The 462194-nt window shown below is 41.3% G+C and overlaps 2 protein-coding genes and 1 long non-coding RNA gene across 18 annotated transcripts; all 3 read right to left on the reverse strand.

The window, feature by feature from the left end:
* Positions 1 to 64886: 64886 nt before the first annotated feature.
* LOC122459132 lies at positions 64887 to 78619 on the reverse strand. Of its 2 annotated transcripts, none has more exons than XR_006279597.1 (3): positions 78516 to 78619; positions 74886 to 75031; positions 64887 to 65354 (listed from the first exon to the last, which is right to left on the reverse strand). It is a non-coding gene; the product is annotated as an uncharacterized LOC122459132 (long non-coding RNA). The 2 variants fall into 2 exon arrangements; XR_006279596.1 differs by lacking the exon at positions 78516 to 78619 and adding an exon at positions 75230 to 75514.
* Positions 78620 to 119534: 40915 nt separating this feature from the next.
* ZFP36L2 (ZFP36 ring finger protein like 2) lies at positions 119535 to 122101 on the reverse strand. Of its 2 annotated transcripts, none has more exons than XM_038397310.2 (2): positions 121842 to 122101; positions 119535 to 121108 (listed from the first exon to the last, which is right to left on the reverse strand). In XM_038397310.2, exons 1-2 carry the CDS (start codon positions 121890 to 121892, stop codon positions 119735 to 119737), a joined length of 1425 nt encoding a protein of 474 aa, XP_038253238.1. In that variant the 5' UTR covers positions 121893 to 122101; the 3' UTR covers positions 119535 to 119734. The 2 variants fall into 2 exon arrangements, with proteins under 2 accessions (XP_038253238.1, XP_043367810.1); XM_043511875.1 differs by lacking the exon at positions 121842 to 122101 and adding an exon at positions 121171 to 121830 and having other exon boundaries at positions 119535 to 121140.
* Positions 122102 to 126791: 4690 nt separating this feature from the next.
* On the reverse strand, positions 126792 to 442207 carry THADA (THADA armadillo repeat containing). Of its 14 annotated transcripts, none has more exons than XM_038394629.2 (38): positions 442001 to 442200; positions 435671 to 435768; positions 432968 to 433062; positions 432363 to 432493; positions 426199 to 426347; positions 426012 to 426044; positions 424815 to 424863; positions 423058 to 423248; positions 419964 to 420058; positions 419620 to 419840; positions 417048 to 417739; positions 416153 to 416304; positions 415834 to 415989; positions 413476 to 413598; positions 412885 to 413008; positions 411036 to 411184; positions 409387 to 409600; positions 406381 to 406516; positions 405706 to 405842; positions 404318 to 404476; positions 402829 to 402986; positions 397133 to 397242; positions 381441 to 381573; positions 375814 to 375927; positions 369082 to 369204; positions 366804 to 366895; positions 323191 to 323280; positions 314244 to 314375; positions 289312 to 289480; positions 226124 to 226239; positions 193208 to 193293; positions 178008 to 178420; positions 177325 to 177446; positions 170760 to 170832; positions 168954 to 169098; positions 162708 to 162839; positions 129341 to 129507; positions 126792 to 128194 (listed from the first exon to the last, which is right to left on the reverse strand). In XM_038394629.2, exons 2-38 carry the CDS (start codon positions 435744 to 435746, stop codon positions 127850 to 127852), a joined length of 5802 nt encoding a protein of 1933 aa, XP_038250557.1. In that variant the 5' UTR covers positions 435747 to 435768; positions 442001 to 442200; the 3' UTR covers positions 126792 to 127849. The 14 variants fall into 14 exon arrangements, with proteins under 14 accessions (XP_038250557.1, XP_043367801.1, XP_038250556.1 ...); XM_043511866.1 differs by having other exon boundaries at positions 419964 to 420055; positions 435671 to 435771; XM_038394628.2 differs by having other exon boundaries at positions 435671 to 435771.
* Between the last annotated feature and the right edge of the window lie 19987 nt (positions 442208 to 462194).

The raw sequence follows: 462194 nt of genomic DNA on the forward strand, positions 1-462194 counted from the left end.
AGAGAAACAAACAACTAGAACTAGAGTCACTGTTGCCAGCATGTTTCCTGCAGCTTTGAGTGGATTTTTATTTTTATATAGTCAAGAGGAGAGTTTCACTAACTCTGGGAAGAGATATTTCATTTTCCTTTTATAGTTAACCTGAAATTTTTGCAACTACTGGTGCTTGCAGCTCATCTTGCCTGAAATTTGTGAAGTTCCTGGAGGGTTGTGACTAAGGTGCACAGTCAAAATTTCAGTAGACCAAGAGAGTTCTTATTGACTTTCAGTTATTGTATCATTTCATTCCTCAAAATTGTATCATCGGTTGTGCTAGGCACTGTACTAACACATCTTAAAAAGACCCTGTCCTGTGAGGTTACAGTGTAGATTTCAACAGGCTACATCAGATACGCAAACTAAACATGGGGTAGGAGGGAGAGGTGGAGGACAAGTTAACACTAAAACAAGCATATCTTGGTACAATGAACATTAGTCATGGCTTGCCACCTGCCTAACTAATCTTCAAACAAATATTTTTCAGTAAGAGTTCTCACTTTTATCAAGATAGTCACATAACTGGGCGGATTTTTCTCTGCACTCTCAGTACTGAACCATCTACAGCCAGAAAACCCCTTTTCATCTGTTAGCTCATTGCAGTTTTCATCATCTTATGCACTGCAAAATAAATAAATTAATTATTTTTTTAAAAAAATCCCAAACAAGCAAATGAAATAAACCATAGTGAGCCACTCAGTCAGATATATGTTGACATTTCTATTGATAATGAAAGGGTGTTTTCTCAGGAGTAAGAAACCCAGCTTTACATGGTGAGGTAAATGACCACATTTTTGAAAGTGCAGCATTCATTAGAAAAAAACGTATGTGCTTTTTCTTCCTGTGTTCTTTGTTAAACACAAGTAGTTATTCATATGCACACTAGGTTAGATTCTAAGCTATTTCTGAGAGTGATTTGATGTTCTGCACTATAGATCATGGAGAGAAGGTTCAGCTAGTATTCAAAACTCTAATTCTTATTTTCCATGGAGACTCTGAGTTTAAACCTTTGGTTTATTTACTGAACTTTCAATCTTCCTGCTCAACTCAAAGGACAATCCACTAATAACCCTGCCACTGTGCAATTTGATTGCAGAAGGTGGGGCTGTGCTTACCATTGTCATTTTCTTTTAGTGGAATCTGAGCTTTGGATCTGAGGCTGTGTCTACACTAGAGATTTTACAATGGTACTGATGCAGTTGAGTTGCTGTAAGATCTCCTGTGTAGCCACTCTATGCTTCTCCATTATTCAAAACCACACTTGGTAAGCCAGGAAAACCAAGAGGGTCCATGTGCTTCTAAACACACCATCCACAAACGGACAAGGCGTACGTTCCTGTTCCCACTCAGTCCAGAGCACAATTTATGAGCTATCCATACTTATCCCTGTGGTCAAGTTACAAGAAGAGTATTCTGTATCTCCTTGACTTTCCATTGTAATTCTCCAAGCCTCCTTCATTTTATAGGCTCGGGGTAAATTCTGCGCTTTGTTCTGCCCTTACAATTCCCCTGCAACTGAGCTTTTAAAATTAAAGTGTAATTCAGCCTGAAAGGATTGGACTTGGACACCATTTTATTGAACTAACTAGCTGATTTTGGACTTTCTCCTCAACATCGCTCTGCAACACAGAAGCTTTTTAAATCATTCTTGCTGGCCTGTCTCCTCATCCTGAACATGCCTCCAACTAGTTGCCCAGCAACCAGCACTAGTTGCATGTGAACGCTGTGTATGTAGTACCACCGCTGCTTTAAAACTATCCATATACTGAATGTGGGAAAATGTTTATAAAAAGAAGATGTTTTCCATGTGGTTAGAGGAGCAATAACTGGAATTCTTGAAGGTTGAATAACTGTCAAGGGGAGAGAATGAAAACAATGAGTTGAGTCACACTGAAACTTGACAACATTATATCATTTCAACTCTTTCTGAGAGAGAACGTTTAAAAATTAAAGAAAACGGGGAATGTTTTTTGCTCCAAACTTCATTTTGTTTTTGTCTTCTAACAAGTTTATATGTACTGTTGTAAGATGCATAGTAAGACACAGCATAGAACTGTAGCATGAGCATCCACACTTGGAATGCTTTGAGCTTGTGACTTTTGCATAATCCCATGTATCTGCATACAACACCAGTACAAAGTGTTGCCCAAATGAGTGCAACTGAACTAGTGCAGTCTACAATGATTTCTCCCGTGCGTGGAAGCCATGAATGCTGTGACTGCACTGGTTCTCCTACGTCTATCCTAGAACACAGTGAATAACATTTCAAAATTACCCAAATGCCCCTTGCTTCCAGCAACAGTGCAGGGCACTACGGGATAAGCACTGCACAAGCAGTGGAATAAGTTTGGGAACCACTGTGCTAAACCATAGCAAGGACATTACATTTCTTTGCTTAGTCTAGGCAAGGCCTCGGAATGTGGCCATGGCACCTATTGGTCTGACTCCCCTTTGCCTTTCACCTTGCAGTCATGTTATACTGGGGTTGGAGTGAAAACTCATTGAAGTTTGCAGGTGTAACAGCTTCCCTTCATTCATGATACATGTAAAGAGCAATTTATGGAATAGATAACTAAAACAACAGAAGTCAAGTCACTGTCTAAAACAGGAGTCTCAAACTCAAATGACCACAAGGGCCACATGAGGACTAGTGCATTGGCCCGAGGGCTGCATCACTGACACCCACCACTCACTGCCTCCTGGCCCCACCCCCACCCCATCCCTTCCATGAGGCCCTGCCCCTGCCCCGCCTCTTCCCACCGCTTCCCTGCCCCCATTCCAACCCCTTCCCTGAAATCCATACCCCAACTCTGCCCTCTCCCTTCCCCAGGGGGTGCAGGAGGGATGCGGGGTGTGGCAGGGGCTCAGGGCAGGGAGTTGAGGTGCAGAAGGTGTGCAGAGTGTGGCAGAGGGCTCAGGGCAGGGAGTGCAGGAAGTGTGCAGGGTGCAGCAGGGGTCTTAGGACAGGGAGTTGGGGTGTGGCAGGGGGTCAGGGTGCAGGGTGCTCGGGGCAGGGTGTGGCAGGGGGCTCAGGGCAGAGAGTTGGGGTGCAGGAGGGGTGCAGTGTGTGGCAGGGGGCTCAGGGAAGGGGGTTGGAGTGCAGGAGGGGTGTGGGCTTCGGTCTGGCGCTGCTTACCTAGAGCAGCTCTGGGGTGGCAGCAGTGTGCACCGGGGCCAGGGCAGGCTCCCTGCCTGCTTGCCTGCCTGCCTACCCTGGCCCCGCTCCGGGAAGCAGCCAGAACGACGTCCCTGCTGCCCCTGGGGGAGGGAGGGCACAGGGCTCCGTGCGCTGCTTTTGCCGCTCCTCCAGGTACCTCTCCCGAAGATCCCATTGGCTGCGGTTCCACTTTCCCAGCCAATGGGAGCTGCTGGGGGCGGTGCCTGGAAGCAACGCATGGAGCCCTCTCTGGCCCCTCACCAGCAAGGATGTGGTGCTGTGAGCCATGTGTTTGAGATCCCGGTCTAAACCACAGGACACATGCAATGCTGGAGCAGGTGTTGAGCCATGCTGTCTGAGGGGATTCCTCTGGGGTCTAAACTGCAAATGCAGGGGGCTGCGTACTGTCGGATGGAGCTGTGTGAATGTGCCTGAGAGAGAGAAGCAGCAAAAACACTATAGAAGCCAACAGAGACAGCCAGAGAAGCCCTTATACTGTGACTCTGAGAAAATGCTGAGAGAGTGTTTTTGATAGAGTGCTAGATGGAAAGAGGCTTGAAACTGAGAGCAAAGGAACTGTCTCCTGCTGTTTGAGTCCTCTTGTGTTCAGGGAAACAGGACTTTGTGTGCTTTCTATATAAATAAACTGGATTTCATTAAAAAAATAAAACACCTGACTCCATCATCAGTTTCTCAACCTGAATATTAACTAATCTTTGGGGCCAAAAGGGCTAACAGTCATTTACACCTGTGCAGAATGTTACCACTCTGATACAATAACATTTGACGCCCACTTTGCATTGGCTGTTATGACTGCCCAACATAGGGACAAGCCCTATGACTACGGGAGACACCACATTCTCAGAAGAATGTCAACACTTTCACAACATCACAGACACCACAAGAGCCCAAGTGTTGATAATCCAGGGTGCCTATTAGCACTGACTTATAAGCATTCATGATACCCTCTGGTTCGACACTAGCTAATTAACACTAACTTTATCATCATCCTTACAGGATGAACAAGAGATACAGCTTTTGTGGTAATGTTCTAGATGCTACAAAACCTCGACAACAGTTAGACTGCTGGTGCGCTGAGGCTGCTGCTTATCATGTGGACCAACATTGTCTCATTGTTTCCTTGTACACCCTTGTCAGACTGTTTCCATCCATTGTGTCTTGTCTTATACTTAAATGGTAAGCTCTTTTGGGGCAGGGACTATGTTTTTGTTCTGTGTCTGTACAGTGCCTCGCATGATAGGGTCCTAATCCATGCCTGGGACTCTTAGGTGCAACAGTAATACAGACAATAATAATCAATAATGATTGTATCCAAAGTTCAACTACCTATCACTGCATCAGGTAAACTATTTTCTTTCTTCCTTTTACTACACAGCAATTTCTGTATCTATCCAGCTGTCACAAGTTCCTTTGCCTTCAGCTATCACAGCCCCTGTTCTCCATGCAGCTGTACCAAAAACTCTTATCACACATTCCCTGTTCCATTGTTCTACTTTACAATTGGCACGTTTCTTTCATTGAACCACTTGGCAATAATTCCAGTATAACCCCTCTTATTCTAGTACAAGAGAGGCTTTTTTCAGTTTATTTAAACTCCTTCCCCAGTGATAAATTAAACTCAAAGAAAAGAAAAAAGGAACTCTTAAATTCACACATTTGCTTATACAAAAAAAAACTTTCCAGTGAAGATAAGGCTTTAGTCAGTAAGACTTCTGAACTGGTAGTCAGCTAACCACTATTTTGAGTTCATTAACTATACTGTGGTTTAACGTAAAATGTTTGGCAAATCTTTTGAGAGCTCAGAGCTCAGGTGTGTATCTTGCCTATCTAACAGCACAACACTTATTTAAAAGAAAAGCAGTACTTGTGGCACCTTAGAGACTAACAAATATATTTGAGCATAAGCTTTCGTGAGCTACACTTCATCGGATGCATAAGAAAAGGGCTCCAGATTGGCATTATATTATGAAATGTGTTTTTCACAGGATAAACTGCACACAGATTAATGCTCCTTTTGGTATCTCAGAAAGTCGAACTTCACTGGACAAGTGAGTCCTGCATCATGGTTTGGATCTATCATGTTCTCTTCATTGATAAAGACTCTGGACTGCAGCAGAATTGGAATTTGTTCCTGAGCACATAACAGTGGGACTGTGAGAAAACCCACTAAATCTAATCTTACAAAAGGTCCTTAAAACATTTTGCAGCAAACATAAGGCATGACGATCGAGCCAAGAGTGTAGGCAAAAAGCACTACAAAACTGAAATGATGCAGCACAAACAGACTGCAGATGAAGTGTTTTGTGTCGAGATCTTACAACTGCCAAACACGCTACATAGACAAGGTGGGTGAGGTAATATCTTTTATTGGACCAACTTCTGTTAGTGAGAGAGAGAAGCTTTTGAGCTTACACAAAGCTCTTCTTCAGGCCTGGGAAATGAATGTATCCTGGGACTAATGCGGCTACAACAACTTTATAAAAAGAAAAGGAGTACTTGTGGCACCTTAGAGACTAACAAATTTATTTGAGCATAAGCTTTCGTGAGCTTTGCAAGCACACTATAGGTCATGTGTGGACCCAGTTGTTGGCTCTAATGCTGTAACAGCTAAGGCAGAATCACAGAGAGAAGCATATATTCCATGCCACCTGTAGCCAAGAAAGTGTCTAGCTAGGCTTGAAAAGATAGGCACATACTTATTTGCATGGCAACTGCTTGCCCTATTGAGAAAGAAGAAAAGGCAAATTTCAGTTCAGATACACTCCAAGATAACTTTAATTTCCACATGGAATTATCTTCCAGGTCTCACAGACTATCCCTGGGACATGGTTTTAGAAGCGAGTTCCCTTATTTTTTCCCAGTTTTCACTGTTTCCTTATTATGCTGCTCTCGCCTGTCACTTACTTTAACTAGCATAAAGAAAAGGAGTACTTGTGGCACCTTAGAGACTAACAAATTTATTAGAGCATAAGCTTTCGTGAGCTACAGCTCACTTCATCGGATGCATTGTAATGCATGTAATGCATCCGATGAAGTGAGCTGTAGCTCACGAAAGCTTATGCTCTAATAAATTTGTTAGTCTCTAAGGTGCCACAAGTACTCCTTTTCTTTTTGCGAATACAGACTAACACGGCTGCTACTCTGAAACCTTTAACTAGCATGAAACAATAAACTGAAACAGGCCAGTCTCAGCTGTTTACAAGAAAGGACACAACTGGTGTTTCTACAGGAAATGAGCAGAGATTGCTGGGGATAGGGATCATGAAGCAGGGGGAGAGGGGAATGGAGTATATTGAGGGTTTGGGGGTTTTGTTTTGTTTTACAAGCCAGGGGCCCCCTGACCTTTCTCCCTCCATTCTTCTCCATGAATACAATTCTTCAGAAGAATCTCTGCAGCTAATAGGAGAAATCTTGGCCTCATTGAAGTCAATGGGAGTTTTGCCATTAACTTCAATAGAGCTAGGATATTACACAATGAATTTAAAGTCAAACATGCCCATGACTCATGACAAATTTTTAATTTACTAAATATTATCCTCCTTTGAAAAATATCATTGTATATGTTGTAGAGGTATTTGGAGGAGGATATGATGGAGACACCATATAAAACACTATAATGATTTAGGGTATTTTTCTGGTGAGGCAGCGTCTGTATAAACAAATTCTCAAAAGAATGCTAGAATTTATATGCAGCTAATCACTGAATAACATGGAGGATAAAATATATACTTAGTTTGTAAATTAGTTAATTAATTTATAAAGCACTCTGGGATCGAAGCTAATGAAAAGCATTCTGGGAAGTGTTAAATTATTTAATTTTATATATTTATCTAATTTTATCCAATTAATAATCCCCTGAGTTATTGCAAAATAATACACAATGTTGCATAACTCAGTAAACAACCCATATCTCCAGTGCTGTGTCAGAGAAGTTAGTTCTTTTCCTTTCTCCACTTTCAGTGCTTTTTATGCTGCACTTGACTTTTATTCCATAATTTTGTTCAATGCAACTTTCCTTTCCTTCTGTGGATCATGCCATAACTCATTCTGAGAGATGTGCTGCTGACATATTAACTAATGGAAGGGGGTGGGATAGAGAGAAATGCTGAGGATCAGACTCAATTTGCTTAAGGGGCAAAACATATGCAATGTCAGAATGCTTTTAATATTCTGACACCATGCAAAGATATAATCTGCTTCCCCATTACAGCATTCCACAGCACTTCTTCCACCCTCCCTCACACAACCCATCTCCTCCCTCTCTCTCTCTCTCTCTTTTATTTTTTTTAAAGGAAGTGCCAGGAAAAGTATTTCATTAAAAATAAATTGATGTCAAAGTGGTAAGAAATTGAAGAAAAAGAATGGACAATGCTATTTAATACTTTGTTTGCTTGGTCTGAAACTGCTAACAGCAGCACTATTTAACTCTGCTTCTGAAAATTCAGCGGCCTCACTATTATCTGCAAATACACTTTTAAGTCAAAGGAATATCTAGGACAGTTTAGTTCTCTTTCCATCTGCACACACCATGGAAAAAACTAAATACAAAATGTTTTGCGATGAGAATTCATCATTCCAAGTAGAAAGAGACTACAGCCTTGTCAAGTCAACACTGAGATTTCAGCTAGCGGACTAAACTGGGGTAAATCATACCACAACAGAAGGGTTCCCAACCCTCCCGGTTTCGCCAGGAGTCTCCCAGAATCAGGCTCTATCTCCCAGAGGCTACTGAAGCCAAACTGGGAGACTTTAGGTGCTGAAAGTGCAGCGGCGCAGTGGGGCTAAGGCAGCAGGCATGTCCCTGCAACCCCGGGGGGGGGAGGGGAGCGCACAGGCAGCTCCACACACTGCCCCCCGCCCCCAGCGCTGACACCGCAGCTCCCATTGGCCAGGAACTGCAGCCAATGAGAACTGCAGGGGTGGCACTTGTGAGCACAGGCAGCGCGCAGAACCACCTAACAGCTGCGCCCCGGGGCTGCAGGGACGTGCCAGCTGCTTCTGGGAGCAGCACAGGGCCAGGGCAGGCAGGCAGCCTGCTTTAGTGCTGCGCCGCTGACTAGGAGCCACCCGAGGTAAGCGCCTCCCAGCCAGAGCCTGCACTAGGGTTGTCAGGTGTCCATTTTTTTCTACCAGAACGCCCAGTCGAAAAGGGACCCTGACGGCTCCAGTCAGCACACTGACCAGGCCATTAAACTCTGGTTGACAGGGCAGCAGGGCTAAGGCAGGCTTCCTCCCTGCCCTGACTTTGCGTAGTTCCCCGTAAGCGGCCAGGAGCCCCTAGGAGCCAGCGCCGGCTCTGAAGCTCCCATTGGCTGGAAACTGTGGCCAATGGGAGCTGCGGGGGAGGCGCTTCCAGGCACAGGCAGTGCGGACCGTGCATTGCTGCCTGGCCGCGCCTCCGCCTAAGGACTGGACATGTTGGCCACTTCCAGGAGCAGTGTGGAGCCAGGCTAGGAGGGAACCTGCCCTAGCCCCACTGCACTGCCAACCGGGAGCTGCCTGAGGTAAGCATTGCCCAGCTGAAGCCCACACCCTAACTCCCTCCCATAGCCCGCACCCACTCCCACACCCCAAACCTCCTGCCCCAGGTCAGAACCCCCTCCCACACCCTAACTCCCTCTCAGCACCAGTGTTCCCTCTAATTTTTCCCACCCTTGTTTGGAATGAATTTTGTTATGTGCAACAATATGGAGGTGATGTGTGGTGGGGGTGGGGCCAAGGGGGTTCAGAGTGTGGGAGGGGGCTCAGGGGCTGGGGAAGAGGGTTGGGGTGTGGTGTGGGAGGGCTCCAGATGGGGTTGCAGGCTCTGGGGTGGGGCTGGGGATGAGAGGCTCAGGGCTGGGGCAGAGGGTTGGGATGTGGGGTGGGGAGGGGGAGGGGGAGGGCTCCAGCTGAGGGTGTGGGCTCTGGGGTGGGGCTGGTGATGAGGGGTTTGGGGTGCAGGCTGCCCTGGGGCTGCGACAGGGAGAGAGGAGCTGGAGTGAGTGGGGGACAGGGCCTCAGAGAAGGGGTGGGGCATGGATGGGGCCTCAGGGAAGGGGCAGGGAAGGGGGCAGGGCAAGGATGTTCAGTTTTGTGCAATTAAAAAGTTGGCAACCCTAACCTGCACCCCGCACCCCCACTTGCACCCCAATCCCCTGCCCCAGCCCTGAGCCTCCTCCACTACCCAAACTCCCTCCCAAAGCCCACACCCCGCACCCATGCCTGCATCCCAACCCCCTGCCCCAGGCTCAGCCTGGAGCTCCCTTACACACTCTGAACTCCTCGGACCCACTCCGCAGCCCAGAGCCCAAACCCCCTTCTGCACCCCAACTCCCTGCCCCAGCCCAGTGAAAGTGAGTGAGGATGGGGGAGAGTGAGCAACGGAGGGAGGAGGATGGAGTGAGCAGGGCAGGATCTTGGAGAAGGGGTGGGGCCTCAGAGAAGGGTCAGGGCAGGGTGGGGCAAGAGTGTTTGGGTTTGTGTGATAAGACAGTTGGCAACCCTGCACAACAGAGTAAATCATATATACACTAGGGTTGTGCACCAATGCAGCTACACTGGTGGCTGAAATTCCAGTATGGACGAGGACTATGTTTAGCTACAGGTATTGTTTGTGGGTGTTAAGATCTTCCATTAAATCAATGTAGCTGACAATTTGTGAAAGATGCGATGTAATTTTCAGGCTGGCAATCTCACTGAGCACGGAAAGTTAAAAACAGATGTTACCGAAGGACTTGATCCTCAGACAATGGGATTGGAGAGGGTTCAATGCACCTTTCAGAGCTGGGCTTCAAGAGTTCTTATATTTCATTGTTTTGCTCATAATTTTCCCAAATCCTTAACAACAAGTGACATACTTTACTCTGTGTAGTTGGGTATGGCTAGTTTGTGTTTTCGACTGACTCCATCCCATTGTGCTCCCTCATCAAATAACAATACATCTGAATGACAGGGGTTAAATGAACGAGTCTGCTTTGGAATTTGCCTCAGCACAATACACTGGTCATCTGAATCTTTCCCAGTGTTATTTCTTTCACAAATTACAGCATTTGGTTATGGAACAGACTAGCTCCATATTACAAAGTAGAGCGGTCCCTTACCCATACATGCATGGAGAATAAAGAGCTCAATTTTGGCTGGATTTATATAATATTTCACCCATTGCAACACACTTCTGCCAATGGTGTTGAAGATAAAGACGTAGCTATAAGACATAAACATTATGGGGGTGCAAAGCTCAAATCCATCAATCATTTAATTTAATTTAATTTAATTTAATTTGAATAATTAATTTCCTGCACAAAACCCCCAAACACACATACCATTAAAAAAGGTTAAATGTATCTTTTTGCTTTATTCTTAATACAGAATCATAATAGTTGAGCAACTCTAATTTTGTTCTTCTCCTTACTTACAGCATTTATTTTCTCTCTCTTTTTACACACAATAATTCTGTGCAGTACATCTTACTCTATAAATAAATGTTTGGAAAAATTAGATCTCCTTTGAAATAAGCAATAAATAGTCTTATAATGAGATTACACAGTTTGTCCATATTGTGCAGAGTGCAATACTGAAGCATTGGAAATTATAAGTGGACCTTAACATACAAATTAGTATTTAATACAGGACCATGAAGTGGAGGCATTTAAACTACCCATAAAGCTCCTCCTTCCGCTATCACTTGCTGTCAGACAGTAAGAATGTGACATGTATGGAATTTAGATGAAGAGTGGGAATATTTGGAAAAATAGTCCCACTTTTTTCCTATTTTGTGCAAGAACATTTTACAATTTTTAATTTTATTTTCAGGAGTTTCAAAACCAATAACAATAGCTATTCCTGACTTTGTCTATATTGGGACCTGAACGCTGAAGAAACATGCAGTATTTAGTCAGGAACCAGAGCATGTGGTACAATTTTGCAAACTGTTGTTACCAACTCTCATGATATTTGGGGTGGGGTCAAGCATTCATGTGAGAATCTCAGCTCTCATTTTTAAAAAGTGTATGTTTCTGGCCCTCATGGTTATAGAGAAAAGCCTGAGAACATGACCCAAGTGCACCCTACAAGTTCAAATACAAGAAGGCAAACAAAAAATCCCAACATTTATTATTTGTCAAAATGTCATTGTTACATGTGAATCTCATGATTTTTATGGAACTGACGTGATTTTTGAATGCCTGGGATTGGCAATCCTGGAGCACAGGAAAAGAGAAACATGGGCAAGTGAGCTCCAGCCTGAGGGAATTTTCTATTGGTAGAACAGGGATTCTCAAAACTTTGTCCAGCTAAGGGCCACAGTAACACCACATCAGGATCCTCAGAGCCACACCTAAACAAAACAAATTGTAGCTCATCTCTCATCTTTAACATGGAGCTGTAACTGGTAGATACTACAGAACCGAGCATGCAGTGTTCCATCGTGACTGGAAAGGCACTGCTCTGTGGTCAGGGGATCAGCACTTGCTGCTGGTTAGTCTATGTTACTTCCACCCTTGTCTAGCTACAAGATACAAAAAAAAAGCCTAAGGGTTAATAGAATTATGTTCCTCGGTAAATACAGGTTCTCATACAAGGCTGTGTATGAGCTCATGCTGAGCACATAACTATCACCTGCAATCATTTATTATCCACTCTCCAGCACATTGCTTTGATTTACCTGGAGTACGAAATGGACTACATTAAACTAAATTCAGCCAGATATTTAAGGCCTGTTTGTGATCTGAGACCATAGCCTACATTGGTTTCAGAGTAGCAGCCGTGTTAGTCTGTATTCGCAAAAAGAAAAGGAGTACTTGTGGCACCTTAGAGACTAACAAATTTATTAGAGCATAAGCTTTCGTGAGCTACAGCTCACTTCATCGGATGCATTGTGATGGATCTTCAAAAATTAGTACCATGAGCAATTTTTCCAAGGTATTCAGCAATATGAACCTATTATCTGTCTTTTATATTTTCTGTTTTTATTGTTGAAACTACTGGAGGTTGGAATACACGTGTACCCATCTATGGATTGTCAGACACCCTATGTGCACTGCCAACCAAATTACCAGTTGCTGCTTTCATAATAGCTGGCACTGATATAATGCTTTACATCTTCAAAGAGCTGTACACACATCAATCAAATTAAATCTCATAAAAACCCCGACAAACAAAGACAGCCAGTGGCAGAGCCAAGATTAAAATTCAAGAGTTCCTGGTTTCTAGTCTCCAGTTCTACCAGTAGACATGCTGCCCTTCATGTTTCTAATAACTATCATAAAACAGCTGGGAAAAAGTGAGGTGGTTATCACAGAGTAGCACAGAGCCACAGGGTGATGGATGAAGCCTGTCCCTGTGAGCATTTCAGGTTATCTTCACCTTTGCCTTTATGTCCACTGGGAATCACCTCACAGGTGTTTTAAGAAGAAGCAGTTGCTTAGTTTGGAACATCCCAGACATTTCAGGCTTTGCCTCCAAGACAGGAAGGTTTTACAGGATAAGGTATAATAAAGAAGAGACAGTCTGCTGGAGATTCAGTACTGTGCTATAGCTCACGAAAACTTATGCTCAAATAAATTTTTTAGTCTCTAAGGTGCCACAAGTCCTCCTTTTCTTTTTGCGGATACAGACTAACACAGCTGCTACTCTGAAACCTGAGTACTGTGTTTGATACTTCCAAACTAGAGCTCCTTTGGCAGTATGGCTTCCACACCTCAAACTCAAAAAGCAGCTGGTCTCATCCCATTGATAATGGGGTAACTGATTATTATTATTATTTATACTGAGGTAATGCCTAGAAATCCATGAGCTTGGAGCCACATTGTTCTAGGCACTGTAAAAATATATAGTAAATGACAGATCTTGTCACAGAAAGTGTAAGACATAATCTATCTAAGTAATAGCATATTTATTGATGAAGTATTCATTTTCTAAACATGAACATAAAGCGTAGCTCAGTGCTTTAAAGACAGGACTGGTAGAGAGGAATTCTCACGTCCTAATGCCAGTTTGGACACAGATTCCTTCCCTTGCCTCAGACAAATAAATATAATATAATAAATAATATTTACCACTTATATTGCTCCTTTAATCCAAGGATCTCAAAATGCATTATAAAAGAAGGGTAAAAATCATTCCCATTTTACAGATGGGGAAACTGAGGCACAAAGGTTAAGTTATTTGCTCAAGGTCACAGTGATAGAGTAGCAGAGCTGCAAACAAAGTGCAGAACTATTGATTCCTGGTCCCATGCTCCAACTACTAAATCCAGTACAAATTTTCCTGCTGAACTCTTGCAATTCTACTGTAATCTTTGCCCTCAGGAAAGTGTCTCTCAGAGTCCTTATGCATGTCTATAACACACTATTTTCTATATGGCAGGAGGAGGAATTTGTGCAGATACCATTTCTTTCCATATAAATTCAAACTCCTAAAATGTACAAAGTCCAGAACTTCAACAAACCCCTGGAAGAGTAAGAAGAATGAGGTTGAGTGCGCTGAAAAGGGGTGTTGCCTGATTGAGAGAGCAGCTTAATCAATTCACAAAAGGAAAGGGTGTGGGGGGAAGCCATGCAGATGTCCGTAATTACCCCTGCTAGAGGCAGGCACTACATTTGTAGGATCAGCTTCACTTCATCACTTCTCACTGCTTAAACCTTGTTCTATCAATGAAACTATAGTAACTACATGACCACAGGGGATTAGCATGACCTCAGGTCATAAAATTTGATCGCAGTAGATTAGCAAAAGATCAAACCAGCACTGGATGATTTTTTTTTTAAGAAGGCAAAATATAGGGTGCATTCATTCTGTTTCAAATCATGAATGCAACGTGCATATGATGAATCAAATTTGTGTTTATAAATTTATTGTCACGTTAGATTAAATCATACCACAGAGACTAAACAGAGTCATTTGAAATGCCATGCCTTGTGTTGGATATCCCTGTAAATTATACAGACGAGGTAGAGAAAGCAAGATGTTTATGCTTCATCATTGCATGGATCAGAATCATGAACACCAATGACATATCAGTCAGTACTGAAACCACACTATTTTATGTGTCAAAATCTTTCTCTTCTCCTGTCACTCTGACCATATCACCCTCCTCCTTGATTTCCTTTACTGACTTCATGTCTTTTACCTAATAAACTTAAGGGTACACACCTCACCTTTGAGCCCCAGTACAATTTTGTACCTACCTACACCTCTATCCTCATTTCTTCCATTTTCACTCCTCTTTATTATTCCCTTATTTTCCTTCTCTTAGCTCTGCTCTTTCACCCCAGTCTCCTTCTAATACAAACTCTCCTTTTGTGAAGCATTCTGCCACTAATCGCCTCATCAATAATATCTCTGCATCTTCTTGCACCGCTGTTGTTGTCTTGTGTATCATATTGTCTGAGTCAAGTGTAAGCCTGTTGGGGCAGGGACTCTGTCATTTCACATGCTTTAGTAAATATTTAAGCACATTTATAACACTCTTACAGGTAATTTAGATAGGTAACATACTGAATTCTCAGAGCCCTCTTACTTATGCCTCTCTCTCCACCAACACAAATTCTCTCCCACATGAGAGCAGTGTTCTTGGAACGAGAGGAGGGAAGTCTATGTCTAAAGAGACATACATTCATAGATTTTAAGCCAGAAGGAGCCATTAGATCAGGGGTAGGCAACCTATGGCACGCGTGCTAAAGGCGGCACATGAGCTGATTTTCAGTAGCACTCACTCTGCCCGGGTCCTGGCCACCAGTCCGGGGGGCTCTGCATTTTAATTTAATTTTAAATGAAGCTTCTTAAACATTTTAAAAACCTTATTTACTTTTCATACAACAATAGTTTAGTTATATATTGTAGACTTATAGAAAGAGACCTTCTAAAAACGTTAAAATGTATTACTGGCACGCAAAACCTTAAATTAGAGTGAATAAATGAAGACTCGGCACACCACTTCTGAAAGGTTGCCGACCCCTGCATTAGATCTAGTCTGACTTCTTGTATAACACAGGCCAGAAAATTTCACTCAGGTATCCCTGTGTACTGAGCCCAATAACTTATGTTTTTCTAAAGCATATCTTCTAGAAAGACATTCAGGCTTGATATGATGACTTTAAGAGATGGTGACTCCACCACTTCTCTTGGTAGTTTGTTCCAAGGTTAAACATCCTCACTGTCAAATATTGGTGCCTTATTTCTAATGTGAATTTCTCTGGCTTTAACTTCAGCCACTGGCTCTTTTTATAAATTTCTCTGCTAAGTTAAAAAGCCCTTGAATACCAGATATTTTCGCCCAATGAAGATATTTATACATTTTAATTAAGTCACCACTTAATCTTCTTGTTGATAAACTAAACAGATTGATGTCTACATATCTCACTCTAAGGCATTTTCTCCAGCCCTCTAATCAATTTTGTGACCATTTTCTGTACCTTCTCCAATTTTTCAACATCTTTTTTTAAAAATATGGACAGTTTTCCAATATCGATCTCACCAATGCCATATATACAGGTAATATCAGCTCCCTGCTCCTACTTACTACTCCCCTGTTGATACATCCAGAAATTTCATTAACCCTTTTTACCATAGCCTTACACTGGCAAAAAAGGGGATAATGCTGAGGCCTGTCTACACTACAAAACTGGGTTGACATCAGCCACGTTAAATCAATCTAATAATGTATGTGGCTACACTACCGAGTCCCTTCTGCCAACCTAAGTGGCCTGTAAAGTCGACATCTGTACGCCACCTCCGTGAGAGGTGTAGCACTTGATTCGACATCCATGGGTCAACAAGGGGATAGTGTAGACATTGTAATGTGTAATTCAAATGACTTGGCATCCAGGAGGCATCCCACAATGCTTCGCTGTGACCTCTCTGGAGAACACTTTCAACTCTACTGCACATCAGCCAGATATACAGGAAACAGCCGCTCCCCTATTAAAGCCCCAGGAACATTTGAATTTTCATTTCCTGTTTGATCAGCATGGCGAGCTCACCAGCACAGCTGATCATGGATACTCAAGGCTGCATACGCGCTCCAGCCTGGAGTACACAGAAGGTGATGGATCTTACTGCTGTGTGGGGAGAAGAGTCTGTGCAGACAGAGCTCCGATCCAGCAGAAGAAATGCTGACATGTATGCCAAGATCGCTTGGGGCATGGGGGAGAAGGGCTACACCAGGGACATGCAGCAGTGCCCCATGAAAATAAAGGCACTTCAGCAAGTGTACCAGAAGACAAGGGAGGCAAACAATCACTCTGGTTCTGCCCCACAGGCATGCCGCTTTTATGAGGAGCTGCATGTGATTCTCGGCTGCAAACCCACCATTACACCAAAATGCACCGTGGATAACTCCCAGGAGCCCCAAGCGACCTCGAGCAACAACAAAGAGGACATTGTTGACAAGGACGAGGAGGAGAATGTGAGGCAGGCAAGTGGAGGATCCACTCTCCCCGACAGCCAAGAACTGTTTTTAACCCTGGAGCCCATCCCTTCACAGGACCAGTTGGCAGTGGAGTGTGATGCCGAGGAAGGCAGCTCTGGTGAGTACACATTTCCAATCCAACTGTAGGGTTTACATGCAATTATTTTTAATGTTTAATCTGAAAAAAAAAGTAGGTATAATGGGTATCGGTGGCCACTTCAGCTATGCAGAGGGTGCTCTGCGAAAAAGACTGTTTGTGTGCATAGGGATGGCCTGGGAATCCTCCATGGAGATCTTTAGGGAACTTCCATGGAGGTACTCTGCAATCCTTTGCAGGAGTTTTCTGGGAAGGGCTGCCTTATTTCGTCCACCACAATAGGACACTTTCTCGCACCACTCCAGTATTAACTCTGCTGGCATCATTGCAGCACACAGCATTGCAGCATAAAGACAAGGTCTGTACCCAGATGCTTGCAGCATCTGCTCCCTTGCTGCCTCTGTTACCCTCAGGAGAGTGATATTGCATAGGGTTACCTAGAGGAAATGGGGGAATTTTGCATTGCTAGCCCTTAAACCGCAAACAATTCAGCAAGTAATCCGCCCCCTGTTTGGTGAAATCTGGGTCACACAACCATACTTTCCCAAACACGCTGTGGTTGGAAGGGATCACTGAATTACAAGCAGCACTGGAAAAAAAACAGGGGTGGCAGCTTCCTGTGTGTTTCCCTTCCCTGCCCACCCCCAACCCAGTGCCACTTTTGTAACAAACAAACTATTTGAAGGGCTTTACACTTGTGCCTGTCCTTAAGCACCATCCAGGTTGCTAGGGGAAAGGGGGCTTTTCTTACCTTCCAACCTGTGATCCCAAGGCTGTCTTCACAAAGGCAGCAGTACAAGACCTCTCGCCCATGCCTCATGGCCTTACTCACCATGGCTGGAGCAACAAACCGACTCTTGCAATAGCCAGTGGTTTTGATTACGTTGTGACTTGCAGTGAAGTATATTGAGGGGTGTTTTCTTAATTTAAAAAAAAATTAACCTTGCACCAGAAACAATGCATGCACTGTCAGTGCTACCCTTGTGCTTTGCATTCCTTGCAGCTGAAACGTTGTCCATCGGCGCATCCTCCATACTGGGACAGAGACTTTCCCAGATTAGAAGGTGGAAAAAGGCGACTCGAGAGGACATGTTCAATGAGTTAATGCGCATCTCTGAGAGTGACAAGTTGGAGCTCAGAGCATGGAGGATTACACTGTCTGAGAACCTGGACAGAAACAGGGAGGACAGGAGAGCATGCAGGGAACAAAAGCGTGCCCTGCAGGAAGAGATGCTGCAGATTATGAAGGAGCAATCAGACATGTTGAGGCATCTGGTTGAGGTTCAAGAAAGGCAGCTGGATGCTAGAGAGTCCCTCTGCAGCCTTTGCTGAATCTGCTGCCATTGTCGCCCAATTCTACATCCTCCTCCCCCAACCATCCTATGAAGTGTGGGGGAGTTTGGTATCCCTTGCACTTAACACGAGGGGAGGTACAAGGACCAGAAGGGGCCCATTCCCACACCTTTGATTGTTATTGCAGTGCCTCTGTAAGCAAACTTTCCTTGTTTCTCCCACCACAGTGTTATCAGCCCTTTTGCCCCAGGTTATCTTATTTTTCTTTGCTATCTCTGTGTGTTTGTGTGCATAATAAAACTGAATGGACTGAGGAGAAAAGGCTCTTTATTCATTCAACACAGGGTGGATGGTGGGGGATGAGTTTACAGGGGAGAAAATACAATGGAGGGGACAGTTTGGTAAGGAACAACACAGAGAGGTGTCACATTACTCTGGCTCATTGCTGAAACTGGTTTTCAAAGTCTCATGGAGACGCAGAGCCCCTCAATGTGCTCTTCTTATTGCCCTGGTGTCTGGCCTCTCAAAATTGGCTGCTAGACAGTCTGCCTCAACCTCCCCCACCCATCTCCCCCACCCCAGTGGAAACTTTTCTCCATTTGTTTCACAGATATTATGGAGCACACAGCAGGCACCAATAACAATGGGGATATTGTTTTCACTGAAGTCTAACCTAATAGGCAAACAGCACCTGCGACCTTTCAAAAGTCCAAAGGCATATTCCACCACCATTCTGCACTTGCTCAACCTATGGTTGAACTAGTCCTTACTGCTCTCCAGGCTGCTGGTGTATGGCTTCATGAGCAATGGGAGCAAGGGGTAGACTGGGTCTCCCAGGATCACAACTGGCATTTCAACATCACCAATGGTTATTTTGCAGTCTGAAAAGAAAGTCTCTGCTCGCAGCTTTCTGAACAGACTGGAGTTCCTAAAGATGCGCACGTCATGCACCTTACCCGACCATCCCACATTGATGTCAGTGAAATAGCCCCTGTGATCCACCAGCGCTTGCAACACCATTGAGAAGTCCCCCTTTCGGTTTATGTACTCTTTAGCAAGGTTGTCTGGTGCCAAAATAGAGATATGTGTTCTGTCGATAGCCCTACCACAGCTAGGGAACCCCATCGTGCCAAAACCATGCACTATGTCCTGCACATTGCCTAGAGTCACTACCCTTCTTAAAAGAACTCTATTGATTGTCCTAGCAACTTGGTTCACAACAGATCCCATGGTATTTTTACCGACTCCTAATTAATGCCCCACCAACCGGAAGCAGTCTAGCATTGCAAGCTTCCACAGAGCTATTGCCACTCGCTTCTCCACTGTCAGAGCAGCTCTTATTTTAGTATTGCTGTGCTTCAGGACTCAGCAAAGCTCTTCACACAGTTCCTGGAAAGTGGCCTTATGCATTCAAAAGTTCTGCAGCCACTGTGCGTCATCCCATAGCTGCATAACAATGCGGTCCCTCTAGTCAGTACTTGTTTCCCAGGCCCAGCAACGGTGCTCAGTTGAGTTAAGGTGATGCATGACTGTCACCAGCAACTGCAAATTGCTCCACTCTAGGTCTTCCAGCAAGGCTGCTTGCATGGCATCACATTGTTCCGTGTGGCAGCTTCTGCATTGGTTGTGTAAATACTGTAGGATAAGGCATGAGGTGTTTGTAGTGCTCACAACAATAGTGTACCACTTAGCAGGGTCCATGCTTATCATGCTATGGTGTCTGTGCCGATAACCCAGGTTTGTGAAAAAAGGTGCGAAAAAGACTTGGTTTGTTTGCTGTTGATTTCAGCGAGAGAGAGGGAGGTAAGTACATAATGGGAGGCTAACACCATGTGCCCATGTGCCCAATGTGGGATAGCTACCCACAGTGCAGTGCTTTGTGCGTCGATGCAAACCCTGCTAATGAGGATGCACTGTGCCAACACAATGAGTATAGTGTGGACATGCAAGATTGACTTGCTTAAATCGGAGGCTTGATGTTGACTTACCTGAAGTCAACTTAACTTTGTTGTGTACACGTGGCCTGGGTTGTTTGTCCGCTAGGACCCTGAAATCCTTTTGTGAGTTGCTGCTTTCCTGGATATAGTCTTGCATTCTGTAGGTATGGTCTGAATTCCTTGTTACTAGATTAAAAGAATGTGGCTGTAGTAAAAAGCATTTTGCTTGAATGGACCCAGCTGACCAAGCAATCCAGATCGGACTTAATAACTGCCCTGTGCTTATCGTTATTTACCATTCCACGAATCTTTGTGTTATCCACAAAATTTTATCACCAGTGATTTTACATTTACTTCCAGATCATTGATAAAATACTGGACAGCACTGGCTCTGCAGAACCCATCTAGAAGCACCGCTATTCAATGATGATTCCTCATTGCCAACTAATTTTTGAGACCTGTAAGTTTCCATTTAACATCCTTTGTTATTATTGTGTACTGCTAGTTTTTTAATCTGAATGTAATGTGGCTCCAAGCAAAATGCATCACAAAGGCTAAGTATATTATTGCTACACAGTTACCTTTATCAACTACATTTGTAATCTCATCAAATAATCTCATGAAAAAAGGAAACATTCTGAATTATGGGCTCACTCTGCTTAATCTGCTGCTGTCATTGTTGATCATATAATCCAGGAGTGGCAAGTTGCCATGGAGTGAGCTATGGAAGGTCTTCAGTAATTAGCAGAAATTGATAAGGGATGAACCCATAACAATCCCATCATGTGTTAATTTCCAAAGCAGGGTAGGGTGATAACTGCCCTGTGCTTATCGTTATTTACCATTCCACGAATCTTTGTGCTGGGGACCAGCTCCCCCAACACCCTCCCCCAAATGCTTGTCCTCCCAATGGACTCCTTGCTCTATCCCGTCCAGCCAAACCTCTAGTAGACAGACCCTGCTGAGCCAAAGCTTTTATGTTGGCCTCAGCATGGTGAGGGCAGAAAGTGCAGTGAGATGGAGAATAAGGTGCCAGAAATCCACCACTGCCAGAGGTCTCCAGATGAACATTATGTGATACATTCTGCTTGCCTCTGATTCTGCCTCCCTGCCCAGCTCCACTGCAAATGCAAGTGGCATTCTAGGGGACAGGGAACAGCTGCTGGGGTTGGGTGCAGGAGATCTCTCCCCTTCTTCTCTGGCAAGGCTGAGGCCTTTATCTCTGCCCATCCTCAAGGCAGAGAGAGATCTCTGAGCGAAGAAGCTCAGCTGTTCAAGAACATACTATTGTTTTCCAGGGAGACAGAGAGCAAGCTGGGCTTCTACATTTTCACTGGGTGGGCGGAAGGAGCAAAGCAGCCGTAAAGCTGCAGCGTTCTCCACAAGTTGGGAGACTAGCCCCTTCTCCCCTTCTGTGAAATATAAAGTGGCCCAGCCTGCTTCTAGGAAATAACAGTCTGCTCCTGGGCAGGTGGACTTCAGAGGCCTCTCCTGTTCCCACAGCTTAGGACTGAGGAGTAGCAGCATCCATAATGGAGCCTTGCAGAGAACCACCCTGAGATGATTGTATGGGGTGGGAAGTCCAAACCTGAATTAATTGCATTGATGGCAGCCTGTGCAAGGATCACCCCACTCCTTTCCACAGGTTCCCCAGAAGAACCCGCTGCCTAGTCTTTATCTTGTGAGGCCACAATTGCTCTCCATATCGTTGATGGTGTCCTGGCCAGTGTGGACCAAATCCTTAGCTGGTGTACACTGGCTTAGTTCCACTACTTCAGTGGAGCTATACCAATTGACACCAGTTAAGGATGTGACCCTGCTGAGATTAATATGTAGTAATATTTAGAATATAAGCTTTCTGGAGTGGAGAGCTCATCCTTCTATTGTCTGTAAAGTACCTAGGAGAAGAGTGACAAACAACATAGCCATAGAATCATAGAATATCAGGGTTGGGACCTCAGGAGATCATCTAGTCCAACCCCCTGCTCAAAGCAGGACTAATCCCCAACTAAATAAATGACATGACAGACACTGGCTCGGGATAGCTAAACTTTGAGGAAAATACTGTTTTGACTGAGCACTTATTCTCCCTAGAGTGGTGGACATAGAGAAAAGGACTTTTTCTAGACTTTAAAATGATATTCCATATATGGAAACAGGCCTACTATTTTTGGGTGCTTGGCCTCACCTGACAGCTGAATATATAGAACAAGATTCATTTCACAGTGAATTTGGTTGGGAATTGTTTGTAGTGAATGCGGTCTGTATCAAAGCTTTATTTGATAGAAACCACCCTCTATCAGATCTTGCCTTGAAAAAAAGTTACATTAATTTCTGTGTGGTTACTGTTATATATATTTATATTTGACTGTCAATAGAGTTCATACCACAAGAACTTGCAAGAATAAAGGCCGCTGATCACTGCGCTCTGATTCACTGAAACTCAGCCCTATCTAGTACTCTGCTTAACAACAAAACCATTGGCATGCTGTGCACCCACTCACTGCCTATAGCAGAGTGAAGTCCAGAAGGTGAAATCCAGACACTGGGTGGTTACACCTGGAAAATTATTTGATTACAAGCAGGGCAGGAACAGTGGGCAAAGGATAGAGGAAACAGTAAGAAAATAGGTGGGTAGATTTGTGTGTGTGTTGCAAAACAGTAATATATATGTGTCATTGCAACACAGCTTACTTTTCAGCCACGTACAGTACTCCACGTTGTATACATGCTTTGCAAAGAAAAATGATTAGAGCTATTAGCACAGCAGTCCCCTTCTCCAGGACCAAAATCAGCTCTAGCCAAAGTTAATGTTTAAGAGGGAATTAAATATTAACCTACTGGAATGCACACATGTTGTAATGGTTTCAGTCTGTACATCAGACAGGCTAAGAATATTGCTGTGAAAGTGAGAAATCAAGCTTTATTTCCAGAACTAAAAAAAAATCAGAATGTTCTGTCATTTCATTGCTTTCGGGTTCCATGAGAAGGAAAGTTAGCACTGTCTCCCCTCTTTTTTTCTGAGGAAAGGTAAATTTTCCCTTTCACTGTATTTAGCAATGTCTTGTTAACAATACAAGATAGATCACAGTAGCTCAACCTGCTGATGAGAACTGCAATTTGATTCCCAGCCAGAGATTTGCAGGTAAAATAAAGTGCAAAGGTGACTAAACACCACAACAAGCAAGGTCTGCCCCCCTGGTTTGCCTGGAAGGGAAAACAGATTATTATAGTAATAGATTTACCGCAGGTCTATTCCTTTTTTCCTGTTCCAGCTACAGTACATGAGAATCCTTACAGCTGTCTGAGAAGGGTTTTATGGTAACAAACTGATTTGTTACATTAGCCTGCAGCATGTACACTCTTCTGTTTTACAGTAATCCCTTATTCTCTTTCCTTCTCTTTGTGTTCTCACTGCAGACTTATGACTGGAGAACACACTCTATTTTACCAAACTGCACTGCTATAAATATGCTTCAAAGGTTTTTAGGTCACACATTGTATTGAACACCTAAAATAAAACTCTTGTTAAGATGAATGTTTGGTCTCAAATTCTTCATACAGCTCATTATGCTCACCACCTTAGAATGCTTACCTATTTAGTGCTTTTCATTTTCAAAGCACATTACAGATAGTAACTAATTGATCTTCTCAACACTCCTATGAGGTAGGCAAGTAATTGTTGTCCCCATTTTACAGATAGAGAAACTGAGGCAGAGAAGTAGAGTAGCTTGCTCAGTGCCTCACAAGAAATGACTGTGAGAAAGCTGTCAGGGCTGTCTGACTCATAGGTCCAAGATAAAGTCATTAGTCTGTGCCTCCTCACCTATAGCTGTGGTAAGTGAGCACACCTCATTTCCACACACACAATTTTACAGCTCCTCTTTAGCACATGGCCCTTATGAAACAACTGAGTAAGCAGCATTGCCTCAACAATGGAAAAAATCAAGGAATAGCCTGAAAGAGCCTCCTCAAGAAAATGACAACTGTTAGGGCTTACTCAGCCTTGTGAGCCTGCTTATTCCAACTCCAGAGGCGGGACTAGCATGTAGTTGTCACTACACAAAATTGATGTGTTATTGCAAACAAGGGGGTTGAAGCGGCAAAGCCAACAATTAGGGACCCAGTCCTGAAAGTGCTTATTCATGTAACTTTACACACCTGAGTTGTCCATTGCAGGGGCAGAATGGGCAGCCAGGGGGCCATGCCCCCCCTCCCACTTTTGACCGGCTGTAAGGGTGAGCAACGGGAAGATGGGCAGAAAAGAGCGAGCAGGGAGAGGGGTGTTCTTGTGGAAGGGGCAGTGCGAGGGCAGGGCCTCGGGGGAAAATGAGTGGCGCAAGGGTGGGGGCTTGGGGAAAAGAGGTGGGGGCACCTGTGCGGCCCCCCCCACACACACACTTCTAGGGCACTTTCACCACTCCTGATCCATCAGACTTGTTAGGAAAGATACTCAGATGCATTAGAGTTTGCTCAAGGCCCACGCTTCAATCACCTGAGATCAAGCATTCCTAAAAGTCCCTACCTGGAATATTTAGAGATGTATTTCTTGGAGTGAGCCCACAAAACACTTTTCAAGCTTCTTTTATCCATGACTAGCAAGCAAACATGAGAAGAAACTATTGGGAATGCCTTATGCCTTGTTCTCCATTCTTTGGGAATCAGTATACAGTGAGGATTGGCCGTCTAGTGTGACAATAAACAGACTTGGGCCTGAAAAACCTTAGCCTCATTTTCTTTTCAAAGGCTACTACATGGCTTCTTGCCAGGAACAGGCCATGCAGAGACTTGGAAAGATAAACGTAAAGACATAGAGGAGAGGACGAAACACAAGTATCCTAACAGAGCAACAGGAAGAGATTGCTCCTCAGACAGCCACCATACAGCTGCAATTGCCTCTTTTCTCTGGAATGTAAAGAGCCAATTTCCTAAAGAGATGAATACTGGCAGAAAGCCCTTTTGAAAAGGATTACACCTGATTGCCAAAGAGAGGGAAATGCTGGAATACCTAGAAAAGGTGAAGGTGAATTGTGAACTGCTAGACATTTGGAATGGAATTTTCAAAAGTACTTAGTGTTGGCCTAGCTGGTCCCACCCCGGGACTTCAGATCAGAAGTTAAGCCAATACTGAGTACTTTTAAAAATCCCACCCTTGAAGGACAGGGCCTGATGTAACATTCCTTTCAGGGGAATATCCTAAACCAGTGTAATATTGTACACTTATATTGGAGTATATTCATAAAACATTTTCTTTTATTAGCAGCATTATAATAGTGTCTAGGGGTCCCAACCAAGATGGGATCCAATACATAGTAGGAGACAATCTCTTCCCTGAATAGACAAAACAAACAAAAAATGGGAAAATGAAATAATAGTTTTAAAAAAAGGATGTTTTCATCTGACTTAGTATCATGTGGCTTTGGAGGTCAGGAACTCTGTTGCCACATATGTTATGGGCTACTTACAAACTTGCCAGATCTCCTACTCACTTGCTTGGCCAATAGGAGATCTGGCAGTGTGATGCCAGTGAAATTCCAATTTAGCTCCCTCGTAGAGATGGTGGCCACAGACCCTGAAGGGTTTGGTTTGAGGGCACACACAGCTAGACCACTCACTGGATTTAGCTAATTGGTAAGATGAAGCTCCCATTAATAGCTGCCAGCTGGCATACATAGTGATTAGTACTTGGGGAGTATTACAGCTGTGAATTTCTCAGTTGTGGTACCACGTATGCATGCCCTTAAATTGTTCCTATCACCGTCTTTTATCAAACCTGCCAAGCGTTGTGCATCCCATGTCAAACTCACACATTTGGCAGCCTTGTCACACTTCTCACATCTCAAGTAAAATCTCATGCATTGTATAAAGAGAGACCCTCCTCTATAGAATATGCTTTACCCTGGGGGACAGTGACCAGGGCAGGGAGTCAGGAAATCCTGGGCCCTTGTGTGATCTCTTCTAATGAGTGCTGTAATATTTCTATGCGCTTCACAACACTTATTATTGAGTTCAAAGTCATATCCCCTACGCTTGGAACAGAAAACAACCATTCCCTCCACTTTACAAATAAAGTAACTGAGAGATCGCACAAGGCCTCTTCAGGTAGAACTGGGAACAGAATACAGGTTTCCAGTGTGAAAGAGTCACATTTCCCTCACTTGGCCACAATGCCAATGAATATACCACATCAATGTGCTTGTTTATCCTCTCTGTACCCACCCACACCCACCCTGACTCTTTGTCCCAGTCTCCTCCCACCCTAGATCCTTGTCCCAGTTCTCCCTCTGCACCTCAGTTCCTTGTCAGATCTGTCTCCCCTCCTACCATTTTCTCCCCTCCTGCTACCCAGTCTCCCCTCTGCCCTCCATTCCCAGTTCAAGTCTTCTTGACCAACAGGTCTCACTCAGATCCCATCCTCAACTCCTGTCCCAGCCTTACCAGATTCCTTTGATCTAAACAATTTCTTTCCCCCCCATCCCGCTGCAGATTCTTGTCCCCTCTGCATTTGCATCATGCAGTTTCTTCCTCCACGCTGCCTGGGTGCCAGTAGCAGGTGCCTGACAGCACAGGAGACAGACCTCTGCTCTCAATTTTGATCCCTGACCTCACCCTGGAATACAGTAGCCTGTAGCTGCAGCCCGGAGTGGCAGCATGCCCAATCACACTGCAGGGATGGCACAGGCCTGTCACCCCCCATACTTGGTGTGAGGGGATACAGCATGTTTGGTTACTCTGGGGGATGATGCATGTGCCATGTGGTGAGCCCTAGGAGCTTTGAGGGGTTAGAGCATGGCCAGCGCAGACAATCTTTGGAGATTTTCTCTCTTAAATGCTAAGAAGCCTCTATTGGGCGTGCATGAACAGCAATTTTTCAAAGGTATATAACTTGGCCAAATATGGGTTGATTTTCACATGATCAACGAAAGGTACATCCCTGATGCAAAGGTGTCCCCCTTGCCAAATTGCTCCAAAACATTGTTGCCTCAACAGGATGCAGCCATTACAGTTATAAATAAGGTGACCAGATGTCCCAATTTTATAGGGACAGTCCTGATTTTTGGATCTTTTTCGTTTATAGGCTCCTATTATCCCCCACCCCCATCCCAATTTTTCACATTTGCTGTCTGGTCACCCTTGTTATAAAGGAGGTGGTGACCAGCTATCCCACCCTGAAATATGATGTGACTGAACTGGCAGCCATACAGGGTGATGCCCAGTGAGTCAGGACTTGAGGAATCCCTCCTACAAAAGGGACAGCTGGTAGCTTTCGCCTCAAGGACACTATCACCAACAGACAAAGATATGTCCAAATTTTAAAGGAATTTCTTGCAATACTGTTTGCACATGAAAAGTTCAACCAGTATCTTCAAGGGTGGGAAACCATTAGCATAGAAAGTGACCATAAGCCACTAAAAAAGCATTTTTAAAAGTCACTGCTAGAAGTCCCCCAAAACCTTCAGCGCCTGCTACTGACACTGCAATGCTACAACTTAGATGTATGCTACAAGACAGGGACTGAGCTATACATAGCTGACTTCTTATCCAGAGCAGACTTGCAGGATGAAAATATGGCAGCTGAACAGGAATGAGATCCTCAACCTGATAGAAATAAAGAGAACACCGAAAGACATAAAAACCATAAACCAAACCAGTTAAGTACCAGTCTGAAGGCAGGGTCTGGAAAGAATCCAAGAACAAACTATACAAGACCAAGATTTACTAGTGATCACATGCATCATTCCATCAAGATGGCCAGGCACCCTTGTAGATGCCCCACCTGCCTCTCAAAAACACTGCAACTATCAAAGTGAGATGGGTGTTCAAGATAGCATCATCATATATCAAGGCAGTTGAATCATAATAGCAAGATCACTGAGAAGAGAAATGCTCTCAAAAATACATTGGAACCATTCTGGCATAGAAGCCTGTACCAGGAAAGCCCAAGATGCCGCACAATGTTCAAAATCACCCAGAATACTTGAGACCTGATACAGAGTTGTGGGACATTTGGGGAAACACAGGCCAAGCAGCAAAACATACAACGAAAATACATAGCATCCCCAACAGACCTTGGCGCAAAGTAGAAATGAACCTTTTCACGGCAAACTACCGGTAAAGGTACAAGCAGTTCCTGTGTGCCCCCTTGCAGCCTGGAGTGGTTCTTTAGTTGTGCCCCAACTTAACTTCCCCTAATTGGGATGAGAATAGATTCACTTTAACAATCAAGGGCAAGGAGAGACCACGCACTAACAAAATAGCATGGCTTCAGGACAAGAGTAATTACAGGACCTCAGGACCCTGATTCAGCTTCTGAAATTAAAGGCCACAGAAAAAAGCTTCTGGTTAGGTTAGTCTCCTAGAGCCTTAAGGTACATCTAAATGGCAAAACAAAAACAAAAAAACACAGCAGTGAGTCCCAGAGCCTGGGTCTACAGACTCAGGCTCACAAGGCTTATGTTATGGCACTAAAAATAGCTGTGTAGACATTTCAGCTTGGGCTGGCACTCAGGCTCTGAAGCCTGCCCCCAAATCCTAAAGGAATGGGAATCCCTCCATTCAGAGCCCGCAAATCCAGCCCAAGCTGGAACTTCTACATGACTGTTTTTAGCACCATAGCACAAGCCCCACAAGCTGGAGTTTGTAGACCCATGCTCTGAGACTTGCTGCTGTAGGGGCAATTTTGCAGTGTAGACATACCCTGAGAGAAAACCACACCCACACCACCACCCACTGTAGCCTGTATGGCTTCTACTTCCCTCTCTCTTGCCCAGCTTCCTGTTCCTGTCTAAATAGCCCAACCCTAAACTGTCCCAGCTGAGGGGCTTGAGCCTGTCCCTTCAAAGGGCAGTAGATTTCTTCACACTACCTCATTAGTGCAGACTCCTATTCAGACTTCTGGATACTAGATGAACCATCAGAAACTACTGTAGTAACCATTAAGAACAAAGCAATGAAGGATTTCAACAGGCTAAGTATCTCAAACTGTACAGTTTCAGACAACAGACCCCAATTTACTTTCAGTGAGTTTGTGCAATTTACCTGGGAATAAGAATTAATTGATAGCCCATCATCACCATGCCACAGCCAGGGAAACAGCAAACTGAATTGGCAGTTAAAATTGCTAAAGACTCTATTAAAGAGAGCTGCAAAAAGCAAAGAGACTATACAGCAAGACAGTGTTAAATGGAGACACTCTCTCACAGAAGGCCTGGTGGTCTAGAAAAACGGACCTAGGGAGAAAGATTGAAGAAACTGGGATTGTTTCATCTGGAGAAGAGAAGAGGACTTGATAACAGTCTTCAAGGACATAAAAGGTCTCTATAAAGAGGAGGGTAATAAATTGTTCTCCTCATCCACAGAGGACAGGACAAGAAGTAATGGGCTCAAATAGCAGCAAGGGAGATTTAGGCTAGACATTAGAAAAAAATCCTAACTGTAAGGGTAGTTAAGCACTAGAACAAAATTACCTAGTGAGGGTGTGGACTCTCCATCACTGGAGGTTTTTAAGAACAGATTAGACAAACATCTGTCAGGGATGGTCTAGGGTCATACTTGGTCCTGCTTCAGTGTCAGGGCCTGGTCTAGATGACCTACTGAGGTCCTTTGCAGTCCTACATTTCTATGATTCTATGAATAGCTGCCTGGTCCAATGCTTGATATCAAGATGCATGCAAACTTTGGTGCCCAGCATTACAACAGCCAGAGGAACAGACCAAAAAAAAAAAAAAAGAAGAAGAAAGAAATGCAAAGGCCAAAGTCTACTAGGACCAGCAAGCTAAAGACCTTCCAGAACTACAACCAGGAGACTCTATCAGGATTAAAAAGAAAAGGAGTACTTGTGGCACCTTAGAGACTAACAAATTTATTAGAGCATAAGCTTTCGTGAGCTACAGCTCACTTCATCGGATGCATTTGGTGGAAAAAACAGAGGAGAGATTTATATACAATATATAATAATATATAATATATAATGTATATATAATAATGTATATAAATCTCTCCTCTGTTTTTTCCACCAAATGCATCCGATGAAGTGAGCTGTAGCTCACGAAAGCTTATGCTCTAATAAATTTGTTAGTCTCTAAGGTGCCACAAGTACTCCTTTTCTTTTTGCGAATACAGACTAACACGGCTGCTACTCTGATATCAGGATTAAACTATTTAATTGGAAAAAATCATACATTTGGGAAAAAAGCTACCTGTATTGAACAGAAAAATCATTATTCATATAGCATAGAAGTGGAGGGAAAAGGGAGAAGCAGAGAAGCCGTCCCATTGCTCACAGGAGGGGAGGGAACAGAGATGCCCTGAGGTACTGGGCTGTTTCTACTCCCCACTCCCTTCCTGTGAGAACAGTGTGAGCTCCTGTCGGACAGCAGGCAAGGCAGTTTGGAAGACAGCCAATCAGAGGGGGTTTTCCCCCAGGTGGAGCTGACATTTGTGAGGGGGCTGGAGTTTTCCACCTCATCACTGAACTGGCTGTAACAAAAATCCTGTGACACACAAAGAAATTACTAAAGCTGGCAATACTCTATTTATGTTTGAATTTGCTATCTCAGATGCAGCAAAAGGGACAATATAGTAGGTTGCTTCCCAATAGTGGGTGCTATAGTATGATAGTACATATAGGGTAATGTATTGGAACCGAGAGTAATGCATAGAAACTTCTGCTTTCAGGACATGCTTGATGAGAGAGAACAGTCTGTGTGGAAGAAGGAACAAAGTCTGACTGTTGCACTCTCTTGGCTCCCCCTCTTTTTACGCTTGAACACTGAACCGTTAAATGGCCGGTCGAAGTACAGTTACTCTTGCACCACTGCCTTCGCGCCCCTACCAAATAGCTCTGACAGTCTTGATCTTTAATGAAACAATGCAAGAGGCCTCAGATTTCTAATAATGACACTGCTCTTTGTTTCAACAAGGTGATCATGTTCCAGATGCTATTTCTGTTTAACTGGCAAGCAGAAGATCTATTTCCAGTGTGTTACAGAACAGACAGAACGCAGTTGTCTCATGGCATGTGGGTAGCCCAAGCAAGTCCCAGGTTTCCCTCCACTTCATAGACTAAGTTTAAAGCATTCTTTTATATATAATCCCCAAAAAGTAATCTTTGCAATAAGAGGTTGTTAGAAACTTTGCTTTTTACCTTGTAAAGGAAAAAAAGGCATTGTTCTAAAATTCACAGCCACATACAGATCTGAGCAAATCAAAGTATCTGCAGACATGCATTCAAGTAAAACCTGCAAATTCACTTAACAGTCTTTAAGATCCCTTTCATTAGTTTTCAGCAAACATTCATGGTGGTGAAGACTTGTTTGCAGGAAGGTTCACAGACAGGGAACTATCGCAGATTCTTGTGTCAGAGTAGCAGCCGTGTTAGTCTATATTCGCAAAAAGAAAAGGAGTACTTGTGGCACCTTAGAGACTAACAAATTTATTAGAGCATAAGCTTTCGTGACCTACAGCAGATGAAGTGAGCTGTAGCTCACGAAAGCTTATGCTCTAATAAATTTGTTAGTCTCTAAGGTGCCACAAGTACTCCTAGATTCTTGTGTGAATGTGTGTTCACAATGAAGACTTGTGCAAAGATATGCACTGGAAGTGTTTGTGCAGCTATCTCAAAAGCTCCACCAGTCAGGGAACAAAAACAGATTATATGTACTATACTAAACTACGTAAGTGACCAATTGCACACAGAGAGCTAGAGCAAACTGTTACATGTAATCCACAGGCTGAAATGTGTTCCAATCAACCATACATTATCCAATAATGAAAAAGTTTGTAAAAATGAAAGATTGTTTGCAGATAATTTGTGAACAGAAAGGATACGTTTGTCAAATAAATTTTATATATCACCCATCTTTGGTCACATACGTCATATTTCTATTAGCAACAGCTTTCTGCTGAGTTTGTCCTTAGATCTCCCAGCCCACTCTTGAAAAGGTCAATGACAGGCTAACAGTTTATAGTAGGAAAGTAGAGAGGTGTTTCTGTTAAAGTGCATACTGTCAGCATGTGCAGAATGCAAAATGCCACTGGAAATAGAGAACCAAATACCAAACAAGGTAATGACTTCCCATTTCAGATGGAACTGATCATATCCTGGTCTACAAAGTCCTTTTGAGATATACTGAAGGAAGAACAATCCCCTGACTCTCAGTGCTAGTTTAAGAGAGTACTGCAGTGAGACTCTCCTGGAGGACTCATCAGTTGTTTCCACTGGATAGTGGACATTTTTCCCACTCCTTTCCCTGTGGGCCCAGTGTGTTATGTGGAATGTCTGCTCACTTACAACACAGGAGTACACAGGGAGCAGCTGTGATTTCTTTGTCATGGTGTCACTTTCATGGTGCAGTCCAGACCAGTGTGAGGTTGTGTCACTGCCTGCCCTGTAACTATGAATGCCTCACAATGCTTTGATGTTGTAGCTCCCAACCCAAGCTGCCCACAATCAACCTACAACCATGCAGGTCACATCCTGTGTGAGTGTGCACTAGATAATCCTCTTTCAGCAGCTCTGACCCCAGCAGTCTGTCTACCTCCCCACTCTGGCTTCCACCAGCCTTCATTACTACTGAGGGGTGATCACAACGCATTCCCAGTCCTGAATTTTCCCCAAACTATATGGTCTGTAATGACAAGCCCTCTCCTGGACAGTTCAGAGAAATAATGTGGTTTGCTTCCTACTTTAAGGAGACAAAACACCCCAGTTTGCCACATTAACTGGAGTTGACATTCACTGTAGTGCAAACACAGCACTGTTGGTTTAGATTTGATTAAAATACAACAAGTTTATTAACAAAAGAGAATTTTAAATGAGTTCAAGTATAATAAAATGGTTACAAGCAAAGAAAAGTGAAAACATGCATCTAAAAGTCTAGCAAGTTTTGGTTCAAGGCTTTGTTCAAGATAGCTTGTCTCACCCACCATCCTCCAGCAAGATGGTGGCTGACCCTCTCGTTGGTCAGGATCTCTTCCAGAGGCCCAAAGGTGCTGGTGCCTTTGTCTTCTTATGTAAAAGAGATAACTTGGGGTTTTCTGTTCCTTTAATTTATAGTCCATTGAATCTTTGAAGTGGATTCTTCTGAATGTTACCCCTCCCTCAAAGTAGTCTATTCAAGCTGTGAGGAAGGTGCCATGGAGTCTGAGGATGAAGGAAGCTCCATTCTTCTTCCCCCACTTCTGTTCTCTGAAATGCAAATTTTTCTGTTTCCTGCCATCCCCTCCCCTTGCTGACTTGATTATCCTGTTTACTATTTATATGTGAATTGAGGTAAAATTCCTTTGTTTGGGACAGACCTTTAAAAACTTTTGCCCAGGCAGGGCTGTCTAGTTTTGATCATGTTCCGATAACAACGTACAGTGAGAATTCATAACTTTCCCTTCATGATGCTACATACATTTCACCATGATATCATTGACCAGCGAGTTATTCATTCTCAAAATGATACCCCACAAAACACATTTTGTATAAAGATGATGTTTCTGCAGAAAGAGGGACAACCTCTAAAGAGCTCAGTGCCACCATTAGTATCCAAGCAGGTGTGCATTTGCAACTTCAGTGGTGGCTTGGGTTCAGTGACCAGCTGGTCTCTCCTCCTTAAAGTAGCAGTGTCTGGGTCATACTTACTTAACCTCAGGCTTTGGCACAGTGTGCAGGCCTAGCAGCAATGGCTGCCAGTGACGCTATGGCCACAGACACTGAAGTAATAGTGATGGACTAGAGGAGGACCAAAGAAATGTAGCCCAACTGAGCAGGATACAGAGAAGATAGTTCAAGTCCCATCCTTGCCCATTTTACTTAAAGGATATATTATTTTCCTAAGTCAGCTATAAATTATGTGATGTCAGTTTCCTTTTATAAAAGTCAGAGAAATGAGGAGAGGGGAGATGAAGTAGTCACTCAGCAGGGAGGAAAAATCTCATGGCTTTTCAGGTTCCCATTGTGTCTTGTTCAGACCTGAGCAGTAAACAGATAACAGATAACAGATAACAATCATACTAGGTTGGCATGGCCCGTGAGCATTGTAGATGTGATGATCACTGTCTGCTGGGATGGGGGAAAGAACAAGGATGTAAAGTACATCATTCTTCAGTCACCCGGCCTGTTACCTGCAGAGAGAACAATGTCAGCCTGGAGGCCGTCAGCCCTTTCCAAAGCAAGGTTAATGGCTCTAAAGGTCTGCTATTGATCCAGCATTAGAGGGCATGAAGGGATCATGTTAGGACTTTTTTACTCATAGAGTTGGTGAGGAACGGATATCCAGGAATAACACCAGGTCTGGAATAAGCGCACTTTGTTCTGGTTAGTACATCCTACTTTGAAAGCACTTTTATTTTGGAATGAAAAGTGTCCACACCTAGAGTTATTCAAGAACAGCTACTGAACTTTAAATTTGTACGCTACCTTAATCCATGTTAACTTTCAAGCGCAAACAAGTTTAGCGAAAAATGTCAGTCTGGGTGAAAAAAGACTGACTGCAGAAGAGAGGCAGAGGAAAGGTTTTTGAGTACATCAAAAGCAGAAAGCCACTACACAGGCAGCGCGGATGCTGCGGGTCTGTCTACACTGCAATTAAACATCTGTGGCTGGCCCCTGCCAGCTGACTTGGGCTCGTGGGGCTCAGGCTAAGGGGCTGTTTCACTGCAATGTAGATGATCGGGCTCAGGCTGCAGCCCAAGTTCTGAGACCCTTCCACCTTGCAGGGTCCTAGAGCCAGGGCTCCGGCCCAAGCCCAAATGTCTACACTGAAATTCAGCACCACTTTAGCCTAAGACCCACAAGCCCAAGTCAGGTGGCAGGGGCCAGCTACAGGTTCTTAATTACAGTGTAGACATACCCATAATGGCCAAGATGTTAAAGGAGAACACAGGGAAGACAAGGCCATTGCACAGAAGACACATGAATTCTTTGCATCAGTCTTCACTGCAGAAGATATAGGGGAGAGACCCACATCAGAGGGTCTTTACTCTTTAGATGACAAATCTGAAGGATTGTCCCATGTAGGCTACGTTGACGTGTCTGTAGAAGGGATTTTAGAACAAATTGATAAATGAAACAGCAATAAGTCACCAGGACCAGATAGCATTGATCCAAGAGTTCTGAAGGAATTCAAACATGAAATTGCACAACCACTAACTGTAGTATGTAGCCTATCGCTAAAACAAGCCTCTATACCAGATGACAAGAGGATAGCTAATGTAATGCCAATTTTAAACCAGGACTCCAGAGGCAATCCTTTTACAGGTGCCAGTAAGCCTAACTTCAGTACCAGGCAAACTGGTAGAAACTATAGTAAAGAGAACAGAATTATCAGTCACATAGATAAACATGATTTGTTGGGGAAGAGTTAATACAGGTTTTGTAAGGGGAAGTCATGCCTCAGCAATCTATCAGAATCCTTTGAGGGCATTAGCAAGCATGTGGATAAGGGTGATCCAGTCACTATAGTGTACTTGGATTTTCAGAAAGCCGTTGACAAAGTCCCACACCAAAGGCTCTTAAACAAAGTAAGCAGGCATGGGATAAAAGGAAAGTTCCTCTCATGGTTCAGTAACTGATTAAAAGATAAGAAACAAGGAGTAAAAATAGAAGGTGAGTTATAGTGGAGAGAGGTAAACAGAAAGGTCCTCCAAGGATCTGTACTGGGATCTGTGCTGAACAACATATTCATTAATGATCTGGAAAAGGGAGCAGACAGTTAAGTGGCAAAGTTTGCAGATGATACAAGATAGTTAAGTCCAAAGTTGACTGCAGAGAATTACAGGGGAATCTCACAAAACTGGATGACTGGGCAACACAACAGCATATAAAATTCAACATTGATAAGTGCAAAATAATGCACACCGGAAAAAATAATCCCAACTTCACATATATAATGATGGGGTCTAAATTAGCTGTCACCACTCAAGATAGATCTTGGAATCACTATAGATAGTTTTCTGAAAACATCAACTCAATGTAAAGCAGTGGTCAAACAGGCTAAGAGAATGTTGGAACTATTAGGAAAGGGATAGAAAATAACACGGAAAATACCATAATACCACACCTTCAATACTGTGTCCAGTTCTGGTCTCCCCACCTCAAAAAGGATATAGTAGAACTAGAAAAGATTCAGAGAAGGACAACAAAGATAATCAAAGGAATGGAACACCTTCTTTATGAGGAAAGACTAAAAAAAGTAAGGCAGTTCAGCTTAGAAAAGAGATAACTGGGGGCATATGACAGAGGTCTATAAAATCATGAATGGAGTGAAAAAAGTGAATAGAGAAGTGTAATTTCCCGTTCCCACAATACAAAAACCAGGAGTCACCCAATAAAATGAATAGGCAGTTGGTTTAATACAAATAAGAAGTAATACTTTCCCCACACAATATATAACTAACCTGTGGAACTCATTGCCATGGGATGTTGTGATGGCCAAAAGAATAAATGTGTACAAAAAACAATTAAATAAATATATGGAGGATAGGTCCAGCAAAAGCTATTAGCCAAGATGGTCAGGGATGCAACCCTATACATGGGGTGACCCTAAACCTCTGACAGCCAGAAGCAGCAGTAGAAGATAGGGGATACGTCACTCCTACTGCCCTCTTCTGTACACTCCTTCTGAAGATCTGATACTGGCAACTGTCGAAGACAAGATACTGGGCTAGATGGACGACTGGTCTGACCTGGTATGTCTGCTTCTTATGTTCTCAACTGAAGGTCCTCCCAGCCTTGTGGAATTGAACATGCAAACATACACCTCTGCCGGTAGGGTCAATTGAGCTTAAATATTCTTTTTTCTGCCCTATCACAGCAAACAAATATTTGTAAATATCTAAGCTAGACAAGAAACTAAAGATTTATTGCATTTCCCTCTTTCTCCCTCCCTTCCCCCCCCCCCCCCCCCCGCAAGTTCTGGGTTTCAAGAGATATCAGCTAACACTCTCCAAGCTGCCTGTCAGAAAACAAAAATATTTTGCTTACTGTTACCTCCCAAGCAGCAAAACAAGCAGCATTACTGAAAGTTAATCATTTTTCTTTCCCCTGTTATTTTTTCCTGAGGTTTTCATGGCATTTGGCTTTACCTGTTTCAAAAAAGTGTTTACATAAATTTGAAAAAAAGTCCTAATTAGACAAATATAAATAGCAACATCTGTCACAAGTGGCAGCCAGAAGGAAGGCATGGGCACGGCCATCCAAGTCATAGCATATGGTATCTGAACCTAAAGCATATTGGAGTATGGAGTTGACTGAGCTGCACATAGTATTCTGTACATAGATTACAAGTGACTCCACTGTGTTGAGTTCACAAGCCTTGCAGCTGGGTGTGTTTGCTATCTCCTGTTCAGACATGTCCACTGTTCTGCCAGAGATTCCCATGCTCTAAGCAGTTATCTCCACCACTCATGGATGTACATTACGGATGATTCACTTCCTTCTGATCTATCTCTATGGGACTGCCCATGTTAAAACCACCTATAGGTTGCCATAAATGCTACAGACTTGCTCTATGTGACAATGTAATATGGTTACTACAGTTAAGTTCCATCTACAGAACAAGACTAAACCATATTTTAACTGTATTGAGGGAATAACCAGGGCGTCCCAACATTATAAAAATAGCAGAGATTTCCCTGTGTTAACTACGTCCCTGAACCATGTTACAACTTTAGGCCATGTCTAGACTAGGAAAATAGCTAACATTTTTAAACACAACATGCTATGTTTTAAATAACAGTTCTAACAGAACTTTGCACTTAATATAGACAGGGCAAGTCATGTTTAAAATAGGTTAGTTAAAACATTTCAAACTCATTTCTAAACACTAATTCTGTTTTAAAAAGGTTAAACCCTATTTGTTAAAACATTACCTAACACACTTTGAAACATGACCTCTTTTACTAGACTAGACAGAGCAGGTCTTCAATATGATTCTTGGAGACAGTTAAAACATGGTTGAGATTGTGTTAGTATAACAAGAGAGAAGTGTGTTTCAGGTGTTTCAGAGAACAACTGTGCAATAAGCAGGTCTTCCAACATGGATAATATTATAGTGCGGATGCCCCTATACACTTGATTTTTACTGGATCTCTTGCAACTATATGACAAATATAAAGGCAATTTAGCAAGCATTTATTTCTCCACTACATTTCTACTACCCGCCCACCTTTTTCTGCCAGCTTTTCGTACATGGGGTTGCAGCCAGATCAGAAATAGGCCATGTCTATATTTAAAAATTGGATCAATCTGGCTATGTCTCTTAGGGCTGTGAAAAATTTCTCACCCTGTGCAATGTAGTCAGGTCAACTTAACTTTCTGTGTAGAAGTGGCTAGGTCAACGGAAGACTTCTTCTGTCAACCTGAAAAGAAAAGGAGTACTTGTGGCACCTTAGAGACTAACAAATTTATTTGAGCATATGCATCCGATGAAGTGAGCTGTAGCTCACGAAAGCTTATGCTCAAATAAATTTGTTAGTCTCTAAGGTGCTACAAGTACTCCTTTTCTTTTTGCGGATACAGACTAACACGGCTGCTACTCTGAAATCTGTCAACCTAGTGACCGCTTCTTGGAGAGATGGATTAACTACATCAAGGGGAAAAAACCTTTTCATCACTGTGGAAAGCACCTACGCTATGGCACTACAGCGGCAAGCTGCAGCACTGTAGCTGTGCGGTTGTAGCAGCTGTTGACGTAGACATACCCTACGTCTCCTGACTAACTCTTCCCTGTTCCTTCATACCTTTCATTCAGTGTCACCAACCTATTTCCTGGGAGGTAAAGAAAACACCTGCCTCTGCAGTCAGTGCCCTGCTTTGACCTAACCAGTCTTTATTTTGCTTTACTACTTTTTTGGGGTAAATCAGGAGTTCTTCACCACACCTCAGTCTCCACTAACCAAAGGGCAGTCCAGATCGGACTCTCACTTCTGCCCCTTTCCAGACTCATGCCCTAAGAAGCTCTCCCCTTGGCTTAGGTCACATCTTCACTTAGCACTACAGCAGTGTAAGTGTAGACTATCCCCCAGATTGAGTGTTCACAGTTTCCTCCAGATCAGCAATTACAAGAGGGTGCTAAAACACAATGTTCCTCAAAGCTCCTGTCCTGGAAAATATGAATGTCACATCTGCAAAACACCATATACCGGGGTGGCCACACTTACTGCCCCCCTGAGCTGCATACAACCATCTTCAGAAATTTGAAAGCCGGGGCATGCCTGCCCAGGCTTGGGGTTTCAGCCAGGGTTTGCTGGCTCCACGCGGTCAGATGGTGCAACCGGGCCCCTCCTTGCATGGCAGCTGCTGGAGCTGGTTGTGTGCAGAAGCTGTGCCAAACAGCTGGGAGCTGCCGGGAGAGCTGCTGCTTTTGCTGCTGCTTCTCTCTGTGGACCTGACACCTGGAAGCTGCAGGGAGGGGCCACAGAGGGTAAGAGGAGGCATGTGCCTGGCGGTGTGTGATGCAAGCTGTTGGGAGGGGGCCTGAACCTTTAAATTGTGCCCCCCACTCTCAGCAGGCACCAGTTGTCTCTGGCAGTAACCTCTTGCCCCACCACCCCGCTGCAGGGCAGAAGCCCCAAGCTTCCCCTCCACCCCCCGCAGTCTGGTAGGTAGAGAAAGGGGGGCTCAGGTGTGGGGGGCTCCACAAGCTGCACTTTAACTATAAAAGATCCACATGTGGCTTGCGAGCCGTGGTTTGGCCACCCCTGCCTTATAATCTTTTGATCCAGGCCCCAGGACAGAAGATGAGTCTCTTGAACTAGATCACCTAAATTGCAGCAGGGGTCTAACTGTATTTTTCATGTTAATTCATGGTTAAAGCTAAAAAGAAGTAATACTAACTTCTCCTTGGCAAAAAGAAAAGGAGGACTTGTGGCACCTTAGAGACTAACAAATTTATTTGAACATAAGTTTTCGTGAGCTACAGCTCACTTCATCGGATGCATGCAGTGGAAAATACAGTGGGGAGATTTATATACACAGAGAACATGAAACAATGGGTGTTACCATACACACTGTAAGGAGAATGATCAGGTAAGGTGAGCTATTACCAGCAGGAGAGAAAAGAAAAAAAACCACCTTTTGTAGTGATAATCAAGGTGGGCCATTTCCAGCGCATCATCAAGGATCTACAACCTATCCTGAAGGATGACCCATCATTCTCACAGATCTTGGGAGACAGGCCAGTCCTTGCTTACAGACAGCCCCCCAACCTGAAGCAAATACTCACCAGCAACCACACACCAAAAACACTAACCCAGGAACCTATCCTTGCAACAAAGCCCATTGCCAACTGTGTCCAATATCTATTCAGAGGACACCATCATAGGGCGTAATCACATCAGCCACACTATCAGAGGCTCGTTCACCTGCACATCTACCAATGTGATATATGCCATCATGTGCCAGCAATGCCCCTCTGCCATGTACATTGGCCAAACTGGACAGTCTCTACATAAAAGAATAAATGGACACAAATCAGACGTCAAGAATTATAACATTCAATAACCAGTTGGAGAACACTTCAATCTCTCTGGTCACTCGATTACAGACCTAAAAGTCGCAATATTACAACAAAAAAAGTCAAAAACAGTCTCCAACAAGAGACTGCTGAATTGGAATTAATTTGCAAACTGGACATCATTAAATTAGGCTTGAATAAAGACTGGGAGTGGATGTGTCATTACACAAAGTAAAACTATTTCCCCATGTTTATTTTTCCCCCCTACTGTTCCTCACACGTTCTTGTCAACTGCTGGAAATGGCCCACCTTGATTATCCTACAAAAGGTTTTTTTTTTTCTTTTCTCTCCTGCTGGTAATAGCTCACCTTACCTGATCACTCTCGTTACACTGTGTATGGTAACACTCATTGTTTTATGTTCTCTGTGTATATAAAATCCCCCTACTGTATTTTCCACTGCATGCATCCAATGAAGCGAGCTGTAGCTCATGAAAGCTTATGCTCAAATAAATTTGTTAGTCTCTAAGGTGCCACAAGTACTCCTTTTCTTTTTGCGGATACAGACTAACACGGCTGCTACTCTGAAACTTCTTCTTGGCACTCTTCTTTTAAAGGGGATAATGGAGTGTGTCCAATGAAAGTAGGATGAGAGTGTGTGTGCACATGTGTATAACTGTCATATCCTAATATATATGTCTCCCTTCATAATGCTTCCTTATCTGGAGCCAGGGAGTCTAACAACTCACCTTATCCTGGCTGAAAAGAAATGTGTTTATTTTGCATCCTCAATTATCTAGACCTGCATTTTTTTAAAATAAACCTGGAGCTACTGCTCCGGTATTATCAATCCTAATGGTCAAAAATCATGATCAGGCCTCACAAAATCATGAAATTTTAAAAAAATAATAAATTTGAAGGTCTTTTTATTTGCAGTCTATTTATGAGCCTCTGGGATTCATTTCTTCAAGATCTTCGCCTCAACCGGGGGAGCTAGAAATTTCCATTTTTTGAATTAAAGTTGAGATTCTCACATAATTGCATGACTCCAGCAGTTAGAGCTTTAAGAGAAACACCAAATATTGCAAGACTCATGATAAAATCATGTGAGTTGCCAACACTGTCATGTGAAATACTTCCTCTATGGATGAACCTGGAGAACTCCCTGGATCAGAACAATTTCAGCTAAGAGCATTAGGGATTATGGACAGAACACTAAGTTCTTGCTTTTCTAAGTATCCAAACTGGGTCCTCAAAGCTGAGCTGGGCTCTACTCTAGTACAGGAAACAGGAAAATGTGTCTCTGCATCAGAAAATATAAGCTCAAGTTTTTCTTGCTACAGATTCAGGGCCAGCTTCTCAGCTGTTATAAATCAGCATATCTCTATTGATGTACCCCATCGCCGAACCCTCCAACCATCCACTCCGCCAAATAACATCTCATCACTGTCATTAAATACTCCCCATGTACTGCATTAGTCCAGCAACCTGTTTATATTTTCCACAATACAGGCACCCAGGAGAGACCCCAAACACAGAAGAGCCAACCATGCAGTTGTTCAGTGTTTTCTCCCCACCACATACTTAGCGAAAGGGTCCATTGCTTCCAAATTCACTAGGCTGAAGCCAGTTTAGTTTCCTGCTGTGGCACCAATGACTGACAACTTAGGGTTGCCATACAAATCTGAACGCCACAATAATGTCTTGATGATCTGGTTACATATGACCTATATTGGTTTCCCTGGAGATCTGACTAGCTGGCTGCCTCTTAGTCATTAGTCAGGTATTTCTGTAGGTAAGTTGTGCAGAGCTTTCCTCCCCCACCCTTCATTTTTTTCTTTAAATCCCTCTCTTCTCTCTCCTTCTTTTAACTGGTGTGTAGAGCTGGGTGTTTTTGTTTCAGGGGATAATCCAAAATTTCTATTTTTTTCCATTTTGAAATTGAACAAAAAAAAATCATTGAAATTTCCTGTGAAACAAAACACTGGAAAAAATCATTTGAACCACACATGCTTTATATGCACCCAAATGCAAGGCCATACATCAAGAATCTAGGTCACACAAGATGGGAGACAGCTTTCCAGGGCGGGGAGACAGATACGCACTAACTCTGTTCAAGCCAGTGGGCTAAAGAAAGCCGTGTGGCCATAGCAGCACAGGCAGTGGCTTAAGCTAACCACCTGTGTACAAACTCCTCCAACTCCTAAGTACATGCCCAGGTGGCTAATCTGAGCCACCACCTGTACTGCCATAGGCATGCTGCTATTTTTACCATGTTAGCTCAAGCAGAGCAAACACATCTGCCTACCCAAGGTGGGAAATATGCTCCCAGCTGCTGTGTAGACATACCCTGAAAAGATCTTAGTGGTCATGGTAGCTGAATATGAGCTTCCTGTGCAATGCAGTAGCTAAGAAAGTGAATGCAATCCTTGGATACCTAAGCAGGGGAGTATCGAGTAGAAGATGGTATTACTGTTCTGTACACAGCATAAGTAAGACCATTATTAAAATAGTGTATCCAGTTCTGCTGTCTGTGCTTTAAAAATAATGTGGAAAAATTGGAAGTGTTCAGAAAAGACCTATAAAATTGATGTAACGCCTGGAAAACAGGACTTATCGTGAGACTTGAGAAGCTTGATCTACTACATAGTTTATCCAAAAGAAGGAAAGCAGTGACTTGATCATAAACTACAAGTACCTATTTGGGGAAGAGATTTCTGATAGTAGACAGCTCCTTAATCTAGAGAAAAGGGCAATGGGTGGGAGCCATAGCTTAACAGATTCAGACTACAAATAAGGTACAGGTTTTTGGACCAGTGAAGGTAATTGACCATTGGAACACCTTACCTTGGAATGTGGTGGATTCTCCATTACTTAAAGTCTTTAGGTCAAGACTGGATAGTTTTCTAAAAAGAAGTTATGGGTTTGATGCAGAAATTACTGAATTAGGTTCTATGCCCTGTGTTATGCAGGCAGTCTGAGGAGGTGATCATAACGGTTCCTTCCTTATACTGGAATTGGAAAAGGTTCAGAAAACAGCAACAAAAATTATTAGGGATATGGAACGGCTTCTGTATGAGGAGCGATTAATAAGACTGGACCTTTTCAGCTTGGAAAAGAGGGGGGATATGATAGAGGTCTATAAAATCATGACTGGTGTGGAGAAAGTAAATAAGGAAATGTTATTTACTCCTTCTCATAACAAAAGAACTGGGGGCCACCAAATTAAATGAATAGGCAGTAGGTTTAAAACAAACAAAAGGAAGTATTTTTTCACACAATGTACAGTCAACCTGTGGAACGTCTTGCCAGAGGATGTTGTGAAGGCCACATCTATAACAGAGTTCAAAAAAAAGCTAGATAAGTTCATGGAGGATAGATCCATCAATGGCTATTAGCCAGGATGGGCAGTGATGGTGTCCCTAGCCTTTGATTGCCAGAAGTTGGAAATGGTCGACAGTGGATAGATCACTTGATGATTACCTGTTCTGTTCATTCCCTCTGGGGAACCTGGCAGAAGACAGGATACTGGGCTGACCCAATATGGCCATTCTTATGTTCTTCCAGCCTTAAAATTTATAATACATAAGATAAAGGTCCAAGCTGGAAATTGATTAAGATACCAGGCTGCCATTCCTAATTTTATGAAAAATTAGGACAAGCTCTTTAGTGCCCACAAGTGGTCACTACCTATGTACATTGGCCAAACTGGACAGTCTCTACGTAAAAGAATGAATGGACACAAATCAGACGTCAAGAATTATAACATTCAAAAACCAGTTGGAGAACACTTCAATCTCTCTGGTCACTCGATTACAGACCTAAGAGTGGCTATCCTTCAACAAAAAAGCTTCAAAAACAGACTCCAACGAGAGACTGCTGAATTGGAATTAATTTGCAAACTGGATACAATTAACTTAGGCTTGAATAAAGACTGGGAATGGATGAGTCATTACACAAAGTAAAACTATTTCCCCATGGTATTTCTCCCCCCCCACCCCACCCCCCACTGTTCCTCTGATATTCTTGTTAACTGCTGGAATTAGCCTACCTTGCTTGTCACCAAGAAAGGTTTTCCTCCTTCACCCCCCCTCCCCCCCCTGCTGGTGATGGCTTATCTTAAGTGATCACTCTCCTTCAGTGTGTATGATAAACCCATTGTTTCATGTTCTCTGTGTGTGTATATAAATCTCTCCTCTGTTTTTTCCACCAAATGCATCCGATGAAGTGAGCTGTAGCTCACGAAAGCTTATGCTCTAATAAATTTGTTAGTCTCTAAGGTGCCACAAGTACTCCTTTTCTTTTTGCGAATACAGACTAACACGGCTGCTACTCTGAAACCTATCAAAAGACAGCACCTCCAAAAGCAGAGTGCCCCCTCCCCCCCAGAACTCTCTGTGCACTGACTTAATATTGACTTAGACAGAAGATTGTCACCTACTGATTACTCAGTACTGCTTCCTGCATCGCTCTAGGGGGATAGGGAAAGCTCTCTTCCAAGCAATGACCAAACTGTACCAGCTTAGTCCCATGAGATCTGTCAAACTCCACAGGCCAAGGAGAAATGATCTTCACCTGTGCTCCCTCTTTTACTTCCTATTTCTACTAAGTGGGAAATAAAACAGTGCCCTACTACAATCATTGGCCACAGGACTTTTCTCACTAATGTGTTCAGCAAGCCTATCAAAGAGCTTTTATGAAACCAATGCCAAGTGAACTGGTAGACTCATAGGAAGCTGAGCCAGCTCTCTCAATGTATGCCCCAGAAGTGAGACAGTGGTTGCTCCCTAACCACAACCACAATCTTGTAAATAAAATTTTCCATTTTAAGATATGCATGTGCTCAACTCTCCCTTTTTACCTTGGTATGATCAGCATGAGAATGCTGAGCAGACATAATTACAGCTAAAAGCACTAAGCTAAATAAAATGGGGATCAGGTAGTGATACTGAGTTTACAGATGGCAAAGCCAAGTATGTGGGTGTGGGTGAATGAGCTGTATGGAGTCATCTATCCGTCAGAAGCAAATGGGCATAAATCGTTTACAGCAGTGTTTCTCAAAGAGGGAGAAGCTAGTTGTTTTGAAGAGATATTCTTCTCTGCCAGTGCAAACACAAGCATACTAAAGGACACTGAAATAAGAAGAGTTTCTTTTATCTAGACAATCCCACAGAATGGTCTGTTTCATATTTAATGTTCAGAGAGCCAGATCCTCATGTAGCATAAATCAGCATAACTTTATGAACTTCAATGGAGCTTTGCTGATTTACACACCAGCTGAGGATCTGGGCCAGAATATTCAATATACATTAATGATCTGGTGGATGGTGTGGATTGCACCCTCAGCAAATTTGCAGATGACACTAAACTGGGAGGAAAGGTAGATACGCTGGAGGGTAGGGATAGGATATAGAGGGACCAAGACAAATTAGAGGATTGGGCCAAAAGAAATCTGATGAGGTTCAACAAGGACAAGTGCAGAGTCCTGCACTTAGGACGCAAGAATCCCATGCACCACTACAGATTAGGGTCTGAATGGCTAGGCAGCAGTTCTGTAGAAAAGGACCTAGGGGTTACAGTGAATGAGAAGCTGGATATGAGTCAACAGTGTGTCCTTGTTGCCAAGAAGGCCAATGGTATTTTGGGATGTATAAGTAGGGGCATTGCCAGCAGATCGAGGGACGTGATCGTTCCCCTCTATTCGACATTTGTGAGGCCTCATCTGGAGTACTGTGTTCAGTTTTGGGCCCCACACTACAAGAAGGATGTGAAAAAATTGGAAAATGTCCAGTGGAGGGCAACAAAAATTATTAGGGGACTGGAACACATGACTTATGAGGAGAGGCTGAGGGAACTAAGATTGTTTAGTCTGCGGAAGAGAAGAATGAGGGGGGATTTGATAACTGATTTCAAATACCTGAAAGGGGGTTCCAAAGAGGATGGATCAAGACTGTTCTCAGTGGTAGCAGATGACAGAATGAGGAGTAATGGTCTTAAGTTGCAGTGGGGAGGTTTAGGTAGGATATTAGGAAAAACTTTTTCACTAAAAACACTGGGTGGTGAAACACTGGAATGCATTATCTAGGGAGGTGGTGGAATCTCCTTCCTTCAAAGTTTTTAAGGTCAGGCTTGACAAAGCCCTGGCTGGGATGATTTAGTTGGGGATTGGTCCTGCTTTGAGCAGGGGGTTGGACTAGATGACCTCCTGAGGTCCCTTCCAATCCTGATATTCTATGATTCTATGATTCAATTGTCTCTTCTGCTGTGCGTAGATTTGACCAAGACAATAACATAAATTAATAGGCTTACTGAATGTTTTAAATAAACTTTAGGAATATAACAAAATGCACCGTGTTTTTCAAATGATTGCTGTGATATGGGGTTTTTATAGGTGCCTTCTCTTAAACACACAGCCCCTTTTACAGATGTTTATATCAGAGGAAGAACAAATATTTTGCCGTAGCTTTAGGGAGAAGTTCTATGGGAATGCTTGGAAAAGCCTAGTAGGGATGGACTTCATTACCTAATCATGTACAAAGAAAGCTTTCCACTGAAATTTAATTGAGGCTTGGGAATATTTTTACAGGCATGTGGTCTACACTACTCCCTCAGTCCCTTTCCCATGTGTGCGCCCAGCACCTCTGAAAATCAGGCTAAAGGAGTCCAGTTTTCTATAGATATTTTTCAGCCTGGTCAGTACATGGGAGACATCCAAAAAAACACTAGGGCAATATTGGAAGTAGTGCTGACGATTCAATAGTGGCAATCTTTCCACCAAACTCATACTCCAGCATGGAAGCAGAGTCCAAGATGCTGCTGGAGGAGTTACCTTCTCTCAGATGAAAAGTAAAACTGACTTCCTGACCACATGTTATTAAAGATCCTCTGCTAATACCAGAATCTTGGCAAAATCCCAATATGAGTAATTATATTCTGCCTCCCTAAATTCCAGCATCATGGGTCCACCTCCTGTCCTGATCTGTAAAATGGTACCTTCCTCCCCAGAGGTAGCTGCATTTTAGCAGTGTGAAATCATTCCATCGTTTCTATGTAAAGCCTACACATAGCTTGGGGATGCTTTTCAATGAAACGATCTTTACAGAACACTGGTTCTCAACCTATTTACCATTGTGGGCCATGTATGCGGCTCTCAATATGTTACATGGGCCCCATCCAATACTACCTGCATGGCCCTGAGGATCTCATGTGGGCCTCAGCTCTGTGCTGATTGGGCCACAAGCTGAGAACCACTGTTATAGAAGAAAGATAGAGTATAAACAAAATACCATGCTGCAAAGTCCAAAGACTGGACTTTTTTTTTTTTTTGGTCTGCTTTAAGTCCAGTGCCAGTGCGCACTTGAGAAACTGAAAGATCAACATGAAACTGATGGCTGGGCTGCAGAAATCAGGAAACAAGAAAAAAAACAGTATAAGCAAATATTTATTATTAAAGACTTTTCTTTAATTCCAACAGACTGTCTGTTAACTATTCATTTAAATAGTTAAAAACAACAAGTCCAAATGCATCCGATGAACTGAGCTGTAGCTCAAGAAAGCTTATGCTCTAATAAATTTGTTAGTCTCTAAGGTGCCACAAGTACTCCTTTTCTTTTTGCAAAGACTAACACGGCTGCTACTCTGAAACCTGTTAAAAACAACCATCACACTAAAAACACTCAGTCCACTGTTTCTACATATTGTCTTTGTCAACGCATGTGTCAAAACAGCTGCCTGAATATTTGGAAGGTTGGTGTGTTTTATGTATTAAAAGTTTTATAGTGTGGATATTTTAGTTTTATATATAAATATTGGTTTAAACAGAAAACCGGAAGCTTTAAATATATGAGACAGGCCAATGATTTCAGGAGTGAATAAGACCTCAGTAACAACTTGTAGCCTTCTTTAGCACCTTTGTATGCTTTCCCTGATATGTCAGTTCCTCCCAAAACAGTACATTTTAACTCAGAATTGTACATTTCCCAATGAATTGCCAAGTTAGATTTAGTCTATTAACAACACCCCCATAAATTTAAGAAACAGACACACTTACATTAGAAACCCCTATTTTCAAGAGTTTCAGATTCACCATATAGACGTTTGCTCCTATCTGAAAACTCTATTAATTTCCCCTTGGATAATTGTTCCCATGAACACTGGATGAGCTGTATTTGTGCAATGAAGGGAGGATTCTCACCTAATACTAGCATTATGAGGTATCACACTGGGAGCATTCTTTGCTTCTGCAACGAAGAACACTCTGGAGCTAAATACTGTTTAAAAAAAATATCGATAACCGTGGGCTTCTTAATGGTGCACATGCCAGCCACATGGAATTTTCCCAGCAACAGCAGGGATAGAACACACCTCTTCCTGCTGTAAAGGCATATACACCTTTCCATTGAGCTATGGGAGAATCTTTTTAGGTGTTAATAGTACAGTGCGTATGACACATACTTCGGTATTTCTGATTTTAGAGGAAGGGAGACACACACGCTCTTTACAATAGCAGTTCTCAGACTTTAAGAGCTAGCTTACCACATCTAAAACTCGGAAGTATTTGGTGTGCCACCTTCATAAATTTACATCAGTGTAATTATAATGAGATTCCAATTCTGATACTATATTTTAAACCAACCTGAACATTGTTTGATTGTAACCATCATACCACAGTTTGAGAACTGGTGTGTTATCATATACTCCAAATTCCAAGCAACACACACAAACTCTGCTTCGCCAAGTGTAAAATGAGGATAATAATTACTTACCCACTTCAGAGGGGTGTTTATGAGGATAAATTAATTGATTGTAGATCATACACTCTGAGTATTTTTAATAGAGCATGGGACTAAGGACTCAAAGGGAGCGGTAGATTTGCAGTAGGTGATCCAAGCAGAACCACAGAGCACCAGACCTCCATATCTATATAGACAGATTAGAGCTGGTCAAAACATGGGTGGGAGGGAGAAATCATTGAATTTTTTCAAAGTCAATTTCATTCCGCAAGTTTCAAAAAGGAACGATTTTGCTTTATCAGTTTTTTCCTTAACATTTTGCAATAAAATTGTTCATTTTTAAAATGTGAGGGGAATATTTCCATTTTTCCTTTTACCATCTCCCTTTCTCCCCTTTTTCCTTCTTTAGCACTGAAAAGCAGTGGGAAGGAGAAGCAGAGAAAGTGGAGGGAAAGAATTATGATCAATCAAAACCCAAAGCACAAAAGGAAAGCCAAAAACAAAATGTATTAGCTTTCAGTTGTGTCAAAAAACAACAACAACCCAACTCTAATTTTTTTTTTTTTGAAAAATATCAAAAATTACATGTCTTTTTTTAAACAAAAATAAAAAAAGTTATTTGAACAATTTTGACCAGGTCTAGAGAAAATATGAAAAGAAAGGGATTAGGTCGCAAACTAGCCCATAAACCTTAAAGACATTTGCCAGAAATATCTTGGGCCTACAAAGAGGATTAAAGGCCTGGTCCAATTCCCACTGAAGCCAGTGAGACTTTTTCCACTAACTTCAATGGGAGCTAGATTTGTCCCTTAGTGAGAAGTACCCAACTGGTCAGAAGTATCCACAAAAACAGAACAAAAACAGCACTTCGATGATACTACAAAACATGTCTATGAGCTTTCAGTTTTTCACGAGTCCTGCATCATTACCTATAGTATTCATCTCTGCTTGGTGAGCCAGGATTTCCAATCTTGCTTCTGAATCTCCTCAGCTTTTGTTCCTTTAAGCTTTGTTCTCAATGTTATTTGCCACCTTCCCCCTGGCCCCTTCATATGTATGAAGAACAGGCTGTATTAAAATGATAAGACTGTCAGGGTTAGAGAAAAAAAATAACATTTTCTCTAAAAGCTCCATTTCAGTCTTCCAAATGGCCTGTAATTGAGAAAAGCAAATACATATTGTACTACTGTGATTACTGTTGTGTGAAACAAGCCCCCTTCTTCTGTTTCATCTAAGTCTTTTCACAGAAGACTAAAGATAAGCTGTTTTCTGCCTACAGAATAGGCTTGTGCAGGCTTTTTCTGTATGAATCCAGTCAGCCCACACCCTAACTGGAGGTCAAATTAACACATTAAAAATGGGTTTCTGAAACCTCTATGCTGCTTATCTTTGGAATAGGGCTGTTCCTGAGTGCCATGAGGTCTTTTCACCATCAGCGCTGTGAGGCCAAGAGATAGAAGGCCTTTCCCTTTTATTTTCCCACTTTGCAAGGACTAGACTCAGGAGAGCGCTCTTGTCACAATAGCCTGCAGCATTCAGGATGATCTGGAGCTACAACAGTGACCAGCCAAGAATTCAGATAGTCTCTGTATTGTAGATATGGATTAGGATTTTTGTTTCTGATTTTATAGGACATTAAAGAAAGCCTGTAAAAAAAATAAAGGGCCAGATTGAAGACTGGGTTTTGCCAGCAGGGCCCAGGGAGGGGCTGAGTTTGCCCAGAGAGGACATTTGTGGTGGTGCAATGGGGCACGCTGGCCAGGAAGCCCAAAGGATGTGCTGAATCCAAGTTGCCTTTGCCAGAAGGGCTGCCATGCCATACTTAAAAGCTGCCTTCCCTTAGCAGAAGCCCTGAGTAAGTGCAAACACCACTTGCAGGGCACAGCTGCCCCTACTGCCTCAGGGGTGAGTTTAGTTTTGACTGACCGCATGAACTTTAAATTGCCAGCAAGAGATGTAGGCAATGTCAGACACATAACGCCCAGTCTGGCTACTCAGCAGAGGTTCTGCCCCCAACGTGTTCACTAGCTGCTCTGCTTTGTTGACTAACTCAAGGCAACTCTTGCAAATCCACAGAATGGTTCATCTCTCTTACTAACAAACACTCCCTTCTAGCATCTACTGCCTTTGTAATTCTCCTTGGGATGGAACCCACAAAATCTTTTGGTCCTTATGCTCCAGCTAATGACCAGCCCAGAAACATTCACTAATGACCAGAAACATTCACTTTGCTTAACCAGAGCTGGCTGGAATGACTAGGTTTCAACCCAAAGCCTCAGGAATATTTCATTCGGCAGAAATTTCACTAAATACCAGTTAATCTACAGGACTATCACCAAAAAAATAGCCTGAATTTTGGAAGTATCATGAAGCTGGCAGTCTCTGTGATGTTTTAATTAAAATTGTTCAACAATAAATAGCAGACAGTGCTTTAACCACTTCTCATCCTCAGTAAAGCCTTTTGTCTCACCCCAACCAATTCCTCAGAACTATCATCTATCACACACTGTCTCTGGATTCAGAGTAGCAGCCGTGTTAGTCTGTATTCGCAAAAAGAAAAGGAGTACTTGTGGCACCTTAGAGACTAACAAATTTATTAGAGCATAAGCTTTCGTGAGCTACAGCATCCGATGAAATGAGCTGTAGCTCACGAAAGCTTATGCTCTAATAAATTTGTTAGTCTCTAAGGTGCCACAAGTACTCCTTTTCTTTTTGTCTCTGGATTGTTACCATCAATTTGAAAAGATTTTGCAAGTTGTATCTTATTTCCTTTTTCCTTTTGCCATCTAACTCAACTTTTCATGCTGGCAGAAATGGGGAGCAGAGTATTTATGGTGAAGACCAACAGTCCTGGGTTGGTTTGTTTATGGGAACCTGCCTTTCATTTTCCCAGGGAAAAGTGAACTGAAAGTTAAACGAACAAATGTTGCTCCTTTGTGCCAGCAGTGAGGAGTTTTTCTCAAGGCTCTGTTTGTCACACTAGCAACACGACCTAAATCAAACATTTGGGAAGGAAGTTTGGCTGCCTCTGAAGGGCTTGGCTAGAACGTGGGTAGTCTGGCTTTGCAAATTGCTGTGCTCCTCTGTTCTTTATGACAGCAGCAAGGCGTGAAACATATCAGAGAGTTAACAGCCCAGTGATGTGGGATGATTCACATGTGTAATGAAACTGACTGTTGCTTTTCTTATCCCTAACACGACTTGCTGTTGTTAGCAATTTTTATACTGAATAAGAATACAACAGTGAGGAAAATTGGCCCTAAATTTGCTGCATCTTTGTTTGAATTCATATAAATCTAGTCACATTGCCATAACTACATTCAATACTGAATAACTTCCACCACATGGCAGCGGAAACCACATTGTCTAGTACATTACATATGCCAGATTTCTTATATCAGAATAGCAATTAGGAAACTTTTACATTGGTTAAACAATACTATTGAGGCAATGTCTTCCATGTCACAAAAATGTGACTTTCAGAGACTGTGTGCGTGTGTGTATGTGTGAGGTGGGTCATAAAAATACATAGGGCCAGATTTTCCGCTAGTGTAAATCTGTGTAGCTCCACTGAAGTCTATGAAGCTATGCTGATTCATGCCAGCTGAGAATCTAGTCACACTCTTGTCAACTGGTTAGCTCACTTCTGAGCAAATTTGGCTCTAAATATGTCCAGGTTATCAAAGTATTGTTTTTTTTAAAATTACTTTAAACAATTTTTTATGTAAAATAAAGGAGAAATGATTTTTCTCATGACAATATACACCTGTTAGACCAGTTAAAATATTCAAGCTATGATTTTTCCATTTTTTCCTTTCAAATTAAAATTACTTCTATATTTTTGCTATGACAACCAAGTCACCCTTAAGTATTAACAAGTACATTGTCCATATACTCCAAGGATGCCAACCCTTCAAGACTGCCCTGGAGCCTCCAGGAATTAAAGATTATGTCATGTGTTGAAATCTTCAGAAATAGGTCCAACCAAAATTGGCAACATAATGTACTCTTTTTAATGCTGGTGAAAGAGACAAACTAAAGAGCTTCTTCTTCAGAGAAGAGCTCTGTGTAAGCTCGAAAGCCTGTCTGTTTCACCAACAGAAAAGTTGGTCCAGTAAAAGATATCACCTCCACCTTGTCTCTCTAATATCCTGGGACCCACATGGCTACAACAACAATTGCATAAAATGGAACAGATTACAGCTGTCTTCATTTCCACACAGCACTTTACATTTAATTCATTTATCTATCTATCTCCAGTTATAACAGCTATAGGTGCTTAAATCCAACGTGCACAAAAAGTTTACTGGAAAAGAGGCCTAGAGACATAATATTAAATACTGTGAATATTGCTGCAGAATAGTCACAAGGTATTTCAATTACATGTAATGTCACGTATAAGAACTGAATATTGTTGTTATGTTGGGGGTTGGGTGAAACCTCACAGAAGCTGGAGAGCATACCAGCTGCCCTTCATTCAGAAAGAAAGTAAGAAGCAGTTAAGCTCCTTTTGGAGTAAGATAGCGGGAACAATAGGAACTGAGGCCCAAAACATAGGCCACATGCAAAACTATCTGATGAAGTGAGCTGTAGCTCACGAAAACTTATGCTCAAATAAATTTGTTAGTCTCTAAGGTGCCACAAGTACTCCTTTTCTTTATGCAAAACTAGAGTAGGGGTTGAACCATGCAGTCTGAGGGCTTTTCCTCGGGGTCTGAATGCAAATGCAGGAGACTGAGGGCATGGCTATGCTGGAAACTTGAAAGCACTCCTGCGGCAGTGCTTTGAAGTGCTAGTCTACCTCCATGAAGGAATTAGCGTCAGCACTGGGGAGCCTGACTCCCAGCACTTGAAACCAGTTTACACTAGCGTTTTAAAGCACTCTGACTTGCTGCGCTCAGGGGGGTGATTTTCCCACCCCTGAGCCAGCAAGTTAGAGCTCTATAAAATGTAAGTTTAGCCAAGCCCTCACTATTGTTTGATGAGGAAGGGGTAGGTGGATGAGGGGGAGAGAACAAACAGTAGAAGACACCAGATAAGCAGACAGAGAAGGCAACAAAGAAACCCCAGAGACAGCCAGAGAAGCACTTGTGGCATGAGCCTGAGAAAAAAGTTAAGAGAGAGCTTTTGGATAGAGTTCTGCCTAAAAAGAAGCTTGGAACTGAAAGCAAAGAAATTGCCTTCACCTGTTCGATTCCTTCTGTGTTCGGGGAAACAGGATTTTATGTATAAACAGGATTGCATCAAAGACATACTTCTGTCAGATTTCTCAGTGTATACGTGGAAAGGGAGGAGAGTCAGGGCAGGCCAAGGAGAGAGGGGTCAAACCTAGGCTGGCACTGGGATCCACATCATTCCCCCTCCAGTCCCACACAAGATATTCAGCAAAACTTATACATCAATATTGCCAACCCCAAATATTTAAAAACCATGAGTCAGGCTCACCAAAAATCATGAGATTTTGTAAAAACAATACATTTGTGGTTTGTTTGTTTGCCTTCTGCTTTTTGAGCCTTTAGAGTGCACTGGGATCACATTTTGAGGCTTTCTTAACAGCCAGGAGGGCTAGAATGCTTTTTCTTTAAGAATGAAGGCTGAAATCATCATATCCACTTCACTCCAGGAGCTGGGGCTTTAAGAAAAACAATAATTATCATAAAAAGAAAAGGAGTACTTGTGGCACCTTAGAGACTAACATTGTTTTTAGTAACATGCATCCAATGAAGTGAGCTGTAGCTCTCGAAAGCTTATGCTCAAATAAATTTGTTAGTCTCTAAGGTGCCACAAGTAGTGCTTTTCTTTTTGCGAATACAGACTAACACGGCTGCTACTTTGAAACCAATAAGAGTAATTTGCATGTACATAGCATCTTCCATCTCCAAAAGGACCTTATTGGGAATGAGAGCAACTACTGACCACTACATTGCAGAAATTCTATGAGCCCCAGATAACCCATAGGATGCACTTTGGCACCCCTTGTTCTAATGGGCTCTTTGGCCTCCCTGTCCCTTCCCCCTCATCAGCTTTTATTACACTATTTCCTGTTTCATAACATTGAAAAATTAGCATTAACATTTGGTTCACTCTAGTCAGCTCATAAACACAACCTGCCTTCTCCCCGACAACAGGCGTGTTATCCCTTTAGTTACTGAAGGAAACAATACTTGACTCACAGTGAGAAATCTTATTTCCAAAACAGTTCTGGGAAATAAATGCTACCATATCAGAATGCTTCATATCAGTAATGAATTCTGAACAGTAAGATCCATAGTAGCCTCAAACTAGGTTTGCAAAGAAAGCAAAGTCCCACTTCAGCAACGTGTTTAAGCACATGCTGAACTTAAAGCATGTGCTTCAGTGCTTTACTGATTCAGGGACCTTTATAGTGAGCCCAACCAGTGCTTCAACAGCTGCCTTCTTTTTCCATTTTGAGACATTGCATGAGGACAACGGTATCTGAAATTTATGTATCACACAGTCATCCAGATTTGCATAGCAACATCCACTCTGCCCTAAATTTGTCAGCTTTTGTTTACTCTTTTCTGTGGGGATTTTTTTGCTGTGCTTTTTGTTGCAATTACAATATTTTGTCTTCACTCATCGGGTGAGTCTTGTGTTCTTCCGATTTGAGAAAAAGAAGAAAAAATAACGGAGAACAAAGAGGATTTTTTTCTTCTTCCACTGATCCATTTAAAAAAAAAAAAAGGAAGATGTCCTGCTGTCCTTCCATCCACTAACTACAGAAAGGTCCGTAAGTGCTCAGTTCACTTTGTGAGGCAAATAAGCCAGTAAGCTCTTATTTTTCTAGATGAATCGTGAATGACTGGTAGTTTTTTCTCTTCATATAACATTTCCAAAATCAGCCCAAGCAGCTTCCAGTGAAAAATGTGAAGCTCAGAATAAACGTATGTGTGTGTGTGTATGTATATATAGTATAGAGAGAGTTTGATTTTACTTTTCCCCCATCACTTGTAATAATCTTTTCCTTATAGCTATTGGCCTTTTTCCATTAGAAATCAGAGTGGTACTTTCCCTCCTTTTGTTTATTGCTGACACTTCAAATTAACATGACCCCTCTTGTTTCCTTTCTTCTTTATGTGTCCATGTGAAAATAAGCCCCGCTATGGGAATGTTTTTAAATGGACTGTGAGCCAGCAGAGGGAGCATCCGAGTAGCTGGTAGCTCCTGCATTATTACTTATATTGCAGTAGCACCCAGAGGCCCCTGAGAGATGTACGGATTCAGCAAATCACCCAGAGGTCCCAGCGCCCAAACCTGTCCCTGAGTGGCCCCATCCACTTTCTGGGCTTCACCAACTGGGTGAAGTCCCCTTCTCTGAGCATGGTTTGCAGCACCCACTGCGGGTGGATTTCCACTTCTTGGGAAACCAATACCCAAACAGTGAATCCAGCTCTAAAACAGAGGCTGCCAAGAACTTATTTGCTCCCAGAGAACTCTACCATCAAAGCTACAGGAAGAGTCCAAAGCAGGGACAGCAACTAGATGGCAGAGTGGTGGTTCTACCGCGGAAGCTGGCAGTTGAAAGCACAGCTCCCATAAATCAGGCCAAGTCCATTTTAACTGCCATGTTTGAAGCTATTTTACTCAGCAGCAGAGGAGCATAGAATGATGCAAAGTAATTCACCTTGCAACTGAAAATAAATTAAATCAGATACTGCAAAAAAAGGCTAATTAACTGTTTCCTGTGTCTTTGGATGGAACTCCATATGAAAAATGCACAAGGGTGCTCAAATTACTTGGAGGGCCTGACAAATAAATGAAACAAAACCCTATAACATTTGCAGCAAAGTCTGAGAGTCTGTCATTAAGCCATCTTCTGTGACACAGAGGCTGGTATTGCAGCAAGCACATGCCACAGTGTATGACATTACATACATGGAACTGCTTGCAGTACTGAAGTACAATAGATCAGGAACACTGTCAAGGTTGATAGTCCTAAAATTAGACCTACTCACTTTGCTTTGGTTGGCAGACAAGTGCGTTGCACTCTCCCTCCTCCTCCCTGGGAGTGAGTAACATACTGAAATTGGCAAGAATCTTGTTCTCTTTAAATACCCTCCCTGCTCTGTGGGCAAAATAGAAGGACAGTGCAGCTTGCATAGGCATGTCCAGATCTAGCACATTGTCCAGCAAAATTAGGCTCACTGCACTTTGCATGCTTCAATTTGAAAAGCCGGTGGACATTTCAGGAACAAGACACATGCGTATTTATCAAGGACATTAAATGTGTCTCCTTTGACAATGTGCAATAGGGTGTATAGCTACACAATGCCCAACGGGATCAATAGCTCATTTCTGTGTCATTTACACCAGTACAAGCCAGGTATAAAATGCTACTATTCTGATTTACTAGCATTTTACAGGTTTCAGAGTAGCAGCCGTGTTAGTCTGTATTCGCAAAAAGAAAAGGAGTACTTGTGGCACCTTAGAGACTAACAAATTTATTAGAGCATAAGCTTTCGTGATGCATCCGATGAAGTGAGCTGTAGCTCACGAAAGCTTATGCTCTAATAAATTTGTTAGTCTCTAAGGTGCCACAAGTACTCCTTTTCTTTTAGCATTTTACAGCCACTTTTGCTCTGGTATAAATGACTACATAAAGTGCAGGGCAGTGGAGTAGAGACACTGCACAGGCATAACACAGCTACATTTTAAATCTCAACAATTTGCAGTTTTGGTTTTGTTATTTTAAAGAAAAATGCCTAAAGCCTAGCCCTCACAATTGTGTAATAACCCTCAAAATTCAATGAACAAAGGGACTTGATTTAACTTCAAGTTTCCAAGGGGTCATTATAAACAAAGAGTGAGTGCACACAAGAATGTGATTTTCAGTTTCCCTTTAAGTTGCAGGAGCACAGAAAAGCACCAGAAGCTGGGAAAGTTGTATTAATTTAGTGCCTTGCCCCCCACCCCACCCCCCCTTGCCTGCTGTTGGATAATGATATTCTGTACCAAAAATCACACCTTTGTTTCTTTGTGTTTGTAACACCTTACATCCAATAAAGTGACTTGTTTAAAAAAAATTACATTCAAACAGCCAAGTGGAGTCTCTTCTTTAAAATGTGAAGGTAAGAATGTGCTTTGGGCTGATTGTTTGCTAGTGTTATGGTCCAGAGTTAATTTCGGCAAAGGAGTTCTGAATGCTGGCAGGTCCTTAGTTAGCACATTGCTAGTAGATGCGCTCCTGGAGCTTAAATTGGAGATAGCCTAGAAGCAAAATTCAAATACATACAACTGTGAACTTCGGGGTGCTTGAAATCTGCACCCTGATCCAAATTTTGCAATTTAAGCCCATTTCATGGTAAATTCATGGAACACAGACGTGGGTTCAAGAACCTCTCTCCTCTTTGCTGCTTTGCTGTTGTCCACAATTAAAGATTGATATTTATGTTTTCTGTATTCTCCAATCCTCCCTAAGATGTCTCCAGTTTACAGCCTTAGGGATTCACTCGGTTAGCTGAGAAAAATGTAAGTCTGGAGGGACTCCATGAAGAAAAAGAGCTTGTGAGGGTTACTAGCAGACAGGTAGTAATTTATATGTACTATCTAGGACACCTAGAGCATGTCAGACTCAATTTTCATTTACACTAAGGCCCTTTTACCCACTACTTTTATAGAATTACTGTGTGCTACTGAAGAGATTCAATATTCCACTCCAGAGACAGCTGCATTTAAATGGTGGATGAACTGAAGTACAATTACCATATGGCCTGATCCTGCAGCATAGGAATAAAGGTACAGGTAGCTTTTATATATGGGTCCAGTCCTGCAACCTTATAGATGTAAATCACTCATTGACTTCTACCTAATGGGTCTAGATATAAACACCTAGCTCAGATTGAGTAGAGTTACAGTAGGAGAATTGATTTTTTCAAAGAGCTTGTAGAAGATGTTATATTAATGTCAGATTTTATGAATCATCACGATCTTGATGGTAACTGACCGCCCCAATTCTGACCCCACACCAGTTAATATCCATTGATTTAAGTAGCATTCTCCTGATTTAGTGATGTGAGAACAGAATCAGATGCTCAGTCTATTTTATAGATGAACAAGTATTCAAAATCCTACCAGTCACTTTTTTTTGGTTTAAATTCAGTTTGCAGTGGGACTCACACCCTTTTAAGGAAAATTCATTGCTGAGGGCCACTGGGAAAGCATAAATCTGTTGGCATGGCTGTAAATAGGGCCTAGACACCAAGAACCCAGCCAGTTCTTACTGGGAGGATTTCAAAGAAAATGTGATCTCTTTGTCTTTCACAGTATTTGTTTAACTAAACAAAGTTTACAGAGGTTGTAGAGAATTATTTTGCAGGAAATTTGAGCTCAGAAGCTCCTTCATCTCATCAAGACCCTCTCCTCCCCTGAGCACAAGTAGTACTTATAAAATACCAGAAAGTATCTGCTGAATATCTGGTTTCTGAACATTAGTATAAGGAAAATATTTACCAAATGGGATCTGCTTTGTTACAGAAAATGTGCTAGTGTCCTTTGTGATCCCTTACCAATGTATCTGCTCTAAGTGGACTCCACTGTATAAGAAGACACATTGCCTTTGCTATTATTCGTTGCATGGATCATAGCTCAATATCCTTCTACTTGTGTTTATTTATTCATGCTGATTTATTTTGGCTTATTTAAAAGAGGCATGCTATACCTAAAGCTTGTGTATTTTAAATACCATCCCATGACCCCACTATCAGTGCTTGTGTAGTACAACTAGATCCTTGCATGGTTCAAATGTACAGTTTAATTTAGTTTCCCCTGGAGGATACGCCAGAGGTATACCCATACCCCCCTCAGAGGCTCAAAAGGCTGTCAGAACACGTATTCTCTCTCTCTAAAAATGTAGCAGGAATCAGGCAGGATCTGCCCTGAAGCAGAGCAGCTTTAGGGATAATACTGTTTCCTTATTCTAACAAAAATCCTTGTTCAGTGTTAGAAGAAAGCAACTCTTCCTGCTAACCTTTACCAGTCACATAAGAAAGGCAGCCCCTGATTTTCTGCATTTTTTCCTCCCAAATCTCAATGTCTCTTCATTGCCCAAATCTGTCAATATTGCTTTCTGAGTCAAAGGGGTCATTGCAGATGGATATGGTGCTCTCTCTTCCCCCTCTGCCCAAGTTATATATCTTTACAGATCCCATTCCTGCCCCTCCAGGACCTGCCCTTGTAAAAAGATACTACAGTATTCTAGAGATGAACTGACGTCTAGTGGATAGAGTCACGGAATTGCACTCAGGGCTCCTGGCTTTTACTCCCAGCTGTCACTGACTAGCTGTGTAATCCTGGACAAGTCACTTCGCTTCTTTCTGTTCCCCAGCTATAAAATGGGAATAATTGATAGCGTTCACTCTGCCTAAATCACACAGTACTTCACTAACTGATGGGGGGATGATCTGAGGTCTAAGACTTGAAAAGCACCCTGAGAAGTGAAAAACGTTAGTATAAATTGCACACAATGGAGTTTTGAACAGTAATGACACTGCAGCATTTGGAGCTGTTCCATACATGTGTGGTCCCAGTTTTGAATTGCCTACATGGCAGCATGTTGTGCTGCTATTGGAAGCTTGAGACAGTTTAACATGCTCTATGAAAACAAGCTCTCTTGATCTAACACAGAGCTTTTTGAAGCACCTTGAGTGAGTCTGGGACAAGCCTGTTCCACCTTCCCCAGAAAGCAGGGGAATTCTCTCCCAGACCTTCATTCCACATCAGTAACCAACCATGGCAATGTTAATCCTTGTTTACTTTGCCAAACAATAAAGCTTAAGTGCTATGAAATGTATGAAGATAGGCTCACTTTGTTTGCCAGCCTCTCACTCACAGCTCCTGTGGGCTGGATCCATTTGCCCCCCTTAATAGTAAGAGGGTGCGTTAAGGGCTAAGAACTAAAACATAGCTTGGCAGCTTCCTCAGCCTTCCCCACACACATCCCCAACATTTGATCTTAAAGTAAAAAAGGTAAAAATGTAAGGCAGTTAAAACACAATGACAAGAAATTCATCTGATGGCAAGGAGGCTGATCTGTGAGTCTGTCAACCAAGTAAAAAGGTAAGGCCAAAATGTTCTCTTCCTCTGATTGCAGAGGCAGACACACAGATTGATTTTTTATTGGCCCCAGAAATATTGGTGTGTTATCAAGAAGTTGACAGGACACCCTATAGTGAACAATCCTGCATTAGCTCAGCGAGGAGTGGGGAAAAGATGACCTAATAGCATTAGTTCCCTCTGCCCTCCAATAAAAGTAACAAAATTTACTCAGAATGAAAAGAATGTATTTTTAAATTAAAAAAAGAAGAAAGAAGGAACAAATACAAGTCTCCATGAGAGAGGGAGAGAAAATACAGTGTATGCTACTTACTTACCAGCAGCTGCCAGTTAGGACTAACTCACAGGGAATGGGCCCTACTTTTATCTTAGAAGATGCAGTATATTAAAAACAGTTGCAATGCTAGATCTGCCACATAAAGATTTTTTCCCTCTCTAATTTTTATGAATAACTTCCAATATTTATATGACTTCCCATCAAAAAATTAGACAAAAATAAATGACTATGCTAGGAAAACTTTTGCAGTTTTGTTAGATTTATTTTTTTTTAAGTTTAAAAAATGGTTTCTACCAGTCTGGATTTTCACCTAGTGTGGAGAAGGCAAACTATCCTAGATGAAACAATTAAACATGGTTTCTTTTAATATGGATTCTTAGCACAGTCTCTCTTTTAATGGAGAGCAATCCTAAGCAGGAGACAAAGGAAAAGAAGCTTAGTGTTTCAATTTTTCCTATATGTAATCTGCCAGTATTAATTGTCAGTCAGTGGTATAAAAAGTACAGAAAGACCTATCTAGTTGTATGTTTCTGCTAAAACCACAAACAAGAGAGCTTTGCGGTGGGGAGGGGAACTGAGCATTTGCAACACAAAGTGTTGCACCTAAATCTTGCGAGTTTGACCTATACAGTCCAAAATGTTTCCCTCTTCTGGTGTCCTCTTCCTTTCCATGGATACATCAACCTCAACTGTAGCAGAAAGATCACAAAGCTATTGCTGAATTGTTTTCATGGGTGGTCAGGACCGAGAGTTTTGCCTACTGGTGAGAACATCACACTGGGAATTAGTGATTCTGGCTTCTGTTCCCAGCTCTGTCACTTATTCATGCTAATTGGGCAACTAAACTCTGTGCCTCAGGTTCCCCATTTTCAAAATGGGAATAATAATTATCTTATCCTTACAGTCTTATATGGGTGTTGTGGGACTTAGGGTAAAATTTTCAGAAGTACCTACATGACTTAGGGTATGTCTACACTACCCGCTGGACCAGCAGGCAGTGATCGATCCCCGAGCGCTCTCCCGTCGACTCCTGTACTCCACCACCGTGAGAGGTGCAGGCGGAGTCAACAGGGGAGCAGCAGCAGTTGACTCACTGCGGTGAAGACACTATGGTAAGTCGATCTAAGTACATTGACTTCAGCTATATTATTCACGTCGCTGAAGTGGCATAACTTAGATCGATCCACCCCGCCCAGTGTAGACCAGGGCTCAGGAACCTAAGTCCCATTTTCAGCCTAAGTTAAATAGAAGCTCATAGGACCACACAGAAGATTTTTGGGGGCCCAGGGCAAAATCTGCAACTGAGGCCCCCTCAATCCCTCCAAAAATATTACCACTGAGAGGAGGCCGGAGGGTGGCAGTGTTGAAGAGTAAGCCCTCCCCACACTCACCCCACAGCAACAGCGCCTGTCCCACAGGACTGAGCCCACTCTGGGAGTTGCAACACAATGTGTAGGGTGGCCAGGCCAAACCTGAGTGGTGCTGCAACTCTGCAGGCCAGGTTGCATGGGCAGCCGGTATCGTAGGCCAGGGGAGGCTAAGCCTGCCCTAACCCAGGCTTTGGCCCCGCCCTCACTCCCCCTGTCCCCTGAAGCCAGCAGCCCTGGGCAGGGGGCCAGTGCTCGGGCCAGTGGGCCAGGGTGGAGTTCTGCCGGCCCCTAGTGTTTGTAAAGGTCTTTGAGATACATGGAAGGTGCTGTATAAACATCATTAACTATACGTGGTAGGGCCTGCTCTCACAATGAGTTCTTTGCCAGTAGGCCATGGCACTCTTGCAGCATTCATTTCTTGATTGGAGCCCTAATTAGTACAGAAGGCCTGTGATAATATTTGTCTGTCATTTTAAAAAAAGAATGTGGGCCACCCCATGTTAAATAGACAGAAATCCAGTGTAAGCATTCCCAAACAGGCCATTATATAAGCAAAAACTGAACGATCCTAATCATCACAGGCAACAATAGAAAAAGTAGAACAGATTTCACTTATCCTTCCAGAATCAGACCGTGCTGCAGTTTATTAAAATACAACTTAAATACGTCTTTCAAAAACCTTTCATGATCTTGCTGACAAAATAAGAGATGTTCCAGTCAAACACGCAACCAAAGCAATATACAGATTAACTACATTTGATCTGTGCTACCATCATTTTAAACTAACCAAAATTCCTAAGAAGAAAGAAAACATTAAAAGTAGGCCAGGCCAGGCCACTATAGCATTCTGTTCCTTTAAGGACTTTAAAGAAATCCATTGTCTATTCCACTTGACATTATAGGCTCTTGCTTGCTGCAATAGCTATTCAGTTTCCCCAGTGATTTGTGATCAGGAAAGAATTTAAACAAACAAAAAGTGAGTCTGCAGGAGTCAGGGGGAAATTGAGGGTTTAAAAATGCAGAAGACAAAAAACCCCAAACCCCTACATGCACACATAACCCAGAGAGGATTACATCAGTTCTCCTCCCAGTTTTATTTAAAACAGACATGTCAGCAGTTTCAGATCTGTGGTTAGTGGAAAATATGATTGTAGCTTCAATGGAGTGCAACTGCATTTAAAAAAAAAATTCCTTCTTCAGTGCAGCAGAGCTTGGCTGCTGATGTGGTGGAAGTGGCAGGTTTGTATGAAATCCTAATGCTTCAGTTTACAGGATGGTCCATTAACAGAAAGTCAGTGTGTGAGCAGCATAGCTATTTTTGCTCTTTGGCACCACTTAGGTACCTACCCACCCCACTTCAGTAGACAGGGTGATGCAAAAACAATATGGCATAACTGAAATGCCCAGCTATCCAAAGGATAGATTCATAGATACTAAGGTCAGAAGGGACCATTCTGATCATCTAGTCCGACCTCCTGCACAGCACAGGCCACAGAATCTCACCCACCCACTCCTATGAAAAACCTCACCCATGTCTGAGCTATTGAAGTCCTTAAATCATGGTTCAAAGACTTCAAGGAGCAGAGAAGCCTCCCTCAAGTCAACCATGCCCCATACTACAGAGGAAGGCGAAAAACCTCCAGGGCCTCTCCAATCTACCCTGGAGGAAAATTCCTTCCCGACCCCAAATATGGCAATCAGCTAAACCCTGAGCATATGGGCAAGATTCACCAGCCAGATACCCAGGAAAGAATTTTCTATAGTAACTCAGATCCCATCCATCTAATATCCCATCTCAGGGGATTTGGCCTATTTACCCTGAATATTTAAAGATCAATTACTTACCAAAATCCCATTATCCCATCATACCATCTCCTCCATAAACTTATCGAGTAGAATCTTAAAGCCAGATAGATCTTTTGCCCCCACTGCTTCCCTTGGAAGGCTATTCCAAAACTTCACTCCTCTGATGGTTAAAAACCTTCGTCTGATTTCAAGTCTAAACTTCCTGGTGGCCAGTTTATACCCATTTGTTCTTGTGTCCACATTGGTGCTGATAATTGGCTCATTAATCAAATCCTTCTTTTAGAAGCAATTATTTAGACTGGAAATATCTCAGTTTTGACTATAGGAACAAGGGCAGTGTAAAACCTTCATTGTGAAACCAAACCTCTACCTGATTTCAGATTTATACTCAAAAACTGAACTAGCTGGGTTTCCTTCAGACTTTTTTTTTTCAGGCCTGCAAACCCTTCAACAAAGCCAGAACCAAAAAACCCTCTCTAGGTAGGTGTGACTCTATTGAAACCCAAGTGTTGCTGGTTCATTTTGGGTTTGATCGAAGTTTGTTGTGAAAAGTCACATGATGTTTATTACATGGCGGATCTTCTGGGCCTTTGATTGGATGAACCTACCTCACGTGATGCCATGCGGCTAGCCATCCTGCTATTTGTGGTTTGGTCTCCACACAGAAGGGCTGTGTTTAGCTGATCACAGTTTTGCCAACCCCCAGCGTCCAAATAGCATGAGCTACAAAAAAAAAAAAAAAAAAATCCTGAGAGCGTCTTAAATATTGGGAAATGTTTAAAATAATAAATGTTGGGTTCTTTTGATTTGTCACCTGGTGCAGGAGCATTTAGGGGTCACATTTTCCTATTTTTCTCCACAACCAGTAGGGCTAGAAACTTACATTTATTTTCAACTGAAAGCTGAAATTCTCAGGTCATAACCTGATTCCAGGAGCTGGACTTTAAGAAAAACACCAAACATCACAAGACTTGTGATACAATTGTGAGAGTTGGCAACCCAGAATTCTGCTTACAGACACACACAACACAGAATGTTTTGTAACTCTCTATGCACTTGGGGCCACAATCACCACCAATGTGAGTGCTGCTCCACTGAAGTGGATGGGCGTTTCACGCGTGAATGCCAGCAGTCAATCTGGCCCTTAATCATTATGGGCTGAATCTGAATCGCGGCTGTGCAAGGAGCTTTCTCCCTTTATGCCCCCATGCAGGAACCAACACAGACAAGCCCAGGGGAGGCAGGACCTGACACTCATCTCTCAGCAGATCTTGCTGACATGTAGCACCCTTCCAAGGAAGCACACTAGCTCCTTCTCTCCACACAGCCCCCAAGCAGGGCCTGGGCCCAGCGGGCATAGTCTGGCTATATGTGTAAGTTATGAGTGAGGCTGGCAGAGAGTAGCGGAATTGAGGGAGTGGCTTTTATAGAGGATGGATGTGGCCTTTGGCAAAAATTCCACTAGTATTAGCTCTTTGGCAAAGGGACCATCTCTTCCTGTATGTTTACGCAGCATCCTGCAGTGGAGCCTTGATCCTGATTGGGGCCTTTGGCCACTATCCTAATACAAATAATATTCCATCTCTCTGGGCAATGGGAATTATTAGTTTATCATCATGGTTTATTTTAAAAGCCAGAGATCCCTCACCATCAGGAGACACATGAACATACAATAGAAGCAGAGGCCTGGTTATTTTGTTCAGCAGCATGTACGGGGTGGCTACTATTTATATCATCTGATCCATAACAACTGCACCAACAATAATGAGGCCCCGGAATAGCAAGGCAACCCCTCATCCACAAATCCCCAATGCATAGGGCACTCAGAGATTACGGGGCAAGACCAGTACCAAAAACATCTGAAAGAAAAAAACCTCAGTAAGTGGCAACATTTTCAATAGACTGATGTTCAGCTCAGGGATCAGCGACGCAACACTATCTTCCTCACAATCCATTTCGTAACAAAAGAGTCTGACCTACGGATACCAGCCAGCAGCTGTATTAAAGAGGAATCGGAATTTAAGCTGTGTAACAGAGACAAAGGAGGAATCAGCTGCTGCAGCACTGGCCCATAGAGTGGCTACTGCTGGGACTGTAGGTAATACTTTCCGTGCATCTAAGAGATTTAGGAGCCTCAATCTCTGGTTTCAAAGGTGCCTAATTCACTTTGGAAAGTGGGACTTAGGCTCTAAAATGCTTTTGAAGAATGCAGCTTTTGTAGCACTGAACCTTGTGGTACTGAGAGGACAGACAAGGGTATCACTTAGGATGACATAAAACCTCCTGAGATACCCAGGAGAAAAGGATTACTGTCCCATAGTGGAAGCCAGCCTTTGGGCCGAATCCCACTTCTACTGAATTAAGAGTTGGTGTTGGAATGTGCAGCCCCCAACTCCAGCAGATGATGTATTTGGACTGGGGAACAAGATGACTTGGCTGGCCTCACTCAGGACTGTAGGAGTTGGACATATGTGACCCCGTCCCTCAAAGACATTGGGAGGGTTAAAGTCAACTAGCTGCCCACTGGCTCCTGCAAACCATCAGAGGCCTGAGGTTGCAGGCCACTGGATTCCCCACCAAAAAGCACACCAAAAAGTAAGAGGGATTTGAGGTGACTCTCTGCAAGTGGCTTTTGGTCAAAACTATACAGAATTCAAGCAGCTACAATTTGCTGTTAGTTTTAGAGATCTGTGATACCCAACATTCAAAGTGAAACTGAGCGGCAACAGACCAACATGAAATGAATGAATCCTTGATATGTGCATGGCCTACTGATTAAAACCCTAGATTAGGAGTGAAGAGATTGGGGTCCTAATCCCAGTTTTGAAATTGACACTGGGCAAGTCACCTGCAGTTTCTCAAAAGTGGGTTCTGATGTTGTGTGTCTCAGTTTTTTTGTATTTCTCTTGGACTCAATTCTGATCTCTCAAACACCAGATTTACTCCACTGCCTTTTCATTTACACCTGTGTGAGATTAGAATCAGGCTTCTTGGTGTTTGTTTTTTTTAAAAAAACAGGAAAGCACCTAAATCTGTGGCTTATTTTGAATATTTGGACTTAACTTCGCTGCCTCAGTTTCCCATCTGTACAACAGGGAGATGATCCTTAGCTGTTTCTAAGGATGTTGTGAAACTTAATAAATATTAGTGAAATGCTTTGAGAGATTTGGGCAGAAGGTGCTGAGTAAATTCAAAGTATTTTAAATCCTCTGTGGCTTACTGTACACTTAGGATTGTCTGAAATTCTCCCACTCTTCCTATAGCACTGGGGCAGTCCCACTGGTACTAGGGATTGGTGGGAGCATGGAGCATTAGCAGTGATGGGCTTTTTAGCCACTCTGATATCTAGCCTTCATCCAAGCACAGTGACAAAACACCAGCAGTTCTGAGAGATTCGACTACACAGTCTGTGCCACCAGCATTAGCTATGGTGAGGAACCTGGGGGGGAAAAATCAGAGAATATGTTTGTAAAACCACAAAAATTGGTAGGCAGAAATTAAATAGGGAAGGGTAGGCCAATAAGGTGCTTTTAAATTAGACTTTGAAATTGACTAGGTTTCAAGTTGAACACTAGATATATGATCTAGTTTTGACTATGACAACAACTGATGGAGCACATAAAACCCCAAGTCAAGGGTTTTTTTTTAATATGTACCAAAAAATGGCCTGGTTCTTTCACTGCATTCAATACTAAAAGTTTTGATGAACATCAAGGAGAATTATCTGTAAAATAAAGACTTTTGTATATCTCTGGTTCCTCATTCTAAATAGTCTGAGAAGCAGAGGGAAAAAAACAATTCAGGCATCAACATTGACTTGGCCAAAGGTCTCCATATTACAGATACACCACTGTTATATTTTACATAGCTTTAGGAAGCGTGGCAGTCATTTGACCTACCAAACAGCGAGCACTTTTGATGCAAGGCCGAATTGTCACTTATGCTTTGTCACGCCATTTAGCATCAATGATTGCCTGAACTCTTCAAGGAACTATGCTAATGTCCTGATTTTGCTTTTGTCAGTACCAATGCTAATCTACATTGAAACAAGGCTGTCAAAAATGTTTTGATGGTCTCTTTCCTGGACAACATGTGGTCTGTTCCCTGGTTGTCATGAAAGTCTGCATTCAGGGGAAGCCGGGCCTAGCATGTGGATCCCCTTGGCAGCAGCTGGGACTCCCCTGTTAAGGATGCCCATCAAACCCTCACCCTGACAAGCCCACCTCCCCTGCATCTGTACCACCACAATGAGCTCCCTACTGAGCCCCACCCACCTGGACCCCCTCCCAAATGAACCTCCCCTCCCCTCCCCCCAGACTTCCCCCCCACTGCCCCGCTGAGCTCCAACCACTTTCACTTGGTCCTCCCTGCAGACTCCCATTGTCCCTGCACCTGGAACCTCCCTCTGCATCCAGTTCCTCTATTAAGCTGCCTGCACCCGGACTGCCCCACACAGAACCCTCTTACCCCCATCAGGATCCCCACACTCTAAGTCCCTCTGCACTTGGATCCTGCTGCCAGGCTGAGCCTCCCTGCCCACATCTAGTGTGCTTGGTGCAAAAGCGGGCTGGGCCCCAGGGTGTTTCTGTGGCAGGCATGGCCTTTGTGCTGTGTCAGGGTCAGGTTCAGCCTCACTGCCAAGTCCCTGTCCTAGGCGGGTGGGGGAGGCTGCAGGGTGATCTCCCACCTCCATGCAGCCAGTGGCCTGTGCTCCCCACTGCCATGGTGCAGCTTCCACATTTATTTATTGTAAAAAAAAAAAAATGCAGAATTTTAAAGTATTATGCACCGAATTTGATGCAAAATTCCCGCAGGCATATGGGGCGCTGTACAGCTGTGATGGTGGGACTGTGAAGGGGGTGCTGGACAGTAGGGGATCTGTGGGTGGAGGAGCTGGACAGGGGGTATGGTGTGCAGGGTACTGTGCAGTTGTGGTGGGAGGAGTCTCTGGGCAGGGGGCGGTGGGCATAGGGATCTGTGGGGGAAATATCTGGGTGAGGGGGTGCTGGGCATAAGGGCAGGGCACCGGGCAGGGGGGCTGTGTGGAAGGGGTACACTGGCAGTGCAGGGCTGGGCGGGCCAGTGTGTGTCTAGCAGTTGTGGGTTTGTAAACAGCGCCCCTGTGCTGGGCTGAGTGGGGCCACTCCCACTGTCCTGTGCCTCATTGCCCCCAACTGGCCCCCCTCGCTCTGCAGACCACCCCCCATTACATGCCCTATTTCCCCATTGGGGGCCCACAAATATGTTTGGCGCTGGGCCTACAAAAAGTTAATCCAGTCCTGGGTATTGCCAATTCCAAGTGCTGAAACATTATGAGATAATCTCATGATTTCAGACAATTTTTTAAAATGTGGGTTCTTTATTTGTCTACTGGTTTTTGAGCCTTTAGGGTTTGAGTCTTCTAGCTCTTCTTAGGCAATCATGAAGACCAGAAATGTGTGGGATTTTTTTTTTATAGCTGATAGTCTCATATAACACAACTCCAGGAGCTGGGTCTTTAATAAAAACACCAAATATACGCCACATGATAAAACTGAGAGTTGGCAACACTATCAGACAGGATTTCAGTGTAACTGCCTTTTGAAAAAGGTCTCTGGAAAAAGCCCCTCAAAAGCTAAGTAGCTGTCAAGCCCATTTCCATATAAATGGATAATTGAGGTTTTTACAAACCCACAAATGCTAGACACACACTGGCCCGCCCAGCCCTGCACTGCCAGTGTGCCCCTTCCACACAGCCCCCCTGCCTGGTGCCCTGCCCTTATGCCCAGCACCCCTCACCCAGATATTTCCCCCACAGATCCCTATGCCCACCGCCCCCTGCCCAGAGACTTCCCACACAGATCCCTATGCCCAGCACCCCCTGCCCAGAGACCCCTCCCACCACAACTGCACAGCACCCTGAACACCATACCCCCTGTCCAACTCCTCCACCTACAGATCCCCTACTGTCCAGCACCCCCTTCACAGTCCCACCATCACAGCTGTACAGTGCCCCATATGCCTGTGGGAATTTTGCATCAAATTTGGTGCATAATATTTTAAAATTCTGAATTTTTTTTTTACAATAAATAAATGTGGAAGCTCCACCATGGCAGTGGGGAGCACAGGCCACAGGCTGCATGGTGGTGGGAGATCACCCTGCAGCCTCCCCCACCCACCTAGGACAGGGACTTGGCAGTGAGGCTGAACCTGACCCTGACACAGCACAAAGGCCATGCCTGCCACAGAAACACCCTGGGGCCCAGCCCGCTTTTGCACCAAGCACACTAGATGTTGGCAGGGAGGCTCAGCCTAGCAGCAGGATCCAAGTGCAGAGGGACTTGGAGTGTGGGGATCCTGATGGGGGTAAGAGGGTTCTGTGTGGGGCAGTCCGGGTGCAGGCAGCTTAGTAGGGGAACTGGATGCAGAGGGAGGTTCCAGGTGCAGGGACAATGGGAGTCTGCAGGGATGACCAAGTGAAAGTGGTTGGAGCTCAGCATGGGGGGAGGGGGGGAGGTGAGGTTCATTTGGGAGGGGGTCCAGGTGGGTGGGGCTCAGTGGGTAGCCCATTGTGGTGGTACAGATGCAGGGGAGGTGGGCTTGTCAGAGTGAGAGTTTGATGGACCTCCTTAACAGACGAGTCCCAGCTACTGCCAAGGGGATCCACATGCTAGGTCCGGCTTCCCCTATCCCCTTCTCTTCCCCCATCATCCCCACTGCCTCTTTCCTCCTGCCCCCAGTTCCCCCATCCCCTTCTCTTCCCCATCCTGTGCCCATCTCCTCCCCAGGCTTGGGGGGCAGGAGGGGAAACCGCCCCTCAGCACGAGCCAGCCAGAGTGGAGCGGGCTGGGGCCGGATTGCTCCACTTCCCCCCGCCCAGTCATTGCAGGGTGGGCTCGACCCCACACTCACGGGGCAGCAGGAAGTGGAGTGACCAGGCCCCAGTCCGCTCCACTCTGCTCCCTGCCTTGGGACGGGGGGGGGGGTGTGTGTGTGTGAACCACCCCCCATCACTCACCGGCAGTGCAGAGTGGGTTGGGGCTGGGTCGCTTCACTTCCCACCGCCCCGTGTGTGCAGGCGTGACCCCTGCTGCAGTTCCCCAGAACATTGCTCAGGGTCAGGGCTAGAGTGGGGGGCAGGACGGGGGTAGGAAGTGGCCAGGCAGGGGCAGATTTCCTGGCCAGCTTGGGGATCGGGCTGGCCGGGGCCCCTTCGCACCCTGGGCCCAGAGCCATGATAAACCCGGTACTGGCAATACCAAGTGCTAAAATGGGCTGAGAACTGTGTTACCCAATCTGCACCATAAGCCAGGGTTGATACAATATTGCCAAGCCCTAAAGTCATGAGCCAGACCAAAACCAACAAAACACAAAAGGCATTTTTAAGAAAGATATTTATATTATAATAGTTTGGTGTGTCTTGGTTTTTGAACAGCCCCTGCCCACGCCCAGTGAATGTCAATTAATGTTGTCAACTCTCCCAAATCCGAGTTTGATGATTTTTGGCCTCACTCTTGCAGGAGCTCTTGCTGGCTGCCTGATGGAGCAGAGCTTGGAGCTTCGCCCCAAACGTCAACATTCAAATTAATTAATTCTGTACTGTCCCCCCCGCACCTGTTCCCTAGACCCACACATAAATTCAGCTCCCTCATCTGCCTTTCTTCACCACACACATGCACCCTCCCAAGTCTGGGTGTGTTGCCACAACATCCTCTTCTCTCCCTTCCAGGGCTGGGTATTGCAGGGAGGAAGGAGCTAAAGCGGGAGCAGAGCTGCTGGACTCTTTCTACAATCTCCTCCCCTCTTCCCCTTTTGACAGAGGAGTGTCAGCTGCAGGAGGAAGGAGAAGAGCTCAACCTGCCTCCTGCAGCAACTATGATTGACAGCTCTTCCTCTAGAGGCAGGGAAGTGGTGAAAGTAGCCCATCAGAGGGGGTTTCTTCTCCAGGCAATTCACTAGCAGGCTGGAGCGTCTAACTTCATTGCAAGACTGGCTCTAGCCCCAGCCAAACTCCTATGACTCAAAGAAATGACGTGAGCTGTAGCTCACGAAAGCATATGCTCAAATAAATTTGTTAGTCTCTAAGGTGCCACAAGTACTCCTTTTCTTTTTGCGAATACAGACTAACATGGCTGCTACTCTGAAAGAAATCATGGGAGCTAGCAAGACTGAAATACAGTCAGGCATCACATAGGTTGGCCTTCCCTGTGTGCGTGAGGCTAAAGTACACAATATGCAGCCAGGTTAACAATAAGAGGCATATCCAGGCCTACAGTACAAACTTTTTAACCTAACCTGCACAAATTTCACTTTAAATCTGTTTCATTTTTCCCCTCTTAAATATCCAAGTCAACAAAAAAGGCAACTGAATGCAACATGCACAAATGCAACTAGTTTACACAAAGGTCAGGCACTGAGAAAAACTACTTATTAACTATTTTTGAAGGTTGACACTTAATAGTCACACTAGTAAATATAAATGTTCTTGGCAAGTTATGTGCTGTGCCCCTGGAGGTGCAGCACAGACAGCCCATGGGTAGGTGGGGCAATGGTGTCCTTAAGACACCTTTGAACCCTTTGTTGGGTGCTGGTACAGCCCACACATGATTTAGAGCAGCCTCAGGGGTGGCTCTAAATTACAGCAGCCATGCCTGGGCAATGAGGGGGGGGTCACACCACAAGCTAGAACTGCCCCCAATCCTGTAGCAGAATGTACTAGGAGAACTCTCCTCCCTGCCCCTATGACAGGGCTTACAAAGGAGCCTGTGTAGACCTGACTGTGGTAGCCCTGTGCAGTGCTCACACAGAGAAAATTCTCTCCTAGCTGCCTGAGGTGTTTCTGGCCCCTACACTACTGCACTAGTGTACATGGGCTGTGGTGGGGAAGAATTCCTCCAGTTACATGTGCAATGTGAGGGCGTTATTACTATTAGAAGAGTAACTTTTTTCCATTTTCTGGCTCATAACCATTTGCATTTTGAGAGCATTTGATCAATCATAATTGAGACTCCATTACTGCAAAGGGCCCTGATGCCTGTGCAGAATCCCAGTGAAGACAATGGAACTTCAGGTGGGCGTGAAGATGAATCCCTTAGCAGGAGCCCGCCATAGCTGTGTGTATAGGTAGACACACATAGTGAATATAACAGGTGATATTTGAATCTCTCACATACATCATTAGTAAGAGGTGGCAGCACCTCTGATTATTAAGGTTATTATTCCATTATAAGACCTGGTTTTCCATTGCTTAGAAACTTTAACCATTTGGACTGAAGTTTCCCATATTAAGTGTCTACTTCAGGCTGAAATGTTTTGGAAAGTTTCAGCCAAAATGTTCAGCTCTTTCAGAGAAAGAGACTAAGGAAAAAGGTTTTGACCGTATTAGAAGTTTCTGTTCACCCTTCCTTTGACTAGCAGGGACATGCTGGCCACCACTTTCAGCAGCTCCCATTGGCTGGGAACGGGAAACCACTGGGAGCTGCGGGCAGCTGCGCCTGTGGACGGTCAACGTAAACACTGTCTCATGTCCCGCCAGCGGATTACCCTGATGGGTGGTAGGTTGCCCACCACTCCGTTAGCAGGAACAGCAAAAGGCACATCCCTGACACAGCAGCCACCCCTCTAAAAAATTAAAAGTCCTTGCTCCAAAGCCTACAGTTGCTAGAGCTAATCAAAGCTCTAGAGGTTGCCCACTACTGTGCTAGAGTTTACCCAAATGTAGCAAAGTTATAAACCATTAAAAATTGCACTTTGCACATACTCAGGAGAGACTTAGGTTTTAGCAGCTAAAATCTTTGAAGATGCTATCCATACTGGGCATGCTCCAGCCCACAGCTGAGCTGGACCTTCCCTGCAATTACTTCATTGGACTACTGAGGTATGGGCCGGGACCAGGTATCTGAACTGAGATCACAGAGAGTCTCTCTCGTGTACTCTCAGTGACTCCTTGCTAGGCCCAGGCAGCATGGAAGAGGAAGCTGCCCGATTCAAATACAGAGGTGGACAAGAGCAATGCTTGCAGAGAAGCGGCGGGAATGGTTTGGGACAGGGAGCCAGGAGAAGAGGAGAAGTGAGGGAGGGGAAAGAGTGGAAACTGGTGACAGGAAGGGAGAAGGAAACAGACTGGCTAAGCAATGTGTAGGTGTGGGAGTCAAAGGGCTCAGGGAAAGAGATTGTGAGAGAAATGGAGCCACAGATCTGAGTCTTCCTTCCCTGTCCTCTATAACCCCATCCCTTCCCATTTTGCTTAGTGCCTCTGTAGCAGGATTGATTCACCACTGGTGGGCACCTCAGGGCTTGGTGTGGCATAACAACTCTTTTCTCTTTAGCAGCCTGTGCTGACAGTCGCTCCACTCTCATGGTGGCCTGCCACACCTCAGAATTTAACCCTCCAATCAGGTCATTTCAAAGTCTCTCCCAGTCTAGAGAAACAAAAATCCAACAAATAATTCCAAGGCCCTGTGTCAGGACCTGGATCCTCCCTGTATTCCTTGCCATTAGTCTTTCCTCAGGCCCTTTCCCCAACCCCTTCCTGCAGCCACAATATGCAACACCTCCCACAGCTTTGCCCCAGAGCTACGGTTCCTCCCCTTTTGTGAGGGTCAGCCACAGGAGCATACCTGGAAGGCATAGAATTGAACTATCTCCACTTTCTAGTGCTAAGAGGAAGATAGCAGAGGTCTCCCCTCTCTCCCTGCAGCCTCTCAAATTTCAGTCCAAACACACCTGTGGTTTTACTATCACTAGCTCTTGGACTTCACTGCCTCCAGCTTGCTCCTGACTCAGGACAACCACCCTCTAGCCCCAGGCTTCACTGACTCTAGCTCAGAGGGACCCATTTCCAGCCCCAGGCTTTTTTCAGCCTATCAGAGAAAACTCCCCACTATCTCTCATCTCTACCTTCTCCTCCCTAGCCTTCTTTTCCCACTACCCTGCTTTCCAACCTTTATGAACACCCAGTGCCTCCCCAGCTGGTTTGGATCACCAGTTATACCGAACAAACACCCCTGCAGGTGCCACCCACTGGCCTAATTTGGTTCAGGCTCCTGTTAACCCTTTCTCTGCCTCTGAGGGGTACACACCTCAATAAACCTAAGTAACCCCCCACCCTCACCCAGTTGTGGCACTAATATGACATTTGCTGCCATCACATTGGTCACTCTGCTTGTGTATTCTGCCTCTTCCCACACTGTTGCAAGCTGATTGTAAGTGCGTCAGGACAAGGCCCATCCCCATTCTGTGTTTGTATGGTACCTGACACAGTAGGCGCCCAGTCTCAGTTGACCCTTAAGCACTACTCTAATAAACGTGATTAATAATAACAGAGGATGGTGTAAAAAGAAAAGGAGTACTTGTGGCACCTTAGAGACTAACAAATTTATTTGAGCATAAGCTTTCATGAGCTACAGCTCATAGGATGGTGTGATGCATTATCAGCATGAATTTGAGATGGCCACGTTACGCAATGATATGAAGCTCTCTTTTCTACCTGTGCAGGGTAGCAAGAATCTCAAAGTTCTGATATTTCTACATATAGAAAAGGTCTCAGTAGCCCAGGACTAAATCTTCTCCAGCCTGGGTTTCAGCCTGAGGTAATCTAGAGAGAACTGTCCACATTTTGGGAGAGAAGGAGGAAACATTTCTGGAGCAAGCAGAGTTTTTTTCCTCCTCAGTGATGGGTCATACAAATCGCACTGGTGATATGGCTTACTTTAGCTGCTGTGAAATAGCATGAGATTTTTTGCACTGGTCTGTGGTGAAAAGAAGATGTTTTTGCTGCAGAAAATAATGGCAACAGGAAGTGAGACCTATCCCTAGGCCAGTGGAATGTGACTACTTAATCACCCCATAAAGAGGAAACTACATGTCATTGAAGTACATACATACATACACATACCCTTTTGATGTCATTCTCCTACTTTTCTTGATGCCTGTGTTGCTTTAATGTCCTAACCCCTTAATATAGGGAGAATTTTGTCCTAGTTCAGAGGGCTCACACACGGCCTTAAACCCAACTTAAAACTTTGAACATTGAGCCTGAGAAGTATGGGTTCATCCCCCATGTTTGCTCCATCCTAGCCTGCAGCATTTACAGTGGGGATGAGCTACAAGTTCTATATACAGGTGCACAAGAGGTCCTCATATGCTGCAGTCACTCTGCCAACAGTGCGTGAAAAGTTGTTGTGTGAGGAACATTGTGATCTTTGACTGTGTGAACTGATTCTCCAAAGTAGACATACAAGCCACTGAGAGCAAGATCCCACCCATTCAACACCACTGCTTTCACCTGGGTCATAGGGGTGTTGAGGAGGCTGGCATTTGACCCAGTGTGTGTCACTCTGGTTTCCATATCACTGGACCTCCCTGTGCCCTGCCTACACTAGTGCTTCCATGGGTAGAACTGCACCGATGCTAGACCAACATGGGAAAAGCGCTACAGTAAACGAGGCCAGCGTATGCAGGCATCCTATATGGATGCACTACAAGGATGGCTTACAGCCATCCCACTGCAAGTAGCAAGCTAGTCACATATCCAAAGCTGAGCAGTGTCAGGCCAGGTCAATATTTGGATGAGAGATCTAGTAGAAAAATCCACTCTGCTGCGAGATTAGGCTGTGGTGAATCACTACATGGCATATCCTTCCTCAACAGGAATGGCCGCTTGGCAGGGCCAAAGACATTGGATGGGCAGGGCTAGGGCTCTGAGGTGGCACCCAGCATTCTCTGTCTCTCTCAGGTGCTTGGCTGGCTGTTTCTTGCTCACCTGCTCAGGATCTGACTGAACTCCATGTGTGGGGTAAGGAAGGAATTTCCCCCCAGTCAGATTGGCAGTGAGCTTGGGGTTGTTTGCCTTCCTCTACAGCATGGGTTGCAGGTCACTTACCAAGAATATCTGGTATATCTCCCTAAATCATTTCCCTGCCATCCCAGGGGCCTCAGGCACTAGTGTACCACCTCTTTTCTGCCTGTGGCACATAACAGTTTAGACCTGTGTAGGCTATACTACTTTGGTCTAATTTTGGCCTTGGGTGGTGGTGGTGGCGGCCTGTGATATACAGGTCAGATTGGATGAGCAGGCAGCTCCTTCTGCCCTTAATCTGTGACCGTATGCCCCTTTCTTTCTAGGTCACTGTGGAACCAGCGTCTCAGCAGGGTGAGAATTGAAGCTCTTTGGGGCAGGGACTGTCTTTTTGTTCTGTGTTTGTACAGCACCTAGCACAAGGGGCTTCTAGGTGCTTTGGTAATACAAACAAACAACATTGACATGGTCCTTAGCACTTGTAGTCATGAAAGATTACACAATACTTTCACAAGAACAGGGGTCTTCATCCCACAATCCTGCCCAAAGTCCATATCACTTTTTTTTTTAAAGGGGGGTGGAAGGAGGGAGGAACCACATAAAAATATACTTGCCCTGCAACTTCTTTGAGAACTGAGGGAGAGACACACAGGTTGGTAAAAAAGAAGGCCTGTAGTGGCTCTACCTAAGTGTTCTGGTGGCAGCAGGGGGGAGAAGGGGAAGGCAAAGCACTGAAAAAAAAATCAGTATCTGGATAAAACTCTTTTCTCCTTTGGACTTGCTACAATCCTTGACACAAGCTTCTTTGTGATGGGGAGAAGAGATGTGAGGAGGCACTGAATGGGACACCAAACAGGGGGAGTCTTCAGGGATAAGCCATCCACTCACTGAGTAAGATTTAGGCCTCTCTGAGACTCAGTTTCCCCACCTATAAAATGTAGACAATGATACCCTCCTTTCTAAGGCACTTTGAGACCCATGGATGGAGCTCCCTATGTTAAATGCAGTATGATCTGTTAGTTAGGAAGTAACACCCGTGCTGTTAGAGTCTTTTAGCTCCAGCCTCCTTTTCCCATCAAAGTGCACTTTCAAGAAAGCCTCCTCACCTGCCAGAAATTGATATTTGTCTGTTGGCTTGTCCTGAGTATGTTTCAAAACCTTCACCATCCCCACTGCACCCAAAGCAGCTCAGGACTAATGACACAGAAATCTCTCTTCAATGACTATTTATACAATCGGTGGGTGAGGGGGCTTAATACAAATTGATTCCCGAACCACCCTCCTCATTAAGGATCAGATTCTGTCAGCCTCTCCCTTAGGGCTTGTCTACATGGGGAAATTGGCTGGGACAGCTTCTAATGAAATAACTATTCCACTGTAGCTAGTCTGGTATAACTCTTCTGGGTGATACTCTGAGACATTCTATTCCAGAGTAAAAGTGACTTTGTTCTGGAATAATTCCTCCTTTTTGGAAGACTCTCTGGGTGACTATCAAATATTAATTATGTAAGCTCTTTGGGGCAAAGTTTGTACAGTACCTTGTATACTGGGGTCCTGGTTCAAGACTGGGGCTCCAAGGTGCTATCCAATAATAAATAAATAAAAAGTATCCAGTTTTTAGCCAGGAGAACCCAGCCTCTGTTAAATGCAGTCTCTGCCCAGTGGGTAGGCAACAATATGCAATAGGGGGTGTGCGTCTCACCTGGCTTCACTGGACTGAAATAAAAACAAAAAAGGAAAACATATTTTTTTTTTAAAAATTGCCTTGGGATTTAGTAAACAAACAGTTGATTTTGCATCAAGGAGTTAATGCCAACACAACAGCTGGCCTTCATAGTGGATTTACTAATATGGCAACTTGTAATTAACACAAGGTCATCACTAAAAATTACCAGGCCAATTTGCTGTTAAATAGCTTCCTCCTGGGGACAGATCCTTGATGGTGGAGGAAATTTTGCATTGTGTTGAGAGAGACAGACAATCTGGGCAAGAGCTGTGCTTCCCCAGGGAAGACCGGATCACCATAAGGGGCTTCCCCCTCCCACACATGCATACAGCAGAACTCATCCTCTCCCAAAGCCTATTCACAAACAGAAATCCTCTCCACGCACTGGCCCTGGAGAGGGAACTGGCCTTTTGTTCCCTTGCAGATTGAAATGCTACAATAAAGCTCAACATTTAAGCCCTTTGAAGGCTCACATTGAGGTCATTGGGGATGAATGGACGTGTATAAAGAGAACTTTTTTCAGAGTAGCAGCCGTGTTAGTCTGTATTCGCAAAAAGAAAAGGAGTACTTGTGGCACCTTAGAGACTAACAAATTTATTAGAGCATAAGCTTTCGTGAGCTACAGCTCACTTCATCGGATGCATTTGGTGGAAAAAACCACCACCAAATGTTTTTTCCACCAAATGCACCCGATGAAGTGAGCTGTAGCTCACGAAAGCTTATGCTCTAATAAATTTGTTAGTCTCTAAGGTGCCACAAGTACTCCTTTTCTTTTTATAAAGAGAACTGTGAGTCAGTCAGGCTTCCCTTCTCCCCTCCCCCCCCCCCCCCGTTACTCTGTGAATGTGAGTGGGGGCTTCTTAAGAAAGAGAAGTACAAAAGAAAACAAGAGACACTTTTTGGCCAGATTCTGTCCTCCACCACATGCACACAACTTCCTCTGTGTATGTCAGGGAAGAACGTCCCCCATGCGACGGATTAAATTGTCCTTGGCCCTTCTGTGCAGGAGTGAGAGGCAGAAGCAATGTATGTCTTGGGCAAGGACCAGGGAAGCACACAGACTGCTCCCTCTTAGAGCCCTTGTGGGTGAAAGTTGCCTCAGCAGATGCTGGGAGGAGGTAAGGACATCCATCACTCCCCAGCATCTCTGCACTGGCCTACAGCGTGGAACAAGCAACTCAGGGGAAGAAGGCTGCACCAGCTGAAATGATGGGGAAGCATGGGTGCACGTCAGGGAGTGGGGAAGGGACTGAGCCTCCTGTAACATGATCTCTTCCATGGTTCTCTCCGCAGTGCTGGCCTGGGCCTTAATTGCTTAGGCTAAAATCCTTCTGCTAAGGCACAGCCCCCAGGTGACTGGGGGACTTTGAGCAGAGTCTGGGGAGGAATCTCCCACCCCTCAGGTAGTGCAGTTGCTCCACAGTTCAGTGGCAGGAAAGCATCTAATACCACCCACAAGACTGGAGGAGGCACAGAGAGGCAGATGCTCCGCACCCCCCTGCTTCTCCCACTCTTCTCTTGCATGAGGGTATTTTTAGTAAAAGCCATGGACAGGTCAAGGGCAAGAAACAAAAAAACACAGCCTGTGATCTGTCCATGACTTATACATAAATACTTCTGACTGAATCTTGGGGAAGGGGGGCACTGCTGGGAGGGGGACCACAGCACCAGTGGCTGGAGCGGGGAGTCCGGGGGGCCAGCAGCTGCTCTGGCCATTGCTATGGGTGAGCCCCAGGGCCAGCCACTGCTCTGGCTACCCCAGGACCCCTGCTCAGGCGGTCCCCGGAGCCAGTCATATTGGAAGGTGGTCCCTGAAGCTAGCTGCCTGGGGCCGCCAGAGCAGCTGCCAGAGCTGCGGCCGCTCCAGCAGCAGCTAGTGAGGTTGGCTGCGGGGCCGCCTGAGTGGCTGGCTGCAGAGCTGCTCCAGCAGCAGCCAGTGTAGCTAGCTCCATCGCCACCTGAGCAGCTGGCCCCGGGGTCAGGCACACTGGCCACTGCAGAAGTCACGGCGGTCGCAGGAAGCCATGGAATCTGTGACTTCCATGACCTCTGTGACAAACTTGGAGCCCTACTCATGGGGGTTTCCACACCAGCAGAGGAGGGGGCAGGATAGTGGTTTGAGCATTAGCCTGCTAAACCCAGGGTTGTGAGTTCAATCCTTGAGGGGGCCATTTAGGGATCTGGGGCAAAAATTGGGGATTGGCCCTGCTTTGAGCAGGGGGTTGGACTAGATGACCTCCTGAGGTCCCTTCCAACCTTGATATTCTATGATTCTATTCTATGATTCTATGATATGTCACTTGAATCAGAATGCTTCAGTGGAGTACTAGACCCAGCAACGGTTTTCTTCCCTTTCCAAGTGTCTGCTAAGTGACCCTGATATTCACTCTTCCATATTCCCTCCGATTTAGTTTTCCAGTCCTCACAGGGCAGCAGCCCCAATCCAGCAGCAATTCCTCACACCAGGAGGAGGGAGTGCACTAAGAGGCCTTCTATCCTGCTGTATTTGGGATGATGCAGGATAAAGGCCCGCTGAGTGGCTACTGACGTCTGTTCCTGCATGGGGCCATACACGTAACGCTCAGGCTTTTCTCCTGCTAAGAGGGCATTAGGTGGAGGCAAGAGGATAGGGGAACAGACTGGGCCCCATGGAGATTCCTGGAGGTCTTTTGCCTCTCCAGTCCTGGATCAGTCTAATCTCCAGATCCCAGAGGGAAACACAGTAGAGAAGAAAAATGTTAGTGTGTCTACAAAAGAGTGAGAAGAGAAGAGTAACAAAGTGAGAGAATAAGTCATGAAGAGAATAAATCCAAACTCCTTATGATCCGAGGCACCCTCTCCCACCTCAAGGCAGTGCCTATCAGACTACCCCCAGCACCTTCACAGTCAGCGTCAGTTTGGCAGGGAGTTTGGTGGGAGTTTCTGACCCTCTGCGATGGCACCTGCAAGTAGAACTGCCCCCTTTGTTGGGTGGAAATGGGAGAAACCATGTGAAAAATAAGGGACAATGCTTTATTTTAATGGATATTTATGGGAAACACCATCTCCCTAGCATATCATGTATTTTTCTCTCTGGTTTATGTTTCTACTGCCCTCAGGTATAGAATGCAAGTATCAAAGCTTCAATTTTGTTTAAAACGGTATTTATTATCAGTTTTAATAATCTTAAAATAAGGGAAGGGTGAGACAAATTCATGAAATAAGGGACAGTTCCTTAAAAAAGGGATGGGTGGGCACCCTATCTGCAAGTGTGAAAGCACACCAGGGTATGGCTCCTGCCCCTTATGATGCATGCATGGATCTTCATGCAGGATAGAGCACTCCCAAAACATGAACAGGGTCCAACGACATTATGTACCATAAAGAATAGGCACCTGTTCTAGCCTAGCAAGTACAGGAAGCTATGCTGGGCATTGTGGGCAAGTGCAACAATCCACAGGCCTACAATACTTGCAGGGAGTTGTGTGCAAGTATGTGGGACTTTTATGATTGAAAAAGCCTGTAGAAGGAAATCACTCGCTATCAACATCTCTAGGTAGGTTAGAACAATATCTACAGAACTTAATTGGTTTAATCCCTATTAGCTTCTGCAGGACTCTTCCATAAGACTAAAGATGAATGAATCAGTTCAGATAACTGAGGAACCTTCCATACCTCAAAAAGAAGCCCTTTGCCCCAAACTTGAACTGAACCTTCTCTGAGCCAATCTTCCTTTTCCATTGTCATTTCCCAGCTTCGTATTGGGACAGCAAGTGTGTCTGCCACAGAACAGCTCCCTCAGCCAGAAAAAGGAGCCTGAAAGCTTAACTCCATCCCAGTTTGTAGCTCCAAAGGATTTGCATACAGCAGGTCAGATAAACAATAAGCCCCATATACATTTAGGTGCTAACCAAGAAATGACACATTGCAGGAAAAGCCTTTGATTTATTTTCTTAAATTAAAAAAAAAAGCCAGTCCGGAATATTACTGTTCAGAAGCTGCACAGGATGAATATATCCTTGATCAGTGATTTCAAGGTCAGAAGGGGGTTGCCTTTCTTATTCTCTGAGCTATAGAGAGTGTGAGAGCAGGCACTCTCTATTGATGGACTATAGACCCGTGCAGGACCACACACTCTTGGACCTTCTCAGCACAGAGGGAAAAGAGAGGCTGGCAAACCAGACCCAAATACATCCCACAAAACTAGAGATGAGGCCACACTGCAAAATTAATTTGAGATCCAAGCACCTCCAAAGCTCAGGGATGCTCAGATCCAGGGTCGTCATTGGACCTATTATAAAGACATCGGTCACCTGAAAAGTTTGGGAGCAGATCTGAACTTCAACAAGATTTGGGATCCTTCAGAAGTAGGTTCTGGTAGGGGCTTCTCTCAAAAACAAAACCCTCTCCCACGTTCTAGTTCCCTCATGCCAACTTCCTCCCATCCAATCTCCCAAGACCCCTAGAGGTACACGTTGTAGAAAGCTGCCTGATTTTTGCCTCCATTTTGCACAGGGTGTGATAAAATCCCAAAGATATCCCTAGCTGGTCTAGGTGGTGGGCACTGGTGAAGCAGTTCAGTATGCAACACACACGGTCAGCCAATCAGACCTTCTTTTCCAGGGAGAGCTTTATCTCTTGATCACAGGAAAACAGCTAACAATCATCTCAGTATAATACACAAACATCCTCAAGTCAGGCCTTCTTACCCAGCCCTGGGTTCAGAGAACAGTGTTCTCCCACGTAGTCTCTGCCTTACTCTTCCTGGAGCAGCTGTTTTAATGGCCCATCCTTAGGGCACCTGTGTGACTAGCCTGACTTGCTATTAACTCCATCTGCACAGTTCAGTGTAAGGGCCTTTGAACCCTGGCCGTTATGGGTAATAAATTACCATTGGCAAATAAGGGTGTGGCAAATAAGCTGAGGACACATCAATTTCAAGTAACGGAGGAGGAGAAGGACCTTGGAGTATTGATTGACCACAGGATGACTATGAGCCGCCAATGTGATATGGCTGTGAAAAAAGCTAATGCGGTCTTGGGATGCATCAGGCGAGGTATTTCCAGTAGAGATAAGGAGGTGTTAGTACTGTTATACAAGGCACTGGTGAAACCTCATCTGGAATACTGTGTGCAGTTCTGGTCTCCCATGTTTAAGAAGGATGAATTCAAACTGGAACAGGTACAGAGAAGGGCTACTAGGATGATCCGAGGAATGGAAAACCTGTCTTATGAAAGGAGATTCAAGGAGCTTGGCTTGTTTAGCCTAACCAAAAGAAGGTTGAGGGGAGATATGATTGCTCTCTATAAATATATCAGAGAGATAAATACTGGAGAGGGAGAGGAATTATTTAAGCTCAGTACCAATGTGGACACAAGAACAAATGGATATAAACTGGCCATTGGGAAGTTTAGACTTGAAATTAGACGAAGGTTTCTAACCATCAGAGGAGTGAAGTTCTGGAATAGCCTTCCAAGGGAAGCAGTGGGGGCAAAAGACCTATCTGGCTTCAAGATTAAACCCGGTAAATTTATGGAGGAGATGGTATGATGGGATAACATGATTTTGGCAATTAATTGATCTTTGACTATTCATGGTAAATAGGCTCAATGGCCTGTGATGTGATGTTAGACGGGGTGGGATCTGAGTTACGACAAAGAATTCTTTCCTGGGTATCTGGCTGGTGAATCTTGCCCACATGCTCAGGATTCAGCTGATCGCCATATTTGGGGTCGGGAAGGAATTTTTCTCCAGGGCAGATTGAAAAAGGCCCTGTGGGGGTTTTCGTCTTCCTTTGTAGCATGGAGCACGGGTCATTTGCTGGAGGATTCTCTGCACCTTTAAGTCTTTAAACCATGATTTGAGGACTTCAATAGCTCAGACATAGGTGAGAGGTTTATTGCAGGAGTGGGTGGGTGAGATTCTGTGACCTGCATTGTGCAGGAGGTCAGACTAGATGATCATAATGGTCCCTTCTAACCTTAAAATCTATGAGTCTATCTATGAGTTTATAAGGGCCTGAGCCTGACTCATTGAAATCAATGGGAAATTTGCCATTTACCTTTATGGGAGCAGGATCAAGCCCTAAATAAGTAATAAGAGTTCTGGTGGTATCCAAAACAATCATATTTTCTAAGAATGAGATCATCATTCCAAAGGACTAACTTTTTAAAGCAGTGACAAACAAATGGCTGGGGGTGGGGGTGCTTGGGACAGAAAAGAAATCAGACACATAGTCTTCAAGACTACAAACAACAGTCTCTCTTGTGAGATTTCTAATGCTGCCTGCTTCCAAGCCAGCCAGAAATGCCAGGTCACCTGCCTTTCTCATCATATATCCACTGCTGGCCAGACCCGGGAAGGGCAGTGGTTATAGACAATTAACAACAATGAGAGAGAAAAGTTGAGCAAACTCTTCTGAACCTCAAAAAAAAAAGGTTAAATTAAGAACTCTGGGTGAATTTGGGGTTGGTTTGTATTTTATCTAAGCAGGTCCCTCTAATTTTAAGACTTCTTGCAGGTACTCAAAAAAGGCAGTGAACGGGGAAGAGCACTGCAGAAGTAGGTGAACAGAATGCTGGTTTCCATGTTAAAATAACTAATATAATAAAATGGTGGGAAGTACAGGGAGTTCTGCTTGATAAAGGCCAAATCCTGTCCTAATTTGCACCCTGTGCTAACCTCACTGAAGTTAATGAAGTGCAATCATTAATCAGGGCAGCATTTACCCAAAATATTTTTGAGTTAAGCCCCAAATGTTGAACTTTAGGGGTAAGCAACGAACAGTACAGAGGCTTCACTCAACATGCAAAAAACCTTCAAACTGATCCCACTAAACAGTCCTTAACAGGTTGGGCAAACAAGTGATTCTTTTCATCCCTTTTCAGAATGTCATGTCCTTGAAACTCACACAAGTCTGGGAAGATGGAATTCACCAGTAAACAAGGTCCTGGGAAACATACATTGCCATAACTTTGCAGGGACACAGCCCTGAATGGTCTCTTTCATTTTTAGTGTATTTGGTAACTTAGGTTAAAGCGCATGCACTGAGTTATGAAAACTTGGTTTTAATAGGTAGAATATCCCCTGCACAGAGCAGCTAGAGTCTCCTCTTTATGCCGATTCCAATAGTGTCAGAGAGAAAAAAATATGCTAGTTACCCTAACTTGAGTAATGCTGCTGGATTCATTGAGAGTTTTCACTCTAATTTGAAACATTCCCATTAATGCTCCCTAAAGTAAGCTGAGGAGTCATCACAAGTGCAAGATGAGCTGGTATAGTTTGCAATTTTCAGTCTGGCTAAATGCAAAAATGGCAAGAAGCCAAGAGGCTTTGAAAAGTTTGCAGTAGAATAAATGGAATAGTGTTTTGGGATGTGCAGAGATGCCAGCCTAAAGCTGCAAGTGACAAGAAGTCAAAACTCAAAAAGAAAAGGAGTACTTGTGGCACCTTAGAGACTAACAAATTTATTAGAGCATAAGCTTTCGTGAGCTACAGCTCACTTCATCGGATGCTCTAATAAATTTGTTAGTCTCTAAGGTGCCACAAGTACTCCTTTTCTTTTTGCGAATACAGACTAACACGGCTGCTACTCTGAAGTCAAAACTGTGTTTCATTTTCCTCTGATGCTGGTGTTACACCACTGTAATTGTTTTGAAGTCAGTGGAGTTACTCCCAATTTACACAGAACCTACCCAGCACTATAAGGAATAATAGTACTGGCTGTGATCATTTGCATCCCTGACTTTAGAACTTTCTTTAACTTCCAATGTAAGACCCCAATCCTGCATTTGGATCTTTGTGAGCAGAGCCTTGCATCCTCACAGAGTGCCTGTGGGTCTGTTCTGGGATGTTGTAGGATTGGGGCCTAGATTTGGAAAACACCATCTGTATCTATTCTGTACATACTTGCAGTGATTTTGTAAATAAAGAACACATTTAGATTGTAATACATTTCATGTTGCATAAGGGGCTGACAATTCTGGTCAGAGAGAGAGAGACAGACAGACAGAGAGAATGTTAGAGTTCATGAAAGGAAGTGACTGATATCATGGGCTTCAGGACAGAGTGTGGGCAGGTTCTGTGCTATCTTCCCTAATACACCTCTGGCGTGAGCTTCAAAACCCCTGCTATTTACCGGTCCTGAGCCTCTCCTGGGCATAGTATGCTAAACAAGTAAAACGCTGACTGATACTACATGGTGGTTTTGGGATGTGCAGAGATGCCCGCTTGGGACACCCGTTTTGAGACCACCAAATCGTTTCACTCATGAACTAAGCCAAGTCTGACCTTAAAGTACCTTGAGGTGAAACTAGTGCACTGACCAAATGAAGCAACAAGTCCACTTTCATCACTCTTTGAAGACAGAGAATAAATAACATTTCCTCAAAAGTGTTCAGAAAAAGTTGCACATGAAGCTGTTACTGTGTCATCATCATGCTGACATGCTGGTAGGTTTTTTCCCTTTCTTCCAGGATGATCTTATATACTTTGCTACAGGGTACATTTTTACTCTAATCATCAGGATTCCTTAGGTTTACGTTTGCCACAGTTGGTTTTAATTGGATGGTGTGTTCCATTCCAATTCAGCTGTTAAAGCTGTCAAATGTCTAACTGAAGCCTAAACAGGAAGTAAAGGGAAAAATGGAGCAACATTTTGGAGTCTTTTCCAGGCTATATCAGTTAACTTTTCCCAGAATGTCAAAACTGCAGAAGACATTAATAAATTTAGCACCAATATCCTGTCGGAACTGTTTATACTGCTCAGATAAAACCACATTAGGTGGAAAAACATTGATTTCCTTTCAGCATTTCAGACTGCAACAGCAAAAGTTTTGTTTATAAAAAATCCAAATAGGCAAAAAAGCCCCAATCTGCTCAGTTGTAAATCCTGGCTTACTGATAACAATTCTTGCTGTGTGGGGACAGAATGACCTTTTACATTGTGAACATTAAACTAATTTCTGTTGCTGATGATAACCCCCCCCCCCCCCCATGAATCTTTAATGTTTGACAAATATATCAATATCAGCAAAGTTTCAGGAGTCTTCCTCCTTCCTCCTCCCCTGAAATCAATAGGTTATTCACCTTACTAAATGATTTATTTATCTATTTATGTGAAGAATTTTTCATGAGATAGCTCAAAGAAACACATTTTTGTTCCCAAGTCATTTTATATACAAGAGAGCCACTGGAGTTGGGGGCAAGACCAGCTGCCAGGCATCTGGCAGGTTTGTTAGTGTTGGCACCCATGCTAGATATCTGGCAGTTAGCTTTTGCATCTGTTAGTTTCAGAGAGAGCTATAGCTACATCAGAAGCCACAAAGGCATGTCCTGGTTATTTTTCATGGTGTCTGCATTGATCTAAGACATTCTAGGTTCACAGCCCAGTTTAAAAAAAAAGTGGGAAATAAGAGAGCCACTGCCCCAGTTTGGCTGCAGTGGCTGGGTAATAACTAGAAGAAAGCCACTAGCAAATCAGCATTTATATATATATTATATATATATATAGATATATATATATAATATTCTTAAAGCTCCTGATGGTGCCACAAAAGCAAATGTAAAGCCTCCATTTCCACTGTAAGCCACTACCCTGAATTTTTTAAGGGTCTGTAACCATTTGTTCCAGTCTGTAACTTAGAGACAGAAGGGTGTTTTTTTTTAAAATGTAACTAATATTTTTTAAAATTGGCTTTGGACAGAATTAATTTATACAGGTGTTTAATAAAAACATTAATGGTTATTGTTGCTGTTTAGCCTAATATTAAATGATGGCTACCAGTGTTAATTGAATCATAAATAAGAATGTGAATAATAATTTTAGAAACACAAAACCTGATCCTGCAATGAGCACTAGCGTATCTATAGGCTTCACACAAGTACAGGACTCATTGCAGGACCATGGCTATAGCCAGTTACATTTAACAATGGCCTTAAACTCTATGAAACATTTATTTTAGTGTTGTTTCAGTAGGACTTTAATGCTAAAATGCATGACTGTTGCAAATCTTAGCAACTAGGACCTGTCCATTTTAGCTATTGGGGATTCTGTGTTTCTTTGAATTGCTCACACAAACACCTGATAGATAAATAGTACTGTTTGTGTGTGTGCATCACGTACACACAGAATATTCATCACATCCCCACTGCGTTCATGAGCTAAGGCTGACCAGATGAAAAACTGGTACTTCATAAACCTGAAGGGTTCGCACAGGCCTCTATGCACCACCTCTGCCTCAGATAGGCCTCATATGGGCTTTCTGCACAGAGGTGACAGCCAGAAGACCTGGGTATTAGTCTCCACTCTGCCCTCTTCTTCCTGTGTAAATCTGGAGATAATATGTTCAAAAGTGGCCTCTAATTTGAGGGTTTCTGTTCTGTGGTGTCCATCTCTAGAGCTTTACGGGCCAATGATTTCCATTAGAGCTGTGATGGGCAGCACCTGTGGAAATCAGGCCCCAGCTGTCCAGTTCCAGATCTGTAAAACTGGGGTGTAAGGTGCTTTGAGATTCACATATAAAAGGAGCCATGTTTCTTAGGATTGTTATTATTGACAGTAATATATCCTTACCTGTCATCCCTAAAGCTTCTAAAATGCTTTATATTCACCCAACAATGAAAGGCAGCCATCTCTGATTTCTAAGGTGGATTTTATCATCCATTCTGCAGACTCTATGATATTTCACAACATTATTGTTAGTACTATATAACAGTTAGTCAAGGTTTGAGCTACACCCAGAGAAGTCAATAGGATTTTTGCTGTTGACTTCAATGGAAGCAGGGTCAGGCTCTCCGTTTTAACAAAGGACACTGAAAATGCAATTGACTTTGTGGAGGGGAAAGGGAAGAATAATTTCTCCACCTGCAGGTAGATGCTGCATGGCTCCCGCTGAATTCAGTGAAAGATGTGTGACCAGCTTTGAACATTTACTTCTGAGAGAGTTAAGCCAACATCATCTAAGAAACCCCGAGTTAAAGCTGAAACTTACCTGCTCTGTCTGCATTTCAGGAAACTGTATATGACATCTGAAAACCACCTACTATTCAAAGACCTCAACAATAATTAACTCTTGATTTCCTCCATTGGGACAGTTTAAACCAGGTTGTTTAATTTTCTTTTCTCGGGATCCTGAATGTCCCTCCTAGAACCCTGAGGATTTCACCCATTTTCCTTTCTTCATTACTCTCCATCACAAGAGCCTTGTTTTATGGTGACCATCCTGCCAGCCTGCTATCCTGCCAGACCATCCTGCCATCACTTCAGAAGAGTGAGGTGTGATGCTTCTTCCCCATTCCAGAAGTTGAGCTGGATGTCCCTGTGTGCTCCACATCCCTGCTTTTGATCCTGGGGGGATCATTCTCGAGACCTTCCCTAACTCAAACCCTTCAGGAAGTAATGGATTGTGCTACTAATAAACTGCTGGGCCAGCTATTTATACCAGGGCCTCACAGCTGCAGGGGCTTGTGGTTAAGATAAGTAAAGGAAGAAGATTTTAACCTTAGAGATATATGGCTAGGATAAGTCTCAGCATCTCAACTTCCAAAAGTGTGTCTGTAAAATTGTGCACATGGTCCTTTGCATGCATGTACCTCGCCATTTAACAAGTGAACTAATGCAACTCTGTGTGTCAGACATTGCGGGTCGAAAAAACTGTACCTAATTTGTGTGCACAGCTGCCCATTGGCACAGGTAAATGTGAGATCTGTCCACCCAAATGGGCACATTTTCAGAGTCCACTGTTGAAAATTTAGCTTTAAGTTATAACAATTTTCAGCAGATTTTGTGTTTTCAGAGTCATGGCCCATTATACACTATTGTCAGTAGCAAAAACTATTTGGGAAGGGGTTCATTTATATTTTTCCTTTTTTTCTCTGTCCTTTCAGTGGCCTATAGTTAATCAAACCAACACCCCTTCATTCTGTTTCACAAATGGAATAAAGAAATAGACACTGTACATCCTCCCCTCTATTCTCTTGCAAATGGAGCAGCAGCAGAATTCAAAAGTAGAGCTCAGAGACTGCAAGCGAATTATGCATTTGGCTCATCTCAAAAGCCAAGGATAAGTTCAAATGCCAGGTTTTCTTAAAAGCAAACCATCTCGACAGTAAAACGACAGTGACTGAGGGTATTGGGCATGAGGGGTTTTTTTTCTTTTCAAAAATAAAATCTATTCACTTGATTTTTTTAATTAGAAAAACTGACAAATATAAAACCAAAGGAAGGAAAGGAATGAATTTTAAAAAAAATAACAAAGACACATTTATCTGCTAAAGGGAAGTGGAAAAGAGCAGCTGTCCTTTAATGATTCTCATCCACATGAAATTAATCCAGATCTTTATTACAAATGCAAACCAACAAAAATAAATTAAAACTCAAGTCAGCCTGGGAGCCCAGGTGGGGAAGAAATGAGCAGAGCTCAATTTATTCTCAGCATGTCTGGTCATCTCTGCAATAATAAGTACCTTTGTTTGCTACTATTACAATTATTCTCTCATCACCATTCCTGCAGATGAGATAGGATAGCCACTGCCCCCATTCTGAATAATAGACACTTTAGGGCAGGCTGGTAAAGCAATAGCTCTAATTATTCATATGGTACATGGAGACAAGTGGTCTGGAAGCTTCATTTTTGAATTAAAACTAATGTAATTTCCGTGAAATGTGTGCGTGTAGGGAACAATCCTGCATTGAGATCTAGTCCTTCTTCCTAATAGGCCTTTTCCACCACTGAGACCCATTCCTGTAGTTCTTCCACAGGCAAAACTCCCATTGAGTTCAAGGAGTTTTTCCTGAGAGAGGATTGGAGCATTGGGCTCCTTGTTTCTATGGTCCAGATTCTGCCCAGCCCTTTCACAGGCAGTCCCTATGCTCAGGGGACTATAAAGATGGCTTCCTCTCTACCTTCCTGAGAGCCCACAGAGGCCCCACCTTCCTCCAGCCCCCAAAATGAGTTAGGGCATGCAGGGGATAGCAGCTGTACCCCATCTGGAAGATGCTCCCTTTGAGTTGCCAGAGAGTTCAGGGAGAATGGGGCTCCCTTGTGTTGAGTATTATATGCTGGCTAGCATATAAATATATATCATATTAATAATATGCATCATCCTCCCCATATACGTGTGTGTATACATGTGTATTATTTATTAGTATGCATTAGGCACCAATAACATTAAGCACAAATATTGTAGCAGTGATACAGCCAAAACTGGCCTATACCATATTCCTGTTTTCTTATGTTAAATATAACTCCTTGTATTTGCTGAAGTAAGCATTGGGCATCAGCAGATAGGAAACGTCAAAATCAAGATACATTTATTCCACGTCTTAGTACAAGCTAAGGAGGGACCTTCACAGACCAGCACCTGGAATGCTAGTATCCAAAACAAAGATAAGGAAGGAACAAAACAACAAAATTAGGGAACTGCAAGAAACTGATGGGTTGGATTTTAGTGATGGGTAAAGAGGTATAACTTGTGAAATCATCCTAAATAATACCAGCTGAAATGTGTAACCTGGGGAGCACACATTCTGCATAAGGTGAAGGTAACGTCACTGCATGGAACTGCTCATTGGAGACTGCTATCATACAGTACATTTGTCCTGTACTGTATTAATAAACCTGACTGACAGTGCCTATTTGGTCTCTTGTGTGTATTTCATAACAAACTAAAGCGTGGTCAAGCAATTGTCTATAGAATTAATCAACACTGGAGACGGTGCAGCTCTCCGTCATCCCTTACCCTGAGCTGTGCCCAAGGCCCAATCTAACGCTCTGATTTAATGCAGCTACACATACACCTGGAGACAAACAAGTTCTCATAGACTAGAGTGTTTCAATCCTGCTTAACAAAGGAGCACAGGTCCTTTTGAATGCCATCTATGAAAGTCCAACATCAAGTTTTATTTTGTATTTTTTATATCTATGGTTTTATTTATGCAATCAGTGGCAAAAGAAGGTTACACAAATAGCTATCATGAAATTAGAGACAAGTTGGGTGAGACAATATATCTCATTGGACCAACTTCTATTGGTGAGAGAGAAAAGCTTTCAAGCCTCACAGAGCTCCTCCTCAGGTGTGGGAAAGACAGTAAGAGTGTCAAAGCTAAATACAAGATCAGACAGCTATCTTAGCATAAATAGTTAGCACATATTAATTCAAATAGTCCTAGTTTAGAATATATGCTAACGACTTTCTCTGTGACACTCAGTACCTTTCCCAGACCTGAAGAAGAGGTCTGTGTAGCTCAGAAGCTTGTCTCTCGCAGCAACAGAAGTTGGTCCGATAAGATATATTGTCTCACCCAACTTGTCTCTCTAATATTCTGGGACCAACCTGACTACAACAACACTGCATAGATCTATCATGAAATGACATTTATACATATAAATCTGTAGCATATTTAAAAGTACACTTAATATCTCAGTTCAAAATCAGCTGCTATAGGAAAAGGAATAAAATAATTTGTTTTCTGCTTCTTGAAAAATTCCAGCACATAAATCCACTTGACCTCAGACATCTCTTTTCCTTGGGAGAAGTGGTAGGTAACTTATTCCTATGGAAGACAGCCTTTTATTAAATTATTCCACAGAAAGGTCATCTTTGTGGGCCAATGATTTTTAATATACACTTTCTTTACAAGGAATAATAGAAGAGTTATATATTTCCAAATAGTTTTATTATTTTGTGAACTTTGTTCCTAAGAGACAAACTTTGGAATTCAAGCAGATTTCTTTCCAGAAGCTTTAAACTCTAGCACAGAACCATAGTCTGTGAATGACGTTTGGCACTCTTGGACCACATGTTTTGCACTGGTACAGTGCAAACACACACACATGAACTATAGATTTGTGAAGAAATGAATGTTACATAGACAATATACAGTTACATTTCTCTTAAATATTCGCTTATGGTGACAATATCCGTGTTTTCCAGTATTTTTGTCCATTCTTATTTGTATTACAGTAGCATCTAGAGACCGTAACCAAAATCAGGACTCCTTTATGCTAGACACAAAACACAAAGTGAGAGATAGTGCCTGCCCTGATGAACTTGCAATCTAAACAGACAAGGTAGACACAACATGGAAGCAAGCATCCCCATTCTACAGATGTGGAGCTGAGGCACAGAGAGATTAAGGGTTTGTCTACATTTGGGAGACCAATGCCTTCCCCTATGATGAAATCCTGTCTCTCATGAACTCAGGGCAAAACTCTTATTGACTCCAACAGAGCCACGATTTCACGCCTAGATCCTTAATATAGACAAAACCTAAATAATGTGCCCAAGGTCCGGCAGTACATCTGTGGCAGACCTAGTAGCTAAACTCAGATATCCTGAGTCCGAGTCCAGTGTCTGAGCCACAAGCCCATCCTTTCCCTCTGGGGATAATGGATTTGATGTGTCCTTTTGCCACTTTTGGTCTGTTCCAATTTACTCCACCTAAGTTGGCCAATGATACAAGCTTATATTCAGAAAGTTAAGACACCCTCTTCCCTCCTAGCCACCAGCACTGTGGTCAACTAATGAATTAGCCAACTAATGAATTCAGAAGAAAATTTAATTTTATCTTAATTTTTGTTCTTGAAAACAAACATGCCCAGCAACCCTTCTTTCTCGTTCCCTCTCTTCTGGAGCACAGTGAGGGAAGTTTTATATAGCTGTATCAGATAACAGTAGCAATGAGTGCCCACACCAGAAAACCCTAGAATTGGTTATTTCAGGCAGTAATGATTAACAGTGATGTAAGTCCCAAGCATTTATCTTGTAATGTCGTGTTTTGTTTTCTAACTGAGTGGTCAAGGCAAATACTTCACAACAAAATCAAGATCAAATGACATCTCTCCAGACAATAGGGAGAAAAGAAACCCATCATAGTTTCCACTGTTCCTGGGAACAGAGGAGGACTGAACGAGCTGACATGTCTAGTTTCAGGAACAGAAAGTCACAGATAGGATAAAAATGTCTTCTTAGTGAAGGACATGTCTGCCAGTGCTTGCTTCTGTAACCTCTCCAGCCTGGAGATAGCAAAGAAGAGTGGTATTAACTTGAGTAGGCTAGAAATGACCAGATGCCAACACATACCAAACATTACAGCCACGGAGGACCAAAGGTCAAATTTATAGTGTTCTGAAAGGTGTATGGAAGTGTCTGTCCTGCAGGCTTCCTCGGCAGGCTTCCCTTATCCTCTTTGTATAGAATACCCATTCATATCCTCAGACCACTGTGGAATGGGACAACTATCTTCTTGTTTCATTCCATAGGATCTTATCCATCCAATTATCATGGATTTGGACATATTTTTGCTCTGTAGCTTGAGGAATAAGAGACAAAAAGAGCAAATGATTTCTAGATGACTTTCTTCTTTAAAGATAAGTCCTTAGGGCCCTCTGTATCAGTGGTTTTAAACTGCAGGTCACGATCCAGTACTGGGTCGTGGAATTTTAAGGCGCTGGGTCGCAATGGCCCTGGTCAGCACTGCCGATCGGGCCATTAAAGTCCTGTTGGTGGTGCTGCCTGGCTAAGGCAGGCAAGTCCCTACCTGTTCTGACACCTCGCTGCACCCTGAAAGCGGCCAGCAGGGAGCTCCGCATGCTGCTCCCTCCCTGAGCACTGGCTCTGCACTCCCATTGGCCAGTTTCAAGCCAATGGGTGCTGGGGGGCGGTGCCTGTGGGTGAGAGCCACGCAGAGCCACCTGTGTGCCTCGGCCCAGGAGCTGGACCTGCTACTGGCTGCTTCTGGGGTGTAGTGTGGTCTGCAGTGCCAGGACGGGCAGGAAGCCTGCCTTAGCACCCCCACTGCACCACTGACTGGGAGCTGCCCAAGGTAAACCTGTGCCCCAACCCCGTGCCTCAGCCCTGAGTTCCCTCCAAACCTGGAGCCCCCTCCTCACCCCAAACCTCTCATTCCCAGCCCCACCCCAGAGCCTGCACACCCAGCCCAGAGCCCTGACTCCTTCCAGCACCCCCCGCCCTGCCCTAGCCCAGAGCCCCCTCCCACACTCCAAACCTGTTATCCCCAGCTCTGTTGGGTTGTGGGCATCAACAATTTTCTTCAACTGGGTCCCTAGAAAAAAAGTTTGAAAACCACTCCTCTATATGCTGTATTTGTGCCATAAAATTTCCATAAGATTTTTTCAGTTTAGGCCAAAAAGGAAGTTAGATGATTTCCTGAGAACGGCAAATGATCTGTTTTACCTTGGGTATGAACACTTGTGACAATCTGAAAACCTTTGTCTCCACAAAAGATGCAGAATTACTCTTCAAATGACAGATAACCAGCTCTGATGCTCTGAGTTGAGCGGATGACTAAATGACCTTGCTCAATAGGATGGAATATGACATTCACTTAATTAATTGGACTTGAATGGTTGACCCAGCTGGGCATGAAAAAACAGGTTGAATCACCTTATGTAATTGGAATGATAACTTCTTACAAATTCAATAAAATCACTTGTATTAAAAATAGTTGTCCATAGATATTCAGTTCTCTGCGTAGAAAGCTTTAAAAAGGTGATTTATGTCAGACTTTAGATTCTGAGCAAAAGGGAATGTGACAGGATAGTCTTCCTTTAAGGGCAGTAGTGCCTAGTGCTGAGCCCACCATCACATGGCTTGCCCCTTAAAGTTTGAAAGGTGCAGTATATATATATATATATATATATATATATATATAAAATCCTAGGAGTTACTGACAGAGAGAAGCGGTCCCAGGATTAAGTGGGGCTTGGGAGAAAATCCTGTAACTGTATCTTTAAAGGCCAGAGACCAAGAGTCTTACAGAGAGGATGGGGCAAGGGTCCCCTCTTACTCAACCAACTGGGGATGTGCTGGGAAAAGGGGACCAATATAATGCTGCCTCCTTCCTCATAACGGATATACAGTAGCAGGAGGAGGCTGGTCAGCTGACTATCCTTCCTCTTTTAGGCTTAATTGGGAAAGGGGGCCAGCTGAGTGGGCAGCTGGCTACCTAACAACCAAGCTCTAAGAATGAGAGCTAGGGGGCTCCTGTTTAAGGAAAAACCATCTGAAGCACAAGCCCAACTCCAGGAAGGGAGACTGGGAGAGTCTTCTGAACTGGGATGAGAGTTGACTGAGCCCAAGAGGATGAGAGGCTCAAGCCCAGAGAGAGGTGAAAGATGTTTTGGTAGAGTTTAGTTTGCTTGGAGTTTTGGAGTTCTACTGAGGGATCAGGGAGAAGCCCTGGGATCTGCAGTTCTACAGAAAAAAGAGTGTGAGTCTCTGATTTAGAAGGACTTTGCTGCTAGCCCAGGGGCAGCTAGGCGAAGAGACTTTGAAGAGGCCAGCTAGGGGAAGCCAGCTGGGGCCTGACCAGTTACAGCTGGACTTGGGATACCCCAGAAGCGGACTGCACTTTTAAGGAAGCTGGCTGGAGGGCTAGGCCCCAGAAAATACAGAAGGCTCATCACCCCACACCTACCCACAAGGGGGTACTGGCTGATGAGTTACTTCTGTGCCTTTCATAGGGAACAAAAAGCAAAAAAGAAAAATATTTTACTTTGAAATCAGAAAAGCTTTGGGTAGATCCTCAACTATGAGCTCAGGCCTGAAAAATGTTGAGATCAGCCATCAATAACTCTTTTCATAAGATGAGCTCCCTGAGGGTAGAATGATAATACCATGTTGGGTGGTAATCCTTAAGCAGCTGGACACTAATTGGGACTTGCCTCTTGTTTCCAGGCACTGCATATCAAATATAATCCTATCTTACCCTGTTGTGTTCTCCCTTATTTTATTTCCAGAACTAGCTACAAAACCCAGAACACGGCTCCTGTTGTATGTACCCATTCGGTATTGGACTCTGGTTCCCACCACCACCACCACTTCCTCTGTGAGTCAGACCACATGTCTATAACAACTCCGATTTCAGTGAGAAAGTTGCTCTTTATCCCAATGACAGCCAGTCACGGCAGTGACATTGCCTCTTGAAACTCCATTTCTGACATCCAGGCTCTGTGGAGAGGTTCCTCTTGCCAGCTGGATCAGAACGCTTCTGGCTGTCTTCAGTATTAGTCACAAAAGCCATTCCAGGAATAAAGCAACCTTCAAGATGTTTCCTAGAATGGTTGGACCAGCAGAACACCACACACATTGACTTTTAAATGCCCAGGCACATCTAAGTCAGTCTCAGAGCTTAGTCTCCCAAAAGAAGCACAATGGACGTTAATCCCTGACTGGGGCCTGTATGGATAGTATGACATACATTAAAAACCTGTAGCTGCCCTGTGCCAGCTGACTGGGGCTCAGGGATTGTTTAATTGTGGTGTAGACATTGGGGTCTCCGTGGAGCCCAAGCTCTGGGACCCTCCCCTCTCATGGGGTCCTGGAGCTCAGGCTCCAGTCTGAGCCCATGTGTCCACACCCTTAACCTGAGCCCTGCAAACCCAAATTACCTGGTGCAGGCCCGCTGTGGGTATTTAATTGCAGCATTGACATATCCTATGTGTTACAATAACACTAATAAACAAAATAAATAATAATGATCAAGTCAAACCTGCCAATATATGAGAAACTTCCAAAGAATACCAAGCTCCTCATGGTTCATGAGATAATTCAGTGAATGCGCCTTTAAACAGGGAATTAATCCAGCACTTGCCCTTACACTCCCAGCTATTTTGTGTAATGTTTATAGGGTTATGGGCTTTGCCACCGCAGCCTGCGTCTTGGACCTGATCTCTTATCTCATCACCCCGCAGTGCTCCATTACTAATGCCAGCATCAATGCCCTGCTCATTTGCTTTTCCCATTTGCTTTTCTGTCTTTTTATACCTTTTTCCAGGTGACCTCTATGCAAAGAGAGGCCTCCCAGTTACAGCACCCCAAAGCCACTACCCTCTCCTCCAAAAGACTCATTTCTCCTGTGATGCCAATGAGATGACAAGTAAATATTTAATAACAGCAGTTTCAAAATCCTAGTTATTCCCTCCTTTGGCTTTCCAAGGCAGCCTGCCTACTCTTTGACTTTTAGAATTTAAGCTTTTCAGGGTAGGGTCTCATCATTTTGTACCTTGTGTAAGTCTGACACTTAAATACTTAACTGGTCTAAGTCATCGAGTGAACCAAGCAAACTTTCACGTGGGACATGGACTTTAATTCAACATCAAACACAGTCCAAGCAAACATCAAAGGCTGCTATGCAGGAATGTCCAAACACAGTACAAGGAAATATTAAAGGCAGTGATGTGGACCTGCCATTTTCACCCCTTAAAGATTTTTCCTGCCTATGCCAGACAATGGATGTATCAGTCTTTTGGGTAGTGGTCTAACAAAGTATAGCATAGCTCATCCCTTCAGCCACTCTGAGTGCGATAACATGGCTGCTGTAGTCTTCTCACTCTGCTTCAAATCAACGTGCACATGTAAACAATAATGCAAAGTTTATGTGTAAATCCTCAGCGCATTATCACACACGTGCTCGGGTGTTTCATCCATATTTGAACATGCCCTAGAATTTTAAATACATTTAAATCAAAGCTTGGGTTTTAGAAGTTAATTTACATAATTTTTGCTGCCCATTTAAAGCCTTACATCAAATATGATTCAATTAATATTAAAATGAGCTTCCACCAGCATTTCACAAAACATGTAGAGATATAAAAAATAATCACAAGAAATCCTACACTCCTTCCCTAAACAAAACTTTTTGGATATATAAAGGATAGCAAGTAAAACAAGTACAGTCACATAGTTAACTACTAGGGGGAAAAATAAGAGGTTGATTTTTCCCCTAGAATTGTGTATGTGGCTATGGGAGTCTATTATTTTCTGAAAATATAAGAGTAAAAGGGCAATTTGTTGCTGCGAAAAGAGACATCATGCCCATGCCACTGTTAGGAGCAGCCGAAGTACACGTATAGGTTAGAATATTTCCCTCCATATGTGTTTGTTTCTTGTTTGCTAATCAGATTTAAAATCCTAGAAAACCCCAGAGCACAAAAGAATTTTTGCAATAACTTGAAGGTGCGACCTTAGCAACAGCCTTGAAAGCCATGGGAGAAGCTCTGCTGAAAAACAGCTGAAAAATTCCTTTCAGACTCCAAGTCTGATGTCGTGAGGAAACTTCAGCAGCAGTTTTTCTCCTTGAGAATGGTCTAGTTGCAGTCCCCCTTGTTTGGAGCTAGACGGTATTGACTGTCACTGGCTTTAATGCCACATAAATCAGGACAGAATTTGGTCCTCTGGGTTTAGAAAATGACTAAACTACTCATTCTGTTGGAATGTGAGAGAAGGCAGGAGAGGAGAGGAGGACTCTGTTCGACATTAGTGTCACTCTTTTTGCATCTTGAAAAATAAAAAATATCACAGATTTTTTAAAGACTTAGAGGAAACATACAAAGGGATAATTGTGAATATTGGCATTCATTATGAATCAAGTAGAATTTCACTGCCAGTTAAATATCTACATTAATGTGGGCACCTTCTGTTTAACTATATCTGCTAACTAAATAAATGAGTTATAAAATATTCCTTGGGGGCCACAAAATTGCTTGTTCAGGTTATTCCAGCAAAAGGACAGAAAATCTGCACTTGGGGACCCTCCTATTCATCACTCTATCATTGCAAGAGGAAGAGTGAGGCTTTTTCCCCTCTGGAGTGGGTGAGCAGTTCAGCATGCAGAATCCACTCATCACAGCTTTCTACTACTTCTGCTACATAGCTCTGGTGCAGCTGTGCCCTAGAGTTCTCTCTCAGCATAGTTTACACATCATGGATAGGGAGGAAACTCATCTAAATTAATTTTGATTTAGGTCTTGTTTACATTGTGGATTTCCCCCAATTTCAGCCATCAGTAGGCAGCCACTGCGATACTGGCTTTACCCCTTGTCATGGAATCACAGAGTCTGGTCTATGCCACAGCCTGTAACCAATCTCCTGGGTGTGACTCTTACTGGAGGAAGCCAGAAATATGGAAGTGCTCTTCTAGACATGTTGCAATTCTCCAAAAAGGGCCATATTTTTGTCATTTAATGTACCCAACCAAAATACACACACCTACATCATATATCGTTTGAAAGATTATTTTATGTACATTTAGATGAAGTATGATATGGAACTGTCAAGTGTAGCCATAAGCCTGTAGATTAGGTGAAACACTGATAACCCAAATGAAAAAATGTCATATTTTGCACAGTTCTAATAATACTGCAACATGACTATGACTATGGTTTTTACTTTTTAAGTTGATTTCAACACCTTAATGTGATGGTTATTGGTCAAAGCTACCAAACAACATGTATTAAAAGATCATTATTAGTTTTGCATGAGCAAGTTTTTTTTTCTTCTAGAAATGAAGCTATTTAGCATGTGACAAAAATGGCAAATATCTACGTTTTGCAATATACTAACATGAAATGTTCTTATATCACTTATTCTTAATTGTCAAAGTATCTCACAAGTGATAATAGTTTTCTATATTTTCCATTGAAATTTGTTGACTAGATCAGTCTCATACTGAAAATTGTGCACTGGAAGCAGTTGAATGCATGCCAATAGTTTGTACTGCATAGTGGATAGATTTAAATGTAGGTGAATTCCCACTGTAATGTTTCTCCATTTGTAAGTTTTTGTACATGCAATATAGCATCTGGTCTGCAGAAGTTTTAACTAGTAATTGCCAATGCATTCAGTACTAGTATGAAATATTTTAGAAACTAGTTTTTCAATGCAGTGACACTTATGCACAGGTCAGTATTAGTGTTAGAGATGACAACATACAGCTTCATATTGTGAATATGCAAAAGCTATGAGAGAAAGAAGTGGCCAAACAAGAAGTGGTGAAGACAAAGTCCAAAACCAATTCCTTGTCTCTGCATTGGAAGAGGATGCAGACCTTGTTACAGTTCTTACCAATCCTGTCATCAAAAAAATGAAAACCCATTTGACCCTGAATTACATCCAGAGGTGCTTATCAACATATCTACTGTACTGCAGGGAACATCAGATGTACAAGAGGCTTTACTGAAAATAGCAGATGCTGACGAAGAACAAATTGAGAGATTTGTGAGAGGTGCATTTGATTCTGATGGGACACAGCATCTTCAGACCAGTCAAGAAATCTGGCATCAAAACTTTTACTGATATGGTGAAGAAGACCTTGCCACTTGTAAAATTCCTTTGTGAATATATGGTTCAAAATGCACCTGAGAATGTAGGAGCACACCCAAGCCAAACAAACACTCCTTCTTGCTGGAGGTTTTTCCAGTGGTGAAGTAACAAAGTCCATCACAGCAGAGGTGCTGAAGAAGCCCAACACTTGTTCAGTACTCAGGAGGAAACTGATACAAGGGATGCTTGTTCTGTGCTTTTGGGTCTCTTGGTTTCAAAGAAACCATAGTAATTAGGTCATCCAATACAGATGTTTTGGTCCTTGCAGTTCGCTACTTTCCAAAAATGGAACACACAGACAACATGTAGATTGAAATGCACCATTACCAGCACAACTGACAAGTATTGCTTCATACCTGTACGTGCAATTTGTGATGCACTCACTCCTGATTTCTGCAACATACTGCCTGCTGTACACACATTAACATAAATGTGCCTTTGTGGAAAAATCTGCGTTTAATGTTGTCAAAACAAAGGGAGCTTACCACTTTAGGGATCTTGCCAAATTGGGAGCGTGAGGAACAAGCCACAATTTCTGCAGCAAGGAAACTGGTATCAGTGCAGTATGACTACAGTGAGAAAGCAAAGGAGACTCACGGAGAACTGAATTGCTTGCGCCTCACTCTAGCCATCAAAAAGGATCAGTTATTGGTCAAACTCCTACCACATAAAGACAGTTTTGAAGAACATGTCAAAATATCTTCTTGGCAAACAAAGATTTGGATGTCTTCACACATAGATAAACCATCGCAACATGGAAGGAAAAGCATAAATGATGAAAAAGACAGTTACTTTTTCCATAACTGGTGTTCTTCGAGATGTGTTGCTCATGTCCATTCAACTTAGGTGTGTGTGACCTAGAAGGCATATGCAAACCCTGGCCGTGGTCAGGGGAAACGCATAGACTTCTGCAATGAGGTCTGTCAGTGCCAGTCGTTGAGGTACAGGTAGATCTGGACACCCCAACATCTGAGGTAGGCAGCCACCACCAACATGCACTTAGTAAATACCTGGGGTGCTGTTGCTAGGCAAAATAGGAGGATTGCAAACTGATAGTGGTTGGGACCTACCGTAAACCAGAGGAAGCGTCTGTGTTCCATGAAGATGACGATGTGAAAGTACGCATCTTTCAGCTCGAGGTCGGTGTACCAGTCTCCTGGATCCAGGGAGGGGATGATGGAGGCCAGGGAGACCATGCGGAACTTCAGCTTTTCTAGGAAGCAGTTCAGTCTCGTAGGTCCAGGGTAGGTCGCTGACCACCCTTGGTTTATGGGATTAAAAAGTAACAGGCATAGAACTCTTTGTTCCTGAACTCTGGAAGAACCATCTCCATGGCACCTAGATGCAGCAACCTCTCTACCTCCTGCATGAGGACACTCTTTTGAGAAGTGTCCCTGAAGAGGGAGGGGGAGGAAGGGTGGGAAGGAGGGATAGAAAGCAAATGAAGGATGTAACCCTGCGCCACCGTACTGGGGACCCATCGGTCCGATGTTATAGATGCCCCCGCAGGGAGGAAAGGAGAAAGGTGGTTGGCAAAAATAAGGGATTTATAAACACTAATAGAAAACTATATACAGTATAATAAAGGAGATAACTAGTTCGTACAAACGAGTGGCTACAGCACTAACTGAAGCAGCAACAGTTTAACCTCATCACTGGCAGCAAGAAGGAACTGAGGGTGGGGGGAACTGGCGGTACCCTATGTACTCCGGCATGTGCGTGCCACTCCAGGGGGCAATGGAGCCGGTCCCCTATGGATACTGCTGAGGGAAAAACTTCCAGCACCGGTGCACGTGACACGCACACACACACCTAACTTGAATGGACATGAGCAATCACTCGAAGAAGAACTAATTCCTGTATTCTTCTAGGGCCCAATGGCACCTGAGCATCAACAAGATTTTATTTGTGCCTGTACCAGTAGATGTTGCTGCACAATTAACTGTGTCTGTACTAAGAACAATCTTCCCTGCACTGAACTGTGTACACAGCAAGGCAATGAAGACTGTGGTAACCCATGCGCTCTCTTGTCAGAGATCATAATGATGATCAAGATGATGTTGACTAGAAATGTACTGTTGCTATTACATTTCAATGATAAATGTACAAATGTATTAGATTTTGTTTTATGCTTTAAGGTCACAAAGAAATCCACATTTCTTTCTTGAAATAATACAGAGTCATTAAACAAACAGAAATGAATGACCATATTTCAAAGTGGTCATTTTAATGTGTTGATAGTGTCATTATTTATCCCCATTTCTGTGGTAACAGCACCACTCGACAGCTCCACATCATACCTCATCTTAAAGCAGACATAAGAAGCTTTCAAATGATGTCTGATCTACGTGTGTAGAGAAGGTATATTAAATCAACCAAATTGGTTGATGAGTCTGCCACTCATCTAAAGGTAAAATGCCTATTGGGGAGTATCCCCCTAAAAATGTAGCTTTATGGGCATATCCACTTCAAGAATATAAATGTTAACTATATAATGTACTTTTAATCTGTAGCTCTCAGGATACATCTATATGGGGATAAAAGCCCAAGTCATCTGACTCACAGCTAAAAATTGCTGTGTAGACGTTCAAGCTCAGGCTGGAGTCCGAACTCAGGGATCCTGCCCCCTTGCAGGGTCCTAGAGCCCAGGCTCCAGCCCAAGCCTAAACATTTACATTGCAATTAAACCGCCCGCCCCGACACTGAGCCCCCCAAACATGAGTCACCTGACATGGGCCAGCTGCAGGTTTTTAACTGCAGTGTAGACATACCGTCAAAGTACTTTACAAAGGTGGGTGCCCTCATTTAACAGATAGGGAAAATGAGACACAGAAGAGAGGCAAAGGCTGCACAGTGTCACCCAGTGAATCAGCAGCACCGCTATGACTGGAACCCTGGTCTCTTGGCTGCCTATCCACTGGCCTATTCTGCTAAGAATCAGGATATATTTGGGTGTCCAAAGTGCAACCTCCCATCTTTAATCCAGAGCTGCAGCCCCAAGAGACCACATGCAAAGGACACAACGTTCAATGTTCCATCTCACTAGAGCTTATGTGTGTTAGGGCCCAGATAATCTCCTTGTACATTCAAAGCCACAGGAAGAAATTTAGTGTAAAGGTTTCCTCAGATTTTTCCTCTGGTGGGAGTAAGGTTTTTTCCCTAGCTCACCAAATATGGTTGATCCCAGAGAATCCACAGGCCAGGATCATTGCATGCACATCCACTCAGGTCCACAGTTGGGCTCATCTGATAGTATGGCATCCACACCTTCATTGATCCCAAGGGGGATACAAGGAAAAACTAATACAGTCTGAGATTATATTATCTTTTCTGGGTACGATCTGCAGGTTGGAAAGAGGATGATGTGCATTTCCCCCATACAGCTCACCACTATGGTCTGCCCAGTTCCTGTCTCATTATTTCACAGAGCACCACGGCAGAATTGGGGTGGGGAGAATGGGAAGAAAACAGTGCAAGAGACATCAGCGGCCAAGTCCCCATTCTACAGGGAAAGATAGAGGATTCCCTCCCCATGCAAATCAGGGGACACTGTGGCCCAAGGTCTGGTCCTCAGCTTCTTGACAAAATGCTAACAGGGCACAATGAGACAAAGACTTGTCAACCCTGAAGCACATCTTTCAAAGAGTGACAACCTCTAAGCACAGGCAAAGATTCTTAGGAAACTACTGAAAGTTCTGAAAGGAAAGGATGACAGACTCAGGGAATTAGCTTTAAAATATTAATTAAGGCCAATTTTCATGCTGATGTACTGCTTTTAATTAAAAGTCACCCCTACGTGCGACTCCTTCTCAGGCAGATGCTACCAAAGGAGTTCAAAGATACCAAGGATACACTTTGGAATTACATCAATGTGTACACATAAAGGTACAGTTAACAGCCAAAAAGGATTGAATATGTCCTGTGCATGTATGAGTGGCACAGGTATGAAGGGCCATTACACTAGGAGCTAAGACCTTAAACATCTCGGAACAGCTGAACCCAAAAAGAGTCATAGATTCACTACGGATGAGTGTACTAAAATTCAGATTCTTACCCAGGCCTTCCCCACTTGCAAAGCTGCACTGGAAATTTTACAAGAGCAGACTCTCACCAGATTTCCAGGGCCCCCTTAATCCAGCAAGATCAGAAATACTGCTGTGGTGTCCAGAAAGAACCCAGCCATGTAGGCACCCAGCGAACTAAAGCATCCTTTTGGAAAGAGCTATCCACACTTCCTCCAGTTTCACCAAAGAAGTTAGTCTGAAAGTCTGCGGTCATCTCTCATTTCATGAGACCACTCGCCCTCAGTATTGAATAAAAGTGGTTGAATTAGAAAGAATGATATTTCATATTTATAAATATTACAATGCTGCCTTCCCTCACCTCACTCCATAAACTGGGTGAATAATTCCCCAATACACAAAAATTATTTTTGCTCACTATGGGCAAACCACATAGGCCTCTGCACAACTTAACAGTGGGCTTCAGGTTGAAACTGGACTTTAGCAATATACAGGCCTTGTGCAAGCCCTCTGCATGAAGTGAATTTCACCCTGTTTGCCAGCTCTAATACTGACATGCACAGCTGCAATAACAATGTAGGATTCACTTCCCCGTCTCTCTGCACCACCAGGATTCAAACACAAATGCAACAGCCCAAGTGTACTGCTGGTATTATGAAAGATTGACAGTTGAGTAGCAAGAAGAAAACCTTGTCATTAAAGGCTCAAAACACTGCAGCAGATTCTACACACACACACACACCATTACTATATTCCAGGGCCCGCTCCTGAGATATGCTGATCACTCACTGAGAATTAAAGCTACACTAAACTTTTCATAGGATTAGGCCCCAAATGAGTAGTTTAGTGCCCCTGAACATTCTAACTTGAAAGAGAATTATTAATATCATTAATATCTTCCATTTCTTTTCTGAAATACAAGCAGCAATTTAAAAACTTAACCTTTTCTTGTAGTTACTTTTGTTAAACTCTGAAGTGGATTATTTTTGATATTGGACACTCTTTATGGTACCATGGGTGTGGAAGGGGAAGCTGTATAAAATGGTGTTTACATTCTCCACTGCTTTTTCCCTTCTTGTGGCCAAACCAATGGTGCAAGTTACATGCTGTTGTTTCCAGCTTGCAAGATGCTCTCCCTTTGTTGCACAAGGCACACTGACACAATCAAGAAATCTTGTGAACTGTCATGTTTTTGTAACATTCGAATTGGCAGACATTCTGCTCTCCTTCTAGTAGTTCTGTGGTTAAAGATCACATATTTCCAACATGCTTTGTTTTAGGGTACCTATTATTAGGACACTTAATGCTTTCCTTGCTTACAATCTGGATTTGTGTGTCCAATCATCAGTCTGATCCCCATGAATTCCACAATATTTAAACATTTGTTCTTTCCAATTAGTTTTGGGTGCTATAAGTTAGCAAAACAACATGCAACAACAGCATTCCAGGTTATAAAACACTGTCTCTATAAAACCATTTAAAAATAAATAAATAAAACCCAACCACCCACAGCTCCAACAGTGGCTGCATGTGAGAAACTAGAATTTCATATATCACTTCTTTGGCTCATTTGCCAATGGGGATACCCCTGTTTAAGAGCACACTTGCAACACAGGAAAAGGTTTGACACGACTGGCTCACCACATCTGGGACACACATTCCTTCTCTTATGGCTAAGGGAAAGACAGAAGATGAATCTACACTTTTGTGAGCATCAGCTGCTCAGGACTGGATTGAGCTAATTTGGGGCCCTCACACTTTGTATGATGGTGAGAACTATGTTCAATTTAATAATAATTTATACTGCACCTACCAAGGAGTCCTAGGCAATTTACAATAAAACAGATTAAATAACTGATAGACATTGCAGGGCACAATCCTGGGAACATAAATAACCTACAAGGATAAGAGTTAAAATCAGCATAAAACCACAAGCAAAGTAGATGTGCTGTGCCAAAGGCTTTTGAGATAAAAACTGTTCCTAACCTGTTTTACCTGAGGCTCTTCTAGGGGTTGTTCTCATGATCCTTCTTGTCACCCAAACTCAGGTCCTATGGTGCTGACTGGCCAGCCGCCAGACTGAAGTTCTCCTCAACTCCTCCTAGTGGCTCTCTCGGTTGCAAACTGGGGGCAGAGGAAGTGCTGGCTGTTATATTCCCCCTTGTCTCCAATGACTAGAAAAACATTTTAAGTATCTAGCACAGAACTGAGCAGGACCCTCTTGGCTATCTTAAAGAGTATGTTACAAAGTACATCAAGGCAGAGCCATGCTTTTACAACCTGAGACAATCAAGAAAAGTTGTGGGCAGGGACCCATCTCCCTTCCCCATTTCACACAGCATTTCTTCTCCAAGAGTCCTGGTCCCTCTTAGGGAAAGATTTACCTCTGCTGTGGCTGATGCTCTTTGATGGCACCCATGCACTAGATCCTGCTAACACCTTTCAGGGTGTAAAACATACATGGATACTTGGATGTGTAGGGACATTTTAAATACCATGCACTTATTTACAGTGATGTGAATTTACAGATAATCTGTAACAAACCTCATCCCACATAACACTTTTATTAACAATTAATCAATTTTCAAAGATTTGTTACTGCACATTACTTAGTTCTATTGGCCTGGAAACTGCCACTCTCCCCCAAACTCACACTGAGGCATCAAGGCATCTTAGCTGCAAGGTGCAGAAGCTTTGTATTGCCTCAGTATATTTTGCTTCGATGCTGTGGTATTCCATCTCACTTTTGCAAGCTGTGATATTTACAAGTGATTTAAAAGCTTCCTCACTAAAATATCTCATTATTACAATAAGGTGTGTAACAGTGAATTGTATTCACTAGTCAGTTATTTTTCTAAAATTTATTTAGAAGTACAGCAAATTGTAAGGGCTGACATCCACCAACCCCATCAGAAATTAATCCTCTGGGATACTTTCTACTCATCCTAGCAGATTATCCTTCTCAGTGCTCCACAAAAGATGTGGACATATAAAGCCCAATAGCCCTGCCAATGTGTCCTGGGTGGGAAACTTAGTTTTCTCAGGAATGTCTTTCTTGCCCTCCTTTTGGCCTTCATTTGCATGAGGAAACTGATGGGGACTGTTTACTGAGCTGTTGATGTCCTCCTCAATGCGGCTAGAGATCTCCTGTGTATCCTCCCTCTCCCCTAACATCTTTATGTGGTTGTTCATATGTGCAGGAGAAATTTTTTTTTATTAGTGCAACCATTTACTGCCTGAGTTGCATATACTGATAATAAAATCCATGGTAGTGTAAAGGCTGTAAGATGATTAGCCTTCAGATATGTATTCCAATATATATTTTTGCCAATGGAAATATATCACACGAAATGAGATACCTGTTTGCAGTATTCATTTTTATAATGTGCTTGCAAAATACACAACTCTTTGAATATTATTAGCCTGTGTGCTATGACGTCTAAATTCCACATCAGATTCTATTAAGAGCCCATTAAAAAAAACTCACTCACAAAAGGAAGAAAGCACCAATTTGCTCTCTCTTTAACCACTTTGCTGCTAAACGATTTGCCAGGTAGATGCCTAGAGTGTTCTCTTCTTATGCAGCTGGATTTAGTGATATTTAAAGGGATAGGCAAAGCCAAAAGAAGTTTGAGAGGTAAGCACAAAGTGAGATAAACTCTGTAGTTTACCCATACCGTGACTTGATGTTTCTGTTGTAACACTAGCACAGAAAGCCTACCCAGCTGGAGTTCAGCACTGATGTCCCTTCAGGGACCGGGAAATGGCCACCTTGTACGAGCAATGGGGTCCAGGGCCACAGGCTTTTCCAAGTAGCCATCCCTTCTCCAATCTTTCCAGGTGCCTTACCCAGAATGGAGTACAGCCAAACTTAATGCAAAACATTCAGGTTCAGTTCAGCAGACTTGAATATAGCTTGTTCCACGAGGCTCTCATTCCTCCTCCACCCAACATTATTTCATACACCAGGGAATTGCATTTGTGTGTGTGCATAAACAATCAGAACACAACATACTAGTGCCAGAGCATGCCTCTTACAGTGACAGATATTTGTTGTTTCTGATCAAAGGAAGCCAAATTGGCTTCATTGGAGAAGAAGCGTAATAAACATCTTTGACTTTACAACTGTTCGTAATCATAACAAATGGGATCCTATACATTCCCACACTGAGGATGTTCACATCTTCAGGCTGAGCATATAGCATAGGGGTGGGCAAACTTTTTGACCCGAGGGCCACATTGCAATTGCAAAACTGTATGGAGGGCTGGGTAGGGAAGGCTGTGCCTCCTCAAACAGCCTGGCCCCCGCCCCCATCTGACCCTTCCCACTTCCTGCCCCCCGACTGTCCCCCTCAGAACCCTCGACACATCCAACCCCCTCTGCTCCTTGTTCCCTGACTGCCCCCTCGCAGGACCCCACCTCCTTTTTAACCCCCCTCCTCCTTGTCCCCTGACTGCCCTGAACCCTTTCCACACCCCCACCCCGACAGGCCCCCTGGGAACTCCCACGCCTATCCAACCCCCCTGCTCCCTGTCCCCTGACTGCCCCAACCCCTATCCACACCCCCACCCCGACAGCCCCCCCGGGACTCCCACGTCTATTCAACCTCCCCTGTTCCCCATTCCCTAACCGCCCTCCCCAAAACCTCCACCCCATCTCCAACCCCCCCCTGCTCCCTGTCCCCTGACTGCCCCCCTGGGACCTCCTGCCCCTTATCCAACCCCCCTGCTCCCCGCCCCCTTAACATGCCCCTCAGAATGGCAGGAGCTTGCAGCCGCACTGCCTGGCTGGAGCCAGCCACATTGCCGCGCTGCCCGGCAGGAGCGGCAGGCCAGAGTGCTGGCGGCACAGTGAGGTGAGCCTGTGTGGGAGGGCGGACAGTGGGGAAGGGGTCAGGGGCTAGCCTCCCCGGCCAGGAGCTCATGGGCTGGGCAGGAGGGTCCATGGGCCGAATGTGGCACGCGGAATGTAGTTGACCCACCTCTGATATAGCCATTTAAGTTGCTATCATGAAACATTACTGAAGTGCAATTAAATACGAACCTTCTGTATGTTTTCAGTAAAAATACACTTTGAGAATATGACCGACATTTGCTTTGCAGTGACAAAGGTTTGCTTGGACAGAGCCTATGCAGTAGATTAGGAGCTAGAAACTCCTGCATTACAATCCCAGCTCTGATACTGCATGGGGGATCTTTGGCATGTCACTTATTCCCAATTTACAGAAAAGTTATGTTACCTTCCAGGAATATTGTGAGGATTAGTGTTTGCAGAACAATAGAAGTGCTAAATATTTCATATTAGTACAAGAATTGTCTCTCTTAGGTAGACATTCCAGTTCGGTGAACAGAAGTTAAGCCTGTATATGCACCTTGGAGGACCTGTGATATAAGATGATCAGAAGTGGAGATTTTCTGAGTTAAAAGGCTTAACAAAAATTTCAGAAGCTGAGAAATGACCAGAGAATGCATGAAAACCCAAGGATCCAGCTCTTTCATAGCACAAAAGAAGATTCTACAGCAAAGTGTAAGGTTAAACTAAACGTAGGTTAAAAATACATTTAAAAACCCAGGCTTTCATTTCACATTATACTCTTCATTTGGGAATCAAGACAGACATTCTGGCAAAGCTGCTGACAAGTTTTAGGATACTCCAGGGAAACAAGTTAAGAGAATAGTATTAGGAACTGGGACAGCAGAAATCTTCATTTAATCTGGGAGTTAACCTCCGTGCATTATGAAATCTGTGTTCAGTGTCTCTTGACCCAGCAGTCTACTGGGCCAGCTCCCATTTATATGCAACTGACCAGTTCAGCAAGAGGCAACACAGCTGTATTCCAAGAGTTGAACACAGACAATTTCAGTGCAGAGAGATGTATACACTGAAATCTAAAGGTAAACTAAGAGTTCTGGTGAAATTTGGGGGTTGACTATGGAAATACCCTCCCTCCTCCAACAAGAACAAAAATCAGAAGATTGGTAAAACAACAAATGTCTGGATACAGTTCCCATTTTTTCACAGCCCCCCTCTCCGTATTCATTTAGTTGAGGAACAGGTATAGGGTATATATATACTTATAAAATAAGAGTCTCATTTAAGATTTGATAACACAGCAAAACTCAAAAATCCACATACTTCACCCTATTATCAATCCACAAGGGTTTCTGGAGCATCCAGGAGCCAGTTCTACTCATCTTTTATCCAGGGGAGACAGAATATCCAGGTAACTAAAAATTAAGCTACAGACTTTTATTCATGGAAAAGTTAGAAGTGAGATGAAATAAAGGACCCTTTTTTGCATACATATGTAGAAAAACCTTACCAATCATAAAAGCCAGTTCCTAGAGCTTTCCTGCCCCATAGGAAAATGGTTTCTATACCAGTGATCTGGTGAGTAAACTGCAATGGATCTTATCCTAGATTTTACGCACTGTTGAAGGCGAATCACAATACCAGTTACCAGACCTCTTACTGCTATAGAATCTCCCTTTAATTCTTTATCTTGTACAGCTCTCAGAATTTTGGGTATTCAAGTGAACACAATTCAGAAAAGACCCAGATAATAATCCAGTGGTACAGGACTTCTGTGTTTAAATTTCAGTGCTTCTAGAGCTCCTCTCTATTTATATTAGCCAAGGAGGAAAAACTGAGGGTTTAAATTATTCTGTAGTTCCTTCTCAAGTGCTGTAGGACTTAGAAATTACTCAACAAATGTCATCTATCCATCAGACATAGATAAACGATTTATCAGATAAGTAATTTTGCCTGCTTTCCACACAACTGTCTATGGCTAATCTTTGCTTTTTCCACCCAAAAAGGCTTCCATTTATTATGATCTAGTTTGAGACAAAAGCTGAAATTACTTGTATTTGCATACTTCAGTCTCAAGAATAAACTTCTTCCTGACTAGAGCATTTTTTCAACTGTTTCATGTTTTGCCATTTCAACTGAATAACCTTCATACATTCAAACATTCATAGAAATCAATACAGGCCAGAGATTGAGTTTACATAGGAATTTCTTTTTCTAATAAAGAAATTAATGTCTCTCCGTACATTATCTGGATTTTTAGAAAAATTACACATTTCCAGTTGAACAGTGTACCGTTTACAATGTTACCTATCAGAATACTTCACTAGCTCCCTCTTCACTCTGTATTTCATCATCTGAAAATATCTTTCCAGAGCAGAGCTGTTATCTGGCTAATTTATTGTAGGCAAACTAGAGAGGGACAGTTTAGGGATATACTAATATTGTTTTCATGTTGTGTATTGTTCCTTTACCTTTTAGTTGTAAACTCTTTGGAGCAGGGACTATCCATATTGCACTAAAATTATCAGGTGTGGTTTACTTTTAGAACAATTTTGCACAATTTTATTTGTTTTGGGCCAGTAATACACTAGTTGTAAATACCTTTTGTGGCTTTGTTTGTGAATTTCGTATTTTTGCAAAGCTGTTTTATAAAAGAGTTTTGACAGTCACATTCTTTCAGTTGGATTTGGGCCTTATTTTGGTCACCACTCTCTTTGAAAATAAAAGCACTTTAGAAAAAATGCTCAAGCTTAGGGTGACCGATTTGTTGCCAATATGGAAATAGAGCTTTAAAAGGGAGTTACAGGAATTTTCCTAACAACATCAGAACAAAACCATCTCCCCATCAGAAAAAGTCACTATCTTAGCAAACTAACTAGCCATTCTTGTGTAATTTAGTATTGAAAAGTCAAAAACAGGAGTTCCAACACAACATCAGAAAAGCACAATAAGGGAGTTATAGCAAAGTGTATTTAGCATTACCACTCCAGAACAGAGGAGGAAGCAAAGGCTTATAGTTTTTATCTCCCACCGTTTAATATTTGTACTTTTAAACATAAAGATTAAGAGTTCATTCTAACTGCTTACCCAGTAGACTGTACAATTATACCAGTGACTTCAAGACCACTTCACAACTTTAGCGAACACTAGTGTTGGGTGAGGTTGGGAAAAACCTGTCTGCCAAGAATTTTAAATAAATAAAAAGGAGGGTGGAGAGAAATGGATGGGCCTCTGTGATCTATTCAGTGCTTCCCTTATTTCTTCTTCCTAGATCCCAATAGGACTTCAGGGTCTTGCATTAGACTCCAGCCTTATTGTGAATTCAGCTATTCCCATTGGAACTTGTCAATGATTCTTTGGTCAGCCAAAGCAGCACTGTTAAGCCCTGTAGGGTGAGTAGAGAACTCCGTGCTCTTTACTCTGCAACCACATACTACAATCTCAAGAAATGAAAATTCACTCAAAAGTCATTGGGAGCTAGAATGAAAAGGGAACCCATACAATTTGCAATACACGGTGCCAATCACTTAGCTTTGGTAGGTATGTTCAGATTTGGGATAAAGTATGCCTAAACAGGCCTAGCTTGCAAACTGAACTGAAATCTTTAACTTTGGTTCAACCCAAGATTGTCAGAGTAACAAAATTATTTAAATCCCCCACCTCAGCAATTGTTAAAGAGATTGGTAATTTATCGGGCGGGGGGGGGGAGGGTAAAAGGAGTTATTTTTTCAAGACCATTAATGTGGACAAATAAAATGGGATATTAGAAATGTACAACAAGAACAACCAACCTAAACTTATCGGTTTGCATGCTGTCACCTACATTTTGGAATATGCTGAAGTCTGATATGTGGTGTCAAATTTTCAAAGTGGAAACTACAAGCACTTTGCCTAAGTTACAGCATGTCAGCGTTCCACTGAACTGGGAATGTTGTCAGAAAGAAGCTGCCTCACTGTTTAAGCTTGAGTCATGGTATGTTAATAAAGGGCAATGGCTCTGTTTGTTGCATGCTACTGGAATACATTGTTCTGTATTGCACAATCCTTTCAGACATACATCTGGAGTCAGTTTTTTCTTCATCTTCTCATTAAACCACAGGTAGCACAGATCCATAACCTAAATCAACTATGGGGAATCCTAGGTACACAGAGGTGTCTAGGGGGTACATTAACTCATCTAGATATTTTCTAGTTTTACAACAGGCTACATAAAAAGCACATACAATGACTTGTTTACACTGCTCTATACATTATACACTGAAATATAAGTACAATACTTATATTCCAATTGATTCATTTTATTATATGGTAAAAATGAGAGAGTCAGCAATTGGTCAGTAGTAGTGGGCTATGACACATTTGTATTTTCATGTCTGATCTTGTAAGCAAGTGAGGTGAAATTCTGATTGGTCTTGCATACCCCAGACGCCTGGAAAGGTTGAGAGCCACTGCCCTATTTTAAAAGGGATTACATTTAAGTATGGAGAAGAGAAAGAGTTTGATACATTCAGGAATCCCATATCAAATACACTGACATTTTTTTAAAGCTCATTTTCAGTTTTAAGTTCATTACCATTTCAAAGACTAGCAACTAAAGGATAAAAGCATGCAAGGCTCAGTTCTAAAACTCCATTAAGCACAAGTAATGATAATAGCACACCCATTTGTCAGATCACCAAGTCCCAGCAACAAATGAATTTCCTAGAGGAGGCCTGTTTCCTGTTAATTCAAAAAGTACCTACAGAAAAAAAACAAATGTACTGCCACACAGATTGCATTGGTTTGCCACAATTTACTGCAGGACAACAGGAAATTTCTGAATGGTCTGGGCAGCTGTTTCCATCCAGTTCTGAAATAAGCTACATAACTTTTAAGTTATGTAAGAATCAATTTAAAGGCTAACAAGCAGTTGTGGAGCACATAGGAGACAGACCCTAATGTTCCTGTTAAAGGATTGCTGCGGATTTGGAACAAAGAAACAAGAGTGGAACCTAGAGTGTTTTGACATGCACTTTTGCAGATATAGCAAACTAGTAACTGTTCACCTCAGAGTATCACTTGCAGTGAAAGGGATGCAAAGCTACTGAGGCCCTGCTTCCCCCCCCCCCATACCAACAGAAACAGCAATACACTACCCTTTGCACAACTGTTATGCATTTTTTTTTAAAAAGCATTTTCAGCACACGAGTGCAATTGTGATTAATGTGGAACAGCTGCTGAAAACTTTCAGAATTCATATCCCAACCAGGACATACCAAAACTGTACTTCTGTGACTCACACTAAGATCCTACATAATTAATAAAAGACTGTATAGGAGATAAAAGTATGGGCTTATAGAATACAGCAGCTCCAGCTGAGAGATTTAGCAATAAATAAAAATAAATAAGAGTTATTTAGTTTGGGAACAACAGAAGAAAGTGAAAAGTAAAGTATATTATAACTATGCCGTTTTAATTTGAATGTCAGTTTAAAAACAAAACAAGACTGCATTAGCTCAAGTAGACATCAGTAAATAAAGAAAGAATTAGAAGCCTACTTTCAATATTTGGGAAAATGTGATGAAGGCTCCTGTTCCTTGCAGACATTATAGTTTCTTTGGGGGGGGGGGAACCCACCACATTTATACATATATAGGAAATAATTTTCAGAAAAAAAACCAAAAAAAAAAAAAAACACCAGAGCATAACCTAGAGAAATAGTAGGCATCATCCCATTTAGAGATTTTGCATTATATATTTGTTTTGTTTCATTTTAAAAACTACAAGTCAGTATACTAGGTTGATTATACAAACATATGGCAACAGTATTACATTCTACCTTGTATTTATAAAAAGTACTGTGCCAGTCCAGAGATGCCATTATGTTAACATTAGACTGACAAAAGAATCATGATGTAGCACATACTCCAACAGGTTCCATTAAAATAAATTTTATAAAGTTTAATAAAACACCTTCTACATTAATGTGTTATTTAGAAGCCTCTGTATATTATAAAGATTTACCCACAACAATGGTAGATAGTCTTTAGCCCCTGGGTTTTGGGTGACAGAATAAATTGAAGAGTCAAATTAGCATTAATACCAGTACATCTTCAGTATTGGAATGAGAGGCTACAAGTCTATTCCTTTAGATGGGGGGGGGGGGGGGGGGGAGAGGAAGCGCATTTGGAACAAATGCTTTAACAAAAAAACAAACAAACAAACAAACAAACCCTCAATTAAAGTTATTACCCAGATTACCATTTCCTACTTGTCCCATACAAACTTTAAAGACTAAAGGCATATTAGTAACCTCCATAAACAAAAAAGAGTTACTGATACAAAAAAAAAAAAAAAAAACCAATCTAACAAGCATTTAATAACTTGATTTTCCATTTCAGCTGTTAAGATACAAAAAGCAAAGGTTTGTTCCCCACCGTCCTCCTAACCTGATATAGGATATAATTTGCACTAGGTACTTTGGAACCTTCTGGAACATTGTTTATTAGTTTTGGCAAACTACCAATGATTTCTACAGGAATGGAGCCATTTTGCTGTTCAAACCTGGTTAATCTGTAGCTAGACACATTTCTGATAGGGAAAAGTTAATGAAAAACCACCTTGCACACATGGCTTTAATAGCTTGATTTTTTTTTCCAAAAATTTTATTGGGAGAACTACAAAACATTTACAGTACAAAGTTTACAGTCTCACACTCAATTTGTAGTGAACTGACTCCCGAAAATATATTACAACTCAAGTTGACTTATCCTTTAGTTACATTCAAAACATACTTCTGTTAAAGTAGTCCAAATAGAGTACATAGTGCTTGATCTGTACCTATGTACAAACAAAACTAAAAGCTACTGCTCATTCATCCACCGTCCAGGACAATTTTGGAAAACTCCTGACTTTCTACACAAGGAAAAAAATTACAAGTTTTGGAATTTAATTAAACAATTTATGTTCATGTACTGCATAAAGTTTCAGATCCAAAGGTGGCCTCCTTGCTTATATATAAAAAAAAAAAAAGTGGTGAAACTTTTCATGTAGTTAAAACCCATCCCTACATTCAAATTATCTCAAGCATTAAGAAAAATACTTATTTGGTTGAGGAAGATTTAAGGCAAGCATGGACCCTTGAGAAGGCACTGTGAGACATAACACTGGGACCCCCAATTATTGCTACATACTTTTGAGACTATATCACAGTGTGATTGGTGGAGTTAGGCAACAAAAATACTTTTTGGTTAATTTAAACACATTTGAATTAGGTTTGCCACTTTGAAGTCTGATTGCAAAGTAGTTTTGTTGGGTTTTTGTGTTTTATTTTTTTACGTGGACGGGCTACAACCATTTTACATTCTAAAAAACCCACAGAAATTCCTCATACTACTTCCACAGCATAGAGACTGATTTCTATAAAGAAACCATGCAATCTTTTAAATTTACGTAAACAAGGAAAGAAATTAATGAAATAAATATTACATACAATCTCTTAAATTAAGATTTTTACTCATTTACAATAAAATAACCAAGTGAAGTTACAAAAAGCATATATTACTGTGAAAAGAACACACTCCACATTTCGCCGATTAATAATGGCAATCATAATTTAAACATAATAAAAGAATATATATCTATTGCTTTTCATCATACCCGATAAATACAGTATGAACAAATTACCAATGTATACTTTTCACAAGATAATAAATAAGTTAAATAGTTTCATACTGAGTTGTGTGCAGTGACTCATGCAATCAACTCAAACAGCTAAAAAAATTAAAAAAAAAAAAATCAGCAGTTATTCTCCAACAATTACAAACTAGATTCAGTTGAGTGCTTCCAAATAAAGCAACAAAAAATTGTTCTAAGCCAAACATCCACTAAGTGGTGGCAATGGAACCAACATTAAACTTTGGAATGAAATTTTAGCATTTGTTATAATATATATATATAGATATATATAGATATATATATCTATAGATAGATAGATAATATATAAAAAAACTAGAGGGTTGTTATCAAGGCATATTCTTGGCAGGATGTTGGATTTTTCTTTTAAAAGCTTATAGGTTTAGTACTGGTGTGGGTTTTTATTTGAAATTGGCTTGAAAGACAAACTACTTGTTAAATTCTCTTTTTTGTATATAAAAATGTGGAGAGGCTTGAAACGCAGAGTTCATGCCCCTCTGGATTGTTTGTTGCTTGCTTTCTGGTGGTGTGGGTTTGTCTCGTCCCCCCCCTTCCCCCCCTCCGCTTAAAAACAAAAAACAAACAAACAAAAAAAAAAAAAAAACCACACACACAGATGGAATGGCTGCTGCTGCTGGTGCATATTATAACTAGTCTCCAAATATAAAAAAAAACAAAACCAAAAATCCCCTTCTTCCAAAGTCTCTCTAGAAAAATAGGTTTGTTCTGTTCATGTCGCCATTGGCAAATTCATTTTTTGTTCGTCTCTCGATATAAAAAAGTTTTCTCCTCTCTCCTCGCTTTTTAATTTACTTGCTCAGCAATTAAACCAAACCAAACCCAGGAGGATCATCGAAGGCCTGTGCGAGCTTGGCGAGTTCTCAAGGCTGCGCTCTCTGCTCCCGGGGTTTATCCTCCCCCCTTCAGCGGGGTGCACCCCCCTCCGCGCCCCGCCCCGCCCCGCCCCTCTCTCCGGCCCAGCTCCCCCTAGTCGTCGGAGACGGAGAGGCGGCTGAAGATGGGCAGGCGCCTGCCGGAGTCCAGGCTGGGGGACTCGGAGCCGCTCAGGCTGCCGGAGCTGAGGGAGCCGCTCAGGTAGCTCTCCCGGTCGGAGAGCGAGTCCGGGGGGCTGGGCGGCGGGTCGAAGACGGGGGACTCGGAGAGGCGGCGCAGGGGCTGGAAGCTGAAGGGGGGCGAGGCGGGCGGCGCCGGGCAGCTCCCCCCTGGCGGCGGCGGCGGCGGCTGCTGGCAGCGGTAGAAGGCGGCGGCCGCTACGGCGGCGGCGGCGGCGGCGGGGCTGGCGGCGAAGCCGGGGCTGTGGAGGGCGAGCGGCGCGATGAGGCTGCCCAGCTCCTGGCCCGAGAAGGCGAAGGCGTTGTTGGCGCAGGGCGGGGAGAGCAGCTCGTCGCAGTAGGAGGCGGAGGCGGGCGGCGGCGGGGTGCGGGACCCGCCGGGGCTCTCGAGCAGCGCCGCCTCCAGCCGCCCGCCGGGCTGCTGCTGCCCGCAGCCGTGCTGGTGGTGGGCGGAGAAGCCGGAGAAGCTCAGGCTGTGGTGCAGCTTGGGCCGCTCGCCAGCGCCGCGCTGGGGCCCGAAGCCGCCGCCGCCGCCGCCCAGCGGCGGGTCGCGGGGGGCGAAGGCGCGCAGGTCCCCGGTGCTGCCGGCGGGGTGAGGCGGCGGCGGGTGGGGGTGGGGGTGGGCGGGCGCGGCCGTGCCCCCTCCGGGCGCGGGGCGGCGCTCGTCGGCGTTGTGGATGAAGTGGCAGCGCGGGCCGTAGGGGCAGAAGCCGATGGTGTGGAAGGTGCGGCACAGCTCGGTCTTGTACTTGGGGTGGCGCGTGAGGCTGCGCAGCTCGTGGAAGCCGTGCGCGAACTGGCACTTCTCGCCGTACTTGCAGGCGCCGCTCTCCTCGAAGGGCCGGCACAGCTCCGTCTTGTAGCGCGTGGAGTTGATGGGCGCCCCGCCGCCGCCGCCGCCGCCGCCCTTCCCCGCCTGCTGCTGCTGCTGCTGCTGCAGCTGCTGCATCAGGTGCTGGCTGCGCTCGCCATTCTCGCTGAACGAGCGGTCCCGGAACTTGTTCTCCTTGTTGAGCAGCGCGGTGGGGCTGCTGCTCCCGCCGCCTCCCCCGCCGCCCGTGCCCGTCTCCTTCAGGCTGCCGAACGAGGAAGAGGAGGACGAGGACGAGGACGACGAGCTGGAGCCCGAGGAGCTGGGGAACTTGGAGCTGTTGGCCAGAGCCTGCAGGTTGCTGGTGGAGTGCCTTCGCAGAAAGCCCGGCGCGAAGCTGGAGCTGGGCGAGGTCACGGGGGTCCCCACCGCCTTCTTGTCCAGCATGCTGCTCAGGTTGCTCAGGGTTTTCTCACTCTGGAAGCAAGAGGGGGAAAGGAAGAGAGAAAAAGAGAGAGAGAGAGAGAGAGAGAGAGAGAGTTTGCAAAGTGAGTCGGACGGGCAGCAGGTCTGCAAGCGGCCAGCGCCCCCTGAGACTGCGCGGGGGTAAAACGCCCCCCTCGCAGCACATCTGCAGGGAGAGCGTGGGACATCTTAATGGCTCTCCTGCAGCTTGAGAGCTAGGCACTAAAAACTTACTTCTCAGCAGTGTCTTTTAAACGGTGACACAGCTCCAGCTAAAGCTTCACCTTCACAGCATTAGCCTAAGTTAGCCAATGGCATTAGCCATTGCTAGAGTTTGAAGCCTTGGGGGAGATCTGGTACTGATTTCAGCACATTTACAACTAAAAGCTTTAGAGACCTTAAAGCTCCCCAATGCAATACAGCAACTCCAACTCTTGATAAACTTCTAGTCAACAAATCTCCTTAGAATAACCCTGTGCGGGAGAACTGCAGATCAGTTCGGGAGGGATGAAACACCAACCAGGCAAATTGTCACAACGTAAATGTTAACTTGATCACAGGGCAACTTACGTGGAAATGCACCCAACATGGAAAGCAGCAACCCTCCCCCACCAACAAAAAGGAGTTAATTCCACCTCTTACATAGTCAAATTTAGGGAAAAAAAAATACTCAAGTGCTCAGATTTGCTAAGCCCTTTAAAACGTTCACAGTGCTTGACAGACAAAACGCAAACTCTTCCCCTACCTTGCACAAGAAGTCGATGTCATAGAAGGCAGATAAAAGTGTCGTAGACATTTCGAGATCCTGTAGTGATCGGAAATACAGGAAGGACCGAAAGATCCCGCTTTCCTCGGAGGCTTTGGAAAAGCCACGACGAGATAGGAAAGGGCTGATTACTTGAGATCCGAAATGGTCCAATCACTTTCCCAGCAGGGGTGGGTTAGTGGGTGCCCGGCCAAGGCGGCGACTACGGCTGCAGCGAGCTGACTGCTGGAACTCGGCAAGCCCCGTGCTCGGCACATATATAAACGCCGGACAGCGCAAGGGGCGGGCCCCAGTCGGGCCCGCCGGGGTCTCCCAGCAACACCGCCCCGTCATTCCCACCCGGCCCTGCCCCCTCCTCGGCAGCTCCGCTGCTTCTGATTGGGCGCCGCCAATTTCTTTCAGGGGCCTGGAGTGCGGGGAGCTGCTGAGCCGCAAAGAAAGAGCGGGCGGGCGGGCGGGCGGGGTGGCTGTCGGCTCTACGGCTAGCGTCACGCTCGCTCGGGGTTGCAGCGAGCCATTGGCCGCAGTCTTGTGACTCTGCTATGCCTAGGGTTATAGCGTGGACAGTGGATGGAAAGCATTCTGCCAGGCTTGCTACACAATGCACTGTGGGCAGCAGGCGGTGCACTGTGTGTACGCGTGCACGAGTCAACACCGTGCAGCAGAGACCAGGCTTGCCGCAGACTGCACCGTACACGTGTACAGAAAGCATGGTCCTGTGCCTGGAGATTTGCTGTGGAACGGCAGAGGGCACTTACGGGGAGCACAGCGCGTACCGCTTTGTTACAAAGCCCTCAAGAGGGAGACTTGTTACAGAAGGTGCTACCTAGAAACCACGCTAAGATGTAGGGGTTATTGACGCAGGAAACCCTGCAGAGGTATCTAGGACGCGCTGATTATTTCATAGTAAACGCCCGATTTTCTTTTAAAATGCCTCGGGGAAAGCAGTGCCCCTTGGCACGCGACCATCTCGCTGACTAGGAAGTTTCAACCAGCACATGTCGGAAAGGGCTCCCCTCTCGGCTTAATATTCCCGGCGAGTAGACTGGGAAGCTCCGTACAAAGGAAGATGTACCCGAGTACGTCGGAGTGAAGCGGGACGCCTCTTCCCCCCCCCCCCCCATCAACTTTTGCCACGTAATTGGTTTTGAAACAAACCTCGGGGCCTCGCCTGCTGCGCCCGCGGAACTAGCGGACGGTCGCCAGGGCGTGTTACTTTCCGCCACAAAGCGCGGGTGGCTGAAGGGCTCGGGTTTGGGAGGGAAGGAAGAAAGAAAGAACCATTTCCCCTCCCGGCGGGCGGCTCCCGCACAGCACAGGGCCTGCCCCGTCCCGCGCCGCCTGCGCCCGCCTCCCGGACCTTTCCAATAAGGCCGAGTAGATCGCAGGGGCTTGGCAGCCGCTCAAGGGCTTGTGATACGAGCGGCAAAGCCCATTTCTCGTCCTTTGACTCGGGGCCCCGACGCCCGTCCCTGGGCAGCAGCACCGCGGGCTTGGAAAGAGGACCCGGGCTCAAGCGCTCGCTCAGTGCCCTTCCCCGGGCGGAGCGCGCGAGGGCGGGGTGCAGCCGCTCGGCGGCCCCGGGCTCGAGCGCGGCCTCGCTTGTGCAGGGAGGGAGGCCGTGGTAGGGGTGAGGGGAAGGGGAGGGAACCGTACCGGGCGCCACAGCTCGGCCGGGGGGGGGAGGGGGGCACACGCGCGGCCCGCCCGGGCTCCTTAGCCACGCAAAATGTACGCGCGCCTCAAGACAAATAAGCAACGAGCCTGGCGTGTCTGAGTCCGCACGGCCGGGAGGGGAAGAGTTAACGGCGGCAGCTCTTTCTTTGCAGCACCTCCCCCGCCGGGCACAGCTCTTCCCGTGCAACTGCCCGGCCAAGTTATCCCTTCCCCTCCCAGCAGCTCCTCCGGCGTAATGCCCCTCCCTCCTGAAGAGCCCTCGTCTGGCAGTAGCTGGGACGGGAGGGGGGCGCTAGAAAGGGAGCTAAACCCCCCTCTCCCCGAGAAACAGCGGATGTTTTTAACCACACTGTACACGGCAGGTAGCCCCGCTTGCCCCCCCCCCCGGCATTCGTAAATCTGGCCCGGCTCCGACCTCCAGGCTTGTATAAACACGTTCAACACTCCGCTTCTGCGTTCCCAATACTTGCGTTTGCTAACAGTTGGAACATATGCAAGGGGGAAAATGGATGCGCGTGAAAAAGTTTCCCTGCAGGTTTTGGGTTACAAAAGCAGTGGAGACGTTTGATCCTCTTTCGGTTCTTTCTGAGCTGGGATGTCAAGCCCTGAAAATCCGAGGGTGCCCACGGCAGCAGGAACCCTGCACTTTGCAAAGAAATTTAGCAAAGGAAAAGCAACTTCAGTGGCGTTTTATTGGGACATTTTGCGCCAGGTCTTCCCACCAGTTTTTCGCAAAACAGCTCACGCCTCCGTTTGGCTTCCTCCTCAGTGTGCCTGTGTCCAGCCCCGCGGAGAAATGCACTTCTAGGAGCGGCTGCAGCTCAGCAACCTCAGCGCAGCACAGTCCCTCCTCCTGCAAAAGGCAGCACAGGGTGCGATATTTCACCCCATTGCTCAATCTGTTAAAAGGTCACAATTGCTGACGGTGTGTTAACAAACCATAAAGAAATAGAAACTAACGTGGGGCATTACCTCTCCGTTTAAAAATAAAAGATACCCGAGAAGAAATTGCACCCGGGGGGGGGAACACCAAGTCACATTCCTTGCTGTACCACAACGCTTCATGGGACAAATCTCTAACTCACCAAATGCACCTCGTAAACTAATCGACTTGGCAGCGCTTTCTAACTCGCGGCTGAGAAGCTGCGTTGCTAAATTGGAGGTGGACGTGACATGTTGACATTTAGTCTGGCAGTGGTTTTACGGTAATATGTCACCCTCTAGTGCCTCAACCCTGCGCAGGCATCCCCGTTAGCTGTAGCTCATGAAAGCTCAGGCTGAAATAAATGTGTTCGTCTCTAAGGTGCCACAAGTCCTCCTTTGCTTTTTGCGAATTCAGACTAACGCGGCTGCTACTCTGAAACCCGTTACAGCAGGCAACAATATTCCATTTTCGTCGGTATCCGAACAAAACTTAAGTTTTTCTTTAATAGTTTCCTGCAGTTCTGTGAAAACATTAGGTTGTTGGTGATTTACCACGTAGTGAGACTCAGGGCCTCAAATGGGGAAAAATTTAAACTGGGATTACCATTATATATTTCCAACAATGTATATTTTCTCCTTAGCCCCTCCATTCATTTAGTTTCATGCTAATGTGATTAGTTCAAACTTCCCTCTCCTCCCCCTATTCAAAAACTAAACCCTGTAATAAGATTTGAAAACACCATGTTGAGGGCAATCCTGCCCCTTAGTTACCAGTCTAAGTAAATACCTAGTTTATGAAGATAATCATGCAAAAAGCAGTGTATAATCAGTGTTTGAACAATAAATACTTTGATACATTGACTTAGATCAAATACATCACAGATAAGTACTCTCTACTAGACACTGCTAATCCTGTACTGCAGCTGCTGTTTAAGGTTTAAAGGTTTCTGATTTAGTAGTTATACAGTAACCCAAATCACCAGCAATATGTGGTGAAATGTATCCAAGATGATGTAAAATTATTTGCTCTCTATAAACTAAGAGATATTACTTAGTTTAAAGTTACACTTTAAAAAACATTGATAAGGAAGATTAAGAGTTAAAGTAATTTTGTTCACTGATTAACCATGTTCTTGAGGCTTTACAAAGGTACTTATGTTCTGTTATAAATCTTGTGGCTATACTACTGTGCTGTTAAAAGTTGTTTTACTCGTTTTCATACCATTCAAACTACCAAGCCCCACACAAGAAGAGCAGCAATGAAGGATTTTTGAAATCCAGCAGGACTAATTTCTATTTGTATTATCCCATAAAAAGTGAATAGCTATACCAGATGTTAAAAAGAAGTTGAAAAGGTGTGTAAAGTGACAAGTGCTAACTGTTAATGTTGAACAAATGTACTTACAGACAGCTGAGATAAAATGTATGCTACTCATCTAATGATCAGAAAACAGCTTTTTCATAAAATATATTTATGATGACTAATCTGGATTCTCTTTTTATTTATTTATTTGTAAATAGGATCAAATGAATACCTGTGAACTGCCCTTTCACTGTAAACCAAGTTTTCCTTTGCCTCATTGAAATCTCATGTTTCTTTATTATTGAAAGTTATTTACATGAGAAATGCTGAATCATGACACTGCCGTTATAGAAAATATTTATGATAAAAAGTCACTAAAATAAAAGATAATATTCTGTTTTCAAAATAAACTACTTAGGCTTTAATTTCAGCGTAGTGCTTATGCAGTGGAAAGCTGCTCTCTTATGCTCTCTATGTCAAACTGCTCTCTTCCACTTTTAACTCAAATAAAAACGTTTAATGCTTTTTTTCCAAAATATTTTTCAGAGCCCAGTTTAGCAGCCCATTCTAGTTATAACAGTATTAATAAAAATTAACAATGATACTACTAACACTTGCTAGAGAAATTCATTTTACACTAATTGAACTGGCCTTCAGGTTTACTTTGAAGATTAAGCTACTGTATAAATAATGTGAAAGCTTGCACTGTCACTAGTTCTTAGATAATGTTGTATTATAGTGCCACCTACTGGAATATTAAGAATATAACTTAAAGCATCTGAAGTACTAAGCTTCAGAAACTCTTGTATTTAACTATTAATTACTTTTCAATAAGTTTTCCAATTAACATTTACTAAAAGATATGAAGGGTGAAAGTGCAAATAAAGAATCACTGTTTGATCATAAGCCCATACTCTTGCAGTGATAATTTAAAAATCAGTCTTGAGCAAGTTATATATCTTTGTTTTGGTTACTGCATGCATGCTATACAGGTTTTAGCTCTTGATTAAATAATGCACTGAGTCTTTTTAATTATTTATTTGAACTTGTTATGATCTTGGAACCAAATTCAAAAATTCAGAAAGAGAAATGTACAAAGCACACATAAATAAGAGAACTCCAGATCTCTCTTGATGATTTGAGACAACACATAGCTATATTCAGAATCTCCTAAAACAGACTGTAATGTCAAAATAAAATTATTCTGATCATCATCAGAAGGTTGCTATCAGATTTGCTCTATTTTGTAAAGGCCTGATTCTGCTATCTTTACTCATACCTTACTTACAGAGTAAAGTATACTCTACGTGAGCAAGCATGAACTCATATGGTTCTAAAATGAAAAGTATGTTTTATTTTGAACACTGGTCTTCATTCTGGAAAGGACTTCAAACCCAGCCTCTGGTTTGAAGGTAAAAATGTTAGCACTCTGATACCTATTTTCTTTGCAGGAGCAATCAGGCACTTAGCAGCACTTACACATCTATTTGCACCTGCAAAACAAGAGGCCACTTTTAAAAATCAGGCTCCTATGCTTCCCCCTGGTTAAAAATGGAATGAAGTTAAAAACTCTGATTCAGGCTTGGTATGGGCAAGCAAAGGAAGTCAATATTTTTTTTTAGGAACAGTTTTTCAAAAAATCAAAATAAAACAGTATCAGGTTAATACTCTGAGTGTGTTAAGAATTGCTACATGCTGACAAAAGGAAAAACAAAGTCAAGAATTATGGAATTGGAGTAGAGGAGGAATAACTTGTGGGATAAAGCACACCAGATCGGCAGGTGGCCTGCACCTGGATGAATGGAAAATATTAACATTAACTGCTTTGCATCCTACAGTAGCTGCAATAAACTATGCTGGTCTGAATGAAATTAGTAAATGCATTTAAAAAAATCTTCTCCTACAGCAAGTCTGACAAAGATTCAGTGGACTCATGAAAAATGTGTTTTTAGCATGTACTATTAAAAAGGTTTACTACAGTCATTAAACAAATATATCCCGTCCCAAACCTAGAGAAAATTCAACTCTTTGTTCACAATGTAGTAAAATTTATACAACCAGCACAAGACAAACTGCCAGTGTTTCACTCTTCAGGATTTTCTTTGTTCTTGCAAGCATCATCATCAAGTTCAAGCAAGGTTACTATCTTAAGACAAGTTGATATTCTTTCATTCTGAATTGCTAATCTTGTGAATTCCACAGTTTTGGAAAATTCTGGAGTTGGCGGTAGCTCTTTAAGAAGCTGTGTAACAAGCTTCGCTTGATCAGATGCTCTTCTTGCCAATCGAAGGAATTCTCCTTGATCTGGCGAATTTAAGTGAGTGGCTGGTATGAGCAAGAACAGATGTTTACTAAGCTGTCTGACGTTAGTCAGCGTCTCTGCCCAAAAATTCACTTCCCCTTTATTAAACAGGTTGTCATCTTCCATCTCAATGAAAAGAAAAACAACAATGATCAGTGGTTTGATGATAAAGGGCAAATAATCCAATATTAAACAACATTAAGGGGAAATAATGCTGATAAAAATATTACTAAAACAGTTACTTTGCTGTTCTATGTTAGGGTAAGAGTTCATATATATACATCTTCAATTTATTCAAAGATTTGGAAAGCACAAAACAAAGTTTCCCAGTGTGCCAATGACATATCTCCAGAAATCAGGTGCTTATGATGTTATTTTGGAAATAGTCAAAGTAATATTTGTGCATGGTGGGGAGTTCAGAATTAGCTTTCCTTCCACTGTGTCACTGTCTTATATTATACAGAGATCTCAGTAATCAATATGGTAATTGGGTATATCATGAAGCTTTTGGAGTAGATTAATTAATAAAGGAAAATTACATCAGTCAAGAAAACAGTAGTAGGACATCAAAAAGACATACCTAACCAAATGTTTAAGAAAAGTTTCATAAGACATTTGAATGGTCATTTTATCATATCAGTTGTCAGCCAATGTTTCAAAGATGTAGCTGTTGCCACTACTACCAGTTTACTTTATAGTATTATATTCATATTTCTTGGCCTTTCAAAGGCAAGTTAGCACCTAACATACAATATTAAGTTCTATGGGCTCAATCCTGCGAAGTCTTGTTTATGCAAATCCTACCTACTGACGTCAATGGTTTCAATGAGCGAGGATGATTCGTGTGCGTAAGACTTTGTAGTACTGAGCCTACAGAATATAACAAAATTTGAAAGCTCTGGAAAAACTAGAACAATAGCAGGAAGCAAACCAACAGTAGCAGGAGTAATGAGCTTGGACTTCAGACAGGCTGATCATCTACAACAGCTATTAACTTCAATCAGATCTTTAGGTGATCGGCGCCTCTGAAAATCAGGCCCTGCATCTTTGAAATGTTGGGTGACAACTGATATGTTAAAATAACCCAGGACGTTCATTAAACTTTTTTTTAAAAAAAGTATGGTTTAGTCTTGACATCAATGGGACTACTTATATGAGAATTGCAGGATCAGGCCCAATTTATTTATTTATTTTAAACAGACTATTGTCACTGTGAAACTTTAAAGTTTAAGTCTATTCCATCTCTAGAAATTAAGTAGTTATTAGATTTACCAGTGTTGTAGTCTCCATATCTTTTTTTAGCTCATCCTCTCCCAGCAGCCATTCCAGTAACACTAGGACACCAGCACTGGTTTGATTCCACTGCTGAAGCAGCTCACACAGTATGCCAAATGCTAAATCCAAGGCCATGGATGCATTTACTACACGAAAGGCAAACTCTGTGGAGAGAAAATAGGAAGAATAATGTAAGTTGAGACCAAACATCATTTTACATTAACAGTAGCATATAAGTGAGTTCACATATGAATATCAAGGCTGAACTTACAAAAGCAAATGTAGAATGCTATTTTACAGTCACAAGTAGTTACAAATACATGATTAGCCAGCTGTGGGGGTTGGGCTCTTTTCTTATTTCAAAATAATACATGAAACACCTAAGACAATTAAGTTTAAAAATTACTATTGTGCAGATAGTAACATTCAGTATTATGTATCCAAGTATAGGAACATGTCCCTTGCTTTCAGAGAAGGTCATCACCTTGTAGGCTGTGACTGTATGTTAAAAGTAATACACTAAATGCAGCTATGTTTTAAATTATGTCTGACACCATGGATCTCAATATTCACAGCATGCTAATGGCATGCTTTTCAACCAAACCTCCATAAAATAAACTAAATTATAAATATAGACAAAACAATAAAGGTTAAAATAAAAGCAAGACAAATTCAGGCCCTGTTTACATAAGAGTTCCAGGCATCTTTAGCCAGAATTGGGTTTAAACACAGGTCTTGCTAGCAGCATGCTAATATAGTTTCCCTGGCAGTGGAGAAATGCATGAACCACCATGCTATAAACTGTACCCATACACTCTTATCTATACTGTGTTTCTTCCCTAGATTTCCAGCTGGTGCAAATTATGTTTTAATCACTGTGTTTGCTTGCTTTCAATGACAGTGGTAAAAATGCCAGCAACCTTCTAGAGCCCTGTCTACACTAGGGTTCCCATTGTTGCTATCAGCAGTAGAGCTGCACTAGTGGTAGCAACAGTGGGAAAATATAGGGGGGAAATCCTAGTGCAGACAAATTCCCTGACTAGAGCATGATGTAAAACAAATTTTAGCACGGTTCATCTATATTCACCAGAGAAAAGCTATTCATGAAAAGGGCTTATTTTTAAAGTAATGCTATTCTCCAGGACACCTTTTTACCAGGACAAAGGAAGGTGGAATGACGTAATCACAGCTACCCAGAAAATTAGTCACACTTGGAAGCTAGCACTGACTTCCTCTTTCTGAGGATTCATTTAGTCTGATGAAGGGAAAGGATTGTTGAGATTAAAAATGAACAAAAATGCAGGCTGAATAAGATTAAAACATTGGAAGCAACTCCCTCATATTAATCACTTACTTTATAGCTGATTTTCAGATATGCAAATGGCGCAGGGATGTGCTAGCCTATGCTTCCTGCAGCTTCCATTGGCCGGGAACAGTGAACCGCAGCCACTGGGAGCTGTGGGTGGCTGTGCCCGTGGACAGTCAATGCAAACACACTGTCTCACGGCCTGCCAGTGGATTACCTTGATGGGCCGCAGGTTGCCCACCACTGCCCTACACATTGCAGGCCACAGAACCTTGTTCACTTGCTCCTTTAATAGACCTATAACCTCTGGTTGAGTTACTGAAGTCCTGAAATCATAATTTAAACTAAAGATTTCAAGTTACAGAGATTCAATCATTTACTCCAGTTTAAACTTGGAAGTGAGCTGTGCCCCATGCTGCAAAGGAAAGTGAAAATCCCCCAGGGTCTCCGCCAATCTGACCCAGGGGAAAATTCCTTCCCAACCCCAAATATGGAGATCAGTTAGACCCTGAGCATTTTGTCAAGACCCAACAGCTAGAAAGAACATAAGAATGGCCATAGTGGGTCAGACCAAAGGTCCATCCAGCCCAGTATCCTGTCTACCGACAGTGGCCAATATCAGGTCAATATCACCAGAGGGAGTGAACCTAACAGGTAATGATCTAGTGACCTCTCTCCTGCCATCCATCTCCACCCTCTGACAAATAGAGGCTAGGGACACCATTCCTTACCCATCCTGGCTAATAGCCATTAGTGAACTTAGCCTCCATGAATTTATCCAGTTCTCTTTTAAACCCTGTTATAGTCCTAGCCTTAGCAACCTCCTCAGGCAATCTGACTGCGCGCTGAGTGAAGAAGAACTTCCATTTATTTGTTTTAAACCTGCTACCCATTCATTTCATTTGGTGGCCCCTAGTTCTTATATTATTGGAACAAGTAAATAACTTTTCCTTATTCACTTTCTCCGCTCCACTCATGATTTTATATACTCTACCATATCCCCCCTTAGTCTCCTCTTTTCCAAGCTGAAAAGTCCTAGCCTCTTTAATCTCTCCTCATATGGGACCTGTTCCAAACCCCTAATCATTTTAGTTGCCCTTTTCTGAACCTTTTCTAATGCCAGTATATCTTTTTTGAGATGAGGGGACCACAGCTGTATGTAGTATTCAAGATGTGGGCGTACCATGGATTTATATAAGGGCAATAAGATAGTCTCCATCTTATTCTCTATCCCTTTTTTAATGATTCCTAACATCCTGTTTGCTTTTTTGACTGCCGCTGCACACTGTGTGGACGTCTTCAGAGAACTATTCACGATGACTCCAAAATCTCTTTCCTGATTAGGTGTAGCTAAATTAGCCCCCATCATATTGTATGTATAGTTGGGGGTATTTTTTCCAATGTGCATTACTTTACATTTATCCACATTAAATTTCATTTGCCATTTTGTTGCCCAATCACTTAGTTTTGTGAGATCTTTTTGAAGTTCTTCACAGTCTGCTTTGGTCTTAACTACATTGAGCAGTTTAGTATCATCTGCAAACTTTGCCACCTCACTGTTTACCCCTTTCTCCAGATCATTTATGAATAAGTTGAATAGCATTGGTCCTAGGACTGACCCTTGGGGAACACCAATAGTTACCGCTCTCCATTCTGAAAATTTACCATTTATTCCTACCCTTTGTTCCCTGTCTTTTAACCAGCTCTCAATCCATGAAAGGATCTTCCCTCTTATCCCATAACAACTTAATTTACGTAAGAGTCTTTGGTGAGGGACCTTGTCAAAGGCTTTCTGGAAATCTAAGTACACTATGTCCACTGGATCCCCCTCATCCACATGTTTGTTGACCCCCTCAAAGAACTCTAATCGATTAGTAAGACATGATCTCCTTTTACAGAAACCATGTTGACTTTTGCGCAACAATTTATGCTCTTCTATGTGTCTGATGATTTTATTCTTTACTATTGTTTCAACTGATTTGCCCGGTACTGACAGACTTACTGGTCTGTAATTGCCAGGATCACCTCTAGAGTCCTTCTTAAATATTGGTGTTACATTAGCTATCTTCCACTCATTGGGTACAGTAGCTGATTTAAAGGACAGGTTACGAACCATAGTTAATAGTTCTGCAATTTCACATTTGAGTTCTCTCAGAACTCTTGGGTGAATGCCATCTGGTCCCGGTGACTTGTTACTGTTAAGTTTCTCAATTAATTCCAAAACCTCCTCTAGTGACACTTCAATCTGTGACAATTCCTCAGATTTGTCACCTACAAAAGACAGCTCAGGTTTGAGAATCTCCCTCACATCCTCAGCCATGAAGACTGAAGCAAAGAATTCATTTAGTTTCTCTGAGATGACTTTATCATCTTTAAGCACTCCTTTTGTAGCTCGATCGTCCAGTGGCCCCACTGGTTGTTTAGCAGGCTTCCTGCTTCTGATATACTTAAACATTTTATTACCTTTTGAGTTTTTGGCTGGGAAAGAATTCTCTGTAGTAACTCACAGCCCTCCCCATCTAGTACCCCATCACTGGCTGCTGGGGATATTTGCTACTAGCAGTTGCAGATCAGCTGTATACCATTGTAGACAGTCTCATCATACCATCCCCTTCCTAAACGTATCAATTTCAGTTCTGAAGCCAGTCCTCTCCTTCCCTTTATGGGACGTAGGAGAACACCCGCTCCTGGCCTTTCTTTGCTTTTTAGCTGGTACGGGAATGGAAAGCGGTGCCGGTCTGAGGCCAGTGCTGGCAGGGTGCTCTGCACCGAGGCCATGGTGCTAGGAGCAGAGTCTGAGCTGGTCGGCTCTAAGACCAGAGTAAGGGCCAAATCCATAAGGAGTGCTCGGAGATGAATGTCCTGTTCCTTTTTGGTCCATGGTCTGAAGCTCTTGCAAATGCGACATTTGTTGCTCATTAGGTTTCCCCTAAGCACTTCAGACAGCTTCTATGGGGATCACTGACTGGCATGGATTTCCTGCAAGTCACAAGATTTGAAGCCTGGGTACTGGAGCATGCCCCATCCCTAGGGTAATTCCCATTCTGGACTAACAAACTAACACTAAATCTACACTAAGGGAACTATAAAACTAACGAATTTCTAACAACTATTTAGAGAAAGTTCACAACTAGACACAGTTGAGAGGAGTAAGCTTGTTGATGCAAGGAGACATTCCAGCACCATCACTGGCAGTAAGAAGGAACTGAGGGTGGGGGGAGCTCGCGGCACCCTTTATACCAGTGCATACGCATGCCACTCCAGAGGGCGCCAGAGCTGGTCCCCTACAGATACCACTGAGGGAAAAACTTCTGGCACCAGTGCATGTGCCAAGCACACACACCTACAATGGAATGGACGTGAGCAAGCACTCAAAGAAGAACCAAGGTTGTCCCCTATAGCCAGTTCTTCTGTGAGGTCCTCACTACTCACCAATACCAAATCTCAAATGGTATCACCTCGACAACTATTTGATGAAGAAATCTGTCAGCTATCACATCCAGGAAAATACAGGCCCTACTATTTTTAGTAGCTCTTGTCCTCCAATCTATACCTGGGAAGTTAAAGTCTCCCATAATCACACAATTCCCAGTAGTATTTATTTCATTAAAACCAGCAAAAAAGTCTCTATCCATATCCAAATCAGATCTTGGGGGTCAGCAGCATACCCCAAGCACTGATGTTGATCACTTCTTTTTGGGACTGACTATATGTCCAGTTGCATACATTCAATCAGTCCACCCTTTCCTTACTCACTACCCCAAGATAGCATATGTTCTATTACACTAATTAACTGAACTATTAACATTAATAATTACAGACACTGATGTACAGAACTAGATTACTGAAGCATTTTTGCTGTTATTTTATCCATCACTCATCTGTATCATTTCTCATATTGAGATCATAGGTATACATAGTAACTTTATATCTATGAAAATTAGATCTTGAAAATCAGGCATAGAGTAGATCAGTGACTAAATATGTGTAAAATGCTTTGAAGATGAATAGTACTTCATAAGTGCTAAGTAAAAGGACAATAATTGATGTCATATGCATGCATAAAGAAGAAGAATACAACTCTCTTTACAGGTAACTTAAAAAGAATGTACATAGTTTTCAATGAAGTATTTAATGTTTACAGGCAATAGACAAACATCACTGATTTCAATTAGCCTTATACTATATATTACTTGATATTGTGTTAATAATTCAGAGTAACGTGAAAGTAGAGTACTAACGAAAGTGATTCAATGACCCAGTATTATAAGCCTCTCACATTGTAAACAATGTTATTCAGTACCAGTTGTCTGTATCATTTAGATATTTTATACTTATATAGCCATTCAACTTACTACTACTAACAGAAAATAAAATAGCAGGAAGTGAATCTGAAGAATCAGACTGCAAGAGGCTACTAATGAACATAACAAACAATGTAAGCATTCCATAAAGGGCAGGTTCTATAGGCTCATTCACTGTAGAAGTGTTGAAATGATCACTTATCAGTTCTCAAAACTCTAGGACATGTATAAGTTACAACATGCAAAAATGCCAGTCATAAACAAGATTATCATCTTGTTAAATAAAGCCACTTCAGTGGTTGAAATACACAGAATGCTCTGTGCTTTAAACTAGTAGTTACAAGATAAAACATAAGAATTAATAATACTGCTTGAAATGAAAAACAGAAGATAAAAATAAGGTATTAGATGTTTTTCTATGTTCAGGAAGTACATTTTCATAAAGGGGGATGGATAACTACTATAGTGGTTTAAGTTTTCTTTGTTAATCCACCCATGGAAGAATTAGACCTCCCACATACACATTCATATACCACAAGACCTTTGATCACGCCAGATGTGAACATTTCTCCTCGTAGCCTATGATGTGTCCTCAAAATATACTCTTTTTAAACTTTTGTATTATAATAAGAATTGTAAAAAAATCAACAAAACATTGAATACAGCAGAATAAAGTATACATACCAAGAATGATAAAATACAAACAAAATAAAAAAGGCAGGACACAGACTCTGAGAACAAAGATTAAAAACTAGAGTTCTGCGTCTATAAACTGTTTCCTAATTGGTTTTACATGAGTAATTGTCAAACAATAATTTAGCTTTAGTTTGTAGACTAGTGCAAGTTATAGAAGAAAATTTGTCATTCAATGCAAATATAAACAGAACTAATTGGTTCAATATTGAGAGCTCCCTATAAAAATCCTGTTAGGGGCTCACAAACAACAACATTGTGCTATCCAACAGCAACAATAGGTTTTAGGAGGAGGAAAGAAGAATAATTCTCTAAATGAAATTAAAGGAGGAATTTTAGGTAGATGGGATACAATAAATTAAGCTGGAATTTAGCCAATTTTATTTTTTGTAAGAAGTGCCATGGGTACTAGATAGGTAGGTACTCACATGGTTATTATGTCATCCTAGTAACTCAGAGTCTCACAAATACCCTGTGAAGTAGGGTAATATTATCATCCTCATTTTACTGAAGCGAGAGATTGAAGTTCACACAGTGAAACTATGGCAAATCTGGGGATTGAATCCAGATAGCCTGAGTCTCACTTCAGTATCTTAAGCGCAACATGATACATGCCTCTCTTTTTAATGTATGACAGGTCAGGTTTTCAGTTTAACATCTCATCCCCAAAATGGCAGCTTCAGCCGCACAATGTCCCTAATACCATGCTGGTGCATTGATTCAGTATTCGCACAAAGGAAAGCATCAGCTTGTTGACCCACCTAACAACACTTTTTGCAGCATCCCAAGTTTTCTTTGTAGCTCTTCTCTAAGTACTGAACGGAGCGAACCCTATTCTCATCATAGAACTTGAAATCACAACCCGGTGTTGTATTGCCGCAGATGGAGTTTTATCTAATATTTTGTGCACGTACACATCACAAAATATGCAACACCTTTTAGGGAAAGAAATTCCATTGGCTTAGTGGGCTAGGGAAGAAAGTCCGGAAAGCTGAAGCACAATTCTACAGCCATGCAATATATACACAGAACCTGCTTACATGAAGCCCTATGATTCTATGATTTTTATGACAGCTTTTCCAGATGTGGATATAGGAAGAGAGATGGCAAATATGTGCATTGGTAAAATGGGAGCAGACAAATACCCAAATTATAGAACAAGCAGCAGGTAAAAACCCAAGAAGGTCCTTAGCCCTGACCTATTCTCTAGGTCACTGTTTTAGCCTGACAGTCCTTTTGGCCATATCAAAGGTTAACAACAGAAGACAGAGGAGAGAGGGAGGGAGAGAGAGACAGAGAGAGAGAAAATGACTAACTTTTGCCTTAGCACACCCAGAATGTTGGACTGAAATTGTTGTTTGAAAATGTGCTAAGTTTACTGTACTCTGTCATTTCAAATTCATTTATAAGTTAGGAAGTTCCCTTTTTAAAAAAAATACCATTAATCTATTCTGTAAGCAGATCCCTTTTATAATGTTTCATACAATCAAAGGAGATTAGATCATTTTAGTCCTCTAGAGAAATATCTTTCCCCATATTACATACAACTAAATCATCTGGTTTCCATTTCATTGCCTGAATCTCTGGTTTGTAGCTGTACTTGTTCATAACAACTTTTTAAGAGAGGCCTTTCCTTGACATCAAGTTAAAAAAAAAAGTTGAAGTATAACAGTATTTCAAAACAAAGTGTTCAAAACTTGTTGGAGGTTCTTGCACATATTTTTTTCTAGTCTTGGTCTACAAAGCATAGTGATAGTCAGTGTTGGCTTTAAAGGTCTCGTCTTACCATAATTAAAGAAATTCACAACTCAGTTTATTCAGTTCTGTGCAGTAAGTATGCTTCATGAATAAAATAATTATTTGAAATTCTTTCTTGAGCCATAAGACACACAAAAATATATTTATCAAGTAACTGTTTAAAGTTCACTCTTCGAACACGGAAGAAAGAAAATCTTCTAGCTCTCACAGCAGCAGATAGATGTCCTAAGTATTAAAAATGTCTACCCTCTACATACCAGATTGGCTTTGAAAAAGGATTTGTTAGGAAATAATTGCAGACAGCAGAAATTCTAGAGGGGATAAACTTAGGACATTTATCACTTGCCTTTATTACCTTTCACAAAGAAAACTGTACCTCAGTAGTCAGCAGAAAACCAATACTTCCCGAGTGCCATTTGGCTGCTAAAAGTATTTATTAAAGAGATATACAGAGAATCTCACAGGTTTTGAAAATGAGTAACATTTTTTATTCACCTGTTTGTTTTAAATTTAGAACAGAATAAGGACGCAGCTTAATACGGTCTGCTTACCAAAATAAAGAAACAGTAGCAAAATGAACATGGAGATTAACACAGTTTAAAAGACAAATACAATTAAAATTAAAAATATGCCTAAGAATTTGGTTATTGTGCTGTTCCATTTAAAGCTGCTCCTTTTTGGGTACTCCCAAATTCTGTGAGTGGGAAACCCTTCTTGCCAAACACAAACTGTGAATTGCATTTAAATTCAAAATTTTAATGAAAAAAAAATTCTGAGACTTGTGCTAACAGATACCATTTCATTAAAAAGGACACTGTATTATATTAGTCATATATGGGCCCAACAACAAATATAGGAAACCAAGTTGCTATTTGAAAGCTGGTTTATAACATTAGTGACCAGTTTCTGTCCCACAGCTCTGGGCCCTTTGTGCTCTTCAGATGGAGCTAAAGGAATGGAAAGGAGACATTCCCCACCAGCCGGAAGGAATCACCAGCAAGGTTTCAGTCAGACAGCTCTGATGACACCTGCAACCGTCAGCATAGGGGATGTGTTGGAGCACGGATGGGAGTGTCAGGGCTATGGGTGGAACACAATACACTCTGGCAATCTCTGGCAGGTTCCGTAGGGACCATATCCAGCCAGCAACCTGAAAGAAGCCCTTAGGTTTAAACTACTCTATGGCCAGATCTACAGTAGGAGTGCATTACTGTTTTAAGCATATTGGTATACTGTGCCAGAAAAGCACTCCTAATGTGCATCCAGCTTATACCGATAAAAGCCCAGCTGTGCCGGTATAGCTTATCCCCTCCCAACACTGACATAAAACATACCAGTTTTGCCAGTGTAGCTGCATCTACACTAGTGGTTTTTGGTGGCCAGCTATATAGGTCAGGGATCACACACCTGACTGACACAGATATACTGGCAGAAGCCTGTAGCACAAACATGACTTTGTTATAACAGGACTGGTTTAGAATTGGCCCCAAAGTTGGGGAGCCAAATGCAATTTCCTTTTGGCCCCTCCATGTCACTCTTCCATGTCACCTACAAAAACTGGTTGGCTAATAAAGCATCGTTTGAGGGGTAGTTATAGTTGAAGTGTTTGCATTTAATTTTTTTTCTTTACATTAAGGAGTATATAATTCTACATCTTGACTATATTCGTCTTTCCCATGAATACTGCTTGACTTCTTAGAGTGTAAGCTCTTTAGGCCAAGGACCATGTCTCCCTGTGTATATGTGTATACCGAGTTCCTAGAACATTGTGGGTGAAACTGCAAAAAAAAAAAAAAAAGTTTAAACCTGGATTACAATTTGTGGCCCCGGTCCTGCAAAGATTTAAGCATCTGCTTAGTTTATACACTGAGAGTAATTCCCTTGGCCTCAATGGGATTACTCACACTGAGTAAAGTTAAGCATTTATTAAAGTCTTTGCAGGGTCAGGGGCTTCATAAAGTCACAAATGATGTAATATTTTTAGAAAGATGGTGACTATTAGCAGAAATATGAGAAGTGATAATTTAACCTGGGGACAGGGCAGTACCTGAAAAGTACCTTTTACTCTTATTTTTAATTGACTAAATTTCAAGTTGAAGGTGTCCCTTTAGTTTCAGGCTTCCAATAAGTGTTTTTAATCCTTTAATACTTTTCTTAAGTGATAGCTTTTCCATTTAAGGTCTTGATTCACCTACTTTTTTAAAGAAAAGGACTTTTAAAAAGAAAAGTATGTGAATCAAAACCCTTAGCATGGTACCCTATATTATAAGTGCAAATACAATAAAATATGTTTTAGGACAAGTTGATTTTATTTTACATTAACCACATTAATTCTTGTTAAAGATCTGTATAAACGGGCATTTCGACAAAGGGACCTAAGAGTTGCAATGCTGAGTGTCATGGCACCTAACTTTTCGGCACCTAGAAAAATCTCAGGAACAATAGTGAGCCACAAAGCTGAGTTAGGCACCTAGGCTTCCTATATCATGAATGGAGAGAGATAGGCACAAAAGCCAGCACGCTAGGTGGGGAACCATCTAAGCTAGCCAATGGGAGATGCTGACAGCAGCGGGTGTGCGCTAAGCCCTAACCACTCTCTCCAAGATAGGTGCCTAGCCCAGGCTGCATGGAGGTGCCTCTCTCTTTTTCCCCTTTTAGCAATGCACGACCAGGCCCTATCTTTGATTAGAAATCCACAAATGGGAAATGACCACTTAGGTGGGAGATAGGTGTCCAGACGCCTAAAAGGAGGCAGCAGTATGCGTAATTGAGAGGCTGAAACATAGGCACCTAACGAGTTTAGGTGCCTACTGGGTTTGGCAGGAGTTTTCTGGATCACCCTGGAACAAAACCTGGGACTTTGGCACCTCAGCCCTAGACTTAGACTTATGTAGCCCTAGACTTATGTAGATCTGGGTTTAACTTCATGAAAGATGGGATTCCGTGCTCTTGACCCAGGCAAAACCCTTATTGCTTATTGGAGGAGAACAGAGTCAGGAGCAATGTCTGTTGGTAGACTTTGTCTCTGAAGAAATACATTTGGCATCAAAAGGTATTTCCAAGTCTGTTTAGCGTGGAAGTTAAGGAAAATCTCCTAAGGGGAACATCACCAGTAAATAAATAGGAGTCCATATCCTCACTCACGTCAGCTCAACAAACGTATCAAGCAGTGAATTGAGGAAAAATTAAAACTAAAACAATGCGGATGAAAGAGGATGTTCTAGTGGAGAGATGAATTCTTCTCAATAAATATGAATGACAACTAACATCTTTTTACTAAATGTCACTTTACCAGGAAACTTTATTTTGTGGGGGCTATGCCACTGCAATGGCAAAAAAAAGAGGTTAAAGGAACTGAGGAGTAGCTAAGACCTTCTCTACGCTTGCAGTGGCACGTAGGTTTGTGCGCATTGCAGTAAAAGGCTGCATCTACACTCATTGCTGTGAGTTGCTAGACATGACAGTGAAGGGCTCTGGCAGTGGGGAGGCAGCAGGACAAGTCTCTGGCAGCAGGGAGCTGTTGGAGCCTTTCCCCACTGCCTTCCCTTTGCCAGAACTGTTCCCTGCTGTCGCCCACTGCGGAGCCTTTCCTCATGGCTGGGAAAGGCGCCATCAGCGGGGAGGCAGCATGGGCACTACACTATTAGTATACAGACATGGAAGGCAATAGCTGGGCTTGCAGACAGCCTGTGTAGAGCATATGCTCTAGGGTTCAGGCTTGTAAGGCACTCTACTCTATTTACCTAAGCCATGCCTCACCATCTACACTGCTAGCTCGTGACACAGTGTCCATACTCTACATGCCACTGCATGTTTAGACCTACCCTCAATGTAAAAACTTTTTTTCTTTGGGATCTTCCAGTTCAATAAGTTCAATACCAACGAATTGGAGAAGGGAATGAACTATGGTGAAAGAGAAAAAGTGTCAGAATTCTACAGCTCTGAAGCAGTCATATATGTTGCTGTTTTTTCTTCTTGTGTGCATTTAGTAGCTAAAAAAAAGAAAAGGAGTACTTGTGGCACCTTAGAGACTAACAAATTTATTTGAGCATAAGCTTTCGTGAGCTACAAATAAATACTCAAATAAATTTGTTAGTCTCTAAGGTGTCACAAGTACTCCTTTTCTTTTTTGCAAATACAGACTAACATGGCTGCTACTCTGAAAACCATTTAGTAGCTGCAACTTAAAAAAAAAAAATCTTAAGCGCTTGATGCTGACCAGCTCCATTGCTGCCAAAACATAAAATCCCCAATACAAAGACCAGTCATCATCCTGTCTTAGTGTGAAGGAAGCAAATAACCCCTCCCTTTGCCATCCCCACATCATCTTCAAGTACTTACCTTCCTTCAAAGGTAGAGGCACTTGGAAATCTTCTTGGAATTTAATATACTTGGTGAAGAGCAAGGGGCAAATTGGGGAAGCTGGAGGGGGAAAATCACTCATGCTACACTCCCTATGCCCTCTTGCTACTTCTCCTTTCCCTCAGCTGTCTTCTCACTTCCCTCAACTGTCTTTTCACTTTTGTTCCTTGATTGTGCCCAAACATCCATCATGCACCCAGCATCCTAGTCTCTGACCTCTACCCTCCTCTCCTCTCCCTTTGTTACTTCTGGACCTTTCCCTTCGAAGTTCAGCTTTAAGCCCTATAGAACGAGAGGCTAAAATTAAGAAAAGGAACACATAGGCTGTAAAAAAAAATTAGGAAAATCTTCCTGTCTGTGAAACAGCAGTGACTGGTGCACATGGTAGTGAGAGGACAGTTTGTACCACTGAGGCTATTATGCCAACAGTCACCATCCACGCTGCCACTGCAATGTTGGGGACTGATGTGGTGAGACTTGCTTAAGCAAGACTAATCTAAAAACTGTAGGTGCAAAGCTGGTGCACGGTGAGGAGCATTTCTGAGTGTGGTGAGAGGCTGTTGCATACATGTTTGGGGTCTAGCTTCTCTAGTGCAAACAGGACCGTAGACCTTGGAATAGTGTATGGAAAAAGAAGTGGAAGCCTCATTATTTGAATAACATTTGCAACATGGGCTGTGTGGGAAGCTCAATGCAAGAGACTACACAAGTTTCCTTTCTGCTGCAATACTAGTATAATCAGGAAAAAAACCTTAAATCTTTAAAAGTAATAAAGCAGAATATAGGCTTTCCTACAGTGTAATACTGTAAGTGTCAAACAGCACCAACTTTCAGCAAGATGGCCACTACCATAACTAAACTCAAAAATGGTATTTATAATTACAGTTGATTTTTAATTACAGATCATAGTTTATTAATATCAAACTACTTCTCAACATTTTGAACTTTCAGATTCCAGGGCTGAGCAAATACAGTTGCCTTTTAAATATTCTCTCATATTTTTCAAGAACATCACAAATCAGAACCACTGCATAATAGAACGGTAGTGCAACTGATGTAACTAAATAAAGTATTATCAGCAAAAGGTCTTCAGCCAGTCTTTGAAGGATGAGCTGATTTTAATTAATTCCAACTGGTTCACTCTTCCATTGTAATGAATGGAACTGCATTCTGGATAAGTTCCTTTATCCAGATAAGGACCTAGTGTTGTGCAATAACTCTAATAACAACTTGTAATGATGAAACGGTGTTAAAATGAAATGTGGGAATATTAGTACAAGGTCACAGTGAGTCATGTGTTCTTATGGAATGTAATCCTCAGTGACTGGAAAAAGAATACAACTGGGAGGAAGTAGCAACATAAAGCTCTCAGACAAAAGCACTTAGTTGTTGATTTGAAATAAGTATCACCTCTTCCAAGCCCCACCCTCCAAATAAATGCTGATTACGGTAATCGCAGGTTTCAGTCTGCTAATACATTATCCTTTTCAATTATTCTTCTAAATGTTCTGAAATAGTAACTAAACTTCATTAACTCGGTGTTTTGGTATTTTTGTAAGACATACATATCATTGCTGCATATTTTTATACATAAATACTGGTGCAACATTAGTACTTCAAGGTTTGTTTGCTATCTTGATCTTTGTTCTAGGTATGCACTTACCACCCCTTGTCACAACTGCTAACACAATAAACTATTCATTGTTGAACTATGAAATATGGAGTAATTTTGCTTTTTGGCAAATCTTCAATATGTAATTAATGAGATATTTGAACTACCCCGAGAATTCTTAAGTTTCAACATGCTTTGATCTTGATCTGTATTTTTCCCTGAACATTAATTTACATTGTTATGGCTTCTCTTTCCTCTTCAACTGGCTCATTTCTAAAGTATGGGACAATGCAGTTTCAGATTCATTGTGAGCGTTAGTTAAATTGAGCATGTCCGACTAGAGAAGACACTAGCTAAATTACTATGCAACATCTGAGCCTTGAATGTCTGTGACTAACTGAATGCAGACACTTTGAGTACCAAGTAGAACAGGAATTTTGGATCTATGACTCAGTCTTGATGTCTCTTGAGGTGTCTTATAATTTTAATAATGCTAAGGACCATTTTTTTAAATAGAGGTGATTTGCTTTTGCATTTTACACTTGTTTTATTTTCCCCATTTAAAAACAGGAAGACATTTAACATGAACTGATTATGATGTTGTTCTCCTAGAAAATAAAGAAAATCTAGTGCAGTAAAAATTTAAATCAAATAGTTTCACACCTGCCTCAAAATAAAAATATTTTGCTGTATTATGCTGGTCTGTTCTTCAAAACTGGAAAAAAATTTCTTTTCTAAATAGTTATTAGGGTGTAAAAGAGTATTATTTATTTATAGTACAGTAGTCCCTATAGGCTATTCACTGTGCAAACACATGGTGAGAGCCTGACCCGCTTCCAATATTCACAGACAAGACAAAGGATGAGAGAGAGGGATGTAAAATACAAGTACAGGGATGGTTGGAAAGCAACATGTTAGTTCCATACTTTTGTATGCATGTGCATACAATCACAAAACTATGTTAAAAACATTACTAAGGTTGCAAAGTCAAGCATTCAAATGTTAGGAAATGCCAGAATTAAGATTGCCCACGGAACCTTAAATTGGCCCCTCTGAGTACATGCACTATGATGCATTCTTAATTATACTCTCATATACTATTCCCCCCCCCCAAGATTAATTGTCCTAGACCCATTCTTCTTGCCTCCTCAGTCCTAGTTTCCACTCCTCAAGCATCTCCTCCCAGCCCCAGTTGACTTGCCCAGCCAGTCCTAGTCTCTCCTCCAGGCTCACTGGCCAAGCCCCAATTTCCCTCACAGCTCAGTACAGATTCTCCTTACCAGCCCAGTTGAATCTCTCCCCTTCCCTCCCAACTCCTTGTACCCAGTCTCCTTGCCCAGCCCAGTCCCAGATCTCTTCTCCTGGCTCCTCATCCAATCTCTCTCCCCACCTCCACCACTGCCTCCCAGTCCCAGTCTGTCTCCCTGGGTTCCTCATCCAAGCTTGGTCTGCTCCCATGTCCTCCTTGGCACCTTGTCCTAGTTTATTTTCCCAACACTCCCAGCTTTCCCACTGTACCACAGCTCCTTGTCAGATCTTTCTCACCTCCACCTCACACTGCCTCCATTCCCTCATCCCACTAGTTCTCATACGTCGTCTCCTCACCCAGCCAGTTCCTCTCTTCTCTACCCACAGTTCCTTATCCAATCTTTGTGTTCACCCCAGACAACTAGATCTCAGTCCCGCCCATACTTGCTTTCCTTCCAGTCTCCCAGACCCAGCATCCCCGTCCCGCAGTTCTCAGTCTCAGCCTCCCTGCCCAACCAGTCATCTCTCCGCCCAGCCAGTCCCATCTTCCTCCCACAGCTCTCCTTTTCTCTCCCCCTCTTCACTCCCAGTCTCACAAACCCTCTTGTCCCAATTTGCTTATTTTCCTCCCCATTTCATTTGAATCAGGCAGCTTCCCCCGGAACAGGGGGTCACCAAGAGCACAGGAGAGATGGGATTCCTGCTCTCAGTTCTTGATCCTGAACTAGAGCAGCTGAGGACAGCCATTAGAAGGAAAATCATTCTGAGCCCCCCGTGGTCCTGGGCTGGAACATGCTCATCACTGTGATGCATGCATAATCTGGTCAGCACTCAGAGCTCTAAGAGGCTGCAACATGCCCAGTGGGGACAGAATCTTCTGAGTTTTAAACTGCAATCTCTAACAAGTGTCTTCCAAGTATGTGTGAACTGCAATTTTTCAAAGGCTTATAACTTGGCCAGATTTGGGCTGATTTTCACAGGGATGGCAAAAGGCACAACCCCTCCGCCCCCTCCAAAAAAACTTCTAGTCCCTGCTGCAAAGCATGGGGGCACTAGAGCATTATAAAGAAAAGGTCTCAAGAATTTTTTTTTTTTTTAACACTGGCAAAACCACATATTTTTCCCTAGCCTCATTCTTGGAAACAGGAACCATTTTGGCTGAAATTTTCAGCCTGAGGCAGACTTCCAGCATGGAAAATTTTAGTCCAAATGATTAAAGTTTGGCAAAGTGATAAGCAACTGAGAACAAGATCTTATCATGAGAAGTGTCAGCATGGGGGCCAGTGACTTTCAGAGAATGCAGCAAACATCTATTTTCCTGGGTATTTCTGGAGTGAGTGTGCTGAGGAATTGGGAAAGGTTAGATAAGGGAGGTTATTTGTTGTAGGCTGTTTTATTTGACCAATTTATATTTTGTGATTGGGGATTAGATTAGCAGGGAAGTTGTATTTTGAAATTTTATACCTACTTTTGTATCTTTTAATATTCACAGAAGTGATAACCACTTCTAGGAAACATGAAGAAATAAACAAAAAATACAAAAACATCTGCTTTTTGATGAGGTTTACCAGACTGAGCTTTCTATGTTTCTCAGAGTAGCAATAAAACATGTTTAGTAAACTTAGTATCAATTCAGAGGGCACTTTCTCAGAAATTTTGCAACTGCTGCATGATTTGTTGAGCTTAGGCTACGTATGCCTTGTTTAACTACGTATGTGTGTTTTAATTTTTAATGCCGTTCACAGGGTTTATACTTCTGTTTGTTATGGAAGTTTACTTACTTGTGTTCGAGAGTAAGGGTAATTCTGTGATTAAGGCACAGGACTGGAAATCAGTCAATAAGAACTGCTGGGTGCTCAGCACTTGAAAGTCAGGCCACTTATTGAGGTGCTTTTGTTATGGATTTAAGAATCTAACTTTAAACATCTATTTTTTAAATTGCGGCATTAGAGTCTAACAAGACTGTTTTTGGAATGAGGGAGGGGAGAAGGTTTGGATTAATTTGATTTTCTGGGTGTAAATTTATAACACTAAAAGTATAAGCCTAAAATATAACTGTGGTATTCAATGCAAAACTGAAATAGGCCTCTGTTGTGTATCTGCGCATGAGAGAGTACTTGAGAATGAGAATGTAATTAACATACTAAATGAAAAAAATGAATGGGGGTTTATTGGTGCTGGTAATAAGATATTGTAAGCCTAACCTCTCCTGTGATCTAGCCAAGTGTTTAAGTTAATTTAGACCTCCACTAAAGTATTTCTGTTAACACTTTCATCTTACCGTTGGGAATTATTTATAAAAAAAGTTTTCCACTGCTAGCATGACAAGGTGATCATTAACACAGAACAGATCATGCCAAGAGAACAAAATTAAAAACATGCAAAGGTGCCACTGCAGTGGTAGAGTAAGCAACTGCCATAAATAATTCTGGCCCTCAAAACAGTCTCAACATAGTCTTACTCTTCTAAGTATGATAACAATCAAAAACACTTTACAAAAACTCAAACAACATCTTTAAAGTTAAGGTTCTAGTCTTTCCTTGCCAAAGATTTTTTACTTGATTTCTTTATACATGAGAAATCAATTTGCTCAACAAAGTCAGTTCTGGACTTTTCCTACAGTGAGAGCTCATTTGGAACTGATTACAGAAAAAAGAAGTGTAGTTTAACACATTTCAGGGTTGGAATTAAGAACTCACTGTGTCCCATGACTGCTTTTAAAAAACTAATGAAAAATAACTAAATTTGGTGGGAAATCTATGGTACAGGAAATTAATAATCCAATAAAAAACATTTTATTCTAGGTCGCCGCTTTGACTCTGACTCAGGTGATATCTCAGTTGATGGCTGTTTGGTAGTTTCAGTCTAGTTCTTAATGGACAAGTATCCACATCCCTCCCTTTCACACATACACAAACATCAGGAATGACATCTTGCTTGCAGTTACACTAGCGAGACCTAGGATTGAATGGACCAGCAGACTTTACTACCATCTCATTGTGGGTGAAAGGATCTTAAGGAATCACCTCAAGAAGGATGAAATTCACCTCTGTGCAGAGAGAGGACTACTACCACTTAGGCCTATGCATCACTTAAGTTGTGCATAGATTTTTTGCGGGCCCTCTGCACAGGGATGAATTTCACCCTTCTTGAGGTGGTTCCTTAAGATTAAAGTGAACACGGAGAGAAAAGAGTGAGGAAACTGAACACAATATCTGCAGCATGTGTGTTGCAGAAAAACAGAACTTCAGGCTCTACAAGCATCAATTATGCACTTTTCATGACTATTAAGTTCAATGAAAAAAGTTATTTAACCCACTCCCTGTATCCCACAACATTGAAAAAAAAATCCGGCTCTTAAGAGAAGTTATTACATTTGTTTCCTCAAGCGTGTAGTAGGACATGAGTTTTTAAAATCAAATGTTTATTTAACCTAAGCATGAAAAATTTACAAATTAGAAACTATCACAGTACCAAGATACATTAAAAGGTACATCTCTTCTATGGCTGTGAGATAGCAAAGGTGCAGAAATAATGAACGAGAAACTTGTAAAGTTTTGTGGGTTTCCCAGCCTGTCATTTGTTGTCACTTAGTATTCCAGCCTAACCATTTATAGAACATTTAGAGAGAGAGAGACACCCACACACACACACACACAGAGTGTGTGTATTAATACTCTTACAATCTTACATTATTTGGTGCAAAACTGGCAAATAAAGGCTTATTATACATCAAAGTGCATAACATTTTAGGATAACTTGATTCTGAAAGACAACTGGGCCAGATTCTCCAGTCTGCTTCATCCACTTTGCAACACTTAGGCAGTGCAATGTGGACAGGTTCTGACCCCTTAGAAATCTTATGGTAGGGATGTAAGTTAAAGTAGATAGAGCTCTGCTCTAATTTCTGTCAGGACTGAGTGGCACAGGATTAGGGCTTTATAACCAGCTATGTCCAGGCTCTGCTCTGACACTATGGAGAGTTGATCCCACTACAAACTAAGTCAAATGTTATGTTTTTACATTATGTAAACTGCCTTATATGCCCTACAATATCCCTATTTGCAATTTTCCTCTCTTCTGGAAAAAGGGGTAAACAGTGAGGTGGAAAAGTTTGCAGATGATACAAAATGACTTAATATAGTTAAGTCCAAAGCAGACTGCGAAGAGTTACAAAGGGATCTCACAAAACTGGGTGACTGGGCAACAAAATGGCAGATGAAATTCATATGTTTATAGACGCAAAATAATGCATATTGGAAAACATAATCCCATCTATACATTCAAAATGATGGGGTCTAAATTAGCTGTTACCACTCAAGAAAGCTATTGCAGTCATTGCGGATGTTTTCAGAGAACTATCCACTCAGGCGGACTGAGGCAAGGATTACATACTTCTGAACAGGAGGAAAAAAGAACTGGATTCTTCTGCTTCCTGGCTTCCCAGTAGATGGCACCACAATGCTAACTGTCCAGAATGCTTCTTACAGGAAAGGATACAAGAGATGTACATACATTTCCCCTCTACTTTCATGAACATACACTATTCTTCACTGCCTGTTCTAAATGGCTGTGTAGTGTTCTAAACAGCTGTGCAGTATTCCAAAGCACTGCTAAACAGCTGCCACATTTCAGCCACTTTAGGCGGGAAATGTAGCAACTGTACTGAGGAAGGAGTGGGCTGAAGTGGCTGCGTTTATGGACAGTCCTTTATTCTGTAATTTTTCATTTATGCATATTGCACATATACTGGAGAATCTGAGTTTATATAATAACCTGGTATGGTTTGCAAAGAGTTCTTTGATTAATGTGGATGATAAGATCTATATAAAGGTCAGACGATTACCACTGGCATTTGTTGCTCCTCTAAGCAATCAGGGGAAAAAATTAACATGAAAGAGTAATGAACTAAGATACAATTTCAATTCTTTATCAAACACAAAGTGCAACTGATTAATAAGCCAGAAAGGTGTCATCATGAGGACAAAGATTTTTTTTACACTCTACTTTCAAAATGACAAGATATTTACTCAGGGCCATCCCTAACCATTTTGGTGCCCTACGCAGCCTCCCTGCCGGGTGGGGGGGGAGAGATGTGGGAGGGGGGTGTGTGGCTCCAGGCCTCTGTGGGGGCGGAGGAGGGAGGGCCTGGCCACAGGCCTCCACGGGGGCCAGGAGCACGCTTGAGGGGCAAGGGGGAAACCGCCCCCCATCATGAGCCGGCGGAACGGAGCGGACTGGGGTCGGGTCGTGCCACTTCCCGCCGCCCGGTGAGTGCAGGGCAGGCCCGACCCCTGCTGCAGTCCTCAGGGGAAGGGCTGGAGTGGGGGTGGGGTTGGGGCAGAGCAGGAGCTTTGGGGAAGGAGTGTAGTGGGGGCGGGGCTGGGGCAGAGCAGGGGCGGGATGAGGCAGGATGGAGCAGGGGCAGCGGCCGTGGAGAAGAGGCGGAGCAGGGGCTGGAGCAGCACTCAGCTGCGTAGGGCACTAGGAAGTTTGGTGCCCAAAATTTTTTGGTGCACTATGCAGCTGCATATTTTGCATATGGATAAGGACGGTCCTCCCTGCATTTACTGTACATGCGGTCAGAAATCCCTCATTCACAAATTGCACAAGAATGTTCATCTTGACCTCCATGAAGTTGTCATTCATTAACATTTTATCCAGGCACAAGGATTCTGAACTTCCTGGGCAACTTCCTGCGGATATAGCAGCCTTGCTTTAATCTGGCTTTGTAAATAAAGGTGAGGTATGGCAACAACTGAAAGTAAAAACAAAGGTGTGAGCCACAAACTGCATATCTAATTATAAAAGAGGTTTTCTGAGCTGAAAACTTTAAAAGATGCACAAATGTATTTATTAAATATTAATCTGGTTCGATCCTCTCCTAACTTATGGAAAACATTTCTACATTGCTCAGCAATGAGTTTTAGTCACTATTTGACTATGGAAACAATCATATTACCACAAAAACAACGAGGAGTCCTTGGGGCACCTAAGAGACTAACAAATTACCACAGAAACCATAATTGGTAAAAGACTTTGCCAACTATTTACAAGTAATCCTGGATACTTTGAAGAATGGCTTTGATAAAAACAATACAAAATATTTTCTACAGCACATTAACAGCTACAAACAGCTACAAACCAAAACAGCGCATCATCAAAAATATTACGATAAAAACACAAAATATATCTATTAAAGCCAACTATGATACAAATGAAAGAAACAGGCCAAATGCCAGCACTGAATTTCCCCAGTACATTTACATATTTAACACTTAAGCTTTCACCTCAGAAATCTCTCTTGTACTTGGTCCCTGCTTAGACACTAGTGCACTGGACCAAATGCCACCTAATGATGCCTTCCAGCCATGTTCAATCCTTCATAATTGCTACCATATGTCACTTTGTTGTCTGGAACAAAATTCTTAAGTGTAAGACCAACATCATCATCAGGTAAGCAAAATCTGTTACAAATGTATTCCTTTGAATCCATGATGGGTTAAATCTGTCTTTGGTGCTGCAATTTCTCCTTAAATTCCCAGTCTGCTCAAATACATAAATAAAAGCATTTACCATTACCAGCAGAAAAGGAAAATGAGTCATCACCTCAGTTTCATCTCTTCTTACACCTTGCAAATAGTATCCCTATGTATTTTAAAGATATTCACTCTAAACAGCAGTCTAAACTTTTTTTAAAATCGGAACATCATCCTCATTAACTGGAACATCATCCTCATTAACTGCAAACACCACTCTTTTCACTCTTCTACAAGCACAGGTGACATTAGTTCACCCTTTGTGATGTTACTAGTGAGCGTTCTTCCCTACTTCCACATTAAATATTCCCAGAATTCCTTACTGCATGTCCTTCTCCTTCACCAGGGAAATCTCTTTTCGAAGAGTTGTATGTATATTTTATTCTTTTCAACAACAGTCCCAAAAACAATATTCAATCCTCTTTTGCCCATTTGTCTTGTCTTTTCTTTTACTACTACAGTTTCAACAGTGGTGGACACTTCAGATAGAAAAACAGGCTCCCACTTCAGGCCCACTATTCTTTCAGGCTATGTCTACACTTAAAATGCTACAGCAGCGCAGCTGTAGCACTTTAGTGTAGACGCTCACTATTGTGACAGGAGGATTCTCCCATCGCTCTAGGTAATCCACCTCCCTGAAAGGGAGTAGCTAGGTCAGCAGGAGAATTCTTCTGTCAATCTAACCTGACTACACCTGGGGTTAGGGCATCATAGCTACAATGTAAATTTTCAGTGTAGACCAGTCCTCAATCTGCTGTTGTTTCTCTGCAGGGAATCTCTTTTTTATTACACTCTTAGGCATCACTAAAAATACCCATGCACGTCTTTGACCCTTATTTTCCCTTATCTTCAACCTGTGTTATCTAAAGTACCCAAGAGAGATTTTAACACCTCAGTGTGTCTCTAAATATGCAAGTCCTGCACCAACGTTAAAGAATTGCCTAACAAATTCTGCTGTTGAGTAACTTGCTCCTACTTGGCCAGCATTTCCCATCAATGTTATTTGCATCACTGGGGGAGCTGCAAGAGACCATGTATTTCATAGTCACTATGGCATCCACAGGGATAGTAGTGAAGATGAGTTAACTTTGGATATATGTTTTATTTACTTATTTCATTTTACTGTGGTAATGAAAATATTGGGAAGCACTTTGAAATATCTAGCTCTGTATGCAGACGTATGGGGAAGTATTGATATTTTATTCATAGAGCTACAATATCTAGATATTGTTTTCTATTTCCTCATTTAGTTTTTTTTGTCCAGTTTATCTTAAAACAAATTACATGAAGTGATGGTACCCCCATAACTTCCCTTAGGAGGTAATAGATTTCTCTTTTTGGTATCTTCTGGTATTTACAGAATCAGACTATTATGTCCCTTATTCCTGCCTCTCTTCTAAGATAACAATCTCTGGCTCCCTCAGTGTCCTCATATAAGGCATGGAGGCAGGGACATGTTATGTTAGAACAATGGATCCTCAATTTTGATTGTAGTCTTTAGGTGCTAATGTAATGTATTATTAATATTGTTTATCAACAACAACAAGTGTCTGAATTTAAGTGCAATGTAGAAGATATATCCTGGTGGGAAACTACAAATAATTCATACTGGCATGTGAGTAATGGTATTTTAAAAGGCAGAGACAGAACCACTGGAAACATGGTATTTGAAACAGTGGTGGACCAAAAGATAGTTGTGTTGCAGGCTCAGCTGGAATAAGTCTTGTCTACTTCACTAACAACTAGAGCTGATTAGACTTCAGGCACTTGTCTTGAAATTCTTCACGGATCAGCAGTAGAGGACAGCTGGGTTGGAAGTTTTGTAATCACACCAGCTACTCCTGATTTGCTGACATCACCTGTGGTGGTGGTGATGAATGCCAGGTCCATTATGTAACATCAACATCACACAGACGCCGTTATCTATTATCTCTCTTTGAAGTGATTTACTAGGTCCCTCCAGGGGTGTGTGAGTGTGAAAAACTTTGGCACAGATTTAGGTTAGTTAAGGGAAAGTTTTCACAGGAAGGTGAGTGCACATGTACATTTCAGCACATTTTTTTTCCCTCTTCTCTTTGTATGTTAGTATACTTTCATCCCGAATCTCTCTCCACTTTCCCCCATTCCATACCTCCACTACAAGATCTAGCACAAACACACACAGCTACACCTTCCTGACTCCAATCTCTTCTACCATCTCTTTAGCAGGGTGTACTGGTAATACGGATGAAAATTACTTCCCCTCTTCCATGTTAAACAACACTCTGGCAATCCTTATCTTGAAGTAACCAGGGCCTGATGAAATACATCCTAGAATCCGTAAGGAGCTGACTGAGGACATATCTGAGCCATTAGCGATTATCTTCAAAAAGTCATGGAAGACGGGAGAGATTCCAGAGGACTGAAAAAGGGCAAATATAGTAATGCCAATCTATCAAAAGGGAAATAAGGACAACCCAGAGAATTACAGACCAGTCAGCTTAACTTCTGCACCCAGAAAGATAATGGAGCAAATAATTAAGCAATCAATTTGCAAACACCTAGAAGAGAATAAGGTGGTAAATAACAGTAAGCATGGATTGGTCAAGAACAAATTGTGTCAAAATAACCTAATAGCTGTCTTTGATAGGGTAACAAGCCTAGTGGATAGGGAGAAGCAGTAGATGTGGTATATCTTGACTTTAGTTAGGCTTTTGATACTATCTTGCATGACCTTGTCATAAACAAACTAGGGAAATACAACTTAGGGTATGTCTTCACTACCAACGTTAAAGCACTGCCATGGCACCAGCGCTGGAAGAGAGCTCTCCCAGCATAGTAAAAAACCGACCCCCACGAGGTGAGTAACTACCAGCTCTGGGAGCGCGGCTCCCAGCACTGGTGCACGGTCTACACAGCCACTTTATAGTGCTGAAACTTGCATCGCTCAGGGGTATGTTTTTTCAAAACCCTGAGCGAGAAAGTTTCAGTGCTGTAAAGCGGCAGTGTGGACAAGACCCTTAAAGGAGCAACTAAAAGGTAGGTGCATGATTAGTTGGAAAACCAGTCACAGGGAGTGTTATCAGTGGTGCACAATCAAGCTGGAAGGGCATATTAAGTAGGGTCCCACAGGATCAGTTCTGGGTCCAGTTCTCTTTAATATCTTCATCAATGATATAGATAATGATAGAGAGAGTACACGTATAAAGTTTGCAGACAATACCAAGCTGGGAATGGTTGCAAGTGCTTTGGAGGATAGGATTAAAATTCAAAATGATCTGAACAAACTGGAGAAATGGTCTGAAGAAAATAAGATGAAATTCAACAAGGACAAATGCAAATACTCCACTTAGAAGGAACCATCAGTTGCACACATACAAAATGGGAAATGACTAGGAAGGAGTACTGCAGAAAGGGATCTGGGGTCATAGTGAATCACAAGCTAAATATGAGTCAATAGTGTAACCCTGTTGCAAAAAAAGCAAACATCATTCTGGGATGTATTAGCAGGAGTGTTGTAAGCAAGACACAAGAAGTAGTTCTTCCACTCTACTCTGTGCTGATAGGGCCTCAACTGGAGTATTGTGTCCAGTTCTGGCTGCCACATTTCAGGAAAGATGTGAACAAACTGGAGAAAGTCCAGAGAAGAGCAAGAAAAATGATTAAAGGTCTAGAAAACATGACCTATGAGGGAAGATTGAAAAAATTGGGTTTGTTTAGTCTGAAAAAGAGAAGACAGAGAGGGGACATTATAACAGTTTTCAAGTACATAAAAAGTTATTACAAGGAAGAGTGAGAAAAAATATTCTTCTTTATCTCTGAGGATAGGAGAAGCAGCAATGGTTTTAAATTGCTACAATGATTCAAAATGATTCTGAGGATAGGAGAAGCAGCAATGGGCTTGAATTGCCGTTTAGGTTGGACATTAGGAAAAACTTTCTGTCAGGATAGTTAAGCACTGAAATAAATTGTCCAGGGAGGTTGTGGTATCTCCATCACTGGAGTTTTTTAAGAGTAGGTTAGACAAACACCTGTCAGGGATGGTCTATACTTAGTCCTGCCATGAGTTCAGGGCATGTGAAGGATGATCTCTTTAGGTTCCTTCCAGTCCTACAATTCTATGATCCAAAGAATGAAATCAGCAATACTGCAGTGGCCCTAAAAAGATCTCTTTTAGATCAAGCTGTAGTTTTATTTTTTAATTTCCATTCCAGCTTCATCACCTATGAAAAACAAAATCATTGTATTTTTCAGAGAACAGCACATTGTGGAACTTTTTTGGGGGACGGGGGAGTGTGGGGGCAGACAGGGAAGGTGATTCACAGGTAGAAAAGTTTCATAAAAACAGTTTGATTCTGTCAAGGAATTGTGATTTCCTACACATACATTTTCTGTAAATCTGCTGAAAATGATTTTCACTCATTTTTTTTTCAGTAGCTCATTTTTTTTTATTATATCCCACACCCAGTTTACATTTTCTAATCACTATATACCAAGTAAAGGTTACTCAAAGGCTGATAACCTGTAGGCAAACTTTTAGTCTGATGCAATAAAATAGGGCTGAGATATTACAAGCCAGGACTAATCACATTACTAAACAAGGCTGATAGTGTTACTGATATTTAGGATGACCATACATCCCGTTTTGGCCAGAACAGTCCCTTTTTTAAGCCCCATCCTGGCCATCCCAACTTCTTTGGCAGAATTGGGCATTGTCCCATTTGCTCTTGCCAACTGATCATCAAGCTAAAGTGGGGTGCGACCCCTAGTGGGACATGGAGAAATATGCAAGGAGCGGGGAGCAGCAACGCCAGCCCTGTGCGGGAGGGAGGGAGGGCTCAGGAGAGTGGCTTCGGCCAGGTTGGCCTCATGTGGGCAGGCAGCAGGGGGCCTCCAGCTGGCCCGGTGTGGGTGGGCAGCAGGGGGCTTGGGTCAGCTCCACATGTGGAGGAGGGAGAAGGGCTTTGGGCTGGCCCCTGTGGTGTCCTGTTTTTCCTTTGTGAAATTATGGTCATAGTACTAAAAAAAGAAAAGGAGTACCTGTGGCACCTTAGAGACTAACAAATTTATTTGAGCCTAAGCTTTCATGAGCTATAGCTCACGAAAGCTTAGGCTCAAATAAATTTGTTAGTCTCTAAGGTGCCACAAGTACTCCTTTTCTTTTTGCGGATACAGACTAACATGGCTGCTACTCTGAAACCGGTCACACTACTGATACTGTAGCACCCTAATGATCTTCAGTGATACATCCTGGGATAACAGCATCCAAATCTGATTTCTAGTATGGTGATTCCTATTCCTCAGTGGGCACTGTCAGGCAAGTGAGTAAGCCTTCAGTGGAACTCAATCAGCAAGGCTGGGGGTGCTTCATTCCTCCAGGCCAGCTCCACAGTGAAGCAACCAGTCTCATTTCCCTCTTACCCTCTCTGAATGTGAGTCTTCTGGTGAGGGCATGAGAGGGGAAAAATAGAGATGGACTGACAGCTTCAGAATAGCCTGATACAATGTGAATTCAATGGAAAAACAACAAAAAGTCTAACACTGTCAGTAAATTTAACTAATCTGAAATAATTATTTTGCCCTAGGTGAAAAGTAAAACAATGTAGCCAAACCCTAATCATTACTGAGACATTACAAATGCTGCAGTATTGCAATTGGTTTGACAGGTTTAAGCAAGAGACAGCAAGAATGCAGTGATGTATACAAGACGTTCACACACTGAACTGTGAGTCCTGTGTCTTTCCTCATATAAACTTTAGATGAAGTCTTAGAGCTCTGTCCTCTAAGTTAAAACAAAACTTCCTTACAATTTGGGGGACTGGGGTGGAGAATTCCTCCTTGGCTCATCCCCTGCCTTTAACAACTACTGCCACCAGTCCTCTGTTAATAAGAGGTGCCCCCAGATTTCCCTCAACTCTTACATGCTGGCTCCTAGAAATGATAAGGACACTTACATAGTGCATTACATTTTCAAAGTGATGCACAAACATTAGCCACAGTGGTTAATCTTCAACCGTTGGGGAGTCTATTATTCTATGTTCTCACAATGAGAGAGAGCAAAACAATGCTTTGTATACGTACGTGTGTGTGTGTGTGTGTGTGTGTGTGTGTGTGTGTGTGTGTGTGTGTAAGTAAAATGGTAAGAGAACATTGTATTGTCTCTCTCACCATATAATCTCCCATACTCTGCACTTTAGTAGTGACTGTGAAACTAACATCTCAATAGCTGAAGAATCTGTGTTTGTACTTCAAAGGCTGGGATATTAGTCATTTGCACTGAGTGACCGCTTTTCCTAGATGACACAGAGACATAGCAGGGGGCAGCACTGAAAATCAGGAGAGGTGGCTTTGAATTGCCCTGTGTTCAAATGTGAACTTCTGGCACATTCATATTATTTGTTGATACCTTCTTATTGGTAAAAAAATTGGAATGTAAATTCAGATTAGGATTGTCCTAATCCAGCTGTCTTTTAGAGTTTGATTAATGTAATATATCCAAAGAGGCTGTTCGTGCATGATAGCTATTCCTGAAGGTTCATATAAGGTTCAAACTGGTCCTGTTTTTCCCTACCAAAGAGTACAGTAGTGAGGAGTGTGTGTCTCTGTATAGAATCATAGAATTGTAGGATTTAAGGGGACCTCAAGTGGTCATCTTGTCCAGTCCCCTGCATTCATGGCAGGACTCAGTATTATCTAGACCATACCTGACAGGTGTTTGTCTAGCCTGCTCTTAAAAAAATCTCCAGTGACGGAGATTCCACAACTTCCCTAGGCAATTTATTCCATTGCTTACAACCTTGACAGTTAGGAAGTTTTTCCTAATGTCCAACCTAAACCAGCTGTGTTGCAATTTAAAACCATTGCTGCTTCTCCTATCCTCAGAGATTAAGAAGAATATTTTTTCTCCCTCTTCCTTGTAATAACTTTTTATGTACTTGAAAACTGTTATAATGTCCCCTCTCTGTCTTCTCTTTTTCAGACTAAACAAACCCAATTTTTTCAATCTTCCCTCATAGGTCATGTTTTCTAGACCTTTAATCATTTTTCTTGCTCTTCTCTGGACTTTCTCCAGTTTGTTCACATCTTTCCTGAAATGTGGCACCCAGAACTGGACACAATACTCCAGTTGAGGCCCTATCAGCACAGAGTAGAGTGGAAGAACTACTTCTTGTGTCTTGCTTACAACACTCCTGCTAATACATCCCAGAATGATGTTTGCTTTTTTTGCAACAGGGTTACACTATTGACTCATATTTAGCTTGTGATTCACTATGACCCCAGATCCCTTTCTGCAGTACTCCTTCCTAGTCATTTCCCATTTTGTATGTGTGCAACTGATGGTTCCTTCTAAGTGGAGTATTTGCATTTGTCCTTGTTGAATTTCATCTTATTTTCTTCAGACCATTTCTCCAGTTTGTTCAGATCATTTTGAATTTTAATTCTATCCTCCAAAGCACTTGCAACCATTCCCAGCTTGGTATCGTCCGCAAACTTTATACGTGTACTCTCTCTGTCATTATCCAAATCACTGATGAAGTTATTGAACAGAACTGGACCCACAACTGATCCTTGCAGGACCCCACTCAATATGCCCTTCCAGCTTGACGGTTAACCACTGATAACTATTCTCTGGGAACAGTTTTCCAACCATTATGCACCTGCCTTATAGTAGTTCCATCCAGGTTGTATGTATCAAGATAGATCTAGTCTTAACTTTGACTCTGCTTCTACCAGATGAGATATTTGAAATTTGAGTCTACATATTAGTAGCAAATTATGAGTTTGGTTGTTTGTGATGTGCATACAACAGTTATGGTGCACTTTCCTATACTTTCTGCCACATTAATGATGTCTGTGTTACCTCACACATGTATGGCAAGTGTGAGCTGGTGTGAGACCATATGTATCTCTTTTGGGTTGTGCAGTATGTTTGTAGAATAATGAGATCAGAGGTAAATGATCCTTCTGTACGTTTTAGTACGGTTTTATGCCCAATAACAACTACAACCGTACACGGTTCTTTGACATGTTAAATGACCTTCTTGAAGAACAAATGCATTATAATTTAGTACTATAGACTAGTGTTTTTCAATTTTTTTTCATTTGCGGACCTCTAAAAAATTTCAAATGGAGGTACGGACCCCTTTGGAAATTCAGCCTATGCTCCGCGGACCACTACCATAGAAGTTTTAGACTGAAAACTGATTAAAAAGAATTCAACTATGAATGTTGCACGTGCTCAGCATGGCATTTGACTCAACATGAGAAAGGGTGCTTAGGTGTGGGCTTCTATGGAAATGACAACACTTCTGGGTTTTACCTGTAGGTGGGATATTCACATACTTTTGATTGATCAGAAAATCCCTTTTCTGGGATCTGAAACTTTATTTTCGTAGTCACCTTTCACAGATACCTTAGACATAGCCTGCGGACCCTGATGGATTCGTGGATCACAGGTTGAAAATCACTGCTCTACGCCATGGTTTTTGATAATTGCAGTGCTCAGCTCCATCTGCTGGCTAATCCATGCAGCTGCATATCAGAGTTAGTTTTAGATGGTAGTGGCAGAAATAGAGACAAATTAATAAGGATAATATAAAGCAGTTACCAACATGACAATGGTGTGTAAATAAAACTTTTGTCCCTCTTGTGGATTGGAAGGAAAAGTGCACAGATGAGTATCTTTTCTGAGAGAGACGGTGCTAAACCAAAAAAACACATTTCTTTTTTATAGACTAGTGTTACTTTCCAATACTGTCAGTAGACTGATGTTCATTTTATATATATTTTAATTTATTTTGAAAAGCTGGATTTAACTTCGTTGCAAAAATTGATTCAGATGCGGGATGGCTGCTGCCATTTTTCTGAGAAAGTCATGACACATGGAAACCAAACTGTCTAATTAGGAGCAAGATTGGTTATTGTTTTGTTTGCCTAAAATGGAAGCTTGTCAGGTAGTTATGGTCTTACTAATGACCTCTACATTACAAACCCAGTCAATGACTAAAGTTACTGGATGTATACTGAGACTTTGTTATTGCTTCCTCATGCACTGAGGTGTAAACTTCTGTGGGATTGTTTTATTGCTGTTAGTGTGAGGGAGGGCACAAGAAGTATTGTTTTCAGTTAAAATGTATAGTAGTTTCTTTTAAATCTAATTAAATTGGTGACCCATGGCTGTGTACTGTTGAGACCCATTCACAGCCCTATTGCTTATCCCAGAGTTTACTCCTTAAAAGAAAGATGATTTAAATAAAGGAACAGGGACCTTCCTTCCTATATTCATGGTCATTTTCCTAAATATCCTGAGATACTCAGGTAATTCAATGCTGGAAGGAAAGCTGCATCTATTACTGTTTCATTTTCAGTTTAGCTTTGTTGTTTACAAAGGAAGAAATGTCTTGAGTGAGGCTGTGGACTTGTTGAGATTAGAAACATTTCACCTGTTTAAATAAATCATTTTATAATTATTCTGGTTAAATGTTTCAAAACTCTAATGTAGATGCCCTTAAATGGGTTAGCCCTAATATTGATAAATTTAAGACCCATTTAAGTGTATCTATATTAGGAGCTAGAACCAGATTAACTAGATTGATTTAACATTGGTTTAGTTAAATTGTTGTAGACTGGGGGTTAGAACTGTAAAGGGGGATACATTTTTTAGACAGGCCTATGTAATTTAGCACCCTAAATCCCTTTTTCAAAAGTAGTATAGGTATGTAGGAGCCTAAGTCTCACTGAAAATCAATGGGATTTTTAGGCTCCTAAATGCCTAAATCATTTTTGAAAACAGGACCAGGGCTCCTAATATAAGAAGGAAAATATAAGATTTTCCACTGAATGCATCCGATGAAGTGAGCTGTAGCTCACGAAAGCTTATGCTCAAATAACTGTTAGTCTCTAAGGTGCCACAAGTACTCCTTTTCTTTTTATAATCACTCATGTTAACTAGTGTTCTTGGAGAAGAAGAAAAATTACTAAGTTTAACAATAAGCTTTAAAAGCTTTCGTTGTAGGACCTGAAAATCACAAAATGTATGAAAACAGAATGCTTGCTACCCATTTCTCATTCTGGTCTATACAGAAATTAAACTTCCATGGTCAATTACTTTCATTTCCATCATAAGATATGATGCCAAAGAAACAGGATTAGTCAAAATAATGTAAGAGATACCATCCAAGTCCTATGGAATAAAATTCAAGCTTAGTTAAATCTAATAATAGTCTTTGAGCTTTTTTTGTAAACTAATAAACATAATACAGATGAGCAACCTGAGGCAGAGAGAACATAAGGGATCTGTGATGATTTGGGGAAATCTATGTACAATACATGAATTCTGGTTGCTATTATGAAGTAATTGCTGTATTGTGGAATGCCTCTATATGTATATCCATCATGGTCAGGTAGGACCTAGCACATACCCAGCCCTAAGGACAATGGCAAGTACTTAACTTTAGTGATTGTGCTTTAGTGACCAGACAATAGACATGCTAGGAAGGTTTGCTGGACTTGGGAGAAGACAGTTTCTATTTGTATGCAGGTGAAGGGGAAGCGAAGAGAGTGGAAAGTTAGGAGCAGCAAGATGAAGGGACAGAGGCAACAAAGGAGGAGTTTTACAAGGAATCACAGAAAGAAGACTCAGACATACACCTAAGAAGCATGGGCAGAAGAGACGAAGGGGATGGATGGATGGCCCGATATGACTCTGACCCCAGCCCAACAAATGCTTTTGGATTGGTGAGGAAACTTCTGAGAGAAGGTATGTTGAAGCTACAGGGGGAGTCTGAGCAGTTAGCCCTGGTCTAGGGGCTGGGCAGGGGGCCGCATGGTCACAGCTTTCAGGAGAAGGTGCCAGACCAAAGATTCACACTCTAAAAATGTGTTGCAAGGCCCTAACACAGCAGCAATGGCTAGGCTCCAATCAGACTGTGTGTGCTTAAAATACCGGGGGGTTCAGCAGCTGGTTCCCTTCACAGCAGTCTGGGAAGTGGTCACAAGGGGGTTCTTCCCAAGGTCCCACCAATCAATCAGTAGCTAACTGCTCATCTACACTGGCACTTTACAGCACTGCAACTTTCTCACTCAGGGTGGAGGTGTTTTTTTTTTTAGAGTGCTGGGAGAGCATTGTTTCCTAGTCCCCTGCCACCTCATGTTAAGAGTATTTCTGCTGTTGTGTCCTGGGGTCTAAGTAGCCTCTTCCATTCCTTATCTCCAGTTATGATTTAATATAAATGGATCAGGATTTCCAAAATTACTACTTATACCAGAGCCAGTCTGACTCATTACAGGAAGAGCCATCTCTAAATACTGTAGCAGTCTTTCCTAAATAACCACATAACTATATTCACATTATACCAAGAAATGTAAAAAATGTGGGGGTTAAACCTCCATAATTGACCATTTTCTTCTACAATATGTGATGTCACACTGTTACAAGAGATGTGAGAGTCACTTTACAATTATCAAGCGTTAAAGCACTGCCCTTTATGCTGAAAAGGGAAATATTTTCTTCTCTCAAGTACCCAGTAATGTCCAAGTCAACAGAAAAATTACCAAACTGTACCTGTTTTGTTAGAGATATTGCTTTGAGACTGAGCCATCCTTATGACATCAGCAGCTGTATCCCTTACTATCAGCTCTTCACTCTGCAACAGCAGAACTACGCATTTCCACATGGCGAGTGTACTGGAGAGACCTGAACATTTACAAAGAGGCAAGGAGTTTAGAATTTTGCTTCTTACAGATAAATCAGAACAGTTACAGAAATATTTATGTTCACATCTAAAAATGACAAAATTTAGTGAAACACACGCACAAAAAGGTGAGGGGAAGGGGAGAAAAGAGGAGGACTTGTGGCCATTGTAGTCAAAATGCTGTTTGCTCTATAAGGCTGAAGTCTGAACAGCCAATCTATTTTTCCCACCTTTTCTTCTCTTTTATCTCCCCTTGATAGTTGGCCCTGTCTGGTTCCAGGAGTAGGTAGCTGGTGAGAGGGAGCATCAAACCAATGCTGGGATACTCAGAGTCTTGGGTAACAACTAATGCTCTGTTTTTTCCACCAAATGCATCCGATGAAGTGAGCTGTAGCTCACGAAAGCTTATGCTCTAATAAATTTGTTAGTCTCTAAGGTGCCACAAGTACTCCTTTTCTTTTTGCGAATACAGACTAACACGGCTGCTACTCTGAAACTAATGCTCTGAAATTTCTGCAGTTCCTGTGAATGTGGAATTCTTGCTAGGCATTAGTAGAGTGCTGCTAATGTGTGGGTGAGGATCCAGCAGGTCCTTGAAGTAATTTCTTTTGGCTGGAGGCTCTGTCTGGAGGTGTCTGGGAAACAGCAATATGTTGGGATGACCCTAAGGGGCTGTATTAAGAAAGCTTGCTTGATAGTACTGCTCTCTGGAGCACCTCAGCTGAATTTTTTGCTCAGGTTGTGAATATAATTGATAAAGAGAATATACTGGGACTTCTCTTGAAAAAGTGACTAGCTGCTGACCATGCCATATCACAGATTACACTGTGGAGATTGGGGAGCAATGCAGTGGTTGCCTAGGTTTATTTTCTGCCACATTGACGTAGGGGAAAGCACTTTTCTGTCAGGTTCTCCCTCAGAGTTTTGTATGATGGAGGCTTAGGTGGAAAGTTAAGCCCATGTTATTGCTTGCACATAGTGGGAGATTCTTCGGTCTTGTGTATCCAGTAGGGTTGCCAACCCTCCGGATTTTGCTGGGAGTCTCTTGGAATTGGGTTCTATCTCCTGGAGGCTACTGAAGCCAAACAGGGAGATTTTAGGCTGCTAAAAGTCAGGTGGCGCAGTGGGGCTAAGGCAGGCTCCCTGCCTGTCCTGGCCCTGTGCCACTCCTGGAAGTGGCCGGCACATCCCTGCGGCCCTTGGGGAAAGCAGGGGGGCTCCATACGCTGCCTCTGCCCTGAGTGCCGACACCGTAGCTCCCATTGGCTGGGAATTGCGGCCAATGGGAGCTGTGGGGGCGGTGCCTGCAGGCAGGGGCAGCCCACAGAGCATCCTGGTCCCTCCCAGAGGGGCCACAGCGACATGCTGGGTGTTTACAGGAGTGGCTCAGCACCAGGACAGATAGGGAGTCTGCCTTAGCCCCACTGCGCCGCCAACTGGGAGCCGCCCAATGTAAGTGCCACCCGGCTGGAGCCTGACCCCCAACCCCCGCCCCCAGCCCTGAGCCCCCTCCTGCACGCCAACCCCTGCACCCTCCCACACTCTGAACCTCTCACCTCCACCCCAGAGCCCACACCCCCATCCCAGTCTGATGAAAGTGAGTGAGGGTGGGGAATAGTGGGCGATGGAGGGAGGGGGGGATGGAGTGAGCGGACTGGGCCTTAGTGAAGGGGCAGGGCCTCGGGGGAAGGGGTGGTGCAGGGCAAGGGTGTTTGGGTTTGTGTCATTAGACAGTTGGCAACCCTAGTACCCAGGGAAACTGGCTATCGTACTGTAGCAGAATAATTATTCGACTATAGCTATTTCAGTATAGCTTCCCTCGCATACACACACGTGGACACACTATTTCAGAATAACTACTCCACTTTAATAACTCTAGAATCAAGGCACTTTTATTCTGGAATAGTTTCCACACAAGGGGAGTTACACCAGAACAGCTGTAGTGGAATAATTATTCAGCTATAACTATGCCAGCCAATTTCTCTGGGTAAACAAGTTCTTACAGTGTCCCCAAAAGAGATGTGGCAAAACCGAAAATGGTCTCTCTCTGGAAAGGCTTCTTTTCTTGACTCCTCAGGCAACACTAAGCAAAGGCAGAGAGGAGAGTCCAGATCATTCCCCTGAGTACTACAATCCTTTTCCCTCTAAGAAACATTTTCTTTTTGTATTTATTTCTCTGATTGGCTGAAGTTGTTTAGTATTAGAAGTTTAAAAAAAAAAAGGCTATCTTAAAACATCAGCCATTGAACAAACTGATAGTAGAATCAAGTATAAATTGCCAACATCTCTTTTACACAGGTTTAGCACAAGCACAGATCCACAGTCTTCCAGAGTCAGGTTTCAGAGTAGCAGCTGTGTTAGTCTGTATCCGCAAAAAGAAAAGGAGAACTTGTGGCACCTTAGAGACTAACAAATTTAGAGCATAAGCTTTCGTGAGCTGCAGCTCGCTTCATCAGAGTCTATGAGTCAATGCAGCTCACTTCATCGGAGCTGTAGCTCACAAAGGCTTATGCTCAAATAAATGTGTTAGTCTCTAAGGTGCCACAAGTACTCCTAATCTTCAAGAGTGTGGCTCCTGATTTACACCTGTGTAACTGACAACAGAATCAGGCCATTTACTTGGTATCATCTTTCTGTGTGATACATTTAGTGTTTGTGAAAGATGCCAGACTGCCAGCTCTGTAGAAAACATGCAGGATGAACAGTCCCTCTTCCTGTCTTAACTCAGGCCTGCTTGGGCCCTCTTCTTGGGGAGAAATGCTAAGTCAGAATGCCTACTCTTCAGGCCTTGGTCTCGTTGATAAGACTATCAGCCAGGGTGCCAACTAATGCCAATTTTGTTTTCAAAGTGGGACACATGTCTGCCAGAAAAGGATTAGAATTACTGACTCATTTCACACTGCCACTTGACACCCAGTAGGAAAATTTTAATCACTGTTAATGGTAGCCCAGTTCATACCAGTGACAGAGAGGAAAACTTCAATATTCCAGTAGCAGTCATTCAAACACCCCAATCTCCCTCATTTTATATTAGTGATAACATCCGTCTTGTTACTGGCTCTCACTTTGGTTCCAGGAGTCAAGATTTCCAAATGTGATAATCTCAGGCAAAATGCATAAATGCTGCATCTACCTGGTACCAAAGGATTAGCACAGATTTAGCCTAGCTAAATGGTATCAATACCATTTAACAGACACGTTTCCAAACAAACAGTTTGTCGTCTCATTTTTAGCTCTTCTGACATCTCAGAAGACAAGATATGTCCATTTTATATATTAAGCAAAAATATGCTAATTTCTCTTCCCACTTTCTTTCAAAATTAATTTACCTTGAAAGTCTATGAGTCAATGCAAAATTGGCATTACATCAAAGCTAAGCCTTCGAACGCTCTGTATATGTTATCAAACATATGGAATACATATACTCTACATATGTTCTTAATAGGTTGTGTAAGTTTGTTTATCTGATCAAACCCCACTATCCAGCTCTCACATCATTTTATTATGTTGTATATTATGTTAAACAATTCAACAGTCAGAGTCTAAAAGTTTCCAGTTAAGCCAAGGTAAGAGAGGACATACTACAACAAGCTAGGATGCCCAAACACTTCATGTTGGGGGTCCAAGATGATTGTTTGAGAAGGTCAGGGTGGAATTTCTTTCCCCCACCTCCTATGTACATAACTGCACAGATGGCTGGACACATTATGGAAATTTCTCACTTCCATCTGAACCACAAGCTACTAGTCACTGGTGGAGGCAGCATACCAGACTAGCTGGACCCACGTTCTGCACCAGGATGGTAACGCCTATGTCTGTATAGGTAAGTTAAAAAGTGAGATAAATAGTAGTATAAGTAAATTAAATGCTGAGGGACAGGAAGGTGGAGCTGTACCAGGAAAAACAACTAAAAGAGGGCTTTAAGAAGGTGTACAGTAAAGTAGGGGCTAGAGGGACAAAGAGTTAAAAAACAGGAGTCAAGAGACTGGCTGGCTCACAGAAGTGGCAATGGGACAGAGTGTCAACTAAGAATCATTTATTCAAATCCATTTCAGCAGCAAGTGAAAATAGCTACCACCTGAAGACTGCTTTGTGACTTGAGTAAAAGGAGTTGATGGTATTAGTCCAGTTCTAAGGACACCTGTGTTCATAGCACACAAAACTCACTGCCGCTACAGTTGGCAGCACTGCTGGAAATCTAAGCAGAAAGGCCAAAGAAAGTCTGGGCATGGAGATCAGATTCACCTCTAACCCATCTCACTTTGGCTTGTTTGTGAGAGAAAATTGGCAACGCCACTGTTTATGCTGTGCCTGTTTTGTGTATCACTAAAGAATATTGATTTCCAGAACTGTCAGTGTGGCACCTTTTTTTGTAAGTACTAACTTCACTCCCTCCCAACCATTTATTTATTTAAAGAACTTTGAAGCCAAGCCAGACCAATATAATCTTCACTGCATATCCTGCCATCCTGTCGTAGACACAAGATCAGGGATGACAGCTTTTAGATGACAGACTAATGTGGAATGGATAAACAATATCTATTTTACATATCCTTAACTAGAGCTGGGCAAAAATTTTTGGATGAATAGTTTATTTACAGAAATACGCAGTTTTGGGTCAACCAAAACGATTTGTAAATTCACCAAATATTTTTGTCCCAAATTTTTTTTGGGAGGCAGGGCTATATTCACAAGGGGACTTAGGAGCCATTCACAAAACAGCCTCTGCCTTATAGCATTGTGATTATAGCACTCCCTGGAGATGTGGGAGATCCAGCTGCTAGGCGGAGGCGTGGCCAGGCAGCTCTGTGCGCTGCCTCTGCCCAGAGCTCTGGCTTTGCAATTCCGATTGGCCAGGAACCACAGCTAGTGGGAGCTGAGGGGGCGATGTCTGCAGGCGGAATCAGCATGCAGAGCTACCTGGCCATGCCTCCGCCTAGCAGCTGAGTGAGGGGGATGTCGCTGCTTCCGGGGAGCCACCCCAGATAAGCACCACCGAGAGCCCGCCTCACCCCGTCCCGTGCCCCAACCCCCGACCCCTCCACACACAAACTCTGCTGCGGGGGGTGGGGGCGATGGCCCAAGACTGCCCCAGCAGCGGTCAGTGCACCTGGCACAGGGCCTGCCTGAGCTGTCCCTGAGCCAGGCGCACCAGCCGCTGTGGAAGTCACAGAGGACATGGAATCCGTTACAAACTCGCAGCCTTAGCTATTGGTTATTGTGGGGTGGAGCTCTCCATCTCTTCCATTGAAGCTGTTCCACTTTCCATGCTAAATATTCAGGAACTGGAGCAGGGACTGGAACCTGGATGTCCCCTCTCCCAGGTAAACACCCTAATCAACATGCTAGAGAGTCATTCTCACTCTCTTCTCTTTTTCTACATGGTAACAAAAGTATTTTATAGGAGGAACCAAATATGGGACAAAAGCAAAAATGTTTTCAGAGATGTTCATGCATGAATTTGTGGGCTCAAAATTTTTTCAGTTACGTTAATACAACCAGATAAATAAAGTAGCAAAGGAATGTCTGACTTGCAAGCTTCTCCATGCTCACAGATTCCTAGAGTGAAATCCCGATCCAATGAAGTGAATGGAAATCTTACCATTGACTTCAGTGGGGCTAGGATTCCACTCATAGATTTTGAGGTCAAAAGGGATTTCCTGATTAACACAGACCATAGAACTTCATCTAGTAATTTCTGCTTTGAATACAATAACCTGTGGTTGAACTAGAACATATTTTTCAAAAAGACATACAATCTTGATTTCAAAATTTCAAGTAATGGAAAATTCACATCTCTTTGTAAGGTATGCCGATGGTTAATTGAATTTTCACAGTTTCAACTTTCAGCCATTGGATCTTGTTATGTCTTTTTCTGCTACACTAAAGAGCCCACTAGTAAATTATTGTTCCACATTAATTCAGTAAACCAAAACATGCAATCAGCTGTTCCAATATTGAAAGGGTCAATAAGTTTTAAGTCTTTCAAAATAACTGACTTATATGATTAAAACATATTCAATATATAAAATATCACGTACTGTTGAGTTTCACTTATTCCAGTCTCTAAAGTGTTCCATGAGAATATTGGTGCTTAATCCTAGAAATTTACTCACCAAGGATAAGTTTCTGATTGGCCAGGAAAAGTGGTGTAATACTTCTGAGGACTTCTGCAGCTGCCAATCGTATATCTGTTTGTTGCTCATCTCCACAACAAGAAGTTACTAACTGAACCCACTGTCTCATTTCGGATTCCATAAACTGAAAGCACAGAAATGCATCTGAATATTCTATAGTACAATTTAGAGAGGATTCTGAATCACGCTAAACTACAAACTATTAAATTAACTCTTTTCTAAAGCAGGAGCCGAAGTCCTCCCTGCCAATAATGAGCCACAGAATGCAAATCAAATAAAAAGAACTACTTAAATAGGTGGAAATCACGTGTCATGCTTTAGTAACGAATATAAAATACTCCATATATAGGTAACCGTCTTAAGACTCCATGATTTACGCTGATTATCATAACAACTCTTGTTAGCATTGCTATAGGTTGGGTTGTGCCAACAGTTTCACTATAAACTTCTTTTTTCAAGGTTCATCATAAATTTCATTGTAACAATATATTCCAGATTTAAAATTGGCAAACAACTTATCTCCTGTGAAATGAGGTTTACACAGTTATTTTATATTTCAAAATCTGAAAAAAAGTGTATATTCTGTCATTTTTTAAGATAAGAGGATGCAAAAAATAAGAAGTAATTGTTTCAATTCTTCTACTTTTTTTAAAAAATGAGACACTGCAGGCCATTAGCACACAGTCTTGACTACTACTGCTGGGTATTCTGGTATATTTTTTAAAAAATTTCCATTTAGAAAAGCAATTACCGTACATGGAACATTTTTACAATGAAAAAATCGTGGTATTTCAATACGTTTTAAAAATAACCCAAAATCTATATCTATTTATCTGCACATATACATGTACACGCATGGACATCTGACAGACATTAATATCTCCAATAACATTGTTCTGTGTATATTAATGGATTTGCAAATTACCAATTCAAAATGGAAGTAAATCTTCTGGGCTAATAATCTGTATTTATATAGTCTACAGTTTAGAAATTTATAATATTTATAAGGGCAGATAACATTATGATGACTTATTACCTCTCTCTAGTATTTTAAACACTAATATTAAAACGCAATTAAGTCTGCATCTCTGAACATAGCTTCACCTGCTGTTCCTACAGTTTTCAGAGTAGCAGCCGTATTAGTCTGTATTCGCAAAAAGAAAAGCTCACGAAAGCTTATGCTCTAATAAATTTGTTAGTCTCTAAGGTGCCACAAGTACTCCTTTTCTTTTTGTTCCTACAGTGTGACTCAAGGTTTCAGGCATACAGCAGGTGATATTGCATATGCTGGGGATGAGAAGGGCAACAGTCAAAGCTTTGCATTTCCTTTTTTCCTAAGTTTGAGTCTCAATATTCATTTTGCAGAAATACAATACACTTTGAGCTACGTGGGTGATTACTGGATTCAATATGCAAGTTAATTATTTTTTTCTCTCCAAGGCACAGTGACTATTAATGAAGACAATAAAATTGAGCATAAAAGGAGAAATCAGAAGTCAGATGCACTTAAAAGATGTGTTTTATGTACTCAAATTTAACTTACTGAGAGACTGAAATATTAAAATGATGCTGATATGGCTTCCAGTTCATAATGTGGCAGTGTACAGAGGGAGACACACAGTAACATAAAAAAAGAGCAACTAACACTACAGGCACAGTTAAACTAAAAGGGCATTAAAGGGATTTCTGTCTAAGGAAAACCATTCATCCCTTCTGTCACAATAATACAAACAAACAAAACATTAAAAAGCAATATGCTTGGGATTGAGAAACAAATCTCCTTACCTCTTGGCAACTCTGCACAAGATGGGTGACCAACTTTGAGGCTAATTTGAGAGCTACACTTTGAATTTTAATGCTATAAAAATAAGGTAAAAAACACATCATAAAAATACAGTGCATTTTGCCATAGGCTCACATCTAAGAACACTTGGTAATCATCACTGGCAGCAAATATTAAAATACCTTTTCACTTGCTGAACACATTATACACTGTTAGCTGCAGCCAGCTTGAAACCCAACCCAGTCTAATCTGTTATGAATGTTCAGCACCTGAACACACATCCAGATGAGAAATAACATTTGTTTTTTTGGTTTAGTCATGAGGATTTGTGTTTCATGAATATAAACTTGCCTGTATCACGAAACATCAAGTATTTGTCATGTTCAAACAGGTTTTTTAAAAGATTAGATTACAAACTGAGCATACAATGGTCTTTACAGTTCTCAATTTTTGTTGCATTTAAAGTTAGTATGCAAATGGACATAAACTGTTCTTTCAAATTCCTGAGTACTGATTTTCTTCCTATCTAGCCACTTCCTTTAGAGTATACATAACACATACATATGCAGATCCCAAGTCAACATACAAAGACAGTAGTATTCTTTCATGCTCTTTCAAGTGATAAATGAAGCACAGACCTTTTAAAGTTTTGTCTACACCAGCAGTTTTCTTGAATGCATCATTGCTCTTCCACCAGTGCTAGAAATGGTGGAAGTGCTGATGTAGGTCAACTGCCTGAATTTTAACCACAAAGTCCTCTAATACGGTCAGATGGCAGTATAGCTGAAATGCTAGCAGTGAGTCTTGACAATTGCTTTCACTGTTGATTGCACTAGTAGAGTTGCAACAGTGAGAGCAGAATGATAGAAATTTAAGGTAAAAGGAGTTTGTGTAGGCATAAATGGAGTTTACTTACCTGTAACTGGGAGTTCTGTGAGATGTATAGTCCCTATCTGTATTCCACATATGGGTTCACATGCACGCCATGCGCCCAAGTCCAGAAGTTCTAATAAGCAGTGTCCGTTGGCCCACACATGCACAATAGATACCTTTGTCCCGACTGAGGGCATAAGATGCAGTGCGGGCTGATGCCTCTCCAATTCCTCTTCTGACCAAGAATCCAACAGGATCCAAAGCAGAAGGGATGGAGGGCAGATAGCAGAATGCTAATAGGGACCACGCATCGTAAAGAACTTCCGGTTACAAGTAAGCAATCTCCATTTCTTCAAGTGCTGGTCCCTATGTGCATTCCACATGTGGGTGATTGACTAACAGTTCTTAGACTGGAGTGAGAGGTGGGAGGAAGCTGGCGCAAAGATGCTTGCAGTACTGCAGTTCCCACTGCTACATCCTGAAGCACATTCCATACATTCTCTAGACATTACGGGCTAGTTCAGGCCTCTGCAGTGGATATTGCTTGACCTCATGATCTTTCTGCTATGGCAAGAAAAAGTCTTGGTGATTTTCTGATAGGTTTAGTCCTTTGCAGATAGAATGCCAGGGCATGTCTGAGATTGAGGAAAAGAAGTTTATTCTCTTTAGCAAAAGTGTGGGGTTTTTGATAAGGGACAGATAAATGGATATTCTGGTTGACATGGAATTCAGAAATAACCTTGGGGAGGAATTTAGGATGGAGATGAAGGGATACTCTTTTTAGATGGTTTGTCTCAGGGAAAAGGTCTGCCACGAGAGCTGCCAATTCATTCATCCCTCCTGACTGAAGTGATAGCAACTAAAAATTGTTGTATTATTCAGTGTGTTGTGGACCTGTCAGTCCCAGGATACTAGAGAGACAAGGTGAGGTGAGGTAATATCTTTTACTGGACCAACTTCTGTTGGTGAGAGAGAGACAAGCTTCTGAACCACACAGAGCTCTTTTTCAGGTCTGGGAAAGGTAATCCCAGCATCTGACCTATTAGTACTCATCCTCAAAGAAAACTTGCACAACACTTTCAAAAGACAAACTTGGGAACTTACATTCATTACTCTGCTAGACACTAAAAATCATTAATTGAACAGAGATATTGAATGGATGGCTTATTACAACAATCTTTAACCCACTAACCCCCTCTTTTTGTCCAAGGGCCACAGAGGTGTTAATGGGCCACTCTGCCTTGAATGTTCCCTTAAAATATGTGCTAATACTTCTGCTAAACAATCTGCTCCTCCTTACATTTTGCTGTTATGCTGGGAGTACCTTTCCCAGACCTGAAGAAGAGCTCTGTATAGTTCAAAACCTTGTCCCTCTCACCAACAGAAGTTGGTCCAATAAAAGATATTACCTCACCCACCTTGTCTCTCTAGCAACTAAAAATGCAATTTGAATGGCCAGGTGAGACATGAAGCATGTCACCCTGGGTTCAAACAGTGGTCTGATGAGTACTGACAGGAAAAGATTAAGATTTTCCATTGAAATGTACATTTAATCAGTGGTGGAATGGTCCTGATAAGGCCCCTCATGAATCTTACTGTACCTGGGTGGTGAAAACAGACTGTCTTCTGGCACTAATCGCTGCAAGGTGGACTTGCAGCTCACTAATGGAAAGGCCTGAGTTTTTGGAGACAGCAGATAACCTAAAAAGAAAAGGAGTACCTGTGGCACCTTAGAGACTAACACATTTATTTGAGCATAAGCTTTTGTGAGCTACAGCTCACTTCATCGGATGCAGATAACCTAAAACAACCACAGTATGTGCAGCGCCTGGAGAAGGTTGATTATGCTGCACCTAGGTAGAGAAACATCTCCAACTAGGTAGCAGGTCTTAGTTGAATATTTCCTACTTTGAGTAAGGATAGCCTGAATAGGTGCCGAACAGAAGTGTTCTATTTTTGATGACCATCCACACAACAGGCTATGAGATGGAGGGAGTCCAAACTGGGGTGTCTGATTCTGTCCCCACTTCTGAGTTAGGAGGTCCAGGAAGGGGCAGGGGGAGGGGAGGATGATATTTTTAAAAGTTCTGGGCACCAAAGCTGCTTGGGCCAAATGACTCTGGCCCTGTCATAACAGATCTTTCTCAGGACCTTTGGTAGCAGGAGAAAGGGAGGAAAGGCTGAGATTGTTTGTCCATGACAAAAGGAGAGCATCCATTGTTGTGGTCCATAGCTCCTCAGGAGCAGTACAAGGGAAGCTTTCTGTTCATTTGGGATGCAAAGAAATCTCACTGAGGTGTACCCCACTGAATATTTTACTCAGGACAGAGTCATGAATCTCCCACTCGTGATCTGCAGAAAAACAATGCCTATTCACATTGTCTGCTGAAGAGTACTGAACACCTGGGAGGAATTTGGCTAGGATAATGATGCCGTTTCTGATTCACCAGTTCCAAATCCTAACTGCTTCCAGGCAAAGGGGAAGAGATCTTGTTTATTAGTTATGCAAAAGACTGTGGTGATATTGTCTAACATCACTTTGATATGGAGTGAACCTGTAAGTGGGAGAAAGGCTCTGCAAGCCAGGCAGACTGCCCTCAGTTCTACTATGCTGATGTGCAGTCTGGCCTCCCGTGGGTCCCTGCACCTTGTGCAGTGTGATTGTTCAGGTAAGCACCTCAACCCAGAAGGGAAGCATCTGTTACGATGATGGAAGTGTTGAAGGGAATGCCCATTCTCACTTTCTCCAGATTTGGCCACCACGTGAAGAAGGTAATGATGTAATGCATCCGATGAAGTGAGCTGTAGCTCACGAAAGCTTATGCTCTAATAAATTTGTTAGTCTCTAAGGTGCCACAAGTACTCCTTTTCTTTTTGCGAATACAGACTAACACGGCTGCTACTCTGAAACCTGGCAGGAACAGTCACTCTAGAGTTGATGTGATCTTTGTCTGGTGTGTAGATCGACTGGAGCTAAGCATGTAGACATCATAGATGAAGTCCTGGTGAATGACGTCACATAAGTGCATGAGGCCAAAGGGCAAAAAGCAAGGGCAACATTCTGACTGTAGTCCTTGGTCTGCAAATAATCCGTGCTATCAGAAACAAACAGCTCAGTGTCACTCCAATGAAGTTTATCAGCTGTGCAGGTGATAAAATGGACTTTTCTTTGTTTATGCAGATGCCCAGAGCTGCTAGAAGATGGAGCAGAAACTCTGTCGATTTACCAAGAGCCAATCATCCAGACATGGGAAAACTGTAATTCTTGACGTCTCATAACAGGCTCCCATCAAAGAGAAAACTTTTGTAAATATATTGGCTGCTGTTGCTAGCCAAATGGAAGGACTCTGAATAAGACGTGTTCGTGGTCCACCATAAACTGAAGCAAACTTCTGTGGGAGGGATAAATGCCTACATGAAAGCATGGATCCTTCATGTCGAGAGCCGCAAACAATATCCTCTGCTGTAAGAGGGGGATTATTGATGCTAACATAACCATCCTGAATTTCAGCTTTCAAATAAACATGTTTAGTTGCTGAAGGTCCAGAATGAGTCTCCATCCTCTGTCTTTTTGGGGCACTAGGAAATACGGGGAACAGAACTCTCTCCCTTACATTGAGGTGAGACCCGTTCTATTGCTCCTCATTGTAGAAGGGAGTTCACCTCGTGATAAAGAGTCACCTAGAGAGTGTGGTTCCCGAAGAGGAACCAGGAAAGGGTTTTGTGAGAGCAGAGGGAGAGGAACTCGATGGAGTATTGTTGATGCATAATTTCCAAGAGTCAACGTCTGTCATGACAAGGAGATCTACAGTGCATGTGCAGGCTAATGGATACTGCTTGCTAGAATTTCCGGACTCAGGTGCAGGCACCATGGAATACACATATGGACCTGCATTCGAAAAAGAACCATAGTCAGGTTCTTGAATAATTTCATTCAACAGTGGTAGCCATACAACCTTGGTTTCAGGACATGTATTTCATTTAAGAGCTTTCTGCTTCAATTTATCCATTTAAACTTTGACAACTTTTAAGCAATCTGCATGTCCTGTAGCAAGCTAATAGGATCAGTACAATGAAAATATATAAACTGTTGTGAAAAAATTACAATTCTAAGAAGATATTATGAAGTGACAGAGAGAAACAAATAATTACAGTTTTCAGAGTAGCAGCCGTGTTAGTCTGTATTCGCAAAAGGAAAAGGAGTATTTGTGGTATCTTAGAGACTAACAAATTTATTTGAGCATAAGCTTTCATGAGCTACAGCTCACTTCATCGGATGTATTCAGTGGAAAACACAGTGAGGAGATTTATATACATAGAAAACATGAAACAATGGGTGTTACCATACACACTGTAACGAGAACACCCATTGTTTCATGTTCTCTATGTATATAAAACTCCCCACAGTATTTTCCACTGAATGGATCCGATGAAGTGAGCTGTAGCTCACGAAAGCTTATGCTCAAATAAATTTGTTAGTCTCTTAGGTGCCACAAGTACGCCTTTTCTTTTTGCAAATAATTACAGTGTTTGCCATTAAAAAGTTAGACTATTCCAGTAATTATTACATAGTGGTATCTGAGTTACCGGTTAACATGCCTATTCCTCTCTCAAGTCCTTTCTGAAACACTGCCTCTAAGAGTCCTAAAGGATCTTGGCTTTGAGACACTTTTGCCCATCCACCCAAATTGGGTAATGTGCCAAAGACAGTGCAGCTCACTGAACTCCACATATCTAGACCATACAGTGCTTCATGCAAGCACCTTACATGTTCTCAGAAGCTAATGAAAGGAAGAGAGCACCACAGTTTGTACCTACTCATATGTCTTGTACCTACTCAACTGCAGATGTGTATTTAAGTATAAGGGATTCAAGAAATTGTCATTCAGAAAATATCTGAAAGTAGTATCTGCCTGATGGCCAGAATTTACCATTATAATTATACAGATATATATAAAAAACCAGGTGACCAATGTGAAAACACAGCAATAAAACTGAATGCCAGAAGCCTTTGGGTTAACCCTTTCCTCTTTTAAAATCTCTTGATGGCCTATTTTAGATAATAAAGTCATGAGCAATCCTGTCAATTCTTGCAATTCCAGTAAAAATCTTAAATCACCAGTATAGTTTCTTACAAACAGAATAGTTTCTGTTGTGAACTACAGAATTTGATAGTCTCTAGGCAGATCCACAGATGTAGAATAGAACCTTTTTAATCTACACAAATGAGTGAGAGACCCAGTGTGAATTAGAGTGCGTTTGGGAGAAATAATTGTACGTGACATGGTGTTCACTGATTACTATTTGGGAAGTGTCATATGATATACACTGGCCCCCCATCTGACAGCTGCAGCATCTTGCTAATTCCCAATTGATTATTATTCACTCATTTATAGAATGTTTGCTTCCTGGTCTTGGACCGCTTTAGATAATTCAGCTCCAGATACACTTCTTCAAAAATACAGCACATGTGCTCCCTATCTCTCTGCAATAACCACTCACTTCTGTGAAACACCAATTTTGTAAACAGAAAGAAAACCTTTTTTGTATTTTATTTTTAGGTTTGTAGTTTACTGGAGTTCTGAATTATTTCCTTCTACACTAAAGATTCCTTCAAGTCTGAAGAGATTTATTTAAAACTTCAAACAATGTATATTTTAATAGATTGGTAAAATGCAAAGATGGAGACTATACCTGTCAGAGGCATTTATGATATTCATAGCCCAGTTTAAGAACTCTTTTGGAGTCATCTTTATAGAATCTTCTGTCCTTGGAAGAACATTTCTGAGATCCATACAATGAAGAATTTCTAGCACCTGCACGTATAATCCACAAACAAAATACTGGTAAGTAAAGAAACAGTGACGCCAACTGTATTTTTTTTTGTTTTATCAGCAAGGAATTTATCACAATTATATTTTAGATGTATTGATCTATATACCTATCTGTATCTAATAACTGGGAAATAGAGCTTCAAAATGATATTGTAGTTTCTGGAAAATAAATACAAGTCCACATATTTTGTATTTAATTCTCAAATGCACAGATTCACTTCTAACAAATTGTTGACTGAATGTACAGGCAGCAAACCATGGTGAAAAAATGCAGGTTTCTCAGCAGGACTAGAAAAGTGATGAAGATATAAATATCAGACAGGGGAAGTTTTACTTTTAAGCAAAAAAATGGACTTCTAACTCTCTGACTATTACAAAATCAAAGTAAAATTCCTGGGGAATATTAAGAGAAAGAGACGCATGTTATACTGAATATAATACAAAAAAGTCATGCTCAAAAATACAGCAGGAGCATTTTTTGAAAAGAATTCAACACATTTACTGAAAACATTCCAAATCTTTAGAAAACTGAATAGCTCCTACCTTGCAAAAACATTCCGGATGCTTTTCCTTCATAGCCATCCTAAGAAGAGTCACCTCAAAATCAGAAAGTAAGGACAATGGACCTTTCTTTTCCACTGTAGCCTTCTTAGAATTTTCCTGCTTCCACCACAGCAGCACTGCTTCCAACATCAGCAGACGTACTTCGTGAAAGTCAGATTGAAGCAAGTGAACTACCATTGAAGAAGGATTCATTATTTGCTCTGCAACAGGTGAACTACTGTTTGAGAAGTCAGGATCTGCAGCCACTGACAGCATAGAGATTACGAGTTTGGTGATACTCTGAAGATACTGTGTGAATCCTGGTACTGCAGAGAAGTAGTGGATACCTGTCATCAGCTCAGAATCTGAGATAACACTACCTATTTCCTCCCAAAAGCCGAATAACTCTATTCCTGAAATAGAATTGCAGAAAAATAAATAAATAAATAAAAATACAAATGGATATTACACATGGATTCTTGATAACTAAATGATTCTATGAAATTAAAAACCTTGAGGTTTGAAAAAATGGCACAACATTCATGCAGATACTAAAGTGAAAATAAAGTTATTTTCCGTCTTTGCTTTGAAGTGATCTGATTTATAAAATTACTGTCATGGATCCTTGTCATATGTATATATGTTTAAAGACTAAGCACTCAAAAAATAAAATACAGAAACATTTTTATAAACTGTCACAATATAGTATTAAACTCTCTCAACTGTACAGTAGAAACCAATCATATAAATGCGAAAAAGTTTCAAGTTCAAGCATTTTGGTTCCAAAACTGAAAAAGGCCTCATATTTACAGTGTGTGTATCCCCAGACTGCTTCAGAACTGTCAACGGTATTTTAGACATGCAAAATTCCACTTGCCCACTTGCTCAAGCACATAATTTTTTTCAGGGACCATAGCGTTTGTCATGGTACAACAGGGTGAGCAGATTTTACACCTAGTCGGTAAGCCTTCATTACAACTTTGCAAGGCTGTAGGGACAGCTAAGCTTATGAAGTAAATGCCCATAGATTTTGAGGGGAATTATTCTGACACCTCAAAAATGCAGGGCCAAACATTTATCGGGCTTACACTGCATGTTGCAGAGGAATAATGCCATTCTGGTATCTCTCTTTTTTCTACACACACCAGACACTTTTTCTGTATTTGGATGATTTCCGGCTTCCCTGTGTATGGTGTAAGAATGGATAATTTGGACCTAATTCTTCATGTTTCAAATAACGTCCTGTTAGTATTAGAAACCTTAAAACAGGAACTGCAGGCCCACTTGGCAATATCTTTGCATATTTGCTTTGCCTTATGATACCAACAATGCTCCATATTCTCTCCAACATTCTTCTCCACAAAAATAAATACCTCTTATCTCAATATAGTGAAAATATTCTTGTTTTTATACCTCGACATGAAGAAATTTTTCCAGGCTTTCATGGAAATATTTATTTTTCTGCTTAACTCTTTTCTTTGGCCAAACTAAAAACTTTTGACTAAACTGATAAACACATTAATTACCAAAGTAAATGTCTGTCTCTGTTATTAAAATACCAAACAAACAAAAACATTCTGCATAGTCCAGGTGATCAGCTGCTGCAAGAGGGAACAGGAATCACCTATGGCTGACTAAGCAGTGATGGGAGTTTTGTTGAGTCCTCCTTAACCCGGATGGTGACAGATGCAACAAGGAGCCTCAAGAATGAAGGAGGAAGTACAAACAAGGCACAACTGAGGTGACCCTCAGTACTTGATTAGGATGAGAAGGAACTGACCCTCTCCCACAGGATATTAACATGGTCCCCATTGTTGTAATATCTGAATGCCTCAGAACCTTTCAATGTATTTATTATGGGGACAATAGATACTACTTCACCCAAGGACATCCGATTTCTAAATGAAAAACACAAATTCCATTAAATATCTTGGGAAGGCTCCATGAAGTCATGGACATATTAGCATCTCCCACAGCAATGCTGGTAGGTGTTTTCCTCTCACTTGTGATCTACTCACATCTAGCAAGTCAGGAAGTGAAGAATCCCTTATTCATTTGAAACTGCAGAGGGAAATAAGGATGGCAGAATGGAATTACCAGAGCTAGTCAACATGATTAGAACTGGTTTGGACCCTGGATTTACAACTCACCTGAAACACATCAGCTAAAGCAGCACACTGTCCCCTACCATCATTGTATCAGTACTAATTTGGAAGGAAGAATAACACCTGCTGAATTACCTGAAGCATCCAGGTGTTCTTTAGATAGCTCACATTCAAGTTATTTTCAAGACACTTCCTGCTTTGTTTGTAAGGTCACACAGATTTAAAGCTCATGATTAAAGCTCAAGGTGGTGTAGCAATAAAGACTGAAAGAATTATTACAGTTTGCATATTGAGGGCTCAAAAATAGCACACTTTTACTCCACCCTGCCCTATGAGTCCTTCTAAAACTGCAGAAATAACTAAATACCGTTATAACAGCATTTGAATGCTTTTAAAGGAGGAAAAGGCAACTCCTTAGAAAGTGTGGAATGATATATTATGTGGTTATATCAGAATCAAGAGCCACTATGAAATGGACTTCAGTGGATATTGAGCCCATCGTTTCACATGGGTGAAATACAAGAACTTGTAAAATAGCTCCAGTTGTCAGGCCCGCACTGGGGTGGGAGACTGCTGGGAAAACCAGACATATGGTAACTAATCCCCCATACCCTGCAACCCTCACTTCTGTGCTGCTGCTGGCAATGGCTCTGGCTTTAGAGCTGGGTGCCTGGCCAGCATCCTTCCTCTCTGGCTGCCCAGCTCTGAAGGCAGCATCCCTGCCAGCAGCAAGGCAGAAGTGAGGGTGGCAATCCCATGACCCTCTTACAGTAACCTTGTGACCCTCCCACCCTGATTGCTTTTTGGTTCAGGACCCCCACAGTTACAACGTCATGAAATTTCAGATGTAAACATCTGAAAACATGAAATTGACCAAAATGACTTAGGTGGGGCCCTAAGTATAAGGATGTTTCAAGTGAGTCTTTTCTGAAAGCTAACACCACACTCGTGATTTATATCATTGTGATATGTATTTGTTAACACTATATGAGGAAATATGCTATTACACCACACACAAAAAATAATCTAGTTATAAGACTTCCTTCAGGTCCACCAGTTATCAGCTCTTAGGGAACTCATGCAGGTGTTAATAGTGATAGTAGTTAAAGTCTCTAGGAACTTCTCTGTACCCATTCCAAAATGTCATCTTGATTTGAGCATCACTGGTTGGATGGCTCATTGAAAGATGCAGTGGACTATGAGCATGCTACAGACTTGTGTGTTCTTAGTGGTTTTATTCTCTACACAAAAGATATAGGGGAACAGGAACTCAGAGAACAGTAACATCATTGTCTATCTGTACCTACAGTTACTGAGGCTCTGGGTCTCCTGCACAGACATTGCACCGTGGACAAGGCTAGAACTCCAGATATTTATTCTTGCCCTTTGGAATCAGTCTCAGGATTGAATATCTCCATGGATGATCCATTGTCTGCTGTGATGGACCATTAGAAATATCACAAGTCCCCTAGCTACACCAAGCCCCTTGACAATAGATGCAAGTATTCTAGGTGGAGAAGCAAACTCAGGGAAGATGTTCAAAGACCTAAAGACCAAAAATCTAAGCAGCATAAATCTCTTGGAAGCGATAGATGCCTATCTGTAAAATGATGACATAATCTAATTGGGACAAATTATGCTATTTGCATACATCATCCATCAAGGATGGGAAACAAATTCAAGTCTAAATGTAGAAACAACTCAGACACTTTCCTTGGGAGAGTGTCCCCTAGCCTCCCTCCAGGTGGAACACAGTAAAGGATCTCTGAGATGGAAGACTGGCTAATTAGCCAACCATTTAACAACTTAGTGGTCACAGATATTCCAGTCTATGTCATAGCTAGGAATGGATGCCCTACCTCACTCTTGGTCAACTATGCCTTTCCTCCACCAGCACTACTGGGAGTAGAAGGAAAGAGGAATGTGGGACTGCCCTCAGAGTTTTACCAGGTCCAAACTCCATGCTTTCCTTAGTCAGTTCTGAAACACGATCACATGGAGAGTTCCCACAGCCACAACAGTAGCAAAGAGTGGCTTGGTGGTAGCTGTACCCAAAAGTGGCAAGAGTGGGGCCAGGTACCTGGTCTACTCTGAATGTGGATGCAAGACCTGGTGGCTTCTCTTCTCCCTACTGAAGGCCAGCTACAGGCTCAGGCAGCCCTCATAGTATTGGTTATGTGTGGGTCACATTTTCAAGCTTTTCTTTACAACCATAAGAACAACAAACATAATTTGTTTTAAATGAAAGCTTAGATCCTGACATCACATGACTCTGGAACCTGGGGCCCTAGTCACACTGCTCTTCTGCCTATGCCTTAGTCCAGCCCTGCCTATGGGTATATCCAAACCTGAGGACTCCAGTGAAACCCAGCAGAGCTTGCGTGATGATATTTTGAACATCAGCACTGTCTACTGTTAGGTGGAGCTTGGCTTGTGAGCAGAGTTTAGGAGTACCTTTTTTAAATTAATTCAAACTCTGTTTATAATGAAAAAAATAGAAAATTTTAGTTCTACTAGTCATATCTACTAGTCATATCATATATAAAAGCCTACGGCGATGTCTTCACTGTATAATTAACTCAAGTTTTATATGCTTGAATTAACGCCTCTTGAGTTAGCCTAGCTCTAATGAGAGCACTGTAAAAATATCACTCCAGAGGAACAGCAGCTGATAAATTGTGCTAACTTGAGCTGTAACCTGTACCCCCCTGCACCACCACACTTGAGTTCAGAATGTATATGTATCAATGGGACTCAAGTTAGAGGCAAGATTCAAGTTATAAATCACATTAACTCTGCAGTGAAGACAAGCCCTACGCACTCTGAAATTTATGTTTAAAACTTAGTGTATTGTACTTTAATACAGATATTTCTGTTGCTCTATATAGTCTCCTGTCTGATTTTTTTCACCTTTTGGAGGAAGCTTGTCTACTCCCAAATAATAATCTCATATGATAATTTCATGTTCAAAGTTCACACACACAAAATGTGACCACGTCCTCTCAGAGGTCCAGAGAGGCACGGGCCACTTCCAGCTTTTGAGGCCCCTAGCCATAATAAAAAAAATGATGACACATGATCTAATCTTGTGCCATCAGAACTGATATATTTTTATTAATATTTATGAACATTATTAACTCTTTAATATGACAAAATCTATATCGGTTAACAAAAAAATGATGTCTTATCAAATCACATCTCTTATTTGCTTAAATTTGCAGAGCTAAGCTGAGAGAGTGTGTCACATTTTGGTCAGATAGGGATACGCATAAAAACAAGTTGCGAAACTTATCAAATGCCAAAAAATTAACAAGTGTCTAAATTTGAGGCCCCCTTTGAGCTTGAGGGCTAGGCCAAATGGCCCTCCTGGCCCCCCGTCTGATTGGCCCTGAATGTGACTTCTCTGTTCAACAACCAGAATTGTCTCCACTTACTCTCACATATCCCCTTGGGTGTGGAGAGCTGCTTTCTACCCTTCTCCACCCTACCTCCTAACTAGACAAAGGACAGGCACCTGTACTCTTACATTTTCTCTCATGTTTCCCCCAGTATCCTCTCCTCCACCTTCTCCAACATTAACTTGTCTCCCACATATCCCTTCAGAGTCCTCTATCCATCACATTCTTCCTGTCATGCCACATTCCCCTGCAGCCCCCTCAAGTCTTCTTGTTGCCCCCCCCACAATTCCCTGCAACTGCCCTGAGTCTGTCTCCTAGCCCCACTCCTCTGAGCCCACTCAGTCTGCTTCCTGCCCCCCCACTTTCCATTGCACCTTCCTCAGTCTGCCTCCTGTCCCCACACATATTTCCCTTGCTCTGCCTCTTGCTTCCAACACATTCCTGATTCCTCACAGTTCCCTGTCCAACTCCCTAACACTATCCTGACTAGCATTCTCCTGTCCCCTGACTCTCACATGGTGACTAAGGTGCCACCATCTTCCCTGATGGCAGCTGGTGACAGCCCTATTTGAAGCAGTGGGAGGTGGCATTCATTTTTGCTGGGAGCAGCCTTGCTTTCATTTGCAAAGGTGAGAGAGACATGGTGGCCATCTTGTTGGAAGGCAACATGTGGCTTCAGTCATATTGACAATAATGAGGGATCCTGGCCACTTTGGATGAGGGAAAAACTTCATAAGATTGAAGGCAGAAATAAGCAATCACAAGAATCTTTTAAAAAATCTGAATATTGTGAGACTTGTGATAAAACTGCAAGAGCTGGCATCAATGGTGCCCCCCTTTCTGATGCTTTGTCCCTCAGTTCTCTATGTGTAAAATGGGACTAAATATTTCCTTTCCTCATTGGGCTGTTCAGTAATGTTTGTGAGGTGCAATGATAAATGATGATGAGGCCCATAAATACCCAATTAGGCAAGTAGCCAGGTGAGAGAGATTTTTCAAATTCTATGTATATGCAGGGAAAAAACATCTTTTTGCTAAAACTTTAGCCCATAATACCAGTCTTTTCCAGGACAAGGAGCTACTTTTATTAAACCAGAATATTGGGCTATCCAACCAAATTTCAAGTTGATTTGCCTAATTGAAAGTCAGTAGGAGTAGACTATCTAGAAGTCTGCACATTCTAAAAATATGTTTTAAATCTTTAGTCAAAAAAATGGCATTGACCATGTACCACATTAAATGCATCTGCACCCACAGTTTACATAATTTATGACATAACGAACAGATAGAAATTGCTTTCAATTTGTTCAGATGGAATTTGTTAAATTTAACCTAATTAGACCAAATAATCAAAGCAGGCATCTGTAAGCTGCCAATGTTTTTGGTTCCCTCCCCCCCCACCCCCCCGCTAAAATTGCTTGGCCACATTTCTTAGAGATTTAGGCAAAGAAAATTAAAATCTCATTAAAATAACTGACCTTATATTTATTCCAGTTACATTAATTATTCAAGTTGTAAGGAGTATAAAGTACTTTTAACTATTTTTCCTGGATTTTACCATTATCAATTTCTAAGTTAGCCTATGGGAAAAGTTACTTCAGTTAGCATTTAGCTTCCTTTTAAGAGCAAGTTGTATAAAATGAAAACCCCCACATTCTCAGCTTTCTTATTATATATAACATCTACCAGCTTATCATTGAGACAAACTGTTTTGAAGATTCCAGCTTCATTTTCACAAACTAGTTACTGTAAAACATTTGGAGTTTTGATAATATATGGAAGCTAAAAAAAAGTTTATTACATTTGGCAGAAATTCAGGACAAGTACTATGCATTCTAATTAGCAAAGAAAACCACAAATATATTTGACAAAGATAACAGCACTGTAAAATATTTGTTCTAAGGATAGTATGGCCATGTGGTGTAAAACAAAAATAAAATGCCAGACAACTTTACTGATTGCCTGGTTTTTGTGTCTCACACATTTCAGATGCACTATATTCTTGCAGTTGTACCTATTGATAAATATGAGCCCTTAAAGATATCTAAAAATAAGACAGATCTGTCCAGTTTGTAGTTTATTTACTACAGTGCATCATGGGACTGAGAATGCTAATTGGGTGTCAATCTGCACAATGCTTGTGAAACCTACAACACTTGATATAGGGAATAAAATGCTAGAAGGTAGCATGCAAGTCAGAATCTATTTTTTCAATTTCAATAAAATGACTTTACCCAGATTACTGACTTGCTACGTTTTGGCATCTAAAGGACCTGTTGGCATAGGGTACAATTGTCAAAACACTCAGCATTAGTCTAACTTTACTCTCATAGATGCTAATAAAAGCAGAGTTAGGCAAATGCTGAGAACTTCTGAAAATCCCACTCTTAAACTGGAAAAAATCAAAATGTGGACATGAAACTTGAAAGGCTTTATTCTGCTAGGTTCACACCTTTGAGATCATACTCATGGTTTTCTCTCTCCTATGAAGCAACAGTATTTTTGAAAAAGGTATATAATTCTACAGTATTTCTGAAGTCAAAAGGAGTTGACTATGCATATCGGAGGACAGAATGGGGCTCAAGAAGGCTGGCAGTACATGCATAGTAGAAAAAAAAGTGTCTATTACGGACTTATACATAGACTTTTCTTTCAACTTTTCTCTGGTAGCTTTTCCTGGTTCCTTTTCTTCTTTCTTTATATTTTTTATTTGATTTATGGACAGAACAGTATGTTAAATAAACAAATATCTGCTTTTGCACACTACTCTGTGCAAACTCTGCCATTTACTATTAGAGATCATATTGTAATTTTACATTTATTTTTGCTTTTTTATGAATTGATAAGAGCTATTGGACTGTAGCAAGGGCAAATCTCCGAATAACACAAATAAAGGGACATCTGCCTGAAGCGGGAAGGTTGTGCCCTGGAGGGTTTTTCATCTGTTATAGGGAGGACATATGCCGTGTTGTAGCTGTGTCGTAGCCTTGTCATTCCCAATATGTTAGACACACAAAGTGCGTGAGGTAAAATAATTTATTGGACCCACTTCTGTTGGTCCAATAAAAGATACTATCTCACCCACCTCGTCTGTCTAATAGGAGGATGAACAGCCTAGGTCAGAGCCCTCTCTGCAGTCGTTGCAGCACCGTGTGCACTACTCTGATCCCGCTGTTGTCACTGCAATAGGAGCTCTTGTCCCAGTGTGAAGTTTCAGACAACTGGGTATAAATAAGGAGGAAAGGCTCAGCTGGGTGCCAAAAGCCTACCAACCAGATGGAGCTACCCGCCACAAAGGAATTAGAGAGCAGCAGCCCAGAATCCAGATGAGTGTGCTCTTTAGAGAAATCCAGTAATAAAAAATATTGCACCAAAACAGATGGATAGTCCATCCAGTCTTGTATATTGTTTCTGGCAAAGGCCGATGCTGAATGCTTCAGAGAAGGGTATATAATCTCAAAACCTAATTGTGCAATACTACAACATGAGCAGGAATTCTTCCTGACTCCAGCTGATGTTTTTTAGAATTCTCAAAAATAACTATAAATACACACATGGCCTGAAGTATATCCTGTGGCAAACTGGACCTAAATTTTGTGGCAAGGTCCCTGGGGATTCTGTTGCATTCCCATGGAAATTCTGGAGCAGCTTCAGATAAATAGTATTTTTTCCCAATCACTCTTATTTGTCAGTCAATTCTTCTATTAAGCCATAAAATATAGATCTACTCTGAACATTGTAGTTGCGAAACTGGACCTATTCAACAGACCCTCTCGCTGCCTGCATTCAGATTCACACTTGCTTGCCTCAGAGTCACAAGTCTCTACTACATTTTATTCCTTTTAGCACTTGGAAATCCACTCTCCCATTACCATATTAGTTCTATGCTTTTGGATATTATTGAATATACAAACAATAATACCATTCAAAACAAATAGAATTAATGCAACATTAAAGTTGACAATCAAGCATTCAAAATTCAGGAAATGCTGACTGAGGCCAGATCCTCACTTAAAAGTTTGCCAGCATAGCTATGTCAGTTAGGACTGTGAAAAAATCATTCCCCAATCAACAAACCTATGCCAGCAAAAGCCAGTGTAGATGCAGTTACACCAGCAAGAAAGTCCTTTTGCCAAATTGGCTTATTACGTTTGGGAAACTTCTATTAGGAAGGTTAGCCAGTATAGTTTACCACTATAGCTAATCAGTCTCAGTGGCAATGAAAAGGAGTACTTGTGGCACGTTAGAGACTAACAAATTTATTTGAGCATAAGCTTTCGTGAGCTACAGCTCACTTCATCGGATGCATTGAACAAAATCAAGCAATGTCAAGATTGCATGCATCACACTAACATCTTATAAATTTGCATAGTGAAATGACCACTCAATTTTCTGCCTCCCTCCTTCAACTCAAATCAGTTTCCTCTTTACTTTCCACCACCTTTTACTAATAAGTTACCTAACTCTGAATTTCCTATCACCAATAATTCCCTGACTCCCCATTTCCCTAATCTCCTGTGTTGTCCACTGTAGTGCTGTTCAATTTGGAGGGAGAGTACTTGGCTATTCTCCAGCAGGATATACTTGTTACAAGTTACAAATTTTAAAGTTCCCAGGCTTCCCCAAGTCAGAGGAGCTCAAGAATGCATAGTCGTCACTCATTAAATTGGAAAAACCCTGGAACATGCCAGATTTGAAGACTGTGGCCAAATCACTGGATGGTTAACATAGACATAATGGTTTAAAGGTATTCAGTGCTATAAATGTGTTAGGTATTATTACCACCACTGGAGATGGGAACCGGCTCAGCGAAGAAGCTAAACCAGATGAAACCTTAAAATGGATTGCAACAAAGGCAGAAGAGGTCTTTTTGGAGCTACAGAGAAAGTGCTATCATTCTGAATGATATTAAAAGTTTGGATTTGAATCAGTTTCCACCTTGTTTCAACTGTAGTTAAAACCTATAAGAAAAGCGAAAGGTAAAACATTTCTTGCAAATTTGCATCGTCTTTGGTCATGTGGAATCTCAGGAGTCTTAGCACTGAGATCCAAAAGCACACCAGAAGCTAGCTCTAAGCATCAAAACTTCACATACTGTTTGAGAAGCTTTCATAATTGGACACAAATGAACAGTGGCCAGATGTGCTTTAAGAAGCTGACTACTCTATATTTGTTGTCACACATTACAAATAAGTTTTTTGTGTGTACAAAGAGAAGAGATTAAACTGTGCAAACTTATGATGCAAGTCTCTAATTTTAATAAAGGTTTCTGAGGACGTGCATTCTGCAACACTCATGACCAAAGCAGTAAGGCGGAATATCTAGCCTTTTTAAGACAGATAAATATTTCTAGACCTTATCTCAACACATATTTTTTGGTTATAATGAATTTTTAGTTGGGCAAGATAGTTTTAGTCTCCACCTTTGCTGCCTCTCCTCCCTTTCCTGCATCTTAAATTGCTTTGAATTTGTGTAGCAAATTCCACATGGTCTAAACTGGACTTTAACCGACAGATTTTATTTATTGAAGACAACAAATCATTGATAGAAAGTAAATGTAAAATAGGAAAAGACTAGGCCTGGGTTGTACTCTGAAAATGTCTTTGTAATTGTAACCCCTTTGACAGGCACAATCAATTAGAAGTGGTCTGATTTTAACCAGTTGCAGGCTCATTACACTGCATTCCAGTTTGTGTTGATGAAAATCAGTTTCAGTCTGTGGCCTGGAACTCATACAGCACTTCCTGGGGCCTCTTATATAAACACATTAAGAAACAGTTTTATTTGGACTTGTCCATCCCCCTTTTATTTTACTGAAACAACTTTACAAATCAAGAATAAAACAGAACAATTGTGGCCCATAACCAGAAATACACTCAATGTAGAAAGATGTTTAAACTATGAAGAGTATAAAACTTCAAATTGCAATTATTGCTTACAGTATTTCAGTACAAGACTTGAGACAACACTGCTTAGGCTACAGTTTATCTTTAATATATCATTAGAACACTTCTAATTGTATATAACATAACAGAGTGCTCTTTCAGTCAATAAAGACTACTTTATTTGAATACATTTTCATAGAAAATGTACCAAAGTAATGTAGTATTTTGAAATTATCAAATGTGAACACAAATTTTAATGACTTTCCCAGTGGAGTACACATGAACAAAGATAAATATGTATATACAATATCAGTTTGTTTAGGATCAAATATTTTCCCACAGCTCAAAGCCCAAGTTGCAGGAGCTGTGTACAGGGAATGAAATCCTCTTACCCCCAGACATGGAGTGGAGACACAGCCATTAGTACAGCCACAGCAATGCAAGAGTCTCTGTAATGCATCTGCTCCTCAGAAGATGAGGGTTGGAAGGGAAGAGATGAATTGACAGATGTGGACAGGTCAACAAAGACCTCTAATCTATGTGCAGCAGTTGTCAAAAAGCAGACAAGACATTAGGATGCATAAGGGATGAGATGGAAATTGATAAAAATATGATAATGCCACTATATAAAACAATGAAATGCTCTCACCTGGAATACTGTATTTAATTCTGATCACTCAGTTTTAAAAAGGATAGTGCAGAATTACAAGGGGCTCAGAAGCAGGCAACAAGAATGATTAGTGGCTTGGAAAAATTCTCATATGAAGAGAGATTGAAAAGACTGGGATCGTTCACCTTAGAAAGGACATAAATAGGAGGAAACATGATAAAAATATATATAAAAAATTAATGGTCTTGAGAAGGCAGGTTTAGAATGCCTGTTCTCCCAAGAATTAAGGGATATTAACTGAAATTAAAGGGTAACAAATTCAGAACTGATTAAGGGATATGCTTTTTCATACAACATAGTTCACCCTGGGAAATCATTGAGAAAAAGGTATCGGAGACCAGAGAGTATCAGTATTCCAAGAAGGACAGGACATTTAGACAGATAACAAGAATATCTGGAGTTATAATAATAAATATATTTTTACATGTATTTTTTAAAAATGAAACTTTTGGAAGAGATATAAACCCTCATGTTGCAGGGCACAAGTCAAACTCTAATTATTGCGGACAGGAGGAAATTTTCCCTAGGGGCAGGTTATACAAAAACTACTTTCTGCAACATTTCTTGTACCTTCCTCTGAAGCATCAGATACTGGCCACTGTTTGTAACAGGATACCAGATTAGATGCAGCACTGGTCTGATCCAGGATGGCAATTTCAATGTTCCTATATAGGATCTACGTAGTGATGGAGCCACTAAATCTGCACCCCCATGGCATGGTGCAGGAGCAACCTCCTCGTTACACAGGATATATGAACCCTTTGCATTGTCCTCTGCCTCCTACCCTCCTCCCATGAAGTAGAATCCACCTGTTCCCTTGCTTAACAGGTCTTCTGCACGTATGCCCCTTTGGGGGCTATTTTCTACATCCCCACTGCTATTACTTCAAATATTTCGGCTTGGTTAAGACCACATTCCCCACATGTTCTCTTTTTGCTTGATCCTTCAGTTAAAGCACACAGTTGGATTCAGCATCAGGCTATGCTGGATTTAATGTCGTCCAGAGCTGTGGGTCCCTGGTGGTGGAAAGCTCACTGGGGGGAGGGGGATATGAAGCAGTACCAGATAATTGCAGCTCTCGCTCTGCCTGGGGGCTTGAGCTTGCCAGTTTTGCCCCAAAACTTGAGTGTTACTAGCCAAGTAATCTGACTGGCAGCACTCCTATGTAAGTTAAATCTATTCTTGCCTTGCAGAAACCCCCCGGCAAGAAAATGTGTGAAACATTTAACAAGTTAAATGTATTTGTTTCAAATTTGAGAGCGTCTCCCTCCAGAAGAGACCCTCTTTTAAATAAAGGATTTGTCTCAATCAGTTAAATGCGCCATTAAAATTAAACCACAAAAACACTTATGTTATGGGTTTGAATTAAACCAACAAAACTGTCCTTAACTCACCTTGCTGTGCCAGTGGTTAAGGACAGGATAATAATAAAGCACCACGTTGAAGAACTGTGTAATACATGTTTCAGAGTAGCAGCCGTGTTAGTCTGTATTCGCAAAAAAGAAAAGGAGTACTTGTGGCACCTTAGAGACTAACAAATTTATTTGAGCATAAAGCTTTCGTGAGCTACAGCTCACTTCATCGGATCCATTCAGTGGAAAATACTGTGGGGAGATTTATATCACACACAGAGAACATGAAACAATGGGTTTTATCATACACACTGTAAGGAGAGTGATCACTTAAGGTGAGCCATCACCAGCAGCAGGGGGGAGAAAGGAGGAAAACCTTTCATGGTGACAAGCAAGGTAGGCTATTTCCAGCAATTAACAAGAATATCTGAGGAACGGGGGGCGGGGGGGGGGGTGGAATGGGGGGGAGAAATAACATGGGGAAATAGTTTTACTTTGTGTAATGACTCATCCATTCCCAGTCTCTATTCAAGCCTAAGTTAATTGTATCCAGTTTGCAAATTAATTCCAATTCAGCAGTCTCTCGTTGGAGTCTGTTTTTGAAGTTTTTTTGTTGAAGGATAGCCACCCTCAGGTCTGTAATCGAGTGACCGGAGAGACTGAAGTGTTCTCCGACTGGTTTTTGAATGTTATAATTCTTGATGTCTGATTTGTGTCCATTTATTCTTTTATGTAGAGACTGTCCAGTTTGACCAATGTACATGGCAGAGGGGTATTGCTGGCACATGATGGCATATATCACATTGGGAGATGCGCAGGTGAATGAGCCTCTGATAGTGTGGCTGATGTGATTAGGCCCTATGATGGTGTCCCCTGAATAGATATGTGGACAGAGTTGGCAATGGGCTTTGTTGCAAGGATAGGTTCCTGGGTTAGTAGTTCTGTTGTGTGGTATGTGGTTGCTGGTGAGTATTTGCTTCAGGCTGGGGGGCTGTCTGTAAGCAAGGACTGGCCTGTCTCCCAAGATCTGTGAGAGTGATGGGTCGTCCTTCAGGATAGGTTGTAGATCCTTGATATTAGATACTGGACACAGTAAGCTAATTATAGCTGCACTGAATCAGTCACACTCCAGAGGGCTGGCCTTTTAATCGTGCTTTCACTTTACTTCATCATTTATTGTGCTTTGTATGACCATAAATAACGTGCTAAACAACAGTTTAATGCCAATTGATTGGTCCTTCCTCCAAGAACTTCCCATCCATGACGTAAACAGTCAAATCGCTGAATCTTTGGTGGTGTGACTTTTTGTAAAACTTCTCACCCTACTGCAGAAATGATCCCTATGAAGTTTTCCATACTCCCATGGAACTTACCCATTTTTTCACCAAGGTGGATTGGAGACATTATTCCATCTTTGAAATTTTGCATCCATAAAACAGAACTACTTAGAAAGCTTGAGCTATGCAAAGGATCAGAGTTTGACTTTTAAGCTTTTGACTAGCAGAAACTAGGAATGCTGCAAAGGCAGCACCTTTAACCCCTGGCGGGAAGGAACCCTCCTTCTCTTCAGCACCCCCTGCCAGGACTGGTTCTTACAGATACCAACGGGTCATGAGTTTCTCCTCCTCTAGACCCCTGCATGAAGTGTCCAGGTTTTCAAAAGTGCTCTGCACCCAGCAGCTTCCACTGGTCTAACTAATGCATTTTTTTCCCCGTAACCTTCACCCAGGTTTAATACAGCACTGAAATTTCCCAGCTGATTTAGAAGTTGAATATTACAGTTGACTTGCCTTTTCTTCTAGATTTCCCGAGGTAATCACTCAGCACAACAAGGACATCAAGATATGCAGCTCTGGTCACCAAACAAGGATTTTGCCTAAAAAACAAATTGTTGACAGAAAGTAAATTCCTCATAAAATTCCCGCTCTGCTCAGACAGGCATTGAAATGTAACATAGAATCATAGAGCCAGAAGGGACCCTTAAGAAGTCATCAAGTCCAGCCCCCTGTGTTGTGGCAGGACTAAGTTAGTTGCCCAATTTTTTTTTAACCTTTCCTCATAGATCAGGTTTTCCACACATTTTATAATTTCTGTTGATCTCCTCTGGACTCTGCAATTTGTCCACATCTTTCCTAAAATGTAGTGTGCAAAATTGTACACTCCTAGTAATACACCCCAGAACGATAGCTTTTTCACAGCTGCATCACATTTTTGACTCGTATTCAATTTGTGATGCACTATAACTCCCAGATCCTTTTCAGCAGTACTGCCACTTACCCTGTTATTACCCATTTTGTAGGTCTGCATCTGATTTTTCATTGCTAAGTGAAGTACTTCTTACTTGTCCTTACTGAATTTCATCTTGTTCAATTCAGACCAATTCTCCAATTTGTCAAGGTCCTTTTGAATTCTAATCCTGTCCTCCAAAGTGCTTGCAAACCCTCCCATCTTCATGTTGTCTGCAAATGTTATAAGCATACTCTCCACTCCATTATCAAAGTCATTACTGAAAATATTGACTGATCCCTGCAAGACCTTACTAGATATGCCCTACTAGTTTGACAGCAAACTACTGATAACTACTCTTTGAACATGGTCTTTTAACCAGTTGTGCACCCACCTTGTAGTAATTTCATCTAGACTCTAGTTCCCTAGTTTGCTTATGAGAATATCCTGTGGGAATGTCTCAAAAGTCTAACTAAAAGCAAGATTATATCACATCTACTGCTTTCCCCCATCCACTAGGCCAGTAACCCTGTCAAAGAAGGAAACTAAGTTGATTTGACATGATTTGTTCTTGACAAATCCATTATGGCTATTACTTAGAACCCTATTATCCTTCAAGTGCTTACAAACTGATTGTTGAATAATTTGTTCCATTATCTTCCCAGGTATTAAAATTAGGCTGACTGGTCTATAATTTCCCAGGTCCTCTTTGTTCCCCTTTTTAAATACAGGTACTATGTTTGCCCTTCTGCAGTCTTCTATGACCTCACCTGTCCTCCAGATGTTCTCAAAGATAATTGCTAAAGGTTCTGAAATTGCTTCAGCTATTTTCTTAAATACCCTAGTGAAGACTGAGGTGTTTTGTTTCAGCCTTCTGGATGTCATTAGTTATTAATTCTCCTTCTCTGGTAAGTAAAGGACCTACACTTCCCTTCATCTTTCTCTCGCTTCTCATGTATTTAAAGAGCCTTCTCTTACTGACTTTTATGTCCCTTGCTAGGTGTAACTCATTTTGTGCCTCAGCCTTTCTAATTTTGTCCCTACATACTGTTGCTACTTCTTTTGAACTCCTCCTTAGCAAATTGTCCATGTATCCATTTTTCGTAGGATTCCTTTTTGATTTTCAGGTAAATAAAGAGCTCCTGACGGAATCATACTTGCATCTTACTATTCTTCCTGTCTTTCCTTTGCATCAGGATAGTTTGCACTTGTTACTGTATTACTGTAAACAAAGAAACTAGCTGAGTTAGAAACTGGAATATCTTAAATGTATTGTGTCTAATTAGTACAGATCTATTGTTTGTACTAGACCTCATATGCAAAAGAATAGGCCAACGACCCAGAGATTTCCATTCTGACTGAGTGACAGCCCTTCTAATGGAATGAAAAATGTATCCTTCCATTATGTTCCCATCAGCAAAAATGTCTTAATACACATTTCTATATTATTTTAAAAGTAGCTTATTTGGGAGAGTCAGTTCACATAAGTGTCTCATCACCATGTCAATTGACAAATCTGCTTATTTTGTTATTGTTAATGTATTTAATTAACTAAAAACAAAACAAGAGTCTAGATTCCCCCCTCCCCAAATCTTTTCCCTTTGAGTACATCAAGGGCAGCCCCCATCACAAATTAACTGCTAAATCTTTTGTTAGGCATAACTACATTTCTGCTTTGGTTTATAACATGTTAGCTGAGTTCTGAATTCAGAGTCTCTGTTTTATGCACTCAAAATTTAATTTGCGGGGTTTCAGTTGTGTAGCACCAGTCAACTGTAAACCACTTGCTGCTACATTTGATCAAACCACAAGTAATTAAAATCACCTGGACAATATGAAAGTTAATTCAGGCATATTTCTTCATTTTTCTCTGTATCACTATCACTGTATGTTTCATCCAGAATACCCTTCACTAGGGCATAACTTACAGACTGAAAGAAATCCAGTACAATACAAACATAAATGGATATTGTGAGTGGGACTTGCATTTTAAAAAAATTGTAGGAGAGACAAACAAGTGCAAGTTTTAGCTGTGACTAATACTTATGGCACTATAAAATTCATGGCCATAAAAATGCATCATTAAAATGGGCCATTAAATCTGATCTCCCCTATGAAATCTGGCTCCTAGCCAGGGGCTCCTACCCTGCGCAAGGCTCCAGCTGTTAGTCCTGGCTGGAGATGAGAAGGGATGAGACTTCCTCTTCCCTACAGGGGCCACTCCAGAGTGGGTCAGACCCATTTCCGAGAATCTCAGGAAGCTGCAATGGCTCTAGCTGTCACACCCCCACCTCCCCTGCATGCAGGCTGCGGCTCCAGCCGTTGCCCCCTGCACGGGGAGCCTGTGGCTCCAGATGTCATTCCTCTACTGAGGTGGGAGACTGCCAGGAAAACCAGACATATGGTAACCCACCCCACCATACACTGTGACTCTCACTTCTGTGCTGCTGCTGGCAGTGGTGCTGGCTTTAGAGCTGGACACCTGGCCAGCATCCTTCCTCTCTGCCTAACCAGCTCTAAAGGCAGCAGGGCAGAAGTAAGGGTGACAATCCTACAACCCCCCTAAAATAACCTTGTGACCCCCAAACTCTGACAGCCCTTTGGGTTGGAACCCCCATGGTTACAACACTGTGAAAATTCAGATGTAAACATCTTAAAATGTGAAACTGACTAATTTTAAAATCCACGGGCTGTGAAATTGATCAAATGGACTGTGAATTTGGTAGGGCCCTACTAATACTCAATGTTCAGTATTTCATTTTAATTTTAGTTTCTGAAGTTTGTTTTGCATGCTTATTTTTAAGCTAGAAATTCACTCAAGAATTTAATTATAGTATATTTCAAGAAACAGTCTCAACTTTAAAATTCTGGAAAAAAACAAACATTTTTGCAAGTTTACAGAGAATATACACAACCATGACATGAAAATGAAAAATTTGCTTTAGGTCTTTGGATAAAAGTTTTGCAGCTGTATTGGACTATAGAAGAGGCAGTCCGTCATGGCAATGGAAAACCCAGCTGTTGTAACACACCCCTGGAGAGGAAAACTTGGTTATAAACATAAACATACATTTACCTTTCTGGCCTGTAACTTTTCCATGCTACACATATTATTCCTATGCAGAGATATAAGGTATTATACATTTTTCAAAATTGTTGGCTGAATGAAAGAAGGAAAAATTCCTAGTCCTTTTCTTTCTAGTAGAGCCAACGCGAATATTCAGGGGCTATTTTCCCCTTAAATTAATCTTCCCATTCAAATAAAAAAAGATATAAAGCCTCTTCTAAATGACTAGCCAGAGATGCAACAAGAAGTATGTGGTTGTCACCCTCTGTTCTGTATTCCACTTGTATCATCGCTATTACAATAAGCCCAAGCCTCTACCAGTTGAAGGACTGGAGTCTGAACAGGTTTCAAAATTTGGGTCAGCTCTGAAAAGCCTGATATTTAAAAGTAAAGATCGCTCCCAACTTTTGACTGTCATAGCTCAAGAACTGCAGCTTTGAAAATCAAGATCCATTTCCTGCCTATGGTAAGAATATCACGTATTTCTCTGTCGTAACTTGAAATATATAAGGACTGGGCAAAAATTTTCAGACAAATAATTTATTCACTGAAAAACTGAGGTTTTGTTGACCCAAATTTAACATGAAGTTGACAAATAATTTCAGCCAAAAAAAAAAAAGTGGTGGAGTAAGAAAAGCAGTGGCAGTGGTGACCCTTCTTTTAACTTTTAGCCCAGTGGTTAGGGCACTTGTCTGGAATGAGGAAGACCTGAGTTCAATTCTACCCTCTACCGGACATGGAAATGGGATTTGAACTTGAGTCTCATTCAGTACAGAAGAGTGCCCTCACCCCTGGGCTCTAGGATACGCTACAGCATGTCTCTCTCTCTCTCCCATTGAAGCTATTCGGCTGTGTATAAATAATTAAATAAGGGGATTTGAATGAGGGTCTCTCATCTCCAAGGTGAGCACCCAAACCACAAGGCTATAGAGTCAGTCTCACTCTCTGGCCCAAAGACTCTCCTGCGATGACTGACACCCAAGTTCAAATCCCTTCTCTCACATCAGGCAGAGGAGGAATTGAACCTGGGTCTTCCACATCCCAGGTGAGTCTCTGGCTACTGGGAGGCACTGACAGCGTCCCTTCTTGTTAGGGGCATAATGATATTTTATTACAATTAGTTTTCTTTAAGAAAATAAACCCACAGAATGGAAAGACAGGTTTGAAATGGCCACACAAAACCCAAATGCTTTTAGTCACTAAGTTTTAACTTAGGCCATGGTACTTTTGAGTCGCGTCCAAAGGTGTTGGCTCTCACTGCACCTAAAGAGTCCCGAACGTGTTACATTTTGTCAGATCATAAGTGATCCAAACACAGTAAATGCTGTGTTGTTTTATGGAGACATTAACTGGCAAGTCAATACAATGCTTTAGAACATGTCAGCAGTTAAAACCAGTATAATGATTTTCTTAGCTATATATTTATGAGTAGGTTTTACAATTTGTAAAACAAGTACAGTCCATGTATAGAAACTCGTGAATAATTATACATCTTTCACAACATGGCTATTTTATTCATGTGAGCCAGAAAAGTGAAATAGTGCAGAGAAACCAAAACACACTGCAGTGTTAGAGTGCAAAGATGCATATCATTAAGAACAATGCTCAGAGGAAGCCATTATCATTTAAATATGGCTATGCCTATTTTAAAAAGTTGTGAAAAAATAGCTTCTACACACATGGACTAAGAAAAGTCCCAATATTTACACAGCCAAGTTTCAGTTCTTGGCATTGTGTCAGTGTTCTGAATTTTCACACACTAGTTTGGCAGAAACTAGGAGCCTTTCAGAGACAGCATGCTCAATGCATGGGGAAAGAGAATGACTCAACAGTGAGCCTCCAGAAACCCATTAAGAAACAATGTTGGGCTCAAAACAGTCTCATCCAGTTATCTGGAGAGAAGAGGACAATGGCTGGGAGACAGCTGAATTAAAATGGGGTGGATGGTGGGCATACAGAGTTCCGACTGGACCACAGAGAACCTTATGGGAGCTAAAACTGCCCCCAGACTCCCACTTTTTATACAACGTTTTGACTCAAATAAAATGTTCAGTTTCTATTCCATCTCTCTGAAAGACTGGCTGACATAACCTTTACGGAAAAAGTGACAGCAGCACCACAGCATCATATAAGCTTGTGTGAATGTCTTCTGATTTAGAAATGGTGCTTTCTTAGCTTAGGGTTAGCCAAATGTTTGGTGTTGGCTTGTTTCAGTGCTTTGGACATGTGAGTGAAATTCTTAGCAAAATATGCAAGTTGGACACAGCAGAAAATCCAGTTTTCCAAAAGTGAACAATTCCACTATTGCTCCGGCTGTTATAAAAACTCTCAGTGTTGAACTCAATGCTGAAACTTACTTTATGTAACAGCATCCAATAGCTGGATGGCGTATCCTGAAATATTTCAGTTATGCGCATCTTGTATAATTTAAAATCATGTCTCACACAGATTCCTATAGAAACTCTGCTCTTACATTTTATTTTACTATTAATATAAAAATGTTTCACGCCCTTTCCATTACAAAGGTAGTTATCTAAAGGTGCCCTGGTAAATAAGCCTAGCAGAAAACTTGTCTCCAGCCAAAAATCATAGCAGTAGCAAGGATGTGAGTTATAAGCATTCAAAACAGCACTCCTTATTTTTGTCCACAGACAAATGGCCAAAATTTAGGTCACCTTCCTCTCCATCTGAAAATTTATGAAAAAAAAATACATTATGCATCCAGTCCAGATGACTAATCAGATCAAAATATGGAAAAGAAAGTAGGCTGTTCATAAAAAAATACACAGGACTTAGGCTTGACGGGATTTTTATATCTGAGGGAGGAAAAATGTGGTTTCCTAAAAGTTCCATGTGGTGCCTTTGTGTCACTTCCTGCTTCTCCTAGGTTTCCAAAATTTCTGGGACTAGTCAGATACAATTTCTGTATGTGATATGGTACCTGGAAACTAATTCCAAAATTAGTAGCTTTGTGTGATGCCCTGTTTGTCTGTTAGCTGTCCATGTGGGAGATAAATGCAACTCATAGGCTGTCAGTGACGCTGATTTCACCATTGGCCAATGTAGTTTAGTATTTCAAGAAGCCAGTTTGAAGTTAGCCCAAGTGGTATCTTGAGAATTGGACTCATGCTTCTCCCCCCGTGCCAGTAAACACCTACACAGGATGCCTGCTACAAGCCAAGAGATATTGTGGGGCTTTCTGAAGGAAGAGGGCGGGAGAGTAGGGGCGTCTGGAAGCCTCTAGAAACTACTTAAATGTAGGGATCAACAGATAATCACTCAAAGTCTTGTAAGAATATTCTTTTAATTTGATGAGGAAGATGAGCCAGTGCCATGAAGGTCCCACTAGCTCACCATGGAATTTCATAGGTTTTGGGCTTAGGATGACTGAAAGGAACGAAACAGGAAGTGTGAAGAAATAGTGACATTTGTATTAGGCCCTCAGCTGCATTATTTCGTTTTGAAAACACTAGCAAGCTCAAGTTTGACATTGTTTCTGGCTGGGAAAGCGTTTCCTGACAAATGAAATTTCATATCTGGAGTTGAATTCTGGATCAGAGACTTGAAAGAAAATCACAAACATTACCCTCCCTACCAAACACGAACATACACTAACTCTGAGTTAGACCTTACCAATAAGACTTAACTGACTGGCCAATTTTATATCATTAAGGTTGAACAAATCACTGGGGAAACTGTAGCCCGAGAGTTGGTTGTAGTTACATTTTTAATTCTGGTACGTGAATATAATATTAGGAAGAGTTGAAGTCACTGGCAAAAAAGGAAAACTTTCATGAGTTCCTAGAATCCAGGGAAAATTTTAAGAGAAAATGTTAATAAAAATAAATATTCCCTTTATCTTTATGTGCTCACATTCAGATTTCTATGAACAGTTCTAAAGTCAGCAGTTATATAGTAATATATCATTGGGATAACAATAAGTGATTTGTTTAAAGCAAGAAACTGATTGGTATGTGAATCAGGAAATGTATCGTTCACAAGATATGCCCCCCTCTGTGAATGTAAATCTGAATTGCCAGGTTTAGAATCTTAATGTGCAACAGTGCATTTTGATCCAGCTGGTTTTGGAATGCATAATAATGTTGGAACCCCTTTGATTTTTGTTCTACCTTTACCTCCCCTAAGCAGTAGTGATTGTAGACTAGGTTTATATAAGATGAAATTAATCTTAGTCTCTCTCAGTTTGGAGCTCTGTAAATATTTTTTTAAACAAAGTTTGCTTCACCTTTTATAGTAAAGTCATGTTCAAAATAAGGCAGTCATTGGCTGGCTTATTCTGGCCTGCAAAAGCCAACACCAAATGAATAGGCATTTATTGGAAGAAACTAGCAGTATTTAGCCAAGCACATTCCATGCTCATTGGACCAGATGTATAATTGTATCGAGTGTACCTGGCTTAACTGCTGAAACTAGACATCTGTTGTATCACTGATTTATTTCTTTTTTTTAAAGAAGATATGAATGAGTTAAAAGCCAGGATATCCTCTTTGTGGATTCCTTTGGAAGAGAGTAAAGAAATGAAAAACTTGATCCTTTGGCCTCATTTCTGTCAGAGCAAGGAGGAAGGATTTGAACCAATGCAGTACCGTGCATGATCCCTTCTTCACCTATAATCTCCTCTGCACAAAACTCAGCAGAAGAAACCCTTAAATCCAATCTATATTCATTTGGAAAACGCGACCCTATGTAGTATTCATTGCCATCCAAACCATAAGGCTTTCCCTTCTCAAGCTATTAATGCAGAAACTATTTATATAGCGTCGCTATTAGTACTATCTTTTGTGGTCTCCACTCCTGACCTCCAATGAAACAATTCAAAGGAAACTCTGCAAGAGGATATTCATACAGTTTCCTGGTCATCCTGATCATAGGATTCCCTATAGAAAACCATAAACTGACCTTATATTAACAAATGTTTTCATTTCATATGTAAATAATGCACACAAGGGTTCCTGCATATAATGTTGAAAATGGTTTGTATTAATTTATAATACATTAATTTTGAACTTTTTTCCTCTCACTGAAATTAGGTATTTTCAAAATCAGTAATTTGCTTTGCACTTGCTATTTTTTCTCACTGCGAAGTAACTGTTCCAATAATAATGAGCAGAACAGGAACAATAACAGTATATTAATTCTCATATTTTCTAAATATCTAATTTAGTTAAAGTTGAGTAAAAGTATTTTTTCTAATCAAACACAGAGGATAAATATTTTAGCAATTTCATATATGAGTAGGTGGCCAATATCTATAAATAAAACAGCTGTGTGCATAAAATTTAAACTCCGTTTTCATGAGACCCTAAGTTTACTTGTAGATCTCAGTGATATTTTAAAAACTGGGATAAAAGCTTTCAAATTGCTTTATTGGGTTTTGGAGGCTTGATTCTTATGGGTCAAATTGCATATTAACTTAAAAACTGGAACCACTGATGCCAAGAGGGGCACAAAACATTCTGAAAAGCAATCTAATCTTATTATTGTAAACTCTGAACTCCTTTCTGTTTCTTCATGGTTTGTTACTTTCACTTGTTACCTCTTGTGATTTGTCCCTGTCCTGCTCATGCTTCCCTCCCAGAAATAAGAAGCCTTCAAAAAATATATAAATTCCTCTAAAAAAGCTTCTTTCTCCTCTTTAAGAGCAATCAGGCATCCAATTTCCCCTTGAGGAGGAATAATGTTTAAGGCAAAGGTATTTTCCTTTTACTGAGTCCCTGGTATATGTTATTGATAATAGGATCAGTTAGGCTGGCCACAGGGACTCCTAGTGGCCTGGTCATCTTATATTCATTTCTCTGTTCCAGTGTGAACAAACTGGTAGTTGATTAGAATTTTTTCAGTGCTGGCAAGGACAAAGGCCTTGAAACATTTTAGACAACCAACTCTCAATAGGTCAGATCAACAATCAAAGCTTATAAGAAGGCTGGAAAGTCTGTTCCTCAAATCTTAGCGTGTGTTCTACAACATTTGTTTCTATCTCACAGGAAAAAACTAAGTGATCTTACGAGGATGGGGAGATGTGCAGAGTGGCCACCTGGCAAGCCTCACATTCTTTAACTAGACACTACAAAGTAGGTGTGGCTTCTTCAGAGCTGCGTTTGATTTCTGGGTTCTTCAAAATGCCATTTTCCATTACCTTACCTTCTTCCTCCCTTCTCTTTCCTATCCCACCCCAATGCAAACTCAGGTGGGTAGCTGCTACTTCCCAAAAGTCTTTGTGTGAGAATTAACCACAAAGGTCTGCTCATAACAGGAAATTCTCTGCTCTGGGTTTATTCCCACTCATGTTAATTGGGAGAGGTTAACTGTTTTCTATGTTAACTGTTTACAATGCGTTTGAATTCTGGAAGTTGCTGGTCGGAGAACTATGACACAGTTTCCAAGCTTATATAGGTGAACTTTATCTAGCAGCTGCTCTTAACGCATTAGTCAGCATGTTAACCCCAACAATCACTCTCTGACCAGAGTTTTATTCTTTTACGAGAACACATGGTTACGGTAAATTCACATAATCTATTCCTATTCATACGCGAAATGCACAAAACAAGTTTTTGTTTACTAACTAACTACACAGGCTGTAAACACAGATTTGTGCCCAATATAATTCATTCAGACAGAGGTATACGGTTTAATTCATTGTTCCTGCTTTATTCCCCTACCTACAGCTTTAAAAATTGACTAAGGGATTGGCTTCTGAATGAAGTGAATATAAAACAGTGGCCAAAATTTTGCAGCCTACATAGAATCCTTTTCCCTTTCCTCCCCAAGGTACTTTGTCAAATTAGCCCAAGATATACTTGAGTGGCTAGAGTAAAGGAAACCAGGTCTAGCTAGTCTCACATAGGCCTTTCTGAGAGGGGCAATACATAAACGCCTAGTGGAGAATTAGAACAACAGTTCATCTTATGTCTCATTTGACCCAAATCAGATTTTCATGTCACCATCCAGAGGTCACCTATTGATTCACTGAACTACCTAGTCCTCCCCCAACCTTTCATGAAGAAGCAACTGTTACTGGAATTTTAAATATTTTCAGGAGTTTGGAGAGATGTCCAAAATTCCTGAAACAAACATTTTCTACCTGCTTAAACTTTAAGATAGTCTCTTAGAAAAATTGCACATACGTTTTGCACAACAGAAAAGTGTGTGAAAGACAGTGCTCAGCAACAACTATATATTATATTTAAAGCTCCACTTTAAATTCAGTCAGGTTGTAGAAGATAAATTGGTCTGCTGTAATTTCATTTAATCCCCAGCCCTTTTTTGATTTTTAACCTATTTTCTCCTCCCGTAATTGAAACAATAAACAAAATGGTGGTCGTTCTAACAGTCTGGCTAACATATTGGATTCTACTGGTAACGCCTTTGTAAAAAAATCCTGCATTACTTAACCTAGAAAACCCTGCTGAACCAACCAGAGTTTTGCCTGTGGACTAAGTTGTGACCTAGTTCCTAGTATAGCTGCAGTGCCACAGGTAAGTGACAAATCTGTTCTGTGCAAGTAAGGCAGGATTTGGCCCTTAAAAGAGTTGCTTTTGTTATTCTATACATTTTAAGAGATACTCCAGCTCCTGCCTATAGTATATTGGATATTTTTTCTCCCTGTAAAATGGCATTAGATTGCTAACAAAAAAGATACATTTTATGCAGGAAAAGCAGAAAATGGTTTAAAAAAAAGGTAGAAATTTCAGGGAATTTTATCATTGTGAAATTGAAGATTAAGGGGATGTGGCAGATTGGCAGCTGCTCTGTAATTTATGAACAGTTTTTGTTGGCATGGTTATTGGGGTGTTTTCTGTATGACTATGTTGATTTAACTCAACAGGTGTCTGTCTGGAAAAACAGGCAGGAAAGAAAAGAATAGCTCAAGATAAACCACCTCTCAGCAAACACTTGAGAACTGTTAAGAGACAATGCCAGAATTATTAGCTTTCATGACTTTGCCTCCTCTGCAGCCAACCAGCAAAAGAATTTTGGACCAGGACAGGAAAGGCCCATGAATACAGAAGAAGAGAAGAACTGTTTGCCAGAAACTTGGAATGGGCAACAGGGGATGGATCATTTGATGATTACCTGTTCTGTTCATTCCCTCTGAAGCACCTGGCATTGGCCACTGTCAGAAGACAGGATACTGGGCTAGATGGACCTTTGGTCTGACCTAGTATAGCTGTACTTATGTTCTCTGGGAGGATTAAAAGGGATCCTCTCTCTACGGCATAGTTTTTTGGGAAGCTAGAGTGAGACACATGGACCTGCTGAGAGCATCTGAAGAAGTTAGGCCTACCTAGGTTATCATCAGGGGAAGATGAACCTTTAGGCAAGACAGAGATGCATATAGACTAGTAGTAGTTTTTAAATCCTTTCTTCTCTAATGTTTTGTTCCTACTGCTAAAATAAACAATACTTTGGTTTAAGATGGCTGTCCGGTCACTATACTTACAACTGGTCACAAACTTTCAAAGCAAACAACTGCAGGGCCCAAACTTGGTCAGACATACAGGGTAAGAATGGAGGATACACAGGGTACTGTAGCATAGGGCTGAGTCTAAAAGTGGGAGAAACACAGGATTCCATCCAGAAGAGGTATAGGCACAAAGCCTGACACTTGAGGTGGCGCACTCAGAGAGCCCAGAAAGGTGACAGAGGCTCCCTGTAACCACTACAGCAGACAATCCACATACTATATAATTGGTTTTGGCTTCATTTGTCAGTTGGCTTTTAATTTTTAAGAACAGAGCCAGTAAAAATTTGCAAATATTTCTGGCAAATTCTGGCAAGCTTTTTACCCTCAAATGTTGAAAATATTTTAATAAATTCTTATATTTTAGGGCCAGAAGGGGCCATTAAATCACTTTGCCCGACTTCCTGTATACCACAGAATTTCATCCAGTTACTCCTCTACTGAGTTACTCCAGTAACTTGTCTGAGTAAAGCATAGGCTATGGCACAGGAATTTCCTTGATACAGTCAATCTGATCATGAGCTTGGATATGGGAAAGAAATTGCATTGATATCATTAGTTGACAATAAAATATTCCTGCTGATCCTTTTACAGCTGTCAAAGCATAAGGAGGTTAAGTTGATGAATCTGCACAATCTAACAGAGTTGGCCAGAGCCATTCTTGTGTTGCTCTGTTCCTATCATCCTGTCCAGAAACATTCAGAAGTAGGGTGTGTAGCAGTTACTAGACATGCTCAACAGTAGTTATGGCAACTGTACAGAAAGTTTCCATTAAGGGCAAGCACTCATGAGGCCCCACACATATTCACTATCTAACAGTTGAGCCAATCAGAATGTTGGATGGGGAGGCTTAAAGACAGCCCTGTGGGCTCAGCTTCTGATTGATGCAGGCCAAGAGATGTGAGGGCTGAGTCCCAATACCAGTATCACCTTGGATACAGATGAGTGTTACTCCAGCTGTACTTACTAGAGAAGTCCTCAGACAAATGTATTATTTGTTGCAATGTATTTTATGAACCTACAGGGAGAGCTGGGAGTGGAGCATTTGCCACTCCTAGAGACTAAGCCATTTACATTTGGCTATTAGCTAACTGCTAACTGTATATAAGAAACACTGGGAGTGTTGGGCTGGGAGTTGGAGTGCAGCCTCCCAAAGGAGAGCACTTACCTCCAGCAGCTCCCAGTCAGTGGCACAGCGTGGTTGTCACTAAGGCAGGTTCCCTGCCTACCTCGCCCCCACACCAGTCCTGGAAAGGGCCAACAGGCCCCTGGTGGGGGTGGGGGCAGGCAGCACATGGCTCCACGCACTGCCCCTCTCTGCAAGCACCACCCCCACAGCTTCCCATTCCTGGCCAATCGGAGCTGCAGGGGTGGTGCTTACAGGCAGGAGCAGCGTGCGGAGGGAGACCCCCACCCCCAGGGCTGTGCTGGTTGCTTCTAGGAGTGGCGTGGGGCCAGGGCAGGCAGGGAGCCTGTCTTAGCAGCAGCCCCGTTGCGCCGCTAGAGATTGCGATCGACTGGTTGGTGACCACTGCAATAAAGACAAGTGCAAAGTCCTACACTTAGGAAGGAAAAATCAAATGCACATCTACAAAATGGGAAAAACAGGGTAAGTGTCAGTACTGCTGAAAAGGATCTTGGGGTTATAGTGGATCCCCGAATATGAATCAACAATGTGATGCAGTTGTGAAAATAGCTATCATTCTGGGGTGTATTAACAGGAGTGTCATATGTAAGAAATGGAAGGTAATGGTCTCACTCTACTTGGCACTGGTGAGACCTCTGGTGGAGTGCTATGTCCAATTCTGGGTGCTACATTTTAGGAAAGATGTGGACAAATTTCAGAGAGTCCAGAGGAGATCAACAAAAACGATAAAAGGTTTAGAAAACCTGAGCATCTTTAGTCTTGAGAAAAGAAGACTGAAAGGAGACCTGAGAACAGTCTTCAAATATGTTCAGGGTTGTTATTAAAGAGGACAGCAATCAATTGTTCTTCATGTCCAATGAAAGCAGAACAAGACAAGGGGTTAATCTGCAGCAAGAGAGATTAAGATTTGATATCAGAAAGTTTATTCTAACTATATGTTTACTTAAACTCTGGCATAGGGAGGCTATAGATTCCCAATCATTGGAGCTTTTAAAGAACAGGTTGGACAAACAACTGTCAGGATGATCAAGGTTTACTTGATCTGATCTCACCACAGGGGGCTGGATTTGATGACTTCTCAAGGTCCCTACCAGCTGTAAGTCTATGCACTGATTGCCACCAGCTGAACCCATGTCGAGCTAAGGAAAAGACCAGACATCTTGAGGATGAGGAGGTAATCCAAAATATCAGGAATACCTGCTGTCTCAGAAAAAATATGGTGGTGGTGGGCCCAAATACAGAAATGCTTCCGCTTTGCTAAGTAACGTTTTCAAGTCCTTTCTGCTCTTAGTAAGGATAGTTCATACAGTTTTGTGACAGAAATATTTTAGACCCAATGCCAATCCAAATACCAAGCCCTAAACAGAGGAGCTTCTGGGTTGGGATGTCTGACTCTGCCATTCTCGAGTCAAGAAATCTGAATAAGGATGAAATCTGATGAGCAGCCAGACTGACATATTCAAGAGACCTGGAAACCAGAACTAGCTGGGCCATTTGGGATGATGAGAACAGCTTATTCAACAGGACAGAGCATCTTCCACAATATTAGAGGAAGCATCAGGATAGGAAGAAAGGCATAGTTCTAACAGTCTCTCTAAGGAAGTAGAAGAGCATCACCTCCGGAGAATTGGCCCTGAGCTCCCCTGAAACAGTACATGCTGCATTTTCTGTTTGTCTGAGAAGGAAACAGATGCGGGGCAGCGGGTTCCATACTTAGCGATGATGCTGTTCACCACTGACCTGTGTATTCTCACTTGTGATTGGTGGCAAAGTATCTGCTGAGTCTGTCCGCTAGTGAATTTTGGGTTCCTGGGAGGTACGCTGCTGATAGGGCATTGGGTTTTTGATATACCAGTTTCACATACTGGACATTTCTTTACACAGAGGAATGGATCTCGCTCCTCCCTATTTATGTAGAATATGGCTGTCATATTCTGACATTATGAGAACATGATGAGATTGGATTAACAGTAAAAATACCCTGCAAGATTCTTGATCTGCTCCTCTAAATGCCAGGAAATTAACATGCATTCTGGTTTCCCAAGGTGTCGAAGTGCCCCATGCTGGATGACTGGTCATGTGAGACCCACCATCCTAATAAGGAGGCTTCTGATTATTGTGCTGTCAGGTACGAGGGATAGAAAAGGATTGCCCATGCATACATGTGAAGGCTCTTTCCACCAAATCAGAGAAACCCTCATCTTGATGGGGATTTTCACTACAGTGTACATGCTGTGTTTGCTCAGTATATGTACTGTTCAAAGCCAAGCCTGCAAGCAGCGGAGGTGCAGTCTGGTGAATGGTGTTATGTAAGTACATGAAGCCACATGACCCAGTAAAGTAAGGCAAATATAGAGTGATGTGCAAGGGTTGTGCATAACCCAAAATCTGTCCATAGGGAAAGAAGCCCTTGCTGTGAGTCTGAGGTCGCTCCTATGAAATCTACAGTCTAGGCTGGTATCAGGATAGACTTTTGCATGTTCACAGAGATTCCCAGGGAAGCTGGGACATAGAGCAGTGACAAGGCCAATGTAATGACTTCTGCACAAGTCCTGCCTGTAAGAAGATACATTTAGATACAGAAAGATGGAAGAACTGCCCGTCTGAATAGTGCTGCTATAACAGAAAAAACTTTTATGAAGACCCTGGGTGCAGCTGCTAGACCGAATGGGAGTACCCTGTATTGATAGTGGTCAGGACCAACCACAAATCTGAGGAATCTTCCATGGCAAGAGTGAATATCCACATGAAAGTATTTGAAATAAAACCCATTTCCTTGATGCTGAAGTACCACCTGCTCTGTTGCTCCCCACTAGAGGAGGAATTTTACCTCCTGAAAGAGGATCTGCTCGTGAGAATGATCCCTGAAAAGCTTCAGGGAAGGGGGTTGTGGTGGGGAGAGAAATTCAGTGCTATAGCCAGAATGGATGATATCCAGTATGTACTTGTCCAGTTTTGTTGTTCTTCAGTGGTGGGAAAATTGTACTAGGCATCCACAAAAGCAGATCTCAGAATCAGGTGAAGATGGCATCAATATTGGTCTGCAGCTCCCCAGCATCCTGTCAAAAATATTTTTTTGGCTGGGGCGAGAGGCTGGGTAAAAGCCTCAGCGTGTAAGGCAGCTTATATTATTTCCTCTTTGGGGATGACGTATATATACACTCCGGGAACAAAGGTTTGCCTCGAGTCTTTTAGTGAATGCAAAGATTTATCTGTCTTCATAAGAATGGCCATACTGGGTCAGACCAGAGGTCCATCTAGCCCAGTATTCTGTCTTCCAACAGTGGCCAATGCCAGGTGCCCCAGAGGGAATAAACAGAACAGGTAATCTTCAAGTGATCCATCCCGTTACCCATTCCGAGCTTCTGGCAAAACAGGCTAGGGACACCATCCCTGCATATCCTGGCTAATAGTCATCTATCCTCCATGAATTTACCTAATTCTTTTTTGAACCCTGTTATGCTCTTCTCAGTACACAGATTGCTTTCATCAAAAGGCAAGTCTTGTCCAGTGTTCCACACTTTCCTGGAGAGCACTAAGAGTGTAGCCAAGATTTCCAGTGCATCACTGTAACAGTCAACATAGATCTCGATGCAGTATCTGCAGAATCGACAGCAGCTTGTAATGAGGTTGTTGCCACTAATCTGCCCTCATCAATAAGGGCTCGAAACTGAGCCCTATCTCCCTGGTGTAACTTGTCTTTAAAGTCAAGGAACTTACTTAAAATAGTTCAAAAATGTATTTGGCCATGAAGCCTGGTAGTTAGAAATTGAAAATTGGAGGTTGGTGGAATTAAACACCTTTCTTCCCATAAGATCCGCTTGCCTATCTACAGGGGTGACCCTTCGGTGCTGTTGTCTGGACCTTTTTGTGGCTGCTTGGATTACAAAGGAGTTCAGGGCAGAGTGGGAGAATAAGAACTCCCCTCCCTCAGCTGGAGTGAAGTACTGTTTTTCTTCTCTCTTGGGGGTTCGGGCACAGGTAGCCAATGCATGCCATAAAGGTCTTACTGATTCCGGTAGGGACTCATTCACTGGGAGTGCTACTCAGCTGGATCCCATAGGCTGTCCAGAAGCTTCTGTTGTGAGTCCTGGACCTCCTCTAAGGGGATCTGAAACTCTTCTTCTACTCTCCGAAGCAGCTCTTTGAATTGTCTGTGAGCATCCAGAGGAGATGGTGAAGCTGGAGTAACCACCTCATCAGGCAAGGAACATGATATACCTGTCAGTATCAGTGGTATTGGCGGATCCTGTTCATTGTCCTCGTCTTCCATAGGCTCAGGAGAGTCTGGTTGGCCTCTTGGACAGGAGGCATGGTAAGACTTCCTATTGGATAGCACAGACTCCAGTTGCTGTGCATACAAGTCCCATTGCCCCCAGTTAGGTCAGCACGAGGGGTCAAACGTAGGTTGTGGTAGTATCCAAGCCATTGGGTACCCTCAGTCCCCACAAGGGGGTCCTCAATTGGACAGCTGAGACTTGTATCAGGAGACTCTTCATTCTCTGTCTGGGCTGAACTTTTGGTGGAGGGCAAGATAGTTCCACCAGTACATCCGACTCTCCCAATGAGGAGAAGGTCGGGTCTGGTTCCATAGGTTGTACTGGTACCGAGAAGCTGTGGCTAGTGGATGGGATGGAAGATGGGCTTCTCCCTGAGTCCATGATGTCTACAGGTATTGGAATCTCCCTGTTGAGGATCAGTCCCAGCAACTTAAGAGACTGAATCCAGGAGGATGAAGTATCCAGAGGATACCCTGGAGTGTTGTAAGATACTGGAGCCTTCGAAGGATGCTTCTCGTTGCCTTGCACCACTGAAGTTAGCGTAAAGAGACTCTTGGTAATCGGTAGTTTCTTATGGGGCTGTGATAGTACCACTTGTGAAGGAGTCTCCAACTGCATGGTCTTCGTGGGTACAGATGATTCATGGTCCCTTGTCTACTGGTGCTTTGTCTAAGTTGGTATACCATGGCTTGGGTTGATCACAATGTGGGGATGATACTGAAGGAGCCTTGCTTCTATATGCCTTCTGATCATGACCACGAGGCTTAGAGGATCTAAGTCTTTCTGTCCTGAGTGCAAAGACTTGCTCAGCCTATACAGAGCTGGGGAGGAACTCCTCTTAGGAGGGATCTGCTTTTATTCTTACTCTTGTGAGAAGGCCCAGACAAATAAATGGTTCTTCATTCTAGCCATTCCCACTCCTGAGTCAAGACAGAGAGTTAGGAGGTGCAATTCTTGATGGCTCAGGCCAATGTACGCTGTGGGGTGGCGTGGCTACCTGACTCGGATCTGACTGAGGCCTCATGGCATGTTCCATCAGGTGCTTCCCAAATGTGGTCCTTGCACCTGCCACATTTGTCTGGGGAAGGAGCGACAGATACCGCAATTAGCAGAGAATTGAGCTTCTCTGAGGCAACAGAGGCAGCACTGATGGTCGCTGCTGAGCACAAAGGTATGAGGGCAAGAGAGACAGTTTTTGAAGCCCTGAAGCCTGGGCATTATCTAAATCCTGTGATGGGGAAATTAGTTTAATCCCCATTCCAGGGAATCCTCCAACTGCTAGCTAAACTTGTAAAACTACTAACAACACTAACTATATATAAAACATTGTAATACTTATGTTGAAGAGGCAGTTTCGGACAATGGAGATTCTGATTCAGGCCATGCAGTGGTAAGAAGGAACTGGAGCAGCATCAGTCCACAGTGCCCCTTTTATTTTCATCCTGGACCACAAGGAGAGCAACAGCATAGGACTAGTGTTCCCTCTAATTTTTTACATCCATGTGAGGAATGAATTTTGTTACGTGCACCAATATGGAGGTGATGTGTGGTGGGGCCGGGGCCAAGGGGTTTGAAGTGTGGGAGGGGGAGCAGGATTGGGGCAGAGGGTTGGAATGCGGGGGGGAGAAGGGGCAGTGGTGGGTGGGCTCTGGCTGGGGGTCCGGACTCTGGGGTGGAGCCAGGGATTAGGGGTTCGGGGTGTGGGAGGAGGCTCAGGGATGGAGCAGAGGATTGGGTGCAGGGGGTGAGGTCTCGGGCTAGGGGTGAAGGCTCTGGGGTGGGACGAGGATGGGGGGCTTGGGGTGCAGGCTGCCCCAGGGCTGCGGCAGAGAGAGAACTCCCCCCAGCCCTCTCTCACTGGAACAGCTTGGGGCTGGCTAAGAGGCGCCTCTCCCCGGCCACTGCAGCTCCAGTGGGGCTGGCTGGGCTGGGGGAGGGCCGCCTCTCCAGGCCGCGGCAGTTCTGGCAGGACTGGGGAAGGGCATCTCTCCCCGGCAGCTCTGGCGGGGCTCCTCTCCTCTGCAGCTCCAGTGGGGCTGGGTAAGGGGCTCCTCTTCCCTGGTTGCGGCAGCTCCAACAGGGATGGGCTGGGCTGGGCCAGGCCAGGGGAAAGGTGCCTCTCCCCGCCTGCAAAGCCCTTGATAGCTTGCTGCGCAGCTTACAGGGAACCTAGGTGTGGACCAACGGACACTACTTAAAAAAATTCTCTGCTCTCAGGTGCACAGAGCCCATTTATACCCACAGTAGAATACACATAGGGACCAAAACGAAGAAATTTTTGCCCTCCTGATTGAGAAAGACAACCTTCAATTTGTAAGCTTCTGTCTTGTGGAGACATGAAAGACTGAAACAAAAGCAGCAAAAGAGGGGTAAATCTCCTCCAGTGCTCATGATGAGGTGTTAATAACGAGGTGTTAATTACAAATTTTTAAAAACTTAAACACTAATGCTGTTAGCCATGTAACAAGATGTTCATCTATTCAGCAAACACTACAATCAACGGACTGACATGTTTAGAGCAATGCATTCGGAAATATCAAGTGTCACTGCCTAGATGAAATATGCAACAACACAAACAAAGAATTTTTGTTTGGTGCCTGGAAACTCAAGAATGTCAGCACACAAATACAACACATCAAGTAACGGTGTACAGATGTGGCTATTTACTGCCATGGTGGAACCTTCTTGGAGCAATTGCTAAGAAGGTCCCTTTGCCTGATTTTCCATATACGTGAAAGCTGTTAACCGTGCATCAGAGAATGTTGTTTCCCCAATGTGAAAATTCTTCAAATGTGTTGGTTGCAGTTTGTGTGCCATCACCAGTATTTTGCTGCTGCTATCATGCACTTTTTTTGTGTGCTTTCTTTTCTGGAAACATCATGGAACCTACTACTGCTTCAGGAAAAGCTGCAAAAACTCTTTTTATTGTGATGCCATTGAGAGCTTACTGAGTTTTCAGTTCTGTCTTTTTTCCGTTAGATTTTTTTTTTTATTAGAGATGTAGTGTTTTGAGTTGTCTTTGATGAATTGGACCAGATGGTGGGGTGGGTGTGTTTTGTCACGGCCTTGTTCTCTGTCAGGGCCACAATTCTGTTGTATGTTTTTCATTCTCTTCAGGAGAAACATATGCAGTTCCCCTTAGTGACTTATAAAAATTCATGAGGTCAAATTCATCCCAGGTGAAAATCCATTTATTTTTATACAGTTAACATCAGAGATTAATTTGGCACATACTTTGATATGTTGCGAAATAACATTCTTATATATGCTGGGTGCAAGAGAGGAGCTATGCCTAAGAACATAGTTATTGTACAGATTTTGTGCCTGCTCTGAATTTTGCACTATTGGATGAAACATATCCTGGACGAGAAAGTTATACATGTATATTTTAATATGTGCTAGGTGTCTCAGACATAAAAGGGAAGAGCTTTTATTACAGAAGCAGAAAAATGAAATGAGACAAAGGCAAGTAAGTGGGGAGAGGGCAAAGTCATACAGGACTTATAAAAATGATAAGGAGCATGATTTTAATGCAGTGGAGGAGGGAGGGGCAACAAAGGATTTTGAAGAGGGAGATTACTTGGTCAGAAAATGGGCAAGGAAGAAGATTTTAGCTAGGAACTGATACACTACTTTTGTGGTGTGATATAATGTACTGATGTGTAAGGAAGACTGAACATATCCCGTAGATGTTTACAAGAACTAAAAGACACTTCATTCTCCTCCCTTAAGAAGAACTAAGAAAATTAACTAAAGACACTTGGAGACACTGCATCCATAGCAATGAACATTTCACAAATCTTCCAACAGCAATATTCTGCCTTGCCAAAGGCCACAAGTGAAGCAAGACAGATATTTCCATGGGCTTCTATTTAAATTATTAGCTCCAGGTTGTACTTATAACTTTCTATATTTATAAAGTAGAAGGCACCTACTGTTGGTCTTTTAACCCACTGGCACACAGTTAAACAAAAACTATTTTTACTGGTTTCTCTCATATGAAAGAGCTTTGATCTTTAGCAGCTCTATCAAAGGTTCAGCTTGAAATATTGATTATTTCTGACTGCTTTTCACCAGAATATTTTTCCATAACCTTAGCTCTTCAGCAAGAAGATTTTCACATTTCTGTACTTTTCAAATATTCTGTGTTTCCGACACTAGGAAATATATAATTTTAACAAATGTTAAAGTAAAAGAATGTTATTTTGCTGTTTGTAGCATTTGAGGGAAAGGCATAATATATTCTTTTTTAGAAAAAGAAAAAATGCTGCAATGAATGAAGTGTAAACTATAAGAACAAAGTGGAGGAAAACTTTAAAAAAGATCACCTTCATAAGAATGTTGAAAATAGGAAGGATAGAAAATAAGCATCAAATTCACTCAACCTGAAAAATAACCCCCCCTACTTTTAATGTTTGTCCAAAAAGGGTAGTGATAAATATTTAGCTGTTTGAAAAGAATTTTTTTTAAAAAAAAAAGAAAAAAAGAAAAGAAAGAAAATAGAGGGAAGGACTAGAAGCTACAGCTTAAATGAGGTGAAATATCAGTGCTTTTCCTCCCTTGATGCCTTAGCAGCAAAGACCACAAAGAAAAAACTCTCATTAGGTTTGTTTTAATGATAGGCTGAAAATTCCAGCTAAAAACCCCAAAGTTTTCTGAGACACACTGGGAAAAAATCAGCTTACTAGGGGCAATGAGGGGGAAAAAAACCTTATTTTGTTCCCTAAAGACATGCCTTTGCCTGAAAAAATAAAATTACAGTGCTACAGTATTTATGCAATAATGTCTCAGTCTCTTTTACGCTGATAAATTAAGTGTTTAGAAAATAATACTGCTGTCTGCAGCCCCCAAAAGAAAAAAAGGACAATCCTTCTGACAGATAAGTATATCTGCAGCAGGAATTAGCTCATGCATCTAAATGCTGTTGCTAGGTAACAGCACACTTTGGTCTCATAATTTTGAGACCCATTCTTGTCATCCAGAATCATAAGTGTTTGAGGCTCTCAAGAAGAATGGCACCAGAGCACAGTGGAAGTGTGTATTTTAATTCAAGTTGCTAGAAACCATGCAGAATGAGTACAGAAATGAGAAATTAATTTTAATCTCTTCCGAATGTGAAACTACTGGCGATAATACAAGACTAAAGTATTTTTAAATGTTATTTCCTCATGATTTTTAGCTTTTCTAACCATTGCAAATAAGTATTGGTTGCCACAAAAGATCATGTTTGCCAAGAGTCACCACACTGTAGTATCTGAGATATTACAGGTTTTTTTATACTTAGAATTAAAAGACAAACAAACAGGAAATTCTTTGCTGTACTTTGCTTCTCTCCCTTTCTAGTACATACATATGGGATTGGATCTGTGCAGTGAAAGATAATTCTGTTTCACAGAGGATTTCGATATTTTGAGATGAGTTTTGTTGCTTAACTCTTCACTAAAAGGTTAATTGTGACCATAAGTAATATTAACAACAAGAGGGAAAGATCTCAGGGCAAAATAGGGAAAGAACAGATTAAACAATATTTAGATAAATGACACGTATTTAATTCAGCAGAACCTGATGAAATTCACCTTAAAGTACTTAAGGAATGAGCCAAAGCAACAGTGCCCAGAGCCGCAAACCTGTCAAATTTACGAATAGTTTCAAGTTGACCCAAACTGCATTACAGGCAAAAAAGCAAAAAATTTTGCCCAGCTCTAATCATGTGATATTACTGGAAACATTTGCAAAGGGACTGTTACTGTTATTTTTAAATATTTGGGAGGTACTAGTGTACTATGGTGACAGGGACCATACAAAATAGACAGATTAGATAGACTGAGAGACAGATTAGATAGATTGAGAGAGAGGCCAATTCTGTATGGAGTATTTATGCTCTGAAACTACCCTGTATATGCCAATTGAAACCAAGTCAGCCACTAACAAGAATCCATATGCCTATTTGTTTTTCCATTTTCATCTTGCAATAGTAACAATGACCTTGGTGCAGAACACTTCCTGGGGACTAATGAACAGCTGAGGGGAGCTGCGCAGCCTGGTAATGCTAGGGCAGACAACTAAGCCTCAGGAAATGCCCTGAGAGGGAAAGAGGGTTACAGTAACAAGTTACTTGAGATGTCTGAACCCTATTGGTATTCCACTGTTGGTGCACCAGTGACTAGAAGATTTTATATGAGCAGTGTCAATTGGTACTGGACCCCGGTTTCCCAGAACTCAGTTTTGAACCACTTAATCCACTCCATGCACTAGTCGCCAGTCTGGTAAATTTCCAGCACTGGAAGATTCTTCACTATTTGCTTGTATGTGTGGTCATTCCTAAAATTGCTAAAATCCAAAACTAAAATCTGTTGTCCTGGTCTCATACTAGAGATTAACCAAAGTCTGGCTGTGCTCCTGTGACCATGAAGCAGGGCACTTTGCAAAAGACTTCTTTTGGTTGATGTCCATTGCAAGTGCAGAAGATTCTCCCAAGGTGTGTTCGCAGCTCAGTGGTCAGAACGAAGTAGAAGAGTTAAATTCTGACTCGCAGAGCTGCTGCACTACCAGGGGAATGTTGCTTCTGTTTCCCTGGAGTTAACTGGTGATTCTTGGGAGAGAGAGGACAAAGGAACCTGGCCCAGAAGTATTGTGGGATACTTCTGGCAGATGTCGAAGGGTTGGGGAGGGGCTGCATTTACACAGCAAAGTAATAGAGCTTGAGCCGTGGGCCTCAGCTTGACTTGGACTCAAACCCTCTAATCTCTCAGGCTTGGACTCAGGGTCCTAGGACCTTGTGAGGGTAATGTGTAGATGGAAGCGGGGTTGGGGCTCAACCCTGAATCTGAGCTCAGACTTGTGATGCAGTATAGACACACACAAAGAAACCTTATCCTTATGAAAGATTGTGTAGGAATGGTCCATCATAAGAACTCCGAGCTCACCAACTCTCCTGACAGAGATGATCACAGTGAGGAAGACCACTTTTATAGATAGATGAAGAAAGTAGGAGGAAGCCAAAATGTTTGCATCAGTTTCAGTACCAGACGAAAGCTTCTGATAAAGGTTTCGGAACCCTTAAAGTCATAGTGTCAGTGAAGACTGAACAGTTCTCCAGCAGAGAATGGAAGGTGTTGATTGCTCCTAAATCCACATTCAGAGAGCTCAGAAATAGGTTCAACTTCTCTGGGGAAAGGCCATAGTCCAAGTCGGTAGGGAACTCAGTCCTCTGGAGGTATCTGATGATGCTGGCACCAGACATTCAATATCTTCTACTTAGCTGCATAATGTTTTCTCACAGAGATTTTCCTATTATTATTAACGTGACCTTTCTAGACTTCAGAGTAGCAGCCGTGTTAGTCTGTATTCGCAAAAAGAAAAGGAGTACTTGTGGCACCTTAGAGACTAACAAATTTATTAGACTAATAAATTTGTTAGTCTCTAAGGTGCCACAAGTACTCCTTTTCTTTTTTCTAGACTTATCATCCACTCAAATACCAGGCTGTTAGATGGAAGGATGCTGAGTTGGGATGATTGGTCTTGCCTTTTTCCCAATTCAGCAAATTCAGAAACAGCTGGATTTAGAAGAATGGACATGATACCAACCAAAATTGTTTCAGCCATCAGGGTGCCACTAGGATTACTGATGGGTTGTTCTACTTGATTTTCCTCAGGGCTGAAGGTAAGAGAGATATGGGTGAGAAGGCATACATTAATGGCTCTCACCACTGAACTAGGGATGCATCCCCTTCAGAAAATGTGACATTAAATTATTTAGGAACAGTAGGCTATGTATTTCATGTTCTCTTGGGAGATGAAGACGACCCACAATGGGAATCCCCACTCCCAGAAGATGTTCTGTGCCACTGAGTCAACGCAGTTCCCATTAGTGTTCCCTGTGAAAGTGCCTGCTGCGTTTGTCTGCCAAAGCGTTCAGTATTCCCAGGAGGTGCACTGCTGACAGCGTTATCTGGTATCAGATGTATCACTTCCAGAGTTTGACTACCCCTGTGTGAAAGGTGTGGACCTCGCTCCTCCCTGTTTATGTAGTAAACTATGATTCTATTGTCTAACATGATCTGAATGTGCAGAGCCCAGACATAGGCGCCAACTTTTCCCGGCGCTGGTGGATGCTCACGCCCCCCCAACCCCTGGCCCTGCCCCAGCCCCGACTCCGTCCCTGCCCCACCCCCATTCCAACCCCTTCCCCAAAGTCCCTGTCTCAACTCCGCTCCCTCCCTGCCCCTACTGGATTCCTTCCCCAAATCCCTGCCAAATCTTCCCCAAGCGCGCCACCTTCCCCCTCCTCCCCAGCGCTTGCCACCGTGAAACAGCAGATTTGCAGCGGGAAGTGCTGGGAGCTAGTGGGAGAAGTGGGGAGGCAGCGTTCTCAGGGGAGGAGGCGCAGGTGGGGGGCAGGGAGGAGAGCTGCCCACCCACCAATTTTTCCCAGTGGGTGCTCCAGCCCAGAGCACCCACAGAGTCGGCACCTATGGGCCTACAGGAAAGGAAGGAATTTTTTGCAAGCTTTGTCTACTGCTTGCAGTCTGAGATGATGTGCATCTTGGATTCTTGTTGGGACCACAAACCTTGAGCCATATGATCATCCAGATGTTCTCCCCACTCCAGCAGGGAGCCAACCAAAGTCACTATCTTTGCAGGTAGGAGGGTAAGAATGAAGGGAATGCCTACGCACACAGCTTCTTTGCCTTCCCACTAGGTGAATGATCAGGTCATTGAGGGGAACAGACTTGTTTGTTCAGGTTCCCTGCTCAGCATACAGACTGTCCATAACAATGCCTGAAAGTGGATGATGTGGAGCCTTGCTAAAGAGTCATGTAGGTGCAGGTAGCCATGGGGCTTAGGACATCCTGGTGGGATCTAACTATTGCCTGAGGACTCAGCCAGAGCAGGAGAAGAAATCCCTCCTTATGTGGAATCTGTCCACAGGTAAGTATGTTTTCACTGAAATTTAGTCCAGAGTTCTGATAAAGTCTGTAATTGGCACTGGAACTAAAATGGACTTTTCTGTTTACTTGAAGTCCTAAGGAGGCTGAGAAGGGAAAAGGACCGATGACTGTACCTCCCACTATGAGTGACTGGGCTGCCCTGGTGATGTAAGTATGCTACTACCATAGATAGCATCTTGTGAAAACTATGGGGGCTGTCAAGAGACTATAGAACTCTGTACTGATAATGTTCTAAACCCACCATGAAGTGCAGGAATCTTCTGTGGGCTGGATGAATGTCTATATGTGAAACAGGGCATCCTTCAAATCAAGAGCTGCAAACCAATCACCTTTGTTTAGGGAGGGGATTATAGATACTTTGATTGTCATCCTCAACCTTGAATGGCGTAAGAAGACATTCAGTTGACTGAGATACAGAATGTGTCTCCAGCGCTCCTTTTTTTTCAAGACATGGAAATATCCTGAATAAAAACCTGAGGAGGCATAGGTTCTATAGCCCCTAGATAGATTAGAGAGTCTATCACCTTTCTGAAGTCTCTTGTGAGAGAGGTCCCTGAATAAAGAACAAAGAAGTAGGTTTTGTGGAAGCAATGGAAAGACACTATCATGTAGCCAGTGGAGATGATCTCTAGGACCCATCTGTCTGATATGACACCATGACAGAAAGAAACAGGCCAGATAGCCACCAAAAGGGGTAGTGGTAGGAGTGGAGACTACTTGGCAGCTCTCAAGGGTCCTATCAAAATGATCTCTTGGCAGGAGTCTAGGACTGGGGAGAGGACAATGGCAGGATGTTTTGTCTGCTGTGCTGGGAGGCTCAAACTCTATGATGGTAAAAGGGCTCAAAAGCAGAATGTGGTTTATAAGAAGGCAGTTTGGAGTTCTTCCTCCAAGGTGCTATGCTCCAAATAACCAAGAGCGGAGGGTTGCACAGGAATCCTTAGGGGTTGTGGCAGGGCACCTCCTTCGTCTCGCCAGATTTAGTGCTTTCCCCTCTGCCGATGGCGGGCCTGGGGTAATCAGCCCCACTCAGGACAGGGTTTGTCTTCCCCTTCTGTGCTCCCTTGGTTGTACTTTTAGGTAGGCCTAAGAGTTGGCTTAAGGGGTGATCTTCCACCAAACAAAAAAGGAAACAGACTCAAATCAAAAACCCCCCAGGCAGGTACCTTTCACTGCCTCCTCGCTGGTGGCCTCTCACCCTGGAGAAGCTTATTTCCCTACTGCCATTAGCCTGGCAGCAGCTCGTCTCTCTTTTCCCCCTTACTCTCACCAGAAGAGGGGTTTTTAAAGGCCTCAGGCAGCCCTTAATTGGAATCAGGTGTCCCTCATTGACCTGAGGTAACCCCTTCTCAGCTAGTAGAAAAGAGGGCCTTTAACATTCTGGGGCTAATATATCTGCCTTCTAGCACCTTCTTCCAGCAATCCAGCCTGACTTTGTCACAGGGTGCACACAGATTCATCAGTTTTTCACTAAACAGATTGTTGACCTTGATGGGGAGGGTCCTCCACAGTAGCTTGAACTTACTTGGGAAACCCAAAGGGGCGAAGTAGTGAAGCCCATCTCATGATAATCACAGTCATCATGGAGCACGAAACCATATCTGCAGCATTAACTGAAGACTGGAGGGATGACCTGGATATCAATTTATGATATCAACAATGCCCTGAAATTGTGGTCTTAGTTCCTAGGGAAGTTTGTTGGTGAACTCAGACAATTTGTTGTAGATAATAAAGTAACATTTAGGCATCAATGCAGGATAATTCACAATGTGAAACTGAAGGCTGGAAGAGGAGAAAAACTTTCTTCTGAAGAAGTCTAATTTTTTAGCATTCTTGTTGGAAGGAGCAGACCTAGATTGGTGGTCTGTCACATTCAGTGATGGACTGAACCATCAGGAAGTTTGAGGTGGGGTGTGAAAACAAGTATTCCACTCCCTTAGACAGTACAAAGTAGTTTTTATCTATTTTTTTTTAGCAGTTGGGACACTGGTGGCTGGGGTATACCAGACTGTCTTGTCCGGTTCTAGTATAGCTTTGACGACTGCCCCTTGCTAGGGGCCTGCAGTCAGGAGGATGTCCAGAAATTTTTGAGTGGAGTCCTGGACTTCCTCCAGCAGAATCTGGAGTGACTCTGCAATTCTCCTCAGGTGGTCGTGAAATTGTCTCTAGTCATTGGATGGCAATGGTGAAGTTGGTGCTATCACCTTATTTGGAGATGAGGATGAGCATGCCACAGGGTGACTGAGTGGGCCCATCTGTTCAGGTTGATCTTCCTCCTCAGAACACTCCCAAGGGGGTTGAGGCTATTCTGTACAAGGTGACCTCAGTCTGAATTCCTGCTCAGATCCTTTGATGTTGATGTAAGGATGTAAGGATCCCAGGAACCACAACAGGCCCAGTGAGTGAGATTGTAGGGGTAAGGAAATGGTACCCAAGAAGAGAATATCACTGCTTCCAAACCCAGTAACATCCTGCAGGAGTGCAAGGTTGCTTACCAGTCTCTGGAACCTCTGTCAGAGCTAATGTCGCATCTCAGAGCGGACGGAGGAGCTGCTCAGTAGGCCTCCACCTTTCCAGACTACTGTACCCATTTCAGGAGTCTGATTTGTCTTGCGTATCACAAGTTTCACCTCACTTAAAAACTATTTGCTTAGAAAATCAGAAATAAAAATACAAAAGCGTCACAGCACACTATTTCTGACAAATTGCTTATCTTCTCATTTTGTCTGTATTAAATTTTAGTCTGTACTGACTTCGCCAGTGCTTTTTTTGTAGACTGTAGTAAAACTAGGCAAATATCTAGATGAGTTCATGAAAGGAAGCTGTATGGAAGACCTCTGCATACCCCTAGTCCTTTAGCTCACCAGAGGAATAAAAATCTTTAGATTGCACTGTGAAACTGTTGGTACTGTACACTTTGTAATGCTTTTGCTGGCAGATAAGACTGGCAAACGGTGCACTGATAGTGTGGGTATCTCCCTAGGGTAACTCCAGTTCCGAGAGTATTGGTGATTCCAGGTCAGAATACAGAGCCAGGTCCTCAAGAATAGTACACTCAGGTCTAAAACTTGGGGAGCAGGAGCGGCGTCTGACTCTTCATGCAGCCAATTATACTGACTTAGATCCAGCAGTGCATGTTGATGCTACTGAGTCCTTCTTCCCACTCTGGTGTGCTACTGCCAGTGCACCAGGAGATTGTTTCCTTCTCTCTCATGGCTGGTACCATTAGGGTGCTCTTGGACCTCAATACCAGCGATTCAGATCCATGCTTACCACAACCTCCTGACACACCTGTACCAGGGCACAGAGTCTCACTAGTGTATGGGAGGCAGTCCTCCACTTAGAGGTCTTGGGAGGAGATTTCTTCCACTTTTTATGAGGGCATTTGTTCTTACCCTCCTCCTGCTGCCTGCCAGAATCCTTAGACCTGGTCTCTAATGGTCCGGAGATAGGCAGCATCTGGCCAGGAGACACACCCTCAGCCAGCGTACAGCATCAGACAAACCAGGGGTCTGGAGTCAGACAAACCGGAGTCGACTATTCCATCATGTGTCTTCAGACCCAGAATTCACAGGATTTATGGGTTCGACATGGAAAATAATAGCAACTAATACTAGTGGGATTCTCCAAGGTAGGGTTGCCAACATTGTATTTGAAAACACAGGACAGACCTCAGATATCCCCAATCTAGACTTGAACCTCTGGGGACAAGACCCTTTCCCCTCACCCCCATGTTTTCTAGGTTTCAGAGTAGCAGCCGTGTTAGTCTGTATTCGCAAAAAGAAAAGGAGTACTTGTGGTACCTTAGAGACTAACAAATTTATTTGAGCATAAGCTTTCGTGAGCTCCAGCTCACTTCATCGGATGCATTTGGTGGAAAATGCATCCACCAAATGCATCCGATGAAGTGAGCTGTAGCTCACGAAAGCTTATGCTCAAATAAATTTGTTAGTCTCTAAGGTGCCACAAGTACTCCTTTTATGTTTTCTAGGGTTTCTCTCGTCAGCTCTGGATGCTGCAGAGAATCCAGGGACTCAGGTTCTGGGCCAGCAGCGGCTGCAACTCCTGTTCAGGTTCTGCACGGTCACCAGGAGCCAAGGTAGAAGCTGCAGTTGCTGGTCTTTGCCTGCTGCTGTGCTGTCCACCCTGCTGGGGATGTTGGCGGAGACTCTCAGAGCAGGGAGACTACACCCTGGGAGTGCTGAACCCCCTGCCAGAGAGAGCCCCTTTCTTACCCTGGACATTCAGCGCAGTTCCAGGGCACACAGCCCCATTCACTTCCCCTGCCAGAGAGAGCCTGCGCAGAGAAAGTAGATGGGGCTATGCTCAAGGGCTGGAGTTAGCAGGGGGCCCTGTCCAGCAGGGGGCCAGTATTCATGGGTACATATTCCACTCCCCTCCCGACGCTGTTTTTCCTGCACAACACTGAAGGGCCAGGGTTGAGAGGGGAGTGGAAAGATGCAGCTATGAGTACTGGCCCCCTGCTGTTTCAATATGGGATAAAAGGTGTCCCGTACTGATTTAGTACAGAACAAGCAATTTTCTATTTAAATAAGGGACATCCCTTGTAATACAGGACTGTTGGTAACCCTATTCCAAGGTAACAAACATGAGTCATGGGGGGGGGGGGTCACTCACTTGGAAGACAAAGGGGCAGTTCCACCAGACTTGCAGCTGGGGATCTAGTTCCAGCCATACTAAGACTCCAAATGGTGGAGAGGTAATGAAGGGAGAAACACCCTGGTTCCCAGAGCACTATGTAACCACTGAAACTAACAACCTAAAAGGTAAAACTATTTACAGAAAAACCTGATTGGAAACAGGTACATGAGCAAAGCTGCAGACACCAAGGATTCCATCTCAGACCACAAGCAGTAGAGAGAAACTGGAGAGGTAGTCATTCTGGGCCTCCTCTTATGCCCTCAGTTCTGAGCACAAGTGGGTGCAAGCACGGACCAACAGGCACTGCTAGTGTAAAATCTTTCAGTCTCAAATACTCAGAGCGCATGCTCATCTCCAGTGGAATACCCATGAACAACCACTTGAAGAAGAAAAGTCTCCATTTCAGTGCAATCATTCCCTTTTCTTTTTAGGTTTAATACATGTAAATTGTGTTATCAAATGTTTCACAGATATTTTCATTATTTCAGTTAGGTAAAAACAAATTTCACCCTGTTCACGGTGTCCCTTTAGTAAATAAAACAACACAGATCAAGTGAGAATGAGCAAATATATTACGGATAAAAACTTGTTTTGAAAAGTTTTAAAGCAACACTGTATAACTTAACATAGTTTTCTAGAGCTCTATATTCAAAATACACAGAAAACATTATTAGTTTAAAAAATACATATAAAGTTATCCCACTCTTATTCCTTCTGTCAAGTCTAAATAATAAGAACTCTATTAATTTAAAAGAAAAATCTTTTATATCCAGGTTATGTTAACACTGTAATTTACAATGTATGAATCAAGAAAGGAATCTAGAGCAGATACACAAAGGAAAACAACCTATTGATGCAGGCTTACATTAATGCATATGGTCATTTTATGTGAGTGTGGCTTTTACGTACAAGTGAAATAGAGGAAATACTGCAGTTTGGCCATACATCCAGATTAGGCAGCTGGATTTCTTAATCTAAATGCTTCAGAGAATTCCTCTGTCAGAAACCTACAAATATATTTTCTCCTGAAAGTCAGGAGACTAGCATATTTATTAACGTAATTCATTTACAAAATGGGCCCATTAAAAAGAGTCTACGGGAGCATGTAAACTGATTAAAAATATTATGCATATATAATTAAGACATGTGCAAGGCCCAACTCTTCTGTCAGGGTGGGGTACGCTCTTAGTTTATTTTATGCAGGTATCTTTCTACTGACTTTGGTCAACAGGATGTGCGTACAATTTTTTAATATTACACATGTGCTCAGAGAAACATTGTAATAACATGCTATTTTCTTTTTTGCTTTATAGTGGCATGTTGGCCACCTCAACATTCTTCTGCAGCAAACCTGAAGAAATATGTCCAGGATTATCCTGCGTTGTTGACGTTTGGGTGGACACAGCCTGCAAAAGATCCATCATTTGCATGCTGTGACACATTTTCTCACATTCTTTGGTGAGAATGACCAGAGAAAATAAGAAAAGTATGGCCATGCTACTGATCATACTGTATATTACTGTGACTTTATCATAACAGCCAAGTTCATCCAGTATTTGAGATGACTGTTTACATATGGATTTCTGAAGCTTTTGTGGTATATAACTGATAGTCAACTATTTCATATGTAGAGAAGAAGCTCGATAAAGCAAAAAACAGTGATGTGTGTGAGAAAAACACATTAACTCTATTTTTCCTTTATTTTTGGGGGAAAAAAAGGCCAAAAGAATAAATACATTTTATGAATATAACTCAAATTTCTGAATATTTCTGCAGAACTTATATCAATAGCCTTGCAAAAACAAACACACAAAAACAGCCCCCTCCAACCTTTCAGTGTATTTATTAGTAGTCTTTGATAACTTCTTGCATATATGGTCTTTGAACATACCTCTTGGCCAACCACACTTTGGCTTTTATACAAATGATGATGTCAACTAGCCTCTGCTGAAGGTCTGAATTAACCCGGTGTTTAGATTCCAAGTAGGACCCCAGCAAGTGAAAAACCTAAATGCAAAAAGAAAAAAAGTTGCAGACTGCTGTAAAAATATTTTTTGACTCCTCGGCTCCTAGCTTTCACCCTTCTTCAAAATAATCCTATAGAAGAAAACCGCCACTAGCAAAATGACCCTCTACTATTCATGCAGAAAAGTGTGTTAGCTTCGGATAATGGCAAGTTACATTTTCAATCTACTTTTCTATTACGTGCACTTTTCATAATACAAAATAAAAAGATAATTATCCCATAATAATAACCTTGTAAATAATGAAATATAGTAAACAACCTAATAACTGATTTCAAGAGCAAAACAATTTGAACATATTTCTTGACACCAGCAGTTTTGCATTCACTCAAAATGAGCCTATCAATCTAGAGGTGGCAGCAAATCCATGCACGCTTATTTTACAAATGGAAATTACTTAAAACTAGTCCCTCTTAATGAGACTTCTATCTTTTCATCAACTTAATCAGAATAAGTACAATCACTTTTTAAATTGTTTTAACCCTTTAGCCTCAATGAAATAGTATGTGTACTAATGACATTTGTGTTAAACATTTTAGCTTTTATTTGAATCTACAGGTCATACATAAAAACTGTGTAAGAAATTGGTTTCATTTTTGGAGTAATTATTCTAATTAACTGGTTAGTATACTATCAACTGCATGTTTGTTTTTCTTGGATTATAAAAAAAAGATACAGGCCCCAGTCCTGCCATGAGATGTGCACAGAGGAATTCCTAGAGCCAAAATGCCTGTGCATATCTCATTGCAAGTTCAGGGCCCAATGTTGCAACATTGTTCTGCCTATTAATAGACTTGTTCACAATATTAAAATGATACTTTTTACTGTATTTCTTTTCTTCGAATGTCAGCTGTTGTAGTGATGTTATCACAGGAGGAAAAAGTGTTGTATATTATCAGTCTCACCAAAACCTGTGATAGTCCCAAACTATCCTTCCTGAAGCCCTCAAAACTTGGACCCTGACTACAGCTACTGAAGTGAAAAAAAAACCCTGCCCTACTTCCCTATATTTATTGCAGTGCTCTCCTACTTACAGAAAAGCAGAGCTGCAATGCAATCAGTCTTCCCCAATACCACTTCTAGGGAATTACATTCCAACAAACTACAAGAGCATTCCAGCCTGTCACCACTAACTATTATTTATTGATTAAAAGCCATTGTAAAGTTATACCGTTTTGGAACATACACTAAGGCCATGTCTACACTTACCAGGGATCGACCAAAGAGCACTCTCTGGTCAACTCCGGTACTCCACCGGAACGAGAGGAGTAAGCTAAGTCGATGGGAGAGTGTCTCCCGTTGACGCAGCATGGTGTAGACACCTCAGTAAGTCGACCTAAGCTACATGACTTAGGTTGACTTACCCCAGTAGTGTAGACAAGGCCTAAGTTATAAACTGTGTAAACTTTAGTTTACAATTATTTTCCAACAATCAAATCTTCTAAATGTCCTTCATTTAAAAAAAATCAACATAGCTCAAATGGCAACTTGATGACAAGTGTACAAGATGATCTTGTAGTGAGAAAAGATATTGCCTTCGCTATAAAATGTTGGTTCTGGAATGTACACGAGAAATTGTCAACCAGAAGAGGATTTATGAAATGCAAAAATCATACTATATAATATTGTTACTGCAACAAACTGTATACATGTCTGGAATAAGCAAAAAGGCTAGTGTAATCAACATTCTGAATTGTAATAAGATAATGACAATTCATGTGTGGACATTCAGACATTTTCCATAAGGTAAGCAATAAATATTGCATTCAGTTTCTATATAATTTTATAGCAATAAAGCAGTAAAACTTTTGTTTCAGAAAATCAGTCACACATGCACAAAATCGGTTTCATATTATAATAAATACTGATAAGGAATCTTGTCACTCATGTCTCCAGGAAACATAGGAGGAATAGATCACATGTTATCTGTAGAATTTAAATGAAAATTATTATCTGTTCAATATGTTTTCAGTTCCATACTCTAAACCAGACCACACTTTCTCCCTAGAAAGGATGAAAACATACCACTGAGTTTGTTTCATTCTGGGATTTATTCCTTCAGATAAAATAAATGAGCACAGGAATATTCTGAAAATGGTTTTTGGGACTGAAGTATTGTATCAACAACTAAGGGGTCTGAACATGGAGGCTACGATCAGAACAATGTTTTCTGATAATGTTCAGAGCTGAATGATCAATGCAGCCACAAGAGGCATCTTAAGGATATTCTTTGAACAATTCAAAGAGCTTTTTGTCCACTTTTTCTCTAAAGCTCCTAACAGCCATTCAATACACCAAATTAAAAAGCAAAAACTTTCTGGCTCTGTCAATCTGTTTCTTCACTTCACCAGGTGGGTATTGTAGATTATAGATTGACAGAGCTGGAAGGGTACCCAGAAGTCAGATACTACAAGACAGGCCCAACAAAGAAAGTAACAGAACACCAATAGCCATCGCTTACAGCCCCCAACTAAAACCTCTCCAGCGCATCATCAAGGATCTACAACCTATCCTGAAGGATGATCCCTCACTCTCACAGATCTTGGGAAACAAGCTAGTCCTCGCTTACAGACAGCCCCGAATCTGAAGCAAATACTCACCAGCAACTACACACCACACAACAAAAACACTAACCCAGGAACCAAACCCTCGTGCCAACTCTGTCCACATATCTATTCAAGGGACACCATCATAGGACCTAACCACATCAGCCACACCATCAGGGGCTCATTCACCTGCACATCTACCAATATGATATATGCCATCATGTGCCAACAATGCCTCTCTGCCATGTACATTGGCCAAACTGGACAGTTTCTATGCAAAAGAATAAAAGGACACAAATCTGACATCAGGAATTATGTCAAGTATCAGGGGGTAGCCGTGTTAGTTTGTAACCACAAAAACAACAGGGAGTCCAGTGGCACCTTAAAGACTAATAGATTTATTTGGGCATAAGCTTTCGTGGGTAAAAACCCACTTCTTCAGATGCATGGAGTGAAAATTACAGATTCAGACATAAATATACTGACACATGAAGAGAAGGGAGTTACCTCACAAGTGGAGAACCAGTGTTGACAGGGCCAATTCAATCAGGGTGGATGTAGTCCACTCCCAATAATAGATGAGGAGGTGTCAATTCCAGGAGAGGCAAAGCTGCTTTTTTAATGAGCCAGCCACTCCCAGTCCCTATTCAAGACCAAATTAATGGTGTTAAATTTGAAAATGAATTTTAGTTCTGCTGTCTCTCTTTGAAGGCTGTTTCTGAAGTTTTTTTGTTTAAGTACGGCTACTTTTAAATCTGTTATACAATGTCCAGGAAGATTGAAGTGTTCTCCTACTGGCTTTTGTATGTTACCGTTCCTGATGTCCGATTTGTGTCCATTTATTCTTTTACGTAGAGACTGTCTAGTTTGGCCAATGTACATGACAGACGGGCATTGCTGGCACATGATGGCATATATAACATTAGTACATGTGCAGGTGAATGAGTCCCTGATGTTGTGATTGATGTGGTTGGGTCCTCTGATGGTGTCACTAGAGTAGATATGGGGACAGAGTAGGCAATGAGGTTTGTAACAAGGGATTGGTTCCTGGTTTAGTGTTTCTGTGGTGTGGTGTGTAGTTGCTGGTGAGTATTTGCTTCAGGTTGGGGGGCTGTCTGTAAGTGAGGACTGGCCTGCCTACCAAGGTCTGTGAGAGTGAGGGATCGTTTTCCAGGATAGGTTATAGATCCTTGATGATGTGCTGGAGAGGTTTTAGCTGGGGGCTGTATGTGATGGCCAGCGGTGTTCTGTTATTTTCCTTGTTGGGCCTGTCCTGTAGTAGGTGACTTCTGGGTACCCATCTCACTCTGCCAATTTGTTTTCTCACTTCCCCAGGTGGGTATTGTAGTTTTAAGAATGCTTGATAAAGATCTTGTAGGTGTTTGTCTCTGAGGGATAGGAGCAAATTTGGTTGTATCTTAGGACTTGGCTGTAGACAATGGATCATGTGATGTGTCCTGGATGGAAGCTGGAGGCATGTAGGTAAGTAGAGTGGTCAGTAGGTTTCCGGTATAGGGTGCTGTTTACGTGACAATCACTTATTTGCACTGTAGTGTCCAGGAAGTGGATCTCTTGTGTGGGTTTCTTTATCCACGAAAGAATATGCCCAAATAAATCTGTTGGTCTTTAAGGTACCACCGGACTCCCATCAGGAATTATAATATTCAAAAACCAGTAGGAGAACACTTCAATCTCCCTGGTCACGCAACAACAGACTTAAAAATGGCAATTCTTCAACAAAAAAACTTCAAAAAACAGACTCCAACGAGACACTGAAGAACTGCAATTAATTTCGAAACTGGACACCATCCAAGTAGGCCTGAATAAAGACTGGGAGTGGATGGGTCATTACAAAAACTAAATTTCCCCCATACTAATTTCCCCCTATTGTTACTCACACCTTCTTGTCAACTGTTTTAAATGGGCCACCCTCATTACCACTACAAAAGAAATTTTTCCTCCCTTAGTATTCTACTGTTAATTGAATTAGCACTGACCCCCCCCCCACTTGGGAAGGCAACTCCCATCTTTTCAGGTATTGTGTATATATACTTGCTATTGTATTTTCCACTCTATGCATCTGATGAAGTGGGTTTTAGCCCACGAAAGCTTATGCCCAAATAAATTTGTTAGTCTCTAAGGTGCCACAAGGACACCTCGTTGTTTTTATAGAAGTGTATCACCTCAAATATTCCTAACCAAAGAAGTCATCTCTTCCATTCTGGGCTTCACTGCCTTTTGGGCATATGCTGTCATACCAAATTTTGGATTTCATAAGAAAACAAACAAATAATAAACATAAACAATGATGCAAAGTGGGAACTCCATTTAAACATATATTTTATTTACATACTTTTTTTCTTAAATGCAAGGTTGCAAAACAGCAGCGAGTAAGAAAAGTTGCTACCAGGAGCGATGTTGAAGAGGAGATAAGGTCCACTTTGATGAGAGGCGACAGCTATGTCAGTGGGAGAAGCTCTCCTGCCGGCATAGAGCTGACTACGGCCCTTAGGTTGGTATAACTTACATCGCTCAGAGGTTTGGATTATTCACACCCCTGAGTGACATAAGTAAATTCTAGTGTAGACAAGGTTTTAGGATTGCCAACTTTCTAATTGCACAAAACTGAAGCCTGCCCCCACTCAATCCATCCCCCTTCCTTCTGTCGCTGGTTCTCGCTCACCCTCACTCACTTGCTCATTTTCAGCAGGCTGGGCAGGGGCTTGGTGTGTGGGAGGGGATATGGGCTCCAGGGTGGGGCCATAAATGAGAGGTTCAGGGTGCGGGGGGAGGGGCTCTGGGCTGGGTCGGGGTTGGGGTAGGGCCAGGGATGAGGAGTTTGGGGTCCAGGCTGGGGGGTGGAGCCGAGGATTTCAAAGTGTGGGAGGGGGCTCCGGGCAGAGGCAGGGAGTTTGGGCGCAGGGGGAGTGCAGGCTCCAGGACGGAGTTGTGCACCCCTGTGTGTCCAGAAAACATGCACTTGTGTATGCAAAATGGGTATTTTGATTTGCTAGTGTCTATAGGTACCTATTTTCATGTACAAAAATATCTGTGTTTCACATGAATAGTTCTGAAAATTAAGCCATTCATTGCTTATTTTAATATTTTTCCCAAACAAATATCAACTGAGTATTAAACATCCAGTTATTTGTATTCCTAAATTCTCTCTGTGCTGCCTCTAACACTGTCAGGTTTCCCAAACCACAAATAGCAGCCACCTGGCACCACCCACTGTATTATAAATTCCCATTTTCATACCATTCACACACACAGGCTTTCATCATGTGTTGTGGAGTGAAGAATGGAAACCTGATTAGGTCACAGAATTTGAGACCCGATAATCAAAAAGTCCAATGCACTTCACAAATGCTGAATTTTCTTCCTTTATAACTTTTCTGTATACATTGCTTCACATCACCAAGACTAATCCTTTGAGTGGGAGGACTATACTGACCTATGCTTCCTTTAGAGATCCATTATGCTACTACTGAATTACCGACAGATGTCACTGTTGAGTAACACAAGGTTCTATCTTTTGTGGTCTCAAAGAATGATAGACCAAGTCATTTTTTCCTGCATTTCTTCGAGCCCACTAAACTACCATCACAATAATGAAACATTAAATATAAAAGAAAACAAAAGACATTCATGTACTTTGATTCATTAGAGGTACGAAGGTCTGAGACATTTGCTTTTTAAAGGTCTTTTTTCTTGCTTGATTTTTTTGCAGTAGAAATCCAGGTCTTGTCTATGCTGTTTTTCCTGGAAGGCAGAAGAACTCTTAGGACTAGGACAGAGAAAGTACCAAGACACTGATACCTGAAATTTAAGAAGCGAATTAATTTTTATTCAGTCTATTTAAAGTTTTGTTTCTGTTGATGCCTGTTTAACTCAAGCACATGACCAACACCCAAAGAAAAAGCTCTTGCCTCCATTTTCTGACTCCACAAGGAGGCTTCCAACACAAAACAGAAAAGGAGTACTTGTGGCACCTTAGAGACTAACAAATTTATTTGAGCATAAGCTTTCGTGAGCTACAGCTCACTTCATCGGATGCATTTTCCACCAAATTCATCTGATGAAGTGAGCTGTAGCTCACGAAAGCTTATGCTCAAATAAATTTGTTAGTCTCTAAGGTGCCACAAGTACTCCTTTTCTTTTTGCGAATACGGACTAACATGGCTGCTACTTTGAAACACAAAACAGAGAAAGCAAGATTTCATTCGTGATATTCCCAATATATATCCAACAAACCATAATTGGAAATTTTTTTAGACTTTGCTCAAAAAAAACCAAACTAATAAACCTCAGTTAAGCCTCATCTATACATCATTGAGAAATAAAAAAGGACACAAACCTAATTCTTTACCTTTACACATCAGCTTTAAGAACTATGATATCTATGATATATATCTAGATATAATAACTATGATGCTAACCCCCATATCTTTAAAAAGTTGAATGGATTCACCACTGGATTATATTTGTTTTGAGTTACATCAGTATAACACTGAAGCACCACAAAAGTGGATCGGGTCTGTATAAAACAGACAAAAAAACTGATGAGTGTTGATGGATTTGTTTAATAAAATGTTAGCCACTTTTTGATCTCAAGATATATTTGTTGTTGCTGCACTGGTAGGCTAATCAATTCTCAACACACAGTACTGCAAATGCAACATAATTCTCTAGCAGCTGCAAAGTTAAACTATTGTGTCACATTATCTTTTTGAAAAAGAAACAAATTGACATTTTGTAATGCCAGTGTCAAGCTTACAGAAGAAACTGTGGTTTTCGGATGTTCACAATAAATTTTGTTGTTTAATGGCAGGCACAAATGCTGAGAGAGCATGTTTTTGTTTAAAGAAAATAAGGATATTGATGATATTCTCCATCTTTAACATGTAGCCACACACAAAGTCCCTTTTTAATGCATAATTTTTCCAACAACACTTTTGCGAGTGATATAATTATACATTCTTCAGTGAAATAGCAAGATTAGACTTTTCTCCCCTCAAGCTGACCTAAAGCCATAAAAACTTCTACTTGCATGCCCTTAGCTGTGTTTGTATGAATTAAGTATACAGTATAAATATTCACATTCCTGACTCTAAGGCTGAAACAATACTCTGACTGTTCTGCTCAGTGACTCTTGAAAAAAAGCAAACTGACATCACCCTATACTGTACATTCTCGGCATAGATCATTTATTTAACTCTGTGAAAAAAAACAGATGTTTCACCAGCTGAAATAAAACACTGTATAAATACCAAGCTCGGAAAAATGTGGCGCTGACTAAACTGTGGGGATTGAAGCAACAAGAAGAGGAAAAAAAGGTGTTTGCAAAATGGCAGCAGTACAAAGACTGCACTTAGCCAAAGATGACAGAGTTGGAATGGGTCAGTCTCAACCTGTTGCCTGAAAATAAGAGAACACATTCAGTTCTGTGAATGGACAACTCAAATAGAGAGATTTGGGTTTTATCTGGTAAAATACTTCATTTTACCATACAATAAATCTCACTGTGTTAAAGTTTCTCTCAAAAAAGCCTTATTTTGATCATTCTATTGGAATGGGAAAGAGGAAATTGGCAAAATGGCACAATAGTAAAAGGTGCCTTTTCTTAGGCCCGGTCTACACTACCAGGGGATAATGTAGCTGAAGTCGACGTACTTAGATTTACTTACCGCGGTGTCTTCACTGTGGTAAGTCAACGGCTGACGCTCTCCCGTGGACTCCGCCTGCGCCTCTCACCCTGGTGGAGTACTGGAGTCGACGGGTGAGCGCTTGGTGGTCGATTTATCGCCTCTAGACAAGATGGGATAAATCGACCGCTGCTGGATCGATCACTGCCCGTCAATCCAGCAGGTAATGTAGACAAGCCTACATTCCGGTTTACAAAGAAAACAAAAGTTATCTACTTTGCTCCAGACAAAACTGGATTTAAGAAAATTCTCCTTTCCAATAAGATGGAAGTCAGAAGCAAAAGAAATATACCCATTACAAGAATAATGGTGTAAAAAGTTAAAAAGGAATTTAGGAACAATTTCTTTCTATTTCGTGTTACAAATAGGCTACTGCAAACAAGAGAAGCATTATTATTTAACATACATAATGTGGCAGCACTGAAAAACTCAAACACACTGTACTAGAAAATGTACAAATATAATAATGATATAATATACAATAAAAGCTGTTTTATCTGGCATGTTGGAGGAATGAGGGGTGCTGGTAAGTGAAAAATGCCAGTTAACTAAGAGGGAGGGAGTTTGGGTGAAGGAGGGATTTGAGGCATGGGCTCTGGGAGGGAGTTTGGTTTTGCCTGCAGACACCGCCCCTGCAGTTCCTATTGGCCGTGGTTCCTAGGCAATGGCAGCTGCCTTGCTAGTGCTCGTGGCGGGGCGGGGGTAGTGCGCAGAGCCACCTGCCGCACCTCCGCCTAGGAGCAGGTGGGACAGGTCGCCACTTGCAGGGAGCCGCCCGAAGTGAGCAGTCCCCAGATCTGGCACCCTTCGCGCCCTCACGCACCCAAATTCCCTCCCAGAGCCCACACACCACAATCTCTCCGGCACCCCAATCCTGTTGGCCCTGTGCCAACCAGACTAAAAACTGGAATTTGGCCTCATTGGCCTCATTAGCACTACAAAAGTGATTTCCACCCCTTCTTGTCAACTGTTGAGAATAGCGCACTTCCACCTTAATTGAATTGGTTCGTTAGCACTGACACCCCACTTGGTAAGGCAACTCCCATCTTTTAATATGCTGTGTATTTATAACTCCCTACTGTATGTTCCACTCCATGCATCTGATGAAGTGGGTTTTAGCCCACAGAAACTTATATCAAAATAAATCTGTTAGTCTCTAAGGTGCCACAAGGACTCCTCGCTGTTTTTGGAACTTCAATGAAGATCAGAAATGCCGGTTTATAGAGCTTTCCAGTTGGTGAAGTGCTGGATAAAACAGTTTTTACTGTATATGTGTTTTAAAAATTTACTACGATCTGGTCATCTTCCGCTCTCATAGGGCCTGATTTTCCACTGTCCTGTCCCTTGTGTAGTTGTTTCTTCTTTTCCAAAAAGGGTGTAAAAACACTACCAAATCAGAATTTTCCATTCATATGTATTATTGGTAGTATTTTACAATCAGCGTGGACAAGTACAAACGACTACAAAACGTGCAAGAGAATAGAGAATTTGGCCCTTAATTTAATAGAAATATACTGTTTAATCAACCATTGTTCTACTCATCTGTACCCTGCCTCTCACTTATGGTCATTATAGATCTTGCCATGAAGGTGAAAAAAAACTGGAATGCACCCGCAAAATTATACGTTATAATAAAGAAAGTGGAAATTTACTTTTGGATTTCTCAGGGATCCATTTACATGCTGAAAGATGACTGAAGACTTGATTTCTCTTGTATTTTCTCTTGGAGGGGGAAATTAAATGTTTTTATTCATGTTCTTGTTTAAATATCAAAACATTGGAGAAATGAAGAACACTAAAATGTTTAAGTATGGCGAAAGAGTAGAAAAGAACAGCTTGGGTGGGAAGAAGAGATGGAGCAAAGGTTCGAGGTACCAAGCAAAAAGGCCCCATCCTCTTTATCATTATATTGTATAGTGCATAGCTATATATATTAATGCCCTCAGAAGTTTAACTAGTATTGGTGAAGTACACATCTTGACCTCCATAGCTAATAAGCTCCATCCATACTTCCTTCCTTTTGCCATGTTAGGTTCACCACCTTTTCTGGTTAAGAACATAAGAATGGCCATACTGGGCCAGACCAAAGGTCCATTTAGCTCAGTATCCGGTCTTCCGACAGTGGCCAATGCCAGGTGCCCCAGAGGGAATGAACAGAACAGATAATCATCAAATGATTCATCTCCTGTTGCCCATTCCCAGCTTCTGGCAAACAGAGGCTAGGGACACCATCCCTGTCCATCCATTTTAACAAGTTACTATTATTTTTCAGACACACTGATCATAATACTCAACAAATGTATGAAGTTATATATTATGACTGGTTGTATGCAATCTAATATCCCCAAACACTGACAATTTTGTTTGTTTCTTAAATCAGGAGCACATCCCTCCTGAATACATTGCACCAAGTTAATGCCTAGTTTAAGCAGGCAAATGCCACCAAAGCCTATGGAATTGCCCTCACGTACACTCAGTCTGAATTTGGACCATTAAGTGATTAGCAGCAGTGTAACATTTTATGATTAGATATTCCTATGTGAGGAGTATGCATAAATACCAACAGGATGATTTATGTCAACAAAAATTAAATTAGCATTTTTGGCATGAGCGTGAAGCCTTTCACACAAAAGAGATGTAGTTTAAACCACACAGCCAATTAATGAGGACATTTGAGAAAAAGTTATAAAAACTATGGTAATGGATTATTCATGTTTGTAAAAACGGTACAAAGGTGCCTTTCTCAAAGCCTATAACTTTGTAAGGATGGCTTCATGACTGATAAGATATTTATTCACAATTTTTTCATCCTCATAGTGCAAACTGTGCTTAGATTTTCCTCTTTCAAATTTCTCTTTGTGTTCCCAAATGAATCAATGGAGGTCTCCAAAGTTATAACTTAAGTGTTCCTATTGGAAATTCTACACTTCCTTCCTCTTGGAAAAAGTTTCTTTTTATTTAAGGCTAATGGGAAGTGACATACTTAAGAGAGAAGATTTATTTACATTTTGTCCATAGTTTCAACTTGATTTAATCTGTGTTTTATAACTTAATTATGCAAATTTACTTTGTTTATTAATACATGAAACACTGGAGTTTTAGTCATCTCTTTCAAATATCACTACTGTAATAAATAAGATTTTGCTGGATAAAAAGAAAAGGCATAACTTTGACAATTAAATTACAAGAAAACATGCTCCATTCATTGAACTAAAAAGCTATAAAATAACAAAATATGGAATCCTATAATCAAGTAGTGGATACAAATAAAAAAACTAGTAACTTCTTTAAGTGAGCCAGGAAAATACAGCACCTACTTTGAAAATGATGAACCTGCCATACACAATAATGAAACTGTCTCAAATAACGCATACACTTTTTCCTTAAATTATGGAGGCATATAGTGGTGACTGCATAATTGGTATGTTCTGAAAATAGGCTTATAGTGAAGCATAAATTCCTGCTTTTCTCTAAAAGGAGGTGGCCATTTGGTGCGAAATTTGATGTGGGGTTAGTTTTAAGCCTCTTGAATTTTTATGTAGTTTTTGTTTGGTTTCTCTTCATATGTTTTTAATAGGAAGAGTTTTAATTTGGGGTCTGGCTAAAATTTTTCCTTGGCCCTGCTACTACTATTGTTGGGGTGGGGGAATAGTCTAGTAAAAGTACGTGTGTGTCCAGAAGTGCTGTCCCATGAGCAAAATATATTTCTTTTGCTTCCGGCTAGTGTCACTACCCTATGTAGACGCTCCCCGACTTACACAATCGTTCCATTCCGGAACGCCTTGCATAACTCTAATTTTGCGTAAGTTGGAAATGTATACCCAACCAATGTTCAAAAAAACCAAAATCAAAAACAAAAAATACCCCTCCTATTTCTAGCTTAAAGAACTTTTTCCAGAAGTGCAGATTTGCGTAAGTCAGGTCTTGCGTAACCCGGGGAGCATCTGTATTCATTTTCTGGCACTGTCCTAATTCAACTTACTCTTTTTTTCTCTGTGCAATAGACTTTTTTGTTTGCATGATATTGCTGACTTATCTTTTAAATGCATTGTTTATCTGTCTATACAAACTTGGCAGAGAGGTGAACCCTAACTAGATCTGGTCCAAATGGATAGCTTTTTAGTGTTTCAAAAAGTTGAGATTTAGGATCATTTTTAGCCATTATTCACATTACAATGGAAAGCTTATGTGTTGTGCACACAAACCTGATTGGTTGATTCATGAGGGGAGGGGGACAAAAGGACAGATGACCCAGACCTATTTGATGAGAGAGGCAAGGTCAGATGCATGAAAGCCTGACTGATAGATGAGCATAGGGCCTGGTGCACACAAGCCAGATAGATAAAAGGGGCTGTGCACATAAAACCTGATCAATGAATGGGGCGCATACAGCTTTGTCAGAAGCTACACTCTGCTGTAGGATAAAGATTGACAGCAGAGACAGGTTCGAGGGGAGCTGCTGACAGATAAAAATATTCTCTGTCAACAGCCACACTAGTACCCCCAACAGATCTACCTCCCTGTCTCGTTACAGCCTCCACCCCTCAAAAGAATCTCATTAAAAAGAGAACTTAAAATCCCTTTAAGTGAATATGTAGGAAGCTTCTTTTGGAAGCAGTTAGGGTGCTACCCACACAACCACAAGGAAATGAGGTGCTGAGCCACCTCTACTCTACCCCCAGGTCAATACCATCACTGCAATCAATGAACACCAGAGATTATGCACCATTCTTAACTCTGCAACCCCCAAGGACACCACCCTTTTAAAAAAACGGTTACCTACCTTTCCATAACTGTTGTTCTTTGAGACGTGTTGCTCATGTCCATTCTATGTTAGGTTTGTGCGCAATGTGTGCCCTGTCACCGGAGATTTTTCCCACAATGTTATCCATCTGTCTGGCTTTAGCACCCTTTGGTATTGCGTGCTCATGCGCTGGTAGGGGCTGGTCTGGCTGGCCCCACACTCTCTCAATTCCTTCTTGCCAGTTAACACCAACAGAGGGGCAGGAAGGAGGGTCGTGGAATGGACATGAGCAAAACATCCTGAAGAACAGTTACGAAAAGATTAGTAACTGTTTTTTCTTCTTTGAGTGCTTGCTCATGTCCATTCCATGTTAGGTGACTCCCAAGTAGTACCTGAGGAGGTGAACTTGTTGTTCATGGACATGCAGATTGCAACACTGCCCTATAAAACTTGGCATCATCCCAAGCCTGCAGGGTGATGGTGTAGTGTGAGGAGAAAGTATGTACTGATGACCAGGTCACTGCTCTGCAGATGTCTTGGATCAGGACTTGGGCCAGAAATGCCACTGATGAAGCGTAGGCTCTCGTCAAATGGGCAGTCAAGATAGCAGGAGGTGAGATGCCCACCTGCTCATAGCATGTACAAATGTAGAAAGTTATCCAATATGAAATTCTCTGGGCTAAAATCAGTAGACCTTTCATCCTGTCCGTTACTGCCACAAAGAACTGCGTGGATTTACAGTACAGCTTGGTTCTGTCAATATAGAGGGTCAGGGCGCGTCTAACATCCAGCGTATGGAGATGCCACTCCTTCATATTCTTGTGTGGTTTTGGGGGGAAAAAACAGGTAGGAAAATAGCCTGATTACTATGAACTACGAGATCCCCTTTGGAAGGAGCAGTGGATGGGGGTGCACTTGAACCTTGTCCTTAAAGAACGCTGTATATGGAGAATCTGATGTAAGGGCCCTGATTTCTGAGATCCTCCTGGCTGAGGTAATTGCTACTACAAAGGCGACCTTCCAAGAGAGATACAACACAGGGCCCAATGTCAGAGGCTGGAAGGGAGAGCCTGAAAGTCTTGACAGGACCAGATTTAGGTCCCAAGGTGGTATAGGTTTATGAATTTGAGTGTAATGTCAAATGGGCATTTCGTGTGAGAAGACCAACCTACCATCCACCAAAGGGTAGAAGGCTGAGATTGCCACTAGATGCATCTTGACCAATGAAATGGCTAGATCCTGATGTTTCAGGTGGAGCTGGTATTCCAGCAGGCACTGGAGGGGTGACTGAGTTGGTGAGGTGCCTCTTTGGGAAGGCCATACCGAGAAATGCTTCCACTTGGTCAGTTAACAGAGTAGCAGCCGTGTTAGTCTGTATTCGCAAAAAGAAAAGGAGTACTTGTGGCACCTTAGAGACTAACAAATTTATTAGAGCATAAGCTTTCGTGAGCTACAGCTCACTTCATCGGATGCATTTGGTGGAAAAACTTTTCCACCAAATGCATCCGATGAAGTGAGCTGTAGCTCACGAAAGCTTATGCTCTAATAAATTTGTTAGTCTCTAAGGTGCCACAAGTACTCCTTTTCTTTTTGGTCAGTTAAGTTGCTCTAGTAGACAGTTTCCTACTACTTAGTAAGACCTGGTGGACTTGTTCTGAATAGGCCTGCTCCACCAGATTCAACCATGGAGCTTCCTTATGGTCAGGTGGAGGGCCCTGAGGTACAGGTGGAGCAAACAGCTCTGATCTTGTGAGATCAGGTCTGGGAGGGGTGGGAGTGGCAGTAAGGTTGCTACTGACAGATCCAGCAGAGTGTTGAACTCGTGCTGTCATTGCCATGCAGGGGCTATAAGGATAACCCTTGCTTTGTCTCGCTTGACTTTCAGCAGGATCTTGTGCACCAGAAGAATGGGAGGAAATGCACAGAACAGGAGCTCTGTCCACAGAAGTAGGAAGGCATCTGAGAGAGATTCTGGGCTGTGACCATGTAGCAACTGCTGACATTTCCTGTTCTGCTTAGTTGCAAACAGGGCTATGTGGGGAAACCCGCACCTCTGGAAGATAGGTTTGGTCACTTCTGGGTGAAGGGATTGTGGTGAGAAGAGAAAGACTTACTGAGGTGATCCGCCAGAGCATTCTGGCCTCCTGGAAGGTGGGAAGCTTTGAGGTGGATGGAGTGTTTCACACAGAAGCTCCACAAGCAAATGGCCTCCTGACACAGAGTAGACAAGTGCGCTCCTCCCTGTCTGCTGATGTAAAACATGTTGTCCACAAGGACACTTACAACTTTTCCCATGATCTGGGGTAGGAACACCTGGCACGCTAAGTAGACCTCTCTGGGTGCTCTGACATTTATGTGCAAGGAGAATTCTTCCTGGAACCACTTCCTGGAACCAGGACCCTGAGTCCTGAGGTGCTCGAGATGAGCACCTCAACTTAGATTGGACACATCTGAAATTAGGGATACTGAAGGTTGGGGAGGTGACAAAGGGATCGCTCACACCAACTGATTAAGGATTCCTCCCCAGTCAAGGGAGGCAAGGAACTATAATCACCGAGTCCAAGTGGTGACGATTCAAAGAGTACACTGAGGCTAGCCAAGCTTGAAGGGGCCTGAGATGTAGTCTTGCATACTGTACTATGTGATCCAAAAGTTTGAGGCAAAAATGGGCTGTCGTGACTGGGTGGGCCTTGACCTTGGATATCAGACTCAACATTGCCTGGAACTGAGACTCTGGGAGAAAGGCTCTGACCTGGGTAGAATCAAGCACTGCCCTGATGAACTCTATCCTTTGGATGGGGATGAGAGCTGACTTTTGATTGTTCATCAATAGGCCCAAGGCCCGAAAGATAGCTTGGATCCGGTTGATGATGGCTTTCTGGGTCTCAGACCGGCCTTTGATCAGCCAGTCGTTGAGGTAAGGGTAGACTTGAATGCCTCACCTTCTGAGGAAGGCCGCCACCATAACCAGGCATTTTATGAAAACTTGAGGGGCTGCCAACAGGCCAAAGGGAAGGACAGTGAACTGGTACTGGGTCTGGTTTACTATATACCTGAGGAACCTTCTGTGGCCCCGGAAGATGGAGATGTGGAAATGGGCATCCTTCAAGTCGAGGGTGGTGTACCAGTTCCCTAGAGCCAGGGCGAGGATAAAGGAGGTCTGGGAGACCATGCGGAACTTCACTTTCTTGAGATAACTGTTGAGGCGACCCAGGTCTAGGATAGGCTGGAGATCCCCTTTGGCCTTCGGGATTAGGAAATAATGGGAGTAATTTCCCTCTAAAATTCTGATGCACCTCCTCCATAGCCAATACCCAAATATCCTGGACTAGAAGTTGCTTAAGAGAAGGGTTCCTGAAGAGGGACCGGGGGTAAGACGGAGGGGTGAAAGAAAACTGAAAGGTGTAACCTTCCTCCACTGTACTCAGCACCCAACAGTCCGAGGCGATGAGGAACCATGCTGGGCTGAAGTAAGAGAGTTGGTCTGAAAACAAAAGCAGGGCAGGAACTGGCATAGGAACTGATATAACACCCGAGGGCACCCCTTCAAAGGTTCTGCTTGGGGTCTCCGGTGTATCTGTGTGAACCCGGTAGCGAGGATGAGATGGAGGGGTGCAGCTGCCTATGCTGTAACCCCTGCTTTGTTTCTTAAACAGGTCCTGGCAAGATGGCAGAGCCAAAGAGCCAGTCGGCTCTTGAGGTTTGAAATGCTTCCTCGAAGGTGCCAGGGAGTAGAGGTCCAAGGTTCTGAGGGTAGCCCTGGAATATTTCAGACCATAAAGTTTTGAGTGTCTATTCAGAGAAGAGGGAGGTTCCCTTAAAGGGAAAATCTTGGATGGATTGCTGCCCTGAGAATTGGAGCCAGGAGCACCACCTCATGACCATGGCCAAAGCCATCATTCTGGATGCTGTGTCAACTGCATCTAGGGCTCCTTGGAGGCTGGGCCAGGCTATGGTCTTTCCTTCCTCCATCAGAGCGGAGAACTCTTGCCTGGACTCCTGTGGCAACGAGTCCTTAAACACTGCCATGGCGTCCCAGATGTTATAATCATACCTCCCAAGGAAGCCCCTGGTGAGTTTTAAGGTCTGGCTTGACAAAGCCCTGGCTGGGATGATTTAGTTGGGGTTGGTCCTGCTTTGAGCAGGGGGTTGGACTAGATGACTTCCTGGGGTCTCTTCCAACCCTAATCTTCTATGATTCTAAGGCCCGCTGGTTGGAAATGCAATGCAGTGGAATAAATCTTCCTACCAAACAGATCTAGCTTTTTTGAGTCCTTTTGCTTGGGGGGTTGGGGGTCGCATCTCGCTGCCCTTGCCTGTCTTGCTCATTGGCTGCTGTGACCACAAGGGACCCATGGAAAGGGTGGGAATACAGATGTGCATATCCCTTGACAGAAACATAGTATTTTTTCTCTGCTATTTTTGAGATGGAGGGCAAGGAGGAAGGGGTCTGCCATAGGGACTTGACTGGAACCATAACAGCCTCATTGAGAGGTAGGGCCACTTCAGCCAAAATGTCAATGAGGCTGTGTGAGGATTCTTTAAGAACCTGCACCTCTAGCCCCAGGTTGGAAGTCACCCTTTCCAGTAGAGTTCCTGGTGAGTTCTAAAATCATCCTGTGGCACCAAGCTGCTCAGTCCTAAGACAGCTTCATCTGAGTAGGAGGAGGAAGAGGCCTGTACTGGTGGTGGTGGTGGTGGGGTCTTCCTCTTCTTCTTCTGCACCAACCATATCATGCAGGCCTAAGTCCTGAGTGTTGGTATCAGACTCGGTTCTGGAGTATGGGTATGGCGAAGAAGCCCTTCTCTTGAACACCACCGACCATAAACGGCTAGAAAGCAGTCTCTGTACCAGGGGAAAACCCCATATCCAAAATGGACATTGAACATGCTTAGGCCACTGCCCTCCAGAACAAGTGCCAGGAGGGGCACCACCGAGATCCGGTGGGATATAAGTCAGGTACTAGTGATGGGCCCTTGGTTGCATGCAGAGCTCTGTGCCCGGCTCCGAGTCATCTCAAGGAGACCATGAGGGGGCAGTACCCCTCGCTTCTGCAGCTGGTGCTGAGGGTCCGGGGGTCAGTGTTGGGGCGGGAAAGTCTTTGCCACATCAGCAGGGCCAGTTTCCCTCTGGTCGGTACCAGGGGATATTGTGATGGATAGGAGCTCGGGGTAACTTGTTTCCATCTGCTTGACACTCTCATTGGTGCCGGTAGTTGGCCCATTGGGGTCGGCGGTACCAGAACAGTCATCAGGTCCCTGGCTTCTGCAAAGGCCTCCAAGGTGGAAGGCACCATGATCTTGCTGGCCCCAAGATGTCCCCCCTCCCCAGTGTCAGTGGACGGTCCCGCACCAGACTCAATGACACCTGCAAACAGGATGGAGCCAACAGTACTGCTTGCGAAGCAGGGGTAGAGGAGTGACCAGATGCGGGTCACACTCTGTTGCCCTCCCCTTGCTTGTCCTTTCTCGGTTCTGAGGAGCGTTCCCTCTCCGACTGTTGTTTCTTGTGTTTCTTTCTTGGTACTGGAGAAGGGGAATGATGCCGAGAAACCTGTATTGACAGAGGAGTGCTCCGCACTGAAGCCAAACTGCTCGGTGCCAAGTCCAACCTGCTTGGCCTCAATGCCAGCCTAAGTGCAAACTCCATCAGGATAGCCCTTAGCCTGATCTCCCTAACTTTTTTTGTATGAGGCTTGAATTCACGGCAAATTGGGGCTTCCACATGTGGGCTTCCCTCAGACACTTCAGAGAGCTGGGGTGTGGGTCGCTTACCGGCATGGGCTTGCCACAGGAGATGCAGGGCTATCCTGATGGAGTTTGCACTTAGACTGGCATTGAGGCCAAGCAGGTTGGACCTGGCACCGAGCAGTTTGGATTCAGTGCGGGAATCTAACTATATACCCCACTACAATATACACTATGAACACTAATACTAGAAAATAAAACAGAAGGTAACTAAACTAAAGAACAACAGAACCACTAGTAGAACACCTTACCGAAGCAAGAGAAGTTGTTCCTGTGACCGTCACAAGCGGTAAGAAGGTATTTAGAGACTGTGGGGCCAGCCAGGTCGCTTATACTGGCACATGAGTGCGTGGCAGCAGAGGGCGCTACAGACAGCCTAATGGATACCACTGAGGGAAAAAATCTCTGGCACTGGTGCACGGGGCACACACACCTAACATGGAATGGACATGAGAAAGCACTTGAAAAAGAACCATTATTCTACACAGAGTCATTTACCTAGCTACCCTCTCACAACACAACCAACCACTACACAAAACATTGACAATTATTAGCAGTGGGGAAGTGGCAATCTGGTAAAAGGGTACGTGCAAAAGTGCTCTTCTATGAGTGAGTTATACATATTTCTTCTGCTGCCAACTAGTGTCATACCCCATATGTGTTTTCTGGCACTATCCTAAATTCACTTTTGTGTTTCTGGGTTAATAATGACAAGTTGTACATTTAGGGTACAATTCTGCTCCCGCTCAAAATAAAAGAAATTCTGACATTCACTTCAACAGGAGCAGGAACATGCCCTTAGAAGCCTCATGCAGCTTGTGCCCATATTTTTTATGTCATATTTAAGTAAAAACCACTTTCCAGAATCCACAGGCATAGGGCCTTTAAGAGGAAACAATGTCCAAATAGGTTCCTGGGTGCACAGATTTGTTCTAAACTGGGAGGTTTAGAACAAGGACAGATGTTAAAGGCAGGTTTCATGGAAGAGAGAAACTATCCCGCTGAAACAGGAGAAGGGCAATGAGCAAGGTCATTTACTTAAGGATATTTTGTCTAATCTGCATTTCCAAAGGTGGAGAGAGCTCACAAGTACCCACTACTTCATGAACCAGTATTTTTGTTGGTTTTGGAAAGAGCAACTCGTCCATTAACTTAGTTTAAAAGTATTGTGATAGCAGCTGCCGTAATGAGGAAAAGCCCATGCTCCAATATTTCACTTCTTTTCCGCCTGGCCAGTGCCAAAAGAGGTAACATTTCAGCTGAAAATGAGCAGGTTTAAAAAAAAGTGTCATTCAACTGAAAAAAAAAAAACCCCAACCTACAGCGCATACATGAACCAAGAAGAACTAATCATTTAAATTATACAGATGTTTATCCTTATTAATGGAAACCTAATAAATTTACAGTTCTAAACACATATAGTACATCTTATCCACAGCTACAAAATAAGTTCCAGTCCCTCACCTACTCATTTGACTTTATTTAAGGTGCAAAGCAACAAGAGTGTCTCAGGTCTACGGACGGCAACATCACAAATATCTGTTCAAAGGTCTAGTCAATAGTCTGCAGCACACATTGTTGAAATGTAAATAGTTACTCCATCTTCTCCTCATGGTGTTATCTCGTGCTTATGGCCATGTAAATCTAAAATTTTTCCCTTCTATCATTTTTCTCTCTATAAATCATATAGGCCATAACCAGCTGCCATATTCTCCCTTTATGTGGGAATCACCTCCACTGTTACACTTGTGCTTATTTCCTAAAATTTGCTACCTTTAATGGACACAGTTGTGCTTGTTCAACCTCATGTTGTTATCTACACATTTATTTTGTTCTAACTCCAAAACTGGTACCCATGCACTATAAAATCTGCTTGAACCTGGTATAAGACTATCTGTCAATTTTTCCATTGCAATGATTTGCCATACGTGTTTCTTCATATTCACAGATTCTAAGACCTGAAGGGACCATTTAGTCAGACTCCTGTATAACACAGAGGTCACAGAACTTCCCCAAAATAAATTCCTGGAGCAGATCTTTTTGAAAAAATCCAGTCTTAATTTAAAAATTGCGAGCAATGGAGAATCCATCATGATCCTTGGAAAAGTGTTCCAATAATTAATTACTCTCACCGTTAAAAATGTATGCCTTATTTCTAGTTTTAATTTGACTAGCTTCAACTTCCAGCCATTAGATTGTGTTAAACTCTCTCTGCTAGACTGAAGAGCCTATTATTAAATATTTGTTCCCTGTGTAGGTACTTACAGACTGAGATCAAGTCACCCCTTAGCTTTCTCTTGCTTAAGCCAAAACAGATTTAGCTCCTTGAATCTATACTGTAATCTATACTTTCTAATCCCTTAATCATTCTTGTGGCTCTTCTCAGAGCTTTTTTCAATTTATCAACAGAATTCTTGAACTGTGGACACCAGTATTGGACACAGTATTCCAGGAGTGGTCACACCAGTGCCAAATACAAAGGTAAAACAACCTCTCTACTGCTACTCAAGAGTCCCCCAGTTATGCATTCCACGTTTGCATTAGCTGTTTTGGCCACAACGTCACACTGGAAGCTAATGTTCAGCTGAATATCCATCCCACCCCAAAATCTTTTTCAGAGTCACTGTTATCCAGGATAGAGTTCCCCATCCAGTAAGTATAGCCTATATTCTTTGTTCCTAGAGGCATGCATTTACATTTAGCTCTATCAAAGTAGATATTGTTTGCTTGTGCCTAGTTTATCAAGTGAGCCAATCATTCTGAATCAGTGACCTGTCCTCTTCATTATTTACCACTTCTCCAATTTTTGTGTCATCTGCCAACTTTATCAGAGATGATTTTATGTTTTCTACCTGGTCACTGATAATAAATGTTAAATAGTGTAGGGCTAAGAACCGATTCATGCAGGACCTCACTGAAAACAGCCCTGCTCAATGACTAATCCCCATTTAGTTACATTTCAGTCCTTTCACAAAAACAAACTCTCATACATGTAGTTGCTAGTAGTAATTACATTCTCAAAGGGTCTTCCGCTGAGCCAATACCCTTTAGGTTATATTAATAGCTCTTCTAGGCATGCTGAAAACCATTGCATCTTTTTTCACTTCTGCCACACTGTATTTGTAATACCAGGAAAAATGTTACAAAAACTGACCATTCTACAATTCCATTAATGAATTTTCTTAATGCAGATAATACCCACAAGAATTTTACTATGTCAAATTATTGGCCTCTTCAGACAGGAATGTGCAATATATATATATATGGATTCAAAACAACAATGTTCTCCATTTCAACAAAGTAAAAACACTATAAGCATATCTGTTTAACATGTAAGGAAATTTAAAGAAAAATGCAAAAAGCATGAATGCAACATTAACGTTGTGCAGGTCAGTGCTACAAAGTCAGTGTATACTCAGGACTACCAAAGCAAAAAGTTAAGACTGAACATGCAATATTAATTAACAATTATTTAAATTGGAAAGAACCACAGTCATGCATCATGAAGGTGTCCTAGGAATGAAACAACACTAGGCACTGTACAATCACAGAACAAAAAAAGATGGCCTTTGCCCCCCAAAACTTACACTTAGATCCCTTATAAATATGCATTACAATACATGACTATATTCAGCCCTGGAAGCCGACTTAATCCTGGACATAGGGCCACTTACACTAGAAAGAGTTGCGCTGGCATAAAGTACCCACAACTCTCTTTCTAAAGTGGGCACTACAGGCTGAGAAGAGGCTGTAGCTTATCAGCCTATTCCCATGAAGTCTCTGCTGGCGGGGTTCCTATGGAATCACAAGTTTAAAATATCCCTAGTGGAGGGTGGCAGTGCAAACACTGCATGCTTCCCCAGAGATGAATAACTCTGGGGGAAAAGTGTCCCCACAGGCTCTTCCTGTGCAAGTAGTGTGGCATCAAGCCCAGCTTTTAAAAACACACAGTTTTTCAACCACAATCTTTTTAATACAATCTTAATAAAAGTTATTAGATGCTAAAGACTGTATCTAACACAAGTATGTAGGGGTAGAGTTAACATTGCAGTCAACGTTTTGCATTCTTTGACCTTTGCATGCTTAACGGTGCAAACGTAAAGGCTGTATTAATATATTTTTTAATACAACTTACTACGACTTTTTAAAGGGAGGGGGAAAAAGGAAAATAGAAAGGTCCATAATTATATAACACCCAAAGCCAAAGCTAAGGTGTGCTTACCAATATCACTAGCAGACTGCACACTCAGATCAAGGGAGCTGCACCTGTGTTGCTGCCAGCAGGCTGGCTTACAGGACAACTGACACAGTTGCTGGTAAAAAGCACTTTATTTCCCTTCCCACAGCAATATATATACAGCACTTGTTTATTCCTTTTCTGTTGTTTATCACCCAATGTTCTCATCATTCTTATCTTTAGGTTCCATTACCTTGTGGTGGTAAAGACTCTCAGGTGCTACTTATTTCATTAGTCCTTAGTTCAGCCAAAGTTTAGTCCTCAGTCCAGCCAAAATCTTCTGGCCTTGTCCTTCAACTAGCCACCCGCAGCCCCGCCTCTTGTACTGTTATTTTCCATTACTTGGCACACATTTCTAAAACATCTGATACTCAGCATTTCCCACATCTCCCCCTTTTTGTTTAAAAGCAGCTTGAATCATCCGTGACATTCCCCAACGCATACATTGAACTATATATGGACCACACAAACGAATTATACCAATACAGATACCAATTAATAAAAGAGTGTGCTATAATGATGTTATTCATATTTTGTTCTAATTTTGCAAGTAACTCATGAACAGAGTGAGAACGATCTGACAAATTAACACAACACATACCCTCAAAATCTTCACATCCGTGTCCATGTGCTAATAACAAAAATTCACTCGCAGCACTATTATATAAAACTGCATGGCAAATGCTATCTACATCGATTAATAACTCAGTTAATATTTCAAAAATTAGATTAAACTGTTTAATACTCCAACACACTAATTTCTCTAAATTAAAAGCATTTTCCATAATAGCAACACCAGGGATGCTTAAGCAATAGAAAATCAATCGCAGCTCGATTATCTAAAATGGCATCTCTTAATTCCTGTTGTTCCATACTTAAAAGAGCAATTGCCTGTAATATAGCATTAAGCGCTTTAACAGCAAAACAAGCTAATGCATTCAAAGTTTGCACTGTGTAATAAGTTGCAAAGCCAGGAATGCCTGCAACAGCATTCAGCAAAGCCAAATATTCTGAGTGACTATATAAGGTAACATCGGCAGAACACGTATTTTGTAGGGCCTGCTTCGCCGATTTCGCTGCTGATTCTTTCCGGGCAACAAAAGGGTCATTCGGCTAAGACAGCACAAGGTATTATGACTTAGATTGGCAGGAATATAACTAAAGGTTCGTTCGCCGCAGGTAAAAAACCAACCAGACGGCAAAATAATATGTCCATAATTAAAAGAAACATTAACCGCATTAGTACAATTCAAAAGGGGGGGCACTTACGGTTTGGCAGCCCATGGGTACCTTTGCACGTGTGCAATTAACCACTCGCGCACACGTTACATTATCTGCCCCGGCTGGGTACGGGGTATGTAAAGATAGGGCCCCAGGGGGCAAGGAGTAATTGGCGGGGCCCCAATTTGCCATATTCGAATACTGTGAAGACAAATTGGCATAAGCTGCAAGCATGGTGTGACTGCCAATTTCTTCGGGATGATGACATATGGGCACAAGACAAGTGCCCAGTAGTTCCCCGGCTGCCACAGAATCAGACAAACAAAAGTGTGTGACATTGGCTATCAATGCTAGACGTTCCCATAGGTTATACGTCATTCGCATGCGTAGGGGTACAAGGAGTCCCCCCTGTAACCCAAGCAATACCACTATAACAATATCGATAACCCCACTTCCTCATTCTGGAAATAAACAGGATATGGCCACAAGCACAACCTCCTCTGATGCTTCCCCTCCAAGCGCGGGATCTTGTTCTCCAGGCGCCGGGTGCAAGGGCGAGCGAGGTTGCTGTAGCCACGGCCGCACCCACTTAGCAGGTATCCACCGAGGACCTTCATCAAGGGAGACACAAGCATAACCCCGTCCCCAGGTTAGCAATTGTGCTGGCCCCTTCCCTTGTTGAGAGGCATAATCAAACCATTTCACCTTAGGTTTCTTCTGCTCATGTTCTATCCCAATACTTCCTAGATGTCTTTGCATTGGAACATGATTGTTATCAGCACTACTAGGTTGCAACCAATTAAGGACATATACCGCTTTAGCTAATCGCCCAGCTGGTGTCTGAACTACTGCATCCTGTCCAGTTTGTGCCTGCTTATCCAACATTCCTTTCAAAGTACCATGAGATCGTTCAATAATGGCCTGGCCTGTCGAATTGCCTGGCACTCCTGTTTTGTGTATTATCCCCCACATTTGCAAAAAGGTTGCGGTGCGCCTGGCCACATACCCAGCTCCATTATCTGTTTTTATCGACCCATAATGCAGCAAAACATGCCTGCCAATGTTTTATCACTTCCTTACTGCCCGTGGACACGTGGGGTGTAGCCCAGATAACTCCAGAGAAGGTGTCTACTGACACATGGATGTATTTCTGCTTTCCGAATTGGTTATATTGGGTGACATCTGACTGCCATAATATTAAAGCCTCTAGACCTCGGGGATTAACCCTGGCGGGAAAGGTGGGTGTCAACCTATTACATTCTGAGAAAGAGGCTACAATATTTCGGGTTTGGGATATAGGTAGAGAGAATTGTCGCGCTAGGGCTTTCGCTGATTGATGGAAAAATCCATGAGACAGGCGAGCTTGCTCAAACCGATTGGGTACTACTACAGATCCCACCAGTGCATCTGCCTGATCGTTGCCCATGCTTAAGTATCCAGGCAGGCCAGTATGGCTCCTGATATGGCCTACAAAGTATGGATACTTTCTTTCATTGAGTCGATGCCAAAGGCACAAGAGTATCTGTTGCAATGCTGGATTATGAACCTTTCCCAGCATAGCTCTCTCCAACCTGTTTACTAACCCCACGGCATATTTAGAATCGCTCATCACGTTGAGCGATTCTTGGTTCCAGTGATCAAATGCCAAAAGTATAGCTAGGAGTTCTAATATCTGTACCGACCCCTCGCTAATAACCTTCTTATGGGCCCAAGTATGTCCATCCCACCAGACTACTCCTGCTCTCCCTGTTCGCCCAGCCGCATCAGTAAATACTGTTATTCCTGTCACTGGATTCTCCTGTCTCATAAGGTGTTTTTCCAACTGCAACGGAGAAGAAAACAGGCGGTGGGGAGGGTAATGACAACTCAATTGTCCCTGATAATTTGCTAGGGCAACAGCAAACATGGTGTCATACATCAACAGATGTGTAACCATCGTTTTTGAAAATGGCAACAAAATCTGATGCGGATCAATTCCTGTCATTACGGTTACTCTTTTCCGCGCTTGCACTATTAGCATGGCTATTGCTTCAATTCTGGAAGTTACCGTACGCACATTTTTACACGGTGGAAATATCCATTCCAAACCGACTAGGGGGTATTTATCTCTAGTATCCCACTGAAATAATAGCGCTTCCAATACTGCATCTAGGCTAAAGACCGCTACCACGAAGGGTAAGTTTTCCCGATATCTCCCGGAATAACCCTCCCCCACCTTCTGTCCTATTCGTTGTAATGCTTGCTTCTGTAGTACCGACAGTTGTCGTTTATCTCCAGGGGCTCTCCCCCCTTCTAATAAGGGAAGAAGAGAAATTATATCCTGATTTGTGATGCCACAAAGGGGGCGAAGCCATTGCAGTTCACCTAGCAGTTTCTGTGCATCATACAGTGTGCGCACATAAGGAGAGATTTTCAACTGCTGGGGGTGTACGGTGCAGTCAGTGATCCGAAGTACCAAATACAAAAAAGGGGCTTTAGTCTGAACCTTTTCTGGGGCCACAAACAGACCAGCTTCTGCTAACGTGGAGGTGATCTGTGTTATAATCATGGGTTCAAAGGCTACTGGTGCCACAAATAAAACATCATCCATGTAATGATATATTTTCCATTGGGGATATTTCACTCGGATTGGGCATATTGCCCATGCAACGAAGAGCTGGCAGATGGTAGGGGAATTTTTCATTCCTTGGGGCAAAACCTTCCACTGATACCGTACGGAAGGTGCTTCACGATTTACCATCGGAATAGAGAAAGCAAAGCGCTCTCTGTCTCTCGGGTGTAATGGAATAGTAAAATAACAATCCTTCAGGTCAATGATTAGTAATGGCCACCCCGATGGGAGCATGGATGGGGCAGGTAAACCGGGCTGTAAAGCACCCATGTCGAACATAATAACATTAATGGCACGCAGATCTTGGAGCAAACGCCATTTTCATGATTTCTTTAGGATAGTAAATACAGGTGTATTCCATGGACTAACTGAGGGTTCTAGATGGTCAAGATGTACTTGCTCCTCTACTAGTTTTGTTAATGCGGCAAGTTTTTCTGTTGGCAGCGGCCACTGAGCAACCCAAATCAGCTCATCGGATTTCCATTCCAATGCCAGGGTTGGCCGCTCCTCAGTGGCCGCTACTAGAAAGGGGAGGAGCTGATCACCACCCCCCATTGACTCAAGCAATCCCTCCCCAACAGCCAAATAGTTGTATCGACAAGGTAAGGGCGGACTGACCCCCTTAATGTATTATCGATTACATCAGTAATGTCAATAAAAAATTCACTCAGCATGGGCTCACGCTGTCCGCCAATGCCCTGAAGAGGTGTGGTTACCGGTCGAAGTGGCCATGTCACTGGCCAACCCTGCAGGGGCAACACCGTCACATCTGCCCCAGTATCGATAAGGACCTGATACTCGAAAGAATCACCATTTGGGCCCTTAAATTGAACTAATCTTGTGGGATGATCTTGTCCCACTGACAAAACAAATGCCGTTGTTAGTGGTGTGGGGTCTACCTGACTGGACGACCCGAAGCCTCCAGTTCCTCTTATCTGGGATGACTTCACAGGAACATTCGCACGAAAGGGTATTAATTGTGCAATTTTGGTCCCGGCCATTATTGTAATAGGTGGGCATATAGCTCATACCGTAATCCCAGTGTTCCCTCTATAATCAGCATCAATTAGCCCTGGAAGCACAAAAAGCCCCTGTAAGGAGGCGGATGATCTACCTATTAACAATGCGCTTAATCCATGCCCCAACGGTCCAGATGCCACCGATGGAACGAGCGTCATACCCTATCATTCTCTAGAGAGACGTCGGCGGCGGTGGCCAAATCAACTCCGGCACTGCCGGAAGTTGCCCCGCGGAGGCCGTCCAAGCAGCCGGCGTATTGTTTGTCCTCACCCCCTGCCGGCTGGCACTCCGCGAGGCGTTTCCCGACCCCAACAAAGGGGTCCCATCTTTTTTAAACCGGGAGTGACACGCAATAGCTTTATGACCGAATTTTTCACATCGATTACATGTCCCGGGAAATGGGGAGGGAAGTGCATTGTTTTGTGGCTGACCTCTTTTCTTGGGGCAATCCCGTTTTAAATGACCCATATTTCCACACTGATAACATGCCCCCTCCCTTCCTCTACGCCAATTCGACTTGGAGGTATTCAAGGCTACCGCCAAGACGCGTGCATGAATCTTTGCCTTATCCTCCTCCTCCTCCACCAAAGGAGCACGAGTGCAGGCTTCAATCATGTCGACTAGGGAGGCCGATTTTGGTAAGGTCACCAAAATCTTCTTACATGTGGGGTTAGCATTTTGAAGGGCTAAATCTACCCCCAATGCCGATCTGGCATCTGGTGTTAAATTAGGGGCCCTATCCAATGCCGTCCTTAGGCGGTCCAAAAAGAGGGCAAAAGATTCGCCCACTCCCTGCGTGACTTTTAAATAGGGAGGTGAAGGGGTGCCCAAATCAGGGAGCTCTTTGAATGCCTCCAATGCTAGAAGCTGAGACTGTTGTAATATTTGGGGTACCAATCGCGCCTGTAGCTGAGGCTCTTCAAATCGCCCGTCCCAACAACATGTCTATTGATGCTACCTGGAGAGGGTCGTCCCGGGGTCTATCTAAATTAAGCACTGCCGCGTGCTCAGCCTTTTTTCTCCATGAATCCTTCCATAATAATCTCTGTGTGGGTGTTAACAACATGTCTGCAAATTTCTGGGCGTCAAAGGGACACATTGCTTGCCCCGAGAATATTTGTTCTAATAACGCTTGTACATACAGATTTTTCAAGCCATATGCCACAATAGCTTTCTGAGCCTCCCTCATCAATTTCCAGTCTAACGGCACCCAAGATTTAACCCCCTCCCTTGATACCGATACCGGGAAAGTAGCCGGCATGGCATCCAAAAATTCCCCTTCAATTATAGCATCCTTTATCAATCCATGCCAGCGCTTAATTGGGTCAGGAGATCCCACTCCTCCCCCCCCATCCCTCCAAATCACCCCCCGTCCCCCATTCTTCTTGCCCTCGTCCAACTGAAGAACACATAGGTGGCGGAGGTTTCACTTTTGGTTGAACTGGTTGCGTAGCGGGGGCATAAATTTTTCGATATTCTTCCTCTGCTGTCGGTCGCAACTCTCCCTCGGGAGTGAGGTGCTCCGTACAACCATAATACCCACACAACCTACAAATATGGGGCAAACGTGAGGGGTCAGGTATGCCGTGCTCTTGAAGCTGTTGTAGCAGATGCGATCGTGACGATCCTTGCGGTCTGTTTTCCTTTCTATCCAGCTCATCCATCATCTGTTGAGCTGCAATACCTTCCTTATATAACCACCGAATTATCTGGTCCTGCGTCAAGTTATCAAACTCTCCAGTTTTAGGCAAGTCAGTAATCCGAACGTGTCGGGGAGGGGCTGGTGGCACAACCGCGGGCGGCAATCCTGACCCCCCTTGTAACGGGTTCTCTGGATTGCCCGATGACAATTCCCCCGACACAGGCTGATCCACAGCCATCGGTTCGTCCCGATCTGAGTCGTCATCCTTCAAGGGCAACGGTACCTCACTGGGGTCCAACGGTGCCAAAGGAATCATAGACGTTGTTTTACCAAAAAAGTCTTTCGCTCCTACCGTGAAGGCCCCTTTCGCTGATGATTCTAATGCCTCGCGTAATGCAATACGCGCCCCTGCCTGAGCCGCTGCGGTGGTAACGGCTCGATGAACAGTCCGCCAGATAGGGCTCAAGGCAGCAGCTTCTTTATTTCCGACCCCCACAAAGTCCCACAGGTCTTCCCCCACTGTTTTCCACACCGAGGAGTCAAACACACTCTTTGCATTAACCAGGAAACCCCGTCGCTTTCCCCACCGAAGCAATTTTTGCAGAGCTTCTGGGGAAAATTTTTCTCCCTGGTTATTAAGCAGATTGCTTAAGACCTTAAACACGGCCTGCTCATCTGCTGATGCTGCCGCTCCCATTATGAGAGATATTCCCCGCCGCTCACCTTTCAGTGGGAGCTCCCCCGCCTCTTGGGCGTCCCGGTCCCTCACCTGAACGGAGGACACCGGCAGCAGCGGTCCCTGCTATTTCTTCCTCTGTCCGGGGTATCAAATTCACAGAATTCTATCACGTCGGGGTCACCATTTGTTGCTGCTAGCAGGCTGGCTTACAGGACAACTGACACAGTTGCTGGTAAAAAGCACTTTATTTCCCTTCCCACAGAAATATATATACAGCACTTGTTTATTCCTTTTCTGTTGTTTATCACCCAATGTTCTCATCATTCTTATCTTTGGGTTCCATTATCTTGTGGTGGTAAAGACTCTCAGGTGCTGCTTATCTCATTAGTCCTTAGTTCAGCCAAAGTTTAGTCCTCAGTCCAGCCAAAATCTTCTGGCCTTGTCCTTCAACTTGCCACCCGCAGCCCCACCTCTTGTACTGTTATTTTCCATTACTTGGCACACATTTCTAAAACATCTGATACTCAGCATTTCCCACACACCTGCTTCTACTAGTTCTGAATTTAGCTAGCAGACTTAGCAGGTACAAGTTCGTGGTAGAAATGTATGTGTGCTTTGCAATGGCGAGGCAGTTTTGCCTAGTGAATAGAGCAACAGGGGGAAACCTGGGTTCTAGTCCCAGCTCAGCTACTGGCCTGCTGTGTGTCTTTGGATAAACCACTTTAACCTCCCTTGTGCTTCAATTTTCCCATCTGTAAAATGGGATAGAGACACAATCATCTTTGTAAAGCACTTTGACATGTACAGTGAAAAGCCAGTTATTATTATTATTTATTTTTATTATTGCACTATATATAATTTATTTTTCTGTAGTACCTACAAGCCCCAATCATGGACCAGGATCCCAAAGAACAACCACCACCAAATAGAGTATATGAATGTATAGCCTTGCAAAACCTTAAGGCAATATAAGCACCTGACAACCCCTGATTACCGCACCTTCATCCACATTCTTGTCCCTCCAAATTATATCTGGAAATTTTTGTAGTGTAAACTCCTACAAGGCCTTAAATCTTAAGCACTTTAAACAGATATAAGGATAACATCAGCTACATCAAAAACCCCTAGTTTCTTTAGTTGATAAATAGTGAAAAAAATGTATATATGCATATAGTAGCTCCTAGAGGCCCCAACTAAAACTGAGACCCCGCTTATGCTAGACGCTATACAAAGAATCAGAAAAATCTCCTGCCCTTAAGAATTCATAATCTAAAATAGAAAAAACAGACAAAGGGTGACAGAAAAGAAGTATTACCGATGTGGAATTGAGGCATGGAGAGATTAAGTTATCTGCCAAAGGTCACAGAGGAACTGAACTCAGATTTTTCAAGTCCCAGTTCAATGCCTTGACCCACATACATATCTAAGTGCAAAACATACTATGTTTTAAGCCTATTTTATTTTTAAGTGAGTATCTTGCTCACTACTGAAAAAGATGGGGAAAAATCTATTTTACTAAAATGGATAAAAATATAAAATGCACCACAAGAAACACTTGGTGAAAACATCAAGTCAGCATTTCCTCAGTATTAATAACATATGAAAAAGTTTTAGACAATAGAGTTTCCTGGCTGTTTCCCCTGGTACTGTGTACCTTTCAAAATTACAAAAACATGTCCATAGAAACAGAGATAACCCCTACTGAAACATTTTAAACTGTAACAAATAAATGAAACATATTATAATAGCCACTGCTGAAGCTCAGCAGATTTTCACCCTACGCATACAGACAAGGCTATTTATAAATGTTACTTCCCATCAGGCTCAGCATGATGTCAGCTTACAATAACAAGTTAATGTTAATGTTTTCCAGTAATTTTCACAGTGCCATTTAACTGCAAGTGCCCAAGCCAAGGTAAACTTAAGAGCAATGCGAGGGCTAACTGCATAATCAAAGAACAGGCTTAATGAATATGGCATTTATGCTTTGAAGTGAACTCCAAGAAGTACAACTGAAATATATTATGTCGCTTTTCAGTCCCCACACTTTAATTTAGCTAGCCATTTAAACACATCTGTCCAAAGCAGTTAAAACGTATTCTCCCCACAAATCTCATCATCTAATGCATTTTTTTTCAGACAAAGGATCAGCCTACACAGATCATACTAGTTTGAAACTCAAAACTGTCAAGCATTTCTTCTGCACTCTGAATTACATTGGAACTTTAAGTTGTAATAATATGACTTCATAAATGACTCTGTTTGTCTATCGCCTAAGGATTTTATACAGCTGCCATCACCATAGTAAATGAGCTCCTTCCATGTAAATTCAATAGCAGTAGAGAAGTCCCTAGTGAACTTCATGGAGGCTTTGGAATGTGTCCTTTTTGGGGGGTTAAACCTGTGTTTGGGATAAGGTTTTTGTTTTTAATTTTTAAAGTTTTAATTAATTCCTCCATACTATGCCATGTAGGTGAGTTAGCAATACCTCATGGCTCACTATGTCAAAGTACGACAGTATGTGCATGGAGATCTTGCCTGTGTCCGTGGCCTTAAGGAGGTAATTTGTTAGGGCCACAAGAGCTGTCTCTGCTATATCCGGCCTGAACCTTAGTTGGAGGTGCCAAACCAACCTAATCTCCTTTTTTGAAAAAGTAACAGATTTTTTAGATAAAGGAAATGCAGTGGATCTAATTTACCTAGATTTCAGTAAGGCATTTGATACTGTGCCACATGGGGAATTATTAGTTAAATTGGAGAAGATGGGGATCAATATGAACATCAAAAGGTGGATAAGGAATTGGTTAAAGGGGAGACTGCAACGGGTCCTACTGAAATGCGAACTGTCAGGTTGGAGGGAGGTTACCAGTGGAGTTCCTCAGGGATCGGTTTTGGGACCAATCTTATTTAATCTTTTTATTACTGACCTTGGCACAAAAAGTGGGACTGTGCTAATAAAGTTTGCAGATGATACAAAGCTGGGAGGTATTGCCAATTCGAAGAAGGATCGGGATATTATACAGGAGGATCTGGATGACCTTGTAAACTGGAGTAATAGTAATAGGATGAAATTTAATAGTGAGAAGTGTAAGATTATGCATTTAGGGATTAATAACAAGAATTTTAGTTATAAATTGGGGACGCATCAATTAGAAGTAACAGAAGAGGAGAAGGACCTTGGAGTATTGGTTGATCATAGGAGGACTATGAGCTGCCAATGTGATATGGCTGTGAAAAAAGCTAATGCGGTTTTGGGATGCATCAGGAGAGGCATTTCCAGTAGGGATAAGGAGGTTTTAGTACCATTATACAAGGCACTGGTGAGACCTCACCTAGAATACTGTGTGCAGTTCTGGTCTCCCATGTTTAAAAAGGATGAATTCAAACTGGAGCAGGTACAGAGAAGGGTTACTAGGATGATCCGAGGAATGGAAAACTTGTCTTATGAAAGGAGACCTAAAGAGCTTGGCTTGTTTAGCCTAACTAAAAGAAGGATGAGGGGAGATACGATTGCTCTCTATAAATATATCAGAGGGATAAATACAGGAGAGGGAGAGGAATTATTTAAGCTCAGCACCAATGTGGACACAAGAACAAATGGGTATAAACTGGCCACCAAGAAGTTTAGACTTGAAATCAGACGAAGGTTTTTAACCATCAGAGGAGTGAAGTTTTGGAATAGCCTTCCAAGGGAAGCATTGGGGGCAAAAGATCAATCTGGTTTTAAGATTCTACTTGATAAGTTTATGGAGGAGATGGTATGATGGGATAATGGGATTTTGGTAAGTAATTGATCTTTAAATATTCAGGGTAAATAGGACTAATCCCCTGAGATGGGATATTAGATGGATGGGATCTGAGTTACCCAGGAAAGAATTTTCTGTAGTATCTGCCTGGTGAATCTTGCCCATATGCTCAGGGTTTAGCTGATTGCCATATTTGGGGTCAGGAAGGAATTTTCCTCCAGGGCAGATTGGAGAGGCCCTGGAGGTTTTTCGTCTTCCTCTGTAGCATGGGGCATGGGTGACTTGAGGGAGGCTTCTCTGCTCCTTGAAGTCTTTAAACCATGATTTAGGGACTTCAATAGCTCAGACATAGGTGAGGTTTTTCATAGGAGTGGGTGGGTGAGATTCTGTGGCCTGCGCTGTGCAGGAGGTCGGACTAGATGATCAGAATGGTCCCTTCTGACCTTAGTATCTATGAATCTATGAACCTCTGGAGCCTGGTGGTAACTATTTGGTTGGAGCCATGTTGTTGGAGCCTGGTGGTAACTACTTTTTCAATTTAGAAGGCTTACTGCACAATACCTGCTTTTTAGAAGCTATAAAACTTACTAAAGTAAAAAATGCATGTCATGAATAGGACCCTACCAAATTCATGGCCGTGAAAAATGCATCACAGACCGTGAAATCTGGTCTTTTGTGTACTTTTCCCTATACTATAAAAATACCCTATACTATAAGATAACAGTATAAAAAAGTATGCAGCATTTCTCAAACTGGGGGTTCTGACCTAAAAGAGGGTTGCAAGGCTATTATAGGGGAGTGACGGTATTGCTACCCTTACTTATGTGCTGTTGCTGATGGCAGCGCTGCCTTCAGAGCTAGGCACCTAGCCAGCAGCTGCTGCTCTCCAGCTGCCCAGCTCCGAAGGCAGCGCAGAAGTAAGGGTGGCTTTGCTACCTTTTGGGATAAAAAAAATATAAACAAGGTGAAAGAATGCATTGCTATATACAAAAGAAACAGAAATACAATAAAAGGCCCACCATTTCTCTCTGAAGCATTAAGTCAAGAAGGGAGAATTGACAGTATCTTTCTTCTCAGGAGGAAGTAACAGCAACAAGTTGATTCAGAAGTTATTGGTCCATCAAACTTTAACTCAGGAGGCGTTGCACAGCTTTTGATAAACTGTATGTACAGTAGTTAACCGATAGCAATTTCATGGTCTCAAAAAAGGTTCCGAGTTTTTTCCAAATCTAGTTAACTTATCTTCGGTGCACTGTCAGTTTTGTTAGCACTGCAATCCTTTAAGCATGAATCAACCAGCTGCAAACAGAGCCTCCATCTGTTTCTATTTTAAGATGATAAGGGATCTCCCAGCAAGCTGAAGTTAAGGAAAAAAGCAATCTAAATCTTTGTTACACAGGCTAAAGGTCAAACCTCTCAACATAGCACTAATTGGACACATTATGACTTTCACTTCAAGATCTGATGATAGACAGAGTCCCAATAATTAACAGTGTTACAGCATGTCTAGAAACTATGCAATAATAGTTCCCTCCTTTGTTTACAATACAACATAGACCAGGTAAGAATAAGAGAAAATTATTATAGAATTCTTAGGTATATGAGCTACACGCAGATAGGCCAGTAGACCAGTTTTAGCCACTATAAATTGTATTCCTAGTTTTCAAGATTTTACCTATTAGAATAACCTGATTTTTTTTCCCCATAAAGAAGAGCTTTATTAAGAAGTCACTGGCTCATTTTAATTAGATAATTTGAACGTGCTTCCTTTTCATGACTTGTAACACTTAAATGGAATGGTCACATCTATTTTGCAGGGAGGATGCAGTTACTAACCAAAAATGCATACGTTTTCTCAACTATGCAATTTCCTGCATTCTGGTTGGCTCATGGATATTTTATTAGCAAGTCAAGAGAATAAAGATTTTCTCCATTATACAGTTGTTTCTTAACATCCACAGTGATCAACTGACTGGCTAGTGCCCTTAGACTCCCAAACCATATGCACAGAATAAAAATGATCGTGTACTTCTAACCCTTCCCCCTCCTTCCACCTTGTTATTTTACCTAACCTTTGATAATAAATAGAGTTTAATTAAAAGAGAAACTATCCTTCCCCAAGCAAAGAGGACTGGGGGGAAGGTGGGCAGGAAATACCGTGAAGATAGGTGGGATGGCTGACTTGAGAATGGTTCAGAATTTGAGGTGATCATGCCTACTTTAGGCATATACATTGGAAAGATATGGGAAAGTATTTATTGATAGCTAAAGGGATTTATAGTAGCAAAGGCCAGTGCAAAGTGAGATGATAGAAAGTACACATCAGTATAACAACTTGAGACGATGTCCTGCTAACTTATTAATAGCAATATTCTGGGCTAATAAATCTCAAGGAGGAGATGGTTTGTTGGGACAAATGAACATGAAACAGCCCCAACTTGTTAGCACAGTACCAAAACATCTATTTCAAAATATTCTGAGGTATAATTAGAAGTACTGCTCCTTGTATCAGATGGGTTAAAGAAGAAATTGAAATTACTATGTTTATTAAATGTATCACAAATACCATTCAATACATACATCCAAAAATGTTTTTCCCCAAGAGTATCCAAAGAGCACATACCTTAAATCTACTTGATGGCCTGCAAAAGTGCATTATAGTCTCTACTTTCATAATTTTAAAACTCTTATATTCAAGAGATAGAGGGCAAAGGAGGGACATGAAACATTTCTCAGTGCATGTTAAGGATATCTTGTGGATCAATATGCTTCACCTAATGCCATGCATTATCCGCTGATGAACAGTAAAACATTTGTTTGGAGAGGAGAACAGAATTATGTTTTAAAATACTCAACTGTAACTCTGAAAACCAGAGAGAGCACTATTTCCCTAATTTTGCACAGATCAATTGAACAACTTCAAGATTTTGTGTTCTAACAGTTTTAAGAGCTAAGACAATACAAAGTACATGTTTAGCCTATGCTTGCCAAAGAGTTGTTAAAACAGAAAGAGCATGCTGCTACTAGAACTTTACCCTCTGCATGCCTAATGAGGTTTACAGCACTGGCAAAAATAACCAGTCTTGAGTGTATTACATCATAATTTTGCAATATCTGCTCACTCTAGATTAATGTTATGAAATGCAGTGTTTTTAATTAAGTATTTTAAACCAATTCAGTTTTTTTAAAAAATTAATCACCTATCAGGTTTTTTTCAAATTACTGAATCAGTTTTTCATTATGAAGTAAAAATAGAGAGCGAATATACGGGAGATATTGAAGGGTACGTCTACAATTATGGCAACATGTAGAGTATGGACACTGCACGCCAACCTAGCACAGGTATAAATAGCAATGTAGCTGGCGAGGCACGGATTAGTCAAGTAGAATAGAATGCGCTTCATCCTTGAACCCCAGGGTATATGCCCTACACGCCCAAGCAGTGCCTCCCATGCCTGCCCTGCTAATTTCACTGCAGTGAAAGACTCTGGCAGGGAGGAGAGGTTCTGGTAAGGGGGAGGGAGCAGGGAAAGACTGCAGCAGCTCCCTGCTGCCAGAGCCTTTCCCTGATGCTTCCCCACTGCCAGAGCCTTTCACCATCGTATGTAGCTACACACCACAGTGAGTATGTACACAGCCAGTCTTTCACGTAGCTACACATACCTGCCGTGCAGCCGCAAGGGTAGAAAATGTCTTAAATGAACCATCCCCTACTTATTTCGCCATTAATTATTCTTTTATTAGATTTACTAATTTGATATATGAACTCTTTAACTCATGTCATCACAGACACCTTAAAGTACTGTCAGCTCAACAATTCCACTACAGACTCCTCCAAAGGTAATTCAAAAGCTTTCTATTATGGGGAACCCCTTGTTTTCATGACACAAGGCTCAAGATAAACTCAGCTTCTAAACCAGCCACATATTGCTACACAGTTAAACAACCTGGATTTAGCCCTTCTTAGAACTGAGTATATAAAACATGGTATGATAAGTATATACTATAGAAACAGTGTACTGATTAAAAACAACGAGGAGTCCTTATGGCACCTTAGAGACTACCAAATTACTTTGGGCATAAGCTTTTGTGGGCTATAACCCACTTCATCGGATGCATGTTTCTGCTGATACAGACTAACCCCTCTGAAACCAGAGTACTGATTGAGATTTTATGCCATCACATAGGATATCATTATACAGAGAAGTTTCCAGTGGAAAAAATATGCTGTTCTGCCCATGTTAAAAAATCTTGGTGAACGTTTTTTGAGAAGCTCTAATAACCCCCATGCTTTGGAACCCGGCTTTGAAATTTGGAGGAGATGTCCTTTGTGTCAAGGATGTGTCTTTTGCTGTTCCTGTGAAAATCCACCAATACTTAGCTAACTTACAAGCCACTGAAAAAAATCACAGTTCACACATGATCAGGAAAGACTTCTTTAAACCTTTGCAGCTCAAAACTCAGAAGATCCACACATAGCATGCTCCGGCCCAGGTTTGCAGGGAGATGAACAAGACTTTCAATGAAATTCTAGTTCTTGGCGGCTGCAGGCCGTGCCATGTCCAGGCAGTGGAACTAAGATCAAGGAGACTGCCTCTCCTGTACTCTCATTGATCCCCCTGTTGGGCCTAGGCAGCATGGAGAATGAAGCTGCCTGGTTGAAAAGCAGAGAGGAAAAGAGCTGGACCTTGGTGAGGTGGTGGGAGCGACAAGAGTGGGACAAGAAGCCTAGGTGGGGAAGAGGGAAACTGGGACTGGAGGTTTGTGAGGGGAGAATGAGGGAAACTGGGAATGGGAGTTTGGAGGCAGAGGAGACTGGTAACTGAGTGGAGGGGGGAGACTGGACCGGCTGCGCAAGGGAAAGAAATAGGAGATAGTCGTTGGGCGGGGGATGACTGAGATTGGACATGGAGCCAACAAGGGAGACTGGGACTGCAGGCAACAACTGAGAACCAGTGGGTTGGAGGAAAGGTAGCATGCAGGGACAAGGAGACAGATCTCACGAACATGCAGGATGCATGGGCAGAATTGGGACTGGCTGGGCAAAGAGATGGGAACTAGGAGCTACTGGGGAAAAAGGACACACTGAAACTGGATGACGAGTGCAGGGAGGTAGAATGGGATTGGGAGGCAGCAGGGATGGGGATTGACTGCAGGTCAGGAAGAAAGAAACGGACGAGATGAAGAGCCAGGAGGGGAAGACAGACAGGTTGGACAAGGTGCCAGGGATTTGGGGGAGGTGGCTGGGAATGATTGGGTAAGGACACTGGGATGAGAAGCCTGAGGAGTGGAGACTGGGATTGGAATGAGAAGCCACGCCTGGGGAAGGGACAGGACTGGGACAAGGAAAGGTTGGAGGGGATGCAGCAAAAGGGGTTAAGCTTGTGGGCAATGGGAAGAAGAGCCTCTGGCTACTAGGGTACACTCCGCTCCAGTGCCTGGAATGGAACACAGGATTCCTGAGTCTCACCAGTTTTCTGCTGTCTGTGAAACCCACAGACCAGGTGTACCAACTTCCTCTCGTGCTGCTATCAATCACTCTGTTAGCCCAAGTGGTAGAGATCTGTGAAGTGGATCTAAAAGTTCCAACCCTGCTGATGACTCAAGTGGGTGTCAATTTGATGCCACATGGTGGAATTTATTCTTTCTGTGGGAATCTTGGAAATTTTAAAATAAAAGATAATAAATCCAACCCTACATTAAAGTACATTATTGAAGTTGTAAAGTCACCCAACCAAAAGTTAGGACATCATAGAATTAAGGTTGCCTGTGCAGGAAATCAGGACACTGGAGGGAAGATTTTGCAAGGTGTTTGTTATTTTTCCATAAATCTGTACATTTCTTATGTTTTGTCTATGAGTAAAGTGTGAGTGGTTTAGAAATTCCTTTGAAAAGTGTGTGCGTCTCCCTTGCTTTAACAGTAACGTAGTCTCTAAGGGGTGAGATGGTAATCCAGAGGCCCTCAACTTTCATATACTATTTTTAGTTATATGATCACATCCTATTTTTTCCATAGGACCCTGCATCATTCAATAGAGAGAATGGACCTATTCTAGGCATAAATCAGGGTTATGTACTGAAGGAAGCTGTTGTCTATAGGACCTTTGCTTCATTCGTTGAAGAAGATGGAAGTTGCATAGTGAATGAACTAGGGGATTGCAGGAAGACAAAGAATGGGCTCAAGTTTAAGGCAGTTGAATGCTGCTCTGAAGAACTCAGAGAGCATGCATTTGCTACTGGAGATGACTGGGAGGGCCTGCACAAGTTTCTAGTTTTAACTGAGTGGTAAGGCTATAACATATTCAATTTGCTATACAGCTGTTTCTTGGAGGGATTTTTTTTAATTTAGGCCTTATAAATTATAACTCTGCCACCATGACAGATTTTTCCTTTGAAGATTATCAAATCAAATCTCTAACATTATGAAACGTAATGAATACATACATTTAGACAGTGCAACTATCACATTTAAATTAAACTTCATTCCTATGTCGATACATTCTGTAAATATACAGCTGCAAAGGGACCATAAAGATTATTTATTTTTCCCTCTCAAATAAACTTCTCCATGAAAAAAAATCGTTTCAATACCTAAAGCACTATTTACTAACTTGAAGGGAGAACATTCTTATATAGTCAGAAAAAGTAAACAACAAATGGATATCTGAAATACTGTTTTAGTAAAACTTTAACCAAAACAGCCCTTAACCTCTAGACAGTCTATAACTAGAGACTGTTTAGAAATTATAGTCTGGGAAGGGAAAAAAAATTAAATGTGCGAAGAAACCATAGATATTATTTAAATCAAAGTCAATGGGACTACAGGTGCTAAACCTTTGAAAATCAGGCCATAAGTCAACAGGAATCAATGAAAGTTGAATTTTTATGTGAATTCTTATGATACTGAGTGGCAGGGCAATTTTGAAATAAAGGAAAGCACTTTAAAAGACAAATATAATCATTTGTAAGATTTCCTGATGATGAGTCTCACTCTTTTACTCAACCCTTTCTGAAACAAAAAGGGACATACAGATATCAATGTTTCTATACTTCTACCTATATACGGAGAAATATGCTTACACCATTTTTTAGGAAAAATTTACTAACAAGACTATTTAAATTCTTTGCCATAATTTGGCCCCATCAAATTTCCTGGAGAATTTAAGGCCAAAGGATCAATATGATCATCTAATCTGTCACCCTCCTGAGTAACTCTGGCCCTAAAATTTCTATTAGTAACCCCTGCATTGTGCCCAATGCCTCGGTTTTACTACATCAACATCTGGTCTCAGATGCAAGGGAACATCAGAAACATTATGAAAACAAAGAAAACCCACTAATGAAAACAACAATGTTCTGGGATAGCAGGTGACATCAAGGAAACAGGGACAACACAACAGAGAGCGGGAGGACTGAGGACATTCTGCACAGTGTGGAGACGGGAATACCTCTGATAGCAGAATTCATGGGGGACCTTTGGCAAACAGTAGATACTGTGAAAAGAAGGAAAGACAATGGGGAAGGCCTGCGGAACATATTTATCATGCCTTCAGATCCTCCTCTAGCTATGGGAGTAAGAAAGAGATATGTTAGGGATATCCCTAACTTCCATCCCCCGTCACCCTCTCAGTTAGCTCCCCACCAACAGTGGGGTAGGAAAGTTTGCAGATGATACAAAACCACTCAAGACAATTAAGTCTAAAGCAGACTGAGAAAAGTTATAACAAAGACAGGTAAAGTGGCAGATGGAATTCAATGCTGATAAATGCAAAGTAATGTACAATGGCAGGGGTGCGCACAGGGATTTAAATGTGACTACTTGGGAGGGGGGAGAAACTCACTCACTCCATTTAGGAAAACTCACAACCTCATTTGGGAGAGCAAAATAAAACAAAAGAACTACCAAATGTGTGTTAAGGGTTGCTTTCAGCCCACTCTCACACTCCACTTAGCCTGTTTAGATTTTTAGAATAAAAAAAGTTAACACTTTATTCAGAGTCAAGAATCAAACAGCTGCATCCCACCTGCTCCCAGAAAATCCTTATACAATTGTTGCTAATTTAGAAATGAAGATATATAAAATAATTAAACAATCAATAAAACACAGAAAGGACAAAAAGAAAAGGAGTACTTGTGGCACCTTAGAGACTAACAAATTTATTAGAGCATAAGCTTTCGTGAGCTACAGCTCACTTCATTGGATGCATTTGGTGGAAAAAACAGAGGGGAGATTGATATACACACACAGAGAACATGAAACAATGGGTTTATCATACACACTGTAAGGAGAGTGATCACTTAAGATAAGCCATCACCAGCAGCGGGGGGGGGGGGGGGGGAGGAGGAAAACCTTTCATGGTGACAAGCAAGTTTCCAGCAGTATTTCCAGCAGTTAACAAGAATATCTGAGGAACAGTGTGGGGTGGGTTTGGTTGGGGGGGGAGAAATAACATGGGGAAATAGTTTTACTTTGTGTAATGACTCATCCATTCCCAGTCTCTATTCAAGCCTAAGTTAATTGTATCCAGTTTGCAAATTAATTCCAATTCAGCAGTCTCTCTTTGGAGTCTGTTTTTGAAGCTTTTTTGTTGAAGGATAGCCACTCTTAGGTCTGTAATCGAGTGAGCAGAGAGATTGAAGTGTTCTCCAACTGGTTTTTGAATGTTATAATTCTTGACGTCTGATTTGTGTCCATTCATTCTTTTACGTAGAGACTGTCCAGTTTGACCAATGTACATGGCAGAGGGGCATTGCTGGCACATGATGACATATATCACATTGGTAGATGCGCAGGTGAACGAGCCTCTGATACTGTGGCTGATGTGATTAGGACCAGTCCACACAAGAGATCCACTTCCTGGACACTACGGTGCTAATAAGCGATGGTCACAAACACCACCCTATATCGGAAACCTACTGACCGCTATTCCTACCTACATGCCTCTAGCTTTCATCCAGATCATATCACACGATCCATTGTCTACAGCCAAGCTCTACGATATAACCGCATTTGCTCCAACCCCTCAGACAGAGACAAACACCTACAAGATCTTTATCATGCATTCCTACAACTACAATACCCACCTGCTGAAGTGAAGGAACAGATTGACAGAGCCAGAAGAGTACCCAGAAGTCACCTACTAAAGCACAGGCCCAACAAAGAAAATAACAGAACGCCACTAGCCATCACCTTCAGCCCCCAACTAAAACCTCTCCAACGCATCATCAAGGATCTACAACCTATCCTGAAGGACGACCCACAAATCTTGGGAGACAGACCAGTCCTTGCTTACAGACAGCCCCCCAATCTGAAGCAAATACCCACCAGCAACCACACACCACACAACAGAACCACCAACCCAGGAACCTACCCTTGCAACAAAGCCCGTTGCCAACTCTGTCCACATATCTATTCAGGGGACACCATCATAGGGCCTAATCACATCAGCCACACTATCAGAGGCTCGTTCACCTGCGCATCTACCAATGTGATATATGCCATCATGTGTCAGCAATGCCCCTCTGCCATGTACATTGGTCAAACTGGACAGTCTCTACATAAAAGAATAAATGGACACAAATCAGACGTCAAGAATTATAACATTCAAAAACCAGTTGGAGAACACTTCAATCTCTCTGCTCACTCGATTACAGACCTGAGGGTGGCTATCCTTCAACAAAAAAACTTCAAAAACAGACTCCAACGAGAGACTGCTGAATTGGAATTAATTTGCAAACTGGATACAATTAACTTAGGCTTGAATAGAGACTGGGAATGGATGAGTCATTACACAAAGTAAAACTATTTCCCCATGGTATTTCTCCCCCCCCAACCAAACCCACCCCACACTGTTCCTCAGATATTCTTGTTAACTGCTGGAAATAGCCTACCTTGCTTGTCACCATGAAAGGTTTTCCTCCTCCCCCCCCCCCCCCCCCCCCCGCTGCTGGTGATGGCTTATCTTAAGTGATCACTCTCCTTACAGTGTGTATGATAAACCCATTGTTTCATGTTCTCTGTGTGTGTATATCAATCTCCCCTCTGTTTTTTCCACCAAATGCATCCGATGAAGTGAGCTGTAGCTCACGAAAGCTTATGCTCTAATAAATTTGTTATTCTCTAAGGTGCCACAAGTATTCCTTTTCTTTTTGCGAATACAGACTAACACGGCTGCTACTCTGAAACCTGACAGAAAGGACAGGGACAGCCAAAAGGCTAGCACGAGGAAGGACTGTGACTTGTATCAGATGAAAAGACAGTGAGACTAGCAGTAAGGTGATCACAAAGCTGTAGATTCAGGGAAGAAAAGAGGTATGAAATTAATTCTACTGGTTTCTTATTAAAAAGACTCTCTCCCGAGTCAAGTGTCCTTTTATTTCATTCTGTTTTGTTGAGTTGGCTCCATTTTATTACTTGCTGTTCCTTTTCTCCAATCTTGCTTATAATCTTCATTCTTGTGTTTGGTTTCAGAGTAGTAGCCGTGGATTCTTAAATTTGGCCTTTGCTGTATGTAAGCTGATCTTTTGCCAATTAATTACCCACTTTTTGGTATCCATTTGCCCCTCATCATTTTCTTCTCTCATCCATCACTTTAGATGCTGGTACTCCAATTCCTTGTCTCAAGTAAAATTATGTTCTGTTTTTTCAAATATGTTGAGAAAGTCCCCAGAGACCAAACATTGACACCTTTCTTTGTTTTCTGAATGTAGTATGAATTTTAAAAGATACTAGGTATAATAAAAAGCCTTTATTGTTCATAAATATTTTTCCTGACTGTGACATTTTACAACACATCATGGATTGGTATTTTAAGATGTGTATCCAGGATTATCATTCTTTGGCTATGAACGTTTTAAAGATATAGTTTTCAGATCAAAAGGAAGAAAAATACCTATGCGAGTGGGATAGAAAACATGTTTTCATAGATGAAAACTGAACTCTGTAGATTGCCAGATTAAATCCACCATACCACCTAGTAGGCTATATCTTCAATACACTTTACAAGTTTCAACTTTTTCTGTCCCAAATGTAAAAACATCCTTTGTCTGTGACAGAATGATAGTACTGCTTTTCTGACTAATCATGGAGGACACTTAATAAGGATTCATAATATAAAACAGGTGCAAGAAATATGTCCTTTGATGCATAACTGAACTCTTAAAAATAAGAGAAAAATTTAAGATTTCACTCAAGTTCAACCTGCTCTTCAGGGAATCTAAATCAGTCAGGACTAAATCAAATTAACTGGTTAATGCTCAAAATAGTTTCACTTTTGTAAAGATCTAAACGGAAAAAGAAGTACCTTGTGCCAATAGATTTTGCTTCTGACATCCACATTAAGATATTACAAATATAATAATTTCCCTTTCATTAAACTATTAAGAATTTGTCACGGTGCTAACAATGGTGTTAATAAAAATAATTACTACATTTAGCCACATTAATTAGTTTCAATAAAACTTTAGACATTGAAAAACACGGCCTATTTCTATATAAAATAGCTCCTGCTTTAAAGATAATTTACAAAAAGGCAACAGTATTGTTTGTTACATACTATGGTATATAAGTTAAAAAGACTGTCTTTTAGGCGCTGAACAATGTACTGCTTTCTACAGGTATTGGTTTTAGACCATTAAGAGGACAAATATATTACGTCATATTATGTCAAACATATACGCAAACCAGCTACATCTATTTCGCTTACAAGTACTGAGGATTATAAAACCCATCACAAAATTTTGCCAACTGCAAATTCACTGTTTCAAATAAAGCAGTACATTATATAGGGAGCAACCAGCACGGCTACATTTAAGGTGTTCAACAATTCTTAACAGCATTCAGAGCAAAAATGGGTTACATAACACATCCACACAGTAAAATAAATAAATACGTACATACATACAAAAAAGTGTACCGTGAAAAAAACTCAATAGAATCATTTTTCTTGTTCATTGTGCATCTTGCAACGTAGAAAAATATAGTGCCACTGGAGCTGACACATGAATAAAGTTCTCAGCTGCCTGTTTGTACTCATGCAGTTACATTAATGCCCCAATCTTACAAACATGTACATGCTTCACTGTATCACCGCTTCACTTCAATGCGACAACTTGTAGTAGTAAAGTTAAGCAAATTATGTAACATCTTGTAGAACTGTGTACTACTCTGTGTTCTACTTTTAAAAAACTATTTTATATAAAAGTACACAATAAACTGTTATATAAAACTTACTAAAGATTAAGGGCTGCTCTATACTGAAGCTGTACGTCGACCTAAATTATGCTACGTCAGTTACGTAACTGAAGTCAATATAACTTAGGTCGACTTACAGCGGTGTCTACACTGCACTGTGTCAACGAGAGACGCTCTTCTTCCGCTTGTCGGGGAGGTGGACTACAGACACCGACGGGAGAGCGCTCTGCCATCAACTTAGTTTGTCTTCACCAAACCCACCAAATCAACATCACTGCATCGATCGCAGCAGAATCAATTTAGCTGTAAGTATAGACAAGCCCTAAGTGTAACAACATAGCCGAAAACTGACTGACAGATATAGGTCATCTAAGTCTGCAGCTGAGTTAGTTTTGTAATTAGCTGTCTCAACCCAACTGACAGATCTCAGTCTGAAATGCATCTCAAGAAAGCTGTGCTGCTGACTGAAAAGAAAGCATATAGTTCAGGGGCAGTCAATTATTTTTTGTAAAGGTCCAAATTTCTGGGTCAAGAAAATATTCCAGAAAAAATAATGAAAATAATAATAAAACAATAATAAGTAAATAAAAAGATTTCAGGGTCTATTCAAAAGCATCTGGTGATCTGGATTTGGCTCGCAGTCAGCCTGTTGACTGTCCTGATATAGTACACTAAATCAGGCCCCATGTCAGTAGCTAAGGTCACTGAACTCAATGATAGTTTTTCATTAATTTCAGTAGGCTCTGAATCAGGACCTAAATTATTGTAATAAACGTAGAGAATAATTTATTCTATAAAAAGTCTTTCTATAAAAATATCCTGGAACACTGTGCCAATGAAAATATTTTGTAAATATACAATAAAGAACCATTTTTTATAAGTACAAGGTTTAAAAATTTTCTTTCATATTTTTAGAACTTGTAGAAAAATTTTGAAGAGTTCTGCATTTTGAAAATATTTTAAAATTCTATAATTGTAGTCTATTTTGTCCAGTTCTATATATTATTTTATATTAGAGAAATTGTGTGTATGTGTATGAACTATATCTTCAGATTTCTTTAAAAAAATTAAATACATAAAATGAACAACAATTTGAACTCCTGTTGGTATATGCACATAGTCAATATATTATTAGGAGAAATATCGTATTGTGATGTATATCCATATTTGCGTATAAATCAATATGAAGGCATTTTCATAGAATCGTAGAACTGGAAGGGACCTCAAGAGGTCATCTAGTCCAGTCCCCTGCACTCATGGCAGGACTAAATATTATCTAGACCAGTGGTTCCCAAACTTTAAAAACCTGTGAACTCCTTTCACTAAAATGTCAAGTCTCGCAAAACCCCTCCTAAAAATGAATATTTCCAAGGATTTTCTCCTTTACCTGAGTAAAGATTATAAAAGCAGTGATCTTGGAAATATAAAATTTGTTTTTATGAGATGCTTATTACACACTATTTATTATTATTAATCATTACAGTATTTTATTACATTATGAAAATGGCAACACTCTTCCAAGATCTGACTTTCGTAGCTTGTATCACTTTGAATAAGCCTGTTATATGTTATATGACAAGGCTCCTATGTTTCATCAAGGTGTATCAGATGTGAAACAGCATGAAGGCATTTAAGAAGCCAACTCAAAGAGTTCTTCCTACACAAGCCTTCAGTTCTTGAGCAGTCCGGGCAAACAACGCACGTTACAACAAAGCTTAAACTTATTCTTCACAATAATTTTAAAAACAATACTAGCTGCTTATTTAATTTTAAAAACAGCAACAAATATCCACCTCCCTTTCCATTTCTTATAAGGAGTCTTGATGTTTAAATCTCCTCAGTCTGATAGGGCACCGGGCTGATGGCCCCGTGCTGCCCAGGCTCCCTAGAGACAGCTTTGTCCACCATTAGGGAATTTTTTCCCCGAGAACCCCCCGTAACATTTCACGAACCCCAGTTTGGGAATCATTGATCTAGACCATCCCTGACAGGTGTTTGTCCAACCTGCTCTTAAAAATCTCCAATGATGGAGATTCCACAATTTATTCCAGTGCTTAACCACTCTGACAGGAAGATTTTCCTAATGTCCAACCTAAATCGCCCTTGCTGCAATTTAAGCCCACTGCTTCTTGTCCTATCCTCAGAGGTTAAGAAGAATATTTTTTCTCTCTCCTCCTTGTAACACCCTTTTATGTACTTGAAAACTGTTTTCATGTCCCCTCTCAGTCTTCTCTTCTCCAGACTAAATAAACCCAATTTTTTCAATCTTCCTTCACAGGTCATGTTTTCTAGATCTTTAATCATTTTTGTTAATATGAATCTATTGTTTATATGAATCCATTTAAGTCACTTTGGAAACAGCATTGTTACAAACTCTCACCATTTTAATCACAAGTTTCACAATACTTGGTGCTTTTGGGGGGTTGTTGTTTTTTTAAGCCCCAGCTTCTGAAGACAAGTGGCTACATGAGAATGTTAGCTTTCATTTGAAGTCTTTAGCCTTCATGGTTGCAGAGAAAAGCTTAAAATATGCCTCAAAAACGGACAAACAAAAAGATCCCAACATTTATTTTATTTTATTTTTTTAATCTCATGATTTTGGTGGCCTGACTCATGATTTATGAACATATGTGGTTGGCAATGGGATGGATCATTTGATGATTGCCTGTTCTATTCATTCCCTCTGGGACACCTGGCATTGGCCACTGTCGGAAGACAGGATACTGGGCTAGATCTGGGCTAGGACCTCAGGTCTGACCCAGTATGGCCATTCTTATGTTCTTGTACAATACTGAAACAGAAAGCTCTTTCTGAAAATTATCAGGTAGATCAAGACTGTCTTCATTGCTTAAAGAGGTGTTTTTTTGTTTTTTTTAAAATGAGATAAATGCAAAAGAGTTCTCACTATAAAATCCTAATGGAAACAATTTCCCTGTAGTGTTTACTGTGACGTACTTAGGCGAGACCAGTATTACACCTGCTAATAATTCACCTCCCCGAATTTACCTCACAGTAAAACCACAATGCTTTGTCTCCACTGGAATTTTACAACAGGATAACTAACCCCTGTTGTAAAAAAAAAATCTTTTTTTTTAAAGCGGTGAAGACAAAGACTAAGAGGATAGCTCTTCTATATATCCTCAGTTAATTGCTCACCTATTTAGGCTAAGTAAGGAACTGATCAAAAGAGAAGAGGCTAGATCAAATGATCCAAGAAAATTGTAAAATCAGACTATAAATTTGTTTCATCCTGAGAACTGGTGATGTGACTCAGGAAGTCAGAGCATCAATATTTGGGAGAGCTATTGATTAATTAAAGTAAGGGCTTCTTCAGAGTACTGTCTGGTCTAGATATGAAATCTCTAACTGTTGGTACCATGTGAGTTGATAAAAAAAAAGCTAGGAGCTGGAAAGAGAATTTTTTGGCAAATTTTCCACCATTTTTCATCTCTTCTCCCAAGATGTCTGCTTCCATTTTGCCAATTTAGCTTTATTTGTGTTGTACAAAAGTACAAAAAGTTACTTGTTGCATGGCCTTTGTCTGCTCACATACTTATAAAGCACTATATACATCTATGACAATATATAGATAGTGAATAAGAATTTACAGCATGAAGAAATAAGACAGCTGTTTTGTTACTGTTACTTATGTTTAGGTGCATGTTTTTTCACTTGACACTAATATTTCTTTTCTCTTTGTTCTCATCTTAAAAGTAAGGCTTATCTTGCACACTAAAAACTGAGCTCTTAAGAAGAGCAGCTGCAAGGAAGTTTCAACTGAAAACATTTAATTACAGTCGTTTTTCTTCTTTGATCTCCAGCTAATAACATGCACTCACTATATTAGGTTTTATAAGTTTAACTATGAACTGTGATGCTTTAAATGCTACTGCCAAGCCAAACAAAGTAATTCACAAACGACAACATTTCTATACCACTGTATCAAGCCAACCCAACTAAATATTAAAGTATCATGAACATAATGCTAATTATATGGAGTATTTTCATGAACATGAGACCTAAACCTGCAAGATGCTGAGGATTTCCTGCAAGGCACTGAGCTCTGAGCTCCTGACCCATTGAAGTCAAAATGACTTCAACCACTTCAATAACACCGTATCAAACCTTAAGTTCCTTCTCTCCCTTTGGGACCAATTCTCATATCACATGCACTAGGTTTACACAACAGGAACTCTACTGACTTCATCAGAGCTACGCCATTTACACCTGTGAACAGAGGCGGATTACGGTTTTGTGGGGCTCTGGGCCAGAGCAAGTGGGAGTCCCTCCCCACCAATTCACCTGCAGTCCCCCTGCTCGGGAGTGGAGTTGGAGCGTGGGGGCTTCCCCCGCTCCCCAGCAGGAGCGCTGGGTGGGCGGAGCAGGGCAAGGCCCTGCACCCCGACCCCACTACCAGGCAGGAGCACCGAGTGGGCGGGCAGAGTGGGTCAGGGCATGGGAGTGCCCATTTTTCCAAGGCCCCTAGGTACGGGTCCCATTGGCCCAGTAGCTAAGCCACCACTGCCTGTGAAAGAAGCATAAGGGCTACTGATTTCAATAGCATCAATCACATTCTTTTCAAAGCATTTATAACACATGCGCTAAAGGGAATAGTTTGAACTTATAAAGACTATGTATTACAAGAAAGAAGAAAAGCTTTCCTTCACCAAATTATTCCTATGAAATACTTACAACTATTCTCAGATTTTGTATTTCAATGGAAGGTCATTTAGGAATGTAAAAATCTTATTAATTTTTGAGCAAAACTAGAAAAATTATTACAACTTCTTAAATGTAATGTAATTATGCTTAATGAAAGTAACATTCAAGAATGTTATTTAAATTTTCAGCCCTATGCAGTTTTAATTTGAGACAAAGTCACTCAATATTGAATGGAATAAATACCTAAATAAAATAGAAAAATTAAATAAAACTCAGCATGTTTATAGCAACTTTCAGCCAGCAATCTCAAAGCTGCTCGTGAAGCTGCACCCCTCCTCAGGGGAACTCCGGGAGGAATTGTTTCTCAGGTGATACAAAAAAATATCCTGCAGCTCCCCAGTGCACAGAGGGAGTGTGCACACACCACCCCCCATTTGGATAATTAACTTGCTTTCCTTTGTGTATCATGTCAGCTGTAGACAGTGGGGCAGCAAGGAGCCCTAGCTCAGCCTCTCTCTCTTTAGGCTAACTTGTAACCCAGAGGTGCTAAGGGGAGTGCAAGCATTCCCTCCAGAGTGAAAGGAGTACTGCTGTGACTGGCCTTTGTGTAGGGGGTGCAAGGAACATGAAGTGGGAGTAAGGCTCATTATACTTTCCCTATGTCTTTCCATGGCATCCAGCTATCTGATTCTCATTGTTAATCCTCGCAAGACCTCTGTGAGGTAGATAAGTAGTATTATTCACACTTTACAGATTGGCAAACTGAGGCACAGAGAAGTTAACTGAAACCACACTGCCTCTTTTAATAATCTTCATTCATTTGATACTGTAAAGAGAAAAAATATGATCAGTGTTATAGGATAAAAGGCATGGGCCCAATCCTGCTCTCACTGAAGTCAATGGGAGCTGTATGTGGCTCATAAAATAGAAGATGATGACATGGTTATGTTTAGATTTTTCTGTTTAAAGACATAAGCCTATTCTCTGCTACTGTAGGTTTGATCCAAAATACTGTATCATCTGCTCCACAATTACTTATAGCAGTTCAATAAAATGCTCTTTTTCCAAGCAACAAATGAGCAAAATGATTCTAGATACTAATGAACAGAGACTGATGAGTGAACACTTCTATCTGTATCTCACACCCTGTTACTCCACTGCACTGATAAAATGGGATTCCAGTCCTACACATATGGTACAGCTTTTGAAGTCAAATAACCCCCACATTACTGATACAGGTTTCATAAAATGAAAAGAACAAAAAACCTGTTTAGCTCAGAAAAGCAAGCTGAAAGTTCATATGCTCATCAGTTTTTCAAAGTCACTATTTATAATCTCAGAGGGGTAGCTGTGTTAGTCTGTATCAGTAAAAACAACAAGGACTCCTCGTTTTTATTTATAATCTATTAATGGGTTAATTAAAATTGGTGTCAATAGAGACATTTTTGGAACAAACTGATAAACTAAACAGTAATAAAAGTTACCAGGACCAGATGGTATTCTGAAGAAACTCAAATATGAAACTGCAGAACTACTAACTGTGGTATATAATCTGTCACTTAAATCAACCATTGTACCATATGACTACAGGATAGCTAATGTAATGCTGATTTTTAAAAAAGCTCTAGAGTAGGGTGGCCAACCTGTGGCTCCGAAGCCACATGCGCCTGTTCAGAAGTTAATATGCAGCTCCTTGCATAGGCACCGACTCCAGGGCTGGAGCTACAGGTGCCAACTTTCCCATGCTCACTGTTCAACCCCTGCTTCTGCCACAGGCTCTGCCCCCACTTCACCCCTTCCCCCAAGGCCCTGTCCCTTCCTGCCCCCTTCCCTGAGTCTGCCATGCCCTCGCTCTTCTCCTCGCCTCCCCAGAGCCTCCTGCATGAGGCACAGGGAGGGAGGGAAGGCCCTGATGGGCAGGGTGGCTGGCAGGTGGGGTAGGGGAGCTGATGGGGGCTGCTGACATAATACTGTGGGTCTTTGGCAAGGTACATTGGCAAATTCTGGCCCCTTCTCAGGCACAGGTTGGCCACCCCTGCTCTAGAGGCCGAGAAGTAAAACTTCAGTACTAGGCAAATTGGTTGAAACTATGGTAAAGAACAAAATTAGCAGACACGGAGATGAACACGATATGTTGGGGAGGAGTCAACACAGCTTTTGTAAAGAGAAATCATGCCACACAAATCTATTAGAATTCTTTGAGGACATCAACCAGTATGTGGAGAAGGGTGATCCCACTGAATATAGTGTACCTACACTTTCAGAAAGCCTTTGACAAAGTCCCACACCAAAGACTATTACAAAAAGTAAGCAGTCAAGGGATAAGAGGGAAGGTCCTCTCATGGATCAGAAACTGGTTAATAGCCAGGAAACAAAGGGTAGGAATAAATGGTTAATTTTCACAACAGAAGGAGGTAAACAGCAATGTCTGTAAAGGATTTGTACTGGAGATGAGCTGTTCAACATATTCATAAATGATCTGGAAAAGGGTATAAACAGTGAGATGGCTTTGTCTGTAGACGATACAAAACTACTCAAGATAGATGAGCCCAAAGCTAACTGCAAAAAGTTACAAAAGGATCTCACAAAACTGGATGACTGGGCAATAAAATGGAAGATGAAACTCAATGTTGGTAAGTGTAAACTAATGCACAATGGAAAACATAATAACTATATGTATAAAACAAAGGGGTATAAATTATCTGTTACTACTCAAGAAAGAGATCTTAGAGTCGTGGGTAGTTCTCTGAAAACATCCACTCAATGTGCAGTGGGAGTCAAAAAAGCTAAAAGAATGTTAGGAACCATTAGAAAAAGGATAGATAATAAAACATAAAATATCTTAATGCCACTGTATAAATCCAGGGTAAGCCCACACCTAAACACTACATGCAGTTCTGGTTGCTCCACCACAAAAAAAGTTATATTAGAATTGGAAAATTTATGGAGAAGGACAACAAAAATGACGAGGGGCATGGAACAGCTTCCCTAGGATGAGAGATTAAAAAGACAGGGACTGTTCAGCTTAGAAAAAGAGATGACAAAGGGGGGATATGACAGACGTCTATGAAATCATGAATGGTGTGAACAAAGTGAATAGGAAGGTATTATTTATTCCTTCACCTAACACTAGAACCAGGAGTTGCTCAATGAAATTAACAGAAGTTGGGTGTAAAACTAAATTAAAACAGTACTTCTTCACACAACAGAGTCAGCCTGTGGAACTCATTGCCAGAGGATGTTGTGGAGGCCAAAAGTATAACTGGGTTCAAAAAAGAATTCAATAACTTCATAGAGGATAGGTCGATCAATGGATATTAGCTAAGATAGTCAGGGACGCAACCCCATGCTCTGAGTGTCCCTAAATTTCCAACTGTCAGAAGCAAGGACTGTACAACAGTGAAACAGGATCACTTGATAATTGCCCTGTTCAGTTAATTCCCTCTAAAGCATCTGCTACTGGACTGTGAGAAGACGGGATACTGGGCTAGATGGACCATTAGTCTGACCTAATATGGGCAATCCAGAGATCATGTAATTAAGCACATTTTAACAAAGGCTGTCGATTAATCACAGTTAACTCATGCCATTAACTCAAAAAAAGAATCACAATTAAAAAAATTATTTGCGATTAATCGCAGTTTTAATTGCTCTGTTAAATAATAGAATACCAATTGAAATTTATTAAATATTTTGGATTTTTTCTATTGAAATCAAAGTGTATATTATTTTTTATTACAAATATTTGCACTGTAAAAATGATAAAAGCAACAGTATTTTGCAATTCACCTCATACAAGTACTGTAGTGCAATTTACAAATGTGGATTTTTTTTTGTTATATAACTGCACTCAAAAACAAAACAACGTAAAGCTTCAGAGCCTGTAAGTCCACTCATTCCTACTTCTTGTTCAGCCAATCGCTAAGGAAAATAAGTTCGTTTACATTAACAGGAGATAATGCTGCCCTTTTCTTATTTACAATATCACCAGAAAGTACGAACAGGCGTTTGCACAGCACTTTTGTAGCTGGCATTGCAAGGTATTTAAGTGCCAGATATGCTAAAAATCGTATGGCTCTTCGTGCTTCGGCCACCATTCCAGAGGACATGCTTCCATGCTGATGACACTCACTGAAAAAATAATGCGTTAATTAAATTTGTGACTGAGCTCTGAGGAAGAGAATTGTATGTCCCCTGCTCTGTTTTATCTGCATTCTGTCATATATTTCATGTTTTAGCGGTCTCAGATGATGATCCAGCTCAGGTTCATTTTAAGAACACTTTCACTGTAGATTTCACAAAACAGAAAAAAGGTACCAATGTGAGATATCTAATCAACCCAAAGTTTAAGAATCTTAAGTGCCTTCCAAAATCTGAGAGGGACAAGGTGTGGAGCATGTTTTCGGAAGTCTTAAAAGAGCAACACTCTGATGCGGAAACTACAGAACCCGAACCCCCAAAAAGGAAAATCAACCTTCTGCTGGTGGAATCTGACTCAGATGATGAAAATGAATATGCACTGATCTGCACTGCTTTGGATTGTTATTGAGCAGAACCCATTATCAGCATGGACGCACATCCACTGGAATGCTGGTTGAAGCGTGAAGGGACATATGAATCTTTAGCACATCTAGCACATAAATATCTTGCGATAGAACAGTGCTATGAGACTGCCTGTTCTCGCCTTTCAGGTGACATTGTAAACAAGAAGTGGGCAGCATTATCTCCTGCAAATGTAAACAAACTTGTTTGTCTTAGCAATTGGCTGAACAAGAAGTAGGACTGAGTGGAGTTGCAGGCTCTAAAATTTTACATTGTTTTAATTTTGAATACAGTTTTTTTGTACATAATTCTACATTTATAAGTTCAACTTTCATGATAAAGAAATTGCATTACAGTACTTGTAATAGGTGAACTGAAAAATACTATTTCTTTTGTTTTTACAGTGCAAATACTTCTAATCAAAAATAAATATAAAGTTTTTTTATTCTGTGTTGTAACTGAAATGAATATATTTGAAAATGTAGAAAACATCCAAAAATATTTAAATAAATGGTATTCTATTATTGTTTAACAGCACGATTAACTTTGTGATTAATCACGATTAATTTTTTTAATTGCTTGACAGCTCTAATTTTAACACAACTAAACTCAGAATTATATAATTTTCCAGGATGAACATAGTTTTCTTTTAACCTAAGTGCTTTTCTCTTAAACATGCAGGCAAATGATGCAATCCTTATTACCTTCTTTTGGAAAATAACCAGCATTAACATATTTAAATTTAAATGAATATTTTAAGAATGCCTGGTTTAGACATACATGTACCATAGTCATTGATGGAAGCAGCTGGAGTTGTCAGTCACAAGATAGCTACCAGTCTGGGGCCCAAGCCTCCAACTGGCTCTAGAAAGAGTTCTCCAAAGCTTCTGTGACTAAACCACAAGTAAATCACAAGAGTGCTTGATATAATAGCTGTATGTGTAAGACTGAACAGACATTTCTGAACGACGTACTCATATATTACATAATAGGTTCTCAGATAGTACAACCAAATCCTCACCTCAAGAACACTTCATGGGTTTCGAGGGGGCAGAGGTAGATAAGACATGCTCAGCAAAGAACTCTTGATATAAATGGATGTCCACTGATCCCTAAAACACAGAATTTGCCCAACTGAGAATATCAGAAAGGTGCAAAAGGGTATATGTGATAAACGAAAGGGTGGGTGGGGTAGCTCCCTTTTGTGGACAACCAGCCAGCCAGCTAGCTATAAAATCCCTCTTAGTAGTTGTTCTCTACTGGCTTTACCTGTAAAAGGTTAAAAAAATCTCCCTGCATAGGTAAAAGGACGGGAGTGGGCACCTGACCAAAAGAGCCAATGGGAAGGCTAGAACTTTTTAAAATTGGGAAAAAACTTCCCCTTTGTCTGTCTGTCTGTTGTTCTCCCAGAGAGAAGGGACAGAGCAGCGATAATGTAAGAAGCTTTGGGCCAGGTATGAAAAATCATCAAATCATACCTAGAAACTACTCATTTAAAACCCCAGATATGTAAGTAAATCAGGAAATGTTTAGGAAGACGTGATTAGGTTAATTTCTTTTTTGGCTTGTGGATTTCTCTGTGCTAACCCCAGGTGCTTTTGTTTTGCTTGTAATCTTTTAAGTTGGACCTCAAGAAAGCTATTCTTGATTCTTATTTTTTTTAAGTCTAGCAATAGCCTAAGTTTCCAGATGTATTTTCTTTCTTTTTTTGTTCTTAATAAAATTTACCTTTTTTAAGAACAGGATTGTATTTTTGTGTCCTAAAAGGTTTGTGCACATGATGTTTAATTAGCTGCTGGCAACAGCTTATTTCCTTTGTTTTCTTTCTCAGCTCTTCCCTGAAGGGGGGGTAAAGGGCTTGAGGGTATCCCACAGGAAGGAATTCCCAAGTGCGCCTTCCTGGGTTCTCCTAGGGGTTTTTGCACTTGGGTGGTGGCAGCATCTATCCATCCAAGGTCAGAGAAAAGCTGTAACCATGGGAGTTTAATACAAGCCTGGAGTGGCCAGTATTAATTTTTAGAATCCTTGCAAGCCTGCACCTTCTGCACTCAAGGTGCCAGAGTGGGGAATCAGCCTTGACAGTATATCAGAATTTTTTTTTTAATAAAGGTAGATTTACATAGGCAGTACAAGAGGGATTATGGAAAACCACAGTGCCAAAATTAATCAAGCAACTGTAGGGCTTTATACTGCCCTCTATCAACACAGTCTAAGAGAACCTTCCGTGCAAAATCAGTAACAATAAAAAAATCTTTATTAGACTTTACCACATCTCTGGCATTCTCCCTTTTTGATTCCATTAGGGATTTTTATTTTGAGGTGTTTGGAGATTAATTTAAAAAAATCCCACAAATCTCAACCATTCCTCACTTAAGACCAAAATTTACTTTCAGACCACACAGCATGTGTTGTCATTATTCTCAATTATATCCATCACAGATAAAATAATTATGAAAATTAAGTTGCAGAAAATTTTATGTTAAAAAAATCAATCCCACTTAATTCTGAGCTTTCCTACTTTATTATTCATCTTGCGCTCCTCAATTTGCACATTTTGGAATTTGACAGGTTGACCCCAGGCAGCTTAATTTTAGATATTAAGGTTAGAAAATAACTGTCTACTTATTTTTATTAAAATCCTCTATTTGCTTAGCTTGTTACAAATCTCATGTGTAACAAATGAATTTACTGTGATAACAGATAAGTGGACTCAACTTGTAAGTTAGAAGTAATGTGGCAAATACATACATTCTGCTCAGTTAAACTGGGCATGAAAATATCAAAAGTTACACTACATTATGTGTATATATACCCCCCCACACACACACATTCCAGTTTTAAGTGGGACAAGTAGCCTCAACAAACAGAAACCAATTTTAAGAGAATTTATCCGTTACCTCATGGATCATTTTTAGTACAAAATCCTCACCTTACCAAAAAGAGAGTAGGCAACAAACAAGGGGAGGGAAACATTCCACAGAATTTAATTCAAATATATAAAGAGATTTCACTTCTTTAATCTCTCCTGCGTATAAGCATTTTTACTACTTGCAACCAGTGACAGATTGGCCACACTGTAGACTGAATGTCCTATTTGTCCACACAATGAGTATGGGGCATAGGCAGTGGTAATGTGCCTCGACTGTTTCCTGGAGGGATCCCACGTCTAGGTGAGAGAGAGTATAGTTCAGTGTCCATATGCATCCAGTCTTAGGCCTTTCTGCTCTGAATACCAATAAGGATGTCAATAAGTACTAGTGGTGCTGGTTTTGTGATGTGTTAACTGAGATTGCATTGCTATGGGCTGAATTTAAAGAATGAACAGGCAATGTCAAATCTTCAAGAAAATGAGAAGAAATCTGCATTGCACTTGTAAGAGGTGGGAGAAGTAAAACTCATAAAAATTAAAATGCAGTAAGAAAACCCTACTGAGGAGTGATAGGCAGTTAGCAAAGAACTGGACTTGGAGGAATGGGTTCTGTGCCTGTAAACAGAATGCACAGCTGATATAAACTGGGAGTCAACAGGCAGACAAGTCTATGTTTTACCATGTTTGAGCTCCAGGATACGAAATATCCTTTGAAGAAACTCTGGGAGAAAGACAGAAAAATCATGATAGCACACAAGTCTATTAGTTGTTTTCGGAGAAGTGTTCCAAGAAATTCCCAGTTTGTCACAAGCAGTTAAGAGAAATTTTAACAACACAGTTCAACCAGAAGAGCCACAAATGAGCTAGATGGAGGTATCAGGATGGCATGACGTGTTCTTGAGTGCAGTTTCAGGACTGAGTATGAGATAAGGCTGGGGCATATGATCAGATGAATTGGATGTCTGAGTAAAAAGTGGAGGGGGAGTCTTGAGAGGCATAGCCCAGACACAATAAAGATGCAGTGGTCAAAAACATAAGAGGAGGAAAAAGGGGAGATTGCCAGCAATCATCCCAGACATGCTTCGAGAGGGACTGCAAGGAATAGTGACACACAATGACTCTCTCCATGCCCCACTCTCTTTCCAACCAAAATGGCACATATCACACAGAGGTATTCCATAAACAGTGCAAGAAAAATGATGCAACATTTGCTCAAAGCTGCCTCCTCCAATTACATCTTGCCTATATCAGCTGGTTTTCTGCTGTCCTCATGCCTGCCATGCCTACAAAAGGAATTCTGAATATTGGTTCTGAATATTTTTGAAAGTTATACTCAATTTTCAAAACTAGTCAGAAGAGCTTTTCAAAAATGCAACTCTAATTTTCATTTAAAATCATGACCTACCCTCCTTTTTTTATGGCTCTACATATATAGATAAGAGCTAAATATTTTTCTGAGAATAGCTAAACCAGGATTTCAGCAATTAAAATGAAACCAGTCTCCTTATTGTTTTCAATTACCATCAATGGTGGTTTTATTTAGCATATAACTAGAGGAACCATAATTGAATGTGTCTTTTTTCTTTATTTATGTTATGTATAGTGGTATCATTACAGGGCATACAGCCCATGTATTCTGGGCTTTTTTTTGTTTCATGTCATTATTCAAAGGGGGAAAGCATATACTCACTTTAAAGGGACAATGTCAGATTGTTTCACAAACTTTTATATTTTGTAAACATATTTTCAAAAGGGGAAATTTTACAAAGCCCAATAAAATAGATTTTTTAATTTTTAAAAACAGTTTTGTTTTGAGGTAAATATTCCTCTCCTGCAGCATATACAACCCAACCACTGCAGCCCATTGGCCCTGCTCCTATAAGTGAATTTAAACAAAAGACTTCAATCTTTAGATCCAACCGTCTGGCTCCTTTTACAAGCACTGAACTCTCTTCTATAAAATAAAATAAAGCAGGAAGGGAAGATAGATTTGCCTGCAGATTTTCATTTCAGGGTCTAAAAATAGTGAGGGAATTATTGGAGACCTACAACTAACTTTATGACAGGTTTCAGAGCGGTAGCTGTGTTAGTCTGTATCAGCAAAAAAACCCCCTAACTTTATGTAAATTAATGATAAACCAGAAACTAAATCTGGTATATCATGGGGCACAGGTACAGCTGACAATTATAGCTGTATAGGGACTCCCCTCTGTTTCCCCTGTCCTAAAATTGCTGATCATACAGGAAATTTAAGAGAAAAGAATACTCTGGAAAAGACATAAGAGAACTCATAATAAGAAGGTGTGCCAAGATACGTTGAGAGCCATGGACAGTTGCAGGCTAACAGAAGAGAACACGCACAATAAGGCATTGTCAGATGAATTCTCATAAAAAAAAGGCAACAAAGCAGCTAAATTACTAGTATGACAAATTTAAAAGTAAGCACAAAACACAACTGATTACCCTAAATTAAAGGAACAGCAGGTGAGGTAATTTACGATTCCAAATTGATCGTGGGCTGTTTCCTAGAATTTGACCTCCAGTTACAGAATATGAAGCTTATCACAGTGGGTTCAGAATTAAGAAGCATAGAAAAGATTTAATTGCTCCATTTAAAAGTGAACTATAAGAAATGTTCGGAACAAGAAAAAGATTTAGAGAACATACACGGAAACAAGCAAAGCTACTGTCCATAATGTCTTAAACTATAAAGCATTTTAAAATACCCATCCCCAAATATGACAGGTCTGCATTAACACTCCTATACAAATAGAATTGGTCTGCCACTCAGTACCCTATCAATATACCCTTCACTCAAAAGAAATTAGAGGATATCATATGCTATGATTAAAATTTACAAGAGATGTCAGGTCTCAAGGTTCAGGACATAAAGCAACTACTACTACTATCTGATTAAGAAATTTCCCCTATAAGCAAATTACTAGATAATTGTTCATTATGGGAATTTCACACTTTCCTCAGAAGCAACTGGTACTGTTCATTGCCAGAGACAGGACATGGAAGCATACAGACCACTGATCTGATTCAATATGGCAACTCATATCTCCCTATGCAAATGATTTCTCAAACACAGATGTCAAAATCTGACGAAGGTCATTGCTAAAAGGATGGGAATAAACCTCACATGTAAATGTCAGCATATTACTAAGTATTTCCCACTCAAAGTTGATGAAATAATTTAAAATCATTTTGTCTTTAGTGTGAAAAAGGTGTCAATTTGCATAGATGGATTTCCTTCTGGAAATTCTGCAAAAAACGCAATTTGGGAAAAAAATATAAAGTGGGTAGATATTACCATTTTACAAGAAACAGCACAATTCTGAGTGAAAATGTGAAAGGAAATGCATTACCATTGAAAAGAATGCATTGAGGATGTCCTTTGCTATTTCATTTTTTGCCACAGCTATCTTGAACTGATAGCTCATTCCTTCAGAGACAATCACCATATCAAAGACAAGAAAGCATGTGAAACTCATGTAATACTGATACTTGCATGTCCCAAGAAGTTTCTCCAATAACATAGATAAAAAGTTCTATCTTTGTCACAGTTGCATATTTTAAAAAGGGACATGATCAACTTGAAAGCCATATCTGCATAAAAGTTTTTTATCTACTATAGTTACAAGATTACTATATTACTAAGATTACTATTACCAAAACATTAGAGGAACAAATGTTTCTCTAATTTTTAAGTTTCTTTACTTTGTGCATCTAATAGCACTTTTGTGTACAGTCAGTTCTACTGTTTCCCAGTAATGGTAGGTAGTCAGTTTTTCTTGTGCTAAAAAGACCCTTTTAAATGTTTACAGAAGAGCAAAAACACAAACAAAAAAACTTAACAATTTTGAAGGGAATTTTTATAAAGAATTTCAGGATATACTATTTAAAAGGATGCTGTATAAGAAACCAAAATTTTGTAAGTTAATTTGAAGCTAATAATGTCTCTTTACAGTCCAATGTCCTAATAGTTAAAAAAAAAAATCAAAAAAAGAAAGAGGATCAAGAACACATTTCTAAAAACAGAATGGAAATACAGATGTTAACAAACCCTTAGACATCATTATTTCTGCCTGGGAGGTTTTCTCTCTGTGTTTTTTGGCTCAGAGAATTTTTTGGAATAATACTGTTTCACAAATTTATAAATTTAATTCAAGTATCTGTATCTCATATTCTTTAACTACACTTTTTCATTATTTTCAGTTTTGCTTTTTCAATTATAGAGTCAATTAAATATTTATTTATAGGTTATTTATGCATTTCTACATATGGGGCCAAATTCTGACATTTCTTAATTGGTAATGTAAGTTATACAAGTCACTGTGTAAGAGAAAGTGGGTGTAGCATACATGCCAAGAGGACGTGGCAAGAGTGACAACCAAAAGGATCATGGAAAATGTGTCAGATAAGTAAGAAAGATTAACAGACAGGATATGGGAGTGGGAGACCGTGACCTGCCATAGAGTTGGTGTATGATCTTGGGCAAGTCACTTAACCTCTCTGCACATAAATGTTCACATCTGTAAAATGGAAATAATGATATTTTCCCATTTCTTAAAAGCATTCTGAGATTCAAAGATAAAAACTCTATATTAGTGGCATTGCTGTCATATATAATCTTGCACCCTTCTTGTAGGTTGCTGTTTCTTACAACTCTGTCCTTCTGCTCTTTTTGCATGGATATTAAATCAACTTACACTAATTTACCAAACTGTGATTTATATCAACATTTAAATCATCTATGAATTTGGCATTCTATATTTATCATCTTAGACAACCGATTTGTAAAGTGTTTTCATACATTGCTTAATAAGTGTTTCTCTACTCACCATGAACTATGACTACATCTCATTATACAAAAGTAGAACTTACTTGTAGAAGCAGTCCATGAACAGAATTCTGTCGTCTACATGGATTGGTGCACTCTGGAAGCCCAGCGAGCAGAGATTGTACTGTAAGTGGAATCTGGTTTATCGTAACAAATGGAACAAGGGCTCGGCCTGCCATCTCACGAGAACGATACACAGGAGAGTGGCCACATCTAGAAAGGGAGAAACACGTTTGTCATGCATTGCTATTACTTAACAAGTAACAGTTACACATTTATGCCAAATATGATTATTTTAATGTATTCCAAAATAAAAATGCAAACTAAATGACTAAACACAGTGAAAACTAAACCAAAACATGTTCCTTACAAAACATCCTTTTATAGTATTTCCTCTAGCTACTGATACGGTGTAATTCCAGCCACCTATATCTAAATACATCCACACAAGATTCTGTTCTTCAAAAATGTCCTTGTCTTCTTTAAGACAAAAATATAATGGGACCATAGACCCGGATGTTCAGTAGCAGCAATGTATGTTGGCCATTGACGTTACTAATGACAAACAGTAACCGCGAATTTGAATGTGATAATTTATTAATTTTACTAAAATTTATGATTCGCAATGTGCCTAATACACAATTTATATGAAGATATACAGACATAGGGCAAACTTTCAATAAGACATATGTTCCTAAAACAAATGCATAAAAAGGCCTGGATTAGTACACAGCAGACATACTTAGGCCTGGTCTACACTGAAAAGTTAGGTCGACATAAGCCGCGTAGGTCAATTTAATAATGTGTCTACACTACCAAGTCCCTTCCACTGACTTAAGTAGCCTGTAAAGTCCAATTCTGTACTCCACCTCAGTGAGAGGCATAGCGCTTGATTCGACATCCATGGGTTGACATGGAGATAGCGTAGACACTGCGTTGTGTAATTTGAATGAATTGGCCTCAAGGACGTGTCCCACAGTGCTTCGCTGTGACCGCTCTGGAGAGCGCTTTCAACTCCACTGCAAGTCAGCCAGGTACACAGGAAACAGCCACTCCCCGTTCAAGCCCCGGGAACTTTTGAATGTTCATTTCCTGTTTAATCAGTGTGGAGAGCTCGCCAGCACAGCTCATCATGGCTAAGGCTATGATTATGTCACAGAGGTCATGGAATCTGTGACTTCCATTGACCTCCGTGACATTTTCTCCCCAGGAGGTGGAGCTGCCAGCCAGCCCCACCCACGCAGCTCCCAGCCCGCATCTTGGTGGGGGGACCCCGTAGCTACCCATTTGCAGAAGGGGGCTGGCGGACCCTGCAGCTACCCAGCCAAGACGGGGAGACTTCCCACAGCTGCCCAACCACGGGGGGAGGTGTGGGAACCCTCTGCAGCAACCCAGCCCTCAAGCACCATGCAGGTAGCTAGGGGAAAGGGGGCTTTTCTCAAACTTCCAACCTGTGATCCCTGTGATCCCAAGACCTCTTGCCCATGTCTCATGGCCTTACTCACCATGGCTTTCAAAGGCCAGCGGTTTTGATTATGTTGTTACTGCAGTGAAGTGTATTGAGGGGTGTTTTTTTTTTTAAATAAAAAATAATTAGCCTTGCACCAGAAACAATGCATGCACTGTCAATGCTACCCTTGTGCTTTGCATTCCTTGCAGCTAAAACCTTGTCCATTGGCACATCCTCCACACCAGGACAGAGATGTTCCCAGATTAGAAGATGGAAAAAGACGACTCGGGAAGATATGTTCATGCTCCTCCAAGAGTGACAAGACGGAGCTCAGAGCATGGAGGTTTACACTGAGACCCTGGACATGGTCAGGAAGGACAGCAAGCCCAACCCAAAACTCCACTCTGCTAGTTGCATTGTGGGATAGCTACCCACCATGCAGTGCTCTGTGTGTCGATGTAAACCCTGTTAGCGAGGATGCATTCTGCTGACATGAGTGTAGTGTGAACACGCAAGATCAACTTGCTTAAATCGGAGGCTCGATGTCGATTTACATGATGTCGACTTAACATTGCAATGTAGACACTGCCTTAGTTAACAGCATAATGTATCTGACAAGGTATCCATTTTAGACCACATTATACCCTGAAGATACAAGTGTGCACTGGGGGAAGTGCAGAGCAGCTATACTGCCAAAGGAGCTGCAACTCTCTCTTCTGGAGCTCAGTTACAACTTCTGGATGGTGTAGCATGCTCCCCTCTCCACATCCCCATCAGGAGACTTGCTTGACAGAGGTGCTAAGAGAGGATAGTCCTTGTGCACCAGGAAAATGCAAGGAGTGTGACAACAGATGTCCTATACACATGTGAAAAGGACGGTGGATCAGTCCTAGTCATAGTCTAACCCTTTCTGCATATTGTATTTTTGGCCACATGTGGTAAAACCTTTAATCCTGCATTGGCAAGTGTAGGGAAATATTTGGTTTAGTGCTAATAAGAACTTCTGTTTTTTAAATGAGAATGCTTCAGTTCTACTAGAGAATAACCTCAGCACAGCGGAAAGTGATTTGTCTACAACTGTTCCTGTATTCGTGCTATACTATGTTTTATGTTAGCAGAGGGAATCTTGTATATAAATGTTTCTTTTCAGCTACAAATAACTCTGATATGGTTACAGATGTTTAGTTTCTAATTAGCAGTAACTGTATACTAAAGAATGCTCCTCATTCTGTTCATGACCTTTTTACAAATGATGATTTCCCAAAGGAATCTGGCCTCTATTCAGGAGAAAGAATGGAAAATGGGGAAAGAGCCAGAGTCTGCTGCATCCAAATACCCTGTGCAAAGGTATTTTCCAAAACCATATGATTCAGAGGGTTTGGGGTTCTCTCCCTCCCCAAATGTAATGCAATTAAATAAAATGGAATGGAATTCTATTTTTTTTCCTAATAACATAATCAAGTTTAGATTTCCAGGCAATTTTTAAGTAACCTCATTTTAAACTGTGTCCTATGCTTCTGTTTAAAACAATTTGCATTAAGCAGTCTTACAAAAAATTGTACAATTTTTCCCTATGACAATTATTGCCAGATTGTTTATTTGTTAAGGTAACGCAAGTAGTAACCACAGTATATGTTACTGACAAAAAAATATAAAACTTTACACATACAAGAATTATATATTTATAAATACTTATTCTAGTTGGATATATTTATAAATTTATTATTAACACAAGCAGATATTAGAACATTATGGTCCCAATCCTCCTCTCCCTGTGAGGTACAGTGAGAACTGGCAAAATCATTACTTCCCAATCCAGTCCTACACACAAAAAACCCCACTTAATTAAATGAGCATTATTAATGGAACTGAGAGAATGGTGACAAAAAGCTATTTAAAATGGATATCTATAATACATTTTTATCAGATATTTGCTGGATAAAAGCTGGGGCTTCTGCTACGAAAATCTGCTTATACACTGTTTATTCTACACATTTTCAAAACTTGTAAAACTATTTTTAAACAACCAATATAATACATTAATTATTTTAAAAGGTCACAATCTTGGCTTCAATATGCAACCTGAGATGCCAGTGGGTTCCACATGGGCTGGAGAAAAATGGATCCTCACTACCTCTAACCCACTAAGTGGAAGCTGCTCCACAATTGCTAAGGCTGTAGTAGCTCCATGTCATGCCCCTGTTGTGAAGGGCATTGATTGGAGGATCTGTGAAACAGCAGATTCTCTGCCCCTGCCATCTCATCTCCTAAACACTGCTGCTGGGGGTTTCACTTTCCAGAGCTGGGCTACAAAGTATGCTATACATGTAGATCAACGCTCCCTAGATAGTTTCCAAAATTCTTCCACAGTGGTTGTGGGGAACCTCTGCAGTTGAGGGGAGAGCAGAAATGCAGAGTTTGGTTCCAGTAAAATATATGCAGTAATGCCTGAATACTTTGACAGTGAGTAACTCCTAAGTGTACCAACATGTCATTTTTTAGGGCCGGATTCTGCCACACAAACTCACATAGAGTAGTACCTTACTCCATAGGTAGCCCCATTTATTTCAGTGGAGCTACTCAATGAATTAAATTATTTCCTCCTTGAAGCAAATGGCAAAACTTCCATTCACTTCAATGGGGCCAGGATTTTACCCAGCATATGCGTGCCCCAGTACACTCATACAAATGTCATCAAACTCCCAAGAGCAAATACTATTATTCAGAAAGGAAGAAAATTAACAAAATCAAGCAATCCTACCTTATTAACAACAAGCTGATAGTAAAGTCAGTCTCATATTTTGTGCCAACCAACCCATTCATCTACTATTATTGAGGCAAAATATGAACTACAACTGCTAACTAATCATTTGTAAACAGGTTTTTCCTACAAAGCAGGTTTTGGAAAAAGGAGATATTTACTTAATATAACCCAGAAATTCTATATTGTCATTTGTTTGCCTATATAGATTTATTTTTTTAAATATAGCTCTTAGTTCAGTACATATTTTCCCCCTTATGCTGTCTACAAAAGAAAATCAGAATGAAAACAAATACTTAAAAACAAATACGTACATTATTGTACGTAAAGGGTTAAATTGTAACATTACAATCTGCCCTGAGTCCTGAGCAGTACATACCACAAAGTCTCTGATAAAACCAATAGTAAAAGGTTCTTTAGTCATATAAGTAAAAAGAAAACAAGGCAAGAAGTGTGACCACTAAAACGAATACTTTGCTTCAGTTTTTAATAAGTGTAATGAGGAGTTTAGGGGTAGTGGCAGGGTGGCTAATGGAAATGAGGATATGGAAGTAGAAATTTCCACATTTGAGGTGGAAGTCAAACTCATACAGTTTAATGAGCGCAAATAGGAGGACCTAGATAATCCAAGATTAAAGGAACTGGCACCTGAAATTCCAAGCCCAATAGCAAGGATTTTTAATGAATCCATAACCTCGGGGCCATACCATATGACTGGAGAACTGCTAATACAGTAGCTATTTTTAAGAAAAGGGGAAAAAAAGTGATTCTGGAAACTAAAGGCCCATTAGTTTAAATTAGAAGATCTTGGAACAAATTTGAAAGGGGAAGTCGTTAAGGATATAGAAGTAAACTGTAATTCAGATAAAATACAACAAAAGGTAGATCATACCAGCCCAACCTGATCTCTTTGAGAATATAACTGATTTTTTTTAGACAAGGGAAATGGTGGATCTAATCTACCCGGATTTCAGTAAGGCATATGATAAAGTTCCACATGGGAAATTATTAGTTAAATTGGAGAAGATGGGGATTAATACGAGAATCAAAAGATGGGCAAGGAACTGATTAAATGGGAGACTACAATGGTTGATATTGAAAGGTGAACTGTCAGGCTGGAGGAAGGTTACTAGTGGAATTCCTCAGGGATTGGTCTTGGGACCAATCTTATTCAACATTTTAATTAATGACCTTGGCACAAAAAATGGGAGTATGTTAATAAAATCTGCAGATGACACAAAGTTGGAAGGTATTGCCAATATGGAGAAGGACCGGAACTAACAACAAGAATTTTTGCAACAAGCAAGGGATACATCAGTTGGAAGCAACAGGAGAGGAGAAAGACCTGGGTGTACTGGCTGATCACAGGATGACTATGAGCCATCAATGTGATGCAGCTGTGAAAAAGGCTAATGCAAACGTAGGATGCATTAGGTAAGGTATTTCCAATAGAGATACGGAAGTGGTATTAACATTATACAAAGCACTGGTGAGATTTCATCTGGAATACTGTGTGCAATTCTGGTCTCCCATTTTAAGAAAGATTAATTCAAACTGTAACAGGTGCAGAGAAGGTCTACTAGGATGATCAGAGGAATGGAGAACATATCTTAAGAGAGGAGACTTAAGGAGCTTGGTTTGTTTTCTCTAACCAAACGAAGGTTCTAGGGAGATAAGATTGCTCTCTATAAATACCTCAGAGTGATAAACACCAGGAAGGGAGAGGAGTTATTTAAGTTAAGCACCAATGTTGGCACAAGAACAAATAGATATAAACTGGCCATCAACAAGTTTTGGCTTGAAATTAGACAAAGGTTTCTAATCATCATAGGAAAGAAGTGCTGGAACAGCTCTCCAAGGGGAGCAGTTGGGGCAAAACACCTAACTGCTTTCAAGACTGAGCTTGATAAGTTCATGGAGGGGATGGCACGGCAAGGTTGCCTATAATGGAATGAGGCCCATTTTCAACTGCGAATAACAAATATCTCCAACAGCCAGAGATGGGACACTAGATGGGGAGGGCTCTGAGTTATTACAGATAATTCTTTTCCAGGTGTCTAGCAGGTGGGCCTTGCTGACTTGCTCAGGGGTCTAACTGCTCACCATATTTAGGGTCAGGAAGGAATTTGCCCCCACATCAGATTGGCAGAGACCCTGGGAGTTTTTTGCTTTCCTCTGAAGCATGAGTCACTTGCTGGTTTAAATGAGAATAAATGGTAGCTTCTTTGTCACTTTAAGTCTTTAAATCATGATTTGAGGAGCCAAGTAACTCATGCAGAGGTCATGGGTCTAATTACAGGAGTGGGTGGGTGAGGTTTTGAGGCCTGCAACGTGCAGGAGGTCAGGCATAGTGGTCTGGAATGGAAATCTGCTACTAGATCTGGCACTCACTCTTTCCTCTAAACCTGTTGATGCAATCTACTGTACAACAGAGCCTTGCTAACATGCGCTGATGACTTGAAGACCCACTTGGGAAGGCTCAATTTTTGGACTTAAATAATAAAAACTTTAAAAATGAAGGATACTGCATAACAAAAAGCACTTTGTTTACCTTGACACACGTAAACTATGATAACATCTAACAGTATATTAGTAAATATATGGTAATATACATATTTGCAAAAGTACTGAAATCTTAAAAATATGAAACCTCCTGAGAGCACTATATTAAATTCTTTCTTAGAAACAGAATAAGGTCACAGAGTTCTGTTACAATTATTTGCTTTTCAGAGAAGCAAAATCAGTACTAAGAAGGTTTCAGAGTAGCAGCCGTGTTAGTCTGTATTCGCAAAAAGAAAAGGAGTACTTGTGGCACCTTAGAGACTAACAAATTTATTTGAGCATAAGCTTTCGTGAGCAACAGCTCACTTCATCGGATGCATTCAGTGGAAAATACAGTGGGGAGATTATATACACAGAGAACATGAAACAATGGGTGTTACCATACACACTGTAAGGAGAGTGATCACTTAAGATGAGCTATTACCAGCAGGAGAGCAGGGGCGGAGGGGGTAATGGCCCATCCACTCCCAGTCTCTATTCAAGCCTAAATTAATTGTATCCAGTTTGCAAATTAATTCCAATTCAGCAGTACTAAGAAGGTTCATCTGTATAGTAAATAACTTCTATTTGTTCTCTTTCCTAAAAGCTACTTTTTCTGGCATAAGAATGCATAGAAAAATATTTATTTTTTCAAAATATACTATTGGTAATATACCAAAATCTCTCTCTCTCTCTCATTTTTAAACACCATAATATATCACAACAGGGTGACAACTAGTAACCTGTCGATGAACTTGACTTCCTGAAGGCACCTGATCTATACAACTCAGGTGTTTTGAAAGTACTTGGCTTCATGCCTTAACCACGAGAGGTTTACAAATGAACTTCATAATGTATACCCTCATAGTTTATTCCTTAACCAGTAGGGCTACCTTAGACTTGGGGAATGTGACATTTTGACTGCTATTGTCTCTCACTCAGCCATCACCTGTTATCAGTAACTTAACTCAAAAGAGTTTTATTATCGGAAAATGAGAGGAGGAGTGACCTCAAAACACAAGAGTCAGGCAAATGTAAACAAATCATAAAATTCCAGCTTTGAGAGGCAAGTCTTGCTTCCTTGTTATATCAGTCACAAAGGAGACCCTCACAATATCTGACTCTGGAACACCTGTCTATACAAATACTTCTTCCTTCTGGCAATTTATAATGAACATGGGAAATGGTCTGACCAGTCAAATCAGGAACATTCTCTACAGATAAAAATGACAGTGGCAATTGTTTTAACTCTATTTGCATCTGTAGTGAAACCTAGTACTTTAAGGTTAAAAATAAATAAAGAACATATACAGTTCATTAGCAATGAAGTTGGATTCAACAAATGGGATTTCATTTTAATCTCAGTTTGATCTTTCTGCTCAATTCATCTGGGGGATTTTCTTCCTGACATTGTATAAACAAAGACAAATATACAAGTAGCAGCTGGAAAATCTTTTGGGCTTGTTATTAGTCAAATAAGCTTCCTCACTGGTTGTGCTCTAAGTATTTAATCTTTGTATTGGAAGGTAAGCTTAAAAACTGTGGCACTCCTGACTATTTAAAAAAAAAATCCATGGTACAGATACTGAAGGTTTCCCTGAAACCGTGGCAACACAATGGAGGTAAACCAGAAAGTTGTAGACATCAGTGAAGAAAGTGTTACAAACTTTTCTCACTGGTGGATAGATATTTTTTTCCTGTCTGTCCCTGTCCTGCACTCATTTCCACAGAGGCAGCACTAAACCTTAGAATGTTAAAGGGACAAATGAAAGATAGTGTGTGAGATTTTCAAAAGTGCTTATGTGACTAAGGAGGACAACTCAATAAGACATGCGGTCCTAAATTACTTAGGTGGTTTGGAAAAAACATCTACCAGCTCAAAGTGATTCAACAGAGCTAAAAATGAACTCAAACTTTTTGAAGAACACTTCCAATATCAACAGTAGATGGTTGTAGAATTATAAAACAAAGTAATGGTTAGAGCAGGAAACTATATAGGGGTCGACGAGAGGCATTCTACTGAAGGCTAAATGCCTTTTTTTCATTTTGAATACTTTCTACTCCATACAGAGTATACTGTAAAACATGCAACAACATTTTTGTACAGACAAACAATGGACAACTAATACTGTTCCCCTGAACCATTAGAATTTGACAATGTGTTTTCATGCTTTTTAGTAGGTTATCTGTGGACATAAGTCTCTAGGTTATGCTAGTTTAGAGTCCCTGTGAATATACCAGTTACTAGGTTGTGATGATGGTGGGTAGCTGTTTCTTAAGTATTACTTGGACAGCTGCATGTTAGGAGCCTTTGTGGAAGGAAATGTTGACAATCTGTGTTGGTAGATGGCTTGAGCAGTCTCTGTTGTCCTTCACCAGCCAGGAAGGACACAATCTACATCAAAGGTAGTAACTCAAATGTTCTTCAGCATATTACAGACCACTACTTGTGCAAATTGACCAATCTCCATAAAGGAGCAGTCTAGGCTGTTTATTTTGAGATTGCTTACCTCATCCTGGTTCCCATATAGATCATTCTGTATACATGTGATCTTCTCTGAGAAGAAAGCTGACTACTCTTCAGAATAGTTTGTGTGCTGGATTCTGGATTAGACTGCAAGCAGTCATTCTGACAAAATGAATAACAAATCAAAAATAGTTCAGGTGCTGTGACTTTGCAGTCCTTTGGCTGATAAAGGGGGGCAGAGGGGGAATCTATTTGCTTCTTCCAAGGATGTGGCTCAGGACTGAGGGAATTCATCATGTTGTAAACTAGTTGTGTCACTAGTTGTGTGGTATTTAGAGATTTCAATGTATTCAGCAGAATACAAACTTTTTTGAGATTTTTAAAATTAATCTTGGCCCTTCTAACTGCTGAAAAGGCCCTGACAATGTAAAACAATGCACTGTTGTGTTGTGAAACCTAAAATCAGAAGCCCAGTACTCAGTAAAATTTGGGCCATGTTAAGGAACCATTTTTCAAGAGTCATTTATGAAAACAGTGCATTGCCAACTGACACCAACCATTCTGAACAGGACACAATTACTGAATTGTGGTATTTTTAAGATTTGAAATTCTATTCTGTTCTTTATTGTTTCTCAGACCATGCTTATCACTGCAGTTTGACTGCCTTCCAGTAACACATTAAGTGAAGTGACCGAAACCTATCTCAGGCTGCTTGGTTCTTCCATTTTCTTCATAGGCCAGAAGTGTGAGCAGTGGAGTGTTTTGGAAGGAGTATAGTATTTTCTTTAGATTTGAAAAATAGTTAATCTGTGTCTTGAGGATCTGATATTCTTTATGGACACATTTTATAAAGAGAGTCACAGGGAAATTGTGAAATCATGTCTCAGTCCAATTATAAAACTGCTAACAAACATGCTGGTATATCCACCCTCATTTTATTACACCTCAAAATACTAGTCAACTGGAAAAGTTTGCAAAATCCTCAAATGATACACTGCTCCATTTCCTCCTATGGAGAATCTCAGTTCTGTATCCATCTATTGAAAGTAAATTTTAGTCCTAGACACAGTTATCAAAATAAGTACTTCATGTGAAAACCAGTTCTGTTCATCTACATACATAAAGAACTATTGAATGTAACACATTTACCTCAAACAGTTCATGATCAAGAACAAAAAGTCAATAAATCTGAACAGACTCCAGCAAGTTTAATTATGGATTCAACATATTTCCCCTGCACTGGCCAACCTTAGAAAATATTCAGATCCTGAACAAACCAGCTAAAACTGGCAAGATTTAATCCATAAATTTTATCAACAGCTTGGGCTACATATGAAAAGGTTTTATACTCCCCAGCACACTTCAAAGCATTCAGTTAATTACTCTAACGGTAAAAATGACAGGACATTAGTCGAGAAGAAAAGTAAAAGTACTTCAAATATATTTTTATAAAAGAATTTAAGGTGTTCCCTATTTGCATGGTTTCCTTCACTTCTATTTATAACCGTTCCTTTTCTGCAGTACTCATTTTTACCAATTCTCAGATTACTAAATTAGCCACAAAACAAACATTTTTAAAACACTTTTCTCACTATTTGCACATTAGCTATGTCACAGAAATATAAAGGAACAGAGTTAACTTGAAAAATGATGTTTCCACATGAAAATTTTGTACCAGTTATTGTTACAATCTCAAAAACTGCAGACCAAGAAAAATTAGCAGGAAAAATCTCGTCTATTTTTAGTTTGTTTCCGGTGTCTGACAGTACTTTATGTATAATCAATTTCACTGTTTGGTTAGTAGTAAGTTAGTTGTGCTTCCTGTCTCATGAACTAGAATAGTGGTATCACATTCTCATATACTGGTCTGGAGTAACTTTAAGCGTACTACTTTCACCAAACCATGAAATAGGGTGTTCGGAACCGAATAAACAACAAACATGCACTTGAGCAGATCAAGGAAGGACACCACTGTGTTGATCTCAAATTCAACCCAAGTCCCTTCTTTACCCCAGCGGGAGCAGGAAAAAGCCTTCTAATAAATGTTTTTATAAATCAGGCTTTTTAAAAACACAGAACAAAATTCTGTACATGCTATTTAAAGCACACTCTATCAGAATTGATTTGTTATTTTGATTAGAAAAGGTTTTAAAACATTTTAAAAAATAATTAAAAAGTGAACAGTATCCTTTTAATGTTGATGCTAGATTTGTCATTAAGTCATATCAAATACAGCATGAACAGAGAAAAAAAGGGAACTCTGAAAGCTAATACAAATAATAAAATAACAACAACAGAAGTAATGTTATATCCTGACCCTATATAGACATGTAGGGGTCCACCCCAAATCATGCCTAGCTGCATGCAGCTCAGGAAACAATGGAGGTTGCATCTGAAATGTTCCTAGGAGAAAGTTGAGGAGGAGCAGGAACAAAGGAGTTTAGATGGAGCCTGGTGACACAGGGGAAGGTTGAATGCTGCAGCCCATAAATGGGAGTCTTATATTATTTCCTTTTCCCCCTCCCCTACCCTTGGCAACAACAGAGCCCTGTGTACATCATCCATTATTATAAGTGGTGAGCAAACAACACTATTTAAACCTAAACAAGGAACAACAGGTCACACACAAGCTTCATTTGTTTGTGAATAAAGTAAAATAACACATGCGATGAAGAGCTGTAACTACCAAATAAGAGTAACACATTTAATAACTGCTTTAGCCACTATGCACATATGCAATCCTTTCGTAACAATGCCTATTGCAATAATAGGAACTACCATGTATTTCCTGCTTACCACTTGCTAGTTCTGGAGAAATAAAATAATCGTAAAATGGTGTACCTTACATTAAGAATAAATAATTATTTTCATATATATAGAACAAAAAAAATATACTTACTGTCCCATTGTCACTCAGCAGTATACAAATTACCCGGCCAAAATGATGCCACAGCAGACAAGCATTTCCATCATTTTTTTATGCTCACCATACACTTCTGTCTTGGACCCACCTTTCATTCCTAGAGTACTCTCTGTTCTTTAGATTAACTGATGAACAGTTCTCTTATAAAAATATCTAACCCAGCACTTCTACTGCTAACCAATACAACAGTAGAGCATAGCCAACTTTGCCAATTAAAACAAACATTGAACTTTAGTCTTTGGGTCAACCACTTGCCAGCCTTACCCAAAGTTAACCAAAGAGTTCACTTGGTTTTTAAATAATTGTTCAGGAACCCAAAGTTATTTTTATGTACTCTTCAATTTGCAGTGGATTAAGTTCTTATTAGAAAAAAATTAGTCGTGTTAAAATTCAGCTACTAGCCCAACTACACTGCACTGTCTGTTCTGAGTGAAAGAGCGCCTGCAAAGATGACATTCACAAAAATGAAGTAAAAGCTTCTAGTTATCTTTCTTTTTCAAATCAGATCAAATGATTTTGCTCCAGACTCTAGTCATACATCTTCAATATAAATCATTTTTAAGTTGCTAAATTGCCCCTTGTAAGACATAATATTTGAATCAAATTTTGAAGGTAGCAATGCTATAGCTATGTTATGCAGTTAGGTGTAAAAAGAATAGTAAGTTGACTATACAAATATTTTTGTGGTGCAGCCCCATTACTAGATATTCCTCTGATTTCCATATTAAAAAAAATCAATGAAAGAATATTTTTTCTTAAGGGGGTATTATCAAACCTTTGAGGTCTTCAACTTGGCCTACTCTGCATTTGTCATTTGACCCAATATAAAAGCAATGACCCCTGGAATCTAAATAATTATTTACATTTTTTCTTTACAAATGCATAGGTTTATAGAAATTAAGACAAATGGTATATTACCATTTCTCTTAATATTACCTACAATCTGGGCAGTAGCTAAACGCTATACCCACACAGGCAACACTATTCACAATAGCATTATCTCAGGATGTAATCCTACTCGGAAAGAGGGGATTCTTCGCCCAAAGAAGGCACTATATTGTTTCCTCCTCCCTTGGGATGTCTGGGAACTGGTTCTTCTCTGTCCCTGGTACAGCCTGAATCTCCATCATAATTTCCCCAGTGTAAGTTTATAAGCCACTCTCCATTTTCCTCTACTAGCTTTAGAGAATATTTTTGGCATTTCAAAACAAGTGAAAGATAATATGTGTGATTCTATTTACACCGTGTTACATCTTTCCCATGCCAAGGTTGGCACACAGGGCGAAAACTAGCCTCTTCCATTTCTGTCATTTGCTGCTGCTTCCATTTGTCCTGTGGTGTTGAAATAGTCTATTCTGCCCTTCTTGCTAAGCGTTCTTCTTACAGTTTTTGTTGACATGGCAGTCCATGTTTTGGCATCTAGAGTACATGCCCCACAGACGTCCAGCGCTTCCTTCTGCTTTCGGTAGAAATGAGCTGCTGGTTGGTAACTTCTTAGATCTCTTCACGGGTGACAGAAGCTTTCCAATGCCCAGAATCTTTAATCGGCATTTATTTTAGTAGTACATCCACACTATTAAGGATTCCTCTTAGATTCCCCATTGATATTAGAGAAAATCAATGAGACAATATCTTTCCTTAAGAGGATAAATAACTAGAAGGCATCTAGTTTTCTGTCCAACATTTTAGTAAATCTCCAGCTCTTAACAGTGGAAATAAAATGACGCCTTCTTTCATGCCAGTGTCCACAATGAACCATTCTGCTATCTGGTTGTTTACCCTTACAGAGCACTTCACATCTCTGTATGTGGCCTTGATGTTGATGACTTTCACTGGGATTCTGTAGGACTGAAGAATATTCCACAATGTATACCTGTGAAGGCTGTCAAATGACTTTTGAAAGTCAGTGATTCTATACAGAATCTAATCCTCATTGGGGAAGCAAGTTGCTGGTTTCTTGAAGCATAAGATATACAGAGTTGATCCAAAGTTTCACAGTCAAAGGGGATCTCTCCAATGACTTCAGTGGCTTTGGATCAGGCCCATAAACATCTGGGTATAGTGTTGAGGAGAGAGGGGACTAAAGCTGAAAAGAGAACCAAAAGAGCCCTTCCACATCCTCTCTGGAACCTGGCTGAAGCAAACTATACACAATTTTGAATTATGACTGTGGGAGCCCTTGGTATTTGTGTATGGCTATTAAAAGAGTAGAGCAATGAGATTCATTTTCAGTTTACTGTTTATGTGCACATTTTTCAATCCTACAGTGGTGTCCTTTACCTGCCCAACAATGGCTACAACCTGTTTGGTGCACAATATCTTTGATTTTATATTAGAGACTTTTCCTGCATTTCTTGTATCCACAAATAATATGCTAGGGTCACAAAATAATTTTTGCTGTGATCAAATGTATTATGCAACTATAGATTTTGCAAATAATTCTTTTCTCTCCTGTCTCCTCAGAGACTCAATTTTTACTTAATTTATGAATAAAAACATATCTTCATAAATGATCATAGCTGTGAAATCATCCTAGAGTAAACAATAATATTAATTGTACTTTAAAGCGCTCCATATAGACTTTTATATCACCCAAGAACTAATGTATCCAAAGTGAGACAAACCAAGTCTCAAATTTTTTATCTTCAGTTGCTCATTGCTGGGATTCATATGCATTATAATCGGTCTGAGTGCATTTGTACTTTAATCTGAAATAAGTTGAGGAAAATGCAGTATTTACTTACCATTTTTGTCAATTTTTTTCTTGACAAAGAATAAAGAAAAGCAGGGACTCAATGACTCAACAGTAGTAACAATTTACATGCTTTACGTACTAATTACATACTTTACAACAATACATCAACTTAGTCAAATAAAAAAGGGGCCCAACATCAAAGCCAAAGGTAGAAACAGATTAGGTGGAATATAAATGTTTTTCCACAGTTCTTAGGCACGAATATATCTTTGAATTTATGTTAAAAGATTTTTAAAGGACTGGGTTTGGGTTTTTTAATAGTTGCATAAGTTTCTAGTCTCTTTACCTGTAGTAAATAGTTTACTCTTCCAATACAGCACAGATGAATAAGATAAAAAACATTAGGCAATATTCTTCTCATAAGCACTTAAAATCAGTTACACTGTAGTATACATTAGTAGCACAGAAAGCATGTAGGCGAACTACACAGGCTTTTTCTATTTGTGAAATAGGTCAACAAGTTATACTAAAAGCCCAAGTCTCCCCCACCTGCACCCCTCACACTTAAGGGACCCTAGGAAGAAAGTAAATAAGTTTCATATTCCATAGAAGTATTTTCTCTTCAAATTCAGATTTATTACATCATCTGCTGGGCTTCTCTATTTCAGTTCAATCTTTTTTTTGCTTTTGCTGTCAAGAAATCCTCAGCAATGTCTCAATGACAACCATAACTTCAAGTAGATTTATTTAGCAATTTGTTGAAGTCACATATGGTTAACTGTAGATTCCTTTTCTTAGTATTTGGCTGATACCATGCCAGAGAAACAAAAATTCTGCCAACTTGAGTTTGTGTAAAAGGAAACATGGAGAAAATAAAAATATGCTTTATATGTTATTCAAAACTGCATTTTAATTTTGATAACCTGTAAAAACAAACTACTATTATGTTTCACAAATGCAGAATCATGGGAAGAACTATACAACACTTATTACTGTAACAATTAGTTAGCAAAACCCACAACAAAGACTGTAGTCAAAACACAAATTTTCTGCCGTAATGTCTGTAACCTTTTATTTATTTTTAAAATAACTATATAGGCTAAACAATAACTTAAATCTCATTCCTTTGCAAAGATTTTACGTGTTTGAACTGATTGCAGCTGAGGACATGCCAAGACTAATTTTCTTACTTTAACGTACCATTAGAACCATGGCAAAACAGGTCAGCAGCCAGAGGTGTTAGGTTCTTCCAAAACTTTTCCCCATTCCATATATGTGGCCAACCCTCTACAATAGTTGAAGAGTGCCTACCGAACAGCTCCATTGATACAGATTTTTCTCAGAAGCTCAGATTTTTTTTTTTTGCTTTTTATAATGAAACTTTTAAAATATCACTATTGATTTTAGTCTTGTGATTAATTAATTATTTTGTTACAGTATGTGTTAACTACTTATGCTAAACAATCTTTTCCACCTTGTATTTAGCTGTGCCACCTTGAGTACTTTTCCCACACCTAAGGAAGAGCTCTCTGTAGGTCCAGTTGTCCAACAGAAATTGATCCAGTAAAAGATATTCCCCTCACCCACCTTGTCTCTCTTTTATTTTGTTATAGTCATTTGCATGGCATGCTTTTATTCCCTTCTATTTTTCTGCCCTTTCCTGTGTATACTGTTGTGAAGGAAGATTATGTGACTAAATGTCTCTGGTCCAGCAAAGCACTTAATCAAATGTTAACTTTAAGCACAGGAGTAGACTACTAATTTCACTGGACTACTCCTGTACTTAAAGTTAAGCTTGCCCTCGAGTGCTTTGCTGGACTGGGACGTAATTGTGTAAACTAAATACAGCAAGTTACAACATCTAAGAGAAAACCTATATTCAAGATTAAAGTAAATATTTCCAGAAGATTTTAATTTATCCTATCATTTCCAATAAGCCTTTCTCCTATTGCACTGATATTTAGTATATATTTCTCTTAGAAGTCAGAAAATCATGCCCACTTTAGATGAGCAGTGCAAGTATCTCTCCCATACACAAAGCAACAGAAAGTCATCATTTCACTGTCTGCTCAATCACTGCCACTGTGCAAATCAATTTAAAAGCACAGTTCAGTTTTTATGTTTGTTGTATGGAGAGTTGTTCAAATTTCTTCTATAAGTCTATTTCTAAAAGAAATAAGCCTGGATGTCAGTCATAACATTAATAAAGGAAAAGCTGCTTGTGACAAATATGAGAAATATATACTAACAGTTAGTGCAGTAAAAGAAAGGCTTGGTGGGGCGAAGAATAAATTGAAACCTTCTGGAAATATATTCACCCTCATTACCAACTCTTTGCAAACAGGATTGTTCAAAGAAAGACGATACCCAGAAATGGGCATGCCAATAGCTGCCACTAGCTTCCAAAAATTGTGTTTTCAGATACATTTGAGAGTTATGTGTAGGTTTGATCACTTGTTCACACACTGGCTACTAAACTTAAAAGATAACACTTAAGAGTAGCATATTTTTACTAGCTTTGTTTTGATAGTCTTAGTATATTTGTCACTTTGTTCCATCTCAAATGAACTCCTTATCCTTGGTCCATCAAAGGAAATATTTATACTATTGTCTAAGAAGATTTTGCACCAAACAAAAATACATACAAAAGTGCTCTCACAATAAGGATTTAGCATAGAAAAACATAATACAAATGTAAAAAATCCACATTTTACAACTGGATATACATGATTTTTATATTATATATCTACATCTATATATTTTCTCTGTACTTACATCAGGTTATAGGTTTTGGAAGCCCAAACTGCACTCAAGATGATAGTTGCTGTTGTAATAAAATGACAAATGGGCCCAGCGAGCTTCCTTAGCAAGAACTGAATATTTTTAATATTTTGCAATATTCTGATTCCAAATAATAAAAATAATTCCAGCCAACTACAACTTAAACCAATCATATGGACCAGATAATATAAGAAACAAACAAAAATGGAGGATGTATCCATTTTAACACAGAGACTCAGGGACAGACTTTAAATTAACAATAGTAACTCACAACAGTTGTATTAATGTAAAACTGGCTTTAACAAGTGTATTTCCCTTCATATCACGCTGAACATTTATCCCAACAGAAATTTCTGTTGGTTGTTGATAAAATCCCTATCTCATAGCATTGGCACTGCAGGTGCCAATCAGGCAGGTTTTTGGCTTCAAGTTTCCTGTTGGTGCCACAATATGATAAAAACGTGCAAAAAGAAAAAGGCTGTAAGGTAGGGAGAGCCACATGGTTACACAGCTCTGTAGCAATCTACATTGGCCACTTCTCAAAAAGGTACTAGGGTTTGGAGGTGAGAAAGTCAGTTAAATGCTGTACCAGTCAGATACAGGACAAAATAGTTAAGTCAACATAAGCAACTGCACATAAGAAAAAAATCAGAGAAACTACTTTTTTAAAAAAAACGAATAAATAAATAAATAAGGAATATTATTTATTGTAATAAGCAATTACAATAGCTGAGACACCAAAAATGTTTGCAGAAACTTTTTTCCTAAATAGAGTTACTAACTAAGTTTTCAATAAAATTACAGAATCTCAAAAAACGGACTGTAGATATCTCAGGATAGGACAAGATCTGCAGTAGTTTACTTTTCTCTTTGTGAGATTATGTAGCTTCTCCCTTTTAATGTGAGCTATTGAGTTCAAAAGGACACTGAGTACTTAGCATATCTGAAAATCAGGCCACTTCTATTTCGGTCTCTAAAGACAAATTTAGGAGTCTAACTTCAGGCACCTAAATTTGAAAATGTTGACTGTACTTTATAGCCTTACAAACACTTTTGAGTTTGTTGCTCTGTTTCTCATTCTGGGCCCAGACCTGGTCCCTATGGAGTGAATGAGAGTTTTGCCACTAACTTCAATGGGAGCAGTATCAGGCACTTATTGACAAACAATTTACCATAAGTTACTGATGTTATTGCATGTGAGTGATAATGCTACTTAAGCAATACAAAGCTGGCTATGGAGGTTAAGTTTCTCTAAATACAAAGAACAAAAAATGAACCGCTTGTTAATAAAGATTCATAATAATTTCCTTTTAAAAATAATGAAGAGTGTTTATGAAAAGTAACAAAAATTAGTATTTAGAGAGACCTGATGGTTCCTTTAGATAAATAAGAGCCATGGCACAGGCTGTCTGAATTAAAAAAAGTCCATGTGAGTTATGGATACTCAAAACTTCTGAAAACTGGGCCAGGGTCCCTCCTCCAACAAGTTTACAATTCAAGTGCCCAATCCTGCAAACCCTTACTCACCAAGCTTAGATGTAACAAAATAAGTGGTTTACAACAATGGTTTACAGGGATGGTAACACAATGGTTACAATGAGATTATCTGCTTTGTCAGGGCATCTTGGAGGCTCCATGGATTTTAAAAGTAATTTAATTTGTTGTTCAGAAGTGATAGCTGTTAATCATTATTATTATGATATCTTTCCCCTTACATGTATGGAATTGGGGTGAACAGAGCAATGAATAGAGGAGAGAAGATCACAGGGAATTTGGGAAGGTGAATGGTAGGGCTGAGGATAGTTGAAGAAAAATGCCTGGAGAAGGATAGAGAAATACAGGTGATATAGTGAGACAAAGTAGTTATATTGGAATGGCAGCTGTAAGTTAGTGAAGTGAAAAGCAACTAGGGAGACAAATCCGTTAACTGCAAGTCAGCACAATTAATACAGTTAGAACATCATTTAGTATGAGACAGCTGGTCCATGGCTGGGCTCCTAGGCGCTATGATAATAATTACAGCATACATATTTAATATACCTATAATATTTTAAAAACTGTGTTTGGGGAACAAATTGATTACATATCTTTATGGTGAAGTTATTCAACATCAGAAAAAATATTTTACTGATCAGAAAGCCCATTAAGAGGAAATTCATTGTATATACAAACCATCAACAAGGCACAACTGAAGGTGATTCCTTTTAAACTTCAAGTAAACATCAGTCAAGGTAAGCTTTGACTTGTCCTAGCCATAAACAATTACATTACAGTATTAACTATAATATATTACTATTCATGCTAGTATTTCTACAAGAACTAAAACAAATACGTATTTCAATACACAAGACAATATTTCAGTAATACCATCATGTTGCTTAAAATAGTTTATCAAATATTGGCTCAGACACACACGAAAGGCTAATTAAACTCTGAATAGCTTTTGATAGGACTCTTAGGAGTGAAACTCCTTTTAGACTGTTAACTGGAAAGAACCATATCTCTTGTATCAAGCTTGTAGTTCACTCCTAAATTATTAATGTTCAATATATCTACAAAATACTCTGTGCTAGTCTAATTTAGTTTCAAAACAGCTAGCTATTTCCTGCTTACAGTCATTATTTGGATAAGTACAGTTCAGAATGTAGTTAATTTCTGGAATATTAAATTATGTAAGTATACTACAGCTGTAGCTCAAACCACATAGCATACATCTATATTACAGGGTTTTGTTTCCGTTTTTTAAAAACCTGAGTTAATTGAGGCCGCAAACCTGCAACAAATGTTTGTGGAGCATCCAAGCTAATAGAGTGCAAGCCTGATAGTTAATCTGTGTCAACTGGAAATCAGTTATCTCAAGTTGAAAAGAACAACCTTTAGCAGACATACCCTTAATATGAAATAGCCCACCTCTCACACACACTTCATAAAAAGCAATTAATCAAGCTTTAGTGGAAAGGCTCCACCCCCGTCCCCCAGGCAGGCTGCAAACCTGCAATGTAGGCTTTGTGCCGTCACTAATCCTGAAGACCCTTAGCACCCTCTTAGTAAAGGTTTGGATTCACATTTGCACAGATCTTCGAGCTATTTTCCCAGGCCCACCTACAAGTACCTCTCTATTTAGGTTCTTATGCCCTACCTAGCACTTTTCGGACTCAACCGTCCTCCCGCTCTGGCTTGCAGCTTCCCACTATGGTTCCCAGTTCCTGTCTCCTTGCCCCACCAGTCCGATAACTGTCAGTCCCTGTTTTTCTCCCTCTCTCCCCTGCGCCCCTCCACCGCCACATGACTCCAGTCTCATTTGCATCTCCCTCCCACACACCCCTGGCTCTTTGTTGGAAACCACTACTTCTCCCCATCCCAAGAGCAGCATTCCTCTCCTCTGTACTTGAGTCAGGCACCCTTTTCCTCTACACTCCCTCCAAGTTTACTATACTTTATGTTCAAAATCAAAAATGTAGTAGAGCAATACTTGGACAAAGGTAAAGCAGAAACAAGGACTAGCTGTTCTCTGAATTAAACCACACTTTCAAAAATAAAATGGTACATGTGATTTTCTTTTATGGGGTTTTCCAACCCTTTAAGCTGTTAGAATATGCACTTTGACAGAAAGATCCAATCACCAGATGTCACATGATGTAATAATGCCGACATTTTAAAAATATTAAATTCTTAGCAAGATTTCTGTATTATTAATGAAACTTTCTCCACAGAATGCATTCATTTTAATGGATTTTTATTACTCATGACTCTGCTTTGAAACCTGCCCTTAAGAGTAGAGGGCTAGATTCTCACCACCACTCCAAAGTCAATGGAGGAACACTGATTTATACCCAGGGAGAATTCAACCAAGAATATGTGGCACTAAGCACTTCATGAATTCCATTGAGGAGGGCATGGATACAAGCATCATTCAAATTTGGATCACTTTAACAGTTAAAAATTTTTTTTAAGTGTTTTCGTTTTATAGTTAAAATGTCACCTCCAGATTACCTCCCTCATTAATCAAAAACATTCTGTACATTCCATCATGCTAAAAAGTAATCAGTATGTCAAACATATCTAGCTCTAAAACAACTTCTTTCAAAAATCTTAAAAAGTGAGATGATAAGTTGTGAATCAATGTGTTCTCTTCCAAATAAAACATCTGGAGAAAAAAAAACAAGTACTTTTAATAGAACTGTAGATAGGCAATCAAATGTCCTAGGTTAGCAGGGAGTGGAAAGTATATGTATTAATGGGAGACCAAGATTTGTCCTTGCAGCATTTAATCCTATTCCTATTGTGCAATTCATTTCAGCATGGTCAGAGCGACCTTAACTCTACTCCCACTAGATGGAAAATTCCACTTTAGCTAACTGAAGCTGTTCAAAAGCCTAATTAGAAATTTTCCAAGCAAGTACAGTATTGCTAAGGGAGCTGCCTGTTTGCTTGCAAACACACCAAGTACTCAGTTCATTCTCCCAGATCAATAAATGAATGCCACTTTATTGTGTGTAGGGATAAAGGTCAGCTACGTTATACTGTTCATTCATTCCCTCTTTCTCTTGTTGCATATATAGTATCTATCCTCTATAAAATATGATGTTAGAGCTCTACAGGACTTGAAATCATATAAAACTATACGATGTGTAAAATATAGCAATTATATTTTATAATTATATTGGATTGCAAAGTAATTATATACACACACATACATACATATATATAGATGAATATATCTATACTGGGAGATTCAAAGGATGACTAACGTATGCTGGTTTAGTATATTGTTAATTAACATCCTTTGATACTATATTTTCTCTTTGATCCTCACTTAGAATTACTTCACAACAATCTTCACTGGCACCTGCAATCTTAATAGGAATCAGAAATGTTCAGGAAAGAGGTACTTTTACTTTGGCTCATTTGCCCTTGTGCAAGGGGAAAATGTAAAGGAAGGAATTAAAGTATCCTTCCCATAGTGATTCACCTATGTAAATCACAGATAATGCACACAGAGGTTGAAATGAACTAATTATCCACAGAAGTACTTATGTACATTTTTAAAAAAACAACAAATTATATAATGATACGCAATCAAGAATTTCAGGTTGAACACAAAGTGATTGTTAAAAAAGGCTGCAGTGTTTTCAGTATAGCTCCAAAAAGAAAAGGAGTACTTGTGGCACCTTAGAGACTAATAGCTCACGAAAGCTTATGGTCAAATAAATTTGTTAGTCTCTAAGGTGCCACAAGTACTCCTTTTCTTTTTGTGAATACAGACTAACACGGCTGCTACTCTGAAACCTGTCAGTATAGCTCCAGACAGCTGTAAAAAGTCAGCAGTTTGCTAAGTATCAGACAGGAAATTTACCTCTCAAAGTCTGATGAAACTTGCTTTCTGAAAGATGTAACAAGTTTTCTCCAGTCTTAGACCAATTTGTTAAAAGTGTAACTAATTTATTGCCCATGTTCAACAGAAAGAAAATCTTAAAAACAAATCTCTTTGCCCTCTTCACTACTGGTATTACAGACATCCTTGCAGTCAATACGAGTTAAGGAAGGCAAGTCCCTGGTGACACAGATCTCTTAATGTCTTGAGTTTTCTCTTCAAATATATTTTATTTGTTCCATAATATCCCTGTGAAAAGTCATAATGCTGACAGGTCCAAAAAAATGTTCATAGCAGTTGTTAAGGAGGACAGCAGTGCTGAAGCTTTATGTTGCTTACATGCGTTTCTTGCTAAGAATAACCAATCAGAATGCAGACTGAACATGAAAAACAGAATAAGTAAGCTGAAAAAATAGCATAAATGAATGTTTGATAGGCTCTGTTTTCTACTCTAGACGATATATAAAACTCCAGTGAAGTAGCATATGGTATGAAGTAGGGTGACCAGATAGCAACTGTGAAAAGAAAGGGACGGGGGTAGGGGGGTAATAGGCACCTATATAAGAAAAAGTCCTAAAAAAACTGGACTGTCCCTTTAAAAAGGGGACACCTGGTCACCCAAGTATGAAGGCAGAATATAGCTTAAATGACCTAACTAATAAATGCACCTCTAGATGGATCAAAAGATAAATGTTTGAGATTCAGGAATGGTAGAAATATTTTAGATAAGTTTCTGTTATTTCAGTTCTTGTTTTTAGAAACAGTATATGGTAAATTGAATTTATTCCTACAAGCACTGAGCAACGCTGTGGAATACAAGACACTATGCTTTAATGTCATATCTGCTGAGAGATAAACAGGTAGAGCTACTATTGTTTTCCACTATAAATAGCAGCTTAAATAATGATCCCAAGACTCGGGGCAGAAACATGTTTAACTTCTTTTACTGCTCGAATAGATTTAATAATGAACTTTCCAATCTTAAGGAGTAATATTTTGGACTGTAAAATCTATCTTACCACAGCTGGCAGGGCATTTAAACCCTCCTCTGTACTTAAGAACTATTCCCATTTCTTTCCCAACCTCCAGTCCTGTTTTTTTTCACCATATTACCCAAGAGCAAAAAAATTATTTGAAAACCATAATTCTCTCTCCACATGGAAGCAATTAATTTTTTAGCATTATGTTTCCCACACCATGCACAGTGGATTAAATATACAACTCCCATCATTTTTATGGGAAATGAACATCTAAATCCATTCCGCAGGAGTTGAAAACTTTCTTCTTAAAGATCAGCAGCATAAGATTTACCCTCCCGATCACAGCATAGTCAATCAAGTTCGTCCATCAATTCTAGCGTACAGTTTCTGTTAGTGACCATACCATACATCATGCTTCAGATGAAAGTTAAAAAAAAACCCATAATGCAGTTAACCAATTAATTGTCAATGCTGTACATGAGGGAAAAGTGTCTCTGATCCCTGCAGTGACTGGCATGAGATTTGTTTACCCTAGTCTTTTTCTTAACCCAGTGAAAATAAAATAGGTATTAATATGTAATCAAGAACTTTGATCTAATATATTATTAGAGTAACAAAGATCAGATGTGTGAGATAATAGTTTTTATTGGACCAACTTCTGTTGGTGAAAGGCAAGCTTGTGAGCTACACAGAGCTCTTCTTTAGCTGTGTAGCTCACAAGCTTGTCTCTTTTACCAACAGAAGTTAGTCCAATAAAAGATAGTGCCTCATACACCTTGTCTCTCTAATATCCTGGGATAAAACATGGCTATAACAACACTGCAAACTATTAAAGTAAGTTTTTTTCATGAGTTATTTCAACTAAATGGTAACTAACACATTTACAAAGCATTTTGAATAATGCGGAAAAGTATATAAAAAACCCATGATTCTCTTCACATGAAAAAAAATCAGAGAATGTTTTCTAGTAAGCATACAAAATTCTTTTCAAATATGTACCTCACCTCATAATAAAAGGAACAAAAGGTGCCATGCTGAGAGCTGAATAAGTGCCATCCATTGGAGAAGGATACAGCTTGCCCAGGATCAAAAGCAAAAGAAACAAACTTGGATGGAGCTTCAACTCACCAGTTTCACTAAATGAAAAATTATAAGAGGTATCTGGTTAACGACATTATCTTTAAAAATGTCTGCTAACACCAATAATTGCCCCAGTATACCAGTAAATGTTGCAAAGGAGAAATTTAAGTAAATTACACATCCTTCTACTATTCCTCTTAAAAACAAACAAACAAAAACTTTTAATATTTAAATATAGGGCCCTATACATGATAGAAGTTATTTCATTTCAAATGCATGCATGAGACACCCAGATAGCTCAGTGAATCAATCAAATCCCTTTCTATATATACCAACTCTAGGAAAATAAGATGAAGTCCAAGAAAGAAACAGAAGAGGTTGGCAAAAGAGCTGGTGCATTACATTACATACTTATTGTCTAACACAGGGGTGGCCAACCTGTGGCTCCGGAGCCGCATGCGGCTCTTCAGAAGTTAATATGCAGCTCCTTGAATAGGTGCCGACTCTGGGGCTGGAGCTACAGGTGCCAACTTTCCACTGCTCAACCCCAGGCCCTGCCCCCACTCCATCCCCTTACCCAAGGCCCCCACCCTTTCCTGCCCCCTCCCCATAGCTTGCTGCACACTTGCGCCACCCCCCTCATCCCAGAGCCTCCTGTACACTGCGAAACAGCTGACCACAGCGGGCAGGAGGCATGGGGAGGGAGGAGGAGGTGCTGATTGTCAAGGCCGCCGGCGGGCAGGAGGTGCTGGGGGTGGCGGGGTAGCTGATGGGGGTTGCTGACATATTACTGTGGCTCTTTGGCAATGTACATTAGTAAATTCTGGCTCCTTCTCAGGCTCAGGTTGGCCCCCCCCCCGGTCTAACATGACTTAAGAAACTGAACAGGTAACAGTTCCCAATGAACTGGGAAATTGCGAAAGTTCGATCAATACAATATGAAAGCATGAGAACAAAATAAACCTATCTTCAGATAGGCAGGAAACTAGCATGTGCTGTCCTCTAGATTTTACTTTGGAATGGATTATGTTACCCATGCTGGTGTCTATATAGCCCAAGTTAAAAACTAAAGACAACTATAAAGCATATTTTGATATTAAATCCTACAGGCAAAACAACTAACATGCCGAGCTATTACATGCAAAAGATCAGTTAGATTGTTCAGTGGAAAGGCTTTAAGGCAGGTGTTTTTATACCAATTTAATCATACTGATGTAGAAATTGATACAACTAAATTGGTGCAATCAACTAGTACAGATTCAGTTATAATGATGTAATGTGCTCATATTGGCATAGTTTATTTCAATACATTTAAGGATTTACAAATTTAAAAACCAGATTTGTGGGCGTTGGAAGCATGGCAGATGGAGGAAGTGCATATCTAAGAGCAGAGGGGGAGGAAAGCAGGAGCTGAGGCAATAAGCTCTGGGGGGGTGGAGAGCAAAAACCAAGGCCACCGGAGTGGAACACATTCCCCTCCAGAACATGGAACTGAACCTAGGAGTACTGAGTCTCTACATTTTTCTGCTGACAGCAAATAGCTGTTAAACCCACTGGCAAAGTGTGTGTCAGACTTACTTCTAGTGACTGGCTTTCATAAATGATAATAGCCTACAAATACTACAAGTTACTCTGTTAGTTCAAATGGTCGAAGTCTGTGGTACAGATCTAAAGGTCCAAATCTAGCTCATGATCCAAGCTGAGGTCAATATTGTTCCACATGACAGAAATTCTGTTTCTTCAGGTTTTTTAAATTAGAAAATTACATGCAAAACACACATTAAATAGCATTATTAAATGTTCCAAATTCAAATACTTAAAAGTTAGGAAATGCCAGAACTAAAGTTGCACATGCAAACTTAATTTGTCTGCATATGCACAAGGATTAGGTTTGGAAGAATTCAAGTGTTTTGTTTTGTTTAAAGCATTTTTTCCTCTTTTTATCTATTTAAATTTTCAGTTGTGTGTCATGACAACAGACGTTGAGATTCAAAAAGTTAAACCTTTCTCCTCACAAAACACATATTGTCAACATCGTGTGTCAAAATATACAAACTAAATATCCTCAAATCAAAATCTAGTAAGTTCTCAAGCAGAACTGTTCTGACTGTACATTTTGATCACTATCAATGGAAATTTTTTTCATCACTTTGTGTGTTTACGGTGAAAATGACGTTTACCAACATTTACCAGTAAAAATAATCCTTCCAAGCCTAATATTACAGTCTTTAATTACATGATCACATACTATTTTTTCCTGAGGACCAATGCCTCATCTCTGCACAGGCTGGACCTGCTCTAGGGGATGAATCAGGGTCACGTAATGAAGAGCATTGTTGTCTGTAGGATCTCTGCCCCATCTGTTGGAGAGGCTGGAAGGTGTGTAGTGAACAAGACAAGGTATGTTCTCATAATCAAGACAGCTAAATGCTGCCCTGGAGAACTGGATTCTATCCCTATGTGTGTCAGAGTTCCCAAGTGATGTCGGGCAAATCACCTAAACCAAAATATTCACAGTTGGACACAAACTGTGTTTTCCTCATTTCTGGGTGCCCAACATGAGACACCCGTAGCCACATCTGCAGAATTGCTGAACTCATGGCTGCAACTGAAGTTCACTGGAGCTGTACTTTGATAAGAAGAAGTTACTCACCGGGTGCAGTAATGATGGTTCTTTGAGATGCATCCCCCTATTGGTGCTTCTCTGTAAGTGTGTGTGCTCCCCTGCGCTGCTGATCAGAGAATTTCAATAGCAGTCCGTTCCACCCATGGACACGCGCTCCCCACCTGCTATCAGGCTAGCCAGCGTGTGTGTGCATTTCTTCCTCAGCTCCTTCTCTGGCACCTGTCAGTTAGCTAGCTTGTCCATCATGACTAAGGCTAAGATTTTGTCAGGGATATTTTTAATAAAAATCATGGACAGGTCACGGGCAATAATGAAAAATTCACAGAAGCCCGTGACCTGTCCCTGACTTTTACTAAAAATAATCATGACAAAATAAGGAGCTTGGGCAGCTGCAGCTGGGGGCTCCCACCACCTATGGGGGCTCAAAACTCCAGGGTCCCCTTCTATTGGCAGCGCCGAGCTGCAGGGGTCCCCCCTGCCACCTGCAGCAGCCGGGAGTTCTGGGGGTTCCCCCGCCGCCTGCAGTGGATGGGAACTGTGGGGGTTCCCCTGCCACTTGCAGCGGTGGCGGTCCCCCATGCAGCCCGTGGTGGCTAGAAGCTGCGGGGAGTCTGCCTGCTGTTCCTGCCACCTGGGGCCACAGGAGTACCCCACAGCTCCCTGCCCCCACAGGTAGCAGGGAACCCTGTAGCTCCCAGCAGGCACTGGCTGAAGTAACGGAGGTCTAATCGCAGCCTTAGTCATGACCTTTCTTTGCGTGTCCTTGATCAGCGGGAGGAAGTGAGCTCATGCATTTCTGACCACGCTGAGCTCAAACAGGTTGATGTGGAGGCACATCGCTGCTAGAGATCATTTGTCCTGTATTGTGCCACCATTGAGATGCACTCCCCAGCCTATGAGTGATGCATTGGTGGTCAGGAGATGAGATGAGGAAGACTAAGCAAACGGGATTCCTGTACAGACGTTTACTGGGTCCTTCCACCAGTCTAAGGATTGCTTGACCCTGGTAGGTGTCAATAGAAGCTTGCCTGTGTGGTCTCTGTTCATCCTGTAAACTGAACCGAATCATGCTTGGAGGCATCTCATGTGTAGTAACCTGAGCAATTACCGATGTGCCCGCAGCCATGTGCCCCAGAAGCTGAAGGCAATACCTGGCCAAGATTTGGGGGCTGGATTGTACTGTCTCAACGAGGAGAGACTGAGAAATCTATGATGTAGAAGGAGTGCCCTGGCCTGAATGGAATCGAGGTCGGCTCCTATGAATTCTAGCCTTTGAACCGGTGTTAAGGTCAATTTTTGTTCTTTGATCTGTAGGCCCATATTCAGAAACAGGTCCCGTGTGGTCTGAGTGACTCATTGGGCCTCTGTGCAGGATCATGCCCTGAGAAGGCAATCATCCTGTTAGGGATAAATCATTATGCTCTGAGAACGTAAGTGGGCTGCTACTACTGAGAGAACCTTGGCAAATCACCCCCAGGGCCGATGAGAGGCCGAAAGGGAGTACTCTGTACTGGTCCTGGCCCAGCATAACTTTGAGGGCACATCTGTGACTTAGTATGATAGAAATGTGGAAGTATAAGTCTTGAAGGTTGAGGGCCGAGAACCAATCTCCTTCTTCCAATGCTGGGATGATCATCGACAGGGTAATTATCTTAAATTTCTGCGCTTTGACATATTTGTTGAGTGCTCTGAGATCCACTATGGGTCTACAACCTCCCTTTCTCTTTTATATCTGGAAGTAATGAGTGTAGAATCCTTTGCCTCTGAGATGTATGAGTACATTTTCTATAGCTCCTACACTGAGGAGATGGTTTGCCTCTTGACATAGCAGACTCTTGTGAGAAGGGTCCCTGAAGAGGAATGGGGATGGGTGTTTGGGAGGGGGAAGAGAGGAGAAATGGATGGCATATTCATTCTGGATGATTTCCAACACCCACTTGTCAGAAGTTATAGCTTCCCAGGTGCTGATAATGGGGTAAAGGAGGAATGGGGTTTCCCAGCATAAGGTGGTGAAGAGAGTGTTCTACAGGTGCCTCAACCAACCCATCAAAACTACCAAGTCAAGGTTGAAGGCTGAGACGAAGTCAGTTGTGGTTTCAATTGCTTTTGCTTGGGGAACCTTGATTTCTTTCTCTGTGGCTCTTAAGATCTCTGTGACAAGTACTAAAGCATGTACTGCGATGACAGGGAATTAAACAGCAGCTGAGGGCTGTATTTTCTCTTGTAGGCTGGCATGTATATCCCTCATGGGTTGCCCAGGGAACGAAGGGTTGCCCAAGAATCCTTCAACGTGTGATGAGACCCATCTGTCTTTTTGGAAAACAGTTTCGTTCCCTCAGTCCTTTTGCCAAGTTCATAGGTGGATGTGTAAGTGCAGCCAGCCAATCCTAGTAAAGAGAGCATCTACAGGGATGCATGGGATATAAATACCATCCCTCATTCTTGCAGTCAGCAGGAAGGATAATGCAGTGACCTTCTCCTGAACTAGCCCCATCTGCTTCTAGCCCTGCCTGATTATCCCTCTAAACTTTTCCCCTTCTAACACACTATTCTTTTACAACAGTACCCCTTGAACAGCCACTGAGGGAGAGAAAGGGACCAAGTCTTATTAACAACACATCTAAAGAACAGTACCTCTAACTCACTTCACCTCACCCAGGGTGGATAAAAATCAATGATTTTTTTAATTTTTTTTTTAAAAATCGGATTTTATTTAGATAAGGTTTTTTTTTTTATAAAAATGCTTTTTGAGGAAAAAACTTACCTAAAGATAGTTTTAATTAAGATACATTATAGCTCAAAGTTATCTCATCATGGAATAGGGATTATAAATTCTAATTCTATAGTATGAGACAATATATTCATGTAATGTTTAAAAAATGTTTTGTAAATGAGTTCCAATAGTTCATGGATTAGGGACACAATCTTATAGGGTTCCAGGGGCTTCTGTATAGATTATTTAGGTTAATCTTTCTATCTACCCAATGGGACTCAGTGCTCAGTCTAGAAGATACCATCAGAGAAGCTTAGTTTTGCAGTTCTCAAACTGTGGATTTGTGTCTCAAGAGATAACATGCTTGTTAATAACAAAAAATGTTTTTAAATAAATAAATAGTATACAGAGGTGAGAAATAACAGACCTCAACCCTATTGTCCCTCTGCAAATTTGTGTACACAGAGTCAATCCCTTACTTCTCTCTAAAAGTCAAAGTTTCAAAAAGTTCAATTAATAGAAGATTGTTGGGGGTGGAATAAATCTGGAAAAGTAGAAGAAGTCTGAAGATAAATGTGAGAAGGGAGGGACAGGCAGTAGAAACAAAAGTGAAACTGTTTGAGCAGCACATTCCAGAAGTCTTGAGGTCTTTCTGAGTGTAGCCTTCATTGATCTGAGATCTACCATACCATTCTCTCACTAGAAGTGAAAACATATAATGGCAGCAGGCCGTAAAAGAGACCTAGTTCGTGAATATTTTAATGAAGTTCCTCTACCTGTGATTAAGACAGGCATGAGTGTAAAATGCAAACAGTGCAACAGAGAAATGCAAGGCCTTGTTGCCCAAATGAAACATCATGAGAAGTGTTCCTTCTCAGGAAGAAAATGCCTTGAAGATGATAAAAGGAACATGTCTGAACATGCAGGATCTTCAGGTTGGTAAACTTTTTTTATTTCATACTTCTTTCTTAAGGACTGCCTGTCTTCCTTCTGGACTATTCTTGAATTCTCATGTTTGAGCAAAAAATATAGTTGTTACTCTATGGTACTATCATTTTACATGCAGTTGTGATAAAAAATAAATAGCTGAAATAGGCAAATCTTCTTTTTACAATTTCACCTTTAAAGTAGTACCGAGTATCAGTAAATGCAATAAGTAATACTAAATGAGCAGCATAGTAATAATAATTAAATAACTGCATTGACTTATTTTGTTTAGGAGAATCCATCCTCAACATACAGGATTCTGAAGACTATCCACCTTCAAGGTCACCATCATTTTCTATAGTTTCAGAGTTATCTGCCAATGATAGTGTTTCAGTCACATCCTGTATGTCACATAGCCACAGTATATCACCTGTAGCAAAAAGAAAAAAAAAATCTCCATCATCCAGAAACAACCATAGATATGTTTGTGGTAAGAACCAGCAGATTACAAAAAGAAGTAATTGATGAAAAAATTGCCCAGTTTGTTTATGCAACAAACTCTCCTTTCCGTATGATTGAGAACCCACACATCATTAATATGGTTCAGTCATTAAAACCAGGATACAGTCCACCCAACAGAGCAGATGCCGCAGGCAAATTGCTGGATAAAGTGTAGGAAAGAGAAATTGAGCAGTGTGCAAAAGGTCTAGAGAGTAAAATTGTTAACCTGAGTCTTGATGGGTCGAGCAATATCCACAATGATCCTGTTATGCTTGTGTGACAACAGAAGAAGGGAATGTCTTCCTTACAGAAAAAACTGATACATCAGGACATGCGCACACACAGCAGAATACTTACAAGAAGTAGCAGTAAAAGCTATAACAAACTGTGAAAAAAAATTCAAATGTCTAGTACGCAGCTTGGTCACAGACAAAGCAGCAAATGTATCCAAGATGAGAAGAAATTTTGAAGAGAGTCCCAAGCTAACAACATACGGCTGCAGGGCTCATTTGATGCACCTCCTAGCCAAAGACTTCAGTGTTCCAGAAATAAAGACTAATGTTGAAATTGCAAAATACTTCCGTAACAACCACTTTGCAGCAGCTGCTCTGAAAAAAGTGGGAGGAACCAAGCTAACTCTCCCACAAGACGTGTGATGGAAATCAGTAGTGGACTGTTTTGAGCACTATATCAAGAACTGGCCCAATCTGATGACAGTTTGTGAACAAAATTGTGAAAAAATAGATGGCACTGTCACAGCCAAAGTTCTCAACATTGGGCTTAAGAGAAAGGTTGAACACATGCCGAATACCCTGAACCCTATTCCTGTAGCCTTGAACAAAATGCAGGAAAATAGCTGTTTTATTTCGGACAATGTTGAACTTTGGAAGGAACAGAGTGAGATCTTAAAAAGAGAAATATGCAATGACAGAGTTAAATTACAAGCATTAAAAAAACAAATGGGACAAGCACTATCGCCAGCTCATTTTCTTGCAAATATTCTCAACGCTCGGTACCAGGGTCAAACCTTAACTGCTGAAGAAGAGGAGTTGGCTATGACATGGACATCCAGCAATCATCCCTCCAAAATGCCAACTATAATAAACTTCAGAGCCAAGGGTGAACCATTCAAGAAATATATGTTTGCTGATGTTTTAAAGAAAGTCACACCAGTGAACTGGTGGAAATCACTTAAGCACTTGGATTCAGAGACTGTTGAAGGGACAATTTCACTTTTAACAGCAGTAGCTTCTTCTACCAGTGAAGAAAGAACATTTTCTTCCTTTGGACTAATTCATTCCAAATTGAGAAATCATTTGGGACCTGAAAAAGCAGCAAAGCTTTTTTTCTTTTCCAGATTATGAACAAACAGGAAAATGAAGGTGAAGATGACCGAGTTAGCTGCAGAAGCCAATATTTTAAGTTTCTCATGTTGACCTGGCTGACGTAGTCAATTTAATTTTTGTTAGTTTTTTTTAATATTTCATTTAACTTTTTTAGTTAAAAATCAATTTAACAAAAACAAACCTGATTTTAAAAAACTTGAATGTTTAACTAAATTCAAAAATTCATGTGCTTGTTTTGTTAAAATATTATATGTTTGCTGTTGAAGAAAAAATCCAGAATACATAACATTGTTTTAGTTAAATAAAACAATTTAAATGTCAGTCTGGTGATGTTCTCCTCCTAATACAGCATGGCAAGAAAATCCTCCAAATATTAATGATTAACCTGTTGAATTGGAGATAGTTCACTTCCCAATGACTTGATAAATATCTGCTTCAATTACCTTTGCTAAATGAAATAACCAAACAATCATTAATTTTCTGATATAGCTGTAAAACTAATTTGAAAAGTTTTCAAAATAAATCACTTTAAAAACGTATAGTGCGTACCTTCTAAAAATGAAACCTACATCTATCTCTAAGTTGTGAAGAATATGTATTAAGGTTATAACAACCAACAAGAATGCACTTGGATGTAGAAATTCATGATTAAATAGAGTCTTCCTGACTAGTGATTTAAGTAATGATTTAAATCAATTTAAATCCTCATCCTTAAATTGCACTATATTCAGTAGAAGTCCACATGCTTATCTTCTTACCTGTCCATAGTCCTGGCTGCAACTTCCAGTTGCTGGAGAAGGAAAGGATAAAGGGTTGGAAACCGAGAGAAAAACTCCCTCCCTGTCATTCTGCAAAAGGGGCAAAAAAGAATGATAGTTAGTGTTCTATAACAACCTGTTCTTCTCAAAATGTTTAATTAGCCAACAAGCGTTCATTTTTTTATTAATACTCGAGTGTAACCCAAAGTAGTAGCTCACAACATGGTTATAAGACATGGTTGTAAAAATGCCCAAGACCACTTCAACCCTGTCTAAAATACAGTTTCTACCATATGCTATTACTAAGGCTAAGATTTTGTCAAAGATATTTTTAGTAAAATTCACGGACTGGTCACGGGCAACAATGAAAAATTCACGGAAGTCCATGACCTATCCCTGACTTTTACTAAAAATATCCTTGACAAAATGAGGAACCTGGGCAGCTGCAGGCAGGCTAGGAGCTTCAGGAGCACCCACCCCCTGTGGGGGCTCAGAGCTCCAGGGTCCCCCCTCTGCTGGCAGTTCCGAGCTGCAGGGGCACTCCCCACCAGCTTCCCACGGTGGCCAGGAGCTCCAGGAGTCCCCCCTGCCGCCCACAGAGGCAGAGAGCTCCAGGGGTTACCCCTGCAGCTTGTGGTGGACAGGAGTAGTGGAGGTCCCCCCAGCCACCCGGGGCAGCTGGGAGTGGCGGGGGTCCCCGCTGCCATCCGCGGTGGTCGGGAGCTGCAGGGGGTCAACCTGCCGCTGCCGGCTCCCGCTACCTGGGGCTGTGGGGGTACCCCACAGCTCCTTGCCTCCACAGGCAGCAGGGGACCCTGCTGCTCCCTGCGGGAGCTGGCTCAAGTCATGGAGATCTTTGGAAGTCACGGAATCCGTGACTTCCGTGACCTTAGTGACTAAATTGCAACCTTAGCCATTACCAATAAAACTGAAAGCTGCACCATTGGACACTGGTGCTAAATTCCAGGTCCCATTTTTGCCAGCGTAAATGCACCCTTATAAGCCTACATAACAACGGGATTCAAAACAGATTTCCAGCACATAACAAATTAAACAAAATACAGTTTATTCCAATGATCAGCAAAGCGCAACCATTGACCAGACTTAATAAAGCAGCAAAGTTCAAGTTATGGCAGTGAATAAAATCAAACTAAACATAAGCTTTAACACAGCTTTTTAAACCATGTTATAAACAGAGACACTGTCTTCCCTGGCCAGGAAACTGTGTTAGCACCTCTGTAGCAAAAACTGTATTTTAAATCTCATTGTAGGAAAGAGCCTGATTAGAATATACATTAGACAGGTAAAAGGGGTTCTGAATTTTTTTAAACAATTAACCACTAGAAGAAAAAATCAGAATTGTAAAACATGTTTACCACATGATCTACTGGAAAAAAAAAAGTGAACACACATTAGCAAAGCTTCACTGTAAAGAGTCATGCTAGCATCTACTAAATCACAGGGAGGAATTGCAAAAAAGAATATTAGCGAAAATAAGCAAAAAAACACCATACAAGAGTAAATCACCACGTGGCAAACATCAGCAAAGCCTCATCCAGTGCCCAGCTAACAAAACATGCCTTAGCCACAGGCCATAGAGTAAACACAGCAAAAATGATTACTAGATGGAAACAAACTTTCAAACACAAAGGTTCAGGAAATTTTCAGTAGGCACATAAAAAGTAAACCAAAATCCCAAACTATTTATAATTATAGGCATATGCAGGGGATTTGCCACAGAATTTTGCTCCAAAGATTTCATTTTTTAAAAATTGAGCTTCTAGCCTTTATGGTTGTGAAGAAAATCTTCTACATGTGAACCAAGTGCAAACTGAAAGAATGATGATAATTCAAATGTCAACATTAACTATTTCGCTAATTATCTTAGCAGAAACATACAACTAATTGCTTGTCCCACAATCCCAGACTGCTTCCCAGTTGCCAAAAGCTCCAAATGTCCCCTTACCAAGCTGCCAAAACTTCCAATTTCTATAGCACGGTTACATATTTTCTAGACAAACTGTGCAAGACATTGACATTTTAAAACACAGGGGCCATGCAAAACACATAATATTTAACATTAAAATTAAACATGCAAGGGACATATTACTGATTACATCATTCTTTTTCCTTTCTTAAATCAATAAAACTTAATCCACTATGAAGATACCATGTAGAATCTCCAAACTACTACAAAAACAACAGGGAATCCGATGGCACCTTAAAGACTAACAGATTTATTTGGGCATAAGCTTACATGGGTAAAAAACCCACTTCTTCAGATGCATGGAGTGGGTAAAAAACCCACTTCTTCTGATGCATGGAGTGAAAATTTGCATCTGAAGATGTGGGATTTTTACCCATGAAAGCTTATGCTCAAATAAATCTGTTAGTCTTTAAAGTGCCACCAGACTCCCTATTGTTTTTGTGGATACAGACTAACACGGTTACCCCCGATACCAAACTACTACAGTGATATGCCCAGAATCCAGCTGCTCTAACTACAGTATTTGGGTCAAATTTGCTGTGGCATATATAGTCCTTGGGCATAGGCTTAAAAGGTGATTTGGTGTAACTAATGAACTAATACCCTCTTCTCATGGATTCATAACAAGCACACAATCCCTAAAACCAAAGAAATGTTAATATCTATAAACACAAACTAAAAAAAAAAAAAAGAACAGTAGGAAAAAAAACAGTCTGGGACTAAAGAATAGATAAATTGGATTAAACTCCAGTCAGCCCACATGAATTAAAATCTATAGAGAACGCCCCCCACCCCCTTTTAATAGCACCTAAACCAGAGGTTCTCAAACTTTTATATTGGTGAGTCTCTGAGTGAGACCCCCCTTATAAATTAAAAATACTTTAAAAATATATTTAGCACTATTATAAATGCTGGAAGTGAAGCGGGATTGGGTGTGGAGGCTGATAGCTCGCAACCCCCAATGTAATAACTATGCGACCCCCATGAGGGATCATGACACCCAGTTTCGGAACCCCGATCTAACCTATCACACTGTAGATGTACATCAGTACAAATTCAGAGACTTTGGAATCCTTGCAGAGGAGATAAACATATTATAGAATCCATTTGAGAATATTTATAGCAAGTTTGACATTTTGAAACAAAAATGTCAACAAGAGGTCTTAACATCAAATCTACTCCTATTTTCCCCCCTTTGCCTCTCAAATAAAAATCTCTCTCTGAAAACTGACTTCTTGGAAACAAAAAGAAAAGCAGTACTTGTGGCACCTTAGAGACTAACAAATTTATTAGAGCATAAGCTTTCGTGAGCTACAGCTCTAATAAATTTGTTAGTCTCTAAGGTGGCACAAGTACTGCTTTTCTTTTTGCGAATACAGACTAACACGGCTGCTACTCTGAAACCTGTCATTCTTGGAAACAGAAGATGATTCTGAAGTATTATTTCCACCCATGCATTACATTGTCTGGAATGATCAGAAACTGGAGGTATGGCTAGAAAGCCAAGCAAATTCAAACTGAAACAATTGTAACCAGTTCCTGGAGGCTTGTTTACATTATAGCGGTACTGTAAGAGTTTTTACAATGTGTTGCATTTTCATTTTAATATACCAAATTCAGGCACCAAGGAATAATAGACAGAATTCCCAAGCAGATGTTACCAGGACAGCCATGCTTCTAATGTGTGAATAATTCTATTTATTCTCAAAAATAAAAAATAATTTTTCTCTCAGAAAAAGTGGAAATTTTCTAAGAGAGGGCTCTATGGTTACTGTTATCAAGGGTTAACTCCTGAAACATCTAATGGGAAATACCTTCAAATGCAGTATCTACATTCTTTCTATTAAAACTATTAAATGTCTTCTCTAGATTTCTGATGACTGCATAAAAAGAATGATGTAAATGTACTTGAACTAGGATGAAATACTATAGCTGACAGCAATTTATAAGAGTTCTTAACTCTGTGCCTTCTTCATATCCAGAAGGATTTCTAACCATATAAAAATATAGTTTGCAAATGTGTCTGCAGAGGACAGAAATCTTGAAAATACTTAAGTGAAACAGGTAATTTTTGGTGAATGAGGGGCATAAATATTCAAAGTTTTGCTGGGATTTTTTTGTTTGTTTTTGTTTTTAAGAACATATGTAATTCTTTAAAAAAAAAAAGTACAAGCCCTGGGGCTCTAAAAATGTAGGATCACCCAATAGCGATTGGCATTATCATGATAACTGCATCTGTTTTAGGTACCCACAAGAAGTATCTTGATTTTACCTGCAGCTCTCATTGACCTCAATGGGCATTTTGGGTGCTGAGCACTTTCAAAAGAAAAAATTTACAGGCAGCTAGTTAAATCAAGAGTTTGGTCATGTCACTATAGACCCATTTTAACATACAAAATAATTCATTGACCAAATATGAAATTAAAATTAAGCCCTGAGAGTGAAAGTTCCTAGAACATTAAACTTAAAGTGCTCAATATATAGTGTATGTAAATTTTATGCAGTTTCTTGATATTCAGAGGATTAAAAAAAATCAAAAGATAATTGCCACTGAATTGGGCAAGTCACATAACCTGTATCTCAGTTTGCTGCCCGGATCTTCCATGAGGGGAGGAAAGGAATCTACTCAAAACCTACTTCCTGCTTGTCCGGTATTTGCAGAAAACATGTCTAAAGGCAGTGAGAGGAAGTATATTTTCACTACAGCTGGAGTTGTAATTTCTACCTCTGGCAGATATACCCAAGCTAATTTGGACATAGAAACGTAGCTGCAGCAGGAGGGGCTAGCTGCCTGAGGAGGTGCCTAGTGTTTCAGACAGGATTGAACTCTGGTGACTAAATCCTCCTCCTGCTCATGTCACCACGGCAAAACTTCTCTTTTTAGCAAATTAGCTTGAGAGGTAGAGCAGATATGGCTACCTAAGTGGAAATTACACCTCCAGCTCCAATGTAGACACACCCTAAGAGGACTAGTTGCTAAGCAACAACTTTGGCTGCCTCCTGTTCCAGTTCATAAAGGAAACAACATAGTACAGCACACTAGTGGAGATGTTCTGAACAAAAGGGAATTGTACAAAGATGAGGCTGTGCAAGTAGAAGAGAGGGTTACTTACCATAACTGGACGTTCTTCAAGATGAGTGATTCCTATCTGGATTCCAAATGTGGGTGCACATGCGCGCCATGCACTGGAGCCAGAACTGATCATAGTAGTGTCCGTTGACCCACACATGCTCTGTGCATCGACTGTGTGGTGCATCCAAGGCTTTAAGACACCGTGCCACTCCAGTTCCCTCTTATCAGGCAGTTGCAGAGCCCAGAGCAGAAGTGATGCAGGGCACGATTGGAATCCAGATAGGGACCACACATGTCGAAGAACATCCAGTTAAAGTAAGTAACCTTCTCTTCTTCTTTGAGTGATGGCCCCTATGTGGATTCCAAATGTGGGAGAGTAGCAAACAGAACTCAAGTGCGGTGGCAGGTGCAAGGGCTCTCCAGGAGTCACAGTCTAAAGGATGGTGCAGCCGAGAGCTGCATCCAGCGCTGCGGCAGGGGCATAGTGGGTAGTAAAGGTATGGATGAAGGACCAAGTGGCTGCCCGGAAAATATCTTGCCATGGAATGTCTGCAAGGAAAGCTGATCTGGTGGCATGAGCCCGTGGGGGGGGGGGAAAGAGGGGAACACCAGAGAGAGGGTAACAGTCCTCAATTCAGTGGGAAATCCAGTGGAAGAGACGTTGCAGCATGCGCTCCCTGGAGGAGGCGTGCAGTTTAGGGCAGGGGTTCTCAAACTTCATTGCACCACGACCTCCTTCTGACAACAAAAATTACTTCACAACCCCAGGAGGGGGGACCAAAGCCTGAACCCACCTATACCCCATTGCCCCAGGTGGGGGGACCAAAGCCTGAGCGCCACCGCTCTAGGCAGCGGGGCAAAGCTGAAGCTCCAGGGCTTCATCTCCAGGCAGGGGGCCTGCAACCTGAGCCTGGCCACCCAGGCTGAAGCCCTTGGGCTTTGGGGCTCAGGCTTCCGCCCCAGACCCCAGCAAGTCTAAGCCAGCCCTGGCGACCCCATTCAAAAGGGGTCATGACCCACAGTTTGAGAACCATTAGGTTAGAAGGTGGGTAAGTGTATGCACTGGTTGAGGTGGAACAGGGAGACCACTTTGGGAAGAAATTTGGGGTGAAGGCATAGGGAGACCTGGTCGTGGTGGAAGATCATAAAGGGGGTTCCGCCATCATTTCCGCCAGTTCACTGACAAAGAAAATCACCTTCACAGAGAGGTGAGCGAGAGAGGTTTCCAGGGGTTCAAAGGACGCCCTAGTGAGGAAGGAGATGACAAGGTTGAGGTCCCTGAGGGGATACGATTGAAGGGATAAGCTTCCGCATTGAGGGAAAAGCATTGAGGAGACCATGGAGGAAGCAGGCAGTAGTCAGGTGAGTGAAAACAGGAAACCTGTCTATAGGGGGAAGGAAGACACTGAGCGCTACCAGATGGACGCGCACAGAGGAATGTGTGAGGCCCAAGTGACAGAGATGAAGAAGGTAATCCAGGACAACAGGAATGAAGACAGAGTCCACGGAATAGCTGTGGCGATGCACTCAGGTGCTGAAGCAATGCCACTTTGCGTGGTAGCAAGCCCTGGTAGACAGGCGCTTACTGTGCATGAGGAAGTCACGTACAGGACCGGAACACACCGCATCTATGCCCGAGCCCCATCCAAATACCAGGCTGTGAGGTGAAGAGGACTGGGGCTGAGGTGCCACTAGGCTTGTGTGAGAAGATCAGGGAGGGGGTGAAGGTGAATCAGGGGACAAGCGGAGAGATGAAGGAGGTCTGGAAACCAATAATGGCTAAGCCAAGCAGGGGTCACAAGGAGAACCGTTGCCCGATCCCACCAGATTTTTCACAGGACCAGAGGGAACAGGGGAATGGGTAGGAAGGCGTAACGGAGCTCGTTGGTCCAAGGAATGAGAAGGGCATCTCCCTGCGAGCCTGAACAGAGGGCTCCCCTGGAGCAGAAGAGAGCAAGTTTATGGTTGTTCACAGTGGTGAAGAGGTCCTACTGAGGAGTACCCCACTAAAGAAAGACGGAGCGGAGCGTGGGATCATGGAGTTTCCACTTGTGATTGACATGGAAGGAGGAGCGACTGAGCTGCTCCACAAGGGAGTTGCTTGTGCGGGCAAGGTGTACAGCACAGAGGGTGATGTCATTCCAGAGACACCAATTCCAAAGGAGAATGACTTCTGCTCAGAGGGAGGGAGAGGAAAAGAGAAGAATTTGATCAGGTAGCAATGTTGAATGATGTCCACTACCCAACGATCCGTGGTGATTTTGCCCCAGAAAAGGGCGAAGAGTTCCCAAAGGTGACTGGTAGCGGAACTGGAAAATGGAGGAGGGTTTCCGGCTCCTGTGGAAGGAGTCAAAAGTTCTGCCTGGGTGTTTGTGGCAGAAAGTAGAGGTGGCCAAGGTAGAGGCAGTAGAATGTCGTGGGCAGAGAGAGAGGATAGCAGCAAGACAGCTCAGGTTGGTGCTGTGGGTAGGGCTGGTAGGTAGCTTGGGGACGGGGTCGGAAAGACAACCGATGATGCCTGTGGGTAGAGACAAAAAGTAAAGGAGTACTTGTGGCACCTTAGAGACTAACAAATTTATTTGAGCATAAGCTTTCGTGAGCTACATGTAGCTCATGAAAGCTTATGCTCAAATAAATTTGTTAGTCTCTAAGGTGCCACAAGTACTCCTTTTCTTTTTGCGAATACAGACTAACATGGCTGCTACTCTGAAACCTGTGGGTAGAGACAGGGATATATAGAGGCCCAGAGACTGAAGGGTGGCCTGAGAATCCTTTAGGGAATGGAGAGATTCATCAGTAGTGTCACTGAAGAGTTTTGGGTTGTCGAAGGGGAGGTCCTCAAGCGTAGTTTAGACTTCCTTTGGGAAACTGCTGAACTGCAGCCAGGTATCACAGCAGAGCCAGGGCGCGGGAAGCAGTGTCAGCAGCATTGATTGTGGCTTGAAGGGCCACCTTGGTGACTAATTTGCCCTCGTCCATGAGGTGTTGAAAGCCCTGCTGCTTTCCAGGGGTAGGAAGGCTTGGAAATCCGAGAACTTGGTATAGGAAAAAGTTGTATTTTGCCAGGATGGCTTGATAACTGGCAATGAGGAACTGGAGGCCCGCAGAGGAGTAGACCTTATGCCCAATTAAGTCAAGCTTCTTTGCCGCCCGGTCCAGTGGGGTGGAGCGAAGATGTTGCTGGTGGGCAGGTTCCAAGGCTGCCTGGACCACAAAGGAATTAGGTGGCAGGTGGGAGAACAAGAAGTCCGTAATCTTTGCTGGCACAAGGTATCTGCACCTGGCCTGTTTTAGGGTGGGGGTGCAGGAGCCAGAGTGTGCCAAATCGCTTGTGCCAGTTGGAGGATGGCATCATGTATGGGCAAGGTGATACCGGAAGGTCCAGAGGGCTGCAGAATGTCCAGGAACTGATCATGGGGGTCCTGGACATCTTCCATAGGGAGTTTGAGAGCAGCACCATGCAGCAAGAAGTTCCTCATACTGGGCTTAGTCATCAGGAGGTTAGAGAGAAGGTTTAGGCCTGAGACCTGATCAACACCCTTCTCAATATTAAACCAGCCTTGGGTAAAACTCAGGGAGTTCACCACTAAAATTGAATAAAAGAATGTTCTGCTGCTGATAAAGCACCCCCACCTTGGGAATGTCCTGAACAAGAGCTATAACCACCAAGGTTGTAAAGATGCTGCAAAATTAGGGAGGATACAGAAAGAGATTCAACAAATGGTAAGAAGCTCTGGCCAGTGTTTTATGCTGACCATCTGCACAAAACAGAGAAGGTCACAATTAAGTTACAATTTGGGTATGAAAGATAAAATGTAAAGAACTTGGGCAGGAAGGAGGACATAGATGCCAGTGCATAACTAGTTAAATTTTTTGTTATTTAGGAGTGTAGGATAATGTGATAGGTTTAGTAAATGTGAAGGAGGGAACTAGTTTTACCTATGTAATGTAAATGAAAAACAATGCTCTTTGGGAACCATTTCCGGACTGCACTTCAGCATCAAGCTGCTGGAACTCTCTGACCCCTCTGCACAACCGTGACATGTAGAGGCATCGCTGAGAACTCACTAATGAATGAATCCTGACTGGCCATCAGGTGAAATTTGTCTGTATATTGGGAGTGGTGAGCATAAGAGATTTGCTTGGTATATGTATTTTCTGTGTGTTGCTAATAAATAGATGTTTAGAGTATAACTGTGTAATGCTCTTTCACTGAGAAAAGGTTCCGCAGACCCATAGAGCCCTGAGCCTCGAGGGAAAGGGCAGGTACTTAAATTGACCAGGCTTCTTCCTGAGCCCGGTGGGTAAGGATGGAAGGCACCTATCATGAGCCCTCGGAAGAGAAAGGGTGTGGATGCCTAAATTGATTGGGTCACGCCTTGAGCCCTCGGTAGGGTATAGGTGGTGTGTCTTAAATTGGGCAGGTAACAAAGGAGGGAAGAGCACATCATCTGGCAATAAAGAAGTGCCGTAGGGACAGAGGGAGCAAACAGTGCTGGTGGAACAGAGGACACCAGGAGAGCGGAAGGGTCATGGGGATCCTCATAGACGGAGGGTGGATCGACGGGAGACGGGGATGGGTGGTGGTTGCAGGCATGACGAGAGTCCATGGCAACAGTACATGTCCCAGGCAGACCAGTAGGGACAAGCACAGGGTTGCCAGCCTTTGGTGGTCCCCACAGGTAGGCAAGCTACAGGTAGTCCACAGGCCATGAGTTGGGGGATAGGGCTGGCTGCAGGGGTCCAAGCCGTAGGAGCAAGCTGGCGAGAAGACTTGGTTCCATTCGGAGGATCAGTCCGACTCTGAAGACAGATCTGGCAGAGATGAGACGACACAGGGCTGTTCACGAACAAGACAGGTTCCGTGGCCGGAGACAGGAGGAACAACCAACAGTCCAGAATGCTGAGGGGAGTCAGCAAATGGCAGCAGCTGTTCAGCCGTCGGTGTCAGGGGGGACAAATGTCCCGGAGTGCACAAGACAGTCCCAGCAGTGTGGACTGCTCTGGAGGTGATGGTAGCAGGACGGGCACCGTGGCTGAAGGCAGTACTGGCAGAGCGTGATGTTTTGATTTATGCTCCAAACGGAGCTTCTTCAGAGCAGGAGCTTTAGAGTGGGAGTCGACTTCTCATCTGACCTGGAGCAGCTCAGGGAGGTAATGCTGCATTTAGCAGCAGTCCCCATCACAGAGCCACCTTTGTGCCCCTGAGTGTGCTTCTTATGCATACAGTGGGATTTGGGCAGAGGCCATGGTGCTCTCAGGTGCTGGATGGGAAGGGCTGGGAGAAATGCCTGCCACTGGTGTTGGTCGGCGCACAAACGATCTGCCAGTACCGGATCCGAAGAGGCACATGATCGCATCACTTCTTCCATGAGGAATTTATGGAGGTGAAACTCCTGAGCTTCCCAAGTCCAGGGCAGAAATGATCAGCAAATGGAGCAGCAGGCGGCTATATGGACTCCGCCCAAGCAGTAAAGGCAACATTGGTGCTCATCGCTCACAGAGAAGGAGTGAGGGCACGAAGCGCAGTACTTAAACCCGGTTTACCTGGGCATAGTCCCCGGGCTGGGGAAGAGTCCTGCAAAGGGAGAGAAAGTCCTATCAGTAACAACTATCTGAACAGGTTTCAGAGTAGCAGCCATGTTAGTCTGTATTCGCAAAAAGAAAAGGAGTACTTGTGGCACCTTAGAGACTAACAAATTTATTTGAGCATAAGCTTTCATGAGCTACAGCTCACTTCATCAGATGCATTGAATGAAGCTTATGCTCAAATAAATTTGTTAGTCTCTAAGGTGCCATAACTATCTGAACGGACAACTAACCACAACTAGAGAAGAAAAAACTATGTACAAGGGGAAAAAGGGCGAAAAACGCAGTATTCGTTGTAAGCTCGGTGCACCAAGAAACAAGGGTTCCAACTCTGGCCCTGCAGCGGTAAACGGAAACTGGAGCAGGATCGACCCGCACAGCCTCTTAAAGCCTCGGACACACCACGCAATCGACACACGTGCGGGTCAACAGATACTACTATGAACAGTTCAGGTGCATAGCGCGCATGTGTACCCACATTTGGAATCCACATAGGGACCATCTCTCGAAGGAGGACTGTGACCTACAAACTGGAAAATTCAAGGGAGAAGAAAAGAAAATGGACCAACACTAGGGCAACAAAATGAACATACAGGAAAGTAGGTAAAGAGGAAGTAATATGGTGTATGGAGATTTTTGGTTGGGTGATTTTCAAATAGTGATGATGTTTTGGATTTTCACAAGCAGATGCATGAGTGCACTGTCAGGCATGTGATGCAAACACAGAAATTTTATGTAGTGGTTAAGAATATTCTATTACCTTCACACTTGGCATAAAGACAATGGTTGACATTTTCAAAGCAGCACAAGACATTTAGTCACACATTTTCCATTAATTTTAATACAAGATGAATGCCTAATCCCTGCACTGCTTTGAGAATCTCAACCAATAAATAAATAAATAAATAATAAAAGACTTAGCTCACCCCATTTTCATGATATAAATAGATACATACACATGCACAGTCACTACAACAATTCTCAAAAATTCCAACTACACTTGCTGTAAAAAGGAGGAATACACAAAGAATGATGGATAGAAAAACTACATAAAGATAACTAACTGATGGAACAAACAGTTACTGATGGTGTTCAGATGCAGATTTTGGCTTTGTAACTACGTTTAATTAAATCCTTTAAACTGACATTTCATAGGTTGCAGGATTTTATAACACATCAAAAACGTTGTTTCCAAAAATTTAACTGGGAAGAGCCAAAAGACAGTTACATTTATTTTTTCCATGTCCACCTTAAGTTGTTTATTATTACTTCAGACTTTCCCCTGATCATATAGCTCAACCATACCCTCCATCATTTCAGTTTCCCTTTCTTCTGCATGTAGATGCAGTACATTTTTAAAGGGTAATATTTCAAACAGGATTAGCAAGGTCTAAACAATAAGAAATAGTGCTGGGTTTTATTAAATAACAGAAATTATTTTAATGAGAACCAAAGAGTTCTCAATAGAATAATAATGATTATAGTATCCAGTAACAGCTGTTTTATCCAGCATGTTGGAGGAATGGGGGGTGCCAGTAAGTGAAAAATGCCGGTTAACTATGAGGGACGGAGTTTGGGTGCGGGAGGGGGTGTGGGGCTGCAGGTTTAGGCACGGGGCACAGGCAATGGGAGGGAGTCTGGGTGCAGGAGGGGGCTTGGGGCAGTGGATTGGGGCGTGGGAGGAGGTGCAGAGTGCCAGATGTGGGGGACGCTCACCTCAGGTGGCTCCCCGCAAGTGGCGATCTATCCTGGCTGCTCCTAGGCAGAGGCGCAACAGGCTGCTCTCCGCGCTGCCGCCGCTCCCAGGCACTGCCCCCACAGTTCCCATTGGGACAGACTGCCACTTGTAGGGAGCTGCCCAAGGTGAGCACTCCCCGGATCCGGCACCCCGCATCCTCTCCCGTGCCCCAAGAGAGAAAATAAAAAAACCTTTTCCCCCCCACTCCTGCTGGTAATAGCTCACTTTAACTGATCACTCTCCTTATAGTGTGTATGGTAACACCCATTGTTTCATGTTCGCTCTGTATATAAAATTGTCCTATTGTATTTTCCACTGCATGCCTCCAATTAAGTGAGCTCTAGCTCACGAAAGCTTATGCTCTAATAAATTTGTTAGTCTCTAAGGTGCCACAAGTCCTCCTTTTCTTTTTGCGGATACAGACTAATACAGCTGCTACTCTGAAAAATTTCTTCCCCTGTAATTGCTTCATTTATATAATACCATTAAATGTTCAGGATGCATAAGTAAATAAATAAAACAAAAGAGCGGGTCTCTGCCCTACAGATCTTACAGTTTAACAGTGACAAAAACTAAACACAGTTCACCAGTTCTCTATATCTGACAGTTGGTGGTCTAGAGCACAATCATTTTTTTCCAGAATCCTTTCAGTGAGTGGAGGCACCTCATTCAGGCTAATTTACACTGAAGTGTTGATAGAATCTGGGAACAATTCATTTCAGCACTCCTCAGAAGAAAGATTTACCAGGATCCAGAGATGTTATGGGAGGAAAAAAAGAGTACTAATTTTTTTGAGTTGTGGAAGTAAATCATGGACAGTTTCACCTTCTACTTATGTTTCCCCCTAAAAAAAAGTACTAACAAAACACAACATCACCTCAACTCTTAACTGAAGAATTCTGCCCTACGTTCTAACTTTAGGTCATATTGCACCTGCCACTCATAATCGTTTCATCTAAACTTACTCGTTCCAATCTTTTCTGTCTGTGTGAATCTGCACCACAGTTCATTAAACTGAAGGACAAGGTTTATGATGCTAGCTAGAAAATTGTTCTAGTAAAATGTAGTAAGTTCTTATGAAACGAAGTTACTTTGAAGGCAAAGAGTGGAGATGTACATGTAGTGTTATAACTTCCTTCCTTCATTGTACTATTACAGCTAAAATTCATAACTGAAGGCAGATGTAGATCTATAAAACCCAGCAAAATAAACTTCTAGAAAAGTCTATTTTAAGCTGCAGCTAAAGAGCAATTTGCTATATGGATGACTAAAGTTTCTTTTAAAAAAGGAGGAATGAGAAAAGTAGTTTGCCTCTCCCACACAAAGTTAACATAAGGAGCTTTTATTGTACTTTTGTTGGTCAGTAACTTCTCTATGTATTTGTACTTGATTATATGGCTTTATTTGTTTGCTAATAGAATCTTCACAGCAAGGGAATGGCCTCATTCTTATTAATCTCCTTTCCACTCCTCTGATAAGATTGTTCAGTAGTACTGTACTTTCTCAAATCAAAATAGATAAAATATTTTATAATGTAACAGACTTAAAATTCTATCTATAGATAGGTAGATTCCAGTTTTCTACTAGACAATAGCATGACCACAGGTCAGCTGGTTCCCCTCCACCATCTTTTTCATTCTACTTCTCTCATGAGTGTCTCCTAGGCCAACATGATATCTCAAGAGTTATTCCTTTCATGTATTTATCAATTATGATTAAGTGCTGTGATCTCACGTGTAGGTCAAGAGCTGTATTTGTACATTTAGCTGTCTTTGTTGTATTACTGTATTTGTATGCTATCTGTATGTATGTATTGTATGTATCTGGATTTAAAATTGTTTAACAGATTTGTTTATAAAAAAATAAATTAAAGAGCTTGAATGCTGTGGTACTCTGCTAAATGCTGCTGCAGTATATTCTTAGAACATACTGTGGCGGATCAGTTTAATTCGTAAGTACAGCAATGACATTGTGAGTATACCTCATTTTACCGTGACGTGTCACAGATTATCTCCTCCTATAATATCTCTGAATTCATATTTTTCAGAAAAATTAAAGGCTCCATAGCCTTGTATCCTGCTTTAATAACTGACACTATAAAGTACATTTGTGAATCATCTGCTCATATTGTGAGTCTAAATTAAAAAGAAAACATAGCAAAAGAGGTTTAAAGACAATTGACCTTCTGGGGCTATCAAGGCCGCTCTAATACTCATTCTAAATCATGAATATCAACAAGAAAAATCCTGGACTGCTGATAGGCACTCACAAATACCAAAATTGGGATGGAGATAAAGGATATAACAAAAGTAGGAAAAAAAGAAAAGAGACGAGGATAAAAGAATATATACAGGGAAAAAGCAAAAAGCAAGAGACATTTACAGAGGCTTTTATTAAAGGGCATAATTTTCATGAGTTCGTGGAGGCCTCTTTTTAATATTTTCCTGCCAAGAATAACATCTACTTTTATTGTGGCAATGACTGTACTGAAATTAATGGACCCTGAAGAATTATCTAGCATATCACAGAGGAAAGATAAAACAGAGAGACTGGGAACCAAATTCAGCCCTCGCCTCAGCAGATACAATTACCGCAGAAAGCATTTTAAGCCAAGGCTGAATTTGGATCTGAAAATATAAATAGCCATATGAAAGGGACACAAGTTTTCAAATCTAGTTTGATATACTTGCCTCTTTTGCTTTTAGCAAATTATGAAAGCAAGCATACAAAACACACACATGCTTAGTGGACAGAATATTCCACTATTCCAATATTCAGAATATTTTTTTGTTGACTTGTTTACTTTTTGTTCTTCATTCTCCCCCAAATCTCTCAGCAGATAGGTCCTCCCAACCCCAAATACACGACTTTTTCTACGCTATATAGAATCAGAGACATCAGTAAAACAGACGGAGTAGATCATCCATCTCCATCCCAATACAGAAACAAGCCTTAACCATGTATTTGTGAAATGATGATGAACATGGTATGTCCTGATCTGTATTTGCATTTAAATCTTGTGCACCTCCACTGGGGCTGAACCTGTTGTTGACACGCTTGTCGGCAACATGTAATTTTTATACTACATACCAGGGCACAGATCACGTGCAAACCTCAATATTCATATCATCCAGTAGGTCACTAGCCAAATGTATCCTACTTGTAACCAGTCTGGAATGCACACAAGGTTTGGGGTGGATGAAACCTCCCAGAAGTTCCAGACATAGTAGTCACCCTTATATAGTTGCCTAAGACAACTAAATAACATGAGACATCAGTCTGTGCAGTGTTTCCTAAACTAATTAATGGGAAGCTTAAGTACTGTCACCATAATGTTATCGAATTGCAAAGGTAAAATTGGAAAGGTTTTAAGGGCAGCTACTATAGTTTTGCAAGATAAAACTAAGACACAGAATGACAAAGGGGCTTCAGAATTAACAGCCACTGAAATTAGTTCACACTTCTATTTGGAACAAATCCAACCTCTTGCTCTAGGTAATTGAGACCCCTCTTGCAGCAGTACCAGTAATGTTCCACTATGCAGGGGGCTGGGTAGGTTTCGGTGATCCTCATGGAGGGCATGTGCACCCCTATGTCTGCAAAGCACAGCTCTGATAAGCTCTTTGTGACCCACAGCACATCAGAGATCAGAGGGCTGATGCATCTGTGATAACAAGGATTATCAATGAGCTCAGCACCAGTTCAAGCACACATGGTTTAACTGCAAGAGTGCACTAGGACAAACCGTGTTCAGCAATATTTCAGAAACCACTGTTAATTTATGCCTGGAGCAAGTATTCACCACAGCTTTCTGAACTAGTACAGAGCATAGTTTGTCCTGGTCTACATTTGCAGTTAAAATGTGCGCAGCTGATTGATCTAGTGCAAAACCCAATGCTAACCCTACTGTAAACAATGGATCAGTTTATCAGGTATATGATGCTCAAAGGCATAAATACCTGTTGAAACTCAGTTAATAAGGCTTGTGACATGTCTGCAAGAATCACAATAGAGCAAAGTGACTGACCAAGCCAAACCTCAATAACATAGCAGATATGATCAAGGATATGAGAGTGCGTTCTGACTCAGCTTTCATTTTTTTCCTCCACCGCATCACCATCTGCGATAAGGCCATCATTCTACGGCTTACAAAACATTTCGAGACCACAGCTATTATCGATACCAAAATGGTCTGAAACAACTCATGCTTCTGCCTCTACAGATTAGTTTATTCTAATGTTTCTTTTTTTGTATAGTTTCCCAGATAAGGACCTCCTTAGTGTTCAAATGCTGTAAAGTGCTGCAATCACATGACCTACCTACTATTCGGTTTTCTTAACAGTTCTCTCTCCTTAGTGTTCCACCATGCCAGGGGACATGCATCCATGCTGCTGACGGGTTCTGCTTGATAACAATCCAAAGCAGTGCGGACTGACACACATTCAGTTTCATCATCTGAGTCAGATGCCACCAACAGTGAGTTGATTTTCTTTTTTAGTGGTTTGGGTTCTGCATTTTTGCATCAGAGTGTCACTCTTTTAAGACTTCTGACAGCATGTTCCACACCTTGCCCCTCTCAGATTTTGGAAGGCACTTCAGATTCTTAAACATTAGGTCAAGTGCTATAGCTATCTTTAGAAATCTCACATTGGTACCTTCTTTGCGTTTTGTCAAATCTGCAGCGGAAGTGTTGTTAAATTGAACAACATGTGCTGGGTTATCATCTGAGACTGCCATAACATGAAATATATGACAGAATGCAGGTAAAACCACAGAGCAGAAGACATTAAATTCCTTGGAGGAGAAATGTGTCACAAATTTAATTAATGCATTATTTTTTTTAACGAGCATCATCAGCATGGAAGCATGTCCTCTGGAATGGTGGCCAAAGCATGAAGGGGCATATGAATGTTTAGCATATCTGGCATGTAAATACCTTGCACCGTCAGCTACAACATTGCCATGCGAGTGCTTGTTCTCACTTTCAGGTGACATTGTAAATAAGAAGCAGGCAGCATTAACTCCCATAAACGTAAACAAACTTGTTTGTCTTAGCAATTGACTGAACAAGAAGTAAGACTGAGTGAACTTGTAGGCTCCAAAGTTTTACATTGTTTTGTTTTTGAGTGCAGTTATGTACAAAAAAGATATACATTTGTAAATTGTACTTTCACGATAAAGAGATTGTGCTACAGTACTTGTATGAAAGGTGAATTGAAAAATACCATTTCTTTTGTTTATCTTTTTTATAATGCAGATATTTGTAATAAAAAATAATATAAAACGGGCACTGTACAGTTTGTATGCTGTGTTGTAATTGAAATCAATATATTTGAAAATGTAGAAAAACACCAAAATATTTATAAGAAATTTCATTTGGTATTCTATTATTGTTTTACAGTGCGATTAAAACTGCAATTAATCATGATCAATTTTTTTAATCAAGTGAATTTACTTTGAGTTAATGGCTTGAGTTAACTGCGACTGACAGCCCTACAAAACCAAATAGCATAAACCCGTGAAATTCAGAGTTAAGATTAACCTTAAAAGAAATTCAAACACATGAAGTAGTATGGAAATGCAGTTAGGGCAACCTTACAACCTGAACTCTGCCCCAAAGTGACATACTGCAAAAACTACATGATTTTGATTAAGGCATGACAATGTTTGTGGTCCCGGATTAGAAGGAACTATTTCATATACACTTTTTTTATATTTTTCTTCGGACTACAGGGTAGAGTTAAGGATATGTCATAAAATTAATCATAGGAAGTTCTATGACTCTCAAGAGGCATTTGAATTAGACATATTTGTGTGTCAGATTCTGCCACCCATTCTCAAGTTGACTCTGCAAATGGTTCCACTACAGTTTAAAAAAAAATAAAATCACTGCTTATATTGCTTTTGAGATTTACATTGAATATAATGGCTAAACCACTTTTACAGTTCTCTTCCTTTAGAAATTTCTTGCTGAATCAGCATATTACTTTTTGTAAGGTAGTTAGTTATCAAACAATTAAATACATTGTTTATTAATAAATTAAAATGTTTCTTTTAAGGGTAGGTTAGAAGACAGATGGTTTGTGTGGGGTTTTCTTAGCTGTATTCCACACCAACACAAAAAATGTTGCTATTTCTTTAATCACTTCAGGCTGGGAACTGCTAAGGATTCAAGAAAAATCTGGTCCCAGGAAGCTAAAAAAAAGCAGAGTTCAGTCAAAATAAATGCTATAGCTTAAAATGACAGTACTGAAAACATCCATTTTCAAAAAGAACTCTAGTTATTTCCTATTGTATCTGTAGGCCCCTATCAGATGTTAGAGCTTCAGTAATCAATAGGCTCCAGCTAAGAAAGATGATCTAGTTGGAATTTACTAACTTTTCCTAAAAACAAGCGATGTAGTCTTTATTTCAGTATGAAGCAATCTTCTTGGCATGAATTTATGTTACTCTTTAAAATGCCAATCAGATGTCAAACAATTTACCATTTGAAAGTATTACAGCTAATGAAGGCAAGAGGGTGCACTTGTGATAGAGAAAGACTGACCAGACCAGGTAGTATTCTAAGGGTGAGAAATTTAAGTAGATAGCAGTGGACACTGGATAGTCCTGCTGGAAAGATCCAGTTAGCAATGGATAGGAAGTAATATTTTTATGAGTTCTTCTCTAGATAATCTTGTTCTACGACAATCAGTACACTCTTCTGTTAGACCCAGCCAAAGAATGCCATTTCAGTTACTTTAATACTGTCTCTAGAGAGCTCACTGTATTCGCTTTCAAGGTTGAAAACTGCTACCTGCTTAAAGAGAATGTTAGTACTCACAACAAGACATCCTGACCACATAACTGACCTTTTTTTTGGGGGGGGGGGGGAAGGAAAAAGTAATCAACAATATTGTGCATATCCTTGTCATTAATTAAAATAAATGTTATAATGTACTAACTAATAAAAAGCCCTGTGTAACTATACAAGGATGTAAAAGGATTATCTCATCTTTGTCATTCTCAGATTTATTACAGTAAGTAATTTAATTCTAGGACACCTCTTCAGTTAGAGCACTGGGTGCCAGCCTTTGTATTACATCATCATGTAATTAGCAAGAACAACTTAGATTTATTTACTACATTGGCAGAAGGGGAATTTTTGAAGAGGGATGGAAGAATCACTATGCATCAGTGGAATTTATAGCTTTAGTAAATGTTAGGTTTGTTTTCTAAGGAATTATAACAACATACTTAAATTCCAGAACAGTAAGCAAAATAGCTTAAGTTCACTGACTTGAGAAAACATTCTTTTATACTGCATAGTTCTAAAATAAATACTTAAAAGAAATAGAGACCAAGCCATTATATCTTAGTTTTCATTTTCCTTCAGATAGAAGTGCTAGAATAAACATTCTTACCAGTTTACATTGCCTGTGTTTTATGAGGTTAATAACTGAACTGTCAATCAAGGCCTATATAAATACAGTAGTTGAATACTTTCTGCTTTAGAAGCACTTTTATTTACAAAAGTGGGTAGCCAAGATTTCCAAAGGTCTACATGGTCTGTTTGCTTTGATCTGTTTTACGTACAAGTCTTTTTATACCTGTTGGTTTGCTATTTATTATACCTTTGTGTAATTAGGTATGGGAAGAGCAGCTGTGCACAAACACACACTTCAGGAAAAAGGCAACTGAGAGGAATAGAGTATTATGTAACAACTGGCTTACCAAAAATAACTTTGTTAAAGAACCTTTCTCAAGGCAACTTTGTTGGTATGATGGCAAGAGATCTTAAAATATGATGTGCCAGAATAAAGGAGAGGAGTGTCACTTAAATCTGAGTTAACAGACAAACCTGATATCAATATTTATATATAAAACAAAATTCAAACAATTATGTCAGAATTAGGAGAAATTAAAATGTTCCATCACTAGAAATAAGAACAAAAACTAAGGATATGTCCATATAGCAACTGAACACCTGCAGATGGCCCAGGCCAGCTAATTCAGGCTCATGGGGCTCGGGCTGAGAGGCTGTTTCATTGCCGTGTACACTTCTGGGCTTAGGCTGGAGCCCAAGCCCAGAAGTCTACATGGCACTGGAACAGCTGACTTGAGCTTACCCACGGCTGGCCCGTGACAGCCCTGCGGTCTAGTTGCTATGTAGACATATCCTAAGTTACTGCTTATATGGTTAGATTTTTCAGAGGTCTTTGCTTCATTTGATCTGTTTCAGGCATGTAAGAAGGAAGAATCAAAAATCCAATTAAATTTGGTTTTGCCTTATTTAAAACAAATGAACAGTTTGAGGAAGCTCTTTACACTTCTCATGCTAGTGCATATATTGTTATCAATTCTCATTTGAGATAGCATTTTATTTGTGTTTGTATACAGTACCCATCACTGTGGTAAAATGAGGAACCACCATCCATCTCAAAATGGAGTATTACTAGAAAAACACAGTAGGGTACGAAGCCTGTATTTTCTTATATTGTTAAACAAGTATTTTTGGACTGGTAATCAATATAAACCGTAACAGAAGTGTGTCTGCTGCAAACTTTGCTTTGAACACTTAAGCTCAGAATTGTCTCACGAAGACCCACAAGTCTGCTAAAGCAGTCAATATACTAAAAGACAGAGCATGGACTAATAGTTAATCAAAATTAATATGAGCTACATTATTTTTAAAAAAAAAACAAAATAAAACACAGCTTGACAGTGTTTACTTCATCAAATCTTAGAAAGATTACTTGGCAAGATACCTCTGACCACACACTCTACTCTTAGCTATATTCTTACTACATTCCTGTGGTTTTTTGAAATCTATGGGTTTAAATTATTGTTAATGGATGAAAAATTTACAAATGATCTTTGAAACTTACCAGAGATGTAATTAATTTTTAACCAGCAAGGCTAGATCTACATCCCATGTTCATTTTTCTAATTCATGTTGTATATGTTCTAAGGTACCATTCATGAGTAGAATGTTTTAAAACATACTCAGTCTATTTAAAATGCATACTTAACATATCTCTAAAAGACTCCATTTTCCTACATGATTTTAAAAAGTTCATCCATCTATTTTACTATCAGTTTCTATCAACCCATTTAAAGTCTTTACCAAAAAAGCTCTAAACTTTTTCTATGTATTATACAATATATGATGTCACTGTGTAACAGTACACGTTATTCAGTGAGCAACAAGATCTTTTGGCTTCAATAGCTATCTATCTTAGGTATTTATCTGACCCCCATTATCACGGCATCTGAGCATCTCACTCTCTTAATGAACTTTTCCTCACAATGGTCTTGTGAAGTAGGAAAGTGCTATTATAGGAACTCTCACATAGGGAGACTAAAGGTATGTCTACAAAGCAGCTGAGAGGTGCGATTCCCAGCCTGGGCAGACATACATGTACTAGTTCTCCTGCCTAGAATAGCAGTGTCACCATAGTGGCTTGGGTAAGCCAATTGCCTGGGTAAGATAGTACTCAGGCAGCCAGCCAGAGCTGCTGCCTGTACCACCGCAGCCAAACTGCTATTTTTAGCACACTAGCTCCATGCTGGGAATCATACCTGCCAGATGCTGCGCAAACACAAAGTAACTTGCCAAAGGTCACAGAGGAAGTCTGTGACATTGAACTGAACTGAACTGTGGCAGGGAACTGAACGCACATCACCTGAATTCCAGGCTAGTTCACTAACCACTGTACCATCCTCACCCTGTCTATATAGCTGGGAGAGACAGAACTGGAAAGAGGAACAAAGAATACAGAGAAAAAGGGTTTCTCTCACTAAGAAGGATACACAGCAAGAATAGTAACAGCACTGGCAGAAAGTAACAATGGGGAAAGAACTATACTGGTGGCAACTGAAACTCCAAGCATTAAGGGGAAAACTGAGTTATAAAAAGCTACTAGAGAAAAGTCTTGCAATGAACAGCTGGTTTCCAGAAAAAGTGCCCCCTCTCCAATGGAGCAAGGGAGCCCCTTCGTTATATGTTGAGTACTCATGATCTGACTCTTCATGACATTTGCTGTAACCTGAAGTCCACAGCACTTTTGATCTTTAAGTTTCCCTTCCAGATGATGGAAAGAGAGATTTGCCCAGCATTTCAAAACAGTCACAAGTTTCCATGGCACAGCCACTTGAGCACTTCAGAAGGCTAATGAAGCATACCTGTATGAAGATGCCAACCCGAGTTGGATCGTTGTATAGATTTCACACTGAAAGATATCTAATGGGCTTAGGGAGAGGGGAGGGGAGTTTAAGCAAAGGCAGTTTTAATAGAGTTTGGGAGAAAACTCTATAAAATATTTTGGGTTTTGATTTGTAATATTTTTAAATTGTTTATAACATAGTTCATCTGTGCTGAAGTCATTACATCTTTCACTCAGAATGAATACTAAAAATGAACATTCACATAAACTGACACAGTGACGAGAGAACTGTCAATCCACTGCAACCAGTTACTAATAGCCACAGAAACTGGGTTATTTTCCTTGCTTCTCATGTATGTTTCTGTATGTTAGTTACCTGACAGGCAAAAAAAAAAAATTATGGTGCTAGAACTGACATGGATATGTACAGGGGCCATTGGTAGTATCTACCTATCTAGTTACATATTTGGCCTCCATCACCATAGTATCTGGACACCTCCAGTGTTTAAAAATAGAAACAACAAATCTCTCCTCTTCCTTTCTTATGCTGCAAGAGAAAGAACTTGAGCAGTTTATAAGGTTTGTTGTTGTAATTTGCCTGGTTTATGTGAGAGTGTGAGCAAGCATAGATTTTACAGGCAGAAGGGACCATTATGATCCTCTGGTTTGACATGTGCAGGAGGAAATGCTATGTCACAGAAATACATTTTACATGTAAGTTCTGAATGCAGAACGTTAGGGGTCATTCTTAGCTTTTGCAGGAGAGAATTCCGTAGTTAATATCCAAGTCCTGTGAAAGTTCCGTCTCTGCCCTCACAATTTCCCCGCCTACTGGCTGACATTTTCCCAACTGAAAATAGACATTCTAGGTGGTCATGATCACAGAGGAATGGGTAACTTCTCTAGCAGTTAGGGCCAATCCCATGGAGGACTTTGAATATCTGGACAGAGATCATAAATTGGACTCTTGTATTAATAGAGAGACAGTTTAGACAGTTGAGGATGAGGTGGTGTCTTCAAAACACCTCATTTTACTAAGTAGATGTACTGTTAGATTTCACAGGAGTTGGAGTTTTTTAAGCTTATGTGGCTACAAAAAAGCCTAACAGCCCTGAATATGATAGGAGCACGATCTTCTTAGCAGTCACAGATGAAAATTGGAAACAGGTGTTTGCCTCCACTGCTATTTGGGTATTTAATAGCAATGAAGAGTACCAGAGCTCTGGACCAACTTAATCTGAGGACAGATGTCCTGATACCACAGGATGTTATAGAAGAATCTCTGATGGCAGATCCCTCTTCCTACCATCACTGCTTTTGACTTGATGCAAATGACTAAGAAAGAAGGATGTCAAGTCTGATCAAACATCCCTGATAAAATGTGGGCTTTTGCAGGATAAAACTACATATCTTAACCACTGTTTAAAATAGTGTGCTAAAAGTATAAACCTGGAAGCTATCATGTACTCTCTGTATTTATAGGTTTCAGAGTAGCAGCCGTGTTAGTCTGTATTCGCAAAAAGAAAAGGAGTACTTGTGGCACCTTAGAGACTAACAAATTTATTAGAGCATAAGCTTTCGTGAGCTACAGCTCACTTCATCGGATGCATTTGGTGGAAAAAACAGAGGAGAGATTTATATACACACACACAGAGAACATGAAACAATGGGTTTATCATACACACTGTAAGGAGAGTGATCACTTAAGATAAGCCATCACCAACAGCAGGGTGGGGAAGGAGGAAAACCTTTCATGGTGACAAGCAGGTAGGCTAATTCCAGCAGTTAACAAGAATATCAGAGGAACAGTGGGGGGTGGGGTGGGAGGGAGAAATACCATGGGGAAATAGTTTTACTTTGTGTAATGACTCATCCATTCCCAGTCTCTATTCAAGCCTAAGTTAATTGTATCCAGTTTGCAAATTAATTCCAATTCAGCAGTCTCTCGTTGGAGTCTGTTTTTGAAGCTTTTTTGTTGAAGTATAGCCACTCTTAGGTCTGTGATCGAGTGACCAGAGAGATTGAAGTGTTCTCCAACTGGTTTTTGAATGTTATAATTCTTGACGTCTGATTTGTGTCCATTCATTCTTTTACGTAGAGACTGTCCAGTTTGGCCAATGTACATGGCAGAGGGGCATTGCTGGCACATGATGGCATATATCACATTGGTAGATGCGCAGGTGAACGAGCCTCTGATGGTGTGGCTGATGTGATTAGGCCCTATGATGGTATCCCCTGAATAGATATGTGGACAGAGTTGGCAACGGGCTTTGTTGCAAGGATAGGTTCCTGGGTTAGTGGTTCTGTTGTGTGGTGTGTGGTTGCTGGTGAGTATTTGCTTCAGATTGGGGGGCTGTCTGAATGAATGGACACAAATCAGACGTCAAGAATTATAACATTCAAAAACCAGTTGGAGAACACTTCAATCTCTCTGGTCACTCGATCACAGACCTAAGAGTGGCTATACTTCAACAAAAAAGCTTCAAAAACAGACTCCAACGAGAGACTGCTGAATTGGAATTAATTTGCAAACTGGATACAATTAACTTAGGCTTGAATAGAGACTGGGAATGGATGAGTCATTACACAAAGTAAAACTATTTCCCCATGGTATTTCTCCCTCCCACCCCACCCCCCACTGTTCCTCTGATATTCTTGTTAACTGCTGGAATTAGCCTACCTGCTTGTCACCATGAAAGGTTTTCCTCCTTCCCCCCCCTGCTGTTGGTGATGGCTTATCTTAAGTGATCACTCTCCTTACAGTGTGTATGATAAACCCATTGTTTCATGTTCTCTGTGTGTGTGTATATAAATCTCTCCTCTGTTTTTTCCACCAAATGCATCCGATGAAGTGAGCTGTAGCTCACGAAAGCTTATGCTCTAATAAATTTGTTAGTCTCTAAGGTGCCACAAGTACTCCTTTTCTTTCTCTGTATTTATGAGAGATATTTTACTTATTGTAGTTTCAAAAGGATATTAGTTTAATTTGAGAAAAAATGTTATGAAATAGCCAAGGGCTTGGATTAAAGTATGTCCCAAACAACTATAACTAATATGACTGAAATTTACAATAAGCAGCAGATGGCCCATGACAACACTGATTTTGACATCACTGCAGCGGGACTATTTACGAGAATGAAATATTCTTGAATGTTGTCTATAACATGTTTGGTGCAAAAAAAAAAATCTTGCTTTCTTTCAACATCTGATGCACATGTTTTTTCTCACCCACAGTGTTTTCTTGAAGAAATGTATTTATAATACTCTCACTAAGATAAATGTGTTCAAAGATGGCCATGTCTGTTAACACAATAAAAATCCTGTATTTGATTTGTGACATTTTTCTTTGAGCCCCACTGAGTATTTTACATGACCACTTAAAATCTTTTTAAAACATATGCACTTGTGCAAAATCCCAAGGCTTATAAAACACTTATTTTGAAATGTCCATATTTTAAAAAGTGAATTTGATTTTCCTTATTGGCTCATTTGTGGTGGCAGAGGGGGATGAAGGGGAAGAGGGCACTTCCTGAAAATTGATAATCACAATAGAGCCAAAGTAAATTGAGGGTCTTCCATACCTTGTAATATTTGCCTGTTAACATGTAATGATCAAGTGTGGCTATTCTTTGAAAGCAAAGGTGAAGGGTGAAGAATAAATAATGTAAAGAACATATCCTGAATTGTTGAGGGACAGCATAAAATTAAGCTCCACCTTGATGTGCCTACATTTAAAGAGAGCAACTCTAAAGTTTACATGGAAAATTTTCAAAGGCAGTTACTTACCTAATGACTATCAAAAGTCAATGGGTATTAGGCAACTAATGCTATTTGTGCCTTTGAAAATGTCATCTTATGTTTAAGTGATATTGGTCTAACTTCATGGGATTGTGAATGTCCTGAATTGTTTCTTTTCTGGGTGCCTACTTAAAATTATCTTGACAAGAGTCAGCATGCACCTAAAGTTGTTAGTTAAAATACAGTTTAAAAGGAAAAAAATTTAAATCAGCAAATTAGCCCTGATTTTTGTGTGTTCTAAATAGTGACATAAGGCATACTTCTTGTCTTTCTTGTTGATCAAAATATAGGATACCTATACAGTTCTTGAGTACACAGCAGTGTTTATGGTCATGTTCTCCTAACAGTTCTAATTATCTAAATATTTGTTCCATATAACATGTATTTGTATGAAATTAAAAGCCATTTCACATGGTAGTGTTACGGTCAAGACCCCAATTCAGGAAAATTAAGCACATACTTAATTTTAAAACACATGCTTAAGTGCTTTCTTGAATACAGATGCTTTCCTTAAGTGGGCTCTAACTGCATAGGAGTTACTTTTCCTTCCAAAGCTCTGTTTTGTGAAATAATATACTAGATGTTCTAGCATAAAAAGTTACGAGTTGCACAGTATCACTTAGAACTTGTTTACCCTTTTACTCAGAAAACAAGACTTTTCTTCAGGGCTGGCCTTCCATGAGGCGAACTGAGGCAGCTACCTCAGGTGCCAGACTGGGCGAGGGGGCGCTACTAGGACCCAGAGTGTAGAAAATTGTCTCTGCTGCTGGTGCATATGTATTCTCTCTGCTCTAGATGCACAGAGATGGTGGAATGCTGTGCTGGAGGAAGGAGGGCACAAGAGACATAACAGTCAGGCAGGAAAAAAAAAAGTGAGAGGGAATAACAGAAAGCAGCAGGAGCTGCAGGCAGAGAGAGGAGGAGGAGCCTCTTATGTACCTCTCTAGCATCCCCAGGAGCCTGGATTGATTAACACCAGCTTCTCAGGGAGCTTCCTGTTTCCTGCTGCTTCCCTGAAGCCACTTGAGGAAAACAAGTAGTAGGAGCCAGTTAGGCCCTTAACATGCTGATATCTTCCCTCACTCAGGCCCTGCTACCAGCCTGCTTATTTGTCCCCCTCAACTGAGTGTTGAGAGCTACTATAGCTGGCACAGCACAGCAGTCATGAGTGAAAGAAGAAAACGTCCCTCTGGGGCAGCATTCAAAAAAAGAAAGAAAGCAAAGGAAGCTTCTATCTAAGCAGGAAGGAGTTCTCCTGAGATACATAGATACAAATAGAAAAGGAGTACTTGTGGCACCTTAGAGACTAACAAATTTATTAGAGCATAAGCTTTCGTGAGCTACAGCTCACTTCATCGGATGCATGCTCTAATAAATTTGTTAGTCTCTAAGGTGCCACAAGTACTCCTTTTCTTTTTGCGAATACAGACTAACACGGCTGCTACCCTGAAACCTGTCATAGATACAAATGTTCACGGTGAGCCTTCCGGCCCAGTGAGGATGTGAGTGTTGAGGAGATGCCTGATCTTCCAGTTAGTCAGAGCGCAGGTGACCTGGCAGCTACTGCAGCATCCATATCTCCATCTCAAATGGATGTAACCATGCACATTCCTGAAGAAAAGTGTAGATTGGAGAAGAGAATGGTGGAGGCGCAAGAAACAACTGCTGCTGAGTTTAGTTCCTTAAATCTAGATGATCCAGGACTGTGGACCCACCTGAGCAGTAGCCTGAGGGACTTCGTTGTACTGCATTGGCCACAGCAAGTGAAAAACTTCATGTTCCCCAAAGACAATGAAATAGAAGTTTCCATCCAACACATTACTGGCGTGAAATCCCTAATGATGACAAAGTGGAGAGGCCATGGCTTATGTACTCAAAAATCCCAGAATGCTGCATACTGTTTTTCTTGCAAACTCTTCCAGTCTAGTGTTCCAGCCACATTGGGTTCTACAGGAACAAAGGACTGGAAAAATCTGGCATGCCATGAGAAGGCAGAAAATCACCAGAGAGCATTCCATAGATGGAAAGTGCTTGAGATGAGACTAAGGTTAAAAGCCACGATAGATGATCAGCATCAAGAGAAGATTGCATCAGTCTCTCTTTACTGGCAAAAGGTTCTGAAAAGGCTCATTGCCATTGTGAGAATGCTTGCTACCCAAAACCTAGCACTGTGTGGCACTTCAGATCAGCTTTATGTGCCAAACAATAAGGAAACTTCCTTAAAATTGTGGAGCTCATGGCTGAGTTTGATGCTGTACTCCAGGAGCATCTAAGAAGAGTCACCACCCAAGAAATGTACACACACCACTACCTTCAAAAAACAATTCAAAATGAAATCATACAGTTACTGGCAACAAAAGTCAAACAGAAGATTGTGGCAGATCTGAAGTCCGTAAGATGTTACTCTGTTATTCTGGACTGCACACCTGACATCAGCCATATGGAACAAATGACTTTAATGGTGCGTTTTTGTAACAACAACAGAACCTAGTGAAAATGCCCCTGCAATGGTGACCGTCAGAGAGCATTTTCTAGAATTTATTGACACTGATGATAATAATGATGTGCTTCTTAAAAAGCTGGAAGATACGGGAATTGCGATAGCTGACATGAGAGGTCAGGGCTACGATAATGGTGCCAACATGAGAGGAAAGAACAGAGGAGTGCAGACACAGATCCGAGAGTTAAACCCTGGAGCTTTTTTTGTCCCATGCAGTTCTCATTCATCCAACTTGGTGGTTGGTGATGCAGCATCAGCTTCTAATGAGGTTGCTGAATTTTTTAATATAATTCAGAGCATCTATGTATTTTTCTCTGCATCAACACATGGATGGCAAATTTTGAAGCAACATCTGGGAACATCCTCTCTCACAGTGAAACCACTGAGTGCCACACGATGGGAAAGTCGAGTGGAGGCGATAAAGCCTATCAAAACACCAAATTGGGAAGATAAAGATGCCATAGTTGCCATTATGGAGGATAATACTATAACAGGAATTGTTCATGGGAGAACAGTGGCAGAGGGAAATGGAATCACCAGAAAACATACATAACTTCAAATTTCTGCCTGGCTTAGCATTGTGGCATGACATACTGTTTGAAATAAATGTTGTAAGCAAGAGACTCCAAGGTGTTAACCTTGATATATCTGGAGCAATGGAACAACTGGACAAAGCAAAGTCATACCTACAGTCTTACCGGTCAGATGAGGCATTTCAAAATGTTCTGAAGAGTATACAGAAGTTGGCAGAGAAACTTCACACTGAAGCTATTTTCCCACCCATTCAAGAATACAAGAGTCACTGAAAAAGACAACATTTTGATTACGAGGCACGGGATAATCCCATAAGAGACCCCAAACAACAATTCAAAGTTGACTTCTTTAACCAGGTGCTAGATTGTGCAATACAGTCAGCTGAAGAACATTTCATGCAGCTCTAGGAACACAGCAGTATATTTGGGATGTTGTACGATATTCCAAAACTCCTCACTATACCTGAAGAAGACCTACACCAGCAATGCATGGCACTAGAGACAGTGTTGACACATGATGACATGCGCGATATTGATGCAAGTGATTTAGGTGATGAACTGAAAGCCCTTTCCAGATAAATGTCAGCAGGATCAACTCCAAAGGCTGTTCTGGAATATATGTGCACAAATAAGATGATCACCCTCTTTCCAAATGCTTTTGTTGCTCTGCGCATACTTCTAACACTTCCTGTAACAGTTGCCAGTGGAGAACGCGGCTTCTGCAAGCTGAAGTTAATAAAAACACATCTACGCTCCATAATAGAGGCTGGTCAGCCTTGCAACCATCTCAATAGAGGATGAGCTGGCCCAGACTGTGGACCTTCAGGAAGCAGTTAAATCTTCACAACAAAGAAGGCACGGAAAGCACCACTTTGATTATTCAAACAGATAAAAGTGCCAGTGTTTACTATGCAGACAAGAAAAGTTACATTTGCTGTTCAGGCATTTGAAAGTTAAGCGTTACTTAAATTTTGAACAAGGCATTTTAAGTTGCTAGTTCTTCTTTATTGGGGTAGGTAGCAGAGCAGTACCATGAGAGGAGAAGAACAGAAAGAAGGCATAATTGAGACCTTCCAAAATTTTGGTCCAAGCGAGGGGGCATTGGGGCGTCATTTGAGCTCCCCGCCTCAGGTGCCAAAATGTTGTGGGTTGACCCTGCTTTTCTTCATGGAAATATCCTCCTCTTCATCTCTGTGGGGAAGTTCAGGGAGATTTCCTTAGGGTTTGTCTACACTGGCAATTAAGAGCACTGCAACTTTCTTTCTTAGGGTTGTAAATAAATACACCCAAGTGCAGCCAGTTGCAGAGCTTTAAAGCACCAGGGTAAACAGTGCCCCAGGACTGGGAGCTGCGCCCCTTGTTGAGGTGGGTTTTTTTTAGAGCGCAGGGAGAGCTCTCTCCCAGTGCTGTACCATGACCACACAAGGCATGTTAAAGTGCTGCCGCGTCAGCACTTTAGTGTTGCCACTGTAGACTAGCCCTTACTCTCTCACCCAGTCTGCACCCTTGAGGACATCATTCTTCCTTCAGAGTCTCTGGCAGAACTCTCTTTAGAGCCCATTAATACCTCAGTTGCTAATCTGAGAAAATGATCACTCTTTACTCGCACAAATCCTCACCCCAGGCCTAAGGGCACTGCTTCAAAGAAAGTTTCAGACTGTTCCAACCTGGGGAAAAAAAGGGAATGTCTACATTACAAGCACTATATCAGCACAGCTATACCACTGCAGTGTGATAGAAGGGGTTTTTCCATCTCTGTAACAAATACACCCCCTCAAGAGGGGACAGCTAGGTAAATGGAGGTTTCAGAGTAGCAGCCGTGTTAGACTGTACTCGCAAAAAGAAAAGGAGTACTTGTGGCACCTTAGAGACTAACAAATTTATTTGAGTATAAGCTTTCGTGAGCTACAGATGAAGTAAGCTGTAGCTCATGAAAGCTTATGCTCAAATAAATTTGTTAATCTCTAAGGTGCCACAAGTATTCATTTTCTTTCTAGGTAAATGGAAGAATTCTTCTGTCAATGTAGCTGCATCTACTTTGGGGGTTAGGCTGACCTAACGACATTGCATAGCATGAAATTTTTCACAGCCCTGAATGATGTAGCTAGGTCAACCTGAATTTTAGGTGCAGACCAGGGGCCAGGATTTTACACTTTTTAAAAACAAATATGTGTTTAATTAGAAAAAGGACCTAACCCAGCACTCTCTGAAGTAAGTGGCAGTCTTCCCAATGATTTCCATGGGCACTGGATATGAGCCAAATAATGGAAGTTTCCCAGGTCTTTGAAATAGATATATGCTAGAATTTAGGTGAAAATACTTTATATTGGATTTATATATCTTTAGGTCTGATCTTTTATATTGTTTCTCATTTGGGCAGGAAGAAGAAGCGCTTACACGATGAGGACTTTAATTCAAATTTCATTGTTAATTTTATTTTGCTCCAGCAGACTGCAGTAATTAAGTTATTCTGACTTTTATGCAAAGATCTGCATTCAGTTTCACAATGTATATTGCACTATATTTTTAGAATCTCTTCACTTCAAGCCATCTTCTCCTTTCACATAATGAAATCTTAATCCTAAACACCACAAGAGCAAACATTTGCTTAAGGTATATTGTAATCTGTAGCAATACTGAAAGGAAAAAAAGGAATTCATACTTATGCAGAAATTAATAACAAAAATGCATGTTCCGCCAGAGTGCTTGAAAATTTGTGGAATCAGCAAATTTGAACTGTATTTTGATTGCATAAGGGAAAAACTCGGTCATTTAATTAATTGTGAACAGTAAACCTCTTGCTTCTCTTGTGTGGGTCCATGGTGTAAGGGTTGAATGCAGGGAGTCTCTCCCGCATGAGAGGGAGGATGCTGCCTAGCAGTCCTTTGAGACTGCGTGGGCAGTCAAACACACACACCCAGCAAGGCTCCAACAGGGAGTGGTCAGCTGTCCTTAGTGCACAGCCAGCCTTCCCATACACTGCACAGTACTCTGCCGTACACAACCTGAATAACTTAGCAACTATCCACTCTGCTTCAGAAACTCCTCTGCCATCCTCCACCACTACAGCACTTCTTTCTCATGTTGACCAAATTTTGCCCCAAATATGTCACTCAAATTTTGTCCCAAATCTACTTCTTCCCCAATATGCTAATGTTTACAGACATATATTCCCAATTCAAGTATATGAAAACATTTACTTAAGGCTTCATTTTAGTTAACAGAATTTTTATGTGATTTTAATCTTAATATTATAGCTCGAGTTAAATTATTTAGAATTCAAACCATTCCAGATCCCCAAAACTACTCTCCCTAAAGCACATCAGGAGTGTTTGAATTTTGATATTCATTTCTTTCTTAATATAAGAAGCAGCTAGAGAAGATTTCCTTTCATCACAACTCTGGAAGGAGAAACTACAACTTCAGGCTGTACAACCCCCTCTTTCATACACCATCGTAAACATTTATTAGCAAGAATGAACCAGCCATATTCTACTTTTTCAACCGTTAATTTTTCAGGTCATCAATTTCCTTTCTTTACTTATGCTAATACGAATAAACCCTGTGTGCATGCTGTCCAATACACATATTATCATTCATCATGTTTATTAGATTAGTACCTAAGGACCAACCAAGAACAGGGCCCCGTTTTACCAGGCACTGTATAAACACAGAGTAGAACTCTCCCTGACCTGAAGAGCTTACAAGCTAAACAGAGAAGACAGACAAAGGGTAGGAGTAGGGATAGAACACAAGCAGAGCGAACAATGGAATGGCATCAAATGTTACATTCGTTCCTCAATTTTTTCTCGGGGGAGGGAAGAAGGAGAGGTGAGTTTAGTTAGATAGGCATAAGCTAAATGGAAAGAAAATAAAGGGAGAAGGGGCACTGAAGGGAAGGGGTAAGGGAGACAGAAGTGGAGAAGGGGGCAGATATAGAGGAGAGCTGGTCAGGAATTTTTCAACTCAGGCTGGCTATTTGTGTGTTTGTAAAATGCCTATTTGTCTAAACAGAAATTTTTTTCACAGATGGAATTTTTGGTCAAGAGAGAGAGACCAACCAATCCAGAATAGTCAATAGCTCAAAGATCAGGGTACTCCCTGGGAGGGGGTAAACCCCCCAGATTCAAGTCCCTGGTCTTCCTGATACAGATAGCAGAATAAGTAATAATACTGCAATAAAACTGCAGTACACAAGGCCCTGTCTCAGATTTGACAGTGAGAAGGTCAGGTAATTTTGAATACACACAGTGCTCCTATATTAAACTTGTAACAGAAGCAAAGTGAAAATAAGCTAATATTTCAATGTTACTTAAATAACCTGACATTCTTGTTCCAGGTTAAATTTCTAATATTTCTATTAATATTATTCTAATATTAATATTCTAACAAATATTATTTCTGAAAATGCATTTGTGATGTATTTTAGTGTGCATACTGCAAAAAACACAATACAAGATTATTTTGTCAGTGGGATTTTTTAACAAAGGGTTTTTAGTTTATTAAATTGGCATAGTTATCCAGCAACAATGCAGCATCATTGTGTTACCACTATTAATTCCATTGGAGTTACCAAAAAATTAAGAGCATTTCCTGCTAACTATACAGTTATCTTGTTTTACCACTGTGTGTACTGTGATCACAAATGTAATACATAGGCACCTCAATATAGGCCACTAAATCCATATTTAGGCACCTAAAGAAGTCACCTGATTTTCAGAAGTACTAAACACACACAGTTCCCAATTAAGTCATGGGACTTCAGGTGCTCAGTACCTCTGAAAACCAGGCTAATTTTAATTTAGTGCCTAACTTATGACATTGAAATTTTAAAGTTTTAAATGACAAACTGCCAAAAATTTAAACTAAACATTATTAGGCTTTAATATAAGGATTTTGTTCCAGTAAAACAGCAAACATACTGGAAAAATATATGGAAGGACAGGAGAATTGCCTGTGTCAACCTAATGTTACTGTGTAACTGCAGTTATACAGTGAATATTGTATGAAAAAGATATGCAACAATAGCGACACCAAGTGGCACTTATTACAAAAGTGATGCAATTGCTGAAAAAAAATCGTTCTAAACATTAAGTGAATTTAGCTTCATTCATTGCTGTATATGACAAACATTAGAACTTAGCTAGCAAAATAAACCATTTTCCTATAAACTAATTGCCATGAAGTTAAAAACAAGTCAACTTAAGGAGAAAAAAAAAGCTGAAAGCAGTTTCAGGTCACACACCTTCTTGAGGACCTGTCAATTTTCATAGTTCTACACTCATTTTCCTCTTCTATTAAAAAACTTTTTTCTGTCTCACCCTGTTTGTGTGATATTAGCTCACTGACTATACAAGGGAAAGAACAGTTACTAACCTTCTTGTAACTCTTCTTCTTCGAGATGTGTTGTTCATGACCATTCCAATCAGGTGTGCGCGCAGACGTGCATAGTAGTTGGAAGATTTTTCCCTGAGCAGCAGCCATAGGGTCAGCCTGGGCACCCCCCTGGAGTCGCGTCTTCATGGTGCTGAATACTGTGCCCTGTCAACCCGACACCCCCTCAGTTTCTTCTTGCCGGCTACTCCGACAGAGGGGAAGGAGGGTGGGTATTGGAATGGACATGAACACCACATCTCGAAGAACAACCAGTTACAAGAAGGTGACTAACAGCTCTTTCTTCTTCACGTGCTTATTTATGTCGATTCCAATCGGGTAACTCACAAGCCCAAGTTCAGGAGTTGGGGTCAGAGTCGTCCACTGATTGGAGCACTGCTCATCCAAAGGCCTTCTGAGTAATCGCATTGTGAGTGGTGAAAGTGCAGATAGAGGACCAAATCATTGCTCTGCAGATTTCCCGAGTGGGGACCTGTGCCAGGAACGCTATTGACTAAGCCTGCATCCTGATGGAGTATGCAGTGATCGGGGGCGCGGGAACCTCTGTCAGGTTGTAGCACTCGCAGATGCAGGATGTGATCCATGACAAAATGTGTTGTGACGACACAGGCAGACCTTTCATTCTGTCCACCACTGCCACGAACAACTGGAGCAATTTTCTGAACGGCTTCATTCTCTCCATGTAAAAAGCTAGTGCTCTGAGGACATCCAGAGAGTGGAGTCTCTGCTCCCTGCCGCTGGAATGCAGCTTAGGATAGAATACCGAGAGAAAGATGTCCTGGTTCATGTGAAATTGTGATACAACCTTCGGAAGGAAAGCAGGGTGAGCTCTAGGCTGCACCTTGTCCTTATAGAACACAGTATAAGAGGGCTCTGAGGTTAGGGTCCCGAGTTCAGACACCCTCCTGGCCAAGGTTATCACCACCAGGAACGCCACCTTGTAAGAGACAGAGAGAGAGGAGGGAGCACGTTGCCCAAGGCTCAAAGGGCGGTCCCATTAGTTTACAAAGGACTGGGTTGAGGTCCAAGGCTGTGACAGGCTGTTGGACGTGAGGATATAGACTGTCGAGCCCTTTTAAAAACCAGCTTACCATAGGGGTAGCAAACACCAAGCAGCCCTCCTTGCCCCGGTGAAAGATGGAGATGGCGGCTACGTGCACCCTTATCAATGACAATGAAAGCCTCTGCTGCTTCAGATGGAGGAGGTAGTCCAGAATAAGCGGCACTGGGGCCAGAGTTGGGGATGAATGGCACTGCGCCAACAAGATTGAAAATCTCTTCCACTTGGCAACGTAAGTGGCTCTCATGGAGAGTTTTCTACTGCCAAGGAGGACTTGTCTAACCTTTTCTGAACAGGAAAGCTCCATTGGTTTCAACCATGGAGCTTCCACGCCATGAGGGGAAGCGACATGAGGTTCGGTGTTGCAGACAACCATTATCTTGCATCAGAAGATCCAGGAAGAACGGCAGCATGATTGGGGCTTCCACAGAAATGTCTAGGAGAGATGTGTAGCAGTGCTGTCAGGGCCATGTTGGAGCTATCAATATAATCTGAGCTCGTTCCCTCCAGATCTTGAGGAGCACCTTGTGAATGAGCTGTATGGGTGGAAAGGCATATAGAAGACAACCTCCCCAGTGGAGGAGGAATGCATTTGCTCTGGAGCCCAGGCTGCGATTCTGGAAGGAGCAGAACTGCTGGCACTTCCTGTTGTGTTGCATGGTGAATAGGTTTATCTGGAGAAAGCCCCACCTCTGGAAGATTGAAATCACAACGTCTGGGCAAAGGGACCACTCGTGGCCATGAAACGACCTGCTGAAGTGGTCCGCTAGCTCGTTCTGTATCCTGGGGAAGTACGACCCTTGCAGGTGTATTGAATGTTATACACAGAAGTCCCACAGTATGAGGGCTTCCTGGCACAGGGGAGAGGAGCATGCACCCCCGTTTGTTGATATAGAACATTGCAGTGGTATTGTCTGTCATGACTGATACACATTGTCCTGTTAAGTATGCCTGGAAGGCCTGGCACGCCAGGTGCACAGCTCTCAGCTCTCTGACATTGATGTGGATGGCCAGATCCGCCTGAGACCAAAGACCTTGAGTCCTGCGGTCTCCTAGATGTGCTCCCCAGCCAACGTCTGATGCATCTGTCACTAGAGACATGGACAGCCGTGGACTGGTGAAGGGACTCCTGAGTATACCTCCTGAGAGTCGAGCCACCACAAGAGGGAGTCCAGAACTGGGTGAGGTAGGATTACTATCCTGTCCAGGCAGTCTCTGGCCAGGCACTACACTGACGCCGGCCACGACTGAAGAGGTTGTAGCCTGAGCCTGGCATGCTGCACCACGTAGGTACAAGCCGCCATGTGTTCCAAAAGCTTCAGGCAGTTTCTTGCTGTGGTGGTGGAAAACTGTCTGAGGCCTCAAATGGTATCGGTTGGGGCCTGAAACCTCGCTTGCGGTAGGTATGCCCTGGCCTGGTTCGAGTCCAATACTGCCCCTATAAACTCTATCCTCTGGACGGGGGACAGAGTGGACTTTGCTTCATTTAAAAAGAGACCCAGGTTGACAAAGGTGGCTCTGATAAACTTGACCTGAACCTCCACTTGGGTCTTGGAGCGGCCCTTGATTGGACAGTCATCGAGGTAAGGAAACACCTGAACCTGTTGCCTGTGCAGAAACGCAGCGACAACTGCCATGCACTTGGTGAAAACCCAAGGTGCTGCTGACAGGTCGAATGGGAGGACTGTGAATTGGTAGTGGGTGTCACGAACCTGAGGTACTTCCTGTTAGGCTGACTGATTGCGATATGAAAGTATGCATCCTTCAAGTCAAGGGCGGCATACCAGTTTGCTGGATCCAATGAGGGAATGATGGAGGTCAGAGAGATCATGGAGGAACTTGAGTTTCTTTATAAACTGTTGAGTTCCCGCAGGTCCAGGATGGACCTGAGGCCGCCTTTGGCTTTCGGTATTAGGAAATACCAGGAATAAAAACCCTTGCTCCTGTGCTCCCAAGGAACCTCCTCCACTGCCCCTAAAGATAGGAGCAACTGCACTTTCTCAATAAGGAGCTGCTCATGAGAAGCATCCTGAAGAGGGACAAGGAAGGGGGGTGGAAGGGCAGGAAGGCACAGAATTGGATGGTGTATCCCGTCTACCGTGCGGAGTACCATCGGTCCGAGGTGATACGGGACCATGCACAGTAGAAAGGGGATAATCAGGACGAGAAGGTAAGGATCCATTGCCAGGTGTGGTACACAGTCCTCAACTGTACCTTCAAAAGGCAGGCTTGGGGCCTGAAGACTGCTTTGGTTGTCCCGAGCTCTGACCAGAAGGTTGACACAGCCTTCCCCTGCAACTTCTGTTACGGTCTTCTGAAGCCATCTTAGAGGTTCTGCTGACCGAACCTCTGGGTAGGCTGTGGGCAGAAGTGTCTCCGCTGATTGGAGGGTGAATAGAGGCCCAGGGACCTGAGGGTGGCTCTGGAGTCCTTCAGGCTATTTAGCCTTTTGTTTGTTTTCTCAGAAAATAGAGTCTCACCCTCAAAAGGCAGGTCCTGTATCAAAGGGGAGACCCGATCCCTGGAGCCATGAGCCCCTTCTCATGACTACACCCGTGGTCATGACTCTAGTAGCAGTGTCTGCTGAATCAAGTGCTGCTTGCAGAGATGCCCTGGAGAACAACCTCCCCTGCTCGACCAAAGCCAAGAACTCGGCCCTGCAGTCTGAGGGGAGCAACTCCGTAAACTTAGCCATCGCCGAGCACATATTGTAGGCGTACCTGCTGACAATAGCCTGTTGGTTGGAGATGCCGAGTTGTAGTCCCCCCCATGGAATAGATCTTCCACCCGAATAGGTCAAGCTTTTTCACATCCCTATTCTTGGGGGAAGGGCCTTGGAAATCCTGCCTCTCTCTCTGATTTGCAGTGTTCACCACCAGAGAGTCAGGTTGTGGGTGGGTATATAAATGTTCATAGCCCTTGGAGGGCACAAAGTACCACCGTTTATTGCACTTGGTGGTAGGCAGAAGGGAGGCTGAGGTCTGCCACAGGGTCCTGGTCATATCCATGATGGTTTTAATTAGTGGCAAGGCAATACGGGAAGGACCCGAAGGGGCCAGGATGTCTACCATAGGGTCTGCATCATCCGTAACTTCTTCTGTGTTAATGCCCAGACTGTGTGTGACCTGGTACAGCAACTACTGCAACACCTTGGAGTCTTCCGGGGCAATGGTAGCGCCTGCGAGCACCTCATCTGGGGAAGATAAGGAGGAGACCACTAAGGGAGGTGGTTGTTCCCTTCCATCTCCGCCAGAAGGATCACGCGAGTCGGTGGGGAAAGTGATGGGCTGGTCCGGTCTTGGTACCAAGAAGAGTGCCAGCACAGGTGTCGACGTCGCCCCCCACGTCGGTGCTAGAGGCGCTGTTATGTGGTGTGTTTGCAGGCAGTGGTGATGACGCCATCAGTGCCGGTGCTGTAGCAGAAGCCGGTGCCGTAGCCGGTGCTGAGGGCACTGTCAGCATCGTGACCTGAGTCACAGGCATCTTTGGTGCTGAAGGCATTGCCAAGAGGCGCACCACCATTGATGTCGATGTCGGCAATGTTGACACAGATGCCAACATCAATGCCGCAGGTAGCTGCTCAGCCGCTGGACGTGGTGGGACAAAGGTAGTGGACATGACTGAAGCGGCACCCAAGTGAGAGCCTTGGCTTGGACCCTGGGCTTGGTTGAAAGCCGATGGAGTCCAGAAGGGCCACTGAGCTGGGTTCTGCCACTGAGGGGCCGACTGCCACAGTGGGGACCTCCTATGGTGCCTGGAGGATGACCTTCTGCTCCTCCTATAGTCGGACCTGTATGAATCCGATACCGACTCGGAAGCCTCGGAATAGGAGGACCAACGCGGCGCTGCATCTCTTGATGTGGAGCATCAGGAGTCCGGGAACCAATTTCACTCCCTGGATGGAGGCACCGGAATCTGTGGTTGCCGAAGTGACAGGGAGCGGTACAACACTATAGCCAGCTTTCCCTTAGACTACACAGGACGGGATGGAGCCTGCGGTGCCTGGGGGACGAGAACAAAGATGCGAGTCTGAGCAGGTCCTGCGCTGCCCCAAACACTTCAGGAGTGGATGGAAGCAGTAAGTTCTCAGAGGGGTTCAGTGAACGCGATTGGCCTGGACTTGACTGTCTCCCCTGGGCAAGAGTCGACGTGGTCACTCCTTGCATCTCAAAGCTGAGGCCCGATTGTGGTGCCACTGATGGCTGGTCTCTGGGTCTAGGTATTGGGGATCGACCCCTTTTGAACCTCTTCTTCTTCACTAACGACTGGGACCAGTGCCGAAGGCTGGAGTGTCCTCGGGACGCTCCATGACAGTGCCGAGGCTCCTTGGGAGAGTCTTTCTTCGGCACCCAGTCCCTCCAAGAGGGCACCGACACACTCCGCATCGAAGACAATGTGCTGGTGGTACAGTCCCCGGCACTGGGATCTGACTGTGGTCAAAGAGCTGCCTCCATGAGGAGGATTTTAAGCCGCTGCTCTCTCTCTTTCAGGGTTCTTGGTTGGAATTCCTGACATATTTTACAGCGGTCTTTTGGGTGACCTTCACCTAGACACCACAACCAAGAGGTGTGGGGGTCACTCTTTGGATGCATTTCACGCAGTCCTAGCAGGTCTTGAAACCTGGGGATCACAGCATGCCTTGGGGGCAGCAAGGAGTGGGGAGGGGGGAAAAACCCCGCAACAGAACTTACGACTAATTAACTAGGTAACAAACTATACTAACTGACTAAACAAGAAGAATACAATGAGAGTCGAGCTGCTAAGCCACTTACCGGAGCAAGAGCCAGGGAAGTTCCAGCTACTGTCACTGGAGGTAAAATGGAACAGAGGGGGTGGCGGGTCGGCAGGGCACTATATTGGGAGTCAGGAAGGTGTGACTCCAGGGGGTGCCCAGGCTGACCCTACGGCTGCTGCTAAGGGAAAAATCTTCCAGCTACTGTGCACATTCGCATGCACATAAAATTGAAATCGACATGAATAAGCACTCGAAGAAGAAACAATAAAACTGACTACACTCGAAGTCCTATCTAATGCACAAAGTAAACAATCCAAAAAGACAGAAAAAAATATTTTCTATTCTAATCTTTCAGTTATAGTAATCACTGGGTGTTACTTTAACAGTGAACAAAGAAGTTTCAGAGAGAAGTACAATTTAAGTTGACAACCTCCATTTAACATATATATTTTAAAAACCCTACATTAAAAGAACACTGAGGTTGTAGTGTCAAGCACTCAAAAGTAGGGAAATGACAGAATTAAGGTTGCCTGTGTAAACTACCTCCAACAGATACAGACATGCAACTTCATGAAAGCTGCACTCTGTTGCAAAACCTGAACAGACCTCAGACCCTCTTGTAACAGATCAGAACATCTATCACATATTGATTCCATACATCTGGGGAGCTAGGCTGCCTTAATATTGCTGAGGTCTCAGTTAAGGTTTTGCATTAGAATATGAGTATGAAGAAGCTGAGGTACATATTGCCTTTTGGTATCAGTCAGATGAGGAAGTGAAAACTTTATGGAGCATTAAAGCGTCATCGATAGCATTGTAGGCAATGTGAAAAAGGCTAGAAATGCAGGAGACTTTTCCCTTAACTTGTTACTTCCATGCTTTTCAGGTGTTGCATAGATAGGGTCTATACTGATGTAGTCTTAGCTATCACTAAATAAAGTTTTTTATATTTATTTCCTAGTCTTTTAAACAGGGTTTGTACCTCAATGGATAGGTTCACACTGTTAGGCAGGGGAGAAGGGGAAAATGACAAACTGAATATGAAACACCTATATTTTGGTGTGCCCTATAATTTACAAATACGAAATAAGTATGTGTGGCAGGATGTTCTCTTTGTGTGAATTAAATAAACCACTTGTTTTTATAAAGAAAATCTGTCCACATCTTTCCTAAAAAGTGTGGTGCCCAGAATGAGTATTCCAGCTGAGGCTTCATTAGTGCAGAGCAGAACAGGACAATTGCCTCCCATGTCTTACATACAAATCAGAACATTAGCCTTTTTTGCAACTGCATCACATTGTTGACTCATATTCAATTTGTGATGCACTATAACTCCCAAATTCTTTTCAGTAGTACTACCACGTAATCTGTTATTCCCTATTTTATAATAGTGAATTTGATTTTTCCTTGATAGGTGAAAATTTGCACTTGTCTTTATTTAATTTCATCTTGTTGAATTCAGACAAATTCTCCAATTTTTCAAGGTCCTTTGAATTCTAATCCTGTCCTCCAAAGTGCTTGCAACCTCTCCCTGCTTCATGTCACCTGCAAATTTTATAAGCATACTGTCCACTCTACTATCCAAGTCATTAATAGAAGTATTGAATAGTACCAGAGCCAGGACTGACCCCTACAGGATCCCACTAGATGCATCCTCCCAGTTTGATAGCACATCACTGATAACTACTGTAGAACAGTCTTTCAACCAAATGTGCACCCACCTTATAGTAATTTCATTTAGACAGTAGTTCCCTAGTTTGTTTATGAGAATATCCTGTAAGACTTGTCAAAAGCCTAACTAAAAATCTAGATCTCTCACACCTACTGCTTCCCTCCCCAAATCATTAGGCCAATAACCATGTTTCCATTTTCTGAAACAAAAAGTTCTCCCCAATACACTCCAAGAACTTACGGAAAATTCTGGGTTTGGCTGTATTACTTTTGCAACAGCTGTCTGGGTATTTAAAGTCCCCCATTACTACCAGATTTTGTGTCTTGGATATTGCTGTTATTTGTTCTAGAAATGCCTCATCCACCTCCTCTTCTTGATTTGGTGGTCGATAGTAGACCTCCAACAATGAAATCACCCCTCCCTTTTTAATCCCTTTTATATTTACCCAGAGACTTTCAACTGGTCTGTATCTCTCCTCTTTTCAGACATCAGAACAAGCATATCTATAGTTTATACCTCCTCGTCTTTTATTCTGCCTGTACTTCTTGAACAAACTATATCCCTCATACCTAAATTCCAATCACGAGACCTACTCCATAAAGTCTCTGTGATACCAATTAAGTCACATTCGGCAAAGGTGAGATTTGAACACATGATCTCCTCTTTCCCAGCTGTATTTCAAAGTTGCCTCTCCTTTCACCCTCCAACATTAATACAATCATAGTAACTAATTTGGGGGTATGGTACTGCTCTAATTTTTGGGTAGTAATTATGATGTTTCATCTATTTGTCATGGAATTCCTGCAATTACAGAGTAGTAAGAAGTGTCAACAACAGCAATACATCTGTCTGCAATCAGTAAATATTTCAGAACTCCCTATGAGCCACCACTAGAGCCAGAACATCCAATGTTAATTATATTATACACAAAAATAAAATTGTTTGCTAAGACCAGCAAGATGAGTCGCTGTATAGTAAAAATAGCAGACATTTCAAAAATGAATACATTGCAATTCCCTGGGAGTCCTGATGCTCTGAAAATCATGGACCTGTTACTCAACTTCTGGAGGATCATTTTGGGGTCTGATCCCAAGATGTGCTGACCACTGTAATTCCCATTGAAGTTTTTGGGAGCTGTAGATGCTCAGCATCTTTCAGGATCAGGCCCTTTGTGTAAAATTACACTTTAAATTTAAATTAATGTTTACTGTGTTACAGGAGATATTTTTGACTCAAGAGCTTAATCTTGGCAACACAGTTTAAACGAATTGAGATGTTTTCATAACATTATTCTTCATATAACTCCATAAAAGCATGCAACATTTTCAAATTATTCTTTTGCTGAGGCAATGCTTTGCAAAAGTAAAGTTAGCATCAGATGGAGCTTACCTATTTTTTTTGGAATTTTCATCCTTCCCTCTTTTAACTCCAAAAATTCTTGTAATCAGGGTACTAAACAGAAGAGTGGAGGAATTTCTCACCTAATGTATAAAGAAACGTGGAATAGATATTAAGCAGCTTTCAAACCGCACTGTAAACTGGATTTCAAATTTAGTTGTAATTTAATTTAGATTTTTTTAAAACAGCAACAGAACATTTTACATGCCAGACCAGACAAACAGACCTTAATCTAGCATCCTTCTTAAAGGCACAGGAAGGTGTAAGTACTTCGCTATACAATCCTTAACATCTGAGTAGAGCAGACAAATAGTTTAATGAATTTCAGTGCCCTAAAATAGTTTAATGGAGGAGATTGTGTGGCTTAATGGTTAAAAGATCAGGGTTCGGAAGCAAGCAATCTGGTATCCATCCCTGACTGCCACAAACTTCCTGTGTAACCTTGAGTAAATCACTAACCTTTGCCCCGTTTCCCTATCTTTAAAACAAGGAAAAGAGCATTTACCAGTGGCTCCAACTTCTTTAGCCCAGGGACCATCTCACAAACAGCTCCCGGAAGTATGAACTCTCACTCCACAACATGCTTATGAATGTTATCCAAAATGGGTTCTTCCCCACTGCTATTCTTCAGTTTTGCTAGTGCCACTGTAAGGGCCTAGACTATAGTGTTTTGTTTTTTTCTGGAATGAATTTTCAATGGTTGGCACCAGACAAAGGATACATGCTAACACAGCAGGCAATTGGAGAGTCTAAAGTAGGCAAATTCTCATTTCTTTGTCCTTACACAGGAATTTTCTCTTCAGCACTTGCCGGGTTCTTCTGCCTTCCCCTCTGCAGGTCAATGCCTGCGCCCTGTTTTAGGAGCCATATGCTTAGCCTCACAAGTTCTGCCTTTTCCCAGCCCTCCCTGAAAAAGAGGTCATCATCTGCCTCATGGAGCAGGTAGGGATCAATAGCCATATAAAACTATATTCCACTCTGCAATGATTACAGCTATGGAAGCATAGAAATGATGGCACTGCAGACTCAGGAGTTTCAACTTACATCTGAATTTTCTGATTTTTTTTACATTTTTCTACTTTCTCCCATTTAGTTTCCCCAACATATACTTATATCTAAATTTTAACAGACCGCTTTGTTATGCAGTGCAACAAGTATAAAAACATTTACCATGGTATTTACAATGCACCATGGTATCTAAACAAAGAACAATTATATGTTAGCCAAAAACTGTGTGTATGTTTTCTATAATAACTAATTTAAGAGTTTCTCAGATAATTATTACCAACACACTAAGGTACCCTTTCTCAGTCACATTATCTAAAAAGGAATATTGACTCTATTTATCATGGGATTAAGAAAGTGGATCTTGGGAGTGGATCTCTGCATGTCTAAGGATGGTGAGTACCTTCCCACTGCAAAGTGCAACATTGATGGTACCTAACAATAATAGTACCAGAGTTGATGGCCAGGAGTCAGAGGAAGCAATAGTGGATCTCAGGGAACCGAAGACCAGTGAAACACTCAGCAGAAACCAAATCAAATTCAACTAGCACATAACAGTTCAATGAAAATCACAGCTTCATAAATCACAAAACACTGAGACCCACAGTCCAGAGCTCATCTCCCTTACCTGCAAAGAACATCATAAATTCATCATCAATCAATCAGATGAAAGTACTAGTAATAAAGTGAGGCTTTCCGAATGATCAGTCTGGGAACTACTACAAAGTTCAGACATATCCTTGGGCTATATTAAGGGCAAGGAACAAACGTAAGCCCAGGTTTCCAGTAGTCTAAAGCATTTATTTTTAGCCATGGCAGGTCATGAGATATTGGACCTTAAAAATAACATACTGATAACCATCTTGCACTGAGACCCAATCCAATGATTAGAAAAAAAAGTTAGTTGAGTCTTACTAACATGACCACTGATTCACTATCAGCCAATCAGATTTTTTTTTAATTTGTAAGATAATTTACTTTTATCACTCTTGACATTAGAAAGAAGTACATTCTGCATTACATCAAACCAACACAAAAAATACATTGATATAACAATACTGAGACCCACACTGCAGCTTTCCTGTGATTTGTCTCCAGTATTGTGCCATGATAGCTCACATTCTGTAATACATATGAACATTCAGTTCACAAAAATTCCATCAGCTGTGGCATAATTATTGACAAACAAACATACAAATGCTTTGATAAGCACCATCACCACATGCTTCTCCAATCTAATACAACATATTAAGGATTAACTTACTGCCCAGACAGGGGATGTAAAACCTAGAATTGCTGCTTGTATTCCATCTGCTATGTAAGGTATGATGTTTTCACCAAAGCGAGTATCCCTAAACAAGGCCCTCAGGATATTGAGAGAATGAACCTGGGGGAAAAAATCATTATTTGTTTTGTAATATATGCTACTTTATTGGAAAAGTCCTCAAATTACATACTTTAACCATAGCCATGGAGATGAACAAATACATGCATTTACTCATTTATGCCACTTAATTTCCACTTTAAATTCCATTCAACATATCACTATTAACAATCAAAGCAATACAAAGGCACTATGCAAAGTGCTTTGAAAAGCAGTCATAGTAAAAAAAAAAAATGAAGAAATGATTCACTTTTCTAGCTACTACCACATTTATGAAACATGGAGATTCCTGGATGAAAGAAACTAAAGGATATAAATGTATTTATATTTTTAACAGCAGCAAACATATGACGAAATGAGTGTCAAATTCTTTAATACAGCTAGTAAAGTTGTAATGCTTAGCAATCTATCCTGGACAAATAATGCTGAACCTTCTGTATTACAAGTAAAATCAAGCCATAAAAGTTGCACTTTTTCTCCTCATAAGGAGACAAATTTTCAAAATTTCTCAGGATTATCTGAATCTTGGGAGTAAAGTCAATTTGATCATCCTTTTCTGAGCTTCAGGTACATGATGGTGAAATTTGTCAACCAAGAAGGGAAAAAAAACAGATACTTTTTGATTCAGGCCTGGTCTACACTACAAAGTTAGGCACCTTATGTCGACTTAATTGTGCATGTGTCTACACTCAAATTTGTCTCCCACAGATGTAAGCGCCTCGTTATGCCAACTTAGTAACACCATCTCCCCAAGCAGTGTAGAGTCAGAGTTGATGTACTTTGTACTGCAGTGCAAATGCAGATGCTGAGGTACTTATGTTAACCCTAACTGTCCTCCAGCAACTGTCCCACAATGCCCCAGACTGACCACTCTGGTCAGGCATTCTGAACTACTGCCAAGAGGTCAGAGAGAGTGGAAGCCTCCCCCCGCCTCCACATCCCTTCAAAGCCTCAAGAATTTTTTAAATTCATTTTCCTGATTGCCTGGCATGGCAAGCACACATAGCAGCTCTCCATTATTGTGTATAACTGCCCAGCTGACCATGTCAGCTACATGCTCCAGACACACTCCTGCTTGGTGCAGACAGGAGATATTGGATCTCCTGGCCTGTGGGAAGAAGCGCTCATCTCCAAAGCAGCCAGAGAAACGTCAACATCTACAGATTGCTCATGGGACGCAGGAGAAGGGATTTGACAGGGACCAGCACCAATGCTTCATGAAAGCCAAGGAGCTGTGGCAGACATACCAGAAGGGTGCAGGGAAGCCAACAATCAATCCAGTGCCAAGCTGCAGACCTGCCACTTTTACAAAAAGCTACATGCCATACTCAGCAAAGACACCACCACCACCCACAGCATCATGTATACCTCTGAGGAGGCCGAGTCACAGACCCCTGCCATGTACAGCAAAGAGGAGTATGGGGGACAGGTGACCAAGGGGCTCGAGCTGCACAGTGAGCCTGTTTTTGACTCCACTGCAGTCCACCCGGTCCCACCAGTCGAGCACAGGCGAGTCCAATGAGGGGAAGGAACCTTGAGTAAGTGTGCAGATACATTTTCACTTACAGAGATGGCGCTCCCAGAGTAGCAAGACACATCTTTTGGTTTTTCATTAATTTAATTTACTCATGCTAGAAGAGGTAGTGGTACAACCAAGGGTAGTAGAGTTGCTATCTGCTTTTCATTCGCCTAGAGAGTCAGGCAGGGGGAGCAATACTGAGCTTTTTTTTTAAATATATATATATATATAGATATATATACACACACAGGAATGTCCCTGGAATCCTCTTGAGAGATCTCAATGAAACTTTCATGGAGGTACTCTGCAATCCTCTGCCGAAGGTTTCTAGCGAGGGCTGCCCTATTTTTTCCTCCGTGGTAGAATGCTTTCCCACTCCACTCAGTGATAACTTTAGCAGGCACCATTCCAGTACATAAGCTAGCAGCATATGGGCCCAGGCAATTTAAGGACACCCAAAGCAGCTGTGCTCTCTCTCTGCCTTTGTTATACTCAGCAGTGAGATAAAAGCTAAAGTCACCAGCACCTGTGGAAAACGGTGCCAGTATTCACTGCCACTGTCCTATACTACTAGAATCATGCAACACCAACCCCCAGCAACCTATGCTCACCATGGCTGGCACTGTGACTGGCACCATGCACAAGCAATCCCAAGAAGAAGAGAGAATGCTGTTCTTAAAACTTTAGAGGAGCCAGGGGAATGAGTTCAGCACCTCAAGTTTTGCTTTCTGTGTGAATGTACTGACAATGGTACCTCTGTGCATTTTATTTTCAGCTGCTGCCATTGCAGCCTTCAGGGTCTCCCACTCCACACTCACAGAATGCCTGAGCCAGATGTGGAGAAAGAGCACTCGGGATGATACGTTCAATGAGATCCTGTAAACCAGTGCTGTATCAGACCATGAATATGGGGGCCTGGAGAAGGAACATTACAGATACCATGGAGAAGGAAAGAATGGAGAGAAGAAAGACCCACGAGTCCCAACAGGAAAAGGAGAAGGAGATCCACCAGGACATAATGGGGCTTCTCAGGCAGACTCTGCAGCAGCTCCCAGGCTCGCATTCCTTTGAAACCCACTGAGAACTCAACATTAGGACGTCCCTAAACCCTCACCCTCCTCACAACATTCCACCTGGCATCAGAGGTTGCTACACTACCCCTACCACTCCATCCTGGGAGACATTAAAAAAGTCACATAGAATAGAATCATAGAATATCAGGGTTGGAAGGGACCCCAGAAGGTCATCTAGTCCAACCCCCTGCTCAAAGCAGGACCAAGTCCCAGTTAAATCATCCTAGCCAGGGCTTTGTCAAGCCTGACCTTAAAAACCTCTAAGGAAGGAGATTCTACCACCTCCCTAGGTAACGCATTCCAGTGTTTCACCACCCTCTTAGTGAAAAAGTTTTTCCTAATATCCAATCTAAACCTCCCCCATTGCAACTTGAGACCATTACTCCTCGTTCTGTCATCTGCTACCATTGAGAACAGTCTAGAGCCATCCTCTTTGAAACCCCCTTTCAGGTAGTTGAAAGCAGCTATCAAATCCCCCCTCATTCTTCTCTTCTGCAGACTAAACAATCCCAGCTCCCTCAGCCTCTCCTCATAAGTCATGTGCTCTAGACCCCTAATCATTTTTGTTGCCCTTCGCTGTACTCTTTCCAATTTATCCACATCCTTCCTGTAGTGTGGGGCCCAAAACTGGACACAGTACTCCAGATGAGGCCTCACCAGTGTCGAATAGAGGGGAACGATCACGTCCCTCGATCTGCTCGCTATGCCCCTACTTATACATCCCAAAATGCCATTGGCCTTCTTGGCAACAAGGGCACACTGCTGACTCATATCCAGCTTCTCGTCCACTGTCACCCCTAGGTCCTTTTCCGCAGAACTGCTGCCGAGCCATTCGGTCCCTAGTCTGTAGCGGTGCATTGGATTCTTCCATCCTAAGTGCAGGACCCTGCACTTATCCTTATTGAACCTCATTAGATTTCTTTTGGCCCAATCCTCCAATTTGTCTAGGTCCTTCTGTATCCTATCCCTCCCCTCCAGCGTATCTACCACTCCTCCCAGTTTAGTATCATCCGCAAATTTGCTGAGAGTGCAATCCACACCATCCTCCAGATCATTTATGAAGATATTGAACAAAACATCTTCACATACACTGAGCTGTGAAAGCCACAGCTGGAGTATGTGTAGTTTAAATGGACATGAATGATCCTTCCCCTTCATAAGTTCTGTTCTGTTCTCTTAATTTATTATGTTTTTAAAGGTATTTGTTGTAAAACTGCATTTGGTTTTTCACTGATTTTTACAGAATAAAAGTCTATTTGGAAAATAATTCATATTTATTAGCTCACAGCACATGCTGCTGAGCACTCTGCAGCTCTGAAAGCAACCAATTACAGTGTCACACAACTCATTGAAAGAAAGAGGAGGACTTGTGGCACCTTAGACTAACAAATTTATTTAAGCATAAGCTTTCGTGAGCTACAGCTCACTTCATCAGATGCATTACACAACTCACAGAATCATTCACAAACAACATTAATAGGTGCACTGACCTATGTGTACAGCATTGACCACACAATTCCTACCAGACCACAAAAGAGCAGGGCCAGACAGACCACACTAAAACACTACCACATACTACTCTGGCTCACTGTGAAAATGGTTTTTCAAAGCCTCCCTGAATCATATAGCTCTGCATTGCACCCTTCTAATAGCCCTTTCATCTGTCTGTTCAAACTCAGCAGACAGCCTCCTCACCTCCGTCTTCCACCCTTGTGGAAATTTTGCGCCCTTTGCTTCACAGACGTTATGCAAGACACAGCAGGCAGCTATAACAATTGGGATATTTTTCTTATTAAGGTCCAACCTCATGAGTAAACAATGCCAGCATCCCTTCAAATGACCAAAACCACATTCAGCTGTTACACTGCACCTGCTGAGCAGCTTGTTGAGCTGTTCCTTGGTGCTGTTGAGATGGCTGGCGTACAGCTTCATGAACCAGGGGAGCAAGCAGTAGGCTGGGTAGCCCAGGATCACTATTGGCTTTCCAACATCCCCAATGCTAATCCTCCTGATGGGAGAGAAAGTTCTTGAAGATACAAGCATTATGCACCTTTGCTGACCAGCCCATACTGCTGTTAGTGAAGCATCCCCAGTGATCCACCAACGGTTGCATAACCATAGAAAAGTAGGCATTCTGTCAATGTACTCTGTGGCAAGGTGATTTGGTACTAAAATAGGGATATACGTGCTGTCTATCACTCCACCACAGTTCAGAAACCCCACTGCTGCAAATCCATCCACTATGTCCTGCACGTTGCTGCGAGTCACAGTCCTGCACAGCACGAGGTGATTAATGGCCATGCACACTTGCATCGCAACATCCCCTGTGGAAGACTTCAAATTGATTCCCAGCTGAACAGTAGCAATCTGGCATCGCAAGTTTCCACAGTGCAATCACTACTCGCTTCTTCGCTGTCAGTTCAACTCTCATTTTGGCATCACTGTGCTAGAGGGCTGGGGCACGCTCAGCACACAGGTCCAGGAATGTGACCTTGCGCATCCCAAAGTTCTGCAGTTACTTCTTATGATCCCATACTCACATAACGATGCAATCCCACCAGTCAGTGCTTGTTTCTCAGACCCAGAAGCAGTGCTCCACCATCTGCAGCTGTTCCATGAACGCCACCAAAATCCTTGAATTGGTTCTCACTATGTTCCTCAGTCCTCCAAGGAATGACCATGCCCCTTACGGCTCTGCAAATACCCCAGGACAGTGCACCCTGTGCTAGCAACACTCATGACAATAGTACAGAGGTATGCAGCCACCATGCGTCTCTCGGAGATGTTAGACAAAGAGGAAGGCCACGTGAGTTTGAGGGATTTTGAAAAAAAAAAGTGAGAAAATTATGGGATATAGATAATATTATGGGACAGAGACAGTTTCATACTGGGAAATTCACCCCATACACCCAGTCATCTCTGCCCGATTCATTTTGGCCTCATCATGCAATGCCAAAACGTCCCAAAAGCCAATGTGCTGAATGGTGGTAAGTTGCATGGTTGGATACCTACCTTGGTGCACTACTCTCTGCATTGATACAAGCACTCCTGATGAGTATGTACACCACCAACACAAGGAGCCAAGTATGCATGCATACAAGCAATGTACTAACCACGGCAGCTGTATGCCAAGTACCTTGAGTCAACATAAAATGTATAGTGTAGATGTGGCCTCAAAAATTAGACAAAAAACACACACAAAACACTCCACCTGGAACAGATGTTTATGAAAAAGTGACAATTTTAAGCTAAGATTAATACATGGGCTATCTCAACATACGTAGTATTTTCTTGTACTTCCCTACACATACTGGGCTAGATCTTCAGCTGATGGTAATCACTGAAGTTGACTTTGATGGAGCTATATAAATTTGCACAAGCTGACAAGCTGGCATAGTAACTAAATACTACAGACACTGAAGTTAGCTAACTACAAACCATGCTCAGCTATCAAGTTTTTAAAGTACTGCTACTTTAATGTTGAAACATAAAGATGTTAGACGTTAAATTGGACCAATTAGTTTTTAAGATTTACAAATAAAAGTTAATGATCACATATTTACATATGAAGAGTTGTTAAGTATGCATAATAGTCATTTTTCAGTGTGTGTTCTCATTACTGTTCCATACTATGTATTGAACACAAACTATTGTTTATTTACTCCAAATGGGAGTTTGCTTAATACTAAAATTTACTCATCATTTGTTCAGAAAAATTACAGGGCAATAATCTGATTATGCAAATTCTAATAAAATGGAATTGCATACTTTCACCACATGAAGGGGTCAATACAGAATGTTTAGTATTTTTGATCAGAACATGTCTCATTAATTTGCATGAAGAGTCCAATAACTCCACAACCTCTGAATGCTTCAAGAAACTAAACTTTAGCATGTTTGTGGATCAAAAAAAATGAATTACATCTACTTTTAAAAAACACATGACTTGTTTTAACTGGTTGACAAAGGACTGTTTTGGGAACTTTATTTCCTAACATCATTATGTGTTTTACTTCTCACCTGAGGGATTATGTTGAGTGATTCATTCACAGGTACAGCCAAAGATATTAACTCATTCATTGTCATTTTCAGTAAGTTTGTTTTACTCTTCTTCGGTTCCGAAGCCAACAAAGCCTAAGGGAGGGTAAAAAGTCGTGAGTAATTAGTTATTCCTAGTTATCTGCTAACAGTACTGCCCAGTTACCATCTTTCTCTCTTTCTCTCTCATACATATATAAGATATTACAGCAGAGTGTCCGATCACTCTTGAGCACCAGAGGGAAACTTGCACAATTGTATTCGGTTTTTTTTTTGTTTGAAAAAAATATATAGTTTTGATACGACATGGGCTGGCTGGAAAACAATACCATTCTGCAAAAACATTTACATTTTTGAAAACTGTTTCATTCTAATGAGAAATGAAAATGAGATCTTTTTGAAAATTTTCATTAAACATTTTTCAAAAGGTCTCATTTTCAATCACTCACCCTCACAAAACAAACAAACAAAAACAGAACCAAAAAAGTCAGAAAATTTATTGGTTAAGATTATAATAGCAACACTAAACACCAGGCCATACAGTCAGTCTCTCTGTCAGTATCTCCTGCTGGAGCTGTTCCACTTTGTATAAATAATTAAGTATTCATTGGCCAGAGACTTGCATAGGATGTAGGAGACCCACATTCAACTCACTGCTCTGAATAAGGTAGAGCAGAGACTTGAACCTCTGATCCCCACAATACTACATGAGTGCCCTATCCACCAAGCTATTAGTAATTCTTTGGTGGGGGTGTCCTGGTTGGTCAAACCTCTCAGTCTTAGTCTCCCTCCAATCCCCGGCTCCATCCCCCACGTCCCAATTTCCTGGATCTCGGAAACCGCCCCCAATGAATTTTCTGTCAAAGTGACATTTTTCAACAGAAAAAAGTTTGGTTAAAAATTTTCAACCAGCTCTGGATACAGCCATTTGAGTGTGTACTAAAGAATATTTCTTCAATTGTACTGAGGTGCATTTAAGCAAATGTGTGCATGCCATTAGTTTTGTTGATTCAAAGTGCTTACAATCACAGCAAGACTGTAAGAGAATGTGAATTCAGCAAGCCAGATAGTTGCATGAAGTATATGTAGCTTGTAAGCTCCAGCTAGACACACGCACACTCTGCCCCAGCTTGTAAATTTCATGCAAGAAATAAATTATGAATACATTAAAGCTGAGTCATTACTTTTTTCTTTTTAGATATGCTGAATATATTTCTCTTTGTACCATAACATTCACATTGTAAAACACAGCATGTGTAATGTAGATGAATTACACATCTTATATTATCTTAACTGTTGCATTTCTGCGATTTTGCATTTTAACAATATAACTTTTATCCGTAAGGCATTGTTAACAGTTGTATATGCATCCACTACTCTCACTTTGGATGTTCACCTAGTGTATTTTATCTATTCAAAATAATTATGAAGACTAAGAAGAATGCAGTTATTTCATACATAGATGAAAGGAGGAAACACTGTTAGTATAATTACTAGGGCTGTAGATTAATCGCAGTTAACTCACGATTAACTCAAAAAAGTAATAGCGATTAAAAAAATTAATCGCCATTAATCGCAGTTTTAATCGCACTGTTAAACAATAGAATACCAATTGAAATTTATTAAACATTTTAGATGTTTTTCTACATTTTCAAATATATTGATTTCAATTACAACACTGAATACAAAAAGTGTACAGTGCTCACTTTATATTTATTTTTTATTACAAATATTTTCATTGTAGAAAACAATATTTTTCAATTCAGCTAATACAAGTACTGTAGTGCATTATCTTTATCATGAAAGTTAAACTTACAAATATACATTTTTTGTTACATAACTGCACTCAAAAACAAAATCTAAAACTTCAGAGCCTACAAGTCCACTCAGTCCTACTTCTTGTGCAGCCAATCGCTAAGACAAACAAATTTGTTTAAATTTACGGGAGATAATGCTGCCTGCTTCTTATTTACAATGTCACCAGAAAGTGAGAATAGACGCTCGCATCGAACTTTTGTAGCAAGCACTGCAAGGTATTTACATGCCAGATATGCTAAACCTTTGTATGGCCCTTCATCCTTTGGCCACCATTCCAGGGGACATGCTTCCATGCTGATGACGCTCGTTAAAAAAAAAGTGTTAATTAAATTTGTGACTGAATTCCTTGGGGGAGAATTGTACGTCTCCTCCTCTGTGTTTTACTGCATCCTGCCATATATTTCATGTTATAGCAGTCTCGGCTGATGACCTTAAAACAAACCAACATCTGCCGGAACATTTCCACTGCAAATTTGACAAAACACAAAGAAGGTACCAATGTGAGATATCTAAAGATAGCTTCAGAACTACAACCAAGATTTAAGAATCTGAAGTGCCTTCCAAAATCTGAGAGGAACGGGATGTGGAGCATGCTTTCAGAAGACTTGAAAGAGCAACACTCTGATGCGGAAACTACAGAATCCAAACCATCAAAAAAGAAAATCAACCTTCTGCTGGTGACATCTCACTCAGATGATGAAAATGAAGATGCATCAGTGTACACTGCTTTGGATCGTCATCAAGCGGAACCCATCATCAGCATGGATGCATGTCCTCTGGAATGCTGGTTGAAGCATGAAGGGACATATGAACCTTTAGCACATCTGGCATGTAAATACCTTGAGATGCTGGCTACAACAGTGCCATGTGAATGCCTGTTCTCACTTTCAGGTGACATTGTAAACAAGAAGCGAGCAGCATTATCTCCTGCAAATGTAAGCAAACTTGTTTGAGCAACTGAAGAAGAAGTAGGACTGAGTGGACTTCTAGGCTCTGAAATTTTACATTGTTTTATTTTTGAATGCAGTTATTTTTTGTACATAACTCTATATTTGTAAGTTCAACTTTCAACATAAAGAGATTGCACTACAGTACTTGTATTAAGTGAATTGAAAAATAATTTCTTTTATTTTTACAGTGCAAATATTTATAATAAAAACAAATATAAAGTGAGCACTGTACACTTTGTATTCTGTGTTGTAATTTAAATCAATATATTTGAAAATGTGGAAAACATCCAAAAATATTTATGTAAATGGTATTCTATTATAGTTTAACATCGGGATTAATCGCACAATTAATCGAGATTAATATTTTTTATCACGATTAATATTTTTAAATCGCTTGGCAGACCTAACAATTACTATGACAACATGTGCACCTTGATTTTGGAAGAGGACCATCTGTCCAAAGGTCACTGAACTGGTTAAATTTTAGTTTAACTATATTTTTATTACAAAAACAACAAAATAGTCAAGATGCTTATCAATGCAGGTGCTCAGAAGTGATGCAATATTAAGGTAGGGGGCAGGAGAGAGAGAGAGAGAGAGCAGATAAAAAAAAAAACCCACAGCAATACTAGATTACATTCAGAGGGGAAAGAATCAATGTCTTTAACTCGTTTTTTACAGGGAACAACCTCATATAGAATCCATTTCAATAACAAATATTTAAGCATTTAATATCATATCACGTTGCAAAAAATAAATGTGAAAGCAAATCCTCCAAGCTATTCAGCCAAGGGAAGCACTGATGAGCACAGAAACTGGGAGTATGCACAAAAGCAGTAACTGGCACTTTTAACAGTGTCTGAGGGAAAACATGGAGCATGAAGAGATGAGAAAGGAAGTATTGAGGCAGTATGGAGATAAAATGGAGGGGAATATTGGGAAACTCACATTCAGCAAAAACATAAGGAGGCTAAAAATGTAATGTTATGATAATAAATAGTACAAAAATATAATAAAGCCCCTTTCCCACTACTTCCTCTTATCCTTCCAAAAGGAATTGCTCTCTGCAATTTAAAGATTTATTTTAGGTAACAGTATTTTTAATCTTAAAGGGTAATTTTAAAAATGCATGTAATCTTACAGAACATATTATAAAAGCATTAAAACACAACAGAGCAAGTTTACTGAGCCAGTAAAACATGTCTCAGGAGACTGATGGCAAAAGGCCACATTGAGTCTTGCATTTATGACCAATAAAACAAGATCTTTTAATGTATTAATCTATCTTATTAGGTTACTTTATAATATGTACTACAATCTATATTTTGGATTATTTAAATGCAACACTCCATTTAAGGATTCATTAATTTTACTGAAAAGCACAAGTGTGCTTGGAGTTATCCCTCAAAGAAAAACAAAATGGAAAACCAGAAAGAAAACTGTACATATTTTATCTTTGTTTTATCCATCTCATTTCTTCAACCAAATGGTTTCAGTTCAATTCCAATGTTAGTTCCAAATCTCTGTTTATAGGTATTTTATTATCAGGATGTGAATTTTGTACTCCCTCAGGGATTGACAAAGCAGCACCTTCCAGACTAGTTTATCCAAACAGGTATGGCATGGACAATGGCAGTGTAAGCTTTCCCAACCAATGTATGTCAACCCCGGCCCACAAAGACCAGTTTTAGATAAGAAAAGGATAAATGTTATCCTTATTTAGTGCTTATCCACCTTATTCACAGATGCCAATTCATAACCTGGCTTCTCAGAATGCTATTAATGGTGCTAATTAGTGCTAACTGTGCTAAGTTTTGTGATATGGATGGAAACACTTGTCCCCAGAAATAGGGCTGAAGCCACCAGCAATAGGGCTGAAGCCACCAAATTAATTTCATGTAGACCACTTGCTAATATCAGAGGGTAATAATTTTTTATCTTTATCAATCGGAGCTGGATTTGAAACAAAAACTTGAGAAAGAGCTTACAAACAATTCCCAACACCATGCAGTCTCCCTCAAATATTTTTTTTACACAAAAAATCTGCACTAATAGTAAAGCAATTTATCAGTCATAAATCAGTTACCATCACTGCACAATCTGTAATATTTTACACAAAGAAAGAAAAAGAAAAAGGAAACATTTTCCCTCCTGTCTCAGAACCTCTACACCTCTTCTGAAAGCCAAAATTTCGACATTGTTGAATTGCTCAACTAACCATATTTTATTTGAAACAAAAAAACCCAGTCATAATGAAATGTACAGCATAAATTACAAACATAATAACAAAAGGTTCTTGACTCATGTGTCCCAATTGCAAATATAATCTATCAAATACTGAAGAATTGCTGTTTGCTATAGTATTACAGTCACTAAAATGGAGTTCAGCTGCATAATAGAGCACTCAAATGAAAACAGGCATAGTCTTCACAATGCAATATCCACATTTTTATTTATCAAATAAAATAAGCAGCTATATTTACAATCTCTGAACTATTACACATTTGACAGATACCACACTGAAACCACAAATCTCATGTGCTCTCATCCTCCAGAAATGCCAGTCCATAGATCCATATCTCAGGGCGAATTATACTCCCATTTTGTAATTCCAATTGCATGAATGTGAACTGGGACAAAATGTGGACTCCTGCCTGCATCTATGTTCACAAAGTATCTAGAAGGGGCATAATTTGACCAAAAATGGGTGAAATCAGTAAAACACGCAACAATCTCACAATGTACTTACTGGTACTTCTCAGGGATTTATATACCCCACAATGATCTGGCAATAACATAAATGCAGTCATATGAAGTTACAGGTGCAACATTAGTAGGTACCTGTATGTAGAATGGAATTCCAGCACTGCGTCTAGTTGCACATAGTTTAGAAGAAGGATCACAAGATTTAATTTCTTCTAAAACATTGTACAACCATTGCTGTGGCAATGTACGTAGACTCTCACTAGTACATCTAAAAAGACACAAATAAGCATAATAAGTATTTAGGATAAACAAGTTCAAAACAAAATTAAAAGATAATAAACTGTGCCCTATTGCTGTTGCGGAGAGTGCTATTTACCTTTATTAACTAAGACCATTTTTTCCTTAATGAAGGATTGATATGCACTTAATGTGTAGTATTGATTTGACTTGACCAAAGTTGGGACAAATATATAACCCATTTCAAAAAATGGGAATACACATATGCCTTACATATTTGGGGATACTAACATATGCAGGAACATGTGATGAGAGAAGAATGGGAGTTGTATCCAGACTAATAAAAACAAAATTAGAGACACTGAAATAGATCTGGTACTAAATGCCTGGTATACTGTATTAAATGGCAACTACAATATTTTAAAATCTTGAAGAGATCATCATTTTAAGACACAGGACACTTTTTTGCAGGGCAGAAACAGAGGTGCTGTACAGCAGTAGTAGCCACCAGAGGGATTCTGTTTGACTCAGCAAGTTTCCTCAGGGAATGCTATGGGGAGCAAAGACTGGATCAGGAGCTCCCCACAGCATTTCAAAGGGTGCAGTATGGAGTCATCTGCTCTGGCTCAAATCCATGGCCATGCCCTCTCTCACTTTGAGGTGGCTAACTCTACTAGCATCCCTACCTAGTAGGTCCTGTACACTCCCCTATCAGGAATATATCCAACCCTTGTGCAAATCCATGAAGAAGGGAATGAAGTTTCCCCATGCCTTCACCCTGTAACCTGTACAGATGTGTGGGGGCCAACCATAATTAGGCAAATAGCCTTTTTTCAGACTCTGCCATTTGATAATATGGGGGGGGAGGGATAGCTCAGTGGTTTGAGCATTGGCCTGCTAAACCCAGGGTTGTGAGTTCAATCCTTGAGGGGGCCATTTGGGATCTGGGGCAAAAATTGGGGATTAGACTAGATGACCTCCTGAGGTCCCTTCCAACCCTAATAGTCTATGATTCTACCAATGTTTATATTAATTCACTCACAAAAACCACCACAACACTTTGCTAAGGTGGCGTTAAAATTACTGCTCTCTCAACAGTGCCTTCCACTCCCCAACACCTTCTGGTGTGGGGGACTTCAAATCACCAAATTCGAAAACTAGAAATCTAGGAAATGTTCAGTTAAGATTTCCCCACATTGGCCTGAAATAAATGTTGGTGTTTCAAGGGAAAAAAACCTCAAGCTTACCAAAAAAAAAAGGGGGAGGGCGGGGGGAGACAGTTGGTTCACACACAACACAACCTTAACATTGACTCCACAGGAAAGCTGGCATTTTGGTATATCCTTCTTTTGGTGTGTTTGCTTAAACTAGGAAACAGAGCTCATTACATTTCCTACAGTCTTTAATTGTAATTGTACAGCTGGAAATGAGGAAAGGCAATTCAGTGTGTCCAGTGTAATCACTGTCAACCAGCAGCAATTACTCCTAATACCAATGATGCTCAAATAGGCCACAGTGAAGGTCCTGTTGGATTGCATGAATAGGAGTGTGGAGCTGTTGTAGACATATACATTTGTTGGGGAGTATTTTTCTTTGAAACATTAATACTCATACATGGCATGCAGCAACCCTTGCATACCCAATGTATTTTTAATTATTAGGTCTGGAGCTAGTTCTCAGCGCTGGACACTAGCTATCATGGGAAGAGGGGGGGAGAGAAGGGGCAGGGGAGTATGTGGGTGCATGTTTGTTTCACTTACCCAAGGATACTGCCAATGGATTTTTCCGTATCTCAAAAACTGGACACAAGAAAGTTTAATCTAGAAAACACTAGGTGAGCTGGTTCCTGGCTACTTAAGAGACCTGCTCCTTCCTAATAGCTGGGATCAGCCAAGATGCTTCTGCTAACAGTCCCCAGATTTGAACTTTAGGCAGCCCCTAGTCCAGGGGTTTTCGCAACAAATTTTCTGGTGGCCTCAGAGTGTGGCCGCATATGAGAAACGGTGCCCTAGTCAGAGTGTTCTTAATGGAGGATACTGCTGTCTGGAACTTTACTTTGCTAATCTATTCATCACAGTCTGATTTTACTGAATATTGCGTAAGGCCCATGTGTTTACTCGTGCCTCTGCCTGATGCAGGCCATTAATGGAGAAGTCTAATGTTTAAAGGAATTAGTTAGTAAGTAGCTGGTTTGTCCTCATTATAGTGCCTTTGTGCAATATAAAATTACCTTGGGGATTGGATGTAGACTGTAGGTGGCACTATCTGGCTAATGCTGATTATAACTTTGGTTTAGTCATACAAATTGCACCTGAAAGCTTATGCAATGAGTGTATATTCAGTACAAATGAATTAAATAAAATGTTTCTGCAAACCTGAACAGCAGTATTGCAAAACTTTTATAATGCTAGGTCTCTTTAAACAGTTTAAAATAAAATACATTCAAATAATTTTAAACGTAAAATACACACAAAAAATATGCAGCTAATGAAGACAGCAAAAAACAAGGGTACAATTCATTACCAGTACTTTGACTTATTTGTCAAGTGTCTAAACTGCACTCTTGCCATGAAGTATATTTCCTCTGCAGTTATACAATCTGGCATTCCCTATAAAACACTCTCACAGGGCAAACAGCCCTAAAAATAAATACTTTGTCAAAATTACAGGAACGGTCTTAAGCAAAGGACTTTAGGGCAGGAGGGTGCCTACTTCATTCCCAAGTGCTGCCCAAACAAAGTTCAACAAAATATAATTTGGTCAGCCAGGATAAAACCTACTCCTTAACCATTATACAGCCTTTCCAAATGTAGCTTTCACAGTTAAAATTAGTTTTTCCATTAATGCCATTTTATATCATTATTAAAAGCACTAAAACGTTTGCCTTGACACAGCCTGTAACAAATGATCATCTAACAAATGATCATCAGTTATAGTTAATACAACTGCAATTTATATTAACCCTGTAGGATTTGCTGTTGCCAGAACACAAGTCCTAATTACTCTCCCATTTTAGTAGCTGGGTGGCCTCCTGTTAGTCCCATTTGACTAGCTGGTGGTTGAAATAAGAAGTCTAAAGTTAAGAGAGAAGACAGGAAATTGGGGGGAGGGGCAGGGGCAAGAAGGAAGAAGGAAGAAGAAAGAAGAAAGTGAAGGCTGAAGAAAACCTTCCACTTTTCTCTTATTTCTTCCCCATCCCCCACATCATATTTCCTCTGTTTAAGTGTTAAAAATACATCAAATTTCTACTAGCACAGCTATCCCCCACTCCATTTCCAACTAGCCAAGTTCTTATCGACCCCATCACTGCAGTATCTTACCACCACCTAAATATTTAAAAACACAATCTTTCTGCCTTATTCCCTCCCTACCCAGCAAAAAGATAGAAAACCAACAATAGGGAAAGAAAGACAGAAAAAAAACGAAAGGCAACAGTCACAGCAGGTCCTCTATCTTTTGTAAAGGCCAGTTAAAGGAAGGACTCCTGGATACCCAATCCTGCCCTAGGACTGGGCACTACCCTGGATTCCCTACATTGTTTCTCCTCCCTCTCCCCTTTTCACAGCTCCGTTTCAAGCAGGTAGTGCACCTCTAAACTACCATTCTGACAGCCACCTCAAAAGTGTCAGAGAAACATGGCTTCAAAGAGAGTGGGTCACGCAACATTACAGGAACCACAAGCAAGGCAACCAGTTGCGACATCTTCCTCTGGCCATTTTACCACATAATGGTCACCTCTGTCCTAGCTTTGTTTTACATAGCCTACTGTTGGCCTTCCTCAGATGATTTAAGACATGGGTTGGCTTTCTATCCTTTTGTACACATGAATGTGACAACTTTGCAGGGTTTTGATCAACCACTAATTCTGGTGGTTACCTCAGACTTGGTGATCCCATTTCAACTAGAGTATACTACTACAGATATTACTGTTTTAATTGTAAATGCTAGCACTAATGGTCTTATCTCCTTAATTCAAACATGGTTTAAACTTCTTATTTTAGTTGTTCAAAGAATAGAGCTTGTCTTCAGTATGTTACCTCAGCATTAAAACAAACATCCTACGCTAACATTCATTGTGGTACAAAAGAGAACAAGGCAAAACATTAGGGAATATCTAAAAGCATACTGCAAAGTTTGGCATTATATTATTATTTTATTGCTTATTTTATTTTTAAATAGATTTTTTTGCCTTAAGAGCTAGCAGAAAAAGAAAAATATACTGAAATGCAATCTAAGACATTTTGAACGCTGAAGTTGCCACAAGTAATTCTATCCTGTTCAGTCACTCACCCAAACCCAAGTTTTTTGTGAAAGCAAAGTATTACTGCTCTAAACTAAAAAACATTAGATACTATTTACTTTCAAATGGAGGAGACTACTCCCTTATGCTTGTCAGCAGCATCTCTTACGGCCTGGCAGTCAGATTACTGTCATAATGAGCAGGTGGCCTTGAAATTTAAGAATAATGATGCTTTACAAGGTAAAATTTGTGTTCACAAATGTGTTATTTTCAGGTTAAGAACCCTAATCTGTATTAGACTGAAGTATTAATTATTTTTGCCAGACCAAGTAATTAAAGTCTATAATTTAAATACCACACAGTAACTTGATATGTAAATGACTTCAATTGCAGTTCAGTGAGTTGTTTTTCTCATTTTTCTTTCTTTCTTCTAGTTAAAACAATTTCATGCATGGCCATAACAGCTATTCTGATCAGTTTTACTGAATCCAATAAACCTGAGACACAAACTGCCAAAAACCAGGAAATTCAAAGTTTAGGTTGAGCCTCTCCCCATAACTCAAAAGTTGTACTCTCCTCCCCATAAAAAATTGTGTATTAAGGATGGAGGGTCAACCATGGACCTTGAAGGGTCAACCTTGGATTTCCTGAATTTATGCGGCTTGTAGCTTAAACTTCATACAATTAAAAGTGTTGTCTATATGAGTATATCTAAATTCAAAGTTTAAATCAGTGTAATCCTGCTCGTCCTGGGGAAACTCATTTCATCACTTTGCTCTCCAGTAGTCCTGATGTAGTTTTCCTTTTGTACCGGGAAGATACAGGGAAGTTATATGACTTCTCAAGGGTCACAGCAGTCAACAGCAGACAGGACTGTCTACTCCCAATCCCCTACTGGAAATCTCCATATAGCTTCATATATTGCACTTGCAGATGTTCAGCAATCCATTAGAGTGATAGATGGATAATTTCCAAGGAGCTTGGATTAAATGTATTAGTCCAGCTGACTCCAAAATGACTCCTTTAAGTATTTTTATTTGAGACCAAATGCCATAGCTTCCTGGTGGCAATGTGTGATATTAACTTAATTCAATATACAATGTATAAAATAATTATTCCCTCATTTCCTCAAAGTGTTCCAAATATGTTTTTCTTAAATAAAAGAATTCTACCAAGCCCTTAATCTTTTATACCATAGTTCTCTGCTCCATTCTTCCCCAGGGGGGATAAAATTGATTTTTTTTTACTTGTTTTTATTTAAAATCAGATTTTATTTAAATTACATACATTTTTAAACAAACATTAAAATTAAATTTGAAATTCTGACATCTTATGTGAAGGCCTAACTTACCATAATCTATTAAATAAAAAAATATTAAACAGTGCATGCTTGCCACCAAAGCTTTAAAGAAAGTAAAACCACTCTACTGTCAGAAGTCATTGGTAACAACAGGGAATCAGTTTATTGAAGTGTTAAACCAGCTTTTGACAGCAGTAGCTGCGTCTGCTCAGACAAGGAAAATATTCTCTTCATTTCAGTTTATTCAACTATTTCTGTTCAATGACTAATTCATTCAAAGTTATGAAACCAACTGGGAGACGAAAGTGCAAGAAAGCTTGTTTTCCTCTTCCAATCTATGAATACAAACTAGGAGTGAGGATGAGCTCTACTAGTTCTAAAATCTTGAATGTGGTCACCTGAAACGATCAGTTCAATCCACTAACTACTTATTAAAGAAAGAAAGTATAACTCAATTTTAAATGAAAAACATGTTTAGATTAACATTTTTCTTATGTATCCAGCACATTTAAAGGCAGTTTTATTTAACTAATAAAAAATGTAAATACTGCTTAATGTTGCACATCTGTCATTGAATGCCAGTTTCCATCCAAACAGGGCTTGACACATCACAAGAAAAAAAAATTGATCATTTTGTAAACGCATCACTCACCACATTCTAACATGTTAAAAAAATGTAAAAATTAATACTCTGAATAAATGTATGGTAAGCCGCATAACTGCTAAAAAAACATGTATAGGTATAGTGTATCTTCCTGCTTAGCAAAAATTAATACCAAATTTAGTGTAAAAACTATATTTAGTTGAAAATCAATATGTTTTATTGGTTACTAACCAATGAGAATCACCTTTACTTAAGGAAAGTAACTAAAAAATACAAATGCAAAACAAGATTAAAATCAGTGATTTAAATCACTGATTTAAGTTGGTGATATTCCGACTGGGGTACTCATACCCATAGGGGTACCTGAGCTCTCGTCAGGGGATATGCAAGAAAAATCCTGTAGTGGCGGACAATGCATTTTATTTAGTAAGACTTGGCAATCTGATCATGGATATATTATGATCTTCTCTGAGATGGGCTAGGCAGTAGACTACATTATTTAGAAAGGGATATGCAGCCTAAGATGTTTGAAAACCACAAATTTAAATCAATCCACCCTATTCCTCCCAAATGAATGAAGCCCTATAAATTTAACTGTGCAAGGACATTCCATTATGTTCTGAAACATTAACCATCGCATTAATAAAACAGAGAGAGTTACAGAGCTCCCAATACATTGAACAGCAGTATAACATACAACGGGCAGATTTGGACTGAGTGAAGAAAGTGAGAGGAGAAAGGCAGAAATTCAGTAACCCAAGCAACAATCTGGTGATAAGGAACATGTATTTCAACAAAGAAAGCCACAGAGGAAGTGGACATGGATACCTGATGGGCAAACAAAGACATGATACACATACTCGTGAATCAGAGATAGAAATCAAGTGGGTGGTAGTGCAGATCATATGTGGCCACATTCAGATCAGATCATAAATTAGCCCTGGCATCAATGAGCTGAAGGCTGTGGAGGAAAGTGCCAGGAATAAAGATCTATGAAATGGATAAATTGAAAGAACCAGATATCCAGAATGAACATAAAGAAGTCGCGCAAAAGAAACTTCATATCTCTGGTGAAAGAGGAAATGAACACTGAAGAGATACAGAACACTGTATATAAAAAAAAAAGAAAAGAAAAAAAAAGGAGGGGGGATTACAAGAGCAGCTGAACAAATGTTGGGCTACAAGGCCAAAATGAAGAAGCCAAGGTGGATAACAGATAAAGCACTGCCACTGAGTGACAAGCATAGGAAACCAAAAGAAAACAAGAAGGAGGACGAAAGTCTAAGAGCAGAGTGCAACAGTCTGACCAGACAGATAAAACAAAAAGCAAACAATCAGACAAGCAAACAACATAATGAAGAATATGCAAAGAGAAATGTGATATGGGTTGGTGATGGCTTATCTTAAGTGATCACTCTCCTTACAGTGTGTATGATAAACCCATTGTTTCATGTTCTCTGTGCGTGTGTGTGTATATAAATCTCTCCTCTGTTTTTTCCACCAAATGCATCCGATGAAGTGAGCTGTAGCTCACGAAAGCTTATGCTCTAATAAATTTGTTAGTCTCTAAGGTGCCACAAGTACTCCTTTTCTTTTTGCGAATACAGACTAACACGGCTGCTACTCTGAAACCTGTGATATGGGTTGTATCACAAAGTCAGAGAAATGAATGGGATAGATATACAAGCTGAAGAGGTCCGCAGTGAAAGACAAACACAGACAAATAATTGGGGGCAAACAAGTAAAGGACAAACAATGGAAATAATATTTTGAAGAATTGTGCAATGTGCAGAATACAGAAGATGGAACAGTTCTGGACAAACTTCAGAGCACAAACAAGGGAGAACAGAGGCCAGAATTCTTAGAAGAAATAATAAAGATCTTGACAGGAGTTTGAAAAAGAAAGACACCAGGAAGTGACAACATAACTGCAGAGCTACTGCAGGCAGGCGAGGACGCACAGCAAAGATAATAGACCAGCTCAACAAGATTCACAAATGATAGTAACTGCCACGCAAATTGTAATAGTTGTAATAGTACCAATCCATATAAAAAGGCAGTAAGAGAGAGTGCGAGAACTACAGAGTAATCAGCTTATTGAGTGTACCAGGAAAAAATTTCACCAAGACATTTCAGAGGAGAATGATGAGGTATGTGGGAGCAGCACTTGCAGAGCAACAGGCTGGATTTTGACAAGGGCTGTCAATTAATTGCAGTCAACTCATGCGGTTAACTCAAATATATTAAATCGCAATTTAAAAAAATCAATTGTGATTAATCGCAGTTTTAATCACAGTTAAACAATAAAATACCAACTGAAATGTATTAAATATTTTTGGATGTTTTTCTACATTTTCAAATATATTGATTTCAAATATATTGATTTCAATTACAATACAGCATGCAAAGTGTACAGTGCTCTCTTTATATTTTATTACAAATATTTGGACTGTAAAAATGAGAAACAAAAGAAATAGTATTTTCAATTCACCTCATACAAGTACTGTAGTGCAATCTCTTTATCATTAAACTGCAACTCACAAAGGTAGATTTGTTTTTGTTACAAAACTGCACTCAAAAACAAAACAGTGTAAAACTTCAGAGCCTACAAGTCCACTCAGGCCTACTTCTTCAGCCAATTGCTAAGACAAAGAAGTTTGTTTACATTTATGGGAGATAAGACTGCCTGCTTCTTATTTACAATGACAGGTTTCAGAGTAGCAGCCGTGTTAGTCTGTATCTGCAAAACAAGGAGTACTTGTTGCACTTTAGAGTCTAACAAATTTATTAGAGTATAAGCTTTCATGGGCTACAGCCCACTTCATCGGATGCATAGAATAGAAGATATAGTAAGAAGATATATATATCTATATATCTCTCTCTCTCTATATATACATATACACACACACACACACACACACACACACACACACACACACATACATACATACAAAGTAGGTGGAAGTTGCCAAACAAACTTAATCAATCATCTTAATTAATTAATTAGCCTCTTACAGTTTGTATGGCAACTTCCACTTTCTCTGTATATATCTTCTTACTATATGTTCCATTCTATGCATCCAATGAAGTGGACTGTAGCCCACGAAAGCTTATGCTCTAATAAATTTGTTAGTCTCTAAGGTGCCACAAGTATTCCTGTTCTTATTTACAATGTCACCTGAAAGTGAGAACAGGCATTCCCATGGCACTTTGGTAGCCGGCATAGCAAGGTATTTACATGCCAGATAAGCTAAACATTCATATGCCCCTTCAGGTTTCGTCCACCATTCCAGAGGACATGCTTCCATGCTCATGATGCTTGTTAACAAATTAATGCATTAATTAAATTTGCAACTGAACTCTGAGGAGGAAACTTGTATGTCTCCTGCTCTGTGGTTTTACCCATATTCTGCCATATATTTCATGTTGTAGCAGTCTTGGATGACGACCCAGCATATGTTGTTCATTTTAAGAACACTTTCACTGCAGATTTGACAAATCGCAAAGAAGGTACCAATGTGAAAATTCTAAAGCCACCTGGCTGCACCTCCACATAGGAGCCGAAGGGAGACATGTCGCTGCTTCCAAGGGCTGCTTGAGATAAGCACCCCCCGGAGCCTGCACCCCTAACTTCCTCCCATGCCCCAATCTCCTGCCCCAGCTCGGAGCCCCCTCCCATACCCTGAACTCCTCATTTCTGGAATGAAACTAAAGGTGATTAATTAGGGATGTGTAGTGTGCATCTTTTTAGTTTTGCTTTTTTTCTAATGCCTTGTGTACCGTTAAACTGAGAGGTACTAATGACTGGATGAATCACTCGACCCAAAGTTTAAAAATCTGAGGTGCCTTCCAAAATCTGCGAGGGATGGGCTGTGGCGCATGCTTTCGGAAGTCTTAAAAGAGCAACACTCTGATGTGAAAACTACAGAGCCTGAATCATCAAAAAAGAAAATCAACCTTCTGCTGGTGGCATTTGACTCAGATGATGAAAATGAACATGCATCGGTCTGCACTGCTTTGGATCTTTATCGAGCAGGACCCATCATCAGCATGGACACATACCCTCTGGAATGGTGGTTGAAACTTGAAGGGACATATGAAGCTTTAGTGCATCTGGCACGTAAATATCTTGAGATGACGGCTACACAGTGCCATGCGAAAGCCTGTTCTCGCTTTCAGGTGACATGTTAAACAAGAAGGGGCAAAGGGCAGTATTATCTCCTGCAAATGTACACAAACTTGTTTGTCTGGGCAATTGGCTGAACAAGAAGTAGGACTGAGTGGACTTGTAGCCTCAAGTTTTACGTTGCATTAAAAAAACAATTTTTTGTACATAATTCTAAGTTTAACTTTCATGATAAAGAGATTGCTCAACAGTACTTGTATTAGCTGAATTGAAAAATATTTATTTCTTTTGTTTTGTACAGTGCAAATATTTGTAATAAAAATACATATAAAGTGAGCACTGTACACTTTGTATTGTGTTGTAACTGAAATCAATATAATTGAAAATGTAGAAAACACCCAAAAAATTTAAATAAATGGTATTCTATTATTAACAATGCAATTAATTGTGATTAATTTCTTGACAGCCCTAATTTTGATCAGGATGAAGTACAATAGTTCAGTTATTTGTGATAAGATAGGAACTGGGAAAGTTCACAGAACACAACCAAACCTATTACAACTTTACAGACTTCAAATAAATTTTTGATAGCATTGAGCAGAAAGAATTATGAAAAGTTATGAGAATGTATGGCATCCCCAAAAAGTTGATCAAGCTGATAGAAAGCATCCACAGCAAGTTGATGAGTGCACTGACAGTTGATATAAAGCTGACTGAATGGTTCAGAATGACTGTAGGAGTGAGACAAGGATGCATGCTATCACCAGATTTGTTCAACTTGGTACTGGAATCAGTAATAACTGTAGCCCTGAGAGATGAAATGGGAGGAATCACATTATATGTTGGGACTGTGCATAATCTTAGATTAGCAGACTATACTGCCTTCACAGCATTGACCAAGGAGGATTTACTGAGATTGACTGACAGACAAGTAGACTGAAAAAGCAGAAAATTCAGATTAAGAAGAGTCGGGGCACAAGTGGCAGGTGTGTGCCAAATTCTTCAGCAGACTCCAGTATGGCTTTTTTAATAGGGAGCACCAATTTTGAAGGAGCCATAGCCTGGAGAAGATCCACTAATGCCTGGATTGTAAAAAGATGTGAAGAGCTTGTACATTTCATCAACTTCAGGGTTGGCAGAGTAAAGGTGAGAGTTAATAGGGCACATTGGGGCATTGGTGAAAGAGGGCAGAAACAAAATTACAGACAGGATTCCTGTTCTAAAATATTGACAGTTATATGTATGAGAGAAAGATCTTCTGACCCCTGTCCAATAGATGGACCCCATTTCCGAGAAACATTGTGTTTCTAATGTTTCTGTTCCATAAGGCATGCATTTTTCAATCAGCCATGACCCCTCCCAATTTCCCCAATTAATGGTCTTCCAGCATTCATTAATAGTTTTCATGCAGCGTTGGGGTACACTGGGAGAGCTGTGGAACACAATGGCTGTGGTACGGTTGGAGTGCATTGGCAAAGCGGTAGGGTGAAGGAAGGCTGGGGTGCATTGGTAGCTCTACGGCTGCAAGGTGATCGGGGTGCACTGGCAGAGCTGTCGGCCCCAGGGCGTTTGAACTTCACTCGCAGAGCTGTGGGGTGCAGAGTAGTGGGGATGCAGGAAGATTGGGGTACATTGGCAGAGCTGTTTTGTTGAATGCCATGCCTCCCTCACCTGAGGAGAGCCAAGAGAGGTTGGGTGCTATCATCCAATCCAATTTATGCCCCTCCTCCTAACCACCCTCCCTTTGCTACAGTCCAAACCCCTCCCCCTAAACTTCCACTCGACAGTCACACATCTATTTTTCCCCCAAAGATACTTTGATTACTGCCCCCACCCCCCTCAAAAAAAATGAAATTGCTATCCATGCCTTACAAATTGTAGCAACCTTCAGTCACTCAGTTCAAAACTCCTTTTGTTTTAGGATACAGCATTTGATTACCTTATCTTTAGATGTTAACTGAAGAATGAGTTCACAGACATCAAAAGATCTGTGATTCATCCAGTCATTAGTACCTCCCAGTTTAACAGTACACAAGGCATTAGAAAAAAAGTGAAACTAAAAAGATGCACACTACACATCCCTAATTAATCGCCTTTTGTTTCATCCCATCCCCTACCCTTTGCCCAACTTTTTGGCCCGACAGGCACATCTAGGTATGGAAATTGTATGGTGGGCCATGAATGCTCACGAAATTGGGGATGGGGTGCAGGAGGGATGAGGGCTCTGAGGTTGGGCCAGAAATGAGGAGTTCAGGGTGGGGGAGGGGGCTCCGGGCTGGGGCAGGAGATTGGGGCATGGGAGGGAGTCAGGAGTGCAGGCTCCGGGGGTTGCTTATCTCAAGCTGCTCTTGGAAGCAGCAGCATGTCTCCCTCCAGTTCCTATGCAGAGGTGCAGCCAGGAGGCTCTGTACACTGCCCCGACCGCAGGCACCACCCCTGCAGCTCCCATTAGCCACAGTTCCCAGCCAATGGGAGCTGTGGGGGTGCAGCTTGAGGCAGGAGCAGCGCACGGAGCCCCCTGGCTATCCCTAAACATAGGAGCCAGAGGGGGGACATGCTGCTGCTTCCAGTAGCCTCGGCATGCGCGCTTAGAGTGGCCTCCAACCCTGCTCCCCAGCTGGAGCGAGGGAGTAGGGCAAGCCCCAGACCCCACTCCCCAGCGGGAGCTCGAGGGCCAGATTAAACAGGCTGGAGGGCCGGATGTGGCCACCGGGCCGTAGTTTGCCCACTCTTGAATTATTATTATTATAGTTTATTATTAGCATATATATATTCTGGAGCATAGTCTGTCTTTTTTACCTTTCAAATTCACCTAACGAAGTCTTGGCATTATAAAAATAATAGCGCATGGCAAATCCTCCTTGAATTTCACAGGAGAGGGAAAGGCCCTTAAAAAAGAAAGGTGGCTCATACAATCAAATTATGCAAATCTCCCCTTATATTCAACACACAAGGTATCTTCTCAATACAGATCTACTATTTGTATTTGTTTTATTGTATAATTGTTTAATACTGAACTCCCTTTACATCTGAAGAAATTTCAAATAATTTATAATTAAAATTCAAACAAATGCTGACTCTAACATTTCAGAGAGACAAAGTGGGTGAGGTCATATCTTTTATTGGACCAACTTCCATTGGTGAGAGAGACAAGCTTTCAAGCCACAAAGAGCTCTTCTTCAAGTCTGCCTGAAAGCTTGTCTCTCTCACCAACAGAAGTTGCTCCAATAAAAAGATATTACCTCATCCACCTTTTCCTCTCTAATATCCTGGGACCGACATGGCTACAATTACATGGCATTTAGCATTTCAGTTATTTGTCCAACAATCGTTTAGAACGTTTCCTCTTTTAGCATACCTGTAGTTCAAGATAAGGACAGTAATTTGATTTTACTGTTAGCTTCATTTGAAGATTAAAGTTACAAATTTAGATAAGAAAGAGAAGGCATTTGATCACTCCATAGACTTGCAAAAAGGATATCAGAAGTAATTAATTAATTTCAGTTAAAAAAGAAAGGTTGTTCCAGGCCCAATATTTCATTCTGAAGACTTATAACAACTTGGATGTAATAGTAAATATTGATAGTATCTATTCCCATAGGTTTAATAAGTAGCAGCTGCTACCCAACAGAAAGCAGAATAATTCTTTGTATCACAACCTGGCACATCGTAAGAAACATCAAGTACAAACATGCAGGCCTATTCCCATCCAGATGGGATTCACTTAGCTGATGGAATAATATAGATGAAATGTTGTTTAACACAGGAGAAGTACAAAAATAAAAGGTGGCTTTATATTTTCTGAACTAAGAATGTAGCTTGAAGGTTGCATGAGGATTAGTATTCAGAGTTTAAGGCTGGCTATATCACAGGGACCCTTTAGACAGACCATGGAGATTTGTCTGATGTGTCAGAGGCCTGCCTGTACCTTAGCCCATAATAATCTTCAAAAAGAGAATTCCATAAAAGATTGGTCTCCTGCTGAGAAGCCAAAGTGTCCCAGAGGCCTCAGTGTTCCACAGTGATTAGTCTCTTATCTTGTTTTACAGGTATCTACGCTGAATCTGGATTTAGTTCTTTCACAGACTTAACTATTTGAACATATTGTTTTCTCTATATATCAAATTTGGTTACCTTTAAATCACCTGGTTTGTATCTCAAAGGTGGCATAATAGTGCCAATTCTCTTATAAGCAGAAAAAACTAACCACATTACTGCAAGTAGGTTAACACTCTTCATGCTGTTGAAAAACTTGAGTTTCAACTATTTTAGCAGGTCCCATGAACTGCTACCTCAGCATCCAATGGCTGAGCCTACACTAGTCTCCTTTCTGAAAAAATCCCCCACCACTCCCTGCCACAGCTAAAATTGGTACAGCTCTAATATAAACGGTTATATAAGAAAGTAAATAGCTGCTCCTCTTGTGAATCTGCATAATAATTAGATCCTTTGCATGAAATCAAGGGAAGAAATCCTGACTCCAGTGAAGTCAATGGCAAAACTCCCTTTCACTTCAACAGGGACAGGATTTAATACAGTAAGTATAAACAAAACTTTTAGGCTTTTGTCAGATTTGCAGCTCAGAAAAGCATAGCCATTAAGGGAGATTTTGCATTTTGGTTTGTCTCATTAAAAACTTAATACTGTCTCTACTTACCCCCTTCCCTAGGGCTCAAAGCAGCATTGCAAGCACTTCAGTACCTATTTTGTGAAATTATTCTCTAAGCACTTAATGGAAAATCCACCCTTAGCTAGACGCAGAGGAAGTTCAGTTGATTTAGTTCTCATAGGAAAGTATAAAAATAAAATTACAGGAAAAAATCATTTTTGGGTAATTTTCCAAATGTCAGAATACGCAGTTTATCCAATGAAAAGTAATGAGAATTTCCAGGAAAATATAAAGGTGCTTGTTGAATATAGCAAGTTTACCACTCATTCTCAGATTTAAAAAACTGCAGGATCCATGGGTTGAATTCCAATTTCCCCATGTGCTCCTATTAATTTTTCAGTAGGTAGCACTACAGAAATTAAGAAAAGGGTGAGAATTGTTTGTTTTGTTTTCTTTTAAGAACTAGCCATTTAACTCTTACCATTGCAATTCAAGTGCCTAGATACAACTAAAATAAAACAGTCCATACAGTCATATATCATGGAACTAATTCCAAACAGTGGACACCTGTGGCCATATAAATCCTCATTGGACTCAATGGAGCTTTACCAAGGTGCAAGGAGCTGTTTGCACAGTCAGCTGCAGAATCAAGGCCCATAGTTTGTAAAACTGTTACACATTTTTGTTAAATAAGGAATATGTGGGTTTTACCTGGAAAGTATTTCAGTGAGCATCACAAAGCCAGTGTAAGCTAATTCAAATGCCCCTCTATGCCTGGATTGCAAAAGATGATGTTTAAAGTAGTCTCCTATATCTTTAACCTAGAAAAAAAAATTAAAAATGCAAATCATGATTTGAGTTGATACAACTAGTACATTTATTTACACAAAATACTTTGAGACCGAAATTTCAAAGAAGTGTTCCCCAACGATGTCCATACCACCTTATGCCTCTACATTTCTCATTTGAGACACAATAATATTTCCTCAGGTTAAAACGGTCACAGATAATGATCAACAAATAAAAGGCAAATACAAACTAAAACGCAAGAGGTAAAAGGCATTTTACTTTAAACATAAGAAAACTAGCACAGAACATGCTAGACTCAATTCTTGTACTCAACAGTGCAGTGTCATTAACTGTCCTGTAGGACAAATTACAGAAAACTGTAGTGACCTATGTGAGACACTGATTTCCTGAGCTACAAACAAGATTCTCTCGTGCTGTTTTACTCAGGATGTTAGCAAAGGGCGGAGGCAAATGTCCACTGAAGAACATGAATGGTAATAAATATTTGGAAGGGTATTTGTGAAGGGGAAAGGATTTCTATTATATTTTAAGTAGCTGGCCCCTTACATCTCATAACTTTCCAAACACATTACTTCTTAAAATTAGGTAGCTTTGTTCACAGAAAAAGAAAAACAGCTTGCCAAATGGCAAGTTTTGTATTTAGTAAGAAAATATACTTTATTTTTCAAGCTTCTAAAAGGGTTCTACTGACCACAGATCGTAAAAAAGAGTCTACACTGTCCATTTAACTGCTTAGTATAACAAGAACTACAGTTAAAATGTGAAATATACGAAAATGTTGTCTTAAGAGAATAAATGCCATTGACATCATGTCCTATAATTCTATTAATAAATCAAGTGTGTAAGCATCAGTACATCTTTAGAAATGCCAGGATTTAATTCTGCAAAAAACAAAACATCGTCAATACTACCTATTATTCTCAGTAAGTTTCCATGATGACTATTTACTGAAAACACACAAAAAATGGATAACTGAATCATGTGACAAATCTAAGATTATACATTTTTACTGCCGATTCACAAAAGTTCAACCTGACAAGTGGCTCAAATAAAACTCAGGGACAAAATTATGCCCACTCGTTTTGAGAGATAACTAAAAGTAACACAGTTTATAAATTGTAGAGGATACTATCACAAAACCTACACCAGGTGCATATACTTTTCCACCCTACTGCTTCGTAATGCATGTTATCCAAATTCTGGTGAAGCAAAATCTGGCACCAAACAGGAAAAAGACATTTCCCCTTTTACAGTCAAAGGAAATCTAAATTTTTTTCATCATGTATTACGAAATCCATATAATCAAGATACAAGAAGAAAAGGGCATCAATACTTGCAGATATTTGAGCTAAACTATCTCCTGGAGTGGATTTTAATCCAAATATCATTTTAGTGCACATGTAAGATTTTAGCTTTCCAAGCAGAGGCGAGTGTAAATCTCTCCCCCCCCCCCCTCGCTCTCTCGCTCTCTCTCTCTCTCTCTCTCACACACACACACACACACACACACACACACACACAACACTGGAAATCCCAAGCGTTGAAAAGTCATAAATCAAGCCCCCCAAAAAATCAAGATATTTTAAAAATACATTTGGAGTTCTTTTTCTTTGCTTTCTAGTTTTTCAACCTGTACGGTTCACATTTTCAAGATTTTCTCTACAGCCATGAGGACTAGAAACTTGACTGCATGTTCTAGGATTTTAATACTAAACATTCAGAGACTCATGAAAAGACTGGAAGAGTTGGCAACACTGCTATCTAGATACATGTACTGACTTTTTAAAATATATCTCCACATCCACCAGTACTTACTAGCAGAATTCCATTGAAGTCACTAGTTCAGTAGTAAGAAAATGCAAAATTAAAGCCTTAGTATTTCAATTTATTTTGTGAATGGTAAACACCAATGAGCACAAAGACAAAAGTTACCTTTTTTTGGCCAAGTGATGGTAATTTTATGGACCCTGAAGATATGTCCCGAAAGCAACCTGTTCTGGCAGCAGAGGAAAGGAGGGTTAAGACCACAGCCACCCCAGGCTGTCAGCCTCCTCACTTTTTGATTCTCAAATCCAGAGCATCCTAACACTTCCTAAACTTTCAAGGATCATTTCATTCCCAGCCCTGACCAAAGCCATAGCCCCAAGGACAGCCACAGTATGAAACAGCCACTGGACCTTGCATGAATGCCATGTGAATCTAACTTCTTACTCTAATGAAGCTGGGTTAATAATGAATAGAAGAAAGAGAGCATTATCCCTAACTGCCAGCTGCAGAGAATGGATCAATCACAAGCTGCCTCTCCCTGACACTGTCCCTTTACAGACAGACACTCAGTCAGCAAGCTCTTGAAAAAGAACTCCTGAAAAAAGCACTGGGAATTAGCCAGTGGCAGATGCTCTTACACAGGAGAGCCACGACTGGCTGCCAATGACCGTTGCTCACTCAACGATATGACTCCCACATGACCTATGGCGGGGTGGCCAACCTGAGCCTGAGAAGGAGCCAGAATTTACCAAAGTACATTGCCAAAGAGCCATAGTAATACATCAGCAGCCGCCCCATCCGCTCCCTGCGCCTCCCTCACTGGCAGCCCTGCCAATCAGTGCTTCCCCCTCCCTCCCCACACCTCCCGATCACCTGTTCCGTGGTGTGCAGTAAGCTCGGAAGGAGGGGAGAGAGGAGCAAGGACATGGCAGACTCAGAGGAGGGGGTGGGAAGGGGTGGAGTGGGGGCAGGGCCTGTGGCAGAGCCAGTGAGCACCCCCCAGCATATTGGAAAGTTTGGCACCTGTAGCTCCAGCCCCGGAGTCGGTGCCTATACAACGAGCCGCATATTAACTTCTGAAGAGCCGCATGTGGCTCCGGAGCCACAGGTTGGCCTCCCCTGACCTATGGTCTGGCTGTGAAAGTCCAATCCTCTTCATACAGAAACTGAAAAGCTAAGCAACTGAAGTGCTGAGAACTTTTAGTGCTTACATCAAGCACCACTTTCCAAGTTCAAATCCTGACCTGGGTAAGAGAGGAATCTGATCTCATCATAGTTTGCCACTGCTATTTCTCCACATCACAAAACCACCCAGATCATTTGGCACAATTCAACACAATTAGCAGTCTAAACTCAAGAAAGGCCCAGGACTGGAAAAAAAGGAATATTACAGATCAAAACTGAAAAGGATTGATAGTGCTGTACAAGGTCGTTTGTCCATCAGCTGCTTGTCCTACACACCTGGCTTAGAGCAGTGCTATTAAATTCTCTTTCATGAGTTTTTAAATGGACTTCCATGTACCAGGTAAAAGATGGAGTGAACTTGATATCAAGTAATATAACTTACTAGAAATGGATATCAAGATCCAATTACAAATTAACACACACAGCATCTTCCATGTAAACAAGAGAAATAGCTTATTTGTATTTTATATTGTTGAAAGACATATATTTTCTTTAATATGAAGAGAGCGTTTTAATTCTTCAACTAACTTGTAGGAAATAAATACAGTTTATCTAATAAAATAAGAAGCAGCGGAAATTCAATATGGGGGCAGACAGAGCAAGGAAACTTCCCCTTCCCTTTGTACCACAGTGCAGGGCAAGCCACAACCAGAAAGGAAAGAGCAGGTATCATTACTCCAGGTTCGTGTGACTGCAGGAGCATTAACCAACCCTGCTCCGCATGAACCAGCAGCATTGGGCCCAATGTGGGGAGAAGTGTATGCACCCTTTCCAAGCACAATGGAGCTGCTACTACAGCACACATTGCCCCAGGGCACCAGGGAGAATGCTGAGTGAGAATTCCTCATTGGGGCGTCTACTGCAGCACGTCTGATCCAAAACCTATAAAAGTCAGCAGGAATATTTTCATTTACTTTGGATCAGTGATGCCAGTGGTTTAAAGCCACAATCTGGTGCTGCTACACAAAAAAGAGCTTCAAGTTATGTTTTCTTCTGTTGTTTATACAGATTATGTAATTAAGTCAAACATTATTACACTAAAAATGCACACAAACAGAATAGCCACTAAAGGATTTCAGCGGTTTGATATTTTCATGAAGACAATTTATTAATTAGGATAATACAAAGTTCTGAAGTTAAAAATCCCAAATACTACTACGGCACTATCCAACTTTTTTTTTTTTTTTTTTTTTTTTTTTTAAGACTAAAGAAGAAGTTTCATTTTCTAGCTACAACACACAATTTTATATACTGCATATAGTCAATCAGTCTACATGTATTTTCCTGCTAATCCTAGGTAAATAAAGATTCCACTATTCAACTATTTGACTGAAAAGTCAGTTTATTACTCTTTAAAAAAAATGTAGACATTTTGGTTTATATATGGCATGAAAGCAGAGTCACCTATGAAAATCAGAGTTATGTGTCTAAATACCCTGACAGATACTAATGAAGCAAGCACTAATTGTAGCTGAATTTCCAAGTGAAGATCGGGGTGCCAACTCCAGAGCTGACTAACTCCAAGACACCAATTCCTGTTTGACTTGGAACAGATTAAGAAACATAACAGTGGAGACATATTGCTGTTCTCTCATCTAAACTCCAGAGCTTTGCAACAGTACAAGCACAGCTGCTAACCAGATGCAAACATATGAGCTGGAGACAATGTGTGAATAAAAAAATATTCGCATTATTTCCAAGGCACTGCACACGAGACAGCATAAGAAATCAGATCATCAGCATACTATACTGTTATTTATTTTGTTCTAGAATGTGGTAACACCTTAGGAAAAACTAAATATTTATTTTCAGTTGAAAAAGATTAAACATCAAGTGTGTGCTGCATATTTCAGTTTCCCATGTTGGCAACTGGTTTGTTGAAACCATATGGAAAGGAAAAAGATCATCAATTAAAAACAGAAATCTAATAAATTCAAAATATTCCCAAATAAAATACTTGTGGTAACCTAATTTCTAGTAAACACTGAACTCAAGCCTCTTGAACATTCCCAGGCAGTGTGCTAGTTTTTGTGGTCTTTCAATTTAAAAATGTTGGGGGGAGGAGGTTGAAAGAGGGACCAACCCACAAAATGCCTATAATTTTAATCAACCATATTATGGAGAACATGATATTCAGAAACAATCAACATAATTCTCCCCCCAAAATTACTGAGTATGAAGTCCAAGAAAAGAACATTTTCAACTTAAGTCTGGACTTCTGTGTTTCAAAATGGAAACAAAGACGTTCCATTGAGTCTTAATTCACTAAAATACAGTAAAAGCCATATTTCCAAATTAATGTGCAACCCCGCCCCACACTGGACAGAATGTCAATGGCGGCAGCCTATACCTGGTAAAGGCCCTAACACTACTGAACAAGAATGAACATCTCATGAGTTTGTTAGCAGAATATTAATTCCAGCAATTGTGTACAATTTAATAACTTGTTACTCTATTTTTTCTCATATGTTACAACTACAGTTTTGATTACTTTTGCATGCCAATTTATTGAAAAATAAACAATGTAAAATAAAGAACAAGATATGGAAAAGGTGCATTCACTATCTCCTTGTTTTTCCTCTCCAGAAATGTTAGAAACCTCGTCCAGAAATGCAAGATTTTTTAGTAGAAAGTACTTTTCATACCTGTTCTACTGTTATTAACCCATCAGAAGATTCAGATACAGTCTGTAAAGGCAGAAGTTTACACAGCATCCCTAAAAGCAAGGATATCTCCTTCATACTTCTCCAGCAACATACCAGTACCATTTGAGCTGTTACATCACATGTTTGCCTTTCTTTACCTTAAAAATGAAATAAAATATATGTGCAATATCATATAGCTCAGTTAAATACATTTTAATATAAATTTGTTTCATCATTAGTGCTCCTAAGTTTAACCTTCTTACAAAAATCATTTTAATATGAACAAAATTTTCCATTCTTGAGATTCCTATACTACACTTTTATGCTTGGCATACAAGTTGACAAAAAAATCAGTGTGATATTTTAAAGGGTACAAGTCCTTTGTTTTGGTCAATGAAGCCATTCTATTGACAATAAAACCACACATATAACTAAAAAGAAAAGGAGTACTTGTGGCACCTTAGAGACTAACAAAATAAATTTGTTAGTCTCTAAGGTGCCACAAGTACTCCTTTTCTTTTTGCGGATACAGACTAACACAGCTGCTACTCTGAAACACATAACATCAACTTCAGGATGAAAAGTAAATGTAGGTTTTACTCTGTTTTGGAATTAAGCTTCAATGCCAGTCAGAAATTTATCATTCACCACATCTTATTTGTTTTTAACCTAGATTCAAAGTTTTATGAGACCTTTCATAAGCATAAATGTTTATAACTCAATAGCCCCATCTAGTGTGCATTACATGAACTACAATAAAAAGGGAGTCCAAAACTCTGTATTTACAGTACTGTTTCCATGAAATAAAAAAGCACAGTCAATCCATAACTATTTGAAACTAATGAAAATAAATGAGAGTCACGACATTTGGACCTTTTAGGTTTTTAACTTTAAAAATTGTATAAAATACAACTTTATATTTTAGGGATTATTATGCATCACCTCAAACAAAAAGACTTAAAAAAAAAAAAAAGTATGAAAAACAAAAGTTTAACCCACTGGGGCTGGGTGAATTGTAATTACACAACATACTCTATTATTTTAATAACGGACTCTTCAAAGCAGAGGCTCTTTATTGTATCAGTTCATGAGTAGGTCTTTATTACATTAATAAATTCCCTACCAGCCTTGTATATGCTGGGCAGGGAAACTACACTAGGACCAAAGCAAAAACTGTGTTTAAACCTAGCTTTATATAAAAGTGTTAAAGATTATCTGGCCAGTGTAGACAAGGCAATAGATACTAGGCCAACAGCAAACGACTCATCTTCACTTGTAGCCAGAGAGAGATAATTAACCACAATCTTCTAGAAATACAGTGAATTAACCTTTAAAAGCATGCCCATAAGTAAACTAGCTTCTGACATATTTATTGTAAAAGTGAAATGCTATACATACCAAATAACTTCTAACTTGGATCATTCACAGAAAATTGCTTGTTCTGTGGAATATATCCTGATTTAATTTTAAAAAGCAGCTTCTGAATTACCTCTAATTTCTGGGCAAACATTTTCAACTGGTTCGTTGTCAGTCAGTTTTTCAAAGTCTACTCTGTGGTGTTCTTTCAATATTTTTGCTTGAGTGAAATAATCATTTGTATCTCGTGGCTGTATTTCATGCAGGATCGTCTGCAAACGACCTGCAGTTTCTAAGTTTTAAATAGGAGAATATTTAAGCTAATATTCATCATTTTGACATTTGTCATTCACAACCCCACCCTTCCTCCCCCCTGCCCCCACTCAAACACACACCCTTTTTAGGTACATTACTAGAAAACAGCTGGTTAGTAATAAAAAGCAAATACCTCCCTAATAATCAGTTCTGTCTTTGTTAAGAAAACAGTCTTCCTTTTACTCACTTTGTCATATTTATGCTTCAAACTAATGCTTTCTCACTAGAGTGTGAGAAAATAGGTCCTTTATCCAAGTTAGCTAATGGTTTAAGATTCTGATATTTTAAAATAAAACAACTCAAAAAAAAAAAAAGGTCTGGTACATATCCAAGAACTTTTAAAACAAAAGAAGTTTCTGTTCACTGTTATTTTACAATATCAAACAAGTATAACTAAACTCAACTTCAACAAAAATTGAACGCAGGTAATGCTGCTCACCTTACTCAAAAAAGCAGTGCATAATTTGTAATGAAAGATGCAGCGGCTCAAGTTCATTCATAACTAGTACAGCAAGCCCAGAGTTGCCACAGCTATGAATTGCCATTCCTACAAGTATCGGGGCTCAGCCATGGCACAAATTAAGCACTGCAAAAAAGTAACCTGGCTGATGACAACAGGAGTATTTCACATACATAAATTCAGCAAGATTTGGCCCATACTTTACTGTCTATATTGCTTAGAATTCCCTACCAGGACCAGTATTAGTTTTGTGGGGCCATGTGCAAAGACAGATGCTAACTCAAAGCCTCCACCAATAGCAGAGGTATGCGACTGCTGGCATCTGGGGAATGGATTTATGTCCTAACTCAGCCTCCCTTAAAGTGGTAACAAACTTACTGCCTTCACTGGTCTCTGGGGGACTCAGAAGGATGGTAGCTGATGGGGAAGTTGAATCAGGACGCTGGTCACTAGGGTTAGGGGTAAGGATAAGGGAAGCTCAAAATGGGTAGACTGCAGGTACGTGCTGAAAGAGTGTGACGGAGTGGTCTAATAGGACCAGCCCCAATACATACTGTGTCTTCCTAGGAGGATTTTAAATGCTAATGTACGATTTTTTTAAAGTATTTTTGTCAATTACAAATATATTGCAGACGTTTGATTAAAAACTGTTTGTAACCATTCATAACTTTGGACTTATAAGCATTTAAATTATGTTAAATAAAACTCTAACAACCTCAACTATTGCTAAAATGGATTTCATTTACCCGAATCAGTATCCATTGGAATAAGGCCCTCTGGTGATGAACTCTGGACAATGGGAGATACTACAGACGAAAGTCTGTATGACATTAAAATAAGCTTTGCAACCATCTGCCTCCATTCAATCATCAAGGTCAAGTTACTTTAAGAAAATACAAACAAGGAATTTAAAGTAATTATATATTCAAAACTTCAAGAAATAATTGAAATAAAAATTAACATCTGCACTTTATTATACAATTAATTTTAAATAAGATGTTCCATAAATCAAAATTATGAAGTCCACTCCTATTAAAAAAAAAAAAAAACCTAAACAGTAAAGAATCCAGGCATTAGGGCAGGGGTTCTCAAACTGGGGGTCAGGACCCCCTAGGGGGTTGCAAGGTTATTACATGGGGGGGGTGATGAGCTGTCAGTCCCCACACGAGACCCCGCTTTGCCTCCAGCATTTATAATGGTGTTAAATATATAAAAGAGTGTTTTTAATTTATAAGTGTGGGGGGGGTCACACCGAGAGGCTTGCTATGTGAAAGGGGTACAAAAATTTGAGAACCACTGTATTAGGATTATACACTGCTGATCTTATTGTGAATTAGATGGTATTCTTTCATGTTCTTGTGAATGGCTAAATCTACTTCACTACTGATTTATCACTACACACAGCAGTATGTTTTACTTACTTTAAAGGTAACTGCTGCAAAGCTCCAGTTATACAATGTACTCTCCCGTACATTGGGAATGAAGCTGCTGCTTGCAACAGAGACTTTTCAGCTTGGAATATTTCTCGCTCAAGGTTTGCTAACAAATACTTGATTACTGGAATAAAAAAACATTACACAGAAAAGGAAAATGGTTTTAAATACATATACAGATTAAGCTTGCCAGCAAGACAATTAATGTAAAATGTACAGTAATTGTTCTCTTTAAACTTGTCACTGTCCTTCAAGTTTTTCTCCCCACACATTATCCACATTTTTCATTTACTCAGTGTCCAACAATAAGCTGTCAATTTGCAAGCTTAGCCGGAGTTGACTATTGTCTGTAAAGACTAATGAGCAAACATTATCTTCAGACACAATCACACAGCTCACATTGAAGTCAATGGAAGTAACACACATATTAGAAGGCAGAATTTGCCCTTAAAGAAGGGTTAGTTAAATAACCATCACTTTGGCAGAACATTCAAACTTGGATGCCTCCAATCAGCCACATAAATCCTTATTCCAACATGTAAGTAAGACAAGTGATTTTAAGTTGTACTCAGCCCCTTTTCCATCCTTACTACAACATTTATATTGGGGTGGTGCTGAAAGACAACCACCAGGAGCGCCCAAAACACTGTACTGGAAAGCATCATCACCCCCTCCATACTCTAGGACAAAGGTATCTACATAGAGGCTTTGTCTACACTACCAAGTTTTGTTGCCAAAAACTGCCTTTTGGAAACAAAACAGCAAGAGCGTACACGACAATGGGACTTTTGTTGCGAAAAACGCCCATTTTTGGCGACAAAAAACTTCCACCCCACGAGAGACTTTTGTCTTTTCCCCTCCCTTTATTGTCGACAAAGAGCCAGTGTAGACACTGCTGATTGTTTTGTCGACAGAACTGGCTCCCGCCAGAATCCCACAATGCCTGCCCTGATTGCTCTGCTCAGAGTTTTGATCTCCGCTGCCCTGCAGGCATGCGCCCCTCTCCCTTCAAAGCTCCGGGGAAGTATCTGTGGGCTGCTCCGTTTGGGAAACGGACAAAGAGCAAACCATTGGGATGCTCCTGTTCTGCCCGGCACTAGGAACACAGCAGCAGGCAGACTGCTGCTGCAGCAGGAGGGGGACAGACTGTGGGGCTGTTTTGCCCTTCCTCAGCACGGAGAGCTCACAGAGCTACTCATGCTGCTGCTCTGGGCAGCTGAGGGGCTGTGGGAGAACTGGGAGAGAATCCCAAGATGTGCAGCGATCAGCTCTGCCTTCCCGCAACACTGCGCTGTGGGATACATACCCATGGCGCATTGCTCACTCTGTCAATGATGGTGTCCCCAATGTGGACATGATCTGTCGACAGAGGGAGCAAGTGTGAACACCCTTTGGCGATTTTTGTTTTGTCGACTTTTGGGTGTCGACATAAGTTTTGTCAACAAAACTTGGTAGTGTAGACAAGCCCTAAATCACAGGTGTCAAAAATACTTTAAAAGATTGAGGTACACAGATACTTCAGAATCTAAGACAGACAGATGGATAGGGTTTGTGGCTGGATCCAGCCTATAGGATGCATTTGTGGGGCCCACACAACGTACGTAGGCTGACCGTGCAAAATCTAAGTTTTTGTTTAAAATGATTTCTAGCCCTCATAGCTGCAATGAAAACCTTCCAAATGCGAACAGAACGTACCTAACACAGTGCTGTGTGTCTGAGCTTGCAGATCACTTGATACAATGATTCCGAGGAGTAAACTCCCCTGCCTAATTACTGGGGGGGGGGAGGTGTTAACTCTCAAGCCTAAAGGCATTTTAAATATAAATACTATTTTGTTGCTTATTTTAGCAGTGGAGTGCTGAAGAGGTTGAGATTTAAGCTGACACAGATCATGGGGAGGCAATAAAGAGTTGCTGCAGGAAAAAAAACAAAGGAAAAACAGCAGAAGAGACTATGAAAAGAAAGAGAAAAAAAATGGCAGAAACAGCAGCGAAGCCAAAAAGTACACATTTTCACACTGAGTAATGCAGAGAGCAATGATAAAGTACCGAGTAAACAAATAAAATCTTATTTACTGCATATAGGATATACTCTACCATTGACTTCTGTGCAAACTGCTCATTGGTGTCAGTGTGGAATATGTTTCAGAGTAGTAGCCGTGTTAGTCTGTATTCGCAAAAAGAAAAAGAGTACTTGTGGCACCTTAGAGACTAACAAATATGTTATGTGGAATATGGTGTGGAGGAAGGAGAGAACGTCTTCTGAAGTTTTAACCCAAGCCCATATGCAAATGGAATTCAGCCCTCTCCAGAGAATAAGTCTAACACCCCCTGCTCCAAGTTAAGAAGATGGGTGAGAAAAATTGTGAGGCTCAGAGCAAGAAAAAGACCAGGCCCTTGCTTTGTACCCGTCTTTTATAGTTACAGGGGCAACCACAGGCCATTAGGAATTCAGCAGGACTTTAATAGGAGCTGCTGGTGCTTGGCACCACTGAAAAAAAATCAGGCACTTACTTTAGGAGTCAAAACATTACTTAAGGTGCTTTTGAGATGCCAGGTTTAAAAATTTGGCCTGAGACTATAGGAGGTTCTACAGAATTTATGACTTCCCAATCTTAGTACTTAAAAAGACTATTAGGGGCCGAGAGCAGTTTGTCAACAAGAAAGCCCAAGCTTTCAGTATGAATAAGGGATAGGCAGTGGAGCATTATAGGGCTACATCTTGTGCAGGAGAGAGGGGCCAGTTTTCTGTCCTACAGTACATGACTGGGGTAGGGGTTAGGGCAGGTTGCCATCCTTGAGTTGATCTGCAAGGCCTATCAACTCTCAAACTGTTCTATTTATACTAAGTATAATGCTTAAATCTAACCTAATTTCATAGAAAGTTTAGGTACATTTCTTCTTTCTGGAATGCCCATAACAATAGCCAGCAAGAAAATAAGATGAAGGCTTCTAAACAAACAAATCCAAAAAGTTTCTGTTCCTCAGAACTAACCAGCTAAAGTGTTCTTTTCCATAGTGCTTGCAGACATATCCTCATTTATCTGAAATGTATGTGCAACCTGTTGATATTTTAAGCAGACATTCAGTAGCCCTTTATGATGTATTAAAAAGTTCAGCAAATATGAGGCAGTAACACAGTCATAGGGTTTGGTACTTATGCTAAGATCCATGGCTGCTTGAAATAAGAGATGTAGATTTTCAGAATCCTGAAATAAAAAAAATACAGGTTCAGTAATTTTCAATATACATTTTTCTTGAGTTTGCATATCAATGGTGCTAATTGTTTTAATTCAAACCCTTTGGGATCTGATTTTCAGTGACTTCACTGGAATGCATTTTCTCACAGGTATCTGTTTTGTATACCAACTACCTACCGTATGTCAAGACAGGGATTTGCACAAGCACATTTTCTAACATTCAGCAAATGCATACCTACAGATCTATTGAAAATAAGACTCTTCATATATAAAATAGTGCTCAGACACTTCAAAACATTATGAAAACAAAACATGTTCTTCTGCATTTTAACTGGTAACAGACTTTACACAGAAAAAGCCCTATGCAGATTATTATAAAAGAGCACAACATATACTGTGCAGCACACACACAAAAACAATAAAAAACAAAGAGCAGCTGCCCAATGATTTGTTTATACCTTCCAAATCAAGCTTTTTCAGGGTAATAAATGGCAAAAATTAAATAAACCAGAATCAGATTAATTAAGGGGACAATTTGCAGACAATAAAGGCAGCAGCTTGAAAAATAAATTTAAAACCAGCCACAAAGAACCAGTGTAAGGGTGAAAGACCAAGAGCTGAATGTTGTAGGTACAACAGTAGCGAGTCAAATGCCTCAGCAATATCCTTCAAAAGGAAGGCACAGTGGAGGAAAATAGAGGGCACGGAGAGTCAATACATTTCACTCTTTAGTGCCTTCCTTCCTGGGATTCCTTACCTAGTGATAGGCAAAGCACATACTGTGTTCATGTCATCCACCACTAAAATGAAACACTGCAGGGGTGAAGGCAGAAGCAGCTTAACAACACATAGCAACACAATATTTAAAAGCAGAAAGTAACAAAGTATCTTTTTTCAACTGATATTAATGGGGGAATTTAGATACTCAGCATATAACCACCCAACTTGGAACTTTGCCAGAACACCCGGGTCACTAACCCTATTCTAATCAGCGCGTGCCACAGGATCTTCAATGACCTGGTTTGGTCCTCGGATTCTACACTTCTTCAGGAAAACAGCCTCTTCAACAACACAGTGTCTCAAACATGCTGGAGATTGAAAACTGGCACCTCTTGAACCACCCATATCACTAATACTTTCAAAGTAGTGACTTGGCCTGACCCCTTCTTAATTTATGAGATATGATACAATCACAGTACAAGGCCATGCGGCCGCAAGTCACTTTCTTAAGGTTCCTTTCCCTTCCCTACTACATTTTACTCCTATTCTTCCAACCAATGAGGCAAAAAAGGATATCAGACCAAAAACACATGCTACTGTGAAACTGATCATCACATTTTGATCTTCTCCATTTGATGTGCGGTCTGTGTTCTTGATAAAACAATTAAAATGGTAAGTATGATTTTTAGGGAATTCGTATCTTTAAACTAAAATTGTGTCATACCTGTAAATCTAACATATCATGTAGTTTCATAAGAAGTTCAAATGCTAAAACTTTTACTTCCTCAAAAGTGCTGGCAAAACACTGGATTAGAGTTTGAACACGGGTAGAATCAATCTCTTGAGCCAACTGAAAGACTGCTTGCGTCTGACCTGTTCAAAGAAATCGATGTTGCCATTATGCTTTGTTATCACACAACAAGAATTTGTATTCCACTTTTATTTAATGGAACTACTGCAAACCCTAAGGGCTTGTCTACATAGTGGGATAATGCATGCTACGGGAGTTTGATTTCTAACGCACATGAATTTGTTGAGCATTAACTGGTCTATGTAGACCCTGCTGGTGGGCACTCAATGTTCCCTAGTTAAACATTTAATATGAGTCAGCAGGATCTACATGGATCGATTAATGCTCAACACATTAGTATGCACCATCCCACAATGAAGACAAGTTCTAAGACTGTGTTAGAGCTAAACAGACTAATGCATTATTTCAACATACAGAGTTTTCCTATCACTGCCTACAAATCAATTTGTATTGTTTAAAAAAATATATTTTTTTAAATATTTGTATTGTTGTATTGTATCAATTTGTATTGTTTAAAAAAGTAAGCCCTAGAGAGTACAAAAGGTACTTACCACATTAAAAACAAAAATTCTAATATTCTCAAAGCTCAGACTTGCCAACTCTCGCCATGTTAGCTTTCCTTAAAGCTCTAGCCATGTAATTAGGTAAGAAACTCAAATTTCTTTTTTAAAAGAAAGCTTCTAGCTCTTATGACTTTGAAAAAAAGATTGAAAATGTGACCAGATTGAACTCTAAATGCTCATAAAACCATAAAAGCTAAAAAATAAAATAAAATTTAAAAAAAAGAATTACAAATATTTTTTCTTAAAAAAAAAAACAAACAAACCGCAAGATGATATTTGGGGCTGACTACCTATGACTGACTACTTGGGATAAACAGGAATGAAGCAACAGACTCAAAAGTGCATACTGTTTTGAAAAGCACACTTTTACTCCTACATATAAGATCATAAGATTAGCTAAATTTTTAATATAGTCCAGTCTAAAAATATTGTCTAGTTCCTGAATTCATTAGTATATCTTCAGTCTGGTCTCCATGACTTCTGAAAGCCTATATAACACCTCCCACTACGACTTGATGTTCACAAGAGTGTTTTAGGAAAGTAAGATTAATTCATTCATAGAGATGTTTTGGGGAAGAGGAAAATGTAGCAAGAATTTAATGAGCCATTCTGCTCTCTTGCTCAAATAACACTTAGCTTTTTCTAGATAATTTTTACAAACCATTTATTTTTAAGTTGCTCATACAATCTAAACACAGAATTTACTAATTATAAACACTTCAAACAGGCTCCTATTATGAATACTTTAGAATGTTCGAATAATCCTGATACTGAAAAAAATAATGTCTCAACACTTTAACAGTTACCAGCACAGAACATGAGCAATCACCTAATTAAAAAAAACATTCCCCATTTTAGTGCGCAGTACTCCGAGAACCCAATATCATTTGAGTTTTTTCAAATCTAACAAACAGTTTTTATGGTCTTGGTATTTTAACTGCAGCATGTTCGATTTCCCATAGTTTCTGAAAACTGCATTTATCATCCCTTAATTTACACTTATTCCAAAACCAGAATTTTCTTATTCTATTGACACCTTCATTTTATTTAAAGAACAAACAATATAGCAAACTGCACCTGAAGTGTAAATTTTGCAAAACTGACACAGAAATTGAGTATGCAATTAATCAGTGCACTGTTGTAAGCAAGCCCATTTTTTAACCCTACCATTGCCCCACCATGAAAGTCAAACACCTCACCTTCTGTAGCAGAAAATATTTCTGCTATTGATCCCAAAATAGTTAATGAAGAAAATCTGGTTGGATGGGAGGAGCCAGGAAACAGGGCTTCAAAAAGTTTGTCACATATAGATGAAATGAAATCCTGAAGATTACAAAAGGCATGTACTGAGTATAGTTTGCATGCTATGCATATTAATTAAAATTTATTGAAAAATAAGAGACAAGATGACATCCACACAGTTATGACGTCCAACACAGTGGGCAAAAAATTAGCGCTGGCCAGCTAATTGAAAACTCTTTCCACAAAAATAAAACAAAACAAAAATAAAGTAGCAATAGAAGCACTTTCAAAAAGTGTTTTTGCCCCAAACCAGGAAAAGATTTCATAAAAAATTCCATTGTGGGAAAACCAAAATGGAATTTTTGGTTTCCCAGCTGCCTAGCTTAAAAAGTGAAATTGAGAAGAACCTTCCAGGCAGGCAGCTGGATATCCTTCCTTTTTGATTTTCCTGATTGTGTTATGAGAATTAGTAGTTAATGCTTTTCAAGTGCTATAAAAATGCTAAGTATTATTATTATTAGACTTCTTGTAACAGCTCCTATACTTACTTTATACTGCTGTAAAGTTGCAAAATGATCCCATTTAGCTGATTCTTTAATTAATTCTTGTTTGGTTTTATTTTGCTCCAGTTTATAAAGTACCTGGGAACTTTCTTGAATTCTGCAGAACAACTTTTAAACACAAGCAAAATGTAGTTGATCAGGCACACACTAAAGTATGACTAATAGCAGATTTAAACAAACATTTGGGCATAGTTTTCAGGTTTAGTTGCTCATAGTTTCAAAAAGTGTACAAGTTCATGCACCATGTAATAATCATACTACTGACATCATTCCTTGATTCTCCCCTTTCCACTCTGATCTGCCCCTTTCTTCTGCTAGCACAAATCTAGATACCACATGCACCTCCTCCATCCCTACCCCCACTTCTAACCTCACACCCATTCCCCTCCTCCCCTTCTCTTGCTGTCTCTGGAATGCCCACTCTGTAAAAAGTTCATAGCCACTTCTTTATATCTTATTCCCTTCAGCTCCTTAATCCTTACAACTCTCTCTTCCTTCTCCCACATCATATATGCAGAAGTTTCATATTTCCTGTCCTCCTCTAACCTTTCCACTTGCCCCCATGACCTCATCCCATCCTATCTTCTGATTGCTCTCACATCCACTCTTATCCCCTACCTTACTCTTCTCCTTTACCTGTCACCCTCCTCTGGTTCTCTCTTTTCTTGACAATACTAGCATGTTTTAGTCTCTCCCACGTGTAACCCCACTTGCCTCTCCAACTACCACTCCATCTCACTGAACGTTAAACTCACTGAACATGTGATCTACAATCACCGCCTGGAGTTCCTCTCCTCCAATTCCATGCTAGACCCATTCCAATTCACCTTCTGCCCCTTGCACTCCTCTGAAACTGCCTTTGCAAATTCTCTATCATCCTCTTCCTAGCCAAAGCTCAGAACCAGCACTCTGTCCTCATCCTCATGTCGCCCAACACAGTGCCTTGACCTGTCAGCCACCTTTAACATGGTCAACAATGCTCTTCTTAAAATGTTGTCTTCTCTTGAATTTCATGACTCTGTCCTTTTCCTGTTTCTCCTTTTACTTCTCTGATTACTTCTCCAGCACACCTTTCAGAGGATGCTCCTTCATCCCCTCTCCAACTTTCTCAGTGGCTTTGTCCACAGGGCTTTGTCCTTGGTCCCCATCTCTTCTCCCACAACATCTTATCTCTGGGTAGTCTCATCTGCAAGCACAAATTAAACTCTCTTCCCTATGCTGACAACTCGCAGATTAAACTTTTCTATTCCAGACCCATCTTCTCTGTCCAAACTAAAATCTCAGCCTGTCTCTGACATCTCCCCATGCATGTCTAGCCATCAGCCCAAACGGAACACGACAAAAACAGTGCTCTTAATCTTTACCCTGAAGCCCACCTCTCTCCTTCATGCCCAATTTTGTCAGCCATTGTGCACACCACTACCAACATGCTGGTCGTTCAGTCTGTTCAAGCTGTAACCTGGGCATCCTCTTCAATTCAGTTCTTTCTCTAGCTCTTCAGATGCCAGTTATGTCTACATTTTGCAGATTATTTCTGCATAATCCCTCTCAGTTTTGGCTTTTTCTACCCATCCATTCAGATGTCTCGATTACAACAACATCCCTTGACAAATGCAGTCTTCCTCTGCTCATATCCATTCAGAATACTGCTACAAAGATCATTCTTCTAGTCCATTGTTTTGACCATGTCACCCTTCTTTGAATCCTTCCACTGGCACCCCTACCCTTATCATGAAGAAAAGCTGCTTTTCTTCAGTTCCTTCACAGCCTATCGCCACTCTACCTACTTCTCAATTCACTAATCGAAGTGTCAACTTCTGTCTCCAATTGGACAATGTTATCAGCCTCCATCATCCACTTGTTAAATTTTCAAACAAGCACCTTTGTTGGTTTCTCCCATGCTGCCCCTCATGCTTGAGAGGAGCTCTCCATAAACATCTTCAAATATACCGCATTATCCTCCTCAAAACTTTTCATCAAGTTTTTTGTAGGCATCATGGTACAAAAGGAAGACCGATAATGCACTGATACCACTGATTAAAATGTTGATGAATATTGTCTCAATGTTTTCTTTTACTCTCCCATCTCTCTTTTACCTTGTATTTAGATTGCAAGCTCTTAGGTGCAGGGATCATCTGTTTGTTCTGGGTTTGTACAGTACCTAACACAATGGGGCCTGATCCACAACTAAACCTTTTAAGCATTACCGGATCACAAATAGTACATATTTCAGTTGAAAGAACAGTCTCCATTTTATAACATGCTAAGAGACTTGATTTTAAACAGTGTAAAAAATGATAAATACATGGGCTTTACTACATATTGTTTATTCTTGATGATTACCTTTTTTAATAGGGAACAAATCTGCTGCCTCACTGCAGGAGATTGGCTGTTCAAATTGTAGGTAATAAAAAACTGAATTAGCTGCATCTCTTCCATAGTCAAGATTTCTGTGCTCCGATGAGTTTCACAAAGCAAACCTAAAGCATCAATGCGAACCTACAAAACATTCCAAAGTGAAGTATAGACTTTTTTTTTGTTTTTACTTGGAATAAATACTTGAAACAGAAAGTTTGTATAATGATACTGAAATAAAACAAAACATTGTAAGGCTAACCAAGTCTTCAAACTTTAATGCACAAAAATAACTTTCTTCATCTACCTGATTATGCTGATGAACTAAACCTTGCTTTACACATCCAGTTGATAGGAGACCATCCCTCATGATATCTCTAAATTGTAAATGTCCATGAGCTCTAGATGTTCTCAGGCACGCCATCAATGCTCCAAGAGCACCTCTGGTATTGCAAGAGCCTAAAAAAAAATAATAATAATAATTTCTGTTGTATTGACACATTACTGGTTGGAATGTCAATACTCTACTTCAGGCATCCCCCACCTTTCTAGTCTGTGGGTGACATCCTAAGAGAAGGATCTTCTCCTGGATCCAATCAGGTCCCCCATTCCTTATTCCAACTACCATCAGAAACGGCTCAGAGAATCAACAGCAGCAGTTCACAAAACCACTCTGAGAACCACCACCAAACCATGTAGCTACAACAGCACGAAACACCTTTTAATCACTGCCCATTGTAACAAAAATATTTTATGAAAAGTGAACTACAAAGCTTACTGATTTGTTTCCTCTACACTTGTTGTGTGCAAGTGTTTATAAGAAATATGACAAAATATACATAAATACTGTAGAAGTTTATATTCATTTTATAACTAAAAACTAATAAATAAGGAAACTATTAGGCAGGCTTAATTTAAAAAAAATACAAGTAAAGCTAGAGTGACATTTTGTTTTATGGTGAGGGTGCGAAAACATAACTTAAAGTGGAGAAGTTTATATATGCACTTATATATGCACTCAGCCATCACTGTAAATTCCTCTCAGCTATGCTGAGAGCAATTAAGGAAAGCTTGGAATTTCTTGCCCTGCCTCTCCCACTTATTAATTCCAAGAAAAAAAACACAAATCAGAAATCATATCTCTACAATTGCTGCAGCTTATCTAAACATCTGAACTATAAATATTAAGTTTATTTTCTTACCAATATTAGCATCAGCTGAAGCCTGAAGAATTTTAATCATGTAGCTCAGACTGTCAGGGCTACATTTCAGCAGTTTGGGTAAATAGTAATCTATTACATAAGTAGTTTGGTCAGGATTTCCTTCACACAATATTAAAAGAAGAGGAGATACCCATGCGTCATGCCAGTGATTAATCCAGATGGTTTTTTGAAATGCAGATATTAGATGACTCTTGTGATTTATAAACATGGTTTCCAAAAGATCACTTGCATAAGGTGCAAGAGTCTGATCACTCATTACATCCAAGATTTGCGCTGGGATTGTTCTGTCCACTGTTAAAATATTTTCAACACCCACACACTCCACAAGACAGCCAAGTGAAGCATATTTCCCTTTAACATGCCATTCTAAACTTAGCAAGCTCTCCGTCAACATTGACAAGAAAGGGTCTGATTTTGCAACAGATCCTTTAAGAGTGGCTTGGTGTATCCGCAGGATATTCTTGAATATCAACTTGGCCTGGTGTCTAACAACATCCAAAGGATGTTCCCAATGCGTGTACACATATTCCAGCAGTTTCCCAGTTGTGTTGGAGTTTCCATTAAGACTGCATTTTAGATTTTGGGAGCTTGATTCAAGGACATCCAATGCTGAATTAGTCCAGATAGCTAAGATTCTAGATAAAGATACTGCCATATTGGATTCTTTTAATCTTTAAAAGAAGAAAAAGAAAAAATCTGCAGTGTTCCCATTTGTCATTATCTACTCAGTATTACTTATTAAATATTGCTTTACATTTTTAAAGCACTAAAAAAACATTAATTCATAATATCCCTCCTCCGCCTTCCCCTTTGGCAAGTAAGGAAACAGTGACCACACACTATAGGTAGGAAAACTGAGGCTGAGAAGTTAAGTGACAAGTCACACTGAGTCAATGGCAGGATCAGAACTCAAATTCCATGCTCAGTCCACTAACCAGCACTTCTCAACCTTTTTGATACCAGGGACCAGTTTGCTGCCTTCCTAAATTGTGACAGGGAGATCTCAGGGACCGGTGCAGGTCCATGCACCAGTTGTTGAGAAACACTGCAATAACCCACCCTGTCTTCTTTACCATGGATTATTATCACTGCTAGAATTCCCTGACAAATAGTCTTGACAAATAGCCTTAACTTAAAAATAGTATTGAATGGCTATTTGGACTAAGCCCATAAGAAATTGAAAAGGAGTACTTGTGGCACCTTAGAGACTAACAAATTTATTAGAGCATAAGCTTTCGTGAGCTACAGCTCACTTCATCGGATGCATTTGGTGTTTTTTTCCACCAAATGCATCCGATGAAGTGAGCTGTAGCTCACGAAAGCTTATGCTCTAATAAATTTGTTAGTCTCTAAGGTGCCACAAGTACTCCTTTTCTTTTTGCGAATACAGACTAACACGGCTGCTACTCTGAAATAAGAAATTGAGTATTTGTTGATATCTGAACAGCTTTACTATTTTTCATATAATTACTTTTCAAATAAAAGGATAAATGTTTTCTTTGTTACAAGAAAATTAAAAATTGAACAGAGTATAGTAATGACGCAATGTAAAAAACAGTAACCACCTCCTTGGCCCCTTAGGTAGGGAGGATGGAGCTGGATATGGGATATATTTTAATCTACATTTTAATAGGGATGACAATTTTAAAGGGTCATCAAGTACTCAAAGCTTGTATCCACATAATTCATCACATTTTAAGAGTTCCACTCCTTTTATTCTGTAAGAAAATAAGAATCTTTGGTAGAAAAAATGAAGTCTAGCAAATAAGATTTACATTCATAGAACGTCAGGATTGGAAGGGACCTCAGGAGGTCATCTAGTCCAACCCCCTGCTCAAAACCAGGACTAATCCCCAACTAAATCATCCCAGCAAGGGCTCTGTCAAGCCTGACCTTAAAAACTTCTAAGGAAGGAGATTCCACCACCTTCCTAGGCAATGCATTCCAGTGTTTCACCACCCTCCTAGTAAAAAAGTTTTTCCTAATATCCAACCTAAACCTCCCCCATTGCAACTTGAAACGGTTACTCCTTGTTCTGTCACCTGCTACCACTGAGAACAGTCTAGATCCATCCTCTTTGGAACCACCTTTCAGGTAGTTGAAAGCAGCTATCAAATCCCCCCTCATTCTTCTCTTCCGCAGACTAAACAATCCTAGTTCCCTCAGCCTCTCCTCATTATGATGTAAGGACTGAGTCTGCCACACTTTCTCAGGCAGAGTAATCCCTTACTCCAACACTAGTCCTACTGAAATCAAAAGAAAAAAATACGTATTTCCACATTTCAGGAAACAGTGGAAAACTGTGAACACATCTAGGCAATGAAATATGCAAATATTTTATTTATTTTATAATTGATATCATTAGGATTACTCAGAATAAGGTATTAAAGGTGGCAAAAACTTGGACAAGAGGAATAGTAATTAAATTTCCAACTTTAGAAAAGGATATGGACTGCAGGACATTGTTAGTGGTATGGTTTCAGTGACAGAAATGAACTTGTAAGAGGTCAGAAAAAAGTTAATAAAATAGCATTAAAAAATATAGACCTACTGTGAAGCCAAAGATAACAAAACCAACGGAATATCTAAGAGTAATTTCTCTCCATTTTCACCCATACTGCCATTCTTCCACTCTAACATGGCCAGCGCTCCATGACAAAGGAAGAGGAGGACTGAATCAGAGAGCTCTTCAGTACAGAGGCTCCCACAGCTGCTCACAAACCACTCTGGTACACTAGCACATTTCACTGAGCGGAGGAGCAAGTCACTGACCTACAAAAGCAAAAGCAATTAATGCCAGTCTTATTGAATAATTACAAATAGAACATTAAAGTACCTAATAATTGGTAGCAGTAAATATATATAGCTTTATTTTAAGAGAAGAAACATACTTACCAAACAAGGTAACTTTTCAACAGGCTCAAACATAGTCTTAATAAAGAGAATGACAGCCAATCCTGAGGTAGTCTGAACAGTAGGCAAGAGACCTTCTTTATGATAGATAGAAAAAAAACAAACATTCTTTATTGTACAATGCTTGCTCTATTTGATAGAAACTATTAAAACTGTAAATATGCTATTTTAATTTTTCTAGACAATTTACAATTATTTACATAGCCTGCATTACCACAGTATCTGAGCTCCTTGTATTAATGAACTTAAACTTAAAATACTCAAATGAAGTAGGAAAATATTATCCCCATACAGATGGGGGAAAACAGATATTAAGTGACTTGCCCAAATTCACAAAGGAAGTCTCTGGTAGTATCTGCTATGTTCATGTTATAAATTTACAATAAAATATACTGTAAGCAAAATTTCTAAAGGCAATAGAGATGATTACTTATAAGAAAATAAGAAAGAACATAAAAATGGCCAAACTGGATCAGAGTGTTGTAAGTTGCTACCAGTGTGGTACTCTGCTCTTGTTCGATGATGATAACAGTCGGCTGTGTGCATGTTCCCTCTGTGCGCTGCCCCAGCCCTGCGCAGATAGCTAACACAGCAGACCCTGAGAGAATCCCCAAAGACCACAGACTCTAGTAAGGTACGAAGGAACCCGAGCCAGGTTTATTGTCAAACAAAGCACATTAATAGTTCCCTATAGACTCTACAAGGCATACTACGAATTTGTGCTCCCTGGCAATTGACACAGCTCAGTCAGTGGAGGGACACTCCACTGCCTCCTAGGCTGGACAAAGATATGCGCGCCGGGACCTACTTTTATACCGTTGCCAGACAGGTTACTCATCATAGTTCAAACAAATCTATCCATCATGTTGTCCTTTTGACCCTGTCATTAAGATGCACCTGCCTGTTCCTTGTTATGTCTGTGGAATGTTCTGCAGCCGTCTTGGCACAAGTTCCTCTCATTAGCACTTATGTGTGTGTCTGCACGTACTTCTAACAACCTTTTCTTGCAAACTTCTGTGAGTGGGACCTGCCTCTGGCTCACAGCCCAGCTTTGCTTATTACTGCCTTTGTACTTTGGTTCAGGCTTTACTTTGTTTCAGGCTTCTGGCCTCAGACTGGGCCTCTGATACAAGAATATATGTTTCAGGGCCTCCTCTTACTACACAGACAAATGGTCCATCTAGCCCAGTATCCTGTCTCCCAACAGTGGCCAATCCCAGGTGCTCCAGAGGGAATGAACAAAACAGACAGACAATCATCGAGTGACCCTGTCATCCACTCCCAGCTTCTGGCAATCAGATGCTAGGGACACTCAGAGCCTAACCTCCAATAAGTTATTTAATTCTTTTTTGAACCCAGTTATACTTTTGGCCTTCACAATATTCCCTGGCAATGAGTTCCATAGGTTAACTACGTGTTGTGCGAAGAAGTACTATCTTTTGTTTGTTTTAAACCTGAGGCCTATTAATTCCTGCTTCTTGTGTTATATGAAGGAGTAAATAAAACTTTCTTATTACACACCATTCACAATTTTATAAACCTCTATCATATCCCCTCTTAGTCGACTCTTTTTGAGACTGAAAAGTCCCAGTCTTATTAATCTCTCCTCATATGGAAGCTATTCCATACCCTTCATAATTTTTGTTGCCATTCACTATACCTTTTCCAACTCCAATCATTTTTGAGATGGGGTAACCAGAACTACATACAGTATTCAAGATTTGGGTGTACCAAGGATTTATACGGTGGAATTATGGTATTTTCTGTCTTATTAGCTCTCCATTTCCTAATGGTTTCTAACATTGTGTTAACTTTGACTGCCACTGCACATTGAACAGATGTTTTCAGAGAACTATCCATGATAACTCGAAGATCTCTTTCTTGAGTGGTAACAGCTCATTTAGATCCCATCATTTTATATGCATAATTGCAATGATTATGTTTTCCAATGTGCACTACTTTGCATTTATCTACACTGGGCAACAAAATGGCAGATGAAATTCAATCACCCAGTTTTGTGAGATCCCTTTGCAACTGTTCTCAATCTGCTCTGGATATAACTATCTTGCATAGTTTAGTATCGTCTGCAAAATTTTGCCACCTCACTACTTACCCTTTTTCCATATCATTTATGAATATGTTGAGCAGCACTGGTCCCACTGCAGATCCCTGGGGGACACCATTATTTACCTCTCTCCATTTTCAGAATGGATCATTTATTCCTACCCTTTGTTTCTGATCTTTTAATCAGTTACGGATCCATGAGAGAACCTTCCCTCCTATCCCATGACTGCTTACTTTGCTTAAGAGCCTTTGGTGAGGGATTTTCTCAAAGGCTTCCTGAAAATTCAAGTACACTATATCCACTGGATCACCCTTCTTTTCATGTTTGTTGAAAGAAAGGATCAAAGAATTCTCTCAAAGAATTCTAATAGATTGGGGAGGCATGATTTCCCTTTATAAAAGCAATGTTGACTCTTCCCCAACAAATCGTGTCCATCTGTGTGTCCAATAATTCTATTCTTTACTATAGTTTCAACCAATTTGCCTGATACTGAAATTAGGCTTACTGGCCTGTAATTGCCAGGATCGCCTCTAGAGCCTTTTTAAAAAATTGGTGTCACATTAGCTATCTTCCAGTCATCTGGCATAGAAGCTGAATTAAATGATAGATTACATACCACAGTTAGTATTTCTGCAATATTGCCATATGTGCTTCTGATAGCACAATCCTGTATTTATTTAGTACAAATTTTCTGCACACATAAAAAGATCTGGCAATGCTCACTGAAGCTATTTTTTTGAAGTCTGAAAGGTAACAGAAATGCCATTCACTCATCAAAAATATCTATTCATTATAATTGATAAGTCTCATTTCTCCATCTATAAATTCTGCTCATTCTGAATTGATGATAGGAGTAAGACTGGGATCTTAGTAAGCTACCAAAATCAGTACAACGCTCAGTGACTTAAACCGAAGGAGGACAAGTCCAAAAGACAAGTTTTTCAACAAAGAACTATTTCAGTTTCTTACTAAGAACAAACTTTATAGTATTTAAAAACTGCTGATACTTACCATCCATTAAAAAGTTTGTGAAGCTCTTCACTAAACCACACATACTTTGCCAAACAAGAGAACTGGGTTTCTTCCAAAGATTTCCCTGAAAATTTTCTTGTACTTTCTGTAGTAACATCATTGAAACTTTAATGGCCACCAATAAATCATGCATCAGTCGAGTTTCAGCAATACTATTTCCACTAAGCTTTCTGAAAAAGAAAAAAAAATGCAAATAAAGTCAACTAAAATTTGTATTTCCCCCAGGCAAATATTTTGCCAAAGTTACAGAAAAGAAAGTTATTTACTTTTTTCTATTCACTGAGAATATAATAAAAATAAAACAGGAAGCTAAGTCCAAGGCATTTTCATTTTTGTTTTTCACAAAAACAAAAAACAAAACAAAAAAAACCACACTCCTTGCATGCTGGTTAAACAAATGCATAAACTTTGTGAAACAAATCTCATCAGTCTTCATATTGTTACAATCAATTATATTAATCACAAAACAGCTACAAACATTTCAGTTTCTTTTGATATTTTATCTAAGTCAAGATAAAAAATGATTACAGCAGGAGTTAACAAACCTGGAACAGGGAAAGTCAAGTGGAATACTAAAAACTCATCATGGAAAAGATTTTATTCAGCCCTTGCTATGTAAACTAAGGTTCCATTCTCATTAATATCAAGAAAAGAATGGACCAATAAGTGTTTAGCAAGAGTGCATAAGGAACATAAAAGAGTGATGTACTGTCTCAACTTTCCAAAGAATCCCAATTCATTATGATGGAACTTGGGTTTCACCTTTTCAGTATTACATCGTAAGTTAACGGGACAAACTCCTCTCTACTCTTCCACTTTTCCTCTTCTACTATTAATTATGAAAATACAGCATTCAGATGTCTGTTAGGTGGACCTTCTACCAACCTTCCCATTGAGCTGTGTACACAGTAACAATGCAATGGAGTCTAGGGTATTCTCAATTCCAGAGTGCTACTGGTTATAAGAGACATACACCACTACATGCACAACTCAACTGTAGATGCACAAAGCACATATAAAGCCCACCTTAGTCAGCTGAACTCCAATTTCAGTATGAGTATGAGAGAGGGGAATTGACACAGTGTTTAATCCCTTTCACTACCCCTAGGAAAGCATGATCCCCCAACCCGAAGTACAACTATCAAACAACTTATTCGGTTGAATCTACCAAATGCACGGTTACAAAGAAACCAGCAGTTTCAATGGTAGTCTGTGTTTAAAATGGACAAATTCTATTATGTCCTTTTTAGGTTCCTGAGCAAATTCCAATGACAACCACTCACTAATCTGATAACAACACTAAATTAAAACAAAAAAGTCACATAGGAAATGGAAGACCACATTATACATATTTCTCTGTACAGTTTGGTTCAATGGTATTCATGAACTACACAGTTCAGATCCAGTTTTGTAATGAAGACAGTATGCACAACTTACAGGTCTCCCTTAAGATTGGCAGCTATAGCACAGTCCACTCTATGGCTCTTATACTGCCACATCCTGGTTTTCTGCCTCCTGCCTTCCTCTACATTCCAGCATGCACCGGGATGGGATAAGAAACTCCTTACCCTTCTTGTTTTACGTGGCATAGTACTGCACACATCAACTTTATCACTATGGCATTTACATTATTAATAGATTTATGGTCACCAGAAAGAATATTCATAGTCAACTGCATCTTCCACACAGAGTGGATTTAAAATAGCTAAATACATTTCACATTTAATTTCACTTGCCTGTTTTCCTCCTGTATTTCAACGAGAGACTTCTGCAGAAACTGAAGAACTATTAAAAATAAATTATAGTAAGAAATTATTTTGTTTAAACACAGACTGAACTGCAAATATAAATTGGTCCCACATATGTGTGTGCAGGTTCGTGCATGGACAGAAAAATTATTTGCCAAATGGAAGCAACATTACAACATTACATATCAATCAAGTTTGAAATTCAGTATAGTCTCATAGGAGTAGTGTTCTTTGGAAGTGGAAAAAATCCATAATAAAAATTGTACAATTCCCCTGGGCTGTACAACCTTAAATTATGCTGAGAAAGTCGATAAAAAGATGGTTCCAAAATAAGGATTGGCAGCTTGCTAGAGGAAAGGAACTCACTCACACAAGCTTTGCTCATGCAGCTTTGCAACAGCCTGGGGTCTTCCAATCTGTGCGGCCTTGGCCACTGGGCTGAATTTTCTCTTGCTGTAAAGGCCTAATCCTGCAAGATACTGAGTACCCTCAGCTCCCACTGAGATGCTGAACTGAAATTAAAGGTAACTGAAGGCTCTGGAGCATCCCACAGGATAAGGCTGCAATTCCACAGGAGGCCATGAATTTTATCTGGACAAAGTTTTCCAATATATCTAGTTGCCCTTACCCTATGGTCTAGAAATGGACTCTAATAAATGATACAGTAATTAACTGTGCTATTGGTAGATCAAATTATTCATCACTGCCAGTTCCTGGTTCTCTTTCTTTGGTCAGCCGAGGCTGTTCACAGATACCACATTCAACCTCAGGGTGGGGAAGTGGGAGAACGAATGCCTCATGTCACTTAATAGCAATTCCTGCTCTGAAAAGGTTCCATTGAGATCTGTTCATTCAGAACAGCAATAAATGGAACTAAGGGAATTGATGATGGAAGATAAAAAACCATGGAAAACAGACGAATCTACCAAGTTCCAACTATAATGGAGAAAAATATCTTCATGCAATTTTTTCATTTCTAGTAAGCCCACTAAGAAGAGCTGTTCAAAAATTGTTTACATTGTCTTCACATTTAGTTTTTGTTGAATGCGAGTTTTCATAAAGACATAAGAGTGGGGCTTTTGCACATTTAAAATGTTATGCCTGTCTTAAGCTATTCTCAAGAAAACATAAGCAATCAAAACAGTTACATTTATTGTATCTGCTACAGAAATAGCATAACCTTACCTTCTTTGAATAATTTGTTAATACTTGCTTTACCTGTGGGGGGGGGAAATATATATTTCAATAAGTGTGTGTTGGAAGCAATCATTTACTTTATCTCAATAAGGGTGAGACCAAGACCATTATAAACAATACCCAGTTCCAAATCACAACTGAATAAGTTAAAAGATAATATTGCATGTCATCATACCTAGGCTGAAATTTTCCATACAGGAAGCAAGATTGTCCATTACTTTTCTGTACAAGCATAAGTCTGTAGTTTTTAGTTCTTCTTTAAGACAATGAACAAAACTGTGCACTGCTTCAGTCATAATGTGTTCAGGAAGTCCATTTAGTGAACTACAATAGAATGAGATCAATAATTTCAAACAAAATATTAAAAAGCAGCCACAATATCAAAGTTGCCAAATTGGTTAAAAACTTAGACCTGAGTCCTGCCACTGGGTCCATGCAGGCCTGTATTGAGTACCCATGACTTGAATGGGGTTTTGTCAGGTGCAAGGATGTACCCATGCAGATCTGATTACAGGACCGGAGTTTAAGGAATTTTACAACATTGAAAAAAATAAAACACAGATGAATGCAAGTATAAAGGTATTCAGCAGAAACAAGCCTCAGTTACATTACTCTAAGACACAAGGCATTTTTAATTACATCCAGAGGTACAAAGTTTGTTTTTAAAAAATTAGCTTCTCCCAAGCCTCCGTTACTCCTGAGGGAATTCTGTGACAAAAAATTAAAAATTCTGCGAATTGTATTTATCAATAAATAAATGTGTCTCCAGCATGGCAGGGGGGAACACAGGCCCCTGGCAGCATGGAGATGGGAGATCACCCTGAAGCCCCCACCTTCCCCAGTACAGGGACTCAGCAGGGAGGCTCCACCTGACCCTGAAACAGTGCTAGGGCTGGGCCTGCCCCAAAAGCACCCTGGGGCCCTGCCCTCCTGCACTAAGTATGTGAGGTCAGGCTCAGCCGACAGGATCCAAGTGTGGAGGGGCTTAGTGTGGGGGGATCCAGGTGTGGAGTTAAAGGTTTCTGTGTGGGGCAATCTGGATGCGGGCAGCTCAGTGGGAGATCTCAATGCACAGGGGCTCGTTGAGGGTTCCAGGTGCATGGGCAATGGGACTCTGCAGGGGATCCAGGTGAAGATGGTTGGGGCTCAGTGGGCGGGGGGGGTCGTCTAGGTGTGGGGAGATGGGGCTCGGTGGGGGAAGGGGAGTTGGGTGTGAGGGGCTTAGTGGGGGGCTCCGGGTGCTGGAGAAGTGGGGCTTGATGGGGTTGGGGTCCAAGAGTAGCTCCTTGGGGATCAGTGGCGGGGGGGTCTGGGTGTGAGGGGCTCATCAGAGGGGTCCAGGTATAGAGGGGTAGGGCTTGTCAGGGTGAGAGTTTGATGGGCCTGCTTAACAGTGGAGCCTCAGCTGCTGTTGAGGGGACACTGCATGCCGGGCTTCCACTTCCCCCCCACAAGTGCCCTACCCCCTTTTCTTTTCTATTCCCCTCTGTCTGCCCTGTTCCACCCCCATTCCTTCCCCACTGCCTCTTTCCCCCCCACCCCCTAAACACCTTCACTCATTCCTCCCCCCTTACTCAGAAAACAGAAAGGCTCCCAGCACACAGAAGGGGAGCACAACTGGCACTAAGATCCAAGAGGCAGCGTTCAGCTGCAGAGTCAGTGGAGCCCAGAAGCAGAGCATCCTTCCGCAGGGCAACTCTGCACTTCCAGAAATGGGGGGGCAGTAGCACGTAACCCTGTATGTCCCCCCATGCCTCACCTCTGTTTGGAGGGGGGAAATCTCCCCCACAAACTGCACCCACGGTCATCCCCCCACACTTCCCTCCTGCCATGGCTTCAATGAGCCACTTTCAGTGCTGCCATTTTCAGCAAGGAGACCACTTTCTGCAGGCACACTGCCACACAGAATCCCCCCAGAAGTACTCTGTGCTAACTGCTCCTTCATCTTTTTCACCACTCATCTTTTCATTTTCTCCCATGCTGCCCCTTTGACTTTCAGTAGCCTCCCTCTCCTCATCTCTTCTAACACTGTAACTCCCTTCCCCCCCCCCCCCCCCCAAAAAAGGAGAGAATCCTCAAACAAACATTTATTACATTAAATCCTTCAGGGATTAGCACTGCAAGATTCAGATTGCTTGTCACCCAATGTATCATCTGTTTAAAGTAGACTACCATCCTTAGGGCACAGAGCTACTTATGTATATGATGCCAAGTACTCACTCACACTTAAATGTAAGTGACATTATTTCAGCATTCAGTTGTCCCTAAATTAGTAGACTATAAAAGTTACTTTTCATACATAAGGAGAGAAACCATAGAAGATGAGACAGTATTTCTGGTTGCACACTATTTGGATAACTCATAGGAAATCAAACTAGTCAGGATTTCTCCCCCGAACATTTAATTTAGTTTATACACCTTGAACACTAAAATTTACCTCTCAGACTGTGAAACAAACAAGGAAACAATAGTATCCACAGTATTAATCTTAAAAGTGTATTTACATTAGATTAAATTAGATTAGATTAAAAGCATATTTAGAGTCTGATCCTGTAGTTATTACTCAGGGAAAAATCCTGATTGGAATAAATAGCAATTTCCCCTGATTAAAGGCTGCAGTATCAGATCTTTTATCATATTTCACTGAATTAGTGCATCTCCCACCCCATTATCACATGTCCATAGTTTAACTGCAAGACTGATCAATGTGATAACACATTGATAACAAGGGAATTCAAAGAATATAGAACATAAGAACAGCCATACTGGGTCAGACCAAAGGTCCAATCTAACCCAATATCCTGTCCTGCCAATGCCAGATGCCCCAGAGAGAATGAACAGAACAGGTAATCATCTAGTGATCCACTCCCCGTTGCTCATTCCAGCTAGAGAAAAATCTAGAGATATCTCCCTATATACCCATTTCTTTACCTATAACAGAGTTCTACGTTGTGTCAGATTGGTAATTTAACATCATCAAATAAGCTCCTTAAGAGCACTGGGCATTTCTTTTGACATTTAGTCCTCAAGTCATAAAACAAATCTCAACACAAAATAGAAGAGCTATTAACCTCGGGCTAAGGGAAAAGGGACTTTGATCCACCACCTCTCTCTTGGAAAAGGGGAAACGAAAGAGAAGGAGCAATGAATACACATCACATAACTATGCTATTCTGAAACATCCATAACTATGAAGTGCTCCAGCAAAGGGGCTTCCACGTGGTCTTTTCCTTCTGTATTTTGAAAACAGACAGCAGGGAGGTAGACACAAGGGTCTTCCACTGTTCACTTATGCTGTGAATATCTGACTAGAAGTAAATGCTGCTTAAACAGTATTTATTTATACTGGGTCCTCTCTACCACTGTTACTGCAATGATACATGGGGATTTAATTTACTGAAGCACCAGGAAATCAGCAGATATCTTTGCATCCACATCTCTGGGGATTCCCATCCCTACAGCTCCCCTAGGATTTGAGAAGTTGGGATGCTACACCTCCTGCTTCCCACCCAAGGAGACGACTGCTTGGATTCTCCACCAGGTCAAACTCGTGGAGGTTCCTGACTCCCCTGTCCTTTTCCCATGGGATGGAACAACACAACCTTTGATTTGTTCCCACAGAATGCATTTGGACTGCTCATCGCAATAACTTATTTATTCAGTGTCATTCATCCTATTTATGTTTTTTCCTTGCTATAATATTGTTCTCGGAGGGGGTGGGGGGGTGGAGATAAAAAACAATAGAAGTAAAGAGGATCCAGCTCCCAATACAGATTTTAAAAAATTAAAAATATCTGGGGAATCAAAGTATGTCTCAAGTAAATTGGAAAGCAGAGAAGACAGAAGATTAATCTCTACCTTTGCTTTACATTTAATGTCCAAAACAAAAAAAAAACCAAACAAACAAAACAAGCAACCTCTTAAACCACAACATAGAAAAAAATGAAAACAGGTAACAAAGGCCTAGAAAAGGTAGCAAACACCACTGGAGCAGAAGTGAAGGTGGCGAGACAGCACCAGAAGAGTGCACACTAGTTAACAGAGCTGATCCCCAGGACATCCAGTAGGATGCGCCGCAGTGGTGAGTCCCACCCCGTCACACGCTGGAATCCAGAATACTGTACTAAACACAAATGTATTTAATATCTGCCAGCCTTACTTCTTCACATCTGACTGGACAATAGTTGATGTTCTGTAATTTGCTTTTTTATATTAATTTGTTTAATCGCACAAGGTTCCATTAAAATATAGAGCTATTAGATTTAGCCCCTCGCCCCTTTTCTAACTCAGAATTCAAATTAAACACACAGCATAATATTTTGTTTCTATGACAATTACCTATTTAACTTTATTAGTTTAAACCTATTAAAATATTTTATTTAATATGACACATTCTAATTTAATTTTGGAAATATAGCATATATGGTTGTCAGCTTTTCCACTATGAACCCTTATTTATTAGGGTTTAGAATAGCCAAAAAAATTCCTTCCTATCTTAAATCAGGCACATAGTTCCTCACAATGGCAAAGGAGCAGTTTTTAAAGCAAAATGAACCAAATGACTTTCAGTGATATTGCTTTTGTAGAAAACAAAGTGGGTTTGTTTTTTTAATTAAAAATCTATTTGTTGCTGTATCCAAACCAAAAATGTCATTTTAAAATGAAATTTGGAAAACATTTAATGAATTACATATAGACAAAGGGTAAAACTAGTCTTAAATTCTTTAATCTGAACTGCTGCTTTTGGATACAGCCGTTATATTAAAGGAAGTAAGTGGAGCACGTATCAGCTTAAATTCTCATACTGCTTACCTTGGATTTCTTTTTTAATAGTATTTACTTGCCTTTCCCTTAATGTTTTTAAAATTACTCCAAACCAAGACTCTGCAGTATTTCTTCATTCTTCTAGGATAGTATGAATTAAATCCAGGGGTGGATTAAAATTAAGTAGAGCCTGGATATGGATATATCAAAATTTAACAGGCCTCTAAAAAACAGTGAGGTGCCCCTGTATAGATTCTTCCCCACCCTCCCAGACCACCTACCCCAGAACTCCTTGAGATTTCAACCCCCCAGCAGACTCTTACTCCCCATGACTCCTTGGGCTTCTTATTCCCTTCTATCCCTTCAGTAGATGCAAAAATGAAATCCTGATCTCAATTAAGTCAATAGGTGTTTTGGCAGGATTTCACCCACATTTTTTTCACTAAGTCACTGCTGCACCAATTCCAAATCTCAAGCATCACACCTTAATCTACAGATCACCAGCAATAATGAGACCCACCTTGCAATGAGGCCAGTAGGAGTCTAGCCTGTATAAGGACCAAAGGATCAGGTCCATGCAGCTACAGAATTAGGATCAGATGCTGCACAAAGATGTGTGGAGTTGGACTTCTGTGCTTGCATGATCCTGGGTCCACCAGCACACATTACATCACAAAATCAAGGTCTCAGGCTCTAATCCTGCAACTAGCTGCATGCATACAATTTCCCATTCCACACAGGCTCCCAATGACTTCAAATCAATGGAGTTTTGCGCAGCTACAGGAGGGGCACCAGCACAGAATACATTGCACAACTGAAGCTTTATATTGTATGCGAGAACACAGATAATTTCTTACTGCTTATGTTTTGGGGTATATGAAATTAAGACACTTAAATACAGGATCCCAAACCACAAACGCATTAAAAGGTGTAAAATTAATGAAAACCATACAACAGTATCTCCACAATATCTAAGCAAGAGCATGTGCCACCATAGCAGCTATCATAATAAAATTCTTTGTACCTAGATGGAACACAGATACTAAGATTCATCTTTGACTATGGAAATAAGTTTTATTTTCTACCCAAATGTCAATTTTACGTTATATTTTAATATAAAGTCACATGTATGTTACTTCATGTTTCACATTCTATCATTTTTAGTCATGGAGAATACCTCCAGACCATAAATCAAATAATTTACTTAATAAATAATTCATATTCATCAACCAACATAAATCTGTCATTTCTACAGAAGCCAGCTAATTTTAAGGCAGAAAGAAGGCATGTGTTGGCATGTCCTTATTGCAATAATAATGAATGTCAGTAATGGAACTTTTTTCAGAGTAGTAGCCGTGTTAGTCTGTATTCGCAAAAAGAAAAGGAGTACTTGTGGCACCTTAGAGACTAACAAATGTATTAGAGCATAAGCTTTCGTGAGCTACAGCTCACTTCATCGGATAAAGTACTTGAAAGTTAAGTGAAATATTCTGCGGTAGCGGACATTCCTACTTGCTAAAATTGTACTATTTTTAACATCAAAAAGGGGCTTTTATTTACTATCCAATTTGTTACCTTGCCAACACCTTTTTCAAGGGATTCTTTGCGCCCAGCGAAAAATACATCACTCCAACAATATCCAAACAGCATTTAATCATGGGGCTACACGCAGAGTTTCTATCCATCTTCTTCAATAATGTCACAATCTGTGATCAACAAATTAAAAACCATACAGAGGTTAAACTTTTGTTTATGTACTCATACATAAAAGAAATGAAATTCTCCCTTATGTAAAATTTCATTTTGCCAAATTTAAAAGAATTTACTTTACAAGTTGAAATTTGGTGGCAGAAACTATCAGAATAAAGGTTCAAAATTTTTTCCTGTTCTGTATTTTTTTTCTATTTGCAAACACCTCGCATAATCTGATTTCAGAGGCACTGAGCACCTCCAGCTCCCACTGAAGTCTATGAGCATTTATGAAAAAACAGACTAAACTTTTAATACATTTAGAGAAATACGGACTGCTCTTTTAAATTGATCCTAATTATGTTTAAAATGTACAAGACAAGTGTACATTAAAAATAGCTCTTGCTACTAGGTGCCTAGAAAATTACCTCAGGTATCATGATAAATTAGCAGTTACAATTTACCATTAGTTAACATTAGCAAAGTCTTACCTGTTTGATACAGTAGATTTGATGGATACCATCGGACAACTGTACACAGTGCAACAGCAGAGAAGCCAGATTTTGGTCTTCAGCATCTGCAAATGCTACATTTTATTTGGGAAAAGAAGTTCTCTTTAATCGGGAACCACATAATAAATAGTAAATTGATTTTCTGAACCAGTAAACAATTCATAATTATATCATATTTGTAACATATCACTATTGTTTATACTTCTTCCCCTACACTTAATCCGTCTCTTTCTCAAGCCTTTCATTATCATACCAATACTTTACACTTATAAGATTACATTACATGTTCAATACATTGTATAGACCTTAACCCTTAGCCAAGTTCTTCACAGAGCAAAAATGACTGCACTTATATGAAAATAGTAGATAAACATTAAAGCCAAAATCAGCCCATTATTATTCTGCAAAAGAATCTCTGTGGATATCTCAGAGGTGGGCAAACTATGGCCCACAGGACCATCCTGGCTGGCCCCTGAGCTCCCGGCTGGGGACGCTCCCAGTCGGGCCCCTCCCCTGCTGTTCCCCCTCCCCCGCAGCCTCAGTGTGCCGCACCGCCAGCGCTCTGGCCCACCAGCGCTCTAGCCCGCCGCTCCTGCCAGGCAGCGCGGGCGGCATGGCTGCAAGCTTCTGCCACTCTGAGCAGCATGGCAAGGGGGCAGGGAGCAGGGGGGTTGGATAAGGGGCAGGGGATCCCGGGGGGCAGTCAGGGGAGGGGGTGTGGATAGGGGTCAGGGCAGCCATGGGACAGGGGGTGCTTGGATGGGGCAGAGGTTCCAGAGGAGGGGGTGGTCAGGGGACAGGGGGGCGTGGATAGGAGTCGGGGCTGTCAGGGGACAGGGAGCAGGAGGGGTTGGATTCAGGGTGGGGTCCTCGGGGAATGATATGGGAGGGGGTCCCAAGAGAGGGCGGTCAGGGGACAAGGAGTGAGAGGGTTTGGATGGTTTGGCAGTTCTGAGGGGGGCAGTCAGGGGGTGGGAAGTAGGAGGGGGCGGATAGGGGGCGCAGGCCAGGCTGTTTGGGGAGGCACAGCCTTCCATACCCAGCCCTCCATACAATTTTCAAACCCCGATGTAGCCCTCAGGCCAAAATGTTTGCCCACCCCTGGGATATAAGAATGTACTCCTACACATACTTTTACAGAATATAAGGAGGTGATCCTGTAAACACACACTTACGCACAATTTTCATATTCATGTAATTTTTGTAAGAGAATTAAAAACCATGCTAAAAAGGGAAAACCCATGCTAAATGGCAAGTTCAACCAGACAAAACCCAATGCAAAGAAAAAAAGCAAAGGAAACAGAAAAGCCAATTCAGACCTCATTTTTAAAAAGTCACTTGGAGTGACTCAGAAAAGGGCCAAATGTAGAGTTTCTAAGATTAGAGTATGTAGGCATCAATCCTATAAAGAGAACTGCATAGGTAGACCACAGCACCTGACCACTTCTCTGTGCTGGGTCAAGGACACAGTGCCAAATACAAGAGAAAACATTCATCTCGGACTCATTTTTGTGGACTGCCTGTTCCCCATGTCCCTAAGGCCAACAGTGTGTCATGTTCTACACAAGGTTTTTGGGGAGAGGACAAGAAGCAGCAGCCCAGACCTAAGGACTAAAGGACCTGCTATCAGCAGATTTCCTTTCCAGAACACAAGAATGATATGGCAGCAGGAGAGAGGTGTTCAAGTTTCTCTCAGTCTACTTTAATTGATCCAAAAACAGAACTGTCATTAAGGCCAAAAACTTGGTAAGATTCAAAAAGAGACTGGACATGTACATGGACAACAAGACTATCCAGAATTTTTGTAATGAGATAAATTTTTTGGAAGTGATATTAAACTACATGTTTCAGGGCTCAAGCCATTCTAACAATGCAGTCATTTGGACTCCGGCTGGAGATCTACACTGCAATTTTACAGCCTCGCAGCCTGAGCCCTCAAGCCCAAGTCAGCTGACACAGGTCAGCTGCGGATGTTGAACTACAGTATAGACATACCCTACGATCAGGATGGAACCTAATGTCAGAAGCAGACCATCCCATATTTGATTACTGTGCTGTTTTTAACCTTCCTTAGAAGCATCTGCTTTTGGCCACTACTGCCGACAAGATATTAGACTACATGGACCTCAGATCCATATGTTAATTCCTAATTGTAATTGTTCCTAATTGTAAGCTACAAAGTCAAAATACTCAATAATATAAGCATGTTTGTCTTTATGACTAATGCCTTTTACAAAGACTACTGAAAACTTCTATCACATTTGATCGCCAAATGTGAAACATTTTAAAAGTATCTGAACTACCTCTTCAAATCAAATTGGCCCTGGAAAATCCAAGAATCATGAGAAATACATGAATGCCTTATTTTGCAGTTATTTAAAGTCTCCTGTATGTTTTTCTTTTTAGGAACCCTCTGCATCTTTATCATAGTCCTAAAAGGTCCATTCATACTTTAAATCATCCATTCACACCCTTGAGTAACAGCCAAGATTCTTCAGAAGGAGGCTGGAATAGGACTCTTTTGAAGCCTGTCAAGCTAAAAAACCTTTAAAAAAAAAAGTTATTGTCAGGGACAAATAATTTAAAAAAATAAAAACAAAAAAATAAATTTTAGTAGGTATTCAGGTAATTCTACAAACAGACAAATTGCACAAATTAATTTAGGGAAAAAATAATACTTACACTGAAGTGTTTCAAGCTCTTGGCACTCAAGAACAAATGCATCAACTTGAATTTCTTTCTTCTTCTTCAAAACCATTTTTGTTTGATTAAAATGTAACCTACTTTAAAAAAAAACAGTTTTAAACTTTAGGACCTGCTAAAAATACTGTTTCAAAGCATAATTAATTCACAGACAGTTTCCTTTTTAGCTATTAACATTGATCTTCATATTTTCCCTAAAATAGTTTGTCCCGCTCCATTGTAATCTCCACAATCATTTTTACAGGACATGTGGCAAATTCACTGCTGTTTCATTTTGTCACTTTTAAGCTCTTCAAAATTTTCATCCAAAATTCACTGAGGATTCATGACACAAAATAGAAGACATAAAACACAGCACAGGGCAAGTCTATACTAGCACTTATGTCAGCAAAACTTATGTTGCTCAGGGATGTGAAACCCCCTCCCACCTCCGAGCAACATAAATTTTGCTGAGATAAGTAATACTGAGCTCCTCCCGCCGACACAACTACTGTCACTCGTTACAAGTGGTTTAATTATGTCGACAGGAGAGCTCTCTCCCGATGGCATAGAGCAGCTACATGAGAGATCTTACAATGGCACAGATGAATCAGTACAGCTGTGACACTGTAAGGTCTCTAGTGTAGATATAGCCACAGTCTCAACACCAGTAGATGAAAGATGGGAACTATATAGCAATTTATACTGCACTCATCACCCTGGTACCTGAGAACTGTAAGCCCTTGCAGGGCAGTTTGGCAATGTAATAGTGGCAGAAAACAATGATTAAAAATTGTTGGGAGAATAAGAATTGAAGAGCTAAATTTCAACTGGATAAGGTCCTATCTCACTTAATTGTTAAGGTCAGCCTGACCTGTATAAATGGGATACGAAATCCACCAGGCAAGGTCTTTTAGAGATCTACCAGTGTAGAGATGTCTGGGTTTCTAACAAAGAGAGTGTTAAGTAGCAAACAAGTGACTTTTCACCAGCACTAAAAAGATGTTTTAAAGCCCAATTACATGTAATTTGATGCAAAACTTTAAGAATTGGAAGGTACAAGTGATTGTAAATGGGGCACAGAGCCTTTCAGTTCTAGCTTAACAATTCAAAGTTTAGTTTAGGTTGGTTATGACCAGAAATCAGCTTCATCCAACAGTAGCTTGATAGTTTCTGGGAAATGAGATGGTAGTTTCAGCCTCGCTCAAGGTGAACAATCACCCACTTCACAAGAACTACCAGACTTTAACCCCCAAAACTATTATAACATGTAAGCAAACAAAATTGGTGAGTAAACTAAACTATTCTCTCACCAACAGAGTTGCGACCAGATCCACAAAGGGACTTAGGTGCCTAAATCTCAGATTTAAGAACCACTGTGATCCCTCACAAAACCCTCACTTGGTTGCTGCCTAATCCTGTAGGTGCACAAAGTCACTCGACACCTATGTTTTTACTGTAAAAATCCCCTATGTGCCTAAGTAAGCTATCTTTGGGCATTCTACAGCTGCTTCAGGCAGGCATCTGGATGCCTAATAACATGCCTAAACGCCAGCATGATCCTCAACTCTGGATAAGATATAAAGGGAGGCAGTGCTTCCTCCTCCTCTGTCTAATCTTTAGCCCATTGGTTAGGGTACCCACCCTGGCATGAGAAAGACCCCAATTCAATTCCTCTTCTGCCCAATGAGAAGAGGTTTGAACAGGGATCTTCAAACTCTCAGATGATTGTTTCAACCACTGGACTAAGGGATATTCTGATGTGGGTGTCACATTCTACTTTAATTAAATCCTTAAATATTAATTGGGCCACAGAGTGTGAGAATCACTCTACAGTCCAGTGATTAGAGCATTCACCTACAAAGCGGGAAACCCCTGTTCAAATTTTTCCCTCTCATTAGCTAGATAATTTATCACACCCCAGTTGAGTACCCTAACCACCAGACTAAGATTTATAAAGGAGGCTTCTTCTTCCTCCACCCAGCTGTTCTACGTTGAGTGCGAATGGCACCTGGCTAACAAGAAATGGCTTAGCCACCTGACTCCAAGAGAGAGGTTTCCAGCTGTGGATCGCAACCTGAGGCATTTTACACAGCCCAGATGTCACACTTAATTCTGTGAGAGGGGCAAGGCTTCGGACATACCTTTTACATCAGCATTTTCTATTGGCTAGCCTAAGCAGCTCCACATTTAATTTACTGGCTTTTGCAGATCCCATTCTCTAGTACCTACCTCTCCCCATGCATTGCATAGGGAGGCTAGGCAAGTAACTCAGGTTTTGTGGATTCCAGTGATTTTCAATGCACCTAAAAGTTAAATGTTACTATGCTCAGCATCAGAATACCCAAGTCCCTTTGTGGATCCGGACTCTGGTTCCTCCATATCAGTATTGAGGCAGATTATCAAGGCAGTGTGGGGAAGCTAGTATTGCTACTGCCTATGCCAGGGGTGTGCAAACTATGGCCCGCAGGCCGGATCCGGCCCATCAGGGCTTTGGATCTGGCCTGCGGGATTGCCATCCCCATGGCGCTGCGGGCCTAGAGCCCTCCTGGAAGCAGCCGGCACCATGTCCCTGTGTCCCCTGGAGGAGGGGAGAGCGCAGAGGGCTCCGTGCACTGCCCTCACCTGCAGGCACTGCCCCCCACAGCTCCCATTGGCCTGGAACAGGGAACCGCAGCCAACGGGAGCTTCAGGGGAGATACCCGCAGGCGAGGGCAGTGCATGGAGCCCTCTGTCCCCTGCTTCCCCGGGGGCCGCAGGGACGTGGTGCCAACCCCACTGCCCTGAGCCCCCTGCCACACTCCTCCTGCACTCCAACCCCCTGCCCTGAGCCCCCTGCTGCACCCCAAACCCTTCCTGCACCCCAACCCCCTGCCCTGAGCTCCCTGCCGCACCCCTCCTGCACCTCAACCCCCTGCCCTGAGCCCCCAATCCCCTGCCCTGAGCCTTTTGCCACACCCCACACTCCTCCTGCACCCCAACCCCCTTCCCTGAGCCCCAACCCTCTTCCCTGAGCCCGCTCCCGCACTCCACGTCGTCTCTGCACCCCTGCTCTGAACCCTCTTCTGCACTCCAACCCCCTATTCTGAGCCCCCTCATATATGCCATGCCCCTACTCCACCTCAACCCCCTTACCATGAGCCCCTTCCTGCACACTGCACCCTCTCCCACACCTCAACCCCCTTCCCCAGCCCTACATTCATGGCCCTGCATCCAATTTCCCCACCCAGATGTGGCCCTCAGGCCAAAAAGTTTGCCCATCCCTGACCTATGCTATTGTGTGGATCTGTGAACAGCAATACTTTCACAAAACAATGACACCGGAGTGTTCCTTTTTGTAGATTATAGTGACTTTTTCCAGTGAGACTGAGAAGAACCCAACACAATTTATAATTTAACCACAGTTATGCCATCTTTCAGCTGGCTTGGTCACTGAAGGTGTAGAGGAAAGGTCAAATTGTCTCATTTGAGTCTATAGAAAAAGAATGAACCAATCTTGTCATTGGAAATCCCAAGAATTTAAATAACACTTCCATACATTGAGGGATAATTTCACTGATCTCTTCATTTCAAAACAAACTTAAATTTACTGTTAAGGGAGGCAATGGATAGGGCACAGCACAGGGGAGGACAGGACACCCAAGTCTCATTCTTGGCTTTACTATCCAAATCACTTAGGATGAGCTCCACAAAGAGACTCAGGCATTGAAACACTGAGTGTCAGAGCGCCTAACTTTAAAGGTGCCTAGAAAAGTCACAGGACCCACACTGCCACCCACAAAGCTGAGTAAGGCACCTAGGCTCCCTATGCAATGAACAGGGAGAGCTAAGCACCTTAGCATGTGATCCACAAAAGCCAGCATGCAGGGTGTGGAGCTGCCTAAGCTAGCCCATGGGAAATGCCGATGAGAGGGATGTGTGCTAAGTGCCATCCCTCTTACAGAGATAGGCATCTTCTTGCAGCCTGGACTCAGGCCAATCTTTGCTTGAGAACTGGAACCTGCCACGTGGAGTCAGTCAGTTTAGGCACCTACACCACTTCTTGTGGGAATGAGTTAGGTACCTGCCTCACTCAAAAAATGGCCCGAGGAAGAGGTGGTGATGGGACAAGAGAGAATAGGAATAACGAGAATGGGAATAAAAAAGAGAATGGGAATAACGCTATAATCTAGTGGTTAGGGCACCCACATGGGAGGTAGGGGACCCGCTTCAAACCTCTTGCTCCAATCACTCATTATTTATCCACAGCGGAACAGCTTCAAAAGGAGAGACCGAGGGAGCTCCATATCTCATAGCTCAATGGTTAGAGCACTCTCCTGAGGGACGGGAGACCCCTGTTCAAATCCTTTTTCCCCTTCTGGCAGACAGGGGAATTGAACCTGGGTCTTCTACAACCTAGGCAAGTGCTCTAGCCACAAGACTAAATGTTAGAAGGTGGGCAGCACCAGCACCACCCTCAGCCAGATTTAGGAGGGAACTATTCAGTAGGCACTGAAGGCCACCTACTGGATCAGGCCCTACACACAACTTAGGTGGCTGAAAGTCTATCTTCCCATTTTCTAAAATCACTCTGGGCCTAGATGGGAAACAGACATCCAGATCCCTGCAGTGAGGCAGCAGAGGGCACAACCCAGGCTCTAAAACTTAGGTGTCTGTGGGATTTTTACAGTGCAAAGTTAGGTTCACAGTGAGTTTTGGCACCTACAGGGTTATGCAGCAGCCATTTAGGAGCTTCATGGACTGCACTGGTGCCATACACAGGGACTTAGGTGCCTAACTGGAGTTTAGGCACCTAAATTGTTTTGTGGATTGCACCCTTTGGCAATCTGAACTGAGAGAAAAATTATCAGTAAAACTGGGTTAATAAGACTTACTGTTTGTAACACACTTTGAGAGCTACTGATGAAAAATGCCATAAGTGCTTAGTATTATTAAAAAAAAAATTAAACTGTTTCTTTTCAAAGTTAGGTTTCCGATATCCCATTTACTTTTCAGCTGCTAGCTGGCCAGACGCAAGTCCCAGGTTGTACAAGTTTCTATTCTCCGTATCAGCAGCCACTTTTATGCCTTATCTACAGCAGGCAATTTAATCTCCATCATTTGCCACCAGTCCAATTTCAGGTAATCACAATGGTTAGATGACACAGTGGCAAAAGTGCCTGGTGGCCACAGCCTATACTACTGATGCTACCAGCGGAAAACTATAGTATCCTACTTATCATATCATACTCACTGCCAGTGGAGATTAATAAGCCAGATACAACCTCTTATGCCAAGGCTACCCTAGCAATTTTTGAGGTGAATAATTTGTGGAGAAAGAAACCATGATTTGGGACAGGAAGAGTATGCTCCCAGAGAAGAGATTGATTTTATTTATTTATATTAAATGCATAATATTAGTGCAAATCTATGCATGTGAAAGAGAAAAAGATCATGATTTGAGGGCTTCAGTAACTCAGCCAGAGGGTACAGGTCTATTACAGGAGTGGATGGGTGAGGTTCTGTGGCCTGGAAAGTGCAAGAGGTCAGACTTGTTGATCATGAATGGTCCCTTCTAACCTTAAAGTCTATGGGAGCCCAAAACTACTGTAATATTTTAAAAAATTATTAAAGCTAATGTTTTAAATCAATTTTACACAAGTTAAGAAGGAAGGTACTGTACATCTGGGGTCAGGCTTGAGTTATGAGAGGTACTATACTTCCACAGCACCTTTCATTTAAGCATCTTGAAGTTCTCTACAATATCAATTCCAGAGATAGGGAAACAAACACATAGCGAAGAGCTAAATTTCCACCTGGCCTCAAAATGTACTCTGACATGCATACCCACCCAGTTGTGACCAAAAGTGAGATTACTTCTTATGTAGCCATATGCCTCAGAGACCACACAGATAAAGCAAACAGGCCAGGATAAATAAATGACAACATCATGGAAGAGGGAACACACAGGAATCTAGCATTCCAATCCTTTGCTCTTCACCTACAAGGTACCAGTCTCCCTGCAGGCAAGGGCATGAAATGCAAGAGCACCAGGGAATTAACACTCTCCTTCTCCCCATCACCCGAAGAAACTGGGCAGGACCTGTGCCCCGCTCCCACTTCTCCACATCAACAGGGAAAGCGGTTGGATCTGTCAAAACCCTGGGTTTAGCAGGCCAATGCTTAACCCACTGAGGCTCTGTGACTCCCCAGCCCCCTTGGGGCATTTACCCCCCATCACCAGGGAAAGGGGCTGGACCTGCGCCCCCACCCCTCTGGCGCATTTACCCCACCCCCATCACCTGCGCCCCCCAGCATATGGGGTTTCACTAAGACGCGCCCCCCCCTTACCCGATGGGGACGCTGGCCCTGCACCCAGCCTCTGCTGCCGCCTCCTGGCCACCCACCCACACTGCCTCGGTCCCCAGGCGGGGCTCGGTCAGGTTCCGGCCGGGCCACGTGTCGTCCCTGCTGAGGAAGGGGCGGGAGCCCCCGGCGCGGCGCGGGAGAGGGAGGAGCCGAGATGTGGAACCAAACTGCGGCAGCTGCGAATGGCTCACGCGGGCCTTCTGGCTGTCGGTACGGTGACTGACTGACAGATCCCGCCCGCCAATGACCACACAGACACTGCCCTTTGGCCTCCAGGAGAGGTGGGGCTTAGAGCCCTTCCGTTAGCAGGATGAGCTCCGAAGCTAAGCAGTGCTGCTAAGGGTCAGTACGTGGATGGGAGAACTGTCAATCAAGCGTGCTGAGGGCTTGTCTACACAGGAAACTTATGCTGCACTTATCACCATGGTATCTGAGAACTGTATGTCCTTGAAGGGCAGTTGCCCCTTTACATCTTTTACCGATAGAGCCTTAGACTGAAAGTTCCTCAGTCTCAAAATCAATGGATGAAAGCTAGGAATTATATAGAAGTGCAAGTGCCTGCAGCAGCACATAGCTTGTGACTGGTTTCAGAGTAGCAGCCGTTTTAGTCTGTATTCGCAAAAAGCAAAGGAGTACTTGTGGCACCTTAGAGACTAACAAATTTATTAGAGCATAAGCTTTCGTGAGCTACAGCTCACTTCATCGGATGCATTCTGTTCCTTAACAAAAAAAATCACCCCAAATAGATGCATAGCTTTTCTAGTATGGCCCATTGCTTAGTGGGGTCAATGGTGTGGAGAGCCTTGCAGTGGTGGTACAGGGCACTGTGCTACAGGCAGATGGTGTCATTTCTAGAGTTTGAAAAAATCCATTCCTGATTGCTGCAGTATTCAAAATTGGCTCTGAATTTCATTCACAGAAACCCTGCATCAGACACTTGGGCCCATGACTTTGAACACCTCTGTTAGAATTCACCTCCTGGTCTCTGTCTTCCCAAGATCCACTAGGCAGCGGTAGATGTTGGTTTGTTCCAAAACCTAGGTTTCATTTGAAAATCCTCCATGTGACATTTCCATTAGAATTACCTGTATTGTTTTTCCATACAAGTTGCGGTTTTCCAATTGCAGTGTGAGTGTAAATTCAGTTGGTGCAATTTAGGCAGCCAATTTTGAATATTTGACCCTACTGAAATATCACTGCAGTTGCAATCAGCACTGACACAAGTTAGAGAAATGGCTCTCCACCTTTCCAGACTATTGTACCCATTTCAGGAGTCTGATTTGTTTTGCATACCCCCAATTTCACCTCACTTAAAAATTACTTGCTTACAAAATCAGACATAAAAATATAAAAGTGCCACAGTACACTATTATTGAAATATTGCTTACTTTCTCATTTTTACCATATAATTATAAAATAAAACAATTGGAATATAAATATTGTACTTACATTTCAATGTATAGTATATAGAGCAGTATAAAGTCATTGTCTGTATGAAATGTTAGTTTGTACTGACTTCTCTAGTGTTTTTTATGTAGCCTGTTGTAAAACTAGGCAAATATCTGGATGAGTTAATGTACCCCCTGGAAGACCTCTGCATATCCCCAGGGGTACGTGTACCCTTGGTTGAGAACCACTGAGTTAGAGCACCCTCTTTAGAATGGAAGGGCCACTAAGAATATGCTTTCTCTGAAGGGTCTTCACTATGCATGATGACTAAACTTCTGTGGTTTAGACTGATGCTTTTAACTATTGTTAGATTACACACAACAGTGGATTGGTACTTAAATAGAAATCATATAAGTTAGAATGTTACCTCTTTCTCCAGGCCAAATTCCATTGTGAGTCGTTCTGAAGCCTACTGTAACTGAACCACCCTCCTGAATTTCAATTGGATATAGCATTCATAACTTCCGACCTTAGGCTGTCATGTAGCATTGCTGTATGCAACAGTGACTTAGGTTTTGCCTCAGAGGTGATTGCATTTCCCTATGATGAAGTGATCCCCATCAGCAGAAAATCAGCACTCTGCACTTTTGCCAGATAGAGCCTTAGACTGAAAGTTCCTCATATCGGACTTTCAGTCTGTTTTGTACAATGTGAAGGACTATGGAGTAATATAACATAATTCCTGTTTTCTGGAGCCCTCGTGAAAATAACATCCCAGTGAGGAAAACTAATTATATTTGAACTCTGTGTCAAAGACATTGGCTCACCTGTACTTATCACCAGGCAGTAATTTTCTCATGGGGCCTAATTCAAAGTGAAGTCAATGGCAGTCTTTCCCTTAGACTTCAACAAACTTTGGATTAAGCTCTAAAATTGAAGTTTAATTTCTATAGAGTCTTCTGATCTCTAACAGAATGGCCTGAGGGAAAAATAATATTTTTCTCCAATTGTAATTTATCTAAACATTCATATCTGGGAGATTGACACAATCACCTTGATACCTTATGCTCTGTGTTTCAGTTTCCCCTCTTCCAACACAAGACTCTTTGTCTCCTGCTTCTAAGATCTTTTGTACACTACAGAGTTTTGTCAGCAAAAGGCAGCTTTTGGCAGCAAAACAGTGGAGGTGTACACACTGCAATGGCACTTTTGGAAACAAAACTCTTAAGTTTTGGCAACAAAATAAAACCACCTGTACAAGAGATATGGGGTTTTTGCGGCAACGTTTTATCAACAAAGTGCCAGTGGAAACACCGTGCTTAGCTCTGACACTGTAAATGGCCTCCAGGAGATGTCCCACAATGCCCATCCTGATCACTATGGTCACCAGTTCGAACTCCACTGCCCTGCAGCCCAGTAAACAACCACCTCTCCATCCCACTTTAAAGCACTGTGAATTTTTGAAATTCCATTTTCTGTTTACTCGGAGTGGAGAGCTTACATCACATCTTCCCAGCTGACCATGGGAAGCAGTCTCCCACTTGGACCAATGCAGAGCTGTTGGATCTGCTTACTATTTGGGGAGAGGAAGCTGTCCAGTCCCAGCTGCGCTCCAGCTGTAGAAATTTTGATACCTATGGGCAGATTTCTTGTGGTTTGTGGGAAAATGGGCACAATCGGGACACACTGCAGTGTAGAGCAAAGATAAAGGAGCTGAGGAAAGCGTACCAGAAGGCAAGGGAGGCAAATCATCGCCCCGGTGCTGCAACAAAGGCCAGTTGTATAAGGAGCTGGACGCTATCCTCAGTGGTAACCCCATCTCCGCCACCAAGAATCCCATGGACATTTCGTCAGGGCTAGAGGCAGCAGAAAGTGAACCTAACCCAGAGGATGAAGTCGTGGATGAGCAGGTAGAATTAGAGGATGATGTGGAGCACACAATGGGGTTGGCCTGTGGGCCAGCCAATCAAGAACAGTTCTCCCCTCTGAAGTGGTCTAGCCAGCAGGGCCGGCTCCAGGCACCAGCATTCCAAGCAGGTGCTTGGGGCGGCACTGTGAAAGGGGCGGCAGTCCGTGTGCCATCAGGGCAGTGTCTCATCTTTCTGCGGCAGCAGCAATTCGGCGGCAGCCTCTTTCCTCAGTGGCGGCAATTCTTTCCTCGGCGGCAGATTTAGTCTGCAGGCTGCCACGGCGGCAATTCGGCAGCAGCTTCTGTCTTCAGACGTCCTGCTTGGGCAGCAAAAAGGGTAGAGCCGGCACTGCTAGCCAGTCTAGGCACTCCCACTCTGGTGAGCAAGAAGTGGAAGAGGAGACCCCTGGTAAGTGGGGTTTTTTTTGAGTTGATGGTGCTTGGTTATATGACGTCCAGCTTTCATTTGCTTTGAGTACTGTGGAAGTGGGTCAAGGGATAGAAATGTAAAAGGCTAGCTGTGTTTCTGTGTGCTGCACATTTCCCTAAGCAGCTAAGCAATACAGCGGAACTGTATGTTGATGCACACAGAGATTTTACGGGGAATCCTTCAGAGAGATCTCTAGGAAACTTTCCTGGAGGTCCTCGGCAATCCTCTGCCGGACGTCCCTTGGCAGAGCTGCTTTGTTCCTTCCCTCATTGAATGAAACTTTCCTGCACCACTCTGCAATCACTTATGCAGGGACCAAAGTGGCACACAGGCGAGCAGCATGGGGACCGGGTCGGAAGCCGCAAGTGTGCAGCAGATGTAGCCTTGCTTCCTTGGTTACCTTCAAGAGTGGGATATCTGCTTCAATGACCCCTGCTTATGGAAAAGGGTTGGAGATTTTACATTATTGTTCCTAGTTGCCTGCACCATGACCCTTTCATAACCACCATTGCTGTTTACCCCAGATAGAAACCCCCCCCCAGCACACCTTGGGCTAAACTCACCGTATCTGGGGTGTTTGTCAAGATGTTTTCCAAGAGACAGTGAGAAAGTGCTTGGTACATTATAAGAGGTGTTCTAAACTGTAATGATTCAATGCTGTGAATGAACTAACAACCATGCTTCTGTGTATTGTTTCTTGTGCTTCTGCAGATGTGGTCTTCTGGGGAACCCCCTACACACCAGCGGAGCGCTTCCACCCACCAGATTAGAAAGTGGTGAAGATGGAGGAAGCAGAACATGTTCCGGGAGGTCCTGCAATACTCTGATGCAGAAAAAAGGGAACACAGGGAATGGAGAGAAATTGAAAGGCAGAACAGAAGAGAAAATCAGGACTTTGTTAAGGATGCCACTGAGCAGATGATAAAAGTAATGGAGGAGCAAACAGAGATGCTTAAGTCCCTCACAACGCTTCCGTAAGTTAAGATGTGAATCTACCATCCCCTGCAGCATATTCAGAACTGTTTTTCATGCCCCCCCAAAAAAACCGTCCACCTGCACATTCCCTTATACTTTCCAGAACTTCTCAGTTTTCCATTCATTCTACCACTTTTGACAGCTTTCAAAATGATAGCTGGACCTACACACAGCTCTGATGGTCTGCCTTTCCGTGGTCCCTTCTTTTCCCACCAAGCATTTGTGTGTCTGTTGATAGTTTGTTTAATAAAAACAAAGAATCTGAAAGATAACTGATCTTTATTTGTGTCCTACAAATTGTGATAGCAGGTGGCAGCAAGACATACACAGGCAGTTTAATCATTTTCTTACTGAGATCCTAAACCACAAATCATCACAAGTGTTTCCTAACAAAACTTGATTTAATGAAGCATTGCAGTTTGAAGCATAGAAATATACATTCTTGGTTCTCATTCTCAAAGCGTTGCCTCAAAGCTACCCTGATTCAAATTGTCCTCCATTGTGTCCCTCTAATAGCCCAGGTATCAGGTTGCTCAAAATCAGCTTCCAGGCAGTGTGCCTCAGCAATTCACCCCTGAGCAAACCTTTCACCCTTAGCTTCACAAATATTATGCAAAGTACAATAGGCAGCTATGACCATGGGAATATTATCCTCATTGAGGTCTAACCTGCCATAAAGGTATTGCCAGCATGCTTCTAATCTGCCAAACACACATTCCATGCTCCTTCTGCACCAACTCAGCCTATTGTTGAAGCACTCCTTACTGCTATCCAGGTTTCCCTTGTAATGCTTCATGAGCCATGGGAGTAAGGGATATCCTGGGTCTCCCAGGGTCACTATGGGCATTTCACAATCCCCCTCTGGAATATTCTGGTCTGGAAAGAAAGTCACTCTTGCACAGACCTGCACCACTTCCCACAGCTCCCATTGGCCGGGAACAGCAAACCGCGGCCACTGGGAGCTGCAAGTGGCCGTGCAAATGTAAACAAACAGTATGGTGGCCCGCCAGTGGCTTGCCCTGTTGGGCTGCGTGCAGTTCGTGGGCTGCAGGTTGCCCACCACTGCCCTTGCAGCTTTCTGTACAGGCCAGTGTCCCTGAAAATACATGCATCATGTACCTTCCCGGACAATCCAGCATTTATGTCAGTGAAATGCCCACTGTGATACACAACCACCGTTAACAGTATGGAGAAATAAGAACATAAGAACGACCATACTGGGTCAGACCAAAGGTCTATCCAGCCCAGTATCCTGTCTACCAACAGTAGCCAATGCCAGGTGCCCCAGAGGGAGTGACCTTAACAGGTAATGATCAAGTGATCTCTCTCCAGTTCTCTTTTAAACCCTGTTATAGTCCTAGCCTTCACAACCTCCTCAGGCAAGGAGTTCCACAGGTTGACTGTGCGCTGAGTGAAGAAGAACTTCCTTTTATTTGTTTTAAACCTGCTATCCATTAATTTCATTTGGTGGCCCCTAGTTCTTATATTATGGGAACAATAAATATCCCTTTCTATTGATGTACTCCATTGCAAGATGATCTAGTGCCAAAATCGGGATATATGTGCCATCTACTGCCCCTCTGCAGTTAGGGAAACCCATTTCTGCAAAGCCATCCACTATTTCACGTATATTGCCAAGAGTTACGGTCCTTCACAGCAGGATGCAGTGAATGGCCCTGCACACTTGCGTTACCGCAGCCCTGACAGTCGACTTCCTGATTCCAAACTAATTCATGACCAACCAGTAGCAGTCTGGAGTTGCCAGCTTCCACACTGTGATCGTCGTGTGCTTCTCTACAGAGAGGGCAGCTCTCATTTTGGTGTCCTGGTGCCACAGTGCTGGGGTGAGCTCTGCACACAGTTATAGGAAGGTGGCTTTCCACATCCAAAAGTTCTGCAGCCACTGCTTGTCATCCCAGACCTGAATAACGATGCAATCCTACCACTCAGTGCTAGTTTCCCAAGGCCAAAAGCGACAGTCCACCATGTACAGCTGCTCCGTGAATGCCAAAAGTAATCTTATGTTACTCCTATCACGGTCACACAATAGTTCAGGCAAATCTGAATCCTGTTTAGTTAAGAACTTTATGATTAACTGCACTGCCATCCATGATGTGTTAACGACATTTAAGAGAGCAGTAGAGAGCAGTGTGGGATCCATCCTTTCACATAGATTTAGCAGGCAGACAGCAAACAAGGGCCACTGAAAAATGCTATGAACTGCAGTCAGACGCTTATGGAATGCTGGAATAGAAAACAATACATCATGGGACACTGAGCCCGCGCCCATTATGCGCTGTGATTCACTCCACCAACCCACAAGTCCTAGCGGCATAAGGTGGTGAATAGCACCATGGGATAGCTACCCATAGTGCACTGCTGTCACTGTTGTTGCTGGAGCACCAAGTATGGATGCACTCTATCAACAGAGGGAGTGTGGTGTGAACATGCAATAGTGACATTATTATAGCATTTTTTGGTTGTCGACATAACTTTTGTCAGCAAAACTATGTACTGTAGACGAGGCCTAATATAGCCCTCTAACCCTGTCATATAGTTTGTCCTCTCCCCGGGTAAACATAGAATCCAACAAAAGAAATCAGCTTTCTAGTCTTCAGTCAGAGATTCATAGATTCCAAGGCCGGAAGGGACTGTTGTGATCATGTAGTCTGATCTCCTGTATAACATAGGTCATAGAACTTCCCCAAAATAATTACTAGTGCAATGCTCAGCTCAATTCCTGCACATCTTTTTGGCTCTCCTCAAGGGTTCCCCAATCATTCTCATATTAGAGCTTCTCATATCTCTTCCACGAGGCTCCCCAAGTGCCTTGCTATCAGAATTCCAGCAATGGATTTCTTTACTCTTCTAGAGCCTACTTTCTGACCTATTGTTAATGAAGGAACCCCCAATATTTCCTATTACCTACCTATCTTAACAACAAGAAAGCCTTCCTGCTCCCTACTAGTCTCTCTCATGCTGACTAAGTAGGCTCCCTCTTATAGGAAGTATGGCTTCCAGGTTGCTATCATGTGATGCTTAGGCCTGGTCTACACTAAGAGGTCAAATTTAGCAGCATTAAATCGATTTAACCCTGCACCCATCCACACGATGAAGCCCTTTTTTCGACTTAAAGGGCGCTTAAAATCGATTTCTTTACTCCACCCCGACAAGGGGATTAGTGCTGAAATCGGCCTTGCTGGGTCTAATTTGGGGTAGTGTGGACGCAATTCAACGGTATTGGCCTCTGGGAGCTATCCCAGAGTGCTCCATTGTGACCACTCTGGACAGCACTCTCAGCTCAGATGCCCTGGCCAGGTAGACAGGAACAGGCCCGTGAACTTTTGAATCTCATTTCCTGTTTGGCCAGCATGGCAAGCTGCAGGTGAGCGCAGAGCTCATCAGCAGAAGTGACCATAATGGAGTCCCAGAATCGCAAAAGAGCTCCAGCATGGACCAAACGGGAGGTAGGGGATCTGATTGCTGTATGGGAAGACGAATCAGTGCTATCAGAACTCTGTTCCAGTTTTCGAAATGCCAAAACATTTGTAAAAATCTCCCAGGGTATGAAGGACAGAGGCCATAACAGGGACCCGAAGCAGTGCCGCGTGAAACTTAAGGAACTGAGGCAAGCCTACCAGAAAACCAGAGAGGCAAATGGCCACTCTGGGTCAGAGCCCCAAACATGCCACTTCTATGATGAGCTGCATGCCATTTTAGGGGGTTCAGCCACCACTACCCCAACCCTCTGCTTTGACTCCATCAATGGAGTGGGAGGCAACATGGAAGCAGGTTTTGGGGATGAGGAAGATGATGAGGAGGAGGTTGAAGATAGCTCACAGCAAGCAAGCAGAGAAACCGGTTTTTCTGACAGCCAGGAACTGTTTCTCACCCTGGACCTGGAGCCAGTACCCCCTGAACCCACCCAAGGCTGCCTCCCAGACCCGCCAGACAGAGAAGGGACCTCTGGTGAGTGTACCTTTTTAAATAGTATACATGGTTTAAAAGCAAGCGTGTTTAATGATAAATTTGCCCTGGCATTTGCGGCCAGTACAGCTACTGGAAAAGTCTGTTAATGGGTCTGGGGATGGAGCAGAAATCCTCCAGGGACATCTCCATAAAGCTCTCCTGGATGTACTCCCAAAGCCTTTGCAAAAGGTTTCTGGGGAGGGCAGCCTTATTCCGTCCACCATGGTAGGACACTTTACCACGCCAGGCTGGTAGCATATAGTCGAGAATCATTGCAGAACAAAGCATTGCAGTGTATGTTTGCTGGCATTCAAACAACATCCGTTCTTTATCTCTCTGTGTTATCCTCAGGAGAGTGAAATCTTTCATGGTCACCTGGTTGAAATAGGATGCTTTTCTTAAGGGGACATTCAGAGGTACCCGTTCTTGCTGGGCTGTTTGCCTGTGGCTGAACAGAAATGTTCCCCGCTGTTAGCCACGCGGTGGGGGGAGGCAAAATGCGACCTTGTAACGAAAGCACATGTGCTATGTATGTAATGTTAACAGCAAGGTTTACCATGAAAGAGTGTACCCATTGTTCTATAAAATGTGTCTTTTTAAATACCACTGTCCCTTTTTTTTCTCCACCAGCTGCATGTGTTTCAAGGATCACAGGATCTTCTCCTTCCCAGAGGCTAGTGAAAAAAATGCAGTCACGATGAAATGTTCTCTGATCTCATGCTGTCCTCCCACACTGACAGAGCACAGATGAATGCATGGAGGCAGACAATGTCAGAGCGCAGGAAAGCACAACATGAACACAAGAAGAGGTGGTGGGCTGAAGAGAGTAAGTCGCGGGCTGAAGAGAGGGCTGAAGATGATAGGTGGCGGCAGCATGATGACAGGAGGCAGGATTCAATGCTGAGGCTGTAGGAGGATCAAACTAATATGCTCCCGTGTATGGCTGAGCTGCAGGAAAGGCAGCTGGAGCACAGACCATCGCTGTGCCTCCTCCCCAAGTTCCATAGCCTCCTCACCCAGATGCCCAAGAACGTGGTGGGGGGCCTCTGGCCACCCAGCCACCTCACCCCAGAGGATTGCCCAAGCAACAGAAGGCTGGCATTCAATAAATTTAAATGTTTTAAGTTTTTAAGTTTTAAAGTGCAGTGTGGCCTTGTCCTTCCCTCTTCCCCCACCCCTCCCAGGCTACCTTGGCAGTTATCCCCCTATTTGTGTGATGAATTAATAAAGAATGCATGAATGTGAAGCAACAATGACTTCATTGCCTCTGCAAGCGGTGATCGAAGGGGAGAGGGGAGGGTGGTTAGCTTACAGGGAAGTATAGTGAACCAAGGGGGCGGGGGGAGGTTCATCAGGGAGAAACAAACAGAACTTTCACACCGTAGCCTGGCCAGTCATGAAACTGGTTTTCAAAGCTTCTCTGATGCGCAGCATGCCCTCCTGTGCTCTTCTAACCGCCCTGGTGTCTGGCTGCGCATAACCAGCAGCCAGACGATTTGCCTCAACCTCCCACCCCACCATAAACATCTCCCCCTTACTCTCACAGATATTGTGGAGCGCACAGCAAGCAGTAATAACAATGGGAATATTTGTTTTGCTGAGGTCTAAGCGAGTCAGTAAACTGCGCCATCATGCTTTTAAACGTCCAAATGCACATTCTACCACCATTCTGCACTTGCTCAGCCTGTAGTTGAACAGCTCCTGACTACTGTCCAGGCTGCCTGTGTATGGCTTCATGAGCCATGGCATCAAGGGGTAGGTTGGGTTCCCAAGGATAACTATAGGCATTTCAACATCCCCAACGGTTATTTTCTGGTCTGGGAAGAAAGTCCCTTCCTGAAGCTTTTGAAACAGACCAGAGTTCCTGAAGATGCGAGTGTCATGTACCTTTCCCAGCCATCGCATGTTGATGTTGGTGAAACGTCCCTTGTGATCCTCCAGTGCTTGCAACACTATTGAAAAGTACCCCTTGCAGGTTTCAGAGTAGCTCCGGTGCCAAGATAGGGATATGGGTTCCGTCTGTGGCCCCACCAGAGTTAGGGAATCCCATTGCAGCAAAGCCATCCACTATGACCTGCACATTTCCCAGACTCACCACCCTTGATATCAGCAGATCTTTGATTGCATTGGCTACTTGCATCACAGCAGCCCCCACAGTAGATTTGCCCACTCCAAATTGATTCCCGACTGACCAGTAGCTGTCTCGCATTTTCAAGCTTCCACAGGGCTATTGCCACTCTTTTCTCAACTGTGAGAGCTGCTCTTATCTTGGTGTTCTGGAACTTCAGGGCAGGGGAAAGCAAGTCACAAAGTTCCATGAAAGTGCCCTTATGAATGCGAAAGTTTCACAGCCACTGGGAATAGTCCCAGACCTGCAACACTATGCAGTCCCACCAGTCTGTGCTTGTTTCCCAGGCCCAGAATCGGCGTTTCGCGGCATGAACCTGCCCCATTAGCACCATGATGCCCACATTGCCAGGGCCCGTGCTTTGAGAGAAGTCGGTGTCCATGTCCTCATCACTCTCGTCACCACGCTGACATCGCCTACTCGCCCGGTTTTACTTTGGCAGGTTCTGGTGCTGCATATACTGCTGGATAATGTGTGTGGTGTTTAATGTGCTCCTAATTGCCAAAGTGATCTGAGCAGGCTCCATGCTTGCAATGGTATGGTGTCTGCATGGAAAAAAGGCGCGGAACAATTGTGTGCCATTGCTCTGACGGAGGGAGGGGCGACTGATGACATGGCTTACAGGGAATTAAAATCAACAAAGGGGGTGGCTTTACATCAAGGAGAAACAAAAACAACTGTCACATAGAATGGCCCCCTCAAGGATTGAACTCAAAACCCTGTGTTTAGCAGGCCAATGCTTAACCCACCAAGCTATCCCTTCCCAGTATTTCAGGTATGACTGAATCGCCATTAAATTTTTAAAGGTGCCCCTGACAGCCCTCACTGAAATGATTGTCAGCTGTTGATTTCATGGAGGGAGGGAGGGGGAGGGGAGCAAATGAATAGAAAACAAATCTGGTCTATTTCTTCTTTTGATCCACTCCATCTATCTTTTACATCTTAGGCTGGCAGCAGACGGTGCAGTAGCACTGCTAGCCATCCTCATCTTCTGGCTGCTCGACAGAAGATGGTGCAATAGAACTGCTAGCCATCCTCATCTCCTGGCTTCTTAGCAGAAGACAGTGCAATTTGACTGCTGGCAGGACTAAAGAGAATGATCTGGTCGAGTCACTCCTATTTATGTCCCTGTGCCCATGTCTTCCCAGGCGCTTCTGACCAATCTCACCGACGCAGCCAAGAGCACCTAGGACATGATGACGATGGTTATCAGGCCTATTGCACTGTCTGCTGCCACAAGGCAATGAGCTGCTGCTGTGTAACAATGCAGTATCGCGTCTGCCAGCACCCAGGAGACATACGGTGACAGTGAGCTGAGCGGGCTCCATGCTTGCCGTGGTATGGCGTCTGCACAAGTACCCAGGAAAAAAGGTGCAAAACGATTGTCTGCCGTTGCTTTCACAGAGGGAGGGAGGGCCTGACGACATGTACCCAGAACCACCCGCGACAATGTTTTTGCCCCATTGGCACTGGGATCTCAACCCAGAATTCCAATGGGCAGTGGAGACTGCGGAAACTGTGGGATAGCTACCCACAGTGCAACGCTCTGGAAGTCGACGCTAGCCTTGGTACTGTGGAAGCACTCGGCCGAGTTAATGCACTTAATGCACTTAGAGCATTTTGTGTGGGGACACACACAATCGACTATATAAAAACAATTTATAAAAAAAGACTTCTATAAATTCGATTTATAATAATTTTGTAGTGTAGACATACCCTTAGGCACCTGACCCACCTGCAGGCCCAAACTCAACCCCATTCCCTGGAAACTGGATACCTAGGCACAGGTGAGGTTAAGCCCAACTCCTTTAAAGGACCAGTCCACCCTGTGACACAGACAAAATTTAAAATTTATCATATATAACCTGAACAAGTGATGCCTATATCTGTTTGCATTAAGGAGTCATTGTGTGGATGAAGAGGATTTTCTGTTTTTAGTGCTAGTTTAGAAGAGATAAGGTAAATTCATAATTAAATGCCAAAAGTCTCATGGAAATTGGTTATTTAAAGCAATACACAATTTCACCACTCTGTGGCACCATGCAATAGAAAAAAATCTTTGCACCTTTGAAGGGACACTAAAAACCTTGAGATTTTATTTTTTTATATGCAGAAAAAGACTTTACAAATAAATGACATTTCACGACCTTTTCATCCAATGGTCTCAAAGCACCTGAGAAATATTTAAAACTATTTCTATAAAACCCTAATTTCATCCATCACTGAAATGCAGATTGTAGGCTTTAAATAGAATACAATGTGAGAAGTCAGGACAGTAACTAGAGCTGGTCAAGAAATAATTTTTCCTCAAAAACTTTTAAATTGAAATAATTGTCAAAATGTTGATGAATATGCAAAATTTTCCATTTAGTTGAAAAGCCATTTCCCATCAAGAAAAGTTTGACAGAAGATTTTCATAGAATCATAGAACTGGAAGGGACCTCAAGAGGTCATCTAGTTCAGTCCCCTGCACACGTGGCAGGACTAAGTGTTATCATTCTAGACCATCCCTGACAGGTGTTTGTCTAGCCTGCTCTTAAAAATCTCCAATGATGAAGATTTCACACCCTAGGCAATTTATTCCAGTGCTTAACCACCCTGACAGCTAGGAAACTTTTCCTAATGTAGAACCTAAATCTCCCTTGCTGCAATTTAAACCCATTGCTTCTTGTCCTATCCTCAGAGGTTAAGAAGAACATTTTTTTCTCCCTCCTTCTTGTAACAACATTTTATGTACTTGAAAACTGTTATCATGTCCCCTCTCAGTCTTCTCATTTCCAGACTAAACAAACCTATTGTTTTTCAATCTTCCCTCATCGGTTATGTTTTCTAGACCTTTAATCATTTTTGTTGCTCTTCTCTGGACTTTCTCCAATTTGTCCACATCTTTCCTGAAATGTGGCACCCAGAACTGGACACAATACTCCAGTTGAAGCCTAATCATCGTGGAATAGAGCAGAATTACTTCTTGTGTCTTGCTTACAACACTCCTGCTAATACATCCCAGAATGATGTTCACTTTTTTTGAAACAGTGTTATACTTTAGCTTGTGAGCCACTACGATCCCCAGATCCCTTTCCACAGTACTCCTTCCTAGGCAGTCATTTCCCATTTTGTATGTACAATGCAACTGATTGTTCCTTCCTAAGTGGAGTACTTTGCATTTGTCCTTATTGAATTTCGTCCTATTTATTTCAGACCATTTCTCCAGTTTGTCCAGATCATTTTGAATTATAATCCTATCCTCCAAAGCACTTGCAACCCCTCCCAGCCTGGTGTCATCTGCAAATTTTATAAATGTACTCTCTATGACATTATCTAAACCATTGATGAAGATACTGAATAGAACCAGACCCAGAACTGATCCCTGCAGGACACAACTCATTATGTCCATCCAGTATGACTGTGAACCACTAATAACTACTCTCTGGGAATGGTTTTCCAACCAGTTATGCACCCACTTTATAGTAGCTCAACCTAGGTTGCATTTCCCTAGTTTATTTATGAAAAGGTCATGCAAGACAGTATCAAAAGCTTTACTAAAGTCAAGACATAACACCTCTAATGCTTCCGCCCTATCCACAAGACTTGTTACCCTGTCAAAGAAAGCTATCAGGTTGGTCTGACACAATTTGTTATTGACAAATCCGTGCTGACTGTTACAACCCAACCCGGGGAATTACAGACCAGTCAGCTTAACTTCTGTACCTGGAAAGATAATGGAGCAAATAATTAAGCAATCAATTTGCAAACATCTAGAAGATAATAAGGTGATAAGTAACAGTCCATGGATTTGTCAACAACAAAATCAAGACCAAAGTTGATTTAAAAGTGTTATAAAGGGATTTCACAAAACCGAGTGACTGGGCAATAAAAGGGCAGATGAAATTCACTGTTGATAAATGCAAAGTAATGTATATTGGAAAATATAATCCTAACTATTCATACAAAATGATGGGGTCTAAATTAGCTGTTACAACTCGAGAAAGAGATCTTGGAGTCATCGTGGATAGTTCTCTGAAAACCTCTGCTCAATGTGAAGCAGCAGTCAAAAGCACTAACAATGTTAGGAACCATAAGAAAGGGATAGATAATAAGACAGAAAATATCATAATGACACAATATGAATCCATGGTATGCCCAAACCTTGAATACTGCATGCAGTACTAGTCACCCCAATTGTACTGTTAAACAACAATAGAATACACTTTATATAAATATTAGGGCTGTCAATTAATTGCAGTTAACTGACGTGATTAACTCAAAAAATTAATTATGATTTAAAAAATTAATCGTGATTAATCGCAGGTTTAATCACACTGTTAAACAATAGAATACTAATTGAAATTTATTAAATAATTTTGGATGTTTTTCTACATTTTCAAATATATTGATTTTAATTACAACACAGAATCCAAAGTGTACAGTGTTCACTTTATATTATCATTTTTATTACAAATTTTTTCACTGTAAAAATGTCAAATAAAATAGTATTTTTCAATTCACCTCATACAAGTACTGTAGTGCAATCTCCATCGTGAAAGTGTAACTTACAAATATAGATTTTTTTTGTTATATAACTGCACTCAAAACCAAAACAATGTAAAACTTTAGAGCCTAAAAGTCCACTCAGTCCTACTTCTTGTTCAGCCAGTCGCAAAGACAAACAAGTTTGTTTATATTTGCAGGAGATAATTCTGCCTGCTTCTTATTTACAATGTCACCTAACAGTGAGAACAGGCGGTTGCATGGCACTTTTGTAGCCGGCATTGCAAGGTATTTAGATACGGATAAACTAAACATTCATATGCCCCTTCATGCTTTGGCCACCATTCCAGAGGACGTGCTTCTATGCTCACAATGCTCATTAAAAAAATAATGCATTAATTAAATTTGTGACTGAACTCCTTGGGGGGGAGAACTGTATGTCTCCTGCTCTGTTTTACCCTATATTTCATGTTATCGCAGTCTTGGATGATGACCTAGCACATGTTGTTCATTTTAAGAACACTTTCACTGAAGTTTTGACAAAATACAAAGAATATACCCATGTGAGATTTCTAAAGAATGGTAAAGCCCTTGACCCAAGGTTTAAAAATCTGAAGTATCTTCCAAAATCTGAGAGAGATGAGGTATGGAGCATGCTTTCAGAAGTCTTAAAAGAGCAACACTCTGATGCAGAAACTACAGAACCCGAACCACCAAAAAAAAAAAGAATCAACCTTCTGCATGTGGTATCTGCCTCAGATGACGAAAAGGAACATCCGTCAGTCCACACTGCTTTGGATCGTTATCGAACAGAACCCATCATCAGCATGGAGGCATGTCCTCTGGAATTGTGGTCAAAGCACAAAGGGAGATATGAATCTTTACCGCATCTGGCACATAAATATCTTGTGACACCGGCTACAACAGTGCCATGTGAACACCTGTTCTCACTTTTAGGTGACATTGTAAACAACAAGCGGGCAACATTAGTTCCTGCAAATGTAAACAAACTTATTTGTCTGAGCGATTGGCTGAACAAAAAGTAGGACTGAGTGGACTTGTAGGCTCTAAAGTTTTACATTGTTTTATTTTTGAATGCAGTTTTTTTGTACATAATTCTACATTTGTAAGTTCAACTTTCATGATAAAGAGATTGTACTCCAGTACTTGTATTAGGTAAATTGAAAAATACTATTTCTTTTGGTGTTTAAAGTACAAATATTTTAATAAAAATAAATATGAAGTGAGTGCTGTACACTTTGTATTCTGTGTTTTAACTGAAATCAGTATATTTGGAAATGTAGAAAACATTCAAAAATATTTAAATAAATGGTATTCTCTTATTGTTTCACAGCGCAATAAATTTTTTAATCGCAATTAATTTTTTAAATCATGTGACAGCCCTAATAAATATTTTGGATGTTTTCCACATTTTCAAATGCACTGCTTCCGCTGCTATTTGTTGTGTATATTTGATACACTTTAATTGCCATATCAAACACATCATTTTACAAGGTAATTTGTACTCACACAACAATAAACAAACCTAAAACTTAACAAAATTGTAACGAAATATAGAATGTAATTAATTTTTGTATAAAATTTGTTCGGAGAATAAAGAGATAATTTAAAAAAGATTTCGCTAAAAGAAACAAAGAAAAATAGTTTAAGATTTCTTCAGTACAATAAATTAGTTTTAAGAGTGATTGTTTCTATGAGCTGACTTCTACATGGAAAGTTCACCCACACAAAGTCTATTAGATTAAAAAAAATGACATTTTCTACTATTCAAACAAGCATAATATTCTTGAACATATTTTTCAGTGGCTACTATTTAAAAAAACAAAGTATGAAGGATAAATGACAGGGCAAGTATCAGTATATCAATCTGCTTGGATACTTGGTTTGATATCACTCCAAGTTGATGGAAAAAGTGAAGGCTGCACAGAGCCAAATAGGAAAAAAATCAAAGTGTGTGTGTGATCAGCTATGGAATATGTGAGCTTTTAAAACACAATTTTCTCTACAAACAAGAAAACTGTACCACAAGTGCATCATGGGCCAGTTGGAGCAGTGGCAGATTACACAAGAGCTCTGTACGCCTGTATTAGCATATAAGCACCTTGAGAGAAGAAATGCTGTAATGTGCAACTTGTTTACAAACAGGAAGTTGCAGCAAAATGTCTTGCCTCTTTAAATCATAAAATAAACAAAAAATATTCCTTACATAACAGTCCATGTGAAAACATACACAAGACAAAGCTTTACATATTTTAGCCAAGTCACAAACTAACCAGCTATTCTAAACATATCCAGGTAAAGAGAGACTTCAGCTTACTATCTACCTGAAATCTATTCACAACTCCTTCCCTGATCATTTGGGAATTAGGGGGCTGCTGCCAGCATATGACTCATTAGCATCTGCTAAATCACCTGTCTCCATTACTAAAGGTTGTTAGTTGTTTGGAAAGAGATTTTTAACTCTTTTCCAGCTAGAATCTATGTGGGGACCTTTCAGTTAATCACAGTGTCTTACTGTATATTCCCATGTATTATGAGATTGTAGACAAAGTGAAGATAAATTATGACAGTGTCCTCCCTTCATATTTATCCTTTTGTAATAACATACGTATATTGTAATAATTTTTAAAATCATTTTATAATTATAAAAATAGTTTTTCAAACATAATTCAAATAGAAATACTCTGCAGTATTTCAATTTTTTTACTGGTAAAAATTACTGTATAAATCTCTTATTTCACATGGCAAAATACTCAATCTAAATAGTTCAGTGATAAGTGCTTTAAAATGCAAATAAATAGATCATAATATTCTATAGTAAACTGCTGTTCACATTATTTTATATTGATACAGAGCATGGTCTGGAGTACAGCCTCTTATAAGCAGATGGAGCACAATTTTCTTAACAGTGGAACAGGCAGTCTGAAACCAGTCAGATTTCTTCATTGTGATCAAGAGCTACGTACTCAGATAAATACAGTGCTGGTACCTTACAAGCACTTAAGAAAGCTACAGATAACCAGAAGACAGCTTGCTCAGCCGTTGACTGGTCTGCTTATTTAATGAGAAAAAACAACAACCTAAAAGTCAAGTTTTATGTCATGAGAGTCAAAACCATTTCCCCAGTGATGGCACACAATTCCAACCCCTGAGTTTATATTTGGCAAATTCTACTTTTTTTGCTGAATAATGTTAACAGCACTGCCACCCTCATTTCTGAGGTGCTGATAAACTTCAGAATCAGGAGGATGTGTTTAAGTTATTCTTAGGGAAAACAGAGAGAGACTGAGAAAAATCCATATGATGTAGAAAAAATGTAAAACAATATTGGAGTGAAGGATGAAGAAAAAACAAACCAAAAATCAAGGAAAAACATAGGCACCACCACACTGGATCACCACCCATAGTCCATCCCGTCCAGTATCCTGTCCCCAACAATGGCCAGCAATGGATGTTTCACAGGAAGATGCTAAGACTCCTAGTAGACAGATGTGGGATAATCTGCCCCATCTCTCTCCAGTTAAAGTCTCATCATAATTCCTAATAATTAAATATTGGTTTAACCCCAGAAGCATGAGTTTTATAGTCCCTCCAAAACATTTTTTAGCATTATAACTCTGAACATTTTTGTTATTCATATAAATGTCCAGTATCTCCTTAGAATCTTGCTACATTCTTGGCCTCAATTAGTGGCAATGAGTTCCACAATCCAATTACAGGTTGTATATGAAAAAGTATTTCGTTTCATTAGTTTTGAATTAACCACCTTTTAATTTCATTGAATATTCCCTTGCTCTTGTGTTATGAGATAGGGAGAAGAGAAGTTCTCAGTCTACCTTCTCTGTACTGTTCATTATTTTATATATTTTTATCATGTCCTCTTATTTATCTAAGGTAAACAATCCCAGTCTTTTCAATCTCTCTTCATAGGAATTCTTTCATGCCTTTAATCACTCTCAGTACCTTTCCTTGAACCCTCTCTACATCTGTAATATCCTTTTTGAGATGCGCTAATCAGTTCTGCACACAATATTCTCTGTGAGGCTGACTCATTTATTTATATTGGTAAATTATTCTGAAAAGGTACAATTACATGAATACACAATATCCATCCTTATGTTCATTGTAATGTATCTGCATATCAATAGATGGATTTATGTGACATTTTGTTGCATCTTCTTACATTTAAAATGTACATAGGAATAACAGATGAGATATAAAACCAGTTCTGGCTACTAATGGATCCATGAATCCAGTAAGTTCATACAGTTTTGAATACAATGAATTACATTTTGTGTTAGTTCTTTATGCACCAACTATACCATACAACTGTTTCACTAATAAAATTAATTTCAGTACTACAAATTATATGATGATCTTCTCCTCAATCTAGCATTTTGGCTAATGCTCAGATTTAAGAGGAGCAGAGAAGCAATCCTCTTGTATTTTAAAAATATTTTTATTAGGTGTTTTTGGACAGGAAAACTGTCCTGCAAGATTCCAAAGTTATGCTATGGAAAGCTAATACAATAAATGCAACTATGTCAAAGTGAGGAGAAATTAAATAGAGAAAATAGCGAATGTTCATTTCTCTAACATGTATTGTAAGAGATATCCCTTTTGTGATCTGCTCTTCAGCTCACACTTAGGCCTTGCTCCTATGAAGTAAACCATGTGAACAGACCTTGTGGAGTCAATGGGTCTTCTTTTTGGACTTCTGCGTCTCAGCCTGTAGCATCACAGGGTACTGCCCATTTGGATCAATGCATTAAATGATTCCTTCAAATATTTGGAAAAGTGTAATGTAGGGAATGTATTACAGGATACAAATGACTGAATTGAAAGAACCAGCACATGATAGCAACAG

The sequence above is a fragment of the Dermochelys coriacea genome, chromosome 3 (assembly GCF_009764565.3).
Source record: "Dermochelys coriacea isolate rDerCor1 chromosome 3, rDerCor1.pri.v4, whole genome shotgun sequence".
Classification (NCBI taxonomy): Eukaryota; Metazoa; Chordata; order Testudines; family Dermochelyidae; genus Dermochelys; species Dermochelys coriacea.

What these genes read in the sequence shown, in the direction of transcription:
- ZFP36L2 (XM_038397310.2), bottom strand. Translation starts at nt 121,892, where the DNA reads ATGTCTACGACACTTTTATCTGCCTTCTATGACATCGACTTCTTGTGC. An exon ending in ACATCGACTTCTTGTGCAAG is followed by an intron (nt 121,109 to 121,841) that starts GTAGGGGAAGAG and finishes TCTTGCTTCCAG; the next exon opens with AGTGAGAAAACCCTGAGCAA.
- THADA (XM_038394629.2), bottom strand. Translation starts at nt 435,746, where the DNA reads ATGGTTTTGAAGAAGAAGAAAGAAATTCAAGTTGATGCATTTGTTCTT. An exon ending in TAGTTCATCAGCATAATCAG is followed by an intron (nt 415,990 to 416,152) that starts GTAGATGAAGAA and finishes AATGTTTTGTAG; the next exon opens with GTTCGCATTGATGCTTTAGG. An exon ending in GGAAAAGAACACTTTAGCTG is followed by an intron (nt 406,517 to 409,386) that starts GTTAGTTCTGAG and finishes TTTTTATTCCAG; the next exon opens with TAATCAAGTATTTGTTAGCA.